Source organism: Lutjanus erythropterus, chromosome 10, assembly GCF_056507025.1.
Source record: "Lutjanus erythropterus isolate fLutEry1 chromosome 10, fLutEry1.hap2, whole genome shotgun sequence".
In the NCBI taxonomy this organism is placed as follows: domain Eukaryota; kingdom Metazoa; phylum Chordata; class Actinopteri; order Lutjaniformes; family Lutjanidae; genus Lutjanus; species Lutjanus erythropterus.
In genome coordinates, this window is record NC_139326.1 from 17,248,461 (window position 1) to 17,825,176 (window position 576,716).

Below are 576,716 nucleotides of genomic sequence, written 5' to 3' on the forward strand. Positions count from 1 at the left end.
AACCTGTGTTCACTGTGACCTGCACAGAAATACTAAGTGGATCAATAAACAATTCTTCATACAAGAGATAGTAAACAACTATCTCCCTGTTTCCTTTATGCCTAGCTCATTCTGAGTAAGTGCATTTTCTGAAGTGTCCATCTATTTCCTTAAATCTTTAGCAACATTAAAATCTGCATCGTCATCAAACGTTTGGTATAATTGTACGTGTGTCCTACTGCAGAAAAGCTCACCAGCTCAGCTCTGTGGTCACCACCGCTGTCGGTCCCACTGTCACACCGACAGCAACATCACAACTGTCTCACTCACCAGGGAAACTCAAATTAACTCTCACAACACTGCTAGGTGCATGTCCAACAGAGATCCCAGTGCAAGGCTTAAAAGGGACTTCATCTCTGCACCACAAGCTACGGAAACAATATTGCCAGTAACAATGGCACAATTGAAAGAAACACTCTAAAAGCAGCCTGCAGAAAAGAAACAACCGTGACACCAATGTAACTGAGCATCTTGGGTTCACCTGACTGGGAAGGTTAGAAGGGATGTGGTGACGTAACATAAGTGCAATGACCAGCTGCAACAGCTTCTTTTTATTTTCTGTCCCTCGTGTCAAAAATGCAACTTTGCCAACAATTCTTTCTTACAGCAACTCTAAGGAAACACACTACCTCACAGACAGGATACTTTTAAATCACTATGTTGTGATAGTACAGAGCTCAGTGGGAAATGACTGTCTGTCATCAGCCCAACCCTAGTGTTGTTCACATATCTCCTTAGCTGTAGGTCCAGCTGACTTCACACTTGGCGGGTGTATTGCTGAGGGCCCAAGAGAGTGCTGTGATGAGTGTGAAATCCATAGGATGAGCGGTGCATGAAAAACACTCCACATCCGTATGGTGGTCCTCGTCAACAATGCAAGCAGCGATTCTGGGGCAAAGCAATTAGCCCACACCGAACGGACACTGCACTACTTAAGATAAAATGCCACATACACTGAGCAGCTCTGGAGTTAATGAATGATAAAGTTTTCATGAACTGATTTTACACAGAATCACTATTATAACAAATTAATCTGTCATAGAAAATGGAAAAACAATTTATCAAAAAAAAAAAAAATAAAATAAATCAGGAGACTTTCCTTTCTCTTTCCCTACACTTCTTCTTTTACTTCTCCTATTTGGTTCACTTTTCTTTGGTGTTTTCTCCCGACTCCCCCCTCATCCTCCACAACCTCTTTCTACTTTCCAATACGGATAAAGAGGAAATGATGGCGTCATCATTATTCATAGGGCCACACACACAGAGGCACATACTGTAGCCCACACACACACGCTCAATGATTAACGGCAACAAAAGAGCCTTTTGCTGTATGAAGATTGTTATCATTTGATGCATTAATCTCTCTCTACGTTGCTCTGTCTGCCTCCTTCAAATCTTTGGGAAAAGGGAATCACTTTTCTGCCTATCTATAGTTGAGGGACGAAATAAGGAAGACAAAGGCAGCCTATATTTTATACAAGAATAGAGAGAATTTTAAACGATGCATTCAAAGACACCCACCTTTAAATGCAATAAGAAGACATGGAAATAGTCCGCTGCTATCAAACACATCGCTTTGTAGTTTTATCTCTGCAAGTAAAGTGGAAGATTCAACAGAATAGATTTGAGGTTTTAAAAGGTTCAAAGGCAGTGGGCAGGTAATGACAGAACCACCTTGAAACTTGACAGATGCATATCAGATTCCTTAATTAAGCTCGCTCCACGGTAATTCTGTAATTACAGCCTCATCACTTCTGCAATTATGGGATAATTAGACAAAAACAAATTGAAATATTAGGTAAAACTATGGTTTGTTAAATAGAAACTGCTGAAAGTGTAAAACAAGGCACACTAGAACCTAATTTTATTTCTATTACCACCGTTTTCCTCTCATCAGTAGACAATGATTCATGCTATGAAAAACATTTCTGATAAATACACATTTTTATAGTTTAGTACAATATATTCTGCTCATGTAGCACAACCTCTTAACCTCTTACTCAGACACAAACTGCCTCTGCCTTTCACTGAGATGTTCAGGGAACAAACCCTGATTTCTAAACGCTTCTTGTCAAAGATAAGAGTCAGTGTGCCGCAGCTACAGTGAAGTTTCACTTGCACACTGTGGTCACAGAGGAAATCATTTCACATAAACAATTTCAAGCAGGACTTGGTTCAAATTTGTTTTTCCTTCTGTGGTATAATATATTCCATATTGATTATCTGTCCTGCTTATTTGCATAATTACACATCCTCTCCTTAACTTATAAATCCAAACATGCTGCACCATACAGTATGATTCTTTATACTAGTTTAGCTTTTTATGTTGCTAAAAAGAAACGAAAAAAACAATATAAACATTAAAGTGAGTGAAGTAAGTGACTAATAGCAGAGTTTAAATGATATTAATATGCTAGACCTCTGCATCTCCATGGTGATTGATGATACAGGACATTGATTGGTGCATCAATATGGTGATGACGTTGCCACTGAGATGAACCTTAGTCACCCCAAGGTCCCCCAAACTGCTGATGAAGGAAAGGATCTGAGTGTTGGATACGTGCACACACACACACACACACACACCTGAGTACATGTACTAGAAGGAATGTTTTTACATTAAATATGCTTTGAATTAGTTTTGTTATTCAGATTAATTTCCACTTCTTCTGCAAGTATTTGAACTTTTCATACAGTATCTGCCACATTTTTATGCTCAGTTAAAATATAGATTTAAATATATATAATTTTATCTCATCATGTCTGGATTATTACGGTTCCCTGTATTCAGGGCTCAGCAAAAAGGTCATCTCACATCTCCAGTTCATTCAACACTCTGCTTCCAGACTTCAAAAAATTCTAAGCGAGGTTGCACCGATCGACTGGCCGGAGACCGGAACTGACAGTTTTCAGCTTGACCAGCCATGATCAGCGAACGGCCGGTAAGTGCCAGATATCTGATTCTGTGCCGCTCAAATTTACATGCATGCTCCGCACGAGGGTTACGTCATGTGCACAGCGACTCAGACAGTCACGTCCAGCAGCCTTGGCCACAACATACACATGTACGCTAGCATGACGTCAGTGTTAAGAGGAGCGATAGAGAGCAGCTGACGGTGTTGTCAAGCAACAGTAAGCTTTCTAGCCCCTCGGGCTAACATTAGCTAGCAGTAGGCTACTGTTCACAGACTGGCAGTTAAAATCTCACCTCCAGTTCTTCCTGAAGAATCTGTGCTGATAGCACTTCCTCATACATGTTCTGGTCCAGACTCGTTTAGCCTTCTGTCTTTGTTGTTTCTCACTCCAAAACTTTACTAAGGCAAACTGTTGCTTCACATTTATCTCTTGTTTGTTTACATCTGCTTCCCCATGAGATCACAAGAGAGTGAGCTGGTGCTACACATGGGTGTGTTGGTCTTAAAATGAAGTGTAGTAAGGCACATTGTTGGCGCATTGTTAACTTGAGGCAGCGGAAATCAATTAGTCATTGACCAACAAAAATCTGGTCTGAAGTCTGCAGCTAATCTCTAATACTTTGCTCAAAGGCTGTGAACATACAGGACAATTTTGAAAACCTATATATACCCTATACAAACATCAAAATGTGCAGTCTTCTAATATGACCACTCCTTACTCTATGCTCTGTTTTATCATGTCCAGGCCTACGTTCTGTTTTTATTTATGTTTTTGTTGTTTTATCTTGACTGTGTAGCCTACTATTTTATCTTGCTCTGTAAAACATTTTCCTGTTTACTAATTCTATACAAATAAAGTTTGTCATTGTACAAGAGTGTAAAACAAGTCACTAACTATTACAGGATATGTTTTATTTTATACTTTGCAAATATTTGCTAAAATGAGAGAAAGAATAAGTGTATTTTTTTCTCGTCCTGATTCTGTGCAAAGAAGTTGAAACTTTAAAGTTCTTACAAAACAGAAATCTTCACTTGAGTTTCATTCTAGTGTGAGAACATGGATAAAGCTAATGATCACAATCCCAAAAATGTTGGAATGGCTGGTTAACCAGCCTGAAGGCAGCTCAATACAATTACACACACAGAGTCGTACAAGACGCAAAGATGAAATAATCGCTTCAATTTCACATCTCTGTCTCTCTCAGAACAAGATTACATTACAGCTTCTTTTTGATGTCTGCCCAGGAGGTTGAGTCCAAGGGTTTGGGAAAGTTTTTTATGATGTACTCCTTCAAAGTTTGAATTCAAACTCATGCAGATGCAAAATACAAGCTCTATTTTACCGTGATGACTTTGCAGCGTGATTCACATCAAAACGTTGTCCCTCTCCACAGAAAAATACTCTGCCCTCCCATCTAAATGGAAATGTATCTCAATCACCATAGCTCTTTTCTTACATTGCATTTCATCTTTTCTCATTTTTTTTTCCCTCTGTCTTCGTCTTCATCACTGTCAGCGTGACATATTTCCGTCAGAAGACATAAGATGTGTACTTTCCTCAATAACCAATTCATTTAAAGTGCCCATTAGGAGCTCACTGACAACTTCTACTTTGCCAGAAAATTCTCAAATCATGCCGACCACAGATGGTCAACGCAAATTAATTCATCTTGTTCTTAATCTGTCTGGCACACTACAGCTTTAAGAGTCCCGATGCCTGGTAACTAGAAAGTTGCCTGTGTGATTCCTTCACTAGGTACAAAAATCTGGTAGAGAGTAAAATGACTTAAGCTGTCTTGGCACGCTTCTTTAGTAGTGCTGCTCAGTAAAAAGTCTGAAAAAGAAAAGGCGTATTTATTCATTCATTCATTCATCTTGTTCTTCTCAAAGTAACCAACTTTAAGTCAGGTTACAAAAGTATTTTAGCATGTGTTTAAAAGTGCGTGTGTATTTTTCAACAAAGAAGGAAAAGAGTTTGTGACACAGTCTCTTATCTTTTATTCTTCTGAACCTTCAGGCATGACTTTCAGTATACCTGGAAACTGGAAAAATATTTGAAAATATAGTGATAACAGGATTGGGCATGAGACAGGAGAAACGTGTCCACAAGGAGAGATATGGCAAAGCTTTTTCCACCATGCTGAGCCATCTATTAAGTGGATATTATACATACCCAATTCCCCAAAAGGTAGGTCACTGTGTAAAAGGTAAATGAAAAGAGAATGCAATGATTTCCAAAACCTTTTCAACCTATGTTTAACTAAATGCAGTACAAAGACAAAATATTAAATATTCACACTAGTTGTTTTTTGTAAATATACACTCATTCTGAATTTAATGTTGCAAAAAAAGTTGGGACAGGAGCATCTTTACCACTGTGTTAAATCATCTTTTCTTTTAACAACACTCAGAAAGTGTTTGGGAACTGAGGACACTACTTGTTGTTGAAGTTTTTGCCTGATATACGACCCGGAGTGCTCAACAGTCCAGGGACTCTGTTGTGCTTCTTAATGCCCTGCATGTTTCAATGAGAGTCAGGTCTGGACTGCAGAAAGACCAGTCTTATGCCCAAACTCTTTTTTGTTATAACAGTATGTGTCTGCTGAAATGAGCAAGGACGTCTCTGAAAGGTACGTCATCTGGATGGCAGCATATGTTGCTCCAAAACCTGTATGTACCTTTCAGCACTGAGGCCTTTACAGATCTTTAGAAAAATCTAAAATGAGTAGATATTTGCAAAAAACAATAAAGTTTAGTTCTATCTATCGGTTTGAACATTCACTTTGTGCTCTTTGTGCTGTATTCAATTGAATATTCAATGAAAAGTTCAAATCATTGCATTTCTGTTTTTATTTACAGCGTCCCAACTTTTTTTCAGATTTGGGAATGTACATACACCATGACCACACTGCCCACCACAAAGTGTTAATAATGTAAAAAAAAATCAGCACTTTTTAAACAGGCTCTGTTTAGTGCTTCCAAGTGACATTTTCCCTCTCCATATAAGCAGGCTAAAGGGACATGAGTGTTTAGTATTTTGTGTCAGTCTGGTCTGGTTTCACGTCGTCTGAATACAAATTGACTGAGCTGTTTTTCACCGGTGTCCAACACAAACCTCGTATCTCCGTTTAGCTTAACGCTCACCATTGTTTTCTCTCTAAAAGAAAATCTATCATGATCACAATCTAAATTGTGCTCTGTTTTGGCTTTTCAAGAGTAAAAGACAAAAAAGAGCAAATGTTATTGCTTTTCTTCATGCTGGATGTATGAGGTTTTACCAGTACACTGGAGGTTTTACATTCTGGAGTGTCCTGGTGGCACTGGTGTAATGGGATCACAGAGGTCCAGGCCCTGGAGGACCCTGCAGGCACGCTCTGTCTGCTTAACCAAACACCCCGAATACATCCTGCCCACTAGTTAAATATGACATACTCGCTGTCAGACTTATCTACATGTGAGCACATTTAAACAACACACACTCACACAGACTAGTTAAATATCATCAAGTCACTTGCGAGCGTATTTGCATGCATATGCACACAGAAACACACAGTCTTTCTCATCCAAGCACACCATCGCCCTCTAGATGAATCTGTTCTTACAGGAACGTCATTACACTGTAGAGGAATAAAACAAGAAAATGTTTCATCAGCTGAAGAAGAAAGTTAACATTGAATTCTGGGTTGAAATGATCATAAACAGAGAAAAAAAGGGAGGAAGTGCAGGAAAATGAAGGGGGAAACTGGGCTGCCTACAGACTGATGCCAGTGAAAAGTCCCAACTGAAAAAAAAAAAAAAAGAAAGTCAACCCAAAGTACACTTTTGGAATATGAAGTGTCCTTAAAGTATAATGAATAATATATTTCTGAGAATACTTTTACTCATATCACAGTAATTTCTTGTACTGTAGATGTCATAAATATGCTGAATGTCTTGCGTTTAGCAAATTAATGTTGAATATACTCGGTCAATAATTTTACCTCGGTTGTTGATGTCTACAGTGGTTTTCCTACTTTAACTTACGTCTTGACGAGCAACTTCACATCAGCTGAAAATTCTGGTTTTCCTGACCTCCAGTCATTAAAGTTCTTATCTCTCTGTAAAAGTATACTCAGGCTGTGGTCACTACACTGTGACATCAACATTAGATGTGCTTTCAGGTGCAACAGATGTGAAACTTTCACAACTTTCCAGAAGAAGTCAATCAAAAAATTGCTTTCAACTTGATATTAAGTTAAACTTTAAAAGTTCAGTTTCATACTTTAAGTCTTACTCTAATTTATTCCTGAGAAATTCATGAGAATGTGTTGGCTACTAAAGCTGTACCTGCTGTAGTGAGCTATTATTAGTATTTGTGCAATGAAATTGTACTTACTTAAACTATGGTATATTAACTAAAATGCACCATATGTAAATTAATGAAAGTCCTTAGATGAATGTCTGTTATTCATTAGTCAAAAACAAACTTTCTAGCTCTTCAGGCTAAAGTTAGCCAGCAGCATAGTAACTTTTCTGGCTGAAAAAGACACAACTCATTCAGTGTGTCTCCTCAAGCATTTCCTCATCCAGATTCATTTAACTTCTGCTTCTGTTTTTCTCGCTGCACAGCTTCACGACGGTGACCTCTTGCGCCGCGTCTCTCTCCAGTTTGTTTACATCTGCTTCCACATGAGATCACCTGAAATCCTGTTCCATTTGAGATCTCACAAGATCATGCTCCCTGCCATACGTAATATTAATATGATAATATAATAAAGCCTGGTTGTAACCTGGGGCACTTTTGGAGAAAATGTCAAACTTGTTTAAAAGTCAGTGTTTTCTTATGAACATCCAATTTAATTTTACATTAAAGAAAGGTTAGAAAACTGTTTATGTATGTCATCAGTTATATTACCTACATTTAAACAAGGTAAGACATTTCAAAAATCTGGTCTACTTAAGCAACTTAAATCTACTAAAGTCATGATTTTCAGAAGCACCTTTTTGATAATAGTGAGATAAAAGGTAGTAATAGAAAGTAGAGTTTTAACCTTGTTTTAACAAGCCTACCAAATGTAAGCACAGATACCTGGGTAATGAGAGAGATTATGTTACTTGGGACTATGCAAATGTAATCGAAAAATCACCTAAAGCTGATTACTTCCAGTAGTCTGCGTATTGGTGTGCATGTAAATGTAATCAGTGATACAGAAGAGCAAAGGGCCACATGAGAGCTGATGAAAGAGGAGAGCAACTACTTTGATGATTAAATAAATCACTCTTGATTTGGGAGGAAAACACTTCTCCTGTTCTTTCTTCTAGTGCAAGAGCCACTGTTCGGCTGATACCAGCACTAATGATTTATTACAACTGGACTTATGATTATCGTTGTGACATTACAGCTCACTGCTGTTTTTGAAAATCAAGGATGACACGCAGCAGAAACAGTGGATTCTTGAAATTCTTTACAAATAATGTGTAGTCAGAAAAAAGAAGCAGCAGCCCATAATATATATATATATATATTAAAATAATTTCTTTCGACATGAAAACCTTCTATCTTTTGCCATAATGTAAATTTTCCTCCTTTTTCCCATCTTACATTCCTTTCCCTCTCTTGTTCCAATAAAAATCCTATATGCATTCTAGCTAGACTAACTTATCTTGTTGCGAATTCAGCGCCCAGGGTCAATTTCCTTCCAAATGAGAGCATTATCTGCGACAAGCTGTCCCCTGATGTAAGCCAGTGCCCCTGCCGGCTTCATTTGTTTCAGGCAGACAAACAGAAGGCTAAAAACTCTCCCTGCGTTTTGTTGTCGCTGCCTGATTGCTCTGTCAGACTCCGTGTTTCGTTATTTGGTCTGAGGCCTGATAAGGAACAACCAACAGACTGGAACAAGATGCCTCCACTCACGCTCAAAAGACTGGGAGAGATTGGAGGAAAAGGAGGTTGGAAGTGTGAGGGCGAGGGCAAAAGGGGAGGAAATGGTCATACAGAAGGAGAGGGCGGTTGAATGTTGTGTGGAAATTACGTAGAAAAAGAAAGGTGCACAAAATGACACATGTTTTTTAAGCCATTTCTGACCAGCATGCATTTCCCTGGCTGAATTTGCTGGTATACTGTCATAAAGGGGTACTCCAGTGACTTACTGCAGCACTTCAAGTAACATAGAAGGGTTTTCCTAGAGACAGATTCAAAAAAGGAAGGTAAAAAAAGAAACTGATGCAGCTGAGTCTAGGTTACCACAGTATATTGTCCACTGAGCAGATGAAGCTCCAAAACCTTGGATCCTAAACCTGCCACAATGCAACTCAAGCTATCTTTTGTCAAATCCTACATGCCTTATGAATAACATCTTTCAAACTCCATGTTCACAGTTTGTAACGAAGGCTCTGTTTGTCGTATTTAAGCCCAGTCTGTGATTAACTTTTTCAAACTGAGAAAATACATCATGGTTTTCTCAGGAACATGCACAAGGTAGTTTTTACTAATAAACTCCTGTGCAAAACTGGCAGAGTGACCCTTTAAAACACGGGTTCTCAAGGTTGACAATTATCACAGCATATGAACGAGGGCCTCACAGGAGAACCCATGACCTTGTGACAGGATTTGTGATCGTGCTGATAGTGGTGTTTAACATTAAATTCCTGGAGCACAGAATTCACCTGTTTGCAGATAAGGCAGATCACTTTAACTGTCCCCTGAGGACAGACGAAGTAAGAATTGATCGATTTTTCCCGAAACCTCCTTTTCTCCTAAGACATACAGTGTTTTTTCCAGTAGAGGCTTTTCCATCTCACTTCCACATTAAACTGCCGAGTCGTCCACCAAAATCGTTAACTAAGAATGCAACTAACAATTATTTATCAATTAATCTGCTGATTAATTTCATGACCGACCTAGTCTACAAAATGTTGAAAAACTGTGAAAAATGCTCAGCACAATTTCCCAGAGCCCAGAGGGACATTTTCATATTGCTTCTTCTGTCAAACCAACAGTCCAAAACCCTTCATTTGCTATCATAAATGACAAGGAAAGCAACAATTCTTTACATTTAAGACGCTGGAACCATCAAACGTTTTTGCTTGACTGAATCAATTCATTGATTATCAAAATAGGTGGCGACTAATTTTCTTTTGACAGACTAATGACAATGTAACACAGTTGGTAGAGCGTGAGCCCTGTGCGCCGAGGACGCATGTCCTCTGCTGCGCCCGAGAGTTCAACTCCTGCCTGTGGCCCTTTGTTGCATGTCATCACCCACTCTTTGTCCCCCTTTCCTGGACTCCAGATGATTAAAATATATTGCATGGACGTCATGACACATTTAGGTCACGCAAAATGTTTCCAAGGCCTGCCACTGGCCCACGTGCCACACTTTGAGAACCCCTGCTCTAAAAGATATGAGAGAAACAGTGTTCAGAGCACTCTGAAGCTCCCCACTTGTTGTTTTTCCCTTTATTTAAAGGCAGAATGAGAACATTTTCTATGGGCACAAGAAGAATTAAAAAGATTTACACTTCACCATAAGATACTGATTTCAACGAAGAGAGCACACACACTCTTAGGTCCCGACGGCATGCGATTAAAAACCACACAAGGATAACAAATGCTCAAATCAAATGAATTCAAAGGACACTATACTCGACTGCATTCTTCCGCTCTAAGATTCTTGAGGGGGAAAAGTAAATTCAGGGACAGATGGCAGAGAGTGACTTGCCGTTTGACTTCAGGATTATTGGTCTCAGTCTGAGCTTTAAGCCTGCTGGGAAGCTGTGAAGAGCAGTTTTGCCATGTGAACATTATCTATCCCTCTCATCGCTGTCCACAGCCTGCCTGTTCACGCAGCCGATAATCTGTAAATCTGAAAACGTCACTCACAGAAGCAACAAAGTGTGATTTCTTTTCAACCTGTATCCACCACATAAAAAACTTTGAAAAATAAGAAAACATCATGCAAATGGTGTATTAGGTAACCAGAGCCAGTGGGTTGAACAGGTAAATATCTGATCTTTAAATAATGAACTACGGGGAAACTTTGTCTTCCCAAAATGTGAACTTCTTCTGTAATATTCCTCTGGAAAAAAAACACTCCAAGGTCCCCGTTGGGTTTAGTCAAATGTGTATTAATAGTCTATTTATTGGAATACCAGAATTATCGCTTCATTAAACTAAACAAGCTGGAAGAAGGAAAAAAAATGACGAAACATCATCAGAGAGTGTAATGAGGGGCAAAAGAAAGAGAAGAGAGAGTCTCAAGTGAACATATTGAAATGGCTGCAGGCTCAGAGTGACAGTCCATTACTCTCCAGGATTAGTAATCCTGGTATGAGAATATAGATCTAATCACCTCAGTCAACTCAGTTAATTAGTTCAAACAGGTGTCATGGTACACTGACTACAGTAAAGACAGACACAAAGCAAATGTTAGCACTGAACACACACACATACACACTATGAGTACACTTCCCGTCACACGTATGGACATATGCAAACTAAAGCACTGACACCATCCCATTCAGAATACAGTCTGGTCTCTGTTGATACAATGATTTAATCACTTCTACATGGATTCACTCACACACACACACACACACACACACACACACACACACACACACACACACACACACACACACACACACACACACACACACACGTGATGAGGAAAAGGGCGGAAACAAGAAAAAGCTAGAGGGAAGGAAAAGAGGCAATAAAAAAAAGCCAAAACTAGAATTAACACCTCACAATTGTATACTTCCATCAACCAATCAAGTTTCAGTTTTGATCCATGTCCAGTTTTCTTTGCCAAATTGAAGTTATCAGTATATTGGAATATATGTTTCCAGTGAATGATTGCATGTGTTCACTTAGAGACTATTTTTTACAGGAGGACTGATAAAGAGCTGAACATTATGATGTCACTGTGAAGTTGACCTTTGACCTCTTGTATATAAAATATCATCACATCATTATTTTACCCTATTAGACATTTGTGTGAAATTTTGTTATAATTAGCGTATAAGTTCTTGAGTTATGGTCAGTTCATCCTCGAGTCCAATTGGACACTTGTGGCTGTCATTCCAGAGACACTGGAAACCATGATAACATCTTTGACCAGCTTCTGCCCTGCATTCCTCATTTATCAATTAACAACCGACAGCTACCAAAGATAAATGGCACTGGCCAAGCGTTCTGCAGCCCTTTACCTGTCTCTTAACTGGCAATGGACCCGACACCTTACATCCAGCCATGCAGGGTCCACAAGGTTCGTGAAATAGAAGAACCCAGAAACTCTCCAATGATCTAACTTTGCTGTATGCCCAATTTGTTATTCACTTCTTGTAATGTGTCTTGGTGATGTCTGAAAACTAGAACAACAGGCTTGCAGTTGATAGAGGGCTGAATATTATGAGTTCATCATTTTATCCTTTTAGACACCTGCATGAAATTAGTGAAATGAAAAGAAACTGAATTGGAATTAAATTAATTACTGTATAAATTCTTCAGTTTTGGCCAAAAACATGTTTTGTGAGGTCACAGTAACTTAATCAGTTCATCCTTGAGTCTGAAGAAATTCTGTCAGGAGGTTCATGAGATATTGTATGCACAAGAATGAGACTGACGGACAAAGCAAAACATAATTCCTCCTTCCATATGGGGAGGCATTAAAAATATTGTTTTATTAAACAGACAATAAAGCGCAAAGAAAAATACATTTGTATTTTTGCCATAATTGCACTCAGCTGTTGTGGCTGCTGCCTGCTTGGTTCTTAATAGGCTCAACACTTGAGCCAAAATTTGATTTTTTTGGCTCTGAAACAACAATTGAAAATCCAGTCTCCAAGCTTCAAAATCTCCTTCAAAATGGGTGACAGCACACACAGACTACATCTGAATCTTTCCAGTCTGTGGTGGGGTCGGATGTCACTTAAAATCTGTAGAATTTCTTTGTGACACAAAGAGGGTTTCTTTACCCTGCTTATACTTGTTTTCACGGAGTAGAGGAAGGGAGGGATGAGAAAATCACCAACATCCTCTTACAATTTTTCAACATTACCACTGGCATGGAGTAGAGGCAACAAATCCTCTTGACCATGGTCTCATTAGTTTGTGGTAATTATACAAAGCTCTCATGAATAATTTGACAATGATGTATAATGTCCGAAAATGCTTACAGCTTTACAAAAAAAGTGTTGGAACTGAAGACAGTAGGGGAAAAAAAGAAAAAGGAAAAGAAACAAAAGTTGTAGGAGGACTGAGGAGGATGTTGACAAAAAGACTATTCAAATGTCATGAACAGGAAATATTTCATATCTGTAGAGCATTCATAGAGAGTGGAAAGTGACAAAAACAAAGACAAGATGAATAAATGAATAAAGGAAAGAAATCAGGCTCGAGAAAAGTCAGAAAAGAGAGAAAGAGGGGAAAGACAAGAGGAAATATGAAGAAAAGTGACTGAGGCACGGAAGAATAATATATAAGCAGGATGGGAAGGTGAGTGAAAATAAAAATAAGAATGGAAAAGGAAAGAATGTATGAGTCTGGAAGAAGAGGATATAGTGTTTGTTTAAAAAGGCAGAAGATGGAAAAGGAAAGAGAGAGAGAGAGAGAGAGAGAGAGAGAGAGAGAGAGAGAGAGAGGATGTGGTAAAAATCTTAGGAAGCAGAAAAGTGGCAGCAAAGGTACAAAAGGATGTGGAGAGCGAGAGAAATATTGTGAAGGAATGGAGAAGGAAAAGGGGAGGAAGGATGGAGGGAAAAGTAATAAAAAGATGAGGCAGCAGAAAATGGTAGGCAGGGAGGGAGGGGGGGTGGATGGATGGGGTGTAAAACAGGTGAAGAAGCAGAAAAGAGGAGAGAAAGGATTAGAGGGAAATGGAGTGAAAGGGGGCTGGAGGAGGGAATGTAACAGAGAAAAAGTGACAAGAAAAGACAAGAAAAATATTTGGGAAGATAAGATTAAGACAACAAATGCAAAAAGGTGGACAGAAGAGGAGGAGTGGGTGAGGGAAAGGCAGACAGAGAGAGTATAAAGGAGCATTTCAGATATAAAGGGAGGACAGAGACCATTTGAGTGAAAGAAAGGTGGGAAAAAAGGGGGAAAAAGAGAAGGACAGCAAAGAAAAAAGTAATATGAGCATACACTGTAAAAATAAACTATTTGATTTAACTTAAAAATATTAGTGCCTGGGTTGTTCTTAAATTTTAAGCTGGCTGACTATGAAAAGACAAGTTGAGGTAATTTTGTAATGATTCAAAACAAATAAGCTTTTCTGGTCTAATAACTTTCATCATTGTTTGCACTGATGAAAAATATTAACAGGATTATCATTTTAAAATAAAGACAGATATACCACTTTGCACATTTCAACACTTCACAAGTCTCCTGACATCATCTGCTTCAGCTGTGTAACTACTGTTATCATTCAAGAAGTCAACATCTACTTTTAACGTTACACATAGGACCAAGTGTTAGGTTAGCTAGCTACCTGGATTTCTTTGCCGCTAATTGCCAATATTACTACTGAAAAAATATTTTGGGACTGTAGTTGGTGATGCTGGTGACCAGGATGGTCTGTGTTTATGCCAGTCTATTTTAGGTTTGAGTAGCTACATAACAAAGTACATTTAAATGCTCATAACTGCCGGTATTAATTTAAACATGCATTTGTGCATAACAACAAAAGGAATAGCTGAACAAACAATAAACTTAATAGTGAGAATAAAACATATTATATTAAGCTTAACAATTCACCCTATTTACTAAAGTAATCAGGTTACATTACTTTAATATTGTTATACTTGAATTAGGTTATTGACCACATTTTTTAACAGGTAATTAGGAAGTGTATTGAAACTTTTTTAAAATAACCCTCTCAAGCCAAACATTACATTCATTCAACTCATCATTTCAAGAGAAATAGACATTAAGTTAGAAATCTGAAGTTTAAGTAACTTGAATAAATAAAACTTTACAAACTGTTCAACTATTTACATTAAGTTAATAAGAAAAGATTAGTTGATTCCAGTAAATTTCTGCATGTCTTTTTTTTTTACAGTGCACAGAGGGAGAGAAGCAGAGACTGATGGTGTGAGTGTGAGATAGAGGGAGAGAAGGAGAGGGAGAGTAAGGTATATTGCAGGACTAAGTGGCCCGAGCGCAGTCTGCCAAATATAAAATCAATAGACACTATCTCAGTCCGACCCCCTACTGCTGAATCCATCAAAAAAATTTAACGATTCCTCAGTAAAAGACGCAGCAAGGCAGCACCACAGAACCTGAGTGAGTGTGTGTGTGTGTGTGTGTGTGTGTGTGTGTGTGTATGTGTGTGTGCGTGCAGATTCATATGGAGATGAGTGTGTTTTGCGTGCATGCACACAGTGCAGGTGTGTGTGCTTTACAGACAATACGGCAAGTTTGCATATGTATACTGAAACAAAGAAGAGGTTAGTTAACCTCACTGTCAACTTGACAGGTCTGTGTTTTTGTCTGTGTGTGCATGTGTGTATCGAGGACAGTGTTAGCGAGTATATCTGTGTGTGTTTGAGTCTGTGTGTGTGTGTGTGTGTGTGTGTGTGTGTGTGTGTGTGTGTGTGTGTGCGTGTGTGTGTGTAAGCTGACAAGCGGTTTATGCCAGAAGTCATTTCCAGGTACATAAGCTAAAACGTTGCAGCCATTTTATGGACTTGCAATTGTGTTGATGTTGTCAAGGTCTCTTAGTCCGCCTGACACACGCGCACACACACACACGCACACGCGGGCACACACACACACACACACACACACACACAACCAGAGTCAGACTGCGGCGCAGACAAGGGGAGCTAACTAAATGATTCACTGCTTTGCTGTCACACCCTAACACACTCAAAGACACACACACACACACGCACACACACACACACACACGGACACACACACACGCACACACACACACTGCTGACAAGCGGACTAACTGGCTGTGAGACTGCTACACTAACACATGGCCTCTTATGTGCTGCACACTATTATTGGGAGTGAACATGCAGGAAAGGAGAGGGGGAGCACAGGGGGACATGAATGAGAAAAAAGAAAAATATAAAGAGGGCGGTGAGTGTTAAAGAAGCACTGGGGAAAGGGGGAGAGGACGGAGGAAAAGGGGAAAAGGAAGCGTAAGGAGGGTGGAATGGCAAAGAGGAAAGTTGGGCGGCAGGATGAGGAAGACGGATAGATGGAGTTGGGATGGAGGGGGGATGGCGTGAGTGAGAGAGGAAGAGAAAATGAGTGATAGAAGGAAAGACAGAGGAAAGAGTGTAAATTTGCATAGGGGTGAAATTGAAGTAGCTTTGAAAGGCAATTCAGCTAAATCAATTTGAAGTCCTCTATTGAAGGACTAGGGGGATCTAAATAACTCAGCCAATCTTAGAGGTCCACACACACACACACACACACACACACACACACACACACACACAAAATACATCTTGATATGTAAGCACAAACAAGCACACCCTCCCTAACAGTCAAAAGGACACATGTCCTGTTTCGAGGAGTACAAGAACGCACACATGAGAGAGGCTGACTAACTCGACTATCACTACGCTAAATTTAATGCTGGTAATAAAAATAATTGACCATAATGCCATTATTTTCTTTCCCTTCATGAAGCTATCCTGGACCTCACCAGCTCAGCCAAAACAGATGCTAACCGCAATTTTTGATACGTTGTCAGAGATAACTGGGACACTTGCAGCGCCTAATGCCTTCACTGCTCTCTTTGGCATCTCTCAGCTACCCTTGTCTAAGCACCAAACAGATATAATAGCTTTTGCAACTTCATTGGCTAGATGCCTCATATTAATGTGGCGGAAATCGCCAATACCACCCTCCCACACTCTGTGGATAAAGGAAATTTTTAGTAATTTACAGCTGGAAAAATCCGATAAACACTGAAGAGAGCTTCTAAGAAAATCATTTTCCCAGTTATCTCCAAATGAGGTCCCACTCTATCTAATTTAGTTATTACTCTTATTTATTTCTGTCTTTTTTTCCTTCTTTTTTAAAGTATGGCTTGAAGAATGAGGTAGCCATGCTTCCATGCATGCATCCATCTAACCAAGCTGACTATTATTGTTTTCTTTTCTTTTTTGCAGTTACGTATGTGCTGTATGATTCATCTATTGTTCTGCTACCACATGACGCTGTCACTTTCAAGTATTTTAATACTATTGTCAATTTGTATATTAAACACCGATGGACAAAGTTCTTAAAAAATAAAAGCAGCAGCTGGTGGTGTGGAAATATTTTCAGCGTGGGACAAGTCAGTGCATTTGGCACTGACTAAGCTCAGCAGGGGGCTGTGATTTCTGCCTCAACAGTAACTTATGAGTCACAGAATGGGGCTGACATGTAGCTCTGGTGCTCTAAGCTTTATTTCTGTGGGGGCAGAGGATGCAACGGGACATTGGATCAGAGCAAACCACATTCTGAGAGCCTAAAAAAAGGGGGACCACTATGTGACCAAAAATATCGACCTGAATTACTTTAGTTTGTGTTTTTATTATTTATTATATTTTCATTTTTACTTTTGTTTTTAATAAAGTTCAGTTTCCGGACAGGGTTTACTTTTACTTTAGTTTTTATTGGTTTTGGTATTAGTTTTAGGTTTTCTTTATAATATGGATGGTATTTGTCAGAGGCAAGATTAAAGAAATTATTACAATAGAAACAAAACACTTTGTGAATGCCTCATCATGCATATTGTATTCACAAATTTGACTAAATTGTTAAAGACTAAATACAGTTCCAGTCTGTTTTTATTTTATATTGTTTCAATTAGTTTTTTTTTTTCCTCAAACATTTTTATTTCAGTTATCCAAAATGTTCTGTTGACACCTAGTTTTACTTTTTAGTTTAGTTGAACTATAATGACCTTGACTCAGACAATGTCGTGTAAATGACAATTCATGTTTGTGGTTAAATTTACTAAATTAATGATTTCCTGATCACGTCATTGACCCAAACATCTCCTCAAGCAAAGCGTTGGCTCATGTCATAATTTGCCTACAGCATTCCTTGCAACCAAGCCTCATCCATACTAATGCAGCGATGTTCGGCTGCAATACTGCTTCGCCTGAGTAACAATGAGCTGCCAGAAATGCAAAACCCCCTGAATATGCAAATGTCACCCTGACACATTCAAAACAATCTGCCAAAAAGACCCAATGGACGTGGATTACAGAAATATTGCCCTGTTTCTGGTAAACTGACTTGGCAAAGACACAGAATTGTTCTGCGTGTAAGGAGTATTGCTCTAGATCTGTCAAATTGACCTGTTGACCAGAATCACCCTGCATGCCGACAGTACTTGAAATTAAGGATGTCACATTGTCTTGGGGACAACAAGATTAGCACCTGGGACACAAAGATGCGCTGTGTGGGACAATTCTCGCATTCCTGGGCAGTCAGTTACGCTGGCTTATTGTTTAGATTTGCACGTGGTAACCTGTATAACTAAACATACAGTATCACTCAGCCAAAAAAACGTGTGTTTAGCATCTAAATCAACATCACATGGTGTAGAAATGTAATGTTAGTTACTCATTAATACAGCATGCATATATGTATAGATTACTGGTAACTTCTTCATAATATGCAGTGTTATTTTTCATTGCTTTTTTAATCTCAGAAAAGTCAAGTCTATATTTTACCAATCTCATAACCCATCAGCTAAGAATAATTTAGCATTTAGCATTTTTACTACATGTTGTACCTTTGATAAGCAGAGTGAGGTATGTAACATCGGGCTATGTGTATTAAACACTGTAAAACTCTTAAATATGCTGTGTTATTCAAGGTTGCTTTGTCATCATATCTGTGCCAGAATGGCTGTACATGTTAATTTAGCTGCACCATATAAGTCATTTTCAATACATGTGTTCTCTTACATGTCATCTAACTGTCTAAATAATAACTGTGCAGTTAAAATGTATCTGATTATGTACAACCTACTGTACTTTTCCTGAAGAAAGTTTTAATAAGCAGCAATTTCAGAATTTGAAAACAAACAAACAAACAAAAAAAAAAACAAACAGGGACAGCTGAGGAAAAAAATTAATTTTGAGACTTGCATTTTTTTCACTGTTGAAAAACTGTACTGTTTCCCTACTATCTAAATACTGTAGTTTTCTATCCACTTCTTCTGCATTTTCCACTTTTTATTACATGTGAGGGATTATTTAGTCTTTGCTCCATGTCCTCTGGTATAAATTTAATTATGACACATATTCATATCATATACATGTACTTACATATTTATGTCACGTCTGTGTACCAGTTCGACTAAATGCATGTGCCTGCACAAACACTTGTTGTGTTTGGAGATCAAGTGATTCTGATTGGCTTATGAGTTGTGTGAATTAGTGGTATCAAAACTACAACAATTTTCATTTAGCGATCCTCACATCACAAGCATGATGATACCCGTTTCACATCCGTTTTAATACCACCAGCATCATTTGATTGTCAGTCAGTCCCCTGGGAGAATAAATCATCCAATTTACACTGAGCTAATGGGCGGGATTTTAATTAGAGCCGTCAACATGCCCCCTCTCCCGCTCTCTGTGTTATTTCAACAGCTATTCATCTTTTCTTTTCTTTTTTTTTTCAACACTCGTTTTGTTCTGCTGATTGCTATTCCACAGGGGCTATTCTCCTGACTTCCTCGCACACAGACACACACACACAAAGAACAGCCAAACACCACTGCAAGCACACACAGTCTCGAGTGCATGCACACACGCACACACACAGAGTCAGTGCTGATCATCAAAGTGATGCTTTGTCAGATTAGTATTGAGGAATGTGAGCTGGGGGAATAGAGAATATAATGGGTTGAAGTTGTAAACAGTGGGACTTCATGTCACTGTACCACATTATATTCACTGCACTACAAATCGATGGGGAATCCTCAAGTACATAATTATGTGTGACCCTTTCACATGAACACACGTCAGTTTTACCAACAGATATTCAGTTTATTAAAGCTTATTAGACTTTCTGCTCTAAACTCTCAGTTGTAAAAATCACTGGACGCAGCTCACCCAGATCAACTGATCATTGGCTTATCTCTCCTACCCCATTTACACCTCATATTAAAATGTGACGTGTATCTAAACACGTTATCCAGAGGAAGCAAAAGCATGTGAACGAAGGCATCATGATGGGAATGTCATCGTATCTGCTTAGCCAGCTCTTTATCCAGATCTAAGGTAGCTGTAAACGCAATCCGTACAACGTGCTGCCATCTATACATGGCATTAATACAGACATTTGGTTTCAGCATAACATAAAACATAGATTCAAATTTAGACGGTGTGAAAAAGAATTGGCTGAAAGAGACATGCTAATTATGCATCTCTTCTGTGCCATGAAAGCACCAAAAGATGTGTTTTCCAACAGAAATGCGTGAAAAATGAACCCAGTAGAGGTTAGTGAATGAATGATAAGCTGGTGCTGCAACAGACTGATACAGACTGACACAATATTTTTTATTCAAAAGGAATAACTTAATGCATTACATTTGCTGAATTTACAAGAGGGGACAAATAATTAAGAATGTATCGTAGACAGTGTTTCACAAAGTTTATAAAGTTTCCCCCGAACTCAACAACTCACAAAACACTGATTTTTTTTTTTAAGCGAGTCTGGGCTGATTTGCTGCCACCTCAAATTACTCGCACGCAGGTTTTCCTCTAGAGGACAGAGATCTAATCTCAAAGAGAACACATTAGAAATACCAGGTGTTAACGCAAAGGAAAGATTGCATCGTTTCTTATTCGGATCATGTATCCAGATACAGATCCCATTTAGATACCAGGTAATCGATAGCCAATGAGATTTCAGAGGACCAACTAGACACCTGCACATACATTTAAATAACAGAGCAGTCTATTTACATATCTCTTTCCTTAGATTTAACTGTTGTTGTCCATGCTGTCTGCTGCTGCCAACTGCTTTTTAGTGGCCACTAAAAACTGGTTGGAGCTGCTGTCCAAACTCCGGTGTTGAGTAGCCTAATCGTGTTTGGTGGATTGCACCTGCCAGTTAATAATACCAGTGCCTTCCAACTTTATCCCTTCATGTACTGTGAAACCACAAAGCTCTCTAAAAAAGTTTGCTGTTTTTAATGCTCTGGTGTAATTTTGGACAAAAAGGTTTATTGTTAAAATGTAAAATACCCTGCATTTCAACCATTTGCTTAAATCTGTAGTTTTATTTTGTCTTACAGCTGAAATTATTGGGCTTTACATAACAATAAAAGGCTGTGATTTATTGCATTGTATGGCTTTCTCTGAACCTGTCTTATTAATTTGTGGGTAACATGGGGTCAGTGACAAGCTGAAAACATGACAGTTGTTATGACAAACATCAGAAAACAGCTGCCAATTTAGAGACCCCTTTAATAATTGTCCATTGTTAATATATATATAAAAAAACTGCTTTAATGGCTGCCACTAAATGACTGTAAAACATGTCATCCTGTCCTCAAGTGCTTGAGAGTTCTTATTTATTCCAGTTTCAGGGAGATTTAATTTAATAAGCGATTAATCCACATTGAAATGTAACAGGTGTCCTCCTCCACTACACATTTTAGGTTTTGCAGTTGCCAGCCCATCTGGGAACAAAAAAGCAAAATCAAATCTTCTATATTTCAGCACATTGATGCATTTTATTTGCCTCGTGCTTTTGTTCTCAGTTCATCACTGGCACAGCTTTTCCATAAAAAAGGTATCTGAAGCTATGAGGCTTTGGTGAAACCTGTCCTGGAGAAGAAGTGATGTGAGGAGTTGATTGGCGCTCTCTTCATGATTGACAGTTGGAAATTTCAGACCTCAGCAAGAACATTTTGACAGTATGAGGTTGACAACCGGTGTTTGCATATTTCATCATAATTATGCTAAATAGCTGTCTATGCGATTTTTTTTTTTTTTACATCTGTGTCAGTGAGTGTTGACTTAGCTTACCTTGTTCGACATTCACACACATCTGTACAGAAACATCAGTCTTCTGCTGACCACTTCTGCAGTCTAATGGACTTCATATGTAGCAACTGGTTTATAGTAATTGCACCCAAATGCTACCCAAACGTTAATTGTTGGGAAATGTAATCAACATGATTTAAAACTCAAGTTTTATTTTCTCCCAGAGCTCGGCGTAGAGTGCATACTTGAGATAATCACCCAGGTGTGGCAAATATTAGAGGCGCCATCTATTTCCTATGCGCATCACTTAAAACCACATGCGCTCTCACTAATACACTAATAATGAGTACAGGTGTGAACAAAATAGCTCCAGTATGTTATTCTTAAAAACATAACCCCCTTCACATTCAGGCTTGCCAACTCAACAGAGTTAATCCCTCTCTGGTGAGACTTTGACTCAGATTTCTAAGAAAGTCATATTAAAAAAATGTGCTTTGGAAAGATTCTGTGAAGCTGCGTGTGCTTCAAGAGCACACCGCCACTTCACAGATATTACATTAAGTGCCCCAGTTCCTTCAACTGATAGCCACCTGCCGCAGATACTCACCTGGAGATTGACAAGTGCTTTGTTCAAGGAAACTGTGAAAGAGTAGAAAGAGTAGATGGTGGATTGTTTGAGATGTACTGGCATTAAAGAACAATATAAGGGAACTGCACACGAAGAAATGAATACTGCAGTCCAAACAGTGAGTTGGAGCAATAGACTGTATAAAATAGGTTGACATCCTATTTAATATATAATCTAAGATTGAAGCGAGTTGTCTGTCCTCATCCTCTCCTTCCCAGAGTCAGGGATGCTCCTGCAGGCTGCAGGAGCACCGCAGGAGTGCAGGGCACACACAAAATCATTAACTGACAATAACAGGCAATGACAAGTCCTTGACTAGAAGTCGATCAGCTGTTTATAACTCATTTGTTTGTCATTGCAAAGTTAAGTCAGTTATCCTGAACACAGATACTGAGGAATATATTGCTTCCAGTTGACTACAATTACTATTAACACTGGTTGGAAGAAACACTGATGATAAAATGTAAATTAGAGTTTGGGACAAACTATTTAACATTCAGTTTTGGGCATGAGCCCCACAATTACTCACCGACATATCCCCTCAGCTGTCAACACTCTGATTCTAGATGAAGTGTTGATGTTGTTGTAGGGAAGCTGGTGGCAGGATAAGGGCACCGTCATCAAGAGGTGGAAGTGGCTCCTAATTAAGGTGATAAAGGCTAAGTGAGAGAAGTGGGCCTTTTAGACTCACATGATTGGATGAAGTGAACAAGGAAGGAGCTGTCCTTTAGTTCCTAAACTGATAGTAAAATAATAGAGGTTAGCAGATGAATAGATTGGATCCAAGTGGTGTGGTTTAGAGGAGGCAGTGAGCGGAGTGGAGTAGACTAAATGAAGTAGTCTTGATTTAATTTTGGTTAAGCTCTATTAGAGTATCAATGATGAAACGGTTGCAGAGCTGTAGTTGAAACAAAACTATGTGATCTGCATGGATGATGGATGATTGAGGCATCATCTTTTTAACACTGACTTGAAGAAAAAAGTCTCTGAAGAGAAATTTGAGTACACGATCCAAAATGAAACCAGATTCACTGATTTAAAGACAGTGCAGCTTACACAACTACAACAGTCAAAAAGCCACAACAATGATTTTGGCGAATGAATTTTTGATAATGAAGTGTAAAACATGCAGGTTTTTTTTTGTTTTGTTTTGTTTTGTTTGGTTTTTATAATTGGAAGTAGCGACATAGAGACAATCTCATTAAACTTGTGACAACCCGCTGTCATTGTTTTTATTAAAAATGAGTGTGAGTTTCTGTTGAGTGGCTTTATTAGGTCAGTTAATTACTTTTTTGTTCTTGAGAGCTGTGTATCTTTTGTAAAATACATACCGTTTTTCTCAACTGGAAAGCGCATGTAGCACAATTAACATGTGAGTCTCACAACCAGCACATCAAACCACATTGTTCCTACTAGTGATGAGGACTGGCGAGGCTAGCTAATGTTGCCACCAAAAAGAAATGTTCAGAAAGCAGCAACCAGTTCCAGTGTCCTGGTATCCTCCACCAGTGTTGTATGTACTGTATACTGAATATTACTTCAGTTTTTTATGTACTACTTTCATATGGAGTATAGCAATGATGCTGTTAAAATAAAACTCAAAGACATGATTCATTTTTTCCCCTAATGATCTAGTATTAAAATAAATTAAATTAATTAGAGTAATGATTAAAAAGGAAACAGAAATCACAACAAACCATAATGCTGCATCGCAATAGCTGTAGAATCTAGGGTTGAGCAATATGTTAAAACTTTCCAATCAACCACCGTCAGCCCATTCATTGGCGACTGGCAATATGTTCGTCCCCCACCTCCTCCTCTTCCTCCCGTCGTCTCAAGTCTCAGCTGGGAGAGGCGAGCAAGCTACAAATTCACTGTGTCACAAATGGTGTGTACGTTCACTACACCCAGTAAACAAAGTACAGTCACAAAGTGTCAAAAATTGAATATTCTCACACCCATTCTCCTTTTTAAACAGAGAAATACACCCGTTCACCTTCTGAATTTAAGTTTTTCTCTTTTACCGAAGTAAGACAAGCTTAACTGGCTTGTAAACTTGTTAGTCTGTCCACTCGTCCAAAAATCACCAACTCTGGTTTGCTCTAATAAAATCCTCACTTTTTAATTGTGAGCTGAAACAGCAACAGTGGACTGACAACTTGGTGCAGTGTCGTGCTGGGTCATCAATACATCTGCCGACACGGAGGTGAGATTTCAAAAAGTTGGGTATACCTTTAAATTCTAGCAGCTGAATATAGGAGCTGCATGTTTTTTTGTTTTAGATATTTCAGTGATGATTTCAATTTGAATCCCAGGCTCTGTTAAGCTGGTGACACAGCTGAACACACACTCACACTAAAATGCACAGCCAGTGCTATGGTAAACATTGTGACACAGTTAGAGGAGTTTTCTCTTCTTCTCCCAGCCAGCAACTCATTATTACCCTGACAAATGCGACATTAAAAATGTTTACCAATTGTTTGACACTGCTTGCATGGGCATATGTGTGTGAGAGAGCGCTTTCAAGCCCACTTCTTGTTTGTGTGTGAAATAATTTGACAAACTGCTCCCTGTATTACCATGAATGTCCTGGTGATGACAACAACTGCTGCCATTAACTTCTCGTTCCCTGTCTCCCCGTCCCTGTTTTGGACCTGCGCTGTGTCTTGCTTTCTCTCTGCTTACACACACACACACACACGCACACACAGTGGATACCCATCAATGTGCATTTCTGCCAGTAACGCCAACTAATCTGCCTCAGCAGCATTTCACTACAGTGCTGACACTAAGTGTGTGCGTGTCTTTGTGTGTGTGTGTGCGCGCACTCTTGTATTGATGTTTGTCTGTTCCCTGTATGTGAGAGTGCATGTGTCTTCAGTTTATGTTGAGTGTGTGTGTGTGTGTGTGTGTGTGTGTGATTGCACATGTGTGTTTTCTGCCCCGCTCTCTGGCCCCTCTGTTAAAGGGGAGATGTACTACCAGCTTTTAAATTAGTCACGCGTCACTGCAGGCATAATACACACAAACACACTGGGACAAGTGGCGCACACATTGGAATGATGCATAGACACCAGCGTGACACACACCCACACACACAGAGCACACTCAGTGGTGAATAACAATAGAGACAGGGATAAAGCCTGGAAAATGCTCTCCTCTCTGAACGGTTGGAGAGGAGAGACGCAGAATCGGGGGTCTAAAAAACAGAGGTGACAGGAGGGAGAGCAAGGTGTAAAATCAGGAGAGGAAGAAACCAGTGTGACAGTTATTCTGGTTTGAGCAAATGAGAGCTTAGTTACACGGTAATTTATGATAAAACAACACCTGAACACAATTACATATAGAAATGTACATACAATGATGATTATTGCTAATAAAAAGGCCATGAACTTTTGTGTGTTTATGAGTTTGGGTGGATAACATGGTAAATATACTTTGCTTGAAACTATACAACAGGCAATAAATACACCATTTATTTCAAATAATTAATAACTGACAGGTAGACATGTTGTTGTAGACAACATCAACACCTTGAAAGAGTATTGACGCCTAGTTGGAAGCAAAGAGGCACAGTAGGTGAAAAGGTTTTTACATTTTATTATGAATTTAGGTTACAGTATTTGTCTGATACTGAACTGGTAACTGGGCAGGTAAGTGTCGTCCTCTGCTGATACAGTGTTGTGTGAGGTCAAACTTAACAAGAGACAGCTCCAAGTTCAGTTCACAGACAATAAATTAGTTGCTGTTCATAGTTCACACTTATGAATTTTGAACCACCTTCATTCACTGTCTCAAAAATGAGATTTTTAAAATTGAATTTTAAATAGAAACTTCCACCAGGGTCGTGCGTACTAAATGGTGCATGATATTCAGGATTTTGTTTGAAAGGCCAGAACAACTCTACAGTTATTAACATTTTTTTACATTACAAAAGACAGCAAACCTGAGCACCAACACACTGTTGAAATTTCCAACTGGAGAAACGTAAACTCAGAATTACCACTGCAAACCGAATGCACCGTAATGCATGAAAGACAGAGACGAGACAGAAATTTTGCCAAAGTCGCAATATGTCTTTCTGCATTTTTCAAATCGCAGTAGGTGCAATATTTGTTAAAGGCAAAATGTGTGTCAAAAAGATGTCCTGTCCTACAAATCAGATTCTGCAGAATTACACAAACATTTTCATTTGGTATAGATCCCTGCAAAAAGACAAAAAACAAAAAAACAAACAAACGTCATAGTCATTTTAACATGTTTTTCAATCAAAATAAGAATGATGTAAAGGTTATCATTAGATCTAATATCGCAATTACATATTTTTTCAGAATCTTGACACCTTGATCCACATATGCTGACTCTCTCTGCTACGAGTCCACATCAAGCTTTTTTTTTGTTTGTTTTTAAATCAGCTGATGATATAAGGGTCAATAACTTTGTCATATTTGTCCTTACTACACTGGTGAATCATTCTGTGTCTTGATTTAAAAAAAAAGAAGCAGAAAACAGCTCAAAATGTGAATCACCTGCTTTAACAAAAATCTCAGGATGCAGCAGATCAGTATCAGCGTGGATAGTGACCTTATAAAATTTAACAGGCATCAGCCAGATGTGACTGATTCATTTAGTCATGGTGGGCCAGTGACACCACAGCAATCTCTGGCCTTATTTTACCTAAGATAAAAAAAAATATCCAAATGAGTTCCACACAGTAAGGCGTTAACATTTTAAATTGTAGAAAAAGAGCAATAGTTTTTCTCTTTATCAGCAGATATCCCTGCTTATTACCAGGTATCCTGAGAAGAGAGAAAGTCCCCATACAAAACTTCATTTTTTGCATTTTCTTTTCTTTTTTTTAAAGCCAGGCAAACTGCACTTAGTGTAACGGTAGTCAGAGAAATAACCTCTGTCCATTACAGCTCATTTATCAAGCTGTAAAACCATAAAGAACAACTTTGCCACTAATGGAGACATTACACAGTCACTAGTCTGCCATGTGATAGCCTCTGCTTTCTACCACCCATTCTATCACTTTCTCTGTCTGTTTCATTGTATTTCCTCCAACCTTTAATTTTAAATGAATTCAAACCTTTCTAGTTGTGCATCTCTCTTTCTTCTCGACTTTGAATGAGACAGCCTATGAACTGGGACCTATCACGGTCTGTCCACTGTAGGGCTCTCACTTTTTATTTGAAATTTGAACTTTCAGACTGGAAAAATGTAACATCTAAATTTACAGTCTATAAGTGCAACAGACCGTTTGAAGTAGTGGTCCAGAAGAGGGCACTTTCTCTGGGTTGTTTAAATTATCTTAAATGAATTACATGACCTTTTGAAAAAGTGACAATGCTGGTCCCTTCCCTTGTCCTCTACTCTTTTCTCCATTTTCCTTCACGCTTTCTCCTGCCACAACTTTTATAGTGAAGCTTTATGTTTTGTCATAGAAGTTTTCTTAAGTCACACAGTCAGAGGTCTGTGTGTGTGTGTGTGTGTGCGTGTGCTTCCATCTGCATGCCTGTCTATTCTATTGGATTATACCGTAGTGGCACCTATTTTTAATCCAGCACACAGTGAGGAGAGACAGTTCAGCGATACAAACATCGGTCTTGATATTGCCATGCAGTCATCTTAAAATCAGATAATGGAGACAGAAGTAATGAAAGAGAAAGAAACATTCCCACTTTTTCCCTTTTCGTCTGTTATTATCTCTTTCAATGAGATGTACCCAAAAGAAATGCAAGGAAAGGATGAGAGAGGCAGAGTAAAAAACAAAAAGGCCCACATAACTGCAGTCATTAGGCTTGCCAATTTTGTGCATTTTCTCAGATCCTCAGGTGTCGCCCCTCTGGTCGTTCCAAAGTCGAGGCTTAATTCGAGCATGTTTTTTCCATCATCAGCACCATTTGGCTTTGGAGTGACCTGCCTGCGTACATAAAGCTGGCACAATCACTCACTTCTTTTAAATCACTTCTAAAAACTTGCTTTTACATGATGTTGTCTCTGTGTCTTTGCATCTCTTGTCTACCTTAATTTTGTCTCGCTTTTGTTTGTCAAGGTGAAATTTAAATGAAGTTATTGTTATGTTTCCAAGAGGGAATAACAATTTTTGATCAATACTGTGGAAAAGGCCACTAAGTGTGTCAAATTACCCTAACTGCCTCAATGAGTTGTGTGTCACAACCTCTTGTTTTTTAGCTTGCACCTGTCTCTGTCATCTCACCCCTGCAACTCTTAATGCCCCCCCTCACAGTTTGAAAAAAATCTGTAAATACGTTTCTTTATCCATTGCTTCTTGTAATGGACATAACCAATTCTCCCCATTCATACATGAGTGGATGGCTTCTGCAAAAACCCTCATGAGTTGATCACGCCACCATCTGAAGCATCTTTCTCCAACTGCCCCGAGGCAGCTGTTTCAGATGTGCTCCAGGGCTCCAGGCTTGGAAGATAATGTTCATGTTTCTGAGTTTTAATGGGCTGAGAGGCACATTGTCCGCTGCCAGAGTGAGGAGCTTCACTTGTTCAGATTCAGTTTTCACTGGCACGGCCCGAGCTGCCTTTGTCATGTACCGACATAACAGGACCCTCGGTGCTGTTCATCTCTTCCACTGCTGCTCTGGACTTGATGCGGGAAAATAAAAAAAAAAAGTCTCCTGTCTTGGTTCACCTGTTTCACAGCCTTTGAGGTGAACCTTTGGATCAAGTAACCGTTATTCAACACTACTCTGACACTTGTCACCTTGAACCCTCTTCCAAGAATCTGAGTGTCAGTTGCAGTTTGTTTTTTGGCAGAGCCAGACTTATTCAAGGTGAGTACTTACTTTCCACTACAAGTATACTGCAGTCTGACCAAGACTGGATTTCTGGGGCTGACGCAGATACTGATATTGGCGAGTAAAAAATATATATCCGTCTGGCTCTAACTACTGGGCCTGTCAAACACGAGTAAGGGAAGTTGTTGCTGGAGGTGCTACAGGTGATTAAAACTTAGAATGCATAGAATTATAGTATATAAATTCAACATTAAATAACTAGTACAGGTGAAAATCACTGAGAATGTGATGCAAACAGAGACAAAGACGGATAAGACTTTAAAAGATAAGAAACAGTTAAAAAAAATCATGTTTTGAGAAAGAGGAACGAGAGAGTTTATCTTAAACGGAGAGGCAGAGTGAATTATTCTGGCAAGCAGAGAAGATCACAGGCTTCAGACACCCTCAGGACATTTACCTAATACACACACTGATAGTGAGGTGGGATGGAAGGAGAGGGATGTTTTTGGCGTGGGTGTGTGTCTGTATGTTTTTGCTCTGAAAGTGATATCACAGCACAAACACAGCAATGAGAGCTTAGCACCAAAATGTCACAAAAAACAAAAACATTAATCTTGCGGATTAACGCTGAGAGTGATAAAGAGTGTGTGTTTGTGTGCGTGTGTGTGTGTTGTGTGTGTGATACAGAAGAAAAGCATATCAGGGAGAAGCTGAGCAGATGGAGTGTCAGAGGACTCTGTTAATTCATGAAACATTCATGAAATAGGCTACAAATCATTGACCATTATGGTATATTTTTTGTGAAGTATTCAGGCTACTTTTTTCTTGATTAATGATTAGTTGTGTTGTCAATCAGTGCTTGCCAAAACTCTAAGTGACATTCTCAGACATTAAGAAGCTGGAATCAGAGAATTTTGACTTTTTTTTTCATTAAAAAATGTTCAAACCAATTAATCCATTATCCAAATAGTTGGTGATTAAGTTAATAATAGATTCATAATTAATTAATTGATTTGTTGTTGTAGCTCTAGTGCATTCTGTTAACATTTATGAGGATTTATTGTTAGGATAAGACAGAAATGGAATATAATATTCATAAGTATGTTTTCATTAGTGTATAATAAACTGACCCTAATAATTGTTGTGTTGTTAGAATGAGCTATATATTTCTCAATGTTTCTACAGTAGCCCCAAATGGACAAACCAAACACTGGCTTTTTGCATTTTGTACGAGTTTCACAGCCACCAGAGGTTCTCCTACGTACTTGGACAGGGAAAAGTGAGCCAAGGTGTTTGCAATCTGCAAGTTCACCACTTGATGCCACTAAATCTTACTTATTTATATATTTATAACACATATTTATTCATACAGCCATTATCATTTTAGGGAACAAGTGAGCAAGCATTAGAATCTCTCAGTTTGAGGGGCAAACGTAAGTGAAGTGACCAAAACTAGTTTGCCTTCAAATCGGCTCAGTGAAGTGAAGGGCTCATTGCATAGGTGAAACAGTCTCAATAATAAAAAATCAAAAATGCAAGTATCCTTCAAAAGCAGTCCTAGGCACACTGTAAGGTTTCTACAAAATTAAAATACCTTTATTTTACAAGGCAAAAAGTGTTAACAATGAGTAACTTTTTACTTCTGACTGACCCTGATGAAGACCTGTGTTGGTCACAATGCACTGGTCATTTTTTTATAAATCTTACAGTGTGCCTTGGACTGCTTTTGAATGAGACTTTGCATTTTTGATTTCTGATTTTGACTGTTTCACCCATACAATGAGCCCTTCACTATAAGCACTAGCAGGCAGCACTTCCACTCTATTGTCTTCAGGCCTCCTTTAATATTTAAGTGGTCTGATGAAACATTGTTTGCAACTAACTTGTGTATATGTAAATTTTTTGCATTTGGCCATTTAAGCAAATGCTTTTATGCCGCCTGATGTACAGACCAGAGGTGAGAAAGTTTTGCATACATGGATGATAACAATTCTGCTGTCTTTAGTCCAGTCTATTACTTTTATTATTGGAATTAATAATACATTTAGCTCTAACCATACTGGAGTGGACCCCATGATGATTTTTTACTTGCCATTACTTGATTGAAAATATAAATAGATGAATAAAAAAAATCCTGCAGAGCAGCTGACACATAGCATGAATGTGCATCAATAAAAGTGAAGTTAAATGTTGCTCCTGAGACGTCCTTTTAAGGACAGTAGGATATTAATAATTTCATATGCACACAGCCATACACTGAGTGAAGCCCTGCTATCCAAGTGTAGCAGCTGATTAAGCAGAACATGTTTCCTCTTTGATAATGACACACAGAATTAATAACCCTCAACAATCATTACTCCAGCACACACACATACACACACACACAAATACAGACACAAACAGATGAAAATCCACACGACAAATCTACACACATGAGCTTAATTTAAATTAGCATGCTAACAACAGTGAGCGTTGCCCAATCATCAGCATCCTGCAGTACACTGGTGTTTCAATCAGGCAACACATGTGATTGTATTCATTCACTGTGCATTAAGGGAGAGCTGACCTGCAGAGAGAATTTAAAAAAGAAACAGAGACTAGTGGTGGAAAAGCAAAGAGAAACGTGCATTTTAATTTTTGTGCATTCAAATCTGAACGGAAATGCCAGAAATTAAAAACTAAGAAAGTTTTACGCTTAACTGAGGTGGTTAAGACTTTAATGTCACAGTAGCCGCTTCTGCTTATTCAACTGTAGACAAGGCATTACTTTGCATGCTGCCACTCACTGTTACATGCCTCAACTCCACCGGAAAGCAAATAGAATAAAGCAGACGTGTTGGCGGTCTATCTGCACACCATGTCCGCCTTGATTACAGCAATTCATCAAAACACCACAGGGTACAAGCAAATCAAAAGAAACCAGTTAATTAATTATTTACAAAGACAAGAGAATACATTTGCCATCCATATGGTGAATATCAATGAAATATATCAGAGGTCTCAAATAATTGTGTTTATTAAATTAAGCTTTTAAATAAAAGGACACTACACTACAAAATAAAATTCATTAACATGCTAATGTACACAGACCAGTTGAACGACATCATGTCTTGTCAGGAGTTGCAATCGCACCACTGAGCCCTTATGTACAACCAAAAACACAATTTCTTTTCTATAGACACAAGTGATAATCAGTTAGAAATATGCAACCATCTTTCTGAGTGTAGCCTTGCTATAAAACTAGAAGAGGTTGCAAAACACAGACCGTTAAAAAGTAAAATTTGGCACATAGGATGTAGTCAACTGAAGCAATAAATTCCTCAGTGTGTGTTACATTGACAGAGAAAATTAAGCTGCTCTCAGTAGCCAGGGGGCTTGCTAGAGGAGGGCCTTGTCAGTTAACACTGTCTTGTGGCCACCAAAGCTATATGCTAGGGTGGCGATACATGGCAAATGGGCCTGGAAGTCAAGATTCACGTGCAAAGCATCCTGGTACATGTAGGCTCTGCCGGCACACTTCAAGAGCACAAAAATGTTTTCTTAGTCAATATAGGAAACACTGAGGAATTTACACTTCATTTGACTTGATTTAAATTTACATACTCAACAGGGTCACACCAGCTTCCATATATAAACAAAGCTAAGTGCTAACACAGCTCGTGCTGCAGTGTAAACTTCCACAATAAAGACACATTTTCTCTTGACTGTCTCTCAATATTACATTAGTCCAACATCGCCTCAGCCTGTTTAGCCACACTTCAGTGCCAAATCCAACAGGTTAACCATCAGAGTAAGCACTGAAACAACATGAAACATGGCAAAACTTACAGTTAGGTCTTGAACGGCTAGCATTTATCCATCATTGAACTTACAACGTTGTCAGCATGCACTCGTGAAGAAAGCAGTCAGGTGGAGTAAAATCCACACAGACACATTGTCACCAAAAAGAAACTTTTTATCCTCTCGGCTCTTCTGTCCTCTGAGGCTTGGAGCCGATACCAGTGACCGGTGAGAATTTGATTTAACAAGAGCATAACGACCAACCAACCAACCAACTGACCACAAGGTCTCAGCCCTACACATTAAGCAGTTTTTGCACACAAGGCTAAGTTACTCGATATTGCCACGGTTGTTGAAGACCTCATCTGGAGAGAAATACATTCATCACTGACTTTGCTGTCGTGCTCACCTCTCTGAATGTCACCACAAACTCCTCCTCAATGTGTTCGAGTGCATTAGAACTTGAAATGCAGCTAAGACAATACTTGAGATAATAAATACTTGGTGGTTGTAATTATAGAGATAAGTTGAACACACAAAATATTATAATTACATCCTGCTTGTCAAGCACATGAGGTCAGAGATGAACAGTTTGAAAACAAGCACAATACAAAGAAAGTATAAAGAAAAGGATGTCAATCGACTTGAGAGGAGGAGGGAGGGGAGAGGAGGGATGGAAGCGTGATGTCGGTAGAGACAGAGACTCATGAGTAGGAAGTGGAGGAGGAAGGGGAGGGAGAGGAACAGGGTGAGAATGGGTGAGAAAAAGGGAATTACAAGTTGATGAAGAGACAGACAGAAAGACGGAGAATGGGGAGGGAGCAGGCAGTGGGGGGATGCAGTGAGCGACAAATTAGCAGGAAAACAGAACGGTCTCCTGAAGGACTTCAAGTGGTAAATTAATATTGTTTCCAAACACCAGGGGAACTAACGTGACAAGCAAGAAGAAAGGGGGTAAAAAAAAAAAAAAAAGCCACAAACATGGAGGATGGAGGACAAAAGAAAGGAAGGGGAAACAAGCCAACATCAAGATCAGTTGACATAATGTCACCGAATTTGCATAAAAACAATTCTTTTCATTTTGGGACCTTTCAGAGTTGAAGCTGGACGGATTCATTCATGTGTTTGTGGAGGTAGTATGACACATGAAAGCAATGTAACTTATCTTTGAAAAGGAAAGAGAACTCAGACCAAAGAAAACTTTGCTTTGCAGCTGATCAAAGCATTTTACAAGCTGCAGAGACGTGCAAGGACCTGGAAGCACGACACAAGTGCAATAAAAAAAAGTTGCTAAAGTAGTAAAGTATAATAACAGACAGAGTCGGAGTATAAATCAATTGCTCGTGTTAAAGAGATCCCTTTAAAGAGCAGTGTTTCCAATATATGCAATTTCTATGATACAGCACCTTTACTGCTGTCAGGCTAGCTGGGAGTTCCTGAAATGTAAAGAAATTCAGTAAACAGCTGTAGTTGTGGAAACAATTAGACGTTTCAAAGGTGACTTGTGAGAAGCTCCCTGGACAGTTTTTCCTCTTAACAGGGCTGACATGTGAATGTGTTGGGAGGAGCCAGTCGGTGTGTAGAGGATCTGCTCGCCAGCCAGAGACTTGCTCACAAGCCAGTAGCCAACCACAGAGCTCACTGGCTGCAGGCTTTGTTGGACTGGACTCAACAGACTGTTATCTGGACTGTGGGGTAGTATATTCTCGTTTCTCAGCACTTGCTTTTAATGGTATAAAAATTTTAGACACTAGTTTCTGGGAAAATATATTTTTACCCTCGGTTTTATGGTATTTTACTTGTTAATTGTGTTTTGTTGCCTGGCTTAAAATATCTTACTTCCATTAGTTTTTAGGGTGTCTAAAACCAGACAATAAAACAGTTAACAAATAGAATAACTTCTCATAGCTTTTAAGTTATTTTCTCCACTGTTTAGAAGCCCGGCTTTAATGTAATATATTTCCCTTAGTTTTTTAGCTATTTTATATTTGTGACTGTTTATTGCTGACTATGTGAGGAAGAAAAAATAAATAAATAAATAAACTGCCTCTTTCTGCTACTCTGCTCAGTCTTTGTCCTTGGGTTACTACACAATGCTATCTCTTGTTGAACTTGAACTACTTGAGAGTTCCTGGGGTCTTACAAATCTAAGTGGCGTTGTCAGGCAACTTAACAATAAGTATTGCCTACAAGTGCACAAAGAATTTCACATGAGAAAAAAAAAAAAAAAACACTGCATGCACACTGTCCACACTTCCACTGCTACATGTCGATCCTTAGGAAAAAAAACTGAAGAGCAAAAGAATTCACCTTTTGGTAGCTTCTCAGACAAGCTTTCTCTCTTGCAAACAAATCACACCACTTTCATCAGTGTTTGCAGGTCCTCACTGTAAACTCAGTCATCTGTAATGTAAAGCATTTGACTGAAAGAACCTGTTGGGGGGGGGGGGGGGGGGGGCACAGCTAAGTTGATAATTGAAGAGTAAAAGTGAAATATGATTTTGTTCCACTTCTCAAAAATGAGTGACATAAATTATAAGGGTAAAATGTGTGACAAAACAACATTAAAATGTAGCGCTGCAGAAATACCCTAGCCGGCAAATCTTGGCCTCCAGATGGAAGAAAACATTGTCTGTTTGGTACAGATCCCAAAAATTGTTAATATTATCATGTTTAATAGTTTTTTATTCATTTTTTTTCAGTGAAAATGACATTTCTGATGCAAAAATAACCATTCCCACTACTCCTGAATCATGTTGCAATCGTAATATCTGTATAAATTGGTCTAAATTTCAGTGAATAATCTTTAACAGACTCAATTTTTAACATTTGCACAAGAGCTGAAAGTTAGATATAACAGCTTTTAAACATACTTAAACATGTATGACATTGTTTGGAAAACAGACAGCACTGATGCGAGGTATGCATGCAGTCTGGCACATTATGTAGTGCATGCTACATAAAACTAAAAATGCTGGCTTAAAAGGGCATATTAACCTGTTTTAGGCAAGTTCATGCAATACCACTTTTTCTAAAAGCAGTTCTTTGACTGTAGTAAATCAGAGGCAGGCACAGGGAGGATAGAAAGTGGTCACACTGTTCCAGGTATAATACAAAAACCGAGAACAGTTCAACTTTTAGAGTTGCTCACATTTCGACTACTTTTTGAATTTTAAGCAGCTGGAATGAAAATGATATGCAGTCACTACAAGGGCAAAATTGTTTCTTATTTTTATTTACATCATAAAGAGTCGACGTTTTTATCAAGTAAACGTAATGAAAGACCTGGTCATCAGTAGACCCTCCATGTGGCACCACCCGGTCTTGGGTTGATTAAACATAATAATGTTAAAATCACAACAGAAAGTGGCTCGAGTAGATTAAAGTTCAATTGGCTACACTGTGAGTGTAGCATGTGATTGCTATCATAAATCACTCCAGATTAAGAGTGTCAGCAAAATGACTAAAATGTAAAATGTAAATGCAAATTGACTGCCTGTATTCTTGAAATGTGATGGCCGGTTTCAAATAGGTCCCCGGGGTCTCATGGGCTCTGAGAATTTACCGATACACAAAGGTTTCATGAAAAAGAACATCGCACACTGCTTCCACTGCCCGTGCATTCAGTCAGCAAATTTCCACTCTGGGGTAACTCAGGATGACTTGAAGTTAAAATACTGTAAAAGACTGGAATAATTATAAGGGACACCTGGCAGATATAAAGTTGTACTGTATGTTTTGTTCAGTTTTTATCATTTCCTGCAGTATGATGCACTTCTGCAAACTGTAGCCGACTACTAAAGAAATAAAACACCACGTATCAAAAGCAGAAAAACTGAGCCATCATAAAGGTTCATGAGTTCAGCTATAGTGTACGCATGGTTTCACTTAACGTCAATTATGAGAGATTGGTTTAGACTACAGGTTGTGCATATCAGCATATATACTGTAATTATGTAGGTATACTGTACCATACTGTATAGACAAATATATGTATGCTCACAAACTTGAAGACACAGAAGAGAGTGAACCACTGAAGTGCCTGCAAAGCTGCACACTGCCTCAAAACTGGTCATACTGATTTCATGCTTGCGTGCTTCATGTACTTGCACACACACAACCACATATGGTTTTGCTCTTGTTTTTATAGAGAGAATGCTTCTGACCTCTTAGTGACACACCACTAAAGATTTAAATATATACATTACCTGCCTACTTACCATTGCTTCAGCCCTCTTATCAAGGTAATTAGTGTTTGCCACTGAAGACCAGAGAGCATGGGATGTGGTGCATTTTATTTTAATGTACAGATGCTGCCTGAATGTGTGCTGAGATGCAGACCGAGCAACTCTCCTCAAAAGGAACAGGAAAGAAAATAAATAAAGATATATTTTTTTTAATTTTTGACAATCAAAAGTTTTAATGTAGGTTAATGTAATTGGTTTTGTTTTGTGTACTTTCATTAATATTTTACCCAAGAATTATTTATAGTACTAGGGATCTAGCAATACATTGAATACCTGCTACTGAAGACTCCTCATCCACAGAGCTGGACTCTTGAGAAACTGAGATATTAGTGCCCGCTCACCTTCCTGAATGTAACTCCAAATAAGTCCATTTCATTTTTTAGCTTGTATATGTTTTTGCCCATGTAGCCCGTCACATTGAGACAAAACTGGGGTTTTAATTTTTCTTTGTTTTTAACTTGTCCATATTTTACTTTACAATTATTATTACTTTCTCTCTTTCCCTTCCTTGTTTTTTTGTTGCATTGCTGTGTGACTATTCTGTGTGTTCCAAAACAGAAAAAAAAAAACTTAAGGGTAAAAAAAAGTGCTGCTACTGACTGCTGCATTGTTTCTGCAATTGTAGATACATGGTTAATAATTAAAGCATTCATTGACAAAGATGATTTGAGCTAATCTTTTGCATGGCTGGCTAATTTTTTTTTTTAATTTATTAAAAAAGGAAAGCAGAAACAAGAAGTATTTTTTTTATTTTTAATATTGTCACATCATAGACTTTTATTGTGATTTTACTGTACCCTGGGTTTTTTGTATTGTTACGTCCCTATATAGTACAAACACAAGAGAGGTGCAGTTTAATATAGTGTGCTGAAAAAAACATGTATGTACATACTGTACATGTTTTTCTAAGGCTGTGTGTGTGTGTGTGTGTGTGTGTGTGTCAGCTGCTGCAGAGTTGCATGGGGTAAATGACTGCTGCAGTTGTTGGTAAGTTGTAATCTGAGAGCCTTCTCATGTTTTATGGCCCTCCAGGGCACTGTAGTCTGAGGACGTCATGTTTATGCCCCATCAATATTCCATCACTGTGGAGAGTTGTTATCCACATTAACCCACGCATGAACACACACACACACATGTGCACACAGAAAACATCCATCCATCCATCATCTAGAACTGCTTACCCTTTGGATGGCCGTGGGGGGGCCGAAGCAGATCCTGGCTGACACTGGACGAGAGGTGTGGTACACCCTGGACAGGTTGTCAGTTCATCACATATACAGAAACGAGTCACAGTCACAGTCCACAAGAAACGCAAAAATTTAACCAAAACAGCCACACACACACACAAAAGCTGAAATGCTGTGGGTTTGCAAATGCTGAGGAAAATAATTAATTCCCACAGTGACACTCACCTAAAACGCACACAAACAAAATGCATACATTGCATATTCATGCTTCCCATATTCATATATTATTCAAGACATTATGCAGGCCCAGACTTAACTCAGAGAAATGCACACGCACTCTCACGTACACAAATAAGGACACTCAAAATATAACACCGTCTCTGTCTGGAAATTCAAAGAGATCATTCAAAGGTTCAAGAGGGTATTTGCACTTCTGACCTTTTTGTGAAAAATGTTCTGCTTAAATAAAAAAGGCATCAAAGTACCCAGTTTTTTTCTCTGTCACTTGATGCCGCCAAACTGCAAAACGAAGCTTTACGCCCGTTTCAGACCACAGAGAGAACAAATGAATTACTGTAATACTGCACCAGTCTGCTTCTTCTGCTCCTCTGTTGCACACTGTTCTCATCTGCCATTTGTACTCGATTCTGCTGGTTTTCATTGACAACACATTCTTCAGCTCTTCCCTGCTTCTCTCGTATTGCTGATTTTCCCTACTTGCTCCTTCCTCATATGTTCTCAGCACTTTTCAGCTGCTCGCTCATCCCCTCTCCTCATCCTCTCATCTGAACGCTGGAGACTGACTTTCCACCCTCACTTAGCTGTAGCTGCTTCTCCTCTCTCTTTTCTGTCTCTCCTTCCTCACTTTATGTTCCTCTCTTTTTTTCTGCAATCATTTTTAGGGCTGCAATGATTAATCGATTATTTGTCAGCTACATTATTATATTATCTATCGCTTAATCTGTGTGAGTTACCTTCTAAAGAAAAAAAATCTCTAATTCAACTTGGTTAAATCTGAATATTTTCTGTTCTCTTTACTCCTCTGTGGCAATAAACTGAATATCTTTTGGTTGTGGACAGAACAAGACATTTGCGGAAGTCATCTTGGATTTTGGGAAACACGGATTGACATTTTTCACCATTTTCTGGTATTTTAGTTTGAATAACGAAAATAATTAACAGACGATGAAACAATTGAAATAATTGGGAGTTGCAGCTCTAATGAACTACTAAAATCATGATGATGCAACATTTTTTGGGGTCTATACCAAACAAATGTGTTCTCCAGGACATTTGTGCAGGACTACATTATAATGTTTTGTCACACATTTTGCCATTATCAAATAATTGCAGCTTCTGTGATTTGGATATTGCGATTTTGATAATATTTGGGTATTTTGTGCAGCCCTAGTTGGTACTGAAATCAGATACAGATGTACAGACACTGATACCAGTATTGGGTATTGGTCCAATACTGTGCTCATGTACTTGTACTGTCACTCATAAAACTACGCTAATACCACCACACCCAATACTGCTTTATGAAAAGTAACTCCTTCAGCACAGCAGTTCAAGAAATTTGCTAATGCTAGAAGTGGGAAACAACAACAACATTACATTTAGAAAGTGTGGAACATCTGATGAAAATCATTGTAAGAACTGTAATGGCATTACGTGTACCAGCAGGTACCTGCATGCAAGCACTTGTACTTGGTCTTAAAAAGAGTTACTGATGAATCCCTAAAATTAGGCCTATTTAAAGTCATCATGGAAGAGAGACAGTGTGTCCAAAACTGCCATTGCTCAAACTGCTGCATTCAGTTTCCCAGATAATACAGTTTACACTTTTGGTCGGAGATTATAAACAAACTTAACATGTATACTCACACACTTAGTAAGCAATTAGTTTAGTCAGTTTTTCTTTTTTTCACTTGACATTTTAGTTCAGCAAGAAAAGTTTACGATGTAAACATAACTCTTAACAGGCATGCATGGGTCGCACACTGTTACTCTCTCATAAACAGACAAACACACACACAGAGCTTATTAAGAGAAAGGTCAGTTATTTCAAAACAACACGCTGCTTCAATAGGTAGCAAGTGGAAGAAAAACAAATTACCACCTAGACGCTAAAATCTAACCAGCAGGGTAATTCATCCACTTCTGCAGGTACAAGTTCACTCAAGATCTTCTGTAATTGCAATTATGTCAGACTGTGGTGCTACTTGTCAATAAATGTTATTCTCATTTTTGGAACATAAAAGCCAGGTTGAATAACAGAAAAGCACTACTGTGTGCTGTTCCACAGCACCGGCTTGTGATTTATGTTTCACAGTCACACGAGTCTGACTTCAAGATGGATGAAGATTATTAAAGATGACAGAGACAGACATATTTTTACATAATCACTAAACCACTGACTGTACAACAAATCTAAAACACGTGCAGACAACAAGTTTATCATAATAACACATGCACTAATACTTTCTGTCTTATACTCGAATATTGATTCCCAAGAATGTTAACTAGCACATGTCTGAATGGAAACAGATGCTGCTGTTGTGCTATCGAGTAGCAATATCGATAACACTGCTTTCTAAAAGGTTAGTGTGTTAAAGACGAATAAGGCGTCAGTGACAAATCAGCAGTTCTACCGATGCCCTTTTCTGTGTATCCACAAAGTGTGTGTCCGATTCACTGTCAGTGCACCCGGTCAAGGCTTTGTCTGTGTGTGACAGGATAGATTACAGGTGTGTCTCTGGTTTCTGTCTTTGGTAAAGTTTACAATCACATTTGTTGGTTGGAGCGTCAAAGGTCAGAAGCAAAACGGAATTCATTAAAGTAGTTTAAATTAACAATTTATAATAGATGTAATTGTAAAATTAATTCTGATATATACCAGAAGTAAGATCCATAGTTTATGTTGAGGCTGCAGTCAGACAGAGCACTTTTTGCAGGTTGCAAAACGCGAGGCGTATCGCACTACATGTTTGAACATTTTATTTTGGTTAGCTTGAAGTAGTTAACTTCCTAGTCAGTAGATAGTTAGCCTGCTACATCAACATCCACATATAGAGGGAGACGTAGAAAGGGAGATGCTGAAAGTGAGCCAACAAATTATGACCTGAATGATACCACTTTAACAAAAACCCAAACTTCTCATGCAAGAGCATTTTTGTATACTTATCTTAAAGTTCTTGTACTTTTTTCAGACGGGGGGCTTGTATGAATATGCCACATCAGATTGAGCTAATGCTCGTGACTTCAGATACCTGTGTAAATTATCTGCCTGTCTGTATTTGATTGCACTTGCATGAGACTTGTGAATTAGCATGTGGCACCAAAGAGTAAAATGAAAAACTTAACAAGTGAGTTTGAAGGTCTGCTTTCAGTTGCTGTGGCTTTATGTGTAAATGTACAAATATAATTTGTAGTGCAGTCAAACAGAATAATGTTGACATAATTATGAAGTGTAATTTATTTTTCAAACTGTCTTCAAACTATGAAAAATACAGGTAAATCATGGAAAAACTTTGGTTTGGATACCAGCAGAGTGACTGAACGTGCCTCTACGACAGGTCTGAACCAACTGAACTCCTAAACTGTGGTCACATCTAAAAATTCAAAACATGAGAAAATTGGTGAATGTGACAAGGTCTCCTAAATCATTCGTACGCACTACTTAAGAACAAATCTGATCATATGAGTGGTTCTGGCATGAGCCCCATCGTTATTTATTTAAAATATTTTACACACTACCTTACAAAATAAAACTCCTCCATATGTTCCTCTTTCCTCCCAAACCCGTCCCTACAGCTGGACTGTCATCAGGGCAAATACATGTGACATCCTTTCTGTCACATTGTTGTTACTACCACAGAGCTTGCATACTGTAATATTTCTCTGTAAATATTATGCAGTTCATATACTACTGGTTTCATATTAAGGTTTCAGGCACACTAAAAATCTCACACTGTTTTAACACACTAAATAGCATGTTTTAGGGAATTTCGGCACAGCCAGCGCCTGAGTGTTTGCAAAAACTAGTAAAAATGCTGAGCCAACGTCCACCATGACAGTGGAAAAAGCCCAGTTATTTCAAACAGCAAATTATCCAATCAGCTCATCAATCACCTGAAGATGATGAAATTGTGGGTTTCTCTTTCTGTTTTGTTGTCCATGGAGGGTTACATTAAACTTTTAACCCCACTTTCTCTCCCCCTTTCCTGGTCTACCTTCAGCTGTCCTAGCCATAAATGTATAAAAGGCCAAAGAAACCATGAAAAAAATATGTTTTTTTTAAAAGCACAGAGTTCAGCATCCAGCACTAACAGCCACCACTATCGGTCTACCACCGTTTTTATTTTTAAGCAATAGTAAACTCTGAAATTGGATGCTTTTCTGCTGTAAAGGTCTTCAGAGTGCTCCTGCAAAAATCTGAGGTGCTCTGAGTGTCTAAAATGTCAAGTGACCAGGGCGCATGAGCAGCGTGCAAAACACTTACTGCCTAAAACAACTGAAAAAAAAAGATAAAAGCTGCGCCCTGTTGGTCTGTATCTCAGATTTTTTTTCAGATGAGTGAAGAGGCTGAACCGCAGCGACTGGTGTGAAATCAAAGCTCAGTCGTATTGCTGAACTTCAGTCATAACTTCCGATTGGTAGCTCAGGTGTAGGTCTGCGGTTTATCAAGCAAGCCTCCACCAATAATCAAACAAGTCTGAAAAGCAGCATGATATCAGAAACTTTTTAATTAAACCACCTGCTCACACACCAACATACAGCCACTCACACACACACACAATCAATGTTGGGTTGTTATTGTCATTGCTGTTGTTGTTGTTGTCATCGTCATTATTAATATTATGACTTGGACACAGACTGAATATGAATTCACATGTAACTTCCTAGCTTGCCAGTGAATGACTGCATCAAAGTGTCTGTGACCTTTCCCTGGAATACATAAGAAATGCATCAGTTACCTCCTGTCACTCTACATTTTTCTTTCCATGTCTCTTAGCCATTAAGCAAGTTTACATACACAATGTATAACAGATGAAGACCCACATGATGGTCAGTGTTGAATTGAGATATGCCTCTGATGCCCATGTCCTGACCAGAAAACCTCATGTGATTTAGAAACGTCTGTGCTCCGTGCAGTGCATTTGCACAGGATTAGTTAAGTCTGTCTTTTACTCACATTTACTGACATTATCCCCAGATACGATTCAAGGCTCTGTGCAACGTCAACTTTTCAGAGGCGAGAGAAGAGTGTCTGTTCTTTTATTGTGCACATTCATGGCTGTGTGCTGAAAGACCTCTGTGATTCACAGCTTTTGAAAAACTTTGAAAAACCTTTTTCATGCCTCCACGCAGAAGAATGCCTTGACCAGAGGCGTCATGTTTTTAGGTCATCCCATTCTTGTGAATGCCCGACCACTTGCAGTCAAGGATGAACTTAATAAAATTAAATTTGGGTGGTCAAAGGTCAAAGGTCAAGGTCACTGTGACACACATCTGGAAAATTCTTGTGAACATGACATCTCATGAACACTGTGAGGGAATTTCTTCAAACTTGGCACAAAACAACCACTTGGGGTCAAGAATAATTAGATTTTAGTGGTCAAAGGTCACTGTAACTTTACTTCCATCCACTCTCGTGAATGTGATATCTCAGGAAAGGTTGGAGGGCATTTCTTCAAATTTGGTACAAACATCCCTCTTGGACTCAAGGCAATGCAAGTTTATGTAGTAGATTATTTCTTATTTCACTATTTCATATTTTTACTCCTTTAATCTGCTCACCTTGCTTTTCTCCTTGTCCCTTCTTTTTCCTCGCTCACACGCCTACAGCCCTGGTGACTCTTACTGCACACATGCAATGGGGCTCGCCCCACCCCCCTCTCTCTCTGTTCCTCGTTGCCCAAAATCATTTGCGTTTTGGATTTTTTTTTTCACCCATGTTTTTGTTCTTACAGCAGCAGCAGCTGTTAATAATGGAACCTAATACAACGATCAAAACCAACCAGGTGCACCGACAAGGTTTTACAAAACAACTGGTAAGTACACATATACATTAAACAGGAGACTCTCTCCCTGTGTGTCTGTGTGTGTGTGTGTGTGTGTGTTACTGCGCAGAGGAGAGTGTGACTGCCACACAGACCGCAGCAGCAGAGTGAACGGGTGAGGGAGGGGGAGAGCATGCAGAAATATTCTACTAGACCACGTTACTTGATCGTGGATGGCGTTGTTCTCTCGATGGATAAAAAAATAATAATGTTAAAAGGCTTGCCAAATCTACTTAGGCAGCCATTAATTTACCAGGGTGGCCCGCCCAAGTAAAGTCTATGTGTGGGAAACACTGCCTTTAGTAACAAGCCCTACCAGTGTCCCATTGTCACGTGGACAGAAATTGTCCAAACATGTAGAGAAACTCCTCAAACCACTCCTGCAATTTAATCTACTTCTATACTTCTTATCAATATGCTCAGTTTGTCCTAAGCAATCAAATGCTTGCTGAAATATGTCTTTTGTCTCAAACTTACACTGAAGGTGGAGATCACAGCGTGTCTGTTTCCTTTTCGTCTATCGCTCAGAAGAGAATTTAGATAACAGCTTCAATTCAAATTCAGAAGTAGAATAAGTGTTTTTTACAAAAGTTGTCAACACACAAGAATCTGTGCCCTCTCTAGTGTGTTTGCATGCATGAGAGTGTGTGAAATTTGTTCCTTCCATTTCAAATAAAAAAATGAAAGAAACAGTAAATAAACTAAATAACTAGGGCTTATACGTTTACTGGCAGTTCTGTTCACTCTCTGCATGACTTTTTCTTGACCTTCTCTCTGCTTTATTTCCTACTTTTTTGTCCCAACCTCTCTGCAGAATCTTGCCTGAATAACTCAAAAATTATATTCCTGTTTTAAATCAAAATTCAATCTTGCCGACAAATTCCCACAACTTCAAACAGTGGCTCTACGAGATCTACTAACCCATAGATCACATTTCCAATACCTTCAGTGCAGAGACAAGACACAAGCCTGCCGTTATGGCAACTGAACTATTTTTTATAGCATTTTACAAGGTAAATACTATATACCATGGTCACATGAAATCCTCGTATCCAAAATGCATTTCACCTGCATTACAGCAGACAAATCCTTCTTGAATCATCTGAAGTCAGACTAAATTAAAGTAACTTGTAACACAAAACTTGAACGTCTCAGTTATATGAAAGTAAACTCTGACAGCTGAAAGGAGAGGCAAAGTGTGATATAGTTATATAATAGGAAGCCTGTTGTAAAATGTGTGATTTCTTTTGATAGAGAAGACATGCAATATTCTGTTGATTCCCACAACTCAAGATAAAAGTATTCTTGAATAATTAGATGTTCTGTGTTTAATAAGTCTTTTTCTTCTCTGGTATGTCAGTGGATGGAAGAGGAACCCATACTGTACATACATTCTTCAAGTCTTTGACATGCAAATGCAAACTTCCTTGGACAGACACACATATATAAAGAACCCTGCCGCTGTACTTTGTTTCAAAATCTCGAAGAAAATATTATGTTTGTTTTTACGATGTTGTGCTTGTGTTTTGTTCATTCACTATTCCATTTAATCATTTTTTGCAGAACTCCTTCAAACTAAGAATGCCTGATTATCAGACATGCTGGCTTAGCTGAAGCAGTAAGGATGACTGAACGAAAATGTTCAGATTTCGATGCTGGTTGTTTCCGTTTCATACACTACAGGAGACCAGTATAGAAAATCACATTTTACAAAAGTTGCAGGAGTCTCGCATAGAAGAAGAAAATAATAAAGCATATATTATAAAGGTAAATAACATTAAAGTGTCTCAACCCAGCAGGTATACTCATTAACATGCTGACACCAATTATGCATGTGCATCAACAACCAAATAAGCACAAACTGTGTGGAAAAGAGAAAAATGGAAAACATATCACAGCTTGTTCCAAACATGCACAATTAATGCCAACATTTATTAATATAGTTCCCATACACACTAAATGTTTGGTGAGTAAAAAAAACAACTTCATCAGGTCTGTTGGCTCATCAAGTAAAGAAGACATTTTAATAAAGTAGAGCCAACAGTTTTGAGTTAAACCCTCAGACTGTTTGTCACATCATGGAGACACACTGACATTACTGATGACATTTAAAAATGCAAATTAACAAATGGTTGGAATCCCATTTTGTGAGCTACAAGCCAAGGGTCAGATGGAAAACATAATTTAAGATGTAGTGATCATGAAGTAGAGCAAGCTAATTATTTTGAAAATCACAAAGTTTTGGCTTAAAAACGGCTTTTGCTTACATTTGCTCCCCTTTTTACATGTTGTGTTAGTCCTGCTGTATCAGTTTTGTACAGTCACAGTCAAATGGTATAAATACTTTTTAATAAATCTAATGCAAATCACTTCACTGCTGCCAGCATTTTCCTGCTTCTTTCATTATACATGAAAAACCTAAAAAGAAATTAGATTAAAAATGGATAACAAGCCGTTAAAGATGCTATAGAAGCACCCTCTTGGGTACTTTATTTTTTTTATATCGTATGTCCATAAAGAATTCAGTAAAAACAATACAACGTCAAAATAATGAGCCTTAAAGAAACAAACAGCACTGAAAGTCAGGTCTGCCATGCCATATTCTGAGACAAGTATGTATAAATTTGTACGGCGCATCTGCATTAGAAACTCATCGACTATAGAGAAGCCATGCATACAGATTGGCAAATCAATAGCTTCCTTTTGGGTTGCCATTTCAAAGGCCTGCTTGGAATCTAATTTAAATCGTGACTTATGTTCACATCAATACGCATGTATAATATACTGCAGCAATTTTTCAAAAGGTGTGTGTCTAATTTAACATCATGTATCAGCACGTGCACACATACTTTATGTCCCAGAGAGTGTGTGCATGTTTTAAGATATTGTTTGTGTTTGTACGTGCATGATGACTTTAGTATTTACTTGCGCAGCTACATTTCAGAGTGTATGCTGGATAGTGTGTGTGTGTGTGTGTGTGTGTGTGTGTGTGTGTGTGTGTGTGTGTGTGTGTGTGTGTGTGTGTGTGTTGCTTCATTATAATGATCTGAGGGCTCTCTAGTCTCTGAAGTGAAGCCTTTCATTACGCACGCTCATTCCAGGTGACAACCACACATGTGCGTGTGTTAAAGTGTGCGTGTGCTTCCTGCAGTCAGCTGCGATGGCACCCTGTCACAGTGTCTGCATAACAGACGAATGTTAATAACAACCCACACTGTTCAGTGGCACCTGCCAGTCAAAGAACGCACCCCTGACAGTCTCTGCCCTCATTTCAAGCAAGATTTCACACCCCTTAACACTTCAAACTGAGTCTAAGGGAGGGAAAAATGTGGTGAACAGTCGAGGGGCAGAGATAAATTCTAATTACATGCTGCCATCCAGATTACCAGTGGTTAAAGTTTTCGAATAATGCTAATATTGTCTTTAAAAATGTCCACCTTCCAGTCGGTAAAAGGTGTGAGCCATTGGATGATCATGTTTTACAAAGATAAAGCAGAATTAAGTGCATCATCCTTCATGAATATTTCTACTTTATACCACTGATAGATGTGAGAACAGTCATCATCAGTTGGATTTCAGCTCTTTACTGCATATCTGGGACTTGTTACTGATAGCCAGCATTAACTAAAAGCATGTAAGTGCCACAGTTGGGCCGATGGACGATGGTATGCATTGTGATGGCAGTCATCAATCACTGAGCCGCTGTAACATTGTCATTTAAAAGCCTTCTGTATTTGAGGCAGTGTGTCTCCTCAGAGTTGCCATGGAGTTGGTGCCATCCAAGTTCTGTTTTTGACACGCCGGAGGGAAAAGAAAAGGAAGCTGTTGCACCTATTCACTGCACTACATCTCCGTGTCGTGTCAGGGACATGTGGTGCCAAGACGAAGACCTCTTCAGACCCAAACAACATCATCATCCATGGCGATGTTTCACTGTGGACATCGTCATGTGACAACGTGGTAGTCATAGTGCAAACCTACTATAGACTGTAAAATGACATTGACATGCTCTCTGTGGGACTGTGCAAATACTAAGCTGTTGCAGGAACCACTATTGCTATGCTAGTAGACTAAAACCACGTTAGCTGAGCTAGCCAGTTAGTGTAACACTTTTACCTTTTACACTTTTTTACATTTACTGACATTGTTGCAGTAAAATAAACACACTCCACATCAACAAAACAGTGCAACATCAAGAAATACAGGAAGAGAATCGAGTTATTGTACTGCATGAACCTGACAGCACATCGTCAAAAACATAGCAGATAATTTCAGAATAAAAGCCTCTGAAAAGGAAGTGGGGGTACGCTGTTGTAGCTCTTTTAGATATGAAAAAACTAAAGCTCCATCCTTTTTTATCTTCCAGGCATCCCATTAATCTAAATCATTGGTTTCTCAAACTGTGGGGCCGCCATCCTGCTGAGGCACAAAGCCACTGCAGGGGTGGGGGGCACGAACTTTTTTCAGCTTTTCATAGAAAAAGTTTGAGAACCACCGACGTAAACTAACAGCAGCTTCAGTTGTAGTATATTTTCTCACAGACTTAGAACTTTGGTTTTCTGAGTAACTTTAAAAATGTTCAAGCTGTCTTGGAGCCAGCAACTACAGCTAGTTGGGCACTACTAACATCCTGTGTGGCTCCACATTGTGTTTTCAATCGTTTTCCGGACACACCATGAAGAAATCCCAGGTCCTAGCCCCATTAATTCCCCACAAAGGTCCACAGCAGACAGTTGTTACATTCTCATGTACTTATGTGACTACACAACAAAAATGTCAACAGGGTGATGTGCAAGTGGGCACTCCTAATTGTCAGCCGCATTTTTTACCAACTCATTTAATGTCACAACCATGTTATAAATTTTCAGAGGCATTTCTGGCACAAGGGCTCATTATCTACTGACCCTGCTGTACGTGTGTGTGCACGTGTGTGTGTGCTCATGTGCACATGCCTGTATGTCCGAGCTCTCCGGGATAAAGAGACCATTTACCAGTGCCGTTCTGAGTAGAGGGAAATAATCTGCACTCTCATTAACCCCAATTTCCTCTATCGAGACAGCTCTAGCCTGTCATTATTTTCATTTCAATTTCTTCTTCTAGTATGCCATCTCTCCTCTTTTGAACTACGTATCAAAGATAAAAGGTTTATCCATCGCTGTAGCAAAGAAGAGAATTGTTGCTATGGAGATGATGGCCAACCTGAATGTTTGCTATTGGAACAGATCCCCGAGAGGAATCAGAGCTTTAGGTTTCTTACCCCCTTTTTTTGTTAGAAATCACAAAAACTCGAATTCATCCCAGAATGTGTGAAAAGACAAAAGAAAAAGACAACTTTAAAAAGATTTGCAAACCTTCAGTTCCATAACTTTTACTGGGTGACGGCCAAAAAGCTACTGCTAGTACATCTAGTTGTCACTTATATTGCAGTGAAATGTTGTGTGTTCAAAAATTTTCAAAAAACAGCGGCAGTTCCTCCTGGGGACTGAGCAAAAGTTGAGTTCAGAAAGTAATGAAAGCAATAAAGTGAGCGTTTTGTATTGGTTACTGCATTTCTGTACGGGTGTATGTGTTGAGAGCAGTTCTTGTCTCCTGAAAATAATGTAATTTTCTTACTCTGAGAAAAAAAAAACTTCCACTTGCTTTATGAAAACCACAAAGAGATAAAATGAAACAGGCAATAAGCAGAGGAAATGAAAACGACAGCGTTGTATCAAAGTCCACAATGAGAAGACTAGACGGCAAATGTTGCGCTATTGATTTCCTTTCAGTTTATAAGAAGTGAAGAAAAATTAACATCAAATTAGGTTTTTGATAAAAAAACCCAAACTTCTATTCTGAAAAAAGTTTAGCTCCCTGGGGTATAACTTTCTATATCAGAAACAGAAACACATAATTTTGTCCTCCTCATTCATGCAGTAGGTGGAAAATCTTGATGACTCAAAACTTTTAATGCTTTACTTCTACTGCTACAGTAATTTTGTCACAGCAGGTAACATTTTCTGTAAAAGGTGAAATCAAACTCTCCATTTTGAAGAAATTACAGCTGTAATTTGTGTGATGCATGCGCCTGCATCTGGGAAATGATGGAGTTCAATTTCAGACAATCTGAGCCTGATTCTCAGTGACGCCAGTACAACCTCTTACAACTAATCTTTGATCAAGTTCTATTAAGAACACAATTATAGAACGGAGGAAAGGTTGTTGAAAATGTTCATTTTGCGTCATATTTTCTGTGCCATTTACTAGGCTAAAATAGTGCCAAAGACACAAGATTATTATTGAAATCTGATATTTTGTAAGTTATTGTAGACGTCCAGCCAGGAAGTACACATTACCCTGCCAGTGTACTTTCTCTAGGGCCCTTTATCCAATCAGTTTATTCCACATTCTTCATTTAGTCATTTCCAGGCTGTTCAATACACTTCCCAATCCAGTGTGGAGCCTCTGCCCCTCTGAAAGAAACAAACTAATGTATTTAGGTTATATTGTAAATTATTCATGTCCTGAGACATTTATGTTCAGAGACTTTTATTATTAAATTTTATTGTTATATCGTGGGTTGTTCTGATGGCAATAGCAGTATCGGATAATGCCTCAGATACAGCCAAAAATGCTGGCATTGGTATCAGCGAGTATGCAAGTCTATGCATCAGTCTGATATCACCTAATTTATTCACCCTGAAATGGAACCCTGCTTCTTCCCAACAGCGCCGCGGTGCCCCACGGGACCTTACTTTGGAGAAAATATAAACAGTATTCAATGAGGAGAGACATGTGGCTTTGTTCCAGTGAAGAAAAGCGCAATTTGTCATAGGTTTGTTGTAGTAAAGTTTAGTTTTGTGTGAGAGCGCTCAGTGAACGAATTACTTCTCTCATTTTGCACGGTACACGTCATCAATGCCAATATCGCTGTCCCTTGTAACGTTATCTTACCTGAAGTGTTTTAGCCAATAACTCAGTCCTTTAATCAGCCAGGAAGTAAAAGAATGAGCAAGACCTGCACAAAAATGTACAGGCATCATAGCTTCAGCCCAACAAATGCACTAAACCACAAACGTAACACAAATCTGCAGCTCTTAATGTAATAATCCCGCAAACATAATACATTTCCCAGACTACTGCAACTGCCACACTATTGCATTATATTATGGGTAACTGAACAACTGAGTAATATTTATTATTGTATATCGATATCTACTGGTTGAATCTTTGCCGGTTCTTCTGTGTCTGTGTGCCATTTGACAAAGTTATTGCTAGGAAAGATCAGTGTCTGGCCTTTTGAAAGGGGTTCCACTCGTAAAATAGCCTTCAGATGAAGAGATGTCTGATACACATATAATCTGTCTGGAAAACTTCAGATAACTGACTGTTACACTTGAAGAAATATTAGAAAACTTTTGTGAGTGTATGTGTGTGTGTGTGTGTGTGTGTGTGACAGATAATATAATATTTTCAGCAGAGAGGAAGACAAGATATCAGGGAGGAAAAAGTGAAAACATGATATTACTAAACCAAACAAAGCAGTAGTGTTTCCTCAGCCACTGCTACAAAATGAAGTGTCAAAAATTAAATTATCTAAATAAAAGATTTCCTCCTTCTTCCTCTTAACTGGCTAATATACTACTCACTGTAACTTTGCCAGGGAAAAAGTCAAAACAGACTTGTTTCATTTGTCCTCCAACCTGGTGGCAGCCTTTGAGAACAACTATGTAGAGATAGCCAATCATATTGCAAATGGTCTTGTATGTCACATAGAGACACAAGTATTAAATTGAGACTGTTTCGTAACGTGTTTTATTTAAAACACAGATACAATGGTGTTATAGTTTGCAGTATACTACAGTATACTACAGTATATTTCTCCTGATGTTTTCTCCTGATGTTACTCCCTCCAACGCCAGTGCCTGCTGTAGTTACTCGTTTGCGTGAAGCAATAATGTTACTTTAACTATGTTACTGCTTTGCAATGCACATTATTACAACAGCTCATGCTTGTTCTCAATTTTTTTCAGAGCAACTTTATAAAACGTACAACAGAAAGACAACAGAGGAGAGACAGACAGGGAGACAGAAACAGGAGGAGAGGGCAGTATGTGCGCAGTAAGAGGTGTGTCCCTGCCACAGCTCCATTTCCTTCTATAGGAAAGATACTCCTACCACCTTTTTAAAAATTTATTTTACTGTTGAAATTTTCTTACCCTATGGATAATCATCAGGGGTAGTACCAAACATTTATTTCTGAGAAAATGTGACAGCAGGAGATGACAGAGTTCAGTTTACTCTGCCCTCAATTACAATTTACTGTAGATACTTCCATGATGATTTTCCTTTTAGTGTCTTATTATGCGTCTTCACATTTTATTTAGTTTAGTTTTTTTTTTTTTCTGTCTTGGCATAACAATCCATTGTCTTTGTGGTTCATAATTACCCGCCATATGACACAATCCTTTGTTAATTTGAGATTGTGATAATTGTCACTACATGTTGCTGTTGCAGAGAGTCTGGTACGGTTGGCAGTCATGAAGTCAATTCCTTTGACAGCCTCCATGAAATAACAACAGGCGTCAGAGATATGAAATCTGAGACCACCTGCCTTGTGTAACAGCTTTTGGAGAGTTCCATGGGGACGGAGAGATGAAGAAAATCCTCTAAAGTAAGGACGTTTTACCAGCCTTTCTTCCTCAAGGGAATCGTTTTCTGGTTAAGATAAGACCAAGGTGTTAGGTAAGGTGTAGGCTGGGCGTCTTATGTGTCAGGAAGGCTGATTAGTGTATGAGTTTCTGTTATACTATGCTATGTTATTGTCCCGTGTGTGTGTGTGTGTGTGTGTGTGTGTGTGTGTGTGTGTGTGTGTGTGTGTGTGTGTGTGTGTGTGTGCGTGCATTGATGACTCCTTGGGTGGTGCTATAATGTAGCTATATAAGCGTCAGAGATATCCAGTTAATAAACATATTTATTGCTAATGCTGTGACTGTCCCTAGTAAGCAATGAAACCGCCTTTAACCACACACACGATCCTCATGGTTTCAATAAAAGCACACTTTAATCACATTACCAGCATTATTATGATGTTTTTTTTACCTTTTATCTTCCCTAACAACTCTATTGTGTGCCAATACTGCGTTTTCAGTCAAATGTTCAAAATGTGAGATGCATATAAAGCTCATTAATAAGGACTGCCCACTTGCTCTGGGCAAGTAAAATGCATCATCAGGCTTGTTAATCTGGACCGGCGAGTTTTAAAAGAAGAGGCAAACTATTAAACTACAGTATATCCGATTAACTGTTAAAGTAATGTTTCATGCAAAAATGCTGTTTTAAGCCCCTCAAATATGGATATTTCCTACTTTTTTTTATTTATTATGGGATGGACTTTGTGTCTCTATTTTCCGACATTTTATCAAGGTTGCCGCTCTAGATTGAATATGACAAGTAACTTTAGTCTTTGTTGTTATTTGACACCCACTAATAAATAAAATAATTTGTACAGGTGCACATAAAAATTGACTTTGACTGTTTGATTGATTTCTGACCCACTTGCCTGTCCCAGACAAAACAAAACAAAACAAAAAAACATTAACAGTGAACCCTGTGCATATTTTTTCACACATACTACAGCGATGTGTTGCTCTTCAAGTAACACACCAATTTCAAGCATAATTTCTTAAAGGATGAAAGTTTAAAACAAAAACTCACTATAGCAGTGGTTCCCAGTGGTGACGTTAAAAAAAAAAGGAAAACGGGCCACTAAATCGTTATCAGATCAAAAAATATAGTCCTGCCTCAATGACACAATGGAATAACTGATTAAATTCATTTTTACCCTGCTGAATAAATTAATTTCTTTCATTAATTCACAGAAAAGTGGAAGCCTGCACAGTTAAACTGAACCAAAGTATCACAGCAAACTTCCTCGCTGAATACCTGGGGATTTGAATTCAATCTCAAAATCAGAGAAGATTATTTACGTCGAGGATGGAAGGCTTGAGGGACAAACCATCTCACCTCACATATCAAAGTGTCTTATCTGCCTCACAGCATTAAACTGTCTGCAAAACTTCGCCTGAATTCAATCTTGCACTCTGGGAAAGCATCCTGTATTTGGGAGAGCAAGCAGTGCTGGTCTCAAAAACATTTTGCAGTACTATTCATAACACCACTATAATGTTGACGTGACTGACAATAAAACTTGAAAGATAGGAGACTGAAAAGAGCAACCGAGTGGATGCAGTTCGAGGGAACTCTGACGGGGTCATCAGGCCACGATCACAATTATGATCAGTTAAATTACTTTTAGTTTTATGTGACAAAATGCAAATGTTTGCTTTCTTGTCCGTGTTTGTACATGTCGTTTTAGTGTTGGTTTATACAGTAGTTATAACCATTAACATCTCTTGAGGCCAGCTGCATGTTTGAGCACTCATTCCTAATGCTGAATGTCTTTAAGGGGCTGATGTTGCTGAGACCTGCTTCCTGGCTGTCATTTCATGCTGCTTGCCACAATATGTTCTTTTGTTTTATTCTCCAAAATCCATCTTGCGACCCCCTCGGGGGTCCCGACTGCGAGGATGAGAACCAAGAGCTTAGAGTATTCTTACCCAGCCCTGGAACTCAAACCATTTTCTGATGCTTACAAGATATATGTATTTCAAAAAAGAAATTAATATAATAAACACGTGATGACTAGTCAACAAATGGCCATGACTAATAACTATGTCTAATAACTAAGTCAACTAGAATAATCTTTATTTCAGGGCAGCCCAAATCATTAGAATAAAAACTTTAATTGTAGAGCTTAAAAAGGTGGATTAAATGATCTTATATTTGTTTTACTCTCCATAGCACAGCTGTGGGTATCAGTCTGATCTCTCTCTCCGTTCCTTGTTAATCTTAAATTGTCGTTCTCAGGCTGGGATTAATGTTGCTCGAATGTGACCAGCATCAACCCTTTTTTGGAAACATTTTCTTGTTTTTAAGTCATGCATTCAAAAACTAAATCATAACCCACCCACCCTAAATGGTTTGGACAGAACTAAAAGAGAAATATGATATCTGATCTCAACCAGACCTTACTAAAATGTAGAGAGATGTTCCTTTTTGGATGACAAGTCAAAGTTGAGACTAGCTCAAATTCGAGATATAGAAATTGCATCTGTATTTGTTGTTGGTATTGTCTTCAGCTGTCTGCAGACTACACTGTGCAGATTTGATCACTTATCATTTACAGCCCTAACTAGCCACTAGAGCTCAGTGCTTCATTTAGTCCTCATGCATTTTTCCTGCCTCTAGCGTGACATTACCTGCTAACTCTCACATTTTTAGATGTGGATCAAATTTACAACCAAAATTTCCAAATTAACCAGGTGCTAACAAGTAACTACTGATAATTTGAGAATTTATTTCATTGCTGTTCAATAAAAAACAGCCCATCTGGTGTCACAATCCTCAAGGTTTGAGCAGAATACAAATCTGGTGAAACTCATAACCATCCATGTAGCTCGATTGGTCGTATTTTGTCACACAGCCTTCTTGCTGTTTCTGAAGCAAATCTGCCCCACTGAGAAAAATGGATTTAGGGATGTCTGGTGGGAATATTACTCTCTGGGAGAATAAAACTAAACAGCCAACACACGTAGCTCAAATAAAAGAAGCATCAGGTCTGATCATGTGTTTCTGGCAGCAAGACAGATAAGCCTAAGAAAGAGACAGCCTCTCACAGTGGGGCTCAGCCACGCATCTTTAGAGTAACACTTTCATACACACTCAAAGGAACATCTTGAACACACATAGATGTACATACAAATGGAAATAAGGAGGAACTCTCCCAGATTTTTCTTTCCCCTCCGTAGATTCTTTTTCAACCGCACAGATACATACAACTGTATTAAAATGATGTCCTGGGATGGTGTTCTCCTCTCCATCTTAGTGATGGTTTCATTTTTATCTCTGTTCTGGTGATTTATTGGGCCACGAAGCCGCTATAAGTTAGCTTAAAAAATGGCTGTGCACTGAGAAATACCAGTCTTGATTGGACCAGACATGTCCCTCCACCTTCTTACTTCCTGCAGCCTTGAAAACTCAAACGCATGCAGCAACATTTACATGCACACACAGCGACTCCTAACCCATTAAAGAATTAAATATTAATTTATGTTAACTATAAATCTTAAGCAGTCATCACATGTATGTTTGCTACGGTAGTTAGGAGGTTTTAACATGCGTTGGTCAGGTGTCTGTTGTCACAGTATAGATGGTAATAAATAGATGGTTTTGAGATGTAGGCAAATTAAAAAACATTTCAAACTCATAACAACCTACTGTACTACTGGTTGCAGTTGCCAGCATGCCCATAACTAACTGCATGGTCAGATATTGATTCATAAAATCCCCAAATCCATCTTTCAATGTGTGTCTTTTCTCCTGTGGATTTGTGGTACAACCTGCAGTTTTAACCCTGCTAGTCTCACGTGACCAGCCTTTGGCACGAGATTTGGCGGAGAACAGAGTCATCAGTTGTATTTTAGCACTTTACTGCATATCTGTGACGTGTTACTGACAGCAACATTAACTAATGCATTTTAGGACTGTAAAATGAGATTAGCATATTCTCTGTGTGACTGTGTGAATACTAAACAACTGTTGCCGTGATCACATTATCTGTGTGTTCACAGAAATACAGGCAAGCTAGCTGGGCTAGCTAGTTAGCTTGTAATTCTGCAAGGCCAAGTTCCACTGGCTAATTATGGAAACAAGTCTTTACAGAGAATACAGCGGTCCAATAAACACACTTAACATCACGTGCAACAGAGAGAGAATCCAGTTATTGTGCTACATGAGCCTGACAGCACATCGTCTGTGCCCTCTAGGCAGACAGCAGAGTGATAGGAGGGAAGGAACTAAGTGTGTAATTTCAAAATAAAAGTCTCTAAATACGTCTAAAACGAGGGGCCAAATTAATGGTAGGGGAAACACTTTTGATGCAACTGCTTTGGGGTCAATTCTTAATGTAAACATTAACATTTGTAATAATGAACCAGGTCAGAGGGTTCCTTGTACAAGTTACATTATTTGCTCTCTGAGAATCTCATTCATACTGTTATAACAGCTGCTGTAACAAAACAAAACAATGTTTGCTAACAGCTGTTTATCGACTTATATTGCTTATAGATGATCCGCAGTCAACATCAAAAAGAAAAAGTGATCGGGGCATCCCTGGAAGTCACAATAGGCAGTTTTACTTTTGCAGGAAAAGCGATTAATCTATTGATGCAGAGAATAATCTGCTGCTGATCAATCAATAATGAACCCTTTGAGTATGCCCACATTATCGCTTCTCATTTATTTTTTAAAGACCATGTGATGGTAACAAGAAAAAATAAGTTGTTTTTGAATTTATCATATACAAATGTGGCATTTGAGGAGAATTGCCAGCTGCTCAAAATAGAGTTGTTTTTTTTTTGTTTACTATTCTTGTCTAATACACTAGGATAAAGTAATTTCTACTACGGCTAATGTGACATCCATAACAAGCACAGGTAATGAACAATGAGACAGGGTGGAGGGTGTTGGAAATTACTGAGCTGTAAAGAGAGAGGGAAAGAAATTGAGCTGAGAAATTGAAAAATAAAGCAAACATGAGCGAGGAGAAAGTGATGAGAGAAAGACGGGACGAGCTGTATAAAGAGATACTAAAAAAGGAGAGACTGAGTGAGAGTAAAAAGGAAGACAAAATGGAATGAGATAACAGTGAAACGAGATGCCAAAAGGGTTAAAGAGGGCAAGAGGGAAGAAGGGACAGGTAACAAACAGAGAAAAATAGAGAGAATGACTTAGAATGACGATAAAAAATACACACAGATGAGATTATAATAGGTCCTAAACCAATCCATTTTAAGCTGACGTATGGTATAAGACAGAGTCAGACACCTCAAACACACAGAAACAGACATATAATGACACAAGGACTTGGTGGCACACTGCCCTACGACGGTCTTAGCTCCAGTTCAGTTCAGTTCAGTTCAGTTCAGTTCAGTTCACTTCACTTGAGTTCAACAACAAACCTTGAAGTTTTGGATTTCAGAAATCACAAAACATGAAACTGTAAATGCTTCTGAGAGCATCTGAGGAGAAAAACACACAAAAAGTCTTCAAAATTAAGAAAAAAACACAAATACCAAGAAAAACCAGGAAGGGCAGAAATAACCAACTCAACTTGTCCACACAATTAAGGCAATTACACTAAAATCACTCTCTAAAAGCTTAAAGACGTAAGACAGACTGGAGTGGTCGGAACAAAGGAACATATATATATGTAGAGAGAGAAAGATTAACAAGTGACGCAAATGAGAGATCATCTGAGGCAAAGAGTGGAGATCCAGCTCACCAGCGTGAATGTCAGCGAGTGACAGTTGGCAGTAGAGATATGCACAATTACTTGACTAAACTATTAAATGTCGCTACCCTTGCTATTCGGCACCAGAAGTAAAAGTCACTTGCAGGGGCTTCAGCTGCGGTAGACAGCAGCCCCTCTCTCCCTGCGCTGATGCCCGGATGTTGTTGTAATCAGCAAAGTGGGACAGATGACAGAGCAGTTTGGCAGTATTTTCATCTAGAAAATTAAAATAAGGTTGTTGTGTAGGCTGGGTCAGAACAGGCTGGCATATAACCACTCGACCAGAGCAGGGAGTAAACGCCTCCAGCACAGGCGTGTGGATGTTATCCTGCAAGGGGACCAGGCGGCTGCTGTGTGGCACCTGTGTTAAGATGTCATGACATCATTTACCTGTAGATGGGTCTGAAAAGATAACACGAGTTGTTATTATGTTTTCTAGGATAACGTGAACTGATTTTAATGTACAGCACAATAAATAAATAAATATGATTTGGTTACTGATGAATGTTATTAATGGTTTTAAATGGCTTTTAACACATGCGATATTTTTGGGACAATATTGAACCTTATTCATTAATAAATTTTGCTCAGATGTGATTTTTTCTGATTGTTTTCTTACTTTTAAACTAGTCAACTAATCTTAATTAAAGTTTCCATTTAAGCGACGGGGAAATTAGTCGCCAGGAGCATCCCCAGTCGGCAGCTCCAGAAGCAGCACTCTCAGCACTGCACTCGCGTGTATCTGATTGTCTGCCCTGTTGCTGCCTTATTTTCTATCAAAGGATACCAGCAGGTATGTTTTAAATTCAAATTAGTCAGCTTCTGTGTGAAGAGACGATTTCCCACCATATCCAACACCAGAAATGTATTAGACAATTAAGGCAAACCCAGTAATGTGTCAAGTTAAGGGAAATGGATGGTCTTTGTCGCTGCTCCACTTTGTGATTTAGGCTGAAAAGGTGATGTATTTTATCATGAGAGTTTTGCCTAGTGCAGCTAAAAATACGATCTCTTCAACTAAGCAGTCTTTGTTGTTCAGCAGTCATGATTTATTTCCTCTCTCCGATGCCCAAATCAAAACTCTCTCAGAGGCTTTCTTACAAAGGGAATTTTACTCTTAAAGCTGGCAGCGTTAATAAAAATCTTGCTCCTATTAAGCTACACAGGACTTCACGCAAGGCCTAAAGGCTCTTAGTTTGACCTTCCGTCTGTCTGCTTTTCAACGCCCTGAGCCTTCTGTACGTTCCTCTGTATTCTCACAAATTACTGTATGTCAGTATGTTTGTCAGCCAGTCTGTCTGGCCATGTCTTTGCCTCTCTGCCCACCTTATTCCAGAATCTGTTTGTTCTGTCAGTCCATCTGTCTCTCTGTATCAGCGTTAGGCCTATAAGCTATAAAAAGGTGCAGTCCGCCCAATAAAGGGGCTCTATTAAATTCAGCCTCAAGGAAGTAAAAAACCTAAATCTTCAAATGCTGTCACTGCAAACCAAGGTCGCCTGAGTGTGCGTGTCCGTGCATGTGCACGCTTGTCTGTCACTTTTCTTCAAGGTCACAACTAGTCTTTAATAAGGCAGACTGGAGGGGAGGGAGGTGGAAAAAACAAGGCGATAAGGAGTGTAAGTGGGAGAAAAGAAAGGAGCAAAAAGAGGTGAAAAGAGGAAAAACTGCTGCAGGCATAAAGAGGAGGCATAATGACTATCAGCTCTTCCATATACACTGTGGTTTTCGTGCCAGAACGCTGTATCAATTTTGAAACATTTCAGAAAAATAGTGTCAGTATTTGAAAAACAAAAATTCTTTTCTGTCTTTAAAATCATAGCTATTTGCAGGAACCACAGTGCATTCTGCTTTAATGACAGTAAGAATTTTGTCAGAACAGTGTCATTGAAGATGGCAATTTCTTTGACTGTGGAGCAATAAATGAGCATAACAAAACTTTTACAATCACAGTCATGAAACTATCAAGCAGCTACTCTTGCATCACTTAAGACAGTGGTTCCCAAACTTTTTCTGGCAAGCCCCCCTTCAGACGCCAAAAATGGACATTCACATGTGCAGCTGATTTTGCATAATTTCCCATAATGCACTGATCTTAAATTGGCTATTTTATGTTCTAAAATGCAAATGTTACTGTTTGTAATGTGTTTGTTCAGAACATGCCGATTTATGTTGGTTTGTTGGTAATTGTCATTTTTATGCTGGTTTATTGTTACACCATGAGTGACATGGCTAGTTCGTTTCTTCACTCTACCTGTGTCATACTATATTAATCTGAAACACATTTGCCTTATTTTACACGCACTAGAAGTGACAAGCACTATTTCGTCTTTAGTTTGAACTGAATGTGAAATGGTGTCACAAGTCTGATTCCCAATGAATGCCTTTTGACAACTTCATGCCCTGACATCGATAATGAATCATATCGGTCCCATATGCAAGGGAAACCAAACAAAATGTAATTTCTGTTATCCTCTGAGGCATGGGTTTGAATTTTGTGAGCTTCGGAGAAACTCTCAGTTGCTATTTTTAGGCAGTTTGTTGTGCACAAATAAAATCTACTCAAATATGATCTCATGTTTTTGCTACTAACAGACTAAGAAACCAGACAGGTAAAAGTTGGGCTTGAAGGCAGTGTCAACTTTGATTCTGTGTGTGTGTGTGTGTGTGTGTGTGTGTGTGTGTGTGTGTGTGTGTGTGTGTGTGTGTGTGTGTGTGTGTGTTTGTGTGTGTGTAAGGTTAAAATTCAGGATGCTTCACAAGCTAAGGTCTTGAAAGTTCATACACAATGTCAGCACAAAGGATGCATGAGTGATTCTGCAAGTGCGTGTGTGCATGAGAGACAGAGAGAGGAAGAAGAGTGTATGTGTGTGCTGCAATGTTAGCACACCCTTGGTGCCCTCTACCCAATCAATCTAAGGAGGAAGTGTTGGGTTAGCCCCGCCCCTCTGCCAGGGCTAAACGAATTAATATTAATCAAGCATTGATTAAGGCCTTAACACTGACCAGCCATTATTCACAACACCATCCTTCCTTCCATTCATCCTTTTCTGTCTATTCCTCGATCCTGTACTCTCTCCATCCACCTTTTCACTTTCTGTCCCTTCTTCCTGCTCTGCATCCCTCCATTAATACCCAGACTGCCATCCTGCATTTCCTGTTGTTTTCTCTGTCCATACTCTCTTCCTCCCTTCTTATTTTTTACGGCAACTCACTCATTCATTTCCTGAATCTTTATTTCTCATCCACTGTTAAAAATAAACCTATGCATCCTTCCCCCATCGTCCTTCCTTTATTTCTTTCTCCTCTACATTCCCTCCACTACATTTTCATTATTCCTTCTATTCAGCTATCCATCCATCCAGCTCCAAGAGGGGGAGAGAATAAAAGGAAAAGGGTGAGAGAAGCAGACGAAGGCATACTGAATAAGGGGAGGGAAGAAGAGAGAAATGGAGAGCAGGACATGGGCAGCTCAATAAAACACAATAGGCCATTGTTCTGACATGACATTACTCACCTGGGCAAAGAATAGAGAGAAGAGGGAGTTTGGGGGTAAAAGAGAAAGAGAAGACAGAAGATGAGAGAGAGAAAGATGGAATGAGAGGACAAAGGCAGCACAGAGGGGAAAAGGAACGAGAGAAGAGTGTTGAAGGGAAGGAGATGACCATCTACCACTGAAACATCACTGGACAGAAAAAACCTTGGAACCCTGACCAACATGATACTAAAAAAAGTACCAGATACCAAAAAGAAGCAGCAGATTCAAACCATCTAATGCCATGAAAATGCAGTTTTAAACACTTTCAGACTACATTAAAGATTAACTTCAACCCATATAATAATCTGGTACATCCTGACAGCTAGCAGTGAAAACACTTCCTCCACAATCTGTGCAGCTGTGGTGTAGCATGTATCTACAGTACCACAAATCCAACTGTCCAAAGTGGACACTAGTCCATAGAGTCTGTCCCCAGCCACACACACACATATGTGTATAAATGCGTGTGTGTACATATATATATACACAGACACACACATATGAGTAGCATGACAGTGATGGAATAATAATATACTTACTAACGCAAATTGAAACAGATGCAGATAATTGTTTTAGTAAAAAAAAGGTTGCCTAAACAGTTAAAAATTACCAGAGAAATTATAAATAAAAAAAATAAAAATATATATTTTAATGTATCACAAGTATGGATGATCACCAGCAGCTACAATTCATGTCATCTAATTTTCTAAATCTCTGGTGGGCTCCAGAAATACGATCTGGTTTACTGTTAAAGGATGCACGTATAGAGGAAAGAAAATCATGGTTGTCAAACCACTTTTCTGTGTCCTGATGTTAAATGTAGTGAGCAGCCAAATGTCAAGAAAATTACACTGTATTTGTCAGTATGAATAGGAGGTTTATTATATTTGCATCCTTGTCAACAACAAACTCCTTTTTCATCTCCCACATACTGTACACACGTGCACGTGCAAACACACACACGCACACGCACACACAAGCCTGAAGTAAAATAAGAAATCATTGGTATATGTGTACATTTTGTTCTAGCAAATATCACAATAAAATCTACAGTACTGTTGACATACGTAGTCTCACAGAGTCATAACTTCATGTAAACACAGTGTACAGTAAACACACACACTGAACTGTACACTGTTGAGCTTTTCTTATGTCTAGCATCGACTTTATAATTCAACTTATTTCTGTTTTCCCAAGGGCAATTTTTAATGGATAAGACATGACCACATTTTTTCATCATACCATTTCTGTGGGTGAGGCCTTAAAATGCTAGTTCTAAACAAAAGTGTTGTTTTTTTGTGCTGTTGTTGTTGGTCGTAGTTGTAGTTGTGTTTTTCTTATATGTTTGTAAATGAAAAATCTGTCTTGAAGTCCTGCGAAGTCAAATACTGAAATTATTCCAAACAGAAGGAGGCAGGCAATCGAGTAGCTCTTTTCTGCAAAGAATGGCCCACCGAAAGGCGGATCCGGTTGATATATCGCTGACAGATCATTCTTCTTTTGAAATTCAATGTCCAAACAGATTTGATTTGCTAGAAACGGCTGCAATTCAAGCAGCCATTCATCAACAGAAAACACTGAAAGGAAAAGAGGAGCATTTTCGGAGCTTCCCAGTTTTGCAGAATACTGCCAAACACTGTAAAACTTATCAGTATATCTTGATAAAAGACGTAAATTAACATAATTTAATCCTGAACGAAATTTAAAGTAACTCATATGCATGAATTAGAATTAACTAAAATATAAACTCACACTAAATTATTTTGAATGTACTTAATGTTACGAGCATTCAAAGCTGTGGTGATTAATTCTAGTTAATGCTTCATGTAGAGCGAGTGAGGTTTATGATGAATAGATATAGCTTTATTTTTTTATATTAAAGTTTTACATTGAATTTAAATTCATGTAGCATTGGCATAAGGGCAGCTGTGGCTCAGGAGGCAGAGTGGGTGATCTACTGATCACAGGGTTGGTATTTCAATCTGTCTTGCCCCAGTTCTTGGGCAAGACACTGAATCCCAGGTTGCTCCCCAGCTACTGCCTTATTAACATCTCAAGCCTATATTAAATGGGGATCATAAAATCAGATTTCCATGTCAGGTTGGGCGGGGCCCGCTTTGCCAGTGAGACGCAGGACTGAGCGTAGGCAGAGGAAACTATTAGCCATGACGGATATCAGTCTGCAGTGCAGCAGCTCTCGAGCAGCATCAGTTTTCATTGTATGCAAGTTAAATGTGTTCAGCACTGAACTTAATCAGGTGTTTCTAAATAGTGTAAGATGAATATATTTGCATCATATTAATGCAAGTGAACAAGTTTAAAGCAATTGGTTTCCTTAAGTTGTTTTTCTTTTTGATTTTAGATTACTTTGACGGTCCATTAATCATCTTGTTCCGTCTCTAATTTTCTTAAGTGAATAAATGTTTAATCAGAATTATAATTTAATCAAATACAATCTAATAGAAATGTCATGATTTCACATCCAACACATGACAACTGTTGTGTTGATCTGAGTGTCTCACAGCAAAACTCTCTATAGTATCTAAATAAAGCAGGAAATCACAGAGTTTTAAAACTAATGTTCACATAACTCAAATAAAAATGGTAAAAGTGCATATTTTGTAGTTGTACCAGTCAAAAAATATTCTTGCAGTAGAATCCGTCCAAAACCTAGACAGGTGAGCAGAGGTCACGTAATTATTCCATAGACCTGGACAACTGTGGTGCAGAATACACAATTTCACAGAAACAGTGCCCACAGCATAGCATTCGGTAGAACCCAGGCTTGTTAAGGGAAGTTTGATGAACAACTACTCCGGGAGCTGTTCCCAACTTGTCAACAGTCACTCAGGCTCCATTTACATGTGATGTCAAAATGTCATCTGTACCAGAAAATCTTTTTTGATAGCAAAACAAAATTGTCCATGTAAGCAGGAAACACACTCAGTGGCCTACAAATTAAATATGATTGGCTCTCAACCAGAAGCACAAAGGTGTAAATGTGGTTCGCACAGTGTGTCCTAGTTTAAAAAATTATCTGCTCATGGGATGAAAACATCATTATCGCATGTAGACAAGGCAGTGGGTAGAAAGTATTAATGAACAAACTTGTTAAACTTGCTGTAAACCTGCATGTTCATGTTATGCTGTAATATTGGTTGGTTGTACAGACTAGAAACTGGCTCACTGGAGCTACAGTATATATATGCTATATAAATATATATATATATATATATATATATATATATATATATATATATATATATATATATGCTTGTATTTGTTTCCACCTTCTCACCAGACACCTGTGTTATGTTTGCTTGAAACTTTGCATTGAAAAAGTCCAACTATCTATTGCTTGCAATGGAAATTCTGGTGTCATACAACATGGGTCTTATTTTTAATTTTTTTTTTTTGTTTTGGCCATCATATCTATATACATTAGATACAATATAAGTTAACTGCCATGGTATGGGAATTAGGGATGACCCTGGTGGCTAATTTGCATTGATTAAATGCAATTTTTAATCTAAACTAGTCGACTAGTCGAACAGTAAGAAAACAATTGGAAAACAGATCAGATTGAGCACAGTTTATTATTGATAATGTTAAATCTTGTCTGAAAAAATACTGTTCGTATATTTAAAATTGTATTATACTTGGTGATTGTAGATAGCCCCAACTAGTGGCGGGCAGCTGCATACCATATTAGAGGTAACAGTTAACTGGCGTTGTGCATGAATAAAATATTGATGAATAGTTTAATCAACTAGTATTTCTGGTGCCAACTAGCAGAGGTGGCCACGTTTAACCATATAGTTGACTAATAGCACACATCCCTAGTGGGAATTCCCTAAAATGGGATTGTGAAGCAATATCTTTAAAAAGAAGTCAAAAAAACAAACTCTCAGGTTGGCCAAACTCATGTGGAATAGAAAACTAAGATTAACAACAAAAAGTTAAATTATTATATAGATACACACTTCCTGAATGAACTTTGACTCATACTTAATTCTTCCCTTCACAGGTAAAATTACTAGGCCTGTTACTATCTCAGCAATTAAGTTGATAGGTAGTATTTTATCAACATCATGATGAACAGAAATGTACAGAAACGTATAGCCTAAAATCATAATTCACCTCAGGGGGCTTTACAATCTGTACAGTGTGCGGCGTCCCCTGTCCTGTAGACCCTTGAAAGAGTAAGGAAACACTCCCAAAAAAACTTTCAACAAGGTAAAAAAGGAAAAACACCTCAAGGAGAGCCACAGGGGAAGGATCTCCCTCCAAGGACGGACAGATGTGCAATAGATGTCACATGCAGAACAGAACAGCAAAATCAAAAAACACAGTAACTGAAAACAGCCTAATACATGCTGCACTACAGCTGCTACAACTACTGGTACTTGGCATTCAAGTGTCATATCATGATTGGACCTCAAGTCTACACAGTAGGCATTTTCAGTTCAGGGGGAATGAGCCTGTTTCTAGTGACCCGATTCACTGAGAACTCCTTTGTCTCTTCATCCTCTGGACTTTAAAAAAAATCCAAGTCATAATTACAAATGCCTCTGCCACTTCAGCACCATGGACAGTGCCATGGAGTTATCACAGCATGGACAGGCTAATGTTTCAGAGCCACGGTTGGGGCCAGAGTCTAACTTGTGCAAACTTCAGTCTGATAAAGGATCAGTGATTCAGTTCAACTGAATAAGACCTCGGCCCCTGCACTCTCCTGCCCCTGCATTTTGGTCATTTTACTAATAAGAAGTTGATAGCTCCCTTTATCCCGCCCCTCAAATCCCTTACAGAGTTTGCAGATTGTTTGGGCAGAACCTCTGTAAGACTGTGGGATTTGAATGAAAAACGAGTTCGGGACTGGAACAACAACCACTGGACAGAACACAGATAACAAGATGTGAATACCAGCTGTTCACACAAGGGCAAGGCAGAATATGCCGCGTACAGAACACATTTTGATACCTGCCAGCCCGACGCCAGAAAAAATATCTTAACACAATTAAACAACACAGAAGCAACATATTTTCACACATTTATACTAAAATCACCTGGGCCTGTGAAATACATGTTCTTTTCCATGAATATATGATCACAATGCAGTGTCAGTAAAGAATACTTTCAAAATAGGAACAGTGTTTTTCCCTCTCTCACCCATTTGATAGTGTCGGTACTCTTAGCCCGTGAAATAATAGAATTTTCCTTTTTTTTGACAGGAAACCCAAAACAAAGACAGGCTTTTCACTTGTGGGGTGGAAATGATTTGGTCCAGAAATTATTTCTTTGTTCAGTCATCTGTGCCACAAAAAAAAACTTTTAGATGTCCCCTCTTTGATCTGGTGATTTAAGAAAGCATTCTGTGAGGGGAACCGACAACGAAAGAAAGAGATGTGCTTCCCTGCACAATCGAAAACACCGGCAAGCCACAATCACTCAGGTGGAGAAAGAGAAGGAGAAGGCGACAAAGAAGACACTTCTTTTTTAAAAAAATCAGCCCACTTTCACCTTTTGTCATTCATTTTTTCTTCATTTTCAAACACTTTTCATCTCTTGTGCATGTTTCCCCTCTGCTGCAGCAAAACAACATCAAGCGATTTATAAGCATGGCTGCCTCCTAAAATGGAACCTAACATCCCATCAGCCTCTCCAAAGGAGGAGCCTCAAACTTTACGACAAACACACACAGATTTAAAACACCAACACCAACCAACTGTTTTATATTAGAGGCTGCACACATCTGCCATCCACCTTTTTTTTAATATATAAATGCATACACATATCCTAAGACAAATATTTCACACACGCTCACAAACAAATATGGACACATTTTTATTCTTTATAAACTGCACCCACCTGTTATTCTAAAATCTATTCTAAATAAAGTTTTACTTTATTCTTCACATAAACACAATCTGGAGATTGCTTACCCACGTCATACATAAACAAACACTTTATGTCAGAGTGATTTTATACCTTGAATTGATGTGGCCTAACTACAACTTAATTAGTTTAAGTAAAAAGCAGGTCAGTCTCAGCAGCTATAATAGAGCTGTAAAGCAACTTTACCACTTATTCAATCGGAAAACTACAGTCTGAAAATCAAATTTAAAGCAGAGAGGGATAAGACTGATGGCAGATAAACAGAAAAAAAGAGAGCAACGTTAAATCCAGATTGAAAAAGACAAGTACCCAAAAATAGGTGATGAAATGAAAGAAAGAATGAGTGCACAAAATGAAGAGGAGGAAGCAGGGAGAGGGGTGCCTCGAATAAATTCGGAGGTAAATCAGTTCCAGTGGTTGCTTCCTGAAAAGTAGTTTGGCTGCCTGGAGACGGATGGTATCCCAGGACCAAACCCGGCACCACTGCAATTACTGGGCCATAATTTTACTGTCACTGGTGTTTCTGGGTCTTGCAGTTTTGGAAGAGGAGAGTAGACGCAGATGGACAGGCAGGAACGACCTAGATATATACAAAAAATCTCAGACCTGCAAACGGCTGGAAATACAATAAAAGCATAAAGGCTGCAGGGCTTTTAAATACACTTTAACTATATTCTTATTGCATGAAACTGTCCAGTTGAACAGCCGATTTGGGTATCGTGATTCTTAAGTGTTTGCTATTCTACAAAAAATGCGAATCAATCTCATGATTTACTGTGATTTTTGTTTTCATTTTTAACACTAGGTCATGGGAAAAAGTTGAATCATACACTACAAGAGACTGTATATCATGACAGATGTCCCCCGAAATAATGACAATCACTTATCAGTCTGTCTTTCTGACTGTTACTTTAGCAGCACCATTTCTATATAAAAGTGGTAAATAAATACTTTTTGAACTAAACTGCTACATGTAGCTGAAGCCAGAGTACCAGATAAAGTTAGTAATGTGAGAGAGAGAGAGAGAGAGAGAGAGAGAGAGAGAGAGAGAGAGAGAGAGAGAGAGAGAGAATCTATCCATTCTGCTTTGTTTTATAGTCTCAGTTTCAGATTTTTGCAGGACATGTTTTAGGAGCATCAGAGATCAGAACCTGCAAGTGTTAGTGACTCTGAAAGAGCTGGAAGAGTATGAGTAGAAGCTTTATGTTGCGTCGCTTTATAAAACTCAATTAAATACCACTTGACAACAAACACACAAACATCAAAAACTTGTTACAGCCTAATTTCTCCATCAGAAAGACAACAACTGATTCCTAAGCTTAACTCAGTTCTTCATTGCAAAAAACCCTTTAGCTATTGGGGAGGGGACAAAATAACAGTTTGTTTTTTTGTTTTTTTACAAAATGACGTTCTTAAAAACACAATATAATATATAACAATATAAAAAACAGTTTATTCCTGGTTTGTTCAGAATTGAAGGCTGCTGGTATTATTGTTTTTTAATTCTTCAAAGTGATAAGGTTGGCACAAAGGCAATTGGCCTGAACAACAGAAATAGATAACTAAAATGCACTTTTAATGCATTTTTAGGAAATATCACTGTTTTTAAAACTAAATAAAATATATGTCAACATCCTACTCCTGCTAAAATACACCCAGAGAGATTAAAATAATGGTAAACACAAAAACAAAGACAGAGTGAAATGGGAGATCAGCTAAATGACAGAGTAACTGAGACAGGAACAGCAAACCAGGTAGAAAAAAATGGGGCATAAAAGAAGCAAAAGTCAGGAAAAGGTCTCACTAAGGCTCACCAAAACCCCTCAAGAGGTTGGAGTTGCTGGCAAACACAGATCTGAGCTGTCATGGGGTTTACGGGGAACGAACTACATTGAGTGAATCAGTACAGGAAGGTCCAATGCCATCGGTAAAAAACAGACACAATGATGAATCAAATGGTTGATTGACCAATTGGACTGTCCACTGGACAGTCCAAATAGCATCACACACTTTAGCTGAGTTACTGAATTTTTCCAGAGGTATTGTCTTTGAGGGAGAAACCACATTGCAAAATAATATCTTGTTGAATTCCATCCACTTCACTTTTTTCAGACAGAATTTTTGAGAGCTTATATGTATAAATAGCAGGGGTGTAACAGCGCACAGAATAAAAAAGTGTGGTATGCACTTAAGTTTGGGGTCATGGTTCAGTATGTTTTCAGTACAGCAGGGAAATGTTCACGTTTTTTAAAAATATATATATTCAACAGTGCCTCATGTTTCTTCCTGTAATAGTTAAGGCACTCAAATACTGGCATAGTGTCAATGAGAAAAAAATAAACTAGGTTATTATAACAAAGGTTCAGGGAGAAGACCATGTCACCCTCTCTCACAAACCTGTGCTAATTCACCCACATGTGCCTCTTTACAGTTTATAAGATTGTCTAACCGTTCCCTCCTCCCATTGTCTCAGCTCTCACAACCTTCGCACTAAAAACCCCTGTTTTTCTGCTCTCTCCTCCTCTCAGCGGACAGTACAGCAGCTCAGCGGTAAGCATGGTGGTCCGAAAGCAGGAAGGTTCCAGGTTCAAGGCCAGCCGTCCCAGTTTCCTTAGTGGGGAGTTTTCACAGTCCCTGTGTGTTTGCGAACCAGAGGAGGATGCTGAAGCACCAAAGCTTATCAAGATGTGCCCTCGTCCTGCCTCAACCCCGAGGTTCCCAACTATTCCAGCCTAAACAAAAACCTAATCGACCCCCGTCATCCCCCTCCTCAACTCCTATCATCGCTTCATCCCCTATCCCATCTTTCCTATCTTTTTGCACTGCACACATACCGTGGTCTTTGTTAGTGAAATAACACAAATGCTCCATCTTGAGACCTGTTGATAATTCCTGAACAACGACTGGATTAACTGCTTAAATCCTGTATCCCTGTAGTGTGGTGTCAGTTTTACAACTCTTTCATCATCTAAAATTCCCCTGAATAAACCAAAAACAATAATGAATTCATGTTATTATTGTCTTTGTAGTCACAGCCTAAACATATGGATATGTGGTTTATTCTTAAACAAAACCTTAACAGTATTATTGAGGCCGGACTGTAGCCCCACACAGGGAAGACGACAATGCTGCACGCAGGCTAGCTGAGAGAAAGAAACGACATTTGCCTTGTGTGGGCCTTCTTTTATTTTTAATAATTCATTTTTGGACAACAGCAGAGTTCTATTACACGGAGGCATTAGCTATATCAGGCTGTGTACACAGGGGATACTTCTTAGCAGGACAAATTCTTTGTTAGTTTTTTGTCTCTTTGGGGAATTTGTTGATAATATTAAAAAGATAAAGCAACAACTGAGTTTTTTTAAACCAACTGGGATATTAAGAAGTGTAGGGCTGATGTAATGTCTGTGTTACTCAGCAAACAGAGAGACAGAGACTGCAGAGACTGTGACCCAGTAAGAGAAGGAGACAAACTGAGCCAAAACTTAAGAGAGCCAGGATAGGCCCACCACACAAAGCATCGCTTGTCTCTGTCAAGGCAACACGCTGGACGACTGTGGGACTCCCAGGGGATTCAGCCTGGCTGTGAATGTAAATAAGTCTTACAGTATCAAGGCTCAGAGCAAACCTGAGGGGAGGATGAGAGAGAAAAAAAACGAACGGGTGTAGAGAAACGTCAAGCGTGGCGAAGAAAAGTAATTTTCACCGAGAATGGTCATGTAGGGATGGCGCGCACACACACACACACAGATAGATGGCAGATGCTGGGATGTAATTTGTATCGGCTATTTGTAGGACCACCAGAGATATACAGGTACAAACACGCGCAGACACACACAAATAAAGACACACAGAGGAACATGCATGCACTGAAGTTAGCACACACTCAAACATAAAGCACCTGCAGCACAAATCCACAAACCTATACACCTGCAGCGCGCGCACACACACACACACACACACACACACACACACACACACACACACACACACACACACACACACACACTCAGTAAGATGTCACCTACTCCCGTGGGGAAATTTGCATGCTGCCACTGTCATGCAGTTAAATATATACAGATACACACTGACATAAAGGGGAATCAAACACACAGACATGCAGGTGTGATGACGCAGGTGCATGCATACACACACTCAACAACACGGCCCTGCGACTCCAGATCAGATGAGAAACAAGACCACAGTTAGGTGTGTATCAAAGTAGCCATACATCACCGAGGCTGGGCAGGATGCAGGTGAGGACGGAGGTGGAAAGAGACAAGGAGGGTGGATGAGATGGATGGTGAGAGACGAAAGGGGAAATGACAGGTTGGTCTAACAAGACGTTGTCTCACAGGTCAGCTAGATACTTTGTCAACATGTTGTCTTTCTCTTATTATTTTGCATTTGGCATACTGTATGCTGCAGGTTCTGAAGTTTCAGTTCTTTTTCTTCATCTGCAGTTGGAAATACATGATCTAAGTTTCCTCCGACAAAGTGGCAATAAAACAATATGATCAACAGAAAGATGCACATTTAAAAAACACTAATGAGCTAAACTTACATTTTTTAAAAAAAGTGGGTGCGATCTAGTCATCAAGAACCTTCAAGAACGTACAGAACAATTACAAATTTAACTTTTTTCCCCCAAAAGTGAGGATGTGAATTGCATGTTAAAATGTTATATAGCTCCTTAATTGTTACTCTCACTTCAAGTCTTCATCTTTTCTGCTCTGTCGTCGTCATTCTGCATTTCTACTTTTCTGAGAAGTGACAAAGGCAGTACAGATTCTCCTAACTAAGAACTATTTGTCATTTCATTCCGTACACATGCTGTGAAAAAGCTGCATTAAGACTTAAGTACATATTAACACTAATGGATGCACACACTTGCTCAGAAATTGACATCCGCAATGCTTTTCATTTTTCACACATAGTTCAGGTATTATTATAAAGATACAAATATGCACATACTCACTCTCTCTGCATTCTCTGCCACACTCACATATGTTTTTAAGCCTTTAATGCATGGGTGTTTTTAAAACATTTGAACATACTATGGGTCTTTTGAAGCTTCACAATTACATTATGCAAATTAAGCTATATATCAAGATCATGTTTGTAAACTTAAAACAAACTAAAAATATATTTTTCTCATTTTGAAAATGTTATTATATATAGGTATTATTATATTATATTATTAAATTACAGTGCTCCAATGTTTTGCAGTCCAGCATGAATAGAAGCATGATATAGCAGAGTTTTTGTGGGAGTTCTCAGCTGAGTCAGTTCTGTGTCTGGCAAAAACCAAAGACTTTTGGTTTTACAGGCATCTGCATCATTTGACAGATCTTCTGACTTCTTAGGTTGGAAATTATCTGGGGTATCAGCTGAGGTACCCATATATGGTTATCTCATCAGTCCCAACCATTCCTAGGACAATTACTTTCATTAAACGGAGGCGAAAGCCACGGCTTTTCAAATCAGTCACCAGAGTCCCCTAATAATAAAAATTGTTGTTTGCTCACTTGTCTGTTTCGAGTGACTGCGTCTTCAGTGAAGTCACTGGAGAGCTGCTGAGAAACTCACTAATTGAGGACAAGGACTTTTACAGAATGACTCAAATTTCAGTACACATTTAACTTTTACTAGTTTTATTTATTTGAACTTAATTTACTTAAATCGAATTTGAAAAAAATAATCTAATTAATTACATTCTGTGTGAATAACTATTCTAAACTAATAGTACATAAATTTTTGCTGTGAGAAGCATTACTCCAAGGTAACTGTGATTGCAAACCGAAGTCCAGTGATCCCAAGTCACCACAATTAGTTGGTCACACATCTTCTGCTGTCTTTTCTGTGTTGTAAAGCTGCTGGACTTTGGACACAGTTACACTTCTCTGTTCTTAAAAGTTGCAGGGCAACTTGGGAGCCAACACCACGAGATCACACCTGAAAGATCATTACCACAAATACTTCTCAGACAACTTTCCTCTTGGGCCCATCGCTTTCACTGCCTCAACTTTATTTGGGGACACAATGAACACGCAAAAAAACCCTGCACGACCTCATCTATCTAATGATTTTCCAAAACATTAGAATAATTGTCAGTCATTTTCCTCTACAGCCTTGGATACATTTTCCACACCCAATCAAAACTGTGCACACACCAGCAAACAAGCAAGAACCTGTCACAATGTTCTCTTCATTTAACTACAGAGTATTATGTAACATAAGCATGTTATCAATAAGCTTGCAACACGTCAATAGCATAACGATAGCTGGATGTCCTACAAGCAATTTTCTGCCAAGAAAGAAAACTTCATGGAAATTAATATCTTAAAAATGTATTCCAACCACATGGTATCATGCTGGTGCAACTCACTGCCCAGCCTGCGTCCTTAAAGTCTAGTTCCTCAACAAACTGGCAGCACAGAGAGCAATGCCAAACTTAACATTTGTTCTGGCAAATGGCAGAGGACTGTTGGTTCTTTATTAGCTTCAATTTACTTGAGGGTACTCACAGTACAATGTTTGGTTTAAACTATATGACCATCAACTCTCTTATATAAAACTCATATTTGTTATCTTTGTTGTTTTCCTCTATCGAAGTTGTGTGAAAACAAATGGCCTTGATAAGGTCTGCTCTGTGGAAAAAGCTATTTTAAAATATGCACCTAGTAACTGTTGGCATTGCTTTTTGAAACACAGGCTTGAATTTATATTTCTACATGATACAAAATTTCGATTTCAAGTAGGGCTACACAAAATGGTAGAGTCCTGCACCAGGTTAGGGAGCCACCAGAAAACCCACAATAGGTTGTGTAAAAACATAATGATATAAATGCATGGGTATGGACATGGGAAAAAATTAATTAATTAATTGCAGGTGGGCAGCGAGTGAGAAGAATAAAATACCAAATACAATACAATAATGTATTTTTTTCCACACAGAAATCAGAAATGATAAAGATTGGGTAGTGTGTTTTTGACATTTAAATCTGCTAACACAGTAATATCAAGCCTAATTAGCTGCCAGGATTTTATTGTGAAAAACCTTTGACCCCACATCCTGCCAAACAATGGGATGTCACTATCTGATCTGACAGCGATGTAGGCTGGCTGATAGCTAAAATGGATGATATAAAGGCAAAAATAGCCAGCGGAGGACACCAAATTGTGGACAATACATCATCAAAGGCAAAGTCAGATGTTTGGTGGAAATTGTGTGTGATCAGAGACTGAGAATAACGTTTTCACCGACTTTGCTGCTTGTAAGAAGTGCCAAAACATATTAGCTTTTGATAGCCACAAGCTAGGCTCGTCGTCACGATGTAAACACATCAAAAGCTGCAGGAGCACAGGCACCGAGCCAGTTGAGAACACAAGTGAGTGACGAGCAAGTGACTGTGTATGTGTGTTTAATTGTTGGCGTGGGTCAGACTGCAGGACTTACATCAGTGGTTCCTTGACTTTAAGATAATTGCAGATAACAGGTGGATTCTGGGTCTCAGCTTTGCAGTTAAGGGTGAGAAACTGGACCCTGTGTAAAACATATGATTACTGGGAATTTTATCGGTGTTGCAGCACAATTTTCCTTTATATGTGATGATGTGACATTTCTTGGGATCTTTACGAAACACACAAGATGTTTTCTTACATTTAAAGAAGATGATTTGTAAGCAAGAGCTTTTGTGCAGCAATACAGTACTTCATCATAATTCTGTTAGTCACACATTTTTCTTTTATCAAAAAATTTCAGCATATGCGATCTGGATATTGCACCTGGCCATACTGCATACAGTTAATTGTGCAGACCTAATATCAATGAATGACATGCATCAATAAAAAAACATACCTGTTTAAATTCTGATCAACATGATGTCAGGTATGTTTCTAATAGAGGTGTCACTATATGTGTGACAGCAGCACTGAGGTTTTTGAATTCATATAACAGGTTCTTGTGATGAGTTCAAGATATGTGCAGAATGCTGATGAGGCTGAAGTCTCATACCAGCATCTGTCTTTCTCACAGTCTTCATTTTGTCTATATTTCTGCCTCTATCTTTCTTTTTTCTCAGTTTTTTTCTGTCATTGCCTCACTTGATGGCTTTCTCTTTCTTCTCTTGTTTAATCTGCAGTTGTCATTAAATACAGAAGACTTGAATGGATGAGGAGCCATTTAGGCCTCTGAGTCTGACTGAACGTATCATACATCATACACCCACACACACTCACCTCTTGCACACAAACATATAACACAGTCATATCAATTTGCTTGTGCACTCATACTGTATTCACATAGCTTATTAGTATAGTCTTATGTAAACACACACACAGACACACGAACGCGCAGTCATAAATCACGGCAGACTGTGCTGGACTCTTAATAGGGGAGGTGGGACAGATGGTGCAGTGGGGTGGGCTGGACCGGCATGTACCTGAAGTCAAAGTGTGTGTGTGTGTGTGTGTGTGTGTGTGTGTGTGTGTGTGTATGTGTGTGTGTGTGTGTGTGTGTGTGTATGTGTGTGTGTGTGTATGTGTGTGTGTGTGTGTGTGTGTGTGTGTGTGTGTGTGTTAGAGAGAGACAGAGAGCATTCGTTTTTAATAGTTGCAGGACTAAGCCTGTGGCTCCCCTCTGCCAGTCTGCTGCTTTGAGACAAGTCAACGATATACAGTGAGACACCATGGTTGGAGAGTGTGTGTGTGTGTTTGTGTGTGTGGCATAGAAAAAACAAAGTTGTGCATTTCACCTTGCACTCTGACCCTTCTCCTGAGAGATTGTGTACATGTATTTGTGTATGTGGATTTAATTGTAGAGTCACAGTAACTGAACCGTGTGTATGTGTGCTTGGTTTGTGGTATATTTTGTGTGTAGGTAGGCCCTATACAGTTTGTGAGTCAGATGTCATGTATTTCTCACAATCCATGTGCCCCTTATATGTGTGTATGTGTGTGTGTCAGTTGTAATAAGGCCATTAGTTGATTCACCATTGACATAGAATGCAATTTACTTGTCTGAGTGTGAACTATGTGCATCTGTCTCTATCAGCTGTACGTATATCTCTGGAAATATGTGCGTAACAGTGCATAATGCCACCATCTATTAACACCATGATCTGTGAACATGCTAAGAGACTCTAAAGTGTGTGTGTGCGTGTGTGTGTGTGTGTGAGTGTGTAGTAGGATATCATCTATTAGTCTGCAAGCTCACTGAGAGCTGTGGATCACCAAACACCTCAAGAGGGTCACACAGCGATTAATGGGCCATGAGAAACACAGGTCAGTGTGTGTGTGTGTGTGTGTGTGTGCATGTTTAAGCCATTGTTACACACCAATTCACATCTCACACACATTTACAGCACATTTTTAAATGTGATCTAATTAATTAATTTTGATCTAATTACGGTTCTGTTCCACTCAGGTCAAACAGAGTCAGAGTGCTGCCGTTGTACATGTTGGCTCACTGGAAAGCCTGTGCTACACTAAATGGAATGGGACCTTAATTAGAATAACTGAAAATACCTGTGTTTACCTTTTAATTTCATGTTAATATGGCTGCCGTGAAAAAAAACTATTTTTTCTGTCACTTAGGAAGGCATTGTAATTCCCTGTATAATTATCCTGCTACATGCCTAACCCTTACCATGATGGTAACCTAAACCAAGTCTTACCAAGTCTGTTTCAGTGACCTGATATAATTTTGGACAATAAAGTTAACGATACAGGGGTTACACTTCAATATATTACGATATATTGCAATACTGTAAGCAAGGTGATATATTGCTTTTTTAAAATATGATTTTAGGAAACTGTCATTACATAAAGAAAACACCACCATATGCATAAAGTCTGAGTTTAAAAACCTAACTTTTTATGCATTCAGAACAGTAATGATAACAGTCCTATCTAGCAGTCAGGGGTTTAAGCACAACACAAAATGAACCACTGCCACCAATCTTGTATTGCATGTATCACAATAACACAATACAGTTTTTTGAGAATCAAAATGTAATATTGCCATACTGATATGAGAAAGAGAAAAAAATGTATAAGAATTAGCATAAGCCAGGGAAATTTATATGAACACTTGGGTCCTCACAACAATAGTGACGCCGAATGTGTGTGTGAAAGCTTGTATACAAAGCTACTGCACTGCAATAAACACCCTGACTGGTCATTCATCAATATAAACAGTAAAGATAGGCAGACTGGGAAAAGTCAGCTATCTAATGGACTCACAAGTACCTCACAGTGTCTTGTGTCATTTACAGTCAGTGCTATCATTTTTGCAGAGCAGCAAGGCTTGCAAAGGGAAAGTTTCACTTCAGATCCAGTAATGACTCCTAAACAAAACCGAGCAGAGGAAAAATGTATGAAACACTTTTCTCTGACAGTAAAACCACTGATGGTGTGCTCTTGTACAATGTGTTTAACCTGAATGCTGCTTTAGTCACTGCAGATTATTTGTTCTTATGTAGAAGCGTAGGTCAAAGAGGACAATCAAGAAAAATCAATCGGTTGAAAAAAAATCTTTCACCCCTTAGGGAAACTGTTCAGAATGTACTGTCCAAAATTAAATCTGAGAAAAGGCTGTTTTAACATTGACAAATTGCATTTGTAATTGCATATTAAGGGGAAAAAATGGTAGCCTGTGAAGCCAAGGTTGAAAGCAAACCAAACTGCAAATGAAATCCAGGTAGGGAAATAGCTGCTGTACACTAATCAACAGATCCTAATTTAAAAACTGGTTTCACCCACGCCTGCTTCTATCTACTGGTAAAACCCTAGCGGTAATGGAAAGGTTAATGATGTAATTGTTTAAAAAGGTTCTATCTAAGAAAGAGCGATCTTTAGCTGGTTCATTATCATGCAAATAAATTAGTTATTTTATCTACAAACCAATTATATCAGTTTGGGATTTTTAGCGAACAAATAATGTTCTCACTCTTTCACACAACCAAACTAATGCAGCCTTTAGGGATTGAACACCCCATGGCTATGCAAATGGACACACATACAAATATAAAGAACCCCATACCCATTTTGTCTCTCACCCTCTCTTGTCACTGCCTCAGTGGCTGGTTTAAGACATCCACTGGTAACTTTTTTTCTTTTTTATCCCAAAACTCCACTTCTTGTAACAAAGGATGTTTGTGACATTTACACTTTACACGCAGAGTCTGCGTCCGAGGGCCACAAAAATCATAATGGGTCCACAAGGCTCTGATGTTGTCAAAATTAGACCGGCACATTCACTCAAACATAGTAAGCGGTTTGGTAGAGGTGCACAGAGACATCATAGCTGTTCAACTAACAAAATTATCAATTTCTGATAGAAGTGGGCGTGGCCTCTACCTGAAGTCACATTAAATTTAGCAAATATTTTATATTCTTACCTAATATTCAATATCAGCAAATATCCTCCATCCATCCTTTTCATCTCTCTCTCTTTTTCATTATCTTCTTCTTAATCTTAACTAAACTGAGTTGTATGAACCGCCACCTCCCCCATCATTGGCACACTGAACAATCAGAAACTGGAAAAAAAAAATTTAACATTACTGTATTACATTGTGGAAATAATTTCATCCCAAATAATAATAAACATACTAAGATAGAAGAAATATGTTTCCATTACCTTTTTCCTGCTTTTCCAAATAACGTACAACTTAGTTGGCCACACTCTGTAACCTTTCTAGCTCTCTGATGATGAATCTTTTTTTTTTTTTTTGGTAAGAGGTGTGTGTGCGCGCGCAGGTTAGGGGCACTCAGCTTTTCTTAGATCTACTTTATTACTGAAAAAACTGTATATTGAATAAACTGAATACTAAATTACTAAATTCTTTCTCTTCACAATCTGCAAAATCTCCCTTTGCACAATACTCGAGAGACAGAAATTTTGACCTTTGATCTGAAACAACCATCTTCTGCGTGGTTAATCTAATAAAAGCTTTTTAAATTTGTCTGATTTGATAAATGCACCAGTGAAATTGTACACAAGGGGGCATGTTTTATACTTTTGGACTTCACCCAGATCAGTTAAAAATAGGATTTCTCCCATTAATTAAAATGCTATTTTTGCACATTCAAGGCCCCACTGGCACACTGTGTCCCTTGGTGGGAACCCAGGACACACTGATAAGGCCATTTTGACCTCACTCTCTTTTTCACAAACACACACACACACTACATCGCTCTTGAACACACGCACACCTGCAGCCATAAATTACACACCTTCACATGTACATACTTTCCCCTTGCTCTCTCACCCACACAGATGGGAAAGCTTAAACTCACACACTTACTGTACAGTATTTCCTTCTCTGGCACTTTTTATTCATCTTTCTGTCTCACTCTCTTTCACTCACACACACATACACAAGTTCTTGGCATGCATAGCGGCAGTCATTTTTCTTGTTAATGTAGCGTGTCGAATTTGCAGGGCGGCGGCGTGCAAATGAAAGGTTGCACGTCTCACTCGCTTGGCAATATGTATTTGATAAGAGCTGTAAATCAACTAGTGTAGCAGAGCAGAGCCTGCAGGGACGGACACAACACATGTTAATGGAAAGCCGTTCTAAATTGGAGTGGAAAACTGTATGTGCATGAGCAAATGAGACAAAGAGAGAGACTGTGAGACCAAGAAAGACAGTCAAAGACATGGCGGTTCAAGTGAGACCGTGCAGATGAAAAAGATAAGAAGACAAATTAGTTGCAGTTTAGCTTGTGTTTCGCTGTGTAGACAGTCAGAGGAAAAGTGTGGGTTCAAAGAGGCTGAACAGCTGTAAGGTAGAAAGACAAGTACATGACAGGTCCAAGTGCAGGAAAGTGATAGTGATGGACAGAGAGAACAGGAAAGATGAAGACAGACCTAGAGAAGCTCAGCCAGTGAGGTCGGACTAGAAGAGTATAAACTAAAACCTGCGTCAGCTTAGGTCATATACATCATTAAATATGATTTTAAACACATTCACAGGACTAAGCAAAATATGCATCTCTACCAGCCTGATTTCGTTTTGTAAGTCATTGCGTCCATCTTGGTTTTCTAACACAATGCAAATCCGATTAGGTCCCACATAGGGTTGCATGATATGGTAAAAAACGTTCTATTGTGGCACGATTACTGGAAATGATACATCACAATTTTCATTTTTACTGAGAGAAAAAAAAAAACTATTGAATTCGATCTGTTCCAAACAAACATGATTTCTTTCATCTGAAGAACAAGATTGTTAGGTAACATTTCTGCACTACAGTACTTCATTATACTACTGTATTCTCATACATTTTTCCTTTTTCAAAAAAATTGTGATTTGGTTCTGGTTCAGCAATTTGGACACTGCACCTGGCCATATTACAATTTCAGTAATATTGTGTTTAATTGTGCAGTCCTTGTCCCAATACTCTCTAGTCCAAAAGGTGCTGGTAAGGTGTAACTGTGCTTAAAGCTCTTTGCAAATTGCCCCAAAAAAATGCAGTAAGAACAAGAAAAAGCAGGAGCAACAGCAGCTTAAAGTTTCTGGAAAACTTCAAAAACATAAAAGAGCAATAGTACTGCAGTCCAGATACCAACCAAATAACCAAAGACTGTATATTAAATAGGAATTCAGTTTGAGGCGAGTTGTTTAACATGTTTCCTTTATCTCTCAAAATGTTTTAGTCTTTTTCCTTATGTACTCTAACTGTATACTGCTCTTCTCCCATGTCAGACTGGCGTAGCATCTGGAACATCTGGGTGATTGAACAAATATATTGCCTATTGACGACAGGCTGAATCCATCGCCGGCTGAATTTTTTTTGGGCCGATTACTGGGGTGATATTTGTCATTTCATTTTGCTAATGTAATGGTCTGCAGAGTGACAGGCGCTGCTCCGCAACACGCTCTCATCAGGCACAGTACACACCCACTCAACTGGACTATGAGTGATCTGAGCTGGATGAGGAGTCTGCAGACAGCCTGCAGAGCCAGACTCTTTACCCTCTCTTCATGTGGTAAATTAGGGATTTAATTCGACCAAATCAGACTTGGTGATTGCTGTTAGAGTGGAAAGACTAACAAAGACAGTTTTGGGGACGTTTACATGTTTTTCTCTCGATTTTGAATGAAGTGAAGTTTTACGAGGAGTTAATGAGCCAATTAACCTCATCTTAGTTTGGTAAAAGAGATCAACTTGAAATCAGAGGGTGTAGGGGTGTATTTCTCTGTTTAAAAAGGAAAACGTGTGAGAATATTTAATTTCTTGACACTTTGTGAGTTTATTTTGTTTATTGGCCATAGTGGATACACACAATATTGTTTCAAAAAATCGCTCAACCCTAACTCATATCGTAAAGACTTGTCTCGGTACAAAATAAACTATATGGCCCAACATGACATGGAAGTGACTTCTGTGTGAGCTCAAGGGTTTATGTATCAGATCCCAAACAATTTGTCTGGGACAGGCAATTTGTGGCAAAAATCTTGCAGTGTGCACTAAGCAGCTAACTTTCTTCCAGTGGCAGAAGCAACATTCTTCTTCGAACAAAACTACAGTCCTATAATCTCTATGGAAAACCTTTATTGTCATTGTAATGAGAAAATAAATACATGCAAACAGATGTGTTTCATTTGCACACACACACCGAGTCACTTGTTCATGCACACATAAACACATTATTTGTGTTACATTTTCCAGTAGGAGGGGGCTAATAATAAGTTGTGGGAGAGAAAAGGAAATTGTATGTGTCATTTCATGGGGTTATTTGAGGCTGGATCTGAAGAGTGCTGATGATGTGTGTCTTGCCTGGGCAATAAAAGGTGTGTATTATAGTCCTGGTGGCTTCAGCCCTTGAGTGTGTGTGCGCGTTTGTGTGTGTGTGTCTATGTTTGTGTGCCCTGCAAGCATAAAAGAAAGTGTAGAAGGTGTATTTACCTTAATGGACAAAAAACACTGTGGGTCTATTTTGACAAGGTGAAGGTAATACTGTCATTACTGTGCTCCCTCTAAAATAACTCTGTATCATAACAGCAACAGATCTCATCACAACACACATGCATGCTCACACACACACACACAGATACACAGATGTATAAAAGACGAAAAATATATGACCTTATATGAACACAGATGTTCAAATACTTAAATGAAACCATGCAACCTCATGGCAACAAATGCATAATGTATCTGAAGACTTGTGTCAACCATAACTTAATCCTAAATGAGTCTTAAACTTCTAAAATGTAACCCTAAACTAGCTGCACAACAAAATGACCTCACTTTGATGGTTTTCCCTCAGCTTCTACTTCTAACTAGTGTTAAAGCAACTTGGTCCACACAAGGATAGAGAAGCCAGTGCACATACAAATACACCCATAAACACAACACACACACACACTCAGACGCATTTTTAACAACATCTGAGTGGTATGTGATGGAGGAAAATGGGGCGATATTTGAAGAAATGACCTGAGAGGCTCTTTGTGACCCTTATTACTCATAAAGAGTAATAAAAGTCTAGATTTGGACTTCTGCTCTTGTTTTCCCTCATGAGTCTGGCTTCTCTCAATAGCTGCATTCTCACTGGGGCGTAAAATACTATAATTTCAGTGTAGCATCCCCTTGGCTCGGCATGTTTAAGGGTCATACAAGCGGTCTCATGTTCCTAAAAACTGAGGCTTGGAGAAAATAGTTTGATGTGGCTAAAAGAAAAAAAAAAATCCTGTTTACATTGCTTATATTTTAACCAACAGTCAAAAACCGAGAAGTATTTAAATAACAATAATATGAAAAAGGAAAAGTGAATAAACGTTCCAATCTGCCACCAGGAAAATGTTGGTATTGTCAAACAATTCAAGGCCTACTAGAAGTTCATTGAAAAACTTTAGGATTTGTTTTGGGACTCATTCAGCTCTGCATTTTTTGTTTTGTTTTGTTTTCAAGCTAAACAAATTCAAAAGCCTTTAATGCAATAAGATGCAGCCCACCTGTTAGACAAACACCACTGGAAAGTTCTGCAGCTGGAAAGCAAGACACAGGAATTTCTCAAACTTCTTCTGCAGTGGTAAGTCACAGACTGTTTGGGAATTTTCCGATCTTAGGTAAGAAAAACTAAGACCTGGAGGTCACGGAGAGGCCTGCACTAACTCTTAATAGACATGCTGTCTCTCTTCTAGACAGTAAATTCAGCTCTCTTCTCTTTCAGATAAACAAGGGAACAACCTGGTAGTTTTTCTATGGCGGCTGAGGTCAGAGATGTGTTTGTCTTGTCTCTCTGAACAGAGAAGACATAACTGTAATCAAGGATTGGATATGACTGACCCTGAGTTGATGGGAGCAGAGGTTGCTGAGCTGTGTTCTCAGACTTCGTTCATCCATACTTCCCGTGTTCTGGATTTGCAGGTCAATAGGCTAAGTGCTGTGGATGTGCTGGGTCTGACTGTATTATGCATAGATTAATTATGGTATTATCCGTGAATGTTTAAAGACTATCCCAGTAGACAGAAACTCCAGATTTGAAGTGAACATCACGACAAAGCGTGTACTGATTATTCTGAAATTCCCCTTGATCGGGTTTCATTAATTTAATTTAATTAATATTGGAGTCCCATGTACCTTCTCCTTTTGATGTATGGGCAGAAGACACTCTCTCTTTTGCTCAACCACACTCACTACGCACACATACACACTGCTGTACTACAACCATGTGCATCATGTTGATAGAAAATCAGATCAGGAATATTCACGTATAAAAGGAAAACTGTGCACTGTACAGAAAGTTTGGCTGGTCATTTGCTGCTGACGCTTTGAAATGCATGGCAAGATGAAACTAGCAGCCTGCAGACAAACACTTCAGTGTGGCGAGGACTAGGTTGTCACACAAACATGATGCTGACAGGACATTTGTAGACAAGACAAGGGATTGGGCGACATTATATTAAAATGTTTTTCCAATATTCTTTCACTGTGGACTAAAGATCAAAATAAATACCTCAGTACCCTATTATGAGAGGTATTGTATACATGATTAGTGGCACAAATACCAGATTTTATTCTCAAGTTCTTTTCTTTTTCATGCAATACTCAAAAGGTCTGGCTAGTTTAATTTATAGTTTTGAGCACACATTAACTCAAGCTGTGGAGTTTGCACACCAAGTGTTGGCTTAAACGTTTATATATATTTCATAATCAAAAATGGAAAAGAAAGTTATGTGCAGAACCCTCGATCACTGAGTTTGAGGGAGTCTGATTTTAATTCATTCAACAGCAAAACAAAATTCAGCCCTCAAGCAGGGAAGATTATCTCACTTCTCTCTTCTTCAAAGAGAAAAATTGTCAAGAGCAGGAAGATATTGGAGTTGTGAAGTCCTTTCAAAATCTACTTTCTGTCATCAGGAGCAGAGTTTGATACAACACATCAAAAACAACTGGACTGATTACAGTGATCCAGTTCATCCTACGCAGCTGCTGACAGCCTGGTAGATACACAAAAAAACACACTTCTGCACCGAACATCTACTTAAGAAACGTCACCTTCACAGTAATGCATGTGATATAATTTTGACTTTACTTGCTGCACTTGTGCTGTCTCCAGAGGTCTTCAACTGTCCTCTCTGTTAAGGTCAATGTACAAAAGCTAAACAGCATTTGTGCTTTGCATCGCCCATGCAAAGTAAAATCAAATGTCACCCGTCTGGACAGGAACAAAACAGCTTATATCTTTTTGTGTGTACATGAAGAACATATTCACAGAGTAAATTCATTAAAATAAAGGGGTATCAATTTGTAAAGAGAGTAAACCTGGACATGTATATAGCCAAAGAAATGTGTATGTGAAGATAGAAAGAGTGCATTTCTCAAAATAAAGCGAGCAGGAGTATTAATGCTGCCTGTCTGTGTGGGAGCTGCCAGTGTTAAGGTTATCATCTGGAGTCACTTACTCTGTCCCATCTAGCAGAGTCCTACTTGAAGCCATTTTCAGAAAATGGTTGTATTTATTGTCTTCCTCCACAGAGCACTCGAGAAAAGGGAAGGCTGTTGCTTTCCCACTGATATAAAGTCATAAGTTCACAGTAGCTTGTCAGTGATCGTTCCTTTTTTTGGCTGTTGTATCTAAATACATATCTGACTTTCTTCATGCACAGTTCAATTTTAAATTACAGTTAAATCAGTGTTTCCCAACCTTCTTGACTTGTGACACAAAATTAGGGTCATTTTTCTTTATCTGTTTCATGTGATGGACTTCTAGGGACTTGAAAATGTTAAAATATTCAGCATTTCATAAAAATAAAGACCAAAAACTTAGACCCTGCGACCCCAAGTCTGGTTGAATTAATTATGATGCAAAGTGCCATTTTAGCAGTAGTATGGTTCAAAAGCCAAGTCAGACAAGTCATCTAAAGAAATAGAAAATGCATTAGGACAAGGTCTCATCTTACCCACAAAATCTGATTTGGAAGTATTGTTACATAGCGCTGTAATGCAACAAACCACACTGCATTCAATTACTAAACACTCAGATGACAGGCCCCCATATTTATTATGCATCCCTAGTATCGATAATACAATGCAAAAATATACTGTTAGAAGTAAAAGTCATGCAGTCACATTCATTTTTACTTAAAATACAAAAGCATTGGAATCTTTTTGCATTTAAATGTACTCATTATACAGAATCTCAGTTATTGAATTATAATATTAATGTGCAAATCCTAGTGGTGGAGGTGGAAAAGGTGGAGCTAATCTTAACCACTTTTATATATTTCATCTGCTGTTTAGCTTGTGAATTTTTTCCTCCAAGGATCAATGGAAAAAGTTATCTAAATACATCATTTTACGTAATAATTATTAGTTTAATATTTTGTATCATTAATATGAATATGAAAATTAACAGGTGGGCCTAAATGAAGTTCATTTCTTATCTCTAGTATACACAAATGGCCAACAAGAGCAACAGATGTCCTGAAAATCAACTTCACATTATTCAAAGCCTTGGTGGATTTTGTCCCTGCAGCAGAAATAACATTACACCTGACAGCAATGTCCAGTATATAATATAGCCTTCATGGGTCGCCCACGCAGCAGGAAGTTAATAGCCAAGGAAATACGTTTAACCATCAAGGGGAAAATATATGAAGGAGACGGACAGCTGCTGTATTTCCACGTTTAGACTACAAAGTCCACTTTCCTTTCTGTCAGAGGAGATGAAGAGCTACATATCCATAAAATTTTAAGTCTCACTGTACTTGTTGTGATGGTCAATGAGTTTGTTTGTCACCTGTCCGCCCCCTCGGTTAATTGAGTGGGTCATATCGACTTTGAAAGTGCTGTTTCACTCATTTGAGGAAACTAAATCCAGTAAAATAAGAAATAGCCTATTTGATAAAGGAAATAAACGATTATATTTTTATAGGGATGCACCGATACCGACACCAGCACCGGGTATCGGTCCGATACTGTCCTTACGTCCTCATACTCGTACTTATAAAAATACCCCACACCTGATACCACGTCACGAAAAGTAGCCGCTTGATACAAGTAAACATCTAAATATCCAATACGATGGTTTGCTGATGCTTACCGTCTTTTTTTGGACGCGCTGTCATCATCAGCCAGGGACTCCTATCCTCAACATCATCCATTAATGACCGCAGAGACTTTGGAAACTGTCCGTTAAATCCCATGTAAGTCCACGTAAAACTGAAATAACTGCACAGAGCGCACCTGTAGACCGCAGCCAGCCGCTGTCCAATCAGTTCCGGCGGGTGTAAACTAGTTGATGCCTCCGCAAATTAATCCGAAGACAAAGAAAAAACACCGCCGCCACCAGTCTGCAACCATCTTTTCTTCGTGATAAGCTGCCTTAACTTCTCTTTGTGTACTTATTCTTCACCAAAACGGCCTGACAGCACAGGACACGCAACTTCACTCTTTAAGGTTCACAGCAGGATCAACAAAACTGTTGCACACATGGCACCACACTCATACCTGTCCCCCCCTAAACAATGACAGGTAGGAACTAATTAGCTCTTAGACAAGAGGGACACGAAGAGGAAACTTAAATACTACACATGTAAATACTAGTTAAAATGCTGTAAATGATAATGAAATAATTATCATATATAACACCATTTATAATAGTAAACTTAATTCTGCAAGTCCATAATAATGTGAAATTATTGTACTGAAATATATCACATACACAGTAAACTGCACAGTTTAACAAGGAACACAAAATCAGTAAAGTAACTTACTACAAATAACCTAAAAATGTAATGTGTATAGTAAATATGGTTACACTTTGTAGCAGGAAACAGCAACAGTGATTTGTTACAATTAGAAAGTGGCCATCTAATGAAAATAAAACATGTTTTAAAAGTTTTTTTTAAGTTGTTCTAAAAACAAACAAACAAACAACAAAAACCTTTGACAATATTCTTTCAATGTACTTCCATGCATGTTGCAATTTGTCAATATTTTGATAATTAATTAAATTAATTAAATAAATAATTTGAAAGTAAGTGATCATGGTAAACAAAATAATAATAATAATTTTTAAAATCCCACATTCACATGTGTGTTGCTTTAAACCACAAAACCAGATTAAGGCTTGAGGAAAATATTTAAAGGAACAGTTCGCCCCAAAATCAAAAATACACATTTTAGCTGTAGTGCTATTCATCCATCTAGTTTGTTTTGATGTGCGATACCAAGTTTTGCGTCTGTAGAGATGGCTGCCTTCTCTCTAATATGATGGAAGTAAATGGCATTCGGCTTGTGGTGCACAAAGTGCAAACAAATACATCTAAAAAAACAGCAGTGTCTCATTATGATCCAGTTACTTAAGATAATCCATGAGAGGACTTGTGACAACGTGGGAAGTAAACATTAATGGCGTCCTCTTTGGCTGAGCTGTAACCTCTCTTCAATGAGTACATGCACGTTTCCTTCTGTGAGGTAATACTGTTGGCATGTGAAGTTCAGTAAAAATAAAATAGTTCCTACATGAAACTGCTCACAACAAGGTCTGTGGATTATTTTGAGCGACAGGGTCATGATTTCTGGAAAGAGTCACTGATGTTTTCAAATCAATTTATTTGGTGCCTTGAGCATCACAAGCCATTAAGTTCCATTATATTTCAGAAAAACTAGGCATCGGCTGATATCACAAAGACTCAACAACTCAGACCAAAAAGTTATTTTTTGATTTTTGAAACAATCCCTTTAAATCACTTAACATTTGTATGTATCGCAGCAATCCTTGCCATATCATTTGGCATGATGTGATGATGATTTGATGAAGTTCCTGCTGACAAAATGTGGTCTCAGACCCACCGAGAGTCATACAGGATGATGACTGACAGATTAAACATCACCAAATATACAGTTTTTGCGCACTTGCATAAATTGTTTCTGTGTCAAAACCCACTTGTCATATATTTCTGCCTTTTATATGCCTTCTGGTCTAAATGCAACATTTCTACACTGAAGTGACATTTGACTGTATCATGTCTAAATATTTAGACATGACCGTGTCATAACTGTGTCATGTCTATGTAGGAAGCAGTTTTGTTGAGTTGCTATTGACCAAGCTTTTGGCATCATGTCAGCGACTCAGAAAAACATATCCTCCTGCTCCTCCTTTTTTCAGAGTACAGCTTTTCTCTGCACATTTTGTGAGATGGTGGGCAGTATGCCACAGGGTGATGGAGGCACTTCAGATCAAATGTAAACTTTATCATGGATATCTAATTTCATACTTATTCGTGGTAATCCGGTGGGCAACAAAGCATTATCTTAATTAACTTTTGATGTAAATGCCTCTCCATCATCCAAACTCCCGCTGGGCCTTGAAGCGGCAGCTCACAGAAGCCCAGCGATTAGAGCCCAGACAAAATTAGCGAGGGATCTCAAAGGATCAGTGGCCCCCAGAGGTAATCACTTCATTTGTAAAATGTGACCACCCAACCAATGCCTGCTTCATGAGCCAAAAAAAGGGAGAATATTGTATCTGTTGCTGAACTTTTAAGCCAAATAGCTCCAAACTCAGTCCTGAGCAAATCCTTTCCCATCATACATGTAACTGATGTGGGAGGGGAGTAATTGCAGTGCCTGGTTCTCTTGATGCCTTGACATCAGTTTGAGTTGGACACAATTCATAACCAGCAGGCGTTGTTATCAGCCAGACAGCGTTCAGGGCTGATTGGTTCCTCTCAGGCCTGGCTCGTCTCAAATAAGTCCAAAGATGCCACCAGGGGATTTCATTAGTTCGTCCTCTTTGATTGAAGAGTGCTAATCAGAGAAATCAGCTGCTGTTGTCTGGTAGCTCTCCCTGACACATTTGCCAATTCCAAATTAAAGGCTCAGTCACTGTTGATATTCAGCGTTTTAACAGAAAGACCACTGGAAATCTTTGTCTCACCTTTTGTCTCATGCCAGTGATCAAAAGCTACCAATCTTGTTCAGTGTTTTTAGGGATATCTTACCTTACTTAAAAAGCTTTTCCTGTTAATGTTTGGAAAAAGTTCTCTATAGGTTGCTCCAGGGGCCGGTTGGTCAGTCCACAAAATTTCCAACATGTAGGTGACCATGGTTTTTGCTCTTGTAGTTCATGTGTGTGTGTGAGGATGTGTGTTTACATTCATGCAACAAGCACACACACAAGAGTTTGTGGAAAGTTTGGTCATGATCCAAACAACAGCTGATTACCTGTTCATGCCAACTGGTAAAGGAGTGTGGTAATGGTAGGGGTCTACGCCAAAAAGTCTGTCGTAAATGTGGCCGCCATCATTAGACTCACCACTATTCTCTTTTTGTTAGTGACTTGTGACCTGCTCTCCACACCCCCCTTCATAACTCATTACCACCTATGAGAGACATCACTGGACTGGTGACTTGCTACCATCAAGGTATTGAGCCTTGGGGTGCCCTGATAGCTCAGTTGGCAGAGCTTGTGCTCCATGTATTGAGTCGTCTGCAGCAGCCGTGTGTTTGATTCCAGCCTGCAGCCCTTTACTGGGAGTTGTCCCCATGCTCCCTCCCCCTTTCCTCTCCTGGCCTCAGCTGTCCTACCAGAATAAGGACATAAAAAAGCCAAATTGGACAGGATTTGTTTGGATTTGATTATCTAATTTTACTGTTTGACCCATGAAACCACCCTACCACAACCCAATCCATAAACCCCTCCTTCCCTGACTGCTGCCAACAGAGCAGCGCTTGCTAGGGCCGGGTGTCGTTTAATATCAGGTTCTACATTGCCATCAGCATGAACACCAATGATTTTTTTTATTGTTTTATGAGTCAATATATGAGATTATCATGACAGAAATTTGATTCTTATTCTGACTCACACGGATCAAACAATAAGAGAGTATTATAAGACAAAGAAGCAGGCTGCTCGTTTTTGGTTATGGGTCTTTATTGGCCTCCATGAACCATGTTTAAACAATGACAATAGCAAAAAGAAAAGAAATAAAACAAAAAACCTTTAGGGCTCATGTCCACTGGCATCTCTTCTACCTGTAGCATGTTTAATTGCTGCCCAAGTGTACCTCCCACTGTTAACTACACAACAACTGAACTCAGTTCCTTTGCTCATGAGAAGATGTTTTTAGTTGTTTGATTTTTTTTTTTTTTCGGCACAGTCAGATGTTGCCACTGTAGAGGTCCCCCTTTTTGTTACTGCACTGGCTTCATCTGAGAGGAACTGTTAAGCAAAACATGTCACTTACACTGGTCTTAAAACAAGCTGGTCTAGAGATGCATGTTACTGTATGCAGAGCTATTGTGGTTTAAAGGTAGTTATTCACTCCTCCCAAGTTTTATTGCAAGACAGGGTGTGATAGGGGACGTCTACAGTAGCTAATAGTACAAAACCATCCTCTGAAAACGAGGCCTCCTTGCTTTCGCTCAGAAGAATAAGGCAGCACCATATATATATATATATATATATAGATCCTCTGCAGACATAAAGTCTAATCTGTCTCAAAACCTTTCTTGTCAGACTTATGTTCATATCAAACTGTTTAGCAGTGCACGTTTTGTAGTAAATGCAATGTTCCTGTGCAGCATTATGTTCGATATTGAAAAAGGTCAGTCTTAGCATGATTTGAATACACTGACTGTCATAGGCCTTGTGTCCACATAGTGTATTTTTTGCCAGCATCTTTTTTCTCGACTCTTCCCAATGAGGAGAGCGCCTCTACGGCAGTATGAGATCACTTAGAGAAAAAGTGCTGCTCCAGCGTCTTTTTTTCCGAGCGTGCCGCCTGCTCCAAGCACTTCTAGTTGAAAATCTCTGAACTTTTCAGAAAGGCACTGGTGTTGTCACAGTCGCTTTTTTCCGGTAACCAATCATATATTTGAAGGGGACTCATCACCCTGGCAACCAAGAAAATGGAGCAGTATTTGCCTTTCTGGTTTTTTTTTTCTGATGTCTGCATGGTTTTTAAAAGTGTCTGAATGTTCAGCTTTCAGTACTTTTGTAGCTTCTAACTGAATCTCTGTGGCCTGAAACTTAGTTTCTCTCATGTGTTGCTGTTTGTACTCTTGGGTATCTGCTTTATTTTACTGTGTCATGTTAACATTCAGCTGGATAGGAGCTGTATTAAGTTACTCCTGATAAAAACAACATTTCCTAATTTTGCAGCTTCATAATAAAAGTTTACAGATAACAAAAAAGCAGGGGAAAGAAGTGAAGGAAGTGAAATGTGGTAAACCAGCATTTTACAGCCGCTTGACTCAAGACAAGTGTGTATGTAGATACACCTTCAAGCGGTTAGCCCAGATGCAAATCCCCGCCGTGCTGGGCTGACCCACCAAGTCAAACTGAGGCAACACATGAGTATGGAAAAGGGCCACATGAGAGCAAGCATCCTCTCCTAGTTGGTACTCCTAGTAAAAAGAAATCAAACAAATAGATACAAAAAGGTGATGCTGGACCATACAACAACATTTTCAAGATATTGTTGTCATGGAACAAAACCCATGTGCAGCGAAAACACTATGTGGACATGAGGCCTTACTAGCACTGCGCTATATGAACATAAACACAATTCTGTTGGAGAAGGATTGCCAGAAGAAATGACGTGTCTATTTCCTTGTATAACAGCGGAAAAGCTTCTGAGAGGAACATGGAAAATAAAAAATAAAAACCAACTGTGCTCTTGTTTCTGAACCTACAGTTGTCTGTGTCAAAAATTCTCCATTGAATGTTACTGGCAGAACCAAATTAGCATGAATTAATACAAAACTTGTTCACTTTACAATAAGACCACAATTATAAATGATTTATAAATAATGTATAATTAAGTTATCAATTAAATTGCCATCAAATCATTAACAAACATTTATTAGTTATAGCTTTATAACACAGTGACATAAATAAATTGATGTGAACTCACTATCACTATCAGCAGATCCAGTTCCCAGCTAGCAAAAGTTTCCCAAATGGTCTGGGAATATTGATTGAACATTCCTGCATAACCTTTCCTGGATGTTAAAAGTGAAAGTGTGAAGGTTTTTTGATGTAAAACCAAAGTTATTTTACCAAAATATCCTGGGAGGGTTAATTGAATGGTCTGTCAGGGTTACCTGAACATTTCCCTGTAACGTTCCCCAGGTGCTGGGTTTACTTTTTAGTAAGCAACAGGTCACTGTTGTCTAATCTAATCAAATTGTGTGGTAACATTTGATCAATTTATCTATTAATTTATAAGGTGTTTACAACCCAATTATTAACCTAATTATAACCCATTTATAAATCATTTACAAGGGTGGTCTTATTGTAATGTGGAGCCCAGAACTCTACTTTCTAGCTGCAAGCAGCTACTATCCTGGCCATGTAACTTCTGACAGCTGCAAAGACGATAAATAAGCCAAACTTTAATGCTTTTAAAACAATTCATCTTGGGAACTGTGCCAAAATTCAGCAGTAGTTTAGTAAGCAATCAGTAAATTGCGGTCCTTCCACAATGGCTACATACAGTTGTCTCTCTCTGGTATCAAATAAAAGCTGAAATGCCCCAAAAATAATCTTTCAAAAATAGCCTTGTATTTCCTTTTTTTTCTCTTTTTTTTTTTTTTATCAGTTGACATCCATACAGTTTTAAAATGATACAACAGGTAGAATGGCTGTCACAGGCTGTTAAGTATGATTAAACTCACAGTTCTAGCAGAGTCAAAAGGTTCTTCGTCTGAGAGCATTGCTACACTTCTACCTTAAGCGACTATCGAGCTCGCACCTGACTGATCCTTTCAGTCACAGCAGTCTTGTAGCTACGTTAGAGTAGGCGAGATACAGTAATGTGTATGAGTCCAGGACATACAGTATAGTCGCCATCGTCAGTCAAAATATCTATTGCTTTGGTGGAGGCTGTGCAGCCCATTTAGTTCCCCGCATTTGGACTCAGCTCAGGTCTCTTATCTGTCTCTGTCCAAACTCTCCTTCCTTTCAGTCCTCTATTGATCCTGTTCCAGACCTGACGATTTGGCCATTGATTCATGTGCATTTTATGTCATGTATCTTGTCAAACAAATGATTGAAAATAGAGATGTTTACATCTGTAATAATCCAGGTCCTTTTTGTTTTTGGACAAGCCCAACATTTGGTTTGGTTTTCTCTCTGAAATGGATTTCTTGGACTCACCAACCTCAAGCAATTTTGAGTGTGACGCATGATGGATCGCCTCCGTTTTTTTACATCTCATTGTGGAGGTAAACTGATTCCTACCCTGTACAAAGACAAGAACTCATTCAATACTTTAAACAAAGACAGGAACATTTTCTTTAGAAAAAGAACCAATAAGATCACTTTCACATTGTGGTGGTAGATAGTATTGTGTACCATATTTGCACTGTAAAATGTACAAAATATCACCATGTTGTTGGCTAGTGACCTGCAATCTTATTCACAAGCACTTTGAAGCATGTTTATTTATCTACAACATACAGTGTACTCTGAAACAGTAACACATTTATAAATAAATATTGCAATCTTAACAATCTTACAGTTCTCCTTTTTTTATTGTCGGTTCTTCATGACTCGTCACCTGAGCTTAACGAAGGTGAGGCAACCTCTGCCTATCCGGTCTCTGTCCGTTCACTCATTCTCTTATGTGCTATCGTTCACCAGCAGGCCTCTATTGTTTTCACTCTTTGCCCTAAGCTTTTCTTTCCTTCCTCACCCTCTCAAATGTTAATTTAAATAAATAGATCTCTAGGAGAAAAAAAAAAAAGAATCATATATCCTTAAAATCTTAATAAATCTCTGAAATAAAAAGCTACAATTAAAATCTTCCCAAATTAGGACAAACGTAACAAGGAACAAACATAATAAAAGCATTCTATTTATCAAAAAGGACAAACAAAGGGAAAAAATATATATATAATTATGTTCAGCAACATGTTTCATGAACCCATATCTATTCGTGAAGAGTGTCACTCCATTTTCATTTATACTGTAATGTCATTCAGTGTATCCTGATCGCTCCATGTACAACACTGTAGGTACTGTGGTCTGCCTTGTTGCCTACGTGGTTTCTGTTTTAAATAATCCTCATTATTAAGTGTTCGATCAGGCTTTGCAAAGCCCAAGCAACCTCCTTTTTATATGAGACACCTCAGTCGGTCCCACTTTTAGTTTACAGACAGTATTTCACAGTATTTTACTGTGTATTTAAAGTTCACAAAGTCTCTACTGCTGTCCAATCACAGACAAGGAGAGGGGCCGGGGGGTGACAGGGATTGGTTCTGAATACAGGGAGAAAGCCGTCATTGGCTGGAAGGTTTCAGGAAACAGGAGGTAAGCCTTCAAATATGGCTAATGTCCTTTCCTGTTGTAATTGTGCAAGTTTAAATGCCTCTGTCGTGGATCCAAGGGAGAAACAGTCTTTTGTTTCACAAATCATTTTCCAACTCACATTCTGTTGTTTGAGGAAAGAGCGAGATTGCCCGGATTCAGTGCTGAATGGCGACTCCCACTGGTGCCTGAATTTATAGTTGAGTACTTGAAGTATATATATGTTTTTTTTTGTTTTGTTTTTTACATGTTACATTTTACTTATGAACAATGCAAATGGGTCACATGATAGAACAAAGAACAGATGGCACGTTTGACACGCACCTATTCTTCAGTAATCAAAATCAATGATTCATTATATAACCATTTAGCAGACTTGGCAGGTAAATGACAGGTTTGTATATTAAAACTAGATCTATCAATAATCAATTAACAGCCGCAGCCATTGCTGAGTAAAAAATACTTCTTGCCATCCTCGTTTAAATGTATAGTGGCTTAATAATGTTTGTCCAATAATATACCCTGAATTTACTGTATAGCACAATGGTTTACTGGTATTCTGAAAATAAACATTCATAATCAATAGTGACTTCATAATAATTGATTTTTACACTAATATTTTCACAATAAATAATATAAAACAAATTCATAATGTTATTCATTATTTGCTACCATTGATTTCAGTGTGAGCTAGTGATGACAGTATGCTTTCCATAGCCTGAGGGGAGCTAAATGTAAGCATCCCCTACACTGTCTCTTCAATAAACTCCTCGCCACACTTCATGTTCCCTTTACTGCTCTCATATCCCTCCCATTCTCCCTCCCTTCATCCATTGCAAAGGCATTACAGGTGAATTGTACTCATTGTCCGTCCTCCCCCTCCTGCACTCATCCTCTGCCCCTCCATTTCTCAGTCTCTTCCCCCTCAGTCACAGATTGTCTTGTAGCCTCTCCATGTAGTTTCTGATTTCAGACTGACCCAGGTCCATATCCTGGCACACCCACTTGATGTCATCCTCGCTCCCATTGGTCACCAGGACTGAAGAATTGGTGTACTGGCCACCCCCGCCCGAATTATCATTGGGCAGGACAGTGGCGAAAGACGTGAATTGGACGCGTTTGCGTTTGGCAGCTGCGACCGCAGCTGCTGCCGTGGCTCGGGGGGAATTATTCAGATGCTCCGCTTGGCCGGTGTGATTTTTGCCACCTGTAGTGATTGTTGAAAGGCACTGATGCGGTTCTGGAACAGATCTGGGCAAGGTTTGTCCGTGGGTGATTCCTCGGTGTCCACCCGTGCTACTGCTCCCACTGATGGTGCCCATGCTCGTGCCCACGCCCATGACCAAGGTGTTCCCAGCCCCGTTCAGCAGGTACTTGTTCTCTTCGTAGCCTCCTTCGTTCCGGTCTATGATGGTGGTGCACTCATCAGGCAGCCCACCCTGGCATTGGTCAGAGTGGTCAGCTAAAAGGTCTGCCTCGTTGCCAAGCCACACCCAGTCATGGGCGTGGTTCATGTTACCTCCTGCCTCCAACACAGGGACCTGCTTGTGTCGGTATCTGCAAATGAATTTATAACAATATGACAATTAGTCTACAATTTAAGTACAATTTTGAAAGAATGCAATTTCAGGCTGTGCTGCTTTTTTTAATATTGACAATGAACAGTGCAAGATGTGACTCCAGAGACTTAAACAATTAGATAAAATTTGATCAGGCTCTCTAAATATTGTTAAAGGGTGAAAAGAAAACTTTCCTTAAGAGATGTCTGCTCTTCAGAGTGAAAGTTATTTAATTCATTATAAAAATGAATAGTTATGTGATTGTTTAAGAGACAATTTAAGCATAAAAAATGGGTTCACCAGAAGTAAACCTTAGGTTCTGTCTATTCGTCCTTATGTGGTAAAAGCTGCATGCAATGCATATTTGGGCAGGACTGTCTCTTGCTCTTTTGGGGCCCTATGCAAAATATTGTGCTTATATGTTTGTCTGAAACAGCTCCATATTTGGGCCAAAACTGATGACTTATTGAACAATCGAATTCAAATCAAACAAATGAAATCAGTAAAAATTACCTGAAAGCAAAGCTGACACAGTTGATGAGGAAGACCAGTATTGCCAGACAGAATACACCCAAAAGGGCATACATCCCAATCTCCAGGTCCGACAGTCCTCTAGTGGTCTGGGTCAGCTCACTATCCCCAGTGCCTGGTACCTCCACCTGTGCTGGGTAGCTGCTGTAGTCGCCTGCTTGGTTGGGGCCTCCGCCCCGGCTGCTGCTGCTGCCTCCGCTGGCAGCTTTATCACCTGAAGCACGATGGGTTACTGTGCTCTTGGTCGTTGTGCTAACCTGATACATTAAAAACAAAATGGTAAAAAATATTAACTTCTTATTAAAACCCTAGTTTCATTAGCCATGCCCATGTAAATTGCTAAATTTCAACAGTTGACTACCTGTTGCATTGGGCATTGATTTTCATTAAACATGAACCAGGCTAAATTGTTTAACATCATAGGAATAGTGATCAAGTAGTTGATTCTATCCATTTATTGGTCCCTCCCACCTTCCTCATGGCTCCTTCCTCTCGATCCGCCGCTGCACTATTGGGCTTCCACTCTCCATCCTTTGTCCGTTGCTCATTGGTGCTGTTGTCCATCCCTCCTCCGTCGTCCTGCCCACCTCTTCCCATCACACCTCTTTCCTCGCTCTTTGCTCCAAACTTCACGATAACATTGCCAATTCCAGATGCCAGCACACTCTTCCTTTTGGATTTCTGGCAGGTCTCAGAGATAACCATCTCTACACGAACGAGTGCTCCCTGTCCGTCGCCCTCTGCCACAACAATCGGCCAGTGTTGCTCCTAATTGAAAATAGAGACAATAGTTATTTTGTACTTTGGCCTTTCCTGCAAATATTTATCCATAACTTCTGCAAAACTTCCATGGCTTCTGCTTCTGGTATCTTTAAACCAGCTTTAAACCAGAGGTCACAAAAGGAAGACTTTCAATGGCTAGTACCTGATTGGTTATGGAGATAACACTCTCATCCAATGACACGGCTGAGAGGAGGAAATCTTTGGGATCGTAGACATCAAGAGGTGTCACGGAGCCATCACTGTACTGGATCCATGCACTGATCACAGCTTCCTGAAAGTCCATGAGAAACAGAGTATGGTATCAAGTTAGCGTACCGGTTGATCCATCCCACTCTACGATCTCTGCCGCTTGTCATTTGAGCGTTTGAAATTTGCTTCATGAACAGATTCAGTAAATCAGTCCACCTTTGTTGGCTTCTGAGCAATTCCACTGTTACATTAAATGAGCTACAGCAAAGAACGATAAAGGAGCTAAAGGTCAAATTGTCAGTTTTTTTATGGCTTTGGTATTTGCTACAGTTGAGAGACACATGATTTTGCTAATTGGTCTACGGGGATACCTGCATCAAAGATACATTTACTTTACTTTACTTGCACATGAAAGAAAGTCAGTTTCACATCCAGATTTGTTCCAGTGGCCTGGTATTTAAAGCTGCACCAACTGATATTTTGATATTAACAATGGGTTTAATGAGCAAATGAGTACATGAAATACACAATGGTGTTGCTACCAGTGACAAACCCTGGAGTATTATCATTAGGCTGTTTAGAAGTTGTGTCTAAAAATGCACGGAAAAACCAGCTTTACTGCTTTCATCTTTTTTAATCTAAGGTGCTTGGAAGATTGCACAAATGTCATGCCAGCCATTACAAAGCAATCAGCTAATTACACCTGTTCAGGGATACCCTGGTGTACACTGGTGAGCATTATGATACACCAGCTAACACAGCCATTAACCGTTACAACTAGTAATGTAAGAGCATATCATCATGCTAATCCAAAGTACTTGACGAGTCATACAGCATCTGTTATCCCTGAATGAGTATAATTAGCCTCTCTTCCATCTTTGGCTGACCTTTCAACTGGACATTGTATGTTGTGGGCTCTTTGCAACGAATGTGCACCAAGATGACACTGCTTTCAGTTTTGATTGTTCGTTGTGTCTCCATTTAAAATAATGAGTGTACATACACAAAAGACGCAACATCTGAACATCCCCATATGGAGCTTTTTAGCCTCTTTGAGCTCATTGTTTTGTTTTTCCAGCACACAGCTTCACTGTTTTGATTCAGTGTTGTGGCACTCATCGGCGTTGTATGTAGACACAGTCAGCAAGTAGCCAGTGAACACACAGAAGCATTTAGCAGCTAAAGAGCCAGATATCTCTCTCAGCAGTTGGTGGAGACCAAAACAGAGCTTAATGGAGGGCAACACTTTCACCATCACAACTTAATTAGATTGTTTACAGCTTGTTTCAGTGCACATAAATGGTCAAAAAAAGAAAAAAAGCAGGTTTTAAGTTGCTGGTACCACACAACTTAGCCCACAAGATCTTTACATTAATTAAGTGAAAGCATAGATCCTTCCCAGGTAGATTTAAAAGCTTTAACTTGCTGCAATAATGGTGGTTGTAGCTTTTTTTCTAAACCTGCTTTTGTAAGAATATATAGGGTAAAAATATTCATTGGTGATGTCCTTGGTAGCTTGACAGTGTGATATGTTTTCTGAATGATTCAGCTGTTTGTGTCTCGAACACAATGGAAATGCATAGTGTGTTGTTACTCTTGGAGCACAAACAGAGACATCTACACTCCTATCCATCCGACTACACACCCACACAAATACTTGTAAACATTGATAATTGAAACCTAACCACTTCTTTTTGTGCACAGACACACTTTTTCTTTTTTGTTGGCTTTTTCCCATCTTCTATTACAATGAGGACCAATACTTGGAAGAAAAATGTTTTTTATCAATAGTCTTCCTCCAACAGCAGCTATTCCATAAATAAAAACAGTGTTCAGCAGATAATGTATTTTCTCTGCTTTTCTTTAAGTGATCCTGCCTCACTAATTTCCCTTGATAAAACTCTTTGCTTTCGTTAATCAGAACACAGAAAGAATTGTGCAGGTAAAGTGCAGCAAAAAACCTCCCAACAAAAGTAATTAAGCTCCAACATCAGTAACAACACTTTATCTCTTCTCCTCCCGCTAGTTTTACTTCTTTTTCTTCTGTTTTCACTCTACTTTTTTTTCTCCTCCTTCCTTTCTCCCTCCATAGCTGCGTCATTCTGTATTTCCACAGGTGATGTTGAATGATGTAGATAAAAACAGACAGATAGAAAAATGAAATTAATGTTTGAATAAAATGCAAGCTCAAATCTGCATTTTCATTGTAATGAGCTGCTTCTCATCCAATTAGCCCTTGGGTAGAAATTATAATGTGGGGTATTGTTTGATTTTTAAAAAAATGAAAAAAACAAGGAGGGAGAAGGGATGCTGGAGAGAAAAGGAGGGGTGAGAGATAATAGCTTGAGATATGGTGATAAAATAACCCTTGGCAATGTGATCAGGGAATCAAGACTAGCTTATAGCATTGTAGCCAAATAATAAAGCAGACATGTGGGGGTAAAGCAGGAGTGTGTGTTTGTTTAGGTGTGTGTGAGTGTTATTTTCCATATTATTCTGTATTTATGTACTGTGTAAGGGTGCAAAGTTGAAGGAAAATGAATCAGAAGAAGATTTTAATTTCAATTATTTTAAACACATATGACAAATGTAGTTCCAATTGTGATTTCAGCTGTGTATTGTCAAAAATCTACTACCTTTATGTGGCTCTAGCTAACAACATTGTCTTACAGAAGAGCTTTAGGTGGTTGTAACTGTAGCTAAGTAGTGCTACAGCCTGGAAGTTATGCTCGCCTAATTAGAAACTGATTTCGGGAGAGATAGCAGCGATATGATGTTCGCAGCACAGAATTAGTGTTTAACTTCTATGATTACAACCTTTGGGGAATTACTTTAGGGATGGGAACAGTGCAGTCCAACAGTGTGTGTGTGTGTGTGTGTGTGTGTGTGTGTGTGTGTGTGTGTGTGTGTGTGCACTTGCATACCTATCTAACAGTGGACCTCGGCGTTGTTACACATTCACCAACAGGGGACATCTGTTGTTCATGCTTTAAATCATGCTAAAATTATGTCTAAACCTCGTAATTGATTTTTTAAAAAAAACTTTGCTGAGAGGGGAATATAACTACGTACATGTTGCTTCTGCAGGTCCCCCAACAACATCATTTAACCATCTTCAAAATTTGATTTACTGTTCTACAAAGACAAACATATAACTAAGTACAAGGAAACAAAAACATGTAGCATCCTTTTCTAAGTACAGGAAACAGGGTAGCAGAAAGTTGATCGAGGTTCCGCTGGGTACCAAACTTGCACAACTGTTATTGGAGGACAGAGCAAAGAGGGGTGGGACTTAGGAAGGTTAAATAAGAAGTCCTGCAGTCAGAGGGAAGAAGCTGCTCTGTAATCTGGTGGTACGGCAGTACTACTTCTTATACTTCTGTATCTATTGCCAGATGGCAGCAGGGTGAAGAGGCTGTGGCTGCGTGAGTGTTGTCTTTTAGTATCCTCCTGCTTCCTCCTTCTTTCAGCACCACTGTGGTAGCTTCACTTTATTTTTCAACAGTTTGTATACTGTGCCGAGCTGTTTGTTAACTTGACTTGGCACTGTGTTCCTGAATTATTTCTACAGATGCACTGTTTTATATGTGCAGTAAGATTAGTGACTAGTCCAAGTTAGTGGGGAGGTCCTTGGTAGTGTTGAGCCTAAGGTAATTTCTGACCTTTACCTTATGGTAAGTCCCCCTGATGATATCTTGCAGAGATGGATAGTTTTAAATTGTGTGTATGTGGGAGAGTGTGTAAATGCATTTGTGTATCTATAGTATGTCCTACCTGTTTAGGTGTGTGTAGCAGGTCTGTAGCTGTAGTCGTTAGCTGTATAGCTTGGTTATTTCCTGGACTTGGTGACATACTGAGGGACAGAGATGCAACCAGCTGGACTCCAAGGTCTGTGATGGTGACCTAAACAAACAAGAGACACTGTAGTTTACTCTCAGCAGCTGCTGATGAGAAAGTCTGACTTTAAGTTTGTCACCAGGTTCGATAGACCAAGATGATTCTCAATTTGATGTTGAAAAAAAATAATAACTGAAAGTAAATTACTTTCGAGGTGGGTTAGATTCAAGACTTACGGAACTGTGATGAAATTTTCATAAACTCCATGGGGAAATTTATATTTATTATACAACAGTGACAAAATAAAATTAAGGCACAGAATGGACTGCAGTATTTATAACTTACAATTTTAAGACACCGAACACGCTGAGTATAAAAGTAAGTCTTCAATGAACCATAACGAATGAACTTCTAAAGTTGCCTGGGCCCAGACCTTTGAATCCACCCACTCCACCAAGTTGACTGATTCTCTGTAATGAGTCGAAATTTCTGTCTGATACCAGGCAACCTTTAAATGCTATCAAATCACATTACCTTTCTTGTGCCTTGTTATACCATACCAGGGCCGAATACTGGATTGTTCTGTCTACAATAGTATGATTTCCCTAATAAACTTCTGTCTTTTTGCCCTGTGAGGCACTTTGGATGTTGTTTCATTTCATTTATAGGCTAATCAGCTCGATATTGCTGTGCCCTTGTACAACCAGTAATCTGCAACATGGGATTTAAGAACACACAGTCGTACAAATACACAGGACTATGTTATTATACCTTGTCATCCAACACGGTCACAGTCTTTTCTGCCAGGATAGAGTCAGACAGAGGGGACAGAACCTGCAACGAAAGATCAAATAACTCATGAAGAGGTGCAAAGTGACATTTAAGTGCAAATTATAATTAAGTGTTAACACTTTACAATAACGGTACAAACCCTATGTTTGAGCAATGCTTAAACTATTGCATGACCTTGGATAATTTAATGCATGAATTAATGCCGGATGTATCATGAAATCTTTTTGCTGACCAACAAATTATGATTTGATGTTATTACTTCACACTTAAAGTAATAGATCATCACTTAATTAGTGTCGATTCACAGTTACTTCATATGCAGTTACTTCATACATTAACTATTTGCATGCAATTAGCTGGATTTCAGTTATATAAACGTTTATTTATGGAACAGTAGTTATGTTTATTATGCATTTTCCATCTGACAATCAGTTTGCTATAAAACTATAGCTTTATATTTCTTTGAGAACAGGTAGTGTTCTGCTTTCAGAGAGGCTGAGCAAATGGACAGGCATGAAATAAACTTTTATGTAACTGGAATCCAGATAATTTGATTAGACATCAACTAACATATGAGTGCCAGCCAATAATGTAATTACTACCATTAATATAATAACTGCCAATAACTTAATAATTTCCCAGTTCTTAATGTAATAAAAGTTTAGATTGTAATAACTGGCCAATAAAGTATAACATTTCTGAAACAAAAATTAAATAACTTTTTGTGCATAATGTAATACATTATGATATTATTGTAATACATTATGATTATTATTGATATACTGGTTATTTCATTATTAGCTGGGTTAAAAAAAACACAATATTTAATAATTGGAGCCAATAATGTAACAATATACTGTACTTATAACAGTTTATTTAAGTGTCTTGTCTATAAAGTTTTTTTTATTGAAAAGTTACTCAGGACTAACATTGGTCAGGTTTTTGAGCAGCTATTTGAAAGAAAAAAAGTGGAAAGTGACAGTAATTTGAAAGGACACTTGATAAAAAAATGGAGACATAATCATTTATTATTACATTACAGACTCCAGTTTTTACATTTTAATGATCTTATTTGACCCACCTAATGATATAATAACTCAGTACATTATGTGCAAAAAGGTCTTATGTCATCGGCTCAGAAATATCTGATTATTACATTATTAGCAGTTATAACATTAATGGCAGTCATTACATTATTGGCTGCTACAGTATGAAGTAACTGTGAATTACCATTCCTTGATTGAGGATCTATTAAGTGTGAACTAATGACATGAAGTCATAGGGACTTGATCATTTTTAAAGTGGTGAGCAACAGGAATATGTGATACATCCTGCAATAAATCATCACAAGTTAACATTAGCATTAGCACGACCATCATTAGTTTAACACTGCATAAATACATGATTTTTAGCCTTATTATAAGTTTAAGCCTAAATCTAACTATTACGGGTGAATCTGAAAAAATCTGAGTTTTCGCCATTTGAAATTAATCTGCATTCTCAGAGTCGCAGTAGAATCTACATATGAACGAAAGCAGTTTCATTAACCGTTACATTTCCTGCTCTAACGCCCAGCCTGTCTGGTAGGTCTTTCCAGGGAAAAAACCTAAACAACACAAAATCCAACTAAAAAGACATTACTGACATACATTTGTTATCTGACAGGTGATGAACGACAGTTTGTGTCTCGTGTTGCAAAAAATAAAACAATGGGAACAACAGGATCTTGTGGATCATGCAGCATCACGTAAAGGAAATTAGAAAGTACAGGTTTAATATTGGAAACTGTGGAAGACAGTACAGGAGAGAAGTGCATGAAAGAGCTTTGTTGTTGTCTGAGTGATTATTGCCTTAAGGTGGTAGTGAAGTGTTTAACACTGACAGAGGAGCAGTAGGAGCTGGTTAACACAACAGCGCTATGGGCCATAGACTGGCACTATCTGTTAAAATCAGTTAACAGACACACACACACAACACACACAGACCTGTAAGAGCTGACAGTACACTGTAAAAAAAACATACAGGAATTTAGTGGAATCAACCACCATATTTTATTAACTTCACATAAATAGAATTTTATAAATTGAGAGTAATTTAACTTCAAATTTCTAGTATTTATTTCCAGAACACTTCAGAACTTATAAACATAAGTTCTTCTAACTTGAAGTCTCTTCACTTTAAATGAAACCAGTTGAATGAATGACAACTCAACCAATCCGCTGAAGAAACATGATAATCATAGTAGCAGACTACCCAGCATGCATTGTTTGAGACTTTTTATAGCTTGAAGAAAACAAATATGATGAAACTTGCTGTGTCTGTTTTTGTAAGGTTTGTCAGTGTAACTGAAGAGTTGTTGATTCAGCTTAATATCTTAGGCCTCTTGTTCTCAAGTGCAGCTGAATTAATATTAAGTTTATCTGGCTAGAAAAGTTTGTTTGTTTTAAGTCATTACAAAATTGTCTCAGTGAGCCTTTTCAAATTCAGTCAAATAAAATTTTAAGTAATTTTACCGTAGCTCAGAAAAAAAAAATATTTTTACAGTGTACCTTTAATTGTCTGTAAAAAAAAAAAAGAAAATGTTATTTTGGAAACACTGGCGATTATTTGACATCTCTGACACAATATAAGAAGCTAAGTAGGGGAAACACACACAAACATGTTCACATCTGTCTCCCATCTGTGCTCCATGTGTCAGTTTTTAACTAAGACAACTTAACATAAACAAAACAAAACAAAACAACTTAAAGAGAGTGAATGAAAAGAGAGGAGAGAGTGTAAGTGAGAGATGGCGAGCCTGCAAGAGAGAAATAAATGGAGTAGGTGTCAGAGAGAAAGACAATGACAAATAGAGGAGGACAGTAAGTGAGAGGGGGCAGTAAGAAGGAGCACGAAAGAGATTGAGGTACAGATGGAGAGAAGGAGCAGCAGACAGACAGTGATAGAGATTAGGAGGCCTGTGCTGTAGTGTACTACTCCGCCCGGCGACAGGAGGACAGGCAGATCTGATTGGTGTACAAAGAAAATCTCTCAGCGAACGTGTTGGGGCGTCAAACTCAATCCCACCCTCAGCGAGGTAACAAAATGCGATGATTGACGGCTCTGGGATTGCTCTTCAAGACAGACGGAGAATAAGAGGGCGAGAAAGAGAGACTGGGGGGGACGCGGAGGAGAGGAAGAGACGAGACTTGGGGAGACGGAGCTGGGGGGTAAAATTGAAATGTCAAACTATCAAATGACGGCTGTCGACTCTGGCATCTCGATGGGAATGCTGGGTAAATTCTCTCTCTTGGCTCCCAAACAGAGCACAGCTGTCTGCATGTGTGCATCTGTGTGTGTGTCTGCATGCATGCAGAGGTCCCCTGTCGAGCGGACGCAAACACACACTCAGCTGTTCCCACAAATCCCCAAGATATCCCCTCACTGCTGCACTCAACTCTGTGCCAAACCACTCTGAACACATGCACACACACTCTTCAGAGTAATCATGCAGATGTAAGCACTTAGAATAAAAATATATATTTTATATATTGGGAGATGTAAAACAAGCCAGTTTTTTTTCCATTTGCAATGTCCATCTTCATCTTCATGCCAGTGACATTGTCCTTTATACCTGACACTATTCATGCCACCACTCTAAATCAGCAGCTATTATTTAACCAACATTCAGTTAATAACACTATAATAGAAAGAATGCAATATTATAAATATCTGGGTATTTGAACAGATGAAAAACATCCTTTTGAAGTGAAACAATCTTTTTAAAAAGTAGAAATAATTCTTGTTTTCCTTAAATACATGGAGACGAACTGTTGAAGCAGTTTTCCTCTCTGTATTGGATGATGGGGTTGTTCTTTATGGGCCAGTGGCCAGTTTGACGCTAAAACCTCATGCAGCCAGTTTTTATTCACCATTTATATAAATTATATTACCTCTTCACTGTTTAATTGCAATTTCCATCTTTACTCCAATGATAGTGTAAATCTATAGCTATCATTTAACCTTTTCAAATAGGAGAACCATTGACTATGGTGCTGCTGAAATCTGTTCTGCTAATAACAGTATAATTGAGAGAGTGCAATATTATAAGTATCTGGGGATTTGGACGAATGAAAAATTTGCTTTTAAACTCTATATTGACATGCTGTTATCAAAGCTGAAAGTGAAACTTTTTTTAAAACAAAATTGAAACTATTCTTGTTTTCCTTAAGTACTCAAACAGGAATTATTGAAGCAGTTTTTTTCTCTGAACTGGATTATTGGGATATTATTTATGGGTGGGCAGCCAGTTTGGTGCTAAAACCTCTGGATGCATCATTTATATAAATGGTATTACCTCCTCAGTCTACAATTGTTTAAACTGTTTAAATTCAATCTTTACACTGATAACACTGTTCTCTAGACCTGCAGACTCTCTTCATGTGACCACTGTAAATCATTTCACTTTCTCTATAAACATCTTTATAACTCTGCACTATGATTAATTACTAGAGATAATTATGGGAGCTGATTTTACCACTGACTTGACTGTTTTATCACTGAGGAGAGATCAGCATTTGTTTTTATTTATTCACAGAGCGATTAGCGGCAGAAGTTGGTTGTGCCCTTTCATAGATACAAATCACGTTGCAGGTCCCAAAAATTCATAGGGAGTTTGGAAAATCTGCTGCTGTCTGTTACTGTGCCCCAAATATCTGGAATTTGCTTCAAAGACCATTATGATGTCCCCATTCATACCACTGAGACAATTCCAGGGTTTAATTGCAAAATTCGTTAATCATACTTGCCACTGCTTTGAAATTGCTGTTATTATTTACTTATTTATTTGTCTCACTGCCAATTTCTGCTCCTTTATGTATTAACAATGTTAATTTTTACCTTGTACAGCTATGTATTTGTCCTTTATTGGTACCTCCAAGCTTTTGTGATGATTTTAGTTGTCCCCATGTGTTTTCTGAGGATTTGCACATATAAATGATGATGAATGATTATGATGATGAAAACAGTAGGATATAATATAACAAAAACTGTACTGGCTTTGACTGTTATATATTTGGTGGTTTTTTCCTTGGCTCTGCTCTATAACAGTGTAGCAGTAATGTAAGACAGTAAGCCACAGGACTGTCCTCCACTGTCACATTCAGTCACAATGGACCGGCTTATTGGAATTCAGCAAGTGCACGAGTGTGTTCACTGTGTGCCAATGTGAGTGTGCGTCTGTGTGTAATTGCTGAACATCACACTGCGATGTCAGGGCCAAATCCGACAGTTAATTGTGGCTAATTGTGTAACGAGTTAGCAGGCGAGGCTTATAGCTGCAAAAGAGGAGAGGAAGAGGAGAGGAAGAAAGAGAGGATAATGTTTACATCACTTGAGTGCTTATGGCTGCAATCTGAGTTGCTAAATTGCACTGCACACTTCACATAATCGTACATTTTCAACCGTCTTTCTCTCGATTTGTTGCCTGACTGTGCTATAGTTACAAGACTAAGTTGTTTGGTGGTGTTGACAATATCAATTAAAATATTTAAAAATAATGTGAAAGACGCCAGACTGGATCACTCGTACAGTGATGAGAGTAGAACTGAGGGTACGCACTTGTATAGTAGTGATCCCAAGGTCCCGTCCGATCAAGATTCGTCCATCTACCAGTCTGGCGATGCGAGGATCTTCAACCTGTGGAGCACAGAAAAAAAGGTTGTCTCCCACCACTATCAGCTGAATGATTTTTGCTCATAACGAATCATTTAGGTTTTCCTTGCGTTTATCCTAGATTAAGATCGATGCTGACGTCCTTGAAGTGTCTGTTTCTCCTCCAGTCAGCAGTCGCCAGAGAGGAAAAGAGACACATCTTACCTGATTAACAGCACTCTTTCTATATCTATATCCTCAAAAGGATGACATTGAAAAGGAAAAAGTTACAAGTACCTAAACTGTCCCTAACTATGGAAAGAGAAACTATAGAAACAAGGCTGACCTGATAGTGATGAATAAATAACTTAAGTTACTCATTTGCAGTGGTACTGTTGCGTCATCACTCATCATATACAATATTTTTCATGCTCCTTCCACTAGAGTTTGCTCACTCACTGTATGTAAGATGCTGTGTTAGAGTCAGTTGAAGATGACACTGAAAATACAGGGAAACAGCTTGTTTGGCTCTCTCCAAAGTTTTAGAATCCACCTACCAGCCCCCCTAAAGCTGATATATTAACACACTTTACCTTGTATGTTTTATCGGTAACAACAGCATTTTGTGTTTTTTGAGTTACAAGCAGTAAGTATTTATTGGGAAACAGTAACCAGGTGCACTGACTTCGCGGTGTCTTGCCAATTTGAAGTGACAGAAGTATTAGCTGAAAGGATAATATATTGTTTGCATGTAACTCGAATAGCACAAATTGTCAGTTTTACTTTACTTATTAGTGTTACATACACATTAAACAAATAAGATACAACATGTTGATTAGAGAGGTGTATTTATGAGAGCCAGGCTTGCTGTTTGACCCTGTCTCTAGTCTTCATACTAAGCTAGGCTAATCACCTTCTGGCTCTATCTTTGTACATAATACATAATACATAAAAGTTATATTGATATTCTCATCTCCTGGAATGTGGATGATATTTCCCAAAATTTTCCCAAAAAGGATGATTTGGTCAGTTTTCTCTGTATTCTTACCTTTAGCTGGTCCAAGACCAAATGAGTGATATCAGCCTGCCAGTCTACACCTAACATGTAGACCATCTCTCCTCCTGGATCAGAGGGTTCTGCAACAAAATGTGTGAGGACCCGCACCAAAGCATACTGGTACTGAAAAGTCAAGAAAAAGGTTCAATTAGACTTTAATGTTTAACATGCAAACTTCTGTGTGGAGTTTTTCTCGTTGTTCTCCTTGTGTCCGCGTGGGTTCTCTTTGGGTTCTCCAGCTTCCTCCCACAGTACAAAGACATGCAGCATAATAGGTTAATTGGTGGCTCTAAATTGTCCATAGGTGTGAATGTGAGAATGAGTGGTTGGCTGTCTATGTGTCAGCCCTGCGATGAACTGGCGACTTGTCCAGGGTGTACCTCGCCCAGTGTCAGCTGGGATAGGCTCCAGCCACCCGCGACTCATCAAGGATAAGCGGTTATGGACAATGAATGAATAAATGAATGAATGAATGCTTAACTGCACAATGGACTCGGGTCTCTGTGTTAGCTTGTAAGTTAGCTAATAGAAATATAGTGCACAATGATACTGCACACATAGAGTAAGTCACATTTTATTCTCAGTAGTACAGCTCTTTTTCAGGGATAATTACACTGAAGAAAAGGATTAAAGAACTCTCTTTAAAGGTGTGATATGCAAACCAATCAAATAATACCTGCAGGGTGCAGCCTTTGCCCTTCTTCTCATCATCCTCATCGTCTTCACTGTCTCTCGTGGGTCTGAGAAGAAAGGAGATAAAAGCGACAGAGAGAGAAAGAGAGGAGGCAGGGTGAGATTATCTGTTAATTAAATGCCATTTTTCTGCTCAACACTCAGCTCCAGGTAATCTACTATATAATCTATGCCCCAGGTTACACTCTCAGTCAAATAAAAGACACTTTTAATCCAGTTGTGGCACTTTAAAAACACTTGGGTTGTACATGGAGGATTTCCTGGAATGCCTGGGTGAACAAATTATATCAAATATAACTGGCCTTGTGTTCCAATCTTTTCTAACACTCTTTGTAAGTGAATTTGTATGAAACAGTATACCTAAACTATTCACCTCAAACAGTGTACTAAAGTGGGGTTTGGAAACATGGCAACTCCCAAGGCAAAAAGTTGTAATACGTGCTTTACATTTTGTCTTAAGAAAAATAAGCAGCTGTTCTTGAAAACTGCTTAGAATAAAACATGAACTGAATACTACCAAAAAAAAATGCTGGTTTAAAGGAACAGAAATCTTTGCTACAGTAAGTGTTTTTTACACCAACATGGCATTAATGCAGCTTCTGTCAAGGTTGTTAATGATTTACAGATTGCAACTGACACTAAAAATCATCCTGCACTTGGTGTTGAAAAGATTTGAGCGCTCTGAGTCTGCAAAACTGAAAACTCTTTGTGTGCTTTTAACTTAAATTTGATGTTCTATATGGAACAGGGATTAATTATTGGGTCACTCCTGTTTAATATTCATATTTCTGTGCTTGGCTCTGTAATTAGCAAAAGTCTGTCACTATGCAGATGACACAGCACTCTATATTTCTTTTGATTGTAATGACACATTATAAGCATAAACCTGCTTCAGTTAAACAGGGAGGAAAATGAAAAGAAAACTTTTTTAAACCATTCTTTAAAACCTACAAAATACCTTGAATTTAATGTGGGAGTTTATTCCTCATTGCTGCATGTCTACCACAAACGCTTTTTTGAACCTTAAATTTCAACAGACACTTGCAGTACTTCTCCACCAGCTGCATATCCTACTTCTAATAACTTTTTATAACTACCATATCTTATTTTAATACAAAAACAAAGCAACAGTTCTTCAATTTACAGTAAAAAATCTGCATTGATTTCATCTGCACGTCATCTCAGCCGTATTATTTTGTTTCTGTTTTGTTCTCTCTGTTCTCAGGTAACGAACACAATGATTATTATTTTTAGGTGATTATACACTAATGAAAACATACTTGATGAATTTCATGAATATAACATTTCATTTCTGCCATATTCTGCCAATTAGTCCCTGTAAAAACAACGTAAAAACTATATAATATTAGAAATATATAAAATAATAATGTACAAAGCATGTACTTGGTGTAATTCCACAGCAGAGGAGGCTGAATAATCACCCCAAAATAAAGAAATAAAATGAATCCGAGAATACTTTGAATACACTATCAGTGTTAAAACAGAAAACCTCTCTGTTTTGCTCCCCAGTGGAGGATCTCTCTTTCTTTCTCATACACAGACACACAAAAGAAACACATTCTTTCTTCTTTGCCTCCCTCTGTGTAATATCTGCACAATACCACATGCAGGCAGGCATTCACACAAGAACGCACACACACACACAGGACTACCTCTGTGTCCTATAACTGTCCCGGAGTGTGAAACCCAGGTAATATTACAGGAATTCTCTTTCCATTTTCCAGTGCCCCAGTTGCACATGGCGTCTGTGGGAGAGTGTGTGCCTAATAGTGCTTGTGTTTCACTCTGTGAGATAGTGGTTAGGGGAGATAGGTGTGTGTGTGTGTGTGTCTGTTTGTGTCTCTGTGTGAACACTGGTTGGTGGCTATCTGAGCAGAAATTGGCAAAATTGAAAAATAGGCCCAGCAGAACAGAATGGAAGGGCAGCAAGGTGGGGAATAGAAGCACACACACACACACACACACACACACACACACACACACACACACACACACACACACACATGACCATGCACACACACTCACGTATGCCCACATACCCATGCACATACTCTACAAGAACATAATCAAACATGGAGGCACAGAGGCATTCAGGCATGCATGCAAAGAATAAAAACATATGGACCATCACGAAAAGGGGTTTGTGATGGAGTGTGTTCCAAGTTAGTGAGCATTAAAACCTGAGCCTTTAAACTAAGTTTCTCCATTGTGACTCTGAGTTTCAGTTCAAGAAGAATGTGACAACTTCTTGCTTAGACATCCAGTTTCTAAATTCTACGTTGAAGGTTTCTCATATTTCATTTTACTACATGTGCACAACTGCTTTTTGTCACATAATTGGTGTGCATACTGCTACATCCTAACTCCATCCTAATGGGAAACATGTGCCATTTTAGATTTTATTCCAACCTTGTTTCATAGAAATTATGTTCCAATAATACTAACACTAACAGGCAACCTTTCCTTGAAACAATATTTATATAACACGCTGGATTCATATGGAGGTGGATGATGGGCCTACAGAGGCCTGGACTTTTACACCACAGACCAGAGTTTGTGTCCAGACTCCTGCAACAAAAGGATTTTGGTTAATGTCAGGACATTTCAAGATTATGGGTAGGTTTAGATGGTAAAAACACTTTGGTTAAGGTTAGGAAAAGATCATCATTTCGGTTAAATATTAATACTGTAAATAAATCTTATGTCCTAAGTTGCTGCTGATTTTTGAATAATGTTGTAGCGTAGCAAGATCACCTGTTTTGGCAGAATACAAATTAAATATACTGTCAGTGAAGATTTTACTTAACTAACAGATTAAGGTTATGGTAGACCAGCAACTCCCATGTTCTGTGTAATAAAATTACTCATTTTAGAGTTTGGTTGTGTGAGAGAGACTGGTATTTGGTATACATATAAGGACACTGCCATTGGAATAGGCAGTCTGAAAACAGGCTAAAATGGTGAAAATATTCCAAATATAGTGTACACTTAGACCAATATTGATTTTTTTAGGTGGGCCTTTTAAAGTGGCCAAAAGCTGCCAACCCTGTCCTCAGCAGTACATTACTTAGCTGGTACTTCCCTCTGCTACTCTTTGTGGCGTATCGACCACCATTTATAGTAGGGAAACTGACTATCAATAAGGACTTTATACAACCCCACCTCAAATAATATGAACTATACCTTTAAGAGTTCAATAAACCGACAAATAAACAGGCACAGAAACAAACCAGACTGAAAACCTAACCTCTGTATAATATAAAACAAAGTGACAAATTAAACAGAAGAATTATGGCAAAGAAATATTAAATAGTGAGGAAAGAAGTTGGCTTATAAAAAAAAAATTCTATTACAATAATTAGTTGCTACTGTACAATATTCATCTGAGATTTCTCATTCTGACTGCAGGATAGATGAAGGATAAATGCCCTGAAGGCACTTCTACAGTTTATACACTTCAGTATAAACTGTTTTCTGTCCTACATTCCTTCTTTCTCTACATATTGTTATGCACTCACCCCCTTCCTTCTTTCACATTGCACAAACACGCAAAAAGCTACAGGAAGCACTTGACAAGCATGTGCATACACACAGACACACAAAAGTGTGGGGGGAAAAAAAACTGACACTCACACTCCAACACCCTGTTACTGATACATCCATTTGCACTGTCTCCCTTTTGACAGAGAGAGAGTGTGTGTGAATGGGTCTGTGTGTTTAAGTGAGTGAATGCATTCATTCAGTGGCAATAATGCTAAAGCCATAATAGTTGTCATCAGTATAGCCAGGCAGGCCCTGACCTCATAGGAAATCATAGACTGGCTGGAACGATATGTGCTCTCAACTGCTCCATTCAATAAGCACTATATCATACACACACACACACACACACACACACACACACACACACACACACACACACACACATAAAGACTGAGAAATACACACAAAAACAAAGACACGCACACATTCACTTTCACACACTGCCTGAGTTTATTCTTTAATTTCTCTCTCAATAATAAAGAAACACACAAGTTTTAAGATTTACCATAAAGCAAGTTAAAACAATGACTCATATATCCTCTCTCTTTCCTCACTTTCTCACACGGTGAAGCTCAGTACCTTTTCTTGAAAAAGCAATATGCACTGACTGCTCTCAAGCAGAACAAGTATATGAACCCGGGCGAGAGCTCTAGTCAAAGCTCAGAGTTTATCTGTCTTTTCTGTTGTTTCTGCTCTTGCACACACTTTAGCAAAATACGTACAACTGCCACAGTTTCCAGAAATTTGCATTTGATGCGAGAGTATGCACTTATTGTTTTGATTGTCTGTATGAATAATGCTTGTGAGACAATATTTGTTGCCACACTACAACTAGACTTTGAATATATTCAGTTATGTTGTTGTTGTTGGTGGTGCATGCATGTGTGGGTTTGTATGAGTCAGTAATGTTTCTGAGCTCACAAGAAAGCTACTGTATAAGTAATACTTCAAGATCTGTAAGTTATATACATCACCATTTTCCAAAGTGCATTCTACCTTGTGTGCTACCAGCAGTTGATAAAAAAGAAAATCATTTGGATTGTTCTACACTGTAAGGACTAATAAAGAACCAATTTATTTTACAAGTGAATTTTACAAAAATCCATTATATTCATCAATAAAACTGTTCCTATATCTTATTTTACTGTGCTGCACCCGGGCCACACTGCTTGCATGCGCTTGTGCATGATGGGTACCCTGCAGAACAGCTGCGGCTTGCACTTTTGTGGCGTCCGCACAGACAGTGTTGCTGCTGCAGTGCTGCTACTGCTGCTACTTGTAGAGGAGTCGTGTGGAGAGCTGTAACCAGGAGGAAGATCTCTTGTTCAGAGAGAGAGAGAAACAGACAGAGACACAAAGCTGGCAGTTTCAGGTGGACTAACAAGTGGGAGCTGGAGATGATACAAGAAGATGATCCCTCACTTGCTTCCCATCATTAAATTACGTTTGTGTTACTTGGTCTGAGACACGTAGCTGTTATATTGCTTTCTATTAAACCCACTGTGTTTGCCTAACTTGTTCCAATATGGTCACACAGATAATTTACCTCTTGTTAGTGATGATCGGCACCCTCCAGCCTTTAACCTGGCTCAGCTCGGTATCTGACACGTCTATCTGCAGAGGTAGCTTGGGCACCCAGACGGTGAGGTGCAGCTGAGCAGAGAGGTGCAGGTAGGTGAAGTTGACGGCCAAAGACTGCCGACCGCGCATTTCTTTACCGTTCACCAAGACCTGGTCACAGTTTGGGGAAACCTGAAAGGAAGAAAAGGGGAGAAAATGAGTTGGATTGAGTTTGGGACAAGTTGCGTGCAGAGTGCGACAGTTTTAACTGACCTCAAACAGACTTCAGTCAGTTTTTTTTTTCCCACAGAAACAGATGCAGCCTCTGTTGTGCGTTCCTTCAGCACAGCCTGGAGCGAGTGTTCATCAGAACATTCATGCTCTTGCAGCAAATAAGATATTTTGTCACTGATTGCTTACATTTTTATTCATCTTATAAAGCACTTTGGAACACTTTTCTGCAGAGTCCCCCATAAAGAAAGGTTAATAATATGCTTCTGTAGCTTCTTACTGCCACATCGATGGCATTTTGGGTCTGTGAATACCCAGAGAGTTACTGTCACCTCCACCAATCTGAAGCAATGAACTAAATGTGCAGCATGTAACACTCTAAAATGACTAAATCACATTAATTTTAAGACATTAGTATAATTACTTTGAATACATAAGACCCCCCACGAGAACACTGGCAACCTTTCCCCTGTTTTTTTTTTGTGTGCACCAATGGAGGAGAAGAGCTGCTGAAATATGAAGAGTGTGAGAGGGAAAAAAGAAACATTTTATCTGTGAGAGGAATCATTAAAAATATAGTCTTACATCGGACTATAAGTCTAAATCATGGTCTGATTGTTTTCAGGAACTACTATAATTATAAAAAGTAATTTTACGGTGAGATCAGATGTTTAATCACACAATATAGTCTCTTTCACACATGCACTGCAACCCTAAACCTATCTAGACCTCACCTGGAGGATCTGTATAGTAAATGAGAACACCAGCTCCCTAGTACACAGTCTGTGTAATGTCCGACTGAGCCTGTGTTTGAATGCAGTAGGTCATTGTCTGAACGATTCATCGCCAGTGTGTAAATTACATTTCTATCATGTGATTGGTGCAAAACTGGTAGAATAAAAACGTCCGAGGGTGAAGAAGAAGGGTTGTTTACGCCACAATGCCAACGAAAATGTCCTGCTAACTGGAGACACGAGGTAACCCGCATATCTAACACCGTCACTGTCACACTACTACTTCTACAGAATAAACAGTGATTTCTCAGAGCTCATATACAGTCTGTTCAGAAACAAGAAGGACGCAACAACAGTTCAACAAAAACAATACTTCCCTCAAATGTGACATCATAACTGCCCAATCAGACCACGTTAAACAGCGAGAGAGTTGTTATTACCAAAAACACTAGACTGAAACTGTTTGAGTATAAAATCATCCTGTGTTTATCAGTTTTTTTTTTCTAGTTTTCAGACAGTCGAGTAAGTGGAAAATGTCTTATTTATCAATCTGACTGGAGTTATGCCTTGTCCTTAAAAGCCACCATTGCATGTTTTCTGTTTTCATAATTATGTAAATTCAGATATCTAGTTTTAGGACAGTATTATTCAGATTAAATTGAAACTGAAGTGCAAAAAAATGAGTGTGGACACCAGATTATTATGGTTGTATCTCAGAGAGTGGACAGCACAGTAACAGACAATCTGACAGGCAGAACAATGGAAAAGCCAGGATTTTAGTCACTTTCATTTTCACCCTCCCTGCTTGTCTGACTGTGTGACTGATTGAGATGACAGCTGTTGGACAAATCGTCCCACGTGTTTCACCAACAATGGACTCATGATTACAACCCAATGTAGGCAGATTGTCACGGTCTGCCAAGATTTCTGGTATACTGTATATATATTGTATTGTATTCAGTATATTGTCTCAAGTCTGTCAAGATTTATACAGTATATTAAGCCTGTCTAGCTACATTACTTCAGATGGATACGTTCTACTGTGAAATTGTAAACAGAAACTGCTAGGAAACTAAATTCTCCGTTTACGGCAACATGTTTTTTCACCAGATGTCTCTCAGGAATGGAAATAAAGATCAGCCAGCATGCAATGAAAACATGTACGCACCCCTTCAGTGTTTAATGTCAGTTTTATTTCATACATTTCTAAAAATAAAATAACGGAGTACTGCCTTTTCTGACTGGATACTCTGCATTTAAAAGCTTAAAAACAGAAGAAATCATGCAAATAGGTAAAAACTAAACTGAGGGTAAATATCAAATCATATCAGTTACTGCAAAACTATGCTGAATATATTTCCTGTCATTCTGTTTCTCTCTCTGCCCTGCCCCCCTCATTATTTCTGATTCTTTTTTTACATTTTCACAGTCATTCACCCCTTCATGGCATAACGTCTCCTCCCCCTCTTTCTTTACCCTACACTTATCCTCCCTTCTCCCTCGCTCACTTTTATTCCCTTTTTATCTCTCACACCCTCTTTCATCTCTCCACGCTACACTTATCCTGCGCACCTCATTCTTTCTCCCCAGCCCATCCTATTTCACTCTCAGCCTTCGTTTAACATGCACTCCTTTTGTCTGACTTCCCCTGTCTGTCTCACAAAGTCTGTCTGACTCTCACCGCCAGTCTGTCTAACCTTTCAATGTTTTATCACCTCATTCCTCATCTCTTTTACAAAACTGCAAATCTCTACACACTAGATTTAGCCCCTCTCAGACCTGCTTCACATTCATACAATTGTTCTGTTTTTAAATGTATATATGTATTTTTAACATTGATTTGTTCTCTAGTGTGTACGCTCTTTTTCAGCAGCACCCTGTTTCATATTCATTTAGTCACACATATTCATGCCTGGCTGCTGACCAGACAGGGTGACGCACCTGTCTTGAATTTTGTGGAAATTCAGAATTTGGGATGTGCTTGTTCATTTCCCAAAGCAATAATTTTCAAGTTGCCAACTCTTCGGTATACAGAAAATATGAAAAATGAATATTTTCCTCTATGTATTAGCCTCTTATCCTCATGCAAAAAAGAGTTTTAGGTCACTAAAATGGAGATTTTTTAAAACAGAGCATTTGGAAACCAATGGTGTTATCTATCTTTATGTGGTTAGCTCTGTAACTGTAGATAACTATAAAATAATAAATAATTGTCTGCTATTGTAAATGTAATTTATGCAAATTGGTAACTTTGTCTTGGCGCCATTCCATCATTTACAAAGTTCAGCAGTATTATGTTATGCAGCTTTCCAGCTGCGTAAAGCCAACATACCAGCTAGCATTAGCTGGCATTTTTGGATGTGTGCTGTACATCTTTACCAGCGCCGCTGCACCAAAACAGCCTAATTATGAATGCCAGAAGTCCTATAAAAAATCAGCTGATTCATAAAAAGTGTTCAGAGTGAGAAAGAAAAAGAGAGCGCAGTGGAAGAGAGAGAGAGCAGGCGAATATGACACAAGTGTCGACGTGATAGAAAAACTTACATACACAAAAACTGATCATGATGTCTTCTATTTTTCTGTAATTTTGTGGTATATCAGTGAAGTGTATGAACTACACTGCAGACTGGGGTCTTTCTTAACAATGTGAAACACACTCGTTTCCTCTAAGAGCCATGTGTATTCTGTGGAAGCCTATTTTCACAATGATGGAAAAAAGAAAATCCTGTAAGACAGTAAAGTATTAAGAAACTTTCTCAAAATAACAACTTACTTACTAAGTCTTTATTTTGAGATATTAGGTCAGTATTTTCATAAAGTGTGTCATTATTTTAAGATACCAATTATTATTTTTTTATTTATTTTATTTTCATTATTCTGAGATACTAATGTACACATTCACACCAGTTACTCTTTAAGTAGACTGACTTTCTCTTGCCACCATCCAACTGTAACAGACATCCAGAGTCCCTGCTAATGATCATCAATCATAATAATCATAATTAATAATAATAACCAACATAATGATTATCATACTAAATAATAAGATGAAGCACAACTACAACAGACACGCACCATCAGACCATTATAAACAATACCAGATATACATAATTGCTCCCATATATCAAGAATCAAGAATGTAAAGAGTAGAAGAGTAAAATATATAAAGGAGAAATTCACCACTCACCAACTTGTGTGGCTCTACAGGTTATGATGTTTCAGTCATTTAGCTTTTTTTTCTTACATTAAAATATTTAGACTGTGCATCAGGTTCTGGTTGAATGGCAGGTTTGGGCCGCATAGGGCTCAGGACAGAGTTGCACATTTCCCTGATAAACACAAACAAGCACACACAGGACCCACACTCACACACCGTGTGTGGTGTGACATCTTTTTTAGCTTCCTTACGAAACTCTTTGATCTGAAAAGAGGTTAACATTTTGTACATCAGAGCTAAAGCGTTTCCTCTCCATCTGCTCTCACCTTTTAATTTCTTTCAATTTTACTTTCTTCTCTCTGCTTCCACTTTCCGAACATAAAAGGAAAGGTGCCCAACCCTTCTCCTCTCTGCTTCCTCTTTTCAATTTCTCTTTTTCTTCTTTTTCTTTAACTTTCTTTATATCTATCCCAACATCCACTGTTTCCCCTCTCTTGACCTTCTCTTTTTCTTTTGTCTCCGCCTCGCCCTCCCTCCTCCATCACACAGTCTGCCTCTTCATCTTCCTCTCTCTCTGAAACCTGATTTACCGCTTGTTAACATCAAAGGGATGTTAGACTGTTGGTGCCTCAAACTATTTCTCCAAATCATTTTTATATTCCAGGTGTAAATCAGTGTGAAAACTGCACTTGGTTACTGTGGCGGCGCTCAGTCTCCAATGAAGGTATAAGACAGCAGAAGTCAAGGGAATGCACAATGGTTCTGCTTGAGCTATCACTTCAGCCATTGTCCACGTCTGTCATTTCCAACACAGGTTTGTTGAATTACTTCTGCTCTATGGCTGAATGCCCCACGGGACTGTTTCATAAAAATCAAGTTTTAGTTCATTTTGTCAGCATTTGGAGAGTTTGGAGAATTAGCCTTGCAACTTTTCAGCTCAGTAACACAGGAGGGTTGAATGCTAATTTAATACTACTGCACAGGAGGATGAACTCTGAATTACTAATATCAAATATCCGCAGGATAACTATATATAAGTCATGATCTTTACCCAGATACAATAGTAAAAATATATCAAAATATGCCAAGAATTAATGTCTTTCCATCTTATTTTTGCATTTCTGCATGTTTTAAAATAGCAAATTACATTTGGAGCGGCCAAAATCAATATTTTTATAGCAATAACAACAGATCAATAATAATGTGAAAGGGGTCATTTGTGGTTACGAAGCCAGAGGTAATTATCATCCGATCTGGCAGTTCCCCTCAGCTATACAGAGGATTTTAGCATCTTTCATCTCGTTGGGTCTTGCAAGGCATTTTAGTTTTCTTATTTTACCTTTCTTGAGTGTACCGTGCCAGATTCAGCAAACGCTCCTAACTTCAGAAAACTAAACGATCCATCTGTGTGTATTTCAGCACGCGTTAATGAGACTTGTAAATTAGCATAATTAACAACAACGATACCATATGAGACTGCACTCTCTGCCAGTAAGTGCTCATTCAAGAAAATGGTGCAAAAGAGAAAAAACAAGAATTTTACAAGTTTGAAGGCAAGCTTTTAGAGATCCATAAAGGAAAGTCTATAATTTTAACAGCGTCAGCAGTTGAATTAAGGGACCTGCCAAGGAATTCAAAGCCAAGGAATGAAATAAATAAATATAAATAAATAAATAAAGCATGCTGTTAATGCCTGTAACCTGAAGCTTGCATTGTCACTGAAATAAATAAGAAATGGTTTGATATGAAAGTGGCTTAATAAACAACAAACAGGTCTCACCACAGCGAGGCGATCGATGACTGCAGTGAGAGAAGGGGGTAACGGGGAAATCTCCATAACGGGGACTGATGTAAGAATAAATGGCATGATAGATGTTCCCCTGTCAGGCATTACAACAGAAAACATTCTCCTCAACGGCGACCTGAATAAAACCTGCACAGTAATGTTAACAGCCAATTCAAATTAATTATGATATTGTTAGGCTACATGAATTTAGAATTATATCATGGTTTGAATTTAAGAGCAAAAGAGGATGTCAAAAAAATGATGAAGTGTAATTTCAGGATTTTCAAACTCAAAATTGCTTCAAAGCAATGAAATATACAGCAAATAGTGAAAAACAACAGACCAATTGCACATGACTCTTATGATGGGTCTCACAGGTTGTGTTCGTCCCTAAGGGAAAATTATGTATTATGTATAGAAATATGCAATGAATGATGAAAGTGGGAAGTTACCGTAAATTGCATTGTTTTGGTTTTTATGCTTCAGTTCAACATCACCACACTAATTGTGTTTGTTTGTTTGTTTGTTTTGCTGCAGCCGTTTTCAGCGCAAAAGTTCTAAAAATGTAGCAGCCACCTGGAAGAATTTAGCAGCTAAAGAGTTAAATATTTGGCTCAGAGAGAAACATGCCTCCAAATGAATGCTGACATCAGCGTATCAAGGACATTTTTACCAAGTCTTACTTAACAGTGAAAATATTCCTTCTTATTGTGTAAATAAGCTAACAAGTTCTCCATTAAAAGTTGAATGGTGATAATTTGTCAGTGTTACATTCCAGCTGCTTCACCTGATCATAGCTGAGCAATTATCTGCACAAAAGCCTTGTTAAAGGGTGAAGATTGCAGTTATATGTTGCTTTTAACACCCATGTTTCTGATTTGTGCAAAGAGGGAAAGTTGGTCTTGTGTTTAAAAGTATCTTGCTTTTTGTTTGTCTCATTTTTAATTCTCATCTTGTGTTCCACTCCTTTTCTCTGTTCAGTTTAATCCCTCTTTTACCTTCTCATAGATTCTCTTTGCTGTATTATTTGTGTGTGCGTGCGTGCATGCATGCACATGTGCGTGCGTGCGTATGTGTGTGTGTGTGTGTGTGTGTGTGTGTGTGTGGTACATGGCACAGAGCTGTGGAACAAAGTACCAAAATAGACTCACGGGAGCTGCCAGACACATGATGTGGAAATGGCGACACACACAGAAAGAATTAATGCATGAATACTAACAGACAAACACATAAAACAGAAACATTCACACAGCTGGGGACCAGTGGTGGAAAAAAGTATTCAGATACTTTACTTATGTAAAACTGAAAATAACAGTGTAACAGTTAGAATCTGCTGTGGGTTGGACCTCACTAGTGGAGCAGAGAGCCACTGTGGGGAATGAGTGGATAACTAGAGGAAAATTATGGACTGAAACTAAGTTAAATGAAAATAATTTATGTAGACAAAAAAAACCCAAACAAACAAACAAGGGTTTGCTGATGCTATCATGCTGACTTTTATTTCACTAAAATTCAACGTGGATCCTTTTTTATTTGTTGCTTTCCCTGTCATTGTTAAGCTTCTAAAGGGAGTCGTGCCAGAAAAAGTGGCAATCTCTCCCTTTCTGAAATTTATTTTTGGGACAAATAAACAAAGAAACCCACCTTAATTTCAGTGATATAACACTTCAGGATAGATGGCTTCATACCTCAGTCTTTTACTCTGCCTGTGTCACATGGGATATTAGATTAAACTTTAATGGTACCCAAAGAAAAACAGAGCCGAATAAAACAGAAACTTTAACATTAACAACTCTGACATTAGGTTGTCCCCGTGGAGTCTGAAAAACCCTCTAAATATTAGAGAGAGCAGTCACATTCGTTTGGAGATGGCAGGACACAAACATTACATGAAGGTTTGACTTCAAAAAGCTTTATATCATTTTGGTTAAAACCAGCCTCATGAATCTCCTAAAATAATAAACATGATTTTACCCTTAAAATTTCAGCATAAGGAAAGTTCCATGTGTTGGAATAAACAACAAGCAGAGCCTGTGTAATTTCAGTGCTTACTAATCGAGAGATTAAAGTTAGTTATTATGTTAAATGAACTGTTATTACAGCCAGGCCTGTTATTATTGTAACATGTTTTTAATAATTGGATAGATAAAAGAAATATGTATCAAAAATACGAATCAGCTTTGGAGGGCTGCTGTCAAACAGTAAAAGACACAAACACAAGCACGCACACACACACAGACTTTAAACAAGTGTATTGGTGTTTTTGCAAGTAAACAGCTGAGTTGGAGGTTTGAGGACACTGAAGAATGGATTTAATCTCTCTGTTTCTGAGAAAGACACACAGAGAGGGAGCAGGACAAACAGGAGTGGGAACAAGAGGGAAAGCAAAGCAAGAAAAAAATTGAAGAGACAGACAGAGGTAAAAGAAGAGAAAAAAGGAGAAAGCGGTGAGGAAAAAGTAGCAGAGAGAAAGTAAAAGTGCGGATCTCAGCAGTTAGGACTTGTTGAAAACACAGGGGCCAGAAAAACTGTCTTCACCTTCATCAGAATACCACAAACAACACCACAACAATGGTACAAACCTCCACAGACAGTTGCTGAAAACTTTCCCAACTCCTCAGCAGCAATTCCAGCAAAGACAGACAGAAAGCTTTACTGTTTAAAGGATGTTTTGGTAGAAAGTAGTGGCTGAATGCTATTCACATTTCTATCACTTTAAAAGCAAAAGATGGACACACACAGTTGCACACAGACACAAACAAATGCACAGAGATGCCACAGGAAGAAAACGTGTAAATGGTATTAAAACAGTTTTATATTCAGTATTATTCCCTAAGAAAATCTTTCACAGCTTTTAAAAAATGTAAAATAAATGCAGCTTGTGTCCAAAGCTGTATCCCTCTCTTGTAATTGCAGGGTAGACTGGGGACAGTTGCAACAAGGGATAGTTACGACAAGTCTTATTCTCCAATTCAAACCATGCTGATAATGATGCTACTCAGTTTTGGTGAAACTTAATGTATAATATAATTAATAATTAAACTCAAGTTTGGCAGAAACTAGTTGGAAGTTAAGTGGTAACAATTCAGTTACATGCCTTTTATAAAGAAGTTACATATATGATAAGTGGTTACAATTCGTCCACAGCTGCCCTGACCTGATTACCTATAAATATTAGGTCTCTGTGATAAATAAATTGTATCACTACTGATCTGATCTCTGGAAAAGAAATACAAATTTGGGGATAAATGTTTTCTGGGTTGTTTCAATTGAATGTCAAATGATTACACAATTATCTGTTGCATTTAATGTAAATTTAACATGTTGCAACCCAGGGTTGAGGTCAGTTGCAACATCTGACTTCTCCCATTCAAATTAACATTGGTAACATTGTGTCTTATGCAATCATTATTAAATGGTATGCGTAATTAGCAGACAGATGTAAGTTTAATATATCAAGATCTAGTCCAAATAGTCTCTGAGTAACTGAGAGACATGCAAGAAGTGTTGCAACTGCTATAAAAAAAAAATGCTACTGTGTCAACACATGCTCAGATGCCTTTATCAGCGTAGCAGTTTTTCAGCATTTTTGTCGGTCGACATTTTAATTCTCTGAAATAGTTACTACAAGCACACACTTTGACTTTTAATGATCTGCCTACAGTTAAAACAGGATATTATGCATGCAGGAACCTCTGACCCACAGACCTCGGGCTCGTTTCAGAGAAAATGACATGTTTTATTCTTGCCTTTTGTGTATAGGTTAATTGATGGTCATGTCTCGATATGATGTGCTTGAAAACGCAGCCCTTGTAACAATCCCACTTCTTACTGTGCACTTGTCATACCACCTGCTGCTGTTTTGGCGCCGTCCCCCAAAGGAACCTCCGCTTGTTCTTTCAATGTCAGGCCTTAAAAGCAACGGTCTGGTTGGTTGAGAGGCTTGTGCCACATTATACTAATTTATTTCTACCACTGTTGCCACCAGGCATTTGTCATAACTTTAAAAGATATTTCAGATCACCCTGGTGACTTCATTTTTTAGACTAGTGTTATATCAAAGCTCCTTTTTCGACTCTGGTGACAGACCAGCGCTACCAGTCTATGCACACTTGAGCTCTACAACATGTGCTTCTCAAGTCCAAAGAAGTTTTATGATAGGAATACCTTATGTTCTCTGAGTTTCTTGCAGTGGCCAAGTTCTTTCTTGTGTAAGAGTTATCACTTCTGGCGTTAAATAATGTCCTACAACTCGTCTATGGAGTCTAGACTTTAAGATAAGACTGCATCTACGTATATCAGGGAAATGTAAGCCTGTGTATACTCTTTATATTGCTAGATTGTGTTTCTCTGTGCCAGTATGTTGTTTGATATACAATTATCAATGCTCATGGTGAAATGTGCCAAAAGTTGTGGGTTGGTGGGCATCCCTGAGTTTTGACCTATCAGTAGGCTCTGCAGTAGGTATCATGCTGTGCTGTCATAAATCCAGTGAGCAGCCTGACAGGCATCAGGCATCATTCTCTAGCCCTGACCTTATCTTCTGCACCTTTAAACTGCCTTTGAATCCTACTCTCATCCAAGCAAAGACCAAAAATATCCTGTGGCTTGACCCGTCCTTATCTGCCTTGTGTCTGCTTGGACTAACGTACATTGGTTGGCTCCACTGGCTTGGTCGGGATTTTCATCTGAATGCAATGGGCTGCTAAGTTGTCCAGAAACCAGAAATCCACTAGTCTCACAATCAAAAAACACAACACAACAAATATGTCTATAACATCAGCTAACAGGCCTTCAAGCAAACTAATATAGGCAGGCTTTTAATGGTGGTTAAGAAGTTGTTTCACCTTTAATTATCAAAGATGATAGGCTGAACGGGCCTTGAGACACAACGTGACAACGTGGCTTCACTGTGTTAGGACAGCTTGTCACAGCATCAAGCAAGCAAACCCAGTTTGCTCAAGGTGAGCACATTTTTCGGCCCCTGATGAGGAGCATGCCAGAAAAAGTGATAGATATGTTAAATAACAACATGTCTTCATGTTAATAGAAATGTATTTTGGTTAATATTACCTTTCCCTAAAAAACGTATCTGCTGTTACACATTGTATATAAAGGTAATTTCTCAGAGACAGGGCTGCTGAAAGTTCCTTAACAATGAATTATCAAGGCTGTGTTCAGTCCACAGTAGGTGAGACAATTTTTTTTTTTTGCCAAGTCAGAGCTCATCTGCATCTCCACACACTGGACAATGAGACAGGAACTGGAGGGATGAGGTCTGGATCACGGTTTTCAATAAGTTGCAGAATTGTGCACCTTTGCAGCATCTTATTAAAGGAGAGAATGAATGTCAGATGACAGACGAGATTGAATAACAAACCAACAAAGAAAAAACAACAACTGTGAGCTTTTTCCTGCTCTGCGGTGCTGCGTAGACTAGTGCACAGACTATGGAATGAGCTTCAAGCTTAACATCCCTCTTCTACTCGACTCCATTTCCCTTCCTCAAAAACGTACTCAGAAGTCCCAAAACTCAACCACCCACTCACCCCCATTTACCGGTGATATCCCCAAGCTGAGTCATTTATTTAAATCCATATTCATCTCCCTTCAAGCTAAGTGATCTGTCTGAATTTACAGTTACTTCTCCTTCTGTCTTCCCTCTTTCTCTTACTGTCTCAGATTTTCCCTATTAGTCTCTCTAAGATGTATATTTTCTCCCTGCAATGCAATCCATCCATCTCTCTCACTCTCAGGTTTCATTCTTGCAATCTTTTTCTCCGTGTGTTTCACACTCTCCCTGCTTCTCTCTCTGCCCATTCCACTTGTTCTCTGCCTGGAGCAATCCAATCCATCTGACTTTAAGAATCATATCATCCAATCAGGGCCCACTCAGTAGACAGGGGCGGGCCCTGAGGGACAGACTAACCAACTCTCTGATGGGATTAGACTTCCCACCTGTCCGTCATTTAAGAAAACCCACACCAGGCCAATCGCCTCTGCACATAGTTTCATATGGCTGTCATTTAGGTATGGCTTTTTGTCTGCACACACACACACACACACACACACACACACACACACACACACACACACACACACCCATTAGCAGCCTGTAGCCCCATATATTATTCTGATTTGGCTGGGATAATAGACAGCTCATGGAGAGAGCGCTTGGAAGGTGCACACACACACACACACACACACACACACACACACACACACACACACGCACACACACACACAAACACACACAAGTTAGCAGCATATCACTCGGCCTGTCATTTTGAATTTGGAAAAGGGGGGAGTAAAATGTTCTCTAATGGCCATTTGCACTCTGCTTTTCTACACAATAAAACTGTCTAATCAAGACAGAGAGAGAAGGGGATGAATAGAGAAATATAGAAATAAATACAGTAATGTAATGAAACAAATGGGAAGAGTTATGAGAAGTTAAAGAAAGAAAACAGAAGGCAAAGGAATAGAAAGAAACAGAGAAAGATAAAGGGACATACAAAAAGTTTGTGGGTCAAATCTTGGTTGTCACGGTTACAGTAAGCAACAGCAAGCAACAATAGGTGATGGCTGTGCATGTCGATGCTGCAACCGGTGGCTCCTACAAACTTTGATATTTTCCCTTTTAATCATTTTTTTTCAGCTGTATTCCTGAAGGACGTATCACCTGTGATAGAACTACAGTCATGGGCACTGGAGGAAGAAACGGGAGGTTTGGATTAAAGAGCAGCAGACCCTGAGACAATAAACAATCCACATGACATCTGTCAAACATGCTGTCAGATCAGCTGGACATACCGCCACAGACCCAGGAGGAGAAGAGAAGAGTGGATAACAGCCATACTTATCCAGCTTGGATTTAAAGGGGTAGTCCACCCAAAAATGAAAATTCACAGTCATTATCTACTCACCCTCATGTTTATTGAAGGTTGGGTTTAGTTTTAAACAATTCACAGGAAAACAGCATTGCAGAATCATCCAAACAATTGAAGTGAATGGTGACCAGTTTTCAAATGTAAAAAAAACCCAACAACTCTCGTCTGGTGTAATCCAAATCTTCCACATATGATTCACTTGAGCGCACACACCGCCAGACCACACACACCCAGTTCAGATGGTACACGCATTTGAACGTGGCTCCAAGCTAAAGTTCCTACAGTGAAAATTTTGGCATGGTGCAAATGATGTCTTTCAAGTACTCTTAGCATGTCAGGAGTTTAGGAGTCTTGGATTACACAGACGAGCAGAATGGAATCTTTTTTTTTTACGGTTACTTTTTTACACCATTAAAGTGTTTGGGAGATTCGGCAGCGCTGTTTTCCTGTAAAACTCCCTTTAAGGCTGCTCGTGGCTCATGTCAAGTCAGGAAAATCAAACAGACAAAGTAGGACTCAGGCTGGACATGCAACAGGACATCAGAGACTATTGAGCGCGCAACATCCCAGATCAAGCTACTGCACTTGACGGGCAGAACGTACTCTGAGCTGACAGGATGCAACATGCAAGACTCGGGCAGAATAAGAGGAGGCGGACTCTGCGTGTTTACATCGATGATGCTTTGTGCAAAAAGGCAGTCATAGCTCATGTCTCCTATTCTACTCTGAATTTAATTGAATATATGTTGTATGTGAATGCAGCAAGAATAAACTACAACTCTAATTTCACTGTACAACCCCATGTGGTGTGATGATAATAAATGACCTTGATAGCTTGATAATTAACAGTGTTACAGTCCTGGAATGATCGGGGTCGTGGCAAACAGACAGGAATTTTAAAGGTTAAAATATGAAGTTTTGTTAACCTCCTTTCCTCCTGTCATAATTACTCCGGTCACTAGAAAGCTTCGTTGCTTGAACATAAACAAACGTTGTTTCGGGGAACTTGCAGAGATAACTGATGCCCTTGTTTTTCTTGGAAGGACATAATGACACAAGGTTGGTATGACCGGCACAATAAATGGTCCAGTTTTACTGCACAACAGTTTAAAAGTTGCTTTAGCCATCATCAACGACAACTGTTTAGCACTGCCAAGGTTTGCGCTGCCCCCATGGAGCCAATTATAGTTGTATGCTTGTAAGAGTTTATAGTTATTTATAGTCACTGTGAAGTGTATTTCTTTTAACATTAGCTGCAACTAGAGAGCAATAACTTACTCAGTACTAATCATTATATGTCATAAAAGCATATTACATTAGCTAACAGCAACACATCTCACTGGCTTTGGAAAACCTTGTAAATCACTGGATTACTGAAAGAGAGACAGAGGTGGATAACAACCCAGATAAAGAGATGGTTTAAACAAGAAAGCAATAGGAAATATGAGATGATGTGACACTAGGAAAAAAATGAATATATCTACACTCAACATCTACAATGTTGTTCATTCCTGAAGCCAGTTTTCATTATTACGTCTCTTCTGCTTTCTGCATTTCAGGGATATAAATTTCACGTCTCTGTAACTGTATCTGCCGGTCAATAGCGATGTAACACAACAGCAATCAGAAGAAATGTTTAGGTGGCATTTCCTTTGAAACATCAGTAAAATTACTATAATGAACTCATGTCCGGACGCCACCAGGTCAGATTTCACCGCCTGGTCAAATGATGCACATTCAGATCAAATGAGTGACACAAGTTTAACCAGGCCTCCCAACTCTCCTCTACCGCCTCTCTCTAATAAGACAATGAAAAAGTTTAGTTTGTGAAATCTCTTTTTACTTCAAAGACTTTCTCTGTTTGACTTTCCTGTCTTTGTCAAGGAGGTCTACAGGGCTTTAGGAAAAGGCAGGAGGGCTTTCTCATTGTGGGTTTGTATTTGTGTGTGTGCGTGTGTGTCTTTGTATGTGTGCATTGGAGGGTAGTGATGATTTCTATTTTTTTTTCTAGAAAGTTCCTGGCCCTGTGTGAATTAGTATGCTTATTAGCATAGGGATATAAGTCAACACTGGCCCCAATATGTCTGTTTGTATGGCCCTATTGTGGCCTAGGTATATGTGTGTGTGTGAGTGTGCGTGTGTGTGTGTGAAAGGGGTGCTTTCTTAAACGTCTGTATTTGCTCTCTGAGTTGTACTCTTTTTTTTTTTTTGGCTCATTTCTGACGTGCTATTAAAATCATATTTAAATGAAAGATTTGACCGTCACTGCAGTAGAAGTCATGTATTCTTTATTCTATTAGAGCTAACAAATTTTCTATCCTGAAAGTTAAACAGAAACATTAAATTAGGCAGGTTAATATACTGTAAAAGATAACTCCATAGTGTCTGATAAAGACCTGCCTCATTTTACAAATAGCTGTGATAAAACTGGAAATGCCGATAGAAGAAAATTACAATATTGAGGTAAGGTTGTTGTACTTTTTACATAAGAGTAACCAGGTCATTTCACAGTTGTCAGCTTGCAATGAGAAGCTGCTTTTGTTTACTTCTGTGTGGAATGGAAGACCTCATGTCTCACAAATTACTGCCAATTTTGATGTTAAATCTGCCACTGTTATCGCCGTAACCTGCATATATGCAGTGTGAGAAAGCTTGACAGACGTAGCAACAGTAACTAAGGCGGAAGCGGCTTGGCAGGGATCAGTTGCTTTAAATGTAACCTGATTATGTGACACACAAATGTCACACAGTTGTATACTCAAGGCGTTTAGTTCATCCAGGACAGACTTAGTGGACTGAGTCTGTTCAGCTTGGTATTTGTTCAACACGGAGCTAATCATACTGGTGATTACCTTCTTGTACTGTGCCGCTTTTCAATTTTACACTACATAGTTTCATAACGTTTAGTGAGTAAGGCTTAAGTGGATGTAAACATCAGGGTGTAATGCTGGATAGGGCAGACACTCGACCTCGGTGAAAGTGGTTCAACAGCCTGGCCTTTATAATGTTAATAGCCCTGCAGTGGAGGCCGACCGCTGGCTGCTAACAAGAGAACGGTGCAGTGGGAAATGCAGCAATACTGCAGTTGATCAAGACAATCTCTCTCCCCCTCACGCTGTTTCTCTTTCTGTTTCTTTCCTCCTCTGCGTTTTCACTTCTCAACTTTTAAATAGGCTGAGTGCAAAAGGGGACGTGGTGAACATGAGAAAGAAGGGCAGAGACAGAAATGGCGAGAGAGCGAGGCAATTTAGGAACTAGAAACAGCATCAAAACTGTTCATGGTGTCTGATCAGGATGCCTCCTGGATGTCTCCCCGGGGAGCTATTCTAGGCACGTCCGACTGGGAGGAGACCCCAGGGCAGACCCACAACACGTTGGAGAGATTATACATCCAGCATTAGACGGCCTCGGGATCCCCCAGGAGGAGCTGGAGGACATGGCTGGGGGGGAAAGGACATCTGGGCCGCTCTGTAACCTCAAGCTGAACTGGATAAGTGGGCAGCAACGTATCAGTGGACCCATGTTTTACTGAACAGCGAGGGTGGGGGGGCACAATCCAGCAGATTGTCTAAGTCTCTATTAATATGTGGATGTTTTATTGATGAAGAGCCATACGCCGAGCATCTTGAAATAAATATCAGATTTGTGTTTCCTGATGTGTGGCCTCATGTCTCATTTTGCTACAGAATAGAAACACTTTTTCTCTCAGTGTGTTTCCTCCTCTTTTTTTTTGCTCTATATCACAAAGCCACATGAATTCATGCTCTTTCCTCGTTTTTCATCATCTCACTCTCTCTTCCTCTTTGTCTACTGGGGTGTCTACATCTCCTTTGACATTTTATGTATGTGTGTATGTACAGGCATAAATGCATGTATGAGCTCAAACACAGGATTCTAAACGGTGCAAACACACACGTTTAAAATACTATATATAAATACATATGTAAAAGTTACCACTTGATACTAGAAAATAGATTTTTAAATAAATTCCAAGTAGTTTTTTTTTTTCTTTTAGTATTCATTCAGTTGTGAAATATTTCCAGTGATGCTCCTGGAAATGTTAAGTGTCACTAGTGCTTGCTTCCCAGACATTCAAAACAGCACAGCTCTAAAAGCAACTAAACCCTTGAGCCTTTACCCGATTTTACCCAAACTGAATTAACCACCACACTTTTAACTTTAAATACGTGTGGAAATATATAACCTCCAGTTTTTAACAGAAAGATAGGTACAGATAGTCATAGTGTCTCACTGGCTCTGTATTGCATAGCAGATAATCTGTAAATGTTTAACTTGCTATGTGGCCAAGGTCAGATTGCTGCAGAGTAAAAGAGATGTGTCTCTTTTTCAAAGTGCCCATTTACAGCAGAGGTTTGCAACCCAACCAGTGTGACAAGATCCCCCAAAAAGTTGACAGCTGCCAATTTCTAAGGCTGTAGGCTTTCTGTTCTGTGACAATTTAATCACTTGAGGAAGATCTGGGGAGATTTGGGTTTGTTTTCTTTTTACTACTGCAATTTTTTTTGCCATTTAATTTTGCTGATTTAATGGTTTTCCTCCAAAATACTGCTCAGCAACGCGCTCTCATTCAGCGGCAGAGTACACATCCACTGAGCCGGGGGACAAGTGAGGAGAAAACAGCCCGTAGAGCCAGAATATCTGACTTGATGAATTAAGGATTTATTTTGACCAAACAGAGTTGGTCATTGTTGTGGAAAGACTAATCAAATTAGTTTGGGTGTTTTATTGTGTTTCTCTCTGCTAAACAGTGAGAGAACAGGACAAGTAAACCTCATCTTCAAGTAGCACTGTGAAAATGTGCATTTAGTAATCTGTAGAAAATGAAAAGGTAATGCCATGGCATGAATTTGAATGTGTAGATATTAAAATCTACATGAAAAGCACGGCCTGTCAGTTGCCACTCATGTTTTTCTCATCAACCAACATCAACAAAGGTGCTCATCATATCTTGGAGAGAGAACACAGAGTTTACTTCCTTCACCAGTAACACTGACACATTTCAAAAACAGGTCAAACGCAGGGCACACACACACACACACACACACACACACACACACACACACACACACACACACACACACACACACATCTGAAGGACAGCTTGCAGCAGTCCTGTCTGTGGTGTCTGAACTGTCCATGAGTGCCGGTGATGGGGGCGCTAATGCACCGCCAGGAAGCAACATGGCTCCCTGAGGGAAGGCAAAATGGATGTACGGCAACACCTGCCAAAATGTCAGGGTGAGAGAGAGACAAAGAGACGGGTGCAGTGGCTGCAGCCCCCTCTGCTGACCAGAGTGACACACACTGGATCTAACAATTTACACTGTAAAAAAAAATAGTTATACAGGAATTTGGTGGAATCAGCTCATCGTTTAATGTAGATATATATGTTGTATTTATTAAAGTCAAATAGACTTCAAATTTGTAGTATTTATTTTCAGACCACTTCAGAACTCATAAACATGAGTTCTTCTAACGTGAAGTCTATTTGACTTGAAATGATTAGCTGAATAAGTGTATTGTCCAGAGTTCACCTATTAAATTAAGTGTCTAAAACAAACATGATCAGCATATCAGCAGACTTCCCAGCCTGCATTGGTTCAGCTTAATGTCTTAAGAATGCATTTTCTATTTGATTTGAAAAGTTCATTTGTTTTAAATAATTACAAACCTACTTCAACTTGTCTTCTCGAATTAAGTCAACAGCCTGGAGGCTAACTTTTTAGTTTAAACAAGTTTATACAAATGGCTTATTTTTACAGTTTATCTTTTAAAATAAAACTCTGATAAAAAAAAAAAAAAATATGTCAACAGTCTCTTTTCAAGTGCATATGGGTGTTTTTTCTGTTGTAGTTAAAAAATTTTTAAAGATAAATATATATCTGGTTTTCTGCCTCAGTATCCAATTGTGAGTGTATAACTTCACCTGATCTTAAAGTTGAGAGGAGCTGCTCATCATAACTGGTCATAACAAAGAAACAGTTTGGAAAAAATAGCATATTCTTTACTTTAAATATTACCCAAACAACTAAAAAACAGGCTCCACAGAAAAAAGGGACACAACATCCCGTAGGGACAGCAAGCCTTCATTTTTATCTGTTTATGTGCAGAACTTACACTGGTTTTTATGCTGCCTGGTGACTTATCCTATAAATCCAGTCTTTTCTTCTTACTGTGCTCAGAGCAGCAACAGTCAACAGTGGTAAGGATAACAAAACACTCTGTGGAGACAAAGTGCTGACAGCTGCTTATTTTGAGGACAGACAGGTGGACATCTACAGTGCCTGAAACATGACGCATCATTAATGTTGAATAAAACAACAAAGTAAATAGTAATCAGCCCAGATGTGTTTAAAAGATGAAGAAAGTTAGGGAAAAGTTTGGGGACCAGTTGAGGACCAATACAGGAGTTTTACAGAGTTAGGTTTTGTTGTTGTTGTTGTTGTTGTTGTTGTTGTTGTTTTCAGTATTGTTAGTCCAAGTTCCTACCTTTTGACCTTTATCAAGTGATTACCCTGAATTATGGCCAGTGTTTGCATTTGTGTTAAGAAAGTGTTTGGAGGTGTAACACATGGCATCACCCTACTTAAGTTATCAATATGTGGATGTTTGCATGTTTATGCTGCTGTGTATTTTAGCATGGTAATTAGCAGCTAATTAGTTATTGATTGAGGCCAGTATATTTTATGGAGGTGAGAAGGCAAGTGTGACACGGGGCACAGCATGACACCTCAGCCATAATTCACCCTCTTCTGCACACACACGCACTTAATTCACCCCCTCCTTCTTCATATTTCACTCTCATTCTCACCTTTATGCTCTCACTTTCACTCACTATCGCTTTTCTTCTCTGTACACAGTTACTATGCATGAAATGATTTTTTTTCTTCTATTTGTAGACATTTTTATTTAATTAACAAACCAATCTCTTATCCTACTAGATAGTGGGCCATTGCCTCCAGTTTTGAATGGGTGCAAAAAGTGAAAAACATGATTTCTCCCAAACACTGCCTTTCATGGAAGATAAAGTGTGGGAGTGGATTAGCAAGCATTACAAATCCCTTCATCTACATAGTTAAAGTAGCACAAAAGTGGCTCTCTCTTCGGCAACATTACCATTACAGAGCCAACAAAGGACAAATAATATTAAGACGGTCTTGATAAAGGATCAAAGAAATCTACTTATTCCCCATGAGCCTCTTTGCTGCTGACTTTTGTTATAATAAGATCTAATCTGATGTTGAGGCCAAAAAGACATACAGTGTATCTTTATTTTGCTGAAGAACCTAAATGAGAGAACAATATACGATCTTGTTAAAACATCCTTTTGTTTGATATCGTTGTCACCCCACTTCAAAATCTTGTAGGACTGTGCTCCAAGCTGTGTCATCAGCAAACCTGATCAAATATCTGCTTGAGTGCTGACTGACAGAGTTGTTGCAGTCGATAAGACTGGAGACTCAATGATGCTTTTAAGGCAAGAACAAAATTCCTTCATCATTTTACTGCAAATAATGATGATTGAGAGACTAACATGGAAGAAATTTTCAGCCAAAGTGATGAAAAAAAAGATCCTGTAAGTAATTATAATCAGAAACTTTCTCTAAATATTTTTTAATCTTTATTTATTAAGGGGAGTTTCGCTGTCAGCAGTGTTTTCTTTGTGGAGGAACACCCTGATGACATGCACACAGTTACACATTCACAACTGGAAGCTGCCCCATAAAACTGCAGTCTGATCTCCATCTACATACAGACACGTCAAGAAGGTGTGTTTTACTCTTAAGGCCCTTTTCCACCCAAATAAGCTTTGGTTCCTGAACCAGCTCCAGTCAGGATTCTTGAAACCTTGGTGCTATCTAGTGAACCAGCAAACATTTCCACCACTTACATTTCACACTTACAAAACCACTGTAATCTAGGATGCATCAGAAACAGAGAGCTTCGGTTCAAAATTAGGTTTGCAAACCAGAAATTTAAATAAATAAATAAGTATGTATGTAAATAAATAAATTATTTTTATATCATGATTTAAATGATTGAAACCTTTCCATGGAAAACGATTGAATTGAACAACATCTGTAGAAACACCACTGAGTTCTAAATAATCCGAATTTATGGAGTTCTAATATAAAATCTATTCTGATGCAAGGTGGATGCAAGAGAAACGTATGACGGCAGCCTTCTGCTCTCTCACTGTATACTGTGTGACACTGAGGCATTTCACTTTTTATAAAGCCTGGAGTGAAGCAGTTTTTCACTTCCTGGAAATTTTTGTCACTAAGCAATCTGTTGAACATTTTATGGGGTGTCACTGGGGAGCATTCGGGGCTTTGCTGATTTAACAACAAAATCTCTTTCTGTGGCGTAAGAACTGAATCACCGGAGGTCTAAAAATCGTTTTAGACCCCCTCAAGGTCGCAGCTCCCACAGATATATGTCTTTGGGTGTTGCTAATGGTCTGGTCTGATGTTGTGTACTTCAAATCGCTGGCTATTTCCTAAGCCTGTTACTGCTAAATGGAAAATGTGTGAGTTTAGCTGTATGTGTGTGTGTGTATGACCTCCGCCTTTAATCCACTTTACCTGTCATTTCCTTTCTAGGCTCTCAAATGACCCAAGGCACATGGAAAAAAATCCTCTCACAGTTTCTCTCCTCTTCTACCTGGTGCTCTTCATGTCACTCCTTCTCTCCTTAATCACACATAAATCATTTATCCCTCCATCTTTCCATTCATTAAAATGTGACCTCATGCCCTCAGCTTTATTTGTGGTTTACATTATGTAACCTTTTCAAATTGTGGCATACTGCGGTTGATCACCTCGGGGAGAATGGATGTATAGCATTTGGAAATGAAACGCTTCAAGCTAAACATGTTCTGACATCAATGTTAAAATGTATTTGCGCTTGTAAAGAAATTTCATTTTCACGTTCCTCATACAGAAGAGGGTCACAGGCCAGATTCAGATGAAAAGCAGCACTTAAATAGCTCATAGTCATGCTATGTCTTTTTCTAGACCAGTATTTTTTAATGCTGAAAAATAAAACTTGGACTTTCAATCAGAACAGCTTACATTTTAGGTTTTATTGCTATATACACTGTATGGTTTAAATTCCACAGTTGTATATGAGTCTTGCAGTAATCAGCAGTTGTTTGTTTGCGACAGACCGCTGAGAGGGCTCATTGGCTAATAAAGACAAACTTTATTTTCTTGATTAGTTGATTTGAGTTGACAAGCATTAAATACATACATAAATACACCTCTTAATTGATGCTTTTATCCAAATCAGCTCACAATGCCATGATTGCATATTGTTTTGTTTTGCTCACCCCAGTATCGGTGCCTTGCACTACCCACAGAATTACACAGGAGTACTGAGTTCTAGCTTGAAAATTAAAAATAAAATAAATAACTGCAGGTGAGTATAATTATCCTTTATTCATATCCACTCATAAGATGAAAAATGGTAAATAGCGTGCCTTCACAGAAGAAGAAATATTTCATGTTTGGCTGGTGCAAATAGAGGATGTGTATTTATTGGTTGGGTGTCTACTTCAAAAATAGATGTATATATACTAAGAAAGGAGTTTAAACATTCAAATTTTTTTTTTTAATTCAGTCAAGCAGAAGCTCCAAACATTTAAGTCAGTGGCAAAGCACTAACAATTTTTTTTTGCCAAGTGTAATACATGTACAAGAAATTGTCCTTCCCACGGTAACCACTAGTAAGTAAAGAATGGGATACATAATGGATAGACTTCACATTCACTGCAAGAAGACTGCTATTAGAATACTATTATACATCCATCCAACATGTACTGTATGTACTATATATACAGGTGTGGCCATGGAGATTTGGAAACCCAAAGCAAAGACCAATGTGAATCCTTTCTTTACTTTGCTGAACAAAAACTATTTGGCGGCAGCTGTTTTCAGTTGATAAAACCACAGAACTGAAGGACAGACCTCTGTCAGAATTATGTTATAACTGAAGGAGTTGAATGACCTTTAGTCAGTTAGAAGACGACAATATGGCACGAATAAGATTGTGAGTATATGATCTTTGACGACCCAGTCCAGATCTGAAAAGACGGGAAGAACCGAGAAGTAGTTATTCCTAAAAAAAAAAAAATCTCTCTCCTTCCAATAATCAAAATTATACAGAGATAGCTCTTAGGTGTTGTAACTCGAACTGCTAGGCCATTTGATGCATGCAAAGGCCCCTTTGGCAGACAAGGTAAAACCACCTATGGTACTATATCACAGAGTCAATTCTGGCACATTTTTTGTCACACAAAAGGCTGCAGCTAAAGAAACAGTAGTAGAGCAGAAGTAGAAGAGTAGCAGTAGAAACAGCAGTGTCTTAGAACAACAGGCAAAGATATTGTTAAGATAATTGCCCTGAGTAAGATTAAATTGGTAACAATCCGTTTTCCTCTTGAGGCTTTAAGTGGCTTTGAGACTCATCTTGACGTTACAAATAGTGTGTCATAGTGTGAGGAACACTTGGCAGTAACTGGAAATGAACTCAAAAGAAATTACAGTAAGAGTAGTATTGTTAAACCCAGAGGGAGCAGATGGATCTGGTGTCACAAAAAAATTGCTTATCATTTTTTTTTTTATTCTCCAACAAAATTTGATATGGCACCTGCGCTGACTAAGACATGAATGACTGCTTTAAATGCATGTAGCTCAAAAAAGCCAGCAAAGGGGGAAAACAGGAGCCTTATCAGCACTGATGATAACCTGATATACTTTCTTAAATTGTTTTCTTTTGCTTAACTCTGCGTTTTATCCTGCATGTCATATTAAAGGATGCTTTGCTTGCTATCACTAAGTGAGTGTGATAGTACTATCAGCCTTTTATACTGCACACACACACATACACACATTTTGTCACTTGTGAAAACATTGTAATGACTGATGCATGATACTATCCTAAAAAAGGCCCAAAATAAAAATTTAATAAGATGTTTGTCTCCAGGTGTGAGGGAGAACTGTGACTTCGTGGGAATTATTTTGGGCTCTGGAAATAAATTTTTCACTTATTTTATTCATAGACAACTTTGAGTGACTCAGAGTTGGAACACTACAGCTCGTATGTGAATTAAATTTGTTTGAAATCAGTTAAAAAATCTGACAACTGTGTTAGTAAATATATCTTTTTTGGTAGTTGAAGTTACAAGCCTGTGCACATAAAAACATCAGGTGAGAAGTCAACTACGATTCCCAAGATGCATTTTGCTAAAAATGTTGAAAAATGTTCATGGAAGCCAAAGATTATACTGTTGAGAAAAGAAACAGTGTTTTGTTCAAAACTGCAGCAACAAATTCAACACCTCTTTGATTCATGCATCTGACTGGCTTCCTGTCTGTTACAATGGCAGCCAAGCCTCATGGGAATTGCAGTATGTGGAGGCATCCACCATGTGAAACTGAAGAAAATAAATGGTTTCTCAGAAACAAAATTGAAGCAATTGAAACTGGTGGCCACATCATGAAAATATAGGATTGTTAAATTATCCAGGAGACTTCTGATTGTTTATTTTGAGGAACATTACATTATATCAGTGTACACAAAAAACTGAAATCAGTTCAGTGGGTAAAAATTCTTTCAGAACCAGCGTTTATCAGTTGGTGATTTGTTCATTTTTAGTAGTGCAAAAGATGTGTGTATATATGTATATATATATATATATATATATATATATATATATATATATATACATATATATATATTATATAAGACTAAACTGACAGAGGGGCAGGAGTGAAAGAAAAATTACAAAACAATTACAAATGCTACTTAAGCACCATGGATTCATCCATAGACAGTGCAGTTCAGCTACTGATATTTCAGAGCCGTGGTCAGGGTGACCACGGTAACCACAGTTTCTAACTTGCACAAACCTCAGTCACATAAGGGATCAATGACTCAGACAGACGAGACTAACATATTCAGCTAAACAACCACTCTGTCTGTGCACTTACCGTATTAACAAGGAGGATGCATTTTGCACTATGGTATCTTGTGCAAGTGTTGACACAGTGTTACTGGGTCGCATGCCAATACTCTTACGTCAGATGTGACTTTCTGAGGGTGTTATTCAGGACTGTTTGGGCCTATTCATTTTGAGAGAAACAGCCAATAGAGAAACTCCGACAACCAACCAACGCACTCAGTGAGCCAGTCACAGACTTTCTCGGTTACAGCGTTGCCCTCAGGCTTTGCTGCAGTCCAGCCAAAAAATGTTCTGCCCTCCGGTGGCCATCAGGATTCAGACTGCTCTCGCTATCCTCTCACCTGTCTCCCTACCTCATTTCCTCCGCACCTCCCATCCTCTCCCTCTTTTATATTCAAGTGCAGTGACAGCAGGTATCCTAACCTCCTTAAAAACATCGTCCTTCTCTGTTCCTAAATGTGATGTGCTCTAACACCTCCATCGACAAGAATAGCTTTATGACCTTCAGAAACCAGCATCCAATTGATTGATGTCCACTTATCTTAAACTATGATGAAGCACTTCCTTTAACCACAGCTCCACTGACACACATAAACTGAAACACTACATTCATTCCCTAATTCTCAGAGTTTTACCCAACTGAAGCTACAAAATAACAAACTCGAACCTACAGAGCAGAAGAAGGTGGAGAAAGTTGGAGGAAAATGTTTGAAAACTGCAACAGTTAATGTGTGGACATTATAATAATTTGATGTAGGAGTGTTAACTAAAGAAAGAGAACGTAAACGTGAAATTTCTCATCAAATATCCCTTTATGTCCTGACAAAGATATACTCTAAGTACAAGCTCATAGTGCCTTTCCAAGGACAGAGGGGTGTGTGTGCATGTGTGTGTGTGTGTGCGTGTGCATGTGTGTGTGTGTGTATGCGTGTGCATGCATGTGGGATCACGTAGGAGCGTGTCAAACTCTGCAACTGGTTCATTAAAAGACACACAGATCAATTCTTAATCTGCTTTGTATCTATCGTAACACATGCAGAAACACACACCCTAAATCTCCCTCAAACATGCGGTCAGATACAGACACACACACACACACATACACACACACATACACACACACCCTCTTCCATCACGTCTGAGCCTTTTTGTCTTCCTCTTTGTCAAATTCAATTACTGACGACATCACTAAAGGAATCTCCACATGAACCAATTACTGCTCAAATCCCCTAGGTGTGTCTGTGAGATGATCTTTGTGTGTGTGTGTGTGTGTGTGTGTGTGTGTGTGTGTGTGTGTGTGTGTGTGTGTGTGTGTGGGTGTGTGGGTCAACAATAATATGAAACAAGTATGATAGAAGTGTGCATATGTCCGGGAGGAGAAACAGGACAAAAGCATGTATTGGCTTTTTATTTATGTAATTACAGTACGGCATAGGCCACAAATGCATGAATGTGTCTTTGTGTGTGTGTGTGTGTGTGTGTGTGTGTGTGTGTTGGTGTGTGTGTGTGTGTGTACGTGGTCCATGTTGAGCATTCAAGTGTGTGTGAGCTGACTATTAGCTAAGCCTTGCTCATCCCCCTGCAGTGTTGCTTAGGGTGACCAACACCCCCATTTTCCAGGGAAAGTCCCTGTTTTTGGCGACCTGGCTGCTCTCTTTCGGTGCGCGCCGTAGTTTATTACACTACAACAGTAGTTTGCTTTGCCATTCAAGCTTCTTCTCTGTACTATATGGCTAAACTGTGTATCGTCAATGTGCTTTGGATGACAACAACCTGCAGCTATTCAATTTGGAACAGCCAATTGGGGGTGGCTGGGTAACGCAGTCGGTAGAGCATTTGGTCATATTTTTTAACAGTAAGATCTCACTTTTATTGTTACAAGACTAAAGGATTTTAGAATGAGGACAGACCAATGTGCTTGCCAAAGAGGATGCCATCTTGAATACCTTTGGGTAAGTTTCTTGGACTGTAAACTTCCCCAGAATCGAGCAGGACAGAGCAGTTACTGTTATCCTAAACTGGCTTAGCTAACGGGCTAAACCTGGCTTAGTGAATGGTCAATTGTTTCTTGTCAGGGATGTAGGTGTTAAGCCGGTGGGATATTGTCTCGGGACAGTCTGTTTGATTTTTTAAGTCATCAGCAAACCCCCTCTCAAAATCTCTCTTATCCTCTAGTTTGCATCTAAATTATTGTGTCCTTTTTACTTTCACTACTTTCCACTACTCTCGTTTTATCTCCTCTCCTCATCGATCCGTTCGTCATCTTCTCACCCCCTCATCCCATCCTTCCCCCTCTCACCCCTCTGCTTTGTCAGAGAGATGCCTGCGTGAGGTCACGATAATGGTACTAATTTGTGTGTATGTGTGTGCTTGTCCCCTATCCGTCCCCTACTCGCTCTGACACCGCTGACCTACACATACTGCTGTGTCAACAATAGCAGCACGTACACTTACACACATCACAAATGACAGCATCTCCGAGGACCTTAACAAGATAGTTTACACTGACAGAGAATGAGAGACGAGGGAGGGGAGGGCTGAAAGTTATTATCTATGTTGTACATCACCGCTGCTTATGTTGTTGTCAGGGATAAATGGGCTAAACCGAAAAACATGAGCTGAATCAGTGAAATCTACAGCAGTACACTGCAGCAAGTGACAAGTTTAGCCCATCATTTTCTCCATATGTTTATTAGCGGGGAAGGGAAAAGCTCTGTGCAATTCCGCCTGGAAACATTTATCCACCATGAGTAATTAAGAGTTGGTTAACTAAATATGATGTGAAACCAAATGAGAACTCTAATCTTCTTCAGACTACTGCTTGTAACTTCTAACAGCTTAAACAGAAACATTTCTCCCCCTCAAGAGTTTATCCTTCATTCTTATGAGTTTGAGAATGAAGCCAAAGTGGAGCAGTTGCTCAACAAACTTGCAATAAAAAAGTAGAATATGACAATTGTGAAGGAAGTTGCAGTCATGCCTTGATTCATTCATTCATTTTCTCTGCAGGTTTAAAGCTTTTTATTATTGCAGGGACCTGGAACCTATAAAAGAAATGTAAAAGCTGCTGCAGAGGTGAGTATCTATGAATTCTTTGAGTGGCCACTCAGTATTATGTTGCTCTGTTGAGACATGGCTTCACATTTTCAATACCTGCAGTTCAATATTCAGTACAGCATAAATGCTTGACAAGGATGTTTTATTTTTACAGCTTCACCAAACTGAGAAATGCAGTCTTGGTTTTTCCAAACTCCCCAACACATTTAAAAGTATGCAAAGAAATACTCCTATTTTGTTTTGACAGTTTCAAAGTTCACGCCAAAATCCAAAAATTCATAATGTTCCCCTGGCCTGTAGTGTTGTTTATCTGTCTATACTGTTTTGGTGCGAGTTGCAGAGTTTTGGAGAAATTGGCAGTTGAGATTTCTACCTTCTCTCAAATATCATGGGGCTAAATGGCTCAAGTCCTGTGTTGCTTCAAGCACAAAAAAGAAAAGAAAAATTCTAAACCAGTGTCTCTTTCCAAAAATCATGGCCAGGTCACTCAAAATAATCCACAGACCTTGTGAACAGTTTCATGTAGGAACTACTTTCTTTCTAATAGAAAGAGACCCTAACCTAACAACAAAGGACTTGTGCCATTTAATGCCATTACTTTGGAGAGAAAGCAGACAACTCTACAGCCAGTATCTCCAAAGCTCTGGAAGTCACACCAAAAAATAGATGGATAAATAACAAGGGTTCGATCAAGGTGGGGGTGTTTTAATGTCTCTATATAGTATGTAAAGAAATACTCCTATTTTGTTTAACATGGTTTCCCAAAGCATTTTCATACCCTTGTATTGGACGTGGTCAGAAAAGTGTTTTAAACATGCAATTAATGCTGTAAAAAGGTTGTAGTTTGGTTAGGTTTAGGCACTAAAACTACCTGGTTAGATTTAGGATGAGAACATGTTTGGGGTTAGCATGACTATGTTACGTTAGGTACATCACGTGACTCACAACATAAAAGTTAGGTGTTGCACGTAACGTTATGTTCCTAACTACTCTTAATACTACACGGGATACAAACTGTGGTCTCCTGGGAGAAAGGACCGAGTCTGTTTGAGCCATCCATCCACCCCACATCCTACATGCATGGACTCTCCCTCTCTTTATACTACGTCAACAGCCCCGGGTATCTAAAACAGCCGTGTATGGGTTTATCAAGACGTCACTTGAAAGGCATGGGGCGTCAGTTTCAGTCGCAAACTGGAATAAAGGAGGATGTCAGATGACATTATAGGGTGACAAAGTCATTGTTGTTTTAAAAAAGCATGATGATGAAGCTGATGATGAATTATTTGAACCAAAGCCATGATCAATCCCTTAACCTAACCAAATTACTTTTGTGCCTTAACCAAACCAAACCTTAAACACAATACTGTCATATGACAAAGTTGCATGTACCATGAACTGCACCAACGAAAAAGCCACTGCATGTTTTTAGTCATGCGTTGTACATCTACATGTCCAGTATTTATTTGTAATATAAGTCTGAAGGGATCTGAAGTGTTTTAGGTCTGCAATTCTGGCAAAAGAGCCAAATTTGGTATGAAGCCTTTGAGGAAATGCTGCCTTAGAGCCCCAGTTCAGGGCACGATGAGCCTGTATGTGTATCTGTGTGTGTGTGTGTGTGTGTGTGTGTGTGTGTGTGTGTGTGTGTGTGTGTGAAGCATTGGCTCTCTGGATTGTACTTTACAGCTGTCATAGTGACTCACTGACAGCTTCAGCTACCTGGAGCTACACCCCATGGGTGCCATTGTCAAACAGCTGTCTGTGTTAAAGCTCCCTCTCTCAGTGTGTGTGTGTGTGTGTGTGTGTGTGTGTTTGTAAAGAAATGCGAGAGAGGGAATATCTGTCAGATCAGATGTCAACAAACAACAACAGTTGCAAACACTCAATCACCACATACACACTATGTGCCGCACAAACAAACACAATCAGCACAAAGGAGAGCTTAAAACTGTTAAACAGCTTATCCACATACAGCGAGTGAGTTTATAGTGTCTCCTCCGCGCTGAGTTACACCAATGCCTCCCATTGTATCAGTGTGCTGTCCTAAAATGGATCTAAATTGCTTGATTTTGCTTTCCCCATTTGACACATTCTGTACAACATAATTAAAATATCAGCTGCAGAGACTTGGCAAAGAAATTTGTCTTCAGTTGATGGATGTAGTTGTTCAGAGCTAGTTTTTCTCAAATTGAGAAAGACCTCAGTGGTGTTTTACTGATTCTGACTGTTAATGCCTTACTTTAAGCATCAGTAATATACTGTCTAAGTAGATTTGTGGGATGTTGAAGTAATTCAGGAAACCTTTTCCTCAACCTGAAACCCAGGGTTTAGGTCCACTTCAGCAGGGTATGACAGTTCCCAGGAAATAACAGTACTGTACAAGTACTGCTATATTTCATTTACTGATTACATTATTGTTTCTTTAAAGGAACAGTTCACTCCAAAAGTTTGTGTTGTTCCTCTGGCTTGTAATGCTGTTTACCCGTCTATACTGTTTTGGTGTGGGTTGTAGAGTTTTGGAGATATTGGCAGTAGAGATTTCGACCTTCTCTCCAATATCATGGGGCTAAATTGCACAGGTCCTGTGTTGCTTCAAGCACAAAAAAAGAAAAGCCGTGTCCAGCGTGTCTTTCCAAAAATCATAACCAGGTTGCTCAAGACCTTGTTGCTAGCAGTTTCATGTAGGAACTACTTTTCTCCTGTTAGGAAGTAGATATTATTGCAGAAAGAAAATACTTTCATCAAATATATATTTTTGGTGCTTGGAACAACACAGGTCTTGTGCAATTTGATCTCATTATATTAGAGAGAAGGCAGACATCTCTGCAGCCAATATCTCCAAAGCCAACATCTCCACCAAAGAAAATAGTTGGATAAATAACAAAGGTTTGATCAAGGTGGGGAAAAATGTTGAAGACCCGGATCTATGTGTTTTAATGTCTCTATATAGTCATCAATTAGACATTCATGCATGAGACCTTCCTTTTCTTATGTCCTTGTTTTACTCACATATATGCTCAGAAGGACATAGAAACACACACACACACACACACACATACACACACACACACACACACACACACACACACACACACACACACACACACACACACACACACACACACACTTGCATGCATACATTCAATCACCCCTTTCCTACTGTTTCATACACTTTCTTTTCCCTTCCATACATGCACACATACACACACACATACACACGGAGAGCTAACATTACATCTATCTGAATGAGTTCCTTCCATTTCCACTGTGTTGTTATTGATCGTACTTAAACAGCACCACTCCTGTTGGCTTGTACCAGGAAATTGGCTTCATATTGAAACTGTCACAGCAAGGGTGCGTTTCATTTTAGGCCCTGAGGGGCAGAGGGAACGTAGCACAAGAGGAATCAATCTTCATTCTCTGCCATTGCCTTGTTTCTGTAAAGGTATTTTTTTCTGAGTATTTCTGTTTTATTAATAAGTGCAGTAATTCTTTTGTCGTTTCTTATTTTTGGTGGCAGAGTGGCTTCGCAGTTGGGACTGTCTTTTCATCAGGTTCAAAGTGTCACTGATCACCTGTCCTGCTTACAGTAAGTCCTTCAGAGAGGTGCTGGATTCCTGCCAGTTCCATGGCGGCTGCTCCAGCTGACCCTGACCTCTGACCTTCTTGTGGAGGAGATTAAATGAAAAAGGAAGGAATGATTACAGTCTTAAAACGGTGAGATAGTCATGTTTAGAAATTGGGGTTTTGTGCACAGAGCACCTTCAGCCTTGGTTTCATTTAAGAAAATTGTATGAATCTGTGACAGGAAATTTTACCAGGATCCTGTGTTTCAGTATTTGTCTCGGATGTCAGTGTCTCCAAAAATTGTTTTGTTTTTTAAACAAGACAAAATTATAATCAGTGAGTTTATGTGCTTATTTTGCAACAGCCTGTTTCTGGTTGGACAAACTTCAAAATTCAAGTAGTATTAGTAGTATTGTATAGTCTCACTTTGACTGTGCATGCTCCTGTAATTAGGGATGGAACACATACCTGCTACTTTCGGAAAGCTGTGTAGGAAGTTAATGAGTTTTTCACCACTATAAAACTATGGAGAAATAGGTTTATGAGCGGGAAGTGGGCAGTGGGTGAGAATAATAATATAACACAACAACAATATGTTTTTTCTTAGAGAAATCAGAAATGATTGCTCAGTATTTTTGACATTTAAATCCATCTATAGGCTAGTATCAAGACTCAAAGGCCACCAGGATCTTTTTTTTTTTTTTATGTGAAAGCCTTCAACACAACCTTTGTCCCCACATCCTGACAAATAATGGGACATCATTGATGGCTAAAATGAATGACATTGAATGAATGAATGAAGGCAAAAGCCAGTGGTGATACCTACCAAATTGTGGATAAACACTGTTGAAGGTTAACTTGGATGTTTGCAAGAAATGCTGTGATATGAGACTGATATTAGCTTTTGATAGCCACAAGCTAGGCACACTGAGGCATCAAGAGCTGCAGGAGCACAGGTGGTGCACCAAGTGAGGACATGAGTGTTTTATCATTGTTCAGGTCATGGGGGTTATATTAAGGGTTCTGTGTTTCTGTCGATGGTTTCCCAGTATTCCACTGTTCTTCAGGTGGTACAATGCAAAGACAGGGAAGAAGACTGCTTGCGTTTGAATATGGATGTGAACCGTGCAGGCCTTAAATAAATAAAAAATGCGAGGAAATGTATTTAATATATTTGTTGGCCTTAAGGATATACAGTACATAATATAATTTGGTAACACTGTATGTAAACAGAAACTTTGTGTACAAGAAAACTCCACAGGGCACTTTAAACCAGCTGAAAATGAAGGCCTTCATGCATATTTTTAACCTGCTGCCACAACATTTTCTAGAGGGTCTGGAAACTGAGAAGACATCCTTTGACCAGACTTTCTGAGCCTGTTTAACCAGCATCATCTTAATTCTGATTTAATTTATTAAAACACTGAACCAAATGCGAAAGAGTTCTCTTCCAGCTCAAACAAAAGAAACAAATGTGTTGCTTTTTATGGGCAGACAAGAGCAAAGTTCCCCAAATATCAGCAATCTAGAGTCATTTTCTTATTTACTAAAACAGAGAGTGAGATTAAAAAGAAGCCTGCACACTGAGATAAGTGTCTAATTATGCTCAGTTGCACAAAGTGAATTAGAGAACAACACCAATCCTCTAAGATTTTAGATTACAATGATGATTCAAGATGGATTCCTCGCTGTGTAAAATACCCCCAGTTTACCTCCTCGCACAATTGTGATTTCCTCCCTGCTCTTTAAACGTTGTTTCTGTTTCTTGAGCTCTTGAGAAATGATTTCTATGATCCATGTTTCACATACCTGGCAGACCATGACTTAAGACATTTTGTGAATTGCCTGAGCCCATTTTTCACTTTGGCACACGTTCAATCATGAAGCAAAATATCAACTGGTTTACCAATGGCAGCTTCAGCCCCAAAATGCATTGCAGGCAGCGACACAGACTAATAACAATCATGTTAAGTTGAACTGTGCTATGTGTCTATTTGTGTTACAAACTTGATTAGTAAAAATGAAATAAAAGCACACCTGTATAGTTAATAATGTGGATGTGTGTCTGTTTTTTTTTAATCATACAGCTGTGTATAAATGTCTCCATCATTTATTTATAATTTCAGTCTACATAATCTTTCTGTGCGCACTTTGAAAACATACCTTGACAACGTCCACGTCTGTCGAGCTGCAGGTAACCGAGTCGTCCACCTCCCGCACCTGCCCGTCGGTCTCCACGGTAACCAGTTTGATGGGCACTGCGACGCGTCGTCCTGTAAGAATGGCAGTGTTTACCACCTCTGTGTCCTACAGAGAGAAGAAAGAGAAAGTTTTACTTTAAAAAAAATACAATCACACACACTTAGTTTCTTCTTGTTTTCACTGTATTACAGTAAATTAATAAATTATATAAAATTCTTTAAATGATAGTGGTAAACGGACCCCACATTGCACAGTAAGCATCAACAAAAATCTAAGAGAAAATCTGAAAACTATTTAAAAAAAACTAGATAAAAAAAAAAAAGCTCATTTGGTTATTTAGACCATTTTCTGTAGTGTGTAGGCGTGCCAGATCCTGTTTTGATTGACATCTCCCTCACAACTCGCTGTGGACAGGGTCAGTAGCAAAAATGTATTTTAGCCATTTTAAAAAGGAACACATTCAAAGAAAATCAATATCAGTTCAGTTGTACTCTGTATTAAGAATATTTTCACTGCTTTATTTTGCCGTCACACCACGTTTTCAGATGAGCAGCTGAAGCCACCATCTCTGTTCTCTTCAAATCTATGAGACTCCTTCGATAAAATTTTACCTTGCAGAACACTAGAGCGGCTAGCAGCAACTCCTGTGTCCTGTGAGGTAAAATGACTGTTTTACTTGGAGTCTAGAGCGATGTAACGGTTTCAGTTCCCTGTTGCTGAGTTGGCTCAGATTAAGCAGTAGCAGAAAGGTTTTGTTGCTCCTGTTTGGTGGGACAACTGATGCTGTGCATTCTTATATGATTGTCTCTTAGAGCTGCGTAATTTTCATAATATATATGCCCAATTCAAACATAATATCAAGAAACTGTACAAAACTTTTAAAACAACATTTCAAATTTTGATCAAAACTGATTTGTAATACTTTCTAGATGTAGGCCTGCATGGTTTTCAGTGGCTGTAATTTAACGTGTTTAATTTTTAAAAAATTACTTCAATTTTGGGGAAATTATTGCATGTTCTCCTATTTACTCCTATTTTTCTATTTTGACAACATGCACTTAACATGTCATAAACATGAAATTTAGCCCTCATGCGCTGCTATGTGAGCTTTACCATTATCTCTACCCAAAGTCAGCGATCAGGAAGACTGATGATGTTGAAAGATGCAGAGGCAGTGACAGAAATAAACAAGTAACAGAGATCAATTTTAAAGGAAGCAAGAGAAGAAAAAAAAAGGTGATTATAAACCTCACGATTAATGTAATCAGCATGATTACATTTGATTAGATCCTTCCAACAAAAATAGCACAAACAAAACAGCACACACACACACTCACACACCTCAGCGCACTGTGCGCCAGCGTCAATCTTGATTATTTGGCATTGAGTTTCCAAGGGGGCATTTATTACCGCCAACGCACACACAAGTCTGATTACAGGGTATTTTGCTGGGCCCACTGTTTCTGGATGGGACGTCTGTGTGTGTGTGTGTGTGTGTGTGTGTGTATCTGCAACTTCGCTCTCATGGAATTCAGCTGAGCATACAGGATGCCAACAGAGAAGATGAATAAGAAATACAGAATAAATGTACAGCATTGTACATATTTCACTGTGTGTCTACAGAGACTGTTTGGATCAAAACGGTAACAATCCAAAATGTTGTGCACCTAATATTTATATGTACTATTTACTGCCTTTGTGAGGACATATTTTACACATTTTTGAAAATTAAGGAATTTTTTTACTGGTCTTCACATTTTTAGTCTTCAGATTTAGTTTAGGGGCTTATATTAGACTTAGGTTTGTTCCTATTATTCCAACACATTAATGCAGGAAAGCAAGGATCATTAGCAACATGTACAAAAGTATCAAAAGTTAAAGTACTATGTCTAAAGAAAAATATTCCTTGTGAGTAAAGTGTTATTTAGTATTACATTGTTAGTTTGTTAATACTGCTGCGTGAATCTGTAAGTAGCATTTTATTGTCGTAACTCACTGAGGTGGAGCTAGTTTTAACTACTTCGTTTACAGTGGTTTTACTCCAGTTGAAAAGGGTCACTGAATAAATCTGTGGTCATACAATGATTAATGGGCTAGAAAAGAAAAAGCTCTGCTGCATAAAGCTGCAATTAATTTTTTGACTCTCCTATAATATTTGCTGTTTTGAGAAATGCTGGATAATTTAGAAAGTTTAGAAAGAAGACTTTTGTGGCAGAACTGCTGTAAATATCTGTAACCACACAAGTAAACAAGGCCCTTTCACAAGCTCAAAAGGTTTTAAGCCGCTGCCAGTACGTTTATCTGTCACATAATGCCTCACATTCACCTGCCCATGCATAAGAACACTAATGGAGATGGAGCTGGTATGAAAAGTGCTGTCTGTCACAGTTGTGCAAAAAGCTGTCATTCTCAACTTGAGAAACCCGGGGTTCACGTACATTGTACGTAAAAATAATTCCAATCTACATTAGACATTTACAGATGCAGTTGTTTATGCAGCATACAAGAAAAAACCCTACATAAAAATGTACAAACAGAAGAAAGACTGAGGGCGAATGTACACAAAAATACAAGAATATGCAAATAAAATGCAAGTATAAATAGCATATCAGAGCAGATACACACATACAGACATACAGACACTCACAAATAACACAAATACGCCTAACAAGACACTGATGCACACACACTCACACTTAACACACACACACACACTCAAGAGTTTAAGCACTTGTGACCGGTGACAAGTTGCCTAATGCCCTATCCTTCTCTGCTACACACCGCTATGTGACCTTTACTTAATGAGATCTTCCTCACACACATGCCCACACAAACACACACTTGCTTAATCTATAATTCTCTAAGTTTTTGCTCTCTCCTTACACTCTGCTTGGTCTTGCCTGAAATCAGAAATAGAAACTCTCGATATAAAACATGACAGAAGACGGTTATGCAGGTTGAAGGTGAGAAACAGGTTAGGAGGAGGAGGAGGAAGAGGAGGAGGAGAAGTGGGGACAAACAGGATTAAAAGCATAGAAAAGATGAAAGAGGGAGCACAGGAGAGAAGATGAAGGGCACAAAGTGCACAGAAAAAAAATAACAAATTAACAAGGAGATTGTTCTTCTGCCTTAAGGGTTGGAGAGCAGATGGAGGGATAAAAATCAAAGAAGAGCAAAAAGAGGACAAGATAACATGTGTCTATTTGTCTACATGTTTGTGAAAGCATGTAGCATATATGTTAAAATGTATGCATGTGTGTGTATCCCGGGGCAGTAGTGTCTTGGAAGCCATAGTACAGATAACATCATGTTTACATCTCAGTTATCTGCACCACAGGCCAAAAGAAATGACAACAACAACGGGGGAAACACATTTAAGAAAAAGAGTTATTGGATATGCCGGTATTATATTGCTGTCTCCTGCAAAACCCTGATATCTGATTTTTTCAGTTGTTGTTGCTGAACTAAAAAAAAATAACTTGAATTTTAACACGCGAAAAGTGGCCATTAAATTGTTTTACTTTGTTTGTCAGTGTGTGAAGTTTTTCTTTAGATGGATCGAGAGTCTACAGGCAGAAACTTTGTATGTTGTAAAGGCAGAAGATTTTCTCAGCCGAGGATCCTTTACCAGATAAAGAATGTGTCAAGGATCTTTGGAGTAATTTGATGTAGCCTACACTTCTACTTTGTTATGTGAAAGAACAACACAAAAGAAATGCATTAGAAAGATATAAAACATGTATTGACAGTACCAAGTCAACACTATATACATGTGTAGAAAGTGACGAATAATGGGTGACTACTTGAATGAATCATTGCTTGTAGGGTGTTTAGTATGGTAGCTGAAATGGGTCAAAGCACTGAACAGTATATACAGACACAGTATGAGCATATGAACAAAACACAAGCACATGGAGAATCCATTCTCACCACAAATGTACACAATGAAAGTGAGTTATATGACAAAGTAAACTCTAGAGTCAATTAAAAGTGACAACACTTACCAGTATTTACACTCATGATAAAGCCAATATCCCTTATAATACCAGAATTATCCAGTCACATTTTATATCACCGGTGACAAATGTCCAACTTCAGCAAATTTTTTATTCTACCCCTATTTTACTCACATTTAGCTTGTAACTCATCTTAATTGTGCTGTGCATGACTTTCAGTACATGCAATAGATGTTGTATGTACAAAATAGACTGAAATAACACCAGTAAAAGTTCCATATGGAAAATCAGAATGACAATTGACACACACGCCTGTCCTCTAACCTGGGTCCATGTCCTCTGACATGTTGAACTGAAGTCAGACACTAGCTGGCTGTGGAGAACTTTCTAATAGGGATGGAGAGGTAATTGAATTATATTCATGTTTAATCATAATTTAAATGACTCCCTGAAGAGAGAGAAGGAAACAGAGAGAGAGAGTCAAAGAGGTCAATCCCACAGAGAAGAGAGAAGTCAAACCAAACCACAGCATGAAATGTATGGAATTGCCAAAACCTGCCTGGTTGACTAGCACTTTATTCAACAGACAGACATATTACATTCTATCATATCAAGTGCTTCATTACACTTCATGTTAATAATGACTTCAGTTTACTGAGGAATGCAAAGATTAATCACAGAGAGCAGAAAAATAGAGAGACACAGAGACAAAGAGAAGGGAGTAAAGTGAACATAGAGACAAAACGGAGCAAAATTAGAAAAAAGTGGGAAAAAAAACACAGCAGGAACAGGAATATTAGAGCACAGGCAAAGGAGACAGAAAGAGAGACAGAGAGAGAAAAGGAAAGAATTTCATGCCTGTCCAAGGGAATTATTAAGTGGCTCGTCAACAACTGGCTCCCTACTGCCTTCAAAAGCTGCTCCACACTGCACTGAGATAAGCTCTGAGGAGGTGTGTGCGTGTGTGTGTGTGTGTCTGTGTGTGAGGTCTGGTGTGCCAAGTGTTTCTATGTATGAATGAACGTGTTTTTGTGTGAGTTCATGTAGGTTCCTGCATACACCTGTGCATGTGTGTGTGTGCATGAGTGAGTCGGAGCGATGTGGGAAGAAAGAGGGGCATTAAAGAGAAGTGTGTGTGTGTGTACATGTGCATCCAGTATGCACTGACAAACACGTTTGTGGGTGCATGTTGCAAGAGAGGAGTGAAGTCAAGGAAGCAGCCTCTCTCTTCAATGAAGCTTATCCATGCATATACGTGTGTGTGAGTGTGCGCTGCAAGGTGTGTGCAAGTTAAAGTGAAGCAACTAGAGCGAGACCACCCATCACTCACACACACACACACACACACTCACACACACACACACACACACACCTGCACACACACTGTTGTAAAAGAGTTGACACAGTGAAAAAACTGGGGCTTTTTGCTCCTCTGTACAAATTCAATTCCAACTGTGACTTACAATAAGAGTATGTAAGCAGTTCTCTTTCTGTCTCTCTCTCCTTCTCTGTCTGTCTATCACTCATTCCCTCTATTTCTCTGTCTGTCGCACTCTCTTTCTTCTGCGCATGCATATACGCACACACGGAATCAAGTACCTCTGCCATCTAATCTATGACTGTTTCCAGTAAATGCACAGAGACATTGGAACACATGCACACAGACACACAAACACACACACGCACGCGCACGCACACACACACACACACACACACACACACACACACACACACACACACACACACACACACACACACACACACACACACACACAACATATCTACCCTATCTACTTTACTGTTCATTCTTTAAATTGTCGTTTCTCATTTGGGGGAAATTGCTTGGAACGTATACGTGCCCGAGTCTCTTTTTGCTCTTATTGTGACCTTTTACTACAGTCTGATAACACAAACACTGTGGCCTTGGGCATAAAAATCTCCTGCTTCTTCTGCTACTGTAATGATAATAAATTAAGAGAATAAAGAGAATTAAGAATAGAAGAAAATTACACTCTATAGGGGCTTTTACAGGGAGGTGAATCTGTGAATCTGTGCTGATCTGGTACTCTGTATCATATCAGTCCAATAGTGCACACCAATTGAAAATGCTGCTAAAATTTCAGTGTGTGAAAAGGTTTAAATAAAAAGAAGCAAAGAAAGAAGCAAAACCTTGAAAAACCTTTTTATATGCTTCGATGTGGTCAAAATTCAAAGATCACCGTGACTAAACATTCATCCCAATCTTGTGAGCGTAATATCTCAGGAACACTTGGAGGGAAGTTCTTAAAATTTAGTCCAAATGTTCACTTGAACTCAATAATGAACTGATTAGATTCTGGTGGTCAAAGGTCACTGCGACCTTACAAAACACATTTTTGGGCATAACTCAAGATTTCATGTGCTAATTATAACAAATTTTAACACAAATGTCTAATATAAATAAATGTAATTGAAACAAATTGTTACAGTTACTGAGGAAAAATATGTAATTAAATTACAACCATCTCTAAAGTTCAGATAAACTTGTACACTTCTATCATGTTTGGGTCGGTATATTCACAGGTAGGACACCGTGTGTCAAATGTAAAAGGCAAACAATCGATTAGTTTCCATCCTTTCAGCTACATTCACAACTACTCACACACACTAACATGGGCACGTATTGACACGTGCGTGGAAATCACCACAAACACTGTTGAAAGCAAGTCACTAAATGACCCAAAAAAGTACATTAAAACCACTTAATTTATCAACATATCAGCCAATTAGCTAAGTGGGGAAATTGTTAATGGAATAGTGGCTTTTGTTTATCAGGAAGCTGACAAATACCCCCCAGTTACAGAAAGGCAAATTAATTCAGACCTTGCCCATGTGCTATTATGTAATCACTGTTTGCATTTCTCTGTGTACAAATGTGTATGTGCATACACACACACAGCAGCGGAAGTTTTGCATTAGTCCAGGAAGAGCAGCGAAGCGGCAACAGCTAATTGGCATTACAGCTGACCTGTGTTCAAGGTGTAATGCTGTACATCAGTTACCCAACTTCAACCTTTGTTAAAAAAAAAAGTGTAAGAGGCAAGAATACATCGAATAAGAGAGAGAAAGACAAAAAAAAGACTGATATAAAAGGAGACGGAAAGACAGATACTGTGAGAGAAAAGAGAAGAGGAGTTCAAGGAAGGAGAGGACACACTGCCTGTGTTATCACTACTAAGAACCTTCCCTGATGTCTTGACACAAGTCAAGCTGAATGGGCTACAGGTTAAGTAACAGTTTGAGGCAGAGCAGTATAATTGGATGGTTTATTGAGTGTTTGACCAGGGGCAAAGCAGTGTAATACTAAAAGTGTGTTCATCTGAGTATATGTACAGCATATGAGAGAACAGGGTATAATGATGAAGAGAACTGCTCTCTGTGAAAGATATATATAAAGAAAAAGAGGGCAGGTGGACTTAAGAAGAGTGTGACCATGGTTTTATTACATTGGTTTTCTTTAGATGTGTTCTTTTGGATCTTTATCTCACTATTCTGCTTTGGTGATTTTATCTTCCCTGTGCTTCCTGTACCTGTCACCTCCTCACCTGTTTCTTACCACGGGCCCGAAATTCTCATTTTGTTATGTATCTGGGCATCTCTGATTTCAGACAGAAGCAAGAAGATTGTATAAGAGAGTAAAAACAACAGAATGAAACATAAAGAAAACTTGAGTGTGTGTGTGTGTGTGTGTGTGTGTGTGTGTGAAAGAGACACACAAAGATAACATAATGAGCATCCACATCTGTTATAAAAGCCCACAGCAGAAGGCGAGAAAAAGAAGTTACAGGTCATGCATGCATGTACGCTGTTTACTGCATGATGTATGGCATTAATAAAGCAATAAAGTCAGTGAAGGTGTGCATGTGTGCAAATCAGATGTTCAGCATGTTACTGCTCTAATTCCATTTTTTTTACGGCTCAGTTAACACATTAATTGAGGTTGTTTCAAGTCGGGTTATCTTGCTGCATTGACATAAACCTGCTTAATGTACTTCATGAAGGTGTTATTTCAATTTAACGACATATGCAAATTGAATATACATCTACAAAACCATATGTAGAACCAATGTAGACAATAGAAGTACCTAATAAAATGTTTTTTAAAAAGTAAATCTGATGATTGCTCCTGCCAAAGAAGGAAAATCAGCTACATATGAGAATGTCACGTAAAGATTTAAGTCTATGTTTAAAATACAAATCATACAGTGACTATGACACTAAAAGCATATTTAGCACATGAAAGCACATAAGAAGCACCAGACTAATGAGGTATTTTTCACATGGAAATAAATTTTTTGACTTTTTAGTACAACACATGTTAATACAGATACTTGTGTGGCCTTGACAAGTTTATATTTTTTTTATTTCATCTTTTAAGAATTTCTCTGTCTCACTCTGTTGTCACATCTGTCCAACCTGTACACATACACACTGATTTCTGTGTGTGTGTGTGTGTGTGTGTGTGTGTGTGTGTGTGTGTGTGTGTGTGTGTGTGTGTGTGCTCACTCACACGTGCATGTGTGTGGGTGTGTGTCAGGGCTCAGCTGTGAAAGGAAAATTGGTTGAAGGCACTTAGCTGCGATTTACTACAGACCCATTAAACGCATCAAGTGTATCCCACTTTCTCTGTGCATACGTGTGTGTGTGTGTGTGCATGCACATGTTTGTGTGTGTACGCTTGCTTTCATGTGCTTGTATGTGTCATGTGGTTCTGGACAGTATTTCAGGTTTAACTGCCTTAATGTACTGCATGTGCTGACTGCAAGAAGTCCAAGTTCTCACATAAACACACAGAAAGTACACTTGGACGGCGACAGTTGCCATGTTTTAAATTAACAAATTTTACCAAAGCCTGAGACGTAACCAGAGTAAAAACTACTGTGACATCAGCTTAAGTCAACAAATACCCTCTCTTGTCCCACAGAAGACTGTTAAATCTTTCAAAAAGAATTTTTTTTGTTACTTTAATGAAGGTTAAATAGTTATTGTTACACTGTGTCCTACCTGAGTGCGATGCAAACAAGTGTCAGTGACGCAATGTGTTGTTTTCTACGTCAGCGTCCTAACTGGCCACATGTGCCGCAGCACAGGACACAGTGCAACATGCTGAGCTGAACATTTGGCGGACGCTCTGTTTCTCTTTGTTTGTCACTTGCACTGGAAGCTCTGCAAGAGGGTTGATTCATTATGTTAAAATTAGGTGTCAAATAGGAAATACCTCCTCATTTAACTGTAAAAACCTACAACTAAATAAATGCCCATTGCTAATAACAACCCACTTGCATTTTCAGGAAGGAAACATCTAAATATCACAATATAAAATGTGTGTTTTATGTTGACAAAGTGCAAGCGTAGGATGATGGGATGGTTTATTGACTCACTCACCTTTCACTCCAGTGGTTGTCTTGAGTTTGATCTTGTGCGCCCTGCTGATGCAGGCGCATGCAAGATGATAAATTAACTATTTTAAAATCAGCCACTGCTCAAATTCACCATTCATCATCATCATTAGTTTGTGAGCGACATGTACCAGCGTTTGGCAGGTGGCTGATCCTAATTTTCAACCCTGGATACGTGATTTGATTACATGAAAGAAGTGCGTATTTAATGGATACTGTGTGGATGGTGTCCAATGTTATGCAATGCAATGCTATAGCTGGTTGCTCCCATTCAGTTAGGACACAGTGTGATGGGAAAAATGGAAATAAATGTATATAATGTAAAGACACAAATGTAATTTGCCAAAAGCTTCAATTTCTTACAAGATAATAATAGACTGTAACTCATATGAGTAACAATATTGGCTGTCGGGAGAAGACAGGATGAAATCTTTAGTCTCCTGAAAAGTGTAACATGGGTGAGTTCATGCATTTTATCAAATGACCAGTGGCGTCATTCATCTGGTGCAAACAGCATCTGGAATACTAATTTTCAATGTAAAGAAACATGTAAAAGAGCAATTTACAGCAAGTCATACAACAGGTATAGTTCTATTAGTAGGTGCAAACAACAGCCAATAGTCTGAAAGAAATACTTTTTTTGTTGTTGTTGTTGTTGGATAACTTGAAGCGTTTCTGAAGAGCAGGTGGCACATCACTGTTTACTATACATTCCTGTCCCCCTGCACAGCTAAAGAGCTGCAGCAGCTTTAGAGCTAAATAGTTAAACTGAGAAAACATTACTGATCTTCATCTTCATTATTACCTCTTCTAACTGAAGTACTTTTGGTACAAAAAGACAGCATGCCCACTCGCCAGAGGCCAGTGATTTAGAGAATGGAAGGAGTTACGGTTTATAAAAGAGAAATGTAGCTATTTGCCCACTGCTAAATTTAAATGTGTTATTTTTTTAACTGTCCAAAAGACTCATATTCTCATATATTCAAGGTCCAATTGTTCAAGCTAAGCATCATTAAATTAAATATTGCGTGTGCTGTGAATCTAATTATAACAAATGCATAATATATATTTCTTTTCTTCAAGTTGTTGAGGGAAAAAAACAACTTTAAATGTTAGAGTGCTGCTGACTGTTGTTAAGTGGCACACATTAATGCCTACTACGAATTATTTTACTTTGCAGGTTGTTTTCCTTTCCTAATATCCCTGCATCTCTCTTTCTCCTCTCCTCTTGGAGAGCGTCTTGAAGAGAAGTCCTGGAAATAGCTTGTTTTTGCATTTGGTCTTGTTGAAGTAAATGAACTTCGACTTCAACAGATATTGTGATTCAGCAGAGCGGCTGTCCACTGCCACAAAAGTCAATACTGTTTACTAAAATAATTAGAGACTGGCTTTCTAATGTGCAAACTGTTGTATCATCAATATCACATCAATTCCTGGCATCTATGAACACAGAAAAAGCCGGCGTATTGTGTACAACAGCATGTGGCTGTGTATGAATGTCTAGATTAAGAAAAAACAAACAGTGCGTATGCAGCACATCTTATACACCACTCGACAAAAAAGCCACAGATGCCGACTGCAAAATTTGGATGTCAGTCAATTGCAACATCAAACACAAATTGTTTCCATGGTAACTGTGATTAACAAGAGATTTGTCGTTTTTAGTAGTGCAATGAAACAACGAAAACTGTCTCTCTCTTTCTCATCATACAGAAGTCATGGAAGACTAATCATTTGAAATGATGAAAGGTGTAAAAGGGACAGGAACTTGGAACAGCTTCACCGAAGCCAAATTTGACATGAGATTTTTTTCCTCAGAGACTTTAAGCAGGACACCGTCATGGTGTGGTTATCATTTGTGTTTTGATTGGCTGCAAACTTCAAGAGGGCGGATCTTAAGTAGTTTAAACCAGTCTCGTTGAGACTGTGATGGACAATAACTGATAACAATGTTAACCTGTAGGAGTCAGAATGAGTGGAGTGGCAGTAGAAATCTAGTTTACTGAGGTTCTTCTGAGGCCGGCATTCTTTTTTTATTGATTGACAACCAAAGGGATTCAGGTAATGTTGTGGCCTGTTAGTAACTATTGCAGCCTTAAGGATCAGTGGAAATTAAATCCTCTAGACCTAAAAACTAATCACTTTATCTGTGCTACCTGTGCCGTGACAACACTACTACTCAGTTACTCCTTTATCTTTGTTTAAAAACCAAACTGGAAGAGAAGGACCTTTCAGCGTCTTTTGTTTTTCATTGCGATCAATTGTGAATTTATCACAATCTTAGAGAAGTGCAAAGGACGGCAGATGTAGCAGACAAACGCAGCCCATTCCCTGAGATATGATCTATTGCCTTACAGAGGTGCAGGACAGTTCAGGCGATGTGAGCTTGCTTTTCATCATTCATCAATTTAATATAAACTGTCCTTCATGTAATTATTTATTGTAGAAACGCTAGGTTATCATGTATATCCAGCACCACCATATCCTGCATTCATGTGCTGTTGGTATAAAGGCAAAAATCAGTTCCAGTCGGAACAACAACTCAGAACCACAGGGAGAACTGTACTACACGATCTGTTGTCTGTTAATGTCATATCATGCAGAAACATGGCGGATGAGAGTAAGTAGGTTGTTGATAACTGTTGCAGCATCCATGTTGTTTTCACATTTTGACAAAGCTCATGAACACAAGTGATAATAGGTACAATGATGGTAAAGAAAATAACAGTTGTTGCTCAAATAACAAAGCATGTGCATTCTGAGAGAGTTGAAGCAGAAATTTAAAATTAACAAAAAACTTACTTCTCTCGTAACTAATCATTTTGGTAAAGTAATTCAGCTGCTTTTGAGAGAAGTAACTAGTAACTGGAACTTATTACGAAATTGCAGTAACTTGCAAAACACTTCCCACCTATTGCATCTCAATCAACTGTAAAAAGGGAAGCTATAAAAATGACTCTCTAACAGAACTCCTGTCTTTGTGTGCATCACCTGTTCACCTGTTGTGGATACAGATAATATGGATGCCCTGCTGTCTGCTCGTTCTGTAGCCTTGAGGTTTTACCGATAAGGTCCCATTTTAGCCTTTAGCTTGAACCTCCTTTTGGGTCGCCACCTTGTCTACCAAAACAGTGCTACTCTTTGTTGTTGTGAGAGAAAAGTGGGAAAGCACTGCTTTGTTGCTTTATTCTCAACAATATGCATCTGCAAGCATCTCTGGGCAGCACCGGTGCCTATTGTCATTGTCTAATTAAAAACAACAAACATCCGGTATCCTGCTGACTTCTTCAGCAGTGTGAACAAACACGACATGTTTGCAAAGAAACGAAGTTGCAATGCGAGACAGAAAAACGCCGACTGAGTGAGGGAAAAGTGGAGGGAAGAAACCGAAAGATGGTGAAAAGAAGAAGAATGTGGTCTGAATATTAAAAAGGAGGTGAGATAAAGGAGTGAAGAGAAAAAAAAGAAGACCGTACGAAAAGGAGACGGGAGAAGGAGGGCGAATGACTGAGTAAAAGGGAGATGTGAAAACAGGAAAAGAGGGATCCTGAGGTCTAAATACTGAGGGGGAGGAGGGGGAGGAGAAAGAGGAGGAGAGGTGGGAGGGAGAGAGACAGATGAGGGAGGTGACAGCTGGGCGAGCTGCCTAGACAAGATAGAGGTTTTGGACTGTGTGTGTGTGTGTGTGTCTGTGGATGTGTGTGTGTGATATGTCAGGGATAAATGGCTATTATCACTATGACAATGTTAATTACAGCCAGACTATTAGGCCCGAGGAGTGCCGGCTCATTTATTTGGCTGCAATACAGTTGTGTGTGGGCGTGTGCATGTTGGAGTGTGTGTCTGTGTGTTTCTTTTTTTTTTAAATACTTGCGAGTGTATGTGTGTGTGCGTGTGTTTGTGTGTGTGTGTGATTGCATCAAATCTATTTGTTAGACAGAGTAATTACTTCAGGCTTTGGCCAAACGCTGAAATGTTTCTTGTGATCTATAAGACTTCAGACTAATCATTACTAACTGAGCGCCAGCCAAATTTCCACTCTTTCATTGGAAGTTATTTTAAGACTTTTATAACCTGTGTTTTCTCCCAATGGAATCAAATGATTATTAGCGCAACGGTGTGCAGGTTTGCAGTGTCAGATACAAAGACTAATAAGTATGGTATTATGTGTGGGATAAAAAAAAGGGGTGTAACACATAGAAGTTGTGAAATTAAATTCAGACATGATCTCGCAGTTTGCATTTGTATCTCACCTTTTAATAGTGTGCAAATGCAGGAATGTATTTTCATTTGCCCACGTGTGGGGAAAAAAAAAAATCACAGCCACATTTAAAGATTAGGTATTTTGAAAACATGAAAGTAAAATTTATGCATGAATGCTTTCAACAGTGAGGCTGGACAAAAAGTCTAGAAAGAAAGGTAAGTAGTAAATGTAAAAACGAACTGGAACACATAGATTTTGTCTTTATAGCTTAATTTGACAATGTCTTTAAAGTTGCTGCTTAACTCATATGTAGGTTTGATGTCATATTTCAGTAGATCATTTATCAACACATCTGCTGTTACTGTCTACTGTGTTAATAAAGATAAAGGAATATTTCAGACTTTGAGAAAATGCTTATTTGCCTTCTTACAGAAAGATAAGCAGCATTTAATGGGGCTTTATTGGCATTGGACACATGTTTACATTGCCAAAGCAAGTGTGAAATAAAAACAAAAGAAAAATGTACACTAACAGACGAAATGTAATTTTCAAAGTATAATCCTATATACAGATAAATAACTTAAAAACATGGTAGAGCTGCATGATATGTAAATAAAATAGATTGCAATTATTTTGACAGATGTTGCAATTATGATATGATTCATACTTAGTTTGAATGATTATTTTTGTATCACAATTTTTCTTTAGAAAACTGATACAATCATGCTGATATGATATTTGTTGGGTTCATGAGAGTACTTCGTTATAATGCTGTTTTGTCACACATTTGTACTTTATCAAAACATGGCTGCCTCTGTAATTTGGACGTTACACTTGGACAAACTGCAATTTTAATAATATTTTGATAAATTGCACAGCCCTTAGATACACCATTCTTAAATCAATGTGTTTAGCGGAGCTGGAGCCAGAAATCGATAAGCTTAGCTGAATATAAAGACTGGAAGTAGGAGGAAACAGGAAGTTAAAAAAAAAAGGCAACTGACACATTAAAAGGTCACTAATTAAGATGTTGTTGGTTTGTTTAATCCATACAAAAGCAGAAATCTAAGAGGCAGTTTGCGGTTTTATGAGGAGTTACTTGCTGTAACTAACTAACAGTCAGGTTCAGTGGTTTTAGTGAAACTTGTTGTCACTGTGAGGTTGTCAGGCCTCGAGCAGAAACACTGCATCAAAGTCAGTGACACTGAAGTGAGAAGTCCTAACTCTGCATCATTTAAATAAAAACTTGTAGGTAGTAAGTATTGAAGTTTGAAAGGTTCCTAAAAGCCTGTAACTGTGAAACTAATCTGTATTCTCATGCTTTGCTTAATTATTTTTCACATTATTAATATTATCATTATGTCATGTGTAGACATATACTCTACTCCCACGCAACATTTCACTGGAGCTGCCAACACTTATAAACTTTGGTGGATATGTCAGTGTTTATGGGGCATAATTGCATGAACCAGGCACAGCATAATATGTGTAGGAGTGTAGTACTGATGAGAGCTGAGAGCAGCCATGGACGGGAGGGCGTTTTTGAAGGTGCTGTTGATCCGCGTGTGACTAATTCAACCACACACTGCGAGATGAAACATGTCCAATTGATAACTTCAAGGCAATAAACACCCAGCTGGTGGGTGGACAACAGTGTGAGACTTTGATTGTATCAGGTACCTCCCAAGTGTGAATCCGTGTCGTTGTGCAAATTTTAGCAAGGCTATTGTTCAAACGGAGCGTTTACACCCAGGTAACCTTACTCACAGCTACTGTACGAATGACGATACGACTGTTTTGCTGAAAACAACCATCTCTATCCATCTCCGTGCCTTAAAGTCACTGTGAAATTACTTTAGCTTCCACAAAATGAAGCATTTCAGAGCGAGACAAAAAATATGTGTGAGAATTTAGTTGCCAAGTAGACATTAATCTTTTAGATTTGATTGGATTGATTAAAAGTAAGTGTATTTTAGTTAATAAAAGGCGATATGAGTCTGTAGTGATATATGAAGGTGTAGAAGGATGTTAGCCTGCCCTTATACCTCCCTCACCCATGATCAGGAGGTTGAGGATGAAAGTGAAATGAATTAACACACACAATTATATTGCTGTGTTTTCTACTAAAGCTCAGGTGTATTTTTTCATTATAATGGATGGGTCGCATTTCATTTAATTGGATAAATGTATGCATGTACATGCCCTTGAGTTCAGAATAAGTGAACTATTTTATTTTTTTTATGGCAAGGGAATAATTCTTAATTTAATACTTAATACTTGCTAATAATACTGATAAATGATTTATGATAAAAGAATACAGAAAACTATTTATATGTACATATACATTCATAGTTATATGGTTAGAACTTAAAAAACACATTTTTTTTATCTCGCTGTGTTTTACCTACTTGACACAAGCATCACACTGTGTAGGATTTAGTGGCATGTAGCAGTAAGTTTGCACCCTTGCAAGGATGACAACGACAACCTTGCAAAAGACGTGAATGGCAGTATTTAGAGCTAGAGTTTGGTTTGTGCAGTCTGGGCCATTGTAGAAACATGGTGGTGCAACATGGCTGACTCAATGAAAATAAAAACGGCTCATTCTGAGGTAACAAAAAAACACCACAGTTCATAATTTCAGGTGATTATGCACTAAAAAACTAAACTAAAACATACTTTCTGCCATGTTCTGCCAATAAATCCACCTAAATTTTCCACACTGAGCCATTACATGCTTGACTTACGTACTTCCTTACTGTCCCAAGGCCAGAACGGAAAGCAAATAAGAATCAATAGTTTGGTGTTTGGAGAAGCAGACGAGAGGTGTTCCAGCATGGAAGCTGTGCAAGGAACTGCTGTGGAACAGGTCAGCAACAAAAGGTATTTTATCAACTTCAAAAAGGTCCACACAAAAAAAACAATTTTATTTTAAGTGTACGCTATATTTTGAATATTTTCACTGCTTTACCATGCTGTCACACACCTTTTTATCACTTTCCAAACCAACCAAACCAATCAACTTTTGCTGCCTTTTACTTGAAGTTTTTGTTGCCCTCCCCCCATGTATATATTGTCTTTTATTTGCATATATTTTATTATGTTTATGTATGAGATCATCAGATTTATTTGTTTTGCCTTTTTTTTTTCCAAGAAACAATCATTCTGTCAGTGATTGTCCCTTTGTGGCATAACAGATATCCAGTTAAAGGTCAGTAAATGCCAACTCCTGCGCTAATTTTAGATTTTAGTCCAACCTGGGTGTGAACATCGGTTGAAAGTCTAAAATGATGAATATACTCAAATATAGTCAAATTGAAAACATTTTCATTGACTCTAACTAGAGCGTCAAGAGCGTCCTAAACCTCTTCACCTCCATGGCCGAAGTCTCACTGTCCCACCTGCCTGTCTGTCAGGACACTAATTGCAGCTGCTAACGAGATGCTAACGAGCCCATGAGGGTAGCTGGGAGTCAGTCACCCTGTTGCTGGGGCAATTAGCACACGCCTAATCTACTTCCCTTCTGTCCTACTGCCAGCATTGAAGGAAAAACTTTGAATCTATGGACAACGCTCCACATACGCACACATGACGCATCACAAACACACCTATACGCACACAGGTGCTAATGGGACCCAACAAAAAAAAAAGTCTTCTGGAGGACAGCATTTAGATTTGCCCGTGGTAATTATGCACACAGCTAATTAGAGCAGCTAATTAGCCAGAGGCTGTTGTTGTTTTAAGCCTTTCCTGAAACACCAATTATCAGGGAAAATATAGGTGGAATGTTTGTGAACGCCTACAGTTTGTCTTGTATGTGTATATATTGTATGTATTTAATGTATACTTGTATTTCTGTGCATATGTGAGTTGTATGTGTATAAGAATGTGCATGTGTGGGGTTTTGATATTAAATAATGAGATGATATGATGACATAACATAACATCATTTCAGATGCTTGATTGTGTTTTGCAGAACAAAAAAGCAATTATTTTATTTATCTGTCACCTTGTCAACAACATAATTACATTTAATCTTACTTTTCAGGTAATGAACAAAAATGGCTTTTTGCATGCAGAATTGATAATGAAATAATTGTGAGCAGAACTTTTTAATAATCAGTTTGAAACGATTTCAATAAATGCCACATAACTCATTTTTAATTTGAATTTGATTAATTTTATGTTTCTTTAATTATGCACTAATAAAAATATAATTATACATCAAAGAAAGACTGCATTTAGGAAGGGCTATGGCATTTTAATTAATCAGCTTATTGGTACGAACACTCTTAGAAATAATGGTTGTATGGGAAGAACCCCTTTTTGAAGAAATGGCTCGTCAAGGGTTCCTTGTAAAACTAAGGGTTCTATTGATATTTTTTTTTTTATTAAAAAAAGAAACATTTTCAAAGAAAGAATTCTTCGAGGATTGTTGAAATCCTTTGAGAACTCTTTTGTGAATGGTTCTATGGTGGTGGGTTCGAGATAAAATATGTTGAATATAAAAGGGTTCTCAGTGGAACCTGCTTCTGCATAGAGCCTACAGACAGGGCTCTGGATGGAACACTTGCACCATAAAAGTGTTCTCCATAGCACCTCTCATAGGGGGTTCTGGGTGAAACCTTTCACAGATGGTTCTAGTAATAACCCTTTTACATCAGGTTCTATGTAGAAGTGAAAGGGTTCCAGGGGGAAACTTAAGTAAAGGTTCTACCAGGAACCAAAAAGAGTACTCCTCTATAGGGATAAACCAAAGAACCCTTTATGGTTATAGTTGGCGCCTTTATTTCTAAAGATCAATATTCCTAAAAACACTGCCTGTAACTCTAATGTTAAGTTGTTGCACACAGGCTTCAAAATCAATGAATTAAGGAGTATAGTTTTTTTTTTTTTTTTATCATTTTGCATTATTTAGACTCTTTGACTCTAATCCCTGCCTATATTACTTAGCTTTTTCAGTTTTTGGTCATCTAAAATATTTAATTTGTACTGGTGTGGCACTTAGGGCAAGTCGAAATGGATAAGAGCATCAGTTAAATGTCTAAAATACAAAATGTAAATGTAAAAAGCAGCTGACATTTAGCTTTCCTCTTCACAAATTTATGAAAAAAATGCAGAGAGAGAGAGAGACGGAGGGGAAATGGAGAGAGGGACAGAAAAGGATGGATCTGGATGGAGTCGGGGAGGGAAGGAGGGAGGAAGAAGAGCGGGGAAAGAAAAGAAAGAGAAATTAAATGGAGGGAAGGGACTGTAAAAGGAGGGAGTCATTTTGAGAAGTCAAATTGAGGGAGGGAGAAGAGACGAAGAGATAGAACAGGAGGGAGGAGGAGGGATGAAGACATTTGGTAGATATGAAAGCTAACAGCCCATCCAGCCACACACACACACACACGCACACACACGCACACGTACACACACACACAAGCACACACACCACTCTTGCAAAGATCCCAGGGAGAATTGTACTTTCAATTTCCAGACCCCTAATTGCATTAGAACTGCCCTGCTCTCGTCCCCTCTCTCTCTTCTCCTCTTGCCCTATGTCTCACGCTCTTTCCTCTCCTCCTCCGTGCTGCCCAGGACTTCCAGGGGACTATTACATGGTGCTCTGTACCTCCGCTGGGCCCTCCTCTTTCTCTCCATCTTTCACTCTCCATAGCACTCTCACTGCCTCTCCCCTCTGCGCCCACTTCTACCATTTTAGCTTGTCTAATTTCCTCCCCCTCGTGCTCCCTCTTTCTTCGCCCTCTCTTCATGTCTCCATCCTTCTTTCTCTTTGTCTCCCTTTTTCACTTTTATCAATTAGTCAAACCCCTCCCTCCCTTTTTCCTGTCTATTCTCTTTCCTGCCTACGTCTATCAATTTCTCCCCCCTTTCTTCCTCTTCTTACCGTTTTTTCCCACCCCCTCGTCGTGCGTATAGTCAATTTTTCCTCTCTCCGTGTCACATCATCAGTCTGTCCCTTGGTTTCTTGCCTACTTCTCATACTTGTACTTAAAGGGATAGGCCAGACCTTCTGGGGTGGGGTTGTATGAAGTACTTATCGATAGTCACTGTATTACCTATAATAGACAATAGGCACACCCCCATGTTGGAGAAGCAGAGAGCAGTACCAGCAAGGAAGCTAAGAAATGTGCTGCTGTGGACAGGGTCAGTAACAAAACATATTTTAGCCACTTGAAAAAGGCTCTAAGGGCCCTAAGGCCCTCTAAAAAATCTATATCAGTTTAAGTGGATGTTATATTATGAATATTTTCATCACTTTACCTTGCCATCAAGACAGCCTTTTCTTAACAGAAAACACTGTTACATAAACACTGTTAGTTAGTTTGTATTATTGTGTGACTTCTGTGCTTTAAAAGGTTCGTTCTGATTCACCAAAGTCACACAACAACACAAACAAATTGTTTTGTGAGGTAAAATTACTGATTTTCCAATGGAGTCTGGTTGAGCAACAGAAAGTGATTACTTGGCTGAAATAACTGGGATTCCCTGTCGTAAAAGCCTGTCTGATGGCGACGTAAAATTAGTGCATACTTAAACTGATATTGATTTCTTTAAGCGGCCCTTTTATTAAATGGCTAAAATAAGTTTTGTTGCTGACCCTGTCCACAGCAGTTTATTGCTTTGCTCTCATGCTGGTGATCTGCTCTGCTGACTGGTATCTTTTGTAGGTAATACACTTCAAATAATCCGAACTGCCCCTTTAAGCCTAATTTCATATGAATGAGAGCTTCAGTGTGCTGACTGTATGAATTGATATCACCTGTATTCTTCTCCCTCTCTCTGCTTTGCGTTTTTCTTGACAGCTTTTTGTCTCTCAATTAACACATCCTCTCACTTTCACAAGTTTATTAATCTGTGCGGCAGTGGCTGACCTAAATCTTAAAAGAACTACAGTTTGTAGTAAGAGTGTTGCCAGTTTTAACTCAAGCTGTCACTCTGGTGGCAAGACTCTCCTCTCCCTTTTAGATTGCTGCCGATGTACACTTGAGCACAGCGCTTAGTCCCCAACTGCCCCACTACAGCTGCTTTAGTGGCCCATGGGGACACTGTGGTTGGCGTAAGCAGGTCCCAGACGGGATTAAATGTGACTGAGCATGAAGGAGGCTGTTCTCGCTTTCTGATTTGGTTCATAAAAGAAGCAAAAGTCAAATCACCGAGTCTTATCAGAAAATGAGAGCTTTTTTGTCTCCCTCTTTTTCTCCATTTGTCTCAGTTTACCTCACTCTCTCGTAGGAGCTGCCTCATTTTTATGTTTCGCACCTAAATTTCTGTGGGTTTTAATTCCAATCACAAACCACAGTGGGTGACTCCACTTAGTTTCTCACCACTATAAAATGAAGTCAATGTTTGATTGGTGCATGATTACTCATCCCTCACCTACACTGTGTGTGATGAGTTCACTAATGCACCCATGTTTAAGGGCGCCTGTTGGATGCCCTGTGCTACAGTGGCCCAGCACATGTACCACGGGCAGCTGTGGGGGCCGTGTAGCATTGTAGCCAATAGTTCAACAAGACATGACTACTGGACATAACAAAGAAGTTCTCATGTTGCAACGTATTTAATGTCCACAAAGACAATTGCCACCTACAACCCCGCAAGAGGTACATTATTACAACCTCCTGCCGTGTTGCTGTGTTTGTTGTCGTCAGAAATCTTTGACTCTTCATTGGGGTAACTTTTGAACCGTGTCCTCTAGTGGATGTATTGCTTAACATCCATGTCAACATAAAGGACGCATCGATGCATGAGGGCGGTTACACATCTATTTTTATGCATAAAGGGGGCGTCTTCACTCTCTCATTTCCTCGTCTTCCCTTGTTCTCTTTTCAGTCTCTTTGGCTCCGCCATGATGTCAGTTGAGGCTGAGCCTGCTGTCCACTTGCTCAGATCCAGTTCTGGATCCCATTCCATGGCAGTTCCCTGTCAGTATTCCCACCCTCACTCTGGCCCTGAAAACCTCCTCTCAGTCTGTCTAATTGAGCTAATTAGATAACGGCAGCTCGGTTTCACTTAGCAGCAGTTGGTGGCTTCTTTACTGTCAACAGGAAACTTTGTTAATCGCTGAGAGTTAAGGTGAAGCAGCCTGAGGATATCCGATGGAAAAAATATTTTCTCTTTAAAATATGTACTGGTTTTACCAAAGTCAGAGGTGGTAGTATGTGACTTAGTGCTGTAAAGCGTAAAAATGTTGTTTTAACCAGTGTTTTGGAACTGTTTCACCATAAACGCATCACAACTTTCAGTGCGCCGGTGCCCCATCACATGCAGCTGGTGGTTTTTTTTTCGTCCCTGCCTCTCAGAGAGCCAGAGTCCGCCACTTAGTGAGATAATATCCTTGAGGGTGAAAAAAACATTATAATGGACAATCTTTACAAGGCTGTGGTTACAGTTGAGGAATCTGCAGTAGAAAAAATTAAAAGGAATGAGTTTTTGCCAGTATCTGTATCACCAGTGTCTTCTTTGCAAAGCTATTTGAGAAATTGGAAATGTAGGCTATAAAAATGGAGATATTTTGCAATGCTAAATATACAATAAGAGAAGGGATTTTCTTAGAGCTGACTGGTGTGTGCATTATATCAGGCCAATGTCTAGTGCAACATGAAAATTTAAAGAGGAGCAAATGCGTCTTCCTCTCAATACACAGTGCCCAGGGCAAACGCATCTTTATCCTGCCTGTTTCATTGACTTTTCATGCATCTACTGGCTCTTTTTTACATTAGTTAGAGAAGAGTAGTGCCCTCTTCTAGCCTTAAGGGCTTTGTCATTTTCTAACTTACCTCCAAACTTATTTTTCTAGCTTTAAAACATCTCATCCTCTCACGCTTCCCACCTCCTTCTCTCTTTTTCTCCTGTTCTCGTTGACTGATTGAAGCGAGCCGCTTGGTATGGAAATGAACCTGGAGCCAAGGACACACAAGTTCTCAGTGACCCAAATACTTACACACTCACACACTCTCTCTCTCTCTCTCTCTCTCTCTCTCTCTCCCCCTCTCTCTCTCTCTCTCTCTCTCACACACACACACACACACAGAATATGTCATATGTGTTGATTAATTGCGTGGTTGAAGGCTGGTAACAAGCAAATACTGTAACTGAAGAGAAGTGAGGGGGCACAGGTGAAAAGACTTGCTTCTTTAGAAGATAGAGAGAGACAAATAGTAGTGAATAAAACATTCTACTGAAGGTTAATAGTGTAAAATGACAGGGTTAAAATTTATTGAAATATCTGAAGCAAAGTAAGAAAAAGATCAAGACTCTTAGTGTGTGCGTTGTTAATTAAAAAGTAAGAACAGTAGTTTTTCATAATCCTGACTTAATCATAGCCTTGAAAAAAACTTGTGTTCGAAATCTAAGATTTTTCTTCAAAACAAAAATGCAGGCACACTGTAAAAAAATATACAAAATACACATACTGTACACTGTATTTGTTTTAACTTAACTTAAAGTCTTAAGTTGGCTGAAATTGAAAAATTTAGGTAATTTTATAATGATAAACTTTTCTAGTCAAATAAAGTGATATTAATTTATTTTTCTTGAGAAAACATGATCAGTAAGCTTAAGATATTAAGTTGGACAAACAACTCTTCAGTCCAGGTAACTTAAATTCTTAAGTTGGCTGAATTTGAAAAGACAACTTGTTTCAAAACAAATAAACTTTCCTGATAAAAAATAAACTTGATCTTAATTCAACTGCACTTGTGTTCAATAAGTTCGATAAGATATTAAGTTAACTCAACAACCTTGAAATCACATATTAGAAACAAATTTGATCTTTGCTGCTATAATATACAGATCATCTTTCAGAGGCTTAATTTAATCAGTTGATTGGATTCACGACTTCAAGTTAGAAGAACTCATGTATAAGTTCTGAAATGTTTTGGAAATAAATACTAGAAATTTAAAGTTTAATTAACATAGCAACAAGCAAATAAAACTTGTATATTTACTGAAAAAAGATTAGCTGATTCCACTAAATTCATATATGATATTTTACAGTGCAGCGATGCCCAGCAGTAATAGTAGTAGTAGTGATTTGAAAGAGAGAGAACCTGTTGAGTGTGTAGGATTAATTCCACAGTGTCTTGTTTAATGGTGGTGTAAATTAGCAAGTACAGGTATTTAGACCCACTGCCAACACACAAACACACAAAGACACAGACATGATCACAAACACAAACGCCCATATAGAAAATGGGGGAATTGAGAAAACAATAGCTGGAGACATAACAATAAAGAAACTGGTGGGGGCAGCTGTTTCTAATAAACACACAGACCGTGAAAATGGTAAATCTATAATTGAGTTTGAAAACTGTGAGTGCGTGTGTGTGTGTGTGTCTGTGTGTATGTATGTGTTTGCTTTCATCAGCAGATTATTGACTTTTCAGTTTCCTCTTCCTACTTACTGACTTCCTCTTAGAGAGAACCAATCAGAGGAGGCAAATTAAGGAGCCACTTAGCGTAACTGCACTGCCACGCTGCTAAGAGGTCTGCACACGCACACACAGCCCACTGAGAAGGCATCTTCAAGCAACAAAGATAAACAAGTGTTCCAATTAATATAATTAATTACAGAGCAAAACCTCGGAGAGAGGTACAACTCTGTGGAGAAAGAAAGAGAAGAAGAAAGAAGAAGACACAAACAGAGTAAAGAGGACAGGCTGGAGGAGGAGGAGAACTGAGAAGGGAGGGACAGGGACAGAGACGAAGACAAGGACAAGAAAGAGTGGACCTTTTCTCCTTTTTCACTCACTCTTCCCTCTTCTAAACAATCTAATAAGTAATGGTTTCAAAAGGGTTCTTCCTGAAGGGTTGCGGTTCTACCCAAATCAGTTTGGTTCTGAAGAACCTTTTTTTCCTTCTTTGGTTCTTTGTAAGATTAAGGGTTCCATTAAGATCCCTTTTCATCAAAGAACCATTTTTAGAAGAAAGAGCTATTCAAGGATTGTTGAAGTCCTTAAAAAAACTCTTTCATCAAAGTCTCGTCAGGGTTCTTTGTACCATAATATAAAAGGGTTCTTGGTAGAACCCCCCTGAGTGGGTTCAAGGCAAAACCCTTGGAATATGGTTCAAGGTAGAATCCCTCATGATGGGTTCTAGGTAGAACCCTCTGGCTTCTACTTGTAAGAATCCCCAGGGTGAGTTACAGATAACACCCTTAGAATATAAAAGGGTTCTCGCTAGAACCCCCTGACTGTGTTCTAGATAAAACCCTTGCGATATAAAATGGTTCTTGGCAAAGCCCCCTGGTTCGGTTCTGGATAAAACCCAAGGAATATAAAGACGTTCTCAGTACAACCCCCTGGCTGTGTTCTACATAAAATTCTTTGAATAAAAAAAGGTTGGGCCCTGGATGGGTTCTTGTTAGCACCCTTAGAAGTTGGAAAGGTTCTAGATAGAACCCTCAGATAGGGGTCTCACTGGAACCATTACACCATAGAAATGCTCACTATAGAACCTCCCATAGGGGGTTCTGGGTGAAACCTGTCACTGATGGTTCTAGGTGTAACACTTTATGTTTGGTTCTAGAAAGGGTTCCAAGTAGAACTCTTATACAAGGTTTTACCAGGAAGTAAAAGGGCTCCTTCTATGTGGACAAGCCGAAGAATGCTTTATGGTTCTAGTTAACATTTTTACTTCTAAGAGTGTACGTACCAAATATGTAAACGGCAGCAGACATAAAAGAATTATTGCAAAAGGACGCGGGTCTCGACAACAAAAAAATGTGGGTCATGCAGGTTGTTAAGAATTTTTCTTTCCAAATCTACATCTATATCCTTCCTTCTTGTCAATCAAACTTCAATCAAAAAATGTTTATCTGGGTTATTGGCACGACGGTCTAGCAGAAACATGGCTGCTAACATGTGGAACATGCATTTTAATTTAATGTATTCAGATCATGTGAGGAGAAAATATTTTTCACTCTCTGTCCCCCTCTCTGAGCCTCACTCTGAAGGGCTGTGAAACAGCCTCATTGCAGGCGGAGGTGTGTAATGGCGCTTGCAGGGAACGTGAAACAACATTATTACTGATCCAATTTATCATCCGGTAAAATATCTCTAAGAGCGAGGAAAGTATAGCAGGTCCATTTCTGACCTCCCTTTTCATTCTGTTTTCCCCCTGGCTCAAATAACAGGTTGTTTTGTCCCTCCTTCTCTGTCCATTTGTGTCCATTATTTTCTCTCAGCTTTTCTCATTAGTTATATCACAGATGTGGGCCTCCTGTGAACCAGATAAAGTCAAAGATACACCGAACTATCCAAAGAACAGGGCTTTTCACGTAAAGTAATCACCACATTGAAGACAAAACTGTGTTGAATTAGGATTCTGATGCCAGCACAGAGTGGACACACTGACGCTGTCCTTGGTGCTGAAACTTTGGCAGTCTCATGCATTTTGTCTTATGCATGGACACTGTATAGACTCTTTGACTTTATTCAGACTGCTGCCAAATCAGATTTGTTCTCACATCAGATGTTTAAGACAGACTGCCCACACTGATATTTGCAAGTGATCAGACTGGATTGTTCCAGTAGACAATTTATTTCAGTGCAAAGGACACTTTGAAATCATATTTGAGTAGTTAGAACGTCTCCAGGAGATGCTCCTGTAGAAATCCAAGGTGGCTTAAATTTGATTTGCAAAAATCAAATTTCAAGTTTTTTTTTTTGTTTTTGTTTTGCTGTCGAGACTTTTCCTTAAAAGATAATAAAATAACAGCATCCCACAAAAGGAGATTTGCAAGCACTACATTGGATGCACCCCATTCTGAATACATTTTCTGTGAAAATACAAATAGTGTGATAGGAACTGGTATTTCTTCTATCCAAAGTCGCTCATTGTTATTATGGAAAAAATAATTTCCAAACTGTAACGCAGTAACATTCACAGTACTACTTTTTACTTGTATCCAAGCGCATTTTTACACAAGTACTCAATTTTAATATCATCATAGTATTATTATTATATAGTATACTTTCTAGTACTGTTACCTTCAGTAAGATTGACACATCAACAAACATAAACGCAGCATCATTGCTATTTAAGATTATTTCCTCCAACTGAAGGATATTGGAAGTGTATTTCATAATTTATTTTATTCTGCTTTGAAGGCACTGACAATAAATATTACAATATTTGCCTGGTTTAATGTGACTTCCAATATAAACCATGCCCCCCTCCAATCTTCTATCCAAATACAGAGACAGATGATTTTGTTAGGTGAACAAATACAGATACAAATAATGAGGTCTCTGTTCAACTTAACACTACATTGTCTATAGATAGGTAGCTGGAGGTGGTGGTACTGTGTTATTTCAGGGCTGAGGCCATGTATTCATCTGCTAACCGGTGCAATCTGTTTCTGAAATGTCTAATTCAGACTCACCCATTTTCTAAGCCTTCATAGCACAAACCTTTTCACTGTAACCTTTCACAACATGCAGGTGGGCCATCAGCAATTGCTTTTTGTTGTATGCCTTCTAGTGACATGCTGACATAATCTCTGACTCTTTCAGATGGACAGCGTGATATCGCCAGCCAATGGGAATAAACTCTGAAATCAAAATTCGCAGGCCACCCAAAAGGAATATAGTTAGTTGCATTTAGAGCCAACAGTGGATTTGGCAGAGCTGTTTCTGTTTGTGTGTGGCAAAAGGTGGTTGACTGCCTCTGGAAATATATGAATGTGTATTTTAGCCCTTTTAGGATGCAGCTTAAAATAAATCAAGCTTCACTAAGTTTCTGGCTTTTATCTCCTTCCTTAAACATTTTCAGAATCAAATTCGACGAGAGTGTCTGGGATAAATAAAAGGAAAGTTTCAGTTTCTCACTGAGCCACCATGTTTGAAAAGTAACTCCAGACGCAGTTCTGTTCAATGACTGGCTGCCACAGTGGGTAGCCATTCAAAGAATGACTGCAAGTCCACTTTTCAGAGTGAGTAATTCGCATTTTTACTACTCCGATCAGTTTGTACGTCTCCTGCTCCACCCCACTGTTCTCCTTGGGCAATAAATTCAATATCCCCACTTTGCTGCAATTCAGCTAAGGCTCTGTGAATTCAGTATGGACGGTTTGTTTGAGGAAGAAACTGACAGGAATGACACAGCATAGGATATCTGGCACAACCCAATACTTTTTCTTCATAATTTTCTGTTTGAAAGTTAAAAACTGTTGTGGCCTGGCAGCTCAGTCGGTAGAGTGTTTGCCCCATGTGGCTGTGGGTTCGACTACCATCTACAGCCCTTTGCTGCATGTCATTCCCCTGCTCTCACTTCTATAAATTATAAAATATAGAAGTGTACATTAACATTGAAATAATAATGACTAACCTTGTGTTTTTTTCAGCACAGTGACAAAAAAATAAATGACAATGCAAAAAAACCAAACAAACACACCAAAAAAAAAAAAAAACTTAGTAAGGCACAAAGTCTATTGACACATATATGTATGATGTTTGCCTGGAACTTGCAGAGAGCTATGATGATTGGTCAAATTTGCATAAAAGTGGCTGTGATTGGACAAAATTGCAGAGTCATGCAGAATTCACAGGGACTACGTTAATTATTGCAATTGCAGCATCACAACTTTCTGGATAGACTGCTCTGTATCTGTTGTCTATAAATTCTGCAAACACTGACACTGACATCAAAGTAAAAGAAACAAATCTACAACTGAAATATGAGGTTGAACCACTCCAAATCACGAGTTACACTAAAAACTGGCATGGCATGACGTTAAGCTAATTAGCTTTAGCAGAAGTTAAGCTGTTGGGTTTAACTACTGCCTCATTCACTTATGTGGACTAAAGATTAAAGTTCATCTAAATAATAAATAAATATTTTTTTCTTAAATTTAGCGAAGGCTGGTTGTGGCTAATTCACAATGTAGCTTTCACTTGATGTAGCTCTCCGGCTTTAGTGGTCTAGTTGTCATTATTTTATGTGTTTTATATTGTGAAATAGATGTCAAAATGTCAGACTAAAGTCACAGCTCAGTTTTCACCAAAAATGTAGTTGCTGCATTTTTGCTTTGCATGGCAGTATGCGCCAGAAAAGGTGCCACTGAATGGACTAATACTAACAACTTAATCACTGACTCAAAATGAGAGGTGACAAAGACAATGCAGATACAGCAGACAATAAATAAATAGCTTTAATCTAAGTCTCCTCTCCCAAATCTCACTTCTATCTGTCTCTGTCAGTCTTCCCCTGTCTCTCCCTGGCTCCCTGTTCTCCCCCCCACCTCTCTCCCCCAGTCCTTCTCCTCTCCTCACCTCCTCTCTCTCTCTCTAAAAGATGAAACCAATTTTTCAGCCCCCGCAGGAGACAAATTACTCCTAATAATCCCTCGTTTCCTGAAGAGGGCTTCTTTCTTTCCCGCTCAGCCAAGAGACCAGAACCTTAATGGATATGCGGAATTAGGAGGAAAATGTCGGAGAGGGTTTGGTAATGACAGGCAGTGTTCTGGTTTTCATTGTTGCCTTGTAAAGAGAGAAGCCACTGCATTACCACATCAGTGCTGTTGATAAGCTGACTTTTGATTTGGGAGATGGTGGAAGATGGCTGAGGTGGAGTTAAATCACCCAAACAGATCAGACAGAGAAATAATGTTTAAAAGCCAGCGCTGAGTGCTCCTGATGCAATTATGTGTGAGGCTTCGGTTTAGTTCTTTATAAAAAAATATGTAACTGCTGTAAAGATCCCACATTTCATTACATGGTTGTTCTGCACTTTTGTTCCAATCCTCAGATGTGGAATTGTTTAGGACAGAGGATGCAAGACTTTGTAAAAGCTTTTACGCCCGGCTCCCTTTGAAGATTCAAGATCATAATTTCAATCCTTCTTCGTCATTCTTCCAAGAGACCAGGACTCACTGGAGCTTTCATCTCAGTGACCTATCACAGAGACCCCTCTCAGTGACAGATGCCTTAAACTACCAACCAACAATCAACACCTGGTCAGCAGTTCTGGTAAACAAATCAGCAGGCCCAAATGACTTGTAATAGCAGCCCATTTGATGCTTTTACCCAAAGGAGAGGGGCAAAGAGAGATGGAGAGAGAGAAAGTGAAACTAGGTGTGTGTATACAAAGATATGTGTATTTGTTTTTCTGTGTGTCTGCAAGAGAATGCATGTAGTCTCTCATATTTTGTACGTCTTGGATGTCAGGAGAGAGACACCTCTGATCTGAATATTTATTATCACTCCTTTTTTTAAGAACAATAACTTTATCCCACAAATGACATTCACATACTGAAAGAAACAATCACACTGCGATTTTATAAGGAAATGCTTTTAATTAAAGGACCAGTCTGCAGAGGTCTCACAGCCTCCATACATGGGGTGAACACTCGACCAGCTGAGATACCAGGCCACCCTTTTGATCATTTATAACTAATAAATAAATAAATAAATAAATAAATAAACAATTTCTTCAAGAGCCGTATTAGCCCATTCAGGTTATGTTTGTTGTTAAACACAGAAAAACTTCTTCTATTAAAAAGTTTTAATTCAGGCTAAATGAAGAAAGATATTAAATGCAACAATGCGTTTATTAAAAAAAACAAGTTACTTCTAATCTAGGATTACAAAGGTGCATTGTTCCTGCACTTTTTTAAGCAATGTGTCTTTTCCAATTGTGAAATAAATAAAGAGAAGAAAAAATAACAAGGCGCATTGTGTTACATAATTAAATTCCCGTCTGGCCCCTTGGCACTAATAAAAGTAAGTGAATAGGCGTGGTATAGGCGACATGGTAGACTTCAAGGAAGAGGACCCACAAACACTGTAGATATTCTAAGGTAACAAAAACACAACAATTCTTATTAGGGAGTGTCTGTTTGTACCCATGAGATAATAGTCACACAGCAGAGATTTGGTTTATCTATAAAAAGGGACAAAGTCTCTGCAGAGAGGAGCTGGTGGTGGACGAATGAAAAAGTGGTTCAAGTCCTGATCTGGGAGACTGTGGTTTGAGTCCAGTGTGAAACTCAAGCTTAGCTCACTTATTAATTTTAGGTTTGTTTTGGCTTTCATTTGCTGTTTGGTTAGGCTTAGGAAACAAGTTTTGAAAACTAACTTGTTTAGGTTTAGGAAGAGATCATGGTTTATCCCCATTGGCTTTCATATCATGGATGCACATAGCCTTGGCTGGCGGTACCTTGATGCTACTGTAACAGTATCTGCCCTCAACCAAACCAAACCTAATAACCTGTGATCTTTGTAGCCTATATTTAACCACAGGCAACAAAGGACACAAAGCCCTGTCTCTGAAGTCCAAGCCTACAAACCTCATCAAGACTTCTGTGTGGCTCTGTGGCTTTCTCACTGAAAGCTCTGAGGACCCCTGACTGTCTCTGTCTCTCCGTTCATTCAGAGAAAATGACATGGGCAGCAGCAGAGGCACCCTTACCCTGACGCAAAATATCATGGGAGTAAAGTAAAAAAACAAACAAACAAACAAAAGAACTACTGTAGCTTTAAAAATTGTTTTCCATATACTGTCATGTATTAAAAGACACAAAATGAAACTTGTAGCAGACTACAGGATTACTATAAGCAAATTAACTGAACAGCATTTGTATCGGAATTATTCTGTCCCTCTGCTGATCACTGCAACCCTGATCACTGTACGAGGTTTCCACTGTATTTATAATTTATATTATTCATACACACATGGCTGACAAAGTAAATGAAAAGCCTCATGCAGTTGCTTCCATGCAGGGTTGTAGGAGTCACTAAATGGTTTTATGAGTATGAATATAGTGAATCATGTAATGGCTTTGTGAGTCACCAGCACAGTCCACCACCACCATCAAATCACCAAATGAGCAAATATTCTGGGGTGGGGGGGGGGGGGGGGGGGTGGTGTTCCTCCCCCAAGCAGACCGTGTTGGCTTTTCTTTCACTTTGCCATCGATCTATATAAAAAATTCTTGAGGAAACAATTGATTTGTGTTAAGTTTTACATAATACAATTAAATAAAACACAAAATAATTTATATTCCATAGCTGTCATTTGATCAAGTTAGTGATTGACTGGGCTCATGTATTGTCAGACACATGAGAAGGTGATAAATTATGACACAAATATACAGATTATAAATTAATACAACAAAAGCTCATTGTATGTACATACATATCTTAAACATTCAACTAATACCATGAGCATTTTCACAGAAAAATACCTTTAAATACCTCTTTTTTTTGAAAAATACAGGGGAATGAGATGTAGCATTACTCATTCCTGAGCTCCATTCACAGTGCCCCCTGTAAAAAGCTTGCAAAATCCCAACAGCACTGCTATTTGAAATGATGGTTTCAAGCTTGCTTTTTCCAGTGTGTGAAAGAGACAGGGTTTGCAAAAGCCCTGAACAAAATTGGGTTTTCTCACTAGGGCTTTGCTGTTTGAAGGAGGGCTATCAGGCCAGATTAGCTTTACCTCAGTGGTAATGGAACTGGGAGTATTTTGAAAAGCATCCTTCTCCTCACTTTTTTGCCTGAGGGTCCCGGTTGCTTTAGCCAGAGCAGCGTTGTCTGCTTTGGGATGTGCCTGTTCTGATCTGATCTGTGAATGTATATGTGAATAATGGTGATATTTTATCTGATTAGAAATGTCACAGATTTTGACCCTGTCTAATATAGTACGTACAGGTCCAAAGTCATCATTCGTTCAAACAGATTTTACATCTCTCTTCAAGAGGTTTTCCAAAGGAGATTCTGGATGGCAACAATGCATGCAGCAAAATTCAAGTTTTACTTTATTTTATTTTACTTATTATTAATTATTGTTTTGCTTAATTATTAATATTCCTTACATTTTTTTTTACAAAGATATTTTAATTTAGGATTTGCACATTGCTTGTTGGTCATACTCATTATAAGGGCTTATGGCTGGGGGTATATTAACAGAGAATACCTTACAAAGCACATGCTAGTCATCACTCTCTCAGAGAAGTTGCATTATTTAGTTATTATTGCTAATTTGATAGCACATCAGTATTGATTACCATCTTCCAAGTATGCAAAGACTAACTAAAATTTGGTTTTTATTCATTTTTAGTCCACTTAAACACTGGTTCTCAACCTGAGGGCCGAGACCCCTCTAGGGATTACCAAAACATCACGGAGGGTCGTGAGGCCTTCTTGATTTTAAAGGGTAAAAGAAAACTTTAGGAAAAAGCGATTATATATTCAGTAGGTCTATATCTCAGTATTCCATTCATCCTGTGAAGAATCCTACATGAAATAGTTATTTCTTTGAGGTTGAGATCTTAAATCAAAATGTTTAATGTGGTAAAAAATTGCCTTTGCCTTTGTTAGCTAGCAAGTTTACAAACAGTTTCAATTCTATAGATTTAAAAATGAAAACATTTTGAAAGGTTATTTTAATGGAAATAGTATGTGACAGCATAGTATACAGCATATGAAAATAAAACGGCTACAAAGTAAAATAAAATAAATGATGCATTTTGCTTTATATTTTGCTGCCTGCATTGCTGCCACACAGATGAGGACATGGTGAAGACCTGAGCACAAGCTACATTCACAGAGCCTTCATTCTCCACTAAAAAGCCTCATCCTGCATCAGAAAAGTGTGCAGTTCAAACAAGTGAAGAGCTTAAATGGCTCTAGAAATGGAAAAAAACAAGAGAATCATATAAAACGTTCTTAAAAAATATCAGGAAACACTCATCTCTGATGCAATACTCACAGGAAATAATCTGCTTAAAATTCATCCATATTACCCAAACAGTTTTTACATTCACTATTTGCTTTAATTGTACCGTTTGTCATTTGTGCTGTATTGCTGTTGTGATGCACTGAATATGATAATGACAAAGTGTCTCATTATAAAATCCATACAGTAAGACACTTAGCCAGGGGTTGTCAGTGTACTAAATGACAGAAAAAGGATCCCTTAAGGAAAAAGGTTGGGAACCACTGCTCTAAAATACTGAGTAGAACACATAATGAAGGTTTCAGGTCTCTATGGCAAGCAGCCTTTTAAGACATAAAGAGGCAAATGTGTTTGAGTCTCAATCAGAATGACACCTGTCAGCATGACACACACAGGCTTAGGCAACTGTGCATGAAGGTGTGTGTGTGTGAGTTTTAGTGGATGTTTGCAATTGCAAATGTGAATCCGTGTGTGTGAATTTGCATACACACTGAGGGTCTCAGTATGTGAACTTGCGTGCATGTCTATAGGCACTGGCACCTGCGTGGATGTGTGCTCATATTTGAGAGGCTGCTTGTCATTTTGAAAACCTGTGAGAGTGAAACCTGCTGCGTGTGTGTGACCAGGAGGCTTGTAGCGACAGGAGGGGGTAAACAAGCTGACCTTTACAGCTTTGATCAACCCGGAGGAAGGGGACGGGCTGGGGGTGTCAGAGAGAAGGTTAGGAGGAGGAGGAGGAGGAGGGAGAAATGGAGTCTATTTCAGCATAAGATGTGTGTGCTGCTGGATATGTCAATATGTACGCTCACAGATATCTGTACTCATCAACTCATCCCTTACCTCAGCCAGCGGTACGATTCCCTGTATGTCTGCATTGCTGATGTAGAGGTGTGAGACTTTCTCTGTTTGCCTGGAAGTTGTCTGCATGCCAGCTGGGTACTCAACGTTCCAGTGTAGAGTCTGGGTCGGCACCAGGTTGATCACGTTATCCACCTCAAACTCCAGCTGCATCACCTCATATGATGGACTTTCCAATCTATAGAGAGACAGAGAGAAAGAGGAAGGAAAAATGTTACTTTTCAGGGTATTGCAGTCTTTTAAATTCTGTTTAAAGACCCCAAAGATTTTTAGGTCTTTCCTGCAAAACACTCTCTGCCATACAGAAGGTGACGTGCAGAAGTATAGACAGAAGAGGAAGTGAACGTAGCTTTCAGGTCTGAAAAGTGAAGCCAATGCAGTAAGACGCACTAAGTCAAGTTCCTTACCCCTGCAGTCTTTCTAATGGCCAGCAGGGGGTCCCACCACTAGCTGCAAAAATAAAATGTTCTTTTAGTAAATTACTGTCCTACATAGATGATTACCAGTGTATGCGTGATTGACAGGTCACTGTTACTGAGTCCATCCAGGGCGACACACAGGGCTCATGATCAAATATAGATCATGACTCTGTTACTACATTTCCTGTACTCTTCAGAAAAAGACTGCAACCAGGCAGGCTGCCATTATTACCTGCTGAACAGACGAGACAAAATCAAATGTCACCCAAATCGCAGTAAGTCAGCCGCCAGCTCCGTGCTCTTGTTGGTACTGCAAGTGCTAGTTTGCAAAAAACCAAGATAGCAACCCCCAACAAGTGGGTGAAGTCACGGTGACTCTGTCCACTAATTCTGCTATCAATGTGCAGCAACAACAATACATGGTAGAAATCGTTAGTAGTTAGTAGTTAAGCATTGATGTAAAGAGATCCATATATATAGATCAAACTTCACCAGAAAATCTGAGGAGGACGATGGCACAGCACTGATCACGTTCAAATAAAGATCACTGGCAAATAATTCTCAGGAAGTGCAGTGCAAAACTCATGATGACAAAAGAATACCACTTTCAGGTCTCACTGGGACAAGACAACTTTTATGTCTGCTTACTCATGATAGAACAATGCTCTGTCACAGATAATGGTAGATTACCTTTAATACAATGGGTAGAAACCCAATGGAAAGGTCAGAATTTTTCAGCATCCAAACACAATGTAATGCAGGTTCAGAGTATTTGAGTAACAATGAAACCATGAAATCCTTTCTAAATGAAAATTTAGTAAAAGAGACACATTAAGGGAGAAAGAGAAAGGGATTAGAGAGGGTTGGTGTCATCTGAAAATGGCAGTATGTGGCCTTTAACTTCGGTGTAAACCACTTTCAGAGCATTCTGTAAGAGACTCTGAGTGCCTTTGTGTCTTTGTCACAATCTCTGGAGCTGAAAAAAAAAAAAGCATATTATATTCACACTAAGCATCTACTGCCACATCCGAAAATGTGATTATGATGATAATAATGATCTGGATGATGAAGAGGTTGGTGGTGAAGATCTTGGTGATGGAAGTGATAATGACGAGTGTTCTGCCTTGAGGACTGCGAAGAAGGTGCAAACACTGAAACCACACTATACATGTGTGCATACTGTGTGTGTGTGTGTGTGTGTGTGTGTGTGTGTGTGTGTCAGTGGGTGTGGGAGTCAAAACATCCCATACAAAAATAATGACACATTTTACAGCTTAATAGATAGAAACCATTCTGTTTAATGCCTTCTCCAAAAAGCCTGTTGAAGTGTGTTTATGTCCCATCTCTGTCGTTCTCTGCTGGTCAGCGTGTCGTAATATTGTTATGTTTGGACATCACCACAGAAGATGTTGTGGAAGCAGACTCATATCTACTTTTCTAAAAATATAATTTGAACAATTTTAAACAACATGTGGTAGACACTTTTTTTAGAACTGCATATTCTATTGTATTCTTTTTAATTTTCTATAAATGCTTCGTGACTTGCAAATACAGATACAAACACAGATACATATTTTTCTGCTTAATGTTTTACCAACACACCAAAGCTTGTGTAAATCTACTTGGCTCTAAACCTGATTCTGAGAAAACTGTTAGTTTAGCTTAGCATAAAGACTGAAAACAGATGGACACAGCTAGCCTGGTTGCGTCTAAAGGTAAGAAATCCATCCAGACAGCACCTCTGAAGCCCCTTTGTGTCAGTATTTCTGAAAATATTATAAAGTTCTATCTGTCATGATCACAAAAATCTGTCAGTACAATTTCCAAGATTCAGTTCAAACTTTCTACCTGGAAAACTCCTGCAACTTTTGGAAAAAAAAACTCCACATCTTTCCATCACTTCTCTCTATTCTGATTCTTATATACCGAAATTCATCTGTCATTTTGACATCTTGGATTTCTGCACATCATGCCCTCACAACTTTGTAGACTGTCATTACCTGCTTTGCCTTTCTGCCTGTCACACATCCTGATTCTATCTGCCACAGTGTGAATCACATCCAGTTGTATCATTTATCCCTTTAGAAATTCTTTGCATCTATGTCTTCAAGACCTGAGCCAATATGTCACAGCCAGGGTTGGGGCCGTAAAGGCTGAAAGTCTAGCCCCAGTAGTGAGGACTGAGGTCAGACTTAGAATGAATGAATGATTAAAGAGCCAAAATGAAATAAAATGTCCACAGACTGCCGTAAAATGTTGAGGTGCTTCAGGCCATTGCGCAGAGAGTAAAATACACACAGTAGTTGTAAATAAAAACACTATCTGAAATGTGACAGTATATTTTCTGTGGTCAAGATAGCAGTGAAATATACTCACTTTCAGTTCACAGTCAGTGCAACACAAAAGGTCTCCTGGGTAGGATTGTAGAGATAAACATTCAACAAAAATCACAGTCGACTGTTTCACAGCGACAAGAAAGGCGCTTGGAAAATAACTTAGATATAGTTTAGCCAAAAAAAAACCCTGTATGTGTTTCCGTGTAATTGACACTCTCTCTCTAACACCCACACACACCTACACACACACACGTCCAGCAGCAAGTAGAACATGAATTAGAAAGAAAGAAGGTAAGCAGCTGTAAATTGATTTTCAAGCCAGCGATTTATAGCTCTTTGTTACAGACATGAACACACACACACACACGCACGCACACACAGATTTATAGGGGTTAAAGGTCATGACAAAGCCAATTGCTGAGGGTCTGTGATATCTAGCGTGTCTGTGTGTGTCCGTGTGTGTGTGTCTAGGGAGATGGGGTGAGCGATGTGTTACACAGATAGATTAAGGAGAGAAAACTGATGGGTGTCAGCTCCCCTTGACCTCTCCCAGATCCCTCCATCATGCTTGATTTTCTTTCATCTGTCGCCACCCATCTGTCTGCTTCGCCCCGTCTCTCACCAAACCTGACCTGACATCACATTGTAGTTACCCCCCTATAAACACAGGGCTTTTTTTGTTGGTTTAATCACATGTCAGGGTATTTTACAATTAAAAAAATGACTGACAAATCTAGACATTATCTCATTTTATTAAACCGCTGTCATGCTATGTTATAATTACAACTACCAGCTAATGACACAACAGCACACCTGCCTTTTCTAGTCCATGTAGAGCCTCTTCCAGTATTACCCACATGGAAACGGCTGAAAAACCCACAGCTTTTTTTTTTTTTTTCTCAGCTATACTGGTTCAGTCACAGTCATAATTTGGAACAGAGCTTTAAACAGGCGCAATCACACAAGGTCATAAGGTTCCTGAAATGCCCAGCCTACCTCTGGCTCTTCTGCAGCAAGTCTTTACTTTAGTTCATCCATTACTGGCTGGCTGTTAGTGAGCGGTGGAAAGCTGCTCTTTTATGTTGGGCCAGTCAGAGTAAACGGTACGGAGAGAAACCGATCCTTTAATTAAAAACAGGCCGAGCTCAAGCAAAGCCTGAAGGTGTACACAACAAAATTGAACGATTTGTAAATTCTTAACGGAGGGGCGAAAGTGGTTCACTTTGTTCAGCCATGATAGAGGGTGACACTGTAGTGGATTTTAACTCCCGTTCCAATAATAATAACATTAGCGGTTGGTCTTACCTGTACTGTTTTATGTTTCTTTAGATTAGATGTCTTGGATGCATCTTGGAGGATGACAGAATTTTCACAGCTGGAGGCAGGACTGTCACTGTACTGTGATGTTCCTGTTTTTTGATTTTAAGACAAAATAAGATAATAGATGATAATAATAATAAGATAATAATTTTCATCCATATTTTCCCAGGAGTCCATGAGAATGAATTATCTACTGTAAGATTGACTGACACCATAGTGATGTGAGACTAAAAGTGTAATGTGTGCACACTGAGCAATGTAGTATATAAGTCTTTGTTTTAAAATATATTTAAATATTGTAATTCTGTTTATGAAATATGATATGTAATATGATTACTTCTTTTTTCCGTAACTAATGAAATACAGTTACCTTTTTATCCTAATGATATAATTCTGTTACATGTTATCTGTTACTCCCCAAGCCTGATAACGGGACATTAACGCAGCACATTTTGATAATGTTCACATGAGCTGTATATTTCATTGTCCAACTGTCCTTTGCTCCCTCATGAGTCATCTCTCTCAAGTCATGTCAGCGCTCAGCATAAATGAAAAAAGCAAATCCTTGCCTTACTTATTGCAATCCTTGGCCCATTATTTCTCTTTGTTTTATATCACTTTTTTGAAAGATGATAACACTCATTTAATAACATGCATTCACACCTGAGAGCTGTGCAATGACAGTTCTCTGTGAGATAAAGTGTGATAAGTGCCTGGCTGAAGGACACCCGGAGTACCGTAGTTTCTAGGTGATATTATAGTAGCAAAGAGAGAAAAAGAAGAAAGAAAAAACTTTGTCCACATTTTTTCAATTTTGGATTTTTTTTTTTTTTTGAGGCCCACCATGCCCTATGTGTGTGTATCCATCAATACGAGCTGTTGTTTAACCTCGAAGGACACAGTAGCAGTAGCCCTATTTCATATTTTCCAGGGAGAAACCTGAAACACAGCAGAGGTTTCGACACATACACACAGAGACACAATGCCCTGTCACTCTCGCTCTCTGTTCCTGTCTCTCTCACACTCACAGACACATGCACACAGGCAATGCACAAGCAACACACTGCTCTCTCTGTCTCTCCTCTCTCTCACACACACACACACACATGTACAAAGAACCACCCAGAAAATGTTGAGTGTGTTTGGGTGCAGTGTAATCGCTGGAGCTGAAAAAGCAATGTGTCTACAGTGACAGGTTCATTCAGGTGTTAGCTCCGTCCCAACCACAAGGCTCCAAAACAATATTACACTGTCCTCTAGTGCATACGCATACACACACACATGCACACACACACACACACACACACACACACACACACACACACACACACACACACACACACACACACACACACACACACACACACACCGGGACATTGTTCGCTAACACTCAAAACCAGCCAAACAAAACCACTGCAGAAGTTCACACTTTCTGACCATCTCTGAGAGTGTTTTCCTTCAGGCAATACTCACCTTCTGCTATCATGCCTGTTACAGACACAGTGATGCAGATTCATAGTGTCGAGTCAACATGTCCGTCTGACCTGGTCTGCAAACCCTCCTCATAACCAGGCTGACATGTGGTTTGGATGCTGACCGGCTTTGGTGACCAGGGATTTCTATGAAGAACTTGATTCAATTTAAATTTATAAGGTTTGAACTGGCATAGAAAATTGGCATTTAGGTGATGAACCGAGTAATTTAACTGTCAAATGTTCAGCAGATATTCACCTTGTTGACTGCAATCAGCCTATGAGCAAATAAGGTGACATTCACCATTGGCATTGGCTGATGTTTATCTGTTATGTCACATCAATTTTGCGCTCACTCAATGTTGTTTTGATTATTTGTGGTCCGGCTCAGACAATAGCACTGTACACACCCTGCTGCTGTTTTAGAGAAGAAGCCACTAGCTGGATGTCTGTTCTTGGCCAAATTGTTAATTTAAACATTGGTATCGGCCCAGAATTTCACAATTGGACAGTTTAGCAATCACACGTACAAGACTAATGATGCCAACTTGAGTATTTGTGAAAAGTGAATTATACTTCTCTGAAGATAAACATAAATATCATTGCAGGTCTATGTGGAGGAGGGTGTTATGGGTGATCATAGTTTCAGAGCTAGCTGGTGCACACACCTCCTAAATCATAACAACACATGTTGTGAGCCGTGAAAGCATGTCATGTTAAACAAGCTGATTGGCCGATCCAACTCCTGTAATCCTATGCCAAAACTCAGTGCCAATGCAGTAAGTAAAAACACTCTCATTGTCATCCCAGCTTGTTGAATACCAATACTGCTTTGCCTTGCCCCTTTAGTGTAGTTAAGGTACACTTTAGTGGCTGTAGACTATAAGAGGCTGCCACAAAGCCTTTTTAATTTGTAGTTAATGTTGCAAAATGGTCACAATTTCTGCAGGTTTAGACTCTAAAACTGCTTTATTAGGTTTAAAAAAGATTATTACTATATTTGGGTTTAAAAATAAGTATGTTATATTACCTTAAAACTTGTATTAACATTTTGGTTTCACATGTGACACAAACCCTGGTCTCCTGGGTTAAAGTTCTCTGTTTCTTTTGACCAAACCATCAACCCCACCTCCTCCATATACAGAAAGGGTATCATGTTTGTCTGTATGAGTCAGGACAAAATGGTATTTGATGACTTGGTAATGAGAGGCTGGAGGTACTGTACCCTTCATATACAGAGACAGAAAGTCTGACTGTCTTGTAGTGTACAGACCTGAAATCAAACTACACATTTCTCTTGTTTGTTATGATATATCCATGTAGCTAACACATATATTCACACATCATTCAATATATTCTGAAGTATTGAAGAATCATCCAGTATCTACAAACTACATCTGTCTGCTAACCTGCCTATGCACATCTAAATAACTGCATGTTTATCTATATGCTGACCTGCATATCTCAAGCTGTGATCAGTTCCTTGGAGTAACACTCTGACAAAGTTTCTCTCAGTGTTGTCTGACAAGGCCAGTTGAATTTGCATGAGGAAGACAGCTCATTAGATGGTTGACTGGATGAATCTTTTCCTTTGATTTCAAACAAGATAAACCTTAATTAATTTGTAGTGTAAAAAAAAAATTCACTAATTCAATAAATTAATTCTTAATTCAACTTTGTTAATACCTGTTCTAATAGTTGTTATTATGACTGAGAAGTTCTTCAACGTAGTATTTTCTTAATTCTCCTGACAAAAACGAAGGTCACTCAATGTTGTCTAGTTTTTTGTAGGGAACCAATTATAATCAAAGACAAAAAAAATGTTACTGAAAAGTTTCATTATTGGGCTTGATATTTAAAAGGCATCATTATCAACTGACCAAAAGACAATAAGCTAATTACACATCCATCCAAAAACCAAGTAGTGTTTGAAATTTAAGCCATTAAAATTCTTTGTCTACATTTTTAGCAAGCTATAAAAAGGTACCATGTCTCAAACTTGTGTTGTTGGATTTGTTTGAAAGGCATTCTGGGTATGTTCAGAAAATCTCGTCTGAGGCAAAAGGGTGGGGAAAAGCGGTTACACCAGAAAACATAAATTACAACGATCCATTACAGGACAACTCTTTGAACCCTTCAAAAAGAACATTTGAAGGTGGACTTTTCTTCCCGACTCACCTGTGTTGCCAGATAATTGATAGAGATAGCTTGATACACGGAGAGACAGCCAGCCAGACAGATACACATCTTTTTGATAGTGAAAGTTTCTCTGCCTATGGAGGCTGGCCTGGCTTAGCCTATAAACCCAGATAAAAAGATACACTTCTGGCAGCAGCAAGTGTCTTCTGAGACGTGCAGGCTGGACTCACTTCTTACACTCATGTGTAACTGGTTTGGCCCCTCTGGAGTCTCAGAGCTGATTAGGAGAGATGATTGACTATTTTTTTCTCTGTTTATCTATTTAGCCATCAATTAAACAATTTAGTATCCAGACTGGGTCAACAGAGATAGAATCTTGTTTGCAGCTTCGCTGATTCTGTTCTTCCCTCATTCTTCCTGTTTTACTGTCTCTGTACCAGTGTGTTAAGTGAAAACTAAACTAGAATTACTGCTCATCATCTCATCTATTTCTGCCAATCAAGTTTACATCCATGTTTACATCAACCAAGCTCCTTCATGTGAGGACTATCTCACTCTGTATACTCCTCCTGTCATTATTACTATGGCCACCAGAGGTCACCACCTAACAACAAACATAAAAACATCAGTTATAATAACCTGCTCGCACAGACAACCTCAACGCCCATTTTTATGGTGAGGATGAGCTGCTTTTAGCCTCACAGTGTTGCTGTCTCTATATAAATGTCAGTGTGTGTGTGTGTCCTTGTGCTGCCCCCTGGGTCAATGCACAAAGTCTCCTTGTCTTTTTGCCCATGTAACAAATGATTGCCACACACATGCACGCAGACACACACTCATATACCTTGAGACACCTCTGATGGCCTTGCTGTAGAAGTGGATACACAGTCAAGGACCCGTTTATCTCTTTGTCAAAGCTTTAATAAGAGACACACATGGTATATGAACTGTTTATTACACACACACACACACACACACACACACACACACACACACACACACACACACACACACACACACACACACACAAACATGCTGACATCATTGCTTGAGTGATGAAGTCAAGTCTCACAGTTAACTAGGCTCATTGCCACACCCAATATATGCCACATACAAACACACCAGATTATTAGCAGAGCATCTGATCTGAAACTGATTAGATTTACTTTCTCGAGAAAGACATTTAGCTCATGTGTTCCCTCTGGAGTCGCAATATTCATCAGTGAGTATAAATTACATTTGAGATAAATATGAGCGTGGTGCTTTCATTATGATATTTATTGAGAATTCCACTTTTCTCACAAAACTTTTATTGTTGTCAGAGGAGTTCAGCTCCCTGTGGCTCCCTGTAATTCAAACCCTGTCGCTGACCCCTCACTGCTTTGTCCTCCTGAAGAGAAGCAGGTGGTAGTTAAAGGAAAATCTCTCCCTTTAAGTCACCCTCAAAGTTGCAAAAAGCACACATGCAATCCATAAACGCACATGAACACATGAACACACACACACACACACACACACACACACACACACACACACACACACACACACACAGTCACACTGTGCAGCAAGTGTAGGGAGGACAGGTTGTCTTATCAAAGTGTACTGTAGGAAAGTGGTGGTCTCAGGGGAAATTCAAAGGACAATAGAGAACAAACACACACACACACACACACGCACACACACACACACACACACCCCAACAGACATGCACCACTGGCAAGAAGAGAGAAAACATCCCCTGGGAGAATACAAGGCGGGAAAGAAAGGATGGGAAAGCGAGGAGGACAAGAAGAAAGGCGAAGGAAAAATTTTTCTCTTTTTGCTCAGAGGAAGTTGTCACTTACAGCAGTTCCCCTCAGCACCCGCACAGCCAGTGGCTGACAGCAGGTGTGTGCGTGTGTTACACAGAGGGAGACACAGGGGGTTTGGTAGAGAAATATCTGAGATGAGACAAGCACAAAATAGACGAAAAGGAAGGATAGATGGATAAAATAACAGAATTAAGCATTGTAGCATGTAAAAAGCAATATAGGGGGTAAGTTATAATGGCAAAGAGATAAAAAGCATGGAAATGCGGTAATAACACACGTTTTTGCTCTCTTTTTCACACACGCACAGACATACACATGCACATACACACACAGCTGTCAGAGATGTGTTAGCTGCAACAGGGAGACAGAGAAAGCCAGAAGTAAAGGCAAGACGACGCCAGGCGGAACCACAGGCCGACAACACTGTCACAGCCATCACCCACCTTCACCTTCACTGTGTGTGTGTTTGAGCGCATGTACGTGTGTGTGTAAGAGAGAACGTATGTGTGTGACAGCTGGATGCAGAGATGCAACGTACCGTCGCAGACAACCCCTGTCAGTTTGACTTAAGACAACCCCAAACTGTGTGTGTGTGTGAGTGCAGGTAAGAGAGCATGTTTTTGTGTGCATTTGTGTGTGTGTGTGCATGCACGTGTGTGTGCGTGTTTCGCCCCATCTTGGCAGTCCATCAGCCATTCACACTTAATTTCAGCACCACAAAGTGCACTTGGTTGCAACCATCCATCCGTCCAACATACACACACACACACACACCCGCTGAGTCTTTTTAACCTGGTTTAGCCTCCACTGACCAGCTGTCAGATCTCGGTTGCCATCGGTTACCAAAACCCCATAATGTCAAGGGAAACGGGGGAAAAGATGATAGAAAGACAGCGGGAAAGAAATCAGATGCTATTTTTAACTTTCCAGCAGGGCAAGCCATCAGAGTTAACCACATAATAAGAGAACTAAATACTTAATGACTGATCCTGTTGATGCAGCATATTATGAGTTACCAATGTCTGAGTATGTCGGCCTGATGGTGGTGTTAGAGGAAAAAGGTTTCATCCTCCAGGGACAGTGAATACCTGAACAAACCTTCAGGCCAATCCATCCAGTATTTGCTGAATATTGACTAAAAAGGTAGATTGGATTATCTGAAGTGAGGTCGTATGAGGTACTAATTGATATGTGTATTACCAACTGTAGACTGCAGTTAAAACAAATGTAGTTTGGAGGCGCAGAGAGGAGGAACAGCACAGAAGCTAAGCAATGTACTGCTGTGGACAGGATCAACAAGAAAAGGTATTTAAGCCAAATAATAAAAGACCAAGTAAAAAGGTAAAAGTAAAAATTTACCTTGCCATCAGACCAAATATTGCTATGTCTTGCTCAACCAGACTCCATTGCTGAAATCAGTTATTTAACATTGCAGAACATGAGAGCTGTTCGTATACTGCTGCCTCTATCGGTCACTTTCTTTATGTTATTGTGTACCTTCTGTGAATACGAACTAACCATTTAAAACAGCAGAGTCACACGACAACAAAAACAAAGTAACTGATTGGGGCAGCAGTTGACCAGAAACTTCCGTGTTCTATGAGGTAAAATTACTGATTTCGCCAATGGAGTCTGGTTGAGCAAGAGAATGAGGTATTTGGCTTATATAACAGCAGTTTCCCATCAGAAAAGACTTTCTGATGGACCAGCATTTGACTATTAAGTACCTCATGTCAACTCACTTCAAGTAATCTGAACTATCCCTTTCACTGCTCTAACTGATCAACATTTTAGAAAAGTTTTTCAAGTGTGTTTTTTAACTCTGTAAAATGATTTGCTTGTTTTTCATGACAACGAGAGGTGGAGGTAAGAAAATATCCATGCATCTACAATTAGATTAAATGCCGTTACTATAATTATGCTGTCACATATCACACAGAACCATGCAAATCAAATGACTTAATTAAGGAACAGATGAAACAGCAATTAGTTTATATTACAAAAACAACAGCCTTGTTGGCTCTCATCAATCAAGTGTTTGTGGTACATACATAAGACACTTCAATAAGACCTGTATTTAAATTCCAGTCAAACATGATAAAAAGTCACACAACTTTTCCACTGGAAGATTTAATAACATTTTATTTAACCATTTGTCATGCCTTTTTTATTCCACCCAGCTTTTATGATTAAAAAAGTGAATGATCTTGGAGTTATTGTTTTGATTTTCCTACCAAACTGAATCCACAAACATATAAACATGCAGATCTGTTTACACACAACCTTCAAAAAGCAAACTCACATCGACACATATGCAAATAACGATTTTAATATATGGAAATGTATTTCCACATAGATACACACTGTCTAAATGTAGGTCCAACCCCACTGATGTTTCTGCTCCAGCTGTGACCTCCACTGAGCAGCTAAAACACACACACACACCCTTTATTAAAAAAATAACAGGCACAGACAAATGCATCATGTAAACAAGCTCTGCAATAATAAACTGACAAACACAACACACAGAAAAAATGATACACCCATGTTGTCTCTTTCTCTCATACCACACGGTGCAAACTATCTAATTCATTCTCACACAGAAACATAGACACTCATGCTACACAGAGACAAAAAGACACAATGCGATAACACACAGATGGTTACAGCTTGCATAAATAAAAAGCTGGAACCATAATTTACACATTTTCACATAAACACACACCACACACACACACACACAGGCTCAGCGCAGCCGAACAACTAATAAAAATTTAACTTAGTTTCATTTTAAAAAGATAATAGCTACATGTTGTGCCAGGCCTCCCTTCAGCTTTATTGGCGACGTTGGAGCCAAACTGACATGAATGTAAATTACTAAACAAACATAACAGAAAAAAATCAAATAATTTTCTTTACACTTTTTTTTGTCATCACTGACTGTAAAGATAAGTGAATCTATCTGTGTCTAAGAGGGGATATGTGTGTGTGTGTGTGTGTGTGTGAGAGAGAGAGAGAGAGCTGTCGAGAATACAGTCAGGTTGTCACTGAGAGGACAGAGGGGACTCTGGGGGGATGAGTTTGCAGAAACAAAGGAGACAAGGAGACACACACACACATACATACACAGAGACACACACTTAAATCGACATACATATTGTTCTATACCCACGCACAGGCTAAGACACCACAGATTGCTCTGCATCGGTCTCTAGTTTGAGTAGTGTTATGTGTAAACACATTTGCATATGCCACGCTCCTGCCCTCCACTATTCATTAAAACGTGCACGTGAGACACTGGCGCACACCCTCAAGGTGAGAGTTAAGAGGACAGATCAATAGTACTGAGCAGCTAAAGAAAGACGCACTGACACTGACACACTACTCTTGTTAGTTACACCCCCTCATTCTGTCTTCCTCTGTGCGTGAATCTCCCGGTTGCAGTATTAGAAAGTTATAGCGTACATTTACCCAAGTAATGTTCTTAAGTACAGTTTAGTCAGACAACTCATGTTTAAGAATGTTTACTGCAGCAGCAGGGCTCCGATCTCATCACTCCTCACAGATTATGTTTACATAGATATACAGGAATGATGAACACATATCTTGGACCCCCTGTCGGAGCCTGCAGGTGGCTCTTGGGGTTTTGGTGGGGCTGAATGAGCAGGCAGTGACACTGTTGTGTTACATTCAAACCAACTAGGCTATACAGGCTATGCACAAACATCACCACGAAGGCCACTCACACAACTACTGCACTGCAACGGAACAGAATCCACACAGCACACTCATCTATCTCTCTAAGCTGACACATTTGCACACTTGTGCGCCGTTGTGCACCTTGAACAGCAGGTTGATCTCAATTCACTCACAATGTCACGCAAATGTAGCTGAGAGACTGTTAGACGATGCAGACCATGTGTTGCAACAGCACCGTTCATGAAAGTCAGCCTCACCAGAAACAACTAGGTGTTCAATCAGTAGTAATGACAGTTTAGGCTGTTTCTTTTATATACAGTTTTACCATCTTGAACGTACCCATCTCCAGCTGACTTTTGTCCTTTCCTCAACCCGTCCCTGAGCCTAAACACGTCAAGTATTCATTTCACTGCCCTGTAACCACCGGGCAGCCTTCAGTGGTTACACATGCACACTATCTCCCTCTTTCTGTGTCTGTCTCCATCTCACACACACAGACACAGCTCTGGCAGGGTGGTAAGTAATGGCCAATTCCCCGGCATAGCGGTTGTCTGATTGCACGTAGGCCCTTCTCCGACATGCACAGACCCCCTATCGAGCACTTATAAACACTCACACCCACGGACCTATGCCATCTCTTATTCTTGTTCATACCTACCCCCTACCTCAGCAGGCAAATAGTCTCCTCTCCGTGTCTAACATACTCAGACAGAAATGCACACATATGCTACACACACATTGTCTCCTTTTATCATTTTGCCTTTTTAGAAAACAACTCACACACTCCCCTTTAACAACAGCGACACACACTCCGTCTTTCCATCACACACACACGAGGGGACAAACACGGACCCCCCACCCGGATCTCCACCAGTATGCAACATGCAAATGCTTTTAAGCGAGGATCTGCAAAGGGACACAAATGTGTGTCTGCACCTATGTGTGTGTGTGTGTGTGTGTGTGCTCCCAAGCGTCATGTTTTGTCTTTTTACGTTTTCAGAGTATTTTTTTTTATAGTTTTAATGTTTAGTTGTTTTGGTGGCACACAGCAGAAAGAGTTTGGGAAGACAGGACAGGGGAACATTTAGTCAAGCCCAAAGAGCTTCAGGCTGATGCTGGCATTAATTACTTACTTGATCTTGATCTCAAATGTGGCTCACTTAGATTTTTGGCTGAAATGATGACAACAAACCAACATGTCAAGGGAAGCTTTAGATTCAGAACGCTCAAAGAAAATTCAAATAAAACTTGTTGATATCATCAAAAACAAATAGATTTTCAAAATATATCAAACAGCAATAATAAAGTGTCACAAAGCAGCATGTGGTGTTATCTGCTAAGATACTTCCCACTCTCTGTATTCTCTTATTTCTCATATTTTGCTGTGTTCGGGATGTTTCTGGGCTTCAGCCTTTGTGCAGCACCCAGCTAATAACAGCACATAAGTTGTGAAGTCAGGACTTGTAAGCAGCAAGCAATGGTTACATCGCTGTCTCGCTCCTCTGCTCTCTGTCTGTGAGAGCAACAGGTTGAAGGTGTTGGTATTGACGATTGTGTGAAGGTTTAGACATGCATACGTGTGTTTATTTCTCTGATTCAGTGATCTGTTCTCGCTAAGGCTGCTCCCTCACTTCATTCACTCTCTAGCTTTCTCCAGCAATTCTGCTTTCGCTCTCCAGCAACCAACACATCCTGTATATTTTTCCTTTACTATATTTTAATTTTTAAAATACTCACCCTTTTAATGGGTTTCATCTGATCAAACACATCACTGTGAATGTCCAGTATTAAAGGAAAAAGACACAGAATATATAGCCTCTCTGAAAATATAGTGTTGCACTTTATACACTTCACAAATATCTTCCCAGTGCATGTTTTACTCCTGCATCATTTCTGGCAAATGAAGCTTGTACTGCAACCTTCTCCGCTGCAGGGATCCCAGAGGTCTGGTGGTCTGAACTGAACTGGATCCAGCTGTTTGCGGCAGCCAGATCAAACAAATGCAAGATGGTGCAGAAAGTCCACTTCTTTGTCTAACTTGACATTGGATACAGGCTGATCCTGTGGTTACACAGATCACAATCTGCTTCACTCTGTGCTGTTTCCCAAAGTATGGAAACTGGTATGAGAAGAAGTAAGTCCCCCTGTCCTCCACAAAGGACACTGGTTTACATGTATTTTGAAGTTTGAAATTAACACTTCTAAATTCTTAATATAATGTAGTTAAGACTCTCATTAATAAAACACAACATCCATATGAAAACCAGAACAATATATCTTTATAAATCTAAACACTCCCTTACTGACAAAACACACCTTTGCTGAAATTCCTGCCATATTGAAAAGACAAAAGATGTGGGCCACACCCCCACATCACTAGAAAACCCAGGCTGTGGACTTTTAGAGGACATTAGAGGACTCAAATAAACTACTTGCATGATATCAAGTCCAGTTGCCTACGACAACCTTGGCTACGAATACCATGACCTGGATGACTGAGAACCTTCACAGACATACTTGCATGATGCTTGAAATAAAAAGGCCTCAGTATCATGTCCCCCACAGAGGACAAATCTGAATTTGAATTTCTTAGGAGGATATCCAAATATGAAAAGTACTGTGGCTGTTTCTGTGATTACATGATGACAATAATAAATAATTTACACTTTCATTCCTACTATGCTCATTTTAAAGTTTAAAATACATGAAAGCTTCTGAGAAACAGAAAAAAAAATGAGAGTCCAAGAGAGGAGATGAGAGGAGAAAGCGAGATATCGGGAGACAAACGAGAGGACGATAAGACCGAGAGGAAGAGATAAGCTGGAGAGGGGAAGAGGGAGCCACAGCGAGTGAGATACAGAAATACAGACAGAAACAAACAAACAGGACAGAGACAGAATATGCAAGACACATACAAGTGAGCGAAAGAAAGATAAGCAGAGAGACTTTACATCTCAGCAAGGTTCTCGGCATTAGACTCCATTAGGACTGTTCTGCTTTGTCTAATTGCTGCAAAATAACGAGATGTGAATTATCATCTTGATGAGATACAGATGATGCGCCGTTAATAAGTGAATTCCCGGCGTTCATTTCCACATATCTCTGAAGATCTCATTAAGTCCAACACATTTCCTCCCACTCGGTTACCTCATGTAACCCCCTTTCCTAAAAGCACGCGACTTTAGCTTTGAGTCTGATTACATGACAGATTGTCACTCGGTTTCTTTAAAAGGATTCTCACATGTCAGAGAAGAAAAACAGTTGGCATTTGACAACAGAGTCTTGCCTCCCAGTTGGTCCTTATTGAACTTAACACTGATGCGGTGAGGTTAAATTGATCACACTTTATTTTCAGCACACTAATAACACTCATACTTTGTATTAAATTAGACAAAAACTAGAATAATACATCTTTTATCAGTCAGTAAACAAACACAACAATAGCCTAATTAGATACAATAAATCTTACAGTACACTAATAACATAGAAGAAGAGATGAAATAATACGTGTTCTCTTAGACAGTGTTGGACCCTTATTAGACTTTAGAGTAATTAGGGATGCATTACAACTGTACTGGAAACTAAAGTGTATTATTTCCTGTAGTTAAACCCAATTGGACTTTTTATTTTACAGTACAGTTCTCTTGTAGCGTCTCCATAATTACCTTTTAAGAAGGTCTAATACAAGTTTAACAGTGGGGAATAATATACTTCAGTTTACAGTACAGTTCTGTTGTAATCATCATATTGAGCTTACAAAATGTAATGCAGACAGTAACCTTTTTATTAATGAACGTAAGATTAAAGAGCTGGCTAATGAAGCTAAACACAGTGCCTGTCACTGTTTTTTTCTACCTGGTGCAATTAATGACCAGCCAGTTGAGGCAGTGGTGGAGTTAAAGTGTTTAGGAACCTTTTTTTAAAATTGCATTTCAATTTTTAGAGCCAATGCAGAAAACTGAATGAAATAAGCAAGAACATTTTAGAGACTATTCACAGAAGTCTTGTTGAAACTATTTTAGCTTTTAACCTGTGCATGTTGTATGGGCGCCTGGGGTCTAAGAACAAAAACAGACTGTACTGAATCACAAGCACGGCCAGTAAAATTACTGAAACAAAAAGCCCAACAAATTGTGCCTGATCCTGTTCATCCCCTTTTTCAGAATTTTTTTTTTTTATAAAACTGCCATCAGGATGTCAAAGAGCTGCTGCAGAAACCGAGAACATTTCTAAAAAGTCTTTCATACCAAATGTAGTAACTAAATTCATAAACATTCAGACTGGAGCCATGACTGCTACTGTTGTTTGGACTGTGTATTGTCTGTTATTACTGTGTGCATTGCAATTTATTGTGATGCATTTTTAGGCAAATTTCCACAGGTGCAGGCAATGAAGATTATCATTATTATGCTCTGTTCCCAATTACCCTAAAATAAAGTCTTTTAAAGGGTCTAATACTGTCTGATAAAAAACATATTATTTCAAGTTTTTGTCTAATTTGACTCAAAGTACTTTACTTGTACATTCACATGTAAAGTCTAAAATGTGTCAGCTTCTGCCGGCAAAACAAAAATCAGAAAGGGAAAGGGAGATGTGAAACTTAGCTTTCCAACTCCTGATAATCACCCTGAGCACATGATCCCAGTGCACTTCTATCATCACATGTAGTCATCAGCCCACCATGTGAGACATGGGACTGATCCACTGTAATTGCTTAAAAAGCAAGACAACCTTTTAAGAGACAGAGAAAAGGTTTGAAGGTTTCTTGGTATGTGTTATTAAACATATTAGGCTTGCATTGTTACTGGAAAGACAAAAAAAATAAGTCCCGGTGTCTCTGAAATTGGTGAAAATAGACTTTGCAGTTCAGAGAAAATGGAGCTCACCATGTAACTTTTTTGTTATGATTACAAAACAAACTTTTCACTGAAATGTTCGGCGTTTGCGTGAGGGTCTGGCTTTTCTTCCTCTGGGGATAAATACAAACCTGCCTCCAAAAAATCCCCAAACCTAAATCACTTGGCTGTACAACTTGTCTGCTCTGATTTACAGTTTATTGGCTCTTATTGTGCTTAAATCCCCCTTCGCCAATCCCACACACACTTCGACACACGCTATCGATCCGTGGGGACTGTGTGAAAAATCTGGTGCAAAATCAGAATGACAGCTACCAACAACAAACATACACATTTTAAAATCAAAAACCTGCACAAGTGCAGTAACATCTGATGCCAACACCCCCAACCTCCATCCAAAACTTGATAACCTGTGCTGCTCTTTCTTGCTCCCACACACACACAGATGGACACACACTCTAACCTTTCCTCAGTGTCTGTAATCAGATATTGATTTAATGCAGCACTAGATATCACATCCATCTCTTCTTCTCTGATATTTCTGGGTTTTTATGATATTTGTCCGGGGAAGCGAAGACACGCCCTTTGAGATATGGGCTACTTGTCCCTGTCGGGATAAAAATGGAATTTCTTTTTTTTTTTAATTTACTTGAGCAATGGCCATTTCTCTTGAAAAAAAAAAAAAAAAAGAAATAATACGTGGCTATTTGCTGCAAGGTGAGAAAGGATTCAGACAATTGCACCTGCAGACTATCATTGTGGTATTTCTGTTTTGATTTGATACCTTTTTCTTTTCATTTACCCCCATCTGGGGGAGGTCAGAGGTCACGCTCAGCTGAAAGAAACCCCAGCAGGTTGGAGCGCTGTCTGGGTTTCGCTGTTTTATTCGATATATGTGTGACTGGAGAGTTGTTAAATGAAAACACAACAATTACCATCATCATGTTAACATTTAATTATGATCGCTAAAAACTAAAACTGCTACTGGGGGATTCCTGCTGGCTGCGTTGACGAAGTTGCACACCATGTACCTGCTACTTACTGCGGAAACAAAATGAAAATTTGGACATTTTAACACAGTGGTGTGTTTTATGAAAAGCAGTAATTCACTCCACACTGTGATTTACAATGAGGTAGAAGAGCCAAGAGGGTTTTAAGTAATCTGCGTCTTGTGGCTCTTTGCTTGCATACGACTCAGCTCCCACAGTGAACATTAACCGTGGCATATGCAAAATAACCTGCATAAAGTCTGTCTTTTTTGTTTGTAGTGCTACCAAATGAAACATGGACGCGACTACAAACTTCCCTCCAGTGGCCTCCCCACTGTTTAATGACCATTTATGTTTACTTATTATATTCCCCTCACTCTGGAAATCTATACCAATCTGTGCGTGGAAATAAAGAATCTCATTTATTTTATATGTAGGGGGGAGATGTAAAGGGATCAATTAGTCTAACCAAAGTTACAGTGTTGGGAAAAAAAGTAAACAAAAAAGAAAGAAAATAAATGGGAAACTAGGGGAGACGGAAGTATAACAAAGGACGAAAGAAAGAAGAATGCAAGAGGGGAGAAACTCTTAGACCAGTTAGCACAACAAACAGAAAAATAAAAGACAGAAACTAAAGAGAGCCTGAAGAAAGAATTATGTTGGCATTGCTGAACAGTCACATACTGTGTGAAATTTTGAGAAAGCAAAACAACAGTAAAGACTATGACTTTTGATGTTCTTTAATGAAACATATCACAGCAAAACAGAGGAGTCAGTGGCTAATGCGAGATATATTTTTTCCTGTTGCGGTGCACTCTGAGTGGCCTGCAGCACTCTGCTTGAATACTACAACTTAAACTCACTGATGACCAAACACCCCAACAATCAGCTGCGGAGAGACGGAAGAAGACAAATGGAAGAAAAACTGGCAGGCGGAGAAAGAAAACAGTAAGATACAGGTGAAGGAAAATAAAGTATTGGCTGGTTAAGGCTCTAAAAACATAATACTGTAAAAACATAATACTGAAATGAACATTTCTGCCAATATGACAGGTCGATAACATAACACTTCAATCATGCCCGATGATTGCTAAATGTTGGCCATACGACTAGAGAGGCCAAATCACATCTCCACTAAAAGTTTAATTGCAAAGCTTAAGGGCCATCATCCCAATCATTAAGATTCATTTGTGAAGTACAAAGAGAAATGAAGTGAAAAGAGAAAAGAAGTGAATGCGCACATTTCGAAAAGCATTGTATTTTGCGTCTGCATCTGTCAGTGGGCCATCACAATAAGAGAAGGAAAAACAATGCAACAGGACAGACTCAATGTTCACTGCAATGAGGTGGAAAAAATATGTGCATAGATTGGCAATCAGCCAAAAGGAGTTGGAAAACATCAGCATATTGGTTTTTGACAAAAATCCAATATCATGCGTCCCTAGTGTGTGGGAAGGAATAGCAAAAAGCAGCAGTGAGAAATTACTGATTTTAATCAATAAGTGACTTTGCCAAAGTATGGTGTTGTTTACCTTCAAAGCTACACTCCCGAATTTTATTACAATGCTGAAAACAGGAGAGAATTGAGTTGTTAAACACCAAAAGCGAACTGCGCAACAGATAATCAGTCAACAGGTTCCACTGACACCAGTGAGCTCTTTATTTTGTCCTTGCTTTCACTGACCTTTTGCCACTTCGTACTTTTACTTGGAGACAATGTCCATTTATACCACATGATACGATATGTCTAAGTTACAATTATGCATTGTTCAAATATATTGTATCACCTGGTTTATCATGAATGATCTAAGTAGACAAACAGGTTAAATAAAAGAGGAAGATAGAGCCATGCGTGACCCCATAATAATTCATGAATTCCAGAGCATTAGTTCTGAAACATGACAATGAAATTTATTTTTTGCAGACAGGATTCATGAAGAGACAGCATATACTATTTTTTCTGATCAAAAATGTAAGTAGTTCCTTTGAAGAAAGCATCTTTAAGTATATGTGGTTACAATTTCATTAGATTAATTAATGTTTTAATGATTATCAATGTAAGTCTCCAGCATCCAACTAAAAATGACAGTATATACATTTGCATTTTCAGCCAGGATATACAACTCTGGCTGATAATGCATCTTGTTTTCCTGTTTCATCTGTTCCCTAGTCACTGTATATCACATTTTGTTTTGCAAATCAACAGCAGATACTCTGTGCAGACCTTTACCCCTCAGCTTGCGCCGCTGCTGATAGATTTTTGATGTTGGTTAATGAAACACCTTGCTGGAAGACAGAGGACAAGCTGACCTAAAAGCCAGCTAATTAGACCTTTGACATTGACAAAAACACATGTATGCACATAAAAGAAGACACACCCACAAACTACACTCATATATACAATTTCAATGAAGACAAAGAAGAGGGAAAGAGTTGAAAAAAAATCCAAAATTATTATGGAAGGATGATGTTCTGTGTGTGTATGTGTGTAGTGCCTCTACTGTGCTCATGTTTTGTTTCTTCTTCTCCAGTGTGGTAAATCAATTACCTCTCAGTGGGATGATGAACAGACACACTAACTCGCACACAATCTGGTGTGTGTGTCTTTGGGGGAACTCCTTTATCTTTTCATTACTTTAAATGTTTCTCTTTTTTTGTGTGTCACACTAGTGTGTAAAATCTTTGTCTTGATGCCGAACTCATTTTCATTGTTTTTAACACAACTATTTTTTTTTATTGTTTTGGCATCTGAATGGAAAATTACTCAATCTCTGGCTTTATACTGTATGATGGATTTCTGCCCACACACACGCACACACACATACATATTCACACATACACACTCTGACAGAGACTCCGAAAGAGAAAAAAGAGAAAGAATGAATTATTAATCATGCCGTCTAATTATGGTGTGTGGCCCTGAGAGAGATATGATCCTGGGGAAATCACATCTAACAGTCATTTATCACAACAAATAGAGTGAAAAACACTGGTTAGAGGAGAAGAGAGTGGAGAGGAGGCTAGAGAGAAGAAGAGAGGGCAAGAGAAGAGCAGAGATAAAAGGCCAACCCTCTGCTATCAGACTCTACTATTAAAATATGCTAAGGAGATGCAAGGATAGGGACTAGAGAGGAAGGGTAAAAGGAGAGTCTAAAGTGGCGAATTAAGAGATGCTCAAGGGAAACTCGAGTCCTGTAAGAGCTCCTAAATGCCTCCTGAAACTGGGTTTAGAGGGTGACACATGGTACCTCAAAAAACAAGGATTAAATACATGAGAAAGTAGTTTTAGTGTGCAGTGGTGTTGTTTGTACTTTAAAATATTCATCATAATATTTCCTTCCCCATCATTATCCTCACTGAAGGTCAAGGTTTGGTGACACGACTCTCTAACTCTAAAAAAGTCTAAAACAAGGATTGCACGGTGTTGATGAAAATTGTGTGATGATTATGCTCTTTCATCATTAATTTATTAATTTATGGAACAATATAGTAAGAAGTGGACACTTAATTTTCATCAGTTTAAAAAGGTTAGCTTAGTCAAGTACAACAACTTTGGTTTAGATTAAGCAACATCTGTTTTGAGCCTGTTTGTGCCCCTGTTACACCCACACAGGTCTTTCCTTTTTTTTTTCTTCTGACTGATTAGACCTCCCCTAACGAGTATGTGGACAATTATAGGCTGTGATTGATTTATAGTTCCCTGAAATTCTAGTTTATGGTAGTTGTTTGGGTAGCAAAACATACAGTGGCATGATTTTCATCATGCTGCAGTCAGTTAGGGTGGTGAAATTTATTCACATGCTATAGCAAAAAGCAGGTGGGAAAGGAAACAGACCTGTGGGATAAAACAACAGTGGTATTTGTGGACAATAAGACGCTTCATTAATTCATCAATTGATGACTAACATGTCAACAGCTTAATGTAAATGCATTTAATCAAGGAAAGATCACGGTTTTGGTTAAAATAGACTCTTTCACAACATTAGGAAGCTAAGTAACCAATATTTTAACAAGTTTGTTGTTCAATTGCATCACCAATATATGACACAATATGAAAAAAAAAGAAATAATTGATAAACAGATCAGATTAGTAGTGCAGTTTTGGTTTGTTTTTGTTTTATAAAGTCTATTAAATCTATTACCTGTGTACCTTATAAATAGGGTGGTTAAATTCAAAATTAAGTGATTAAATTCAACCTTTTTTCACCTGGTATTTATTAAAAATAGGCCGTAAACATCAGTAATCATCTATGTCGAGTAAATTAAAAGATCAGCACGAGGAAATGGTGGCCAGGTTGTAAGCACAAGGCAGGGTTAGTATGTGGAAAGATGGGCAACAACAGACTTTATTGTTGTCCCCCTCGCATCCATCCTTCTTTGTTCATATCTCATAAACAATATCAGAGGTCGATCCTACCACGAGAAATTTGCCCTGCCTGGGCTGCTTTTCGAAATGAAATGGGACAATAACCAGTCTAACGGCACCTTGTATCCATGGAGTTTGATCATTTTCAGCACAGCCCATAAGAACCTCAACTGAGAAGAAGTCTAATCAGAGAGTAAAACAACTGTGTGTGTGTGTACACGTCTTTAAAGTTTAGGCCAGCACAGGCTATTTTTCTTCTTTCCCGCAGATAAGGGTGAACTTTCTGCCATTGTCTTTTTTTTTTATTATAGAGGACATCTTGACATGTGACAGTAAAAAAAAGCAAAAGTGTAAAAAAAAAAAATTAAATTAATTATGGCTCAGTTTCATTTAGTTACTAGTTCCAGTGTCCTGGTATTGTTCGTGCTGGCTTCACTGCCAGACTGTCATGACTTAGTGGGACACTTTAATAGAGCTGAACCATTATGTTATTAGTAACACCTGTCCTTTTTCTAAAAGAGAAAATCAATAAAAAAAAAAATTTTAATTAAAAATGTTCACAACAGGTAAATTTCTTCAACTTGATGTTAAATGTACAGTATCCATCTATTCACCGATCTCAAAATGTTTTTGACCCATACTTACTTATTCATTAGGCAAACATTCAGCGTTAATTTGAATTCTAAGTAACGTGAAACAACTGGCCTGGAATGGAAATTTCCAAGGAGAGCATGCTGGTTGTAGCACTGTTGCCACAGAAGCCAATATTTCAATTAATCACATTTTTTGTCATGTTCATTTTATGATTTAGTGCAGTAAATATATTATATATTTCTCCTTTAAGTGGCAGAAAGTTGAGAACCCCTGCTTCACAATATACTGATAAAGCTCTCATGTATGGTGACATTTCACAGAGGCCTTCAGAGATATATTTTAAAAGTGACACAGCACAATGCCCTCCCCTTCACACATACTCACAACCCTTCCTTCATCCAATGTGCCACTGCTTTTGGGATTGTGCCTTGCGTATATTTAGCCACTAATAAGATACACAGGGGCATCTGATCCATGCCATGACGAGGTGGGCTGGGCCGGGCTGGGCGGAGCTGAGAGAGTGACTGAATCAGGCCAGGTATCAAATCCAGCCTGACAGCTATGCAGACCAAGGGCCCACTCAGGCCTTTAAAAAAAAATAATAAAACCCCAACTCCCAAAAGGCCGAGCTCTTCGCCTCTCCGCTTCCTCTCCCTGACAGCTCAGAGGGAGGTGGGGTGATGGTGTGTGTGCATCAATGTGTGTAGCAAGGCAGGATTCATGGAGAAAGAGGGAAAAGATAGTGATAGAGGGAGAGAAAAACCTGAATAGGAGCTGGTGAGAGTGGTAGGATCCAAGAAGACGGATAGAAGGAGCGCTATTGTAGCTCCACGTCCTGTCAAGGGCACTGGGTTCATTTTCACTCTGTCACTATACAAGAAATGCGGTTATGGTAGCACTTTCCAGTTTCCACAGTCAGTCAGTGTGTGTACAGTTTGAACACATGCATGTACTGTACATGCATGTGTGCGCACACGTGCAGGCATGTTTCTGTTCATGTGCATGTTTGTGTGTATCTTCTGGGACCATTCAAAAGGCCACATGCCAAGCTCCCACCATGCCGCTAGCCCCCTAATGTCAGATGGTAAGTGGTCTGGCCACAGTGTGAAACGAGCCTGCAGGTTCAAGTCTCCTGCTCACACCAGTGACCCTGTCAATCAGACTATCAGGGTCAGAGAGGATGTGGGGGGGGGGTTACAAAAGAATAAAAAGGAGCAGAGGCAGCAAGAGTACACACATTCTTTACTTTACTTTAAGTAGGAGCACAAATTTCGTGTAATAAATGACTAGTAAAAGCAGAGGCACTGATTCACCTTCTTTCTCAAGTAAAAGTGAAAAAGTACTGTCTGCACTGTAGTCAAATTGTAAAAGTAAAAAGTAGCCCCCTGAGGGACATTTCTACCAGCTGATTCTTTGCACTGAAACTTTCCTTGTCTCCATGGTTGTTTCTCCTTCTTTTGTCATTTTTGTCATTTTTGTTTTTGTTTTTATACATCTTTTACGACATTTTTGTTGCTACGCCTTTTTATGCAGTTTTTGGGTTGTTTCTGTCTTGTCACGTCTTTTGCATCAACTTTGTCTTGTTATGTCTAAGCTAACCTTTTGGGGCTTTTTAGCCTTTAATGACAGGACAGCATAGATAGGAGATGGGAGAGCGAGCGGGGCGGGGGGGGGTTTAGGGGGGGGGGTCGTGCAGCAATGGACCACAGGCAATAATCAAACCCATGGCCGCTGCTGAGGACTAACAGCCTCTGTACATGGGCTGCATGCTCTACCAACTGAGCCACCAGAGCGCCCCCATGTTGCATCTTTTATGTGATTTTCATCTTGTTACATCTGTCATGTGTGATATGCACTGATTGACACACCAAAGGATATATATACGTTACTGTCTCATCTATTTAGGTTGAAAGTGTTTGTGATGTTGGAAACATGGCTAAGTATTTGTACTCAGTTCCCATCTTTAGAGAGGAGTAGAATGTGAAAGGAGAAAGAAAGAAGGACGCAACAAAATGCACAAAGACAAAAGTGTGATGCAAAGACTGTCCTGTCACTTGTGGATGTTTGTGTGTTTGCATTAATGCATCTCAAATGACAGCTCCTGCCAACGCTGTTTGTCCTGTATAGGGCAGAGTTCAACTTTCAGAAAGGTCTCTGCACACACACACGAATACACAGGCACACATGCTCCCACACAGTGTTCTTTGAGTCAATTGGCAAGTAAATGCTAGGACACTTTGCGTGTGTTGACACCTCTGGCATCAGAACACTTACTGTCGATTAGAGTGGCGGGCAGACAGGTCACTTTACGGAGGAGACGATGAGAGACAGAGTGAGAGAATGACGGAAAGGAGGTTTGGACTTCTGATTTTCTTTGATGAGACAGCTCACGGAAGAAGGCGAAGTCGGGCTTAATTTTAGCAACTCGCGCACACACATAGCAGATGGCAAAAACAGCAGCTGTGAATACCAAAACTCCTTAATGCTTCCAGGCAGACAGGCACAAATGGCATTTAAATACAAACAGCCAGATCATCTTCTCCCACTGTATATCCCTAAACATTCACGAGTTTGACATGTTCCTGATTTGACTTCATAACAGTCTGAGACCACCCCTTTGAGGGGGACAAGAGAGCAGTTGTTCGGTCTCGGAGTTCAAGTCCAGCGTTCACACCAACCCAAACAAACCACTACATGGGAGTAAATGCTCCAGGGTTCGTTTCAATCGGTGAACTTGTCCTTACTCTCTTTCTTCTACACCCTGCTTCTTTTCATTTTGCACCATGCATCCTCTCTACAGCCCATACCTCATTGCTCAGTGCCATTGCAAAGTACGTCCAAGCTGCCCAAAGACTAAATGTCCATCAGTTGTTGACTGCTTGTACAAGCAGCTCACATGTGTCACTCAGTCTAAGAGTGTAAATATTATGCAGGCTGTTGAGCAGAAGAGCATGTGTGCTGAGCCAAGTTTCCCTGGATAATGGTTAAAGGTTAAGCCCAGGCCAAGAGATGCATACAGATGAACTTTCCAAACAATAGAATCAGCCAAACTTTCTGAGAATCCACACAACTTCACGTTACAATGCAGCTGACCCACAGAACACTGTTGGAATTAGCTGTCATGAAGTTTGAGTGTCTTGAAGTAAACAGGGTTTTTCATGTCATTTCAAGTGACACAAGTGGGTATGTGCTTGTCTATAGATTTTCATTGTGTTTTCTCAGTGTTTGATGCATCTTGTTTTTGTGTTCTGATACCATAGGTAACTCTGTTGTTTTTCAAGCTTTTTGTATGTTTTTGTTCTTGTCAGCTTAATTATAAAATATGCTATATCCATCCCCAGCATGCAGTATAGCCATCTGGCTGTCTTTTTTAATGTCGCTCTAATTATTTATACAAATGTCTTTATGTTTTGTATAGTTCCTCACAGAGTCACTCTTCAAAGTTTGCGATTTTTAAATGCAGTATAGTAATTGCTTTAGGTGTCCCTTATTCGCATTGAGTTTTGAAGGAGAAGGGAGAGACACTGTTGCCGTTCTGGAATTTCAAGCTACCGCATGGCTGTGTGCCTCGAGACAGAGAAAAACAGACAGAGAAATAACAAATCACATACAGAGGCAGACAGAAAATGAAAAGTCAATGTGCGAATGAAAAAGAGCAATGGAGAAGAATACAGAGAGAGAGAGAGAGAGAGAGAGAGAGAGAGAGAGAGAGAGAGAGAGAGAGAGAGGGAAATGAATGGCCTATCTCCATAAAAGTAGCCATGCTTCTCAAGGTGGGAGCCGGGCAGCTAAAAGTCAACAGCCAGAGAATGGATAGGACTGATTGAATTTATAGGAGCTGCTTCCTTAGATCAATGCCACACACACACACACACACACACACACACACACGCACACACAAAAAAACTGAGAGAAAGTGCACATTGGAAGCAGATTTGTTGTCCATCAATATCTCACTTCCTCCTGACTTCTGAAGAATTAGTAGGAGTGAAAAGCAGCAGCACAGTCTTTTCTTTTTAAGCTCTGTTTATTCAGGGATTGTTGACTGAGCAAATATCTTTTCCCTCAACTTTCACACCAACTTTCTTATGCACATTTATGCAGTATGAGCTCAAAGAGCAACCAGAGTCTGGAGTGGTTGAGGGTTAATCGCCTTGATTCTTGTAAATTAAATATATAAAATAATTGAAAATAGAATGATATTAAATGCACAATATATAAGTCCTATTCTAGGCGTCACAATCATTCAAACAATAACAAAAGACATAGTTTGATGAAGCTGTAAAGTAGCATGGGATCATTGTAGCTGTTTTCTACATTGTTAAACGACCACTATTGCTGATGAAAGTCTGGCAGACATCATATTCACAGAGGAGGTAGTACTCTGAAGTTTTATTCATGTTAGACTTAGCCATGTTCAGCCAGCCAACTTCTTTCCTCACTCTGACATGTCTCATGTTTTCATGGAAGTTACAGTAACTATCAGCTAGTAGACAATGCACTGTTACCTTGAATAAATTAAAACATTTTCTGGCTTCTAATATTGTTAGAAATATTAGGCATAATGTAAGTAAACAACTCAACAAAATATATAAGTTAAGTCTTGTGTTTCAAGATATTTTAATGCATAATGTTACATACTATAGTTTTAAAGGGGAGTGGTAGCGATTTACCTGCAGTTACTACCTGTCTCGAATGTCTTGGTTGATCAGTTCAGCTTATCTGATTTACCGCTGAGCATTTTACAAAAGTGAAATTAAAAGTAATTTTCAGTTCAGACTGACTTGAATTGGTTTGGATCATTCAGGTTTATGGGACTTTATTATTTCCTTATCTTTTATTATTTCATAAATCAGTCTCAAGTGGATATCAAATTGAAATGATCAATCTGTGGTCATATTGTGATAAAAGAGCTTGTGAAAATTGATTAATGTTTGGCTCAACTCTGTGGGATGAACAAGACAATGATTAAATTTTTAAATGAGCATGCTTTCTTAGAAATAAGACGATCGGTTAGACAACAGTTATAAAACTTATTTTAGTAGTTTATTTCTTATTAGAAGTGTAAATCAGTGGAAGTGTAACTCACTTTATTGATTCAAATCACTGAGTTCAGTTCAGTCACTGATTAGGTAGTACATTCACTGTTTTTTACTAAGCTAAGTGGTCGCCATTCAAATCCAGCTTGGACAAGAGTAATGAGCTTATCAGCAACGTTCAGCACTGACTCTGACTGTCTGCAGTTTCATAGTCTGTTCAGTCTGTTGCAGGAAGTGCTGCGTCCTGTACTGTATATCACAGCTGAGATGACAACTCTGCTCTCTGTCACTAGTAAGTGGAACTTCACTGATTCAGTCAGTCCTCCTCTCATAACGTTTTCAATAAAGTTGATGGATCTGCTTTCGACAGATTTTTTAAACTATTTTTGTGACATATCTGCTTTCTTGATAGTGACAGCTGAAGAGAAACAAGTAAGGCAAGGAAGAAAGAGAGGGGACGATATGAAGGGAACAGCCCAGGCTGGAGCTGCAGTAAGAACTTAATATGATATGCACTCTACCAGATGAGCTACTGGGACACCATGAGACAGGTTTTTAATAAAGGAATCTTCAAAATTGAAGCAGGAGAAGCTGTGATAACTTGACTTTTGACTTTTAGTCAAACTCCAAATAGTTGGTTTCTACATTTCCGGTAATGTAGCGTGATATTGTTGTTATTCACTCTAAATTTGTTTGTAAATAAATATTTGTATGTTGCTCGTGAATACATACTTAATTTTTTGTCTCCAAGCTTAAGCTTATGGCATCAACAAGTTTATTTTCTCAAACGGATGATTAATGTGACCTTCATGTATAAAATCTGTGTAATGCTCCTTTAAGACACTTATCTCCAAAGAAATTACACATGGAGCTTTGCTGGGTTTCCCTATGTCTGCACTCTGAAAACTTTATAGTATGTGTAGAGTACTTAAGGATGGCATTTTAACTGACTCGCCAACATTAAGTCTAGCAACTGGAAAAGCATTATTCATTATGAAAGAAATCAAGAAACAAATGTGACACGCACGCACACACACACACACACACACAAACACACATACGCACTTCTGCTGAGCCTAAGTGGTGAGTCCAGCACTATTAGTTACTGATGAAAAATGAGGGCAGGCAGGAAGACAGCGAGAGAGAGAAGCGAGAGTGAGGCGAACGGAGTGCGGGGGCAGCGGGAGAGAGAGGAAAAAAGAGAAAATTAGGGGGGGAACAGAGAGCTCTTTGCAAATCTGTGAGTGTGTGTGTGTGTAAGAAAGAGGAGAGGAGAGAGGGAGAGAGATGAAAGAGAGCCAAGGAGAGAAAGTGAAGGAGTGAAACAGGGACTTGGTTGTAGCAAGAGAACAAGAGAGCGAGAGGCAGCGACAATAAAAGGTTGAGAGAGGAGAGAGAGGGGGTCAGACGGAGGGTGACAGACAGAATGTGAAACAGAGGGAACAAAAGTACAAAAGAAAGTAAAAGACAACCAGTATACAATCTGAACGCCTGTATTAAATAAATAAATGTCTAAGAAAAGTTGACAGAAGGTACATATATACCTTCTGTCAACTTTTTTAATCTCATTTTGTATCTTTGTGGATTTGTGTGTGTCCTACATAGCTCGTTTCCACCGCAGGAATCCTTTCAGGAACATTTTTAAGAATTCAGGAGCCTTTACCTCCTAGTGTTGTCATGAATTTGTAATTTTCTAACTTTGACACAACACCTCACAGAAGTATTGATATTCTGGGGTGCAGTTGGTAGAGCACATGCCCTGGTTCGATTCCATACATACTGCCAAAAATGAGTACCACAGCATTTCAAATATATTTAGAATCAATATGTATCAATAAATCAGTATTTTTGATTATGTTATTACCTACGATTCAACGGGAGGGATTAGGGCCTTAGAATCGTTCCTGCTGTAGTTCCTGCCTCCACAAAACTCCCTTGGTAGATTAACTGAGCACTGCTTATTAGTCCAATAAACTGGCCTTTTCCACACGGTTTTACAGCCAACATTTTTTAAAAACACACAACAGCAACACCTTTTTTTTAAGATTGGTAGGATGCTGGTAGAAGTTAAGGCATTGTGAAGAATTTTTCATAGGGAAGACATCCAGAGAGAATTTGATACGATGACATGAAATAAAACAAGTAAATCAGAGGTTACACACGTGATAACCACAAACGGTGCCGAAAGATTAAAAACTCAAACAATGAAAATCCACCAGCAAGTCATTTTAAGAAAATGGTGGAATGGCAGTAAAAGATTTGGCCCCTGCCTTGAAACGAGTTAGATTCTTCTGTACTATTTGCATTTTCTCTCTGTTTTTTATTTTATATCCTAGCGGCTTTTTCAATCAACAAGCGAATTCTCACAATAGCATAAGCAATTTATTTCTCGGTTTAAAAAATACTAAAATGGGTAAATTGGGTAATGGTGCTGCAGCGGCAAACCCAGCAAGAAGGTCTAAGATTTAAATCCCGGTTCGGGCAGGGCCCTTTCTATGTGGAGTTTACATGCTCTCGCTGTGGTTGTGTGTGTTCACTCCAGTTTCTCCCACCATCAAAAACACTAGTGTGCTACGTCAATTCTCCTTTCAGTACCCCTGACCAAGGCACTGGCTTACATCTGGAGTTAGTCCCCAGGTGCTGCACAGCGGCTGCCCACTGCTCCTAACTCTAGGACTGGCTAAATGCTAAATGCACAGACTTAAATCTAACTGTACACTGTACTCTGTGCAACTGTTTATGTAATAATAAAGTTGACCTTTACCTTTATCCATATGCCCCATCTAAATATTGTGAGAATGCTTGTGCACACATTTATTGGATGTACGTACAATTATCTATGTGGGCATTTGTGTGGTAAGAGACATAAAAAGGGCATAGGAAAAGAGAGAAATAAGTTGAAAAGAAGGACTAGTGTGTGACAGAAAAAAAGCCTGAGAATTAATCTCCCATGAACTTATAAGTACAGGTTTCAAAGGTTGAACAAGTGTGTGTGTGTGTGTGTGAGAGCGACAGAGAGAGACAGAGAAATTGTAGGAGGATAAATCTTCCGTGAACCTTTAAATCAAAGTACAAAGGTGGAACAAGTGCGTGCTTGTGCATAAGTCTTACTGTGCATGTGTGTGTGCGTGCGTGCCACCTATTAGTGCATGTATTTCTGCCAACACACACACACTTACTGTATGCACAGGAAAAAAAGGAGAGGCAGAGAGAGAGAGAGTCAGAGACTGTCTCCAGGGATCACGTGAGATTAATCCGGGGCATGTGCCTTGCTCGAGGGCAAAGCAACCCAATACATCTGTATGACGGATTAAACGTATCAACATAAATCCCCTTTTCATCATGAAGGCCTTAAACTGTGTCAGCAGTAAAAGAGCAGTGACACCATTGTTTCTGTCTCGCCTCACTCCTTCGCCTTGAAGAAGTTATTTTCTCTCTAACAAAACTCCCAGAGAAAGAACTTTATTGTGGTTCCTGACAAAGACAAGGTAACTTTCAGAAAAAGACAACACATTAGCAGATTAGAAACAAAGCACTCTGATTTTGAGAAAATGCATTGGAGTGGAAATAAAGTTAAAATGTAATGTAATTGTTAAAAAAAGAAAAAAAAACATTTGGCTGTGTTGTATTCAACAGTTTATACAGTAGTTAAGTACATTATCTGAATAAGCCTCCTCACCTAAAGTCATATTCTGATTGAAACCCTGTGCTACTTTATTTCGTTTCCTGTCTGCACACGCCAATATCCTCCAGCCTGCTCTCTGTAAAAGCACATTATCAGCCACTTACCTCTGTTTAGCATAGCATTGATTAACAATGAACTTGCATAAAATGTCACCAAACGCCCCGGTCGATGCCCTTTTTTGTTAGCTTCTATGCTAATGCCCCTGGCCATTTGTTGGGACATGCTAATGTGCTAATCAGAGCGGAAGAAATGTTTAGCCTTAGGGGTGAAGTTTGGGCTACACGATGGCCCTCTGCCAGCTAGCTCGGGTCACACAAACTCACACATACACACATATAGGTCACTCTAAGGGAAATTACATTGACTTACAAATTCCCTGGAGGGCTACCTAATCCTACTCAGAAGAGTGAATCAGAATACCTTCGGCTTTCTAATAAATTTACCTCTGTGGGAAAGTGCTGTGCATGTTCACACTTCTCAAGAGTTATCTTAAAGTTCAGTTCACAGAGATTAAAATGGACTTCTTCATGTTTATTTCCTCCATCCAGGGACACTGGAGTCTAAGAGATCATTCACTTCATGACAAGAGTGTCCTTAAATCTCTCAGGAGTGAACAACGCTCACTTTCACGTTCAATAATTGTAAACCAATCTGTTCAGTTCACCATTCACCAAAAACATGAGCACATTCATGAACATGCACAATTTTAGCCAATTAACTTTAGTTGTCACTGAGAAATAAAACAATTTGTACAGTGGAAAGTAAAAAGATTTTTGGCAAGTAGATTTCTGACCCAGCTGCGTGCCTTTCAATTATGTTGAAACCAGCATAAACACTTACATATCAATCCTGAGACAAAATAACAGGTGCACGCAGCTCATGACAAGACTCCACAGGCGCAGCAGCTGAGGTAATGATGCTTTCAAACTGGGGGCCACGCTTACTGTATTTATAAGATTCAATTTCCATGAGCCACTAATGAGGTGTGCACAACATTAAAAGTGGAAATTATAGTGAAAGTTTCATGGAGCAAATGGAAGTTACTCTTTTTTTTTTTTTTTTTTTGAATAAATCACTTGTCTCTGCTGAAAACACTAAACTAGTTTTAGTGTTCTCATGACATAAACCACTTGAATTCCAAACATTTTAAACTTCCAGCATTGAAATCACTGGCTTAAAGTTTCAGTTTGGAGGCAGCACAAGATGCAGACCATTAAATTAAATTACCTATTACATGATGGAATATCTGGAGGTGGTTACAGCTACAGAAATGACATAAGTTTACAGTAATATATAACAATGGGCAAGTATTACATATAAAAAACTGTGCAAAATACACACATTTGTTTACAGTATTTATGGTAAGTAGAGTAGAGAGGTGAACAGTGACAGTTCTCTCTGGTCCTGTAGGTTTTCTCTCTGCTCATGAAGCATGCTTATCCATCATGCATGCATGTGAGGACACATTGTGATGTTTGCCTACACATCTGTTCAGTCTATACACGTACATTTGTCTTGGTATCTGACTGCATGTAAGTACAATTGGATGTGTTATGAAGTGAATGTACCCACATGTGTTATGATACAGAAGAGGTCAAGCGTAAAGATGGCTCAGGGTTAACTTTGACTGGCCTCTTTGTTAAGATGTTACGATCACATCTGGCCAGCATGCACATGTGCATACTAATGGAAGCAAAGCAAATATATATGCATGAAATTGAAGGATGTAAAGACGTGCACAAGTACTTAAGATTTAGACATATCAGTGTTAACACACCTTTTGGTTATACTGTTAAAGGTATACTATGCAGGATTTGTTGGTCGCTGTTTGTAAACACATCATTCAAAGTTGGCCACTTCTCCCTGGCTCAATGAGTGAGCAAGATAGAGAGAGCAGCGGTGGTCAAATGAGCTGCAGAATAAATGAAGTGAGGGAGCAGCATGAGCAAAAGCAAAGCAGTGAACCAGAGAAATAAAATGTTATTTTTCTGATTGCTTCACAGCAGTTAGAGTGTTCAGCTAAGCCCCAGCTCAGCACGGCCCTTGGTTGCGTGGTAACTAGTAGCCCCATTACTGCTGTTTTTTCTTTTTCTTCTTTGGATTAGGCAGATCAGATGCTACACTAGTTCTGTGTATTTTTAAATGAAGGTTGAAGAGTATTAGTTGCTCTTAGTGGTAACAATAACCCCACCCTCAGGCCTTGTTGTAAGTGGCTCTTGGTTCTAGACTGGTAACACTCTCCAAAAAAAAAAAAAAAAAAAAAACTCTGCTTTTTTGCCATTTAAATGCAAAGAACTGGTTTGAAATTAGGCGCTGCCTCCGAAACAGCCCTGGAGCTGTTTTGGTCAAAACAGGGTATATGAGACCAATCACAAATCGATACATTCATGGGTTTTCCTGTACATCACCCAATCATATGCTGGCTTGCAAATTGCTACTCAGTTGTCAGAACTTTGAGAACCCCTGCTTTAAGCATACAGTACAAGATGAACAAGTTTTGTTATCAATACCAATGCATTTTGGAGGGATGGCCAGGCTGTGAGTCCTGTGCACCAGCTGTGGGTTCGACTCCTGCATGCGCACCTTTCCCCCTACTCTCTCACCCCCTTTGCCACCCACTTCAGCTGTTCTGCCCAAGCCAAGCTGGTGCTGTAAGGACTCAGCCTTCATACATGGTGTATGCGCTCTACCAGGTTAGTTGATTTGACTGTCCAGTACTTTAACTTTTAAAGAAATCAACTTCTTCAATAAATTCCAGTTTGCGAACACATTCTGAAGAACATGAGGAAGGTCTTGTGGTCCACAGGGCAGATTCTATTTACTACAGAGCCACCAGTAAGATCTTGCTTGCTTGCAAACATATATAGTATATGTTTTGGGAGCTCCAACTTTCAAGCCAAGCCTTATAGTCATGAGCCCAGAAAGATCATTTTGAGATTTAACTCTGGTAAGATAAGCAAGTAGCTACTGTTGATGGATAGCCTGTGACAGATAGTTATCACCAACATCCGCACACCAGAGATGGAGGGATAGTTACGTGGTTGCCTAAGAACAGCAATACTCCTCACACTGTCAAAACTGCCCATCAGTGTGATCGGCATCAGAGCCTTAGGTTGGCAAAAACCTGTGTTGTGCTTTGCTTTTAAGGAATTCACTTTGTGTATTGTTTATATCGGACTCCTTTGGTGGTTATTTGTCTTGCGAGAGCTACCGACTGGAGGTCATAGACCACATGCCCTTTTTGTTTGCCACTACATCACAGAGACTACCACAAGACTGCTGAGACCATTTTCCCTGAGTAAAACTTGCCTGACAAAAAAAACCACACCTTTGTTTCTGTCTGATTTTAATGCAGCATAGCGCTTCCTTTTCACCCCCTTGTCTCTTGCAGTTTTTCATTGGATCTGACACCGAACACAACCTGTAAAACTCTTGCCTCAGCAGTATCGGGGTAGAGGAGAAGGAAGACAGAGAGATAGGGAAGAAAACGGTGAGACGGAAGCAAAAAAAAAGAGCAGAGAGAATGAAAGGAGAGACAGATGGCAAAATGGAGAAAAAGCAAAATAGGAAAGAGAAATGCTTGTTAGCACCTCACTGGCCCAAATAAATATAAGATGACACACCTGACTGATAATTAGTCTCGGGAGCATTAGTGTCTCTGTGTGTTTGAAAGAAAGTGTGTGGAAGCATGTGTAAATGTGGGTCTATGAGGATGTTTGTGGGTTATGGTGCAAAGCTAACTCCAACTGTGTGTGTGAGTGTGCGGGAGTGTGTTTGTGTGTAATGGAAAGGAGGGCAGAGGCCTTTGCATGTGTCCAAGCTAATGGGTATCCTGGCACACATAATCAGAACCGTTAATCACAGAGAGAGGAAAGAGAGAGAGATGGACTGAGAAAAAGAAAAAGAGGTTTCCACCGATGCTAAAATGAGGTGGCGCGGAGCGAGAGAAAGAGGTTGAAAAGTCAATAGTGGTAGAAAGGGAGGGTGTGGAGGGGTGAAATGGGACAGAGCTGTCATTTCATTTAATAGGTGACCTATTTCATCTGTTATTTGTTGTTTTTTTCCTTTGGCAATAAGCACTTCTGTACTCCATCTCATGCCAAAAAAAAACACCTTTGAATTTAATTACATGGAGGGAAATAGATCGAAAAAAGAAGCGGGGAAAACAGAAGGGAAGACGGCGAGACAGAAATGGATTTTACTTGTAGTAAACTAACTTGCGTCGCTAGCCAGGCTCAAGTCAAATCCTTAAGGGAATATGCAATCTGAAAAACAATTCTCTTAAGTCTTACCTATTGTTCCAGTCCAAACGAATAATGTAAACAAGGGAAAGTATGAGAGTTAGATGCCACAGCATATAAGACATAGTTTTGACATATGCATACACACACGCCAGGAAAGTAGTGCAACTCACCCTTACATGAGAACAAAACACACACACAATGCCCCTCATTATAACACTATCAGTACCTGTGCTTTCAGGCTATTCTTTATTGTCCTTTGCATGCTATTTATGGATTCTGTTGTTTTGTCCAGTCTCCCCTGTGTTTAGTTTGATGTCCTGTGTTTGGTTGTAGTCTGTTTTTCCTCTAGGGGTGAGATATTTTTTGCATCACCAATTGAGGTTTTTATGTCTCACCTGCACAGACTGTATGTCCTCTTTGTTTTCAGGTTTTTCAGCATTTGTTCATGCAAATAAATTAAACCATAAAAACATCATCTCTGAGCAAAACAAATCAAGAGTAGAACCCAGAGGCTTCTCATAGACTTGGAGAGAAAACAAAGCGTTACAACTTCTTTCTTGCTGACAAAAAAACGTGAAAGAAACGTTCCTTAACATTATCATGGCCATTTGTAGAGAAACACATTCAAGGGAGTGTTTGGGCTGTATGACCTGGGGTTGTAGATGGAGGTCTGAACACCCCCAGTTTGGAGAAGCAGAGCGGAGTACCAGCACAGAAGCTAAGCAACGTACTATATTTGACTTATATGTCAGTTTCCAAGCGGAAAAGGCTGTCTGATGACACGGTAAAGCTGGGAAATATTCTAAATATACCCTACATTTAAAATGATACTGATTCAAATAATAATATTAATTAGCACAACAATGGCAAAAAGATATTAAAAGAATTACTGGTAGCATGACAAATAAATCAGCTCTGTAGGAGCCCGATCTGTTGCTGTAAAGTTACAGGTAATATTCACTACGACTGAGCCAGGATGAGCTGAAAATAGGTACATTATTAGAATATCCTAATATAAGCACACACACACACACACACACACACACACACACACACACACACACACACACACACACACACATATATATATGTATAGCCAGTCACACACATACATATACCAATCAAGCTTCCTTTCTACAAAATAAAAACTTTGCATCAGGCACACAGCCTTTATGATTGATTGTAAACAATAACTTGCCCTGGCAGTCTTTCTCTTTCTGTGTGTGTGTGTGCATGTGTGTAGGTGAGTGTGACAGAGACACCGTGTGTATTTGTGTGTTGATGTGTGTGTTTTTGAAAGGCAAGGTAATTAGGTAATCAACAGCTGTGCCAGACAGACAGGAAGCAGCTTGTTAAGAAACTGAAACGGAGATGGAAATAGATAATGAGAGACAATGAGAGGGAGAATGAGCCACATATAAACAGAAAGAACGAGAAAAAAAAAAAGGTTGAAACAAAGGCACAGAGCAGGAAGAAAACAGATGAGGGTACAGGAGTGAGAGGAAGCCTGAGAGAGTGATGGAAAGATGAGGGAGGGGGGGGAGTAAGAGAGGGAAGCATCAGATGTGGGGACAGGTGCTGTTGTCAGCTAGGAACACATGTAAACCTTTTATTGACAGGAGGAACCAATTACTGACAGCAAGAAGGGAAGGAAGTTTTTCACTGTCACACCAGGAAGCACAAACGAACCTATGTGGGGAAGTATAATAGTTTTTTTTTTCATTGTCAAACATCTGATGTCTCCCTGTGTGGGTGGGCTGATGTGCCAGCTTGTGTGTGGATAAATACAGAGCAGCAGTGGTAGGTTAAAGCTGCAGGCTTCAGGGCAGAGAGGTCATGGTCAGGGGCAAGTGAAGGCGACACAGAGCAGATCAGAGTTTTCCTAAAAATGATGTCCTTATTGATTTCCTATCTGCTTAAACTTGGACTCTATGCAAAATTTCATGAGGTCAACAGAGGAAGCAAAGAAGAAATAAATAGTTTAGAAAACTTATTGCCTTTGAGGAAGACCTATTGGTGTCCATAACTGTGACCAAGCACCAGCAGAAAAATACTCTCTGCTCCCAGCAGTCATTTAAGAGGACAGACTGTTAAACCAAACTCCATTCTAAAAGCAGCTTTTTTATGGTAGGGACATTTTTCCACAGTAAAAACTTGACTTACACCATCAATCACATTCTTTTCTTGTTTACTTCAATCTACACGCACAATCAATGTATGTACCAGTGTACCAATACGACAGTGCCTCTTATCATCAGACAAAACTGACACACTGGTAGGATGGGGGACAATAAGTGTTCTCTTAATGGGTGAATTATTTCAAAAGTGGAGTTGGCATCTATTTCAATTACATAACTTATCTAAAAATAATAGATTCTTTTTCTTCATGTTTTTTAGAAGTTGGGCCAGAAGTTGGACACGTCTCCTTGGTCCCCCACTGGGATCTGCACCCACGGCTGTGAGTATAAGACTCTGTAATATCACTTTCCCTTTGCCAAACAATTAAAGACGCGTGTCTTATAAAGAGGATTCAGTAAGTTCTTATTATGGGTATTGTTCAGGTAGTTCTGGGTCATTTAAAGGACCAGTGTGTAGGATTTACTGGTGTCTAGCAGTGAGCTTCCAGATTACTAACACCTTATCACTCCCTCCTCTTCCCAGTGTGTAGGAGAATCTTTTATGGCCACAAAACTTGTGCAATATGCAAATGACTTATAATACTCCTAGACAGGGAATTGTGGCTTAGCCTCACAGGCCACCACTATAAAAGAGATGTGTGTAGAACTAATGACAGGACACCCTGAATGACAAACAAGGTCAATTATGACTCTTTTTGATCTATTAAATTTTTATATTTTTTTAGACTTTCCTCAAGCCAAAAAAAGGAATTTAAAAATCTGTGACATCATCACAATGTAAAGTCTATGGGCTGAATGAGAAGTTGTGATCAGGGACAAGGGGAGAAACACTGCTGTGCACATTCAGTGGGCCATATGACCAGGAAATAAACCTGGAAACTAGAAAACTTTTTTGGTTTGTGCACCAGGTGAGCACCTCTCATTGGACTGAATGGACAAATCATACCACATTGCTGAGATTTACATTGCCATTGCAAGTTTTTTGCACTGTGCAAAGCTACACCCAAGATGGACCTACGCCAAAGCATGCCACATGCGGGTTGCAGTGACGTCTCACCTACGGTGGCCAACTCATGACCTAATGAGGATTGATAAAGAGCCAATAATTATATCAACCAACTCTAGTCCAGTACCCTTTAGTTTTGTTTAATCCTTAAGATAATACTATGATTTTACTGTTTTGAATTAAAACAGAACGTCAATGAAAGAAAATGGTGGTTTCCAAGGTGGAGGGATATGTAGAAAGTAAAATAACTATTTAGCCATGCTGTGCCAAATTTATGAACTGCACAAGAGATACACTTCCCAGCAGGAGGAACACTGAAAGAGGGTAGAGCTAAAACATTTCATTTCAGCTGTCTGAATTCACTGACACAGAGCACACCTCTACTGACTCCATCCATACAGCTACTGAAAAGCATTAGGATTAAATGGAAATAGTACTTACTGAAAATACAATTGAGGGTATGATGGATGTCAGAAACTTGCGATAAGACAAGTGACATTAGCACTGTGTAAATGAATGCACGACTGCATAAATTTTAAATTTTGTGTCCATTTTAATATTAATGTAATTTATCTAACCTATGACACCTGCACTTGCTGAAATCAAAACTTTGTATAACTGAGATAAAGTCAGCTGGCTAGTGATGCATACTGCCTAGTCGCCATGAGTGCAGCTGAATATATCAAAATGAAGGTGCATTGCCAAGACTGGACTCCAGCTGTCCCCATTGGTATTTTTAGATGGTGCAATGGGTGTAAATATTGGTCGCTCTGCTGGAAGTAACAACACCGAGGTGTAAATGGCTCCTTGGACAACTTTTTGCAGGAAGAAATAAACTGGCACACAGGATGTGATGTGTTTTTGGCAGAAGCTACAGAAGTTTCTTTGGAATAAATTGAAGATAATAATAAAAGAAGAACTGGGTCATTAGTGCCTTGAATAAACGAGACCGCCGCCAGAAACATGGAATCAACAGAAAACCCAGGGGACATGTTGCCATAAAGCAGTGATAGCATTTGATTGGCAAGTCCTTTTCTAGAAACATTATATAAAATATAGATAAATATATGGATTTTAAGATACAGCCTTGAACCCAATATTATTTCTCTCTCTTTTCTTTCTAAGCAGGAGTTTACAACCTTAAAGCAAACTACACTCAACTTCCAACCTTTGTCATTTACTCCCTGTGTCTCCATTTTTTTCTCCAACATTTCCCCACCGTTGGCTGGATGTTAAGAAGACAAGTGTTCACAGGAGCCTCAAAGTAAAGAACACCGTCTCATCTCCCAACTCCGCTCTCTCCTCCGATCCCCGTCTTTCCCTCCCTCTGTCTTCCTCATCCTCCCCTTCCCTTGCTGTCTAAACATGGAAAGACAACCAGGCAAAGCGCACAGATGCTCGTCTCCTTCTTCCATATCCTTTACTTCTCCTGTCGCCATCCTCCCCCCTCCTGCTCGCGGCTAAAAATACAGGCATTCACCAGAGCCCTGAAAGAAAGGGACATATAATCGGTTTCTTCGCATTCGGGTTTTCGCCCTCCCCCTCCTTCTCACTCTCCTTCCCACTATCCAGATCCTCTCCCCTTCATTATAAGCTGGCCGTGTAAGTGACAAACGTTCAGTCAAAGCGAAGACATCGATCCTTGCCTCATTCCACAGCTCTCCTCCATTCTCAGCATGGTTTTACAAAGTTGTGGTTTAAACAGCACGTTGCAGATCTTATCTTAGCCCCAGTTTTCTGCACATCACTGCTTCTTTCAACTACTTTTGAAATCTATTCATTAATTTTGTCTTCAGTATTATGTAGTATTTATTACGCAAACAAGGTTAAAAATTGGGTGTCAAAACATCACTGGAGTCCCTACCACCCAATTGTTGTTCTCCACAGAGATCATTGCTCAAATGATTGTTGTTTTTTTTCAGTCTCAGAAAGTAAGACTTTGAAAAATGCTGGCATTGGAGGTAATAAATTTAATCCAGGCTTTTGCAGCATCATCAAATATTGACCACTGAAACCTTTCCTGTTCCACAGACAGCTGGGTTGCATTCTTATACATGCAGCGTACATGACAAAAAACTTCCCTCTACTCCTTCAAGTCCTCTTTCAGTCCCTCCCAAAGTTGGTCATTCAAACTCTTTTCCCCCCTTTCTTCATTCCTCTGTCCCTCCCTGTGTGTTGAAAGACAATATTCTGTCCCACATCCTAAAAAAGTAACCTCTTTATCTCTTCTCCTTTTCCTTTTCTTGTTTCGCAGATCCTTTTACCCTCCTCCTGGGAGACGGTGGAGCCCAGTCCCCTCAGTTTGTTTGTGTCGTTCATTCACTCTTGCATGCTCAAGAGCTCTCAAGTCAAGGACACAAGCTCAGTTTTTGATTTACACGATGAAAAGAATTAATTAAACAGCAGTGATGGGGCCCTGGGGTTCCCGTTGCCTATGGAGGGTGGGAAGGCGAAAGCAGGAGGGCAGAATGAAAGAATGGAGCAGACTGGAAAAGAGAGGGAAAGGAAGGACAGGAGGAAAGAGAAGAGGACTGGGCTAGGGAGTGAAAGGAGGACAAGTTGTTTGGTGTGAAAGAGAGGAGGGACATGTGGGGCGCAGGGAGGGAAGGGATGGGAATAAGAGAGCAAACAGAGAGAAACAAAGAGAAAAAAGAAGAGCGGAAGGGGACTGGGATATCTCCAACGTTTGACACCTCTTCGCCGTCATGCACACAAACACATACACACACTCACCCACACGAGGGACAGGGAGTTAGTGTTAGCAGCGGCACTGCTGCTCACTCTATGACACTGTACATCTCTGAGGAGAGGGACTCGAACACGCAGGGTCCGCGTAGGTCGCCTTAATTAGCCACACATCCCGCTACGCAGGCTCCCAGGGGGGTTTAACAGGGGCATGGAGGGTGAGGAGACGAAGGATGGGGGAGACAGAAGGGAGGGTGAGGAGCGGGAGTGAGGAATGGGTATTAGAGCAAGGGGAATAAGCCAATGGGATTGGAAGGTTATTTAAAGCATGGCCTACAAAAACATTCAGAAAAGTACACTGTGTGTGTGTGTGTTTGTGTTTAGATATGAGTGCATGCATGAAATGTGACCTATACCATGCCTGTGTATTTACTTCACAGTCAGGACAAACCCTGTGATCCCATGCAGCATATTCAATGAGTTCAGTGTGTGTGTGTGTGTGTGAACCCAGTGCATGCATTCAGGCTTGCATATGTGTATGCATATGAGTCAGGCCTGGTGATTGAGTGTGCTCAGGTGGCCAGGGTCATTTCAGTGAGTGACAGAATGATGCTAAGCGAGGCTGTACACATAAACCCCATCCATATCTGTAAGGCCTAATTAGCCAGCCCAGGTCATCGCTCAGAACTATGATAGAGCGGTGGAGCACATGAGCGCTCACCAAAAAACACCTAACGAACACAAATGCCGCCTTTATCCCACTGAATCTCGCTTTATCCCAACCGTCTTGATGTCCTTTTCCCTGTAATTGACAGCTAGTGCTTTCTTCCACTCATATAAAATGTCTCATAACCTGAAGAATTACAGGAGTAACCTTTGTAAAGGCGTCACTTTTCACCGCTTGCTTTCTGAAGTGAAACTGCAGCCTATGGAAGAGTAAATTGTGTTTTGGGGGGGGGGGGGGGGCTGTCATATGGGTCAACTTATTTAATTGGATGGCGGTATGAACTCCAGAGGAGGTAAATTATGGTGCACCTTGGACACAAGCTGATGGATCCCAGCTGAAGTTACAAGGACTTAAATCAAATTCATTCTCATGACCCCTGCTCCCAAAAGTCTCACCTTGCAGAATGACAGGTTTATTTTAAGGTTTATTCAGTTACAGGTAGCTGGTTTGCCTGCAGTGTCAGTGTGAACAAAGCTGCCACAAAGTTACTTTGATAGCACTTTATTTGAAAGGGTGTGCATAAGACTTTCATTACATTACCATGTCATGACGCCTGTCATGACCATGAAAAAGTCTTCATGAATGTTATGAGTGGAGAGTCACCCGTTTGAGATGTCTTTGTTATGACAAGTTGACATTAATCACTTTAAGAAACTGTTTAGCTTCATGTGCTAGCATTACATTATACTGTGTTATATGGTTGGTTTTGACATTGGCTGTCATGACACCATTATAAGTGTGTCATGTTATTTTCCTTGACCTCAACTTAAAGTGGTGCATTTTGGACTTGTTAAAAGACAAGGAGACTTTTAAATTCATTACACCATCAGATGCTTATGTAATAGTGTCTTTTTAAAAATGACAAAACTGACTGAATGATGCTTAACAACAAGATTCATAAACATTCATAATGACTCCCGTTCAGCACGGGCGTCATGACATGTTTGTGACAGTGCATGAATGCGCTAAAAGAGCGGCGTTCGTTGAATGTGTTCACATCCTGGGTGAACAGATCAGTTTGCAGTTAATGAACGTGAACGTGAGTGTTGTTCACGCCTGATAGTGATAACAACGCTCACTTCGTCAGCTGGTTAGAAAAGTGTGATCGCAGCAGAGAGAGAGAGAGAGAGAGAGAGAGAGAGAGAGAGAGAGAGACTGTTTGAATACAGACAGAAATGTTGACGTTATATTTAAAACTTTGGTTGATCAAGTAGCATGAAGTGTATGAACTACACTGCACTCCACTTCTCATCTCGGTTTCGTTTCCCTCTTGATCTCAGTGCAGGTCTCATGCATTACGGTGCCTTCAATTTAATCTGGAAAGTCAGAATTTTAACTTCTTGGTTGAAAATTTCAACAGCGTGTTGGTGTTCAATATTGCTGTCTGCTAAAGTGTGATGCACTGTTAGAAATTATGGGTAACAAATAGACGTAACTTATAATTTGTAGATACAAGTTATCCCTCAGGGGACACATTAGTTTATGCGGAGGTCAAATGTCAAATATTGAACTATGAATGTGAACTTGTAAATTTTAATGAACTAAACTTTGAGCAAGCTCTGCTTATGCACACCCCTTCAAATAAAGTATTACTTTTGCCAAAAAAATTTGGGGTATCAATTTGTTGATTTTGTTTCCCCTGAAGGTTTTTTATGAATTACCTTTCTTCTTTCTTTTTCTTCTTTTCTTTTCACTTGTACGGTTCCTTTGTCCCGTCCACCTCCAACTTACAAGTATGTCTTCCATTTATATCTTTCCTTTCTAATCTCTCCCCTCCTGCAATACTTTATCCTCTCTCCCCCCCTTCTCTTTTTTCTTTATCTTTTTCAGTTCATGCTCACCCACATTGTCTCATTGTCATTGTCCTCCTTCCTTCACCTATCTCGTCAAAGCTGTGTTGATGTTTATCAGCTTTAAAATCTGGACATCTTTATAGCACTCACCCACAAACTCACACACACAAAAAAAAAATCAACAAAAAAGGCACACTCAGGAGAGAATGAAATGTTTGTCTGGGTCTAAACTATTCTTCAGTGTCAAGATGTGAGAGGACAAAAAACACAAAGATGGTCAGGCGTCTTCGACCTCTTGCAAGCCAAACATGCTTGAGTGGAATTGAAATAGAAAATAAGACCATAGAAAACAGAATAGTCAATCTGCAAGCAATCTACCAAGACGGGGGGAAGAGGGGACAATGTGAAAATGAGGAAAAACAGAGAGCAGAAAAAAAAAACCAGAAATTGAGGAGAAAGAAAAATATCTGTGATGCTTCAATACACTATAAAGCATCAAAAGACATTTTATAGGCTATGTGAACATGTATGAACCTTTAGAGACACTTGTGTCCTCAAATCTGTGTTGTGAAATGAAGGGAGGAGAGAAGGGGTAGGAAAGAAGGGGAGGAAAGAGCGATAAACACAGGCTATTACCACTAGGGTGGTCATTTCCTCTGCTCTTCTGTTAAAGGAACCCCACAGACTGTGTGTGTGCATGTATGTGTGTGTACTCACACTATTATCCTTGTGATTTTATTTTTCAGGGACAAATCTATACTCCGAGGTTGAGGTTGAGGTGCTGAAATACAATACATAAAACCCTTCGGTAATATACTGGAAGTTGGGATGTGGAAAAGCAGAGAGGGCGGACGACAAAGCGAGAATGTTTGGCAATTTCATGGGACTGCTGTTAAAATTGCACTGCATGCTGGAGAGACACAAACCAAAACGGTGTTCACTGCTTAAAGATTTTATAAACTTGCAAGGCTGAGAAAGTTTTAAATCAGTTTAGAAAGTTTAGCGTTACAGTTACTTAAAGGGTCAATACACTTCAGATTCCCTCACCCACCGCTCTGCTCCTATGGTACATAAAACATTATAAAATGCCCTCGACTAAGCTCTTTGTTAATAAAACAAATTTAATCTTATCCAGCATTTGTTACTTTTTCACCATACATGCATCATTTTGCATGCTCACTTTCTGTGTGTTGGTGCCCCACCAGCTGATGTATTCCAGGTGCATGAGACCAAAAGTAAACAAACAAACAAACAAACAAAAAACCATGTCAGATCATGACAAACTGATGAGTTTCTTGTGCAAATGTTGAATCCCCAGCACTGCACCCTCCATGCATAAATGACACCAAGGAGGGAAAAAAACACGAGGTAACAGATGCCATGATGCATTTTATTTTGCAGCGCTTAATAGCATAAGTGACATATTCTGACATCAGTTTTCATGCAGAACAGGTATTACTATATGTTAGTACGTATTATTTTAGGCCTCCATGGGTGCTGCCATTGTTGTGTGACGTCTGACAACTGCTTTTTCATGGAGTCAGGATAGATGGATTTGCCCTGAGTTCATGAACTCCAAGTTTGATTGGTGTTAAATTGTATGTCTGAGCTGTGTGGAATGCAGCATAAGTCAATGATTCGAAAAAGCAAAGTGATTTTTGTCATACTTCTTGTGCAAAGATATAAACCCCTTAAATCTCAAACACTGGGCAAATAAAACTAAAACTATCTGCATGGCTAAAGTGACAATATTGATTCGGTTCATGTTATGGAATGAATTCTCATGTAACTTAGTGCAGGAAAAGGTGAGCAGAGCGAAAGGCACTCATGAGTTGAAGACGTTCACTGTTGTGTGTATGTGTGTCCCTGTGTGTGTGTATGTGGTACCAGGGGGCATTTCTAAAAATAAAGTAGGGCGAGTCGTTTAGAGGGACGGGGCAGAAAAACATGTGTCAAACACAAGAACACACAGATTGATTATGCATGCTCATAATATAAACATGTAACATATAAATATCTATCTCTGCCACACACACTCACTCATACACACACACTTCAATGAATGAAAATGGCGTTTGAGTGTAACTATCTGAAGGGAATTCTCCATTTTCTCTCTCCAGGGACTAACACTAACACTGCCATGCTCTCCAGGCCTCTTCCTCTTTCATTTTTCTTGTTTTATTTCTCTGTCCAGACTCACTCACATTAACTCTTTCATTTCCACTCACCCTTTTTTTATCCTCTCTCTCCCTGTTGTTGGCAGTCAACCCTCTCTCTCTCTCTCTTTCTATCCTTCTCCCCTGTTGCTGTGTCTTTTAATCCTTGTGTGTGCCAGCAGAGACTGCAGACATCTTGGCCCCCTGTCTATGCTGTGTGTGTGTGTGTGTGTGTGTGTGTGTGTGTGTGTGTGTGTATCCCAGAGAGACTGCCAACACTCAAACAAAAGCTCTCTGTTAACTTAGTTTGTCTTTACAAACGACTCAAACCATACAACACTTAACCCCGTGCCCTGCATCCTTAACCTCTCTCTTGTGTTGATCTAAACCAGTTCAAACACATAAAAATCATAATCCTAATTAGGGATTAATATTTGTTTTTAAGGAATAATTTCAGATACACTATGTGTAACAAGGAGGATTGTGGGTTCCAAATTTTAATGCTTGAGTGTTTTATCTGGTGGTGTTAATAATTATTAAAGCAGAAGAACCTCATTTCCACAATAATAAACATTAAAATGCAGCTTGACCTTCACTACAGCTGCAGTGAAAGTTCACTGCCTGTGATCTGTCACTGTCTGACTGAATATATGATCACACAATTCACAATTCTTTACTGTATAAACAGATATTTGTTAAAGAAAGTCATTGGTGTTTTCAGCGTTGCATCACTGAGTTGAGACAGATTCCATATTCTGCTCGCGTTTTGAGGCTGCTGCAACTCACCCAGCAGAAGGCTAGCACCGTGCGTGCCGAAATGTCAGATATAGCCAAGCTCTTTTTATCAGGCTATAAAATCAGTGATCGCTCAAAGTTAAAAAGCAAAGCCCTAAACTTTGTGTGAGATTTTGGTCATCTTTCTTCAGTTGAAAGGTGCATTTCGCCATGACCAGCTGGTGAAGGTAAAGCCATCATGTGCTGTCAGTGTTTAACCCAGTGAACAGTTTTAGATAAAGTTTGAAGTCACTGTTCTTGCAAACTTTGGGCTTTCACTTGGAATTTTGGAGATTCCAAATGTTGCAACAAACAGCTTGTTGAACCACAATCCAATGCATTTGATCCCTCTTTCACAGAGCGCATACTTTGCATCTGCATCGTTTAATCTTTCTAAGTGTTTCCACACAAAGCTGGAGTCAGAAGTTGTGTTGTCTTCATTGATGGAGTGAGTTGATCAGATATGAATATACAGATGCTGATCTTGTGCATTTATGTGGAGTACATGGGTGTTGATGTAAGTCTTGTTTTGTATGGCGTTGTGTTCTTTCTTTGATTTTTGTTTTGTTTTGTTGTTGAGATTGTGCATCTTTGCTTTATTATTGTTGAAAATCTTAAAAAAAGAAAATTGGTTGTGTTAGTCTAATTTAGATGGTAGAGCCACAAATTACTGTGTTAACAGTCAGAGATGTTGTATTCACAGCACTTTGTGCTTGCTAATTAATTAAAACAGTCAGTGTGCTCCACCAGAGCACACACATACAGCTGTCGAATAGGTTTTAAGAAAGTAAACTAGGCCCACATATGTTCTAAATGTATTCCCTTATGTTCTGAATAATTTAAAAATGTATTTTCCCCGTTTCCAGCTTTATATTTCCTAGAAAATGGCATATGGTTTGTGTGGGCATTCCCAGAAATCCTTCCGAGATTAAACTCTAAACCTAATCTTTTGCAGGTTAAGTGTGTGTGTGTGTGTGTGTGTGTGTGTGTGTGTGTGTGTGTGTGTGTGTGTGTGTGTGTGTGTGTGTGTGTGAGAGAGAGAGAGAGAGAGAGTGAGAGAGAGAGAGAGAGAGAGAGAGAGAGAGAGAGAGAGAGAATCAAATATCCTTCCTATAATGAATGTTATATATTTAATGATATAAAAGCTTGTTCCTCATTTATGCAAATGAAAACTGTACAAAATATGTTTATATGAACATGTCTGTGTTCATTTCAATCAATATAAAGTAAAGATATAAAGACAGAGGTACACACATGAACACACACATCAGTGTTTGTGTTTAAATAACCAACGACAAGTTTATGTAACATTTATGAAATGTATGACTCGGGACGATGAATAACTCATGTTGTGCGTTAGCTTACCTATATGTTAAGGCACGCAATCATGCATATAGCATGTGTTACATGTGTGTGTCAGTGTGTTTGTGCACGCATATAAGTGTGTATGTGCTCTCAGTGGGTTTATTTGCTTGTATTTACATAAGTGTGTATGCATTCACGTTTTTGTGAATATGTAATATGCATGCATATTTGTGTGTGTGTGTGTGTGTGTGTGTGTGTGTGTGTGTGTATGGAGAGCTGCATGAATAGTATATGATATGAGCAGGAGAGCTTGTTGGGGATTTGACACTCCACTACATGCCTGTCAAAAATGTCTACACTATTTATCATAAATAAACACCGGGGACAGGAGTGTGCTTAGGATTGCAACATGTACGCAGTTCTTTCGGTCTTATTGTATTTTGAGTTTTGTGTTTTTTTGAAAATTTCAATGATGCTGTCAAAAGTAGAGAAAAGACGTTGTTTTCTGTCCCGATTCAAGATTTACTTCCCAGTTTGTAGAAAGAAACAGCCCACGTGAAGCTGCTAGTTTTGCTCTCATTTTATCTCAGTAACAAAACAAAACAAATAACTATTTGGTTGAAAGACAGAAGACGTTTCTTCTCTGTATGAAGATTTTGTTTTACCGCGCAGTGCTCAAGAAAGAAACGCAGCACTAATGATGATAAGAAATCAACACAGTGTTCAAGAACTGTCATTTTGTTTGAAAATACAGTTCATATCAAATAGTGAATAAGAAAACTTCAAACTGACAACTAGCAGCTAAAGGAAAATAGTATTAGTTCACTGTCAGTTTTTGATCTGAGAATGTTTGTGTTTTGAAGATTAAAATGTTCTATTATGCTCAAACTACTGGCAGTTGTGTATTCTGAATTTTCCAAGCCTGCTTTATGTTAGTCATCCATTAATAACAGGTAAAAATAAGAAATAATCTGTAAATTGAGCCCAAGTAAAAATTCTTTAAAGGTCAAGGGTGTTAGCTAGGTCAAGGCATGCTTAGCTAACATTAGCATGCCTACAGCTTGCGTCTAAACAGTGTAACTTAATCCTAAATGGACAACAACATTTTTATTTACATTGACAACTTCATCGGCATCTTCAGGTGATTAATTTGCTCACTGGATAAGATGTTGTCGGAGATAAAAATGCTATTCATTTGTTCTTTATGACCTGAATTATATAAGACAGCTGAGGACATGACAGGAAAGGGAGACAGGGAGTGAAAGGGCAATAGCAGGAGTCAAACACATGGCCGTGGTCTCCCACGGTCTCACAGCCTCAGTATGTTGGGCGAATGCCCTAACTGAGCTACCTGGCCCCCATAACTGGGCTGTTTGGTGTTATAAATGTCCTGGTTGGCTTAGCATTTTACTAGTACCAGCCAACACTCAGTCGCTGCCTGCACCTGAAACTCCTTATCTATATATTTAGTACGCCACAACAGTGTGTTAGTTTTATTAGTATGTCTGGCACCTTAGTATGAAATGAATATTTGTGAACTGCAGACTATCAGTGGGGAAATATTACAGGTATGGTAACAACAACAACAGAACAGGAGTCCTGTGTTTCCTCTGCAAAACAAACAGCTGGTGACTGAATGACAGGCTGCAAGGTTGGAGGTGAGAGAGTTAGGGATTTTATTTAAAAAAAAAACAATGTTGAAATTGATAAGTTTAAACTTTTTTTTTTTGATAGAAATTAGTTTTTGTTATTACAGAGAGAGTGAAGTGCCGAAAAAGGGACCATTAGGTACCAAATTCAAGAAAAAAAAGACATTTGGCTGGTGAGCTTAACAGTATACTACTATACTAATTAATTTACTTCTACAGTCTTTGTAGGATAATATATTCAAACATCAACAACAGCTACAGAAGGAAACACTGAAAAATCATTACATGGAACCTTTTTTTTCCAATAGCTGCAAGCAAATGGCTGATAAAAAACTTCCAACACTATCTAGCACAACACACACACATGCACACATTTGTATGCACACAAGCAGATAAATAGCATGTCTCTGTATGGAGTGTGGGCAGTGCATTACCCCAGTTCTGGTATTGAACGAGGCCCATTAGCAGCGTTAATCTATGGATCTAATCATGATCATGAAATAGAGCACTGCTCCCATTCTGGCAGCATCAGGCGGAGTCATAAACTATGACACATTTTCTTCACATGACCCACCAGGCAAAACTGGGGTCATCTGGAGCCTGTTCCACTTCTTGGTAGGTCTAATTTATTTAACATGCAACATAATAATGAAAGGACTGTAAACGGAACGGGAAGACAAGGGAAACAAATTTTACAAGTGAGACGAGACGAGACTCCCACAAGGCTGTGAAAATGACTAAGACTATCAGTAACAACAGTGAAAACTTAACAAGGTCAAGCCTGCTACATAAGCAACGCATTTTATAAATGAAAAACGAGAGAAGTAATCCAATAAATGTGCTAGAAATAACACACATAGCAGGATTATACTGTATAATAACATGATATTAAAATGATAATAAAGTAGTGTGAACAGGGACAGATAAAGGAAAAATAACTTGAAATGATAATAAAATGAATTCCAACAAAAGACAAATCTTGCTCGAGGGCGCCTCAATGGCAGCTTCTCAGGGAGAGGAGACACACACGCACATCCAAACATCTCATTATGTTTTATTTTTCAGAGCACTGGTACACAGCGGCAGAAGGGCAGAGAGGCAGAACTAAGCAGAGAGTCGATAACACAGTGTGATGGCGCTGTGTAATTACAGCTAAATGATATCAGAATGGTCCAATAGTGAGAAATACACAAATAATGAATAACTACTGTATAATCAAAATCAATAAAGAAACAAATGAGAGCTGTAGGAGAGCTTTGATTCAAACTGGGATGCTTTAAAGGGATAGTTTGGATTATTTGAATTAGGGTTATCTATAGTCAGTGTTTTACCTACAGTAGACGCTGGTTGACACGCCCCCAGTTTGGAGAAACACACAGTGAGAGTCAGCATTGACTGTACGCTATATTTAAAATGTTTTCACCGCTTTACCTTGCTGTCAGACAGCCTTTTCAGATGGGAAACTATTGGCATTTTAAGCCAAATAATGATTTGGATTCACCAATCTCACGTAATAACGCAAACAAACTAACAAATTGAGGCAGGGGTAGAACTGCAACTCACGTCGTCGATTTCTCTTATGGACTTTGGCTGTCTGACAGCAAGGTAAAGTGGTTAAAATTCTAAATATTCTAAATATAGTATGCACTTCAAAAAATGTATTTTTTTTTAGGTTGATGCTTTTTAAGTGGCTAAAATACCTTTTGTTGCTGACCCTTTCCACGGCAGTTCATTGCTTAGCTTCCATGCCAGTGCTCCTCTCTGCTTATCAATAAGTAGCTCATACAAACCTACGTCAGATAATCCAGACTATCCTTTTTAATGGAAAAAATAAGTGAGGTCCACTGGGACATGTGATGGTGGAACTGTAATTACAGTCATCATGCTCGACAGTCTTTTTTTTCTCTCCCTCAAATCACTGTCAACCTACATACATATATACAAAAACACTGTATATGTAAAACAGCATACATACACCCACCCCACAACCACAGACACATGCACAACCACACACAAAAACACTTCTACACACACAGCAAAGCCTGTGCTCTGGTTCTAATTACTGCATCCAGTCACCATGTATTCCCTATTATACACATAGAGTGAACACCGTATCATGTCAGATCATATTACATCATAACGTAACAATAGGTAAAAGGAATCAGTTCACGAGATTAATTGTCAGAGGTAGTAATCATTCCCACCCTCTTATTCATAAAAACACTCACTGTTTCATGTCTCAACCAGTAATATCTCATTAGAGATTAATACAGATCAGCTCTTTTAATTAGCCATCCCACCCACACAAATGCTGATAAAAGCCTGTGATCTTGCCTGTTGTATGCTGGCAACAGTCTGTATAAATTGCACGTGTGTGTGTGTGTGTGTGTGTGTGTGTGTGTGTGTGTGTGTGTGTGTGTGTGTGTGTGTGTGTGTGTGTGTGTGTGTGTGTGTGTGTGGGTTCCCTGTAGTAAAAAACTGTCAGCTTCACTTCCACATGTAATCTTCATTGCTGTTTCATTAGGGAAGAAATGCAGAGGTACTGCATTGAATCAGCCCTGCTTCTGTGTGTGTGTGTGTGTGTGTGTGTGTGTGTGTGTGTGTGTGTGTGTGTGTGTGTGTGTGTGTGTGTGTGTGTGTGTGTGTTTATACAGGTCTGTGCATATATGCATGTGTGTATACATCAATACTCTTATTTGTGCTTGCCGCATCATAATCTGAGCTTTTAGGCATCTCTTTGTTTACAGTATCACTTTGAAGACGGCAGGAGTGTGTGTGTACGCGTGTGCGTAAGTGGATGTGATTGTGAAAGAGTGTGTGTTTGCATCTGTGATTCTCTGTGTACGTCTTCCGAGAGCTATATCATAATCTGGTTTCTATAAAGCATCACTTTCTATGTTTACCCTGACGTCACTTTGATGAGTTTTTCCTTCAGGGCAAGAAAAAAAAAGCACCACACATGGATACGTGCCAAAGCTCATGGAAATAAGCAGTCGTTTAGAGTCACCTCCATCCCAACACCTCAAACAACACCATCCTGATGGATGACAACGGGCCTAGAAAATAACTTCTTTGCCTTGAGGCTACAATGGTTGGCACATCCCAAAATTCATCAGACGCCTTCAGTATTTCAGCAGCCCTGCTGAAATACACCACAGTAGTACGAATCCAAAAGCAATCCATCTAAAAGATATACCAAAATGTTATCACAGCAGCAATGCTATGTTTGTGTTTCTACCCAGCAGCACCCTCCAGCTGACCGTTTGCGATAAACCATCTTTATTCTTAACAACATAAGCATTGTACATGAGGCTCTTTTATGAGAGATATTCATTTAAAGAGTTGTAAGATTTCACTCACACTCAATACTCAGAGAGGGTCTTGATTTAGCCCCTCCCTAACCAAAAAAACCACCAGCAAAAGTTTAAAGACCAAATCTACTCTGCTGTAAGCTGGAACTGCTCGGATATCCAGTTGACTAGTAACCAAGCTCTATGTTCAAGGCTGAAGAGCATGTCATTAAGTAGCAATAACTAAGGGTGCTTTTACGCCTACCTTGTTTGGCTTGGGTTTTCAAACTTTCTAATTTGATCTGAAACATAATTATAGGTGTGAAATCTCCCTCCAGCGCAAACAGCCAACCCTTGGTCCAACCGTCTGGCTAAAACTGAACCATGGCTCAGTTCTTTTCTCTTTCATGTTTTTTGGATTGTTGGGACTTTTGCAACACTTACAGAAAGTTCTGGCAGACTATCATGAGAACAGGATAAAAGGAAAAACTCAATAAAACAAAACATGCGACAGTAGCTCACGGGGAAAGGAGAGAAAATGTTTAACTGACATTGGATCCGATGACGGAGTTGGTTCAAACCAAAATTCTGATAACAACCAGCTTCCAGTGTGTAGTATTTATCCATTTCGTGCAAGTCTGTCCGGGTTGTTTAAAATGTTTGCAGCTCTGCTCTGGTATTTCTTAGATTTCCAGAGGTTGACACTCAAATCCAGCAAGTCAAGCCAACATTACCCAGGATGGCATTACATTGCTCAAACTCGTCAGTTAGTCCTCATCTTAAATGTGTTTTTCTCTTGCAACATGAAGTATAGTAAGTATGTAAGCTAAACAGCCAAACAGGGTTATATAAGAATAAAATAACTGTCTGATCTTACTTTTTTCATCATAATATTCTACAAGAGAAAAAACAAGTGCAAAATGTTTATTAAGATGTCTTCATCAATTGCCGACTTTTTGTCGGGGATCAGCCAGAGACAGCATTTTCAACCAACTCGTGGAATTACGCTAACTTAATTAGCTAAGTGGCTACAGCTAATGCCACCGGTTGTGTGCAAAAAAAAATGAGAAGCCTGTGATCGTCTACTTCTGTCTGAAATCATGGACTCGTTGATTGAAAATTACTGTATAATGAATTGCGATGATAAATCCATCATTGTAAAATGTGCACAGTATGTGCCACTGGAGAATGGAAAGCTTGTTTCACCCCTGTAGCTCAGCTGGTAGAGCGTGCAGACCATGTACTGAGGATTTCAGTCTTCTGCAGCAACTTGGCTAGACTCCAGCCTGTAGCCCTTTGCTGCGTGTCATCCCTTCACTCTCTCTTCCCTTTTACTGTCTCTACAGCTGTCCTATCATAATAACGGCAATAAAGCCTGAAACATTCCGAAAAAAGGAGAATGGAAAGCTTGATGGGTATTGCAAAGTCACTAAGGGGGGTGGGACTTTACAAATTACAGGTATAACACTTTGTGTTGTACTCCCTGCTCCACAAAATCATCATGTACCATCCATACTCAGCAAAGACACAGTTCGAAGTCTTAAAAACATCTGATAAAAACTTTTAACTGTCTTATGCTCTTAATTAGAAAGCTTCAAGCTGTTGTGTCATCAGTTTTATTTCCTTCCATGCCACATTCAGGTTATCCGTTGCTGCCGATGCTGTCCATCAGTCAAGGCTAGACGTGGCTAACAGCTAGCTAAGTGGTGCTAATTGAGCTCGGGTCCTGCAATAATAGTTTCATTCAATGGAAAGTCATTCATCAGCACTGTTCTCAGCCAGCGGAGAGTGAGAGGAGAGAGGGGAAAGAGGGACACTACATTCAGAAAGAGACGGATAGATGGACAGATGAGGTGACGGAGGGGAGTACCAAAAGTTTAAAAAAAAAAGACAGAGACGGGACGGGTGAATGAACAGATCGCATCCATGTTTACTGGTCAAATAGCTTTCCATTCAGCCATGACTAACAGTTCCCAGCTGATTGTGTCTGACACATACACAAACAGATATACACCGTATTCTATATTTGGCAACATACTGGCCAACATGTTCATGCTCATGCATTCAGTATTTTCACTCTGAGCAATTCATATCTGTGCATGTATGTTTGTGTGGTCTGGACTACAAATGAGTCACCGCATAAACAGATGTGCACACACACAGCATCCATACCAGTGGGAACCTGCAACAACATACATGTTTTGCCTTCAGCCTGCATCTGTCCTGCAATAGTGCACAAGTGGCCACATGGTCAATGATTCCTGCTATTCTGCTAGTCCATTTTTAGCCACTTAAAGGGAAAGTTCAGTGTCTTTGAAGTGTGGTTGTTTGAGGTACTTATTGATCGTCAGTGTATTAGCTACAGTAGATGGCGGTCCGCATGCCCCTAGTTTGCAGATATAGAGAGGAGTACCAGCACAGATGGTAAGCAAGGTGGACTGAGTCAGCAACAAAAGTTAGTTTAGCCTCTTAAGAAAAAGCCCCACCAAAAAAAGTCAATATCAGTTTAAATGTAGGCTAAATTTATGATACATTCCTCACTTTGTTTTGCTGTCAAACAGCCTTTTCTGATAGGAAGCTGCTGATATAGAAGCCTCCAAACTCTCCAAACCAAACTCCATAGGCAAAATCAGGAATTTTTACCTCGCAGAACACGAGAGTTGCTGGTGTACCGCTGTGTTGATTGGTTTGTTCGTTTGTGTTGTTGAGTGACTTCGGTGTTTTAAATAGTGTGTCAAATAATCTGGTGATAGCTCTAATTCACCAAAGTCACAGAATAACACAAACAAACAGGTCAAGGCAGCAGTAGAGCAGCAAATCCCATGATCTCTGAGGTAAAGTTTGGTTGGTTTGTAGAGAGTGATACTTGGCTCATATAACGGTGTTTCCCCACCAGAAAATGCAGTGAAAAAGCTGTGAAAATATTCTAAAGATAGTATGTGCTAACTGATACTGATTTTTTCAGTAAGTTGCTAAACCACTTTTTGTTGCTGACACTGTCCACAGCAGTACATCGTTAAGCTACCGCCATCTACTGTAGCTAATAGCTAATACACTGACTATCAATAAGTCATACAACCCCGCATCAAATAATCCAAACTATCCTTTTAAGTGTAGCATAGTTCAGTTCACCTAAATTTAACACTTCATTCAGAGTATTGTTCTATTTTTTTCTGTTAAAAAAGCAAACGCTGAAATATATCAGTCAACATTTGAAAAATACACACGAAATAAATTTGAATGATTTGTTTCCCCCTTCAAGGTACAACAGTGATTTTTCTATAACTATTCAGCCCAACCGAGCTTCTTTTTTTAAGCTGTCAATCACAGAATAGGCATTTTTCATATTGTGGATATCTCAGTTTGAAATAAAATTCTTTGACTCTGGTCCTTGGAGCTTTCTTTGAGCTGTAATAGTATGCGAGTCAAACTGCCTTCAGGGCTACCTTCATTCATTTGCTTTCCTCATGTGTTTCTCATGCATTGTGTTGTCTTCGTGCCCTTACCTTTCGCACTCGCTTTTTCTCTGCTCTCCAGTTAACCTCAGTCTCTGTTTACTGTTTTGATTTTATTTTAAGTTTTTTTTTCTGATAAGCGAGACATTTTCCTGTCCACCGCGGGGTTTTTATGTCTCACTTACATTGATTATATTTAATCTTTCGGAGTTTTCCTATCATTACCATGTAACAAACCATGCACTGGCGGTCAAGTACTGATCACCCGTCACATTAACAGCTAAATAAAAACCACAGTCTCTTCACAATGCTGTCACTGGTTTTACCCTCTAAACTCACACACACAAACCCAGCCACACACACACACACACACTAACATAACCAGCCATACAAGGACAGAGCAATTACCAAGTAAATGGCAAATTTAGCATGACACATGGGTCAGTGCTCTCCACTGCTGCTTGTCAGCCCCCTGTGTGTCTGTGTACTACATACTCGTGGTGTGTGTACAGGATAAAATGAATGCTTGTAACCCCACAGCCTCAGCCTACGAACTCAACACTCCTTGATACACAAACCAACACACACATCTGTAAATCTATGGGTTAGAGGTTGGAGTTCAAAGGTCAAACCAAGAGCCAATCAATCAATAGACAGTCACACTCTTTCATGTTACACTGTCAATGCAGTTAATTTGACTGTGGTCGGAATCAGATACTAATGTACTGTTCATACAAGTATGATGTCAAATTGAATATGTGGTCAGTTTTAACAGCACAGCATGTGGAGCCAACAGTGGTATTGTGGTATATGGTATGGTATATGATATACAGTCTGTGTTTTTTTCCCCTCACCCCACCTCCTCCCCAGAGTCAAGGAAACCCATGCAAGCTACAGGAACACTGCAGGAGCGCAAGACGGGTGCAGCATCATAAACTGGCAATAATAAGAATGGATAAGTCTTCCAGTGCAAGCCGATCAGCTGTTTATAACTGTCAGTTATCTTGCAATGTAAAACAAAAACCCACTGCTCTGAAAATACACTCTGGAGTTTGAGTTCAGTGACTGCCTGCCTTACTTCCTGAAAAACTCCTTTAATATTTTGCTGAATTTAACCATTTGAAACATCTACTCCTTCTTAATGATTTGCTACGATTCATAAACAGACACTTACTCATTCAGCGAACATTCTGCAATAATTTGAACTTTGAACACAAGTTAGGGGGCTAGAATAGAAATATCAATGGAGGATATCACAGCAGTGGTGTTGTTGTAAGAAAAGCAACTATTTCTACTTAGTATGTTTCCCTTCCTTCTCTGGTGACTATTTTATGATTCTTTTCCTGTATCCAGACTACATATTTCACCTTTGAGGTTTAACAGCAGCTTGAATGCTTGGTGTTGCATTACCATCTTTTTGAAGAAGTAACTACTACAGTGTCTGCGTGGTCAGAGTTCCTTCAGATGCAATGTATTTTTGGAGAAATGCAAAATAAATAATATTTAATAATTTTAAGCATTTTAAAATAATACTATAGATGTTATGGGGTAATTTGTGATAAACTAAATTTTCATTCAACGGTAGCTTGGACTGGTAATGTTATTATTCAAAATATAGGTTTTATGTCCTTGACGCAGAATAATAACAACCACTTCAGATATTTTCCCCATCTCTAAATACTCTGCACAAACGTAATAAGCTACCTGGCAGCACACAGGAGAAAAGGAGTGGATGTGTGAGATTCACTCCTACCTTTCTGCAGTGGAATACGCCTTTCTCTGACACATCACCGCCAGCGAACTGCTTCCCGGTGCCATTTCCTGTTTGATCTCCCACGCGACAAGGTTGCTGGGTTTCACAGCCAGGAAGTTGATGCCTGACTGGAACCACACCCTGCAGAGAGGGATGAAGGAAGAAACAAAGGCAGAGAGAGAAAAGAAGGCGAGGTTAATCTAAAGTTCACACGAGCACATCATAAACAAAAGAGGAAAGAAAGCTGAGTTGTCACAGTGACAGTTAGGGGGGAATTTGCTTAAAATTGAATTTGCTTCGCTTGGAATTTCCCTGCCCCGATTTTCTCGCTGATTTTCTTTAATCCCCGATACGTGCCGTACTCTCTTTGTATAAAAAGTCTTTTAAAATTGATTCACTCAGCATGGGGCCACCTCCCACGGTATGTTTTGGTGGGAGAAGACAAAGGAGTGACAGCAGAAGCTCTTATAAAAGTTAATATTTTTCACCAGAATAAGTGCTGCATGGAGGATGAATCAAATGTATGCTGAGATGGAGATTATATCTAATACACAAAATGTGATTCTGCTAATGAGAAAGGGAATACTGAACAGCCCATTTAGGATTTTAAGGGCTTTGTTTGTGTTAATTCTGTTGATTTTGGTCCTTTCACACCATCTACTTCACACCTATTTCCACTTTCCTTCTCAAATATTTATTCCTCTCACCTTCACTCTCCACTCAATCATTCTTTCCTCAATATTTTGCAGAAATATACATTAAATCTTCTACCTGTCCCTCACATTTTTCCATCCCTCATTCTCTACATTCTCCAATTTTCCTTTCTTCTCTCTCCAGCTAGATTACCACCATTCATCTCTGCCTTCCTCATTCCATTTTTATTATGTACTCTCTCTTCCTGTCCTGTCATTCATGTTTTTTTCCTCCTCTTTTCCGAACCCTCTCTTCTTTTTCATCCAGGTTTTCCTTTAATCTGGATTCTTTCCTTCTCCTTTCTTCTTTTGACTCTCTCTCTCCCTACTTCCATATTTGCTTCAGTTATATGTTACATTTCAAACCTTTCCTTTCCATTTTCCGCACTCGTAGAAATAAAGGTGATAAATAGAACCACAAAGGATCCTTTGGCTTGTCCTCACATGAGAAACCTTTTTAGCTCCTGGTAGAACCTTTTATAAAGGTTCCACTAGGGACCTTTTCAGGCCCTTTTCCACAAAATAAGCTTGAGGTTCTTGAACTGTTTCCATTTAAGATCCTTGGAACCTTGAGGATATCCCAAGGTTTCAAGGTTTCACCTAGAATCTGCTGTGACAGGTTCTACAGAGAACCCTTCTATGGTGTATTGTTTCCACCCAGAAATCTCTTTGGTGGTTCTATCCACATCCTTATCCTAGAGCTCACCCAGGAGGTTGAACCTAGAACCCTTCTATATTCCAGTGATCCCTATTTTCAAGAGGGTTCTTAGTGGAACACCCTTAACAAACCTTTACTTCAGAAAAGCAGTCTTCAAAGCAACAGCTTTTGGTAGAACCTCAGCCCTTCAGGAAGAACCATTTTGAAACCCTTATTTCTGAGTGTATTGTTCCCGTCTTTCCCTTCCAGATGTCCTCCTTGTTTCCCACCTTTCTCATCATTCCCTGGTCGCTCTCTGTTTCCCCTTTATTTCGTTATCAGGTCTCCTCTTTCATCTCTTTTCCTCACGTCCTCTGAAAACTTTTCTTCTTCCTTTCATCCTTCCCTCTGCGATTTCCTTCCTCCCTCTCTTCCTTCCCTACTTACCTTATACTCCATCCCTCCCTCAGCCCCTCCTCCATCCTTCAATCTCAAGGCATCCTATGGTTAATCTCTTTATTTTCTTTCTCTCCCTCTCCCTCTTTCTCTAATCCGTCCCGGTGTGTTTTGTTCTATTTATCACCTTGACTAGACCCTCCCTCAGTTTATTAACACACTTTATAGGCTCACGCATGCAAGCTTGTTTACTGCTTTTCTTATTAACACGCATACAATAGTCTCTGGCAAGCTGCTATGCAAATACCAACACAGACATACTCTCTAATAAACTTTTTCCACTACGCAGAGAAAAAACTGCCAATCCTCTTTGTCTCCTTTCTCATTATTACTTGCTTGTGTTTGTCTCGCTTCATGTCTTGCCAAAAAACTGCCTGCAAATATGTCATGGAGGTCCCTTGCCGCGCTCTCTGTACATGTGTTTGTGAGTACAGTATATGCACATGTGTGTGTGCCGTAAAATAATCTAAACAAGATGCTTTTTGGTGCTTTGGCACAAGGGAACAACTCTCTAGTGAAAGCTTGAAAACCCACTTTTTTCTGTTTCACTCTGAACTAATTTTCCTGTGTGCATATATAAGGAGGAAAAAATGTTCCCTGGTTGACCATTGTTGTGTGTTGTTTTTGTGCTATGGTTAAGAAAAATGTGGGGAAAGGAAGCACGAAGTTAGAAAAAAGTACTTTTTTACAAGTGAGGCAGTACACACATTGTTTGAGTCGAGGGTGTGCTGATGTTACAAAGTAAAATGTGTGTGTGCAGTAACAAAATAACGGGCGGTCCCCTAAAAACTCCTCTTTTATTATTCAACAGCTGAATGTTACATAAAATTAACTCTCTCGAAAACTCCCAGCCATTGTTCTGCTCGCTCTGCTCCTTTCTTTCCATCCGTCTCTTTTTCTGTCTCCTCTATCTCCCCGCCTCACCCTCTCCTCCTGTTCACTCTGTCCTCCCCCTCAACCAACCCAGAATTGAAGATAATCCACTTCAAAGGAAAATTACTGCACCCAGGCCGTGGCAACAAAAGTATGCAATGCAAAGCAATGAGTTAGGAGAGGGAAATAATAAATTAAAAAACAAACAAACAAATAAACAGGTGATATCATGTGAATTAAAGAATGACAAGAATGGGGTATGAGGGAACGGACGTGTGTGCCCGAACACCGGCTGAGAAATCAGAGATTCAGAGATTTTTAGATGACAAGGTTGTGCCAAAGACGAATCATAAATAAAATATACTGGGAAAAAAATGAATAAATAAAACTTCCCCAGCACTCCTCCATCAGAAATGTGAGAGCACAAACCTCATTCTTGGTAATGTGATATCAAATAACGCACTGTCTTGACGAAAATCTTAAAATTCATACAAAACACATTTAGAGATGCATTCCCTCAGTACAACCACGCCAGAACTCGAGCTATGACAGACATGAAACTGCAACCCACATTAGCCCAAAGCCACCACTATCACACAAAGTAGAGGCCTGTCAGTGAACATTTGGACACTGACTGCCAATGATTACAACAGGCATATTATCTGAAGAGTGACAACCAAACCCTGAAACAATTATCTAACTGTCAAAAGTGGCAGAAAATAACTATTTTCTTTGCAATAGTAGGGTATTTCAATTGGACCATTTCAGTGCAAATCATGGTGGACAAGACAATAACATTTGGGTGTTTCCTCTTGATATCACTTGTGCTTATTTCTTGCAGCTTCACTGCAATGAGACAGTCCTCAGCAGGGAGCAGCATTGTAGTTTCATCCAACGCTTTATAAACTCTGCATTTTCCTGACAGGCGACTTCTTCCCGTGATGCGAGGGGTCGTACAAAATTACTACGCTTAATGTGAAATAAGGATGAACCTCAAGAGAATTATTACTCCACTCTGCAGTTCCCCATCAGCTCTTTGAAGCATTTTAGTGTCTTTCAGCTCGTTGTTTTGGTTTTACAGCCCACAACTTTACTGTTTTAGTTAACTCTCACTGCTCTCATCAAGCTGTTTTCCATTGAATGCTACCTGCACAGCACCAAACAGTAGACAGAAAAAGTTAGCAACCATCTGGTGAAAATAATGGAGCATTTAGCAGCTGAAGAGCCAGATATTTCTCTCAGGAGATGGTGGAGACCAAAACAGTGCCAGAAGGAGAGTGAGCCTTACCAGAAACAATATCGCCAGGGCAGGGAATACAGTACTGCAGTGGTTTTCTTGCTGGGTTTAGTCTAATTGTTTCCTCTAAGTTTTGGCAACAAAAGCTGGGAGACTGTCCTTAGTCTCACTGTAAAGATCACTGTAAATTCATCACAATGTACTGTGATGGCTCTAAAATCCTGAGGTCAAAAGTGTTGGTTCGGTCAAAGGAAAAGGAGTGAATTTAAAACAGAGTGGGGCTTTTAGGCACAAGTGAGTCTGCAGCTTTTAGTGGTTTTCACTTTCCCCCTAAAATTCAGAGATGACGTTTGAGGGAAAAGGTGGATTGACTTTGCATGTCTGGACGATGAACGCACATAACCACAACACTCACACACACAGTCACATATGCAAGAAAACACAGCGACACTGCTGTCCCATGGTGCATCTGTCAGAACTTTGGTATGTGTGTGTGTGTGTGTGTGTGTGCGCATGTCTGTCAACAAGCAGGATGATGGACAAGGCTGCGTCCCTAAGCTGCTTCTGTCAGATCTGTGTACAGCAACAGAGCCTGACAAGTGTCTGTGCGTCTTTCTTTCTCTGTCTGTCTGGGTTTTTTTTTTAGGTAATGCAGGAAGACAAGGAAAACTTATCCCCACACACCCTCTCGCTTACACTTAGCTTTGTTCATCTCCCTCAGTTTTTATCAACCTTTGTTTTATTTTTCACATTAGTGATGCTGCTGTCTTAAAATTAGATGACTGATGTGTAATATAATCTGTCTGATAAACCAGTTTCCCCATCGTTACCTAATTTTGTTCTGAAAATTTAAAAAGTGCCTTATGTACATAAAAAATATTAAAATCTCACATATAAAAATGTGAACATTTTCAGTGTTCTGAACTCAAAACTTTAGGAAACACTTTATCTGAAGGAGTGTGCATTACACTGTCATAACCATGTCATGACACCTGTCACGAACATGAAAGAGTCTTTATGAATTATTGAGATTTGATTGTTTAAGATATCTTTGTTATGAAGCTTGACATTAACCAAGATGACCTAATTTGTCTTTGTCATGACAACTTGACATTATCAAATTTAAAGTAACCTTACATTATACTATCATGTGTGGTTGGTTTTGACATTGGCTATCATATGACTGTTATAAGTATGTCATAAATAGTTCCCTTGACCTCAAGTAAAATGATACATTTTGGACTTCATGTTATCGTAACATAAACATTATTGGCTTGGTTAATGTCAAGTTGTCATAACAAGGGCATCTCAAACAAAGTCAACTTTGCATTAAGAGTGACATAACTGACCAAATGACACTTAATGACAACAGCCATAAACATTCAAACGGATGTTCATTACAGGTGTCATGACATGGTAATGACAGTCTTATACACACTCCTTCAGATAAAGTGTTGCCAAACTGTATTTACACCAGGAGCGTTAACTGGCCATCTATTTCTCCCTTGTTCCCTGGGTGACACTCATACATTACACACTCTCACAGCTACAGTCTGCTCCTGTTGGCCATTGAGTAGCTCACAGAGCATTACAATTGATTTTCTTTTCCTTTTTTTCTGGAGCAGTGCCTTGTTTATAGGCACTTCAACACTAGTTTTCCAAGTGGAAAAATAAAGAGTAAGACTCGGTGGAGAGAAAAGGCAATAGGGCATTATGCCAAAAAGCTACGCCATAAATAAGTTTCCCTTTTGCTGTTTTAAATCACAATCGAAAGTTTAAATCCAGAAAGTGCTGCTGTCATTGTGATGATGTCTCCTTTTTTGAGTCACTTTTATATGTCCCAGAGGGTTCCTTTGCCTCATTTATGCAGACTGTACCACTTTCTCCAAAAGATATTCTGAAATTTCTGATTTTGCTTCTGCTGGGTGATTATAGTACAAGACATTGCATATATATGCCAAAAAAATCCAATTGTGGAATAGCTGTCATCATTTTAAAGAAAAATATCCACTTCAAAGCATTTATTGAGTAATGTAATGTTTTTTTAAAATGCCTTTCACTCACCTTGTAAGATTTACCAAATATATTGTTAACCCACATTTTTATTTATTTAACTTAACACAAAAAATACCAAAGCTGACAAAAATTGGAGCTGAATAGAGGGCAGGAACAAGAGGAATGTGAATGAAGCAATGCATATTTATAGCTTAGCCTTTCCACACAGGACTGGTGACCCAGGAAAGCAAGCAATGTACGCCAGAAAAAGATAACAGATTGTTCTGTTGGAGAAACACTTAAATCCAATTAATTCCCTTTACACCTAACCCTATCATTTAACTACTCTTTACACATCCGCAGCTGGTTTAAAACCTTTCATTCTCCAATGCAAAGAAAGAAGGAAGAAACGGCAGGATTCATAATAGGTAACTGTATTCCTATCAAGAGGTGAGAGCTAAAACTGTATCTGCCTCTGGTTTACACACTCACACACACACACACACACACACAAATTCACATCCAAATCTTGATCAAAAATACACACTCACTCACTATCTTTCTCTTACACGAAAGCACAATCATTCACAGACACAAGGTCACACAGACCTGTGAGTCACATGTATGTCTCTGTGTGAGTAAATCACTGCAGTGATAGTCGTAACTCTGGACACTGGGTTTCATTGAGGACCATCTGATGTTCGAAGGACTGATTTACACACAGCAGAGAGACGGAGGAGAGGATATACAGAGAGACAGACGAGAGTGTGAGAGACAGGCAGGGGAGGGGAGGGGGCGTGAACACAGGAGAAACATGGGGAGGAAGGAATAAATGGACAGGAACCACAACCTGGAGACTGATTCTAAATTCAAACAGTTGAGACGTCAGACACACTTACACATTAATATGCTACAATGCTGGTGGTGTGTTCTGTCAATGACTCGTGAAGGTCTGTAACGAAACAAAGTTCAGTTTCACTTTTTTATTTGGTCAGGAAAATCTAATCTTAACTTTGGTTAAATAGCACTTTTCAACAACAGATCTAAAATGCTTTACAGGGGGAAGAAAAAGAGAAATTAAATTAAGAGAAAATTAAGGGAAAGACTGAGAAACAAAAAGGGATTTAACATGCTTTTTAAAAAGAATGTACCCAGTTTGTTTCATTCAGCTGCAACTAGCAAATCATGACTGTTTTGGTTCTGAAATGTTAGTTTTAAAGTCTGAGTATTATAGATCCAAGACAACATTACATAAGAATGAGACTCGAAGGAAAAGTCACAATTACAAACCTGTCTGCTACTTCAGCACCACGGACAGCTCCATGGATTTTCACTGCTTACAGCCCTTGATGCAAGGGCCCCAGTCCTCTCATCACTGTCGTGCTAATGATGACATTAAAGTTCACCCTCTTGTCTTACGTTGCTTTATACAAGACCTCAGCAATAAAATAAAAGATAAAATCAAAATGTATTCATATTGTGGGCCAGTTTGCTCTCAAACTTTTTCTGAGTGTTATTTCTGTTTCCTTGGAAACACATCTGACTAATGATGCAAAAACTGGAAAACAATCAGTCATGTCAGAAGAACTCCTATGTAATGAAACCTAGTTTACTACTCTGGCAAGTAGCAGACTAATCAACTGACAAATCAAAACAGTCGATTTCTAGTTCCTGTTAAGTCAGCCAGGCGACTTGAGCTAACACTAATGCTTTTGAGAGACAGTGGAATTTCCCAGACTGAATAAATACCACACAGACAAACACAAAACAGCTTTACAAACTCAATCTTGTTCTAACTAAGATAGCTGCAGCAGAATAATTTTCCACGGCAGGATTGTTGGTGGGATTCATAGCCGAACGTCATCTTCACCACAAACAGAAGGACTATGGGAGCTATTGATGGGATGGTGTTGTTAAGTGCCTGTGGCCATTTGTTGGAGCAAGAATACAAAAGAAAAGGCTGAATGCAGCAAGTCAAAATGCTGAAAAACAACAAATCCTACATCAGAACGACATGATTCTGGTTCCTCCTTGAGGAATGAGTGATTATTCTCTCACTAATCTGGTCTGCAGTATTTTCACTCAGTCTTTTATTATTGGCTTAACTTGCTTGGAACCTCGACCAAGACTTTACCAAAAAAGTACCAGGTACTATCCACAAGTTTTGCCATTGGAAAACCAAACAAGTTTCATTGTCTATTGTGCAATAATTACCTGCAAAACCATGGAAGGATAGCTGAATGATAAATGCCTGTTGTGGGCACCTACAGTGGCTTCCATTCAGGTTCTTTTTAGCTTCTTTAAATGTTTTATATCCTGTGAAACTTTGTGTCTCCACATCGATGTAACCTCTGCAGATGCCTGCTGTGTGTTAAATTTATAGACTTCAGGGAACCTCCCATTATAGCTTAAGCCCTTGTTGCTTGAAAAGTGTGTGTGTTTAGAGCCTGTTTAGAGCCTGTGGGCTTTAAAAGGCTAAAAACTGACAGATCTCTTCAGTGAGAACACAACTCCAAGGGCTCAGTGAGTCTACCAAGGCTTAAAAGTGGTTTGGATGTGTTATATCAACAAGCATCGAGTTGATATACGTTTAAAGATAGAAAAGCAGATCTTGAGCCCTCAAGGTTTATGTGCTCCTCTTGTTTGCATTATATTGATGTTCCTTTTTTGTGAGTGATGCTGCAGCAGAATAAAAGTAATAATTTCAAGTTTATCAAAGTTGAGGGTAAAAAGTAAGATAAAATTAAGACCTGCAGCAAAGCTTCAAACCAATTCCCAATCTGCATAAAGTGACATTATAAACTTTGTGTGCTCTAATCTATGATGGCTGCTTATGTGGAGGATGTAGGTACAAAGATGCTCCTGGTAGTAACCTGTCTTGGATGTGAAAGGGAAGGTGGGTTGTGTTACATCAAGTATTGCACAGGTGTTATCACAGGGGCATCTCCTGATTAAATCTGACTCACAGAGCCTGCAATAGACTCAGCTGTAAAGTAGCTGCTGTCAACAATGATAAGACACAGGCAACCGAAATCAATCTGACCCATATTATTGTCGTTGTATCACTACTTTGAACAACCGAAAACATGATCATGATATTTTCTAGGCTCTTTTTCATGTAAGTGGGATGTCTGTGTTAGTATTCCTTAAAATAAAGACTGAAATACCTTCAAGTCGAGTCTCAAAAAGCAGGTTGCTGCTATACTTCACCCTCACCTTCCCTGCTGTCAGTCTGGGTATTTGTTTTCTCTTTTCTTTGCTCTTTCACCTCACTTTTCACCTGTTCAGCCATCTGTTGTCGGAAGAAACTGCCACTCTTGCAAGTTTCTCTCATTATAGTTTGAAACTAACTAAATTAGGAACTTTATATCACGTTTACATTTCCACCTAATATGAAGAACTTTTTTTATATTTTGGGGGGCTTACAAGCCATTAATTTATAGGACAGCTGAGGATATGACAGGGAAGGGCTAAAACGAGTTGGGGTATGACATGCATCAAAGGGCTTCAGGCTGTAGTCAAACTCGTGCCCACTGCAGAGGACTCACAAGTTCAGTAGACTGAATTGGAAAAGACAAGTTTTTACAATTTTTTATGCAGCTGCACTGGAGAAAACATGTTCACAGTGGGTTTTTTAATTGTGCAACTATGATTTAAACAGGCAACAAGGATTCATCATATATGTCTCAGGGGTCTCAAGAGAGTTTTAACTCTCAAACAATGCATTGTGGGAAGTCTGCTGAGATGCTGATCATGTTTCTGTAGAAACTTAGTTTAATGAGTTGACTGAAATCATCATCTCAAGTCAAACTGCTTCAAGTTAGAGGACCTCAAGTCTATAAATTCTAGACACTAGAAATTTTAAGTTTAATTAACTTAAACAAAAAAGTGTTTACTGACATTAAGTTAATGAGAAATGTTTAGTTGATTACCCATCTCTTGATTTTTTTTTTCAGTGCAGTAAGGATGCAGGGAAAATTTCTACAGTTCCTACAAAGATTTGTGGAAAAGACAAAAAAAGCTGAACTCTCATAATGTGTCAAAAGTGTGTTAATGATCACAGTCTATCAGAATACAACACATAGCACAAAAATTCATATCTATTTCTGGTATTTCTGGTAGCAAAAGCCCTCTTAAAGCACTCTCTTGTTAACTGTGTTCATCTTAGAGGACATATTTCAAGAGATTAATCATACCCTTCAGCTATCATCTTCAAAATACAAAGCAGAAACCTGCGGTATGAATGGCAATGCACTTAGAAGTACACACATAAAACCATAGTGCCTATGCTTTTCATCAATCCATGAAAAAATCCCTTTTCCTCTCTTGTGAGCTTGTTCTGTCTTTTATAATAGTATTATTCTACAATGATCCGTAGCTCTGAGCTTTGTGCTCAGTACTATTGTCTTGTATAATATTCAAGGAATTTAAGCTTAATCTACAGATGCACTCATCGCCATGCCGCTCTGGATGAAAGTGTCAGCTAAATGCCTAAAATGTAAATGCAAAATGTAAATGCAAACCCAAAAGGCATTCTTCTCAAAACAAAAGAGCAGACCCCGAGCCATATGCTATGTGTCACAAAACGTTGCTGCATGTACAGCAGCAGATGTGTCTAAGAGGCAAAGTAAAAGAAGACATATTGTTCGCCTGAAGTTACTGCTGGAACAGATGTTTTTGAGCAAAGACGCATTGGAAGGATACTGTAAGGGGTGCTGTAGAGGTCCAGTGATTCTTATGTGTAAATAAAGCAGTGTAGAGATAAAATTCTGACGTGTCCAATATATTTAAAATAAGGTAACAATCAGTTACCATGTGTCTGGTACCTTCCGATAAAAGGTATTATTTACACTGGGGATGCTTTGAAATAGCCAATTTGTCCTATCAGTTTTTACAAGTCAGTCACTTTCACTTTTTGTCCCATAAATAAATAAAAACTTCCTGCACCAGGAAAGGCTGATGAACAAATGATGCTTTGTAAATTGTTCATTTCCACAAAAAGTAAGCATACAATGAGTCACAACTGGTCGAACTTGACTCATGAACTCTTGTGACCTCTGTTTCCCAAATATATTTGACACAATAACATAGCTTACGTTCTTTTCCTTTAGTTGTCTCTGGTTGATCTTATTTTAGGGCAGTGATATTAGATATTGTAATCACTGGGCTGACTGACATGCACTGCCCCTTTCTACAGTATTTGGTATTGTTCGATTAATTCCCAAAGTGTTCCAGCTGTAAATGTGACGGACTGACTTTTAACCCGAGACTCCACCAGGCACCTCGCCTCTGCGAGAACAGACTCGGGGCACATTCTCCATGGAGCAGAGCGGAGAGCCACTTCTGAGGCACGCTGCAGCACTTCTCGTGGAATTACAAGCCAGCACACGACGTAACCATGCCCGGTGGAATCAAGCTGTTACTTGTGCTGCTGATGTTGTTTTGCATTTCATATTGAGTGTTTTCATATTGTCACCTCTGTAGTAGCCTAGGCTGTGCTCATTTGATGCTCTGTCATGCAATTTTTATCTGATCAGCTACTTAGACCTCAAACCAATGCCCCCCGCATTACATTGCCTAAAATCACATATGTAGAACCATTTAAATAATGTCCTTGTCATCTAAAATCTTGTCCACACCACTTTTCAACACAAAGATTGATAGAAGCTAAAGCAAAGCAGCACTTCTAGCATCAGAATGTAGTAAATATCTGTACATCTGGATGATTCTTAAAACCTGTTGTAGGAGGCAACATCTCTTTGTAATGGAAAACTATGATTTCACATAGAAAATATTATTCATGATTAAAAAGTTTGCTAAGATTGCCTATAGTTTATTCTGCCATCCTCGTTGATAATTCAGCACTTAAGGAAACAGCACAATAAGTAAAATGACAGCCGTTCTTTTGAGGCGCAGACAGATGTTCAACAAAATTCAACACACCACCTGGATATTCCTCAACACATTCTGGAGGAGCTGCCGCCATTGGACATGAGTGGCATTTAAATGAGTCAACTGTCAGATCATTAAAATCTTGTTTTCTGCTTTTCCTGCTTTTTGAGAGGCAGAGGCAAAACAATCTGTTGTTGTGATTGTAACACTGAGAAGAAGAGGCAGGGGCACTTTTTTTTTTTTTTTTTTTTTTTTTTTTTACAGGTGACAAGCTGTCAACAAATCGAAAAGTTGTGAAAGTGATTTCAGTAACAAGGTCTTTACAAGTTCCAAAGTTGGTGGTATAACAAGAAGTTCTCCACCTGTGATCATGCATAATTCTTGGCTCATTAGATTACTGGCACATCATGGCTGAGATTAAAGTTAAATCAAGTTTGATTTAGTCTCACTTTTCATCATTTTAAAGGGCTGGTTAAGGTCTTTAATAATACAAAATCCATTATGTATGTAAATAGATAAAACAAACAATAAAAGGCATTTATAGTTTATTCATACTAGGTTATATAAGACTCTTTCTGACGAAAAGTATACATTAATATGTTAGGATAATTCTTTTTCTGTTCATATGGAAATCATCTGGAGAAAGGTCATATTTTTAGTAGGGATGATAATGATTAATCGATAATCAATTATCAGTCATTTGCATTAAAATTTAATCAATCTACTATCAAATAAAGATCTGAAATAGACTATAATGCTGTCAGAGAATATCCAACATTTTACTGTGAAAATAAAGCTTTGATTGATGGGAAAAAAAAGGATTTGGTACTGCATGTATTGGTACTGTTTCACAAGCAAAATCTAGGTTTTTGTGATTACGATTAACCCAATAACTGCTTGTTAATGTTACCAATAATCGATTAAGAACGTGCTTAAAATTTGCAACCCTGATTTTAACCATTTTTTGGTATTCCTTATAGTTTCTTGCAATGGGATGTAGGATTCGTAGTTTAGCGCTTCACTAAAACCTGAATGTATGTACTTTTTGAAGTTGGCGTGATGGACAGATTGGAAGGCAAGTGTTTAAAGTTTGAAATGAACAGGTGGCATAGTATTTGAAGAAACGGTGAGACAGATGGGGAGCTGTATGTTTAGAAATTTATAATAAACAGTTGTTAAACATTTGAAAGAAGGATGTAAAACAGCTCTGTTTTGTTGGTCACAGGTCAAACGTGTCTCTCTATGAGAACATCTGTTGTATCACGCTACCCAGAATCTTCTTCACTGTTTTTTACTTTGAATTTCTCTCCCTCCCTCACTCTTTCCTTTGAGGGCCTTTAATTCACTAGTTCATTCCTGTGGTCTCTCCTCCTTTGTTGTCTTTTCATCCGGTCTTTCATTTTTTGTCCTTCTGCCCACTCTTACACTGACTTTTTTTTTTCTCTCCTTTAAAACCACCGTTCACTCTCATCTTTCTTTCTTCCTGTGCATCATTCTCTGCACTCTCATTTCCTCTTATAATACAAATGTAATATCACCCAACAAAACCTTCCATGAGCAGCTTCTGTAGCAGCAACAGTAACCAGAATTTAACAGCCTTCTTCATTCCTTTTATCACATTTCTCAAGACTGTCCCCTCCAAAGACAACTTTTGTTGTGTGTTAAAATGCCTAGCAAGGATAGTTCCCATTTGAATATACAAATCTGTGTGAAACAAAGGTAGAAGTAGCAGCAGTCAACCATTTTTTTGTTGTTGTTGTTGTTTTGACAATGATAGCAATCTTTCCCTAACCTTAATAAAAATGAATTTTACCCCTAAACCAATCCAAACCTTGACCACTGAGGTAGCAGATAAGAAAATGCTTATATGGTTTGTTTTTGTAAGGCAGTGTCAAAGGTCAATATAGCCATTAGATAAGAAAACTCTTATATGTGTTGATTTTGAAGGCAATGAATGTGTTTCTATCTACCTGTTTTCTGCACCTATTCAGTTTGCTCTTTAGAAACTTGAATGCACACAGAAGAAAATCAAAAATTAGTTAAAATATCTCAAAAAAAGTTTCAACATTTGGCTGAGGTGGAAGAGTTATGTGGGAACAAACAATAATCTGTTTCATGATTAACTGCGATAAACTTCCAGATGATTAGTATTGGTTTCATATTTCAATTATTGTGATAACTCTGCTTGATTCCCATGCAAAACTCACTGAAAATAATGTCCAGCATCAACCGATGTTGGCAACATTCTCCTGGATGCAGGCACAGCAGAAACAGGGGTTTCTTTTAATTATATCATCTTATTATGCCCACAATGGTTTAATCCCACCCAACTGGAGAGTTGGCACTACTGACTGTTTATCTTGATGCACCAAACTCCACCAAACTCCTCTCTAAAGTGCTCAGCTCATTTACTCTGGCTGCTTTGTATTTCTTTAAACCAATCACAGTTGTCTTTGGCTGTGCAAAGCCCAAGATGCAGCTTCAAAATAGTGTCGGGGGGAACTTGTTTCGGTGGAACAATTGCATGTCAGGAGGTGAGCCCTGGCATTAAAAAGGCAAAATCCCTGCGAAATCCCCAGGTTGTTTATGTTCGTACTGTTAGCGACCAGGTGCTAACTTGCCATTTTCAACGTTGCAAATTCAGAGACTGTTGTTTCCAATAGTGACGGAGCCTTTGAAAACACGGACAGGGGACGCTGCCTGAAACATAAAGGAAGGAACATTTTCTGAAATAAGAAATTGCACTCATTTGTTTTTCCTTTTGCTGATCTTCTGGAAATTCAGTTGCCTTTGTCACTGAAGATGAATTTTCTGATTGCAATGGATCTGCAAAACCAATATCATGGTATCGTTTTCGCTCCATTTCCCACTCACCATGGTGATACTAGCATGCCAAACAGTTGTCTAATGTTTTACATAATGGGATATTACAAAGGTTTTTTTGCCATCAGAAAGACAAATGTGTGAAAAGTGTAAAATGTTATCGTTTCAGCTGACAGACTCCAACCCGGCAGCCACAACAAAGACATGACAGACTGATGTCCATCCCCTGACTGACAATTCCAGACTGAGTAGGCACACAGGCCAAGTGTGTACTGAGTTTGATTTTTTTTAAATTATATCTTGAAATGAAATTACCTTTTCTGATAAGGAGTAAGAAAGCACCCCCCCAACCACCCACCAACATAACTACACACACACACACACTCTGCTGTCTCTTTGGCTGTCTTTCTCCACAGACAGACTCTTCCTCTCCCTGAGCAGCTGGCTCCCAGTTATATAAGTTTACTGCAAAATAACTATTGTGTAATAATGATGAAAGCTGCTGGAGAACAGGAGTGTGTGTGTGTGCATGTGTCTGCTTGTGTTTTTGTGTGTGTTTGATTCAGCGTACAGTAAACATGTGACTTTCCTTACACTACATGCATCTGTACTCAATGTATGGCTTCTTATACATGCCTGTGTGCACACATGTTGGCCTCGCTTGTGCGTTAATTATGCACGAGTGAGAGAAATGCCTTCTGCTCCATACTGGTCTTGTTTTTGCACTACTGCTCAGAACAGGCCCCGGCACCACCAGCCCTGCAGGAATAGCCATTATAAAAGTCATGCATCCATCCTTCATCTGTCCTGCATAGTACTAAAGGCCGTCTTAAAAGACAATAATCTGCAGGAGTTTGATCTGGGTGATTGTCAGTAAAAATGACAAACATTTAGCCAGCTGCTGACTTCCTAAAACTGATTTCCTGACTGATGCTTTGTGTTCCTGTTTTGCAGGAGACCTGCCAATGCCGTTAGAGTTTTTCACAAATAAAGGGTGACACAGTTCATTCATTTCCTTAATTACAAAGTATTACATCAGCCGTAAACTGTTATTTATGATTTCCAGCTAAATAAGGAGAGCAAAAAGTAACTTTAAGCTTTACAGTGGATTCATACTGTATGCACCATGTGAGCTCCTTGGTCCAGAAGACAGCATTTTGAGAGTCAGCATGGTTATGGTGATGGTGTGGAGCATGACTATTAAAAGTATGTGTACTGTACTGTGAAAGGTGTGGAAGTCAATGCAGCTTAACTCCAGAGAATTGTCCTAAGGCAGCTGTCAAGCACAGCTGTGTAGCAGTAAGCTAACCACTGACCATGACTACAGTATGACTAAATTAGAAATACAGTGACACTGTGGAATAAATTCTTCTCTATGCATTCTGTGACAGTTTGACTGTAGGTCATATTGAATGAAGTGCCAGTCAGGTTGAGGGCACACAAAGTAAAGTGAAAGTCACATATATTTTTGTCAAACATTGTCAGAGAGACAATACATGACAACCTTTTTCCAAACAACTATTGTCTTTTTGTTTGTTTGTCTTGCTTCTTTTACCATACGATAAAAGTTGACTCAAATGAAAGGAAATTCATAGTAATTCATATGGTACGTGATTAATGTTTGTCTCAAAAATTAAACAAACTTTCAAATGATCTCACTGATGTAACTGGCCTTTCTTAAGTCCTGTACCTTTTTGCTCTGTGCAGAACAAAAGGGCGGGGCTAAGGGAGGGTCAATTTTCTCTGTATAAGTGATCACTGTCACAAATTTGGTGTGTGTAGGTACAGTCAGCATCAGAAGTTATAAACCTCCCTAAGTGACCAGTCATGTTCGTGTTAAAAAGTTGTCAATAAACAGTAAACGGTGTTGAGATAGGCTTTCCGTGTGGGGCTGGTTTCGATTCCCAGCATGAGCATGGATGTCCTCTGAGCGCTCTGGTTTCTTTCCACAGTCGAAAACACATGCAGGTTAGATGACTCAGAATCATTTTCTAGGTGTGTTAGCCCTGCAGACTGGAATCTTATTCATCCAGTGCATGGTGGTTTGGATCTCAGCCTCCCAGAACTTAACGGAGTAGGAGATGGTAGAAAATAAATGAATGAATGATTGAAAAACATTAATGGATAGATGGATGGATAATGGATGAATAATAATGGATGGATAAAGAGCATATCTTAGGTGAAGGTTGTCAAAGTTTTGAATAATCTTCACACAAAAAGGCTTAATACAGCGGTAAGATCCTTTAAATGTAAAATCAAATATTTTCAAGGTTATAAAAAAGAAATATTGTGAATGCAGTTTGAATGCAAGGGATACAAACCTTGCTGATTAACTTCAAGATTAGATGTGACCTGAGGGCACTGCTATGAAAATGTAAAATCAGCAGGAGTTGACTAACAAATTATTGACATAAAACTGAATGGGCTGCATATATAGTTGTTTGTATCCTATAAATGATTAAGCTTGATGTACCTTAATAAAAGTCTGAGTCACCACACTTTGTCTGTCCAACACAGTGCTGCAGGTACACCACTTCTCTCTTGGGTGTTTTACAGCTGGCACACAAAGCATTTATCGAAATACCAGACTAACACCAACTTGTTACCGACCCTTTCTTTGTTGTCTCCATCTTTCCTCCCGGTGGATGAAGCTAAAGTGCAGCAGTTCAGTGTGCACACAGCAAAGCGTGGGACTTTTACAACTGCTACCTCTGTACACATTTTTAAGCAGGACACTGATAATATAATCTGTACAGCTTGATGTTTGGATACTGGATCCTTTTCAAATGAAAACCCTCACACACGGAATCAAACCGCCCACTCTGCTTCCCACCACACATGGGATTAGAACGACATATTTCTCTGTAAACAAAAACACAGACAATAGTGGTGGGTTGTTGGCAGCTGTAGTAGCTTCAAGCTAGTCCTCTGGGCTGAGGTCCCAGATTAGCAATGTAACAACCAGTTACTCCACCAAAGATCACTTTGAGCAGTCAGAGACTAGAACGCAAAAGGAAGACTTTTACCATTAGATCAAATCTGACCAGAATGAAAGGAAATTCCTCTGAATTCACATTCTTTATTGTTACATAATTAATATGGTTGGGGTCTTTTTTAATTTGCTTTACTGCCCACTATTACATCCTTATTAATGGATAAATATATTATAGTTTGGATTTCTATTTTGTACCAGAAGGAGGAGGAAGGCAGCAAATGTGAAAAGCAATTTGAAGCAATCTCACTATCAATTTCCAAAGTCAGAATAAAATCATAAGAGTTGAAGTGCGCTCCAGTCATCCAAATCTTTTGGTGTAAGGTGGCCATAAAGCTCGGTCAGAGCGAGACCAAAATGATCAAATTGTTGTGTTGTAAATAGTGGCCCTGCAAGATCAACTGTCTTTGCAATTTCTTAGTCTGTGGCATTATTTGTAAGAATGCTGTGCACATTCTTGACTTACTAGTTGGAAATAACTTACAGTTCCCAGCTAAAGTACATCATAATTGTCAACTGTCAATCTGATTACTTAAACTTATCCTTTGTATTGCATCTACCTTGGATAGGTAAGGAAGTAAGTGCTGTTCCACACAAAAATTATATTTCTGTTCACTGACTCTCCTCCTGCAGGTTCAAAAGCTGACTGTAAAAAGTTGGTAGATTTGTCTTTATTATATACCTTGACTTACCCCACAAAGGTGTATTTGGCTGAAGTAAATAGAAGAGTGAGGTTGTGGCCTTACCGGCTCGACAACAATACCCACCAGACCACCGGGGTCCCGGTCTGCTGCTGCTCTGACCATAAGTGAGAAAACCACCTCACTTGTCAGGTCAGGGTTTAAGGTTTAGAAGTAAAAGTCTTTTCTTGAGAACAGATGAAATGTACCGAAAAGCCAAACAGCACCATGAAACCAAAATTATACCAAGAGGAGGTCAAAAACATGAAAAAGTCTCCAGTCAGTCAATACTTGGGTCATTTTGCTTTGTGTGTCCTCTGATGCACAGGCGATTCCTTTTTACTCGATGCTGCTGGCAACACTGGTGGTCCAACCAATGAGCAGAAAGCATGTGAAGAGAGTGTTAGAGGTCTCTACACCTCGCTGGTGTTATAGGCAAGCACACAACAATTTTGTATAATTCAGTAACTGCTATTTTCTTATGTATCTACAAACATTTTTGCCGACCCATAATGTTTGGGTGAGATTTACTTTTCTTCTTTGGATTAACATTTTTAAACTTTGAGTTTAAAGTAAAAAATAAAAAATGAATTTCAAAAATTGGTCACAGTCAGCCATGGACCATATTTGTCATTATTTGGGTGCCTGAAAATTAAATAGTATTGTCACAAATATTAAAATATGAACCATTTTACACTATTCACAAGTTAACTCAGTAATTTTTGTTAACAACTGTTTGGCCGGTTTATCTAGAGAACAAAAGTAAATGATCTTAACAAAGCATTAATATTTGGTAAAACTGGGCTCCAACACAATCTATTGCATTAGGTTGCCTTGAAATTTTCTTCTTTCTCATTTTTATTGTGCATACAGAGCAACAGATATGGTCAGCTTAAATTAAAGTTGTTAACAATTAAGTCTGATATCAGAAATTGCAATCAATTATTACACTTAAATAAAATGTTACTTGATATCAAAACATTTCTTGCAAACCTGCAATGTTTTATACTTTTATACAACTACTTTTTAAATGAAAAAGTTGTTGCCTTTTTTCCTTTGTAATGTAGACTTGTTGACACAACAATCTATCACTGAAACCTTAAACTACCAGTTAGGGTTGCGCCGCTGTTATCAAGAGGAACTTTAGGAAGTCACGAACATAGATAATGAACAAGAGACCGATTTTGGTGGAAATGGTGCCAACACCAGGGAGAATATTAGGACAATATAGGCCACATGCAGCGGAGAACTGCTTACTCAACAGAGCAATAAAGCTCCATGCAGCTCATTTGGATGAAAAGATAAAAATTTAAGAGTCCAAGACTCCAGCCTCTCGTTTATTATGAGTGGAAGAGGTCCAAAAGTACCTCATCCCTTCTAAGTGAAAGGATGGCACTGAGAGGCTAATCATCGTGGGAGAGTTTGTGTGTGTGTGTGTGTGTGTGTGTGTGTGTGTGTGTGTGTGTGTGTGTGTGTGTGTGTGTGTGTGTGTGTGTGTGTGTGTGTGTGACTAATTTGATTGCTATTTATCACCTAAAGCATTCAATTGAAGTTAAAGTCTATAAATCACATGCAAATGTCTATTCTGACTAAATTGTGTGCTTACACATTGAGGATGGACACAAACAGTACGCTGACATCCACACACACACACACATTAGCACACACACAGAAACATACATACATTTTCTCAGCTCAGAAGGGCAAACAAAGGTCTCTGCGCAAACACCGCTAACAGTAAACATGTCGACAAAACCAGCAAACAACAAGTTTGATCAACAGCCACAGCTGGGAGCAGAGAGTCAGCGATAAGAGGGCAGCCGCTGGAGTCTGAGGTGTGTTTTCCAGGAGTGAACAGAACAACAATACATGTCATATCAGTTTGTTGTCCACAGAGAAGTGCGCTGTCAGGCAAACAGCTCACACACTCACACGCAGATCAACATAAACAGGTGAAGTGGATGTAGGAGCTGAGGGTATATGTGAAGTTGTACTGGCTGCTGAGTCGGTCTGTGAGCTGTCAGGACACTTTAATGTACACACACTGAGTTGAGTCTGGTTGGGGAACTGAATTTAAGATGACCTAAAAACTGAAATTGACAAGAATTGACTGCAGAGAGACAGAGATACATACAACTGTAGACACAATGGCCACAACGTTTTTCCTTTACCTTAACAGTCAGAAATTTCTAAAGTAGAGCACTGATCTAGAAATTAATTTGCAGAGACTTAAGCTTTATCTTACCGTCATGTAGTAATGAAGTTGCAAAGCAAACTGTTCATTCAGGAAGACCATCTTATGCCTCATTCATTTAGAACCATCTTTCTCTCCCTGCTCTCTTTACCTGCTATTCTCAATCAGCTATCCATGGGTGTTCACTCCCAAGTTAACCAACCAGATTCAGCCACAGTCTCCACCAGCCAATCATGTCGTGTGCCAGCACTTTAAATCTGTTCTCCCCTCTCCCGCTTTCATCAGCTAATATTTCTGCATGGAACTGAAACGACCCTCCTCCACCCCATTCTCCTCCAGTTCTTCTAATTCAGTGCCCAGGTTGAGCTCATCAGAAGTTCAGACCTCAAAACGGGTCTGTCCTGATTGAAATAAGTTTAATGCAAGCGACACAGTGTAACATGGATGGTGTGACATCAGGTTTGATGTATGTAGACCATACAATTATTACACCTGCTGAATTGTAGGCTACAGCACAAGTCCATATGCAAGAAAACATCATCAACATGCGTCATCCCTCTGTGCTGCTGTAGTGGTAAACAATGAAGCTAGACAGGAATCATGCCCTTGCAAAAGAGGTATTATTATATATGGAAATCATGGAAAAATCAAAAGAAGGATGAGGAAAAAGAGGCCATCTGGGGACACCAATTTTGCAAAGAGAGCTTGAGGTAACATTAATTATTTGCAGTACGCTAAGTATGCTAAGATAGCATACTAATACCAATCAGCTGGTTAGGAGACGTAGGTTGGAGCAGCAGTCACAATGTCAGATGACAATTTCTAACACAGTCAGAATTTTGTCCCGGGCTTTTGTTGCAAGATCACGAGAATGACCGTCTTTGAACCTCGATCACAGTATGACGTTGGGCCACTGTTTTGGAGCCACATCCAAAGATATCATCACATTTCTTTCACGTTGGTCATCTGTCATCTGGGAAAGCCCACAAACGCACAGTGTATATTACCTGGCTTAAGAGCACCAGCAAGCATTGTATTCATCGAAGTCAGGAGACCTACGATAAACAACATGGATTCTGTGAAAAAGAGAAACAAACACTCCATGATCTCAGGAAAACATTCAATCTTCATATTAAAAAATAAAAATAAAAATAGAATTATCGCCTACTGCAGGTGTATGCCTCTGCAGACCACGCAAGCTGCCGACAAAGCCTGTGAACTGGTAGTGAAGCTGACAATCTTACAGGTTAAAGTGGCTCATTGAAACTGCTCCTAAGCAGATTGCAAGATAATTGGGAGTATTTCATCTCTAGCTGAGATCACTCATTGAAAACTGGCAATTTCAACCTTAACAAAAACCTGTCAGCAAGGAAAACGAGAGGAGCCTCAGAGAGCAGGTTTCAGTTCAGGTGCTAACGTCGTGATGCTAATCTTAAGCGGAGATAAAGGGTTAAAAAAGTCACCTGCTGGGGAAGAGATACAGCACCTCGGGCTTCCATTATTGTCATCGCAATTAAAAACCTCAGCAGAAGTGCACTTTAAAAAGCTTCAATCAGATTCTTTCTTCTCCGCTTCAATAACGCTTGTAAAATGTAGAATGACGCTCACATACGCCACACACACACACAGAGCGCTGCCTGGTATGAGGAAGCGATTGTGCTTTTCATAATGGCTTCTTTCATACTACAAATTCTTTTTGCGTGCGTGTATGTGTGTTTGGTTGTGTGTAATTCAGGCATTTGAAAGAGAGAAAAAAGAACAGACCAAAAAGAGAGAGTCTGAGCGAAGAATAGCATGAATTGTGAGGTACAGACAGTTAAGTGACAATGAGATGCGAAAAGACATGGAAAAATGTAAAAGATCTTCAAATAACTGGGGGACTATGCGTGTAAACTGATATGCTATTTAGGAGGCTCAGTCACTCACAAGTTCAGAATACAGCAGGAGAGTTGTGTGATTTTAACAGCCGTCTGTGGACATTACAACATAGGGGGTCATCTGCAAGCCCGTCAGGACCCACCGGACATGAAACACTAAGACGAAAAAGACTTCTCTCCTTTCATTATGCCCATATATACACAGAGCAAAAATAGGCCACTGTATAAAATACTGTTGACCATACAGAGCATCAGGGAGAAGTTGGAGCGCAGGGAGTACCTAAAAGTTCCTAAAGGGGTTGAGGGGAACCACTGTCTTTACTTGATTGTGCTCATTACGTGACTTTTTACTGCGAGTTGAGAGAGGGAGAAAACAGGTTGGTTATAGCTCCACTTCCTACATTACTTGGTCCCAGTGGTCTTTCAAGTGTACAGACTGTTAAACCAAACTTCATTCTGAAAGCAGGTGTTTTATAGGTCTTTTTTTGATTTGCTTTGATTAACTGGTGCAATCATGTCATTTAGTCAGTAACGTCATTAACTAAGTGATGAAATGTTTACCACAGACGTACACCTGTTGACTGGTCGGGAAGTAAAGGATTTGTTTTCACTGTCTTTGACTGTCAGGCCAAACTCTATTGTAAAAGCACATTTTTTCACTGTGTTTTCACCAATGTTACACCATCCCTGAGACGATCGGCACACACGTCATTAACTCAGCAACATCACTGACTAATCTGTGATGAAGTGTTTGCCACAAACATACACTTCATGTATTGACTGGCCCAGCACGACAAGCACTCGTTTTCACCCCACGACAGGAAAGTGCAGCCTTACCGCTGGCCAGGATACAGAACGATAGAGAGATAAATTACTTAGAAATAATTTATTGGGGTGGACGATTGAAGGGAAAATGAGGGGATTCGTCCCACCACCAAAGGAGCCAAGGAGGTGGCCTCGATTTTGAGAAACACCAGCAAGAACAACACTTTCAACTGAACCTGAATGTGTGAGAGAAAACTTAAAACTCTACAACCTTTCCTAATTTTTTTAAACTGCTGTTTCATCAACAGACTTTTAGGCGGAGACGCGGACACACACACACTATCTCATGCATTCACAAAGCACACGCCAAATGAATTGTATAGACGCAGACAGCAGAGAGAGATGTCAAGAGTCAGAGGAAGCAGACAAGGCACCAAATTAAGAGAAGCAACATGGTGTATGACAAACAGGAAGAAATTATAGGGAAGGGAAGACCGAAGAAGACAGGGAGCGGCTAGGGAGAGAAGAGGAGTGACAGAGAGATGAATTAAGAGAGAAAAGGAAATGACAGGACAGCCACAATGACCTTTAAGAGCTGAAGAGAAATGGATAAACAAATACAGTTCACATTGTGTCTTTGTGTACTGCTTGAATTTTGCTTTGTGAGTGTGTGTGTGTGTGTGTGTGTGTGTGTGTGTGTGTATGTGTGTGTGTGTGTGTGTGTCTGTGCGTGTGTGCGTGTGTGCGTGTCTGGCTTTGCGTGTTTGACAGACGTCTCTGTCCCATCCTGTCTGTCTTTGGTCCAGGTGCTGCGGTGTGATAACAGCTCCGCCCCCCTCCTCTCCTCCCTCCTGGCCTGACTAAGTCTACTAATTCAACGCGCCACCGACGGAAAGCTTGTTTCCGCTCCGAGAGTCAGCTCTTTGGAACACATTCAACAAAAACATCCAGTGTAGACTTTTAGGAGCTCATTCAATGGGCTTCTCTGAATTTATTTGCCACGGCTGACTCATCTACACTGCAATATGGAGTTAACATCAAAATGACAAATAGAGGTGGCGGAAGCCTAATGGTGAGAGAACTGAGCCGCCGGCCAGAGGGTCATATGCTCTTGATGACTCCTGAGCAGGAAAATGTGGGCAGAGGAGAGTGAGTGAAGCTAAAGGAAACGAGTCTGTTCTCCCTAACAGTGATGCTGAGGCACCAGGTCTGCCAGCTGCAGAACAGCGGAGGACTAATGTCATACTGAGCAGCTCCCAGGTGGGAATGTTTGGAAGTAAATAAGTATGAAACAGAGTGCTGCTGAAGTATGAACTCAGCAATTTTTGAGTATATAAAGTTGAGGAAACATGTATTTGAAGTAAAGAAACACTGTCAGCGTTTGATCCCAGGTCTATAAACGGCATAAGTAAGACAAACTTTTAGACCAAGGCCACATTACATGTGCTATATAAAATTAAAGTGTGCCCCAGTTGCCGATTATAACTGTCTTGTTGGTGTATGGCTGAGTGTTTTCCTGTGTATTCTTGCACTTTTATCCTTGTGTTGAAGTTTGATGTTAACAAGTTAAAAGGTGCTCTTTACTTTTGTAAGGGGCGTGGGTAAAATATAGACAGTGCTGTGGGTGTGGCTGCACTGGGGCCTGTAGAAAGAATGGTGCTTAAAATAATGTGTTGCTTGGAGAAAGGACCATTGTGAGTGTGAGAAATACAGGCAGAGGGCAAAGTCTCTGCAGATACAGCCACCACCACACCCTTCTAGTGGGTCTGGTGGGTCACAAGTGATGATTGAGAGGGATTTTGTCTCTTAGACTATAATATACATTGTTTTTTTTTTAAAGAAAATGTTACATATTATGCCTTTAACAAGTGTCAGAGATGGAGAACATTTTTTTGTCAGTTTTGCCACATCTTTTGTGCCTATTTTCTCCAGATCAATGCCAAAAATAGTGTCTCTGTTGTTGCAGTGTGAATAAGAAATTACAGTACTCAGCCATGTTTTCCTGCCTGCTCGTCACTCACAACCACTTAATTCAAAAGAAAAGTCAATGCCAGAATCCATCACCTGCTACACTATATCAAATAATGAGATATATATACAATAATATGACATGAAACTGTGCTTAATTATTATGATTGCAAAAAATTATATAGTGACGTGGCTTTTAAGATGATGATATATGGAATGGCAAATTGAATGCATTGATATTGTGTTTTTATTGAAAGTACTTTACAATTTTCTTCATCTTCACACGCACACACTTACAGCATGCAAGGTGCTGTCCAACCATTGGGAGCGAGGACACTTTGACATGCGATGTCACAACCACGCATGTTAGTGGTGAGTTTAAGAGTAGCTGCTCAAACTGTTTAAAGTTTAGAAAATAAATGTGCAGGGAGTGAAACCAGAATATACAAAACACTTCCAAACAGCCACTGCTGAACCTTTGAAAGTCACTAGAGAGCCTTAACTGATTGTTCACAAACTGCATGTCAAGCTGCCACACCCTATCTCCTGTCTGTTCTGTCCCCGGCTTCAGTCAGTGGTCTTCAATCAGCAGCGCAAAATCTCACTACGTCCCCCTCCCCACCCCTCTGTTTTGCCTTGATGGATAGAGCCTGGTCTTATCCTCCTCTCCTCCTCCCCTGTCCCCTGTCAACAGCTGAGATTTCTTCTGCTGAGGACGGGAAGAAGTGAGAAAAGCGACAAAGAGCAGCAGAAGTAGAGCAGAGCGAAAAAAAAAAAGAAAGAAAAAGCAGAGTGGTAAAAGAGTTACATAAAGTGAAAATTTTTACCCCTTTTTCCCAGTTCCAGATAGGTCAGAGCTCGGGGTCATCTATGGAGCAGCTCCCTTGGAAGCAAGCTGTTCCAAGCTTCAGAAAATACTGCAGATTGTATGGAACCATTCAGACACTCAGGGTGGCTCCCTCTCTCTACTTTTACACTGTGAGTGGGTTGAAGCTGTTGTTAAATAATCCTTTTTTATTTGTCACTGTTTACTGGTTACTATAGAAACACAAGAGATGCTTATTATTCTGACAGTGTTTTGTTCATTCTAATGAATATAGAGCATATTATTTTAAGAAAGCTATAAAAAAAAATTGTTGAGACAGTGAACAATCTTTGGTAACATTCATTATGTCCATCACTGGATACTTAAAGCAACACTTGAAATTATGTAAAATATACTGATTGGCAGTTTGAAAGGCAAGGAGTGAGGCTCGGTTATGCTCACTAGCTTCCAGGTTTTTTTTTTTTTTAAGGTGAGAATACTCTAACCACTCTCATCAGTAGGCTGTTTCTTTTCAGAGAAAAAGCTCCAACAATCACACTGTACACTACCTGTCCAGCACCAAACAGCAGATAGACAAATTTAGCCACTAGTTGATGAATACAGTGGACCATTTAGCAGCCAAAGAACCAAACCTCTTTATCAAGAGTTGGTTGAGACCAAACATGGAGCTAAAAGAGTAGTGAATATTGGACATTCACCAGAAAACCACATATAAATAATAAAAATGTTGCTCTGTATCTGATGTGTAACGGGTAAACTTAAAAAGTGTTAATTTCAGACCTGCCAACACTTTTGCCTGGTTCCCGGGAAGCTCCCGTAATTTGCATGGTCCTCAAACTTTATTATGAATAATCATCAAACGCAGATACACACCTTTGGTGTGTTTGTCTAACCTCACAAAACTTGCCAAGTCATCTATGGAACACAATCTACACACACACATTACATACAATTTCAATCCATCTGTCACTGCAACCTGGCAACCCACAACCTGATTCATGAGGTGTGTAGGCGTTTTGGACCAAACAGTTTCCATTTACACCTACTAGTCACCAGGATAGTGGCCATGCCTTTTTCACAGCGTGTAGGGTTGATTTTAATAGAGGACATGGTGGGTAAAATGACATTAGCCAACAGCACAAGTGTGCCATTGAGAATAAAATCTCCATAATTTGAAATATAAATGTTGGCAGGTATGTTATACATTGTTGACTCTTTCTAATACCCCGAGTTTCCAAGTAATCAGTTACTGCAAGTTCTCAAAAAAAAAGAGGTGTAGCGCTATTTGTTTAAGTACTGGAACAAACCTGTGATGTGCACATGCATGCACACCAACACTTAAATTGTAGCTTGCTTTAGGTCATTTAATCACTGTTCCTGTGGTTGCAAGTTTACATATGTTAATCAACTATATGACTATCCAATGAATAGTTTTATCATTTAATCTTATGCTGCAGTCAGTCCACATGAGTGCTTGCTCTCTGACTCTTTGCTGTGGCTGCGAATCTTCATATAACACTGTTTTCATCAAAAAGAAAACAACTGTAAAAAGACACCTCTCATTGCAAAGACCTAGCTGTGTCTGAGCAAGGCCATATGCTTTAACGATGTTTCGATCTTTAAGCGCTGAAAAAAAAAAGGATAATGCTAACTGCAAATATTCTTCTTCCTCACTCGGTGAAAAAAAAAGTGGTGGATCGTCATTCTTGTGTGCTCTGGCAGCACTACACCTATGCAAATAAGATGTAAAAGTAATCTATAATGAAGTCTTTCTGTCAGAGTTAAGAATTGTACAGTAAAAGACACTATCAGAAGACTTTAGGACAGGCAGGTATACAGGGATAGAGTTTTTTGGTATTCTAAACAGTTCTCAGTATAACCTCAGGCCATAAAACTGTTGTTGCTACACACTTTGCCCGAGTTATGAGGATGTGGAGGTCACATGAAGTATGACATATTTAAGAAATATATATATGTGTGTCTATATATTATATATATGAAATAACACATAATAGCTCATTTTAAAGCTTAGCTGTGAGGTCTTACTCATCCCATACCTCCACACTTTCCTCTACCCCCGCCTACTCTTTTCTCTCATCCTCCTCACACTTTCTTCCCCCATGTTTCTATCAAACTCCCTCTCTTCTTGCTTCCTCTGTAGCACCCACCTCCATCTCTTCCTCTCTCCCATTAGACCATCTGTCGGAGGCTCTTGTGTAACTCCGGATTGAACTCTATAGGTGTCTCTCACTCTCATTTATTCCATGTCTGTTGCAAAATCTCTGTAATTCTTTATGCCTTCTGTGTCTCAGGGCTGCCTGATTATGGCTATAGCCATGTCTACCGACATGGCTGCCCTTCATCTCCGGCTGCGTGTCTAACTGGTTGAGTGGATGGTTTGTTAGATAACTGTCTGACTGACTGGAGAGATGGATGGGTAGATTGATTGTTTGGATGACTGGATGGCTGCTAAAGTGACAGACAGGTTTGCTGGGAAGCTGATGACTGGATAGCTGTCTATCAGTCTGGCTCGCTGCATGTGTGCATTTGTGCGTATCCTCTTGAATCTGCTGCTTTTCTCTTCGCCTGCATACTACTTCCTCTATACAATGTAAAAACTGTTTTCACTAAAATTGTAGGTTGACTGAAGTTGAGGTAATTTTGTAATGTCTTAAAACAAACAAACTTTGTAGTCAAATAAAAATGATACACTAACAAAAAAGTGAGATAATTCAATTTCAGGGCAGCTTACTGCGATGAATTTCCAACTCAAACTCAAAGTTCTGAAATAAACTATAAAAAGTTTTGCCAGCCTATAATCTTGACATAATTTACTTTTCTTCTTTAGATAAACTTGAGTTATTGAGTTCTAGAAACTCAAAAAAACATCACAAACAAATTTGATTTCCTTTTACATTTTCATTTCTTCTCAAACAATGCATGCTGGGAAGTCTGCCTATATGGAAATCATGTTTCTATAGAAATATGAAGTACAGTACATTCATTCAGCTCTTCGTTTCACGTCAAAAGACTTCATGAGTTTTGCATTGTTCTGAAAATAAAGACATGGAATTTTAAGTTTATCAGCTTAAATAAATAAAATTGTATTTTTATTTATTTAATGAGACAAGTTGAGTTGATTCCACTAAATTCTTATGTGATTTTTTTTTTTTTTTTTTACAGTGTATCCAAGTCTTCTGAATTTCTGCCTCAACTTTTTCCCTGCTTTCCCCTTCATGGAGGAAGAGGGAAGAGGAGGCTGGGTTATTTGGCATATCTACATATTCAAAATGCATGTGTGTGTGTGTGTGTGTGTGTGTGTGTCTGTGTGTGTGCGCGCGTGTGTGTGTGCATGCATATGCATACAGTGTATTGTTCAGTTGTTTTTCTTATTTATTTCCTGTCCTCTATCCTCTCCATTGGAGCCCATCAGTATCTGTAGACGTTTTGGCGATGGGTCTCCTCTCATGCCACCCACTACTGATCACACTATGACAGTTTCCGGGAACAAACACACACACACACACACACACACACACACACACACACACACACACACACACACACACACACACACACACACACACACACACACAAACACAGCAGGTTATGGCACTGTACCCCATGGTTGAATTCTTCAAGCGCTGGAATCCTGGCAGCTTAGCCTCATCTATCTGTAGCACTGACATCGCGTGTGAAAATGTGCGTGGCTGTGTGTGGAAGTGAGTTTGTGTGTATATTTGTATGCTGTCAATCATACATCAGTCACACATACGCAGTAATGACAGGTGTCCTGAACGTCGGTCCTGTTTACACTCAAAACAATCCCAGAGGTTGCTTGAGCTGCAATGTGAGAACAAAGTGGAAACAACTGTAGTAGTCAGACATTGTTTCTGATTATTTTACTAGTTAGTATTAAAGGACTAGTGTGCAAGGTTTAGGGGGATCTATTAGCAGCAAATGACAGAAATGAAATACATTATTCATAAATATGTTTTAGTGTGTGATCATCTGAAAATAAGAATCATATCTACGGAGGGAGCAGGTCTTCTTCTTCTGCCATGTTTCTATAGTAGCTCAAAACGGACAAACCAAACTCTGGCTCCGGAGAGGAACTTTCAAAATTTTTCATGGTCACTTTGGGTTTTCCTGCATGCTTTGAAGGTGAGGCAAATAGTATTCAACTCGTTGCAATCTGCAACCTCACTGCTAGATGCCACTAAATCCTATTACACACTGGACTCAGGATGAGCACAAGAAAGGCAGCATATGAATATGGACAGAAGTGTTGACGTGATATAAACTTGTTTCACCATGACGCATAATGTTACTCTACAGTTCTTTGGTTTAAGCTGCAGACAGGAGACTCTTAACGATGTTTTCATTGTGGTGCTGTCCACGTGTTGTGTCTCTATATGACAGCCAAATACTGTCAATGTGATTAAAATAAAAAACGTGTAAGTCATTAATATGAGAAACCTTCTCATAATAATAGCCTAATACCTCAAAAGAATGACATGAATTATTCACTAACTATTTTGAGACAGTTTATTATTTTGAGATGCTGAATCATCATTTTGAGATACCAAGTCATTATTTCAACAAGATTATTCATTATTTTGAGAGACTAGCACGTTATACATCACACACTATTTACTATGACAAATTCAAGACAAAAAATTGGCCTTTGTGGCCTCAAATAAACTAACAATATGAAAAAAATGATGAAATTTCAGGCCTGGTTGTAGTTCAGTTGCACTGAGGGGCATTCTGCTTTGCACCTGTTGGTAATGCTTCTTTGAAATAAAAAAAATAATAATAATAATAACAAACTAAGAGATTCAAAACTATTTTGCATTTGCAAATTGGCCTGGTGATGACAGGCTCCTGGGAGTAAGTAATGATTCCCAATCACAGATATGTGTATTCCATTCTGTAGTCATCAGGGAAAAGTTGTGGAGTACCTTAGCTAATTTGTTTTAAGGATTTGCTGCAAAATGGATTCAAATATTTCTGTTTATGAGTAAAACAAACACGGAAAAAGGATTACGCATTTGTGTGTTGCTGAAGAGAGCAGTCAAAACATCTATAAGAGCTTCTGTCATTCCAAAGGGAATGAATGAAAACAAATCTACTGAAAAAAAAAGAACAAATCCAAAGATAAACAATTCAAAGTTCATGAATGTCAGACAAAAAAGGTTTGAAATCACTAATTAGCACATGGTGTGTCTATTTTTACTATCAGTGAGTCACAAGTCAGAAATTTTCATATACAAATAGTTGCTTTCACTGCCTTGGTTATTATAATTCATTGTGAAACAAACACATGAAGCAATCATTATCTGTATTAAATATAGTAATGCCTAAACTGACATTTTGTTGCTCTAATGAACACAATCTTTTCACTGTTAATTTAATTTTTCACATCTGCAGTACCTGCTATCAGTGAATCTTTGTGATGAAGCATTTTATGTTGACAGAAGTTTGTTTTGGTACAAACAGAAGAGGGGTTTGGTAGTTATTTTCAGCTGTGATACCCTCTGTAATTGCAGTCTAACAAAAACAAAACAGCACCATCAAAAAGGTGCAAATTTCAGCAACAGAAAATACATCAGACAAGAAGAACAGACAAACACTCTGACTGAAAAGTGATGTCTGGGAACTCAAGTACAGTGAGTGTCCAACATCAAAAACAATTTTCAAACAAAAAGTAGCTTGCATAAAATTACTTTAAAACATGCTGTTCAGACCGTCACCAGTCCAAAACGGTTCTTTTTTTGTTTTTGAATTCTCACTTTCAGTTTCTTTTTATACAATGTTCTTAAACGGACTGAAGTTTGTATCATTTTGTACCCCCTCCATGTCTTCTACCTTACCAGCTGTCCCCAGGAAAACTCATTAGACGGACCATTCTCTGTGATCCAATCCGCCTCTGTTGCTTCCTCTATATTCTCCACTGGAATAGTCCTGTTCATCCCTCCCCCCTCTTTCTCTCCATCCCTCCTACATGCCACCTCCATGCTGGAGGACTCATTATGCCGACCGACTCTCCCTCTGTCTCTCTTATCACTCTCCACTGGAGTACTCATTACTGTCTCTCTGTCCCTCACTTCTCTGTTTCTCTCACTCTCTCTTCCTTTATATCTTAATCTCTGTCTAATAACACATACACACACACACACACACACACACACACACACACACACACACACACACACACACACACACACACACACACACACAAAGTTGCGCACTGCACAGTCATTTCTGTTCTTGGTTTTACACCAACAGCAAAAACCTTGTTTTTCCCTCCTTCACTTGGAGTTGACATTAAGCAGTTACTGATTTTTGAAAATGGATGCTACAGTAGTGCAACTTTATTTGTATGTCAGTGATTTATTCTGGCTGTTAAAGTAAAGTACTAGTGTGTACTGTAGATGTTTGTATGTTAGCATTGAGTATGTTTGAGTCTCTGCATGTATGCATGAGGATATGTCTCTGCGTATCTACGTACATGTTGCATTAACATAATGTAATCTTTAAGCTAGATGCTAGATGCTAGATGTTGCTCTTTTTCACTTCTCCACTTTCCTCCACATATTTTAGCAATCATCATTATCCTGTAATTGCAACTCTCGGCCATGGTAGCCACTTAGGGTGACCAGATGTCCTGAAAAATTCAGGACAGTCCTGAATTACAAGCAGTTGTCCTGAGTCTTGAATCCTGTCCTGTTTGTCCTGAAAATTAGCCATTATTTTAACAGGTAATATGAACAATATACAAATCAGTGAAAACAGTCTGATAAAATTACATTTGTTGACTATGATGTCAGCTTTTAGTTATTGAAAAATGTGGTGCTTGTCTGTATAGGATATTTCGAATGTTATTTATGTGTTTTCATTTGTCTATTGCACTGGTGAGACTGTCATAAATAATGGTTTGGTGATGTCATTCAACCAGTTAAAACTAGATGACAGAGAGTGCAGCCTCCTGTAGGAGGAATTTGTGATTAAAAAAAAAAAAAATCTTAAAAATGTGTTTGTGAGCTCCTACAGCTCAATGACATTTAAAATGACTGTAACATCCCAGTAACCTTTAGCAGGACACTGTGCTTTATATCGTCCACAGAATCTGTTACTGATCATCCTCATATTAACAGTAAATGATGATACTCTAAATGATAAGACTGATGTTTGTTTGAATCCCTGTGACATGACACACCCAGCCCCAACTCCATGTGACAAATTTGACCCAGTCTTAACTGGTCACCCTATAGCAGCTGTGTAGCAAACATTACACAGAGTCAGTTTAGGTTAAACATGATCATTATCGTCAAAAAAATTACATAGATGCAGAAACAGCTGAACTGTTTGTTGTTTGGTTATTTGTTAACCCATCATCTGCACAGTGATTGTCAGCAGCAAACATCTGCACTTAACAAGGACGGCAATGTGCTTTTCAAGGAAAAGCTTTCAGCACCACCCAAGATAATATTTTTGGCTCGTATCTTCCCCTCGGGACTGGCAATTTGAAGGATGATCTACAGTACAGTAGCAGTTCTGAAAAAACACTGCTGAGGCCACACTCAGGCCAGACGTGATCCTGATGTTTGAAACAGAAAGGGATGTGGCCCCGCTCTCCTCATATGTGATGATTTCACAGACACTACTTGAGCACTCTGGTGTGTTCTCTCTGACCTAAAGCAATTAACTTGCATTATATCAGGCCTTCACTTCATGCTGGCACAGATCAAGCGTAGTGACTTTGCATCAGCCAAGCAGCAAATTCATTGGCCTCAAGCAGACTTTTTTACTACCTACTGTTTTCCTTCCAAATTTGGATATTTTGTGGCTCCCCATAATCTTGTTTGCCCTGAAATGTACAAGAAGGGAAACAAGACCTAATATGTACTGACACTAATGTCAAAGACCTTTGTTATACATTTATCTTGTATCCATTCTGTAAAGATAGTTTTTTCTTACATGTCATACATTTCAAATTAATTAGCATGTCATGTATATGTCATGGGTGATGTCACTTTTCATGTGGTGCAACCCAGCTCTCCACCACTATGAGGACATAAGTGAATGAATGGGGAGACATTTGTCACAAATGAAAAATATGGTAATCCATTCTCAGTCTTAAAGCGTCAGATACGGCAGCTTAGACGGTGGTCTTGCTTCAAAGTATGATGCTGTACGTACCCCTCCAGCATCATTTGTCACGACACCCCTATAGTGTTATGTTTTAATGTGCCATTGAAGTCAGGAGATGTAGGATGAAGAGTAAGAAAGTCCATGTTTGGAGGAGTTGGGGTGGATGAACAGTCCAACCAACCACATGACTTTCACCATGAAGACTTGGGTGTGTGTCCTGTGTTCAACACAAAGTGAACATGAGCTTCATGTACATGAAGCTACGTAAAGGTACTTAGTTGAACCCAAACCACAATCTTTTCCCCAACCTAACCAAATAGTTTTTTGTGTCTACTCAGATGTTGCATAGTAATTATTACTAACTTGACCACATAGTCCTACACGAGCAAAACTGATGATAGAGGTATACCTACAGCGCCAAGGTTTAAAGTGTAAGGCCACTGACCAGGCTGCTGTATTTGACAAATTGGAAGTGAAAATGTTTGAGAAAACACGGAGACACATGGAGAAAAAAGCAACAAACCAAGAGTAAAATTAAATTCTTAAAAAGTAAACACATTCAAAATCCAAAAATTTCCTGACATAAATACTACGAACCTTGACGAATAATATCACAGGATCCCCATCAGCAGATGGCATTTGCCTGCTCTCATGGAAATGAAGATGAATACATTTCCATATTTTCCTGAGCACTTCTCAGAGGTCCTCTCATCCATATTAGTTGAGGTTTAAAAATCTGCCTTGGCCTTGGACACAGCAGTTGACAAAATAATTTCAAATCGAAGTCCACTTAGTAGCTGCTCTTTTGACCACACCGTATGTAAACACTTTTCCACTGCTCGCTTGGAAGTTGAGGTTTGTGCATTGGTTTTTTGGTACTGAATGAAGGCTAAGTTATTTGCCTATTGAAGACCAACAGAAGTGACAGGCAGTTTATTGTGGAGATTACTGGAAGCACATTGAAAGACGTCTGTCCATAAAGATACCCATTAAGTAACATGCATGGGTAGACACCCCTGCAGGTAAGTTAAAAAATGTTTGCAATTGTATTTTTTGTCATTTGGGTACCCACCCACCCTTGAAACCCCTAAACAACTTGAACAGTTTTACAGTAAAGTGTTTCATAGGAGTCTCACCACAGGTACCCAAAACAATTAGCAGTTTGTCCCATTTCATATTAGATGGAAGCGTGTCAGTGATGCCTTCACAGACCGCAAAGTGGAATTTGTGGGCCAGTGAAGGCAAAGTGTCTCTTGCTGTTGTATGGGTGCACTATACAAGATCTGCATGTGCGTGTGTGTGTGCATGTGTGCATGTGTGCGTGTGCGTGTGTGTGTGTGTGTGTGTGTGTGTGTGTGTGTGTGTGTGACGGTGTGTGACTATAAGGTATCTTTGTGGATTGTGTTCCATGGGCAAATGAGGATGAGTCCTTCCATGAGGATGTTCGGCAAGTAATCACAAGATGACTACTTCAATTAATTAGCAGACTGTACTGCACACATAATAAATACTAATTAGGAGAAATGGTGGGGGCAAGAGACAGAGAGAGAGTGAAAGAGACAATAGACAAAGACGATTCTGAGAAATGAGGAGAGGACCATGATTATAAGACAAAAGGACAAGGGAAGACCAACAGTGATGTAAAAACTATGGGGAGGTTATGGATACTGCTTTCACCTTCTAACTTCACTTTTCTGCTGCTCTCTTACCTGTTCCTCCTCTCCATTTTCGTCTGCACCCTTTTCTTTTCACCTCACAGTTTTAGCTTTTCTCTGTCTTTCTCTGAGGGATTAAGATATGAGCAGACAAAAAGCTTTGCAGGCCCAGGAGCTCTGCACATGTTCTTGTAGAGCCACCATTTACACATGTCCGGGTACATCCTTTTGTGCGCACACTGTATATACACATGGCCGTGTGCCATTTGCATGTTCTTGAGAGACACATGCGCACGCTGAGACACGGCATATATGTGTGGCTTTCCTCTACAGGGATTGGAATATAAATCAGAATTGCGACTACCTTCAGAGGCAAAGAAAACGAAAGGGGATCAAACCACATACCACACGCTATTCTGAAAGACTCGCAGTGTGTGTGAGAGAGATGGTGCATGTGTGTGTTTGAACGTGTGTAAGCTGGAACATTTTTTGTTAAGTCCTGCTAAGATTAGAATAGAGGGGGGTTTACAGAGGAGAAGAAAAGACGGTAGAAAATAGACTAGAGACTAGAGGCATCGGTGATTCCTTTGTTTTTCCAACAAGCTGCTCAACCGACAAAGGTGTTCAACATCCAGCTACAATGTGTCTAAGTCCTACTCATGGCCCATACTGGTGGCAAAGGAAGAACTCCCTCTTCATGAGTTTATTCTGAATCTTTAACACTTTTAGAACAATTTCCTCTATACATTATAAGATAGAACTATCCTAACCATTCCTTAATGTCTCACAGTTGAAAACAACAGAGCCAATAAACAGTGCAAAAGGTAAAGACTGATGGGGGAAGATGAAACAGTACAGATAAAAACACAGACGCAGGGTGGAAGAGGGAGAAAAGAAACAGAAAAAAAAGAATCAAACAGGCGAGTAGAAGTGGAGATTTAGCTATGAATAATTGCCCATTCATCAGTGCTAATTTGCTAGGCTAATGTTCTCACTGAGCTTAATGGGGAGATTAGCAGGGCAAATTAGCACTGATAAACGAGCAAACATGAAGCACAGTGGTCAATCATGGAGCCAGCCATGTAGTCATAACTTACCCCAGCAATGGGAAGCATCTGTTCTAAATGAGATTTTAGTTCAAGTTCAACAATTAACTGCCCCTCATGGCCCAGCGGCCTCGCAATAAACTTGATAATAATAAATAGAGATACAAACGGGAACAGACACTGAAATAATCAGCATTAAATACACTGACACAGAGCACTAATGAAACGAAGTAGATTGATATGGTGAGAGGGCTTTGCAGTAAATCAGGTCGACAGAAGGAGAGATAAATGAAAGCTTTTTTTTAATTTTTCAATTAGCTAGCAGCTGATTTAGCTTTGAAAATACCATAGGTTGCTAAAAAAGTCTGACCTCTGGTCATGTTTATGAGCACAAATGTCATGAGATCTGACTCTTTGGTATCACCTCAATGCCAAAATTCTGAAAATGTGACGGCACATTAAACAGAACCGATTCTTGACTTGATGGACACAGCATATGCTGCACACCTACAAGTGTTCTAGTCTTCTGTTAAGTGCCAAGGGAAGAAGAAGATCACCTACCGGCATGGAAGAAGAACACATTGAAGATGGCATCAAGTGCAGCTGCAGCAGCAGCTCTGCAGCGACTCGTAGAAACGAAAAACAGTAAAAGTCATGAATGTAAGTTCTATGAGTTTGAGGCAGATCATCAGTAATTAATAATAAATTTGAAAAAAACAAATGGTTTATATTAAACAATTCATACAAAAGTAGTATTTCAGACTAATCGTCTGTCACCATGTCAGTAAATTTAAACCACTGTTTGAACTCCGAGCTCAACTTAGGGCTCTTTAATGCCTCCTTTCCACACAAAAATAGATGCATTCATTCAAAACGATTTAACTTTCATTGCCACATATGTGCGTCCTTCATGCTGACATGGATGTTAAGTAATACATCCACTAGAGGGCACTGCTCAGAGTCAAACATTCATGACAACAACAAACATGGTGACAGTGGAGGAAGCTGTAATAATGTAACTCACATGGAGGCTGGGTTGTAGTGGTCTGTGTGGCCATTAAATACAATGCCACATGTGGATGGAGAATTCTTGGCGGTAATTAATTGATGACAAATGTAATTTCCAATACATCGGGATTTGTAAAACATCTCGTCTCACATGAGCTGTTGGCTACACTGCAACACTGCCCCCACCACTTCTGGTGGTACTGCTCCATTTCAACTGAATCTCCCAGAACTGAAACTCCCAGTACTCCCAGAAAACTCTATCCATATCTGTAGGTGTATGTACTGTTTCGCATAAATGAGGTTTTATATTCAAAGTTCAGCAGCAAATCTCACTTTGGCATTCCATTATTTTCCAGACATGGGCAACATGCTCCCATGACAGTTATTTGTGTCACACTTAGTAAATAAGCTCCTCAGTCTTTTGTCCTGGAAGCTTGAAAGAGTTTTTGTTTCAGGTGGCAAAGGAAAATGGCTGATTTTTAATATGAGTTTTGTTCTATATTGTGTTTTTTTTTTTTTTAGATTTTTTCAAGATGTTTTATTGGGTATTTAGAAGGTATTTAGTTATGGGACTATATATAAGACACAAGTCATGGCAATCTCCCAGAAGCTGAACCAAACTGGACCAACAGTGGACACAAGGCATCACATTCCCCTGAACAAGTGTAGCATCTTTAATAAGACAAACTGAAACTGTGTTTCCTTGACTAAGGTACCAACAAGCACTTACACACTCTCAAATCTAAAAGGACTTCAGGGGTTCTTCAATTCCTTCATTAATAAGTAACTTAATCATTAAACTTTTAGGTATTTAGGTGATGCTCTTATCCACAGTGACTTGAGAATGAGTTCAACAGTAGAGTGAGCTTGAATTTCCAAGATCGCAACATTACAAACAACCAGTAGGTTACAAGGTTCAGAGAGACGGTGGCCTGTGACAGAACATCCCTGTGACCTTAGAGAGGTCACGTAGCACGGCGGAGTCCAAAGAAAGAAATGAAAAGAACAAAAAAGAACCATTGATTACTGCTGTTGTGAGACCACAGCGGGGTCCTTGAAGAAATCCATGAAGGATTTATGAATTGTATTTGAAGGTCCACCAAACTGTATCTAATCTATGGGGATGTAACATGTCTGGAATGAAGAATAACAGCCTTATTTTTCAGATGGCCATCTTCTGAGATTACACAGTCGAGAGCCAAAGTCATACACATCATTGAACAGGTTTGATGGGAAATCTTGAGTACAGATTAGTTGAACTGTAAGCAGCCATCCATCGCTTTACTTCTTGGATCTTTTGTCTGATATTGTAGCTGAAGGCATTCGGGGAACACGTGCCAATACAACCAAGACACATAAAGGGTGTCTATAGGCTGATTTTTGGTCTCCACCATACTTTCTGCAACAACACGTAGCTTATTACTGTCATGGTAGGTGAGCAGTTGTGAGAAGTGAGAAAAAAAACTTCTGCACAGTTTTGATAGTGTTCACTGGCTCGGTGGGTAAATGTGGCAGCCATTCAATAGCTGAATTGCAACTCAAAGGGGGAGAGGGAGACAGTCACACTCGATCGAACAGAAATGGGGGTTATTCTTTGGGGAGAATAGGCAAAACTTGCTTTTTTAATTTTCCAAGCACATGTTTTAGAGTTGTGAGAAAGAAGCCTTTGAAGATGGAACATTTACCAAATGCTGTATAAGGATGTTGACGTGGGTGTGGCCTCTCTGGTTTTAAAGATACGAAAAAAAAGGAACTAATTTGAAGGCTTAAACTGGGGTAGCCTGTTTATTTTTGGCACCATGGGGCAAAAGCTCTGTTGTTGTAGTAGTTGATTGTTGAGTTTCGTTCCCAGGTCATAAAATACTGGTGCTTTGGGTTGGCAGCTCCCAACCTGGGCAACGCATCCTCATAGCTACACAGACAGAAAAACAGACACAGACAGAATAGGCTGATTGCCAATTACTTCATAAAGGACATGTAAAGGAAATTCAGCATATACTGACGATAAATTTGTGTTGTATTGTGTCAACAATCATCTCTCTTCGAGGCACCAACCCCAAGTGTCAGTACTTGATAACCAGGGAATGAGATTCAGCAATAAACTGCGAAATCTCTTACTTCACTTACTACACAATCATCTTCATGAAAACAGTGTGTCCATATGCCTGCATATATAATGCCATTTTGTGTGCACGTCGTTACATGTGTAAGAAGGTTATAAGTATTACAGAAAGACATAAATATAAATGCAATCACAATCACAGCATGTCCTCCTTTGTCATCTAACAGATGATTCACCAACGACCAGGAAACTGAGCCCAGTGTTTTATACATATAAACTATATAGAACTGCTCTCAAAAGCCACTAAAGACACACCCACCCACCCACCCACCCCCTGCACACACACACACAAGAAACAGTATTGTTCCTAGCCTGGAGGCTGTTATATGGGGCTCCCCGCAGTGCAGGGTGAATAGAAAGATGTACTAAAAGAGGATGCCATATTGTGTATTTCAAGTTTGGATAAACTAAAGCAGAGAGTGCATCACTGTAAGCAACTGGGATGGAAAGAAAAATATGTACAATGCATTGAGCAGATAAACAAGCTACTTATAGCATAAAGTCTCTAAAGAATGGTTTCATTCTGCAACAATGAAGGGCCACATAGACGAGATTCAGCCTAAAGAATCCAATTGTGTGATCAAAAGGGAGCCACAGATCTGGTCTTAGGCTTTCTTCATATGGAGAGTTTAAGGTAAAAGAGGGAAGCCTCGTCATGGATGGATTACCAGACAGGCCTGCCAGGCACAGGGACTAAGAGTTAGATTTTTTTCCTACATAATACAGTTGCACAGAACAGACTTAGGCTACAGTAAGCCAAATAAAGCTTAGAAAGTCTAGTAAACAGCATATTAAGTTCAATGAAGCAATTTAGCAAATTAAAAATGTGTTTACTCAACAGAATGGCTGTGCTTTAAGGAAACATAACTTCATTGATTTCCTTTGATGGTTTCCTAACAGATTTTAAATAGTTCCCTTTAACATTTTGTAACATCACTGGGGAGCAGCCTAGTTTTAGTGAGTATCTGCTATGCCATAAATCTTTAGATGGTGTCTTTTCATCTCCAGTGAAGACAAAACAGGAAGAATGTTCAGTTGAACTGGCTAAATGTTGTTGAAAGGTGAATGCTTTTTAAAAAAAAAAATAACCTCCCAAATTTCCTACAAATCAGTGACTCTGCTTTCTTATTTCTTATTTTCTGCTTACTGGAAGAGAGAGGAGGAAATGCAGTAATGGAAAAAAATGAACAAATTTTCAAACTAAGGTGATTCAAAACAGTTGTAACACTTTGAACTAACAATCACCACTGAAGAGTCCCTACATTTATCCAGCAACTATTACAGTCAAACTGAACTATTAAAGTCAAACTGAACTCACATTTCGCTATCCTTTTTTTGCAATCAAAGGTAGTGTAAAAATTTGTTAAGAATTTTATTTTCACTTCAAGAAAGGAGAAAGTGTTGCAAGGTAGAAGACCAGATAGACAAAGTAATCAAACTTGCACTGTGGCTTACAGTTCATGGGCAAACAGTGTGTTGTTTGCATTGGTGTTGAAGAGTACGGACCACATCAGCATCTAAATGAATTTGCGCTGGAATTGCAGGTAAGTTCAAACCCTCACTGGCAGTGCACTTTTCCCCTGTGGACGTCTAAATGTCTTATTGCTCGTTTAAGAAGCTAAGATGTAGAACAAGACTCATTTACACAACTGTGATGTGGCAGCTGGAGCTGATTGTGGCTACAGCTGTTATAATATCAGATTTTCACTACATGACTATTGAATTCACGATATCTTTAGAAATTTTGAAAATAGAAAGGCTGATGCTATTTGCACCCGGGGTGGAATAGCCAATGTGATCATTTACACCCACATGCATACAGCCTAGACCGTCAGAAACATCCAAGTGTCTACAGTTAACAATACTATTTGCACCCACGATGTAAACAGCCAACATGGCAGAGAAAAATCATGATCCACTTAATTACATAGGCCATGGTAGAAGCACAAATATCAAGGGAAAATTACCAAATCCAAATGTGTTGCTTGTGTTGTGTAGCAGGCTGCTGTCTGGCTGTTTAAAATAGGTTTAGAATGAAATTATATAATTGGCGGTACATAAATATTTTGATGCAAAGACAGCCAATGTCATCATGAAACCAAAAATTAGAAAATCTAAATCTCTCCCTTTTGGTTTTTGATATTTTCTTGTTGGCGAACACAGGACATGTGGTTTACAGAGCAGATAAACTGTGTACAGCGCTGCAGACAAAAAAGCAATTTCGTTTCATTTGGATTTCAACATCTATCATTAAGAACAAAACGAATGTGTTGTATGAAAAAATAACAACAAAAACCAGACCAGCTACACACCACACAATGTCTAGTAAGTTCCACAAAACCTGCTTTTGGAATTGCAGCCAAAGTGCAGCTGCAGTTCAGCCGTCGTGCAGTAAAAATTGGGACTGTACAATAGGAACATCTGTAGCTTATTTCAAGTGGGTCCCAGAATAATAAAAACAGACAATATGCTTTCATGAGCCTGGGTCCCAGGCCAAGAAAAATAAAAATGTTATTCGAGTCCCTGGGTGAAAAGCTGCAGGAGGGGATTTCTCTGTGTTAGTAAAAATATCAGCTGTTTCCCTGCAGCTTGTTAAACTAAAAACAAACTTATCCCCAAATTCCTTTTTATAACTCCTGGGGTAACTTAGAGGTAAACGCTCAAACACACAGAAAAACACACACATACACCGCTTGGGTTAATACGTGCTACTCCGAGCAACCAGTGCAGGATAGAGGAGCCCCCCGTTTCTAAATGGGGCTCCTCTATCCTGCGACAAGGAGTGGAACGAACAATAAACACAACACAATATCCGGCCTGCATATCAAGCATCCCCAAACTAGAACTGGAAAAACCCCAAACTCAAAGAGTGACACAGTAGAAAAAAGAAAAGAAGAAACGAGACAGAAGAGGGTTGGGAGTCAGAAAACAGGGAGAGACGTTGAAATCTGTGCGAGGAGACAGCTGAACGCACATGTGTGCGCATACACAGCTGTGCTGCGGATCACTGTCATTTCAATAACCAAGTTCAAAAAGCTAAAATGTTTCAAATTTAGTTCAAACGCACACTCGTACTTGCTACTCAGAGACATATTAATTACAATTTCAGCGATAATGTCAATCACTTTGTAAGTGATGCCACCAAAATACCCACAATCCCCCTTCCTTCTCTCTGAGTCTGCCGCTCTCGCTCTTTCCTCATGTTCCTCTCCTCCTCTATGTCTGCCTCTGTGTGTTTTTCTTGCACATGCGGTGCCCCAAAACACACAAACACCAGCGCTATCCTGAGGTTGATGGCTGTCACCTTTGTGTACTCAGCCTCTTTCAGGAGCCAGCAATGCAAATAACACCCCTATGAATATTCATGACGGATTTGAGATGGAAAGAGAGAGTGAGAGAGGGGAAAAAAAGGAGAAGGGAGAGGAAAGAGAGAGAGTTTTGACAGGGAAATTGAAGAGTATGGAGAACAGAAAGTAGATGAAGAATGCCGTAGAAAGAATGATAGCACAGACTGGATTAGGAGAATAAACAGAGAGAGTGACTGTGTTGGTTAAATAGAGAAAGAGGCATTCGTGTGTGTGTGTGTGTGTGTGTGTGTGTGTGTGTGTGTTCAGTCAGAGTGCTAACCCGTTTATAATATTTTGTTATTGATTGACAGTCTAGTTTATTGACTTCTCAAGGGAATACCAGGTGATAATGCAGTAAGAGCAGTAAGAGTTTTTCAGTAGAGGAGAGGAGGAGGAAGATGAGTCATATGTAAAAGTTATATTAATATAATATGTAACAATTGCGTATCTAAAAATGAGTACTGCAGACCAAATCGGTTGAAATCCTCTTTAATACACAGCTTATGGTTGAAGCAAGTTGTTTCCCACGCCCCCCTCCTCCCAAGACTCAAGGAAGCTCAGGCTCACGACTGCAGGCTGCAAAGACACTGTAACTGTAACAACTGTAAACTGACAATGACAAGCGATGAGGAGTCCTAAGTTGTCAGCTGATCAGCTGTTTATGACTGTCAGTCATTTCAATGTAAAGCTAAATCTGTTACGCTGAAAAGAAAAGCCTACTACTCTGAAAATACACACTGTGAAGTTAGAAATCAGTGGCTGCCTGCCTTACTTTCTGCCAAACTACATTAAGAGTTTACTCAATTTAGCTGTTATAAACATCTACTCCTTCTTAGAACTTATTAATGATTTCTTATGACTCATATACAGACACTTGCTCGTTTGGCAAACATTCGGCATTAATTTGAACTCTGATTATGGGAAAGGAACAAAAAATAACACAAGTTTCACTGGACATACCGACTGTACCGTTGTCTTCAGACAAGCAAATACTTCAGCTTTGCATGTTTTCTTAATCTCTGATGATAGATCATATCAGTTTATGATTTATTACAGTAAATATATTACACATTTCTCATTTAAAGACAGTAATACCTAAGATAACCTCCATTAAAGTCTTTGGGAAACTATTTTTAAAACAGGTTGACCAATTACCCAACTTAGAACTACAGGTCCAGCAGTCTACCATTCTTCTACCATTTCTGAGCTGTGTTACCGCATTAATAACAACCTATAACATAAAGGAAAACAGGATGTCCTAAGTCTACAGTAGGAAATAAATAAAAGGAAAATGTTCATGTGTAATATCTAAATCAATTTATCTTTTGAATCATCGTTGAATCATTCAATGTTTTGTGCTTTTCATTGTTGCTTAGTCATGTACAACATTAGGGCTGAATTTAGCCTGCCTGGCCCAGGGGATGTCAGGGGGGTGTATTGTTACAGTCAACACACACTGGTTTTTTTTTTCATTTTTGTGGGATTTTTGTGTTAATCTTGGGTTTTTTGTGGTCTTTTCTTCTTAACTGCATCTTTGCATGCTATTTTTGTCTGTGCATATTTCAGTGCATTTATGTACATTTATTTAAACGCAATGAAAATAAAAATGGACATGCTTGAACAAATCACTTGCATACTTATGTTTTGATTAAATATGAGTTTACCTCCCCAGTGCCATCCTAAATAGATACAGTGAAGAGTAAAATCTTCATACCCACCACACCAAAAATATTTTTTACCAGACCACAGTAACAATCATTTCTTCTTACAGGGATAGTTCAGATTTTTTTTGGAGTGAGACTGCATGAGATACTTATCCATAGTCAGTGTGTTGTCTACAGTAGATGGTGGACAGCATGCCTCCAGTTTGGAGAAGCAGCAGGAGTATTGGTGTAGAAGGCTGAGCCATGTACTGGCATAGACAGGATCAGGAGCAACGGTAAACAGGTCAGCATACACTGACAATGGTAGCAGTAGTAGAAGTAGAAGAACCTCATACAACCCCACTTCAAAAATGTAAACTATCCCTTTAATCTGATTTGGTGCAAGCAGTTATAGCATGAATACAGCCTTACCAGTTGCTTCTCTCTCATAGTGGCTATATGCATGATAGTTGGTGCCCCCAGACATATGGAAGACATTAACCCACAGGACTTTCTGCCAGAAAGGCCTATGTGCTACAGCTTGAATATTCTATGAAGCTCCAATAAGCAACTACGATGTCCTAATACAATTCAATTTAAAGTTCTGTGTCCAGGTAGCACCTCTTCGTTTCTCTGAAGCTTTGCTAGAAATAGTTCAAAGCTCAGAAAGCCCTTTCTGCTATCTTCTTCTTCCTTTTCCAGTAGGGGGCGGTGGGTGGTTTACGAACAAGAAAATGATATATATTAAACAGCAGGCTGATACACCAAAGAGACGACCTTAGCCAAATGAAACACACTGTATCACTAGTGTAGCACTAGCACATGCACAAATGACTTCTGAAGCTATGCTGCACCTCCATGTAGACTATGGAGCATGCAGCCCCATCATACATGAACCTGCAGATGTGAGACAGCATGACTACAAAAAAATTAAGCGATAATAAATCAAAACATGTCTCAAAAGTAATTATCAAGCGCATCAAGATCGACCTGCTCTTCTTTCCTATGAAAACTCCTCGACAGTGTGATACTGCGACGACACAGAAGCCAGTCGCTGTCTTTTGTTTCACATGTAATCATCGTGGCCAGACTTAGCTTACAGCGGTATCATGAATATGTTGTGATCAAAAATGTTTCATCAGCACTTTCTGCAAGAAGTCGCTAAAACCACTGCGCCACTGACTGTTGGCTCTATCTGACCTCTCAGACTCAGCAGGAATTTTACAGACTGGCTGCAGGCATTAGGTGTTAGACCATCGAATAATGAAGCAAAGCAATTTTACACATCCACCACATAATGTGTGTGTGTCAGCTAATATTCGAGACATGCTGTAACATTCACAAGTTAATGTGCCTATAAATCTACTCGCTTTTCAAACACATGAATAGTTGCTTTAATATGTGTGGGAGCATCCATGTGAACTGTCCCCATGTATAGGTATAAAATAATAAAAATGATTTTTTCAATTTTATCATAGTATTTTAATTTTATCAGGCATATATGTGTGTTTGTGTTTGAAACATGTCTCTCCACATACTTGTTTGTGTGATTCTGAGTGTTTGTGTGAGTGTGTGTTTATGCCTCTGTGTTACCATAATCCCTACTTTTATTTCCTGTCTTTATAGTTTTATGGTGGAGTTTACAGCAATGACCTCTTGAACTTCCCTCAGTTTCAACCCAGAGTTTTTTAATCAGTCTCTGCAGTTTCACATCAGTGACTACAGAGACTGCTGCCCACTGCCTGCAGAGAACTGCCGTCAAATCAGCCTCTCTTGAACATAAGAACTGAAACTTTTACGATGCACAAGAGTAGAGTAAGTCAGCAACACACTGATAGGATGAATGAAATAATTCTGACATTTCATACTGTGCAGTCTGCTCATTTACAGGACATACAGAGGTATTTATAGGTCAACATTTTCTATAAGCTTGACCACTGATATACACAACCACACACTGGAAATGTGCATATACATGCAGGATGATCTTATTTTCATATGGTGTGCCCCTGTGAAACAAAAGTGGTTTCACTGTTCCTCATCCACGAACGCAGATGAGGATGCATTCATCTGAAGGCCCTGCAAAGCATCACCTTACACCATCACCTACTGGGGCTTTTTCATTGGCACTTAATAAAAGCTTTTAAATAACAAAATAACAGGGGACTTTTATTGTGAAGAATTATGGGAAATGAAACTTATTTATGCACCATGTTACAGATGCTTGACTAAAAACAAGTAAAAGACACACCTTCAAGTGGGTAGTGCTGTCGTATGGAAAAGAGGCACTGATGGCTCCACAATGTGGTGTTGAGCACCCTGCTTTGTCTTGGTGCCATCAGAGTACTAAACTGCTGGGGCCTCTGAGCCATGCATGTTACGACCTCTTCGAGTGGACGCCCCCCACTGAAGCTCCACTAAAACAAGATTACCAGATCTCTAGAGCTCTGCTTTCTGTCCCTGTACCCACACAACTTGCCACACCAGGTGATGAAGACAGAAATGAAGAAAACAGGGTTTATTTTCGACCAGGGAAGAACTGTGCTCCTTATTCTTCCACCTCATGGCACAATACTCTTGATCAAGCCGCTCCTTGACAGTACCTTAAAGCTGCAATAAGCATTTCTTTAACTACTGGAGGGTAAAAAGTCTAAAAACAAACTTGATAAATATTAAACTTTCTTGGCTGTGAACTTTGCAGAGGTACTTTGTATGCTTACAACACCTGTATGTGCTTTTGTGGTACTTTTTGTTTTAATGGCACAACAAACAAATTCAATGAGCTGAAGGGGAGGAAAGCTGCCTAAAGCTACAAACGGGGGGGCATTCAGTATTACAGTCCTCTCACAGAGTCATTTGCTTCAATGCTAATATTGTGAATATACTTAATACAGCTTTACGGCCTGCAAGGGCAACACCAGCAGCAAGGATATGATTAAGATTATCAGTTTGTATCCCGAGGAAGCTAGTAAATACAGCATTTATGATTTATACTGTACATTTTTGTTTTTCTTACAAATTATATATTTCTCAATAATATTTATTTTACTTACTCAATTATATATTGATGCATATTTTATTAGCTAGCCCCTTTCAGTGTTTTTTACTTTCTTACTCTGTGCCTTTTGTACGATGTAACAGTCCCTGCATTCTTACTGAACAAAACCTTCTCAACATTTGCTCATTCAGTCTTTAGATACCCATTTCTTCATGTAGAATACCTAAATATGAGCCTGACGAGAAATATGACCAGTCGATTATGGAGAATTACCCTGATACCACCTCCAGCATTTATTCTCTGAATAACCGTACGCTTACTCACAGTATGAATGAATGTTAAAGCAACAGGTAAGTAGCAATTTCAGTGTGTATAATGGAGCTGCAAGAGCACACGGGGCTGGAGAAATGTATATATGTGAGCGTGAGTGCTGTGTTGAGTACAATGTAGAGACTGTATAGAGCGCTGGAAAAAGATATTATCTCTGATGCAACAAATGTGAAAGATTTCCTTTCGCGAATGACACAGGAAAAAAATGACAGACAAAGTATTTTTAAGTTACTTAATTCTGCAGAAATGGGCATTTTAGTGTAGTTTAGTTATACACAAAGTCAGAGGTTTTAAAAGTGGGAGGTGAGCCTTCTCAGGCGGCCTCCAAACAGTTTTGTTACTGTAGGTTTGATACTGTAGTTAACAGTACAACCATCTCATTTTCATCTGCAGTGCAGTAATTTTTACTTCATATTATTAATTTCTTTCGTAAATGCAGGTGCTTGAAACTGTCTGAACTGTTCAGTATCCCTTTTCTTGTCAGTTTGACAATCCAGAATTGTCAGATTTGTATCATGAGTCATTTGTAATCTGATATCACTCATCATAGTTTTAGAGCTGCTGCAAGATCTCAGTTTCAAAGCTGATTATCATCCAGCAAACAGTACATGCCAAAGCACAACATGAAACACCACTGACACATAGTTGATTTGGGAGGTTTACACTGTATTTTCATTAATTTGCTGACCAACCAGACAACCTTCTTAATGTAGGGTAAGAGATTACTAATTTGACAATCAATTAATGTTCATACAAAAGTGTTTGATTAACACACACACAGCACACATCAAACAGAGGTAGAGGCAAAGTATCATGTGAGTAAGTCGAAAAAATAAAAATAGAACTACCCTACCATAGTTTAAAAATTGCTCTTTGTTCCTTGTGTCATGAAGCATGAAAAGACCCAAAATGAACACTATTAAGCGTGCTACTTAATTACTATAAGCTTTTTGATCCATATAAGCGGCTAATCCCTCTGAGGTCGTTTTTGATTTACAAATTTAAAAAAGCAAATTCTTTAAGACAAAGACTAACACAACTAGACAACAAAATCTAATTATTCAACACTATCAGTCTTTTTGTGAACATAATTTTTTGGTGGAGGTCTTTTTTTTTTTTAAACATCCCTGAAGCCTATTTATTGGCTTCATTTCGCCTGAAAGAAATGCATCTAATTCTCATTTTATCTTTTGTGCCTTTTCAAGATTGCATAAAATGTATTTGTCAGTTGGAACTGTTTAACACAAAGAGCAGCAGAAAAACAAGGACGCTGACACACAAACACAGAGAGAGAGAGAGAGCAGACTGAACCAGAGACACAAAGACAAGAAGAGAAATACACCATCACACACCATGAATCCACACGGGTATACATACAACACATGCAACATTTTGGTATGCATTCACACACGATGCACGTAAAACACATGCTGTAAAACGTATATGTGCACTTATGCAGATGCAATACAATTACACTAACAGTCATATTGCATATGTTTACTGAAGGCCAGATATACACTCCCACACAAACACACACACACACACACACACACACACACACTCCCAAACACAATTGATTCTGCCTCCTTGCTGGTGAAAGGGCATTTGAGGTGAAATCGATAGTGGAGCTTTGTGGAATAAAGGCATCCTGGGCATATTGTGTGTGTGTGTGTGTGTGTGTGTGTGTGTGTGTGTGTGTGTGTGTGTGTGTAGACACCGAGGGGAAAGTGTGTTTGTGCGTTTGCGTGTGCAAGGTACAACCACCACAGAGGACTAGCTGGTCCTTAGAAGTACATCTCCCCTCTGATCCCAGGAAAAATCCACTAATCCCTCCTCACACACACAGGCGAACACACACCGAAAGAAAGAATGGGAATAAACACAGGCTGCATCCAAATTCACACAACAAAAACAAATGACTCTTGTAATACCAGTCACATAAAAAACAGATAGAGTGGGATAAAAAAAGAGAGAAAAATGAGAGTGAACACAAGCAGGGAGAAAAACCTATTTGCCTTTTGATAATCACTGTCTCAATTCGTCTCTATCTATGTCTCACGCACACATACACACACATAGCATTTATCCCCTCATCAGTAATCATCTCGCTAATTAACTAACCAAACAACGCTAGCACGCAGTTCAAGACAACAGCTTTTTAATGAGGGAGATACTAATCACTTTGACCCTCAGTCTGTCACTATTCCCACTGCTGAGAAATGCTGAAATGCTCAACTAAACATAGATTCAAAGCATCAAACTTCTATGGCAACAGATTCAAATGCTGTCTAAAATACTTTTGGCTGAATGCTCACTGAACTGGAGCTGCACAGAACATGAATTCATCATCAAACTTTGCCCTCTTTTCTACCTTTTGAAGTCACAAGCGAGGGTGTGCCGAATAGTGAGCTGAGAGACGCTAATTAATTTGTGTCTTTTGTTTTACTTTCAAGGAAGAGTTTTCTTCCCATTTAGGATTTATGCATGAAAAGGGAATTCTAGATTAGCCTTTGTAGTAAATGCCATATTATGGACATTCCAGTAGAAAACAGCAGTGTATAAGATGTAGGGGATGGCAGAATACATCAGAAAAGGAATATCATATGCATAATTTTGTTTTCAATAGTGTATAATCACCTGAAAATAAGAATCATTCAGTTCATTTAGAGCCCAAATGATGTCAGTTGCTCAATGTTTTTCGCCTATCACAGTTATATTGGTCTATACTGGTGTTGGCATATACGTTGACCAACAAACTTTTTATTTACAGAGCATTATGCAGATTGTTTGTCAGCTTTATAGGCAGCATTCTGTGTATATTTGATCCTTTATTCGGGCGTAATATATACATATTTTTTGCTATTTGTGTTTAATTATTAAACAACACTGGTGAAAATTTACCGTTTGAGCTCGTGATATAATTTTGAACAGTAAAGTTTGTTCGGCTGTGTTCATGTATATATTCTATATTCAGAATACCACCTGATATACATCAGTATTGATTGTTTTTTCTCCATAATAATGGTATCAGCATCAAATAAAAAAAAATGCAGTATTGCTCAGGCTCTATTTTTGTTACCTTACGTCCTTTAGTCGCAAACTTTGGTCACACTGGTGGTACTCAAACTCCCTCTAGTGGTACAATGTGGAATCTACTAAAATTTTTAAAATTAAATAAATTACTTTAAATACATATTATCAAAATACTACAAAATTTCAAATGAAAATACTTAAACTCTAAGATTGCTGAAATGTCATTTAAAATAAGTTTTATCGTTCCTGTAATATCTTTGTTTTAATATCAGCCTGCTGCGTGGTCACATTTGAGTCATTGATTAGTTACATATTAAACTGTGATTCCAGTAAGCCACTGCTTCACTGTAAAGGCACTGCACCAAAAAAAAATCTTGCCTCTTGACTGACCTATCCATAACTGAATAGGTTGGGTCTAAGCTACTGTATTCTAACATTAGTTATAATGGCGGTACTTGGAGAGCCTGATATTTTTGCCTTAACACTGTAATAAGCTGTTTTTATCTACAGAGGGAGTGGGTCCTCGTCCATGCGTTCCACCATGTTGCACAGCCATGTTTCTAAATAACACGACCTGTTGGGTTCATCAGCATCAAAACCTAAAACAACACAGGAGGGCAGACCAAACACTGACTCTATGGCCTTTCATGTTTGTCACAAGCTTTGCGGATACCATAGGTTTTCCTACACACTTGGAAAGGGAAGGGTGAGGGGAGGTGTTTGCATTCTGCAAGTTCACTGCTAGATGCCACGAAAGTCCACACACTGGTCCTTTAAGGCAGTACCTGAATCAGACTTTTCCACGTTCTACGTCAAACAAATTCTTTACTGACAGCGAACAGGTTTACAGTAGGAGTTAAGTCACCCTGTTCTCTATTTCTATTATAGTTAGTTTGAAAGGTAAATTGGAGGCAAGACTGGTTTGTAAAATGGTATAGCCACCACGCTGCCGTTCTGTGTTACTCTGTGTACAATGATACAGCAGAAACATTTTTTACATTTTCACTCACAACATAAAGTTTTAAATCAGTGGCTCCATCAACAGATTAAACATCTACAGGGATATTAGAGCTTGGCAACATTTCTAAAGGATGAAAGACAACTTTATTCAAAATGTGCCTATTCACTGTGCTATTGGTTTTAAAATCCAGTTATGAATCATCCCAAAGCCAGCTCATAAAAGCATATTTTTGGTAGACATTTGGTCGTAGGCCTCACCTTTTCTGGCACACAGCAGGATATGTCTACATTTACTGAGGAAGCTGAAATAGGAGGAACTGAGTATTAGAGGGCAGCTGGGACTGAAGCATAGGGGGATGGTCCAAACACAAAACAGTGTTTTCTCTTTTGTTGGAGACTGAAAATACATATCATGTTAGACTTATCTGTAGGCTAGGCTTTATTTATCATGCTTGCCTGTCTCGGTAGTCAGGGTGAAGCTACATTTACCTTTGCGACATTTAACATGATAAATTGATTTGAGAGTAAGTATGACTCAGAACTCTAACTGAAGCCTTGCATCTGTGCTTCTTTCGTCCCAACATCAAGGGGCAAAACCAGTGATGCTCAATGTCAGTTTCCAGTCTGTTTGCATCCGACTCATTTATCCACATTTTTAAAAAATGGTTTGTATTGGTAAAAGTATCCCTGTACAAAGAGGGAGACACAAATCCCAGCTCTACCCTAGAAACAGCGACTTTACCTGAACAGAAAGAACAAAAGTTGAACAGGACATGGAAACAACAGATGTGCGGGTTGACAATGTCTTTAGGGAGCGTATTGTAAAAAACACCACAGTACAGATGTGATTGGACAAAAACAAGCAACCATCTGATTTGATGTTCATAATCTCATTGCTTCTGCTCCACTCAATAAAAATGCGGCTGAGACAGAGAAGAAGTTATGGATGTTGCGGTGAAAACTGTACTGAAAACTGTGACTTATATGTCTTTTAGTGGAAAATGTGTCACAAAAAGTGCTGCCAATCTGATGTAACCTTAAAAGGATCATACAACAAGCTGGACAAATAACCTCTTTTTGACAAATAACCTTTTTTCTAATTAAAAATATCTTGGCTATAGTTAAATATTTGTTAACACAATGAGCACAAAACACCTTTACTCCTCTTTTGGTTCTTTCTTTATGAACCAAAAGGTCTCTCCATTTCCTAATCTCCTCTTTTCCTTTCAAAGTGAGTCTTGGCTCAGACACAAAGAGCGGGGGAGTCCATGTAAGTTCTTATTAATATCTAAGCTTGATTACCAGTGTCAAAAAACCAATTACAGTCTCATCTAGCACATGTCTCACATGTCTGTTGTGTTCGTTCAACCATAAACATGTGTAATTGTCTATCAGTATCATTTTCATTCAGTCACAGTCTGTGACACTGGCACTAGATCTATAATAGGTCTCTGAGCAGCAGACTGCAATTACCGTGCATCGGTTAGTCTGAGAAACACTTTAGTTTTGAAATTAACATTTTTCATTTTGTTCATGTTTTAAGCAGTTTTTCTTAACTGTTACTTAACTTTTCTGACAGTTTGGAACATCACTACCACCAGTCAGGTTTTTAAAATGTGTATTTAAAATGAAAAATATGAGTAACTGTTTTGCATAACAGTTTAAATTGGTGCTATTCTGAACGCAGTCACTGTCTTTAAAAATAGATAGCTTGAAGGGATTATTTATTTGTATGTTTTATTTGCTTTATAATTCATATGAGGCACACATTTTGCATGAACAGATGTTTTTTTTTAAATTGTGCAACAATTTGTGCACATGCTGTGCAGCTGCCACACACCACAGAGAGAAGACGGACAGCCTTGACACTGTCAGGAATGTGCTTTTGTCATGGAAATATCAAGAACATTTTATATACGTGGACAGGAAGGCATGAAAAGACTACATGTCTAATTAGAAAAAGCAGCCTAAGATAGCCAGGCAGTTTTGCCAACTACCTGGCTAATGAGGTTAGCTGAACTGATGATTTGTATATGTAATTTGCCACAAATACAATCTTATTTATCCAACAACACCGTCACCAATCATCAGAGATATCTTTGGGGACAAATGGCAACGGCAGTGGCTTAATTGGTGAAGAGTTAAATGAAACTAAGTTCTGAAACTACTGATCAAAATCGATGATAAAACGTAACTGAGGTGGAAGAAGACGACTCTGCGGTTCCACTTAAACCACAGTTTCAGCTGGTTGTCGTCAGATGAGTCGTCTCACCACAAAGCGACAGAATCGTGTATGGTTATGTGAGACTACAAGCCTGGTGACAGGTGATACAGCGAGGATGCCCGATCCAATTTGGCAAATGTGCGTCATGTTCGCCATCCTTACTTCTCATCCTTGGATCGCGGAGGAGCTGTAGAGTGATGAAGAGCCGCTCTTAACCGTCTCTCCAGTTACAACCTCTTCCTTTTTTTTTTCATTCCCTCTCCCTCTGTTCCTTTCTGTCTCTGTCTGTCTCTCTCCCTCGTCCTCTCTCCGTGTCCCTCCATCTCCTCAGCAGTTTATCATAATCACATCACCTCAGTGTGATGGAGCACACTTAAGGCTTATTATGTGGCACACACACACACACACACACACACACACACATGCTCACACACAGGAATGAGATCCACTTAAGCCTTATTACATGTCTGACTGTGCTTCTAACATGGGAGATTATCCATGGGACTGTATGCTGGGGCAGAGGGCAAGAGCTGCAAGTGTGATGGGCACACACACACAAACACACTCGCACACACACATACACACACATACACACACACGCACATATCAACTCAATTCAAATAGCAGGATAAGCAGCGCACATGCTTATGGACACACATGTAGCGTTGCCACGACGGTGAATTTCTACCTTCAAAACTACACATTGAAAAAATAATGATATCCAATACTATTTTCAATACCACGGCGAAAACTTGACACAATATTAAGGTTATAAAATTAAGTTTAATAAGACATGAGCTATCTGTGTTTTATTTGTACTGATAAAATATAGTACGTCACTCTTTAGACTCAAACTAGAACATAGTGCATCTAGATCAGAATTAGTTTGAGATTTTTTTTTTTTTTTAAGAAAAAAAAAGTAAAATTCTGAATATTGAATAGTTTCTATGATGGTAAACTGAATATCTCTGGGTTGTGTGAAAAACAAGACATAAGATGATGTCATCTTGGTCTCTGGGAAACACTGGCTGATATTTTGTGGACAGTATTCGAGTGAATATAATCATTCCTTACAGCCCTACGTAAGCCATGGTATAGTTCACACAGGATATAATCAGAGGAGGTAAGACAAGTAAAACAAGGCTATAACAAGACAATGAGAAAGATTTTTTTTCTAATTAGATCAGGCCTTTAAAAATAACTAAATTATCCAACTAAATAATCTTGGAAGTCACGTAAAGTTAATAGTGTAAATTCACTGTTACAGAGAGGAGAGAGTGAGAAAGTGAAGCTGGTACTGGTGTATCAATACTGCAGAAAATGAGTATTGAAACCATTTTAAATATTATGTTATAATAAGAACTGATACTCATTGATAAATCAATATTTTTGACAACACCATACGTGGACACAACATGTAAGACTAAATATAATGCCAGAACAGAAGTCAAGAGGAGAAACAGAAAAAGGACACAATGCCATAAAAAAAAGGAGGTGATTTTTTGCCTCCACACACACAGCAGGGGTGCTGTACAACAAAGACAGAGACAAAGTTTCTGTAGGGGGAACCAAAGAGGCCACCTCATCACTTCTGTGTGTGTATGTGTTAATACACACACACATGTGAGACGCAGGAAAAGGGTGTAGAGCATACATGTGCATGCATGCCGGTGCTGGTACATGGCAGTGAGGAATTGTGTGCACAGGAAGTCAGTGGAGTATTTATTTCTCTCCGTCTGGTTGATTGTGTGTGTGTGTGTGTGTGTGTGTGTGTGTGTGTGTGTGTGTGTGTGTGTGTGTGTGTGTGTGTGTGTGTGTGTGTGTGTGTGTGTGTTTGTGTGAATCGTGTCAGCAGCAAGTAGTGGGACAAGGCACAGTTCAGTCCAGCCAGTTTTTCTTCTCCTGCAGTGTCCTCAGATGACCTCAGAACTGACTGGACACAACAAAATACAGAAGTGTGATCCTATTGTGTTTTACCCAGAATCTTTGAACAGATATGTAGAAAACATATAGCAAGGTTGCTAAGAATATTCCTGCTGACAGATTACATCATAAAAATAAAGCTGTAAATACTGCCTCAAGTCTGTTATCACTTGTCATTTCTGTCGTAGTATTCAAGGATCATCTTCCCTACAAGTATTTATTGTGTTCTGCCCTTGCTTCGTAGTCCTAGTGGCATTTTTACGTATCCTGTAATGTAACACAGAATCAAATGACTCATCAATCAAGTATGAGTGTATTGCCGCCACACAGAGGTCCACTCATTTTATAAGAAATGAAAGAACTCATGCTAGTGCTATGCAATGGTTTCTCAGATGCAAAGTTCAGCAATGAAAGCGTGTAGCCAATATATCTGTCCAATCATAATGGACATAGATCTATAATGTAAAACATCGATTGGCCATGATTGTAACAGCAACAAAGAGTCAAACATCAGCAATCCAAAGCCTCCTTAAATTTAACATTTTGATCCAAGCCTCAAGTTAAAAGAGAGGTCTGTTTACATGCCGAAATACTGTGTTCTGCATGTTCCAGGTTTTCTTTGAATAAATCCGAGTGACTGAAATACTGAAATATGTATCCAGAGTTGCGCTCTAAAATGTTCTCAATAGTTTTAACCTCATAGGAGCATTGTTATAGTAATGCCATATCCAGGCACAGTGTTGCGTGCTGGGATGTTCTCTGGATAGAATGATAAATTTGCACATCTGTCATTTGTCAGACTGAAATCCCTGAAGTCAGAGAAATGATGAGGCAGAGATGGAATGCAGATATGCATGCTTATAGTCTAATTCAGGGGCTGTAAACTTATTTTCTAGCCAGCGAACCAAAAAGAAATTTGTTTCCTGCATGCAAGTGCATGAACACATATTGCTGCTTATGCGGGAAAGCATGTAGGTGACCTGTTAAAGCACACCTGAGAGCCATTTTGGGTACCACCCTTCAGTCTGAGAAACCAGGACCTACTCTAATTTTATGCTTCTTCTTTCATTTTCCTGTCTCCTCAACCTTCAGTCCCTCTCAGTCACCCTTCTCTTCTCGCGGTTCTCATTTTCTGTGTTTTCTTCTCTCCTTGGATCGTTCATGAATATTCATGAGGTTGTTATTTGCATTGCTGGCTCCTGAAAGAGGCTGAGTACACAAAGGTGACAGCTATCAACCTCAGGAGGCGGCGGCGTTGAGAGATGAGAGAGTGCGGATGCAGAGGAAAAGGAATAAGTGGGGATGATAGAAAAAGGAATCAGGGAGGAACCAAAAAAAAAACCAGACAAAAAGAAGTGCTATGAAAGCATTTGTGCTCCTACCTCAATGTAAACTGCTCCGTGTTTGAATCTGTCTTCATGTAGACGCCAAATGCCACCGTCTTGCCGAGACGAACCGGGCTGGGTGGCACCAGAACCTCCACATTTTCATCCAGTCTCAGTTTTTCTCCTTTAGCAGAAACCGGGCCCATGGTCATTACCACAGAACCAGCTTTCAGCATGTCCTGAAGACCACCATCCAGCAGGGGGCTCCACTGTCCACCGAGGCCCAGGCCTCCAAGAGGACCCAGATTTGCACTCTGACCTCTCCATGGCTCATTAACGATGGAGGGACACTCCTGACCAGCCCCTTCCACTGGTATGATTGAGTAATACACATCCACTGACGGCAGAGTCACTTCAGGAGGTCTTTTTCTCACTTGTGGTGGTGTAAACCAAGCTGGGGGAATCTCCAGACGGACAACACAGATACCAGATGGCCCCATGAGGCGGCAGCCTGCCGAGGGTGCTGCTTCACTGGCGTCCCGGATGGCCAAGGCTCTGACACATGGGAGGAGGGCTGACGGAGGTGGGTCGGGCTCGTCCCAACGCCGTCCTACCAGGTAAAACAGTACCTGATGACAAAACAAGCAAATATAATATCATCATGGGTAGATTATTGGCTGGACAGCTAGTCAACAATGAAATGACAAAGACAGTAATGTTCATGAAAACATTTTCATTTCTTCTTTTTCTGTACAAACAGATTTCTGCATATTCAGCGATGAGTTTGTTATTTAAAGCTGCACTAATTAATTTATTCATATTAACAATGGATCGAATTACAGTTGCCCAGAGTGATAAACAGAGAGAGTCATACTAAATGTTTTCGAGTTATTGGATGAGATTTTACCTCTTTTGACAGTGGCTAACAAGCTTCAGGTAGTCAATAATGATTATAAATTGACTCCATACAGGACCAAACAGACAAGTATCTAATGAAGGGATGAATCTCTGTCTGTATACAGGACTATGTCCTTCCATGTTCTCAAATTCATACGTGGCAGGAGGTAAAGGGTGCCATTTGGCCAGATGGTTGTACTATGACAATGAACATTACATTTTGGTTAGTAACTTTTGAACCGGAAGTCCCAAAAACATTTTTTCCCCCCAGATTCTGTGAGTCCAGACAAACGTGTCCATAAAAGCCATTTATAAGCCATTTAGTCTAACTGAACTGGGGAAAAGACAAACATTTTTACAGCTGATATCTCCAAAACTCTGCAACTCACACCAAAACAATCTAGATGAATAAACAGTACCACAGGCCAGGGGGAAAAATATAAAAAATTAAAACTGTACAGGCACACGCTCCAAACAGCCACGCGCTCATTGGGCACTGCACTACTTTGATATATTGATAGATTAAATTATCCGATTGCTTTTGGATAATTTTCATATGGAATTGGTACATTAAGTGTATGTGAACCAAAAAACCTTGTGCAAAAAGTCCAAACTACCAGTACCTGTATCCAGGGCCGTGTTGACCCGACTTTGGGCACCACCACTTGACCTTTGACCTTCCAGTTCAGAGTCACCTGGTTGGTGGTCTGCAGCAGATGGGGTGGTGGACCCTGAAGCAGCTCCACTGGGATTGGCTGGTCAATGCTCAGGTTACTGTAGCTGCAGTTGATACTCGGCAGGGATTGTGGGGCGGCGACGCCTGGTTCCAGCTGGTGGAGGAAGAAGGGCTCAGTCCGCGTTGATAGGCTGCCGTTTCTCATTACCTCCTGATTGGCTTCCCGCAGGAAGAATGCGGAGTCAGCACCACTCAGCTGGCACTGGACGGGGAGGTAGGTGGGGAGGGAGGAGGAGAAACGGGGCGGGGAGGAGTCCAAGCCTCCTCCTGGTCCAACTCCTGCCGCTCCTGCTTGGCTGTCAGACACTGGGTAGATGAACAGTTGAGGAGAGGAAAGGAGGAAAGAAAAGAAGAAGAAGAAGACAAAAAGGGCAAGATGAAGGATAGGGGAGGAAAAAAGAGAAGAAAAAGACTGAATATTTGTAACTGAAATCCAAAGCAACTAATCACCTGTGTCAAGTCAACAAACAGTGTAAAACCGAGTCTCATTGACCTGTGAAATGCATTTTTTGTATGCCCACATCTATCAGTTTTTCTTCACATAAATTCACAAATGCATTACAACCCACTGACACAACTTACACCAGACTACACAGTGTTTCTTAACCGCTTCTCTACAAGGAGAAATGAGCATAAACACATTAGTTCTCAGTTGTGTATACAAGAGTGATAGACTCACACAGGGATCTACATTAATGCATCACTTTTTTTTTTATCCCATTCGCAAAAGCATTACACCAGCATATATCAAAAGTGACATATTGCTCTTTGGCAGTTTATTTCCATATATTTACATTCACTTTCTATTCATTTCCTGGTGTATTTACCAGACTTTTCACATTGATGCTTAGGAGATAGGAGCCTGGGATTACCAGGGTTTTGGTGCAGTATTTCATTTCCAAAGAGGACAAGGGGTAAGTTACCATGACTATGTTGTGATGGGAGCTCTGATTATACCCCATTACTCAGTATTTGTTATTCATCTGCTGTATTGTTCTCGGCTTTGAACCACCAACAAAAAATCATTTACTGTAAACTCTTTGAATATGAACGCTGTGTATAAAGTTCTGCTTTGGGGTTCTGCTACAGAAAAAGTTCACATGTATTCATTTTAACGCTGTGAAAACTTAACTTTAACTCTTTCCTCACCATTGATGAGATATCTCGTCAAATGCTATTTTCACTGTGAGGCAGACAGGGATGCTGTGACACATCATCTGACAAAAAACTGTCACTCAACAAAGAATGGAGCCATTAGAGGTGAACAGTAGAAGAAGTAGATGGTGTTAGCTAGCATGAAAACATCAGTGCTCAGCTGCAGATCCGCGGGTCAGGGAGCATCAAGACCCGGCACAGAGCCCAGGAACAGAGCGGGGCTGCTTGCGCTGCAGCCTCTGGGCCTCTGCAGCAGCCAGGACACAGCGGGGCTGCTCACACCGCAGCCCCTGGGAGTCATACCGCAGCCAGGCAAAGAGCACTGTGATCCAGGCACAGAGCCCGGGCACAGAGTGGGCCCGCTCGCACTGCAGTCCCCAGACATCCACAGCAGCTTGGACACAGCGAGGCTGTGATGACTGATCAGGATTTGGGAAAATTTGAATCAGAATCAGATGGTTGGTTGGTCACTGCAATTATTTTAGTATTAAGCTTTAAATACATAAAGATGTCAGTTTGTGACACACACCACATCAGCATCAGGCTCGAGTGACAACAGCGTTCATGCCACACTGAAGCATCTGACTATACTGGTTCCATCATATTCTTGCATTTCAAAACATCAGCCAAACTTTCTGTGCAGTGAAGCGCTCTCCCTCAATGTGTGGATATTCCTGATCTGTTTTTCTATAAACATGACACATATGAGTGTGACACCGCACCGTAGCATGTGCGCATGTGCAGTGTGTGAATGAGAAAAAGAGAAAAAGAAAAAAAGAATTAAAGTTTACCAGATAAGCTGTCTAGTGGCAGTAAATGTACAGTTTGCCCACAAGTTAACACTGCAGAGTTCAAGAAGTTCCCAGGCTTTTGCTTCTCAGCTGCTGGGTAAACTGAAGGGAGTCTATGTACAAATTGGAGCAGAGTGAGCTGTTCTCTGGCTCTGGCTAAAGCACACTCTGCTCCATCTCAGTTACAAAATGTGGAAAAAAATAGGTTTTCAGTGGCCCTACTGGGCACCAGCCTTTTGTATACACTCCGAAAATACACATTAAGTCTAAATAAATGCTACAGATTGTGTTTATGCTTGTCAGATGCAGGTGAGATGGGAGCTTGCATGAAACTGATGCAGACAGCTGCACAGATTAAAATGAGAGTGTTTTTCTTGTGCGAGATGTGCGAGTGAAAAATTAGTCTGACTGGCTTGCAGTCAAGACAAGGGGTTACATCTTCTATCTGTGCATTCTTATACACTATTTTAATGTTAGAAACAGTCTTTAGTTTCCACAAGTAAGCAGAAAAAGAAGTTGTGTTTAATGTGTTTAGCCAAAAACTGTTTTAGTAGAACTGCTGATGAGCTGAGCTAGTTAGCTATACAGCTAATGAAGGCTATGGCTATGGCTATGTATTTTTCAATCCACATAATTATGGGAATTTGACATGTGCAGTGCACTGTGTCAAACTTTTTATGGGCATGGTGCCCGCCAACAACAGAAATTAGCATATTGTAGAAAATCATTTACAGAACATAAATGGCCACTGCTGTAAAAAATGTGTCAAAGAAAAAGTTTAAAATGGTGCATTTTTCTAGGCAAAAATAGATAGACGGATTTCCATTTTAACACACCAAGGAACCAGCGCGGGCACAAACAAAACACACACATCAACAGACGTGGGTTTCTGTGTGTGTGTATGAGTGTGTGTATGTGTGTGTATGTGTATTCTTGTGTCCTAGGGTAGCGGAGTGTGAAAATATAATGAGGGTGGGACAGTGTAGCGCTGTCTGGGGCAAGTCATACTGAGGCAACTTCACAAAAAAATAATAGCAGAGAAATAAAGTGATACCCCGGTGCAACATGAATAAGCAGGCTGGTTTGGTTATGGTGCGTGGGCACGTAAGGATACATTTAGACTGAGAGAGATAGGCAGAGGGAAGAGGAGAGAGAAAGACGCAGAGAGACAATAGAATAAAGGACTGAGATGGAGACCGAGGAGCAAGAGAAACTAAAAGAAGTGAGACGAAAAGGGAAAACCAGGGAAGAAGATGGTGAAAAAAATGCACACATACAGTACAGTGTGACAGATTGGAGATATACTGGCATTTTCATGCTACACAGGATGACTGCATACACGTCACTACAAATGACACCGACTTGTCTCCAGTCGGATCTTTGTCCCTGAAGAATCCAAGCAAACTTTTTGAATAGATGGATATGTGCTCCTGCACTAACATTGTGCACTGTACAGTGTCCATGAAGCTTTGGAGTGAAAGCTGAGATGGCTGCTGACAGGGAAAAAAACTACGAAGAAGAAGGAAAAAAAAATTTAAAAAATGTGTGCCAAACTTCATGTAGCAATAGTTGGCATGGTCAGGTCACAGCAGGCTTTCTACCTAACTATCAATGATAGTGAGAGGTTGAGAGTCACATGCAAAAAGGGGCCAACTGAAATGCAGCCAGCTAGTTTTCAAATTTAGTTTGTTGACTGACATGTGGGTCATAAAATATCAGCCTCAGTTTTTATTGTTATTATTCTTTTCTCATTATTATGTGTGTCCTTGAGGTACAAAGACCTGTATGTATTTGTGTGTGTGTGTGTGTGTCCACAGGAGTCTCATGAAGCATATGCCTCAATCCCGTGCAGGGACCTCGAACAGCTGACATACACACACACAACACACACATGCAGAGCTCTCTCATGCAGGCAAAGGTTGACCCTTGGATGGAATCATTAACACTGCATGAAATATCAGAAACAAACAGGAAAAGTACTCTTTATCTCAGGTCACATTTCTTTTCTTTATTTATCTATTTTCCTGGTTTTCAATCAGATGCACAGAATATTTTGTTTTGTTTTTAATCAACTTGCTGTTGGTTCTTAGCAGCACTCTTCTTCTACTGGACAGGATCACTGTGAACTTAAGAGTATGTAAATGAAACTGGTATAACTCTTCATCCTCTGTGGCGACATGTCATTATAATATAATAACGCTCAATAGGTGGCGCTATACTACAAGTCAGGGTTGTTCCTTTGTAATCTGGCATCCACAGACTGGTATGCCATTGGCTACCATTAAAGCTGGCATGGTCCAGATTCCCTGGCATCATTACTTTGGCAACCATCGGCCACAACAGGAGTCCATACCCGCTGTGTCCTGCTGCACATTGCGTCTGTGTGTGTGTGTACAAATGTCACTAAGTGTCTGTGTGTGCATTTATGAATGCTCTAGTGGGTACCTGTATGTGCATGCATGATTAAGTATGTGTATGTGTTTGTGTGACATGTGCAGTAGTGTATACGTGTATAGGGCATATATGCATATGTTTGTATATGTGATCATGACGGAGAAAAACTGGATATATACCTCTGTGTGTGTGTGTGTGTGTGTGTGTGTGTGTGTGTGTGTGTGTGTGTGTGAAATTGGACAGGAACAAAGCCAGATGTACAGAGATTTGACAAGGCCCATCTGTGATCCTTCTTTCCCCAAAAAGTGCCCACCCTGCTCTATTTCCAAGTGCGTGCGCATGCACACACACACACACACACACACACACACACACACACACACACACACACACACACACACACACACACACAAGCAGGCACACAAGCAGGCACACAACCAATAACCAAAACACAGTGGAGCGTGTAGGACAGGAGGAAAGAAGAGAAAGAAAGAAAGGCAGTGAGAAGAAATGAAGAGGGGTTTCGAGTGAGAGGGAGAGATACCAAGATGTAATAATGGTATCAGTGCTGCTTCATATTGTGTTGGTTAAATATTGTCTCAGATTTTTATATTTAATTAGAAACAAGGCTATCATATCAGTCGGGTTCGAGCATCTGTCTACAAGTGTGTGTATGCATGTGTGTTTAGGCAAATGGAACAAATTCACTGAAAGACCTGCAGTCTGTTACACAAAAGTTAAGATTTTCCTTACAGTCTTAGTTAAGGTTTCCTTAAAATAAAATCGGTTGAACAAAACAACCTTAAGTCTTCTTCTTAAACTTTCCTTAAAGTGTTCAGTCTGACACCCTCTCACACCTAAACACAGTTTATCAGAAGTCAAAAACCAGGCATGTTGCAGGGTCACTATTTACAAGACTAACTAGATTATTTTGGTCTTGTCCCCACTTTTGTATTTTTGGCAAGATGTCTATACATGAATTTTCCTGTGACAATCCTCCTCGAAAACAAATACATTTTTACAGTATGGATTAACAATTTCTGTCTATTCTGATCACATGATATCTTGTTTTTGTATGTCAATGTTGCTTTTTGTCAGTAAAATAATTAAAAAACTAACCAACTAACTAACTATATATCTAAATAAATAAATAAATAAACAAAGCTTAGTTATGTTGTTTGCATTGAGAGATCAGTAGCCACAGGTAGACAGAGAAATCTTCAGCCAAATGATCACAAACTCATTCAGGACATCGTATATTTGGCGTAAAAAATCTACAAAGGGAGGGAGAAGATCAAATGAACTATTTTAAAAAGATCAAACTAACTACTGAAATATTAACCATATTAAATGAATTATTTCCACAATGATTTTCTTATTCTTTTACATATTTATTGATTCTTTATATGGCACTCCATATAAGAACACCTGGGATCCACAGAGAAAGAGTGATAGAGAAGAACAAACAAACTATTTTGATATTTACGAGCAATAAGATTCAGATCCAGAGTTAATGAGTGACAGAAACTCACTCACACTTAAATAAATTCATATACAAATAAAGTGTCAGAAACTGAACTCCTTCTCCTGCAGTGGGCGTGTTCTTTTGCCACACACACACTGACTGCCTGCCCACGGTGAGGGAGATGTCCTTCAGTATTGGTATGAGCCATGACTTACAATGAACTACGAGCTACGAACTTAAACATGAACATGACCACACACACACACACACATACACACACACACACACACACACACACACACATACATAATCCATAGGTCCGTTTAACTTTTCTGTGCGTGCTGTCTGTTTCATATTCAGCAGATGTTGCACTGACATGGTCCAGGGTAGCCAAAGCGTGGGGTGCCAAAATGCTGCAAAATGTTATTTTTGATGTATTGTTACACCCAATTTTCCATAATGTGACAACCATCAACAAACTACTTTCCCTCCATCTGTTTGCTCCTATTTGCCAGCCCTCCTATTTTTCTTGTTTAGGCTTTCTTTGATCTTGACTTGAACAATAACTATTCCTTGTAAATTTTTTCAGGCTCACTATTGAGCGAAGCTGCTTTTCTACATTCTACAAACCGCTAAAGTACAACAAAATGTCCAAAATTGACAAGTGTTTGATGAAAAGAATCAAAACATCAGTTTGCTTCTGGTTCATTCAAAGCTTTTATCCACAGAAGCAAATTGCCCCAACCCCCCTTAAAAAAAAAAAAAAAAAAAAATACAGCGCAGACACAGCACAGCAAAGAAAAATCCATCATGGGAGAATTTCCTGAAAAGAATGAACTCCATTGATCACACAGATGGCACACTATCTGAGAGAGAGAGAGACAGAAAGAGATAGGGAGAGTGAGGGGAGAGATACAGACGGATACAGGGAGATATATAGACAGAGATGTGTGAGATGTGGAAGAAAGGAAGGACAGAGTGGTGAGGAGGAGAGATAATAGGGTGAAAGAGGATGAAGAGGATGAGAGAGGGATGAGGTTTCTATTTCTGAGCGGAGCATTCATCACAAGCATGGAGTGTATTTTGGTGGTCTCTCTATCGCGCCTTCTCTCTTGCCCTTCTCTCCATCTCCTCTCCTCTCTTCTAATAGGGTTAATGTTAAATTTTTTAAAACGTTGGAGGGGAACTCCAACGATTCCCCACGTAAAGGTCACTTTATTAATACCGCTTCCACTTGTGAAAGTATAAAGTCTTAATGTGGCTCTGGAGGAACTTTGTCAAGTCTGACAAAATAACAGCTGGTGATGTCAACATGATGTCATCAGGGCTATTTGGGTTTGAGCTCTACAACTGAAAGACTGCTTCACAATAATAAAGATGTAGCATTTGAAGGACAAGGCAATGCTCAAGTGCAATGGGTTCGTAATTTCACTCAGCTAAAATCCTCTAGTAGGGATGGGGTGATGGACAATGCCTGTCTATTGTTAGTAATGGCTGACAGCCATCAACCATTGAGTCCTCTACAATCATAACATTGTGCTTTAAAAGCCTTCTTTATTTGAGGTAGTGGGTCTCCTCAGGGTTGCCACAGAGTTGTTGCCTGAGTTAGAGGAGGGAAAATAAAAAGAAGCTGTTGCTGCTCTCCACTGCACTGCTCTTGTTTATTATATTTTTTTGAAACACAACTAAATTGCAATGTTTCATATTGCATGTTTCATCGTCATATGCCACTTTGGTAGACATCGCCCAAACATCCTCTAGTTATGTAAATATCACCTGTGGCGCTCCTCAAAGGTCTATTCTTGGTCCTTTACTGTTCTGTATCTACATGTTACCATAGCGTCAAGTTAGCTGCAAATCCAATGTTTCTTTACATTTTACGATGATAATAAATTAGTTTATTTGTCTATTAATCCATCAGACCTTGCCTCAGTTACTTCACAGTCTGTCTTTTGATGCCCAGTAGCATTGTGCCATATCATACCATCCACTGTAACAGGTATAAATTTTTATGTGATAAAATAATAATCTCCCGATATCATTAATGTAGCAACACGCACACAACAACAAAAGCCAAAACATGTCTACATCTTGACATGTATTGAACATGTATGTTTTGATGCTTGCACTCTGAACTTGGGGACCAGAAGACTGGAGCTTTTTTCCTGCAGCTGCAGTTCGTGTTTGGGTTAGGTTTGTTACGTGGGGAGCGAGTGCTGATGGACCCGCAGCTCCACCTGGTTACCAGGTAAAACAACGTAAAAAAAAAAGACCTGCAGCAGAGAGGGAGGGAGATGGAAAGAGTGTGTGAATATGGACAGATGTGCCAACTTGATATAAAAAACTTTTTCATGATCATGAATCACAATATTACCGTACACTTCTGTGATGTGTGATTTTTTTACTCCAAGTCCAATTTGTTTACTTTTAAACAATTACTTGCCGATTAATCATAACTGCGAGGGAAGAGAGAGACAGCAGAGGAGGGAGGGGGAGCATGTGTGAAGTGCCGACTGATGTCAAAACTTTTTTAATGATGAATTCTGATGTTACTGTACAGTTTTGTGACTAAAATATCTGTCTCAGTAACAAACAGATGCTCATCTCCTCCATGAAACGTTTGTCACTTCACTGCATTGTTGTAAATCAAGATGAAGAGTCCAGATGCCATCTCTCTCTTCACCTCCTCGCTGTGTGTTGGTGTTCAGTTCACTGTCTGCTGCGGTCTAAAACATCCTCACTGATGTAAACTCAGTGAAACTGATATAAATTATCCTGCTTCCTTAATATAAAAACATGAATACTGTGCAGTGTTCAGTCATTATATAGACTGACATGAAAAAATGTGAGGATTTTTCCCCTCAGAGGACATTATTGTATGAAAGAAATACTATTAACTATGAGAAATGACTATTTATTATTTAACTATTTATGTTAAACAAACAAACAAATTAGAGGCAATGCAACGGTTTCGTATTCTACCTCATTTGACAGTCGAAAAAAGATGCAAGGCAACTGTTATTTAAGGTTTGACAGCATTTTTATTATTTTTATGGACAGTAAGTATTCACATTTTGACTGAAGGTTTGTTTGGATTGTTGCTATAAAATTTGAGGTCAGTTTTATTAGATGACAATGTTGTGCAGGCTCCTGATAATTACAAGGTTATGTTACTGTCATCAATGACAGTAGCTCAGCAGAAAAGGATGGAAAATGCACTTCATTTTGTTTGCAAAAATAAATGCTGCTGCCTGCAAGCTGAAATCACCAATAAAATGTTGTTCAGTATTTTTTTTTTCCTGAATCATCATAAATATCATTATCGCAAATTTCTATTTCTATTACTCATTTTTTATAGAACAGCTTTTAATTAGACTTTTGTTTTGTTTTATACTCTTACTCACTTACTATTCCTAAAGATGTGCATTCATTATCTTTTGCAATTTTTCATGTAAAGTGCTATATAAAAAGTTTATCATTATTAGCCTTAAATTTTCTGCCTCCATTTTGACCCCTCTTAGGCAAAACTAAGTTCTTGGTGTACCATTTTAAACTTTTTTGAGCTCTGATAGAAAGTCTCAGCTCTACAATTTTTGGGTCATGCAAGTCACCTGCTGTCACTCACAATATGATTTAGACTGAAGTATATATATATAGAAGTATAGTCTTGATTTCACTGCAGGGAGTGTAGTTGAGCGAGTATAGGCAGCTTGTCTTCAGCATGACTTCTTGCTTTCTTTCTCTGTCACTAATGTTGTAACTTTTGTACTTTTTGTGTTCACCTTTTATTCCCGTATTTGTGGATGTTTTCATTAACATGTGGCTATGTTTGTGTGTTCTTTAATCTTGCGTGTCTCACCCTGTGTTGTTTGTATTATAACTACAGCAGAACCAATTGCCCCTTGCAGACAAATAAAGGTCTTGAACTTACAGTGGCGCCAATCGGGCCTCGGGACTGTCAAACATGAAGTGTTGTCTGTTTCAACACGTTTAAGGTGACAATTGAGCCAGTCTCCTTAACAGCTTACTGTATTTGTGGTGTAGCACAAAACAATTTACCGATGGATGGATGGATGCCAATTAGTGGCACAGTGGCTGCAGAAAGTAAGCACTGCACCTTACAGTGTTATGAAATCCAGTGCAACAGCCCTGCGAGAAACCTGCTACAAGGAAACTTGTAATGGATATATTTGTTGAGATTGTGTTCAGGCAGCTGTTGCAAGCGTTCTATTAAACTGTAAGGTGTTCCTTATATTTTGTCCACCTAAAACTGAGCGTGTTCATTTTGTAAACTCTGTTCTTCCTTGTTGTTGCTGTATGTTGGCATGCCCTTTAAAGATTGTCCCTGCTGACATATTAAGGAATTATGCCTTTTTGGACCTGTTCCCCAACAGTTTAGGAACATATTTGTCCTCCTTTAAGTTGCGTTTGTTCTTTTTTTTTTTATTGCTTTTGAAACTCACATATCAAGGTGCTCACTGCCAGACCTATTTAATCACTGACTAATGCTGCTAATTGGAATTCATCCTAACATGACAAACCTTTCTAGCAGTTTTTGTAACAGTGATTAAGTTACCACTGAGTTTGTCCTTGTCCATGGAGTGTTTACAAAATTTCATCTACCCCTGGGAGAATAATCCCCGATCCAACCACACAGACATGCTCACGCCACTTGTTGATTGATGTCCCTGTCATTGGGTCAGTGGAGTCACATTTCCCCAGATATGGTCCAACTACCATCTCTCTGCCACCGATCCCCCTCCCAACCCCACTTGCATGGACCCAATATCCCCCTTTCTCTTTCTATCTGCCTGACCCTTTTTCTCAATTTCTTCCTCTACACCTCCATATATTAGCTTTCCTCTGCTCTGTTTGTCTTTAGCCTCTGTCCCTGCTGTTCTGTGTCCCCCTGCCATTGTCATTACACCTTCCCATAGGTGTAATTTGATGGGAAGACAGGGAGACGTGTCATAGCTAATAATTTGCTATAAATCACCTGCCTCCATCAGTTAACTCTCTCACACGACACTATACATTTTTTGAACATATGACAAAGAGAGAGACAGATTTTGTGGGATAAACGTCACATTCGTTCCTACTTTTCACAAAGAGAGGATGCAGCCTCACAGCAGACCAAGTTTATCAGGGAGAGAATTTCTATTAGAAATTGGCAAAAATGGCTGTTGTTTCTGCGGATAGCGGACTAACATTCACTCACAGTTGATATAGTCCCACATTTATCTCACATCAACATGTTAGTCTTATGGCAAACCATTTCATTAGTTTCAGGGTGCTGCATAGCTATCTTTAGTAATTCTTCTACAACTGATAAACTTTGATATGGTGGCACGTGGGAGGTCTTTAAAATGTCATGTATGTGTTAAATTCAACTTCACAAATGTTAGACCAAAATAAAAAGTAAAAATGAAAATCTGCTGCAGAGACAAACACAGATATCCTCATGTACTCTGTTAATAGTTTAGCAATTAATGTTTCCTACTTCTCCCATTTTTCTCTAAACTTGGTCTTAAATATTAATAATAATGTTTTGAAAAGAAATAAGAATACGTCTTTCAATAGTTTATTCTTAGGGAAAAACATGAAAATAGACAAAACACAAGCAAATTAAGATCTTGCATGCACAACAAATACAGTAAATCAGAAATGCTACAAGTAGCCAAGATGACAGGTAAAGTTAAAACAGAAAAGCAACAAGCCAAAAACATACTTTTGCCAATTTTCCAACACCACGTATGGACGACCGATTCACTAACTTCACCAGTCACAAACCGCTGAAACAACAAGCCTGTCCCCGCCAGGTTCATCACTTTGTAGCGTCTCCTGGAAACAGTCTCTGTTGTCCTTTGTGCTACTTGTGTTGCGTCTGTTGTGTTTTCTGTATTTGCAGCAAGTGTCTGCATTTTGATGTATTTTCTCACTTTGCAGCGTTTTTCTCCCCTAAATGCTGTGCTTGTTTTGTCAAATTAGTGAAGAAATGTTCTCTACTTATTTGTGTTTTGCATATTTTAATGTGTTTTTTGGTAGCTCTCAGGGCCACTGTAAAATCGTGCTGAAATGAAATATATGACTATCACTTAAACCAATTTCAAGTCACAAAAGTATTTTTAGCGTGATAGAACAAATTGAATTTCTGTCAGTGGCTTATCTTAAAAATGGCAGAGGCTTTTTAAAAACAAGTGATGTTCCCTGAAGAGTGTTTGGACAAAGGACAAAGCTGAGGTGGTCTGTGGCATTTTTTATTAATTTATTATTTCTTTCATTATGAATAAATTATATTTATACATTCAAATTAATCATCATTTTCTTTTATTTTTTATTACAGATTACCACCTTCACTGTACTGTAAATCAGTTGTACAGTTATCATGACCCCTTCTCAACACATTATCCAGGTCAGGATGTTATGTTCCAAATTATTTTTTATAATATAAACAGTGTATTTGGCTATGATTATTGTTCCTGTGAATTTCTCCCCCGAGAGCTGAAATGAAATATACTGTTAACTGATCCACATTTCTCTGCTTTGCTATTATAGTTTGTCCCCCTCTCAATAGTTACCCTTTTTTTCCATCATTCAAACTCGCCTCTCTCCAATTTCCTTATCACTTTCCCTCACTCTGTCCGTCCCCTGCATTTCCAGTCTGTCCTTGAGGAGAAGCAGAAAAGGGGCTGAGATGGACTCACTGAAAGCTTCAGTGACAGAAGGATAAGATGGTGGGACGGAGGACTTTGAGAGCGGTGTTGTGGATGTGAATTTTGTGACTGCGATTCATGTCAGAGTGTGTGAGCCAGTGTGTGTGTGTGTGTGTGTGTGCGGGTGTGTTGGGATGGGGGGTGGGGTTATTCCTCTTGGTCTCTCATAGTGTGTGTGTGTGTGTGTGTGCATTTGTGGCAGCAGATGCAGGGAAGTGTGAAGAGCAATTTCAAATGGTCACCATTCCACTGAGGGAGACGGAGACAGAGAGGACAAGAGGAAGGACCTCTCAGAGAGGAAGTCGAGCAGCACAGACGGAAATGGAGGAGCAGCGTGCAGGAAATGCTAAACTCAGATTCAACTCACACACACACACACACATATTTGGGGTATTACACAGATTTGTTTCCTGGAGACTTACCCAAACTCACTATGCACTACTTGCCTAACCTTGACAAAATCTGCGTTTTTTTCCAATGGGGGGGACACAGCTTTTGTCCCCAATTGCACCAGACACTCCCAATTAACTGGTCTTGAGTCTGAAATATGACGCAAATATAGCTTAAGTCATGCCCACACACACATACACGTGCATCCCAGGCTGCACCCTTGAATAAGCCATAATTGCCTAAAACTATCGATGTATTACGGAGAACTGAATATTGTGTCCTTAAATTAAAGTTCACCTGTAAATTTACTCCAGAAACATTTCAGTATTTCACATTTTTGCCCCATCAAGTCTGACAACTTTTCACACACAAGACTGGCATGAAAATAATAGACTGATATGACTTAATAAGAATTTAAGAATCAAATTGGACCAAATCATTGAAACTGTGATAATACAGATTTTTTTTTGTCTTTGTGACAATTTTTTATTGGATGGTTTTACAGACATGAGCATACATACAGATGTAAGTTAAACAATAACACAGTTCTATAACTTCTTTTCATTCATTTACAGCCACTTTGCTTTCAAACAGATTAGTGTTTGCAACAAAGCATTCCGAATCTGTAGACACTTTTAAGGGTTAACCTGAGACCCACAGGTTTTCTCAAGCTTTCCAACTGAAGAGTTGTGGTTTAAAAGTTGGCATTGATTTAATCATGACAGTGTGTCAATTGTGTGCATTGTACTTTCATTTTACTGTCACTGCACAGTGACAAGCAGGTGTCTGCGAGTGGCTGTAGTTGTACTTTGGTGGGAAATTCACACCATTCACGCTGTGTTTTTAGTTTTTGAGCTCGTCTTTTCTAAAACTCTTTGACAGCTGCTATGTTGGGCTTCTGAGGTAGATGTAAATATGTTTTATCTTCTCCAACACCAAAAGCAAACACACAACCGAGCAAAAATAGAATAAGAACTGTGAAAAAAACGAGAGACACTTAGACTGCTCTTGCTTTTTGACCTATAGGAATATTTGCTGCAGCAGGTACACAAACAGAGAAATCAACTGTTCATTTTGGTGGGCGTTCTTCTAAAACTGAGCCAGCATTTTCACCTGCAGTGCCTCACCCCGAACACGGCAGCCAAAAAGAGTGATAAACAAACAGAGTCGAAGTTCTTTCAATTAAAACAGAGTTGTGAAGAAAAGCCTCTGTGTGTGTCGGGCCAGGATCTCCTGGCTATGAATATGAGGAAGGGATAAATCCATTGGGCCTTGGTGCCATTCAATTCTATCCTTCAGTGGTCCACGGCCAACCAGCCAACTTGTAAAAGCTGCTTATAAAGGGGCTAAAGGACTCGCAGCCTCAACTGACTTAATGGACCAATAGGAACTAAGTAGCTAAAGAGAGGAGAGGAGAAGAGAAAGAAATGATGGTGGAAAATAAGGATAAGTTGAGTTTCTTTAGAGGAGAGCAGGTCATCAAAGAGGAGGAGAAAAGGAAAGTCGCAGGAAAGTGAAGGATGGAAAAAGGGAAAGTGAAGGACAAGGGTGACAGGAAGAGGACGGACAAAAGATGAGCAGGGGAGGTGAGGACAAGGAGGTGGAGGGACAGAAGGAGGAAAGTAGGGGAGAGAAAATAAAATAGGAGGACCAGACAAGAGTTAATGGAGATAAATGCAGAGAAAAGCTGAGGGAAGGAGCAAGGAAACAGAGCAAAGGGATGAGTGGGTGAGAAAAGAGAAGACAGAGTAAAGAATATGACATAATCTTCCTTTTATGTAACTTTAAATTGGAGGTGATGAAAAGATGCATGACTATGTCATTCATGTACACTACTGTAACTGTATGTGGCTGTCTATCTGACCTTTGTGGTTAAAAGGAGTGATGAGGCACGTGTTGTCAAGACTAATATCAGCCATTATATATCTGCTTGCCACACACACACACACACACACAAACACACACACACACACACACACACACACGATTACTTGCTGTGACACAGTTTGTGAACATGCGTCATTAATGGAACACGTCCAGGAGGAAAAAAAAGGTGACACAGAGAGAAAGAGGAGAGAAAGAATTAATGACTCACATAAGCAAGAATGAGAGAAAGATACTGGATTGTAACTAAACTCAGCTGTGTCTCTGTGTCAAGGAACAGAAAAAATAAAACAGTCTGTGCAACTCTGAAGCACAAACTGACCAATTTGTGAGGAAGAATAGTTTAGAAATGAAAAAGAAGCAGAGAAGAGGACAGAACTCTCAGCAAGGTTTGAGAAATATTGGTAGCGTCGTGGTTGTGTGCATTTGTAAGTCAGTTTAAAAAGTAACCAAGGACTTTTACTTTTCAAACACAGCAATGAATATTTATCATGGGATGCTGTCGTCAGGGTGACATTAATTCTGTAAGTACAGCAATGATTAGTAAAGACACTTCACAGGACATGGAGAGACACTGGGAAGAAAGGCACACACATTCATCAGTGTAGTGTACCATACTTATTTTAACCCAAACCATAAACTTTTCCTAAACCCATAACAAGTACTTTTGTTGCCTAAACCTAACCAAACTGTGTCCAATTTGACTGCTTAAATTGCAAAAAAGTCAAATAAGAAGACTGCAAGTCAGTTTGAACGAGGACAGTTTTAAAAATTTCCCAAACACAACCATGTTCAATGCATATTCATGGAGTTTGTTGTTTGTTTGGCCTTAAGGGTACACACAATGCAATTTAGTGAAAAACGTAATTGTCAAAGAGGACTACACAGGTTACCTTCAATGAAAATACATCAATCATGTTACATCCTGTTACAGTGCAGAACATTCAGGATCGACCTTCTAATTGCAGCCCATTGATTTCCACTCAAACAAAATGCCACTGCTCCTCCAGGCTGTTATTATAAGTCTTTTTGATAAAGGTTGAGGAACATTTAATTGTTGTGTTAACATGGCTGAAGCTACTTTTTCATAACAGAGGCACATGCTCTTTCTCTTGATGTTCCAGCAACAATGTGCACGATTTAGTGGAATCTAGCGAAGAGCTTGCAGGTGTCATCTCACTCGAGTGTGTAGAAGAAACTACAGTGGTCACAGACCACATGACAAACATGAAACATCGTAACTAGAGCCAGTGTTTACTTTGTCCAGTCTGGTCCTCTGGAGAAACATGGTGGCCTCCATGGAAGACGACCTCCACATAGTGAAATCAGTGCCATGATTCAGCGCCCATTTCAACGAATTAGTTTGTACACATGGAGCGAGTCACAGAATCCAATCAGAATTGAGAATTTTCAGCGGCCGTCATATAAACATTTCTAATCCATTAACTGCACGGCACACAGTGGTCAGCACTGCTACCTCACAGCAAGAAGGTCCTGAGTTTGAATCCACCAGCCGGCTGGGGCGCTGGGGAGTTTGTGGCTGGGTCCACGTGGGTTCTGTCCGGGTACTCCGGCTTCCTCACACAGTCCAAAGACATGCAGCATAATAGGTTGATTGAGCATGTGCCTCTGACTCTAAACTGTCCGTAGGTGTGAATGTGAGAGTGAGTGGTTGTCTGTCTCTATGTGTCAGCCCTTGTCCAGGGCGTACCCTGCCTCTCGCCAATGTCAGCTTGGATAGGCTCCAGCCCCCCGCGACCCTTCAAGGATAAGCAGTTACGGACAATGAATGAATGAATAACTGCAACTGTCCACATATGGCCCATCATGGAGGTCTTTGAAGTACAGTTCCCTGTTTTTTAAATTGACAGATTAGACTATAGCCTAATGACAAGAGCAGGATGTGTAGCTCAACAGAATACAGTGTGAAAGAATTTACATCCTCTTACCGTTGTATAGCATGCCCTTGTAATCCATCTCTAATCTGTTTACAACTCTAATCTGGTTAGGCCAATGTGATTAATGTGCAACAGTTAATTACCGGAATATGGTGCGAGTAATCTGATTGATGTACTAATGAGGGGAGGATTATCACACCGTTGACAGGCACCTCTCTCTCTCTGTCTCTGCCTCGGTGTCAGTCTGTGTGTATCTGCATCACTCTTTTTATCTCGTTTATTCTCAGTTCTGCCGGCGTCTTTTGGCTCTGTTTATCTGAGACTCTTTATCTGTCTCACGCTCTCTATCCGCGCTCATCGCTTCCCGTCTCACTTCCCTCTGCTGTCATCAGTCTCTCGCTCCCCATTTATCAGTCATTCTCTGTCTTGTTGCTATCGATCACTACAGAAGCCACATGAGCACAAACTTAATTAAGTCTGACAAGCGCAGGTATTTTTATCGCGGCTTCCTAAACACAAACACTCCACGCAAATGTAAGCACACTAAAAACACACCAGACACACACCCTCTTAAAATACAATTTAAATCTCTGTTTGTTTTCAATTTACTTTTGGGTAATAACTACTAGTGCTAATTGTGGCCCTGTTGAACCTCGACATTTTGTGTGTATGCAGCACACACTAACACACATATGTACGTATGTAGTTGTAAAGATCCTCCATTCATGTCATTCCCTGCCCTCAAATGTCATTACACTCAACCTTTAACCAGCATTAACCTGAAAAAAAAAATCATTTAGAGGTGAGGACCAATAAATGCCCTCGCTGTTACATTTTTTCACCTTTCAGTCCTTGAGACATCACAAACACACACACACACGCACATCTTGCATGTGCACACTTGAGTCTTCATCATCGCCTCCCCTAAGGTCATCTCTCTAACACACAGCTGCGTCAACGTGTGACTTTTTTATGCAGAGGTGTGAACTAAGATTTCAGATTAGCCTGTCTCATTGATCATCTGTCTCTTACTTTCTGTCCTGTGGTCTCACACATTTTCAAGTCTGTCTTTTTGTATTTAAATATTACATTTTCTCACAAAATCTCTGCGTTGGGATTTTTTTTTGTTTGTCTGTACTGTGACAGATCACAGCTAGAGTGCACTCAATATCAAGCAGATGATCACCAGACAACAGATCGTGAAGCACCTACTACACTGCCACCACACCTGCCAAATGCAACTAGCACAGATTTGCAAGTTTTTAGTGAAGCTGTGTTGTTCAGTGTAGTAGGTTATTTATTTAGAGCATTACAACAAACAGGTAGCTTTACAACAGTTAAACAAATATAGAAATCATATCAAATCAAAAACATATTTTAGGAACTCATAAACACTAAAACCCATAGAACCCTTTATTTTTTTCAGATATCTTATGGTGAGGGATCAAGGAAACTCCATAGTCCTTGGTCTAACTTTGGAGGATGGATGTCTTATCTTTTCTCTACCGCCTATCAAAGACAGATAGTTGTAACACACACACACACACACACAACCAAACACATGATTCCCTACCAACTTATGCCTGGCAGATTATAATTAGCAGAGTGATCGGCAGCATATGTGTGTGTTTATGTGTACGTGTGAAAGTTATGAGTTATGAGTCTCAGCTTTTGCGGCTTCATATTTATATTAATAGTCAGTCTGAGAAAGGTCACTGATAAATCCAAAAGAGTTTATGAAGAGAATATGAAAAATTAAACTCAAAGATGAAATATCAGTTTGGGGAAATAAAAGGCTCCTATCCCACCAATACTATTGACAGGACAATATAAAAGATTATGGAGCTTTAATTAAGACAGAATTTTTATGATTAGTTTCAGTTTTTCAGTGTTACCTTTGATACTTTGAGAAAGAGAAGGAATATAGTTCAAAAGCAATCTCAGACAATGGCTGGCTATTTTAATAACTGTTGCACTCACACAAAACAGTGAACCAATAATAAAAGTTCATGTACAACAATAGAGACACAATGACGTGACTTAAATAGAGATAACTGTCTTTCTCTCCATTTGATTTTCTCTTCATCTCTTGCTTCAAGTCACTCCTCGGTGTCAAATTGCGATAATCAAATAAAACGGAAATAAAACCATTCAAAAAGGAAGCAGTACGGTCATCCATTTGAGAATTACAGACAAATTATTTTTATGAGTACAGTCAAATTGGGGCATACTGTGTCCTCCAAGCCACCATCTGACTTTCAATTAATCTCTTGACTTTCTCTGTCACCAACCATCCACTCTCTCTGTATTTCTCAGAACAATCCCATAAAACAGAAATACCATAAAAATGAACATCAGATTTTAATTCTAAGGTCAAACATTTGAATATGAGGCATAACACTGCAGCGGGAAGAGTGATTAGAGTCAGGCGGTCACTTCAGAATAAGGTCACAAGTTATCTCAGGGTCAGTTTTAAAAGACAGACTGAGAGATGTAAAGAGCTGTGAGTGCCATGTTTTAATCCCTTAACTGTACAATGAACCCCTCAGTTACTGACAACCATTCAGCTTTTTGTACATACTTCACAATTAAGAAAAAAAAAACCTTAAAGATAAATAATAACCAGTTATTGATGTCATGGTATTGTACATTAATGTGTATTTGGTAGCTTTTTCCCAAAGAAAATGGTACACAGGTGCACAGAAACATCGTATCTGTGAAACCAGCATTATTATCTGTCTCTAAATCTGTTTTCCGATAGAAGACTAGAAGTGGGCGTGGCTTTTACTGGAAGAAACTGTAAATCCGGCAAATTGTTGTGCCTTCAAAACACTAAATTGGTTTAATATTGGCAGATAATTAATATAAGATAATATAATTGTTATATTGAGGATATATATTTCTACATCCTCATACTTACTTTTTATTTTTCTCTCTTTTTCATGTTTAATTTTAACTAAACTAAATTCAACCCCACCACCACCGTTTAACTGGGGACACTGAGCAACTACAAACTGGAAAAAAAAAATATATATATATATAAAGTGAAAGATTCTCCTTTTCATTGGAAAAAGAAACTCTTTACAATAAAGATAGAAAAAATAAAAAACAAGCACTGTCTAGTAGAAGAAATATCTGTCTTCATATAATTATTTGTGCTTTCCTGAATGATGTTTTTGGATTTGGGTGCAGAGCATGTGAGCAGAGTGGAGCGGTGAGGATTTCCGCTCCTCACTCACGGAGCTGTTTGACCCCTTGATCATCCTCTCAAAGCTGCACCAGGCCGCTCCGCTCATTATCGCTCCACGCTCAACTCAGATTCCATCATGCTCCGCTCAGATCGCTCACTCCAAAAAAGAAAAACCTGCATTGTAATCCAGCTTTAGTTTAAACTGTAGCCTGTCGGCCAAAATGCACTAATAGCTTCAATATATGCATGTCAATTGAAGCTCCTGTGGCACACTGCAGGCCTCAGATTTTAGGAAAATGTCGCTATTCATATGTATCTATTTAATCTATTTATTTCTTCACTATTATTATTAGTAATATTTTATTTCTGTAATAAAATATTGTCCTCTGAGGGGAAAAATCCTTGCATTTTTCAGCTATATAATGACTATATAATGACTAAACAGTGCACGATATTCATGTTTTTGTATTAAGGCAGCAGGATAATTTACATCAGTTTCACTTCGTCATCAGTGAGGACGCTTTAGACCACAGCAGACAGCAAACTGAACACAGACACACACCAAGGAGATGAAGTGGGAGAGACAGCTCTGGACAGTTCACCAACAGGACAGTTCAAAACAGTGTGGGTGTCTGTGCAATGGACACTTGGGTACATGTCAGATTCGTGGTGTGAGCAGTAACTGAGCAAAATTGGAGCGGGACAGAGCGGGAGACATCCTTTTAAAAAAGCCACTCCACGCTCCATCCGGCTCTCGCTCCCGCTCCACTCACATGCTCTGTTTGAGTGCATCCCTACTGTTCAATAACACAAACTCTAAAGTTGCATTTCCACTACTTGGTTCAACACAACTTGACTCTACTCCATTTGCTCTTTTTTTGTTGCTTTCTATTGTGGATAACACCTGGTACTTTTTTTGGTTTCACCTTGGTCACAGTTCCGAGCAAGCTGAGCTGATACCAAAAAGGTGACGCGTCAACACTGCAGACCACTGGTCACAGGGATTTATCACTAGAATCATTACTCTCGCTCCACAGGCCATCCTGCACGAACCTGGCATTTTTCAATGGCCAAGCTACCACCAAATACAATTGTTTTTATTCACTAAGCTCGAACAGGGCAGCGCAGAAGTTGTGTGGTGTGTGGTTCTGAGAGTGGCCGGCCATTTCTCTCAAGAAAAATGAGAGCTGAGATCGATTGTGCAAGCAGCATATTTTGACAGAAGTATAAAAAGCAAGAAAGTCTGCATATGAAGGGTGTGTGTTGGATGGATGTCTCAAACAAAACCTAAACCATCATCTTTTCCTACACCTAAACAATTGGTTTGTTGCCTTAAGCTACCCAAGTAGTTCTGGGTACTATCTGCAGTGGAAACTTAAGAGTACCCGGTGGCAAAAGTGAGTAAAGTCAAGCCGTATCATGCAGTGAAAATGCTTCATAAATGTTTGCCCTGATGACTTTTATCATTCAACAGTGTTGTATTTTTATGTTCAAAATGTGATTATTCTATCTTGAGAAAGTTGGCAGCATGCAGGATGGTTTAAATATTGATATGAGGCTGTGTGTCATGTAGTAAAATGCATTCATTAATGTAAAACTTGATGTATGTATTTAAGTATGTTTTTAAAGTTCAGCAGCAATGTAAATTACATAAAATCTGACAACAGATGCAAAAAAACAGCGTCGATCTTATAATGAGATGTTCTGAGGTTTTGGCTGATATAATACATCACTATGAAACACATAGAAGACACTTAGATTTCTTTATTTGTACATAATATAATGTAGTATCTTATGCCACTATAACTGCTTCACTAACGAGCAAATACTTTTCTCTATAACAAGCACACTAAGAACTGATTCATATTTGTATGCTGTTGTGATTTGTTAAGTGATTATAACGTAGCTTCATTTTTTCTCCATTTATTTTGTTGTCTTGTGTGATCCTACTGAACCCAGCCAGAAAAACTCATTTCTCTCTCAGCATGAGAGGTTTTGATTTAATGAATGGAAAGAAAAAAAAAAGCTTGTAAGCCTGTAATTGGATAAAATATTAGGTGAAACAAACAAATATGACACACTTTCACTTATTATACAAGTTTTGGAGCGTACTGCAGCATGTTTGTGATGTTAATCAGCCATCGAGGTTGGGAGCTAACACCCACCAGATGCTGGAGAGATGTGGCTGTAAATAAGTCTGCCTACTCAACTAGCAACTCTGGCAAGCAGCCAAACATCATTTGAAGGTAGTGTGTGCAGATGAAACTGTGTAAGTGGCCGGGTATGGCCAGCCACAGTAGCATGTAGGCAAAGAGTTCCTTCTTTGAGAGGTGACAGATGTAAATTGATACAGATCAAGAGAATAACAAGAAAAAAAAGATTGCAGCTTTGGGTAGAAGTGGTGATGCTGTTTCAGAGAAATTACTTTCTTGCTTGATGCTTTGCACGAAAAATAATAAAAGAAAGGAGAAACAAAAGGTGTGCCGCATAGAGAACAGAGCGCTTTTAGAGTACACACCCACACTGTTTCCAGTGGGACTCACTGCTCAACCTGGCCTCTTTCTAAAGGTTAAACACAAGCAGCCTCCAAGAGTGCAAAAAGCGCACTCCTTTTCTCCTCTTTTCTCCTTCTGCTTTTGAATTTTTTTGCCCATCACTGTCTGCCTTTGTGCCTTAACACCTGTTCCTCACATCTCTCAATTCCTCAAATCACTTCAAAGAGAAATTCTTTGCACATGTCACTCACAGTTAGTGTACATCATCCACCGAACACGTCAACATAACATGGACAAATGAATGAACGTGGCAAAAATGGGTTAAGTAATTATAATATTCATTAATGATTAAACAACAGTGCTTCATACCAACTCGGGGCACTCTGTCATTGTCCTTGTCCCTCAGGCGATGGCACGCTGACACATACTGATCAAATCAGCAGAGCTGTGCCAACCTCCAAAAGCATGATTTTTTTTTCTCTCCTCAACCTCTTTTCATCAAGGAGAATTTCTCTCACATTTGCTAAAGTACATTTGGCATACATCATAATAGTTAAAAAAAAAAGAAAACTACCCTCTTTTCTCTCATCTCCTCTCAGTTTTTAGGTTGTTCAGTTTGACAGAAATTAGTTAACAGTCTCCCGATCTGCTAATTCATCCATCATCATGGCTGCTACCTGTCGTCGCACCTCAATCATTTTGAGGGATTGACCTATTCATACACATAGACACACACACTCACACACACACACACACACACACACATTCATAAAGAAGTCATACCTATGCATAAATTCAGGACATCATGGACTGGAATACAAATCATGACCCTCGTTGCCTGTCACTGGCTGATACATAAGAAATAGATGCAGCCTTTGCTGTCCCTCCTCTAAAGCAGAGCCTGGAGCCAATTTCACTACTTTCCATGTTTTTCATCCGCTCAACTAGAGCTTGTTGCCGCCACACGGGTGGCATTTTGGACTCAACTTTCTTCATCTAAAGTCATGTATTAACTGAGCCAATTGCTCTCTGCATTGTACACTGTAAAAAGTGGATTTCATTAGTAGCTGAAGTAATGTAGTGTTTTGAATGACTCTCATTCAGCTTTCTGCTCCAGTGACAGCAGTCTCCTTTTGTGAATTTTGACTTTATATTACATCCAACTACTTACCTCGCTATTCTTAATTCAATAAAAGGGTGTCAGTTTGCCATGCTGTTGAGCCACCATTTTCTCTTGGTGACTTGGAAGGAAGGTAAGTCTAATGAGAGACAAAATTATAAAAAAATATATATTTTGGTGATGCAAACTGTTGATTTGAAAGGACTTATATTATTAAGCACATCTGACTCAATACAATTGTTTTCATCTGACTCATTAACCTGATTTGAGTAAACTTAAATCATCAGTGTGTCACCAACTGAAGTACTTTTTTTTTTTAAGTTGATCCAATAATTATATTTTTTCAGTGGTTAGTTAAAACATTACATGTATCAGTACTTTTGTGGTTGATTTTCTTTGTTATTTATTGCGGTGGTTTCTCTTTCACGCACATTTTCATCTTTGCAAAGCAACCCATAACTCTTACTTGCTCCTAACATAAAAGCTTTTATTATTATTGAGACAAGTGAACATAAACCTTTGAGTATGATCAGCCTTATATATTACACTCAGATGTTTTGAATTACAACCCAGACGATTAACCTGCTAACTGATCCTCATTTAATTAACATCATTGTGAGTTGTGGATGCTGCTGCGAGGGAGTCTATATCCTCTCTTCCCTCCTTCTCTCCAGTGTCCACGCTGCACATTCACATAAATTGCTAGCTCCCCTTTGTGTGGCTCACCTTTCAGTAATTTAGCTTGCTAACATTTTGTTGTTGTTGCACAACTGCTGACTGTGCATTGTCAAGCCAAGGGGACTCTTTAGACGATTGCTAAGATTTATGTTTAAGTTTGAAATTATCGGATGTACAATAACAAGTTAATCATGAATCTAGCTGTCAGTAAGAGCACAAGATAATTTAGACCTATGCATTGCACTACATGTCACCTTTACACCAGCCTCTGGCCCAATAAGGACAAAAAAAAATCTTTTTATAGACCTTCTCAGTTGTTTTTAATGATATTTCAAGGTCTGTCTTTTCCTAGAAAACATTTAAAAACAGTTGTTGACTCATTTCTCACTCAGGGGCATTACCAAATTTGCATCCAATGAAACGCTTTCTCACTTATTGTGCAGCAGGGCATGGAAGCAGAATACATCCATTCACCTGGACTGAACCCGACTGTTTCTGGAGGCCTCATTGTACAAAAGCACAACTTTATAACTTTACTCGCTGACTTCTGGTTTCCCTTCTGATGTCCTCTGTCTGCTGCAATTTCAACTCTCGATTAGCTTACATGATGCAAAGGTAGCTTACCACTAACTGTTAGCTACCATTAGCTGGTAACAGAACTACACTGAGCAGCCTCTGAGAGCAACAGGGAGCACCGTACCAAGATCATTTACAATTGATCACCTAGTAAGTGAACTTACCACTAACTGCCATTAGCGTGATGTGAGTTGCTTAGGTTTAGTCATATAAATATCATAGGATTTTGGTTGGATTTTGGTTGTCGTCAGTACATTTAGCTGACTAAAATGCAACATAATGCATTATTTCAATGTTTGTTTAGAATATCCAAACTCCTGGTGGAACCATCTATTAACCTGTTCTTAACATTAACATTAAATATACCACATGCATTCTTGTTTTTGTTTCATACTTTTGTTTCTAATTTAGGAAATGGATTTAATTTAGGTGATGGTTTGTAATGTAATATATTGTGTTACATTAAAGGAAATGGCGATCGTAAGGACATATACAACATTACTGACGTTTGAAAAACAGCGCCATCTGTGCTCTGTTTTCTTTTACAATGTGTTTTATGTTGTAATGTATTTACTGTTATGTGCATGCATCGTATAATTTTATCCACATGTGCCAGACCCCAGGAAGAATAGCAGCAGCATTTGCGAGAGGGAAAGTAGCAGTCTCAGATTGCTGAGCTTAGTCAGAGGCTGAACTGAACACAGACACACACCCTCGGTGCTGCCTTGGAGACTGTATCTCTTGTTCATTCATCCCTACCTTGCATTTTCATCTCATTTTTAATCATTAACAAAAAGTAATAGATTTCATTTGTTTTGGTCCCAGTCCAGCTGTATTCACTGGGAGCTCTCAGTCTGAGAGGAGTCAGCTAATGTGACCACTCTCCTTCCTGCATCCATGGACCATTTTACCTGTATAACAGGAGTATGCAACGCACAACGCTATTGGCTATTGTACATGCCGACAACTGTCTCCCCAGCTGCCTGTTTTACAGGAAATTTTAATTGTTCAGACTTACAGTGGTAATAAAATCTGTTAGTTTGGTTTGATAAAGTGCTGCAAGGAACTTTTCAGTATGTCTTGCTGTTCCTTCAGCTGATCTCATCAACTTCAACTTCAATTTGTGACTTCCTCATGTTGACATCCAATGGTATACAAGTGTAGGCGGAGAGAGGCAGTTACATCAGATGTTGTTGTTTGTAAACCCCATTATTTCCTGTATACACAACCATTCCTGAGTCTCAGGCAGGTAATGTTGTTGTACCTTTTCCTACCCCCTCCTCTCTGTGTTGGCCCAGCATTACAGTCATTAAACTTCATTATAGGGACAGTTGGTGCTTACACAGAGGTGTGAGTGTGTGTGTGTGTGTGTGTGTGTGTGTGTGTGTGTGTGTGTGTGTGTGTGTGTGTGTGTGTGCTGGGGGGGGTGGATGGGGGTCAGTGTGAAGGATGGGGTGCCACTTGCACTTTACTGTAGTCAGCACACACACACATTCACATTAATGCGAGACCCACACACTAACAAAACAACGAAACAAGCTCACAAACACACACAGGGTTGCTTCATTGTTGCAAGGTTACACCAGAGAGGCAGCAGTGTGTGTGTTTACTACATCTGACCTCAACACTGTTTAAATCATTAAGTAGTTTTGTCGAAACACTATGATTAATGAGAATGTCCCAACAAAGCGCAATTACACTTCATGTGGAAATATCTCCATGATTTTTTTTTAATGTACTGCTGTGAAGATTTACAAGTGTATTATGACCCTCACATAAGTTATAGTTTGGTGTGATTATAGGTAATGGGTGTCAATAACAGGGGTATCGCAATGTCCATGAAAAGGTTCAAATGTTTTGAGGCTGAAGTGTGGTAATGGAGAACATTAACAAGAACATTAAACAGAGGTGCCACACCACTATAAAACGTTTACTAGTGACATTTATAAAATGTGCAAAGACAAGGAGTAGACTATAGTATTGCTGTTAATGTACTTCCACTGATATATGAGTGATTTGTGACATCTTCACAATCATTTGTGATTGAAATGTTGCTCTTAACTGTCCAACTGATGGCATCTCTTTATAGGAGAGGAGCTCCTTCAAATTTGGCTTGTCTTCTCTTTTAACCTGTATTTTTTTGGGCTGTATCACTGAAACACCTATCACATATGACAGAAATACACTCATAGGTATTGGGGAAGGAAGTGTGGTCTTTGGACTTGAGACCAGCGGAAGATGAGATGATCAACAATGCACACACCATCTTTTGACCATGCTTTCAGACCAGCACTGCGCAGCTGCTGAAACCCCAGGAAGAGTGGAGGTGAGCGGGAATAAGAGCCATGCAAACCCAGCTTCTTGGCTAATAACCAGTCAGGAAAATGAAACAGACAAATTGGCCAAGCAGTGACAAATCAGGGACTGTTTATGCCCACATCTTAGAGAGACCTGCACCACTACAACATCCCGGATCGAGCTGTTACACTTGTTGATCGCACTGTACTCTTAGCTGTATAAATGTTGTATGTGTGTAAAAAAAAAAAAGAAGAAGGAGGAACTACAACTACCATTTTGTTGTGCAACCCTGTGTTGTATAATGACAACAAATATCTTTGATGACTTGCTATTAGAAAGACTCTAAATCAGTAACACTATCCTGCAAATGTTCTTAAAATCTGGGAAGCAGCTGGCAATATGCATGCACACATACACACATACGGCTATGTTGTACTCTCAGGAAAACATTACTTCAAAAACAGGCATATGTATCTGTATTTACCAGGAAAACTTCAGTCATATATATTTGAATTCTCCTTGAGCCTCAATGATAAATGTGCAAAATGGAGACTGTCCCGAAAATATTTACACTGACAGTCAGGGTGTAAATATAATAGACTGAATATGTAATTGTATTTATGTTTAAAATTTTCACGCAAAATTAACAGATTTAGTGTCATGGTGACATGGTGGTGAAAAACAAAGGGTTTTTGTTGAATAAAAAAGTGCATCTCTTGTGGTTTTGTAAGTAGTGATTTATAAAAAGACAAACAGGGCAGTGAGGATGTGCTAAAATGAAAAAAAAACCTGTTGGTTCTGGCTGTGTTTGAGTGTTTTAACACAGTGAAATCACTCACATTTATACATGCAATTCTAGTGAAATGACACATGCATCCAAGCACCAACACTATCACACACATCTGGAAAACTGCTGCTCTATCTTAAAAATCTCGACCTCAAGAAAGGTTAGCTTGCCACTCAAACAGACAGACAGACACACAATCGCAGATAAATGCGCAAACACACATACACACTGTCTCTCAACCACACACACATCACACATTTCATTTTCTAAGATCTCACCTCTTGCGGTGTGTGACAGAGAGAGATCACTCTCACTTGTCTCTTCTGTGTCTCACCTGCAGGTGTGATGATGTCACATACAAGTAACAGCTGTTTGATATTAAGTGTAACTTTGTGCATGTTTGGGTGTGCGTGCGTGTGTGTGTGTGTGTGTGTGTGTGTGTGTGTGTGTGTGTGTGTGTGTGTGTGTGTGTGTGTGTGTGTGTGTGTGTGCACGCGTATTTCACGGCCACTGACTCTGACTGCCAGACTGCAAGACTTTGCAGAAGTGACACTAACTTGGAAAGCATTTGGGGAAAAGTTCCTCCTCTTAAACTTTTGTGACAAATCCTCATGTAGAGACTAACTGATTAAGTTCTGGTGGTACAGCAATAGTAACTGTTAGTAACTGGTAGACTGGTACACTTACTGGTTCAACAGATTAAAATGAAAAACATTTTTACACCCACAAATGGACAAACGAATAAAGAATAAGCAGCAGTAGCGACATAGATTGGGAGACTGACGTACAGCAGAGAGCGTGCGTGCTTACGTGTGCTCGGGGTGACATTGAGCAGACAGTTGCAGTGGGATGAATGTATAAGTGATGGCTGATTAGCATAGAGCTCAGGAAACCAGCCGTCTCCACCTTTATTGCTTCACTCTGCATTCATTTCACTCCGACAGATGCCAGTTCGCAGCCAAACATAAACAAACATTAATAACCCAAAGGCTTTTTTCCACCTTATTTTAATAATGCCATACTCTGTTTTTCTTTCCAACAATATTTATAGTTGAGCAGAGCGAGTCTGGGGTATGACTGCAAACTGCAAATTTCATGACTGGGGAGTTAGGGTAGGAGAGGGGCAACATGTGTAATTGGAAAATCCTAAATCCTAAAAACCACTGGCTCCACTCTAACAAATTTGACCATCAAGTCGGCCTTGGGCAATGCAAATAAACCCCAAATCCAGTAAATTTCTGCTAATAATATGCGGCACTCAATAGTTCCTTCCACTGGTCTTTACATAAAAATGATGAATTGATGTAAAGTAGGGTGATGCTGAATGTTAAAATGCCATGTTTTGATGCGTACACTTGTGGTCGTTGGGTAGTTTCCTGGACTTCGTTTTAGAACATCAGGTAGTTCAGACGATGCATTCAGGCACCCTGCATCCCTCATAGTATTAATCAAAGTTTGTGTTTCCCTATCCACATGCAAGTAGGTTTTATACTGTATTGTGCATTTGAGGCTTATCCAAACAAATCCACAAAACGGCAACTGTTGCTATTTGCTAACTCCATATTAGCTCTCTTAATAAGCCATCTTCATAACCTTGCAAATAACAGCAGAATAACATCCTTCAACTCCAGCGTTGCCCTCAGTGCCTAACTGTGCTGCAAGAGATGAGAAGAGAAGGACAATGTATATAGCCATTAAAAATCCATAGAAAATACACAAGCAGAGTGGTCTATATGTCATATATAATTTTGTTACCCATAAATCTCTGGAGAGAAGAGCTTCTATCCATTTAATATATCTTTACAACAAGATTAACCTTTTGCAGCGCCCACAGACAACTGTCAACACACACTGACTATAGATTTCTCCCTCCTGTCTCTTTCTTTTCGTTAAGAGATATTTCTGAATTACAGGTTGGCGGCTGTGACTCAGGAGGTACAGCAGGTTTCTTATTAATCCCTTAATTTTTTTGGTTCAATCCCTGGCTCCTCCTTTCCACATGTGTAAGCGTCTTTGGGCAAAACACTGAACCCAAATTTACTCCCTGTTGGACAGACCAACACTTCCATATCCGTATCTGTGTAGGTGTGTGTGAATGGGTGAATGAGACGTCACATGTAAAGCACTTTGTCCATTAAGGTAGAAAGGAGCTATGTGACATCAGAGAACATGATATTCAAGGGCGGTAGGTCTCAATATGGCCAATATTCTTAACTGAATATCAGTTTAGACTACACAATACTTTTGTGTGCTACAATGATGTGGGATGTGACAGACCTGTGTATCAATTCGTAATCAAAGCAGTTTGATTACTATAAAATAATTTGGTCATTCTATAATTTCTTTCTTCCAGTCCATGCAATAGTTATGCTTAAGACTGTGTTCTTCAAAGTAACACATAACATTAGAGTTCACTTGAAAGAACACTCTGGCTCCTGTTTTTTAGCAAACCATGGTTCACTTGTTTGATATGCACCCACTGTTTTGCGGGTACCCAAGGTTGGTGTACAAGCGCAGCATTCAAACCACTTCCTCTCCCGCTGTTTTGTCTCATGGCAGAGGAGGAGGCTGTAACATTACACTCTAACATTTTGTTGTCACTCTTACTAATTAAAGTAAGCCAAAAAGTGACTTTCAACGTGAAATATAGACCCACTGTAATCACTGATAATGTAATCTGAAGCCTCAGCTCAGTGTTTGTTACATGGAGTTCATTAAATAAGAGCTACGTGAGAAACTGCACACTATCTCTAGATCATATCAGCAAGAAAACAAGAGGAGCTCTTCCTCAGCCTTTATCTAACTTCCAGTCTTTTTTTGGAAGTTGGCATCACTGTCCAGCATTAGCAGCATCTTCTGAGGATGATACCTGCAATCGCCACACACCGCATGTATGGTCTCTTTCTCAACCTCTATCTCTTCCTCCCATTTCCTCACCATCTCTTCTTGCCTCTCTAATTTCAAAATGCGTCCTCACCTCTGTTTTTTTTTTTCAACTTTACTTCCTCCTACTCACTGTCACATCATCTATCTCTTTGTTTCCCTATCTCAGCTTCTGTCACACCTCCTGCCTTCGCTCTCCTCCTTCCCCTGTTTCTCTCTCCTGGTAATCCTACCCTATCTCGCAACAACAAGCTGGTAATCCTACCTTTCCTTCCACGCACGCTCTTGCACATACAAAAGGACACACACACATACAAAGGATGCAAACACATGCACAGGAACACATTCTTGCACACAGGTGCAAACCAACACAAATGCACAGACAGATGCTGTCACAACAACACACATAATCGCACCTACGTAAAAAGTAACACATACAGATGGATACACAGTACGCATATAGCAATGCAAAGACCCAACCACACAAATACATCAGCACACGTACACACGCAAACATATAGTGTTTGTGTTGTCAAGATATCAGATATTATGAGGCAGCAACACGATTTCTGATTGTCTGAGAGCCTTGTGGACTCAGATACAGGAAGCTAGCTACCATTAATTAAGGTAATTGGAGACCGCCAGCAGCAAATAAAAGCCTGTGTGTGTGTATGAAGTGATAGAAGTCTGGCTCGTCACAACTTGGACATGTTTCTCCTTGTTTAAAAGAAGCAGGCCACCAACCTATTCGGTTTCTCTGTGTTAAAACACTTTAGGACACTTGTACACAACACAGACTTCACTTGGACTTTACTGAATTATATTTGACCAACTCAAGGCAAAGCCAGGCAATATCAGGCCTTGAAATGTAATTAAAGGAGCAATGTGTAAGACTCAGGTGTTCAGAAATACGTACTGCAGTCCAAATAGCCAGATGGAGAAATAGAAGGTGTATTAAATAGGTTAAATTCCTATTTAATATACAGTCTGCTTTTATTTTCTCCAAATATGTCTGTTTTATCAATCTTGTCTTGCCGGGTAATTTTTTGATTTTTCCATGTAGATGTGTATTTGTTTTGTATAATTGATGTGTCTTTGTATGGTTGTTTTGAGCACAAACCAAGACAAATTCAAATCAATGTTTCATTGAGATGGTAATAAATTATTGAACCTTGAATCTTGAATCTGTGGTTGAAGTGTGTTGTTCCCCTCCACCTCCTCCCGAGACTCGAAACTCAGGCAGGTTGCCTGAAGGCTGCAGGGACACGAACGAGCGCAAGAGGAGCACAACTTAATACTTTGACAGCAAGTGACAGCGAGTCCTACACTGCATGCTGATTGTAACTGTCAATTGTCTGTATGGCTGGGTATTGCTTAAAAAAATATGATACCAGTACCAAACAATCAACAATAATTTCAACTCTAATAAAACATGAAACAAAAGCAGATGGTCCACACTGACATGAAATAGTAGCGTTAGACAATCATTCCCAATGATAGTAATTAAAGCGATGGTTCAAAAATGGAAATTCAGTCATTATCTCCTCACCCTCATGCTGACTGAAGGTCAGGTTTACTTTTTTAGTCCACAAAACACTGCTGGAGTTTGACAGGAAAACAGTGTTGCACAATCTCCCAAATAATGTAAGTGAATGGTGACCAGATTTAAAAAAAAAAAAAGCATGCACACGTGAACGTGGCTCCAAGCTAACAATCAACAGTGAAGACTTAGGCTAAAAACATTGTGTAAAGATTCTGCAACACTGTTTTCTGGTGAAACTCCAACAGTGTTTTGTGGACTAAAAAAACTAAACCTGACCTTCAGTCGGCATGAGAGTGAGAAGATATGACTGAATTTTCTTTTTTTTTTTTTTAACTATCCTTTTAAGATTATGTTCCATTCAGGTCAAACGGAGTCAGGTTGCTGTAATTTTCTGTGTTGGCTCACGGGGAAGGCTCTGCCACACTAAATGACACAGGACCTTAATGGGTATCATTGGTAACACTTGTACTATTTCATGTCTCTATAGCTGATGGGAGGTTTGTTTCAAAGGAGAACTTGTTGACTTGAGCATTGTTGTCAGAGATTATTATTTCAATTAACTTAGCTTGTTTCTTTAATCTCTGATGACATACGATGGTTTATGATTTAGTACCATAAATATATGACATATGTCTGCTTCAAGTAAAATTAGATTTTTATGCATTGCGATACTGCATTTCACAGAGTACTCTTTTCGCTTTCTTGCTCAGACTTTGTTGATAATCAATACCATTCTCATATTTGTGCTGTAATTATGGAGCTGGAACCAGGAGCCGTGAACTGGAAAGTTTTTACTTTTAATGCGATGGGGCTGCTGTAAGTAATCTATGAATATCTGTAATCAACAATATCAATTATTCACATCATTGTGCTTCCACTAACCAAACAGGCAGACTGCAAAACAACACATTATCATCTTGAAATCTGCTTTATAACCAGATCAGTGACAGTAAGAAAGCTCTTCACAAGACAGACACACACTGAGACGCAGATATATACTCCCCTTTACACACACTGTTTTAAATTATTAATAATAGGGATCTGAAAGAAGAGAGAGAGAACAGGAAGGTTAGCCATTGTTTCTGCTAAATGATTTAAAGGCAATTTATTTCTCTTTTGTAGAGAGAGAGAGCGACAGAGACAGGAACATTTGTCCCTTTCCTTGTCACTGTCCTTCACGTGACCTGAAATCTAACTTATTCAAAGACTGAAAAACTAAAATATGTGTACTGTAAGTGCGGACGAATGATTGGGGAACTCACATTCGCTATTAAAGTTGAGCTGAAATAACTAATAAAATTTGAATGAATGTGTAATGGAAAGTCTTCTGTACAGCTGCGGAGCGATCTGTGTTCTTACTATGATGTAAATGTTTCATCTTAGTCTTAGAAGCTCCATGAAAGCTGCAAAATGTGCTCTGTCATCATACAACAAAGGTTTGTAAAATGTCTCAACTGCCTTTCTCTCCATCTCTGGATCACTGGTCGTTCCGGCCTCCTGGAGTGTTGATATTGGCTGTCCTCTAACTTCTAACCTCGACACTCCACATGTGTGCGCACACACACACACACACACACACACACACACACACACAAAAAAAAAAAAAAAAGCTTAAAAATTCGAAATTAACCATGGTTCTATCTTTTTGTGAGTGTGTGTGTGTGACCTCTTTGCTTTGCCAGTGACCTCACAGACTAGGGCTGGCAGGACGTACACACACACACACACACACACACACACACACACACACACACACACACACACACACAGACAGACACACTTCTGAGATCTGTGGAGCTTCAGCAACAAAGGACACAGACATTCAACTATTAGCTGTTTGACAAGATTTATGAACAAATGATGTACCGCACTTTCTCCACATTATAATTATTTAAGGTCCTTAATTTCCTGCTGTATATTATATGCTACCCTGTCTCTCGCTGAACATATGGTGAGGGGAAGTTTGGATGCGGAGCAGCTGGAAGGTCACTGACAATCAAACACTGGTTTTATTCCAACCTTAACCTCCAAAGCCTGAGCACAGAGGATAGAAAATAGAAATGCTTCAGAAATTAGAGTTATGAGTATTTCTGTTACATTATTACCAGGTAAATGGGATGTTTTGTGTATAAAATGAAGGAGAGGCTGTTTTTTTTTTTTAACAATTTAGAAAGGAACAGATGGAGTAGCAAGTATGTGACCAGTGCGTTGGGTTACAAATGCCTACCAGGCCCCAGAAGCTGCTGTAACTTGCTCCATGATCACAGAGCTGTTCTGATAGCAGGGAAAAAATGGATAGTTGCTATAGCAATGGACCAATATACTTGTGATTGTTTCAGTTGCCTCTTACTGGTGAGTCATATAAGCCAGTCATCAATCAAAGGAACAAAAGCTAGAGGCTGTACCATAAATGTTTCTTTTTTTAACTAGATAAGCTACACCTTGACATGTTTGTGTTGGTGTCACATAGTGCACACCAGGGCTGAGCAATATATTGATACTCTGTCAATATTTTACCAATATTATCCATATCGCCCAGCTTTAGTATGCACCAGTAAAACAAAAAAGGTTGAAAAACAGATAACGATGCATAAAAGCATGAAATTAACAGGATCGTTTCCATATCCAGATGCATGGATGTGGGTTACATAGTTTATTGAAAACTCAAAATTTAAACAAGTTTTTCATTGAAGGTGGTCAGATTTCACCGACCCAGTTTGAGAGACCATGATTCCCAAAATCCAAGATGATGTCCTCTTTCCCCTTCTTCTGATAGATATATTTCATATTAGTGACAGAAGTAGAATTGATGAGACTTTCAGTTGTGCATCAGATATCAGGACGTCACTTCAGTAAAAGTCGACTTAATGTGCAGCGGCACAGTAATGTGCAGGCTTACAGTAAATAACAAATGTACCATTCAGCTTAGTGTGGTGTATAAGCAGCTTTCAGTCAGTCAGTACACAACAAACATGAAGCTTAGTCCCATGGCTTACAACTAGACAAAAATCCCATTATCATCTATCTATCCATTTCCATCTCTCGGTCTCTCGCTCTCTCTCTCTCATTGCCATGATTTTGAACTGGGCAAAAACTCCATTATCATCTATCTATCCATGTCTCGTTTTATTTTGATGTCTGTCTCGTTCCATCTTTTTTTTCTCTCTTTCCTACATATTCCCATGGCTTGGAACTAGACTGAAATCCCATTTATACATCCATCTATCTCTTTTTCCCCACTATTTCACTCTCATTCCCAGACCCCTCATATCTTCTCCCTCATCAGATGGCTGAAAGCCAAGTTATCTATTTATCTTCATGTCCATCCATCTTTCTATCCATCTCTCCTACTCCTCTATCATAGTTCCAGGTGTAATGAAAAGGGTATGGAGGGGGTGGGGAATGTCTATCCCATACCACAAGACAGACTTTAATAAACGCTGGAGGACTGCTACATGTTTGGAAACATTACACTGAACTAAACAGGACACTAATAAATGTTTCTGAAAACACTTTCCGAAGCCGGAAACACAATGGCAACTGCCTGGTCGAGTCTAGAGAAGAACCCAAGATCCATAAAAAATCTTTCCAGAGTGACCATTTTAACGCAAACCATGGTCTTTTCCTATCTGTCACCAGATGTGTTTTTTGTCCCCAAACACATCTTAACATATAGTGTTCTTAGACCATCAAAGCTAATTAGTTTGTTTTGTACAACATGCAAAATGAAGAAACAAAACGTACAATTTTTCATTTTTCTTGCGGTTCCCTTCTTAATATATCCCAGTTGCCTGGTCTTGATCTTTCCCATTTTACAGCTAAACAGTCACTAAGTTATGTCCAACACATTTTACGTGAGAAAGAGACAATGCAGTAACAGAATCTGATTCATATTTAATCAGCACTGCCCAGTTTAACAGTTTGATCTGATTTTCGCGAACCCTGTGTGTTGACCTGTGGACTGCAGCTACCTTCATGAGGTAGCCACACCCAAAATTATACTCTGCTGTATCATCTGTTTTACTGTAAATGGGATCATAATTTACAAAGTGAACATCGTGTTGCATAGAAGAGGACTTCAAACCAGCGATTGGAAACATTAACTCATTAGGAAACTGTTTACTGAGGTGATAAATGCAGCGAGAAGCAGGGCCATTTTCTCATAAGACTCAATACAATCTGACTTCTTCATGCAGCCGGCGCAGTTGCCCCCTGCTGGCCATTAGAAAGAATGCACTCACTCATGTAGAAAGATATCTAGAACAGCAAGTCAAGTCTGACTGAATTGACAACTTTCTCTCATTCTCGACTTTTTGAATAAAACAAACAAGCAAAAAAACAATGCAGCTGCATTTGATGAACACTCCTCAATACTGTTTTACTGTCTTATGTTAGCATGATGGAAACAATTGCTTTTGTGAAATGCAAAGGTCACAAACCGTATAGAGAGGTGATTGTGCTTAAAGCAGAAATGGATTTTGTGGCTCTGCAGTAATCAAAGATTTCTAAAAAAAAATCCTTCTTTTATCTTTCAGTGTGTATTGTTCCAACATAACAAGGGTATGGTGAGTGCTGTCATTAGGCAGAAAGCTAGCCTTGCTAATGTATTATACTTGCTGATTTCCCACTTCTCAGTCTTGTGTCATACAGACGCAGTTGTTTGTACAGTAAATGAGTGCATGTGAAATTCCAGCATCAATAGCTGTCTGCTTCCCCTGCAACCCGAAGGCTTGCTTTCCTGGTGTTAAAAGGGCAGGATGCACATCCAATACCACTATAATACGTATGTGTGTGTGTGTTTTGCTAGTGCTTGTGTGCAAAGCTGTGTGTGACCACTTGTTTCAGGGCGGCGTCTCAATAATTCACAAGCCTCTCTTGCCCAGAGGCAGCGTGCATTACATCCGTTCTCCCCATTCAACATGTGAGTGTTCCTACGTGCACGTCTGTTTTCAAGTGTGTGAGGGAGGGTGCACGCTTGGTTGTGCATGGATGTGTGTGAGTGTGTGTGTGTACCTATATGTGCATGTGTCTGTGCGTGTGAGTCTAGCAGTGTGTCTAGCACTATTGTATTACATAACCCTTAATTATAACTGGGAAAGAAATGTGACAGCTTGTGACCTAATCCTTAATACAAGAATTACATTTTCACAATTCAAAAGGAAATGTGCGTGTGAGACTGCGTGTGCATGTGTGTGTGTCATTGCAGTGTTATTTGCCTATGCCAATTAAAGGAAATGTGACAGCGCGGCAAACACACTTCTCAATTTGGAAATGTGATGACTTGATAATGGCACATTGATGTGCCTTTCCACTCTGTGTGCATGTGTGTGTGTGTGTGTGTGCTTGTATTATGGTGAGAGACAGACAAAGAAGGTTCTTGAAAGTGTATATATATGCATGTGTGTATGTGTGTGTGCATGTGTGTATGTTTTCCTTTAATTGTGCTGAGTGACAGATCTATTACTGTGGAAGAGTACGTCATTATCAACATTAAGCGGCCTTGCAGAAACACACACACAAACACACACCCATATACACACACGCATACGTGCACTATCATGCCGTATGATTAAAGCTGACTTAATGTGCTTAATGTGTATGAGTGTGTCTGGATTGTTGAGAGTGTGTGTGTGTGTGTGTGTGTGTGTGTGTGTGTGTGTGTGTGTGTGTGTGTGTGTGTGTGGTTATGGAGTATAGAAGCTGCCACTTGGCTTTCAAGGCACTCGCTAATATGGCTTTTAAAGGCTTCTCATCTCATCTCTCTGTGCCTACACCCTCATACACACACACACACACACACACACACACACACACACACACACACACAGTTACATGCTCACTTACAGACAAATAAGCCCACTGACTCACATGCAAACACTCTTAGAAATAAAGGTGATAACTAGAACCACAAAGAGCTCTTTGGCTTGTCCTCATAGGAGAACCCTTTCTGGTTCCTGGTGAACCTTTTATAAAGACTCTACTTGAAACCCTTCTACTGAGATCCCTTTTAAATTACAAGGGCTTCACCCAGAACCCACCAAGTGGGTTCAGCTGAGAACCTGACACAAGAGTCAAGAGACAAAAGAGGAAAACCCTTCCTTCAAACAAGCGTTCTTCACAAGCAAATGGTGCACAACCCCCTATGAGAGATTCTACAGAGAACCCAGTCTGGGGGTTTTATTTAGACCTTTTTTTTACCCTCTACAGGTGATAACAAGAACCCATCCAGGAGATTCCTCTGAGAACCCTTTTTATACTACAAGAGCTTCATCTAGATCAGGGTTAGGAGGTTCTACCGGGAACCCTTTTAAATCCTGATGCTGTTTTCGAGAACTCATCTGAGACCCTCTTATTTAATGGTACAACTCTTGATAAAAGAGTTCTTCAAGGATCTCAATAATCCTTGAAGAACTCTTTCTTCCCAAAAGAGGTCACAAGGAACCCATAACGAACGCTTTCTTCACAAGTAAATGGTTCTGAGTAGAACCTCAGCCCTTCAGGAGGAACTTTTTTGGAACCCTTAATCCTAAGAGTGTACTGTCACCAACCAGTCTCCTCAGTCTTATAGCTATGTTAACTTCATCACACTGCTCAGCTGGATCTATTTATAGCTGTCACACACACACAGGAGGCTTACCCTCTCTTTACCCTTCCATCCCACTTTTTTTACCACTTGTTCTCTTTACCTCTTAACTCTACCCCTCTATAGTCTTCTCTTTTCCTATTATCCTTCCTTCCTCTATTGTCCATCCACACTATTTCTCCACACTTTTTTTTTATCTACTTTAATTTACCGCTTCCCTCCTTTAGCCTCCTGCTCTATATATGCTTTTGTCCTTACTCTCTTCTCCATCGCCGCCCTTCATCTGTCTGCTCTGTTCATCTTTTTCGCTGGCTGCTGCTTCTCTCTTTGTTTAGAAAGCAGAAAAACAATGAAGAGAGGAGAGGAAAAGAAAAGCAACAGCAAGAGAGATGAGATGAGAGGACTTGAACTTGAAAGCGAGATGCAAAGAGTCTGTTAGACAGAATAAGAGGGAAAGTGAGATCTGGTGTGTACTGGTGTGATTTCCCGGCACTGTGTTCCTGGACAAAAGGCCTGTTCTCTCTCTTTTGGATAGCAGCAAATAAGCTGATTAACGCACCGCAACCAGGGACACAATGGACACTGTCCCATATACTGTAAGAACAACAACAATCAGAGTGTAAGAAGAAGAGGAGAGGTTTCAGATATTTGAATGGAGACTAATCGTCACTGACTCATTGGGTTAAGTCACACAAATGCTTGGTCAAAGACACCTGGCTTAAATACAGACTCCTGGTACATGAAGATCGTCTTAATCAGCTGCTTTCATTATGCTGGAATTTGACTGTGTAATGCCCCCACTGCATCGTCTCTGGTGCAAGAAATGGGAGCAAAGTGAATCAAAAATCTGCAGCCATCCACAGCAATACCCTTCCCCTGCTACCCCAAGCTTAGAGTCAGTCAGAAGTAATGTAGCATCAATCTGCAACCACATCCACCAGTCAGATGTAATGTACACCAAAGTCAATACCACTTAAGATGTTTTAATTAGAGGCAAATACGACTATATACAATACAATATACTGTCGCCAAAAATGCTGTCTTTTGAATTCTATCTTGTGAGATTAAAGTAGTCGTGATTCCATGCACATCTGCTAACTTGGCTTGACTCGGTTTGACTCAGCAGGCCGGCAGCAGATACCTGAAAGTATAGTTACACAGGAGAGAAACTAAACTTCAAACCACAGAGATTCAATTAGAAGCTACAGAAGTACTGCAAGCCGAATCCACAGAGGCTTAAAAAGGTTTTTCTCTCTGCTCTTCTATTTTGCAACACACAGTAGCTTGAGGGGGAAGGAGGGTCATAACAGGTTGGCCACCCTGCTTGGAGACGGGTTTGTTGCACTTTAGCTCTTCTCCACAGAGGGTCCATTATAGGCATGACTCGGCACAGCTTGGTGTATTAAAACTGGTAATGGAAATGCAAATGCACAAATGCACAGCATGCACAGCACTCAGCACAGTCAAAAGTGACAATACTAGTCCTTAAAATGCTCAGAGGAAAGGATATTCGAACATCTAAGACTGATAAACAGAACTTTTTCAACTGTTGTTACAGTCTCCACTACAACATACCATTATCAAATGTGGTGCCCCAAAAAGGAACTGAGACAAATAATAGGAGACTGTCCTCACGAGATGAATAATAGCATCAGTCATTTCAGCAAGTGCCCCAAAACAACATACATTTACATTCTAGTGACAAAGCCCTCCAGCAACCACACTAATTATGATGGGAGCAAAGGAGGAAGTAAGGTGACAGTATTTGCAGAGTGACTAAGTGCCTGTGGGGATGAGGTTGGAGTGGATGGACAGGTCAACAAATCACTCTAATACGCCGGTTGTACATTTCAAACCACGAGTCAACATTGCTTCTTCTTTTTTTTAAAGCAGGGCCAGGATTTTTTCCCTAACCATAATCATGTTTATTATTGCAGTCATGACAACCAAGATCACCCAGCCATAATCACTAAATTAATTTTAACCCAAACCATAATGTTTTCAGCCTGCAAATCAGACAAATTTGCTGAGCCTGTGTTTTCATTAAGCTCTGGCAGATATGTCTGACATTCCTTCCATTCAGGCAGAATGGATTCTGGGAGGATTCTATACAATGAATGAGAGAGAAGCATCACTGCTCCAGTTTGAAAAGTCACTTGTTACACATTTCGCTGCTCTGATTTTCAGTTTCAGATCTGTCCAGTTGCGTCCAGTCAGCAGGTGCGTCCTGCGCAATGCCTCAGGCTGGTCATGTCTAGATGGAAACCCAAGACTCACAAAAGATCTTGCAAGAGTGATCATTTCAATTCAAACCATGATATTTCCATAACCAAGAGTTTTCTATCCCTAAACAGATCTTAACCATAGCACTGTCGCATAACAAAACAGTCTGTACAATGTGCACAATGAAGAAACAATGCATAAAAATCACGTGAATCTAGACATGACATCTCAGGCTTACGAAACCAAGATCAAACTGTCAAACTAGACAATGCTGCTTAAACGAGGATCAAGATTATGTTACTATATCCCCATTTCTCTTAAAACTTTAGCTGTAATACCAAAAAAAAAAAGGCACTGGCTCAGAAAATGCTTGTGTGTGTCATCCCAGAGGGCATTGACCAATATTGTAGAGGAGGACTTGTTGATAATAGAATTTGGGTGATTGAACTTTTCTAAACTATGAAATATGTCCAGTGGCTAATTTAATGACACAGACATTAGATTTTATCGATGTCTGGTGAAGTAAATGATTTATCTTGACCACTGAAACAGGTTCAATGATCACAGCCTTTCCTAAGGACCCTGTAGACCTCTTGCTCAACTAAAAGCGAAGGATCTAAAGCAAAAACATTTATGCATCAGTCAATGCATGATATAATTTGACAAGAAAAGGGCTCTTCTTTTGAAGAAATATTAACACTCAGGTTTAACATCCAAGCTTCAAGCCACCCCAGGAGTGTTTCATATCAGAGGGAGGAAAAATGCAAGTTTTGCCAACAATTTATTGGGAATTTTCTGTGTTCGCTTTTAACTATATTTCCCATTCACTGAGGCTTAAAAGAAAATACCCCCCACCTTGCTTGCATCATTCTACACGGACCATTTTAATGACATGCCCGAAGCAAAGCGGGAAAATCTCTCTGTTGGCCTCTCTGCTCCATTTCTTTCTAGGTTCAGCCGCCTTATTACTTGTTAAGAAATCCAGTTATCCAATAATGTCTCGGGCAATGCTTGAATGATCACCTTGTCCATACCTTCCACACATTACATGGTCTTTTTCCCAACTTGTCTGTCTCTCATTTTCCCCCTTTTATTCTTCACAGATCAATGTAAGCGGTCTCTTTCACCACTTTCTTGTGTCAGGTTCTTGTATTTCTGAGACAGACTCCTTGTCACGGTGTCTTTCTTTCACTCTCAGATGAGTTTAATCAGTTTCTCTATTCCCTGTCTTTTTTTTCTTGATGGAACTCTTTTTCTACAAGAGTAGATTTGGACAGAATTACCTCCCACATCACCTCTCTGTTACTGCCCCTCATTCTCTTTCTGTCTCTCACCTCTCTGCTGGGTTTTGTCTTGTTGCCATCCAATGGTGCTTAAGCAAAATTTTCAAACAGATGGCAAAAAAAAGTGTGAATCAGTGCCGTGTTTCGATGAACTACTTTTACACAAAAATAAGTGTAGTGTGTAACAGGATTACATAATCAAATCACAAAAGTAACACGTCTGTTATCTTTGTAAATCATGGTACTTCATGGGTTGCTTCCCATCTGTCGTTTATGCCTGTTTCATGAATTAATTTAAGATATATCCTTGTTGCCCCTTTCTTTAGCATGTCAGTGCAGGGTTTTCATCTTCTTCAAAAGAGCTGTTAACATAGTCTAGAATCAGGGAAAAGCTTCTTTCAGAAGTTTGTATAAAGAGGTTCTCACCGTGTAAATTATTGTAACTTCTTTGAAATGACAATTTGACAGTCATGCCCATTTTTGTATTAACTGGCCGTAGATATGGCAAGCCACCAAATCCCTTCTGCATTTAGCAATGAGTCTAAATGAAGCTGGAATCTCACATTTTTTAGCAAAAAAGGTATCGATTTCGCATACCTCAGAATAGCTCTATTCTGTATATATGAGAGGGATTCTCCTGTTGTTCTTCCTTGGTTTCTTACACGTCTTTCCAGTTAAAGGAGTTTTCTTAGGGAAGTTGTTTTTTTCCTTATGATGGAGGGTTTACTATACTGCACAGATCATAAAACTCCTTGAGTCAAATTTGTGATTTATGATACTGGGCCATAAAATTGACTTCACTTGACTATAGTAACGAGCAGCTTCAGCCACGCATTGTCATTGTTTATGTCGTCCATTTCAGTTTTTTTTTTTGTGAACTCTCTTGCATCATTCTATTTATTTCTTGCCTTGTCTTTTTCTATTTCAATCTGTCAATTCAATGTAGAATGAATGAGAATGGACAAATGAATAAATTACTGTTTTAATGCAATGTCTTAACAACAACCTGCGTGAATCAGCGCAATCACACACTTTAGCCTAACTCTGAGTCATTTCCAGCATAAGTATCAGTGGTCAACCATGTAAATCTTTGCCAAAGAAATATCACTATGTTATCTCATGTTTTGTCTCTTTTGAAGCTAAACCCAGACAGTGACGAGTTTACTGTAGTGAGCAAGTGACTGAATCCAGCTGCTGAAGAGTAAAGTACAGTAATTCCAGGTGACAAGAAGTGAAAGAATGAGTGAGCAGCAAAAACCAGACTTACTAAGAATTAGACTGAACTAAAGCCGGTCCCAAAACTAACACTTCTTTCAATGTTCTCCTGTATTGTCTATCTGTCTTTATCCTTCATAAAGCCTAGGGTGTGCTAGAAATGAACTAGTTTGTACAAAGTGTCATCAGACGATAGTGTTAATAGCCTTTCTAAATGGTTTCATTCTAAGGTGGGGTGAAAAGCCAGCCATCAGAGACAGAGGCAAGATGAGAGGAATGGTTCAAATGGGGATAACAGCACACACTTTAGGGCAGTCTCCTCAAAGGCATTCTTGGTCAATCATTATTTGCTGAATTGTGAGTTTTGAGAAGTTGAAGATATTCCAACATCCAAAATGTGTAGAGGTGAGAAGAGTTTCTGTCCCTCTCACCCTACCTTTTCTCTACTTACTCCTCTTTTCACTTTTGTCCCTCTCAGCATCCCATCCATCTCCTCCAGCTTCAATTTCACCTGCTCCTCTCTTTAACTTTCTTTCCATATCCACTCTCCCTCTCTCACTGTTTTCAATTGCAGTGACTGACTCTCATCCTTCCCCTTTCACCCTTTTCATTCTCCCTCTCTCACTCACCTTCACCATCTGTCTCTGTGTGAAAACCATCAGCTCAGCATTTCTTGGTTCACCTGCAGCAGGGCCTTGATTTGACAAATCCACATTCATTCTTACAGTAATTTCCCATTTCTTCATGCCGCATCATTTAAATTTCTCTCATCAGGTGCCTGTCACACTTTCTTCTTGCATATTTCCCTTTTTCCTAATCTCAAAATTAATATTATTCAGGTCTCTCTTCTTCCTCCCACCAAAATCTGCCTCTCTGTGCCATCTTCTTCTTCTTCATCACTTTTTCCTCTTTACAATCTTCCTCATACCCTCTCTCCATCTCCTTCCTCTGCCTTTAAACCTCGCCTCTTCTCAAACTCAACTATGCTAATAGGTCTGAACACAATCATCTCAGACATTTACATTTCTCAACACAAAACCATCTACAATCCATAATATTAAAAGATTCAGAGAAATCTTCTTAGGGGAAAGGCTGAAAACCAACACGGATTGCCTGTGACCTTTGACCCCTCAGCTGGCACTGCATTATAAACTGCATCAAAAACCCACATAATTGTATTAAGGATACTACAAGGGCTCCAGGAACACTTTGGTAAACTGTTGTCGGTAAACACTTCTCTGGGCCTAAGAGCATCGTGTTTCAGATTGTTTTTGGAAATCATGGAAATCATGAGCTTGGGGCTAAAGAGGAAAAGTATCATCCATATTTTAACCAGCAAAAACTTCAAAAGCCAGGATCTATGATGGTATAGGATGTGTTAGGGCATGGAATGGCTAAGTGTCACTTGAAGGCACATTTCATGCTGGAAGATGCATGCAGGTTTTGGAGCAACATATGCTGCCATCCAGACAATGTCTTTTTTAGGACGATCCCTACTTATTTCAGCAAGACAATGCCAAGACACATTCTGTACGTTGATGGATGGATAGATGGATAGATGGATAGATAGATAGATCAGTGAGTGACAACAGAGTTGAGTAAAAGAGAGCTGACAGGTTCAGACAAGGACAGGGACGATGAAGAAAGGACAAGAGGTTAGGGGACAGTATCAGAGAACCGAAAAAGAGGGAAAAAAGCGAGACGGATAGAGGACACGAGAGCCAGATGAGAGCGAGAGAGGAAGAGAAGGGATGAGAGCTTTAATGGTGGAGTGTGACAGAGGAAGGCACGGTGAGAGGTGGAGAGAAGGTCACGAGGTTTGTTGTTTGCAAAATGCATCCTCTCATGGCTGCTTTGATATGAGAGCTCAGCCACTTATTCAGCCCGGAGAGGAGAGCAGAAGAGTTAAGTAATTATAATTACAGGACGTACATTATGCATTGCTCCACTAACTGTACAGCGCTAACCTCTGTACAAGTTGTGCACATGTATCTACACTCCAGAAAAATTTCAGCTTTACAGAGCAGAACTAAATAAGACAGCTCTCAACAAAGTGTCTGACTTATCAGACTGTTTCCTGTACATAGCTGCTGAAAAAAAAGAGCACAACCTGTGCTTTCCAAACAACCTCTCCTCCTCAGGATGTGGCCGGGGTGTAGCAGCTGTTCAACCAGCACACTGTTCAAAATGGGACTTCTGTGCCTAAAGATAGTAACTCAAGTCCCAGGCGTCGGCGTCCCCACTGGACCAGAATCACATCCCACCAGAGCTTCTCTCCTGTGTCAGCCCAGTGCTTTGTCTTCAACTTTTCTTCCCAACTGTATAAAGCTGCAGCACACAAGATACTCTGAAAAAAATAATTTAAATGAACAATGATAGTAACAAATACGGTTCATGATATTAGCCTATTTGTCTGAAACTGCTCTTAAATTCGTTCTTGGATGGTTCACTCGTATCATGTGTTTTCATATGATATGGGTGAGATAAGATGAAAGGTGATCACAAAAATAGAAACACCAATCCCATACAATACTATAGTCCATTTACTTCAAGTAATCAGAGACAATTTTACTTATTTGTGTGTTGGCACAAAATATTCTGTCCACCTTATTTATGGACATGTAAATAATTACGACCCACTGAAGACACTGAAAGTATTTTGTGTGAGGCGGTGCTGTGAAAATGGCAAAAGTGCACAGCAATCACTCTGTCAATATGTCAATATAACCTCTCTGAGCTTAATCAGTGATCTAAAATTGAGTTTCTCAGGGTAGTAGGTAGTTAGACACACCCAGAAAACCTCCAAGCACCTTTTTTTGAAGGTTTTCTGGGCACATCCAACTGGTAGCAGACTTAAGGGTAGCCTGGATCTCACTGGATTGACTATATATCTCATCTGGCTTGAGTCCCCCAGGAGGACAGGAAAAATGTTGCAGGGCTGTGGGACATCTGGACTACCTTGTTCAGCCTGCTGCCAATGCAACCTGTGCCCAAATAAGCTTCAGAAAATGGATACAAGGTATTTATTGCTGTTGGATTGTATAAAGTGTGCGGATATCAAAACTCTAGCAACACTTGAATCAAGAACAACTTTTTTTCCTCCTCCACGCACCTTGAAGATGTGCCAGAAATCCCTACTCGGATTGTATACAGCAGGGTTTTTCAAAGTGGGAGGCGGACCTCCCCTGGGGGACGCCAAGCAGTTTCTCAGAGACTCAAGGTGAAAACGATGTTCATGAAGGATTTCTACCAACGACATTTTTTTTTATTAGATATCAAAAGGGAACCACACTCTAGGATCGCCTGGTTAAGGAGATAGTTCTGGGGAATTATACTGAATCTAGAATCAGCCCTGATTTGTATTTACCTGCAGTTTTAAATGACGTCTAACAGCAATATGAGGCTGTTTTAACTTGATGGATGTGTATGGTATCAAGCAGCTGCTACAGGATCCCATAGACACGCAGGCATTGAACCAAGCCTGTTGTCTATGCTCTCACACTTTTAAAAACCCCTGGATTACAGCGTAGTTTCTTTCTTTCTGGTGTCTGGTGGAGCGTCTTGATCACAGCAATAGTTTCATATTTTTTTATTCATCTGCTTTCAGTGTAGATTTTAAAGCTCTGGTGCATTAACTTGTATCTGGGAAAAGAAAGGGGGGAAAGATGACTAAATATGGTTGTCGTTCTTCTCAAATATAGCTATTAAAACTTTAAACATAAATCAAGTATCAAGGGAAAGCACTGTATTTTTCTAAGATAGAATACTTTTACCAGTACACCACTCTGCATCCAAGAAGAATAAATATGGGTCTAAAAAACTTGATAATGTCCTTATGTTACATCCCCTTGTGTTCACTGCCGTTTTAAAATTCAGCCAGAGGTCACAGAAAAGAGAACAAGAGACATAGACCAGAGTGATATCACTGCTACATTCTTCACTGAGTGTAGAACCACATTAGCAAGTTGAAACGCCAAATATGAGTGTGTGTCTCAGGAGAGCAGCTTCTGTACCACATGCTTCCTCGAATGTTCCAGCGGCTTAAAAAAAAAAAAAGGGAAGAATTCGATTCCTCCTGATGCTCTTTGTGGTGAGGCTAAAGTGCAGCTGCAGTTCAGCAGGCAAGCACAAAAAATAAATAAAAGGACTTCTGCAACAGCTGAATCTCTACCTATAACATCACACTGTGTACTGAGGCATGCATGAGTCTTATCCCACTTGTGTGATTGTGGCGCACTCTGCATAAACTCAGTTACCATGGTAATAGTCACAAAATACTGCTCATTTATCTTGACATATAGGAACATAAGGACCAGAGAAGAAAGACCTTATCTTCCAACTGTAAGCTAAGTGTTAGCTGTTCTATGTGCTGTGCTGACTGCATGTATTCACCTTCCCTGAGTGCTACTGACAGGCAGATACGTATGAACGACTACAGCCCTTATTAAAGATGGCAGCTGAGAGCAGAACATCGCTGTCATAGATTTTTGGAGGGCAGACAGAAACAAATGGCTGGCTTTGGTTAGAATATACTTAGGGAGGGCTGTCAGGGTCAAGCACATGCAGGCTAAGTTGTGAAAACTGCACGAGGTGTCAGGGTTGACATACAGACAGAGATGGGCACAAATACATCCAAAAGAATCTTGTTACACATTTCAAATACTTGCCTATGAAATGTAAAAACAAAATAGAAATTACTGCTATGAGAAAATGGATTAAAATCCAAGTAATTTGTTATTTGAAAAGGCAAAAATGCATTCTATAGAAACAAATAATCATAATAATGATTATTGTTGGGTGGGTTGGGTGGTCTATCAGTCAAATCAACCATTGGCTAACTGTGTGAACAGCCGATTAAAATGCGAGTAGGGGAACTAAACAGTTAGGCCATGGTGATGCACTTGTTCAACAGGACTTAGCATTTAGTGGCTGTCTTTTTGAGGAGCAACAATATACGTAAGTGCAGTAACAACTTGAACAAAAAGTATATAAAACAGTAAAATCAGAGGGCAACCAAAAAGAGATCCCAGTGTCACTGTGTCTTTCCTATCAAACCAACACAACGCAGAACCCCGCCAGTTACACCAAGCTAGTAAATATACGTGCCATGAAATACAGTAGTTCACAAAGAAAGACTGTACCAGTCAGGTGATTCACTGGCATTTAGCCAAAGATTGTGATAAGGCTAATCATTATGTTTTTATTTCTACAGTTTAAACCTGGGGATAGTAATGTCTTATTTGAGAATAAAATGACATATTAAATAAAGTATTTTAAGTATTGCAAATAAAAAAAACAGAAGCTCTTAAAGTATTTTGTTACAAATTACATCAGAAGTGCTTAAATGCGTATTTGAAGTACAGTTAATTGAATCTATAGGACCAATGTCATGCACACACACAGAGACAAAACACACACAAAACACTAATAATACTCAATATGCAAAAACACACCCGCACACAAATAGCAGGTTTTTGAGAATTGTAAACTGGTGCTGAAAATAGGAGGAAGTGGGGGGACACTAAAAGAAGATACCCACCCCAGCCACAGCCTGTTCACCCTGCTGCCACCTGGCAAGAGATGCAGAAGTATCCACTGTCATCAGACTACAAAGCAGCTTCTTCCCTGAGGCTGCAAGGCTCCTCAATTAATACAAGTTTATTTTTATAACTTATTACTTTTTAATGGACTGAAAAAGTGGGAGAACAGGGGATGTGGAGGCCTCCATGCCTGTATTTGCCTTAGGCTGCAAAATAACTAACTGCCCCTAAAAATAACTTAAAATGACTGGAGTTAAATATCGTTAACCTAAATCTGACTTGTTGCAGCGTAGATCTCCAGAGAGATTGATCAGTCCATTCTGCACATTTACCCAAAAGCCAGCTTAAGTAGTCATCCATTCCACTTTGAGGGCCATAAAGGTTGAGAGAGCGATTTAAAATACAAGAGACACTGTGCTGAAAAATCATGCATAAATATAAATAATAAAATAACTTCTTACAAAGCCTTCTCACAAGGGCAAAGCACTCTTATGTGGAGCGAAAAGTGCTTCTTAGAAAGTTTTCCACCGCGGAGAGGAGGAGGAAACAGTAGGGAGCTGGGTGAGAGGCACTTGGCGCCACTCTTGACTCGTCTCCGTTTGAAAATCTGAACCTACAGCTAAGAAAATCTCAAAGTGCTTTTCTTTGTGCATGCTTGTGTGTGTGTGTGTGAGTGTGCACGCGCATGTAAGGATACATTGATTAGGCGTGGTAAAATCAAAGCTGAGCTTTGGGTTAGCAATCGATCAAACAAGCCGACTTTTTTTCTCCTCCTCTTTCCTCTCTCTCATCCAGTGGAAAGAAAAAGCAGTTTATTTTAGAAAAATGAATTTTTTTCAAGCCTCACAGACCAGGGAAACTGAAAAGGGAGGATACACACACAATGCAAAAAAACACACGCACATTCAAAACAGGAAAATGCACAAGAACATATACTCGCATGATACAAACACACAGATGGAAACGAAAACACAGAATTCACACACAAATATGAATGCTGACATACTTACAGAGAAAACCAAAACCACACACACATGTACAGATAACCATAAGTCAAACACACACAACCAACAAACACAAGCGAATGCACACTGACACATTTGTTGAGGCACTCACACACACTCTCTCTCTCTCTCTCTCTCACACACACACACACACACACACACACACACACACACACACACACACACACACTCACGCACACACACAGCAGGTTTTGACAGGATCGCGCCCACACAGCCAAAACACAGACATGCAGATAGGCAAGCTGCAAACAGAGAGATGGAGGTGGTGGAATGAGCAGAGGAAAGAATTGGAGGAAGAAGAAGGGAAGAAAGAGAGGAGAAGGCACAAAGGACACAGAGGGAGAGGGAGGAAGCAGATGGGGGAGAGTGAAGAAGGGGACGATGGGGGGGTTGGAGGGAGAAACAAAGTGAGAGAAAACAAAGCAATGACAGAGGAAATAAAAGAGGAGAGAGATGTGCTAGATGAGTGATAAAAAGATGAAAGGGACTTCCTCTGAAACATCCAGCCACCATGAATCAAACACTTCATCCAATTATAGCACATCTCCAACTCTGCACACGTACACACACACACACACACACACGTACACACACACACACACACACACACAAACACACACACACACACACACACACACACACCATATCCAGCTTATTAATAAAAATATCATATATATATATATATATATATATATATATATATATATATATATATATATACATACATACATATATACTACTAAAACTAATTTCAAGGCAACTGGTTTCCTAAAGTTTTACATACTATCACATACAATTATTAAATCAAACATGACATAAACCAAAGAGATAATTCACTCCTCTTCTTCGGATAAACTCAAATCACAGTGAGCCATGAACCTGATTTGTCATTTATTAAGTGTTTGAAATTACATTGTGAACATGGACAAAGCTGAGAAAACTCAAGGCAACATACTTCAATAGATTTTTGAGTTTTTCAGCCTAACTCAAACTCAAAAGTTTTACTAACTACTAATCTTTTGTTCAGATAATTAACTTTTCTTCTTAGAAACTTGAATCTTTGAGTTTATAAATCCCCCCAAAAAATGTATTTAAAAAAATTAAATTAAATTAAGAGAAAGTGAATAATGGTTAAATATTTTCAATTTAAAAGCATTTCATTTTCAGGCACCCAGATAACGAGAAAAAAAGGTTCACAACTCACTGTGACCAATTTTTAGGAGTACAATTTTTTTGAGTTTCTATAACTCAAGGATTCAAGTTTATTTAAAGCAAAAGAGTGAATTTTCTCAACTAAAGATTATAGGTTGGTTATTAACTTTCGCTTTCATGACTTCACAGAACAATTTTTGAAATACATTTTTGGGGGTGTCTAAAACTCAAAGATTCAAGTTTTGTTTCTGTTTTTAAATCATCTCAACAACAGATTATAGGTCAGGAAATTATATTTTCTATTTTATTTCAAAAAAGCTACTAAAGATTTATTGACTGTTATGAAACAATTGGGTCTGAGTCAAATGAAATGAGGATGAGCATTTTCCTAAGCAAAGTTACAGTGATGTTAGCCAGAAGGAAATTTTTAGTTTGACAGTTGAATGTTTGATGTCATATTTTGTGGTTATTATGATGGAAACACTACTACTTTTATCCACACAGGCCTCCAAAATCCACAGAATATTAAAGTTCCTTGCAGTATCTTTAAGAGTTTAAGTTTGATTCAAAACTCAAAGACAGTTGCCTTGAAATTACAAGCTTTCTCAACCACTTTTTACAGTGTACATCATTTCAAACTTCATCAACTTCGAGCCAAGATACACTCCCCCCTGAAATGATGTAATGTATGGTTGGGGAGGCGACACACTGCGAAAATGAGGGTGGAGCTCAGAGAGAGAATTCACATGCATACTGAGGGAGAATTGGACCCAGTGCGTATGTTTATGTGTGTGGGGGGTTTGTGTATGGATTCCCCTGTGAGCTCAGCGAACAAGACAAAGCTCTTCTGCCCTTCACTCGCAAGCATTTTTCATTTAAGTGCTTTTTTTTGTTACATTTTGTTTTTGTCATTTTCTGGTTGCATAATAATAAGCACTTAAATGGAAGACTGCTAAATATAGGAGCGAGGCGAGGCATTGACCTTAGCGTGCGAATACTCTTGACGATACTTATTTAAATTTTCTGTTACTTAAATGTGCATTCTTTTAACCTTTGTGCAAAAACTAAGTCCTTGTCTTCAAGTGCTCGTCACTGTTAAGGTCCCTTGCATTTATCCAGTGTCTGTCCTCCATACTACAGCAGAGCAGACTGTATTTAAACATTAGACTGCGTAGCAATTCTCTGAATTTTAAAAAAAATCCTTGTATCTTTCAGTGAACTACTTACCTGAATATATTTTATAACTTCTGACAACTGAGAAGAAGCAAAATTATTTTTCCACACAGAGTCTCTGAGGGATGGAGCCAAAGTGCAGCAAGAGTTGAGTAAGCATGTAGAAAAAAGTGGGATTTCTATGGCTGCTAGAAATGTGTGCATAATGAAAATGACTTCAAAGTCTGTCCCACCTGAAGAATTGTCACGAATAGTATCATCCAGGACTAAACTTTTTGCTAATATGACACCTCAGAGCTCATTACTGCCTTTCAAAAACACACACTAATAGAAAAATCACTCATGATTGCCTTTTTAGGGCTGCATCCTGTTCAGCAATTTCTCTCCCTTCTCTCCGCCCTCATCCCTCTCCATCTCTCTGTCAAAACGAGCTGAGGCCTGTCTGACTCATCTGTGATGTTGCTCTGCTCTGCCAGCTGAGACATCCATCCAAACAGACACACTGACAAACATGAACACACAGACGAGGAGATACAGGCAAAAGAAAAAAATCCAAGTAAATGTTTGAATAAACAACACACACACAAACATGCTTTGTGGCTTCAGAATCTATATATGAAGATTATTTGCATGATCGAGCTGACACACATACACGCACACATTAAAGGGACATAACATACTTATTGACAGTGTATCACCTAAAGCAGGTGTTCCCAAACCTTTTCATTCTAAGGACTAAGGATTTTCTATCCATCCTTTTGCTGGAGACACCTACAACCCATTCAAGGACCTTTGTTGGTCCCCAGACCCCAGTTTGAAAACCACTGACCCACAGTACATGTGCCATATGCTATATTTAGAATATTTTCACCAACTTGTCTTGCAGTTGGACAGCATTTTCTATTGGAACGCTTTGTTATATAACCCAAATATCACAATTTAACGTTCTACCAGACCCCACTGGAGAAAACAATCATTTTACCTTGCAGAACAAGGAAGTTGCTGGTCTACCGCTGCCTCAAATGTTTGGTTTGTTTGTGTGATTGTGTGACTTCGGTGAATCACACCTAACCTTTTAAAACCATCAACCTAACTTACAATATATAACTCAAATGCCTGATGCATTACTTCTGTTCTGCATGGTACTCCTCTCTGCTTCTCCAAACCGGGGTTGTGTCGACCAGCATCTGAGGAAGGTAACACGCCGACTATCAATACATACCTCATACAACACAACTTCAAAAAATCTGAACTGTCCCTTTAACTCTGCGCACAACCATGCACACTACTGCATTTTGGGTTGCATGTCATTTAAGACAGTTAAGGTCGTTCACGCTTTATCGAGCCGTATTTATTGGTGAGTGAGAGAGAAGGGGAGGTCAGAGTGTGACTTTCAGGTGGTGAAAGCGAGGGGGAAAAGAGATTTTCTTGGATCAATACGGAAGAATGGATGTCTGTCTCTGAGCACAAAGGCGAAACACTTAGCTATCAACTCTGTTTACATCATTTTATCGCGTTTTCCAGTTGTGCTTTCTTCCTTTTAATCCAAATCTTCCATATTAATGCCCACGCAGGACTTCTGCTTAGACATTATCGTAAGATTTGCTTAAACAAACGTGTTAACACTTTTTTTCAGAGCTTAGGATGAGGTGTGAAAATGATAGGGTGAGGTACTTGCTGCTGAATTAAACTGTACAGTATGTTGACTTTAGAAATGTATGTATTTGAATGAAATGTGGACCAATGTAGTGATGACTCACGGCTGTGTAATTTCTACTACGCTGCCTGGGGTTTCTTTATTCAAGCACCTGTTTCCAAGGATCAACCTAAAGAGGGTTTCAGTCATTCAAGCACCCAGAAATGCAAATCCATTAAATACGGATGTAAACTGCACAGCTGTGCTCCTTTAGAAGTCTCTAAGAAGCTAATAAATCGAACATATGTATCTATAGATACAAGGAAGGCTGTATGACAAAGGATGAATGAAGTGAAGATGTGATGGATGGAAGAAAAAATAGAGAAGGAAGTAGGAAAGAGATCATAAGTGGATGGATGGATGGGTGTTTACAGGCATTCTGTGTTGGTTACAAGAAGCGGGGCTCTCAGTCCCAGAGAGTTAATTTTGTGCCACAGAACTGAGAGAGTTTAATGAGCTAGCATTGCCAAACCACAGTCTGTAGGTGGTTTGTTGGCTTAGCAACAAACTGCACTTCACTGAAAATAAAAGTGGATCACTGAAGCCCCATAGACTGTTGTTTTGAATGACTTCTGGCTGTATGTGGAGTAAGCCAAGACTGCAGGGATGATGGATGGATGAACAGATGAAAGGAGAAGTGTTAAGGCTGCAGATCAGGTAATGTGTACCGTATTCAAATATCTCAGAGGTTTCACATGATCAGTCATATGTAAGCTTGGCACATATGGACACACGGACATATACGGTTAAAATGGCACTTTTGGAAAGTATTTTGCTTAATGTGGATACAAAACAACACAGAAGAGCAGAGAGAGAAAAACTAATAAAAAATCTACTGTAAGATGCGGACAAAGGAGAGCTGGACCAGGTAGCTGGACTAGACAGAAGAAGTTGGACCAGCACAGGTGCGTTTTTAATATTTGTGTATTTTAGTTTTACACATTTTTGTTGATCATTGACAGCAGTGTCACTGCTCATAAAGCTTTTACTACAGCAAGTCTGCCATTTACTAATGTTTAGCACTTTGTATTCCATAAAGTAAAGATGACTAGTATGTTTTAGTAAAGTAACACAAGGAAACTGAATTATAAAACAACAAAACAATGGATTTTGTATTGTTTATTCTAAGCAGATTGAACTGAAATGTGAAAAGTAATGCATTTTTTTTTTTAAACATCAACTGTAAGTATTTTGAAAGTCATTTGTCTATCATTCAAAATGTGATAGTGTTTTGAAAGAATGATTTGATATTGAGTTGGGTTTTAATAAAGTTTTATGTGTATGGAGAGAAAGTCACTTTGCATTTTGAAATGCCAAGTTAGTATTTAATTAAGAAAATGTGGTTTTGAGCAAAAACTTGTCTGTTCGGCTAATGATTAGATATAAGTGTGATGTGTTTAGAGTTTATAAAAAGTATCTTACATATAAATGCTTGTTAGAAAAAATGCAGGTTGTTGTGCAATTGGTTATTCCTCACAGTCACACGCTCTCAAAGGCACATTTCTACTTTACTCTATCCTGGGTTCCTGGGTTACAAAGAGTTCAGCGCCTTGTGGTGCTATTGTAACTTCTAGATAGAGAGCTGTGGTGTGAAGGTCACAGCAGTGCTCCATTCAAACACCAAGTGACCCCACGGCACAATGGGAAAAGAGTGTAATCAGCAAATGTGTGCGTGTGTGAGAGAAAGAGTGTGTGTCTGTGTGGACCACTCAGGGACAGTTTGCTTTTTACACCAAAACCCCCCACCTACCACCACCTCTTTCCATCTCCCCTCTGGGATGAAGCTAACAGCCAAAACTGAGAGAAGCTGAGGGGGAAGGAGGGCCAGAAGGGCAGAGGAGGAGAGAGAGAGAAGCCGACATTCAAGGAGACACTGAGAGATGGTGTACAGCGTTCTTGTCTGCTGATAGACTGGTAAAATGTGCTGTACTGTAGACGGAGAGCTCATCCAGTGTTGGTATCCTGTTGAACACTGAGCTATTTATGATCCTTTCTTTCCTATATGTTGGCAATGTGCTGTAGGAGTGAAGCCAGCACTGTACAGATTCTGTATGTGGATGTCTCAGGGAAGAAATGAACACAGACAGAGTGAGAGAGAGAGAGACAGAGAGACTATGTGTCACAAAGACTTTCGGCTTGGCAAGTACATTTAAAATCAATACAACACCAGGGTTTTTTGGGAAAACTTTTGCCCAATGTTTAGTTTTTCTGTCCCATAACATGAACAGAGTTACAAAAGACATCTGTGTATCCCTGGTGGACTTGGTGCATTATGTCAACACTCCTTCATAAACTATCCTGAGCGTAGAGAGTGGCTAGAACTATCTAAGCTGCATGCTGAAGCCAAGGTGGAAGTACTTTAAGACGGCGTTCCTTAAACCAAAGTGTGGTTGAAGTTTGTGCCAAAAACAATCTGAGTGTACTGACGTACAAAACCAATTCCAAAAAAGTTGTCACAAATACTTTTTCCCATTTTCTTTTGTATTCAGTTGTACTGTATTGTATTGTCTGTATTCAATTGAACAGATTTTGCAAATCATTACATTCTGTTTTATTTACATTTTACAGTGTCACAACTATTTTGGAATTGGGGATGTAAATGGAAAATCCTAAATTTATCTTTCACATATTTCTCATCTTCAATTTGGCCTTTGGTAGCTACAATCTAATGAATATTTAGTGGTGACTTTTTTTTCCATTAAGAAGACATTTCTCATTATATAAGGTCATTTTTCAAGGCGTTCTTGTTTGATTAAGAATCGAGCCTGTTACGTTCACAGCAATGCAGGCATGTATTTGACAAAAGACAAATAAGAAAGCTGCTGGCAGGGAACTGGGAGGCGTTGGGATAGTGTATGGTGAGAGAAAAAAACCCCACTGCTTGTGGGTTTCAACATTAGCTATGGCGCTACCATAATTATACGTTAACAGAGGGTTGACTATACACCTAACAACAAATTAACAATACATAGGGTGATAAAAGTTCAACACACCACCAGTCCCTGTTATAATACTGTCTGTCTGACATATCTTGGTTAGCGGGGTAACAAGTCCCCATCTAATATATAATGCCTGAAATGCCACTAATACTGTCTTCTCATCGGGAATGACTGGGGAAAAAAAGAGCGCCACGTGGACCTGAAGTCGCTAACTAATTCCCAACATAGCGCACACATACAGTATGGAGAGTATGAGTGTGTGATCTACACAAGACTAATGTATGACTCACAGACTCTGACAGTGAAGTCGACCTTGAGGTCAACCTCTAAAAGATTTTATGAGATTCTATCACATCTTTTCTCGGGAACACAGAGAGAAAGAGAGACTTAGAAGGAAGAATTTAAAAAACATCAAAACCAACTAACAAATAAACAGGTAAAAAAAAAAGAGTTCAGTTAAGCTGGGACACAATGTGTGTGTGTGTGTGTGTGTGCATGTGTGTGTGCGTGTGTGTGTGTGTGTGTGTGTGTATTTATGAGTATTAGTGCATGTCTGATCATGCATGCCTTGTGCAAGTGATTGTATTGTTTGCGCATGTGTGATTATATCCATTTAAGTGTGCACTATGTATGTGGACTACACATTGGTGGGTGTGTGCATGTGTGTTTGTTTGTGACAGATGAAAGTGTGAGATTGAAAGTGAGGGAAATAAAGTAAGCCAGCGTGTGCGTGTGCGTCTGTGTGTGTGTGTGTGTGTGTGTGTGTGTGTGTGTGTGTGTGTGTGTGTGTGTGTCTGCTCCATCCTCCCTAGGGCTAGGGGTACCAGATGTACTGAGTTTCATCATCACAGCTAAAAATATACATGCACACATATACACACACACGCACGCACACACACACACACACACACAAGAACACCCACACAGAACTGTAAACACAGGACAGGACACATTAACAACATGGCTCACTGATTAGCTCTCCGTCTTCATTTATCTCACGCCCTCTTATATTTCTGTATTTTTTTTTTTTAAAACAGTTTTCTATCGCTCTGGCTGCTCTCATCTGGCTCTGTCTCCACCTATCTGATTCTGTCTCTCTCCCACTGTCTGTCTTCCGGTCTCTATCTCTGTATTGGAGATAAGTTGTTCAGTGTTTGCATTCACATATCTGTCTCTCTCAGGACCTCATTCCCTTTTCACCCACAATCTTTCACCAGCATCTCGCTGAGTTTGTCAGTCAGCATTCTCTGCAGCTTTCTTTACTCGCTGTTCATCTTTATTTCACTGTCATGTTTCAAAACAAGCAGGGCTTCGACAAATGATTATCTTCCTTACCAATTAACTTCTAAATGATTAAAAATTGAAGACAAGTCTGTTGCTTGTTTAAAAGCAGCAGACAAATATAATATTTAAACTACTCCAGTATAAGATGAGAATGTACAAGACTCCTGTCAAGCTCCATCATATATCCAAAAATTCAAACCATCTTCTGGAAGGATGCTATAAAATGTTTGTCAGAGGTGTTTAATACCAAAGGCCCTTTAAATGTCAAACACTGTATGCTTGAATATATATCCAGATGACTTTATACAAACATTGAGACAGACTAAACTTTAGGACTTTGGATTTCTTCAAGTCAGGAGGGTTATTACACTATGTTGGAAAAGTATGAACACAGCATCACTGAAAATGTGGATAAGGAAACTTTTAGACTGTACCAGTCTGGAAAAACTTACATTGCTGAGGGCAAAAAGAAAGACTTTGTTCGACAATGAAGGTATAGACACAATGATATTGTGTTTTATTTATATTCTATCAGATATCGATGCAAGCTGAGTGTATGTGTGTTAGAGATCTGCCTGATCTGATCTGATATCAGTGTCAGAGACTTATACTGACATGAAGTATGGGACACGATACCAATCCACAATATCACATTTGTAACATGTTCTCTATTTGTAAACAGAACCCTGAGCAAAGCATGTTGAGAGAAGACTAACACTTACGCTATGCACTTTTGCGTAATGTAAGGGAAACGAATTTCAAATGACCACCTCACTCATGGTGTAATAATAAACCAGAGGTCTCTGTTGTTACGGTTTGTTTCTCGAGGGGATGTTATAGGAAAAGGACAGTAAACATTGTGAAAAAACCTTCAAAATAATTTTGCAGTTGGATCAATCACACAGTCGGCGTATAAACTGTCAGGAAATAGTGAGGAATATACATCAGAATTTCCAGGCCAAGGTGACATCTTCAATTTTGTCATTTTGTCCGACCAACGCTCAAAACCTTCCAAAATATTAAATTAATATGGCTGACGACAAAGAGACTGAGAAGCTAAATCAACATTGAATAGCTGTCATTTTTCTTGGTAAATGACTGAAAGGAGAAATCGCTGCTGTCATTTAAGATGAGGTGTACATGGATTACAACCTGATATTTAACAACACGTGTACACAGCAGCAGGAGAACGAAGCAATCTAACATTGTGGTGTAAACATCAGTGAAGAAGGCCAAATAAATCCTCATGATCAAATCCTTGATGATATTTGCAACATTACCAGCATGTGTTTATGCACACAACTTACAGTAGATCTGGTGATTTCAGTTTGATATCTGATACTCTTTTCATTCAGGTTGATCTTTTCCTGGGATTATCCTCCCATCGGCTGGCAGTTTTGGCTGGCACCCTCCCTTTCCACACTGCGCTTTGTTACCCCTCTAAAAATCCCCCTACAATTGCAGAAAAGCCATCTGCAGCAGAGCAGCAAACACATTTAAAATGGAAAACTGCCTTCAAAGTGTGTACAATTCATTCAGCTGGTAGCTTTAATGGGGCACTTCTCAAGCATGCGTGCTAAGTCAACAACACTGTTTTTGGACAGGTGCCATCACAGTGTCAGGGGCTCAGCGCTGCCCAAGACAACGGTGATTAGTGGCTTGAAATCAAACAGTCCCATCTGTTTTTTTTTTCCGCACAATGCTGCCTAAACGACCGTGCCTGAGTGTTCATCACCTTATGTCAACCTTCAAATTATTTCAAGTAGTCATAAGATGCAGACAAAAAACTATGAGCATCAACAGCATCCCAACATGCTGAGACACACACACACAGGCTCACTCTTTTTGTAACTGCTGCTTTTGCTCGAGAGGAAATTATGGAAGAGAGGGAGAATAAAGGAAAGGAGAAGAAAGGCGAGAAAAGGAGAGAGATGAAAGAAAAGCAAGAGGACAGGAGGCGACGAGAAAAGAGGAAATGAGACTAAATGAAAAGAGGTACTGAAGGGAAGGAGAGATGAAAGGAAATGAGAAAAGAGAAGAAAAAGACAGAAGGCAACAAAAGGAGATGAGAAGTGAGGGGAAAAAAGCAACGGAGAAGAAAGGAGGAGACAAGAAGGCCAGCTCTGATAACACAGCGGGAGGCCCAGCAGGTAGAAACTACCTCCAATGTTGTCTTAATCACCTTCTAATCTTTCTCTACCCCCCCACTTGTTAGCATGCTGAAACTTGGACTGAGAGAAAAGGGCATTAAGATAAGAAGAGGAAGAGAGAAAGAGGAGATTTTAGCAAAATGGGAAGAGAAAATGAGACAAAGATGCAAAGCAGAGACACAGGAGGAGACTGAACAATGTAAGAGAGAAAAAGAGGATGCCTTTGTGTTTTCCACAAGCAGCTGCCAACTAGATAAGGAATTACCTCACAGTCAGGTAGCTTATCATGTAATTTCTACTGTAAATGTGCGCTTGTCTCCTGAACGTGACCATTATACGGATGTTTGTAGCCTTGTAGTCATTCAGGAAACTCAGCATCTCAGTGTTTTGTTGTAGAAATGTGCAAGAGGAAAGACATTTTCTCTCCTTGAATGCTACTCAGCCACAGTTTGAAAAACATTTTTGGGAAAAATGCGCATACTGAAACTTGCACCACCTCTGACAGAAATACACTCGTAGGCATTGGGAAAGGAAATGTGGGGTTTGGATTAAAGAGCAGCAGACCTTAGAGGATCAACAATGCAGTAGGCATCTTTCAACCACACAGTCAGATCAGCTGGACACACCGCCGCAGACCACCCCAGGAGGAGTGGAGGAGAGCTGGGACAAGAGCCATGCTAATCCAGCTTGGACTTGAGACTGGCTGATCCTCGCTAATGTCTGGTCAGGCAAAACAACGGGAAACCAGTAACAGCAGCTGGTAGGCTTAACAGCCTCTGTTCAAAGGCAACAGAATCCACCAACCTAACTGTACAGAAACTAAAACGACATGTAATGGTTTTATGGGGGGTAAAGTGCTGAAGTAGGCCTGTGCCTTGGTTGGAGGCAGTGGTCGGAGTCCTGCACCACCACCTCCGCTCGCACCAATAAAGCTGAGAGCCAGAAGCAACCCATTACTCCCAATTATCTCTAAGTCAAATCCGCACCCACCCAGGACAGTTAATATAAGACTTGCAACCTGACCCACACCCGTGATGAAACACACATACACAGTCTCTCACTTGCCTCTCGCTTGTTTTTTGAACTGGCTCAGCTCCTGTGCTCCTGCAGCTGTCAATGTGTTTCCACAATGACGACAAGCCTAGCTCATGGCTATCAAATACTAATACTTTTGAAACTTTTAATAAGCAGCAAAGAATGTGAGAGCACTACTCTGACTGTCTTGAGCACATCAAAATCCAGTTTCACCTTCAACAAAGTATGTACTGCCTATTTTTGCCTTTATGTCATTAGTTTTAGCCAGCAGCTAACCATCACGCTGTCAGATCGGATAGTGACGTCCCGTTGTTTGGCAGGATGTGGGGTCAAAGGTTGTGTTGCAGACTTTCACAAAACACTCCTGGCAGCTGATTAGACTTTACATTACTGTATGAGTGAATATAATATTATTGTATTGTATGTGTTACACTATTGTTTTCGTGTGGTGCCCGCCGACAATTAGTTGGCTGCACCTGCAAATATAAACATATTTTCTACCTGTTATACAACATTTTAGTAGGTCAGGTACCCACAGGTCACCCGTCGGGTATCCATGGGTACCTGACCCTGTGCAGGACTCTAGCAATGCTGGGAGTCTTGTCATCACCGCAACTTGATGTTTTTCCACTTCAGTTTTTGTACAGAATAAACTGATTTGTTACATTATGAGCTTTAATGGTGTGGACAGATTTTGTTACCTTCAGCCAGAGCCCGCCTGTCTGATTGCCGTTCTTGCCAGTCTTCACACCATCTCCTGGTTCTGGTCTCAGATTCAGTATACAGACATGAGTGTGATAGACTACCAACCAATATGTCTTGGCAAGAAACTGAAGTGTATCTAACAAATAAAACTACTTCTTTCAGATGATCATTTCAGATTGATTTGGCCTGATACTGCGTGTACAGTTAAAACGGGTTTTTTGAGTGTGTTTGTGTGTGTCTGCTGGTAAGGACATGAAGTCCTACGGGACCATGGAGCAACACTGGAACCGAGTCACAAATAATACCAACAAACTGTCAGGCCCCACACAAACACAGCAGCATTGAGGTGTAGGAGGAAGCTGAAGAAGCTCAGCTGATGGCAAATCTTTAAAATCCATCAGTGTTTGGGCTCTTGAGGCTGTGTGTTCGTGTGTGTGTACGTGTCTATGTGTGTGTACGTGCATGCATGTGTGGGTGGTTGGGTGCAAGCATATTTGCACTATTCATCAATAAAATGCATTATATATGCTGTTGCTCTGGTGATAGCTAATGAGGATCCAAAAAATAAACAATTATGTAAAATAAATGTAATTAAATAGATGCATTATTGTTCAACAATATGCAGTTTTATCTCAATTTTACAGAAGTTTTTCTAAAGATGTAGGAAATCCTCGGTAAACTTCTAAATCCAAAGCCTTAATCCAGCATTTATTAGCACAGTTGTGTACACTCGACAGTTTGAACATGTGCCTCGTCCAACATGATTTAGTATGCATGATGACACTCAGAGAACAATTCAGCCAAGTTTAAAGTTTCAATGATCCATGCTCAAGTCACAATTTATTTATTTATTTTTTATGATTATTTTTGGGCTTTTGCCTTTATTCGGATAGGGACAGCTGAAGATATATATATCAGAATAAGAGATGAGTAAACCTTTAACCCTCTACTAATCTTTAGAAAAAGAGGACTGCTACCTTGAAATTAGTTCCGACATTTTTGTATTTACTTGTGTCCAAAATCATGAGGATATATTTTTAACTGCAGATGTATTTTAAACACTGAAAACATGCATGTTTTAAATACCTTACTGTACCTGCAGACTGTTATGCAGGATGCATGATAGTTTATGTATGTAAGACACTGTAAGGCCTGCAACATATCAGATCTAGCTCATCTGCAGTAAATATAACATGATAAATGAATTTTAAAAAAAAAACGGAGAAGAGGAGACTATAGAAACTTTAGAAAGTTTCTGATTTTGTTTTTGACTGCTGTCTTTTTTCACAAACAAAACTCACAAATGATTTGCCAGTACCAAGAGATAACAGGAGTTTGTATATCCGGGAATAATCTTGATATGTGTGAATATGAGACATAATCTCCCCCCTAAGCTTCTTTGCAGTGTCATGTCATCTTAAAGTCACTCTCACACAGACCTACGGCAGTAATCCAAGAAGTGATACAACAACATCGAGGCAGCAGAGTTTTCATGAGCGTGTTGGCTTCTTGCCTTCTCTTTTCACAAACACAGGTTACAACCACACATTCATGTCCCTCAGGTCCATCCTTGTTGACCACTGAGCAGCTCCAGCGGCTTCAAGCACTGGACTCAGGTTCACCTTTATAGTAGCATTTTGTCCAAACAGATTCAAAGCAGCAACCAGCTTATGTCTCACATACCTTACGGCCACTATGCACACTCCCTCATCATTCATATTCTTATAGAAATAAAACACAGCCAATACAAGTATATTCCCAAGACATTTTGTTATGAGAAAGTGGAGAGTGTAGCATATTTCAAGTGTATTTCACCAACAAATAACTGCCAGAATTCTCCACATGCATTTGAAATGACTTAATATATTTTCAGAGCTGCAACAAATCCTGATTTTCTTCCTTATATTATACTCGATGCTGTTATATAGTGTATACTAAGGCATGAACTGATGCACCAGGGACAAGTGGAGGAGTGTGTAGCATGTGCATATGTTCTCATCTCAAAATTACCAAAACGTAAACCTCCCAGAGTGAAAAAGAAACACATTCACTGATCCTGCAGCTACTTGTTTCGGTTGATGGAAAGATGGATCATTTCCCAGCAAAAGTAGGATGAAAAGGCAGGAAAGAGCTTACATGAGTAAATAAATCCAACACAAGTCAGGAGCTGAATGCTCCAAATTTCTAGACAGGAAACATCGGAATTTGTCAAAAAGACTGGTCTAATTTCAAAAGTCCTTAAAAATGTGGCCAACAAATACAGCTTGGACGTGATTTACAGAGTTACCTGATGACAGACAGCAGTTGGCTAGTTTACTTGTTGTTGAAGTCGGCTAACCACTATCTGCTGAACTGTAACTGGCCTTAGCTAGTTAGCCATGGAGCTAGTTGCTTAAATAACTGACTGAGCCTGGTGGTGCCAGGAGCCAAATCCAGCAAGAAGCCCACCTTGGTGCTGTATTCCCTGCCATCATCTGTCTCTGTGCCTCATGCCACTGTTATAAAAGCATTTAACAGCATCATAAAACATAATGACATCTTTATGACAGGTCCCAAATGTATCACTTTACTTGAGGTCAAGGAAAATATTTATTACATATTTATACCGTCTCAAGGTCTCATGATAGCCAGTGTCAAAACCAACCACATATAACAGTTTAATGTCATGTTAAAACATAAAGCTAGTTCTAAAAGTCTGATAAAGTAAAGTTGTCATTACAAAAACATTACTGGCTTGTGTCATGTCAGTCTTATGCACAGAGCACACACCATTAAATATAATGTTATCGCCACTGTCAGATGTTTGGGAATTCATGCGATCCTTGTCAACCATTAAAGATTGGAAATTATGTAGGTTAGATATGAATTTTATTTAGAATTAAGCCATTTGCCAGGTATCCACATGTGTTGTCACAACTCATGCTGCATGAGCATTGTGAAACAAACATCCTTGTTGTTTTTCTGTGGTACTCTTGACTGTTTGAGGGCCATAATGCACCAGTTATACCTGTGAGCATCACAGAAAAACAACAAAAGAAAAACGATTTTCAAAACTGCTGTTTCTAAACAGAGTCCCAGACTGGCCCTTGTAATGTTTCACGACTGAATAAAGGATGAAAACAACAACACAATTATAGTTGTAGTAAAACTCAGCCAGCATTCAGTAAAATTCGGTGTTTCTACGACGGCTACATCTGTGGATCAGTTTATTACAACACTGATGAGCCCAAATAACCAGCGGGCAGCTTGATAAAATCTGGAAAAAGAACCAAATAAAAATTTGAAGGAGACATTTCTCCTCCAGACACCGGTGTCCCAGCTCATATTGCATATGTAGCACATGCCAGGTTGGACTGGCTTGGTGAGTCAGAGCGGATGATTCATTGACACAGTGACAGCTTGGGGAGCATGTTAACTTTGAAACCAGTAGACTGTTAGACATCGTCTGTGTATGTATGACTGTATTAATGCGATTGGGCGTGTCAATAAGTCTGTGTGTGTGTGTATCATCGTATGCAGAATGTTTCTTTCTGTGTGTGAGTCTGTGTCTCCCACAGACCAGTTATGTGCATGTGTGTGTTTGTGTGTATCTGTCTGTGTGAGTAAATCTGTCTTCTGGTCCTCCCCACAGCCTGTGGAGAGGATGAAAAAGATTTAATACCTCTGCCAAGGTGATGCCCTACAGTGCTGCCTGTCTTACACACACACACACACACACACACACACACACACACACACACACACACACACACACACACACACACACACACTCAGGGGATTAGTTAACCTCCTCCGGAGGAAAAGTACAACAGTCCACCGGCATGTCCAGCAGCTCTCCTGGACTCTGGCAAAACTGAACACACACACACACACACACAAATACACACATGCAGAAACACACACATATAGCACCAAAGTCCACTGGCATGCCCAACACTTCTAACCTCTAACACACACCCTTGCAAAAAAAGAAAAAAACATTTTGACAGATATTTTCAGCCCATGTGCTCAACACACACATTCCCTGTCAAACTACCCTCCTCTTCACCTCAGGACATTCCCTCTATAACTGACATCACCACATTTTCTCTTCCTTCCCCTTCTGTCTCTCTTCTCTTCACTCCTCTTCCACTCCTCCTTCTTGTTCGCCTTCTGTCATATTCCGCCTCTCGCACCGTTTCCCTGGGCACTTTTCTCTTTTTTTTTTTTTTTGTCCACGTATTTAATCATGTACTCTTAATCTGCAACATGGTGATAGAGAGGGGAAGAGAACAGGTTGCCAGGTAAATCCCTCAACAGCTTTAAGAATCTGTACATGATGCCCAGTGAGAATATTCTCCAAATTCACTAACTTGTGTCTTCATTATTGTATCAAAGTTTCAGCTGCATCATTTTAAAGCTGCTCTGGAGAGGCTTACATGTTCTACAATGACAGCACAGCTGAACAACTCTACTATTTTTATGTCCTTGTGACCCCCAAAATTTAATTTAGACAAATAGGGAAGACTCTTCCTTCTTGCAGCCTCATTAAATGGTGTTTTAAACGTATGAAAAAAATAAATAAATAAATAAACAGCAACGTGTCTTTCCAGAAACAATGTCCCGCATTATTCATGCACTTCACCTTTAACAGTCACAATGAAAAAAATCCTCAGAGAAGTCTGTAAATTATCCTGCACGCTGTTTCGGGAAAGAGATGTTGCTTCTAATTTTTAAAATGTTTTTTTTCTTTTCAGTGCCAGGATAACCACAGTCCAGCTCAACCGATATATTGTCCGACCAATATTAATGGCCTAATACTGACCTATCACAGCTATATAAGTCTATGTATATCAGAATCATATCACATTATGAAAACTTTCTTTTTATAGAACATAATGCACATTGTTGTTACTTGTTAGCTTTATAGCAGGATTTTGTATATATATTATCCTTTTTCTTAATCCGGATTTATTATGAACTTATTTTGCTCTTTGTGTTCTTAATTTAGAGTTATTTATAGTTATTAAAAATACCTGTGAGAGTTTACTGATTGCAAACTGCAAAACATCCTACCTCCACAAGTGTTAACTACTTTTGAATGATCTATGCAAAAATTTGTTTTTAAGTATATATTCTATATTCTTTCCATTCTGAATAGAGAATATCAGCTGATATATTGATATCAGAATTTTTACTCCCTGCTATCGCTATAAGCCCAAAAAAATCCAGCATAACTCAGGGCCTATATGGAGTTGGAAATGATAAGAGAGCTAAATATCAAATAAACCCAAACCTATCTGCTAGATATAAGTAGTTCCCAAAAATATTACTTTTGTAATCTGGATGAACTGATCTTTAAAATGTTGAATCAAATCTAAAGATATAATATGTAACAATTCCACATTAAATGCCAAAAAACACTACACTTATGTTAAATATTTTGTTTAGTTGTGTACTTTATCCCAAATGTTACCAACAATGGTCAAACCCAGGGAAGTTTGTAAGTTTTAGAGATGGGAAAGGTAGGATGGAGTGAGGGGACGACATGCATCAAAGGGCTGCAGGTGGGCTGTGGCCACTGAAGAGGACAGACTCAGCGTATGGGTAGCGTGCTACACCGACTGAGCCACAGGCGCACACCAAAATCTGTAATTTATTCAAGATAACTTGCTTTACTAGTTGCTATGACTTCCAGCAAGATATCTCAGACACATCAGAGAGTGAGGAATAAGGTCAGGGAACATGTGGAAAATGTAACACGCAGAAAACTTTAACACTACCTCGTCCATGATCATGATTTTTGCCCGAGTCACATCAGATAGATTTTTAATTATGATTTTTTTTTTTATTTTAATCATGAGGCCAATGGCCAGCAAGTTACACTGTGCCATGACGGCACCTTAAGACAAATTTTCCCACCTCTGCTGTAACTTGTAACTTGTTAGTGGTGATAAAAAGAGACAGGTAGCATCATTAGTTAGCTGCTCCAAGCAGGTACCCAGACAGGCCTGTGGAGCTCCCCACTGTCTGGACTTTAAAGTAACTCTTCCATAAACCTCTCTGTCTCTCTCCTCCTTCCTGCCAGGGGATGAGCAACTCTCCTGTCAGAAAATCCTTTAATCTTGACCCATGCAGGAGCGATGACCCACAGACAAACTGGCTATCTCTGTAACTGCGAGCTTATGCATGTGTTCAGGTGCGTGGGTGTGTGAGAAGACACCCGTTTCAGGCAGGAAACCGAATTCTGGATGCAGGGGAAGCGTGAGACTGGGATGCCGAAATGCAATTGTGTCGCTTCCCTCCACGCAGCTTTAAACGTGAATCCACCGCTGTATCAATATTCAATACAGAGAAGACGACGCACATGCATAAAACATCGGGAAAATACCAAACATGAAAAAAAACAACTACATAAACACACATGAGCAGGCCCCAAACGCACAGACACAAGCAGACATGAATGTATAAACACACACAAACAAAGCAACAGGCCCGAAACAGAGCAAAGGAGAAACGAGGGAACAAATCAGTGAAACGGAAGGAGGGTGGGAGGACGAAACAGTGAAAGAATGGGTTAGAAACAGTCTTTTTCTTCTGTGGGCTGCCAGGCTGCCAGCATAGATTAATACACTTTCTCTCCTTCTCCCTCCTTTCCTTTCCCTCCATTTCATTATTTTTCTCTACTTCAGTCTCTGCTTCTCATCGCTCTCTCATCTTTCTGTCCCTCACAGCTGACCCGGCACACCTCTTTCCTACTTTGCCCCTTTCATTTCTCTCCTACCTATTTCTTCTTTCATGATCCTTTCTTCTTTTTTAGTCCAACCTTTCATTCTCTCTTACGCACACAAACTCTCATCTCCCTCACCTTCCTCCCCTATTTCCTCCCTCATCCTTTCTCTCTCAGGCAGAAACCTGGAATCTCCATATTTCATCTTTTTTCATAAACCAGTGTTATTCGTCACCCTTTATGTTTGTATGTGGATTTTACAAAACTAATTTAACCAATCAAAAGTATTAAAGTAAGACAAGTACTGTACACAGGAGGAGTTCTGTCAGGAATTTCAATAATTTTTAAAAATATAGGGTTTTTTAAAATGACCTGAATAGTAAAGCCATGCATACACTGTATGATCTGAGCCCATTACAGACCCGATTTTGGAGTTGCACGTAACACTGAAGACTAGGATAGAATTCCAGCTTCAACAAGCATTGTATGCCATATTGTGTACATAGGGAGTGAAAACCACCACAACGACCATGGGACATTCGCATGAATTTCTGACATGTCAGAAATTTTGGTCACCCTTTGTCAGGCTCTTTGCAGTGGCACAGCCATGTCTGAAGGTACTACGGCAACACAACACTACGTCTGGACAGAAATCATTAAATTCCTCACCACCTGTGAGTATATGTTGGTGTCTCTTTAAAAAACCTACTCAAATGTGTCCACAACCCAAAGATATTCAGGTGACTGTTATAAAGGAGCAAAGAAACCAGAAAATGTTCACATTTAATTAGATGAAATCAGAGATGTTTTATGGAAAAAAATCACTCAAAATGATTGATTATCAAATTAGTTGGTGATTAATTTAATATCAATTAATATTTGACCAGTCCTTGCAGCTCTAGTTTGCTTCTTAACCTTTTATCTTTTTCCACCTCTTGATTACTTTCCCTCATGCTTTCCCTCCTTCCTCTTTCCTTACTTTGTCCTCCTCCCTTTCCCTTCCTCTTTTCTCTTCACATCATACTCTTCCTTTCACCCCCTTCCTCCCATCTCATCTTTTTTTTCTGTGCAGAAAAAAATAGACTTCTACTGAAATTGTATTCATAAATACTCATTTACATACATATAGTGTGTTTCTATATAACTCTGTCACCTCAGACACCAGTGTGCCATCTGATAACAGCTAAGAAACCTGCCAAATCACATAACCTACTTTGCTCTGTGTGTGTATATATGTATGTGTGTGTGTGTGTGTGTGTGTGTGTGTGTGTGTGTGTGTGTGTGTGTGTGTGTGTGTGTGTGTGTGTGTGTCAGTGTCTGTGTGTGTACTAGGTGAATGATAAATTAGGCTGACTCTGGCCTGCCATCTTTTAACCACAATTAGAAAGCTTTTCTGACAGACTGTCAGACTCAAGGCTAGCAAACACACACACACAGTACACACACGTCTGGAGGCACCCAGCAGCTTATAGGCAGACACGGGAGACTGACGTATGAGCAGACACCACTTCCAAACCATCACACACACACACACACACACACACACACACACACACACACACACACACACACACAGTGATGCATGGCCATCATTACCCGCGCCCCTCCCTTGACAGCTGTTCCCTCAGCAGCACGCCCTGCAATGGTACTCTGCGCACAGACATACACACACACAAAACCTCACCATCCCTCTGAGAGTACAGGCACAACATGTTAATCACTAGAGAGGTCAAAAGTACACACACACACACTTTCATACAGTGCATACTGTATACATCTACAAAAGATGTCTAACAATCATCAAAAAAAAAAAAAACAGGCGGTGAGTCTGCAGTGATTAAAGAAACAGTCTCCTGTCCTGCAGCCATCACACTGAGGACAATTACTACAGTGTGAGGTGCAGCAGTTCACCTGTGTGAGTTTGAACACTTAAAAGAAGCAATATGTAACACTAATGTTCAGAAATGAGTACTGCGGTCCAAATAGCGAGTTGGAGCCACAGATCGCATATTAATTAGGTTGAATCCCTATTGAACATACAATCTACGGTTGAAATGAGTTTTTTTTCCCCCGTCCCCTTCTTCCCAGACTCAAAGCTCAGGCAGATTACATTGTAAGTTGATCAGCTGTCTGTCAATTAAAGTTAAGCCCGCTGTCCTGAAAATACACACTCTATTGTTGGAGTTCAGCCTTACTCCCAACCAGTCTGCATTTACATATTGCTGAGTGAAATAGTTAGAAAAATCCACTCCTTTTAAAAGATTAGTAAAGATTTCTTATGACTCATAATCAGACACGTTCTTATTCAGCTAACATTCAGCATTAATTTTAATTCTAATAAATATGAAACGGACAGACAAAAACAGACCTTGGAAATTTCAAAGGAGAACGTTTTGGCTGTAGCATTGTTGTTGAAGAAGTGATTATTTCAAGTGAGCACGTTTTCTTAATCTTGAATGACATGTCACGGTCATTTTATGATTTAGTAGTAGATATGTCGTATATTTCTCCAGTACAAATGCAATGCAGTGAAAATGGGGCGAAATGCAAATGAACTGATAGAACATGATAGACCAGCAAGCAGCCAGGACAAAAGTGCCAGTACAGTCATGGCCACTGTGATTTTTTTTTTTTTTCTGTTTTGGCTCAAATCTTTCTTGAATTCTCTTCATAAAAGAGACTAATTCAGTTTGCAAAGAGGAGAGCAGTTAATCAAAGGGGACACTATTCTGAATGTGTCAAGCTCTCCCTGAACCATTTCACAGTAAATATCAAAATTTATAAGTGAGCACTAGAATATAATTTAACTTTTTAAGTTATGATAACTTTTTAAAAACATTTTCTGTCCACCAGTGTACCACTGATCAGGGGTGTCTAATTCAAATGTTAGTCTACTCAGAGAATGTGGTCTATGCCAGCTGAACTCATTTTGATAGAATAATAAAAAAAATATATATAATAAAATAAAATTAATGAATTAATTAAATAATTCAATTGTAAATCGAAAACACACACATAACAAGTATTATGTAATACCATTTCTACTGTCACCAGTCTCTTTCTATGCACAGACATAGAATTCAACCTATTTTTTAAAAAAGTGTTTTCTTGTCTGGTCATAAATTTCAACCACTAAGTGCTCTTTTATTTTTCCACATTAACTCAGAGAGAGAGTGAAAAAGAGAGGTTGAGTACAAAGTGATACTGCCAAACTGGAACAATCAGAGGAGCCGCTCTGCCAAGTAAACGACAGAAGGGTAGAAAGAAAAAGTACTTGTCCTCGCTTTCACCCTGGCTAATATCACTCGCATGATTCTTGAGTGTATCTCTAGGTTTTTTTTTTTTTTTTACTCTCACTTAATCTGATACCCTCTTCCTTCCGTCCCTCACATTCCGTCTTCCCTTTTGCTCTCTTGTCTCTTTATCCTCTTCTTCATCTGCCCTGTCTGAGTCGCTTCCTCCTGCAGTTTCAGACACTTAAGGCTAAATCACTGAATTCTACAAAAGCACCAAAACTGACATCATTTATGGTTTTGCAGCTGTATAGGCCACACTGTGATGATGTGTCCAAAGGGTTACTATGTTGCACATGCACAACAGCCCACTTTAGTATGTACTGACCAGTCAGCCCCCTCACAAGATAAATGACCTTGTAGTACCACTTTTCCATACAGATCAACTGGCTTGGCTTGATTCTGTTTGGCTTGTAACATCAGCTCAGGAGAGCAGGGATTTGCATCTCCACGACTACCAGCTTGAGGGCGTCTTTTAACTGAAGATGAACTTAGTTTGAGTTGAGCACCTGTAAAACAGCAAATAACCACTTTATTTCCTAAAGAAGTCTGCACAATAAATTATTTTATTATTTAAATGCTTGTATTATGAAGCTGCAAAATCAGGAAATGTTGACATGAGTAACTTGACAAAACCTCTATACAGCTGAAAGCAAACATGAAACGGTAAAATAGAGCAAATACCTGAAAGTACAAACAACAACAACATGGGAGAGAAACTATACTTCAGACCAACAACAAAGATCCAATGCGACAAAGGTCCTGTACTCTCCTACTACAATTTGTTTTGGTCAAGGCAAAGGAACTATTTTGTCATTCAGGTATGAGGACACGTTGGCAAAGACAAACCAAATAATACGATTCAAAGATGAGTTCACTGCATTTCAACTGTAGGCAATGCGAGCTTTTGATCTCAGTTCAGCGAGAAAGCAAGCCAAGGTCAAGTATGCAGAAGTACCTCTTAAGAAAATCTCAAAGTGCCTCTGAATGATAAAAATAAGAAGCACTGGAAGAAAACTTTAAGCTGAAACCTCTTGATTCATCAGATGCGGTTGTAACTGCAATTGTGACAATAAGTTCAAGTGGACCCAAGGGTTGAAAATGAGTAGTGAAACAAATATACAACAACTTTTAATGGACATGTGAAGATTTTGTGTATTATGAAAACAGTAAACAAAATTTATGTCACCATCAACCATGATCCACCTCGTATTCACTTCAGTATGTCTTTGATTATAATAGCTCCTCTGCATTCAAACCTGTATTCACGACATTACAACCACTTCAACAACACAATATAACTGAAAGGAATTCCAGAATTAATTAGTATTTCTGAAAAACAATGAAGTAAAATTCATTAAATCAGACCATAAAGGCAATGAAAAACCGTTAATGATTCAATTTGCAGCTGTTGCCGCGATTTAAAGTTGATATGTTCCCATTTCCCCTTAAAATTATTGTGCTTTTATCATTCTGGGTGCTTCTCAATCTCACAAATCAACACTGGTGGTTTAAAATACTATATTTAGATGTGAAAACTTTCAGTTGATTTCATTTGCTGAACCTGCAGTCACTTCCTGCACACTTCAGGTGGATCATTTGTAACAGTCTGCACTCCAGTGTGTCACGACCGCTGTCCAAGGTGCTGATCCTGGGAGCACCGGGGATACGGGAGCTGTCCGTGGTGCTCACCACTGTTCACACTGATGAGCAGGATCCCTGCTGGTGCAGTCTGATGGCCAACAGACAAGTCGGTTTATTTTCTTGTTATTGTCACCATCTGTTCCCGTGGCTGAGGCTCAACACCACCTTGTTAATTAACATCACTTCAGTCTCTCTTCATTTTACAAAGAGTTTGCTATTTTACTGTCAGGAGTCTGTGATTGTAGACGTTAGAGTCAGGTCTGTTTAAGTTGGGTCATGTGGCCCTGTTCCTGTTGACAGTTTCAATCTGCTGTAGTCTGCAGTATTATTTAAAAAATTTCAATCTGCTGTACAGTAACTTGCCTCATCTTCTCTTCTTCTGGGTTCTCTCCTCCATCTAACAGATGTTTTTTTCTGTTTTTGTTTCTGCACTTTTGACAGCCACAGGAATATCTAAATATAATTTAAAAGCTATGGCTAGATTTTGCTATATTTTGCACACTTTGCAGAGTTTTATGAACACTGTTTACAAAAATCGCAAACTCCAGGGCTTAAAATTGAGGCCAACGTGGATGTGCCAAAAACTGGAGTTCCTCAAATGGCCACTTGAGACAAGCAAGTCAGTTCCTATAGACCCCATATTAACATGCCCAACTTACAGCCTGAACTACATTATCAGTATATTTTGAACTATACTGTAACCTATATTTCCAAAGTAAAGCGCAGTTCGTTTTATTTTAACCGAAGTCATAGAGATCCAGGGAACCTTTAGGCTGTTTTGCATACCTGAAAAACAGGGACCTGCTGAACCTGTCCACCTCTGGAGCTGCTGGGATATATGTTACAGTCCAGCATGCAACCACATCACCAATCACATTAAAAACACTGGGAAGAGTCACAGTACAGTATGTGACAGGGTGTGAAAGATTGTGTGTGAACTTTAAATTACATCTCCACTGACAAACCAGACTTCAGCTTCTCCTTCTGTATTAACATCTACTCCCATTCTCCTTCTCTCCTCTTTTTTGTCATCTGTGCCTTCGACTCTTCATTTTCTTCCTCTCCTCTCCCTCCATCCCTTTTCCGGCATCCATTCCCTATCCTCCATCCATCTACCATGCCTTTCTTTTTCTCACCGTCTTCTCTCTGCTGCTCTCAGATCATGATATTGTCTGTGCAGCTGGCAGCTATATCTCCCTCTCTCCTTGTACATACAAAGGCGTTTTAATCCTCAAACATTGCCAACAAATACAGGAACCTCCGATCGATAAACTGCGATCTTCACTGTTCGCCTCTCCTTCTCTGTCATCTCCAGCTTCCCTCTGTCTTTGACACTTTATCCAAGCCTGTACTGTTTTTTCTTTTAACTTAAAATCCAAATATTCCTCTTCTCTTTTTTGCCTTCCCGCCCGCCTCCCTCGCTGCCTCTTCTCTTCTCTCTGCATGCCAATTGTTATCGATTTTAAACTCTTTCCGACTGGGGCTTGACAAATTGCGGCTGACAGATGCCACTATTCTGTGCATTTTTAAAACTTGAACATTTATATACCAAATTCTCACAAGGATGCAGTGTTTCGACCCCGAATTTCTGTCTCCCTGCACTGAAGAAAAGCCTCGAGCTGCATCATTGTCATCATCATGCATACTCACAGCCCAATCAAAATGTTGCAATACAAGTGTAACCCACTCACTCCTGCAGGTACCTTTCCTGGATCTCTGCTATCTGCTGTCTGCATTGTTTTTGTTTGCATAGTTGTGGTTTCACTTATGGAGAAGAAAACACCAGGCATTGGGTTCCGTATTGTAGTTGAGACGGAGTAGCACATTATCGTTTTGGCAATACACAGTGGACACTTGGCTGAGTCACATTTTGGAGGAGTTTTTTTTTTTAAATAATGCACAATATCATGACACTAGTGATAATATTTCCCATGTTTCTTTGAAACAAAATGTTAGCTAATTAAAAAACAGACTCTTGGCTCATGGTAAATTTAAATAAAAGACAGACTAAAGAAACAGAAAACACATTTTCGATGGACAGATACTGAACACCACAGGAGCTACTGTTATTTAAAACATACAAGTAATCATATTCCACAAAAGAATAGAGGCTTGATGCTTCAAGAGCAGGAGCAGGGAGAGATCTGGGAAATGATCTCAACAACACAACATTTCACAACCTGAAGGTTATTTTTCAACAGTAATTACAGACAGGTGCATAATAAATCATATAGTTAACGGAATTAGAGGGTTAAAACATTTGATTTGCCACAACTTAATTTTAATTAATAAATCTATGTCAATATGGCAAACGTTGATGGGAAACATGGTTTCACATTTTTAGGAGCAGCTCAGCTCATGACCAGAGATCTTTTTTGTTTAAATTCTGGAGCAGCTGTAAAAACCTGAATGTAAAAAAAACAGAGACTGAGAAACACTCTTTACCCCCCTGAACAATTACCAGTGATGAATCCTTCAGCAGTGCAATTAATCCCCAGTTGCTCCACTGGAGCTGCTCCGTGGTGAACAGTCAAACACTGTGGCTGTACTGGGCAGCTCCCAGGTGTGAACATGTGTAATTGGATAAATGTGAAGTATACAGCTGCTGAAAATGCTCATTCAAGCACTGCGGGATAAATAAAGAATGAGCGTTAGAGCAGGGTGAAAAACAATCATTTATTAGCTTGTTAACTTGTGTTTAGCTTGCATCAACTTGTGGTAAATAATGAAGAAGTGAGATAAATTTTACATTCGGAGTCCATCAGGCAGCCTTCCGGGGGAAACCCACACTTCATATGATTGTCTCTGTTTTTCTTCCTCACTCAGTCTCATATCAAAGTAAACATAAAACACCCATAAAACAGATGAAACACAAAAGACAAAAAAAAAAAAAACACAGACAAACATTGTCTCGTTCTATCTTCCTCTGACTCACCGTCTCTCTCTCACACACACACACACACACACTCAGAGAGAAAACCAGCGCTGGGGAGTGATGGATGAGGAAAGGAGCTGTGTGGGTGTGGCTGAAATGGAACTAATGACAGAAAGACAAGCGAGTGAGAAAACAAGAAAACAAGTGGGAGACAAGACAGAGCAATAGAGATGGCGAGATACAGAGAAAAAAAGACGAGGAGAGGCAGAGATGAATGGAAACAGGCAAACGGCGAAGAATAGATGACGGCAATATATAAGAAATGGATGCGGCTTCCGATGTTTATTTTTTAAGTGCAGCCTGGAGCTAATTTTCATAACTACAGCTGAGCTATTGGAGACATTGTGCTGTATAGCTGCTACATTGGGAGTATTTTGGGGTGTTTATGGGTTTGAGTCAGCTTTATCATGAAGAAATATTGCAACTGTTGGTTGTAGTCGAGTGAAATTAATGTATTACTACAAGAGGCAGTGTTGGCTTAAGTGCCTTGGCCCAAGGGAGGCGGCACAGCATTGATCCGTGAAATAAAACTCTTGATTTTAGCTAACAAATTAAAATTACAACACATATCCTTGTATTCATTTTTATCCACATTTGTGTGCTTCAGCAGACCAGCCATTAAGTATTATGGACGGGGGGCCACCCATCCACACCCACTCCAGCAACAACACCCACCCATCCACCCACACTCTCATAACTAACATGGGCAAGTTCAAATAAGTTCTTGGCCATTAGTGACAAACACTGAATCTCTAACAACCATTATGAATTGTTTTGGACTCCTCCAGGCCACGTTCTGTTTTGCATATACATACTATCACGGCTGATTATATACTGATTATACAGCACAAAAGGTCAAGTCAGTAATATACCAAGCAAGAGAAAAGTAAAATCAAACATTGATTTAAGAAATAACTTCAAGGCTTTGAATCATAAATACATTTACTCTTCATCTATCAAATTTAATCTTCACTATTGTTCAAACAGAAGAAGAGAACTGAATAGTTTAGACTGTACAGAGCAGGGGTCATCAACGATATTTGTCCAGTGGCACTGTGGGGGCCGGACTTTCAAATACTTAAAAACTAGACACTAGAAAATGCTCCACTATGCAGTCAGTTCACTGAGGAGTGCTGGGTGAAACCTGTAAAAATTCAGCCCTGATTGGCAGTAAATATTGATTAATGTTAACTAGTTTTGATGGTATTATGCAGTTGCACCATCTCTGTGCACTTGACAGTCACTGGTTATACTATAAGTCATAGCATTCTGGGGGCAGAAAAACAACTTTAACTTTAACAAAAAGAACTTTTGTCAGTTTAATAAAGAAGGCAATAATTTCCCTTTTTTTCATCATTCTGTGGGCAACCAGGATCTGATTTTATCCTGCGCATGTGTCTGCAGCATACAGTTAAAGCAGTTGTTTGTGTTGAGAAGGTGGAGTGCAGCCTGCAGCTCTTCATATAACAGCTTACTGTGGCTGCTCCTGACTGTCCCATCCTTTCAATTTTTCAAATGGATCCACGGTCAACAAATGCCGAAAACAGTCAGTGTCTTGTTTTGTAGATGAATTTGTAATTGCATTGCAATTTGCATTAAAGCTGAGCTTACTGGAAAAACACATTGTATTTCCCGTGCCTACTTCAAAATAAGAATTAACTCTGGTTTTGCCAGTTATCAAAAAAACGTTCCAACACCCCCCAATGAGACCAGCGTCTGGAATCGCAAAAGGGGTCATTTATAGAAGTTGTTCATTCTGAATAATAAGTATGGCTTGATGAAACAACTTTTTAGAATTTAGTTTATGAAGTTAATTAGTTGCCGTTTAGTTGCAGACAGAAGAAATCAAAACAGAATGAAATCAGAGCTACAGCAAGAAAAGACGTACCTATCTCCCTCTCCCTCTCACAGACACACCACTCTCTCTCTCTACAGACTAAACATGTTGCCAAAGAAAAAAAACATGTTATAGACAATACATACAATATAATATAGGTAAATAGTAAGTGTTAAAGGGGGGAAGTATTTATAAAAGAGAGGGAAACAAATAATAAATCTCTGACTCTAAATCTCTCTTTCACACACACACACACACTCCACAGACTTTCACAGCGCACTGTAGCAGTGTGTAGCGATGGCGATATGTGCAGGTGGTTTGGTTTATTTTGGAGGTACAAGAGCCTACAAGTCTGCTCTTCCTCGGATAAAGACAATTCATCAGGTGAAGATACCGGGCCAGTCATCATTGATATCTCTCCCCCATTAGATTCTCCATCCTCACTCAGGTCTTGAAGCTGCCAGAGCCTCTTGGACATTTATACTTCCTTTGATACATTTCTTCTTTTTTAACATCTTTTAGTAAGTTATGTGTAACCTTCTGTAACCAGAGGCCGTGTGCAGTCTTAGAATCAAAGTAAACAATGAGCACTGCTAGGCAACCTGACGTGGCTTTAATGTGGAGCACAGGCTTATAGTGCTGTTTCTATAGGGGGTAAAAATGACCCCCCATCAGTTCTAGGTATAAATTATCATATATATATTTTCTTTTTATCCCACAGGACCCATTATTCACTAGATGATTAATAAACTCATATATAAATAAATAATATAGATAAAATAAATATAGATAAAATAATGAATTAAAGATGTAGAAATTTTATTTTAATAGAGTTACATGCATTTGGTTCTATGGTTAAATACGTCAATGTAAGGCTGCAGCAGTAGGAAATGTTTAGTTTCCATTTGCAGTAACACAACACAGCTTTTTTGGATCATCACTGACCTAGACCTCTGCATGGGCCCTCTGTGCCTCAGACCAGGGTCACCTGTACCCTCTGCCTCCCCCTGATGGTGAGCCTGTGCTTCAGTGCTTAGTTCTCATTGTGTATTGTGGTGTACAAAGGTCACATGGTTTCATTTTAACTCCATAGCTAATTATTCTCAGTGTGAGAGATGATGCAGTTTGAAAAGCCAAAATGGCTGGTTAAAAAGCTGATTTTGTTACAGCATGTTATATAATTGCTAAGTCTCCTTACATCTTCAAAAGAGCTCAAAATGAAGAACAGGCATTGATACATTTATGATAAATATATTTGCACAAATTTAGAAGTGTGCTGAAAAGAGTGGAGTAAATGCATCTTAATTTGAAAGGATAATAATTAATTCAGGAAAGATATGACACCTGAAAAACCCCTTGATGGGATGGGTGTGTGACGGCAGTGGGATTTTGGGGTAGTCCCAAAAGTTTTCTCACCAACCTGGAGAAAACTGTTACGAAATTAATCCATTTCTACCCACAGACTCTCTTACACACACACACACAGAGAGTCTGTGATTCAGGCTTTAATTACCTCTCATAGGAACATCAGATGGCAAACAGCTCTTAAACAGCCAGCTGGGAGAGAGAACGAGAGACAGAGGAAGGGGTAGAGAGAGAGAAAAAGGGAGGGAGACAGAAAGAAAGAAAGAAAGAAAGAAAGAAAGCCATGACAGAGGGGAAAGCAGGTGTAAACACAATCAATAAGATGATGAAAATTGAGGGAAAAGAGAGAGAAAGAAAGACAAAAGTTGGTGCGAGGGATGGTGCATAAGTGAGGTGGAATAAAAGTTCAAATTAGTGAGCAGACTGAGAGGGAAGAAAATAAAGAATACTGTATGTAGGGCAGGAGACAGAGGGGGGAAGAGGGGAGGTACATATGGAGGGATCCTCCTCTCCTCCAGCGATGAGCAGAGAATGAACAGATGTCCAACAGAGGAGAGAGGGGGAATAAATATCTCGATGCAGAGAAGAGAGGCAGTGAACTGAAGTTAGAGGGTGAACACAGAAAGAGAAAGGTACAAGCTGAAATTTCAGTTTTGTTTTGAAGGAGAAACCTGAAATATATTTACAGTAATTAATCATAATTTGACCATGATATGGCATCAGAAATTAAGGAAACATGCTAAGTTGAAATCTTCGCTGCTCTGACAACAATGGTAAAGCTGAAGTGTCTCCATTCCAGGCCAGAATAACTGTTTTTGTCCGAGCGTCTGTTTATGAGTCGAAAGGAATCATGAATAATCTTTTAAAAGGAGTCGATGTTTATAATGATTAATAGAGCCTGGCAGGCAGAAGGCAAGTAGCCACTGGACTCTAACTCCAGAGTGTATATTTTCAGAGCAGTGGGCTTTTGTTTTCAAGGTAACAGGCTTAACTTTACATTGACAGACAACTGACAGTTATAACCAGCTGATCAACTTATAGGACTCATCGTTGCTTATTATCGTCAAATTCTAATGTTGCACTCATTTTGCGCTTGTGTATTCCTGCAGCCTGCCTGAGCTTCCACGAGTCTGGGGAGGAGGTGCAGTGAGAAAACAACTCGCTTCAACCATAGACTATATATTAAATAGGATTTCAACCTAAACCATATGGCTCCATCTAACTACTTGGATTGCTATGCACACAATTGTTTAATGTTTCTCCTTTAATCGCTGTTTTAATCGCTTGTTTATTCTCACTGGCTTCACTGTCTGACTGCATTTGTTTCTTGACTTTAAACCTAAAGAAAGCAGTGAGGAATGAGGAGGTGGTACAAAGAGTGAGATCAGAGCATAGCACCACAGGCTCTGTCTGCTTTCCTGCTGAGAACTACTTACAGGCTAATCCCTCAGTGGGCTATCTATATGTATGTCAGATTTACGGTCATTAGCGGGATGGAAGGGCGAGCGCGGAGACCTTTCTGTAAAGTGGAAGGTCTTCGGTTCAAAACCACCTGCCTGGCTGAGATCTCTGACTGAATCCTTATCAGCTGCTACTACAGCTGATCCTGACCTCCGAGAGGGAAAAAGAGAAACATTTTCCTCATGGAGATCAGCAAAGTGTGACACTATTGTAATTAGAGCCATTTTCTGTCTTTTAACAGCACAGGAAACCAGATGGTGAAGCACTTCACCGTGGCAGGTACTTTTTTAAGACTGTTAACACTTAAATAGCTCACTTTTATTAAACCTGTGGTCTCTGCCTGTTCTCGTTCACTATAACAGGGTTTTTCAAAAGTGAGGCCCGCAGGCCAGTGACAGTGAAGGTGACAAGAAATGTATGCATTATATTATAGTCATTCCATTTCAATGCTTTCGCTTTCATTAGCCTACATTTAATAAAACAATTGGCTACTGCATCAAACTGCGCCCTCCTAACAAGCGCCTGTCAAGTTAGAACTGACAACTTGTTGAAAGCTACTGGTTGCATGGCAACTACTGGCACCTTGTGAGTGTCACAGGAAGTACATCCTGTCCTTTGCTGTATGTGGACAACACAGCATCTGTGTTATGTTGAAGTGAAATGGAAAAACCACCATGGAAGAAAAGCTGTATAGTTGAGTAGAAGAGGCCATTGAAATCAATCACACATCCCATGATAAGTTGATGGATTTTCCTGTGCTGCTCGAAGTCACATGTTGGCTCCCTCAATCGGCACTCAGTCATCATAACTTCGAGAACCCCTGCACTGTAGCTCATCTTAGTAGAAGCTAATTTTCCATTTGGCCAGTTAGGAGTTAAAAATATATTTAAAAATACATTTAAAAAAAAATCTCATACCAATAGTGCTGGGCAGGTTATAATATATCTTTACTTATCACTTGGTTTAAAATGTACTATGTTATGTTACTTGTTATAATACTTTCATGCCTTTTTTGGTGGCCTTGTTGCTCTCTAAAGTTGAACTGGTGATTCAGTGAACTGTTAACACCCAGAAAGTTTTTGTTGTTTACCGTACAGATATGGTGGTAAAGACGTCTTAAGTGATGCATAGACTGCATTTACATTCACAGACACTGCAGTTAATCCACGGGGCGGGTTGGCCAGGTCATAATTACCACTCTGATTAATAGTGGAATAGCCATGGGAATTTGAGCGCATCTCCCCAAACAGAGAGGCTGTGTGTGCCTTAATGCATGAGACAGCAACATAACTTCATTGATTATTTAATTCTGCTTCCTCTAAAGATTTTCCTTTGTCCTATCAAGATTTTTGCTGCAGATTTATAGTTTTGCTGCTTGAATGTCCCATATATTCGCTGCAGTGACATTACTGCACACAGGGAAACAGAACTGAAAGCACTTCCTCCAATAATTAGTAAGTTGTTAAAGAAAACACTCATACATCAATACGAGACACGGAAAAGAAATCACCTGGAAAGCTTGCGCTCCTCAAGACCATTTAAAAGGTTATATAGCCTGCAGAGACGAAGATGCTGTTTTGTTTTACAAATGGTAACCAGCTGGTACACATAAACTGTAGTTTCACTGCTTAGGCAAGCTTTTGCATTTAAAAAAAATGAAAAGGAAAAAGTAAAGCACTGTTAACTATGGATGTCATGAAAATGCAATTAGAACTTAGCTTCCAGTATTTCATCTCATTTATAACAAAATACCCCAATTATTATCTACATCACATGAGGACATTTGTTCTGCTGATTCAAGGTAACTTATCTCTGGAAAATGTATGAGTTAAATAAGTTGGTGGAATAGTAAAACATCTTTTGTTTTCTATTACCTTATAAAAAATAAAAAATGATTTTTGCCTTTTTAAATATGGAAATTGGCCCTGGGCACCCGCATCTTCATTTCAGACAGTACAGGAATGTGAGAAAGAAGAATGTGCAGAACAGAAGAAAAGAGACAGGATGAATGGTAAAGAGCGAGACAGTGGTGTCACTACAGGTGCCGATAGACAAGAAATGGTAGAAGGATGGAGAGGAGAGAGGTAGAACAGTAGAGTGATAGAGAGGTGGAGGTGGGAGTCCTTATCAGAAAAAAGCAGGCGCCTTTATCTCCCTGCCCTCCAGACACACACACATGCGCGAGCGCGAGGACAGAAGACCACTGACTGCCCACACGAACACACACATGCACACAGACACACACCTACACATTCAAAAATACAAACACTAGCAAAGCGCAAACACACAATCTCCTGTCGACAGAAAAAAAACATCCAAACACACACATAATGGTGACTTCATCCAACAATATCTGTGTGTCACAGAACCCTCATCCTACCTAACAACATACACACACATGCACACGCCTACAGGTGAGCGACAGGCGCCATTTACACACAGACAACCATGCCCGCCTCCCCTCCAGCTGCCATGGCAATGAATACCATTAGCATCCAATAAAATGTCAGGGGGGCATGCCCAAGTAACTCATCACACACACGCATATACTCACACACACATACACACACACACAGTCAGAAATGTCAGAGGCCCATGCCCAGTAATGTATCTGATGGAGAGAGAAGGCAAATGTCAGCTGTTCCTCAAAATGGCAGCCAGCAGCTGTGTCTCCTAAAAGGCTGTGACTGTGAACTGATACTGCCAAACACGCAGACAGTATATCTGTTAGAGCTGATGTATGTGTAGCATCACATATTTACGTCAATAAATCTTCAACATGTTCAGTTTGGCACAAAACAACAAAATTCTGCGAGGCTGGTGGCCTCTACACTGCAGAAAATCTGCTTAATTGCCTTACAGCACCAATTATTTTACATGAGCTCAGCGAATGCTTAAAAAAAAAAAAAAAGCCTTTTAATCACTTTCAGCATATAAATTCTTATTATTACAGCCACAGCGAAACTGAGTCCGCACAGTAATGCAAGAGAGACAGGCTTGAGGTTGATTGTTTTTTTTTTTCACTGATGAAGTTTTATGATTAAAAAATTAAAGGTAAACAACATAAATTGTCTTCGTAATTGTCTTCGCCCAACACAGCACTCTTGGACATAGATTATACAAGTGTAGAAGTGATGGAGCAGCATTCTTCCAAGAAATATTCATTAGTCATGTGAGGATTTATGGTTGTACAGAACAATGTCTAAGGTTATGTTCAGACTGACAAGAGCACTGCATGAAAAAATGCAGCCCCTCGTGCAAACTTTATCCAGCAGGCCGCTGGGGTTGCAATCAAAGAGGGCTTAAAGATATGACTCTGTAAATTGCACGGCATGATCCTACTGTTTACCACAGGATTTCACAAGAGAACGATAAATGAATGTAGCTGTGATAACTTTTCAGTCTTATAAAGTATCATTAACCATTGTGCAGTGTTTAAGCATCTCATAAACCCGAGAACTCTTATTCTTAATTACTCAAACCAGTCCCCTTTGATAACACAGCTCCTTGCATTTTTATGCCATTTTCAGACTGAACGCCCACTTACATGTTGGCCAAAAATGTCCCAGGTTCCCAGGGACAAAAAAAGCAATGGCATGTAATTCACATTATGTTCATTCTCAAAACTTGCATAATTTGTATGTGGGTATATCGATTTGACAGTCTAAAAGATCACCACTTGACTAAACTTAAAGTTGTCCTTGAACAATTTTGAGCATATGTGCGGTTTTGAGCTCTTTTGAATGCTGTGACGTATTTTTCCTAACAGTCAGAACCACTGTAAGTGCTGCTGGCATTGAGTAACAGAAGTATGAACACACTGAAGTAGAAGGTTTTGACCTATAAACTGGAAAACACAATTATGCAATATTTACACATTTTTCTCAGGGTATCTTCACACCCAAGTAACTGAAGCTAAATACATCACAGTGCTTTTTCCCTTCCTTTGTGTATATAACAACATCAAAACGAGTGCCATGGCAGAAAATCAGCTCATATAAAAAGTAATTCAAAGCAAAAGATCTAAATTGACATAATGTCTTTATTCTAGGTTCACATTACATATAAAAACTGCATCTTGTCATTTTCTTGATTTCACTGGCTATACAAAGCACCATCATATACACAATCTGTTCCAGTTGGCTCAGTCTTTACACAAGAGACAGGAGGCAGGCTTTTCCTTTTAACTCAGACTCTTGTTGTATACTGTGGGGTGTGGACAAGTCATGGAAGCCCCTAATGGCTCCAGTGAGGTGTCAATCAAAAGGCCAGACCAGAGCAGCCATCCTGAGACCAAGATATGACTTCTATCTGCATGCAGCTCCATACAGAGATGAATGTAAGAGGAGGGTTACAACTTCTGCCAGCTCTTTTGTGCAGTTAGTGGGTCTTAATTGATGGAAATAGCTTGTTTTGGATTAAATATGTTACTGCACTGGATGGACTTTGAGTATTTATTAGGGGTGGGAATCTTTGGGCACCTGCCGATTCGATTACGATTACGATTCAGGGGCTACGATTCGATTATAAAACGATTATTGATGCATCTTTATGTATATTGATGCACTTTTTCACAAACACATTTCTTTTTGTCTCACTGAATAAGCATTCGTCACTTGCAATTTTTAAAAACAGCGCATTTGTAATAAGAATTCATTTCGATTATATTTTATTAAACTATTGGAAATATGTGCAAACTGGAAAGTACCAACAGTAGCCACTAGTAGCCGCAGCAACAGCAGCCTGCCGTCTCCCCGACTCCTCCGTCGGGTGGAATCGAGTTACGGCTTCTCATGTTTGTTGTGTTGCCAAAGTATTTTATTTTAGCTCGACAAAGCTTACATATAACGTGGCTCTTGTCCAGTTCGCTTCCGCCATCGACGTTGTAGAAGCCGAAGTGTTTCCACACGGCTGCTTTTAAATTAGAAGGAGCTGTTCGGACCTCATGGCGAGGTGGCTGCCGGTCGGCCATGTTTGTTTTCCGATGTGCGCGTGTCGCTCCAGGTGCGCGTCCCAAAGTGTCCCAGCGATGACGCGTACCGCGCTTCTTAGTTCCACATTATTTAGAAGGTTCTGTATCACTTTAATTAACAGATTTAAATAATCGAAATTTGGACGTTTGTGAATCGATTCAGATTCGTCCACGTCCGAATCGCGATGCATCTAAGAATCGGAAATTTCCCCCACCCCTAGTATTTATATTGGAATATCACTGATCAGTGGATTACTTGAAATTAGTGCTAGGCACTGAGAACGGATTCAATAAAAAAATTGATTCCAGAATTACAATTCCAAAGGAATCAATAAGAAATTTAGATCCTATACAAATTTCACTCACAATACTTTCAAATTAAGCCACGCACAGTACACACCTACCATATATCGAGCTGGCTATCTGTCTGCGACCACAGACACATGACTTGAATGCATGCCATCCCATCTACTAATGCATTTTTCTGTTTAAATTGTGAGTACAGCATTGTTCAGCATTAATCTACTCCACCTGACTAGCAGGTGAAGAGCACAAATTGTGTGAGTCTTGTAACAATCACCTCAATTTATAGTAGTAGTTGTGTAGTTGTGTATTTTGACCCCCAACCTCACAGAACGCTGTAGGCGGGTGAAGCCCAGGGAGAATTATACGTGCCAAAAACAAAGGCCTAAACAACTCAACAAGCCATCATCATAAGGCGTTCTCTTACATCCTGTGATGCATGTGATTAACTGGCTGATGAAATATCTTCCTAACACCTTTGCACACTACTGCAGAATGTCTATGAAAGTGCAGTCTTTGTGATTAGTGGCTTTATTATACATATATATGCTGTAACTGTTCACCTTTTCATGTTTTATATTCTTGCCCAGCACTCTCCACTTCTCAGATTTATACATGATAATGATGACCATCCAGTCACCAGACCGTTCCATGTGACATCAAACGGCTTAAGAGTGAGAGAGGTTGTCAATTTTTCTCGAGGACAGGACTTAAAGGCAGCAGGCATGCGGTAAAAATTGGAAGTCGGACAATTGCTTTGTCTGTGATCAGTCACAGTCACTTTCTGAAAACTGCATTTACGCACAATTTGAAAATAAACGATGTTGTTGATGGAGCTAGAATCCAAAGAGGAGCTTCATTATAAATGAACTCCTCATGAGTTCCCCAAAAACTCCACAGCCATCTGTCAACGGAGGAGGGAAAACTTTTTCTCTCATTCATCAAGCCGGACGAACGGATGGATAGAGGGATGGAAGTTGTGTGATCCCTGGCCAAGCCTTTCTCCATCCGCCCTCCAACCCCCTACGCAGAAATCTCAGCAGCAGCCACTGGCAACACTTGCCCAAGGTCACAGGGACAAAGTCAGGGGTAGAGGAGAGGGAGACGGAGCCAGGGAGTGTGTGTGTGTGTGTGTGCTGTAAAGAGACAGTGTGTGCATGTACGTACAATGGGAGGTGTGTTATGTTTGTGTTACAGCATAAGGGGTTTAAGATAAGGTACAAAAGGGGTGTGTGTGTATGTACAAAGCACAGGGGGACATGTAATAACTTCTACAACTCCTGTAGCTCTGTGTGTATGTGTGTGTATATGTGTGTGCGTGTGTGTATGTGTGTTTAGAATAAAGATGGCTGCTGACTGTGCCACAACTCAGCAGGCTGGGCAACATGACGATAAATAATCGCCTCTGAACCACTGCACTAATGAGCCAAACACACACACTCTCTGAAACACACACATATGCACACCTACCGTGCTACCTTACTCACTATAGTCCTCAAACATGTTTTTTTTTTTCTTTGACCTACTAGAACGGATAGCCTGATTACACAAAAACACAGCCCATCAGTATCAGATGACACACACACACACACACACACACACCAACTTGCTCCACCCAGACGTCTGAAACTTCCCCACATGCGAGCAGAAGGCACCACTCACAGAACAGTACATACAGTATCCATATCCGCAGCAGACCTCTGGGTGTGTGCTGGCTGTGGAGAGTGATCCATCAGGCACCCCGCTGCCACACAGAGGTCAAACCCATCAACCCCAGAGACCGCTGCCAGGACGATACACACTTCAGCCAAGAACCAATCACAACACGTCTCTCATGCTTCACAGCACACCATAGGTCATCCCAGCGCAGGACAGGGTGGAGTTTGGACTTTATATGTTCGGTTCTATAGAAAAAGTGAACATTTCTGTCCAACCTCATGAACTCCTGTAGAGGAGTTTGAGTGTCAAACGGCTCCTACACATCGACTAACATATTCCAACAACTGTAGTGTCATTTATCATTAGTGTCATTTGTCATTTACCTCAGATTCGAAGAAGACGAATACAATTCTCAAATGGTTACCAATAGTGGGACAAAATATCACAATTTCAACAATCATAATTTGTTCTTCAACAGATATTTTCATAATCTGTTTGCGTCTCATATTTCTGCATTTTTTTTAAATATCCAAAAAAAAAAAATACAGCCAAGTTTTGCTTTTAGCTAGCAGTGTCAGAGACGGCAGTGTTAGTTGGGTGATCCACCACTTTGGCCAGCGATTAGGTTGAACTGTCATTACATTCATAGTCACCAGTGCATGAATTCCATTAACTTTGGTGATTCCCTGAATTTCATTCAATTTTTGTGTGTCCACTGCTTTGATTTAGGACCAAATATTTGCAAAATAATGACATTTCCATCAGCCTCAATTGTACTTAGTGTTTAGTGCGAATGCACATGTACATGGTCAGCGGCAGACCCCAAGGATGCTTATTAGTTCTGTTTATACTAAATCAGCGTCTGTAGTGGCTGCATGGAAAGGTAGGCGGAGGAGTCTATGCGTACACCCTCTGATGATGACATTTACATTACATGGACCCCAGCGGACCCTAGCACACTCACAAATACAGAAAGCATAATACCAAGCCCACAGGAAATGTCCCAAGCTTTGAAGCCAATTTGACAAAGTGGCCAAACTGCGTAATTAAAACTCGAGTTAGCAACTCCAAAAAGACCTCTTCCCCATATACTTACATTTTGAGAGAAACAGCCGTAAAACAGTGTACATTTCATTTGAGCATTACAATCCACACTAAATATAAGAATTTGATTGATTTGGCCTGATAACATTTGGAAAGTCTAGAGGAGCCGCACGGTTTAATAATTTTATCCCCATTTAAAGGACCAGTATGTAGGATTTAGTGTTTGGTTTGTCTGTTCTGGATTCAAAGGTAACAAACAACAATTCTTATTATCAGTTGATTATACAATAATGAAAATATACTTCTGAATATTAGAGTCCAATAAATCCACATAAATCTTACAAAGTGGACTTTTAAGACAGAGGAGGGCTAAACCAAAGGTTAGTCAGTTGGCTGGAAGTCTCATGGTGACATTAGCATTTAGCTCAAAGCCTCCTCACATGAGCTGCCATCATGACTATAGACCACAAGTCTTTTTTAATATAAAAACTATATAAACTACAAGAAACACAGTTCCTCACTGGGTGACCAAGTAGTATTTTACCCAACCCAGAATTTACAGTAAAAGGAACAAAGAAAAAGAAATGTACTTTAACACAGAAAATGAATCTTAAAAAATAAAATGAAACTGTGAAAAAAACAAATGGTACATTTCTTTAGTTACTTGTTGGGTGTTGGCTGCCAAATATTCTCCCCAGCATTTCCACAAGGCACCGCGTTACAAACTGCTCCTTTGGAAATCTGAGCAAGCCATCAACCAGAAACATTATGAATGTAGAAGAATGCTTTTTGCACAAACTGATCACCGCTTTTGATAAACAGCAGCAATTTGGCGAAAATTTAAACAACAAAGCACAAAGGATTTTCTCTCTTCTCTTAAGTCCTGTCCTCCTTCCAGCTCCCAGTACTGTCTTTTCCTTTTATCCCCTCATCCACTGGTTTTCTAAATGGCTGCTCCCAACGCATCCTTCATTGTATGATAAACTTATTGAACGCTTTGTTGCTGTGCAGTCCCTGTTACCTTCATCTCTCCTCACCCTTTCTCATTCCCCTCTCCTCCCCCTCCTCTTTTCCTCCTCATTGCCTTTGGGTAAACATTTGTCAGTGTAACGCGAGTGTCTCAGGTAAAGATATGCAGATTAACTCTAACTCGTTTGCATAACGAGCTCTTATTTGCCAGTCTAATTACGGTGGCATGCCGAGGCCGTCCCAGAGCTGCCCTCAGGGTTCATTAGTGGGGTTCGTTAAGAGGTTTGTTAACAGGCAGCTAATCGCTTCCTCCCTCTTCAACAAAAAGTGGAGCCTAAAAGTCCTGAAAAGACTCCCACTAAGCACACAGCAATGTTGGTTTAAAGGGACACACATAAACACACACACACACAACCTCTTTCCCAATGCGTTATTCTCACACACACTCAGAGAAACACGCACTTTCTCAGCATTCAAAGGACAAAAGAGCTGGTCAGTGTACTGAAGGCATTTCTGTTACACAAGATCGCTCAATGAAAGACCACACATACGCGCCAAGATGCACACGGCGAAGAATGGAAGGAATTCATAGATGGGGGCCAAGAGAAAGAGAAAACAACACACACCGAACATCGACAAGTCCTTGGCAGCTGAAGATGACAGTCAATGTATTGAAGAAACTCCTAACACACAAAACACACACAAAAGCTACACAATATCTGCTCCCCTAAGAGTCAAGGTATTCAATCTTAAACATGTTCACTGTATTTATGAATGAATAAGTCTGTCAGATAATTTTTAAATTCAAAATTACTGATCAGGTCCGTTATTTTTTAAATGCATCATATACAGAACAATGTATTACCCTCTGGATTTACATCATCCTTTGGCTCTAAATTAGAAAACTCAACCACTAAATTGAATGTGTTATAATTACTTTACTTGACCTTTAATGAAACTGATGCTGTTCACACATGACTAGAGGCAAACTCAGCAGCATCACTGCATGTAGGCCACCCATTTGTTATGTTACATACAATATAATTAGAAACTTGGTATTTATTTATTTTGCACACAGCCTGCAGACAATTTAAGTGTGTGTGTGTGTGTGCGCTTCAGGAGGAGTGGTCAGAGTGCTGCAGCCGTCCACAGCAGCATCTCATGAGCAAAAGAAGAAAAGCTCAAGGAAATTTCTCCTGTTCAAGGTTTTCACCATTCTATTAAGGGAACACAATGCTTCCCAGATTTCATTTTTGTCAACATAATGGGAAAATATTAATTCAAGACAGTCTCAAAAAGCTGATACCGAAGCCCCTTTTCCATACACGTGCCGGCTCGGTTTGACTCAGTTTGAATTGGCACATCAGCCACGTAAGGCACGGATTTGCACACATTACAACAGCGCTACCTGTTTGAAGGTGTGTCTTTTAACTTTGGATGAGCTAAGTTCGAGTTGAGCACCTTGTTATTTTGCTGTTTAAATGCTATTACTATGAACACGACTCCTATCTAGCTAAAAGTGAACAGGAAACAGTAAAATAAAGCAGATGAAAGTACAAACAATACAAACAGGAGAGGAACTAAACTTCAAACTACAGACATTCAGTTAGAAGCTACAAAAGTACTGAGAGCTGAACACACAGACTTTTAAAAGCGTCTTTCTCTCTGCTCTCCTGCACAACTGAGCATGGTCAACGAGCACAGCCAAAAGTGACGACAGCATAGGCCCATGAATGTATCTACAAAATGATGTGACAATGACAATATATTTTATTTATCCTATTACAATGTGATTAAACATTTTTTATAGTTATGTTTATGTGCTTAAATCAAGGATTAAGCTTAGGGAAAGATCATGGTCCTGGGAAAATACTGTAAAAGTCAAAAGAACATATAAATGAATAGCTGAATTTTGAAGTTCTCCCTTTGAGACAGTCAGACTGCTCTTTGTAGTTTAGTGCATAATTTTCCAAAGTTTGCCAGAATCATTGTGTGATATTACATGTGACAGCTGGTTGTGCATACAAGCAACGTGGCATTCCCTATGAGCCAGTCTGTTTGATTATAAAAACATTAATCCACAAAGTTTAGCTCCAATCTGATCATTGATGTCTGAGATATCACACTCAACAGATGGAGAACCAAACAAACAAAAGGGGAAAACCATGGAAAAAGAACAGGGAAAGACTGGGAGAGAAAGGAAAGAGGCAAACAAGTCAAAAGTGTATAGATTACACTTCAGCAAGATGAAGTATGAGCAAGAGATTTAATGAGTTTGATTAGCCAGGAAAGGCTTAAATCCCCACCTTAGTTTACTCTGGGAGCTCCATTTGTCTAAGATGAACATGAACGAGACCAATCAATTTATTGGAGCTGACTACATTTATGAGAACTGTAGGTGGATCATGTAAGCTACACATTCACATTGTTAGGATACTAATATTCATGTAACACATTGCAGAGGCAGAAATAATAAGACCATTAGTCACAACAAATAGGAAAAGGTCAAACTTGTGGTTCAAGTTCTCACACAGGCTGAACAAGACAGTGTATGAGATTGTGTGGTAATCACTGAGTATAGCGTCTTTCAGTGAGTCACTGTCTGTAATCACCAGGCTGCCACTCTGATCTTCAACAGATGCAGCTTTAGTTGTTCATTTCCTAAGCACACACTGATCTCACTGCGATGTCAGCGGTCTCATCAGTCATTTCACTTCTTCCAGCCACATCACAGGCATGTTTTGCATGCAGTCTTCTATCGATTACAGGTAATATAACTGTGCTTCTAAACCTTTACTTCAGTGAGAAATAGCGAGAGCAAGTTCAACTGCGCTAAAAGGCAGATGGATGCTCTAAAAGAATGTGGTTGGTGCAGGAAATCTGACGTATTTCAGGTTGTTTCTTAGATTATTTCTCAGCCTCTGAGAGCAGCACTACACTTCTTTTTCCCTTCTTGCATTTTCAAGTTCATGAACCTTAAATTGTAAAGAGAAGTGACAGATTTTCTTGCTCAGTGATCAAGCCTGCAATCAGCTTCGATAATCTGAGGTAATGTGCTCACACATAATTCACACTTGGGAAAAGCTCATGCATTATGGTCTGCTGCTCAATTCTAAATCATCTGACTGTTAAAGGAGCAATATGTAACTCCAGAAATGGTTGAAGCGAGTTGTTTCCCCCCCCAGCCCCATCCTCCTCTGACGTGAGGAAACTAAGGCAGGCTGCAGGAAAACTGCAGGAGTGCATCATTGTAATCTGACAATAACAAATGACAATGAGTTGTACACTGTGAATTGATCAGCTATCGATAACCATCAATTGTCTGTCAATGTAAAGCTGAGCTTTTTAACCTGAAAGCAGTGTCTGCCTGCCTTACTGGCTGCCAGACTCCATTAACATATTGCTCAATTTAATCGTCATGAACATCTGCTCCTTCTAAAAGATTATTAATGATTTCTTACGACTCATAAACACACTTACTCACTTGGCGAACATTCAGCATTAATTTTAACTTTAATCAACATTAAACGTGGAAACAATAACACAAGTTATGAGCCAGAATAGACATTTCAAAGGAGGACGGAGTGGTTGTTGTCAGAGAAGCAAGTATTTCAACTTTGCATGTTTCCTAAATCTCAGATGACATATCACTTTCATTTTATGGTTTATTCCAGTAAATACATGACAGATCTCTCCTTTAATGGAGACCCAATATTTTTTAAAAAGCACAACTTAGACTGTTTAATGTGGACGTCTTATTACAAGCATTTTAATTCAATTACTGTTCGTCAAGTCTGGCTGCCACTACAGCATCCTGGCCTCCCCCTCCCTGGCCTCCTGGCAGGCCTCAGGGACTGATGCCCAAAACCCTTACACCGTCTTCCTTTGACGGGCAGAGCGCAGCCGAGTTGAGCATGTTAAACATTATGTAGATGGAGTCCTGAAGGCACTGGGAGCTTTGTAAACAGTGGAATTCTTCACTGTAATGCTGGCCTACAGGGCTAAGAGCAACACAGAATGAAATGCTAAATCTCTCGCTGTCCCTAACCCTGGCGTTCCAGCTTATGTCCCCTCACCAAATACCCGTCCCTCCCATTCCTTTGTTTTCAGAATCTGTTCATCTTGTTCCTCCTTTTCTCTCCGTTCCCTCTTTTTGCGTCTAGCCTGTGATTCATTCTTTGCCTCTCCCTCCCTCCTTCCTTCCTTTACTACCTTTTTTCTCCGTTTCTGTTTTGCTCTCTCTCATCTCTTTCCAATCTTGCCCTCTTCCCTCCGCTGCCCAAAGTCTCATTTCACACTGCTATTTTTTCATCCTCTTTTCATCTCTCCCTCTCTCTCTCTCTCTCCCTCTGTTCATCCCGTTTTTTCGCTGCGCCCAGATCGTGGCCTGGTCTGGCCTTTTAATGTCTCCCTCTGCTTCACTCTCCTCTTAACTGTTTCCATTCTCTCTCACTAGCGCTCTCTCAGACTGTAGCTAATGCCATCAAGTGTTTGCAGCAGTCCTGAGCCAAACATTCAAAGCCCACCATCCCTGAAGTATATAGAAGCATGAATAAGAAAAGCTAAATAAAAACTCTTGTGCATATAAACATACACCTTTAAGAATATTTGTGCATGCACATACCTGGACATACAAAAAAACAAATATACTGTTTCAGGTATTGATGGCAACAGAGAGCTTGCACAACACATGCACACTTACTTATACATATTTCTACAACCATTGTTTAATTTTTATCTTTGGTCCACTTTGTGCTCCCTTTACACCTCCTTTGCATTTCTCTGTTGCACCCTGCTCAGCTTGTTTTTTCGGGATGTAATTCTTGAATAGGCTTAAGATTTTTTTGAAGAGGGGTTGTATGAGGTATTTAAAAATTGTCAGAGTAATAGCTGCAGTAAATGGCAGTAAGCACACCCCCAGTTTGGAGAAGCAGAGAGGGGCACCAGCACAGAAGCTTAACAATGTGATGCTGTGAACAGTGTCTGCAACAAAATAGAATTTAGCCATTTTAAAAAAGGCCCACCTAAAACAATCAATATCAGTTTAATTGTATGCTATATTTACAATATTTGTTATATAAGCCATATGTCACTCACCACAGTTCCTGGTTTACCGCTACCTTGATTTGTTCATTTTCTTGTCTTATTGTGTGACTTCGGTTAATCCCAACTGTCCTTTAAAAACATCTAAGTCACACAAGAACAACAAAACTAACAGATCAGCGGCAGCAGACCAGCAACTCCTATGTTCTGATTTTGCTTACAGAGTTTGGTTGCAGATAGTGATATTTAAATATTCTAAATACAGTGTACACTTTGATTTTTTTTTCAGGTGGACCTTTTTAAATGGCTAAAATACCATTTATTGCTGATCCTCCTCTCTGCTTATTCAAACGAAGGGCATCTAACATACATAATAGACTGACTTTGGATAAGTACCTCACATAAACCAACATTAAATAATCTGAACTATCCCTTTAAAATAAAATCTACATTAAAGTCCCTTAAAGTATTTTCAAATATAGTCATTATACTCATCAAGAATAAATAAGTGTGCATGTTTTGATGCTCTGTTTAGCACTGATGATGACCTGAGGGGCAAAATTTCTGCTTTTTAAACACTCTTGCTGTTTGGGACACTGCAACACTTGAGCACTTGATATGCCTTTTTCATTTTTAGCCTATTTTTTTCAGCCTAGCAGCCACAAGGTTTGGTACAATTCTCAGTCGTGTACAACTGCAAAAGCAGGTCTTATGTGAATAGCATTCTGACATGAATGGTCAAAGTCCATTTCATTATTCTGTCATGTGAAATCTAAAAAAATGAGTCACTTCTCTTCAGAGATGCTTTGATAAGCACTATAGGTTTTCAAGTGATGAAAAATGTCACCAAGAGGCAAAGTCACTTAGTCAAGAGAGGATTCATGTTCTCTGACCCTGGTCCGTCTTATTCCAGCTTTCAGGTTGCAGATGTGAGGGCATCTGCAGAGCAGCAACATCCCTGCTTTCTTTGTTCGGGTTATTTTTCTCTCAGTGACTTTTTCTGTTATTTAGCTCAGTTATGACTGAGCTTCACATCAATGGAGGAATGGGGGTTTAATCTAAATGATCAGTCACCTCACTTCTTTTGTTTACTTTTCTTCCAGTGGATTTCAATCAAGAGACTGAACTCCTGGCACAATATAAAGGTAACTCTTTTTTTAATCCATTTATAGGCCCAGAGCTGACGAGACAGATAACAAACCAGGCCACAAAACTATGAAAAAAAAATAAATCATTCATTCAAGGGATGTAACCGGGAAAGTGAATAAATAAAACATTTATTTTCTATTTGCTTACTGTGACTATTTACAGACAGAGAAGTCAAACCAGTGTATTTCCAAATTTCAAGGAGACGTGCTGAGCAAACATAATGCAGAAGTGAAAAAAAAAAAAAGTTTTGACTGCTTCAGTCACTGCAACTGGGCCATCCTTCATGTACCATGGGTTGTTCTTCGCTTTTGCATTGCAAAAGTAAGTCCTTTAAAGAGCTAGCTCGGATTATTTGAAGTGGGGTTGTATGAGGTACTCAGTGATTGTCATTGTATTACATACCATAGATGGTGATAGGAACACCCCCAGTTTGGGAAGCGCACTGAAAAAAATTCATATATGTTTAGATGCAAGACCACCATTTTACCTTGTCGTCAGACAGCCTTTTTATGAGGAAACTGCTGTTAAATAAGCCGAATATCACTCTGCCCAAACCAATATAACTATATTGGCCAAATCAGTCATTTTACTTTGCAGAACATGTAAGTTGCTGCTCTACCACTGCTTTGATCAGCTAGTTTGTCTGTGTTATTATGTGACTTTGGTGTTTTCTAAGATTAGTTTGGATTCACCTAAGTCACACAAAATTACTGTTTTTTTTCCAACGGAGTCTAGTTAAGCGAGAGAGAGTGCTAATTTGGCATATCTAAAGATGGTTTCCCATCAGAGAAGGTTGTCTGAGTGCAAGATAAAATATTTGAAATATAGCGTTCACTTAAACTGATATTGTTTTTTTTAGGTGGACCTGTTTTTATGTGGCTAAAATAAGATTTGCTGCTGACCGTGTTCACAGCAGTACATTGCTTAACAAACAAACTTAAGCTGGGAACTAACACACACAGATTTTTAGTATTCAAAGTCGGAAAGGAGCAATGTCTGTTTTGGCACTTTTTTCTAAAGCTTTTCCTTATTATTTCTTCTACTGTGTGTGATCAGTAATTTGGATTCCAGTTGTAAAAAGTGGACTTGATCAGAGGGAAAACCCTTAAACCCCACAAACTGTACCATTTTATCTGCCATCTGGAGAGACAACGCCAACTGGCCCAGACTGTAATGGGCTCAGTTCAACTTTCAGCCAACTACCATCAGTCATGAAGCCCAAACTGGCTCCACAATTGTGCTGTGGCCATGCCTTGAGCTAACTAAACTAATCCCTCTACTTTACATCTACGCTTGGCTGATCAAAAGGCCTCTGGATCAAATGTCTAAGTGGCAAATCTCTTTACACAGATGTGAAGTGATGATGCATTTCTGTAACTGTGCTTGTTTGCTGCTTTGTTACTTGTACTGTTTATCTGAAGAAAATGAATCCATTATGCTACTAGTATTGAAAATATTATCTAAACCAGAAGTTCATTTATGCACAAAAACAAAAATGGAAACACTCATCTCAGTCAACACATGCACTTATGTTTGCATACGTGTTCTCACACACACAGCTGAAGATAAGGCGTTTCGTGCCTTCTGTCTCCCATGGATGTAAAACAGCATCCAGGCTAATAGATTTCTGCGTGCGTCTAAAGTGAATGTCACGCTCCACCAACATGACGGTCTAGTATTCTCCCTATTTTTTTCCTTTTTTTTTTTTTTTTTTTTTGGCTGCGTGCGGTTTCAGGTTTGAAATCAATTTGGCTGAGATGAAAGTTTTCAATTTCATTAGCTTGATCAAATGGAGCGCTGTTAACAGGCGGCGGTAATAGAAAATCATTTAGGCCGAGCAGCTCACACACTCTCAAAGGACTGGTTAAGAGCTGCTCAGAGAAGGAGAGACAGAGATGGAGAGATTGAGAGAGGGTGGGGGAAGGGGGACAAGAGAGAAAAAGAGGATGACAGGTGGGGAAATGTCGATGAGAGAAAAAAAAGGAGACAAAATGTGCAAAAGATGTGGGAGATAGAGGGGTTTAGAACAGAGAAGGAGATGACAAGGAGAGAAATATTGCATTTTAGAGAAAGGAGGAGAAAGATATGGGGATGAAGCTGGAGACACAATAAAGTGATGGAGTAAGAAAGGTAAGAAGTAGGGAAAAGTAATAGGGATGGCAAATGCTCTTTAAGACAGGAAGTAAAAAAGAGGAATGTGACAAAGAAGAGAGAACTGGAAGACGGGTGGAGAAAAGAAACAGAAAGAAACAGAAAGATTAAATATAAGAATGATTGATGGCCATATGAGGATGATTAAATGAACCAAAATGTCACAATAAAGGCTGAGAAGATACAGGATGCAAAGAAGAGAGGGGACAAGAGGAAAGAAGACAGAGATATTTGTCTCTTGTGCGTCTGCTAAGCACTGGCCCATTAAACCCCCTGTTATTGCTCCTCAGATGTTTGTCAGAGAAAAATAGTGTTGTGATGAAAGAACATAAATAAACTATTAGCCGTCAAAAGACTCAGCAAGGTGGCAGATCGCCAGCTAAATATCACCACTCTGATGAGGAAAAACAAATAGCAAATCAGACGTAGATTAATGCTGGAGAGGAATGAAGAGGAGGAGAGGAAATTTGAAAAACAGACAGAAGAGAAAAGAAAGGTAGATTAACTGATTGGATGGAGGCAGGCAGATATCTGTTGAGTTGCAGATTAAAATATGACCACAATAACTGTTTCTTGGCACTGATCATAATGTGTCCTTTGCACCAAGTATTGAAAACTGTTAAGTTTTCAGGCGGCCAGTAAATGTTTGCTCAGATTTCTACTCATCTCTACTTATTTTTACTCTAATTATTCATTAATCAGATAGCTTATAGCTTAAGTAACAATTTTGCCATTTAAAATGGTATGTTTTTAGGCAAAACAGTAACATTTCATAATAACCATCATTAATAAACGGTAAAATTTGTAGTTAATAAACCTTTAGTTATTAGTTATTCTACTGCTAAACAATTTTAAGCAACTTAATGATTACCACATGATTTGTAAACATTTAAGAAATCATTAAGAGATGGAGCAGATATTTTTATCACTTTGTTAACAGTTTCTAAACTCACTATACATGTTATTAGGATGGCTATAATAAAGTTGCAACTGATTATGATGATTATAAAACCTTATGTACTTCCGTTTGTTACGTTATATACATGAACTGACGTTAGTAACATATATATTTTAGCCCTTTTCCTTGATGAACGAAAAAGGGATCTCTAGAACTGAACTGCAATATTGCCCACAACAGTCTAACATACTAGCAGAGATCTGAGAGCAACATTCAAAGATCAGGTGAAAATTAAACATTTAGCTTTTCAAAACACGCCAATATTCCACAAATATCTGACATACCACGTATGCTCACCACCAAGCTGTGAGCATACGTGACCGTTTTGTTCAGGTATTGTGCAGTATTTGTGTCCTGTACATGCTGTTAACATCGCCTAACACTAAAAAGACAGAAAAACCTTGTCCAGCTGCTGACAGCCAATCGTGACGAACACACACACACACAAACACACACACACACACACACACACACACACACACACACACACGTTATTACACTTCATCCCGATAAATTACATTCAATCAAAATCCAATGAGAAAATGAAAGCTAAAGTTAATCCATTGTTAGTCTCCTCTGAGTCATTGTATCAGGATGATAATGATCAGCCGTTTCTTTCTCAAACACACACACACACACACACACACACACACACACACACACACAGTGGCTAATCAGCCAAGTGAAGCTAATGTAGGGGGAAAAGTGTTGCTGATTAGCTCAACCTTAAACCCCCAGACATGACTTCTTCTAGACCTACAGTAGCGGTCACACACACACACACACACACACACACACACACACACACACAAACAGACACGCACACAGGCCCGTGCACACAAAATTAGTCCGGCTATTCATGCTAATCTAAAGGAAAATGACTTGCTCATTAGCAAGACCCTTAAACCTCTCGACAGGCCTTTGAAACCCAGCCGTCTCATGGTCACAGAGAGTATACAGAGAAACGACACAGACTCAGACACACACACACACACACACACACACACACACACACACACACACACACACACACACACACGCACACGCACACACAGGCTGGTGCAGAGGGACTTAGGCTATTCACAAGTACTCAGACTAATCAGTTGACTTTCAGTAACTGCTTGAGGATTCTATTAATAGCAGAAATGTAAACAGCGGAGGATATTACACAGATGAGGATAAAAAGCTCCCAGATGAATGTATAGAGCAGCTGCCTAAAGCTTAAAAAAGTGCAAAGGAATCAACGTTAACAACTTGATAAAATTAAAGGTTCGGTAGGTAACTTTTATAAACATAACTTTACGTCATGTTTGCTGAAACCGTCACATATCCTGACAGTGAGGCATTAGACAGATAATGTGTGAAAAATAATAATTGAGTACGGAGTACAGTTTGAATTAATATCCGAACCTTTCACCGGCATTTTTGTAGCCAATAAGGTTATCTGATTGCAAACAGGGCAATGAAAACCAGGACACATGGACAAAAAACTAAACACTGCAGCAGCACGGGTTTGGAGGGAGGATGTTGATCAATCGATCGCCACTGAGAATATGACCAAATAAAAATTTATTCATGGATATTTAATCACTAGTCTAGAAATGGTAGTAATTGCAATTAATTTGACACCATTTTGTCTGACGAAGCCACTTGTTGAATAAGGAAACTTAAAGTGAGGGGGAAAAGTATAAATTATTAATGTTTAACTAGTTGTTAGCATTTTAAACCACCGGTTAAGGAAAATGCACAAAATTCATAATCCTACGGAGAAGTGACTAAGATCACTGAGCAGAACAGACAAGAAGTTTGCAGTAATTTAGACTGAAGCTCTTGAGAAACAGAAACGCACTTTTGATTGAATGCTGCTTTGATAATGTATTAAACATCAGTGGTTAAAAAGTAACTAATACTCCAATTAGTTTTTGAGACGAAAACTTTGCACTTTTACTTTTCTACGTTATATGTTCTTTTCTAACACCAGTATTTTTACCTGTAACTGAGCAGTATGTCTGTGATGTAACAGTAGTTGTACTTAGTAGTAGTACAGATTTTCAGCACTCTTTCCACCACTGCCTAAATGCAAAGTCTAACCTTAAAGGCATCAGTATGCTTCACATGAAAATGAAATGCTCATCAGATTGTCTGAGGAAGTGTTCAGACCGAAAACAGTTGAGAATCACTGCTTTGAGGTACTGGTGAGGTGATTAAATATGATCAGTTAAGTCCAGTTGGAGTAATAGATTAATGCATTTAAAGGCTTTTCAGCGCCTAAAGTAATACTTGCAGACAGCATTTTATTAAAAGTTACTGCTGCAGCAAGGTAAACAATAGAAATATGTTGTTTACATTATAAAGAATCCTGACGGGAAAGTGCGCTTGCATTTGATTGGGCAATACAGCAGCTTGCCAGATGATGTCATGTTGCAGAAAAAGTTGAGGCCAGGTTCAACAATCCTGAACCAGACTGGCTCCATTAAAATAAATGTGAGAGCTGTGTCTCTTCACCAGAGCTAAAGTGAGTCTAAACACAGTCTAACAGGATGCCCACATCATTCGTATGTCAGAGATGAACGGCCTTGATCCGAAAATGTTTGCGACTTTCTCAAGAAGACAAGAAAGTCCAAGCAGTGATCGTCACCGGTGTGGGAAGGTAAGAGGTTAGTCAGTATTTGAACTCCTCTCTCAAGCTTTTTTTTTTCATTTTTCACACAACTACTTTGGTCACATTTTTTGTTGTGCAACCAAATGTAACACCATGAATGTCTTTGAGGAGACGCAGTCCAAAAGCGTGTGCTTAATATCGACATTTGCATTGCAAGTACACAGACAGCACAACAGACACACCACAGTTCTTGGACAGAGATCAGGCAGCGATACATCCAGAAGGAAGCTATGATGGCAGGTTTTTCCACTTCGCCTTCAGGTGTGGAAATCTGAAACAGGTGTTTTGCCAAGCTGACTTCACTTCATCCTCTATGTGGCAGTCCAATCCTCACAAATATATCAAATTCATGAGGATTTTGTGATTTAAAATGAGTCTTTGGAAAGCAATTTAGTAACATTTATCGTTCATCAAACACATTCAGTTCTACAATAGACTTGATGTGTAATGAGATAAAAATATCACCAAAGTAATTAACCTGTGTGCTTTTTTTTAATACAATATGTATCTAGAAACTAATAATCTGTACTTAAAAAGGATAAAATGGATGAGTTCAATCGAGTAACTAAGCCATGACACCATGAACTATTAGCTTCTGTTACATTATTGTTCTGTTAATAACAAACAGCCAAATAGCATGAGAGAAATGTGAGAGATAGCCCACTCTTGCAGTTTTGATTCATCGTCCTCACCAAATGTCACAAAATTGCCAAATTCCCCTGAAAATAGGAAGTTATTTTTGACTTCATAATTTGAGTTGGATTCTGGGCATTTTATTTTGTCAACAATATTGTGAGTATATGATTACACACTGTGGCTCCCTAATAATACATTCTTCTGTTGCATCTGTCAAGTCTATGCTGAAGTGAGAAAATGCGTGTGCGTGCGTGCGTGTGTGTGTGTGTGTGTGTGTGTGTGTGTGTGTGTGTGTGTGTGTGTGTGTGTGTGTGTGTGTGCGTGTGTGTGTCAGTGTAAATATGTCCAGGCCCTGCAGCAAACAGTATCCTTCTAGATGAGATTTACTGATATAGAAGGAAGGGACAGAGAGGATGAATGCTCTCTCCAGGGACAAGAAAATCTCTCTCCCAGTCTCTCTGTCTGTCTTCAGTCTTTCCGTCTCTGTCACTTCCTCATCCTCTGTGTGATGACATCAAGAGTTGCTCTCCTCATGACGACGAGAGCCAGTTATTTTCTTTATCACCCAGATACTTGAGTCTGTGTGTGTGTATATATATATGTATATATATATATATACATGGCCAAAAGTCAGTGGACACCCAATTGTCACACCTATATGATGTGATTCTAAAACCAAAGACATTAATGTAGAGTTGGACCTCAGGGATGGGCAATTAGAGAAATATATTGACTATTTTGGGTGATTTATCATTTTATTTTGCTAATTTTATGGTCTAGAGAGTGAAAGCTGCCGCTCAGCGATGCACCGTCTTTCAGCGGCACAGTACACGCCCACTGAGCCAGAGGACAAGTGACAGGGAAGCAGAGGAAAGACTGACAGAGGTTTTGGTGAGTTTTATCTTGTTTTAATTGTTGTTTTTCAGGAAAATAGTTAGAAGAATATTTACTTTCTTGACACTGTGAGTTTATTTTGTTTATTAGATTTAGCAAGTATGAATTGTTGCGAGCTTTTTGCTTCCACGTCTCCCAGGTGAGACAAGGGAGAACAAGAGGTGCAGCAATCAGCAAATTGTTGATAGAACATATCACCCGACTATATTAGACTCCCTTTGAGTATATCTGTGGGGAATTTGTGCCCATTCAGCCAAAAGAGCTTTTGTGAGGTCAGTGATGTTGGACGAGAAGGTCTGACTTGCAATCAGTGTTTTAATTCCTCCTAAAAGTGTTCAGTGCAGATGAGGTTGGTCATGTGGATATAATCTTTTTAACCATCAAGTAACCTGGGAAACCATTTTTTCCATGGAGAGAGAACTTAGAGGTTGCATGCCAGGTACTGAAATAACCACAAAAAAAAGAAGCAGAACACAGGTATCCTATATAGACATTAATATTACTCTATGTTTCCAGGGTTAATGAATGAATATAAAATTAAAATCAGGTTCAACAGATGATAAAGCAACAGATTTAAACTCAAAAGGACACAGAAAACAACAATTTATCAGACCTGCGTTCCAACTGTATTCCAGTATATATACACCAAGACTATCTGTGTTTTCATTTCACACTGGAGAAATGACAAGATGAAGCACGCCTGTAAATGCCAGCTGGCAAAAATCAATCTACTTTTTAGCGCGGTGTTGTACATTATTGGCCCACTGAAATGGAAGAGATACTCGCAGCTGATGAGAGGTGAAAGAATACGCGGATAGTAGCGAGGCGGCTCCGCTGACAACTCAGAAAACAAAACAATGAATTCATAAAACCTTGGAAAAACACATTCAGCGGGTACGTACAAAGTTTTTGTATTTGAAATTAGTGGTAACTTTTTGTTGCTTGATTCATGTTCGGCATTAAAAGTCTGTGGATCATTTCCTATCAATGCAAAAATTTAAATTAAACTCCTGTATACAAAATGCCAAAATAGTACACTTAGATATAGAGAAGAATGTAGCATAGGTTACATATACTGTATGAAACTGAAATACACCACATTCACATCTGTACATCTGCCTGTGTCATCTTGAAAGTAGTAACTTAGTGTATTTGAAATATGATCTAAGAAAGTTACTAAAAATACACTTGTGCTTTTTGCAATTAAGGTATATTTAAACTTAAACTTTTAAAAGTGTATTTGAAAATAGATGTCACTAAGTTCAATTTGACTGTAATAAAGAAATAAATACACTCATTCTGCAATACTTAAAAAGGTATTTCAGTGTAGTTACATGAACAGTACTTTATTGTGTGTACTGTAAATTGTATATTAATGTTCTTCTAAAAGGAATACCAAATTGCAAATACATGTAGTGGTAAGTCTTGTTTTTTGAGTCATTTGTAATACACTAGGATATGCTGAAATAAAGTATACTTTATTTATTGTTTTATTTAAGTATGCTTACAAAAAGTGGCAGTGGTGTTTTTTCACAGATTCAGGACTTTGGCAATAGTTTTTCAAAGAGAGGAGAGTGTTTCTCTTCTACTTCCCCAAACAGACAACCTTGCAGTCACACCACAATATCCAGAACACGAGACACATATAAATCAATACTGGAAAAAGCAGAAAATTTCATGACCGTGGAAAAAAAACGAGGCAGGGAGTGAGTCTTACAGTCCACCCACTTCTGTTTTTCAGTGCCTCCATGACCCTCTCTTACAGCTCTGCCCTCTCTCTGTCACCATGACAAAACAGCCATGTGACTCTGTGTGTGTGTGTGTGTGTGTGTGTGTGTGTGTGTGTGTGTGTGTGTGTGTGTGTGTGTGTGTGTCTGTGTGTGTGTGTGTGTGTGTGTGTGTGTGTGTGTGTGAGACACAGGGGCAGGGGGATGATTTTCTAACATCATGGCGTTTAGCAGCCTCACGCCGTCCGCACCACTCCTCCCCTCCTGTGTTCATGAGTAAATGTTAAAAATTCACATTAAACGTCTCTGAAACGTCTCCTGGCCGATTTAAAATCCTCTCTGTTACTTATTTTTCAGAGAATAAGCTCCCTCTGTGTGTGGGTGTGTTTGGAAGTGCCATATATGTGTGTGTTTGCATGTCCGTGTGCGTGTGCATGCACTGGTGAGCGTACAAGTGTGTGTCTGAGTGAGTCAGCGAACCGGTGAATGAAACCAACAATGAGACACAAAGAAAGATATACACACACACACACACACACACACACACACACACACACACAGTGAAGAGATAGAGCAGTGTATAAAAAGGACAGAGTGAGAGACGACCTCTGTGTGTGTGTGTGTGTGTGTGTGTGTGTGTGTGTGTGTGTGTGTGTGTGTGTGTGTTTCGTGCACGCGTGTCAGTGATTTTACGTCAGTAATTATTAATGGTCTGTATTGCATGAGTAATGGTGCATAGTGCTGACATTCTGCTACAGGTTAACAGTGTAGTGCAAAAGGCACTCGAGCACAGAGGCGCGCGCGCGCACACACACACACACACACACACACACACACACACTTTGTATTGTGCAGGGTTTTCTCCAGCGTTTGACACATAAAGTACAATCTGTGCCACACGGCCATTCCACACACAAAGTGTTCAAAAGAGGCAACCTCAACAGAGGTGAGTGAGCTACTGAACCCTGAGGTAATCCCACATTACGTAAATGCTTGTGTTCTGATTTAGAAAGTTAATGAAACTGTGGACCAGGACTGTTGTGCTGATTTTAAATGACAGAGGCAAAACCAATCGGAAACAGGGATGGGAATCGACAACCAGTTCCAGTTCCTCTGACCTTCTCAAATCCGTTCATCTTTTTTTATCTATATGATTGTGGATTGTTAAATAACTACAATCAAACTCTTAAAGTATCAATACTTCAATACCACATTTGAAACAACAATACCAGAGAATAACTGAATCAAAAGTACGGATGCTGCTATAAAAAAAAGACCTAAGAGCTCATTCAAGACCTCAGTTCAGTTCAGAATAATTTCCCTGCCTGAAATTTGGCTTGCAGCAAAAACCAAACAGCATTCAATGACTTCTTCTGTAGCAGTACTGTGTGCAGGCTGTTCATTTAAGAAAAAGACAACAAATGATTTTATTTTGTGTAGTTGGGACTTCTTTCCTTTTTGCTGTGGTATCAAAAGAGGTATAAAGTATGCTTTTTTTTTACTAACGTATTAAAGTTCAAAATTTTGGTATTGTGACATCTCTAACAAAGAGGAAGAAATTATCTTAAGTGTGGCTTAATTTCACAAAGAAAGATGACAACAGTGCTTGTTGTAATTTCTGTAAAATCATCATTAGAAGTAAAAAGATGGTGACCTGGTAGCTCAGTTGATGGAGCATATGTCCCATGCACTGAGTCTATGAGTCCTCTGCAGAAGCCGTGGGTTTGACTCCCACCTGTGGCCCTTTGCTGCATTCAACCACCCATTTTCTCCCCCTTTTTCCTGTCATATTTTCAGCTGTCCTAACTGAATAAAGGCATAAAAATAAATAAAGAAAAAAAATCACATTGATGCTGAAAACTTATTTTTTCCCTAGAAAATTGATCAGAAATCAATAAGAGAATCGATAAAAGTTCAGACCAATAAGCAGAACTGATAATGGCTTTCTATCAATAAAATCTTATCAATTCCCATTCCTATTTAAGAGTACATATATAGAGAGAGATGGATTCTTATCATTGTTCTTTTTTTTTTAAGAACTGCTACTAAACGGGAACTTTTACTCTTGGAAAATAAGCTGTCAGTGCTCTCTTGTGGACAAACTATGTAAATCTGTGTCTTTCGCATTTTCGCATTCTCTCTTTTTCTTATTTCAGACAAGCAAGCTCAAGGTAATATAAGCAGATCATTGGGGTCGGTTATCAATCCTAAATGCATCTTTCCCTGCGCCCTCTGTCTCTGGGCTGGCCTGTGCAGTTGTCCTGATAACACTGTCGTTGTCTTCCAGAGACCAAGGCCATGGGAGGACATTTTTGAGCTTTACCTTGGATCAGGGCTCTGCAACCTTTATTCTCAATGGAGCCAGTTTTGGCCCCCAAAAAACTAAAACACTCAAACAAAATTGCGAGATAAAATAATGTTAGCCCTACAATAATGATAAATGACAATTTAAATGTTAAAAATTTTCAAAATATAACCCTTATTAACCATTTTCATATATTTTTTGTCAAAGCCACAGAGAGCCAATGGAGAGGGGCAAAAGCACTGGATGCAGCCCCAGAGCTGCAGGTTGATGGCTGCTGCCTCAGATGAAACAGACTTACACTGAATTGGAGTAAACAATGGTGTGTGGGAAATGCAAACATAACTTGTAAAAAGCATAGTTTTGAATGTAGAGGTTAAATACGCCTTGACATGATGATATGTTCAGATCTGAGTGGCAGTTACACAGTGATTCAAATTGTGTTGCTCCTCTATTCTCCTCAGTCAAGCTTCAATAAATGCTTCTGCATCAGAAATCAAGGTCTACTTAACCAACTCACGATATTTTCTTCACACAAGTAAATACATACATATCTGCAATAAGCTAATTGTAAAAGTTGAAATATTCCAGGTACATAAGAGCAATAGCCAAAATACATGCGCACACACAGATGTATAAAGATGCAATATGAATGTGCGTGCATGCAACAATACAACAGTAAAAGAGAATCAGAAAAGTAGAATTGTTTTCTCAACTCAAGATGCCATCAAACTAAAAAACTATGGGGAAAATTCGTCTGACAAACAGATAAATAAGAAATTTAAACATGCACTGACTTTACGTGTCATTTGCATGATCATGTGTAAGGAATTCCCCATCCACCCGCCCACAGCAGACCTCCTGCTCAGAATACAGAACATTCATTGCCCCCCCGCCAACCCCACCAGTGACTCTTCAGCCTCTGAACCTTCAAGACCAAACTAAGTGTTTGCCTCTGAAGAGCAGGCGTCTCTCTGATGCTCGTCTTTTAAACAAACCCACAATGACAACCTGGAGACAACCTGGATGATGAAATAACAGAGTGATGTAATTACAATGAAATGGAGTGACATGAAAATAAAAAAAAAAAGTACGGCACACGGGGAATAACGAGACAATGGCACAAATGGGGCAACAAGGGAGTGATAAAAGGGCAATAAATACTTCTTGGTTAGAAGAACTACATGTTTCTGCATTTCTTATCAAATATTAGCAGAAGTGAGACACAGACTGAAACTGAGCTAAATATGTTTTTAAAAGGCGGTGTATTTCTGCGGTCAGACATGGGGGTGGAAAACTTGAGGTCTTACAGCTGACAACTTCAGTATGGTTACAGACACAAAATGCAGGTGACTAAGGGTGACTAATCGAAAACACCCACCTACTTACTGTAAATGCAAACACACACACACAAGGTCAAGAAACAAGTGAATAAGTGAACACTGAAACACTTGCATTGAGCAAGATACTGCTGAGAATCTATCAATACACACAGGGAGAAAAAGAAGGAAAAGATGGTGTTTTGCTTTGTTAAACAGCCTTAGGTGGTCATTACACTATTAGAGCCAAAGCTCCCCAGTGCCCAAAAACAACTGTTAAACCACAGCCAAGTTGGGGTGGACCTTTTTTATTCATGTTTGAGGGATAGAGGCTGAGATAGAGAAGGAAAAGAGAGCTACTTCTGGCCATCCAGACTACCAAGGGAGCTACTAAACTGCAGTCAAAGAGCAGACAAAAGGTACAGACAGAGAAGGGAGAAGAGAAGAGAAGAGAAGAGAAGAGAAGAGAAGAGAAGAGAAGAGAAGAGAAGAGAAGAGAATGCCACAGGAGGAAGAGAAAGACAGGAGGGAATGTTTTTGGTTGATTTCATCTTTTGGTTACTCAGCCGTTTTGTCGGGCACAGCTGTTTTTCCCTCTCCGGTCTCCTGTCAGTGTGCCGTGCCGCGCGCCATGCGCCGTGGCCACGGCGACCACCGCACTCCGGAGCGCACAACACAGCGACTGTTAAGTGCTCAGTGAGCCGTGAGTGATCGGAGCTGATTAAAACACACACGCACTATACGAGCGCGCACACAGACACGGGGATGTGATACTAATGCTGAAGGACTGTCGTTTGTGTGGAAAACGGAGGCGGAGAAACGCGCACTCAAGAGGGCTCCAAACCCAAAATATCACCATGCCTTCTTATTCTTAACGCTTCTCCTTCGTTTTTCTCTTAGGAGTAAGTGGGTGGTGGTGTTACCCGACCTGAATTCACAATATCTCAGCCTTAGTTTAGTGTTCTTGAGCAAGACAGCGGCTTGCCATCTGCACAATATAACACGCTCTGAATATCTTCTAATGTAGCTTAAATTGCGCTTAGAAAACCAGTTACATTGTGCTTTTATAGGTCACACAGCACAAGGTCCATAAGGAGTTCTGTAGCTAATAAAGTCAGTGCTTTTCATAGGCGGATAAATAGGAGGTTTTCTCTGTGTATATCTTTACCAGCAATTTTAAATCTTACAATTTTACAGTAATTTTTAACGCAAGAGGCGAAGGACGCTATTATACCCCCTTTTTCTCCATTGATTGCGGTAAATCGTTAAATTATAAGAGGAACAGCTGATCTTCCTTCGATTTAAAAGGACCTCATATCATAAGAAAGCCCCCTCAGATCATACAGAGGACACTCATCTCTAAACTGGATTCCAGGAGCGCAGAAAAGGTCACGCGCAACCACTCAATCTCGTTTTCTCTCCAAAATAATAATAATAAAAAGTTTTAATTTTATTCTTGTAGGAAAAACACTGCTCAGTCCTCATCGAGACCTCAAACACGCACACGGGCCGGTCAGCTGCCGACTCGCCGGGGTTCGGGTGTCTCAGATGGCACCAGTTAGTGCGCATCTGTCATCTGACGCTTCGCCTTAGTCAATTACTTATTATTCCGCACACACGCAGGGAGACACGGGGTGTCAAGGTGAATATGGGCTAATCGATGGTCATTTGGCTTAAAAAGGGTAAAATGAAACTTGCTTCATTTAAATTTCCAGAGCGGTGTTAAAATGTTGGCAAGCAGAAGCCCCCGTCTGTGATCACCATATGGCAAAACACAAGTCTCTTATCATTTCATGACTTCATGCAACTTGCTCCAGTTTGACACTTCTTTAGTGGTAAATACTGTCACACTGATGGATGTGAGGATGGAGAGTAACTTTGGAGTTGGGTTTCGCTTCATCTACATCCCTGTTGCTAACCAAATTCTGACAAGACTCCTCATCAGAGCGCACATTAACGCGCTAAAAAAGCAAAACATGCCAGCGATTATAAAATACATCAAGCACTGATTATGCACTAACGCATGGTGCCTTTGTGATTACAAAGAGTTACCTCTTCTTGCTCTAAAATAGGAGGGAAAAACAAGAAAGAAAGGAACGAAAAGAAAGAAAGGAAAAACATGCTGAGAGTGGGTGTGACATTCCCGATTTTCCAGGCCAAAACAATAAAACGACAAAAGCTTAAATGGCCGAAAGTCGTCAGCGATGATACTTTAATAACACATACAGCTCCACGGGCTTTGTTTGCTTTGGTGGCGCCACTTTTTTTCCGACTTTTAAATCAAACGACAACGTCTCAAACTGGCAACAAGTTTTCTCCCACATTTGCATCTCTTACCTTGCCACAGGAGAAGAAGAAGCACCGTCTTCCAGAGGCAACAACCCACCGGCGCGACCGTCTCCATCCCTCCTGTCGGTAACAACCTCCGGAACTGTTCACGAAACGGACAAAGGGCGATCTTTGATTTTTTTTTTTTTTTCTCTCTTTCCCTTTTCCTCAGACAGACAGATCACTACCGCATCGGTGCCATCAATAACCTCGATTTGACCAAACTGCGCTCCCGCTGTGCTTGACCTAAAGACACCGCGCAGATTAGGTTTGGAGTAAACTATAAATCCTTCTGGAGTCAGTAATAAAAAAAAACAGAAGAAACCCCCGATGGGCAATTCCTGCGCAGGCTGGTTTCTTTTTTTAATCCTCCCTCCCCAAAAAAGTCTGCGGTGTGTCTCCTTCCAGCCAGCACCGAGGGATGAACCTGTGTTCCCCCGTGGTGAGCTTTCTCCACCGGTGCGCTCCTCTCCTCTCCTCCGCTTTATTTATCCAAACGGGACAGCTGAAGCTGAGTCTCTGCCTTCATCACTTTTCCTTCTGCAAAAGTTTAAACACACCAGCAGAGTGGACGAAGAACAACTCCCCCAACGAATTAAAAAGTCCACTTGGCAGGCGGGTTTGAGACAACAAAACCCAAGAAAACTCTGCCACTTAAGGCTCAAATATATTAAATAAAAATCCAAATTAAATTCCGCTCGCCCGGCAGCAGCTCCGTCCGCTCTCCTTCTTCTCCTTCCTCCCTGTGTCTGTCTATCCTCCTCCGACTATCCTCCCCTTGCTGTGCGCGTTATGTGTGTGTATGCGTCTGGGCTCAACTTGAGAGGCTGTATACACTCGTCCGCGGGATGGAGGGAGGAGAGGAGAGGACAGAAGAGGAGGAGGAGGAGGTCTGACGCTTCCACCAGCCGGCAGAAGAGAGGGAGGGAGGAGGAAGAGGAGGTGGAGGGCCAGCGGAGGCTGTGGGGCTGAGGAGAATGGGGGGTGAGGGCGGGATTTGGGGATTTGAGTGACAGTTAAGTAGCCAATGGACGGTGTCGGAATTTATTTGGGCTTTGTTTCTTGTTTCTTTTATCATTTAAGATGTCTACACATGGTTCTTTATTGTCATTTTAGTTTATTTGTTTATTAATGGGGGGGGTATACACAAAATCTTTATGTAGTTAATTCTTTATTTCAATTTTTTTCTTTCCTTTCTCTTTTTTATTTTTACTTTATTTATTTTGAGAGGGGGCCAAAACCATCCAGACAACAAAGACCTTTGGTTTGTTCTTTGTCATTTTTATTTATTTATTATATATTTTGAATTTTTATTCTTTCTTTTTTTTTTTACTTTGAGAGGAGGTGTACAGAGGTATCCATGCCACAAAAACCTTAATATAGTTTATTCTCTTTTTTTGTTTATTTGTTTATTTATTTATATATGGTTGGACGCAAAGACATGCATGCCACAAAAACATATACATTTTTTTTCCAAAATAAAGGAAACAGTGAACTAAATTACACGAAAAATAAAGGCAGTAAAAGCCCATACATGAAAACGAGAGACCTGTAGATCAGTCAGTAGCAAACAGGTTATAAGAATGTTCCTGTTTATTGGATCTTTTGACACTGAAAAGACTAAAACAAGTTAGATATGATAGTTTAAGATATCCTACATGAAGAGGCCTGTTTTTCTCTGTGGGTGATGTGTGTGTTAGTGTCAGTTGTGCGCGTGTGTTGTTTATCCTTTCAAAGCCTCTCTCTGCATTATTCATACAAAGACACACGCTACACCTGTTCTCTCTGTAATCGATAGACGCCACAACTTCGCACGAGCACTCACGCACGCACGCAGGCGCACACACCCATGCACACACACATCCGCTTCCAGTGGCGTGTGACGGCAGCTTGTACGACTGCAAAATGTGATACACCAGGCACCTTGTAATAAAACTCATTCACTTTCTATTGATAAGAGGCGTGAATGTGCGCGTGTGCGCGTGCGTGCGTGTGTGTGTGTGTGTGTGTGTGTGTGTGTGTGTGTGTGTGGTGAACAAGCCAGAAGAGAGAGAGAACATTAAGGTCTTCCTTCAGTCCGAGACGATATTTCATAAGGCAGCGTGCCTGCTTCCCTTTGTCAGCTAAATGTGTAAAAGCTAAAGAGATGACATTGTGACTTATTGAATTGCAAATCAGTCCGTCGGCGGAGGGATGGGAGGATTTCCGGAGATGGAGATACGTGAGCCTCTCTGCCTGTCTGTCTGTCTCCCTGCCTGTCTGTCTCTCCAAGTGTGCAACTCCACGGCCTGTACAAGAGGCTAAGAAGGAGCGACAGCCCCCCCTAGTGTCACATTACAGAAGAGGCACTGAAAGTGGTGACATTCACAGAAGACCCCCCTCTATACAGAGCCTCATTTAGCGGCAGGGGATAGATAGATTTTTCTGAAATTTTATGCACAGCACCCATATTTGTCCACTACAAAAAAAGATCACTTGGACATCTACACAATCACACATAATGAGTGTGATTGGGATGTTTTGATATATTTTATACAACAAAAAGTACTTTAGCAACTTAAGAAAAGGCCACCTAAAAAAAATCAAAATCAGTTTTACATGAATGCTATATTTAGAACATTTTCACCACTTTACTTTGCAATCAGGTGGCCTTTTCTGTTGGGAAACTGCCGTTGTAGAAGCCAAATTTTGCTCTTTCCAGACCAACCAAACCCCATAGGCAAAATCAGTAATTTTGCCTCACAGAACAGGGGAGTTGCTGGTCTATCTTATTCTCTTAGTTTGTTTGTGTCATTGTGTAACTTCAGTGAATCCTAATTGACCATTTACAACATACAAGTCACGCAATAACATTAACTGACAAACAGACTGAAGCAGTGGTAGACCAGTAGCTCCCATCTCATGCGAAGTAAAATGACTGATTTTGCCCATGGAGTTGCTTGGTTGGTTTGAAGAGTGATATTTGTCTTATACACAGGAGTTATTGATCTACCACTGCTGCAATGTGTTAGTTTGTTTGCGTTATTGTGTGCCTTCAGTGTTTTGAAGGTTAGATCACCGAAGTCACACAATGACACAAATCAACAAACAGATCGAGGCAGCTGTGTACCTGCAAAGCCTGCTTTCTGCAAGGTAAAATTACTGTTTCTTGGTGTCCAGGTAGCTCAGTTGGTGGACCAAACACCCAATGTACCAAGACTGTGAGTCCTCTGCTGCAGCCATGGGTTTGACTCCCGTCTGCGTCCCTTTTCTGTGTGTCATTCCCCCACTCCCTCTCCCCCTTTCCTGTCCTCACTTCAGCTGTCCTATCAATAAAGGCATAAAAGCCCCCGACAAATATTTGTTTTCAACAGTAACAGTAATTTTCCAAGGGAGTCTGGTTAAGCAAGGGAACAATATTTGGCTTGTATAATGGTGGTTTCCTGTCAGAAACTGAATGAAAGAAAGAAAATAATGAATGATTGAAGACTCTTTGATGGCAGTAAAACAGTGAAAATATTCTAAATACAACGCACACTTAACCTGATATTGACTTTTTAGGTGGACCTTTTTTAAGTGGATAAAATGCATTTTGTTGCTGACCCTGTTCACAGAAGTTTATTGTTTCACTTCCGTGTTGGTATTTCTCTCTAGACAGACAATCTCTGTTAGACAAATCATTGTAATCAAGGGTATCATCACTAGAGAGTGTTGCACAGTGCTCAACTACCTGTAGAATATAACATGCCCACTTTGGTTTTTAAACAAATCTTCTACTTCTGGGTGGAATTTGGGGTTTGGGGTTTGGGTTTTCATTTCTTCTGCGAGCTCAAAAAGGAAGTGGGAGGGTACGATATTGATGATGTCACTGCAGCTCTTTTCAGACTGGTCAAACTGAAAGAGTTACAGCTAACCCGGTGTTACAACACTCCCCGGTGTCCCCTATATGTGGATGTCATAGGCCTTGCCGTGGCGCACTTATCTGTGATGCATCCCACATTATTCTTCTGTCACCTCTCTCTGTTCTCTTCACTGTGATCCCACCGTGAGAACTCGACTGAGGCTGCACGCTCTTTTTCCACTTGTCTTGTTTCGTTGCTCACTCACTTTCCCCAAACACATTTTTCTGGCCTCCCAGTCATAAGTCGACTCCTTCTACACTCCTATAACGTCGAGGCGACCGCCATCCGTCCGTGTTATGGAGCAGAACCAAATCAGCGCATTTTAAAATATTATTCTAATTTCCCCTCAATGACTTTTCCCTCAGCCAGCTGCAGCATTCCCTGTGACTTAAGCTTGAAAGATCTTTTTTTTAACTGAACTATTCCTCTTGGGGCCCACAACCGAAGCAAGGCATTAGTTCAGCAAGCATGCGGTAAAAAGTAATATTTGTACAAATACAATGTCTGTATACCAATGAGGCCCCACTGGCTGTTTGTAGGAAATTTGACACAGAATAAAAAGAATTGCAGATAATTCCCCATACATCTAGGGACAAAAAAAAAACAAAGGCTGCATCTTTCAACGTATGAGTAAAAAAGTCTGCTGGCAAAAATATCGAAAATTGGCTCATCGGGACATTTGTTCTTTCATTTTATGACCCCCAAAAAAAGAAAAGATGCCAAGACCCAGTCCTTTTACTCAAGACAATTTGATAGCAAACTATTATTTTTCTTCCCCCCTTTAAGGTTATTTCACTTGTCACTATTAGAGGAAGCCTGCAGGCAGCAAATATTCATTATATCACAAAAAGGAAGGCATTCATCACAAAGATTGCATTGTCAGTAACTCTTCAAATACAGCGTGTAATAGATGTTATGTGATAAATGAAGAAGAATATGCTTTCTGAAAGTGGTGCTCAGTGTCATATGGCCTGGTTGCTGTGCTTATTCACTGCCAGACTGACCACAGACACTGACCTGTTCTACTTTTGCACTTCAGTCAGGATGAGTCCCATGCAGCTAAATTCCTTAATTATAGAAGTCCCACTTTTTACTGCACAGTTGCTGGACTTTTTCTGCACTTTGCATCCATTCCCAAGGGGAACTATTCAAAAGTGTTGCTCTCATTTTAAGGTCTGTTTAAAGGCTGGTTGACAGTTTGACTCTTGAGAGCTTGAGAAGAAAAATTAAACAGGAAATACAGAATGAAAGGGAAGAATGTCTTTTTTAAATGTAGTAATAATTGGTGACTGAAGCAGACATCAGCCCAACAGGGCAGACTAACTTGCCGCTGATTGTACAATTTATCAATATAAAGAGAACTATGGATTGGAGAGAAAGTCATACCCAGTTGTATTTTAAATAATAGGTACTGAAGAACCGAAGGAAAATGTACGCCAGTATAGTCTTTCCATGTTTAGTTTTACGAATCAACTGCACTGTTAAAATCATACTGCATCTGATAGAAACCTTTGACTTAATGCAGAAATGCATGTTTTATTTGTTCAAGTTAACTAAATGTTGTATATAGCTGTCACTATAATTAAAGGCAAAAAGCCCCCCAAAAAAATTAAAGGAAAAAAAATGGTATTAGGGGTTTCTAAAACTCAAGGATTCAAGTTTATCTAAAGAAGAAAAGTAAATTATCTCAACTAAAGATTAGCAGTAGTGAAAACTTTCCAAACTTAAGAGTTTGTGTTGGGCTCAAAATTCAATTTCTCAACTTTTTCATTTTTTAAGTGAATACACTTTATATTTATGATAATATTGAATTCAGTCACTACTCCCTTTCACTTGGAAGAAGCAGCTGCAGCTGTAAGTTCTTCAAACTGAGAAAAAACAAATCAAACTAATAAAGTTTGACTTATTTAACCAGAAGAGTTCATTTGTTTTGAATCATTGCAAAATTACCTAAACTTATCTTTTCAAATTTAGTCAATTAAAAACAGCCAGATACAAACTTTAAAGTTAAAACAAAAAGTATAACGTGCACATTTTGTTTTTGTTGGGATGTGCTGAAACGCTGATTAAAAGTTATAGAAAATTAAAAGTCTACATATTTGATGAGGTCTGTCTGTCTGTGCATATTTTGATAGTAATTAATTCATACAATTATTGTCATAGTCAAGCAAACACTTGATTATGGTATACTTCAAAATCCACGACTGCAGATACTGTTGCCAACATGAAGGGAGAGTTCAGGCAGATCAGAATATGGGCAACAGGAAGGAAGAAAAACAGACTGAGGAAACAAAACAGCTTTTTACTCCTCACCTTGAAGCACACTGAGCCCTAGTCAGACGCACACTTCAGCCATGAGCAAAGACTCATCACACCAAGTGTGCGAAGGCCCTTTCTGCCATCACTGTCAGTCTGCTGCTGCGCTGTGCCCACCCTGAGGTCACAGTGGTCATCACAGCACCCGTCTCACCCTCTCTGCCTCTGGCTTCTCAGTAGTGAGATGACCTTTGCACCGCAAGTCACTCCACATCTTCTGTCACAGCTGAAAACTCATCTTTTAAAAGAAAAGACTTCATATCAATCTTGTCATGTACTGTCATATATTTCTCCTTAATGCTTCAAGTAGAGGAATATTCTTTCCAAACTTATATGATTCTATTTCTTTTCCCAAACCTCCTAAATCTCAGGAAATAGGACGATAAGAATCATATAACACTTATCCCTGTGAGGAATGCCTGTCTCCTTCCGAAAGTGAGAGACCAGGATCACAAGTTGAAAAATTGCCAAAATGTTCATTTTTGACAACAAAAGGTGCCAAATCCAGATTTGTTATGGATATTACTTCGTGAGTACCCAAAACCAGAAGGATTGGGAACCGTGTCTCTAGATCAGTGGTTCACAGTCTTTTGGATTGGATGTAAATAGCACTAATTCCAGGTGGTTCCTCAGCATGTGAATGGGATCAGACCCTCACAACTCACTGAAAACTGCAGTAAAAAATAAATTAGACCTACATATGAAGCTTTTTCAGCTGAAAATACCTGCATTTGATCTTTAACATGCCTGACATTGCAGATTACTGCCATGTGCCGCCAAGCGGACAGGTCCACAGTGCTGCAAAATGCTTACCAACAGAGTTTAACAATGCTGCAGTTTTTCCTACACGTTAAGCACATACACATTTTTATGGAAACAAAAACTGTGAAGTATCAAATCTACATACGTGTTCACTTTAGAGCCAACAGATAAATCAGCTGGGCTGACAGATACACCAATATTGGCATATTTGTCAGCCAACAAGTCACGGAAAACACGGACAACACAACTGATTTGTTAACTGTAAACTGTCCCACTTTATATCTTGGTCATAATCCTTAAATATAAGGTATATTTTATCAAAAATGTTTATGTTATATGTTAATGCAAAAAAGAACAAATAGTGGTCAATATATGGTTCAGATTTTTTTCTCCTACACATAAATCCTTCAACCTGAAAAACAGATATCTAGAGTTATAATCTCATGGATTGGTTGATATTTCTTGTGGCAGTAGTTCAAGTAGGAGTCCATGGAAAGTTATCATGATATTAAAGGCTTCATAGTTCAACTAATAATATTTTATTCTGTGAATCTGAAACAGGTCATAGATGTTATTTGTACACTGGAGGAGTCCTAGGTTTATTTTCTATCTTGTATGGGGTTCTTGGCTGAGAAAAAATTGATAACCTTTATTTATACAGTAAAATTCAACAGGGTCAGACTTAGGATCAATTTTGTTCATAAGTATGATGTATGCAAAAAAAAACATGTGATGTAGTTATTTATAAATCCAGACTTCATGTAAGTGATTTTCCTGCTGATTATGTAGGTGTATGGCAGTTGGGGACACATATGCACGCAAGCCTGTGGTGAACTTTGCATAATTGCATGTTTGGCTTTGTTTGTCAACACTCTATTTAGTCCACCGAATAACGCCCGCTGCCAGGTTTCAGTCTCCTCCATTGCCGTGATCTCGCCTTCCAAAGTTTGTTTTTCTCTTCTGGTCCATGGTTATTCCCTTACTGTGCCGGCAGCTTCTTAAATGTGAATATTTTCAGGTTTCTTTACTCCTTTATGACAGTAAACTGAATATCTTTGGGTTGGGAGTTAAACAAGATATTTGAGGACATCACCTTAAGTTTAGGGAAACACTGATCTCCATTTTTCACAATGTTTTGACATTTTAAAACAAATAGCTGTTAAAAGAAAGATAGAAAATAACTGACCAATTAATCAACTATGAAAATCATCATAAGTTACAGCTCTACATTTATGTACCACTCCACTGGAGAGTACATGTAGTACAGTACATTGATTTATAAGCACTCGAAGCGGCAAGAAGAAGCAGTGAAACTGAAAGAAGACATTCATATTGTGATCCTCAGATACTGATCTTGGGTCACAATGGTGTTTGTGCACGAGCGCATGAGGGAAAGTGGTTTGTTTGCTGCAGCAGAGACGCCTCTCATTGTCTCTCTCTGAGCACTCGAATATGAGGATGAAAGAGCAGAGAAGAGAGGAGCGGTACAGATACTGCGCCTCTCAGTCAGGTCAAATGGCTCTTGTAGAAATTCTGTCGACAACTTGTTCAGACGATACACTCCACTCGGGGGCTGGAGGAAGATGAACGCCATTGACAAACCTCCCTATTTACGTCCAGCCCCCCCATACCCACACCCACCCCAATGCCCCCACCACGCCCCCCTACCGCCACCCCTTTCTGTCTCTCTCCAGTCAGAAAACCAGAGCCATCTCTTTGCTCAGTGGAGCAAACTGAATACATTAGAATCCAATTAAGGCTGGTGAAGAGAACCGCTCAGGCTGAGAGTGTGCAGCCGTGTGTGTGTGTGTGTATGTGTGTTGATCATATATGATAGTTTATGCCCCACCAATGTGTGTAGAAGTGTGTCTGTGTGGAGGTTTGTCTGTGGGAGACAGCTCATGCTTCCAAGTCTACGATACTGTGTATGCACATGAGTGTGTAGGTGAGTGTCCATGTTTGCATGTGTGTGTTGCAATTACATGTCTTGTCATAGTGCACTGAGTCAGTCAGTGGCAGAGGATGCCTTTCTGTCTCACTCCAACTGGTTTCTGCTGCAAGACCACCTTCAAGCGTGGTAAATCAGAGAGGTAATGTGTGTGCGTGTGTGTGTGTGCGTGTGTGTAAGGGGATCAATAACTCTGTGTTGCATTACACACTGCCCTTGTTCAATCTGAAATTGGCGACAGACACAGAGCTGCAATCGCACACGTGCAAAAACACAAAAGAAACACACACACGCACACTTCAATACACTTTAGACACTGAAACACACAGAGAAAGACCGCTCCTGAAGATATCACAGATGAATACACACAGCTGGGGAGATAACACCCGTTACTAAGCAGACACACACTCTGCACAGTGTTCATACGAGCAAAATTGTCATGCACCATCCTTAAACACATGCACACACTGCAGACTCATACATGTTTAGTGTCGTTACAGACACACACGTGAATGAACGCACCCAAATATATTTGCGTTCACTATTTTTCAACTATTCTTCTCTGTCCTTCACCTGCCTTCTCCTGCTCTCCCTCCTTTTGTCCTCTCATGTTTCTCTTGGCCAGTAACAGTCCTCTAACTGGCCACTTCACTGGACTTTATGGGGAGGGCTGGATAGAAAGAGTTTACACACAGGACTTTAAAAAAAACACACAGTTCGTTTGTAGTAAGTCAACCTTCAAAACAACATACAATGACGATTTAAAAAAAAAAAAAAAACAGTGCATAGACTCATTAGACTCATACAAAAACATTTCCCATCAATACGCCCCCACGACCCATGAGAAGTATGTGGCTACACCAGACTGCATCCCCCACCCTGACCCCGCCCTCCATCCATTCCCTCTCATTTTCTCATTGTTTTGCTGTGTTTAGGACTAGGGTTTGGGGAATTAAACGGTTCTGAGATGTGTCACAGTTCTCTCTTGAAATATCATGAATTAGGGGTGGAACAGATAGTTGTTGTTCCATGGTTCATATGGGCCACTCCCCATAGTTCGCCCCGCATGTGATCCATGGACTAAATGAAACCATTATGGTGTGAAATGCAGTCTTACTGCCACTGTTACTTTTTATAGTAATAATTGAATCTCTGTGCAGAGTTGCAGTGAAAAGACAGTACAGATGCTGCTGTGTTTTACTCGGCGACTGATTTTAAAGCCGCCACATTGCTTCTATTGAGTGAAGTCTCGACCATGACACGACCATGAAACTGAGCAGACTTGCCATCTTAAAAATAGATCATAAGATTTTGATCTGTATTGTAACTTCAGCAGCATCTGCTCTCTCAACATTTACACACAGCTCTGTGCAGCTCACCGGTACAGCTGCAGTCTCTTTGCCTGTCAGTGTCACAGGTTTCAGTGGTGGATTGGCTATTGCTCATGACTTCTGACCAATCAGATAGTGCTGTGGGCGGGACTCTGGGCAAGACTACAGAGTGCATTTTTTACTGTGTACTGTATTGTACTGTAATATATTTTAAATGGTTATTATTAGCATTATTGTTATTATTGTTTTTTTATTAGTATAATTACCATTACATTACTATGGTGATGACCACAGACGGAGATCAAAGTCAAGTGCAACTTTTGTGATCCATTGCACCCCTATTATGAATCATTCCCATAAGGGGAATGTTAAAACCCAGTTCTATACATTATGATTGCCTGTAACAATTTTGCATGTGCAGGCTGTAAGTTCCTTAAAAGAAACAGAGGTAAATCCAAAAAAAAATTGACGCATGTAGCCCCTGAATCATAAGGTGCCAAGAGATTTCCACCCTTACATAATATGCAGATGAAGTACTCAAAGCTGACTGCAGGACATTACATTCACAAAATCAAAATTATATTTGTGAATTGTGTCTTTATAAAATTGCTTGACTGGAGAATGGGGGGCTTCTCCGCAGGTCTTTGTTGAAGATGAATCTCCTTTGTGTATTTTTTAATACAGAAAAAGATTACAGAGTTTTTTGTTTGTTTGTAAGGAATGCCTTGCTTTAGACACAATCACATTAACATCCAGTGCAAATAGTCTTTTAGACGGCTGCTGCGAAAATTGCAGTGGACTGGAATAATTAGTGCACCTCAGCAGTTATTGTGAAGGGAGAAAATATAATTCTCATTTCACCTATCCTGCAGACCAAGTGAGAATTTGGCCAAAACGACTTCTGGTACTGGGTTTCCTTCTAACCTCCTGGCTATCACCACCTCTTCATGTATACAGTGTTGCTGCCAGTTATTTTCTTTCATCTAAAAGTCTGAGGAAATGCTGTAGAAGAACTGCAGTTTCAGTCTTGCTCCCTGTGCCCTCGGTATTCAAAATATAAGAAAAGATCTCATTGCTATTGTCTTGATATTGTTATGTTTTATGCTTTTATGAATATTGTATGGGTTGGATTTTGTGTTTTTAAGTGAGCTCATTGAGGCTAATTCCAATCAAGCATGTTAATATGGCCATAAATTATTGAATCTTGAATCTGCAGCCTGTTTTAAGGCTCATTTATGCCCCCTTTATGCATGAAAACAGATACATCTGTCACTTCCCACTCATTTACAGTGGCATGGAGGTCAAGCAATACATCCAATAGAGGGCGCTGCTCAGAGTCAGAAGTTACCCTTAAGAAGAAGGTGAGTCAAAAGTTTCTGACAACAAACATAGTGATGCAGGAGGAGGTTGTTGTGGTCAAAGATGCAAACCCCAGAAATATTCATTACTTTTTACTTTGAGTTTGAGTGTGAATAGTAAAGTACACTTAAACGTGCATTATTACTGCTCATAGTTAATGTGCACAACAAAGTAAAGAATTCTTGGACAAGCAATTAATAAAACTGCAACCAATATAAACCATTATATTGAGTGAAATAATTTCACCATTTCACCTGGAAGTGAGCTGATCCAAAAGTGGAAAGTAATCAAGTTACACTACATTAATATTATGATACTTGGATTAGGTTACTGACTGCATTTTTAACAGGTAATTAGTAACTGTATTAGACTAGTTTTTTAAAGTAACCCCCCCAATCCTGTCCATATACGTTCAAAAAATGAACAGGAATATGGACCAAATGAATGCAATATTTTGATATGAGTCCATTTTAAAAGACTAATAACAACATGCATGGCATCAGAGGTCCTTTGATCCCCCCATCTGTCCAAGCACATATAGCCAGCAGCAATTTGAGCAAAAGGTTAGATTTAAGTGTTGCAGCCATGATGACAGTGTGGTCCTCCTCTGTCACCATGAACACACACCAACAGCAGCCTGAGATCAATTACAGAGGAACCTCGAGCCCCTCCCCACTTCTCCTCTCCCTGTACAGATGCAATTTACTCGCCCACCGTAAATCAATGGAGACAAGTGGGGCTAATTTAGACCATTTGATGTCAATTTGGCCTTGACCCCTCCCCATCACACACACAAACTCACCCACTCGCACACACTCACGCTCCACTTAATGACTCGCCGCACTAGAGTTTATTAGGCAGAACTGAGACCACCTCTCAGTCTCACACACACTCACTCATGAACATACACGCACAAAAGCACTCTTCTTCCTTTTTCACACACACACACACACACACATACACACACCACGATGCAAGCCATAACTCGTAGCCCCAGGGAGGGAGTCGGAGGACCAGAGCCGGAGTGAGAGATGGATTTATTCTTTGTACACAAGTGGCCAAAACTGAGTCCAAGTTATCTCTGCCCTGACCAACGTCTGTGAACCAAGGACTGGAAACTATTCAGCAGTGCACAAAAGTTGCCAAAACAATCATTCACGCTATCATTCACACACACACACACACACACACACACACACACACACACACACACACACACACACACACACACACACACACACACAGTTGTATTTCCATCACTTCAGAGGAAACTGTATTGACTTACATTTATTCCCTGGAATATTATCCTAACTCTACCCATAAGCACTACTTGCCCAACACTAACCCTTCCCCTAACTTTAACCTAAAGCTATCCTTACCCTAACCATAAACCAAGTCTTCACCTGGAATTTAGTGACTTGCATTATGGGGAATTGCATTTAAAGAAGGCTGTGTTTCAGAATGTGACTGTGTAAACAGGTTTATGTCCCCACAACATGAGTAATACACATCCACACACAGAGGTATGTACTGTAAGTTAGAGACGTTGTCATATCCAAATAAAACAGACAGCAAGTTACAAATTTATGTGCTTTATAAAGCACTTTTTGTGCTTCTTGTTCTTTTCCAGGTTGCTTGATCTTTGTATCTAGATAAGTTTTCGTGAAAGGGACAATTCACCACTTTTCATGAGGATGTCCATTCAGTGTTCATGATAAATGTTGTCAGCTGAAGCTATAAATTCCTCAGTGCGAGCAATATTGACCAAGAAAACTGAGTTCTTTTGTGCAGCAGTGCCTACAGGCACCAGGATGCATTTCAGGCAAGCTTTTGATTCCATTACATGCCCGGGGATTTGTTCTGCAGAACTGGGAATTTGTCCTTAGAAACTTTGGAAAAGGGCAGGCACTTTCTAAAAAACTTGGGAGGTGATTGGATGAATCATCTGTCCCTCACATCTAACACAGGCTACTTCAACCAATCAGATTAATGATTCCATAGACACCTCTTGTTGTCATCACACCTAACCCTATCCACCCCACCACCCATTAGGTGGCAATACTACTCATCTAACACACCCCCTGGGTACCCAGAGACGGAGACTACAAATCTAAGCTGAAATAGCCTGAGAAACACACAAAATGCTTATTTGATATGTACTGTATGTGAATAAAACTTTGGATATGGAAACTAGAAGAGTGCACTCAGTAGAGTGTAGATCTCTGCCAAGCAACAGATGGTGAGGCACCTACAGCAATGCCACCACAACTGCCAGATGCAATCAGCGCAAATTTGCAGTGTAGTCTCAATTTTCTTTGGGATGCATTGAATAGTGAGTATGCTGGGCTCATCTAACTATATTAACTTGGAAAGAAAACAATACATGGGACAATGAGTCCAAACTTCTCAGTATAACCACAGAAAAGTATTACATTAGACGAAACAATAGCGACACGTCATCAATAGCATTAAGAAATAGTTTTGCTTACATGCATTAAATGCAACCCACCATGACAGCAATTGCCAACTGTGGGTTTAGCTGCTTAAAGAAAAAAATAAAATAGTTTACGGGAGACACAAGTCAATCTTAGTCTGTACACTTGCACACGCTGCTGAGAAGAGGAGTAATGCGACAAAAACAAATTATCAAAATCAATCAACTTGAATATGAGTGTGTTGGGCATTTGAAGCATCTAATGAGGGTCTGTACCGTGGCGAACCATCACACTACTTGCCTGGACACCAAAGCTTTGACCTTTTACATGGAGGTCTCAAACCACCAGGCTGCCCCTCTGACTTGAATGCCAGTGGAATCAACATGCACCGAGCTCTCTTTCTGCATTTTTGTTGTCAGATTTTGGCTCCAGATTCTGTCGGCACCACGGAGAGGCAGAGCAGTGTGCCACTATGAGAAGATTTTCACCACTTCAATGAACGATCCCTCCAGATTCATGATATCGTTTTACAGATATTTCTCTGCTTAAAGTCTTAGAAAATGCTCACGGGCCCTGCTGTCAGCGAATGTTGATATTCAGCATGAACCTTATGGGTGTTTGATTTCAATCTGTGGCTGCCTGTCTTTGTACTAGTCTGTCTGTCCAACTGTGTGTGGAATATTTCTGTGTGTGAGCCCCGAGAAACTGCCATTGTTGGACAAGAGATTGAGCGCAGATTGTAGATAAGGTTTCTGATGATTCAAGCATTGTTCATCCCCCAACACACACACACTTTTTCCCTCTGTTTGTTTCTAACATATAATATATGAGCTCACAGACCACACACACACACACACACATGCTGACACTGACAGAGGGCGGAATATAAAGAGATATTCCCAGTGTGTCCTTGAATCTTGGTTATAGCTGGAATGACAGAAACCCCTAACACCACTCTAGCGGTAAAATCATTCATTATGTCATCAATCTAACATGATAAAATACAGTATTTCTTTCCAAATCACCACTTAAATTCTGCAGCTGTCTGATTCAACAAGTAGGACTTACTTAAAAAAAATATTTACTATTTGTTCCTCCTGTTATTTTAACTGTCTGCCTTCAAGAAAAGACAATTCAGGGCATATTGCAAGGAATTGTAATAGTTTCCTTTGATATACAATATTTTGGTTATTACTGCAGTATCTTTACAAGAGAAATATAAACTACAGCAAAAAACAAAATATGCAATACAGCAGTGCAACATTTTTTTAAACCATCTCTCTCCAAAATACAATATTTAATCTTAAACTGTTAGTAGGTAAAAAGGTTTGCTCCTTCATCTACACTTTCATATTGGAGAAGACATTAATGTTTAGTTTTGAAAGACTTGGATGAACAGTGCTGTTGTTGCTAAGGCACATTTTTTTGTTGAAATGAGAAACGTAACGCTTTAGTTTTGCAGTTCAAGTAGAGCTGTAACAATTAATCAATCATTAAATTAATCACCAACTATTATGATAATCAATTAATATGTTTGAGTATTTTTTTGGAAGAAGAAGTTGAAAATGTCTGATTCCAGTTTTCTTAAATGTGAATATTTTCTGGACGTCATCTTCAAACGTTGATCAACATTTTTCACAATTTTCTGACATTTCATAAACCAAACAACTAACTTATTAATCAACAAAATAATAAATAGATTAATCACCACTGAAATAAATCATTACTTGCAACTCGAAATTCAAGTACTCAGCTATTTAGCTATATTTTCAATTAAGCAATCCATGACTGTTTTTTTTAATTTTACCATATTTCACTCCTGCTACCTGCACCTGCCACCAGAGGAGATTCCTGTGTCCCCATGATCAAATCATTTTCCGAGTCAATACTCAACACCAGCAAGTGCCCCTTTGGAGAGGCTTTTTAGCTTTGGATGTCTTGTCAAAGGAACCAACACGTGTTTTTAAAAACCTCTTCTGCATTATAAAAGAGAAAACTGCCTAGAACATTGGTTGGGTGAGTCTGTGTGTTTTAAAAGTCTGAGCATGTTAACAGTTTGTACGCAGGCATGTGTTTTGAGAAGCAAACTGATTCATTAGTTGCATGTTGAAACATGATGCACCGTTTGCTATATGAGCCAGAGTTTTAGTGTTTTCATAGAGGCAGCTGTGTAACGTGCCTCTGCCCAGTTCTACGTCAGATCATCAGGACAACATGCACAAGGAATCAAAACAGGGCTTTCATGTTTTGGTAATGTAAAAATACTCTTGTAACAAGTTGCTGTTAAAAGTAATACTAACCAATGGTCATGCTGGTCTTCCCCTCAATGTGTGTGTGTTCTCAAAATTTTAAAGAGCCTCTGATGCAACCAAATCACCACAGTGTCCAGGACAGATACAGTCATTTTTTACCTTACAAGTTGGTGTCTGTCAACACTATGGATGAATCAATATTGGACACACGTCATTTCAAACGGGTAGTACAAAAGATGATTGACAGCTGTCTCCTGCAGGGAGCCATCAGCATGAACTCTTCCTACATGTGACTGTACAAAGGCATCAGAGGTGTTTGCCGATGATTTTCCATCGGGGAAAACACGGCAGAAATAGGCGACACTGTTGCAGAATCATGTTTCACTGTAGACCTACGTCAGTCTTTAATCCTTGTTAATGAGCTTCAGGAGTTTGGAGGAAGTGAATCATATTATCACCACAACGCTAGCTGGTTGATCAATATGTGTCTGAATGTGCTCAAATTGATTCTCAAGTGGCTGTCTAAAATTTTCAAATCACATTATTCATATCTCTACAATACATATCTGCTACCTGCCCATTTAAAAACAATAGATGAACCAGATCTAAAAGGTAAAGGCCAAAATCATAGAGGTTGGTAAATATTTTCTCTTATTAGTGACTGCACAATCTTTATTGTAAAATATTTATTATAACATTTAGGCAGATAATGTGATTTGATCAACAAAGTAGACCTTGCCTCAAGTAACAGATATGTTATTTCACTCTAGTTTACAGTGAAGTTCTGTTGTAATATGTCCCTAATTACCAAGTAAGAAAGTCTCATAAGGTGGGAAATAATACACTTTAGTTTATAGTACAGTTCTGTTGTGTCTACTAAGAGTCTAATAAAGGGACTAATACAGTCTAATAAAGAACATATTTCTAGTTTGATACGAAGCATGGCATACCATTTTGAAGTGTATCGAATGTGCAAGAATACTAAAGGTTTAAATAACAAGAATTAATAACAGCAAAAAATGTAGTTTAACCTTGTTCTGTACAATGAAAGACAAATAAAGGGAAGGTGGACTTTCTGTCAGCTACAGTAAAAATAACTGTAATAATGACAGCTTCATCTGAGTGTTAATAATACTTTGTTTATGAACTCACACTAAAAAAAAAAATCAACAAATCAAATCACACATTTGAGAAGGGACTGAGGGACAAACAGAGAATGAGTCGGAGAGAGACATATCACACATTTCAACATATCACAGATGTACACGTACACAGCTAGATAGCTTTCACCTATCCACACACATATACACACACACACACACACACACCACAGTGTCCTGAGCTGGATAGCGATTCAAACAAACATCCAATTTACTGGGCAGATTACCCAGGGGGCCTTGCTGTTTGCCACCTGAGAGGGAATGGGAGGTGACTCATCAAGAAGATGCTAATATCAATTTTTACACACACACACACACACACACACACACACACACACACACGCACGCACACACACACACACACACACACACACGGCTGGTAAATATTAATTCTCAAAAGAAACCCACTGCGACTGGCAACTTAATTACACTCATTTCACTGTGATTGTCCCCCACAGGAGCACAAAAACACACACCAACACACACACACTTGTCTAAGACAATTTGGACCCAACACTCTGAATTAAGGATATTGTCATATTGGATCATTTCCCTTGTGAGTGAGTGTGTGTGTGTGTGTGCGTGTGCGTGTGCGTGTGCGTGCGTCCGTGTGTGTGTGTGTGTGTGTGTGTGTGTGTGCGTGCTTGTGCATGTTTGTGTTCCTGTGTGTGACGGGAACCAAAGGCTGCAATTAGTAACTGCAGCAACACTCTAACAGATATTTTTGCTTTCCGTTTGCAGCAATTGGTGTCACATTTTACCCATTTAAGTTATACTTTCCTCTACAGTGATGTACACTGACGCACCGCTACAGACAATAGATGTATTCAATTGTTGCAGCGATCACAAAATGTGCCATGTAACTGAGAAACCATGGAAAAAATGACTCGCTGAACAAACTTAGAAAGGCTTAATTTGAAGTCATTAGAGAACTATGGTGAGGGGGAACGCAGGGAAATTACTTTCTACTTGTATTAAGTTCCAGCTCCACTTATTTAAATCGTTAATTACTAGTTTGAGTTAAGTTCCTTTTAAGTTCCATAATTCCAAAGCCAAACACTCTTTAAAAAGTATTCTCTGAGTTACATTGAGATGAAGTGTTGCAATTTACGCTAATCTTCTACATCCACCTCATTTCAATTTGAGTCACAGTTTGTTAAAGCTCTTAATCACAGCAACTGTCTCAAAGGGCTTCTCAAAAAATGGTACAAGGACACTTCACTGAAATGAGCAAGAATGAACAAAAAAGAGGAAACCCATCGCAGTGAAAATAGGTGCCAGCGGGCAAATGCAAAACAGCAATGAAACAATTACACAATGAATATTAAATAAAATAGCAACAAAGAAAACTCTCATATGGGGAATTTCTTGCAACCCTTATTCCAGACAGAGAATTGAGGTTGCATGCGTTTGCAAAATATCATTTTCAGTTCAATGACAAACTGTTGTAACATCTGTCTACAACCTCTGCACACTGTGTATGGTTAGTTAAGGACAGATAGTTAAGGTTGTTAATTTTACTGACACTGTTAAAAATATGTATTTTTCCAACAGTGATTTGTAATGATTTTGGAGAACAGGGTCTAGTCCACCTTAAAGGTCAGTTCACCTAAAGTGAGCCTGCGCCAATGTTGTTGCTAACCTGGGCGTTGTCCCCCTTCATCAGGAAATAAAACAATGGAACTTGGCTTTTGTCTTTAAGCAGCATTTATTCACCAACAAACAGAACAAACACTGGACTGCAACCATCACAGCTGAGCTAAACTCCAAGGAGCAGCTAGTCACTAAAATGGGAATAGCTGGTCCACCTTATGGGTCAGTAATCAGTTTATTGTGGCTTGAGGACCTATAGCTCCAGCTCATAAATATGTTGAATTTCTTTTCTAGAACTGCTCATGGTGGAGCTGCAACCCGCTGCTGAGGACAGGGACGTCATGCTCGGCCAGCGACCTGATATGGATGGATGGACAACCATCAGATCACGTGTAAACTTAGGGAGTAGCTTCCCATCTAAGACTGTATATACAAGAAACTTACTTTATCACCATAGCTGCTTCCAAACTTTGGACTACAAAATATGTCACGACCTACATGACCAATAATTATCAATATTTATGGATGAGAAACTTCACTATCCTGAGAGACTTTTCAGCTATATCGTCTGGCCTGGGTCTGATGAGCTGCCAGGCATATAGGGGCATCAGATCAGAAAACATGTTCTTCTAGAAGCTGTGGATAAATAAGGGTGCAGGTTTGCATATGGACAGTAGGAACATGTCATTGTTGTTGCATTATCTTTGCTGTGAAGAGTACCGCTGTTGTTTCAGAACCACGGACAGCACCGAGGGAGCGAGGGAGGGAGAGAGAAAAGAGAGACAGAGCTGTCAGTGCAGGGGGGTTGTGTCCCTACTAATGTTAAGATGCGCACGGACAAATGACATTTTGTTGTTAAGTGCAGTTTATGTGTTAATACAGGGTCGAGGACAGGAAAAAAACAGCACCAAAAACTGGTGTTGATTACCTTCAACAGTAAGAGGAGAAGGCGGATGTGCTGGTGACATTTCTCCACATGCAATTAAACAACAACACAGAGTAGATGTGAGTTTTTCTTGTTGATTAAAATAAAAGCTAAAGTTGGGAGTTCCTACTTCTCAAAAAGCATTATTTATGCCTTTGTTGCTTTCCTCTCTATTTTGGATACAATATATTGCTACTGATTCTGTGAAATTGCTTAGAAGTGATGCAGCATGGTGAATATGCAATGTGCTGTTTGATGTAGAGGGATGTTATGTTTCTGTGTTATTACACATTATACACAGAATATTAGGTCCTCTTGGTTTGGCCAGTTAGTCAGTGTTTTGGATAGTTATTCTGGACTTTTTGGATCCAAGCAGAGAAAGATGCCAAATAAGGAAAGAGAAGAAGAAGACAGACAGATGGAGTTAGGAAGTGAACAAACATTAAAAAAGGTAGAGGGACAAGGAGATAGAGTGAGACGGAGGTATATAGATAGAGACAGAGGCAGACAGGCAGATGGAGAGAAGAGAGAGCAAATAAGAGAGCGTTAGCAATGGATGGATGCTGTGATAGCAGTGAAAGTGAGCAGGACAGGAGTTGTTTTGAGCTGCTTGTTTGGACAGATGGCTGTCTGTGTGCTAATTACAGACTGAGTGCTTGACACTGTGAACACAATCAAAGAGGAAACTAGCTTTATTTGTTCAGCTTCACCCACACATAGCCGCACACACAAAAAAAGAGACAGCCATACACACACCAAACACCAATGAAAACAGTTTGCCAATGCCACAAAGTGGCACGAGCAAACAGACACAGAAACACACAATTATAAACACAACGGGGCACAAAGAGGGACCTGCAAAGAGGCAACTCTCCATGTATGCACACACTTATCAAAAATGCGCAATGTGAATGAATAGCCATGCTTGGCACAAATGCTGGAGGACAACCAGATCACACAGACCTTCTCATGTGTAATTTCTCCTGTAAAACTCAATTTTCACCCTTTTAAAATGAAGGTTCTGAACTGCATTAAAACATCCCTGTTTACTAACTCCTCTTCTGTTAACTCAGCTCAACTTCTGTTGAGTCTACTCTCCATTTCATCTGCATACTGAGAAAATACAAGTTAGTAACACTAGTTTTTTATTTAATGTATCAGTTGAATAAAAAGCATATGCTTTTTATAACCCAACCTATTTACAAAATAAATAAACAAATATAAACTTTACTAGTTTGTAATAACTGCAGAGGTCATCTATGATCTTCATCTCGGGCAAACCCATCAAGTTCGTAACTTGTAAAATAAAAATTCTCATGTAAATTATGTGCCGGATTTCAATACATCCTCATACCTGCACATCAGAATAGGCTGATTTATTGCAGAGGAGGAGTTCCAGCAGCAGACCGGAACTTAATTGCATTACATTGTAAAATGATCACAGTTTGGTTAGGTTTAGGCACAAAAAGCTGGAAAAGCTTGTGCCTGGGGCTAAAAAAAGGATGTTACATATGTCACATGACAGAAGTGATATCACTCATGTGACTGAAAAGACACAACAGAAGTCGTGTCCATTTAAGTGACTCAAAACGAAATAATTCTACATTTATGTTTCACAGAGGACTTGAGTCCTCTGCTTGGGGAATTGACAAGACACTAAGGACACTGGTTGACATTTGAGTCAATCAATTTCAGCAAAGCCTTATACATCCATCTCCATCCTGTTAGCAATCTTGTCGGCAGCCAAAAGATTGTGCAGAAGTCATTCAAAGAAGACAATATTTTAAAAAATTACAGTGTTGGTCCAAGTGCTGTTTGGTTCTCTACACAAGAAGCTTTCAGAAACAGGACGACATAGAGCCAGACGGAGAGGACGCCCCTCTCTCCATACAGGCGTCCTTGCTGAGCATGTGTGATCAGTGGATGGGTCCTGAAGGACGACATCTGTTTGGTTTGGCACATTTAGACGAGTTGCTGAGATTAATCACTGGTATACTGTCCTGATTTTGTATTCTATTCTAAGACAAGTGTTTTTTTTTTATTTTGTTGAGCTTGATTTTGTCTTTTAATTCTTCTGTCTGTTGTGCTTTTGGTCAAAATGTCAGTCCAAAAGTAAGGTTAGGGTTGTTCCAGTATCCCTCCAATATTACCTAAAATGCTGGTACTGTATTGGTGAGTGCATGAGTCTATGCACCAGTCCAATAGCAAATAATTTAGTAACCCTAAAAACTAAAAACTATAAATACACAGTAAAAATATTCAATGAAATTAATAATTTCTTATTTTAATTATTATTTTTGTAATATACAAATACACAGTGACGATTACTGTGACAAAAAGACACAATACAAGGTTGCTAATTTAGGTGTAAAATCTGTCAAGACTGACAAGCTAAGCACATTTGCAAGCCCAGCATGCAGTCATGCCTCTCAAACCAAAAAGCAGCAGTAAAGAAAGACAAGAAAGAACAGAACAGGAAGAAAAGATAGCCAATTCTCTATCTTAAGACTGCCAGACAAAGGACAACCTCAGTGGTATGTCAACAACCATGCAGAAGGTTACATTAGGATAGCAAGATCAATATAACCACATGCATTAAGGCCTATCATAGTAGCATTCACTAGGGCCCATTGTAACCACCTTACACCACAGTGTCAAAGTTAAGAATATCACTAGGGTGTGTGTATATGATGACAGCCACTTGAGGACATTCAAGGTTTTTAGTCTCCAGTCAACCACATTATCTAATGAATGGCAAAAATCAATGAGTGACAAGACTCTCGCAACAACAGACTGAGGCAGGGGACACTTTCACATTTTCATACCAAACTAAAAGCCAAAAAGGGAATCTGTGGTCCAACAGACTGTTTCCAGCCTCAGACATTTTGACTTTCCAGCAGGACAACACATAAACCAACAAGTCATAATGACTCCCTTCGATAAAATGTGCCAGCAGGTAAGTTCATTTCAAAAAATAACACTAAAAATAGCCACAACACAGCACTGACACAGTTGAGAGCACATCATACCCAGAAAACTGACTGGATTATAGTTATATTCCCCTCTGGCCAAGTACACAAATTCGATATCCTTGAACCATGCCACAAGGACATCAACCATTAGCGTAACGCCATAGGGCAAAAAAAACAAAAAAAAACGACAACACACTCACCGACTTGCAGCTTACGTCAGACAACAAGGAAATTCCACCACAGATTGTGAGCCATGGGATGATGATGAAGAAACACAGCTGTCTGAGGACGCTGTGAAAATGACTGACAGCTCTTTCTGTCAGGAGAAAAAAATGGTGTTTAATCGTCTAACTGTGTCCCTCCTCGTTTATTTGAAGCCGTCAATAAGCTGTCCACCCCTGGTTGACTCATACAGGTGTTTTCAGTCATGGCTAATTAAATCTCTGCTCAGGTTAAAGCCAGGTGGAGCTATGATGAGGATCTGAAGAGGAGGGCTCCAACTGCAGACGCTCAAAAGAAAAAGTTATAGCTTAAGTTATAGGTTAATTGGATAATGTTACTCTTTTTGGTAGAGGCAAGTCAAAAAGAAAAACCACTGTTTGAGATTTAAAAGGACCAAAAGCATGGATAGCATCTTTCTTCTCACTCTCTCCTCTACCTTTATCTTGATCTCACTTCTTCTCTCCCCCTCCTCTGACTCACCCCTTTCTTCCTCCTCTGCCATCCTTCCAAGGCCAATGCTTGTTGCATTTGCAAAGCACACAACACTTTCCCACATCCCTCCACGGTTCAGTCACCTCCAAGCAGCCTCATTAGCAGAGAACATAACGAGCGGGGCGTTAACAAGCTTAACGAGGGCCTAACGAGGTGTCGTGTCTCTCGTTACCGTGGCGCCTGGTCACACCTCGTCAGGCAGCCGTAGACAACAAGGTGCCAGGCAACAGATGTTCTGTTGGTTGTTGTTTATATTTTTGTTTGCTTATACTTTTCATTTAGATAATTGAAATTTAGGTAATTGGCAAAGTAGATTAAAACATAAATCAATTTTTGAGTCATTGCTCTTTAATTTTGTGTATTATTCTTTGTTTTAGAACAGCAGTTTATATTACAGGCATATATCGAGACAACATTATGTCATTTCCTCTACCGTCCACAGATTCTGACAAGAGTTAAGAACTTTGTTAATTTTGGGAGCAATGACAAATATATCAGAGGGAGACTGGAAAGGGGAGAAGCTTTGCATGTACTGATTTCACCTTTTGTGGAACTAGCCTATTTTATTTTATTGCAAGAATCAAATGTAAATGTAAGAATCAATGCTTCTATCAGACTGGTTCTGCCTGTCTGGTTTGGCTCAGCTGGAAGAGAAACAATTAAGTAGATTATACTTGCCAAGTGAGTTATTCCAATTCCAAAGGACTATTTGCATGGGGTATTAAATTATCAACTGGAACTAGACAGCTATTAAGCACGTTAATATCTTACTGGTCTGGACTGCAAAATTATGGCATCAAGAATTCAAATCAGATTAAAATATTACATGTTGTTGGTCACTGATGACACAAATTCATTGTTTTCCAAGTTTCAAAATTAGTCTCAAATCTTGAAGTGACGTATCGAGTCAAGTTTAAAGTCATTATGTGCTTTATAGCATTGTCACATAATGTAAATATCTTTGGGCTTGGAAAGGATATCAACTTATTCTAATCCAAAAGTTGCAATTAAATGACCAGTGTGTGGGATTTAATGACATCAAGCACTGCAGCTGCAACCAAATGAGTACCACTAACCTCAACCTCCACTTTCAAGCATGTAAAAGAAATTACAGTGGCCGTGAGACTTGCAAAAAACAACAAAGGCCCTCTCTAGATCACATGTCTGATATGTCCATTCTGGGCTACCATGAAAATATTGTAGTTATACGACAGCTTTAATGGAAGAGGACCTATGCCCTCTGTAGATATTAAAGGCATACTAAGACAGGGGTTGTGGCTTCTGAACATGCATGCCTTATACGTAATAATCACACCAGTTCAATACTTTCACTTTCAAAACTCAGCAACTGCGTCAAACTGTAGCCCCTTAACAAGCATCTGTCAGGTTAGGAATGATCGGCAACTCAGTAGTATAATGTATAAGTGAAATGATGAAGCCACCACGGAAAAATCACTGTATGGTTAAGAAGAAGAGGAGGTTTCAGGAAAAATGATTTGCTTCTCTGCAAACAGGTGCATTTGGTGATAAAGGATTTTAGTGCTCAAATGCATTATAACGATAAGTTCATAGAATTTCTGTGTGACCCTCACTCAGATGCTTGATCCTTTAATTTACACTTAATCCTCAAAACTTTGAGAACCAGTTGTGAAGTAACACAAACCCAACTGTTCTTGTTTTCAGGTGATTATATACTAATGAAAACATACTCTGCCAATGTAACCCCCTTCAATCTTACACACTGGACTTACAACTTGACTTTAAGTCAAAGTCAAATTCTTCAATCGTACATTTTTGCCTGAGTGAAGTCTAAAAATATCTTATAGCATGTTGTGTATTGAAACAGAGCGAGAGAACTGGCATGAGTGCAGGATGTTATCACATAAATGCTAAAATTATAAAGCTCTTATCTTTGTCGTTTGTTTTGGTTTATTATAAAATTAATAGAACATTTTCTCACTGAATCAAGCAGTTTTGTTTTTTGGTTTTTTTGGAGTGTTACTGCCTGGAAAATGAGATCCTTTCTCGCCTGAATTTAAATAAAATAGTCTGGTTTGTGTGCATATGTGTGTATGTGTGTGTGTTTAATGTATAGTGATGTCTGAGCCCCGGCTTTCACTACCATCTGCCATCCTGTCCTTGGCGACACAACGGGGTCGCAACAAATATTCCCTCCTCTCTGTCTCTCTCACTGACAGAAATCTGTATTTGGGGATAAAAGTAAAAGTACTTATCAACATTACAGTGAGAACTTTTGCTTGTTTCAGTGATATGAAATGACCCATTTCACACAAACATGTAAACAAACCCACCCATAGAAAAAAAAACTGTCATCAGTTTATTGTCTTTCTTGCTAAAAAAAACGTCCTTCTCTTAACCTGCATCATCTTCTTCTTCAGTTCCCTCATTTGGTAAATGATTGAATGACCTCGACTTGGTTTTTCAGGTCTTTGATTTTCAGTAGAGAAAACTAAGAAGTATACTCCTTTGTCCAAACAAATCGTACTGTACATTATGACTGCACTGTATTCTGGTCTACTGATGCTACTCCAGAGATTTCTCATTGCTTGATTGTTGAGAGGAAAATTCTGCTTTGTCACAAATCAAGTCTTATTTAGGTTGTTGTGGCTATTGCTAAGATTTAGGAAAACAGTTGCAATGATGCAGCTAAGTCTGAAAATGAGTCTGAAAGCCTAAAATGTTGTCTTATGATGTTGTATTACGATATTCAATGTTGTACTATGCCATCAAGGATTGTTGGAGCTTGTGACACAAGGCACATTTCCCTGTGAATGGACAATAAAGTGTTGAGCACACACATGTATGCAATTAACAACACATACGTGGCACACAGAAATTAATTAAAAATGGAGAGAATACTACAGCAGCAAACATGGAAATGCTGCTAGTCATACACCCTCTGGTGGACTGCTGAACATAGTTATTGGAAAAAGACTAAAAACTGATGAATAAGCTGCAATATAAATAGCTAAAATAACTAATATACAGTTTTTATTAAAATTCTGTTGCTGCTGTTTTGTTTTTGTTTGTTTTATCAGATTTTTCTCTAAATGCCAGTTTTTTTTTTGTTTTGTTAAAAGTGGTGATAAGCTCTCCTTCATTTGCTTGACTTGCCCATTTGCATTGGTTTTATTAAGCTGCAGAGTATTGGCCATCATAAATGAACAGAAACAAAAAATTATTTTGAATATAAGTGCAATAATTGTCAGTTCATTCTTGCTCATTTTTACCAGCAGACTTGGGTGATATCTATTTTTTCATACCTTCATGTCTTTTTGACATTATACCAGGATTATGACGTTACAATGACTGTACTCCACTGTGGTGTCGTACTTCCTCAACGTAGGCAGAGCTGATTGCTATAGCGACGGTATTCCCACAGCTGGAAACAACACAAACACACACAGGAGCTCTGCTCCAGTCTTTCTGCTCTGCTTCAGATTTCATTGACTGACAAACTCAAATCCATACTGTGTATTTACAGCGTTATCGCTGCTCATTTACTGCCAGACAGGTAACTTCACTCCTCACCTTTCCCACTGCTCAGCGTGGATTCACTGTCACTCTCTGCCACCACAGACACTAATTAGTCAACCATTAAATAAATAAAAGTAAAATAAACACTCACAACAAAATGCTATTTTGACAAATCAGTAGTCCTTGAGACTCCATGTTCGTCTACTCTGCTGCACTGTGGCGCAGATACTGACCCCTGGTGGTGCAAGATGCAAGCTACAGTTTAATCAGTTAATTAGAAAGAGAGTCTGTAATTATGATGGTATTGAAAATGTTTAAATATTGAACATTTTTTGATATCATGGTATACCTTTATACCATCCAAGCCTACTTTCCAGTGTAGCCACATTAGAGATATCTAGCATAACGAGGCCATGATTTCTATGTTGTGTGTTGCTATGTATATTAAAAAGCGACATACTTCATAAGGGCTCCATTTTTGTTTAGTTTCCTTAATTGCTTTTTCAAATAAGTTGGCTTATGATAAAAGTTTTCTGCAAGCACAGTGAGGAAATTATTTGTCATTAGTATTTGGTTTAGTTTTTTAGTGAATGTTTGTTGGAGTAAGACAGACCGCTCTGTCATCTGCCTGACGTCGCGACATGCTCGCCGCTGACAAGGCCGCAAGCCTGGCTCAGACTGAGCCAGTAATCCCCCAGTAAGAGCCGTTAAACCAGCACAGCTGCGGCAGGCAAGCTGCCACCTGAAACCAACTGGACTGTCTCATGCCACACGCATGGAACACACACACACGTGTACACACACACGCACACACACACATATTTACAGATATAGATCATATAGAACGACAAACAATCACTCTGTATTTTCATCTTCCATCCATCTCGTCGGTGCACAAACACAGGATACCTACTATGTGTTTATGTACGTGTGTGTGTGTGTGTGTGTGTGTGTGTCTGTGTGTGTGTGCATGAGTTAGACAGAGAGAAAGAAAATAGAGCAGAACAGGGTTCATGGTTTGCTGTTTTACTTTTTTGTTGTGCTTCATGCAATAAAAACACCCATGAGGAAACTCCCTTGCTGTCCTAATTGTGCCTGTGTGTGTTTGTGTGTCTGAGTGTTTATGTACATGTATGCATATGTGTAGGTAAATGGGCGGTTTAAAGTGACACAAAGAGAAAGACTGAAAGACAAACAAAGATGTGATTAGGGGAATAAAGGCTTACCTGTTTATTTATTAATTTATGTCACACACACACACACACACACGCACAGTCAAAAACTCATACAGACTTGGACCCAGACCAAGAGAGCACCAGCTTGCCATGAATAATCAGTGAATGATGTCTGTGCATTTGTGTGTGTGTGTGTGTGTGTGTGTGTGTGTGTGTGTGTGTGTGTGTGTGTGTGTGTGTGACAGAGAGACAGATTCATATGGAGGGATGGTTACCGCCACGTCTAATCCCACTCAACAGGAAACATACACTCCTGGGACGGGACATTTTGTCGGATGCGAGAGTGTGTTGGTGTGTGTTGGTGTGTTTCTGCACTTCTTCCAAGTGAAGTACCTCGGGGACACTGGGGGCACTTGTGTCTCTGAGTTGGGAAGGAAATCAGCACAGCGAAACACAAAAGGTTAGGTTGAACGGCACACAAACACACGATAACCGCAGCTCTTGGCTCCTTTCATTTTTCATTTAAGCTGCCGTGAACGTTTCTGCTTAGTGTGTCTTTTTAGTGTAATTATGAACTGTGTTGTGTGCTTTGCAGCAAGGAAATTTTCACATTGGGAACAATATTGTGGAACAATTACATGTTTTGAACCTGGAATATAAACTGGATTGATCTCCAAGCACACAGCAAGCCACCCATAAACAAAACACTTCCCACTTTTATTTTTGTGAATTAAATCTGTTACATTTTATGTTATACCGTAGTAGCTTGTAATGTCCATATTTCATGCGTAATATAACTTTTATTATCATTATTATCATGCAATATGTACAATGTTTGTTTGGAACATTTCACAGGTAAACAGGTTAATTGGTAACAAGTGATGACATCATTGGGTATGAAAGGAACGTCCTCAAAAGGCTTAGTCGCTTACGAGTGACATGACAAGACATTCAACACTGTGAAAATCTGCACAGACAAACAGTTAAACAGAACAATGACTGTCAACACAAAACTGCAAGGAATTTAGGGATTTCACCATCTACAAAGTTAATCATTTTGAACAAAAATAAATATCCTGTCTTTGTACTGTATTCAACTGAATATAGGTTGAAAGGTTTTTGCAAATCACTGCATGAGTAACAGTAAAGAAGTAATAGTAGAATATCTCTTTATTCAAATGCCTCTTGAATGCACCATGTTTCTGATGTTCAGTTGCAGCAACAGAGAAATAGAGACAGACATACTGAGAAACTGCATGCATGGAAGCGTGCATTAAGAGACGAGGTGCTCATCAGTCTTTGTTAGAAACTTCAGGTAGCATTTGTGTTTCTAATTAGATGTGCGTAGTTTCCAAGCTTGTTTGGTGCAGATAACAAATCAGTTGATTAATCAACTGATGAGACGTGATTGGATAAATTGACAGCAGGGTAATGTGTGATGATTTTATCAGCCAGCTAGTTAATCAGCTGGTCTGTTATTCAGTCAGTCATTCCGTCCAAGATCCGGTTAGCTCGTCAGTGGAACAGCCAGTGGATTAGTCAACCAACCAGTCTGTCCCTCACAGAGCTTTACTGAAACTAACTGGCAGTGGTTCAGATGTATGTTAAAACCTTGAAGAGCTCAGCAACATCCAACAACCACACACCTCACTGTTATACTTTAGGATTGTGGGTAGTGTTGTACATCTTGATTACATATTTTTGTTAAAATACGGTTGATATCAGACAGACTGTATCATCTACAGGAGGATGAACCATCATTTGACAAATACGTAGCTTGTGGTGAGTCCACACTGGATAATTACGACATCATGACTAATTATCTAAATCCTCTTATTCTTTAAAGTTTTCTTACAACTCTTACTATCAAGATGATCGACCCCCTGTGAAACTTTGGAGACCCCTATTGGGGAGTGGGACCCCCAGGTTGGGAACCAGTGATATATATGTATATATGATATATATGTAAAACGTAACGCACCAGTTGCCGTCAAACTGTAACTTCCCCTTTCTACAGGAAGGAGAGCTGAAACAATGAACAACAAACAATGAAACAATAAAACAAATATTATGTGCTGTATTACTTTTTCAACATGTGCAATATTATGTTCAGTATTAGATGCAAAATTATGTTTTATTACTTTTCAATATCACTGCCGATATGATTTTCAATGTCACTGTCAGTGCTGCTCTTTCTATTTTAGTTGTGTGAACTTTTTTAGTACGAGGTGGGACTATGCAGACCATGACATTAGCAAAATAATATGACAAATATTACCATAAAAATCAGTCAGGAAAACCAACCGGTGATGGAAAGGGAACTACAGCTAACATCTCATACCCTGGTACCTGGGGCGGACATTCAGATTCCAGTGTTGGCCTGTGCGTGCTGTTTACAATTCTATAGGTTAATGTGATGTTTTATTTACATGCTGCACTGAGTCATTACTACAAGTCAGCATAATCCGCATATGAACATGGAATATGAATCTATGTACCTACCATCCGGTCTGAATCTATTGTGAGAACAAATACATGCAAGTCAGAAATACTGAAAATGACCCGATACTCCCTTCATTCCAGGTCAAAAAGGTCACAGAAATGCCTTCGTTTTTTTATTATTTAGAGAATGCATGCTGGGAAAAAAAAACTGCAAACCAAGGTCCTGACAGCATCCTCCCTGCCTCCTGAATTGCAATTAAAAAACATGCAATTTATGAGATGAGTGCGTTTTAAAAATATATCACTTTTCATCATCTTCAAATTGTAACAGCAACACTAATGTATTTAGTGACCTTGATTAATAATATACTAGTATATTAGTAATGCACATCTACATCCCTTATGCTAATAATACACATAATTTATGACACTGGAGGGACAAGCAGGACAGACAGAGCCCTCTCTGTCCCTCAGGCATGGAAACATCAGTGTTAAACATTAAAATCCTGCAAAAACCTTAAACCCTCCCTTCATGCTTCTCCGCCCCGCTCCTCCTTCCCTTGCCCCTCTAGATCCAGCCTAGGCTCCTTGGCTATTTCTGGGCCAATTAAAGCTGTTCCTCTGCCCGGTATTCGGATGGCCGAACCAAGTGGATGGCCTTCGATATAATCCTTGAGAGAGGAGGGTGAGGATAAATTCACAGCAGGTCATCGAGGAAAAGACAGGAAGACATGGGAGGCAGACTATGTGAGAGGCAGGTAGAGACAGGAAAATAGACATATTTAGATGTACTTGTACTTTGCTTGAGCATTTCCATCTACTGTTTCTTGTACTATATTATATGTCAGACGCAAATATTGTAGTTTTTATTCCACTACATACAACTGTAGTAAAATTAGTAGTTACTTTGAAGATTCTGATTAGTGATAATACAAAAGTTATGGTGTATTTTTATATTTTAAGGTATGAGTATACTGATCCCTAGGGGAAATTTCACAAGCTATACAGCAGTATGTAAAATAAGCACCACTGTATCCAGCACTGTTAACAACTGACTGTGTTTTGTGCATGAGAGTCCTTCTCCCCTCATCCAGCAGGAGGCTTGTGCACTGCGACCTGTCAGCTCGGAGTACAATCCACCCTTCAGGTGCAACAGCTGGATCCAGGACGGTGTGGAGCAGGTGTCCCTGCGTGAGCACAACAGTCTCTGGTTTTCTGGCCTAGCATGGCTCTCATCTGCACACCTCCACTGTTCCCGGGGTGGTCGCCAAAGGCAGTGCATCAAGCTGACTCCATGTTTGAAAGATGCTGACTGCATTTGTTAATCGTCACAGGGTCTGCTGCTTTTTAATACAAACCCCACATCTTCATTTTCCAATGCCATTTCCAGTGTGTATTCCTGTCATAGGTGATGCGTCTTTCAGCAATAAAGACAAAAAAGGAACGATTAAAGGAGAAAAGTGCAAAGTTTGAAGGAGCTATCATCAGCTGCATCCTACATACGTAGTCATTGCCATAGCAACAAGAGGACTGACAAGATAAAAGAGATTTAACTTGTCACACTACCATCAAAATTTGAAACAGACTGAGGCATGACTATTTTTATTATCTCCATAACTAACTTACTTAAATTAACTGAATGAAATTCAGTTATTGGGGGCAATCTAATCAGCTCTATGACAAAACATTAACCTTCTGAATAATCACAACCACTAGCACATGCATCTATGAATAGGCAACAGCGAATTATTAAGAATTTCAGCTTGTGTGGATTTCTCCAAAATTGTAGAAATCAATATCTGGAAAAGCAGCCTGGTTGATTAAATGTTCTAAATAAATAACAATGTGTAAATTAAGAAGTTTGGACATATCGTCTCATTTATTGTTTCATTAACTTGATGCAGTTTGGTGAAGCCAGAGCACTCAGACACAATACCATTACACTATTCTATGTATCAAAAATAAAACTGAGACTATACTATACACTTTAGAAAAATAAAATCTGCTGTTTGCATCCGGCAGCTGTGATGGCATTGCAGTAGGTGCTTCACTGTCTGTTGCCTGAAGCAGATCTGGACTCTACTGGGTGCACTCATCTAGGTGCTTTTTAACTGGCAGCTGATTCAAAGTAACACAATGAATTAGAAATATTAACCTTTCTCCATGTTAACTGAAATAGTGGTTTTGTTATATAACAATAATAGTAATAGTATCGCCACGATGTGTGGTGTGCAGTCAACCCCATGGTTGAACCAACACTCTTTGGATGACATCAAGTTACGTCTCACTCAAAGGTTTTTTTTTTTATCTCTCAGGTACTGCGAGGGAGTTTAACCAAAATATTCAGCATGTGCATGGTATTGTTGGTTTCAGACAGAAAGTTTGTAAAATTAATTTTTCTCAACTTCAGATTTGCTCAAATCTGTCTTGAGACTTGTCTTCATCAGAGAGGTCGGTCCACAAAACTGAAATCTTGCAACAGAGTATACAAGTTAGTGGTGACAATGGTGCCATCTCTCGAAAACGGAATGTGAATTGATACCAGAGCTGTCGTTAGCAGACAATTTACTGAGCCTTTAATCAGTTTCTGTCAGCTGCGCACTTATTAGCATCAGCCACAATATTAGAGGTCCATGAAAATTTCCAGGTTCCCGGGAGAGACGAAACACGCCCGGGTGATTCTTTAGCCCTTTTTAATATCTTAGATGGAGATGCAATCGATCCACAACCCCGTTCGGAGTGCTGAGGTGAGGATCTTCCCACAGTGAGACTAGATGTGTTATATAAAACAGATTAATATTGCTGCCATATTTAGACTTCCAGTAATGATTTCTCAACCTAATTTACAAGACTCTCAATGCTGCACTAAATGTGTTTGGTCGTTACAGAAGCATAAAGTTTGTATGTCTGACTCCGTCTCAGGGATTCCTCTCCGTTTCTGCTGGTGAAGGTGAGGGGTGTGTGTGTGCTGTGCGTGTGCGTGAGGACGTAAGGAAGACAGAAAAAGAGTAACAAAACAATAAGAGACGGCAAACCACAAATATATGTGTGTCTGGGGGCACGAGTAAGTGTGTATTTCTGACACAAAGTTATTTGATTCAATTTCAAACATACATGTATAGTAATATAAGTCAAGTGATAATGGAAAACCAGACAGAAAAGGACATATATAACAAGTTAAAAGCATGTTCACCCCATATTCATTTTCATTAAAAACACACAAAATGCATGCTAATATGAATTTCATGCCTCACTGGGTAATATGTTTTTTGCCATATCTGCATTTTGCATGCTGGTTCAAGCAGAAGCAAGCCTGTGAAAAAATCATGTTTCTCATTGCTGCTGTTCCCTCCCCTTCAATTTCATGCGAATATGCACATTCTGTTCAACTCAGTATGTGACAGGACGTGGATGCACCTCCTATATGATGCAAACCCAAGTACAATAACAGTACAGTCAGAAGCAGACAAAGGTATATACAAGGATGTGAATTCATGCACAGACATATGACTTAATGTTACATTAGTTAATTTTGCTTTGCAGAAATGACCAGTTTAACTTGCAGAAGCTGTCTGGAATGAACATTAAGGAATGGTGTGCTTAATAGCTGACATAGTGGCATATAAGCTGTGCAATGATAAATTCAGATTATTTAACGTGTAGTTAAAGCCTAGTATTACCAACAGTAGACAGCGGTCAGCACGTCCCCACATTAGGGAAGCATAAAGAAGTACCAGCACTGAAGCTAAGCCATGTACTGCTGTGGACAGGGTCAGGAGCAAAACATATTTAAGCCACTTAAAAAAACACACACCAAAAAAAAATCAATATCACTTTAAGTGTATGCTGCATTTATAATATGCTCACATATATTCATTGCTTTACTTTGCCCTCAGACAGTCTTTTCTGATGAGAAACCTCCATTTTGTAAGACAAAAATATTGCCTCCTCCAACCCAACCGAACTCTGAAATCAGAAATTTTATCGTGCAGAACACAGGAGTGGAGTTGTGACGGTGTGGATTTTTTGGGGTAAAAGGCTACATATTCCCACGGGATGGCAGTTTACTGTAAATCTAAAATGCATTATGAGATTGACCCTTCATAATAAAATTTTCATTGATGATTGCTTGTCTACCGCTGCCTCGATCTGCTAGTGTTATTGTGTAACTTCAAAGGATAGTTCGGACTCACTGAAGTCACAAAATAACACAAAAAAAGCGAACAGATCGTGGCAGCGGCAGATCAGCAACTACTGTGCTCTGAAAGGTTAAATTACTGATTTCTCTGGTTTAGAGAGAGCGATATTTGTCTCATATAACAGCAGTCTGACAGCAAAGTAAAGTGGTGAAAATACTTTAAATATAGCGTACACTTGAACTGACTGAACCTTTTTTAAGTGGCTAAAATACGCTTCATTGCTGACCCTGTCCACAGCAGTGCATTACTTATCTTCCATGCTGGTGCTCCTCTCTGCTTCTCCAAACTGGGACGTTCTAACAGCCACCTACTGAAGGTAATACGCTGAATATCGATAACTACATATCGATAACTATCATACAGCCCCGCTACACATAATCCAAACTATACAGTAAAATCAGCAAAGGACAGAAGATGAGACAAGACCAGAATAGACTAGAGTAGAACTTGCTTGTGTGTACATACTGAAAGAATAAACTGGCCTGGGTTTGTGGAATATACACACTCGGTTCTATATGTGGATATGTGTTTGTGTAGGTACACACTGTGAGCAAATGTAAAGAGTGTGAGTGTGTGTGTGTGTGTGTTCAGTCAATGGGTCAATATCAAGAGTCGAGCCTTATCCCTGTGTAATCCAGCTACCCTGATAAAGGTGTTTTTCTGTGTGTGTGTGTGTGTACGCATGTGAAAGTCCGTATACACACACTTTATCCCTGTGTAATCCACTGACCCTGATAAACAGAAAGGAAGAGCAATATCTTAAATAGATTTGTCTGCGTTATGAAGTCTTTTCTCTGTTTCATTTTTTTCCCACTTACATCTCCTTGTGAATGTAATCACGCAATCAGGGACACAGGTCGATGCCGATGTGTGCTAATGGACTAAACCGTGGGAAATAACAATTTGATTCTCTCAGTGCACTTCAATCTCTTAACAATTAACACAATCACAGACTTCTTTTGACTAATGAATAAGACTTTCAGAAAGCGAAGGTCATCTTGACTTTCTGTATTCTGGGCTGATTTATTTATTTTTCCTCCCATATTTATGTGTTAATGGTTTCTTTTTGTGCAACTTAATGGGTAAAGAGTAACACTGATTACACTTCAATGAATGTTACATCAGTGGTGTATGGGCAGAAATGTCACTGTATGTGGGCACAGAGAAAAAAATAATTTCGGGAAAAAAATATATGATTGCGATTGTGACCTGATGTGTGATAGACTGAATGCTCATTTTTATGTCATTATTCTCATGTCACTGAAAAACATATTAAAATAGTTATAGAGTTATAGAGTTTTTGTCTGTACCAAACAGATGCTACAGCATATATGTTGTCCGATATGCACCCATATGAAAAGTTTTTAATGTGACATAATGCATTTGTTAGATTTATAGGCAGCATTCAGTGCATATTTGACCCATTTCTTAAGTCAGGCTTAATAGCAACATGTATTTTGCTCAGTGTTGTTCTTGTGTCGGTTTGTGGGGTTATATAGTGTTGCCATGGCTCTGGTCTGCCCAAAAAATCCTGAACAATCCTGGACAATTTAACGGTCTAACGCCACAGTTTGGTACTATATAGTCTAACTCTTCTAATGTTTTCAACTATTTTCTAACATGCACATTGTGTTTAGAGGGAAAACTGTAAAATACCTCCATTACATACCACAAGTGTTTGCTTTTGAGGGATCATTGCAAAAAATGTGTATTTTTTATATTCCGTATATTATATTTTGTATGAAGAATATTGTTCGACATATCGGTCAATCAGTATTGCCATTGGGCCAAAAAAAATGTCCTATTGGTCACCAACACCAACATTAACAGCATCACACAGCCTGGCACAGAGGCCACAGACACATACAGACATTCAACTGACAGATGCAACAGCATCATTAATCAAGCACATGGACAGAGGACAAAAACACGCTTGAACATAGCCTGGTACAGTGGTCACACAAACCACACACAGCAGACGCAATAAAATCAGCATAAAATCCAAATTCTGCCCAATAAATAATAATAATGAATTAGACAACAGGCTACAACAGTCCCAAATAGTAAATTGGCTTACTTTTTGATGTTTCCAGCAGGAGACGACGGGTGTGGTGAGCAGGGACAAGGATGTTCAGTCTGTGTGTGTGTGTGTCTCATCACTGAAAACAGTCTTTCATCAAGACAGCTTGTTGTGGGTGACGAAGGCCCGTGGAGGAAAACTCATTTTGGGAGATACAGTGTGGGCCAAGCATCGAGCAGCTCAACAAGTGATGGAAAAGGCCCCGCTGTGAACTTTCTCTTCAGCTGCTGTACAAACACTTCATGTTGTGCAGCTTCCACAGCGATGGAAAAGTGTGTGCAGGCTGGTCTTGTTACCAAAAGTGTAACTGAGGCAAACAGCGGCAGCAGCTCTTTTAACCCCTGCGTGTCCGCTTTAAAACGAGTTACACTGGTTGAGGAACAACTGGCGCAGGTGTCTGGTCTGAGAATGATGATCAACTTGGGCTGAATTTTCTTTATCCTGCAGCTCAGGACGTCTTGTTGTAACAAACTTTTCAAACTGCTTTTTTTGGCCATGACTTTTTACCTGACGCACAGAGCAAATACAGCGTAATACGCCTCCTGACGCGCAAAGAGGAGGGGCTGAGACATTCACTGACACTCAAAAAAATCTGACCTATCAATGTCAGATGGTGAACAAGAAGCAAGGAAAAAAGAAAAAGATAAAAAGGCTTTATTTTCAGTTGTCGTGCAGTTAGATCATTGAAACTGTATTCACCGACTTCTATTCACTGGGTCATAGACATGTTATGCGTAGACATCACATTGACTGCTTAGGCCCATAGATACAATACACCAACATCATCATCATATTATTCTCATCAAGACTGTCTTGTGAACAAAGCCATCAAAGCCATTTTCTTTTTACTTTTAGAATATACTGCAGGTCCTCTTACAAAGTATGCACTGTTGCATGCAGTATGCAAACAAGTGAGACATACTACTCTCCCACATAAACTTTTACTCTGTTGCTCATGCACCCATCACAAAGGATTTTGGGTCAGATTATCCAGAAAAGCATGCTGGGTTGCACACTGCAAAATGCAAGTGGATGCAGTTGGACATCCTGGTATTTTTGGTCATTACGGGCACTGGAACAGACATACTCATAAAACCTTGAATATAACACGGACCAGGCTAATATTGCATAATGTGGACATACGATCCAAAAGCCAGTGCAGCAATGTCTATGCATTGGATGATCCAACAAAGAAGTAAGCTTTCTGATTGGGTGTCCACAGCTAGGTGCCAGTGTTATGTCACACCTATCTTGTAAGTTACTTACTGTATTTAAAGAAACAAATACAACCAATATGGAAGGGCTTAAACTGAATAAAACTTAATGGTGAAAAAGTTCCTTTAGACTAAGTGGGCAAAAAAAAAATGTCACTGTTTCTAATTTCTATCTGAGCAAAAAATAAAACAGCATAAAATGTTTGCATAATCTTTGTGACTTTAGATAGCCCGTAGGTTGTTTTATGATGAAATCATCACTGAAAAATGTTTGATCTCAAAAAGGCTTTCCTGGTTAAATGCAAGTTAAATGATATACAAAGAATACAGTGTTGGCCATCAGGAAAACTACAACCATGTAAAAACATTTTATCTTGGTGTACATTCAGTCTCTAGAAGACACATAATCGTGATTGAGAGCATCACAACATGCAAATAAAGTTGTTGTAGGCTTTTATTAATGTGCATGTAGCCAATGACAAACAAATTGTAGTTGAAAGTTATTCAGTGATACTTCTGCTGTCATGCAATTTTTATTTTTGTATTATACAACATTGCAAATTTCAGTTCACTTATTTTAAAAAAGGAGGTGAACTAGTTTTTCTGAGTAACTTTTGTTAACAAAACTATTTTTCTCTCCAGGGAACTGTAGCTTTGCTGTAGTTTAACTTCTTCCCGTGCAAAGTAACTGGCAGCTTAGAAAGCTATAGTTTCAAAGTTTCTCCTTCAGCACTGTGTTCTCTCCTTCCTTACCACTCCGGTTTTTGTCTTCTCCCATCCATCCAGCCATCCATCTGTCTGTCTGTTTCTGTCTGTCTCCCTTGGATGGTTCCAGCTGTATCTGTCTGTCACTCAAATGTGAAATCTCAAAAGCCACTGATCTGATTTTGACAAAACTCGAAGGGCACCATACTCTTGTGCTGAAATTCCAGGTGTAGAATTTACTGGAAACAGCTGGTGAGGTGGATACAGACACAGTTGGCCACATCAACATATATTGTATACATTGCTACTGTTGTCTACATATATCAGCTTTGTTAAATTAATTTTAGCACTTGGATCAGTGAAAAAAAAAACTGCCAATCAAACCAGAGGACGGCAGCTCAAACATTAAAAACATACTTGTCAGAAGTAAATTATAAGGATGCTGGATGAATAATGATTTATATATTTATAAATGCATCCCACACAGATGTACATGTAGGCCAACAGACAGTACGTCACCAAGTTCCTGTGTAAGTATGCTGCATAATGTGCTATTAACATTTTCATGATTGTAAGACAAGACTACCTTTATGAATTATTCATAAATGTTCAAAAATAGGTTATGAATTAGGCTGTAAACACTTTATACATCATTATTAAACAATTATAAATAAGTTATATTACAGTTTTTTATATGTTGGCTCACTATTTGGTAACATCCAGTTACTGCTTACTACTAATTAATCTTACTAATGAGTTACTAACATTTATAACAGACAAAGGGAGATTTATTGTGAATAAGATATTCAAATGATGACGCTGACAGGTAGGGTAGACTGGGGACATATGCAACATGGTGTGGTTGCAACAAGTCTTATTTCTCCAATCATAAAAATGCAAGAGTGATGATACTCACACTGCACGTGCTCAGTTAGACCTTCTCCCCAGGAAGACAGAAGACACATTCAACATCTGGTGCTGCATTTAATGGAAGACAAAAACAAGTGAGGTAATTAAAAAGTAAAGTTTTTAATGAGCAGTGTTCTTCTCATACTGTCCTGACCCCAAAACAGCCCACAGAACAATATTCATATGTATATTTATTTTTTATATTTATATATAAACAACTTCTTGTTAGCTAAATATGAGGTTTGAAGATTGATGCATTGCAAATTGTCCCATTCTTCCTATCTCAGAGTGAAATACAGAGACTACAATAATAACATAACATCTGCAACATCTGCAAATCCACTTAATAAATATTTTTAAATGAATAATCATGAAATGTTAGTGTAAAACAATGCCTATTTTCAGAATACTTTGCTTATTCAGACAAAAAGCAAGAGTTGACTAGTGACATTTTACGTATTTTTAACATGTTCCCTGAAGGTGTTGCAAATCTCTCCCAGGTTGGAGACACTTGCAACGTCTGTCTTCTTCCATTCAAAAAAATAATTGTAACAATATTCTCTATGTAATCACCTTTAAATGGTGTAAGTAATTAGCAGACAGATATAAGTTTAATATATTATGATTTAGTAATTCTAGTCCAAATAGTCTCTGACTGAGAGAAATGCACAAAGTGTTGCAATCATCCTCAGTGTCCCCTATAAATGCTGGTTGATAGAGAAGACAAAGTAAGCTCAATAAGCAATGAGATATGAGGCTCTGTGGGCTCACTATTTGGCAAGCAACACCGCCAATCTTTAATCTTTAGATTTTTTATCTAATATGTAGTTATGGAGTTATTTTAATGATAGTAAGTCTAAATGGAATAAAGGAGGAAAACCTGCAGAATTTAGCAGACTGGTTTTTGGTTTGTTACATAATATCTGACTATTATACAGTAAGTGTGTTGTGAGTGAATATAGGCACCTAAAACAACTTGAATTTGACACTTTTCATTTTGTCGCTGACTATTCAAAACACGTATGACTTCCAATTCCATAGCGGGTGAATTTGGAGCGTACTGCACTAAAATTAAGTCCTCAGTCATGAATTTGTCCTACATATATCCTGCGTTATTGTACTGTACAATCACTGACCAAACAAACACACATGCATTCAAACTGAACAGAGTGAAGGTGTTATTCTTTGGCTAGTAAAACTGCCAAAATGCATCCCACTCATTAACTATTTTCCATAGAACTAATTCCAATAATATGTGAGAAAAAAAAACCTGTATGACTACCTTCTCCAACACATTTGAACCAATCAGTCTCTCACTTGACGCTCACACTCTGTCACTTATGAGAGCCAGGATTTTTCGGGGAGTTAAACTAACGCACTCAAAAAGTCAATGATGTCTTCAGGAGCTGGAAGTGGAGACTCGCTGCAAACACACACACACACACACACACACACTCATAGAACACAAATCAAGCTGTGACAGTGAGAGAGTGAGCATCGGTTGTCTTGACAAAGCGGGGAGCCACCTACAGCTGAACAATCCCACAAAAAACAGACGACAAGATTGACGGGTGGAATTGGAGAAAAATCAAAATGTTCATGGCGTTCAGCCCGTCTGGCTTATATTTGTGACTTCAAATATGATTCATCTCTTTCTCTTTCATTCCTCTCCCTTTTCCTTTACCTTCTCCCCGTTTGGTTCGCCTTCTTGTTTCTCAGCAGCACCGTCTTGCCTCACCTGTTTCCGACTGATTATTAGGCTTGCTTTCTTTTTCTCTCACGCTGCTTTTCCCCCTATTTCCCCTGATTTCTCCTCTTTCCTTCCATGTTTCCAGCTCTCTCTGTGGTAGTTTGATGAAAGCAGACAGACATGGAGGGGAAAAGATTTAGGTACATCTCATGGTGCAGTTTCCACGTGCTCGTTTGTTTTTTAGCCGCGAAAGTGCATCTTCTTCTGTTTAGAAGTGCAAAAATGTGACAGCCAATGTGAGGCAAAATATTCAATAAAAGAAGAAGAAGAAGCCAATTTAAATCCAATCATTTGGGATTTATTTGAGTATCAATTCTACATGTCACAAGATAAAAATTAAGTTTTTAACTGAGACAGATGCCCAGCCAAGATTGTGTGTTTCTTTACAATGCGCATTGAAAAAGAACACTACATTTGTGCAAATCAGTGGAAAATTATTCCCAAAAATTACTGAAGATTGTTTCAATTTTGGAAGTGGGTCAGACTGACTTGTGTCTACTGTGTTTTTTTTCCAGTTCTCATGAAGGTTTTCATACACAAGCAAGTTGAAACATGACTTACTTTATATCAGAGCATTCAGTATTGGCAATTTGCACAAAACACGACACTAAGTACGGATGTGGGTGGTACTAAAAGTCACAGAGGAGAACTGCAAAGACACCAGAATCATAACACTGTTCCACAGCCAACTAAAATAACTGAAAGTGATGCAGGCTTCCTCCACTCACAGCATCTTAAGAGAGTCAAAACTGTTCAAAACTGGAGTGAAACATCAGGAGGGATGATTCCTCAGACAGTGTTTGCTTCAGAGCCCTTATGGGGATACATTGTTGTTTAACTTAAAGGGAAGAGATTTCTCTGTCAGGCACTTGTCAGGTGACAGTCACAAGGACACTGTCCTTTTATTTATTTTTGTATTTACATAATTATGTAGTTTCATTGGGCTGATGAAGACAGAAACTGAAGAGGATAAACAGCTTGTCATGGGTCTATAAAGCATGTAGAGGACACATTGAAGGGTGTAGGTGTGGAAGTTAGCGCTGCGTTCCAAATAGCATGCATTCACGTAAATTTTCCCAGTTGGGGATTCATGAATGCAGGATTTGTCAGTGTGATGTATCTTCCGCTGCGTAGAGCATTGTGGGTCAGGGTAGTGAGAAGAGCATGATGGCTTTCATGCTGCAAATTGTGACCGGATGCAGTGGGACATCCTGGTACTTTTGGCATACTGCATTCGACATATTATGTGCTGGCATACTGTCACAGCAACACAACTCTGGGAAACTTGGTCCACACTTGTCAAAGGGCTTCCAGGGCCTGGTCGCTGTGCATTTATGAAACAACAAGAAAAGTAAGCATCCCACTGCCAGGCTAAAGATATAGTGTGTGGGCCCATCTGTCCTCTCTCTGCTCCGGCTTCGAATCTGACACTCGTCACTCAGCCAGCTCACTCTCCTCAGTCCTTCACCGCTTTTGGTTCCAGTGACAGTTCATTTTGCAGACATTAAACACTCTGACAATGACTTGAAACAAAACTTTGCTTGGAAAAGAAGGAGATTTCATAGTCCTCTCATCACAGTTCTCAAACAAATCCTCTGTTCATTTCAACGCCCCCAGCTGTTTCCCATCGTCTCTCTGCAGGGCATAAAAGCAAAAAAACAAACAAAAAAAACAATTACTGTGCATATTTAGATGTGTTGTGGTGGAATTTCCACAGTGCCATATGAGAACACTTCATATATTTTCATATAATTTAATATGACCTTTTCTGCTTCACAATAATATAATGGGAATGTATGGCCATAATAATCTCTAAGGACAAAAATGTAAATCACACCTTTTTGTCTTGTTCTACTTGTGTCTAAGTAGTGTACCACAAGCTTCATAACAGACAAGACAAAATTGTTAGCACATTAAAAGCGTTACTGTTTCATCACCGCCAACAAAATTAAAATTTTAACATGTTCATAGCAGCGGTCTGAGCTCCTGAACACGTTTACAGATTGGTATTCTGTCTCTGCTGTTTGAACTGTGGCCAGGCATCCTTTGCTCTGCACTGAGAAAAAAAATCAATTACCCTTAAGGATGTCAGTTCTTATGATTCTTGCATGTTATTATGTGTTTTTTTAATCAGTAAAATAATACTTGATGATATCTGGAAGCTTACATTTACAATACATGGGCACAAAAACAATCTGAAACCTATCTTGTGATACTGATCTGATTTTCAATCTTGGTTCCACACTATCCATTACATTTCAAACTAATGTGTTAGTGGTTCGTGATGCTCGTGTTGTAATCACAAAAATAACTTAAAAACCTTGTGGTTTTGGATGAAAATCAGACACATGAATTTACAAATTAGTAGCAGCTTCAAACGACAGATTGCCACCTTCTGCTTCCCATCCCCAGCAGCTGAAGTTATTGATTTGTTGTATGTCTCAGGAATGATCCATACGTCACACTGATCCATCATGAAGGCCAGACACAGCAGGTATCACTCTATCAATATTTGGCATTTCTGTCTGCATATTCTTCCCCTCTTGTCTTTTTAACCTTTCTCTGCACTTCTTAGATTTCACATTGACATTCTGAACAAATGGTCAAGGCAGCTGCAACTGTGACATGTAAAGAGAGTTAAACCCTGCTATATGTGGAATCAGACCACTTCATTGTAGCTTGATGTATAACCACTTTATACGACACACTCTGTTATATATGTTCACGCCTGGGAGCTCTCTAGTACAAGATAAATCTTGTCTATCTGACTGTTGAACAGTTTGGGGTCAAAGACTTTATCACATCGGTACATAGGCAAGCTGACCTTAGAAACAAAGAAATGCAAGTTCATGAACCCCAAGCTGCAATGCTGCAATTTGCAATTAATCAACAAACAGGGATGGTATTTAGTTTTGCATTTGCACTGCTAAAATCCTCCTCCAGCTCTGCACTAGAATCAGTAAAAATCAAACTTTATTTAAGAAAAAGCTCAAAACACTTAGGATTGGATCGCAAACAAGTCAGATGCACCAGCAGATTTTTCTGTTGTTATAAGAAAATAAAACTTTAGGGACAAAGACAAAAACATTTCGATAAGGAAAGAGAGATTATGCAGTCTTTATTTCATAGTGGATTGGTCATCAGAGGCACTTTTTTTTAATTTGCACACATAAACAACAGCATAACTAGGCTAGAAATAGAGTGCAGATCTTAGCCAGGCACAAATATTCAGATGTAGTCCCTTGATAAACACCGACATTTTAATTAGTAACTGTAATTTAATTTAATATTTTTGTTGTTTTCAGTGTGACATTATGATTTCACAGTGAGGTTGAACTTTTACATTTAAAATGTCATCACCTCATCATTTTACCCTGTTAGATTAATTTTATCATCAATAATTATAACCAAAAATGTGTTTAGTGAGGTCACTTGACCTTTGATGACCAAAGTCTAATCAGTTCACCCCTGAGTCCAAGGGGACACTTGAACCAAGTTTGAAGAAAACCCCTCAAAGTGTTAGTGACATATCGCCTCCGTAAGAACAGGATGGACCAAAATCTAATCAGTTTATCTTTGAGTCTAAGTGGTCATTTGTGTCAAGTTTGAGAAAATTCCATTGAGGCGTTCTTGAGATAAATGTCCATAAGAGTGCGATGACCTGAAAACATGTCAGTGTCCACAGCTGTTACTGGCATTGAGGAATTTTAAAAATGCACACGGGGAAGTGATCACATGATCCTTTGGAGGGGATAATAAAAATAAAAATAATAACAATAATAAACTACAATAAAACGCAAACAAATGAACAGAAGAGTTCACCAAATCAACAAGAGTACGGGAAAAGGACAGATCAGGACAACGATGCATGGACACATAAGTTGGAGAAGCAAGCCTGGCTAAGGGGTCACGTGTTTTAAGACCCTCACCACCTCCTTCAGAAGACTACAGTTGCACTGGGCAGCTCTCAGGTTGGTTTCTCCACACAAACACAACTTTTTAACCAGATGACCCTGCATAAAGTTTCCCAGATAGCATCACATTTATACAGTGTACAACTTTAATGTTTTATAAAGTCACAATTGCCATTCCAGAGGACACAAAAATTATTTCTCTCTGCGGCGTTAGAGGAATCTGAAAAAGTACGGGAGCAATTTGCACATCTGCTCGACTCAATTTGGGCAACCCTACACAGGCACGAGTCTCAGTAGAGATCTTTTTCCATTTAGCTGCTTCTCGTGTCAAACTCAATTGAATGGCCACATAAAACAAAGTGAAATTCATTTGCTTGAGGGGGATATGAAAGAATTTCTATTAGGGATACAGGAGTAGGGGGGAAGAGGGAGTTATCTCAAACAAATTGTTGACAGTGAATTTGAAATAAAAGCTAGTGTCAGAGTGTTTCTGTGAGGATCAAATTGAAAAGGAAACACAAAGCAGAGTGGTTGTTAAAGTCACTTTAGTTTGATCACCAAATCTGCTAAGCAGTTATATATACAGTGCATCTCTCTCTGGTTATCCACTGTAAATACTAACATCAAGTTTAATTACAAATACTGAGTTCACCTAACTCAGTTTTTATCAGCTTGTTAGTAACATTCATTTTAAATAAGTTACTTGTACTTTGAGGACGAAAAAGCTGCCAAACTCAGTGTGCTTGAGTTTGGTTCAGTTAAACAAACTAAGTACTATGTTATGCCTTTTTCAGTGGTGAAATGTAACTTTAACAGTAAGCCAGTCAGGAGTCTCTCTCAAGCGTGGGATATCTTCATTGAGAAACAACCACCACTGTGTATGAAAATCTATCTGACAAGACTCAGGCAGAACTCATGTTCATGAACGAGGTGATGTATTAAAGTTTTATTCACATTATGTTTAGTCACATTTGCTGACTTCCTTCCTTGCTTGCTAACATATCCGACACATGCTGGTAAGTTATAGCAACTAGTAGCTAGTGGGAAACACACGTTACCTTGAATAAATTATGAATTTCTCTCCTTTGTCGGAAACATTTGGGATTATTTGATTTATAATGGATGGGTAGCTGGTGGGAAATAGGATGAAGCGTCTCCCGAGAGAGAGAGAGAGACAGAGAGAGATGCTGTGTTCACATTAATGCACAAGTCACAGCAGTAAAATTTCTTTGATTATTTAAAGGGACAGTTCACACCAAAATCAAAAAAATATATTTTCTATAAAATATATATATATATATAAATATATTATCCATATCCATATCCATATCCTGTTTTGGTGTAAGTTGCTCAGTTTTGAAGATATCAGCCATAGAGATGTCTGCCTTCTTTCCAATATAATGGGACAAAATAGCACTAGGCTTGTGACAGCGCATGAGGCACAGCAGCAAAACTTCTTTCTTACTTAATTTTATTTCCTCTGTAGTGTTTCCTTTGTCCTCTCAAGTTTACTGCTGTTTTTAGTTTTTCACCCTAAATATGTACAATATTACAATGACTATCCTGCATGCACAGAAATAAAACTGAAACCAGACTCTCTGATCATTAAAAATCACAGAAGAAACCACTCAAACATCAATACAGCACACACACTAAAGAAATCACCTGGAAAGCTTGTGCTGTTCGACATAATTTAAAAGGCAATATTGCCTACGCAGACAGGTGGAGGTTCAGGTTTCTACATCAAAGGAAATAAAACGTTCGGGTGGCTGGTGGGTGGATGATTTATGCGTGCATGAGGATTGAGATGAGCTCAGACATTTTTAGACAGATCCACAGTGCCATACCAAGAGCCACTCCATTAGCATACATAAAAAATTGGCAAGACATGCTGCTATAGTACTGCTACTATAGCTATTTCTTTTATTTAGTTGTTACAGTAGACTTGTTCATGATTTGGCACCACTAATGAATAGAAGGAAACCCCGTCCACCCAGTGCTGTGAGATACCTCAAATCCAACAAGCTAAGAGATCAAGAGAGATTTCTTCCCTCCCCGTTTGCCACTAGCTGTTGACCCCACCTGAACAGCAGATTTCAACTAGATTACAGTGAAAGTACCATGTATGTAGGATAAATAGAGCTCCCCATTGTTCCTTAACTCCCTAAGGTGATCCCGTTTCCTTTGACCAGACTAAAAACAAGACTTCTTTCCATTCCTGAGATTTAAATATGACAGCATGTGGATGACACGCTCCATTTCACTTCAAGATTAAACATGCCTGTGCTACATTCCTGTCAGCACGCCGTCCGCACAGAAGTGAAGCATGCGGAAGCTCTTTATTGATGTTGTGATCAGCCTCTCAGAAGAAAGTCTCGATGGGAACCAATTTAGATTTAGCAAGTCTCCTCTGGGGGGTGAGGGGGAGGAGTTAGGCTTCAGTGAACGCACCGTCACCTGAGGATAATTGGGGACATGGAAGATAGGATACAATATGAGGGAATAATAACATGTTCAACACATCAGGGGAAGTAGGAAGTTTTCCAGCTTCTAAGACAGGTGGATGAATGAGGAACTGAATCCATCACAGCTTTAAGTGCAGCATAGTAATTTCCATTCTCTTCGCTCCAGTAAAAAGATTCAGCTGATGTGTTCTGTGATCTTCATCACATAACCATTGAGGAACCTCAGAAGTTTGTTTGAGGAACCCAGTGATATGACTGTTAACTTAAAAACCAACGTAAATATATTTTTCTCAAGAGCATGAATAATCTCAGAGGCAAAATCTAAATTTTCCTACGACATATAATTAATGAGTAGGCTACTATAGCTATTGATTTAAACATTATTGTTCTTTTAAAGCAATTATTACACATTATGTTTTGGAAAATTTGCTTATTTGTAATCTTGCTGACAGTTGGATGAGAAGTTCAATGTCATCCTCACACGTGTACAGTAAATATGTAGCTGGAGCCAGTGGTCAGTTAGCTTAGCTTAGCATATAGACAAGGAACAAGGGAGAAGTGCAAGCCTAGCTCTGTTCAAAGGTTAAAAAAAAAATCTACCAGCACCTCTGTAGCTCATTAATTAAAATGTTATATGTTGTTTGTTTAATGAAAACCTGAAATATAAAAACAAATATAAATCTTTTTTTTCACAGCAGTGATTCTGACATGAAATAATAAGGTAAACACAGGTGTTACTAATGATACTGCTAGGTTGTGTTCCATTAACGTCAAACAGAGTCAGGGTGCTTCTACTGTGCGTGGTGACTCACTGGAAAGGCTCTGCTACTCTAAATAAAGAGGGGTTTAATTAGAATCATTGGAAACACCTGTGTTTACTATTTCATATCAAAGAGGCCCAAAAATGTCATGTCAATAAAGTCCGTTTGGCGTTTTACAGGACACTAAGAGACAAACAATTTCTTGGCTGGGGCCAGCATTTCTTGGGTTTTTATAATAGTAAGCTCAACATCTTTTGAGCTTGAAGGTTCATTATTGATTTTGGAAATAGCAGTTTGACAAGTCTGTGAAGATTTTCAGTCGTCCATGTTGTGCTATTCTCTAATATTTTCACGAAGGCAACTGGACTTGCTTAAGGTTCTTGAAGACATTTTCACCTTTCGTCTGAAACGCTCCTTCAGGTCCTCTTCTTTAGAACTGAAGAAGCCTTTTGGACAACTCAGAGAAAATATCATGACCTGGATGACTGAGAAACGTCATAGACATGTTGCAACACAGTTTGGGATGGACACCCTTCGGCTGGTGTGAGAGTGTGAGAAGACATCAGAACTGAAGACACCTTTCAGATGAGAGGTGAAATGTCTTTAATAACCTCTAGATCTGACAAAAGGCTCTTGGCAAAAGGTCACTTCTTTGTTGTCCACTGTTGACCAAAGTCAGTGAATGTCCATTAGCGTCCAACGCCAGGCAATTATGATCTTCCAACATGTGTAACCACCAGTTATCCCATGACAGATATTAACATAAAAAGGTCATGTGATACCAACTGAGCTATTGCCATGACAACGGGGCAACTCCATCTGCTGATGAGGCCATGAGAACTGGCTGAATGCTCCAGAATTAGCTTTAGCTTTAGCTTTGTGGAGTTTGTCAGACAAAACAGGTCAATATGTCACCTTGGTCTTTGGAAAGATGTAACATTTCATAGGCTAAATGATTAATCAATCGATCAAAATAATCATTAATTGCACCGCATCCTTGGAAATCATATATCTTGCGTGCATTTTTTGACAGGATAGCACAACCTGGCTGCCTTCTGCTTGCCACTTCAACAAGTTCACGTCACCCAGTAGCTCAAATTCAGATTTTCTGGCTCCAGCTCCAATGATTGTAAAATTTAAACTGGGGCTATAAACATCCCTTCAGAAACATGTGGATGAAGAACCACACACTGTGTCTAAGATTTTTCTGCTTTGTGCATAGCATGTTCTCGGTGTGACTAGTTAAATAATGCACTGACCTGTGGGGGGCAGATACAGTCAATCACATTCCAAACAAGTCAGTTTACAAGTTCAATTTTCTCAAGTATGAAAGCAAAACTTTTACAAATGCCCCACAGGTTCATTTATAATAAAATAATTAAGAATAAACAGTCTGTGCAGTTTCAATTTACATTTTCAAATGACTGCACAGAGAGTGAATTAACCGCCAAACCCTGTAAGTACAGAGTGTACAATCAAGTCGTTAACAAAGTCATTTTCTGGTTTGTGATGTGCTCTATTATGAGACCATTGGGATGAATCATACACCAACAGACAGCCTCTCTGGGGGGCTGCATGGCACTTACCATTCATGTTCATCAGATGGTTATTATTTGTGAATTTAGTAAACACTTCAGCTTTTCATTTGTCAACATTCCTACATAATCAGCCCTGCCTTCTCTCTCTTCGCCCTCCTAGCTCTTCTACAAACTGACAGTACGCCAACAAAACATTTTCTCATGTTTGAACGACTGAAGGTAGGAACACTTGATTGGTGAGACTCCACACTGAGGAACTGGACTTTCACCAAGTCTCACTTTTTCTATTTTTATTTTCTTCTCTGAAGATTGGCTGACTGGCAGGTCTGAACGTTCACACTAATAAAGGTTACAGGGAGGTTTAAAACTGCCAAGTTTATTTCTAAAGTAGACGTCTGTCAAAATGACTGGCTTCTACACACTCGCCAAAACACACACGTACTCTCTTTTCTGTTGCTCCACCAGACTGACAGTTGTTTATTCTTCACCATAAAGCAGGAGTTCACATTCTGTGGTGGTCAAAACATCACAGGCTGCTGATTTCATGGTGGCAGATGCTATTTGCACCTGGTTTGGTATAGCCAATGTGGCTATTTACACAAGGGTGTACAGAGCCTAGCAATGCAGAGAAAAGCACCCAGGTGTCCATAGCCAGCAATGCTATTTGCACCCAGGGTGTTAACAGCCTAAACCTAATTTGTTGTCTAAACCTAACCAAGTGTTCTTGTTGCCTAAGTCTAACCAAATTCTGCCTGAAATTTTAAAATAATAATTTAAAAAACTGCAAACAACAGGTGCCACTGACATTCAAGTTCACAATACTCAAACTGTAGTCTGCTGGAGACGGACTCAAACCCCGCTCTCCTACATGAAAGCCTTGCACCTGCCTCGTTTATCTACCATATCCCCTTACCAACAGTGAATCTGCTGCTCTTGTACCTAAAATAAAGATGTGAATAGCTGAATAGTTGCTGTGTGCCTATTTGAACCATGGTACAAACAGAAACTCCATGTTATCGGCTACAGATGATGTTCAAACCTGAATGTGAAACTGCACACAGCAGACAAAGAATCAAGTGTTGAATATCGGTCAAAACGTCCTTTTTAAAGAAAATTAACAGTCTTTTGGCAGCTACCTTTTGGTTCTGGTGGTTTTGTGTCAGAACTCAGAAGTAAATATTTCAGTAAAGCCATTGAAAAACATAAATGTTGACTCAAACTCCTGTGTACACCTTACACATGTGCTGTGTCCAGCAAGCATGGGATAAAGGGTCTCCCAGTTTATCTCCGGATAGCAATGAGGATGCTGTAAATCTGCAACGGGTATTAAAGGATGAAGGTTTTGGAATACAAAGTTGTTTGTGTGAGCTTTTACTCTTAGACTGGCTTTACTTTTTTTGGTAGCTGACAGTTGTCGACCGGGAGATGCACCCGTGCTTGCGACAAAATCTCCCTCAGTACACGACTTAAGTGGTTTCTAACGCAAAGTCTCTAGAATAACTCTAGAATTCACATCCATTCGTGACTGTTGAATTCAGCATAGACATAGACAATGACCATCATCATGCTGTTGTGTAAAAGATAAAATAATCTACTGTAGAAAAACAAAAACAAAAGACACTTGTCACTTTTGATTCAATAAACTTTCTCATAACACAGAAATAAGTAAAAATTACATTGTAGTTCCACTACAGGCGGACATGGAAGAACCAAATACTACCAACATACATGTGATACACCCAGAATTATGTTTGCAAACTCTTAGTCTATTATAAGAAATGCTTGGTGCAGAAAAAAAATTGCATAACCTGCATGCATGTCGCAGAATGGAACAGTAGATCAGCCATATTTTACCAGATTTCACCATGAACAAATTCGCATATACAGTGCTAAAGTGCAAAGTGTACAGTTGTCTAATTATGATCTCTTTCTCTATAAGAGAGAACCTGTGCATCTTTGAGACTTTAAAGGTACCCTGTGGAGTTTTCTCTTTTCTCTTGGAGTTTTTAAAAGTTTTTTTAATACAGTGGTTTCTCACAAAATGAGGAATCATTTTCGTGACAAAATTTTAATTTTCATTGAAAAGAAAATGAGACATTTGTTGTGGTCTGTAGCTTGCATCTGGAAAACAAGACTTGTAGGCAAGGCATCTCTGCAATACTACTACTATGTTCTTCCTTTGTCAAAGGAAATGCAGCCTCTGGAAGCTGGGTATTGTACTTGGCCATATTGAGATGATTAACTGTGCAGCCTTATTTGCTAGCTTGCTGTCTTCTTCTATCCTGCATTTTACTGGTGTTTAGTTCTCATGGCAGATTACTGCCACCTGCCAATCAGTGGAATAGTGTGATAACATTGGCAGGAACATGTGTCCAGCCCCCTGCGCGTTTATGCTTGTGCACAAGATACAAACAAAACGGAGCCCACTCATCAAAACACTGCTCTGTAGCACTAACAGTGGTCCACAGGGTACCTTGAAAGAGGACATTTAGTCAATCTAAGCAGTGACATAAAAGATGAACTGCAGAGTTTTCAGTTGATTTATTTACATTCACACATTTAAACATGTTTAAATGTGCAATATACAACATTCAGCCTCACTAGATGCTATGTAAAGATAAAGTGAAGTTATGGCATCCCGAGCGCACAATGACGTCACACTCTCTGCTCGTATTATCCAAGCTTCTCTGTTTATCCAGGACGGCTGCGTGTGTCCTTCTCTGTGCTCTGCTCATCCATTTTCAGCATTAAGAGCCTGGTGAGTAATTTCTCATGTGACAGCTAAACGTTTCACTAAAATATGTTTCTGAAAACATTTTAGGTGATAAATAGGCAACGTAACATAATCTTGATCCACATTTCAGTTTGAGTGTGCAGTGTGTTTTCAGATAAAACTCGAGATGCTGGTGGTCTATTGCAACCTCTAGTGGCAGTAAATGTGGCATACAGCACCTTTAAAATAATCTGGAAACAAGCAAGAAAGACCACATTAAAACCCAAAGAAGAATCCTTAAAAATTACAAAAGGTCCAATAAGAAATGTGCTACCTCTGTATCAGTACAAAACACTTCTTGCAGCTTAACTTTTCTCCAAAGGTTTTTTTTTTTTTTTTTTTTTTTTCTCGCAACCTGAAATGAAACTCAAGTAAAAGTGTTTTTGTTATTGTACACCCACGTTGCTCAGTAGTGCTACAAGTGACCAAAAACAATGCAGTTCATCTTCATCTTGCCACACAGAATGAAGAAAATTTGAATAAATAATTCAGCCTTCCCATGTACAACGTAAAAACAGACAAGGATCCATAGATATTGAACCAAAAATAGGCTTTTGTGGTGAAATGAACATCATGCATGCCTTGATGCCTTGGGCGGAATGAACTAGAACTGATGGTTACAAATGTAAAACACAAGAAATCGATAAATGTTTTAAGTCTGGACAAAGGTTCAGTAAGTTTTGTTATTTCTGGAATCTCTGGTTCATTTATTCAAACAACTCCTGGCATGTTACAACCCTCTAAATCTCCGACTCACTTTGGTTAACAGGTTAGAGTCACTATCTTTCAATGCATAATTATAATGTTAACGTAATTTCACAGTCCAAAAAATATATTCATATATATATATACATTTAATAAAGCAACACACACCACATAACAATGATATGGTGACATGAGCCAAAGCTGAGGTGTTAATCCCATGTGTTTGTGTGTGTTTATCTGCACACTTCCACAGATTTCCAGTCTGGGACCCATTCAGAACCAACACACCGACAGGTTACAGCAGGTGACACAGAGAGATATGGTTCTTCACTGGCTGATAGCGATCAGACTGTGAAGCCAAAGCAAAGCGCTTGATGCTAAATTTCACTTCTCCATTGTTGGTGGCTTCAGAGCGTGAGCTTATTCACAAGTGCTGCTGTGCACATCATGTTACATCCAAAGCTGAATCCAGTTCAACATTCACTCGCACAACATGGTAGACTGAGAGCAGCTGCTCGATCACTCCATTTAAGCTAAACAGCATTACGCCTAATGCTTTCCAAGTCTCTCGTCTGCCTCATACCGTTATATACATATTATTTGTACCCTTTTTGTGTTATTTTGACACACAAAGTCAAAGTTGAGAAAACTCATAATTTCTAGGAAGATTTTTGAATCAAACTCAAACTCTTTAGTGTTATTTTTTTATTTAGATATACTTGAATCTTTAAGTTTTAGAAACTGCAACAAATGAGCAGTGAAACTGATTTGTCATTATTTGGGTGCTTGAAAATAAATGGTTGTAATTGAAAATGTTAAATCATCAACCATTATTCACTCTCACTTCAATTCAATTGTTTGGGGTTTCTAAAACCTAAATATTCAAGTTTGTCTAAAGAGGAAGAGTAAATTATCTCAAAAGACGTTATTAGTTGGTAAAACATTTTCAAAAAGAAGAGAAAAGAGTTTGAGTTTGGATCAAAACTCAAAAATCAAGTTGCCTTGAAAATTCAAGTCTTCTCAGCTTTTTTCATTTTTTAGTGTACGTATGCCCTGTACAAAGCTCGCAGGTGCCTCTGTAAACAACCTTTGCAATGCACTTTTGTCTCCCCGTACCTTTAAATTTAAATAAAGTTAATTTAAAAACTACGATGAATTCTTCTCAGGTGATTGGTTCTGTTTTTGTAGGTCCAGCTCAGTGGATCCTTGTCTCTAATAGTTTTGCAGTTCGGGAATGTTCTTGTAGAGGTCCAGTGAATCCGGGTTGGAGAAAGCTCCTCTTTGAGCCACCTCCCGTCCAGCGATCACCTGTTTCACAGCCACCTCCACCTTCTTACCACTGATGGTGTACTGCAGAGGGACGAAGAAAAAGGCTGTCATTCACACTGGGACTGACTTTTACATTTGTGACAGGATAATCTGACAGGTTTATTCATATCTGATTGATATTTATATTGTTCTTACAGGAATGTCTCTAGTCTCCAGCAGCAGAGCGGGGACATGTCGGGCAGACAGAGCTTTTCTGATGGCTCCTTTAATCTTTGCCACCAGCTCCGGACTGAAGGGCTTACCGGGCGCCATCTTTAAGAACAAAATTACTCGCTCTTCTCCATCTGCGTTGTACTGAGGAACGCAAAGGCTGTCTGACACTTCCTCAAACGCCTCCACTGCAGACAGGAGAGGGCAAAGCAGAGGACAAGGAGACGAAACAAAAAAATGAGGACAGCGAATGAGAGACGAAGAGGCGAGAGGTGAAGTAAGTAAGGGAGCAAAGATTAGAAGAACAGAGAAGAGAAGTTGAAAAGATGGAGTTTTGGAAGAGTTTGAGCAAATAGGTGAGAAAAAAGAAAAATGTTCAAAACCAAACAAAGAATCAGCTTTCCTGCTGTCAATAGTAAAACAAAATTGTTCTTTTGTGACATTCAGTCTGCTGAACAAATAATGACAAGTGAACAAACTCAAAAAATGGATTTTTTTTTCCACCTACTTAAAGAGGACCACGACTCAATTTAAGCTCGCAAAAATGTTTTTAGCTCGTCTTTCTTACACCCACAGTCTGCTCCACCTGCAACGTTCAAGACTCACCGATGTTGTAGATCTCTGAGCTGCCAAATCGGACTCCATTGGGGTTCAACGTGCCGTCACTGCAGAACAAACACAAGTTCAAGACTCAAAACTCTAGTGTCTGTCACTGCGAAGCTGTCTTGCCACATCATAAGACAAAGTGCAACAAAAAATCTACCACAAGTCAATGTCAGTTTCTGTAAGGTGACGATTCTTTGTTTATACATATACAATATAGAAATTATATATTTGTTTCCATATGTGTATATTTCCATACTTTTAAATGATCTCAATTTACAGAACATAAACCAGTCTGATATCATCCAATATAGCAGTTTACAGTTTCATAAACAGAAACAGAAGAAACTCAAAGAAATAGCATTTCATATTCACTACGTGCAATCTACAGGAACCACATTTATATCTGTTTACTGCATAGTACTCTAAATAAATGAATCAATTAAAACTACATTGATAAAACTATTTTTATTTCAACATTCAGTAGAACAGTTAATGGCTGACCTTCTGCCCAGCATGACAATGCCTCCCGTCTTTGGGTTAATTTTACAGTAGTCTCCGTGGGCCCACACTCCTACAAAGAAGGAACACTATTAAGTTTAACAGTTTTTTTAAATATTTTATTTCACTGAAATCTTTGGAAATAGAAAAATGCACATAAAAAACTGACTTAAAACAATAAAACAACAACATATACAATGATACAAACAAAAACAACAGCAATGAAAAAACAGTCAAGAATTTATTTTAATGTACTAATAATATCAAAGATGTTAAAGTCTGTGTAAAGGAAATTTAGATTTTCTTTCTGTGCACATTTTACATGTTAGAAAATAATTGCTGAAAACATAAAAAAAAAAAAAAAAAGTTTTTCCACCATTTTTGTGTTGAAATATGCCTCGATGACACACTGGAGCCATTAGCATGACGTCTCCCATAACACATTAGAGCACATTAGCACCAGTGGTTCTTCTGTTTAACTGCTAGTTACTACACTTACTACAGCCTACAGTTTGGAAGCTCACTATGCCTTCTTCCTGCAAATGCATTGTCTCCCGGCTGCCAAAATTTACAACAGCAGCTCGGTTTAAATTACGGAAAAATTATGAGATTTGGAAGTGGCGGGCCACTCTGAAGGAGGATCACCACCACCTCTGCAGTGGTCATTTTACACAGGGTAGTTTTACAAACTTTCTTCAGAGATAACTTGGATTTTCGAATAATTTGCTGTTATTGTTGAATGGGGAAAAACTGCATCTCTCTCTTCCCTGCCTTCATCCTCCCGTCCTGCCAACATCTGATGTCACTGTCAGCAGTACGTGCTGCATGAACGAGTGTAATTTGCACTGTGTGCTCATGTTGTATTGGCATGCAGAATTACCAAACTGTCCAGCTATATTGGCTCTATCTAAATCTATCTACAGTGCACGCTGTTCCACTGAGTTGAACTGCTTATGAAAACAGAGACAGAGAGAGACAGACACGGACACAGAAGAGGCAGGGACAGAGAGATTGATTCAAGTCACTCAGAGTGGGTTCATAATTAGAGCTGTCATGTAAATTTATGCATGTATGGGCATATGTTACATATTTTAGTCATTTCAAAACTAACCAACTCCTCAGCTGTTATCATTCCCCTGCGCGTTCTGCAGACACACCCCCAGTGATTCAGAGCAGACAATAAGTCTAACTATATGTACTTGGTAATTCTGTGTCATTACAAACTCAGAACACAGTTTGCTGCTTTACATAGACTTTAAATGGTATAAGGTTACTGTAGAAGAAAAAAATGATTTGAGTTAGGTAGTATTCATTAGGGCTGTTGCATTCCATTATATTGCATATTTAAGTATACAAGTACAGGTGTTTTTTCTTAGTATATGTGTACTGTTTGTAAGTTTGTGTTTATATGCAAAGTTTGTGTACTCACCAGGATATGTGGAAAAGTATGCTTTGTGGTATTTGCTCCCGTTCTCGTCATTCCAGAAGTGTGTTGGCTGGCAGGGGATCGGCTTCAAGCAGACAAGCTCCCCGCTCTCTCCCCATACAGGCTTACCTGTCCACGCACACACACACACACACGCACACAAAGACACACACGCACGTATTTCACAGGAACAAAAAATAAAGTTAGAGGCTTCAGATATACTTTGCCACAACACGCACACACATTTGGAGGCACATACCCATAAACACAAACACATGGACATACTTGTACTCATTCTCCAATAAAAGACAAATCACCTGGTAATATATCCCACACTCAGAGAATCTGAAACACTTTAGTGTGTGGCTTCACACAGACTTCACCACCTCCCTCAGGGCGGTGTTATCGGCTTAGAGACCGACTAAAATAATCCCAGGCTCTTCCCACAAAACTGCCTTTAAATTATCCCTCAATCCACTCTGCTTTGAGGCGGTGGAGACACACCAGTATAGCCTGCAGCAGGGATCGAGAGCCGGGGAACAAGGGAGTCAAATCAATGAGAAAAACATAAAGGGATGTGAAGACACCCATTGTTACTGGAAAAAGAGGGTTCCCCTCAAATTTCTCGAATTAATATCACAATTTTTCAGTCATGGCCATCTTTAAATGGAGAGCCTGTATGTATACAGTTACAACCAAGTTTTAACCACAGTTTTGTTCTGTTAGCTACCAAGCAGCTCCAGGGCGAGGTGGAGAGCTTGCTGAAGGACATCTCAGGAGTTTTTAAACGTGATTGTGATTAATATTTTCCAGTCCTTCCTTGGATTCAACCCAGCAACTTCCTTACAATCTCTACATGATCCACGAGACGCCATAGTTTACAATAGTTTTTCAGTTTTTGGGCAATTCAGCCTCTGTGAACATGCACACACACACAAAACACACACTCTTACAGTCAAGACTCCAGGCCTCCACTGCCATGCCGAGGTTTCTTGTTTGGATCTCACCCCGATACACTGGAACTGTTGGGTTCTGACCCATGAAACATGACACTATGTCAGTACCACCTGGGCAGAAGAGATGAGAGAAAAACAGACACAGGGGGAAAGATTTAGTTGGTTGATGGCCTGAAATGAAACACCTCCCTCAGCACAGTTATCTTGTGGAGTTTAAGATAAGTCTCAGTTTTGTTTACATTCAACATTCTCAACAACACTGAATTCATTCTTAAAGCTCCACTAACAAATATTAATTCATATTTTTGATAAATAAAATGATGTTGTATGATGTGAAAAACAGTGGTGAACTTAGAGAATCTATACCCAAGTCTTTCAGCTATTTTCAGAGGTATTTAAAACATGTAATTTTGAAATTGGACCGTGGTCAGTGACTGTACTCCCACAGGCTGAGACAATGTTCGACCAACGCTGTAATACTGAGGGACAGTCAAGAGAAGCTGTGGGGATGTTAAGCCTCATTTGAAGCCGCTGTGTGATCCGTGCTGGTGTGTGTGTCTGTTGCTGCTGTATGTAAATGTACTGATAGACATGCTCTGTGGTTTCTTGGTACTTTAGTTATATGGCAGCGATGCAACACAGATCTTTTCTCTTGTAACACTGACATCACCGGTGCACTGCGGCTAAGTGTGCTGTAGCTGCCAATAGCTGGTTAGCCCAGTTAGCGGCCCTATTAGACAGGACCGGAGGCTGATTGTAAAGTAAAGCATCACAGAGACTAAACTTACTAACAATTATCGTTATCAATCTGGTATTTCAACAACACAAACTGGCAGCGTTTTTGCGCCCTGCTCCACCTCCACTGACCTATATAGGAGTTCTACACTGTTGCAGCACATTCCTAAAACTGTCATACACAAACACACACACACACACACACACACACACACACACACACACACACACACACACACAGCCGCACCATCCATTTATCTCTTTCTACCTTCCAATCATCTACTATTTCTGACACGTTCTATTCATCTCCTTTCCCATTGTTCTACCTCTACCTCCCTGTTCGGTTCCCTCTTCGTATCACAGACTCCATCCATCCATCTTGTTTGCTTCCTCTCTGCTGCTCTCTGCCCTTCTACAACTTCGGTGTCTTTTTCTTTTCTTTCTGTTCTTTACTCTCGTTCTCTGTCTCCGTCTCTCTGCCAGGTTCTTTATTGAGCTTTAATTGGCTCCCTGGAGGAAGTGGAAACTTTGTCTTCTGATTAAACACACACACTTATAGGAGGAAGACACGCAATTATTTTATTATTACACTCACTTTAATGGGTGAGTACACACACAGAAACACACACACACACACACACACAAACACACACAGAAGTATATTTTAAGCCAAAAGCCACTGCTGCTTTCTTGGGATGCCTTCCATCATCAGCCATTTAGTGTGCGTATTGTGTGTGTATTCACAAGAGGGTAACTTGTCACACTGATCTGATGTTTCCAACAGTACTGACGATTCTGAACAGTAAAGAAAAAGATTTTTTTGAACTCCCAAGTTTGTGTGTATATATTTGTGTGCGAGTCTGCTTTCATTTGTGTACGTGTGAGTGCTTTGAACATCCTCTGGCACAGTTTGGGGTCAGACAAAGCCGCCAAGTGAGACAAAAAGGCAACCAGCTAACCTACGCATGCCTTCATATACTCAAAAATGAATTCTAAAAAGAAAAATATACATAATGAAAGTCACAGGAAGACTTCACAAACACAAACACCCAAGCAGACACACGGGTGCACGCAATACAGAAAACTCAACAGTGCAGCTGAAAAATAGCAACAAAAAAGAGATTTCACCTATTTTTTTTCCTTTTTTAGAAGAGAAGAGAAGAGAAGAGAAGAGAAGAGAAGAGAAGAGAAGAGAAGAGAAGAGAAGAGAAGAGAAGAGAAGAGGACATATGGGCAGTCAGGCGGAGGTATATTAGGATGGAAGGAATCCAGCAGTGAAAGTGTTAAAATCCCCCAATGAGGAGCAACAGGGGTCTGAAATCCCTGCTGACAGGATACCACAGACACACACACACACACACACACACACACACACACACACACACACACACACACACACACACACACACACACACACACAGAAATACACAAAAAGGGGGAAAAAAAATCATACACTGTATAAAAGTATTCAGGTTAACTCATGCATGTCTGTAAACATACACACACACACAGGGTGAAATCGGAAAGGGCCCCATCACATATGTCACTGTGACCACCAGTCAGTCACATATGCTGTGATAAATCCAAACAGCACACGCACACACACACACACACACGTAGAGAGTGTTGACCTCGGGGGTCAAGGTTAGGTCGGTTGGCAGCCAACAGGGTTGAAGCCTGCTGTTGCCCTTGGCGACAAGGAGGAAACTGACTGGGGCAGGACCTGCTGTTCCGAAGAACACACACACACGGACACAAACATGAGTGCACACACCCCCATATCCAAGAACACACGCAGATCTAGTCCCTTAATTAAAAAAAATTCCTCTTAAAGGATAATCCCTATTTATTAACCTGGCATCGCATTTGTGAATTAATCACAACCTCTCAGTTCACTTTCGAATTTCAAATTCTCAACACATACAGGCCAAAATGCCTCTGGATACAACTGAATGTACCTGCAAGTGATCCAAGCAATGAAACATGTCGCATAGTGATAGCTGGTCTGTTTCCAAGCAGAACAAAAGACCTAAAATATGTTTCTGAAAATATTTTTCCCTTTAACAACTCGGAGACATGACCACTTGATTTCCACAAAAAAAGATCTAGAGACGTGTGGAGAATTAATGATTTTATAACAACAAAAGTTACTTAAAAGAAAAACATTAATAACATAATATAAATAAATTTATGGGACAATCAGCCTGCACTTTCCCTCTCTTTTTCTCCATCTCAGACCAGATTTCTACCTCATGGGTAACAGCAGTCAATGCTTATGTGTCCAATCCTTCAACCTGCATGTCATTGTGTGCATGTGTGTATATACTGTATACATTTGTGGTTATAAGCTGCACCCATCTGGGCTGTCATTCCCAGTATGTGCATAGTGCTTAAATGCTGTTAGTGTCTGCATGTGTGACGCATCAAGCTGCTACTCAATGTGTGTGTGTGTGTGAGAGAGAGAGTGAGTGTGTGTGCGCGCGTCCGAAAGATGTCAGTCACCCAGGCTGTGCTAAATGTTAAACGTTTCAGGACTCACAGAGAGAGACAGATAGCATTCTACCGCCCCGTCAACATAACAATGGGCTGAAAGGGCCTGTGTTTGTGCGTGTGAGTTGTGCTGTTGTGGGTGGCGAGAAATACGTACAGTTCTATACAATTTATTTTTCTGATTTTCCTTTGTATGAGTCAGTCCTTTTGTGCTCGAGTTGCAGATGCTTTGTTGCCTTATTTTGCAGTTTTTCATGTAGCTGCTTGTGGTAAAGCGGCTGACACCAACAACGTTTGGAAAAGCTGCTGCCATCTACACCCTTAGATGACACCAAAGAATTACAAACAGAGACAAGGATCTGGTGTTAACATATTTAGGTAAACTTAAAACTGTGCCTCATACCACTTAGCAGTCTTTTCCAATTTAGGACATTTGTCCATGTTAACCACAGTATACAGTGTATAGTTTAACTACTAGAACTGTTATGAATTTCAAAATTAATCTAAGTACATCACTATTCACTGTATTTTGTGCTTGCCGACATTTCCGAAGGGAAAAAAAAAGACACAAAGACAAAAAGTGCCCCAGTATCAGTCAGTCACCTGAGATGGAGCCCAGCAGCACATTGCTCTTGATGCAGCGGTAGACATAGTCGTAGCTCTGAGGTTTGAGAGGAGATCCAGTAGACAGGATGGTGTGGAGGGACTGGAGGTTGTGTGTTTCCCCTGGTAGAGAAAGAGATAAAAGAAAAAATATGTAAAAAAGGGAAAGGGGCAATATATGAATCAAAAATTGCTTATATATGCATAGTATACTGTGCAGTATATCTCATGAAAGGTGCAATATGTAAGAATTTTACTTAATTTTACTTTACTAAAACATAAACTAAAATTATCAGCAGAATGTGAAGAAGTTACAGTTTTGATGTTATGTCAAAGACATCTTATAAGATATCTGCTGAAGTTAGCATGCTAACCAGCTAGCCCAGGCACATCCTGTCTCATCATATGACTTTGTATCCAAAGAGGCTATAGTCCAATCATATTTCTTGGGCCTTCCTGCTCTAGTTTCAGCTGGGAGATGTATGCGAGTGGAGAGTCTGCTATGTTCCACAAGCTGCAAGCAAGAGTTTTTGGTACCAACCATAATATCCTTTAGTATCACTTACTGAAAATTTAAAAAAATGTCACTGAATGTTTGGTAATTTTTTTTACACTTGTCTCCTGAATTTTGCAGATATTTACTAAATAAGGAAATCAGGATTTTTTTTAGCTTGTACTTTACAGTGGGTTTTTGTTCGGCTGCTTGTGCTAAGACAAAAATAATGCATTGATATGGCTCAATTTATCAATTCGATCATCAACCATCAAAGATGCAGTGAAAACATCCATCCATATCATTATCTCTGAGACACGCCCTTATATTGACATTCCCATCATATATCTATAATACTGTAATACCATAGCCCTAAGCTAATAATGGTGACTACCATCTTAACATGTATTATTGAGCTGAATTTATACATCTGTTAAATGTTATATTAAGCCATGTTTTATGTGTGTTAGTGGAATCAATTTAAAATAAACTTTACTGCACTTTAACAGTTAATTATTTATAATATTTATGTGTTGCTTTTGGAAATGACCAATGTTGGATTTTTGCCTAAATCAAATATGTGCACATCTTTCCTGGTGCAGAATTAACATATTATTCTGACTTATCATGATGTGCCACTGTGTTTTATTAGTAAATATCAGATCATTGTTCAAAGAGTCAATTTAATATTGTATTTTGATGAAACTTGCAATTTGCAACCCAAAAAAAAACACGCACAATTTCAACATAAGTGTACACTTGTGCATAGTGGTGGCTCCATGCAATCCTAAATGTTGTGTTAATGCAGTATGCCCCCCTTTGGTAACACTGCATACAAGCTTGAATGTGATACCACACACACCTTCAGTCTCTGTCCCCAAGGTCCATGTGTGCACATACTCTGTCACACACACACACACACACACACACACACACACACACACACACACACACACACACACGCCCAATCCACAAGCCAATAACACCCTGCAAACTAATAAGCTTCCAGCAACCGACCCTCAACCAATAAACACACACATACACAGCGGGAACCCTTGCTACCCCCCACCATGCCTCCAGGTGTCCAGTCCAAATGTCAGCCCTGGGAAAAGGGCCCCTCCGCTGGGGCAGCCAGTGAAGAAGATCCCCTTACCCTCCCCAACCCACTGGGGGTAAGATTGTATGCACACATACAAACACACACATCTCCGTCTGCCACGCTTTCTTTCTCTAATAAGCACCAAAACACACACACCAACACACACACACACACACACACACCATGCTAAATGGATCAAGTGGTTGGCTGACTGAAGGGGGTGAGGCAGAGACAGACAGACAATGGACATTTTGTTTTTCTAGCCTGCCTGTTTAGACACAAAATTGGGAATGTGTTTAACTAATTTACAACTTGCAGAAAGACACACACGCGCACACATAAAGCAGTCGCTATGAATAAAGATTTGTGGTGATTATAACAGCGACCCAGGAACTGAGACACACAGCAACTGTTTATGAAATAAATATTGGTTATAAGTGCTAATTTAACATGAGGAGAGGAGAGGAGAGGAGAGGAGAGGAGAGGAGAGGAGAGGAGAGGAGAGGAGAGGAGAGGAGCGGAGAGGAGAGGAGAGGAGAGGAGAGGAGAGGAGAGGAGAGGAGAGGAGAGGAGGAGGAAGAGAGTTCAGAAAAAGTCAATTAAGGGAACCACCCTCAACAAATTTCCTCCATTCAGAACACCCTGCAACATCACCAACACAGATATCATTCCTCTGTGCACGAAACATAAAGCACATGGAAACCTAAATGTTATAGAATTGAAATACATTACTGTTGTTGTTGTGGTGTTTTAATGTTGTGAAACCTTCTGAACATACCCAAAGTTTGAGAATAGTTTGACAGTTTAGTTGAGGGTATGAAGAGGGATGGCATAAAAAGATGAGAAACTAAAGAGCAAAAGCTTTGATTCTCACCAACTTGAGGATTGGAGCATATTTATCAAAGAAATTGTCTTGTTCTTTGTTTTATTACAATACGTCATGTACCTTTGTAAAAGAACACAACAAAGCAGCAATTTTAGAATCTATTGCTAAACTGACATTTTTTTGTCCCACAAATAGCAGAGAGAGAACGGCACGTACAGTACGAAGGTTAGCAGGAACGCTAATAAGCACCAGCACAACTCTGATTATGTGTGGAGACGTAGTTCTGTCTGCAGAGAGCTGTGACACTAAAAGCAATTAGTTGGTCCTATCCATGACTCACATAAATTATCATAACAGCACTTTTATCCAGTGGATTCAGTGTCAAACACCAGAGCACAGGGCAAGCTGATGATTCACCCAGTAAATGCCACAAAGGACATTTAGAGTCAAACAGCATCACTATTATAATCATTATTGTGTCCATCTGCTCTTTGTGTTCCAGGTTCCATTCTCACAGAGTACATGCGTGTATGTTTGTGTTTGTGTGTGTGTGAATGCCTTTCTCTCTGAGTTTCTGCTTGTTATTTGTGTGCATCCATGTGTGTCTCATGTAGGTTGTGTACATTTAACCACAACTCACCGGGTTTCAGGCTCCTCTCCTGCAGCACGGACAGCCACTTGGCTCCGGTACCAAAAATGGTGATGCTGGAGAAGAGAAAAAAAACACAAGAGGACAGAAATTTATTTTTTAAGCACAGCAACATAAAGGATCAGTGAGGCACATTTCCTAACAGTGAAAAATAAACACAACTTCCCGTAAGTGAAAGATGATGTCCATTATTTTTTTGGGGGGGAAAAAAATGAATTTGCGTCAGTGTTTTGAACAGTGACAGGCATTGCAAAAGCCCTCCTACATAGATGTATTCTGCATTGTGACAGCACAAACTTTAAACAACAGAAGCAAATTAGCAAACATTATGAATCATCCTCTGGGGCGGTATGAATACTGTTGCCAAATTTCATGGCAATCTGGCTGTTCATTTTGTGTTTCAGGACATCTTGCTTAAGACCAAAGCGTTGGACAGATAATTGGACGGACAGATGAACTGATGAACTGTGTGACATTATGACCCTTTACCATAGTTCACACTGGGAATTCTAGTTCGTGTCCATCAAAATGAATCAAGTAACTCAACTATACTTAAACATACCAGCCTTTATTTACTCCCCTGATGTTTTTACTATCTTGTCTTGGTGATAATTGTTACAGTGCACTGGAAGTACTTAAGTTTTAGATTCTGTGTCATGGCTCTAACTTGAACCAATGTTTGCTGCATGAGCATCAGTCATGAGGTAAGGGTTGACTGATTAGATAAATATATTGGCTATTGATGTTTGGAGGGGGCTGGGGTGATTTTTGTTCTTCTATTTTGCTAATCAGTCAGTGGCACAGTACACGCCCACTGACCTGGAGGATGAGTGAGAGGAAAACCTGTGAATTAAGGAATTATTTCAACCAAACCAGAGTTGGTGATTGTTGAAACAGTAGAAAAACTAACCGAGACAGTTTTGTACTTTCAATAAAGTGTGTTTGATAATGAGTGAACAATTATGAGCATGGGTTGCACGCTCCAGCTGTGTCAGTGGCTTAGGAAAATGGTAACCTGTTCCTGCTGTACGTTGCGCTAAGAAAATGATTTGGTTTGTGTAATTTGCAGCCTAAGACATAATATAAGCATTTAATAAGTAAGTTTGATTGGTTGTCAGTGTTTCTAATCACTCTGAAAGTGACACCAACTATACTGTTTGTTATTGTCGTTATAGTTGTTTGAATTTCTTTATATTCATAGTTATTGTCTTAGTATCGTTCTTGATGTTTAATGCCCTGCATAGTGAGAACTGAGCATGTTCTAAAGGCTTTATACACGTGTATACAAATGACTGGATGTTGCTATTCAGCTGGTAGTGAAGCAGTTGATGAATGAGGCACTGATGGTGAAGCATGAATGAAGGAAGTGATGCAGACGCGACCCCAGAGCTCAGCCTGAAGTGAAAATGCTCAACTTGTTGCCCTGAATCTATGCATGATGAGGCATAATTTCAATGTCTGTGTGCTGAATGCAAAAATATAAAAAAGGGCAATAGCTACTGAACAGCCTTTGCCCTTAATCCCATCTGCTCCAGTGGAGCTGCTCAGCAGCTTGGTCATACTCAGTCAGGTCCTGGGTGAGGCGAGTGTGCCACTGTGTAAATGTAAAGCAAGGTGATGCTTGTGTGCTCAGTCAATTCTTTGTGGGTAGATAAGAACAACTGATTGGGAATTGACTTTCAACTGAACAAATAATAACACACAATAATGGTCAGTCTAGCATGAGAGGACAAAATGTCTCCTTTTCCACAAGGAAATAGTTCAGAGGAGAATGTATTGACAGGATGTTTGTACACAACCACCCTGAAATGAAATGACTTTGGAAGGTGGCTTTCTTCTGTGTGAATGGAAGTCACCCTGACAGCTGACAACAGTTGGACAACATGTGGATGGCAAGAAGTGACAAAACGTCACTTCTGTGTTCCCCTGCACTTTTAGTTTTAAAACAAAGGGCCTTTTAAAGTCTGCCTCTGTGAATGGGTGTGTTTGTGTCTCAGTCTGCGTCTTTCTGTCTTTTCAAGTTATTTTTGTTGACATCAAATCAATCAAATTGCCTCCTATCACCGTGGTAACCATGTCTGTCAGTCAAAAAAAGAAAGAGGAATCTGTCTGTAGGACACAAAATAACTGTCTCAGAGGTTAAAATCGATTAGCGGTAATAGAGGTTGTTGTTACGGTGACGGAAGGAGTGGGGGAGGAGGCAAGAAGTACTATCTTTAATGGAATGAGATGAATGATACGTGCACAGGATTAATCAGACTTCAATTTCTGTTTTAGCTAATCCAAATAAAGATATGTGACAAATCAAAGTACTTTATCACATTAATGCAAAGATTCTACAAATACAATTGTGCCTGGAAACCAAATTGCTCGCTGGTCGCTGGTCAAAATCTTTGATGGTTAACAAAATTTCTTTCTTTTCATCTCTCTGTCATATCATCCACTTTTTTTTAATCAATGAGCATTCAAAGAGTTTGGAGTGACATACATTCAGCCAAAATCCATGGGGCTCAGATGCGGCACAACACTGCAGCTGCCACAGTATCCCCGCAGAATAGCGTAGTGCATCTATTAAAATTAGGGTTAGGTATCAAAACTCAGTGCCAATATGGCACAATAACTTAAGTAAACTTTAAAGCCATATTGTTCAACTTCAAGTTTGTATTTGCAATTAAAAACCCCTTCTTAACTGTCGTCAGCTGTCACTTTTTTTTACCATTCAGGCACTGGTACTGAAAACCCTCTAAAATGATACCCAACCCTAATTATAATCAACAAAGACCGCGGAAGCTGCACAGGGCTGCTCATCTTTAAAAATGATTCAAATAAATGTAGAGGCAATGCGATGCAGCAGAGCAAGCTTGTGGGTGTTTTTACATTGCACGTGAAAATCAATCAGTCAATCAAATCGATCTATAGCCATGATCTTGTAGTGAAACGGGTCTAATTAATCAATTCAGCACCAGTTATTATAGCCTATATGTCCAAACCCTGCATAACCAACTGCTCTAGCACTTGGCAAAATTCAATACGCACACAGACACATCTGTGATCTATCCTACTTTAAACCTCCTCAGAAAACACGGCTGGCATGCAGGGACACTCCAAAGACAGAGTCTGTGTTCTTTATGTTTTACAGGTAAAACATTACAAACATTAACAATGAAAAAGAGAAATTAGAGACACCTTTATTAAAGTTATAAGGGTGCAGGTATATGTACAGTGTGTAAATCTTGAGTATGGCTGGGTAGGTAGAGTCTATACCAGTTCTTCAGATTTATTTACAGCCACCAGATATGGCAGATGACACACATAAATTCAAACACAAAGGCCCCATTTGTCATGTGCACACACACACAGTCACTCTCCATTCTATCCATCATCTCTGACCCCCCATCCGCATGTGGATTTGTTCGTTACAGGATGCCATGGAGAGTGTCACTCTCTTCTGATTGGAGGCAGGTGGCCGGGTGTGGCTGCTAATTGGCTGCTTAGGATGGAGAGTGGACGAGAAGCTGTGAGTCTCTGTTTGCGTGCCTGCATGTATAAATGTACCTGTGTGTCCGTTTCCAAGGAGACATGTCACTGGAAGCTACTAAGCCAATAAGAGACACTCGAAGCCAATCAAACACAAGTGCACCTCTGAACAGTTATTACATTAATGCGTCTCTGTGCGTGTCATGATGTACTCACGACTGAAGTGCCACTTGTCGATTCATGTTTTCTAAACTACTCTCATACTTGTTCTCCGCCCCAGGAAGAATTGTAATATAAAAAATGGACCATTGCCCTCTTCTCATGAGCTATGAGGAACAGTGTGAAGCCGCTGTTTGATGGTGTAACTGTTCACCGATTTGCAAATATTAAAAGCGTGAATGAACCACCACATCATTTTTGAAAATCACCAAATTTATTAGGGTACCCTGGTGTTATTGCCATGTATATAAGAGGAGTTGTTCCATACAGACAGCCTCCATATCACAGCAACAGTGGGGCTGCAACTAATGATTATTTTCACTGTTGATTAATCCGACGATTACAAAACCAAATATAGCCGCAAGCGGCAATTTGCGGGTTCTAACCTGTTCCGCCCCAAACCAGCCACCGTGACCCTCATCTGCCGTAGTGCAAGACGTTCCCCACCCTGTCCCCGAAAGCTCCAAGCAACACATACTCTTTCCAAGTCACACGTTTCTTGAAATCGGCTTTTCAGCCAGCCTGCACGCTAATGACATTTGTGGTATACTTTCACACAGAGACTCCATTTGAACATCAAAACATACATTGAAATTGTACCTATCGATGTGTATTTCAAAGTTTCCATAGGTATTTTAATGTTTAAAGCAATCACAGTTCCACGATCATGATCATTTTGGGAGAAATGTGGAGATAATAATGGTTGTGTATGGGAGAGGCTGTAAAATAAAGACACAGATGTGAGTGTACTATTATGATTTGACCTAAATGAAGGTAAGTGAAAGTTCAGACAGGGAGAGCATGTCTTTAGTTAAGTATACCTCTGTGCTGTGACACACAGACGATTGGTCGAACGGCTGGAGTTGATTTAGCCAATCGCCGGTCGGCAATGGCACAGTCATATTTAAATACACCGAGAAAAGGCAGAAACTGAGCCAAAAGTTCCTCTGTGCTGTGACACACAGACGATTGGCCGAACGGCTGGAGTTGATTCAGCCAATCGCCGGTCGGCAATGGCACAGTCATATTTAAATACACTGAGAAAAGGCAGAAACTGAGCCAAAAGTTCCTCTCAAACTCCAACTGTTTAATGAAAAACCATAAGTGCTACAGCTACAAAAAGCACACCGTCGGCGAGAGGACGGGATGCGGATCGCAAAAGTGTAAATTTCATTTCTGTGGTGTGAAAAATGAGGCCAGAGCCACGATGGACATAACTGGAAAGGTCTGCTTTCTTCCAGAAATTTGGGCTCTCGCTTAACATGGGAGCGAATGGGGCAGGCGGTCGGACTTGTTGTCATTTCAGACCGCCTGCAGCCAAAACCCTAAATCCGTTTTCTTCAGCGGTCACACCTCTGCGACCGGAACGGCTTTTCCTACAATTTGGTGTACAATTTGTGTATGTAGAGTGAACGATGTGGCCGCACCGGCGAGTTTAAGAGAAAATTTCTTGATGATTTCAGAGGTGCTGTGCACTCTAGCGATGACATCACCCACTCTAAGTTGCAACATTCCACGCAATACACACCCATTATAAATTCTGAGAAGGGCTGAAAATTTCATGATTTTTAAACAGCTGGTGTAGAAAAACTAAAAGAGATATGGAAAATACGAATCAGTCACTGAAAGTCGACGGCGATGTCAACGTTTCAGAGTTGGAATGGAGTTTCTAGGTGAATGTATGAGTTGGTGAAGTGTGGGTGAAGATGAGTGAGTTTGAAGGATTTTCTCATAGACTTCCATTATAACCAAGTTTCAGAAAACACTGAATATTTTGGAAAGTTTGAATGGTATTGAAAAGTTGAATCACATGTGAAAAGTCAAGGAATTGCTGAACATTTTCCAGTTTGAATGGAGTTTCTAGCTGAAAGTATGAATCGGTAGTTACCGTTTGAAAAAAGGTGAAGTTTTGTGATCTTTGAAGATTCCCTCATTCATTTTCAATGGGAAACCGGTTTGGGAAAAAATCGGGAAGATCTGGGAATGGCGGTGGCGCCCCCTATGTGCCAATCTCAAAATCTTTTTTAGGGTGTGCTTCCAAGTCTCATTGTGGACCTACCCACCAAGATTGGTGACGATAGGTCAAAGGGTGTGGGAGTTATGGCCAATCGATTCTAAGCTCCGCCCACAGCGAAGATTCATCGGTCCGTGGCGGCCGTGTTTTTTGACCAATCTGGCTCATTTGTAATAGAAATGTGTCTGGTCATCCCCCAAAGCCGTGTACCAAATTTGGTGTCGATGGAGTCAAAACTGTAAAAGTTTATGTCATTTTACTGTTTTTAACATTATTAAAATTAGCAAAAATTCTGTAAGGGCGGCGTTCATGGTGCAAGAGGCTTTTTTGTAGAGGATAATCGGGAGGACGTCTGTGTAAAATTTCAAGTCAATAGCACTTGCGGTGCGGCGGGCAGAGCCTTTCAAAATTAAACTCTATGTTATAGCGCCCCCATGAGGCCGATTGGGACCAATTTTTTTGAGCAATATTTGGATGTCATTTATAGTCCATGTACCAAGTTTCATGTCCCTAGGTCCTTCCGAACGGTTAATGACGAATAGGCCACGCCCACTTCCAGCTGTCAACATGGCACTCAAGATATTAGTTAATAGCCACCCCTAGAGCACGCATACCAAATTTGGTGAAATTCCATCCAACGGTCTTTGAGATACAGATGTGCTCATTTATAGCGCCCCCTATAGGCTGAGCTCAAAATGCTTTGGTAGGCAGCTGCCAAGTCTCATTGTGGACCTATCCACCGAGTTTGGTGACGATAGGTCAAAGGGTGTGGGAGTTATGGCCAATCAATTCTAAGCTCCGCCCACAGCGAAGATTCATTGGTCCGTGGCGGCCGTGTTTTTTGGTCAATCTGGCTCATTTGTAATAGAAATGTGTCTGGTCATCCCCCAAGGCTCTGTACCAAATTTGGTGTTGATGGAGTCAAAATTGTAAAAGTTTATGTCATTTTACTGTTTTTCAAATTATGCAAATTAGCAAAAAATCTAGTATGACGGACCTTAATGGTCCTAGAGGCTTTTTTTTAGAGGACATTGAGCTGGACCTGTGTGTCAAATTTCAAGTCAATCAGACTTATGGTGTGAGGGGCGTGGCCTCCCCAAAAAGTCATTTTTAAGCCTTAATTACAGCGCCACCATGTGGCCGACTGGGCTCATATTTTAATAAAAGTTGATGCACATCATTTCCAATCATTGGGCCAATTTTCAGGTTTCTGGCTCATTCCAGCTCACGGGAATTTTAGCTCAAGCGGCAGACAACAAAAAATAATAAATATAGCCGCAAGCGGCAATTTGCGGGTTCTAACCTGTTCCGCCACAAAACCAGCCACCGTGACCCTCACCACCCAGCGCGACCCTCATCTGCCGTAGCGCAAGACGTTCCCCGCCCTGTCCCCGAAAGCTCCAAGCGACACGTACTCTTTCCAAGTCACACATTTCTTGAAATGGGCTTTTCAGCCAGCCTACACGCTAATGACATTTGTGGTATACTTTCACACAGAGACTCCATTTGAACATCAAAACATACATTGAAATTGTACCTATTGATGTGTATTTCAAAGTTTCAATAGGTATTTTAATGTTTAAGCAATCACAGTTCCACGATCATGATAATTTTGGGAGAAATGTGGAGATAATATGGGAGAGGCTGTAAAATATTCTGTAAGGCTAAAGACACAGATGTGAGTGTACTATTATGATTTGACCTAAATGAAGGTAAGTGAAAGTTCAGACAGGAAGACCATCACTCTACTTAAGTATACCTCAAAGCCACTTCTCTGTTTTCCAAATTTGACCGTGCTGTGACACACAGACGATTGGCCGAACGGCTGGAGTCGATTCAGCCAATCGCCGGTCGGCAATGGCACAGTCAAATTTAAATACACCGAGAAAAGGCAGAAACTGAGCCAAAAGTCCCTCTCAAACTCCAACTGTTTAAACTGTGCTGTGACACACAGACGATTGGCCGAACAGCTGGAGTTGATTCAGCCAATCGCCTGTGTGTCACAGCACAGTCATATTTAAATACACCGAGAAAAGGCAGAAACTGAGCCAAAAGTTCCTCTCAAACTCCAACTGTTTAATGAAAAACCGTAAGTGCTACAGCTACAAAAAGCACACCGTCGGCGAGAGGACGGGATGCGGATCACAAAGGTGTAAATTTCATTTCTGTGGTGTGAAAAATGAGGCCAGAGCCACGATGGACATAACTGGAACGGTCTGCTTTCTTCCAGAAATTTGGGCTCTCGCTTAACATGGGAGCGAATGGGGCAGGTGGTCGGACTTGTTGTCGTTTCAGACCACCTGCAGCCAAAACCCTCAATCCGTTTTCTTCGGGGGTCACACCTCTGCGACCGGAACGGCTTTTCCTACAATTTGGTGTACAATTTGTGTATGTAGAGTGAACGATGCGGCCGCACCGGCGAGTTTAAGAGAAAATTTCTTGATGATTTCAGAGGTGCTGTGCACTCTAGCGATGACATCACCCACTCTAAGTTGCAACATTCCACGCAATACACACCCATTATAAATTCTGAGAAGGGCTGAAAATTTCATGATTTTTAAACAGCTGGTGTAGCAAAACTAAAAGAGATATGGAAAATACGAATCGGTCACTGAAAGTCGACGGCAATGTCAACGTTTCAGAGTTGGAATGGAGTTTCTACGTGAATGTATGAGTTGGTGAAGCGTGGGTGAAGATGAGTGAGTTTGAAGGATTTTCTCATCCACTTCCATTATAACTCAGTTTCAGAAAACACTGAATATTTTGGAAAGTTTGAATGGTATTGAAAAGTTGAATCATATGTAAAAAGTCAAGGAATTGCTGAACATTTTCCAGTTTGAATGGAGTTTCTAGCTGAAAGTATGAATCGGTAGTTACCGTTTGAAAAAAGGTGATTTTTGAAGATTCCCTCATTCATTTTCAATGGGAAAACGGTTTGGGAAAAAACGGGAATATTTGGGAATGGCGGTGGCGCCCCCTATGCGTCAATCTCAAAATCTTTTTTTAGGGTGTGCTTCCAAGTCTCATTGCCGACCTACCCACCGAGACTGGTGACGATAGGTCAAAGGGTGTGGGAGTTATGGCCAATCGATTCTAAGCTCCGCCCACAGCGAAGATTCATCGGTCCGTGGCGGCCGTGTTTTTTGACCAATCTGGCTCATTTGTAATAGAAATGTGTCACCTCATCCCCCAAAGCCGTGTACCAAATTTGGTGTCGATGGAGTCAAAACTGTAAAAGTTTATGTCATTTTACTGTTTTTAACATTATTAAAATTAGCAAAAATTCTGTAAGGGCGGCGTTCATGGTGCAAGAGGCTTTTTTGTAGAGGATCATCGGGAGGACGTGTGTGTAAAATTTCAAGTCAATAGCACTTGCGGTGCGGCGGGCAGAGCCTTTCAAACTTAAACTCTATGTTATAGCGCCCCCATGAGGCCGATTGGGACCAATTTTTTTGAGCAATATTTGGATGTCATTTATAGTCCATGTACCAAGTTTCATGTCCCTAGGTCCTTCCAGCTGGTCATAAATTAATAATGACGAATAGGCCACGCCCACTCGCACCTATCAACATGGCACTCAAGATATTAGTTAATAGCCACCCCTAGAGCATGCATACCAAATTTGGTGAAATTCCATCCAACGGTCTTTGAGATACAGATGTGTGGCATTTATAGCGCCCCCTATAGGCTGAGCTCAAAATGCTTTGGTAGGCAGCTGCCCAGTCTCATTTTGGACCTATCAACCAAGTTTGGTGATGATAGGTCAAAGGGTGTGGGAGTTATGGCCAATCAATTCTAAGCTCCGCCCACAGCGAAGATTCATTGGTCCGTGGCGGCCGTGTTTTTTGATCAATCTGGCTCATTTGTAATAGAAGTGTGTCTCGTCATCCCCCAAAGCTCTGTACCAAATTTGGTGTTGGTGGAGTCAAAATTGTAAAAGTTTATGTCATTTTACTGTTTTTCAAATTATGCAAATTAGCAAAAAATCTAGTATGACGGACCTTAATGGTCCTAGAGGCTTTTTTGTAGAGGACATTGAGCTGGACCTGTGTGTCAAATTTCAAGTCAATCAGACTTATGGTGTGAGGGGCGTGGCCTCCCCAAAAAGTCATTTTTAAGCCTTAATTACAGCGCCACCATGTGGCCGACTGGGCTCATATTTTAATAAAAGTTGATGCACATCATTTCCAATCAGTGGGCCAAGTTTCAGGTTTCTGGCTCATTCCAGCTCACGGGAATTTTAGCTCAAGCGGCAGACAACAAAAAATAATAATAATAATAATAAACCGGTACAATCTTAGAAGGGTTCTACCCCTTCGGGGTTAGAACCCTAATAAATATAGCCGCAAGCGGCAATTTGCGGGTTCTAACCTGTTCCGCCCCAAACCAGCCACCGTGACCCTCATCTGCCGTAGTGCAAGACGTTCCCCACCCTGTCCCCGAAAGCTCCAAGCAACACATACTCTTTCCAAGTCACACGTTTCTTGAAATCGGCTTTTCAGCCAGCCTGCACGCTAATGACATTTGTGGTATACTTTCACACAGAGACTCCATTTGAACATCAAAACATAAATTGAAATTGTACCTATCGATGTGTATTTCAAAGTTTCAATAGGTATTTTAATGTTTAAAGCAATCACAGTTCCACGATCATGATCATTTTGGGAGAAATGTGGAGATAATAATGGTTGTGTATGGGAGAGGCTGTAAAATAAAGACACAGATGTGAGTGTACTATTATGATTTGACCTAAATGAAGGTAAGTGAAAGTTCAGACAGGAAGACCATCTCTTTACTTAAGTATACCTCAAAGCCACTTCTCTGTTTTCCAAATTCGACATGCTGTGACACGCAGACAATTGGCCAAACGGCTGGAGTCGATTCAGCCAATCGCCGGTTGGCAAAGGCACAGTCAAATTTAAATACACCGAGAAAAGGCAGAAACTGAGCCAAAAGTTCCTCTGTGCTGTTACACACAGACGATTGGCTGAACGGCTGGAGTCGATTCAGCCAATCGCCGGTCGGCAATGGCACAGTCTAATTTAAATACACCGAGAAAAGGCAGAAACTGAGCCAAAAGTTCCTCTGTGCTGTGACACACAGACGATTGGCCGAACGGCTGGAGTTGATTCAGCCAATCGCCGGTCGGCAATGGCACAGTCATATTTAAATACACCGAGAAAGGCAGAAACTGAGCCAAAAGTTGCTCTCAAACTCCAACTGTTTAATGAAAAACCGTAAGTGCTACAGCTACAAAAAGCACACCGTTGGCGAGAGGACGGGATGCGGATCGCAAAGGTGTAAATTTCATTTCTGTGGTGTGAAAAATGAGGCCAGAGCCACGATGGACATAACTGGAAAGGTCTGCTTTCTTCCAGAAGTTTGGGCTCTCCCTTAACATGGGAGCGAATGGGGCAGGCGGTCGGACTTGTTGTCGTTTCAGACCGCCTGCGGCCAAAACCCTAAATCCGTTTTCTTCAGCGGTCGCACCTCTGCGACCGGAACGGCTTTTCCTACAATTTGGTGTACAATTTGTGTACGTAGAGTGAACGATGTGGCCGCAATGGCGAGTTTAAGAGAAAATTTCTTGATGATTTCAGAGGTGCTGTGCACTCTAGCGATGACATCACCCACTCTAAGTTGCAACATTCCACGCAATACACACCCATTATAAATTCTGAGAAGGGCTGAATATTTCATGATTTTTAAACAGCTGCTGTAGAAAAACTAAAAGAGATATGGAAAAGACGAATTGGTCGCTGAAAGTCGACGGCGATGTCAACGTTTCAGAGTTGGAATGGAGTTTCTACGTGAATGTATGAGTTGGTGAAGCGTGGGTGAAGATGAGTGAGTTTGAAGGATTTTCTCATCCACTTCCATTATAACCAAGTTTCAGAAAACACTGAATATTTTGGAAAGTTTGAATGGTATTGAAAAGTTGAATCATATGTAAAAAGTCAAGGAATTGCTGAACATTTTCCAGTTTGAATGGAGTTTCTAGCTGAAAGTATGAATCGGTAGATTCCGTTTGAAAAAAGGTGAAATTTTGTGATTTCTGAAGATTCCCTCATTCATTTTCAATGGGAAAACGGTTTGGGAAAAAACGGGAATATCTGGGAATGGCGGTGGCGCCCCCAATGCGTCAATCTCAAAATCTTTTTTTAGGGTGTGCTTCCAAGTCTCATTGTGGACCTACCCACCAAGATCGGTGAGGATAGGTCAAAGGGTGTGGGAGTTATGGCCAATCGATTCTAAGCTCCGCCCACAGCGAAGATTCATCGGTCCGTGGCGGCCGTGTTTTTTGACCAATCTGGCTCATTTATAATAGAAATGCGTCTTGTCATCCCCCAAAGCCGTGTACCAAATTTGGTGTTGATGGAGTCAAAACTGTAAAAGTTTATTCATTTTACTGTTTTTAACATTATTGAAATTAGCAAAAATTCTGTAAGGGCGGCATTCATGGTGCAAGAGGCTTTTTTGTAGAGGATAATCAGGAGGATGTGTGTGTAAAATTTCAAGTCAATAGCACTTGCGGTGCGGCGGGCAGAGCCTTTCAAACTTAAACTCTATGTTATAGCGCCCCCATGAGGCCGATCGGGACCAATTTTTTTGAGCAATATTTGGATGTCATTTAAAGTCCATGTACCAAGTTTCATGTCCCTAGGTCCTTCCGAACGGTTAATGACGAATAGGCCACGCCCACTTGCACCTGTCAACATGGCACTCATGATATTGGTTAATAGCCACCCCTAGAGCATGCATACCAAATTTGGTGAAATTCCATCCAACGGTCTTTGAGATACAGATGTGTGGCATTTATAGCGCCCCCTATAGGCTGAGCTCAAAATGCTTTGGTAGGCAGCTGCCAAGTCTCATTGTGGACCTAACCACCAAGTTTGGTGATGATAGGTCAAAGGGTGTGGGAGTTATGGCCAATCAATTCTAAGCTCCGCCCACAGCGAAGATTCATTGGTCCGTGGCGGCCGTGTTTTTTGACCAATCTGGCTCATTTATAATAGAAATGTGTCTAGTCATCCCCCAAAGCTCTGTACCAAATTTGGTGTTGATGGAGTCAAAATTGTAAAAGTTTATGTCATATTACTGTTTTTCAAATTATGCAAATTAGCAAAAAATCTAGTCAGACGGACCTTCATGGTCCTAGAGGCTTTTTTGTAGAGGACATTGAGCTGGACCTGTGTGTCAAATTTCAAGTCAATCAGACTTATGGTGTGAGGGGCGTGGCCTCCCCAAAAAGTCTTGTTTAAACCTTAATTACAGCGCCACCATGTGGCCGACTGGGCTCATATTTTAATAAAAGTTGATGCACATCATTTCCAATCAATGGGCCAAGTTTCAGGTTTCTGGCTCATTCCAGCTCACGGGAATTTGAGCTCAAGCGGCAGACAACAAAAAATAATAAATATAGCCGCAAGCGGCAATTTGCGGGTTCTAACCTGTTCCGCCCCAAACCAGCCACCGTGACCCTCACCACCCAGCGTGACCCTCATCTGCCGTAGTGCAAGACGTTCCCCACCCTGTCCCCGAAAAGCTCCAAGCGACACATACTCTTTCCAAGTCACACATTTCTTGAAATCGGCCTTTCAGCCAGCCTACACGCTAATGACATTTGTGGTATACTTTCACACAGAGACTCCATTTGAACATCAAAACATACATTGAAATTGTACCTATCGATGTGTATTTCAAAGTTTCAATAGGTATTTTAATGTTTAAGCAATCTCAGTTCCACGATCATGATCATTTTGGGAGAAATGTGGAGATAATAATGGTTGTGTATGGGAGAGGCTGTAAAATATCCTGTAAGGCTAAAGACACAGATGTGAGTGTACTATTATGATTTGACCTAAATGAAGGTAAGTGAAAGTTCAGACAGGAAGACCATCTCTTTACTTAAGTATACCTCAAAGCCACTTCTCTGTTTTCCATTATTTAAATTTGACCGTGCCATTGCCAACCGGTGATTGGCTGAATCGACTCCAGCCATTTGGCCAATCGTCTGTGTGTCACAGCACGGTCAAATTTAAATACACCAAGAAAAGGCAGAAACTGAGCCAAAAGTTCCTCTCCAGCTCCAACTGTTTAAACTGTGCTGTGACACACAGACGATTGGCCGAAAGGGCTGGAGTCGATTCAGCCAATCGCCTGTCGGCAATGGCACAGTCAAATTTAAATACACCGAGAAAAGGGAGAAACTGAGCCAAAAGTTCCTCTCAACTGTGCTGTGACACACAGACGATTGGCCGAACGGCTGGAGTCGATTCGGCCAATCGCCGGTCGGCAATGGCACAGTCAAATTTAAATACACCGAGAAAAGGCAGAAACTGAGCCAAAAGTTCCTCTGTGCTGTGACACACAGACGATTGGCTGAACCGCTGCAGTTGGTTCAGCCAATCGCCGGTTGGCAAAGGCACAGTCATATTTAAATACACAGAGAAAAGGCAGAAACTGAGCCAAAAGTTCCTCTCAAACTCCAACTGTTTAATGAAAAACCGTAAGCGCTACAGCTACAAAAAGCACACTGTCGGCGAGAGGACAGGATGCGGATTGCAAAGGTGTAAATTTCATTTCTGTGGGGTGAAAAATGAGGCCAGAGACACGATGGACATAACTGGAAGGGTCTGCTTTCTTCCAGAAATTTTGGCTCTCACTTAACATGGGAGCGAATGGGGCAGGTGGTCGGACTTGTTGTCGTTTCAGACCGCCTGCAGCCAAAACCCTAAATCCTTTTTCTTCAGCGGTCGCACCTCTGCGACCGGAACGGTTTTTCCTACAATTTGGTGTACAATTTGTGTATGTAGAGTGAACGATGCGGCCGCACCAGCGAGTTTAAGAGAAAATTTCTTGATGATTTCAGAGGTGCTGTGCACTCTATCGATGACATCACCCACTCTAAGTGGCAACATTCCACGCAATACACACCCATTATAAATTCTGAGAAGGGCTGAAAATTTCATGATTTTTAAACAGCTAGTGTAGAAAAACTAAAAGAGATATGGAAAAAATGAATCGGTCACTGAAAGTCGACAGCATTGTCAACGTTTCAGAGTTGGAATGGAGTTTCTACGTGAATGTATGAGTTGGTGAAGTGTGGGTGAAGATGAGTGAGTTTGAAGGATTTTCTCATCCACTTCCATTATAACCAAGTGTCAGAAAACACTGAATATTTTGGAAAGTTTGAATGGTATTGAAAAGTTGAATCACATGTAAAAAGTCAAGGAATTGCTGAACATTTTCCAGTTTGAATGGAGTTTCTAGCTGAAAGTATGAATCGGTAGTTACCGTTTGAAAAAAGGTGAAATGTTGTGATTTTTGAAGATCCCCTCATTCATTTTCAATGGGAAAAACGGTTTGGGAAAAAACGGGAATATCTGGGAATGGTGGTGGCGCCCCCTATAGGCTGAGCTCAAAATCTTTTTTAGGGTATGCTTCCAAGTCTCATTGTGGACCTACCCACCAAGATTGGTGACAATAGGTCAAAGGGCGTGGGACTTATGGCCAATCGATTCTAAGCTCCGCCCACAGCGAAGATTCATCGGTCCGTGGCGGCCGTGTTTTTTGACCAATCTGGCTCATTTGTAATAGAAATGTGTCTCGTCATCCCCCAAAGCCGTGTACCAAATTTGGTGGCGATGGAGTCAAAACTGTAAAAGTTTATGTCATTTTACTGTTTTTAACATTATTAAAATTAGCAAAAATTCTGTAAGGGCGGCGTTCATGGTGCAAGAGGCTTTTTTGTAGAGGATAATCGGGAGGACGTGTGTGTAAAATTTCAAGTCAATAGCACTTGCGGTGCGGCGGGCAGAGCCTTTCAAACTTAAACTCTATGTTATAGCGCGCCCATGAGGCCGATTGGGACCAATTTTTTTGAGCAATATTTGGATGTCATTTATAGTCCATGTACCAAGTTTCATGTCCCTAGGTCCTTCCGGACGGTTAATGACGTATAGGCCACGCCCACTTGCACCTATCAACATGGCACTCAAGATATTGGTTAATAGCCACCCCTAGAGCATGCATACCAAATTTGGTGAAATTCCATCCAACGGTCTTTGAGATACAGATGTGTGGCTTTATAGCGCCCCCTATAGGCTGAGCTCAAAATGCTTTGGTAGGCAGCTGCCAAGTCTCATTGTGGACCTATCCACCGAGTTTGGTGATGATAGGTCAAAGGGTGTGGGAGTTATGGCCAATCAATTCTAAGCTCCGCCCACAGCGAAGATTCATTGGTCCGTGGCGGCCGTGTTTTTTGGTCAATCTGGCTCATTTGTAATAGAAATGTGTCTGGTCATCCCCCAAAGCTCTGTACCAAATTTGGTGTTGATGGAGTCAAAATTGTAAAAGTTTATGTCATTTTACTGTTTTTCAAATTATGCAAATTAGCAAAAAATCTAGTATGACGGACCTTCATGGTCCTAGAGGCTTTTTTTTAGAGGACATTGAGCTGGACATGTGTGTCAAATTTCAAGTCAATCAGACTTATGGTGTGAGGGGCGTGGCCTCCCCAAAAAGTCATTTTTAAGCCTTAATTACAGCGCCACCATGTGGCCGACTGGGCTCATATTTTAATAAAAGTTGATGCACATCATTTCCAATCATTGGGCCAATTTTCAGGTTTCTGGCTCATTCCAGCTCACGGGAATTTTAGCTCAAGCGGCAGACAACAAAAAATAATAATAAATATAGCCGCAAGCGGCAATTTGCGGGTTCTAACCTGTTCCGCCCCAAAACCAGCCACCGTGACCCTCACCACCCAGCGCGACCCTCATCTGCCGTAGCGCAAGACGTTCCCCGCCCTGTCCCCGAAAGCTCCAAGCGACACGTACTCTTTCCAAGTCACACATTTCTTGAAATGGGCTTTTCAGCCAGCCTGCACGCTAATGACATTTGTGGTATACTTTCACACAGAGACTCCATTTGAACATCAAAACATACATTGAAATTGTACCTATCGATGTGTATTTCAAAGTTTCAATAGGTATTTTAATGTTTAAGCAATCACAGTTCCACGATCATGATAATTTTGGGAGAAATGTGGAGATAATATGGGAGAGGCTGTAAAATATTCTGTAAGGCTAAAGACACAGATGTGAGTGTACTATTATGATTTGACCTAAATGAAGGTAAGTGAAAGTTCAGACAGGAAGACCATCACTCTACTTAAGTATACCTCAAAGCCACTTCTCTGTTTTCCAAATTTGACCGTGCTGTGACACACAGACGATTGGCCGAACGGCTGGAGTCGATTCAGCCAATCGCCGGTCGGCAATGGCACAGTCAAATTTAAATACACCGAGAAAAGGCAGAAACTGAGCCAAAAGTCCCTCTCAAACTCCAACTGTTTAAACTGTGCTGTGACACACAGACGATTGGCCGAACGGCTGGAGTTGATTCAGCCAATCGCCTGTGTGTCACAGCACAGTCATATTTAAATACACCGAGAAAAGGCAGAAACTGAGCCAAAAGTTCCTCTCAAACTCCAACTGTTTAATGAAAAACCGTAAGTGCTACAGCTACAAAAAGCACACCGTCGGCGAGAGGACGGGATGCGGATCACAAAGGTGTAAATTTCATTTCTGTGGTGTGAAAAATGAGGCCAGAGCCACGATGGACATAACTGGAAGGGTCTGCTTTCTTCCAGAAATTTGGGCTCTCGCTTAACATGGGAGCAAATGGGGCAGGCGGTCGGACTTGTTGTCGTTTCAGACCACCTGCGGCCAAAACCCTAAATCCGTTTTCTTCAGCGGTCGCACCTCTGCGACCGGAACGGCTTTTCCTACAATTTGGTGTACAATTTGTGTATGTAGAGTGAACGATGTGGCCGCACCGGCGAGTTTAAGAGAAAATTTCTTGATGATTTCAGAGGTGCTGTGCACTCTAGCGATGACATCACCCACTCTAAGTTGCAACATTCCACGCAATACACACCCATTATAAATTCTGAGAAGGGCTGAAAATTTCATGATTTTTAAACAGCTGCTGTAGAAAAACTAAAAGAGATATGGAAAATACGAATCGGTCACTGAAAGTCGACGGCAATGTCAACGTTTCAGAGTTGGAATGGAGTTTCTACGTGAATGTATGAGTTGGTGAAGCGTGGGTGAAGATGAGTGAGTTTGAAGGATTTTCTCATCCACTTCCATTATAACTCAGTTTCAGAAAACACTGAATATTTTGGAAAGTTTGAATGGTATTGAAAAGTTGAATCATATGTAAAAAGTCAAGGAATTGCTGAACATTTTCCAGTTTGAATGGAGTTTCTAGCTGAAAGTATGAATCGGTAGTTACCGTTTGAAAAAAGGTGAAATGTTGTGATTTTTGAAGATCCCCTCATTCATTTTCAATGGGAAAAACGGTTTGGGAAAAAACGGGAATATCTGGGAATGGTGGTGGCGCCCCCTATAGGCTGAGCTCAAAATCTTTTTTAGGGTATGCTTCCAAGTCTCATTGTGGACCTACCCACCGAGATTGGTGACGATAGGTCAAAGGGTGTTGGAGTTATGGCCGATCGATTCTAAGCTCCGCCCACAGCAAAGATTCATTGGTCCGTGGCGGCCGCGTTTTTTGACCAATCTGGCTCATTTATAATAGAAATGCGTCTCGTCATCCCCCAAAGCCGTGTACCAAATTTGGTGTTGATGGAGTCAAAACTGTAAAAGTTTATTCATTTTACTGTTTTTAACATTATTGAAATTAGCAAAAATTCTGTAAGGGCGGCGTTCATGGTGCAAGAGGCTTTTTTGTAGAGGATAATCAGGAGGACGTGTGTGTAAAATTTCAAGTCAATAGCACTTGCGGTGCGGCGGGCAGAGCCTTTCAAACTTAAACTCTATGTTATAGCGCCCCCATGAGGCCGATTGGGACCAATTTTTTTGAGCAATATTTGGATGTCATTTATAGTCCATGTACCAAGTTTCATGTCCCTAGGTCCTTCCGAACGGTTAATGACGTATAGGCCACGCCCACTTGCACCTATCAACATGCCACTCAAGATATTAGTTAATAGCCACCCCTAGAGCATGCATACCAAATTTGGTGAAATTCCATCCAACGGTCTTTGAGATACAGATGTGTGGCTTTATAGCGCCCCCTATAGGCTGAGCTCAAAATGCTTTGGTAGGCAGCTGCCAAGTCTCATTGTGGACCTATCCACCGAGTTTGGTGACGATAGGTCAAAGGGTGTGGGAGTTATGGCCAATCAATTCTAAGCTCCGCCCACAGCGAAGATTCATTGGTCCGTGGCGGCCGTGTTTTTTGGTCAATCTGGCTCATTTGTAATAGAAATATGTCTGGTCATCCCCCAAAGCTCTGTACCAAATTTGGTGTTGATGGAGTCAAAATTGTAAAAGTTTATGTCATTTTACTGTTTTTCAAATTATGCAAATTAGCAAAAAATCTAGTATGACGGACCTTCATGGTCCTAGAGGCTTTTTTTTAGAGGACATTGAGCTGGACCTGTGTGTCAAATTTCAAGTCAATCAGACTTATGGTGTGAGGGGCGTGGCCTCCCCAAAAAGTCATTTTTAAGCCTTAATTACAGCGCCACCATGTGGCCGACTGGGCTCATATTTTAATAAAAGTTGATGCACATCATTTCCAATCATTGGGCCAATTTTTAGGTTTCTGGCTCATTCCAGCTCACGGGAATTTTAGCTCAAGCGGCAGACAACAAAAAATAATAATAATAATAATAATAAACCGGTACAATCTTAGAAGGGTTCTACCCCTTCGGGGTTAGAACCCTAATAATAATAAACCGGTACAATCTTAGAAGGGTTCTACCCCTTCGGGGTTAGAACCCTAAATATAGCCGCAAGCGGCAATTTGCGGGTTCTAACCTGTTCCGCCACAAAACCAGCCACCGTGACCCTCACCACCCAGCGCGACCCTCATCTGCCGTAGCGCAAGACGTTCCCCGCCCTGTCCCCGAAAGCTCCAAGCGACACGTACTCTTTCCAAGTCACACATTTCTTGAAATGGGCTTTTCAGCCAGCCTACACGCTAATGACATTTGTGGTATACTTTCACACAGAGACTCCATTTGAACATCAAAACATACATTGAAATTGTACCTATTGATGTGTATTTCAAAGTTTCAATAGGTATTTTAATGTTTAAGCAATCACAGTTCCACGATCATGATAATTTTGGGAGAAATGTGGAGATAATATGGGAGAGGCTGTAAAATATTCTGTAAGGCTAAAGACACAGATGTGAGTGTACTATTATGATTTGACCTAAATGAAGGTAAGTGAAAGTTCAGACAGGAAGACCATCACTCTACTTAAGTATACCTCAAAGCCACTTCTCTGTTTTCCAAATTTGACCGTGCTGTGACACACAGACGATTGGCCGAACGGCTGGAGTCGATTCAGCCAATCGCCGGTCGGCAATGGCACAGTCAAATTTAAATACACCGAGAAAAGGCAGAAACTGAGCCAAAAGTCCCTCTCAAACTCCAACTGTTTAAACTGTGCTGTGACACACAGACGATTGGCCGAACAGCTGGAGTTGATTCAGCCAATCGCCTGTGTGTCACAGCACAGTCATATTTAAATACACCGAGAAAAGGCAGAAACTGAGCCAAAAGTTCCTCTCAAACTCCAACTGTTTAATGAAAAACCGTAAGTGCTACAGCTACAAAAAGCACACCGTCGGCGAGAGGACGGGATGCGGATCACAAAGGTGTAAATTTCATTTCTGTGGTGTGAAAAATGAGGCCAGAGCCACGATGGACATAACTGGAACGGTCTGCTTTCTTCCAGAAATTTGGGCTCTCGCTTAACATGGGAGCGAATGGGGCAGGTGGTCGGACTTGTTGTCGTTTCAGACCACCTGCAGCCAAAACCCTCAATCCGTTTTCTTCGGGGGTCACACCTCTGCGACCGGAACGGCTTTTCCTACAATTTGGTGTACAATTTGTGTATGTAGAGTGAACGATGCGGCCGCACCGGCGAGTTTAAGAGAAAATTTCTTGATGATTTCAGAGGTGCTGTGCACTCTAGCGATGACATCACCCACTCTAAGTTGCAACATTCCACGCAATACACACCCATTATAAATTCTGAGAAGGGCTGAAAATTTCATGATTTTTAAACAGCTGGTGTAGCAAAACTAAAAGAGATATGGAAAATACGAATCGGTCACTGAAAGTCGACGGCAATGTCAACGTTTCAGAGTTGGAATGGAGTTTCTACGTGAATGTATGAGTTGGTGAAGCGTGGGTGAAGATGAGTGAGTTTGAAGGATTTTCTCATCCACTTCCATTATAACTCAGTTTCAGAAAACACTGAATATTTTGGAAAGTTTGAATGGTATTGAAAAGTTGAATCATATGTAAAAAGTCAAGGAATTGCTGAACATTTTCCAGTTTGAATGGAGTTTCTAGCTGAAAGTATGAATCGGTAGTTACCGTTTGAAAAAAGGTGATTTTTGAAGATTCCCTCATTCATTTTCAATGGGAAAACGGTTTGGGAAAAAACGGGAATATTTGGGAATGGCGGTGGCGCCCCCTATGCGTCAATCTCAAAATCTTTTTTTAGGGTGTGCTTCCAAGTCTCATTGCCGACCTACCCACCGAGACTGGTGACGATAGGTCAAAGGGTGTGGGAGTTATGGCCAATCGATTCTAAGCTCCGCCCACAGCGAAGATTCATCGGTCCGTGGCGGCCGTGTTTTTTGACCAATCTGGCTCATTTGTAATAGAAATGTGTCACCTCATCCCCCAAAGCCGTGTACCAAATTTGGTGTCGATGGAGTCAAAACTGTAAAAGTTTATGTCATTTTACTGTTTTTAACATTATTAAAATTAGCAAAAATTCTGTAAGGGCGGCGTTCATGGTGCAAGAGGCTTTTTTGTAGAGGATCATCGGGAGGACGTGTGTGTAAAATTTCAAGTCAATAGCACTTGCGGTGCGGCGGGCAGAGCCTTTCAAACTTAAACTCTATGTTATAGCGCCCCCATGAGGCCGATTGGGACCAATTTTTTTGAGCAATATTTGGATGTCATTTATAGTCCATGTACCAAGTTTCATGTCCCTAGGTCCTTCCAGCTGGTCATAAATTAATAATGACGAATAGGCCACGCCCACTCGCACCTATCAACATGGCACTCAAGATATTAGTTAATAGCCACCCCTAGAGCATGCATACCAAATTTGGTGAAATTCCATCCAACGGTCTTTGAGATACAGATGTGTGGCATTTATAGCGCCCCCTATAGGCTGAGCTCAAAATGCTTTGGTAGGCAGCTGCCCAGTCTCATTTTGGACCTATCAACCAAGTTTGGTGATGATAGGTCAAAGGGTGTGGGAGTTATGGCCAATCAATTCTAAGCTCCGCCCACAGCGAAGATTCATTGGTCCGTGGCGGCCGTGTTTTTTGATCAATCTGGCTCATTTGTAATAGAAGTGTGTCTCGTCATCCCCCAAAGCTCTGTACCAAATTTGGTGTTGGTGGAGTCAAAATTGTAAAAGTTTATGTCATTTTACTGTTTTTCAAATTATGCAAATTAGCAAAAAATCTAGTATGACGGACCTTAATGGTCCTAGAGGCTTTTTTGTAGAGGACATTGAGCTGGACCTGTGTGTCAAATTTCAAGTCAATCAGACTTATGGTGTGAGGGGCGTGGCCTCCCCAAAAAGTCATTTTTAAGCCTTAATTACAGCGCCACCATGTGGCCGACTGGGCTCATATTTTAATAAAAGTTGATGCACATCATTTCCAATCAGTGGGCCAAGTTTCAGGTTTCTGGCTCATTCCAGCTCACGGGAATTTTAGCTCAAGCGGCAGACAACAAAAAATAAATATAGCCGCAAGCGGCAATTTGCGGGTTCTAACCTGTTCCGCCCCAAACCAGCCACCGTGACCCTCACCACCCAGCGTGACCCTCATCTGCCTAGTGCAAGACGTTCCCCACCCTGTCCCCTAAAGCTCCAAGCAACACATAACTCTTTACAAGTCACACGTTTCTTGAAATCGGGTTTTCAGCCAGCCTACACGCTAATGACATTTGTGGTATACTTTCACACAGAGACTCCATCTGAACATCAAAATATACATTGAAATTGTACCTATTGATGTGTATTTCAAAGTTTCAATAGGTATTTTAATGTTTAAGCAATCACAGTTCCACGATCATGATCATTTTGGGAGAAATGTGGAGATAATAATGGTTGTGTATGGGAGAGGCTGTAAAATAAAGACACAGATGTGAGTGTACTATTATGATTTGACCTAAATGAAGGTAAGTGAAAGTTCAGACAGGAAGACCGTCTCTTTAATTAAGTATACCTCAAAGCCACTTCTCTGTTTTCCATTATTTAAATTTGACCGTGCCATTGCCAACCGGCGATTGGCTGAATCAACTCCAGCCGTTTGGCCAATCGTCTGTGTGTCACAGCACGGTCAAATTTAAATACACCAAGAAAAGGCAGAAACTGAGCCAAAAGTTCCTCTGGAGCTCCAACTGTTTAAACTGTGCTGTGACACACAGACGATTGGCCAAAAGGGCTGGAGTCGATTCAGCCAATCGCCGGTCGGCAATGGCACAGTCAAATTTAAATACACCGAGAAAAGGCAGAAACTGAGCCAAAAGTTCTGTGCTGTGACACACAGACGATTGGCCGAACGGCTGGAGTTGATTCAGCCAATCACCGGTCGGCAATGGCACAGTCATATGAGAAAAGGCAGAAACTGAGCCAAAAGTTCCTCTCAAATGCCAACTGTTTAATGAAAAACCGTAAGTGCTACAGCTACAAAAAGCACACCGTCGGCGAGAGGACGGGATGCGGATCGCAAAGGTGTAAATTTCATTTCTGTGGTGTGAAAAATGAGGCCAGAGCCACGATGGACATAACTGGAAGGGTCTGCTTCCTTCCAGAAATTTGGGCTCTCGCTTAACATGGGAGCGAATGGGGCAGGCGGTCGGACTTGTTGTCGTTTCAGACCACCTGCAGCCAAAACCCTAAATCCGTTTTCTTCAGCGGTCACACCTCTGCGACCGGAACGGCTTTTCCTACAATTTGGTGTACAATTTGTGTACGTAGAGTGAACGATGTGGCCGCACCGGCGAGTTTAAGAGAAAATTTCTGGATGATTTCACAGGTGCTGTGCACTCTAGCATGACATCACCCACTCTAAGTTGCAACATTCCGCGCAATACACACCCATTATAAATTCTGAGAAGGGCTGAAAATTTCATGATTTTTAAACAGCTGGTGTAGAAAAACTAAAAGAGATATGGAAAATACGAATCGGTCACTGAAAGTCGACGGCTATGTCAACGTTTCAGAGTTGGAATGGAGTTTCTACGTGAATGTATGAGTTGGTGAAGCGTGGGTGAAGATGAGTGAGTTTGAAGGATTTTCTCATCCACTTCCATTATAACCAAGTTTCAGAAAACACTGAATATTTTGGAAAGTTTGAATGGTATTGAAAACTTGAATAATATGTAAAAAGTCAAGGAATTGCTGAACATTTTCCAGTTTGAATGGAGTTTCTAGCTGAAAGTATGAATCGGTAGTTACCGTTTGAAAAAAGGTGATTTTGGAAGATTCCCTCATTCATTTTCAATGGGAAAACGGTTTGGGAAAAAACGGGAATATCTGGGAATGGCGGTGGCGCCCCCTATGCGTCAATCTCAAAATCTTTTTTTAGGGTGTGCTTCCAAGTCTCATTGCGGACCTACCCACCGAGATTGGTGAGGATAGGTCAAAGGGTGTGGGAGTTATGGCCAATCGATTCTAAGCTCCGCCCACAGCGAAGATTCATCAGTCCGTGGCGGCCGTGTTTTTTGACCAATCTGGCTCATTTGTAATAGAAATGTGTCTCGTCATCCCCCAAAGCCGTGTACCAAATTTGGTGTCGATGGAGTCAAAACTGTAAAAGTTTATGTCATTTTACTGTTTTTAACATTATTAAAATTAGCAAAAATTCTGTAAGGGCAGCATTCGTGGTGCAAGAGGCTTTTTTGTAGACGATAATCGGGAGGACGTGTGTGTAAAATTTCAAGTCAATAGCACTTACGGTGCGGCGGGCAGAGCCTTTCAAACTTAAACTCTATGTTATAGCGCCCCCATGAGGCCGATTGGGACCAATTTTTTTGAGCAATATTTGGATGTCATTTATAGTCCATGTACCAAGTTTCATGTCCCTAGGTCCTTCCAGCTGGTCATAAATTAATAAAACGCAAATTATGACGGTTAATGACGAATAGGCCACGCCCACTTGCACCTATCAACATGGCACTCAAGATATTAGTTAATAGCCACCCCTAGAGCATGCATACCAAATTTGGTGAAATTCCATCCAACGGTCTTTGAGATACAGATGTGTGGCATTTATAGCGCCCCCTATAGGCTGAGCTCAAAATGCTTTGGTAGGCAGCTGCCAAGTCTCATTTTGAACCTATCCACCAAGTTTGGTGATGATAGGTCAAAGGGTGTGGGAGTTATGGCCAATCAATTCTAAGCTCCGCCCACAGCGAAGATTCATTGGTCCGTGGCGGCCGTGTTTTTTGATCAATCTGGCTCATTTGTAATAGAAATGTGTCTAGTCATCCCCCGAAGCTCTGTACCAAATTTGGTGTTGATGGAGTCAAAATTGTAAAAGTTTATGTCATTTTACTGTTTTTCAAATTATGCAAATTAGCAAAAAATCTAGTATGACGGACCTTCATGGTCCTAGAGGCTTTTTTGTAGAGGACATTGAGCTGGACCTGTGTGTCAAATTTCAAGTCAATCAGACTTATGGTGTGAGGGGCGTGGCCTCCCCAAAAAGTCATTTTTAAGCCTTAATTACAGCGCCACCCTGTGGCCGACTGGGCTCATATTTTACTAAAAGTTGATGCACATCATTTCCAATCAATGGGCCAAGTTTCAGGTTTCTGGCTTATTCCAGCTCACGGGAATTTTAGCTCAAGCGGCAGACAACAAAAAATAATAAATATAGCCGCAAGCGGCAATTTGCGGGTTCTAACCTGTTCCGCCCCAAACCAGCCACCGTGACCCTCACCACCCAGCGTGACCCTCATCTGCCGTAGTGCAAGAGGTTCCCCACCCTGTCCCCGAAAGCTCCAAGCAACACATACTCTTTCCAAGTCACACATTTCTTGAAATCGGCTTTTCAGCCAGCCTACACGCTAATGACATTTGTGGTATACTTTCACACAGAGACTCCATTTGAACATCAAAACATACATTGAAATTGTACCTATTGATGTGTATTTCAAAGTTTCAATAGGTATTTTAATGTTTAAGCAATTGCAGTTCCACGATCATGATAATTTTGGGAGAAATGTGGAGATAATAATGGTTGTGTATGGGAGAGGCTGTAAAATATTCTGTAAGGCTAAAGACATAGATGTTGAGTGTACTATTATGATTTGACCTAAATGAAGGTAAGTGAAAGTTCAGACAGGAAGACCGTCTCTTTAATTAAGTATACCTCAAAGCCACTTCTCTGTTTTCCAAATTTGACCGTGCTGTGACACACAGACGATTGGCCGAACGGCTGGAGTCGATTCAGCCAATCGCCGGTCGGCAATGGCACAGTCAAATTTAAATACACCGAGAAAAGGCAGAAACTGAGCCAAAAGTTCCTCTCAAACTCCAACTGTTTAAACTGTGCTGTGACACACAGACGATTGGCCGAACGGCTGGAGCTGATTCAGCCAATTGCCGGTCGGCAATGGCACAGTCATATTTAAATACACCCAGAAAAGGCAGAAACTGAGCCAAAAGTTCCTCTCAAACTCCAACTGTTTAATGAAAAACCGTAAGTGCTACAGCTACAAAAAGCACACCGTCGGCGAGAGGACGGGATGCGGATCGCAAAGGTGTGAATTTCATTTCTGTGGGGTGAAAAATGAGGCCAGAGCCACGATGGACATAACTGGAAGGGTCTGCTTTCTTCCAGAAATTTTGGCTCTCACTTAACATGGGAGCGAATGGGGCAGGTGGTCGGACTTGTTGTCGTTTCAGACCGCCTGCAGCCAAAACCCTAAATCCGTTTTCTTCAGCGGTTGCACCTCTGCGACCGGAACAGTTTTTCCTACAATTTGGTGTACAATTTGTGTACGTAGAGTGAACGATGCGGCCACAACGGCAAGTTTAAGAGAAAATTTCTTGATGATTTCAGAGGTGCTGTGCACTCTAGCGATGACATCACCCACTCTAAGTTGCAACATTCCACGCAATACACACCCATTATAAATTCTGAGAAGGGCTGAAAATTTCATGATTTTTAAACAGCTGGTGTAGAAAAACTAAAAGAGATATGGAAAAAATGAATCGGTCACTGAAAGTCGACGGCAATGTCGACGTTTCAGAGTTGGAATGGAGTTTCTACGTGAATGTATGAGTTGGTGAAGCGTGGGTGAAGATGAGTGAGTTTGAAGGATTTTCTCATCCACTTCCATTATAACCAAGTTTCAGAAAACACTGAATATTTTGGAAAGTTTGAAAGGTATTGAAAAGTTGAATCACATGTAAAAAGTCAAGGAATTGCTGAACATTTTCCAGTTTGAATGGAGTTTCTAGGTGAAAGTATGAATCGGTAGTTACCGTTTGAAAAAAGGTGAAATGTTGTGATTTTTGAAGATTCCTTCATTCATTTTCAATGGGAAAACGGTTTGGGAAAAAACAGGAATATCTGGGAATGGCGGTAGCGCCCCCTATGTGCCAATCTCAAAATCTTTTTTAGGGTGTGCTTCCAAGTCTAATTGTGGACCTACCCACCAAGATTGGTGACGATAGGTCAAAGGGTGCGGGAGTTATGGCCAATCGATTCTAAGCTCCGCCCACAGCGAAGATTCATCGGTCCGTGGCGGCCGTGTTTTTTGACCAATCTGGCTCATTTGTAATAGAAATGTGTCTCGTCATCCCCCAAAGCCGTGTACCAAATTTGGTGGTGATGGAGTCAAAACTGTAAAAGTTTATGTCATTTTACTGTTTTTAACTTTATTGAAATTAGCAAAAATTCTGTAAGGGCAGCGTTCATGGTGCAAGAGGCTTTTTTGTAGAGGATAATCGGGAGGACGTGTGTGTAAAATTTCAAGTCAATAGCACTTGCGGTGCGGCGGGCAGAGCCTTTCAAACTTTACACTCTATGTTATAGCGCCCCCATGAGGCCGATTGGGACCAATTTTTTTGAGCAATATTTGGATGTCATTTATAGTCCATGTACCAAGTTTCATGTCCCTAGGTCCTTCCAGCTGGTCATAAATTAATAATGACGAATAGGCCACGCCCACTCGCACCTATCAACATGGCACTCGAGATATTAGTTAATAGCCACCCCTAGAGCATGCATACCAAATTTGGTCAAATTCCATCCAATGGTCTTTGAGATACAGATGTGTGGCATTTATAGCGCCCCCTATAGGCTGAGCTCAAAATGCTTTGGTAGGCAGCTGCCAAGTCTCATTGTGGACCTATCCACCAAGTTTGGTGATGATAGGTCAAAGGGTGTGGGAGTTATGGCCAATCAATTCTAAGCTCCGCCCACAGCGAACATTCATTGGTCCGTGGCGGCCGTGTTTTTTGATCAATCTGGCTCATTTGTAATAGAAATGTGTCTCGTCATCCCCCAAAGCTCTGTACCAAATTTGGTGTTGATGGAGTCAAAATTGTAAAAGTTTATGTCATTTTACTGTTTTTCAAATTATGCAAATTAGCAAAAAATCTAGTCAGGCGGACCTTCATGGTCCTAGAGGCTTTTTTGTAGAGGACATTGAGCTGGACCTGTGTGTCAAATTTCAAGTCAATCAGACTTATGGTGTGAGGGGCGTGGCCTCCCCAAAAAGTCATTTTTAAGCCTTAATTACAGCGCCACCATGTGGCCGACTGGGCTCATATTTTAATAAAAGTTGATGCACATCATTTCCAATCAATGGGCCAAGTTTCAGGTTTCTGGCTCATTCCAGCTCACGGGAATTTTAGCTCAAGCGGCAGACAACAAAAAATAATAATAATAATAATAAACCGGTACAATCTTAGAAGGGTTCTACCCCTTCGGGGTTAGAACCCTAATAATAATAATAATAAACCGGTACAATCTTAGAAGGGTTCTACCCCTTCGGGGTTAGAACCCTAATAATAATAAACCGGTACAATCTTAGAAGGGTTCTACCCCTTCGGGGTTAGAACCCTAATAATAAACCGGTACAATCTTAGAAGGGTTCTACCCCTTCGGGGTTAGAACCCTAATTAACAGTTTAATAGATGACAACAGGGTCTCAATTTTTGTGCATTTTCCTTAACCAATAGTTGACAACGCTAACAATCAATCAAGAGGACAGAAAATGCATGTTTTTTCTCTTTTTCTGATTTTAAGTTTCCTTATTCAACATAAGGGTCTGTCAGACAAAACACTGTCAAATGCCATTTCTGTATTATCGATTAATTATCAATAGAGCTGCAGTTCAAGCCAACAGTACTTTTTTTAATAAAAACTGATTCTAAAATTAAATTTGTTTCTTTTGATCGCTTCTTCCTCTGACAAACCAGATTCTGACACTCAGCTCCCTGGAATGCAATTGTTATCTCTGCTGCATTACTGACAAGACAATCATGTTCAAAACTATTTTTCCATCAGCGCTTCACTTTTTCTGTCATTTAGTACTGTGAAGCTTTTTCTACTTTGTCCTCTAAAGCATTCTCCTTTTGTGCTACCATTTGACCCGACGGCACACAATCAAAAAAAAAAAAGAAAGGCAGAGCAGAAGCAAACATGGCTCAAAATTTACGCGGCAGTATACAGTAGATCCATTTAATACTTCAGAAACAAGCATGGGTGTTGTTTAGGTTGTGAATAAATAGTAGTCTTGATGAAGACTTGAGTTTCCAATTTACAACACAGCTTGAAGACAAGAGGATATTTTAAATTGTTATGCCCACGTGTCTAAAACTGTAACTGAGTTGGCAAGATGCAATCTGCTAAACTGTATCTGCAGCCGTCTCCTCCAAAGAGGATAACTGAGAATTTTCCTTGCCGTTGGCAAAAGAGAATATTTCCACAGTCGATGCAAAAGCATAGAGGGGATTTTTTTTTTTTTTTTTTTTGACATATCAGATCAACACATAACGGACAAAAGATGGAAGAGACAAGAGGATCCTCAGAGAAAACTGAGGAGCCCCCTAAGTCCATGGAACACATGGAACCTGTCACAAGTATAAATGTTATAACCTTTTGCTTGCTTTACCCAGGAATGCTGCTGCTTTTGGCCTAGTGGGGAGTCTAAATAAATCTCTCTTTTCTGCATGACACAGGCAGGGAAAGTTGCCAGAAAACTTGGGGGCGCATGAAATAAAAAGGGGCAAAAAGGAGACAACGTATGAAGATCAAGGTCTATAAAGTCTATGCCTTTTTCATGGCAGTCATATGAATATGAATTATAAATACAGGTGTTACCAATGATGGAACTGTAATTTGTATAATTTGCAACGCCTGTTTTTACTCGACTATTTCATGTCAAAATGGCTGCTGTGAAAAAGGTCCACTGTGTGGTTTAATTCAGTTTAAAATAAAAAATAAATATCTATCTTATTCAAATATGCTTGGTTCTTCTTAGTCGTGAAAATAAAACAATGATCATTTGATTTAGTTTTAGTTCAGCACTGATGTCTCTATAAACAGCAGATGTTCAGGTCCATCGTTGTTACCAGAGCCAAAAAATGGTTTAACATGACACTAAAGAGAAGTTTCTATTTTTGGGGGTCACTCAGCTTATACTGTGCCACAAAAGGTGGATTTTACTGTTATTACAAAGCAGAATTACCTTCTTGTGGTTGCAATTTACACCCATCTTTGTCCAGACACATATAATATTTGTGGTGAAGACTTTGGAAGAATTTAATGTAATAAAAGGGAAACTGGAAGTAATCAGTCTTCACTTACAGAGACGTACTCTGAAGAGTTGCTTTATCATTTCATCCTAATAAATATTTGTATGTGATTTTGTTGGAATTAGCTTATTAATTTTTGAGTTGTGAGCAAAAACTTTTAAATCAGCTCATCCATGAGTTGTTTGAACATTTGTGCCAAATTTGACTGTCTGATGAATATTGTGTTAATAGTAATCGGATGGACAGAGGGACCTCCGTTCTGTACAAGATACAAGATTCTGTAACTTATTTTTAATTTTAAAGACACACATCCGCAGTGGGATTTTTCTCAAAGTAACCATTACAATTTAGTTGTACATGGAGAACTTCCACGGTGGCTCCCCAAAGTTACATCGTCTCTCTCAAGCAGAATCTCAATAGCCTGTGAAGCACAGAAAACTACTGGACGACTGAAAATACATCTTCCGAGACTCTCCCAAATGCTTCCCCTCAGTTTTTCCTTTTTCCTTTTCTCAAAGCAGCAAAACTGCAACCATCCCTTTCAGCAAATAGAATGTTTGCTGTGTACAATTACCACTCCTTTCCCATAATTGAAAATGCCATCTTACAAACAATATCTATAAAGACATTTAAAACTTAAATGTCAATTGTTAAGCATGATGAGGCAGTGGAAATTCACCAGCAAAGTGGTTATTACAGTTTCCTAACTAACAAAATTCAACGGGGGGAGATGCCTCAATGTAAGTTTTAAGACTCTCCAAGGCTCTGACAGATTTAGCCCCAATTAAAATGTCCAACCTCAATTCAGAAGATGAGGGTGTAAAATATTTCATGTCAGCCTCTCCCAGAGGGCTTTTCCACACAGTGCTGGGATCCGGAAAATGTGTCTGAGGTGGCAACATCAGCACTTAATTGGTTCAAAAATCCTCTCACAGTTTAAAAGGTTCAATCTGTCTTTCCGTCATACTGGCAGCTCTCCACTGAATTCATTTATACGGGTGATAAAAAACAGGACTCTAACCTTGTTCACTCTTTTTTCCCCCATGTATCGTTTAAATTCATTGTTTTTCTTTTTGGACAAACAAGCAAAAGCTACTACAAACCAAACAATACTATAGATGGTAACCAAACATGCAGCTCACTCTACTCTATCCCTATTTTTACCAGGGAAACAATCATTAGTTGAAGATACTCATATATCTGATCAATCAAATTGCTACTAAAATATATTAATATATAATACACTGACAGATCCTGTTCCTAGTTTCTGTACTAGAACTACTTTTTCTTGGCACTCTGGCTCTCTAGTTTCCTCTACTCCCCATCTGTGTCAAATCTTTCTTCCCATTACTCCCTTCCTTGCTGAAGGCAGTACGCCATGTCTGCTGCACTGAAGACGTTATCTGTGGTTTCACTGCCTTAAAGGGTCTTTACTTTTGCTGACCACAGTGCATTTCTTTTCATAATATGACCACAGTCTGACTGAGTGTACTCAGTAATGCACACTCACACCCCGGAGCGGCCTCATAGGACATATCCTCCAACTGCTGGCACTAGAAGTGAGGGTGCTCAAGGGCACATCAGGTGCAGGTTTTTTTTTAGTGATGTTTAGGGGTGAGAGAATTCCTCATGAGCTTCCTCCTATCCTTTCAAGAATGATATTTGTGAAATGTCATATTTCTTTGCAGATGACAATTTTTTCTCTTGTTACAGGGATGTTTTTAAAATATCTATTAACACTGCAAAGTAAATGGTTACATTAAATAATAACCATAAATATCTTATGACATCTTCTATAGGTTAGCCTATAAAAAGTATGCAAAGGTAATTTTGTGGGTTTGGAACAAATCAATTATATTTAATTTGTAAAATTCCCGTTGTGTTTAGTCTGAACACAGTCAGAAGTGTCTTCTCCCTGCTGTCTTTTGGTAATGATGAAATATGTATGAAGTAAAAAAAAAACATTTTCACATACGCACTATGCAGATAGTCCTGAGAATCAGGTCAGGACGCTGTCCGAATGTGTCCTTTCACACATGTAGCACACAACAGGAGACTGTTCGCATTAGACGTGTACTCAACTGTTGGAAATATGTGTGGTTTCGGGAAGGGGAGGCGCCTATAGAGCGTACAGGAGGAGGAGAAAGACTCCCTTGTGATGATTGCATTGATATAATATAAAGCGAGTCTCAACATAAACAGTTAAGCGGAGAAAGGTGACAGATACGGAGATCAGCTGACTTCCATCTGCCCGTCTGCAGGAGAGACGCTTCATGGTGCGCTGGGATTTGCAGGATGCACACATTTACTTTTCTGACTGTAATCTGGTGTTTTCACATCACGATGACAAAGAAAGTCATTAAAGCAGCAGCTCAAAAAAATGAGAGTCAAGTAGGCCAATACTGATCAGCAAATAGTCTGTATGAAACAAACTGATTAATGAAAGATAGCAAAGCAGCTTCACACCTTGCAACATCGTCAACAAGTCCACTTGTCCAGCTAAACGGATGAGGACATTTGCGTTCACACATACAGCTCCTCTGGTTAATGTCTATATAAGTGCAGAGTTGCAGTGCATGTGCGAAGGTCCCTCAGGTAAGATGTAGCCTATATTTTGTGTGAATCATATCCTGAAATGAACAACGGCTTAATTATGAGTATGACACAGGGGTTTAATTTAAAATTAATAATTACATTTCTCAAAACTGAGCTTAAACACTTACAGTCCTTTTTCAGACACAAAAGTTAAACAACACACACCAAAGTAAACAATGGAACCATCCATCCTTCACCGCCTCCCTTATTAAATTTGATCCAATTAATTGCCTGACTGCAGACATAACACCCACACACTATTATCCTTGACCATTTTCTCTTTCTTCACAAGACAATAGAAGATCGATACTGGGGTTAGCACCAGCTCTTTATGATGGTGATAGCGGTGGTGGTGATAGGTGAGGGTATCAGGACATTTACCAAGAGGATCTGCTGTAAATATCCTCTGTGCTACTTTTTGAGGTGAACAGACAGCGTGTGAAAATATCTCTTAAATGATCTCCACATTGATCAAACCCACTGTCATCGCTCAGAGTGCATTTTCTCCAAGTACATTTCTTAATCAAGCACAGTTGTTGCTTTGGAGAGGGGAAAAAGATTTTTAAGATCTAATCAGATGACATGTAACCCCTCGTCCCACCTTATAGTGTGAAAAGCCTCTGAACTGAATGTTAACTTTAGGTTAAATCTGCCCTGGCTGTCTTGTTGTTTGACCCGGGCTTTGGGTTCATCCAAATTTACACCATCACCATCAATGTTAATAACAACAGACCTAAAGGTTGGCTGACTTAAAGTAGCCTGTTCACTTGAGTAAAACTCGTAAGTGCACTGTCAAAATAACAGCGATGCAGCTCATCCGTGGTAATCAATAAGGAAGTTTGGAGTGTCTTTGATACTGATTTCTTTTTAAGTTATGCGAATTTGCGATCTACAATTATGACTTCTCTAGATCTAAATACATTTAGGCTACTGCATACATTTAGACTTTTTGACAAGAGAAGTTTTGGCAGTTGCAAAAAAGCCTATTTTCCATAGTTTTTTTTCTTTTTCAGACACCAAATAATAGCCTTGCTTATCTGTTTTGTGAAAAATGAAGCAAAATAATCATCGCTATTACCTGCTCTAAACTCCATTTCCCAGCTCTCTCCTATGTGTTTTTTCGTCTCCTTTTCGACAAAGCCATCCTTTTCAAGTCCTCTTCCCTTATCTCCTTCGATTTAAATAAGGAGTAATAAATCAGTAAATAAATAATAAATGTTTATTCTAGGATCAGTTGCAGAGGTTCTCCACTGATCTCAATGCACATTATTACCAGCAGAAATCTTTATTCATGAGGTCTGTTCTTGTGTGCAAGTTGTCAATTAGGTGAACACATTAGCAATTCTGTGGTTAAAAACAAGATCTCCAAGGAAAACCTTAAGCTTAGCTGACACTCCTTCTCACTCTCTGTCTGCATATCACTTTTTTCTTTTCATTGTCTAGTTTATGTCTGTCCCTCTTCTCTTCATCCTGCAAATACTATATTAAAAGGGAAAATCTGCACTTGCTCTTATAGTAGTTTCAAAGAGGTGTGTCTCTGAACACAAAAATGATAAGTGCTTCTGATGCTTACGAAACTATGTCTGTTAGTAAAGCCGATAGCAGCTACACCAGAATTCATGAATCATCTTGCAACATCGTGGAGGAGCCCTTAAGATTGACAGCGTGTTAGCAATGACGTACTGTGGATTGTGTGTTTTCATGTTTTTCAGATGTTGTGTAGACAATCATTATCATCTAAATATTAATAGAAATGGTGACAACAACCCTTCATAACGGGGACATTTTCAGAGGGCAATTTTAATTTTGGATACAACATAAAAATCATCTTCTAGCAAAAAGCAATAAACAGCAGAACAATTCAGTCGTTTTCACTCCCATTTGTCAGCCTCTCCTGTTCGTGTGTGTGTGTGTGTGTGTGTGTGTCTGTGCATGTGTGTGTGGCTAACTCACCCCAGCTGGTCTGTCAGGTTCCACAGAACATTGGGCGTGGGCATTAGTGGTGAACCATCATATAAAACCACTGAGGCTCCCACTGCCAGAGCAGACACCAGCCAGTTCCACATCATCCAGCCGGTCTAAAGACAGCACACACACACACACAGATACAAACACACACACACACACACACACACACACACACACACACACACACACACACACACACACACACACACACACACACAGATACAAACACACACACACAGATTCAAACACAGTGGTCAGTTTATCTGGTACAAACACTCCTTTCTCATCAAAATGGATAAACGAGTGGGAAAATGGAGAACTCCTGCAGACTCAGTTATGTATCTGTGCTTCACATGATGCGTTTCTCTTTTTATTCTCTTTTTATTGCTACTGAGCTACAGACAATGTCGTGCAGAGTACAGACAGAAGACAGTGTAGCTACTGTATGACACGCTGCCATTTCAATTAGTCAGTTAATCAATCAGTTGACTGACAGAAAGCTATACAACAGGCAGTTTATTTTATTTTGAAAGTAAGGCATAAACCACAGTGGCCCTATATTCACTATGACCTCCTAGCAAAACATTCTGTATCATAAAAACTTGTTGCGCATTTTGCAAATCTTTCTTTTTTCAATACGTTTTGATTTTTGGACTTAGCAGTGCTCTGGAGTTATTGGAAATGTTTGGATCGCACAGAAACTCTGTTCTGCAGCCTGTAACAGCTGCTACAAGCTTAAAAATACATGTGAAATTTACAGACATAGTAACTAAATCTTTCCATGAAAATATGATTTTTCAGCAGATATTAGTTAGTTAGTTACAACAAGATTGACAAGCAAGGCAGTTTTGTGTTTGCATGCGTAGTATTTATTCAGTTTGGAAAATCCCACAATCTGTGGAAAACATTAACGGTAGTTCAAGTTGACAGGCTGCTGGAACAGGGACTGGAAATTGTCTCTGTTGCTACGTCGTTACTAAGGGTCAGCTACTTGCTAAAGTGGTAGAATAGATTTCATTACATAGGAGATCTAGTGATGTGACTGTTTTTTATTAGTCAGACCCCATGTTTTTCCAAGGAAAACGAAGGTCACAGACAAAGTTGTTTTTACTTTGAGAGCAAATTGCCCCACAGCATAAATACATTTTGATTATATGTTCTATATTAGCGACCATCGTATAATTGCAACTTTACACTGTTGTGTAATTCTGCTTAATTAATCAACATTTCTGAGGAACAATTCAAATTGCTTGCACAAGTCAAGCAAAATGATTACTAATTACTGGGTCCAGCTTCTGAAATGTGAGGACTTTCTGCTGTTCTCTCGTTTACATCATTGTAAATTTAGATTGGACGTTGGGCTGTGATGGGCATATTTCAGAAATGCCTTCATTTTATAAAATAAACTACTAATCAATGTATGAAAAAAAGAAAAATAACAGATTAATAGATAATGAAAATCATAGATAGTTGCAGCAGAAATTCCAATAACACTTCCTTGAGCGATTACAATTCTTGCAATTCTTGACAGAATCAATTCCTGTCCAGAAAATGTGCGCCCATATATTTGTTGCCAAAGACATACATGCGTCAAAAAAGCCAGACCACACAAATTTTAAATTAAGCACTAATCATGTGTCAACACAAATACACACCACACAAATTTGCAGCTTTAATCAACACAAAATGATGTTCCTCAGTGTTTATCATCAAAAGGAGTCAGAGTCTTCTAGGAATAACTAAATATTATGCACAGCTCTGACCTTCAGCACTCAATGCTGCTCATTAGAGAAGATCTGTTTGTGTGTGTGTGTGTGTGTGTGTGTGTGTGTGTGTGTGTGTGTGTGAGTGAGTGTCCTTGTGACCAGGCTCATGATTAAAAATACCCCCCACAATACTTTAACACTCTGCCCCTGCTGGTAACTGAGATGAGACAACATGAAAGCTGTGGAAAGTTCCCAGTCTCCAAAATTTTGGTACCATGATCATTTTTGTGGTGAAAAGGTTGTGGACCTACCGTGGTGTAATAAATGATGACATCACTGCTGGTCATGTTGCCATGGAGAATGTGCTCTTTCAAGTGCTGGATGAGCGTGCCCTACAGAGACAGAGAGACAAAGCAAGAGAGTGACAGATAACTAAATGTTTTAAGGTTTTTGTAAAAACGTTCATGCATGACATTGACATTTGTTGACTTGTACTTTTGGTGATGAACAAACAGGCTGTGATTTACAAACCTGAATTCCAAAAAAAGTTAGGACGTGTGCAAGAAATACAGAATGCAATTACTTACAAATTCTTTTCAACCTATATTCAATTGACTGATAAACAACTAAAATAGCTTTTTTTCTGGATGTGATGCTTTCAAAATGTTTCAGAAAAATTGGCAAAAAAAAGACTGGAAAAGTCATTGAATGCTCAAAAAACACTGGAACATTGAGCAATCATGATTTGGTATGAAAGAGATATCCTTGAAAGGTTCAGTTGCTCACAAGCAATGATGAGGCCAGGTTACCCACTTTGTGAAAAAATGTGTAGCAGTTTAAAGAAAACATTTTTCCACACAAACCTGCAAAGAATTTAAGGATTTCACTACCTACAATCAATAATATAATTAAAAGATTCAGAGAATCTGGAGAAATCTCTGTAAACATAGAACACCTGTGACATCTGACCCCCCAGTGGCACTGCATTAAAAATCATCATGACTATATGGCTACCATGCAAAGTGAAAGCCTTATATTAACATCATCCAGGAACACTGCAGACCTCTTTAGGACCGGAGCTCAGCCGACGCAAAATAGAAAAGTATACTGTGGTCTGACGAGTCCACGTTTCAGAAATCGTGGAGGTCAAGACCTCCGGGCTGAAGAAGAAAAAGGACCATCGAGAACATTGAAAGTCAGCATTTGTGATGATATGAGGGTGAGTTTAGTGCCCATGGTATCATAGGTAACTGTCACATCTGTGAAGGCCCCATCAATACTGAAAGGCACATACAGGTTTTGGAGCGACATGTGCTGCCATCCAGACAAAGTCTTTTCCATAGACGTCCCTGCTTATTTCAGCACGATAATGCCAAGACACACTCTGCTGTGTTACAGCGTGGTGTTGTAGTAAAAGAGTTTGGGCACTAGACTGGTCTGCCTGCAGTCCAGACCCGTCTCCCTCTGCAAATGAAGTGCAAAATACAAACATATGCCTGAATATGCCTGAACAGGCATACAAGACACCATTATTTAGAAAAACAGACCAGAGACCAGAGTAGCAACATAAATTACAATAAATGTTAAACAAATAAACCATCCTGACATTTTTTCCAAGCTTTAGAAACAAAGTGAGCCAACTTATAAATACTGAAGTTTAATAACCATTCTATTTATGTTGCAAGCATCAAATTCAGAATGAGTATATAATTAACATTAAATATCTTGTCTTTGTACTGTATTCAATTGAATATAGGTCGAAAGGGATTTGCAAATCATTGCATTCTGTTTTTAATTACGTTTTGCCCAACTTTTTTGGAAATGGGGTTTGTAAATACTCTGCCATCAAATAATAATATATTTTCTGAAATATTTATAACCTCCAGACTGAGCTGTGCAGAAAAATACTTTTGACCGAGACTATGACACACAGCAAACGTAAGCACTTCTTTGGACAAAAAGGGCAATTCATGTTAAGTGTGAATTCTCCTACAGTCACCTACCCATCACCGTTGGATAGGTTATTATTGCTGGTGGTGCATTTGAACTGTGTGAGTGTGTGTGTGTGTGCGTTTTGGAGCCTATGTGTATGTTCCTGTTCGCACAAACAGGTGCTCCGTGTGTGTGTGTGTGTGTGTGCGTGTAATCTTTGGCAGGACTCAGCTGCCATACCCGTCCTTTGGTGCATGCCATCTTCCTGCTGACAGCATGTTAACAGAGCCGTAACAAAGCAGAAAGCACAACAGTGCCGGGGCTAATTGGTAGAGCCAGAGAGGACTGCCAGCGTCGCAATCCGAAATGTTTTCACCAACGCATTACTGTCCAATTATCAGCAGCATGTGGAGAGGGAGGGGGCACAAAAGACAGACACGGAGAGGAAGACAATAAGAGGCAGAAAGAAAAGGGAGCGAGAGGAGAAACAAAGTAAAGTGGGGAGAAAAATCAAAAAAAAACAAAAAAAAACAAGAGTCTGAAAAGGAGAACTAGGTGGGAAAAGGTGAGTAAATGTGTGAAGGTTGAGGAAAAGAAGGCAGGGGGTAAAGACAAATTCAGAAACAGAGAAAAGAAACAATAGGCGTGTGTGTGCGGGAGAGAGAACGACTGTTTTGTGAAAGTGTGTATATGCATTTGGTTGAGTGTGTTAACCCATTTAGACTGTTGAGTGTTTCAGTCTTCAAAGTGCAGCGGCCCTTTTGAAATCATACATTCATCCGACACTCTCCCTCACTCAGATGTGGTATGTCGCAGGAAAAAATGCCATTCATACACTCTCCTGAGAGCCAATAACCTTTTTGAGATCTGCTGATGGAGGTTTGCTGCCATCTTGTGGTGAAAAAAAATGCAACATGAAACCATATGACACAGGTGTATCATTACTAATATTGTGAGGCTGGTCAAGAATGACTGAAATTTTTGAATCATTTGATTAAAAAAATTACAGCTTTTTAAAAATATGATAGAATGATAGTATGACAGAATCTTGATAAATGCATGACTACCTCATTAACGCACTTCTAATGTTTTGAAGGATTATTTTACAAACCAGTGGTTTTGCTCTTAATCTCTTTCCCAGCTGATATTACTCTCTTTCAGAGGCTGTAGTTTTAAAGGGACAGATCACCCCAAAATCAAGAATACACATTTTTCCTCTTACTTGTAGTGCTTTCCAGAAATCATAACCTGGCTACTTGCTATAATCCACAGACCTTGTTCTGATCAGTTTCGTGCAGGAACTACTTTCTTTCTATGGTGCAATTTACCAGAACTACTTTCTGTTTAATAGAAAGAACATAGTTTTCCCATGAAGAAGACAGCAGGCAGACATCTCTACAGTCGATCTCCCCAAAACTCAGTAACTCACACCAAAACAATCCAGATGAATAAATATGTATTTCTGATTTTGGGGCAAACTGTCCCTTTAAAGTTAGAGTGAACAAACTGGTGTCATATGAAACTATTTGACTGAAGGAATTCTTTGGTACCAACTACAGAAAATCACTGGTGTTTCTCAAGATGTTGATGTCTTCATGCGGTACTCTATAGGGATTTGGGATCATTTTTATAAATTCTTCAGTGGTTAAAAATGCGTAAATTGTGCATCTGATTGTGTGTCTGTTATTGTGCAAATTATTTCAGCCCAAAACTGAGCCCTTATACACTCTAAACATAAAAAAAAAAATAGACAAAGAAAACACATTTATGACTAGAAAAACTCGATGCTGATGCTGAGCTACATCAATTTCAAGTTTCAGCTTTCAGATGATGTACACCTCCCCCTACAAAAAAATCAAATAAATAAAATAGGTATGTGGTTAGTAGGGAAGGAGTAGAAGAGGTGAATGTGAGATTTTGAGAGCATTACCTTCTTTTTAAATGTTCACATGTGTATTAATATAAATGGTGTGCTCTGAATATCAACCTTTACACGTGGCCCAACCCAGCAGAGCTCTGCGAACAGATGGGACCAGCGTGTGTGTGTGTGTGTGTGTGTGTGTGTGTGTGTGTGTGTGTGTGTGTGTGTGTGTGTGTGTGTGTATGTGAGACAGCTGTGGTCTATCTATCTCCTTATGGAGAGAGGACAAAAACAGAAACAAAAGTTTTTTATGTTATATACATGTTATACAACTTACACAAGTACAAACAACAATACAGGACAGACCATGGGTCAGTCAGCGAGGTTTTGTTCAGACTGCAGGCAAATCCGATTTGATCCACAACTCAGACTGTCCACACTGTTATTTGCAAGTGATCAGATCAGATTTGTACATTTGTATGTCCAGACATCGCTAACATATCTGCATGGGTTGCTGTAGTAACGATGCAGGTGTCAGTAACAAGGTGCGCTGGTGGCAGGGCTTTCCAGTGTGGAAGCTTGAGAGATGAAGATCCATTATCTCACCCTCAAAACAATTGCACTGTCAAGTCGCGGCTCAGTTGCACCAGACAGTGCAGTCATTGTGTGTTATGTTGCAAAGGACACAAAAAAGTGGCCTGAGTAAACCGCCTCTAAATGTGGCAAAGAATTTGCTAAGATCACTTTGGTTTTTGATACAATCTAGATATGTCAAAAATGGATTTGGGCCAGCAGTCTGAACAGGGCCTAAGATGCAATATTCATCCCATCCTTTATAAAATAATCAGTGATGTTCATGAGGAATTGTGTTTGTGCCAGTCCGACAAACAAAGAGAAGTAAAGTGATCGATAAATATGGTTTTGGACTAATGGAAGTCAATGTGTTTCTTACCCCAGCAGAGTGGACCATACATTTAGGAGCTCCTGTGGTGCCAGACGAGTACATGATGAAGAGAGGATGACTGAACGGAAGCTGCTCAAACTCCAGCTGCGGAAACTGGTCGACCTCACCGCGGCCAGAAGCCAAGAAATCATCTATAAATACACTGCAGAAAAAAAAAGAGTCAAAGAAGAAATTAAAGAAAAGATTGGGACAATATACGGGAAGGAGATCTCTGAGATATCTGTCTGAGTTGTAAGTCTTCAGTGTGGTTTTGTCTGCAGACACGCACCTGTTGGGGATCTTGGAGAGGTCAGTCTCATGTTTGGAGCGAGCGTAGGGAATCACCACCACTTTCTTGAGGTCAGGAAGACCTACAGACAGAGAGAGAGAGGCTTGGGTTTTGGTTTTATTATCACACTATAACTTCAAGAAAAGCACGACGCTTTACCAGAGGAATAACAGTTATTTTCTGTGAAAATGTACCACATTTGCATAGTAACTCTGTAGACATTCCTTTGGCAGCAGATGAAGAAATCCTATATCATTCTTTACATTTCTTCAGCATCTGTTATGCATTAATTCTCATGGCAATTTAATTAATAATAACTGAAAGCCCAGTAGAGCTACTTTATTCTACTCTGATGGCCTTAATTCCCCTCTCTACTTGTTAGCAGAAATTCCTTCTAAGTTTTAATTGATGTAAAGAGGCCAAAACCTCTTTAAAAACATCAAAAGCAGGTTTTATCATCCATTAGTTTAGACTTTTTCTGACATTACCCCTCTCGGAAGCTGACAAAAGTTCAAGTGCCCCAACCTCCAAATTTTTAATTGTTCATTAACAATAATTGGAGCCAGAAGTGATACAAAAAAAGAAGTTTGTTTATTTCTCCTACACAGATCATATTCATTCAGCTTTGTTTCACTCTTTATTTCTCCCCTGGTCCCCCTCCCCCTCTACAACACCCCCATGGCATTACCTGAAGAGGCCAAATGTACTTGTTATTCTCTACAATGAAGTCATGGTAATCATGGAGTAAGAGCAGGCATGTAAACCAAACATAAATAAATAAATAAATAAAATAAAAAATACAAATAAAGACATACAATCAGACACACTATGTGCTGTGGGTGCCAACCTTTGACAACACTCGTGAGCTTTTCCATGTGATCGTGTGTTTTGCCGTTGTAAACCACAGCAGCAACAGAGAAGATCAGCTTGGGCTGGATTTGAGAAAACCTGTCGAGAACACCCTGAGACAAAAAAAGACAAAAAAAAAAAAAAAGAGAGAGGGTCAAAATGGACAAAAATGTAAAGCAAGAATAAATCATGTGAAGCACAGCCAACCCAATTCTTCCTCTCCAGAGCACTGCAGAAAGCAGTCAGGAAATGCGTGGCAAAATAAAAGCCATCATTTACTGCAATAAAAGCTTCCACCCCAGTATTTATGCTCTGAATTGAACTGCTTTATCTCCCATTCAACACAACTTCTACTTAAGAACAGACAACACCACTGCAAAACAGCAGCATATTAATTAGTTAGTTCGTATTGTATTGTGTATTGATCTAAAAGAACTAAGTAACTAAGACACACATCAACCAACCAGCTCAAAAGCCTTTCTAAAACGTACAATAGGTCTAAATGATAATTCCATCTTTTAAATCATAAGGAAAAGAAATAACTCCTAAATTCATCCACCCCATCATCAAATAAAAGTGGGATGGATTATAGCTCTTTATATCCATATTACATCTTCAAGAACAGAAAAAACAACGAAACAAAAAGTCATATAATGTTCTACATTATCCCTTGTGTAAATAGCAATCTTAACTTTTTGTTTTGTGTTTGTGTTTTATTACTTCCTGAAATCAAAAAACCTGGTAATGAATTCAGACTGAAATGAAATTAATTCCACGTGAGCAAAGATTTAAGGAAGTAATGGCAGAGAAAAGTTAATGTAAAATCAACAGAGTGTACTTTTACCTCTAACATCTGTGTAATTTAATCGTGTGCTGGAAAAATATAGTCAAATGACTTCCTTCTAACAGATGAAAACATGTTGATCCTGAGTGTAGTTCTCTGATCTGCCAGGCGGGGCAGTAGCACACCAGAAATAAGAAGCAGAGATCAAGATGACAAAGGGACCACTGAGGAAGTTAATTACACTCACGCTCTCTCTCACATACACACACACACACACACACACACACACACACACACACACACACACACCATATGACCCAGTATCACTCCCTACTGTAAATGGGGGAATACATGAGGTCTCACTAAGATAAAAATCGCCACTCTGACACTAGTACTCAATTTTTTTAAATTTAGAGGCCATTAGAAACATTAGAGGCCGTTATTTCTAAACCAGTAAAATATATAGACTTGGTTTAATTTATTTGTATTTGGAACATAAACTTTCAAAGCCTCGCTGCATGGACAAACATTTCTGAATCTACATCATCTTGTAGTTTGAATGACTAAATACGACGTGTTGAAACATCAGCAGATATGGAATGATACTCCAACTCATACATATGTAAATACAAGGAAATACAAGCCACAAACAGTATGGTGCAGTCCTTACATTGACTCCAAAGTCGACAGAGGTGGAGCTCCAAATGGCTCCAATACTGGCTGCTGCTAACATGGCCTCCACCGCATGGATACCATTTGGAAGGTAGCCTGAAGGAGGAAAAGAGGAAGAAAACATTATTACACATGTATAAGCACCAATGCATAGGATTCCTTTTTATCAAAAATGACTACAAAATGATATACATATTAACAAACTGACAACAAGAACATACATATGCACATTGTCAGCTTATTCACACTTGTACAATAAAAAAAATAATGCTACTGTTATTATCATAATTTTAGAGCTGCACACAATTCATTGTATTTCCATAAGTTGATTAGGCAATGTTGCTGCCCAGATCACACATCATATCTACAAGAAGCTATACTTTTGAGATAAACTACAGCATGGACTCATACAGTTTATTTGGACCTTACAAACCTTTGCAGTAAAAAGTGAAATCCTAGCGTCAACATTTAGAAAACTCTAACACAAAACTTTGTTGAAATGCCTTTAAGCACAGGTATAATTAAAACAGAACTTTTCAACATTCAATCAATCAGTTGTGTTGTGTTGTGGGACACTGAGTTCGACCTCAGGATGGTGACTACAGAAAGAGAAAGCTAGCTGCATCAGATCTAAAGCACTGCATTTTTAAATTAATTTACCTTAACGGCAACTGTATTTTTTTTCTACACTTCTCAGTATCATAAAAATGCTTAATATCAGATCCAATAATCTGTCAGGCCAATAATTGGCCTATCCCAACTGCAGAATGCCACAAAGGAGGTCACCTTACTGAGAGAACAGAGGAAGAAGACAAGGAGGGAGGAGGAAGAAAGATATTGAGCAAAGTGATCTGGATAAAAGGTGGAGAGAAACATGAGGATGAAAAAAGAGAGAAGGGGGAGAGATGCGATGCATATCAAGCAGAGCGGTGAGAATATTTCATTCTTAACAAGCAGAGCTGGGATCATAACTGCTGTCCTGCAGTGATATATTCATTGATCAATATAGGAAATGGTTCCCAAGGACACTACAAGTCTTTTCACTGGGCAGACTCAGACAAGGAGAGACATGGACTCCATGCACTGTGGAAAATGAAGAATACCAAACAGGGACACACAATATTGAAATTCTTACCATTATCTGCCCGTGTTAATTTTATTCAGCACCAATAAATACAATTCATCTCACTGCAGTACCAGCATGTCTCCAGCATTCACTGGATTACTTACAAAACACCTGATGCAGGTGTTAATACAGACCAACAGTTAAACTGAACAAAATCTATTGCATTTAAATTTGATTAAAAACTGTCTGTCATGTGTAAAATGTCTAAAATAAAAACAGCTGACTGGATGAGCTCAACTCAGGAGCTCTCAGGGCTGATAACATACCTAATCTAACATGATAATACCGTAATACAGCCGGTAGCTCGAGCCAAACATCTCACTGGTCAAAGGCAAAGAGCAACCGTGCTGTCACCTCCTATGACTCATCACTAATCACAGTTTTATTGGTAGCTATGCTGACTCCTGCTGTAACCAGGAAGCTGATGCTGGCTGGCTGACATGTTGGGCTGACAGATCACCTTCCTGCTACGCTGGCTCTGCAGACACTCTCATAAATTATTATCCTCTCGTACTGGACAAGGAAAAATAGCGTCATGGATCATAATCCTACGACAACACCTTGCCTGACTGCCTCTGTGTCTACCACTGCATTATGAATCACTGTCTTCCTATGTTGTAGCAACACTGAAGCAACCGATGGTGTTCCTGTCAGTTTGTTCATGCACTACTTCTTCACCACTTCATGTTAAAAAGCTACTTCCCTGTGCTGTTGTTCTAACATGTCGATGCTTGCTATGAAAAGCATCCTGAGATAACTTCTGTTATGATTTGGTCCTGTATAAATCACATTCACTTGACATGATTAACAATTTATGAGACAGATTCTGATTTCAACAACTCAAAAAGTGCCACAAGATACAAGAAGAAATTACTCTCATTAAAATCCTGGTTTTAGCCATGTGAGTTGAGCAGCAAGTGGATAATAGTTAGAAAAACAAGAACGTGACCAACGGTTTGAAATCAGCTGAGAAAATTTGAGTGAAATGAATCCTTCCTGGACTGCGCTTCCATTCGATTACGAGTTGCCTCGTAAAACAAACAAAGTTATGTTTACGTTCAGTGTTACTCACCAAACCAACAGTTGTGGGCGCATGTTTGTTGACACATTACCACCACCCACTGTTGACCAGCGAAACAGGATGAAACCAACGTCAGGACGTGAAATGAGCCCCATCACCCCCCACGTGCATGTCATGCATCATTGTGCATGGTCATGATACAAACAAAGCAGGGACCTGAACGTGTACAAACATTGCTCCGTTGCAAAAACTCCACAAGATACCTTTAAGATGAATCTGAAGCCAACATAAATTAAAACTTTGATTTGGCAAAAAACTAAAGGGATTTCCACATCTCCTTTAACATGGGGCAGCGTGAGACGACAGCATCACGTTTAAATCTGCTTTATAAAGTTTAGATCCTCATTGTGAAATTGTCACATTAGAAATAAACAGAAGGCATTAAGAGTTCATTAAGTCGATCAGTAATTTTCCACCAGCATTCCTCTTATCTTATTTGCAGCACCAGCGTTGCTTTTTGCTGTAATGATTATCTTTCTATGTTCTTCAGAACTCTCAATTTTAACAACCTGTTTATCTTGACTGAAGTGAGCAGCTGGTATGTGAAAAAAAGAGTCTGAAGGCGGCCTGAGTTAACAAAGAAAGCTGATAACCACCGTGATACTTGTTACTCGTTATCGCTGACCAGGGTTTATGGTTTTGTTGAGCCAGCTCATGCAAAGACAGCCTGGCTGTGTTGAGCCTCCCTCATAGTACAGCTCTCGGTGGCATAGTGTTGTAGAGCCAGATGTCCAAGTATAATGTGAGAGGATGGTGTTTTTTATCTTAGCCAATGAAAAACTGTGGGTGGAGTCACTTGAGTTTTTTTTCTTTTTAATGTCAGTAAGGAACCTCATGTTCTTGCCAGGACAACCTCTAGAGGTCAAACAGGTTTAAAAAATGTTTCCAAATGCTCCTGACTGTCAACTACCTTAAACTTTACAATAAAGATTAACACTCTGAACTTAAGTTTCTTTCATGCTTTGCTCTTAACGCCATGTTGTTTTCCTGCCAGCATGGCCACAGTTGGAGTAACAGTCATCCTAAACAGGCGAACATATGTCATATATTCCATGTAGTGTGAGTGAGTAGTTTCCCATTCCCCACTAAGAGCCAAGAAGTGTGTGACGCAGCAAAATGTGTCCTGCTGGTTAACAGATTTCTTTCATTTCAGCTCATTTTGTTAGGCTGCATTTTTTTTAAATCAATTAAACTATTTTAATTTGTTTGTTGTTGCATATTATTTTAGGTACCAATGCTGCTATATTTTTGTTTTATATTACTGACTCCACATTTGTATTAGTCAACACAAGATAAAGTGATTGCGCAGTGTCTGTTTTTAGTGATACATAATTACAAGAATATGTATCCCCAGTGTGTGAACAGTGGGTCTAAAGGCAGGATATAAGCTTTATAATAGGGTGGAGGGTGACGTTGTGGTGTGTGTGTGTGTGTGTGTGTGTGTGTGTGTGTGTGTATGTGTGTGTGTGTGTGTTGGGTTGGGTTGGCTCATGTCCTGCTATAAAGCTTGGTTGGCTTCATCAGCTAAGTGCTTATATATCTCCTGGATTACAGACACTGACAAGACATTTTACTTACAACCTGGGGACAAGGACATCTCTGTCTCTAGCACACAAAGGTGAGCACACACGTTCAATCACACACACAGATTTGTGTCTAGATATGTGAGGAAAGAAATGGAGAGAAGCGAGTAAGGAGGCATGAAGTAGCTGTAGATACTCTGTGTTTTTCTAGCTCCCTCTCTCTTTCTGTCCCTCCCTCCATCCCTCAGTCTTTCTAATGAGATTCCCACACAGCTTTAAGTCATTTAGCTAATGGATTTCCCCACTATATCCCCGCAATATCCATCTTTCCTCTGAGCAGACACACACTTAACTTTCATACAAACCCTGGTCATTCCTGGAGCGAGTAGCTCGATTCGAGCTCATGAACAGCAGCCATGTACATTGCTTCTTCAAAATAAAAGCAGGAAATTTTATGAACATATGAGGCCCAGGTAATTTAGGTTATTTGATTTTTAGAGATTTCATTTTTACTTATTATGTTAGAACAGAGGTTCCTAATGTTTTTTGTAGCCAAGGACCCCTTAAAAAATAGAAAGTATGAGGGATCCCCATAATGTATGTCCCTTGAAATTTGACAGAGTTTATTGTTTTTTTATACTTCTACTTAGTTATGTGAAAGAAACACAAGAGAAATGTAAAGAAAGATTATTTACACGTGAAAAATATTTGTACCATGTCAACAGAATATCCATAAAACACACACAAATGTGTTTAACTAGTTTAACTAGCCTACATAAAATAAAATATGGATTCTGTAAATATAATTAATCGAAAATGTAAAATAGGCCTAATAAAAACATCAGAGTAACTGTGATTTAAATGTAATCGGCCAATCAAATAGTCTGTGGAAAGGAATCAATGTGAGAACTTTTCATAGGCCCCCTGGCTTCAGTTACCCACAGCATGACCGTCATTTTCACGAACACTTAAAGTCATCCTCAAATAGACGTAGGGCTACCATTTTGTAAGGGCTGAATTAAAACTGCGGCAATTACTGACAGAGGCCAGAATGTCCTTTATACACTTGTGTTTGCACAGATTTTCAACCTTTCATACCTGTGTTTTGTTTTTGCCAAATTTATGAGTCAAAGTTCTTTGGAAAGGCAGTACAGCAAACAGAAAACAGAGGTTTTAGACATCTTAAATGATATTATTTGACAACCCCTGTGTAACTGAAGCCCCTGACACTGACACAAACACAAACAGCTCAATACACACAGCAGTGTCACAACTGGAAATGTGGCACAAAACTGAGAATGATACAGATACTGTAAGACTCTGTTGTATCTCAGAGCCATTTTAAGAAAAACACTGCCAAAGCATTGCATGAACTCCCCCCTATAACTGAAGGCTTGCTGGACTATTATGATACTTCCTGGTGCTTAACTGTTTTATGAATAATCAAATAAAGACATAAGTCACTAAAATGACTGGTTAAGTAGGTGAGAGATAGTTATTATATAATCATAATTTGGTTATTGATTGATACTGAAGAAAAAACTGTCTGCAGTACAAAATGTAAGATAAATGCAGTTTACATCCATGAACATGGCTGAATGGTAATCAGACTGCAATATCATGTATGTGTGTGTTTTTGAGATTTTGAGATGTGAAAACCTCTCAGCAAACATATTTTTTTCTGGTCAACAAATGGATCAATTAAGAAGTTTGAGGTGCTTTTGTTTGACAGTCCTGAAGTAACTAAACCCCAGATAGCTGAGCAATTCCAACAGCTGTCCAGTGACAGTTCATACTGTTCAGTTTGCAGGTATAACTGTGTAGATCTGAATGAATGTACTGTGCAGTGGGGCGGTGCAGAGGAACATGCACACTCAGCCATTCCTCCCTGTACAAATATGAACTTTAAAAAAAAAAATAAATGATGACTTTCAGAGAGAGCTGCAACTTGTACCAAGACATTCAGCCCTCCTTACTAATGAGCACAAACACAAACGAACATGCAGAGCTGAGGCAAAAGAGCCCCTTTCTGACTCATGCTGCAACAAGTGTCAAATATGAAAGAAGGAAGAGGTGAGAGGAAGGAAGAGGATGAAGGAGATTTGTTGATAAATAAGTCAGAAGGAGAGCAATGAATCTATCTACTGTATCGACTAATTTGTCAGGTTACCAACTCTCACTTGGCTGACAGTTATAAAAAAAAATGCCATTTTTCCACATTCTCTTGTTTTTCCTACCGTGAGAAATAAATTCGAGACTCACCTACAACCCTGTCCCCAGTCTGGACGCCCATCTTCCTCATGGCTGCAGCAAACAACGCCACATCCCTCCTCAGCTCCCCAAACGTCACCTTCACAATCTCCTCATTTGCCTCCGCTGGAAGACAGAGACACAAAGAGAAAGTGAGATATGTGCACTGAAACAGAGCTCTGAATATACATACATTTCCACCAAAATTTACTCTGAAAACTAAGGATACCTGGATATATCCTAATTGGTTAATTTTAGGTTTTGTGCAGCACATTGTGAATTATTTACAGGTTGACAAAAGCTTCAATAAAACCTGTGACATCCAAATCTAAGAAGAAGAAAACCAGGCACACAGAGATGAAGACATAAATAGAGATGGATGGTGTGGCAGGACAGAGCAACAGACAGGAATAGACCTCTTGTCTCTCTAAGTAATAGTTTACTGACATTCACAGAGGCAGCACAGAATTGTAACCAATGGGCCTTCTCATAATTAAATTACAGCTCCTGAGGAAGGTTGTGTGGATGTGTACGTGCACATGAGTGTACAAAAGCCCGCTCTCCTTCACGTAGACACAGATGGGGTAATAAAGACGGGCTGATCCATTAGTATGTGACAGTCCTGAGAGATAGAGCAGGGAGCGGTGGTTAATCTAATAACAACGTGACGTGGGCAGCCTTGCGCTCACCGCTGCATCGATTCTGTACTCGAATGAACCCTCAGCTCCTTCTTCTTAACTTTCTCTCTGGTTAGTTCATTTGCAAATATTGAAAAAAAAAGAAAAATGAACGTTTACTTTATGTAATGTTATACATTTCTGTCTGATTTGAATATTTTTTTTTGTAAAAGGCCAGTCACAGGGAATGCTTTTAATGCACGCAGTAACTAAATGTCATGAATTAATTTTCTCTTTTCTGCAAAGCCTTGATTAACGTGTCTATCCACAATGTTTTGAAGAATGTACACTGATTGAGCAAGTCACTGTATCCTATCCCTTGCCTCTAGAATACCTTTTTACTATATAATGGAGCAAAATGTTGTGATTGTGCATGCAAAAATGAGTACTGCAGTCCTAATAGTGAGTTGGAGCCTTAGACCTCATATTAAATAGGTTAAAATCCTATTTAATATATGATCTATGGTTGAAGTGAATTGTTTCTCCCATCCCCTCAACCCCTGACTTGGGAAAGCTCTGCAGGCTGCAGGAGCTCAGGACGTACGTAAATTCAAAGTCCCCCAAAGAAAGTTCATCAGCTGCTTATAACTGTTAGTTGTCTGTCAATGTACAGTTAAGCCCATTATCTTGAAAACAAAAAGCCCACTGCTCCAAAAAAATACACACTTTGAGTTCAGTGACTGTCTGACTTCTGCCTGTAAGTCTCCATTAACATATTGCTCAATTCAACAATCATAAAAATCTACTCCTACTACAAGATTATTAATGATTTGTTATGACTCATAAATAGACACTTATTTGGCAAACATTTGATTTTACTTTGAAGTCTAATTAACATGAACCAGGCAAACAAACAAACAGTTATTCCATCCTGAAATAGAAATTTCAAGAGGGAACGCCACAGCTGCAGCGTTGATGTCAGAGAAGTGAGTACAGAACATTACGTTTTCTTGATATCTGATGACATATTTAATGATTTATGATGGTAAAGATTTATCCTTTAAACTATTTGGATGTTTATGCAATAATTCAGTAATGTATTGACATTTTATATATTTATTCAAACATTGATATGTTGTACTGGAAGTGTACTGGGTGTAGGATGATATTTATGATGACAGATGATGATACTTTTCCCCATTTTTTGACTTATGGGGGATTTAGGGTTACGTGGATATTTAAAATTTATTTTGTCATTTTGTCAAAAATCACGATTTTGTATGGCCATCGTCAGTCTCAGCAGTCCTCTGATTGGGTGATGGAAAATTGAGGCAGCTTCTATGTTTGTATATTTCACGCTGTTCACATAGCTGATGAAGATCGGATAGACTGAAACATCATTATCAAATAAATATGTCAGCAAAACAGTGTATAGTTCTTCCCATTGTCTTCAGACTGATGGAACAAAACAGTGAGTAAAAACAATCTGTGCAACTACGGAGCAAAAAAAACCCAAATCTCTAACATATATAGGGAGAAACCACACCTTGTTAAAATTCACCCTTGGGAAAAGCACAAAAACAAAACAAGTACTGCTGAAACAGAACTGGCAATGCATGATTTGAGTTTGTTAAGGTGTGTTTTATGAGGGAGAATAAAACAGAAAATGAAAGCTGTGTTGTGTGATTTTAAGAATCAGCACGTGTGAATTAAAAACTGAATTAAAACTGCCAGGGTTAGGGGTTTAATTCCTAAAGGAGATCAATAAAGCCAACATTCAAGGGGCAACACTGTGTCACACATGTTGCTGTATATTACATAGCTTTTTAATCAGCATCATATACTTACTTGCAGCATAGAGAGCGACTTTATCCTGGTCTGCATGTTTGAGCAGGTTCTCAGCGTAGTTGAGCCGCGCTCCCTTAAACCACTCGGGAACATCTGAGATCCGTTTGGATACATCCACAACCTGGAATACACCCATAAAACACACACCAAGAACACACACAGGAGAGACACCGCATTGTGATTGAGAAATACCACGCATTTCAAAGCTTTGGTGCTCATGCTGGCACAGGACTAAGCCTCGCACTGAATTTGTTTCTTACTTTCTCATCAACTAGACCAAAAATGCTAAAATTCTGGGTATAGATTAAGTGGAAAGCATCCAATACTGTACAATGAAATGAAATAAAATGGAATGCAAACAGTAAATAAAAAAGATATGACTGATCAGAGAGATCTCTGCATTGGAGACCACAAACGGGACTAAGAGATAAAAGCACTAAAAAGTGAAAGCCACTGTATTACACACTTATCAAGCATATTCATCTACCGCTGTAAAAGCTGACAGTGTATTATGTTTGACTGACTGGTTACTTGTCCATCTGTTTCTTGTCCAATATCTGCTGGGACTGCAAACCAGATGATTGAAATAATCTATGACTAAAACAAGAACATGTGGCCAAAGTAACGTGGAACATGTGATCCATGTGTACACAAGGTGTGTGTCGACAACACAGCACAGTGACTTAATCTCAGATACCATTTATTACTGAAACTAAGTGGCTACATCCTGGAACTAAGCAACAAGACTAAGAGGCCAGACAGTAAATAAAATTAACACACAAATTAAGATGATTCAGTGAAATCCGTCTGCCAACTGGTTTGATCGCACAGTGTCCAACACTAGCTTTGATCAAATATGCACAAATTTAATGTCAACAAACAAGCTAAACTGGTTAGAAATTACATTGTAAGCTTAAGAATTTTAGATGTATCTACTCTTGTAACATGAATCATATCAGACAACTCCTTTTCCACAGAAAATAATGGCTGAGGAAGACTGTTAACTGAGTCAGGGCTCAATAATTAAGTTATTTCATCATATTTAGGAAACAAGATTTAGGAAACAATGGGCCTTGTTCATTATTTCTTGTTATTTTTATGTTAAATCTCTGTGTGCATGAGATTTGGCTTTCAGGACACAGAAGGAGGACAACGGGACATTACAGAATACATGACCCATTGAGACACTGTGCTCTTTCTGACTGGAAAGAATTCCACCTCTTGACAATAAATCATTCCAGAAAGCTCAACGATGGATATGTTGCAACACAAATTAAATCTGTGCTGCAAATCATGAGAACTGTGTGTGTCAAGAATGGTGAAATATTTTACACCATGTGCCATCTTTAAACATCAGCCAAAATTAAGGATGGGTATCGAGAACCGGCACTAAACATATACCAGTACCTGACTGATCAGTCCTGGACAAATGATACTGCAATCAGTATTAATGTAACATTACAGAAACAGCTGACAGGGAAAAAAATTCAAAAGTGTGGGCTCACTTTATGAAATTTAATGAAAATGCAGCTAAATGCAATAACTCAAGAAATAATTCAACATGTTACTTCTGTGAAAAGTAATAATAATTCAACTGTGGAAGATTTCCATGCCATGAGCAGTATCTTATCAATATCAGTATCAATAAAATCCAGTAATGGTAACCATCCCTACTCAAAATCAATATAGCGCTTTCTATTGTGTTTGGAAATGTGGTGATAAATGTTGAATTTAGAAAATAAATTATGTGCTTAATGAATGAGGCCCAGTAACAACAAGATATTTATTGGCACAATGAGAAAGATTTTACAGTGGTGGTTTTGTATGTTTGAGGAATTAAATCAGGTTAATCTTCTACTTCAGACACTGGAAATGACCACCATACAAAAGAGAAGTCGAACAGAAAGTGAAATGCTGGTGATTCACTGAATCTTTACAGTGAGTTTTTCTCCTGTGCCAGCCACTGCAGACCCCTAAAACAACTCATCTACCGGCACTGTTATATTCTCAAAATTTAATTTTGTTTTTATAATTGTCAGGTGACAAACAGCCAGCTAACGTCTGACTCACCTCTTCATATGGTTTGGAGCTGACGACTCCACAGAAGCGCCACACCTCTCCCCAGAACTCTGAGTAGCTGTCTACCGACCACTGGTACAGGTCATTGTAGTTGGCTAAAGAACAGGAAGTCAGTGATTATTACAGATTGGTTAGAGAAATATTAACATACTGGTGTGACTATCAGCTCAGACACAGAATGTAAAGTTGCAATAGTTGACTACATAAGACAAGAAAAGATCAGACATTAGTATAAGTACCATTAAAGCAAAACAAGGCAAACTGGTTACTTGCGACATCATGGTTTGAAATCAGCCTACAGGCACCTGTCATGTTCCACTAATAATCATCAAATAAACTGAAAGCAAAAGAAAAGTCCTACAAATCTCTGTTCTGCAATCTTGAGATAAACATATCTGATAGTCTCTTCACATTATTTAACGATTAATGCAAAAATCTCAAAAGCGAATCTCAGTTGGATTCTGTCAGAGCGTCAGTTTTCCCACAGTCTGTATGAACTTACAGGCTTAGATGAATTTTCATCACACAAAAAAATGCAGGATTTCAAAAGTAAAAAAAAAAAAAAAAACAATTTTGTGAGAGCCATTGATTGTAAAGAAAAGGTATCCTCTCCATCAGCTGCTTTGATATCCTATCAAGCCAATCCGTACTGTAAGAATCAATAAGGAAATAAGGGTATAATAACACAGATGTTCAACACTATTTCTACCATTTTTTATTATTTTTTCCTTTTCACACACAGAAACACACACACACACACACATCTGCTTTAGCCGTCTACACTCTCCCTCCCATCTCTCTCGTATTACGTAACTCTCTCTGTCTCTCTATTCATTTAACACCCTGCAGACCAAGTTTTGCAGCATTCCTCCACAACCCTGTTGGACTGAATTGACACGGTTATCACAGAGACAACTGAAATAGGCCGCTCTCTCTCATCACCCGGCAGGTCTGCAGGCACACGGTCCTCCAGTCTCTTTTAGTGAGAAGTTGGGAGCAATCCAAATATCACAGCAAACCAGAGCTGCAGCATCGTAAACAGCTAATAATTATCAGAACAGGAGTGGCGAGGCCATTATTAATATTCTTATTAGTCTACAACTGCAGAGATGTGTTTGTGCTGATTCACTGTCTCTTTAGTACCATCATCTTTCCTTCTTTAGAGACTGACAGATATAGCAGTTGACCAACATTGGCCCAATACTGGCCTCTCACAGCTATATGAGTCTATATGTGAGATACTGATTTGTTAACAGACTACAATACAGATTGTTTTTATTTGTTTGCTTTATAGGCAGCTAGGCAACTCAGGTTTAATATATACATATATTTTTGCTCTTGCTGTGTTTCTTTATTCATAGTTATTCATAATTAGTAAGTTTCAGTGCCCTGATATAATTTTGGACAATAATATTTATTGTTAAATTGTAAAATACCCTGACTATTTACATTTTTTTTCCCCACAAATGTTAAACACTTGTGAGGAATCATTGCAAAAATGTGTTTTAAGTATATATGTTATATTTTGTATAAACCATTTTGGCTGATATATCAATACTGGAATTTCATTACTGGTGCAATATCTGTATCAGCCCGAAAACCCAGCATCAGTCAGGCCCTGGTATTTAAATTACCACTGATGCTAACTTGAAACGCTGCACTGCAAAGCAGCTTTAGCCTGTTAATTTAGAGGTAATACGCTGTCTGTAACGAATTACACAACATACACAGCCAGCTAGCTCTGATGTGCAGCTTCTTAAAATCAATGAAATCTGACTTCATCCACTCCAACACCCCTATTTTCTGTCTGCCTGCCTGTCTGTCTGTCTGCGTGTCTCCTTGTCTGTCTGTCTCCACTCACCCAGATTAAGTCCATAGTCCCCGTTGACCTGTATCCTGAACTTGTCCATCTGTGTGTTCCTCTTGGAGTCGGGGTACCACAACACCTTGCTCTCCATGTCCATGATTTTCTCGCTCTTCCCTTCCGTGTCTTTAGACATCTTTGTCTCGTCCCCTTTGTCGGCTGTCAAACACTGGTTAACACGAGTGCTGAGCGCCCTGCTGAAGCTCGCTGTCACTGAAGGTGAGGGTCGCGTTAAATCAGATCACCGGCGGCTAGCTGCTTAGTTTGAATGGCCTCGGAATAACAGCGCAGCGACAGCTACAGCTAGCAAGGCTTACTGTCAAAGACGAGCGTGGGGCTGCCAGGGAAAACTGACAGACCACGCCCCGGCGTCATGACGTGGAAGAACGAGATACGTTCAAGAACGCAGAGTGTTCAACACTGTCACACATGTTGTTATACAATGTAACCCAGTGGTCTTCAAACTAGGTCCAGGGAACAACATGGGTCCTAGACTGAGTTGTAGGGGCCCCCAGCAAAAGAAGGAATTTCAAAGTTTAACTTTTATCACTTATTTTTGGAAGCTGGAACAACAAGAGAAGAAATACAGTTGTACGTTTTGACTGATTATTCTTCAATGACGATTGCAAGCATATTTAATGACTGCACGGATCTATAATGATAATATCTGAGAAACTTTCTCTCAGTCTTCATTCAGAAATTCTAATATCAAAATGTAACCCCTAGTCCTAATCTTATACATGAGATTAAGTAATAATTTAATCCTGTCATCAAATGAGCTGACTGAGTGATGATTGAATGACACCACTGATTCGAAAAAGCCTACACCCCAAAATGTTATCATAACTTGGTGAGTTACATATTTTCACATTTCCAATGTTTAATTTAAAATAGCCAGCATATAAAGATGAATTACAGGTATTCAGACAAAAGAACAGAACCTAGCATCACATCAATTTTTTTTAGAATTAGTTTAATGTTATGACTTTATATTGCCGTTCTTTCATTAAAAATATGAAATAGCCAAAATTTCAAAGGAAATTGGAAAAATTTGGGGGATTAAAATGTAATGTAACTATTGTCATTTACTCATGTATTGTACTTTGGAGGTAATAGTATTTCACTAGAAGTATTTCTACATGAGTTTGCCCCGTTGAGATTTAAAAAAGTGTCTAATCCAATCTAGATCCACTTGCTGATACAAATGCATTCAGTTTTTTGATGCATAAATACATTTTATACATTTTGTGTGTTTTTTAACCCACATATTAAGACAACACTTGGATCCCGTAGAAGTCTTGAACATCTCTCGCACGTGAACGCGCATCACAGTTGTATAGTTGAGTCTGTCGTGCACGCGGGAAACTTGCCTGTCAAAATGAAGGATTTTGATTGGTCCACAGTACACTGGTTCCACATCAGACGATAGATGGGTCTATGCTGGAGGCGTACCGTCACTGTCTGACTGACGTGCAGTTTGACCAATGACAAACTGGCTTAGGGGGCTTCAAAAGAAAGAAAACACCCATTCAGGAAGCGAGAAAGTCAGAGCGTTTTAGGGGTGCGACCAATCGGTGAGAGGGAAGAACGACCCTCCTCACTGCGTGGTGGTGTCATCTCAAGTTTGATTGTATGATGGAAAATTTAAACTTTAGTCATATCATGTCTCATCTAGTCTAGTTTTCATCATTGTATGCACATTATTCATCCACCAGATTAAAGTTTTTTTTAAATTGCCAACATGCATTGGTCAAAACTGATGTCACATTGTCAAAACTCATCGATAAGGAGAGAACTGTGCAACTGCTTTTCACACAAAATTCACAATTCAACCAAATAACCACATTTCCAAGTGTAAGAACATAGATAGATAGATAGATAGATAGATAGATAGATAGATAGATAGATAGATTTGTGACCAAATTTACTGTCTTTTGGTTGCACTGCTGTGTGCACTGGCAAATAGAAGGTAAAAGAGAAAATGTTGTAACCTGTCTGATCATATTTTGTAATGTGGTATCAGCGTCTGTAAAAACTGTCCAGGACCGAGAGTCCAGATTGCAAAAATAGAGGCCTCATTTCTCAAACCTGAACTCATATAACCTGAAATCCATATGTGGGTCCATCCGAAACTATGTATTGACATGAGGAACACTGAGGAACACACTTTATCTTCTGATTTTCTCTGATTCCCTCTTAATCACACATGTTTTCACCACGCCTTTATCAAATAGTCTGTGTTAAGACCTTGATAACAGCATTAGCCATAACAGGAAAGGACTGAGGACATGGTGATACCACTATTATTTGTATGTGTGATTATTATTATTATTATTGTTATGCTGTTACTATCAAATGTATTGCTGAATTGAATCTGGCAAAGCACTTACAAGGAATATTTTGAAAGATTCAGATTAATATGCATATGGTAAAAAGTAAAGGGAAGCGGCTAGCATTACTCATGGGCTCCACCAAAGCTGACACAATCACCAAATTCTGTGGAAATGGCCAATACAGTGGGACTGCATGATGAATCTGTTAAAAAAAAAGATTCTTTGGCTACATCATCCCTTTTCTGTACATTTCAATAAAGTCTGAAAAGTGAGTGAGTAATGTATTTGACAGTGGATGTGCCAAACCCAACACATACTTTTATTTTTTTTTATTTTTTTTTTTTAGGGCAGCACAATAATCACAAATAAGTGCAATCTATTCCACTTTGGCACACAATTAGATTTATCATACTAGACTGACAGCTTTACACCATGAATGTTTAAAATGTATTACTGAACTTACAAAGTCACATTTCTTGAACATACCTTAGCTATAATACATAGAAAAAAAACCCACCATAACCAACACAATGATTCTATGCACCAGATTTAAAATTGATTGGTGTTTCATTCCTAGATGTCAGCTTCTCAGCAAATTCATTATATCAACCAATAAAAGAATACAGACTATGCAGAAAAAAACATTCAAACTCTAGCTATTAAAAAAAAAAAAAATGTCAATCCATTTTAGGAAAATTTGTGATCAAATTAACGTGAGTTCACTCAGTTTGTTTTATAGTTAATTCCTTGCAAAGCTTGTCTTAAAGGGAAAAAATCCACCACAAATTAAAATTGGTTGGGATATTACCACTTATTCTAAAAAAAAAAAAAAAAATCTTTTTCACTTTAAATGAATGTGAAATTATAAGTGTGAAAGATTGCAGTTGGTACATAGGCCTGAATGAACCTTGTAGCCTTGCATCACTGTACAAGTGTCTGTTTTATCTGTTTATCCTGGCTCTGCCTCCACATTAGCTCATATCTCCTGTGCTCCAGCCAAAATTCACATTTTGTAATAAGCAGTAGCCATGTCTGTCATTTTGTTTCATTGTGAAATTCTGTCTCATTGACTGAGAATCCTGTGACGTAAAAGGTGTTAATGACACATGCATACCGTCATTCCTGCATTGAATTTCGCCATACATCGCATTTCCAGTCCGGTGAAAAACTTTGGATAACTTATGTCACTCTCCTATATTTCATTTTATTATAATCCATATCCTTCACAATATCACAGTCATAGATTGCAAACACTGGCAAATGATCACTAATGTCATTTATTAACAACACAGTTACTGTATTTTTATCCATATTATTTGTAAATATGTTGTCTATTAAAGTGGCACAGCATGATGTTATTCTGCTTGGCTTAGTGATTGTTGGATATCGACTTGTACTGTACATTTTGTCAGTAAAATCATTGGTAATTTTGTGTTTGTTTGGATTTAACAGCCCAATAATGAAATCCCCCAAAATAAACATTACTCTCTGATTTAATTTCTTCCATATTAACTATAACTGTTTCAGTGTTTCATCCAGGCATTCCAGGGGTTCTGTACGCACAACTGATAAAGTGAGTGAGAAAAGCAAGAAAAAATAAGTGTATTTAGGTGTAATTAACTGGCTCTTGTTTTTTTCCTGGCATAATACACCCTTTGTAAATGCCTTATAAAAATTGTACCACAGTTATAAATCATTAATTTGCAGAATCTCTTCCATAGTCTTTCATTTATATGGTGACTCAAATAAAATCTTCTGTGACCCACCTCTTGATCATGACCTAGTCACTGGTAATGAGTAAACTACATGACCCAGAAGCCATTTTGTTTTCCACACAATGAAGGCATCTAGCATACTCTTTTTTACAGGTATGATCTAAAAAAAAATCTTTAAGCTTATTTTATATGAGACAAGACAATTGATTTTTCTAGTGTAGCCTGTATACAATAAACAAGCTTAACCCTAGCCTCACATTGGTACAAACCTATAACATGTATAACTTCTACGCTGCTTGAAGGTCGCTGTGTGTGGCCCAGAGCCCAAAATCAAACACATGAACCTGACAGATGTGTCCAGTAGATGGCATACTAATACACAAAACGTTATAGAAATGTAAATCTGCAGATTAGATTTCAGCTTTTTGTCTTTGATTTGAAGAATGTTGTAAAGTCTGACACCACAGCATTGTTGAAATCAAAATGTCTGTAATTTAAACAAATAATTCATTGTTATATCAATCCATAAGGTAAATGTGGCCTGTAGTGCAACCATATCTCTGTGCCAGGCCTATTCAATTGGCAACCATGGGCTGAATCCAGCCCTTTTACGACCTCAGTCTAGCCCTTTAATATTTTATAAATATGAAAAAAGTATGAATACATTCTTCAAATGAGAGAGAAGCGTTAGCCCATTCATTGGTTATATCTCTTGTTAAGCACAGAGACATTCATTTATCTCTGGCTCTGCAGTCTAGAGTTGACCGCAGAGCCGGAGTATTTGTCTTGCTGGGGTTGATTTGTGGACGGCCTCCAGGTGTGCCAGCAGATTGGCACCAGATCATTTTCAGATGAAGGCCACGCTTCTTGAGGTATATTGATTTTTTAGACTTATCTTTTGAAATGCAGTTACACATTCAGATTATATTAATTTGTTTACTCTCTCAGTCTTTTTTCCCTGTGTCTTGGGAGGGGACAGCAGGGGGAGACAACACACTTCAACCATGGCTCAGATTAAATTGGATTTCAGTCTATTTAATAGACTAACACTATTTGGACTATAGTACTCATACACAAGTCCTACATATTGCTCCTTTAAAAGTGAAAATGAATAAAAACCCTGGAATAAAATTTGAACCAAAACTGAAGAACAAGTTGTCTTCCTGGCCTGAAAAAAAATCCTCTTTCTGGACTGGACACTTTTTTCCCTGCAGTGGAAAAATAAAGAGGAATTAGTCACACGATAATCAGGCATGTATAGAAATATATACAATCTATAGACAGGGTTCTTGTTTACAAACATTACAGGCTGCACACACATTTAGGGGGCAAAATGGCTTTGGTAGCTGGTCAAAAGATTATAGTCAACAGATGTAATCAACATACATTTAGCATGGTTTTGTAAAACTTTGTTGACTCAATGGTAAAATGTCATTTCAGAGTTGGATCTGTTTGTTTGTTTGTCATATCATATTAATATATTATCTAAAAACGTTATGGGTCGCTGACATGTCCTGTTTAATTGTGCTCAACTTATGCTTGTTATTTAGACTTTTTCTCCTCCTACTCTGTGTTAAAAAGATGCTCATAAAACGAGGTATACCAATACATACTGGTACTGATAAATTATTGACTGATATTGGCCTATCACAGCACTTCAGGACTGTATCAGTAACAAACTCATAATGGCTGTTTCAGTTGTTGTTTCAAATTCAAAATGCATATTTGTTTAAAAATGCAATGAGAGCTTTTTGTTTGAGTGCTATTCTGAATATTACGAACTACAACCCATTGACATGTCAGTGCCACAGTGGCACTGCCACTGCTGGAAACAGCTGTATGATGTTGAGACGCTATCTATCATATACTGACATCTAGCGGACAGACGCCTTCAGCCCGTGGATAACAAAATATAGATGCATTCATTCCCAAACGATGTAAGTGAATAGGGACCAGTTTTGAAACGGAAGAATATCGGTCTCTTGAAGCCCCAACATGCAAAGTTGACTTGAGAGACGTCATTTGCACCATGTTTTAGCCTAAATCCTCACTATAGATCCGTAGTTTGGTGGCAAGTTCATGTGCGCGTGCACTCTGTCTGAACTGAGTGTGTGTGGTGCGCGTGCGCAGGTGAACATCATGCCTGGCTTTTGAGGATTATTATGGAGGCATTTTATGTTTTTTGTGTTTCAGCTGTTTTTTCATTTAATTTTGTTGGGTTGTGAGCAACATTTTGGGAATCACTGTCCAAAGAAAATTAAATGTAAATTCCATGCTAAAATGTGCACCAGATATGTTAAAATCTGTTTTATACTTGGGATTTTTCGGATTTTTCACTGTAAATACACAAACTACTTTTCCATTAAGCTTAGCATATTAATTTCACAGTTGGCGTGACCAGCTTGCGACATGCCAACATCTCTACATTTGAAAAAACAAAGCGTCCTTTTCTGTTTCGTAACTTTTTCTACGTCACATGACCGAGTCGTGTCCTGATGTCATCACCCTTCGCGGAAGTGAGCGTTGTGGATGGTGGCGGCCCGCCGGCCTCGTCAGCTTAGCAGAAGGAAGAGGATGTTTGGTTCCAGTGAAAGGATAATATCAGCTGTTTATAAGCCTTTATAACAGAGTAAACCGCCGTATAGTTTTTCTGCTGAGCTTGCTGGGAGTTAGACGGCCTATTCCCTCTTCTGGAGCCGGCCTCTGTGAGTGTGAAGCAGGGCGCCGCTGGAGAAAATGTCCCTGTTCCAGTCGGCTCTGGATTTCCTCGCTGGGCCCGGTTCGTCCGGGGCGGCCAGCCGGGACCAGAATGACTTCGTCGGACAGGTGGTTGAGCTCGGCGACATGAAGCTGAGGATCAAGAGGGTGATCGCGGAAGGTGAGATGGCGAACCTCTACCAGAAATGTTGGTAACGTCTCGCGGGGCTAAGCATGCTAGCTAGCTGAACTAGCTAATATGTCCCCTGTGAAACATTTCAATATAGAGTTGCTATGGAAACTGTTATTTATCTGTAATTTTGCCCTCATAGCAAACAATTTTCAAGTAATAAAAGTAATAACAACTTTGCCCTTTGGATCATAAGTGTGTTTGACACGTTAGTTTGATTTCCAGTGATTGAAATATGTCAGTTGGCCCCTATTGCCGGGTAATGGATCGGCTCAGTCCTATCTCTATCCATGTTACAAAGTGCTTCACGCAAGGCAGCGACTTCATAACAAACAGATCATAAAAACAATTTCCAAGCAAATAAATAAAAGTCGCAAAAGGACAGTTAAGCAAATCCAAGCAAATACAACAGGTAAAACTAGAATAAAGGAACAGTCAGTAAAAATCAAGGTAATTGCAACAAATAAAACTAACAAAGGACCATCAGTAAATCAAAGTAAAGAATTTGCGCTCAGTCGACTTATACAAGAATAGAATAGAATAGAATAGAATAGACATTACAGCTCAGAATAAGGACAACAAAGCAAGGACAACAGCAATAATTATAATTCAGTTAACTGTTTTTCATATTTAGTTTTTTAAAGCAAGTTGAAGAGATCTATATTAGATATATGTCATACACAAAGACTGGTATTAACCACAGAAGAACAATTTGGCAGACACCCTCACATGTTGCAAAATCCCACTGAAGTGCAATTTCAGCAACATTGTTTTATGAAGTGTTTGAGTTTGGATTTGAAATTGCACCCTGTGTTTGTTTATATGCAGCAAATCATCTGTGTCTGGTTACAGGACATGTGTGAACCCAAAGATCAGGTTTCTTCTCTGTGGCACTGAACAGGGATTCTTGATTCTTGTTGCAAAGTGGCAAGACATTGTTTCTATATGACCATACATGGTTAGTAAATACCTATAGTCGCTGGTAGAGCAGTCAGACTGAACCACAAATTGTGATTGATTTAACCACAAACACATTTAACAACTCATAGTGGTTAAATCTGTGGTTTAATATTAGCAGGCAGGCCAGTACTTTATGGTTCAGTGTTACCAGTTTTCAGCAGGGTCAGAGCAGTAGCTCAGAGCTGAACTCATCCATCCATCCATGGTGTGGCCTCATTCGTTAAGCAAGTAAACTTGCTCCACTTTTTTAAACATGTATTATTATCATGTTCCTATGACACAAATCAGAAAAAATTGAAGGTAAAATAACTGATTGTAGCTAAATCTCATTTACGTTAACTTTAAGGCAAAGTTGGCCGCTGTTTCACTCATTTTAGATAAGTCTTCTTAACTCACTGATAGCAGGTCAGGTAATGCAGTTGGAGGAACTGTGACATTGAAGAATTTGGCAAGTCAGTTAGTAATGTGTGCCTTTGGTCCACCATACTTTGACATTTTTGGCTAATTAAGTCAGACTGTTTCATCACTCTAAGTGCAAGGAAAGAAGCTGATAGAAGCAGTCTTTCCTTTGTAATTCAGGACCCACTTCCATGTTGGCTTTTCACAATACTCTGACTCATTCTGAGGTTCTCAGTTCCAACTGCATTCTAAATGTCTGTGTAGAAAACAAAGCATTTCTTTTAGACGTAGTTACATGTATAGTATAAAAAACATTACAGAAGATCAAAAAATATCACTTGTAAGGCTGCAAAAATGATTATTTTTGTAATTGGTTGAAATTGTAATAACATTTGCCAGAAAATAGTATAAAATGCCCATAGCATAATATTATTCAACTTATATTGATATTAAAAACATGCAGTTGAGCACCAGGTTGACATTTTTGCTTGATAAATGACAAACAGTTGACTAATTATTCAAATCATTGTTGTTAAAACTGTGTAGATAGATTCAACTCTAATTCAGTACTATTCAGCTCAACGGTATAATCACAGTGTTGTGACTGCACATCCTCAGTTATGATAGGAGACTTAAAACTAAAGCAGATGGTAAAACTTTGGAAACTAAACCTTTGGCCCTTTTCAAACATCCTGCTGTGTGAAATGTGTCTTTGTTGTGCTTCCTCATCAAGATCTTTCATGAGAGAATACAATAGCTGGCTATAACCAGATGGTTCGATTTTTTTTTTTTTTTTTTTTTGAGCCATGACTAGTGTGTCTGTCTACTGTACCAGACACTTGGGGAGATAGGCGACTATAATTCAATGTTTGCTCCACTTCAAAGAATCTGTTTGGATATCCACATAATGCTCTTGGGTAAATTTAGGAAACCTCTCTGGTGATGGAAGAAAAAGTCACTTCACAAGTGGTTGTTGTCATCATGAGCTCAGTTCCACTGTCTACTTCAGATTAGTAAAGCAGAGATTAATATCTTCATGTAACTAAACAGCTTTTCAGGGACAGTGGCACCTGGCTGGCCTTTCCTTTCTTCTGGCTTTTATTCCCACTTCTGAGCAGGTGAAACAGTAGACAAGAGAGGTCTCTTTATTCAGGGCTAGAGTGGAAAAGCTGTGCTTCATTCCTTATGTGTGTTCCTGGAATTATTTAACATGAGCACACAATGTACTCCAGCAAGACTGAATAAGTTTGCATACAATGGAGTAGGATCTTTACCATTTTTACTCTGTTTTTCTTGGAATGGTTTGGTAATTGGAGCAAAGGAAATTGAGTCTTTCGGGTTTCAGTCCTTCCCTGCCAACACAAAACAGAGGAAGACATGTGATCCCCACAGGGAAGGGTGTGCATTCTCAAAGCAAAGTCACTGCCATTGCACAGAAATGTTGTTGTAGCGGACAGTAAAGAATGTACTTATTGGTAACTGAGCACGCTTTGTGCTAAGTGTTTGTAGCAAGGTAAATAATACATTATGTTCAGGGAATTGTCTCAAAATGCTGTAAAACTAGTGTTATTATCTCATGCTAAAGGCATGAGATTGTGTGATCATCAGGTTGCTGGTTTGAATCCCGGAGAAGGTAAAAAAAAATCAAGACTGGCAAAACAAAAGCCAGTGAACACACCCATTTGTAAATAAAGCTCCTTCAGTTTTTCACAGAGCAAAGTAAGGCTGGTAGTTGATTTACTCATCACTATGGTAACCTCCCCATGGCCTTGTTTGGACTGTGACTTGCTAACTAAAACCCCAGTTCCAAAAAAGTTGGGTTGTTGTGTAAAATAAATAAAAACAGAATGCAGGGATATGCAAATCATTTTCGTCTTGTATTCAATTGAATACAGAACAAAGATGAGATATTAAATGTTCAAAATGATGCTTTTGTAAATATACACTCATTAGATTTGTAGAATCCAGAGAAATTGCTACACATAAGGAACAAGGCCAAAAACTGTCATGGAATGCTGGAGATCTTTGACCCCTCAGGCAACACTGCATTAAAACCCTGCATAACTGTATAAAGAATACTACATGTGCAGGAACACTTTAGAAAATAGATGCAACAGATACTCTGATACCATCTGCACTTTCTTGCTTTCTTCTCTTCAACAGCAAATCGACACCGCTGCAGTGCCCACATAGTCCCGCCTCTTACTTTCTCACAGTGCTGCCTTCTTCTCGCCAATAGTCTCATTTTCTTTACGTATTCTCATGTTACAGCCTTATTCTGTTAGTCTTTTAATAAAAAGTTTTATGCTCTAAATTTTGAGTCAGCCTTTTCCCATGGCATCAAAAAAGGATTAGATTATTAATTCCAGTATCGTGACAACACTATTTCAGATTGTTTTCAGAAATCATGGGCATTGTAGATTCTTGCAACAAATTACGAATTATTTATAATTACCTAGTTTTTATATTGCAGCCTCTTAATTAGCACTGACTTGTAAAATTGTAAGTAGGTCAGTGTGGTTGGTGCTGTTCTATAAGTATGTATGTCCAGTTAATCCTGTCTAGCTGTTGCTTTTAAGCGAAAGACTGGAAATATCCTACCAGGCATCACTGATTCTTCTAATAGCTGTGTAACTATTAGTGCAGCTTTGCCCACATAATCATGTGTTCAGGTTTTAGCCACACCTCCATTGAAAAGGTGTATAGTCTGCTGGGGCTCAGCAGTGGCTCAAAGGTTAGAGAAGTTAGCTTGTGACAGAAAGTTTGCTTATGTTGTGATTTTCTTGAGCAAGGCAGTTAAGCTCCAACTTCTTCAGTGTGGCTGCTCAGTGGCCAGCAGATAATACTGTGGTTATACTTGGCAGCTTCCAGCTTTAAAATTTTTATGGGTGTGTGTGTGTGTGTGAAGCAGGGCGTTGCTGGAGGTTTTAACGCTCTCTTTAGTCACTAACTAAAAGAATTCAGTTTGGAATGGAATGAGATGTATGATATGCTGGTGGTATTTCCACCTTATAACATTTCAGAACAGTTAAAAATAAGTTATTGGATGTGTATAGGTTATGCTCCCTTTAGTTTTGGCCTCTTTGTTTTTAACAGCTATCTTAATTGATGGCACAGAGCAGCAACAAATGAATATGTTGTCAAGTGTGAATATTTTTGTTTCAGGACCTAGTAGAACCACACAGGTAAAGGTTTCTTTTTTAGGCATCACTATAATGCATTTATGTACGACAATCTTACCAGAACCAATCAGACATAGAAATCTGACATTAATTCATGACAGTTGCTAGATAGTGTTACTAGGCTTGCAACAATAACTGCTATTTGTTGGACAGTATATTGTCCAATAAATAATTGCGATAAAGTTAGACTATTATTGTCAGTGTAGCGTAATAATGCAAGAATACCATTTCAAAGAGCAACAAACTTTTCTTTGTTAAGAATATTAAGATATTGGAATTAGAATGTGAACAAGCAGCACAACCTGAAATGACAGCAAAATGTGTCACAGCATAGTTCATTTGACTTTGAGACTCTGAAAAAAAAAATGCTTAGGCGCTACCCTCAAATCTTATAATGGTAGGGAGTTTTTTGTATTCTGGCATCATGTTGGCTAAACTGTTGGGGACAGTCTTATGTAAGCCAAAACTAATGTAAACACAAAGGGCAGATTAGTTTCGTAGTACGATATATAGACATTACCTCAATAATTTTTGGTGACCTCTGTGAGTCGATAACGTAAATATTGTGTATGGTATACGTATTACAACACGTCCTGATCTGTGTCACACAATTTCTGCAAAACTATTGAATGTCTGAGACTGATTATGTATCAAGAGCTTAAGTGTGCATATACTAGCCAGTGTAAATGACATTGTGGTTGGTCTCTTTTTTTCAGGTGGATTTGCCTTTGTGTATGAAGCCCAGGACATGAGCAGTGGTAAAGATTATGCCCTCAAGGTAAGGCACAGGTGTACCCACTGAGAAAATCCTACCTGTTGCTGCTTGTCACAGGTTGAGCCACTTACACAGTGAATCAGGAACATTGGCTCTGTCCGTGATGATTCTGCTTTCTACATACTGCAGTAATTGCTAGTATTAAATTATTATATTAATAATCCCAAGTGTCTAACAGAATGTGGGATACAATATGCTATCCATTAATCCATATGACTGATATTAACAAGTGGATGTGGCCCATCACAGAATAACACAGAGAAAATGTTTCACTTTTCCTATTTAGGCACTATGCTAACCACATATTATCAAAATGTTAAAACATTTGAATGTACTAATATGGGCAGCGTCTGCTGCTGCTGTGCTGACAATCATATTGGTGACATTCCTGGACTAGATTTTTTTTTTCTTAGAGACCGGCAAGGCTCAAAGAATTATGGCACAGTTTTGAATATGTGGGGACCATCTGCTCCTCCTCACTTTATTATTCTGTCCATGTTGTAAGCATACTGCTCGAGAGTGTAAGGTTAAGATGCTATGTGTTCAGCTATTATCTGTCTATACTTTGAATGCAGGAGAAATAAATGGTAAATGCGCAAGGGAGAAAAGGGTAAAGCATGCTGTTCCACAATATGACTGTTTTGCAATCAAACCTGTTGAGGAAAAACATTAGTTTGCTAAATATTTGGGTAGTTTCTTGTGAATATGCATTTTAGGGTTCATTCTGGGTGTAAAGCCAGACTGAGTTGTGAAGGTGGCCACTGAACTTCACTATAATCAGCAGGAGCAGTTTATCCTGTTTGAGTTGGCATCGAAACCCGTTCTCTCATGATTAAACCAAATACTTCATACTTTTTACTGATGGTCATCTGGTATCAAAAAGATAATGACAGCAATCAACCAATGGGATGTGTGTGTGCATTTGTTTCAGAGGCTGCTGTCCAACGAGGAAGAGAAAAACAAGGAAATCATACAGGAAGTCTGCTTCATGGTATCCTTTATTATTTCCAGACCAGCATGAAAGGACACTTAATATTTCTGTTTTAAGACAGAGCTGAGAATGACATGTGACAAAAGCAACTTTAACCCATGACTTGACAAGATTGTGGAATGTACTGTCATTACTAGATCACTTGTGGTTTATACAATGTCATAATGTGCTGTCCAGGAACTAATGTATATTTACAGAGCTTAAGTCTATAATAGCACTGTGGTGTCACAAACACAGACTGCTGTATATCATGTGGCTCTGTACATAAAAGCCTGTCATTTGTGGATCTTTTCTAAAGCACTCTAGTGTGTTCCTTGTTTGAAAAGAAGCAATGAGCAGGACAGAAAATAAGTAATTCTGAGGGGGTTTTATACACAGATGTGTTATTCAGTGACTGCCAGGAGGAATTAGATCAAAGCACTTAAGCATCCATTGTATTTTAATGTGTCTGTGGAGGTTTTATTTCATGGAATTACATTTTTTTTTATCAGTGACATATCTCTGTCCATGGAGGGAACTAACTAACCTTTTGGCCAGCAGCTAGAAATGCAGAGAAATCTCCTGTACTGTTGGGCAATAGTAGCAGACTGCGGACTCACACAGGATATTTGTAAATGACGCACTCTTTTCCTGGTTCAGTTGCAACATTGTGTTTTCGAAGTAATGCCCTGAATGCTGATGAGGCAAAAAATAATGAAGTTTACTAGTGAATTCTTCCTATCACTCAACCTTAATCTCTCTTCCTGCTTCACTGTTTGACCAGAAAACTACAGTACAGTTTTAGAATGAAGGTTCCTATAGGTGCTGGAAATCCGTGAGAACACTTGCATGTTGGATAAAGTAGTTGAAAATGCTTGAAATTGTAATTGCCTTACTTTCAAAATAAATAGCTCTCATAAAATAAGTCAGACAGCCTAATTGCTTTTACCATTCACACAAAATGAAAATGATTTTTCAGCCTCACGTGCCACTCTGTGTGTGTGGCTACACTTAGTGTGATCTCTCTGTCTTTGTTGATGTGTGCCCTTTGAAACAGTGAGTGGGATGCTACCAGGCGACAGCATGCTGGGAGGTTGTTGTATTAATGAGTGTTTGTTTAAAGTTATTTGTCAAGTAATTGTTTTGTATATGCTTAGCCAGATTATATAGGATTTCAGGTCTACTTACATAGATAGATTCAACAAGCCACAGGTAAATTCTACCAGCTTTGTCACTGGAGGATAACTGGTGATTTCTTTTTGAGATTCTGAAAGGCCAGGCTTGACAACACAGTACACAGTGTTTTATGCTGTATATTCCTTGACCTATGTGCTCCACAGAAAAAGCTGTCGGGTCATCCCAACATGGTTCAGTTCTGCTCTGCTGCCTCCATCAGTAAGGAGGAGTCAGACACCGGACAGGCTGAGTTCCTGATCCTCACAGAGTTGTGTAAAGGTAAATACACATTCGCATTACACATTTTACTTTGTCTTTTATCTTATCTTTTGTTCACTGTCTTCACCGAATCAGCACTTACTTGTCAAACTAGACTGCAGTAGATCTGATTCAACAGAACCATTTCTCAGCAACTTTCACTGGAAGACACTCGTGATGAAACGGTTTCCCATCTGCGGCTTTTCTACTTCCTGCTCTGCTTCCTTTCTGTTCAGTCCGACTGTTGATTTACAACAGACTGTTTTCATTCAGTAGTTTTTTTTCAGCTTTGTAAGCCACTCATGACGTACCCTTGAAAATTTCTTCTATTCAAACATTTATTTGATTTGTGTGAAGCAGCTTTTCATTATTTGAGCTACTATGCTGTGGCATGATACAAAACTTTTATCTGCAGGGTTTATTTTTTCTCTTGTTTCATCAGACAATATGGAATCAACAGACAAAGGGCATGTGGTCACTGGCAGGTGTTACTTTCACTTTGACTGATGGATCCTCATTCATTCACTCATATCTGTGTATCTCTCCTGCTTCAGGTCAGCTGGTGGACTTTATAAAGCGAGTAGAGCAGAGGGCTCCTCTGTCATGTGACACTGTGCTGAAAATCCTCTACCAGACGTGCCGCGCTGTGCAGCACATGCACAAACAAAAGCCTCCAATCATACACAGAGACCTCAAGGTTTGTTGCTTCTTGGTCAGTGGATGAGTGAATGATGAAATGTCCATAATGTGCAGTACTCCAGAGGGTATGAACTAAATATAACACCTCGGTATGAATAAGATACTGCAATTAAAAGCACAACAATCAACAGTACTTAAAAATTAGTGGCTAGTATTATTACTAATTGGTGATTAGATGTGTGTTGATTGACGGCTCACCCCCTGCCTACTTGATGTGCTGCAGATTGAGAACCTCTTGATTAGTAACCAGGGCACCATCAAGCTGTGTGACTTTGGCAGTGCCACCACAGTGTCACATTACCCCGACTACAGCTGGTCGGCACAGAAGAGGTCCATGGTGGAGGATGAGGTACACACACACACACACACACACACACACACACACACACACACACACACACACACACACACACACACTCAAGCATCAATTAAGGTTAATCCCAATAAGGTGCTCCTTATACAATACATTATAGAAATTTTTCCTTATAATTGTGTTCCTTCTTTCCAGTAACCTTGTTATAATCTATGTAACACAGCGTTTACAAACATGAAGTAAAAATTTAAATTCTGAAGTTTTTATGAAATCTATACGCAAACGGTCATGTTTATAAGTGAATACACTTTTTTCATCCATGATATTTTCTGTCTATTTTATGGTCCTGATTTTAACAACATTATGTTATACTAGGTGTCTTTAATAGTGAAAGGCCATCAGTTGGCGGATTAATCAGGCTGATTATCTGCCATTTAAGATAATCAGCATGGGCTGATGCCTGCACTAACAAGGCCGATAACCAAAAAAAATGTCAGCACACACAACAGAATTGTGTGTTTTTAATTGTGGATAAATGTATATTATGTTATGATATGTAGAATAGTGCAAAATAATGCTTCTGACGAACCGTGCCTCACTTTATCTTAAATTTCAATCATATTTTGAAATCTAGAGCTTAACCCAATGTATTTGTCTAATTCATGAATTAATAAAAAAATCCAGATAAATCAACATATAATGGCTAAGATAACCATGGATATTAGATTGTAATGTGCATGAAATAATGGAACTATACCAGACGTTATCTTTGTTTTGATATTGGCGTTGTGCATGTTGGCCACTGGCCGGCCTGCTCTCTAAATATCTTGTCTTGGCCACTGAAAAACCCACATCAATCGACCACCAGTCTTTTAATACATGTTTTGAGAATGTAGGACAAAGTCAAAGACAGAAAGTGCAGTCATTTTTTTTACACTACTGGAACATTTTATTTGAGATACTAATCATTTAAATATGTAGAGCAAAATAACAAAAAAACAGCCAGTTTTCTTTGAATGCATCTTATATTTCTGTATATTTTATATTTATTTTTTATCGATATAATTTCAGAATGAAACTCCCTCAGCTGAGAGGAGAAAAAACACATTCAGATTTACAGTGGATCAGTGGTAATACTGGCGTCATGGTGTTAGGCAGGAACCAGAAACATTTGATTGAATCAACAGCTAAAGGTCCAGGAAGCACTGATCAATCAGGTTCATTATATTTATACCATAACCACACAGACACACACTTGTGCGCAGGAGCTTCGCCACAGATGACCTCATTATGCAGGTCCCCAGTGTTCCTGGTCTCTAATTGTAATAATCTCTGGTGACAGCTGTTTCATTACAATGTAAATAGTTCGTTTCGAAAAGCTTGCATAGCTCACTGTGTGGGTCTTACAACGGCATGTCTTTTTCATGAAGAATATTCAGAATAAAGCAGTTTCATCAAGGTTAAATGCTGATGAGTTCAAGTTTACCAGCAGTTGACTACAGCTGGAGACTTAACGCTGGTTTTATCTACTGAAACACCCCACAGTGGTCCAACAGCTGTGTTTATTTTGTTTTTTGTTTTTTTCTCTTCGTGTGCATAGATCACAAGGAACACCACTCCAGCATACCGAACACCGGAGATGATTGATCTCTACTCCAACTTCCCCATCAATGAGAAACAGGATATCTGGGTCAGAGCTTTTACCTTTTTATTTTTATTGTTTTTGTTTTGTTTTTATATTCTATTCCTCAGTGTCACAGATAATCCAGGATAGACCAAGACTATACTGTGGCTACATCAAGCTTACTATCATGATGTCTGTAAAATAATGATTTTTTGTGAAGCCAAGATAATGAAAAGGTTTATTTTCTGATTGGTAGATGTTTGGAAGAATCAATGATTATTTAGTTCTGTTGTTGAAAATGACAAATATGTGTATATGTTGTTGTTAGGTCTGTAATCTAATTTGTATTTCCTCTTTCACACAGACAAAATAATATCGGTGACTTGTCACACAGCAATAACACCAAGAGTTAGGCAGAGCCTGTTGGAACCAATAATTTTGAGGCATTAAGAGACATTAGCATTAGTTGTTTGGAGACAACAGGTTGTCTTCTGGCAGTGTTTTGTGTCAGCGTCTTTTGTTGGGACTAATTCATGATTTGTTTTCTTTTCTGTTCATTAAGAAAGACAGCTTCAGAATTTATTGTTGTCTTTATTGTTTCCTCTTTCCTGTTCAGGCCCTGGGGTGCATCCTCTACCTGTTGTGTTTTAAGCAGCACCCCTTCGAGGAGGGGGCCAAGCTGCAGATCGTCAATGGAAAATACTCCATCCCTCAGAACGACGCCAAGTACACTGTGTATCACGACCTAATACGTACGTACCTCCATTCTATATATGTGCTAGTTTTACCTGTCATCTATCTCTCTTGTTTCATCTGCTCTTGTCACCTGCAAGTCAAATTTTTCACTGCAGGTTGAATTAACTGTCACTTTCACAGACAGATATGTTTAGGAGTGCACCTTTAAACATAACGTTCATATTTTATTTTTTATCGAACCATTATTTAGACAGGTAATCCCACTGAGACACGAGTCTCATTTTCAAGAGTGACCTGCTGAAAACAATAGCAGCAATGCAACACCAGGTTACAGACAGGAAATTCAATACAGAGACAAATAAAACACAAAACAATAATAAGTTCCAAAAGGGTAGTCAGAATTTAATATTATGAACAAGAGCAAACCCCGACAGGCACTTTTTCCATCTTTGTAAAAATGGCTAAAAATGCCATTGAGGAATCATATGAGAAAATGAATATTAGCTGTGCTGCTAGTACCTTGTTAAAGCTTACTTAATTAGATTAAACGGCTCCACCTGGTGGAAAAATCTGTCATTTTCCTAGAAAGATCAGCACAAAATGTAATGATTAACCTAAAAATATATAAATTTAAATGGTGTTCACCTTAATTGCTGTGCATGTGATTAATGTCAAATTGTTACTTATTAATTCTATACTAACTTGATTTCCATAATTTGGTAAATGGTAGTATTGTTGTCTTACTAATGAATTGCTTCCTTTATGAATCTCCATGCTTATGTCATCCTTCTTATTATATTACTACTACTATAATTACCTTGTCAGATTTTTAACATTGCCTTCCCCTCTCCTCCTCCTCCTCCTCCTCCTCCTCCTCGTTGTTGTCCAGGTTCCATGTTGAAGGTGAACCCAGAGGAGCGTCTGTCCATTACAGAGTTGGTCAACCAGCTCCAGGAGATAGCAGCAGCACGCAATGTCAACCCCAAGTCTCCCATTACAGAGGTAAGTGTGTTGTATTCAGCACACTAGTAAAAAAACACTAAGAAGTGAAACTACAGTAAACTATCTTTAGCATATAGACATGTACAGTAGTGCACCGTTCTGCAGCTGTTTTTGCTATTTTTCAACACGATTCTTGAAGTGAAAATCACTGGTTTATTTATTGAGATTAAAACCAACAGGTTTTCATAACTGATCACTATCAAGTGGAGCAATTATGGCTGTGTGTGTTTAATTAGTCTGTTCTCACTGCCAAGAGACAAGAAAAAATGCATTTAAAAATATCTTCTGCCATGAAGTCTAAAGTCTAAATCCAGCTGTCTGTATTTTAAATGTACAGGTGCTGTGTGCCTTTAATTGTGTTTGGGGGAAAATGTGTGTTGATCACACAAACAATTACAATACAAAAACAATGTGGAACCAATAATCACTCATGTAAACAGTGCAGCCCGGTCACAATGTATCAAAACACACACAGTTTAATGTGGCATCTCCTCTTGTCTAAAAAAATAGCTACTTCTAGGAGTAAGAAGTTCAAATTATAAAATTTTGGGTCTACAGGTGTTTGAGTTGCGTGGGAAGTCAGAAAAACATTAAGGCACCGTAAAAAGCCACCGGTCAATTCCTGCCACCCATTATAGTTCTGAATTCACATCAGGAGCATCACAGTCTGACCCCACACAAACCACTCTGCAATAAACATTTCATACTTATTTGCCAGTATGGAAAGAGGTCTTATAGGTCCTACATGAAATGGGATTCATAATGGTCTAAAAGGGTCTTAAAAAGTATTAAATGCCCCTTGTTTAAACCTGCAGAGCCCTGCTATAATAATGGATAGGAGACATTAGCAACTGATTCATTTTGATTTCACTTTCATTATATTGAAGGGTGGGTGGGTCATGAGTATTAGTTTTTGAGAAGATGACGGCTTTCAACAAGTGCATTTTGGAGTGAACAAGTTGATTAGGGGGCACACAGGGGCACATCCTCAGTGCCTGCCAGCCTGTGAAGAGGCTATTGACAGGCCGACCGCACGGCTTCTTCCGCTGTGTGTGAAATCGTGTCCTCAAATTGCTGATGTGGTTAGACTTGTTCGGCCTCATACACACACACACACAGTTGAGGACTCAAAGGAGTCTGTATTCTCTTTCCCAGGCTCCTCTCTTCCCAGCTGGCAAGGTCCTAATGGGTCCAAAGAAAGACACAGGGGTGTAAAAATGGTGAAAATTAAGTTTAAAAACAAGCTACTGAAGTGATGCCAACACTTCAGTAGTGAAGCAATACTTTGGGTGACATTGTGACTGTGAAGGCAGAGAGCATTTTTTTCATCTACCACCCACAGTAGTTAATCAGCACAATCAGATTTAAGAGTCTAGCAAAGATTTTGGAGAAGAAAAGCATTTTCTCTGCATGGTATCTGGCCATGACCAACTAAGCAGCCATAGCCTCTTATGATTCTTACCACAAATCCACAAATCCTGCTACTTATCACCAAATCCTCCACCGCAGTTGCGATTTATAGTATATAAAGGTGATTTTAATGTCAAAAAAATCCAGATTTACGGTTGTTATTCTTTGTTTCAACAACTTTCTGGTGCACAGTGTTCACACAGCTGAGATATAGTTAAGCCAGTCTCTGTATTTTGGCCTATATTTCTAGCTCGATTAAAAGTATGAATACTTAAGTGTTTTATCTCTTTTTTTTTAAAGATTTTACACTGGTTACCACTGCAGGAATATCAGTTTTTTCCCGTGCTGAAGTGCTGCAGACACTTTCATCTTTTGTAAATTGATGCAGTTCTCCAGAACGGTTCAGTGAACTGAAGAGTTCTTCGGCATCTCCATCAATATCTTACCAAACTGAATCCTGATAAGGATAAAATGTGTGCAGAGTGAAGGCAGATTTGGCGATCGCTGATCTGATTAAGGTTAAGAAGGGGTTTCCCTGCTAGACATAAGGAGAGTATAATCCTCCTTCTCTTTCTCCTCCTCCTCTTTGCTCTGCTGCTTTGCAGCACAGACATATGGAGAGGCAGACTGTGAGACAGAGCACAGAGGAGAAAACTTGTGAAGGAAAAGGAGCAGAGATGGAAGTGAAACACTGAGAGGGAAATACAGCAGACGTCCCGTAGGGGAAGCGAGATGCAGAGGCTGTCTGGCTGTCTTAGCGCAGACCCAGGCACTCCAGTTCTCATCTGAAAATAATTTTATCTTTATCTATCTCTGATGCCTTTTTTTTTTTTTTTTAACATTTAGGGTCAAGGATAAGACCTGTTGATGCTCTTTTTCTGGTCTACTATTGGTGGTCCTCTGACCATTATTTTATACCAAGTTCTGTTTTTATTCTTTGCTGGGATGTAATTTGGTATTTTTTAAATATTTTTTTCTTTTTTAGATGACCTTTTTTCATCTCTAAGGAATATCTTTGATTTTCTGATGAAGTCCCTCTCTTTTTTCTGTTAACTTCTTTTTGGTTGCTGCTCCTTGTTCATATCTGTTTTGAACATCTCTAGAAAAATCTTAGGTGTTGGCTGCACTTTTTAAAAAGTTTTTTGTTAGCTTCAGATTTTGTTGACTCACCTGTGACAATGTTGAGTGCGTACTACTGTTGGCGTCCTGTGTTTGACGGCTATGAATGTCTGCAGCTGCTGGAGCAGAACGGAGGATTTGGCAACAATGGAGCCCAGCCGCCCATGCAGATCCACAATGTCCACAACAGTGCAGGTAAGAGTTTGTTTTGGATTACATTTTTATTCTTGTTTTTTGTTGTGTTTCTTTTTTTCATGTGTTCAAAAGTTAGGTGGTCTTCTCTCTTTTTTTCTCTGAAAACAGAGCAGTAATATTGTGTCATTATATCAGTGTCCTATTTCCAAATTGAAATTTAACAGCTCATTGATTTGCTGAAGGACACCCTATACCCCACTAAGGCACCCCTAGCATATCCATAGTTTTTATGCCGCACTCTAACAAAATAATTACATGTAATAACCTTGAAACAATCATAGAGCAGTCTTATGAATTGTGTCTGATTGAAAAAGACTTTTATAACCCCTACAGACATTCCTAATCAGCCAGGAACACATGTTCACACACACACACACCCACACACCCTAGGCAACACCCATATCCCACCCAACCTGCAGTCACTAGGTCAGTTTTTTTTTTAGAAATGATCATGAGAACTTTTGAATTGTGATTTGTAGAGTTGTTGTAAATAGGGGTTCTTAATTTGCTGGAAATCCTTAAAAACACTTGAATTTTGATGTTGTGATTTCGAGGTTAGAAATGTGCTTGGATTTTGAATAAGACACTGCCTAGTTGTTTTTGCCCTTTGCACAAAATTAAGTGTTTTTAATCTCGCCCTCTGATGGAACAGTGAGCGGGAGGCTAATAGACAATAACATGCCGGGAGATTGATGTTTCAAAGAGCATTGGATTGAGTTACTGTCTTATATTTGCTCAGCCGGGTTATGTAAAAGGCCAAATCTTCTTACAGACAGGTCACACATTTTAAAACATGAAACATAATTTTGTTCATATCACAATAACATCTGATTTAATGTGATGAAGAAATGAAATAGGGCCTAATCATTTTGAGCATAAAGCTTGTATAAGTATAATTTATTACAGCTGTAAGGTGCTGCAAAAGCTTCAAAAGTGCTTGAATTTCTTTTGAAAAGGTGTAGGAACACTGCAATTTCCCAACATGATGAGATATCTTACTCTCAGCCTCATTTCTTAGTCATTTTTAAAGTTTAATAGAACAGGATTGTTGTTATACTTACTGCTTCATTCATTTGGCTATGATGGCTGGTATGCTCAGTTTTTTAAGTTGATTTATTCATTAATCTGGAACAGAATAGAAAAGAGCAATCACAGGATTGATTGCCTACCAAAATGGGTGTAATAGAAAAAACAACCTTTTCAGCCACAGACCACATATTGGCAATTGGCTCAGTGATTGTTGGTGACTCACACCCCTCCGTATATCTGTAGCAGACTGACGCAAGGTATGCAAGCTTTGGAAATAGTTAATTTTGCTTTTAGGATATTTGAATTTTGATTTTTAAGAGTCCTGACAGTACTTTGTTAGAAAATCCTTGTTTATCTGTACCTTTTCTCTAAATGAGCATAATAGGCTTATCATTTTCCCATGCATACACCCACACATGCAGGCTGTGTGCTGTCAATTAAGAGGATTTCTACACGACAAGTCAACCATCTGTCGAAAGGCAGAATATGTTTGCTCTGTCCCTTGAGGAGTGGCTCCAGTGCTCTGGCCCATTCATGCCATCACTCCTGGCCAATAAATGATGCTGAGACAATCTGAGTGATCTGCCTGTTGTTGTAACATCAAATCATCCAACACATTCTTTTTTTTTTATCTCAAATAATCCCTTTTGGCAACTTCTTAAAGTGTTTATGTGCATGATAGTGTTTATCATGAGTGTCATGCACACTGCAAGTGAGGGGGGTTGTACAATGTTTGGGACTTTATACCCACATCTGTATATATAAACATGTGCATTTTACTTTTCAACAGCTTTTCTTTTTTAGTCATGATTATCTAATTTTATTTAGTATAGCTTGTTAAACAGATCTTGTATGCATGTTTTTACCAGTTCATTAAATAATTATTTGTATACAAATATAACAATTTTGCACACTGTTTCATGCAAAGACTGAATTTAATGTTTTTTGTTGTCACTGTGACCCTGACAAAAGGTCTAATACACAATGTCACACTTAATCTTCATCAGGTCAGAATGTTCAAACAATGGGAGCCCCACCCATATTCATTATAATAATATTATAATATGAGTGGGATTCCCATTGTTTGAACATTTTGACCTGATGTAGATTCAAGTGTGACATTGTCTGTTAAACCTTTTGTGGCATGGAATAAGTGTGCAGGTATGTGCGTGTTACATTGATAACTTGGTCATGATTTCTATAAAGACACATTAGTTTTGAGTTTTTCAAATGTATTTTAATTACACTTTGAGCACCTCAATCCGAGTACCATTAACTTCCATTACATTCAAGAGAAGGCAGCCATCTCTATGGTCAGTATCTCCAAAGCTCTACAACTCAGACCAAAACAATCTAGATAGGTGGAGGAAAAATAAGCTATGATGATGTCAAATGTAAATTTATCATATTCAGCCTTTTTTTTTCTCTCTGCACAATGCTTATAGGCATGTACGATCCTGATCAGTCGGGCAGTGGCCTCTTGGATATCTTGCGGGGAGGAACAGAGCGCTTCCTGACCAACATTAAGGACACTTCCTCTAAGGTCATCCAGTCAGTAGCCAGGTAAGGTGCTCAATACCCTGATTATTATTTGCTGTATTTATTAATATTCCATTTTCAGTTGTGTGCTTTTTAGTTCATTATTATTATAATGAACTAATATAGATCAGTTAATACTGATTGTGTTTAATTCATAAAACAAAATATTTTTCACTCACCTAGCATAGCATGGGCATGTGTTGCAGAATTGAAAATTTAGTGAAGCTTTTCACATTTTGCACTGGCTGCTGTAACATCACATACACCGTGTGCCACTTATTAAACCTAGACAATTCCACCACCATGTTTGTTTTGGTTACCTTCTTTTATAGTTTTGATGGGAAAACTCTGTAAGAATTTACCGTACTGAAAGTATGCACCCGTGGTCCTGTAAGGAAGTTTTATGTCAGACATTGACCGAATGACAGAACAGTTTTCTAAACATTAATGTTTGTCAGTATTCATCATGTTTCATCACAGCTGCATCAATCTAAAGTAAATGTAGATGGTTGTACACCTGCAAATTGTCTATGTAACCATTCATACTCATACCTACCCTGGCCCCAGATTTACTTTTAAAAGGAACATTTTGCTGCTTGGCTGTATGAAATGTGGTTTCCACTCTGATAGCAGACTTTACAGCTCATCTCCAGAAAAAGGCAAACCCTTTTTCAGGTAACCTCTCTTTATAGTTCCTTCACCAACCCCTGGAGTAAACATAAGTCAGTGGATGGTGAGAATAATCTAGTCTGCTACACGTGGCTGCAGCAATCAGTGAGGCTGCAGAAATCATTGAAATGATTGTTGATTTAATGGACAGGTGGGTTGTGTGACTGATGTGTTTAAAAGGGTTGAGAATAAGCAAAATGTTCCTTTAATAGCCGCTCTGTCCATATCCATAAAAGTTTTGATGTTTCATTTGGTTGTTCTATCATCAGTTTGTTCCATTTGTTTGGTGGTTTTGTTTATTTTTTTGTTGTTTCTTTTCTCTGTCCCCCCCAATCCCTCATGGTCCCACTATGTGTCCATCACCTAGCAACCCAAGGTAAATATGGGTCGGTGAAGTGCGTCAACTCATGCGTGCGTTGCTCTGTGTGCTCCTGTAGTTTGTCTTTGATTTAGAGGAAGAAAAACCCGACTAAGCCATTTGCTGTGCTGTGTCCGTCATCACAGCTTGCTGATCCTAACATCACACATTCAATAACTCAGTTGAATGAATGCAGAGCGTGGATGGATGTGTCGAACGATTGGAAAATTACATCAGCTAACATATCTACTCTATACGTGGTACAAGATATAATTTGGGCAGTCATTAACACTTTTAAATTAAAATCAAATATTAAAATTAGAAATGAGATGGTGGTGTAGCAGTGATGGCCTCATTATTGCACCTCTGTCAGACAAGTATTCACAGAGCTGAATACCAGGAAGCAGTGCAAATGACCATCCTTCAAAGTGCTGACAAATTTGAAGTGATCTGTTAAAAATGTTGGCTTAATTTAGCTGTTTTTGTTCTACCAATCATGTAATTTGTATGTATCATTAGCTGTCTAATCCTCATCCATAGTGTATGAACGACTGGCTTAATGAATGAGTGAATGAATTAATGCTAGTTTAAAGGTTTTAATATGGCTCCACTGCTTACTAAATCGCCATTCTAGCTCTATCTGTGTCCTAACCAGCAACACCTGTCTGTCCTGACACCATACAGATAGACGTTGAGTGTCATCAGCATAGATTTTTTTTTTTTGGCATGGCCTACAGTTTGTTTATGTTTACTACAATTTAATTCTCAGTGGGCATCATATTGCATTGTTTTTTTTTGTTGTCACTGTTGTCAATTAACTGCCAATAATACTCACACCAAGGAGCTGTTGGCAGAAATGATTCTCCAGAGCATATTTCCATGCCAGATGCATGTGCTACATTAAAGTAGTGACAGACTGATTAGTTGGGCAGTCAATTATCTGTCATTTTGACATCTAGCAATGCCTGTGCCCAAAGTCTACAGCACATATACTAGCTTTGTGGAAATGCTGTCATAGGCCCAGTTTGTCTTCTGGTTGTCCTTGTATGTGGGTAGGACCATGGTATACAACACCAGCATTTTCAGCTCCTCCATGATCACTTCCGTCTGACCCTGCAGTACCACCTATTTCCACAGTCCCTGCCACAAAAGCCAGGCCATTACAGCCAAAAGTTAAGTGCACTGAACTCTAAACAGCAGAGCAAAATCTGTGTGCACTTACATCGGTGGCAACTGTTACTTACCCCTAGTGCTGTTATCAAAAACGCCTCCCCCTTGCATCTTTTGCTCACTGAAATGACTGGAAGTAGCAAGTCACAGCACAGTGGTGTGAAAAGGCCTTAAACTTCTTTAGACACAAGTTTCTCCCACCCTAAATAACAGCAAATCTAATCCAATACAGTTGCTGGTTAACTTTAAATATATATTGTTTTATAATGTGTACAATAATGCAGTTGAATGACTTCGACTTTGACATATTGTACCCTGCTCTACCTTAAATACCAGTCAGGTTCTAAAATCCACAGCATAACCCAGTGTATTTTTCTGCTCTATTAATTAATTAATAAAAATCCATCTAAAACAACATATTGTTAGTTAAGATAACAGTTGAATTGTAGTGTGTGTTGAAAATAGAATTGTACACGATTTTCTTTGTTTTAATATTGGCTTCCCCGCTCTCTAAATATCAGCATCTGCCATGGAAAAGACAATATCAGTCTACCACTCCATTACAGACTCAGAAGAAAAGACTAAGACAAACTTGGGATTTATTTAGTCTAATTGGAATATTTGTAGGGCAGCCTTTATCAGAACTGTTTAAAATTCTGTGTTCTGTGACAGCCCAAGCAGAGCTGCCCATTCAGGCATTACATAGAAATCTCTCCATCCTGCAACATTATGGTTCCTCTTAGTTTCTTTTTTTCTGAACCAGTTTGCTGTAGCAGGCTGTTTGTTAATGGCTGTGTTTATGCAGTCTTCCAGACCATAGTCGAACTCTTTTGTGTCTCTTATATTTCTTGAAGTAATTATGTTTTTTCCTCTCAACTATGTTGTATATCAATTCCTTTTATAAGTTTACTTGTACCATCTCTTACAGCTATGCAAAAGGGGACCTGGATATTTCATACATCACCTCCAGAATAGCAGGTAGGCATAGTGCCCTCCGTAATACTCAACTTTGTGTAATTTTGTCATTAGTTACTGTTAAACATTTGAGAAGTAGAAAAACCTTTGATGTAAAAGTTACGCCTCTCCTTATTTGTGTGTGTGTAGTCATGTCGTTCCCAGCAGAAGGGGTGGAGTCGGCGATAAAGAATAACATTGAGGACGTCCGTCTGTTCCTGGATTCACGTCATGCCGGCCACTATGCCGTCTACAACCTCTCTAAACGATCATACAGGCCTTCTCGATTCCACAACAGGGTATGAAGTGTCTGTTTGTGTATTTATGAGTGCATCTTTTTGGCCGGTGGATGTGTGTCAGAGTGGAACATTGCCAAACTCCCCTGTCTCAGTGTGGCTCACTGCTTTGTTTCCTCTGAACAACCACAGTGTCAGTGATGTTTTTCTCTATTTGGCTCTGTAATACATACTGTTACTTTTGCCACAGTATGTGCTATTGCTAAAGCATTGTCACTCAGATTCTTGTTGTATTCAGATGTATCTCGTTTTGTGTGTGCATGTTTAGGTTTCAGAGTGTAACTGGCAGGTACGCCGTGCCCCCAACCTCCGCAGTCTCTACAGTGTGTGCAAGAACATGCATCTATGGCTCAAACAAGACCAGAGGAACATCTGTATAGTACACTGTCTGGTAAGTGACCTCTTGCCGATTACTACTGAATTAATCTATTACACATGTTCAGATGTGGAGTGGGGTTAAAAGGAAGTCAAGACTGTGACATGAGTAGGTAATAATTAGAAACATTAGACATCTTTAATTGTTACATTTTCTTTCTGTAGGATGGCAGAGCAGCTTCAGCAGTGGCAGTTTGCTCCTTCCTGTGTTTCTGTCGCCTTTTCACCACAGCTGAGGCTGCTGTCTATATGTTCTCAATGAAACGCTGCCCACCTGGTATAGCACCCTCACACAAGAGGTAAACACACACACACATTTTCTGTCTCCGTTTTCAAGCTTTTACTTCCTCCTCCTCCAAAATATTCACCATTTAACAAATACTAACAATACATGATGCTGATTTTGCTTGTGATTGTTGCAGGTACATAGAGTATATGTGTGACATGATGGCAGAGGAGCCCATCATCCCCCACAGCAAGCCCATAGTAATCCGCTCCATCGTCATGACACCCGTGCCGCTGTTCAACAAGCAGCGTAACGGGTGCAGGCCATTCTGTGAAGTTTACGTTGGAGATGAGAGAGTCCTCACCACATCACAGGAGTACGACAAGATGAAGTAAGCTGATATACACACTGAATGTGAATGAATGTCCTTCAGTTTTTCCTAGATAAAAGGAGTAAAAAGAAATGTTTCTATTTAAATTAATCAATCTCTCTTTTGCTCTTTCCAGGGATTTTAAGATTGAGGATGGAAGAGCAGAGATTCCCCTCAATGTGACAGTCCAAGGAGATGTACTGGTGGTGATCTATCATGCAAGATCTACACTGGGAGGACGGCTGCAAGCCAAGGTATACCCACACACACCAGCTTAACTGTCAGCACAGCCTGTATCTTATCAGTTTTAGATTTGATCCAAGAACACTATTGAAAAATATGGACAAAAACTAATTTGAAATTTTATACTTTTGTTTCAGATGGCATCCATGAAGATGTTTCAGATCCAGTTCCACACAGGTTTTGTCCCCAGAAATGCGACCACTGTCAAGTTTGCCAAGTATGTACACAATTTTGAGAAATGCAGTACTGTTTTCCTGCACAATAGTATCAACTACAACAGATTTGCTGCTTTTTAATTAATTAACTCTTACTCCATATCTTCCTTTTTCACTTCTGCCTGTTCTCCTGTCAGGTATGACTTGGATGCCTGTGACATCCAGGAGAAGTACCCAGACTTGTTCCAGGTCAACTTGGATATCGAAGTGGAACCCAGGGACAGACCCAGCGCCAAGACCCTTCCGTGGGAGGGCTTCCAGACCAAAGGCCTCAACCCCAAGATCCTTTTCTCCTCTCGTGACGAACAGCAGGAGATCCTCAGCAAATTTGGTAGGTGGCATTAGGTTTGGTTCACTGTCTGTCTATTCATCTCTCAGTTCACTTGTAAGTTTTTCTATTTCCAGTATACATTTTAACTTAACATCAAACCTTATTCACTACAGGTAAGCCCGAGCTGCCTCGTCAGCCAGGTTCCTCAGCATTTTATGACTCAGAGTCGCCCCAACCAGCTCAGACTCCAGAAGGCCCCAGTGCAACAGAGTCAGAATCTCCTGTGAGCACTGACAATAACGCCAACAACTTCTTCCAGACACTAGATTGGGAAGGTACAGTATTTGTGCTCCTCTGATAATATTTCACCTTCAAAAGTCTTTCATGCAGTCTTAGTATTCTGGTTATCCTTTCTAAATAAGTTTATCTTCTGCCTTAATTCTCCCAGTGAAACCATAAAACATTCTCTGACTTATCCATTTTCCAATGCCCTCACTGCCGTGAAATTTCCACTGACCAGCTTGTCGAATTTGTAGATGTGCGTGGGCCTCAGGATGCCTCAGACAGTCAAGGAGGAGGATCCATTAATGACCAGGAGGACCTGAGTGACCAATCAGAAGGAGAGTCTTATTCTTATTCTGCCCCCAGTGGGGAACCACTGTCACGTGACCCAAGTGAACCGCTGTTTGATGCTGACTTCCAGGTGGGGAAATGTTTTAGACAGCTAATTGTATCATAGTGTACCTTCATCACACACCCTGACAGTGTTAAGTAGAGCTATTCATTTTTGTCTTTTCTTGGTGTCCCTCGTCTCCTGTTCAGACCTCCCCTCCCGCAGCCCAGGAATCTCCTGCCAGTGACACAGCTGACCTCTTGGGGTTGAACTCTGACCCTCCACCTCCTTCCACATCCTCAGCCCCCTCTGCTGCTCCTCATCAAGGGGTTCAGGAAGGAATGAAAGCTGCGTCCAGCAACAGTGACCTCCTCAACGACCTATTTGCACCCCCTGCTGGTCAGACTGGAGCAGTGCAGGAAGACTTGTTCTTTAGTGGGCCAACTAGTGCAGCCACACCAGACTCAAAACGTGAGGGTCGAGGTTTAAAACATGCTGGCTGCAGTATTGTAAAAAACTTTCCAGACATCCATAATGCATTTTCTTCTCCCTCTTTGTGTGTATTGCAGCCATGGGTGACCTGTTTGATCCATTTGGGATGGGCTCTGGCTCTGGTGTCGGCTCCAGTGTGGGTTCATCTCGGCAGGCCTCTGGACCAGACCTGTTCGGAGACTTGTTGGGTTCTGATAGTTCAGCCACCAGCGGGTTCAGTTCAGCTCACAGTAACCAAACTCCTGCTTCCAACTCAAGTCTCTTCAACCTCAGTAAGTTAATCATCTACAGTTACATCACTCAGCATCATGTGCCAAATGTTCCACTGTTGCCTCATCATACAGGATACCCACGGGGTCTTTAAAGTATTTTAAGAAGCCTTGAATTTAATATTGTTTACAAAGGTCTTAAAGCTTAAAGTTTTTTCTTGTCCTTTTTTGTAGGATTAAAAAAATGCCCTAACATAATGTATGATGAATAACTTTCAAACGTTTAACATACACATATATATATACATATATATATATATATGTATGTATGTATATATGTTTGGTGTGACTTGGATGTTACGACATAACAGGCATGTTTACATTAGTGTATTGCTTTACACTCTTGACCGTAGCGAGTGTGCATGCTTTAGCTTGAATCGATCAGTTGTCAGGAAAGAAAACAAAACGTCTCCCACCTCGCTATTAACAAGTTAACAATTAGCACGTCACCTCAGAATGGTGTCACTTTAACAGGAGGAGGTAGCAGAATTCAAGGTATGAGTGGGTTAACCCTATTCCAGGTAATGACCGTGAGGCCCAATGCTGTCTATATCAGAAAATCTTAAAAGCTGAGGATAATGGGACCTCTGACTTTGGACTCCCATATAAAGAGCGCAAAACACGTTCCATGTGCCACAGCACTGTGCTAAAGCACAGTTTTGCACACAGCAAAGTTCTTCACTGTAATATTAGCGCTGCCAGGCTCTGAAGACTGCAGGCTCTTGTATGACTTAACAATTTTCATTAAATTCAAGTACTTGTAATCATAAATAATTACTATGTAGGGCTTAAAATCCATACTGATTTTCGATAATATCTTTCCAGCTTTTACTAGTATGACTATGAGGCTGGCATTAAATTTGATTTTAAGTGGCATTAAAAAGGTCTTCCTTGGAGGGCACCCTGATCATATCTCACCATTGTCTCTGAGTGGATGGTTGATTACACACACCTTCATCCAACTCAACAGCAGGAAACATCCCAACTGTAGTTTTTTCTGGACAAACCTTTTTACTCTTTTCTACAATATAGGTGTCACATTTCTCTCTTTATTCACATGTGCTGCAAGCAATTTATAATGGTAAGGTGTAAAACAAAATAAATTGTTATACTTGTTGATGCAACTGATTGATGTTTGTGTCTTAACAGATAAGCTAGTGAATGACACCCCTAAGATGACATCATCAGCCAGCCAACCGGACCTGCTGGGTGGGTGGGACAGCTGGGCCACCGGTAACACCGCTAGCATGAGCGCCACCACCAGCAAACCCAACTATACCAACACAGGTAAGTGAAGGAACTTCATGTAAGCTAGTGCTTGTGGTTTACTGAACATTTTTCTGCGTAATATGTGTTGTCTGTTCTGTACACAATCATGAAAATTATAAACACAGAAAATTGTAGCTCACACATTGTCTCTGTGTCTGTAGCTTCTGGGGTGGCCTCCATGTCAAAGGCCAAGTCTCAGACCTTTGATCCTTTTGCTGATTTAGGAAACCTGGGATCCAATTTACCAGGTAAGAGGTTGGGTCAGATACCCATTTGCCTATAATGGTAAAAGAACAACTTCACTTATGAAATTATGAAGTCATAAATTTATCTCATGTAACTAACTATCATTCCCCCATGGTTCTTGCAGGTTCCTCTGGGCCTTCTTTTAGCAACAAGGCTCAGCCCTCCTCTGCTAAGCCTCAAGCCCAGCCCTGGCAGTCTGGAAGACCGACCTCAGCCCAGAACAAACCTTGGATGCCTGGATCAGGATCTGGATCTGCAGCCAAACCATCCTCAGCATCTCAGGCTGCAGGCGCACAGTCCACCAAACCCAACTACAACCTCAACTTCTCCAGTGTCATTGGTGGGAGAGAAGAGAGAGGAGTCCGTGGGCCTGGATTTGGTAAGAGACACAGAGTAGGGGGGAGGGTATTTATCACCTGACAAACTGACATTTAATGGGAATTAGTTAACGTAAAAGTACAGTTTTGTGTTGATTCTCAGTTCTGCTGTTGTGTCATGCAGCTACAGCACATGACGTAGTTTCACTCAGTTTTTAGGAGTATCAGGGATATCAAAGGATTTTGTATTTCTCCAGTCAAAGTCTACTCATATCTTTTTATTTGCAACAGTTTCCATGTTGGATCCTAATTTCTCTGTGCTGTGTTGTAACTCAGGCCCCAAGCCGAAGGTGAAGGAGGATGATTTTGAGGATCTGCTGTCGACTCAGGGTTTCGCCTCCAGGCCTGATAAAAAGGGACCGAGGACCATCGCTGAAATGAGGCGACAGGAGATCACAAAAGACATTGATCCACTTAAACTACAGGTAATGAATTTAACGCAAAGGTGAAGGCCATGTTACACACTGAAAAACATGCACACTGTTCATAAATTGAAGGGATTTATTGCCATTTGTACAGGTAGAGGACAGCACAGGTACATTGAAATTATTCTGTGAATTTCTGAATCAACTTTGTAAGGGGGCGGGGGGAGCATGAAATATTTTACCATAAATTATCAATTATAGCTTAAAACAGTGGTCTGGGGAAAGACTGTATGACAGAGATAAATGTGGTCCTGGAGAGTGAGAGGGGGGTGAGGTAGTTGAATATATGAAATGATACTGGAGAGTTACTGGTTTGATCTTTGGATTAGCAGGATAAATGTAATCTGGAAAAGTAAAATAGCAGTGCTTGCGTGTTTAAATAGTCGTCCTGGAAAAAGCATATCTCTTAGCAAAAATTCTCCAAATAAGGCTTAAAAAATGCTGAGAAGAGTTTTGGTCACTGAATACATCACCTTTGTTCACTGACTTAAGCACCAGATGATTTCACTGGAACAAAATGGCATTCTGAGCCACCTAATCAGTCTTTTCTGTTTGTCACAAGCCCCGCTTAGAAAGACCCAATAAGGCAGCTTTGGCAGGTGATAATCAGTCTTGCCTCACTAGGGCGACACTCAAGTGCTGACAGGTCTCCGTAAAGGTTTGTTTTATTGTCATGATGCAGATCTTGGACTGGATTGAAGGGAAGGAGCGAAACATCCGAGCGCTGCTGTCAACTCTGAACACGGTGCTGTGGGAGGGTGAAACCCGCTGGAAGCCTGTGAGCATGGCCGACCTGGTGACACCTGAGCAGGTGAAGAAGTACTACAGGAAGGCTGTGCTGATTGTCCATCCAGATAAGGTACAGTATAAAGTGCTGCTAATGCATTTAGCCAGGGCAGGCATTAAAACCTAAGACATAAATATTATTTTCAGCATGATTAACAAATATGTCAACTCTCATCTTAACTAGTCTTTTTTTTTTTCTTCCTAACTTTTGATTTGCAAATGTCTGCTCTCTCTTTCTGCAGGCGACAGGAAAGCCTTATGAACAGTACGCTAAGATGATCTTCATGGAACTGAACGACGCCTGGTCAGAGTTTGAGAACCAGGGATCCAAAGCACTCTTTTAAAACCCTGGTCTGGATCCCAGCTAGACCAGACCAGACCAGACTGGACTGGATTTGGCCTAACCAAAACAGAGGGTTAGACGGGGCCAGATTGGACAGGACTGAGCCCACATTGGGCCTTAGGGGGCGCAGAGCCTCTGAGAGGTGTCCTCTCTATCATTCCCTTCACTCCCTTCGTCCTTCTTTACTTTCTTCTGTTTCTACAGTCGAGAAAAAAAAGACAGTTTGCCCTGTGTCCGGCCGGCTGTAGTGGAAATCTCCTCACTGGTTCTTGAAGAGCCTGTTCAATAAACATTGTGATAGTTCTTAAACTCACTGCCTACCTGTACGACTGCCTGAGTGGTGCTGCAAACATCAGGAGGGAGGAATGGGTGACAATCACATGAAGAAGAGAAAATGGAAATCAGACAAAACAAAGACTTCTAAAATCACCCAGGGTGACTTTCATGACAGCGATATTAAGACAAAAAGATGAAATGACCCTACACTAAAAAATGCTGGTAAATACTGGCAAGTCTTGGTAAATTTGACATTTGAGCCTGGCACTTTTGCAAACAACCAGTCATTTAGCAGACTGGTCGTTCAAAAATGAGTTTTTCAGCATGTTAGCCAACATGGACATCTGCAAAACATTTGAATGTTAAGTTTTTAAGCTTAGTTGCCTCAGAAAAAGTAAATATTGCCAATGAATTTTGGAATATACCAGCCACAGCAACCAATGGTTTGAAAACACCTCCTATCCTGCCTGTAACACAGAAGCAGGATTCAAGCTTCCCTGTCTGTTGGTAATACCCCAGTAATACTTTGAATTGCGACTGCTGCACCTTTAGGGATCAACAACACTTGGTTGGGTTTGCTCTTGAGCCATTTCCTTCCCAGAAAGACAAAGACTATTGCCTGCTGAACACTACTAGTGCTGCTTCTACCATCACAGTTACTGCTACATACTGTACACTCCTCAGATCCATGTTGAAAACCTGCATCCTGAACTTTGAACTTCTGACAACTTGTTTCTGAGCCCCATATAAACCTGAGCGGGCAGTCTGTTGTTTTTTGAAGTGCTCTTTTAATTCCACCCACTCAGGCTATATATCGTGTAGCTAACTGCATGCTCTCCCACACCAAACCTCTAAACATTACAGGAGGCAGGTGTGTTTAAATTCAAACCAGGGTAGTCCAACTGGGCGGGAGCTCTTAAAGAAGCGTTGAAGTGCTCTTTTTCTTGTAGCAGAGACGAAGAAGATCACACCGAGTGGCAGACTACATGCCTTTTCTCAGCGCTCTTGCAGCATTTCCATCATCACGTTCATTATCAACCCCTCTCTTTGTCTCTGTAAGCCCCGCCCACCTCCAGCACCCTCGTTCAGTGGACTTTTTTTCTGTCAGTGCATAGGAGGAGATCAAAAAGTGAAGGGATGAAAAGAGAATACGGTGATTTTGCTCTTGGTTTTACTTTTTCTGCTATTATTTGGGTTCCTTTTGTTAGTTAATTATCACTTCAGTGTAAATAACGAAAAATTATCATCCATCAAGTGGCTTTGTTAAGATCACAGCCTGGGCAAGTGATTTGTTATTGGGCTTCATGCTTGACTGTGTGAATGGTTGTGTGAGTGTATGAGTGAGCGTGTGTTTCTTTGTGGCGGAAGATAATAAAATCCTTGTTGGACACCATGCTTTCTTTTCTGCAGTCACAATCTTTTATTGATTTAATTGAAATTTGTTTTTCAATTTAGCTTTTCTTTTTGTGGATGTTTGTCTTTTCAAAAATCTTTCCAACTTTTTTTGCTCTTTTTTCCTTTGTTTTTTATTTCATATTTTACCTCATGGACCAATCAAATCACCTGTTTTCTTATTTATTATGTTGTTTTGTTTTGTTTTTTTGAGGTTGGGTTGGGGTTATAATGACATGTATTCATGCATATTAAATGGCACAAGTGAAAGAATTTCAGATAATATATAAGTGGAATGTGCTGAGTGGGACAGTTGTTGGTTGATCACAGTGAGCCTCTTTGTTGCTGTTTTCATTCCAAAGCATCTATTATTAATACGAATGTGCTTTTACAAATATATATATATATATCCTCTCTGTTGTTAAGCGGTATGTGTTTATCATTTGTCTGTTCGGTCTGTCTTTTTCTTGTTACTTTTTCGTTTCCTTCTTCCTCTGAAGGCAGAGCTGAAGTTGTTGCTTCTGTTTTGCATTTTGACATTTTGTTCAAATTCCAGCGCGAGGGGCCAGTAAACCTAAGTCAGAAAAAAAAAAAAATTAAATGAACTGATGCTTGAAATTCAGTTGGAACTCTCTTTGGCAGTATGATCATAGTATAAAGAGGGAGGATTACCAAACCTCACATCAGCAGTGTTTACTGTACCAAATTACATCATACTAATATGAATGTAAATTTCAGTGCAAAAACAAATAATTAAAAAAAACTTTTGATCTGTTTCATTGTCTTTATTTTGAAGTTTCACAGTGGCCTGAGACAAATAGAATAGATAAAAGGATCTTTTCCAAAGTGGCCATATTGATATGAATGCTATGCTATGCTATGCTAATTAAGGTCCCATTCCATTTAGTTTAGCAGAGCATTGACAGTGAACCAACACCCACAATAGCAGCACATTGACTCTTTGTACTGAATGTAATGGAACCATAATTATTATTGTTGCTGGCTAACTTTATTTCATATCAATGTGTCTGCTTTGAAAAAGGTCCGTTGGGGAAGTAACTGATTTTTCTGTTTGCGTTGTCATTAGAAACATGCTACTTTTTCAGTGTTAGAAGTCGGTGTGCTTTCGTACTAAATATTATTTCATGTATCTCACTCTAGTTCTAACTTTGAAGATAGTCATGTAACATTTTGTTTGTGACCAGTAAGGGTTAATTATTTGAATGATTAACAGCTTTTTAAAAAAGACAAGTCAGTGTTATTACCAAGTAACTAATTATCAGTTACATAATACCCCAAATGCAAAGGTTTCCCTTGAATGTTAAGCAAACGATGCCATAGGAAAAATGTGTTGCATAAAATCATCCATAGGATTTCCTTAAAAGTGAAATAATGTGTGTAACATAAGACAATAGCTGAATTTATGGGGACTGAAAAAAGGAGGGCACACTGAGAGCGTTTTCTGGACAGAGAAAACACTGGACACTGAGTGATGCACAGCTAAGAGAGAATCAATTTGTCATTAACACTAGCAACTTTGTAGCCAGCTAGACAAAACATTAACCTGCAGTGAAAGCCTTAACCTAAACACTTAGAAACGACCCAGAAGGCATTAAGCAACACTCCCAAATGAACCTCTTTGCTTGGGGAACAAACCTAAGTTTCAAGTTTAAGGTAGTTTATGCAACTGTGGTCTAAAAAGTGTGAGTTATGAAAGTTTACTCTAAGGCAATGGTTTGTGAGTAATTTACTTATATACCCATGTCCCTTTAATGATCAAATTTCAAAATAAAAGTATACTGACTTGACATACAATCCTCTGGGGTAACAAAAGACTTGGTACGTTAAGTGAAATGTCATAGTCAAAGCCTATATGTCAGGCTTATTCAATGTGCGGCCTGTGGACCAAAGCTGGTCATTTAATGACTCAGTCAGGCTCATTGATGTACAACTATGAAAAAAAGAGGCTAATTACCCCCCCTAAAATGTTAAATGCAACGTGTTTATTAAACACAACAAGCTACTTCTAATCTAAGATTACAATGGTGCTCTGTTTCTTCCTGTACTTTAGGACATAATGTTTCCTACAATTGTGAAAACTAATGAAGTGGAGAAAAAATAGAAAGGTGCATTGTTATACACGTTTAAATTCCTAACTTTACACGTCAGTCATAGGAAATGTAAATGTCGAGGCACTTGGCACTTCACTTTTTTCAAAACCGACCCTTTTTAAAAAAAAATTATTGAATAGGCTTGCTGTGTGTTATGTATTGTTGTGGCTTTTTTCCCCCTCTTACTCTTTGTCTTCTTCAGCTACAGTTTTTAGTGATCAAAAATGCATTTTACCAATCATTTGCTATGGACCAGAAAACAATGTTGTTGTTGTAGTAACATTAACCTCACACTTAAGCCTTTTACATAGGTTGCATTTAAGAAAACTATGAAAAGATTTTGTTATTGCCAGTACAGAACTGACCTAGAAAATGAAGCCTAAATATAGTCTCCCCTCCTGTCTGTGTGCTGTATGAGTGAAATAGTGCATAAAAAGTAAAACCCAGTACTCGTGCTTCACGATGAGTTACAGCTTTATTTCAAAGGTGGATCAAGTCAACAATCCACATAACTAGATCACATTACATTTCCCCTCCAGAGCACAGACTTTGAACACAAAACTGTAGCACATCATACGGTCTATACAAAATTAAAAAAGGAGAAAGTGAGAAAAACAGAAACGGAAAATGACCTCACAGCTCATCCCCTTGAACTCTGTTTTAGCATCACGCTAACCTTAGCGTTGGCACTTAATGAGGCAGAGATGAGAACTGGAAGACAGAGAAAGGGGCAGAAATGAAAGCCAAAGGAGAAGTTTGTACTGTAGACGTGTCTCTTTGAGAGTAAAAAGGGCCTGGCACACAACAAAAAAACAACAGAACAAGTTGTCCCTCCCACCCTTATGAACACAGACTCAAGTGCAAAGTGAAGCAACATTCACTGATGCCACAGTATTCACATGCATTGAGTGTATGCAGCGTTGAAGCAGATGATCTGGAGAGATGGGAACATGCCAAGAAATATCAGGCACTGCCATTTATCTCATTTTAGGAAATCTCCATCTCTCAAGCACTTCTGCTTCCACTGCCGATGATAATTCACTGTACGTGCGCACATTCTTTCGGGGAGAAATACAGAAAAAAGGAGTCACAAAATGTTTGTTTCCGTTTCTGCACACTTATGACAACAGTCTGTTGTGCTGCCGTGAACGCAGCCGTTTTAGCGTGTTGACATCTGGTTTGGAGTTTTGACAGGAACAGGGGCAGGAAAGGCACTTCAAAGTGTGGATGTCCCTTCGATTTCCTGGCGGTTCTGTCGGAAAGCCCTAAAAAAATATTAAAAAAGTCAGCTGGTTGACTCCCTGTAAAGCTTTGAGTCCTCCAAGTGACCAAAGGGGAATCTGAAAGAGACAGCGAAGAGGACGGGGACGTGGTTAGTGGCTGCAGGATGTTGTGGTCATTTAAAGGTTGAAAACAGGGTCAGAAAGTTAAAAAAAAACATCTATGTAATAAAAGACTGTGAGAAACTTACAAAGACAAAAAAGGTCTTCCAAGCTGTGGGATGTGTATCTAGCCCTCAATGGAGACCTCTGGAACAATGTGTCCATTCATGGTTGCCTCCACTGACATCTCAACAGACTCAACAGCAAGCTGCATCTGACAGGTCATGTCACAGATTTCTGACTTAGGTTGTTCTGACAGCACATCCAGACATGTCTGCTCAGCAGGGGCATCCTGGGAAGGTAACGAGGGAGAGAGGAGGTTAGGTGCTGTAACACT

At 39.5% G+C, this 576,716-nt stretch overlaps 4 protein-coding genes across 6 annotated transcripts in view; 1 reads left to right on the forward strand and 3 right to left on the reverse strand.

The window, feature by feature from the left end:
• Positions 1-95,214: 95,214 nt before the first annotated feature.
• On the reverse strand, positions 95,215-452,140 carry LOC146320253 (transmembrane protein 132C). 2 transcript variants are annotated; one of them, XM_084728448.1, is made up of 16 exons: positions 451,814-452,140; positions 303,039-303,457; positions 301,576-302,147; positions 243,841-243,981; positions 184,123-184,318; positions 149,957-150,100; positions 116,372-116,577; positions 111,245-111,308; positions 110,560-110,691; positions 109,479-109,556; positions 103,860-103,922; positions 103,026-103,154; positions 99,205-99,333; positions 98,751-99,047; positions 98,262-98,536; positions 95,215-97,746 (listed from the first exon to the last, which is right to left on the reverse strand). In XM_084728448.1, coding segments are annotated over exons 1-16 (3,474 nt in total). In that variant the 5' UTR covers positions 451,815-452,140; the 3' UTR covers positions 95,215-97,118. The 2 variants fall into 2 exon arrangements, with proteins under 2 accessions (XP_084584574.1, XP_084584573.1); XM_084728447.1 differs by lacking the exon at positions 451,814-452,140 and adding an exon at positions 414,784-415,585.
• A 17,373-nt stretch (positions 452,141-469,513) lies between these two features.
• aacs (acetoacetyl-CoA synthetase) lies at positions 469,514-537,305 on the reverse strand. Its single transcript, XM_084728449.1, has 18 exons — positions 536,968-537,305; positions 535,098-535,201; positions 533,028-533,148; positions 530,575-530,688; positions 524,581-524,678; positions 523,125-523,239; positions 522,278-522,359; positions 521,998-522,151; positions 517,564-517,644; positions 515,532-515,656; positions 480,402-480,466; positions 477,344-477,466; positions 473,513-473,626; positions 472,563-472,688; positions 471,137-471,206; positions 470,636-470,694; positions 470,015-470,217; positions 469,514-469,900 (listed from the first exon to the last, which is right to left on the reverse strand). Exons 1-18 carry the CDS (start codon positions 537,104-537,106, stop codon positions 469,763-469,765), a joined length of 2,031 nt encoding a protein of 676 aa, XP_084584575.1. The 5' UTR covers positions 537,107-537,305; the 3' UTR covers positions 469,514-469,762.
• A 6,219-nt stretch (positions 537,306-543,524) lies between these two features.
• gak (cyclin G associated kinase) lies at positions 543,525-573,662 on the forward strand. The gene is made up of 29 exons (XM_084728451.1): positions 543,525-543,896; positions 549,163-549,224; positions 550,153-550,212; positions 551,532-551,646; positions 552,180-552,322; positions 552,548-552,673; positions 554,238-554,327; positions 554,878-555,013; positions 555,847-555,959; positions 558,605-558,683; positions 561,158-561,275; positions 564,377-564,426; positions 564,553-564,701; positions 564,967-565,089; positions 565,239-565,372; positions 565,496-565,690; positions 565,806-565,923; positions 566,050-566,129; positions 566,265-566,458; positions 566,572-566,733; positions 566,935-567,101; positions 567,221-567,482; positions 567,581-567,775; positions 568,922-569,059; positions 569,203-569,289; positions 569,412-569,666; positions 569,941-570,089; positions 570,772-570,948; positions 571,118-573,662. Exons 1-29 carry the CDS (start codon positions 543,755-543,757, stop codon positions 571,217-571,219), a joined length of 3,921 nt encoding a protein of 1,306 aa, XP_084584577.1. The 5' UTR covers positions 543,525-543,754; the 3' UTR covers positions 571,220-573,662.
• A 1,791-nt stretch (positions 573,663-575,453) lies between these two features.
• The window catches only part of LOC146320256 (uncharacterized), a 13,020-nt gene continuing 11,757 nt past the window's right edge, over positions 575,454-576,716 (reverse strand). For both annotated transcript variants that reach the window (XM_084728452.1, XM_084728453.1), the window contains 2 exons: positions 576,469-576,671; positions 575,454-576,337 (listed from right to left, as the gene is read on the reverse strand). In XM_084728452.1, the coding sequence (XP_084584578.1) occupies positions 576,507-576,671 (165 nt within the window). In that variant the 3' untranslated portion in view covers positions 575,454-576,337; positions 576,469-576,506. The remainder of the gene's footprint in view (positions 576,338-576,468; positions 576,672-576,716) is intronic.

Excerpts from the sequence above, each read along its gene's own strand:
- LOC146320253 (XM_084728447.1), bottom strand. The coding sequence starts at position 414,850 with ATGGAGACGGTCGCGCCGGTGGGTTGTTGCCTCTGGAAGACGGTGCTT. Across the intron at positions 302,148-303,038 it reads CAACACGGCCCTGGATACAG|GTACTGTTTTACCTGGTAGG; the intron begins GTACTGGTAGTT and ends TTTTGTCATCAG. Across the intron at positions 110,692-111,244 it reads GCAAAGGCTGCACCCTGCAG|TACCAGTATGCTTTGGTGCG; the intron begins GTATTATTTGAT and ends TTGACTTTTCAG.
- aacs (XM_084728449.1), bottom strand. The coding sequence starts at position 537,106 with ATGTCTAAAGACACGGAAGGGAAGAGCGAGAAAATCATGGACATGGAG. Across the intron at positions 477,467-480,401 it reads GGAGAGGAGCCTGAAACCCG|GGGAAACACACAACCTCCAG; the intron begins GTGAGTTGTGGT and ends TTTCTCTACCAG. Across the intron at positions 470,218-470,635 it reads CTCAGAGATCTACAACATCG|TGGAGGCGTTTGAGGAAGTG; the intron begins GTGAGTCTTGAA and ends TCCTGTCTGCAG.
- gak (XM_084728451.1), top strand. The coding sequence starts at position 543,755 with ATGTCCCTGTTCCAGTCGGCTCTGGATTTCCTCGCTGGGCCCGGTTCG. Across the intron at positions 555,960-558,604 it reads CCAAGTCTCCCATTACAGAG|CTGCTGGAGCAGAACGGAGG; the intron begins GTAAGTGTGTTG and ends GAATGTCTGCAG. Across the intron at positions 566,130-566,264 it reads ACCACTGTCAAGTTTGCCAA|GTATGACTTGGATGCCTGTG; the intron begins GTATGTACACAA and ends TTCTCCTGTCAG.